The sequence below is a fragment of the Mercenaria mercenaria genome, chromosome 4 (genome assembly GCF_021730395.1).
Source record: "Mercenaria mercenaria strain notata chromosome 4, MADL_Memer_1, whole genome shotgun sequence".
Taxonomy (NCBI): domain Eukaryota; kingdom Metazoa; phylum Mollusca; class Bivalvia; order Venerida; family Veneridae; genus Mercenaria; species Mercenaria mercenaria.
The window spans coordinates 79,180,351-79,641,105 of NC_069364.1; the positions used below are offsets into that span (position 1 = coordinate 79,180,351).

At 35.5% G+C, this 460,755-nt stretch overlaps 9 protein-coding genes across 18 annotated transcripts in view; 3 read left to right on the forward strand and 6 right to left on the reverse strand.

Annotated features, from left to right (window-relative positions):
* LOC123552253 (fibropellin-3-like) overlaps positions 1 to 112 on the reverse strand; it is a 17,058-nt gene extending 16,946 nt beyond the window's left edge. For 2 of the 5 annotated variants that reach the window (XM_053541754.1, XM_053541751.1), the window contains exon 1: positions 1 to 109. This exon is cut by the window's left edge and continues 134 nt beyond it. The gene's annotated coding sequence lies outside the window, so the exon portion shown is untranslated. The other 3 variants (XM_053541756.1, XM_053541753.1, XM_053541757.1) reach the window with 3 other exon arrangements.
* A 9,361-nt stretch (positions 113 to 9,473) lies between these two features.
* Positions 9,474 to 57,369, forward strand: LOC123552254 (exportin-4-like). The gene is made up of 24 exons (XM_053541758.1): positions 9,474 to 9,545; positions 9,948 to 10,053; positions 22,863 to 23,004; positions 24,285 to 24,426; positions 24,980 to 25,096; positions 25,483 to 25,645; positions 26,301 to 26,410; positions 26,948 to 27,105; positions 28,056 to 28,230; positions 32,060 to 32,239; positions 33,826 to 33,965; positions 35,318 to 35,466; positions 35,804 to 35,984; positions 36,286 to 36,445; positions 38,021 to 38,190; positions 38,949 to 39,120; positions 40,904 to 41,108; positions 41,838 to 41,926; positions 42,221 to 42,287; positions 47,457 to 47,573; positions 49,000 to 49,100; positions 49,719 to 49,849; positions 50,592 to 50,709; positions 56,000 to 57,369. The coding sequence occupies exons 1-24, from the start codon at positions 9,495 to 9,497 to the stop codon at positions 56,288 to 56,290; spliced, it is 3,435 nt and encodes a 1,144-aa protein (XP_053397733.1). The 5' UTR covers positions 9,474 to 9,494; the 3' UTR covers positions 56,291 to 57,369.
* An 8-nt stretch (positions 57,370 to 57,377) lies between these two features.
* Positions 57,378 to 65,157, reverse strand: LOC123553017 (uncharacterized). The gene is made up of 7 exons (XM_045342769.2): positions 64,853 to 65,157; positions 63,831 to 64,048; positions 63,319 to 63,437; positions 61,261 to 61,391; positions 59,558 to 59,759; positions 58,029 to 58,127; positions 57,378 to 57,539 (listed from the first exon to the last, which is right to left on the reverse strand). The coding sequence occupies exons 1-7, from the start codon at positions 65,155 to 65,157 to the stop codon at positions 57,378 to 57,380; spliced, it is 1,236 nt and encodes a 411-aa protein (XP_045198704.2).
* Positions 65,158 to 66,167: 1,010 nt separating this feature from the next.
* LOC123552255 (dehydrogenase/reductase SDR family member 6-like) lies at positions 66,168 to 80,001 on the reverse strand. Of its 2 annotated transcripts, none has more exons than XM_045341762.2 (9): positions 79,928 to 80,001; positions 78,875 to 78,968; positions 78,292 to 78,367; positions 77,373 to 77,469; positions 76,916 to 77,024; positions 69,237 to 69,297; positions 67,885 to 67,998; positions 66,561 to 66,712; positions 66,168 to 66,336 (listed from the first exon to the last, which is right to left on the reverse strand). In XM_045341762.2, the coding sequence occupies exons 2-9, from the start codon at positions 78,944 to 78,946 to the stop codon at positions 66,283 to 66,285; spliced, it is 735 nt and encodes a 244-aa protein (XP_045197697.1). In that variant the 5' UTR covers positions 78,947 to 78,968; positions 79,928 to 80,001; the 3' UTR covers positions 66,168 to 66,282. The 2 variants fall into 2 exon arrangements, with proteins under 2 accessions (XP_045197697.1, XP_045197698.1); XM_045341763.2 differs by having other exon boundaries at positions 78,875 to 78,963; positions 79,928 to 79,996.
* A 2,950-nt stretch (positions 80,002 to 82,951) lies between these two features.
* Positions 82,952 to 85,541, reverse strand: LOC123553525 (uncharacterized). The gene is made up of 2 exons (XM_045343228.2): positions 85,299 to 85,541; positions 82,952 to 83,423 (listed from the first exon to the last, which is right to left on the reverse strand). The coding sequence occupies exons 1-2, from the start codon at positions 85,357 to 85,359 to the stop codon at positions 83,002 to 83,004; spliced, it is 483 nt and encodes a 160-aa protein (XP_045199163.2). The 5' UTR covers positions 85,360 to 85,541; the 3' UTR covers positions 82,952 to 83,001.
* A 7,308-nt stretch (positions 85,542 to 92,849) lies between these two features.
* LOC123552256 (guided entry of tail-anchored proteins factor 1-like) lies at positions 92,850 to 110,357 on the reverse strand. Its single transcript, XM_053541759.1, has 5 exons — positions 110,227 to 110,357; positions 100,512 to 100,677; positions 99,254 to 99,321; positions 98,793 to 98,907; positions 92,850 to 97,990 (listed from the first exon to the last, which is right to left on the reverse strand). Exons 1-5 carry the CDS (start codon positions 110,305 to 110,307, stop codon positions 97,881 to 97,883), a joined length of 540 nt encoding a protein of 179 aa, XP_053397734.1. The 5' UTR covers positions 110,308 to 110,357; the 3' UTR covers positions 92,850 to 97,880.
* Positions 110,358 to 122,524: 12,167 nt separating this feature from the next.
* Positions 122,525 to 163,796, reverse strand: LOC123552257 (E3 ubiquitin-protein ligase SHPRH-like). 2 transcript variants are annotated; one of them, XM_045341767.2, is made up of 32 exons: positions 163,726 to 163,796; positions 159,306 to 160,330; positions 157,546 to 157,752; positions 156,616 to 156,691; positions 156,248 to 156,402; positions 154,928 to 155,463; positions 154,168 to 154,275; positions 153,683 to 153,809; positions 153,116 to 153,195; positions 152,475 to 152,519; positions 151,853 to 151,931; positions 145,762 to 145,925; positions 145,036 to 145,143; positions 144,299 to 144,364; positions 143,730 to 143,812; positions 143,101 to 143,227; positions 142,384 to 142,560; positions 141,462 to 141,569; positions 140,487 to 140,623; positions 139,811 to 139,984; positions 138,388 to 138,456; positions 137,498 to 137,622; positions 136,628 to 136,698; positions 135,580 to 135,723; positions 135,207 to 135,308; positions 130,183 to 130,254; positions 129,723 to 129,908; positions 128,828 to 128,920; positions 128,106 to 128,192; positions 127,491 to 127,669; positions 126,038 to 126,263; positions 122,525 to 126,007 (listed from the first exon to the last, which is right to left on the reverse strand). In XM_045341767.2, exons 2-32 carry the CDS (start codon positions 160,111 to 160,113, stop codon positions 124,856 to 124,858), a joined length of 5,871 nt encoding a protein of 1,956 aa, XP_045197702.2. In that variant the 5' UTR covers positions 160,114 to 160,330; positions 163,726 to 163,796; the 3' UTR covers positions 122,525 to 124,855. The 2 variants fall into 2 exon arrangements, with proteins under 2 accessions (XP_045197702.2, XP_045197701.2); XM_045341766.2 differs by having other exon boundaries at positions 122,525 to 126,263.
* Positions 163,797 to 175,658: 11,862 nt separating this feature from the next.
* Positions 175,659 to 403,511, forward strand: LOC123552258 (arrestin domain-containing protein 3-like). 4 transcript variants are annotated; one of them, XM_045341771.2, is made up of 10 exons: positions 175,659 to 175,880; positions 185,600 to 185,636; positions 249,177 to 249,263; positions 298,831 to 298,976; positions 327,786 to 327,896; positions 331,767 to 331,990; positions 332,749 to 332,931; positions 392,727 to 392,909; positions 398,383 to 398,682; positions 399,114 to 403,511. In XM_045341771.2, exons 3-9 carry the CDS (start codon positions 249,223 to 249,225, stop codon positions 398,635 to 398,637), a joined length of 1,143 nt encoding a protein of 380 aa, XP_045197706.1. In that variant the 5' UTR covers positions 175,659 to 175,880; positions 185,600 to 185,636; positions 249,177 to 249,222; the 3' UTR covers positions 398,638 to 398,682; positions 399,114 to 403,511. The 4 variants fall into 4 exon arrangements, with proteins under 4 accessions (XP_045197706.1, XP_045197704.1, XP_053397735.1 ...); XM_045341769.2 differs by having other exon boundaries at positions 398,383 to 398,641; XM_053541760.1 differs by lacking the exons at positions 175,659 to 175,880; positions 185,600 to 185,636 and adding an exon at positions 195,301 to 195,355 and having other exon boundaries at positions 398,383 to 398,641.
* A 16,337-nt stretch (positions 403,512 to 419,848) lies between these two features.
* On the forward strand, positions 419,849 to 455,963 carry LOC123552260 (inhibitor of Bruton tyrosine kinase-like). Its single transcript, XM_053541761.1, has 24 exons — positions 419,849 to 420,455; positions 426,979 to 427,075; positions 427,315 to 427,454; positions 428,507 to 428,617; positions 429,272 to 429,357; positions 430,110 to 430,312; positions 430,841 to 431,018; positions 431,666 to 431,786; positions 432,409 to 432,598; positions 433,186 to 433,354; positions 433,787 to 433,892; positions 434,253 to 434,710; positions 435,149 to 435,241; positions 436,348 to 436,477; positions 437,514 to 437,610; positions 439,308 to 439,409; positions 439,905 to 440,022; positions 440,531 to 440,591; positions 440,853 to 441,173; positions 442,064 to 442,377; positions 443,209 to 443,382; positions 444,059 to 444,229; positions 448,383 to 448,647; positions 449,156 to 455,963. Exons 1-24 carry the CDS (start codon positions 420,135 to 420,137, stop codon positions 449,291 to 449,293), a joined length of 4,164 nt encoding a protein of 1,387 aa, XP_053397736.1. The 5' UTR covers positions 419,849 to 420,134; the 3' UTR covers positions 449,294 to 455,963.
* Positions 455,964 to 460,755: the final 4,792 nt, after the last annotated feature.

Consider the following 460,755-nt stretch of genomic DNA (forward strand, 5'->3'; position numbering starts at 1 on the left):
AAACCATTTATAACTATAGAATTTCAAAGTAGTTCTTCAGTATGACTATAATACCCGATCTTCCATAAATGCAATCTGACTACTTAGGAACACGGTTTTAATCCTTTGTGGGATTTACAAAATGGCTAATAGCTATTTTGAGATTCAAATTGATCAAAATAAATATTATGCATGACTGAATTATATGCATGTATAACTTAAGGCTTTGCAACGATTAGCATAATATTGGAAAATATCGTGTGTAAAAGTTGCAAAGATTAACAACTTTCAGTCTATTAGATAGAAACTAGAGTTTACATTTTCTAGCCCTTTGGTTTCATTAAGTGCATTCCATGTTTGGTGATATAGCGCATTTCATTACCACCAGGCTGCTATAGTTTTGATTGGTGGTTTTCTACACTTTATATGTCTCAAAACGATTTGCGAATAGTATTTATTTACAGTTTTAAAAATGACTGCTGTGGTAAGACTTGACGCCAAACGGAGGAAATACGAATCCTGTCCCTTAGGCCAGCATTTGTTTTATTTTCTGTTTAACGGGAATGCCGCTTCAACTTTTTGATAAAACAAAATAAAAATAAAAGTCGGTTACAGTGTTTTTATTGTCATTTTACCCGCCGACCGTCTATCTTTGCTACTGCCAAAAATAAAACAAAATACGCTATGGTTGACGTATTTTGTTTGATCAAGGTCAGTAAATGCATGAACAAGAGTGCCAGACTGTCACAAAATACGCCCGTCCAACATAGAGAGCGGACAAGGCTAAATTCGCAGTTTTTCGAGTAATTCAAGGGCCATAATCCAAGAGTGCCTGGGGCGATTTGGTGATTATCGAACTTGGCCGAGATATTATGCCCACAAATATTGTCAGCAAGTTTGGTGAAGATCGGATGAAAACTGTTCCACTTATAAAGCGGACAAGGCTAAATTCGCAGTTTTTTCGAGTAACTCAAGGGCCATAATCCAAGAGTGCCTGGGGCGATTTGGGAGGTTATCGAAACTGGCCGCGATATTATGTCTTGACATAGATTCCAAAAAAAAAAACAGTGTACATTGTATTTATGGAACTGTAATTTTTGCTTTCAAGTATGATGATGCATCATTTGAAATGCCTGTCTTTTATCACTTTGTATCTCCAGCCAATTGTATGCAGGAATGCAGTCCTAATACAATCATCTCATATCCCCATTTCATAGCATTTTCTTTTCATGTTTATATAGTAAACTACGCAATGTTCTAATGTTATGTCAGCTGTGGTATGTGTATAGTTTACTATAAAAAAATGTTTCTAAAAGTCTTAACGAATAACATATTAAGATTAAAAGACAAATATTTAATGGAGCATAAAACATGCTAGAATCGACCAAGTTCCAAAATTTAATCAGTAGCAGCGCAAAAAACTAACCCCCAATGATTATACCTCGGTCTCTCTGAGAGAATGGCTCCATAGTGAACAATCCTGGTGTTTCTTGGTGATGTAAAACTCTTTTTCTGATCCAATCGGACAATAAAAAAAATCAAAGTATTTTAAGCAAAATTCTATTGTAAAGTTGTAAGTGCAACATCGATTAAACACACACCGATTAAAGACCCAGGTCCTTACATTTTACAGGCTTGAACCTGATACAGGTATAAGCTAGTACCAATACCTGACATGTTACGTCTCTCTTTTTATTAACCGAAAATGGTATCATGCATACAAGCTACACGTGCAGAAAACAGCAATATACTGAGATGATATGATATAAAACAGTTCAGAATAGTTCATTTGCGTGTGTGAATGTAATTTAAGCTTGGAAGGAAAGGATTTGTTTTCTGTGGCGTACAAAAAAAATCATTTGTGTCTTTTCACGCGTTTTATTTTTATTTATTTGATCGACTGCTCAACATTGTGGTTTTTATTTCTACCCCTACCCCCACCCACCCCGACTCAGAAAGTAAAACAGAAAGTAAAAAAAATGATTTATATTATAGATATCCAGGCAGATGAACCTGGGAGTGTAAGATGACTTTCGTGTTCTTAATGACGTATATATAACGAACTACATCTGAATAGAAGGTTCATGCAGTAATTTGTATTTTATTACATAAAACGGGATAAAAATCAAATACCTTGATACCTTCCTTGTTGTACATTTCTAGAATCAAAGTTGTCAGAGATTGGCTTTAAACGTACAGGTTATGCGTAAGCGACCGTAACACTTCCCCTTTTCAAAGAAGTCAGCACTCATGATGACGAGTAAGACATTTTGACATAGAAAGTGCAATATTCGGCACGAGATTAAGTCCGTATCTGGACGAATGATGACGTGTAAGCTATTTTGGCATAGAAAGTGCCATTTTTTCGGCACGAGATAAAGTCCGTATCCCGGACGAGCCCCCATCTTACGACTTTGTGGGCGTAACAAATCAAAGAGCATAGCATTTTATGACGAAAATTACCAACTGCCTGTTGATGATACATTGTATTGTTTTTGTAGGGACCATAGCAAGGACGGTTTATGATTGGTTCGTGTGTAAATGTAAAACCCCGGATTCACTCGAAATAGACAAGTATAAATGTGATCAGTGGGTAACAAAATAATCAGATTCACATTTATTCAATACATTTTTAATGTTCTCATATATTTTCAGATGTAGCGAAACCTTTCTCGATAAAGAAGGACTTGACGAAGGGGTGGGGAATACACTTTCAAACAGCTTGGTTAATTCCGAGAAGTTTGCAGGCAAGCAATGAAATGCCAGTTGTGAGGCACAAACTATCAGTAAAGATTACTCCCAGCATCAGTGTTGTAGTACTTAACGGATGAGGGCAGACTGTCATCATCTACCAAGAGAAGGACTTTGGAGATTAATGAGTCAACAAGCACAGAGCCAGAAGAATGCAGTTTTCAGACATAATTGGTATTCCCGTGGGAACAAATTGTGCTATAAATAACAATTCGGATACTACTATACTGAACAGCAAAGAAACTATCCAGATGTATAACTGGGGTATCAACCATGAAGTCAGTAGTCCCACAATAGCCGTTTTGCATGAAATTCTGGCTATATCTTCTGTGCGTCTGTTGCATTGTAACATCCCAGTTGCGCGCTCGCGCTGAATTTGATTCAGCGTACCATGCAACCAATAATATTGTTTTAACTTTATGCTGTTTTTCGAGTATGTCTATCATCAATGTTTCCAATGACAATAAAATCTCAAAAAGAAAATCGTTAATTACACGCGAATGTGAATTTCGTGCAAAACGGCTATTATGGGACTACTGACTTCACGGTTGATCAATGTTTTTTTAATTTAACACGTGAAGTTCTTCTAGCGTAATCTGGTATGAGGAAAACAAGTCAAATCTATAAATTTAAGTGTTTTATTAAAAAATACCCCAGTTATACATCTGGATAGTTTATTTTGGTGTTCAGTATACTTTATTTTAGATTTACATCTCTCTGTTATGACAATATTATACATTCCAAAATTTATAAAAAAAAAAGAGAGATCATTTCAATTTTAGTTTTTTGATTTAAGGTAACTTGACAGGGAAAACCAAGATGGCATCACGAAATTAGGGTTGGTCACATTATTTACTCTTATAGACTATATGCTGCTACAGAGGTCTAAAGATGCATTTTAATCATTTAACACACACATAAACACTTGTAAAAATGCATTTAATTTATAAAAATATAAAATCAAATGTTCTGAAACTCACCATGAAATCCAGTCAATTTTTGTGCGTATTTTGCGGAAAAGTTATGTATCCAAACTGAAAATAATTTATATCCTCATATGTTTGGATGTGTCCTTCAAATAGCATAAAACTCAGAGGATAAATTCTTTTGTTCATAGGTGGAGCATCTGAAGGACATATTCAAACATATGATGATATAAATTATTTTCAGTTTGGATACATAACTTTTCCGCAAAATGCGCACAAAAATTGACTACTTTTCATGGTGAGTTTCAGAAAATTTTATTTTATAATTTTAAAAATTAAATGCATTTTTACAATTGTTTATGTGTGTGTTAAATGATTAAAATGCATCTTTAGACCTCTGTAGCAGCATATTGTCTATAGAGGTAAATAATGTGACCAACCCTAATTTCGTGACGCCATCTTGGTTGTTCATGTCAAGTTACCTTAAACGTATTTATCCCTTCTTTTTTATGATAACATATATAATGTACATATACAGAACATATATAAAACATTCTAGGAAATGTAAAAGGGTTGGACCACAAGTTCATCTAACATTAGTAATTCGGTCCGTCCCCGAAGGTATATTTTAAGAAAAAATTATATTATTGATTGCAATTGTATTCTCATGAAAAAAAAGTAACAAAATGTATAATTTTCGTATTGTAGATTTCTCCAGTTTGGATTGGGATGTACCCTTGGCAACATCTTATGGGATACATATATTTATCAATTTAATCGAATTTTCTGAGCGTATAGTCATGTTGGGGATTTCAATAAACATAATCAATATAGTACAAATAAGTTTCTTCAGCAAGCTACCGTTATTAGAAATTATGTAAATACTTTGCTAAATTTTGCTTTCGTAATTCAGAATTGGTGTAAAATTATAAAGAAGGTATATCAAAACCCGTTGTTAATGAAGACATTGTCCACAAAACCACCAGCTATCTGGAAGACCTTGAGTTCGGCCAGTAATATCACTTCAGACGCATGCAGAGTGCAAAGCACCTCCTTATCGAAGCATACAGTGTGCATTCCCGTGCCTATAGGGTTGACATTCCAATTAAGCTAGTCAGCTTCTCATAGGGAAAGGAAGGAACATTTAACAGGGGAAATATGTCGTCGAAAATCTCCAGTGTGACTGGAAAAAAGCAATAGATGAAAACAAGTATGTAGCAGCCATTTTAATGGACCTGTCTACGGCTTTTGATTGTTTGTCTCATGACCTTTTACATGTACTGCTGAAACTGAAATTTTATGGTGTATCTAAAAATGCATTAAATCTAATTTCAAGTTATTTAACTAATAGAAGTGTCAAAATTTGTCATTTTATTAGTACTTTCTTGGATGTTTATAAAGGTGTACCTCAATGATCAATTCTAGGGCCTGTTCTGTTTAACATTTTTATTAATGATATATTTAACCTTGTATCAAGCTGTGATTTATATAACTATGCTGATGACAATACTCTCTCTTGTACAGATGATGATGTTCAGAATATAATAGATAATTTGGAAAAAGACAGCTCATCTTTAATTAATTGGTTTTCTGACAATCAAATGAAGGCAAACCCTGACAGGTTCCAGGCTATAGCAATAGGTAAAAATATAAACAAAGGAAATATATAAGCTTTAATTTAGATGGTAATAAGATAGACTGTGAAGACAATGTAAAACTTCTAGGTGTGACTATTGATTTAAGGCTGAAATTTGATATACAAATAGCAAAAATATGCAAAAAAGATTGACAACTGAATGTATTGAAGAGAATAGGTAAATATCTTTGTAAATTAGAAAAACTAAACATTTACTACTCATTTGTCCTTTCAAACTTCAACTACTGTCCTCTTACTTGGCAATTTTGTTGTGGGACTAATACTAAAAAACTGGAAAAAAAATCAAGAACGAGCTCTTCTTTTCTTTTATGACGATTATATTTCGGACTACGATTCTCTCCTTGTTAAATCTAAATTGCCAACATTGAAAATACGAAGGCTGAGGACAACGGCTCTGGAAGTTTTTTAAAATTATAAACAAACATGGTCTGGCCTATTTGCATGAACTAATTAAATTCAAAGAAAATTCTTATTCTTTTATGTACACTAATACATTAATGTTGCGTCAGGAAAGAACTAAAAGTTGCGGCAATAGCTCTTTTCGTTCCAGTGCACCAAAGCTATGGAATTCGCTTCCTCAGCATTTCAGGAAGGAGACGAACTTTCATCTCTTCAAAAGTATGATTAATGCCTGGGACGATGAGAGCTGCTCCTGTTCCTTTTGCTTGTAGTTCCCAGTCGTCGTTTTATTTTTTTAGTTAGCTTCTCTGTGTGCTCTTTCAGTTTGGCTTGCATGATTTTAGCTTTCCTTTGTTTTATTCCCAACTTTGCTCTGATTTAGTCTGACCATGTATGTGCTTTTTTATTTATTTGATAGCAATCTGTAGTTTTAATATTACCATTATTGTATTGGAACAATTCTTATTGAACCCCTGGGAGAGTAGTGCTAATCAGTTTACCTCAAATCTGATTTGAGGTAATAGTTGATTTTTTAAAAATATTTCTTAAATATACACAGTTTGTGTCTTTATTTCCTTGCGGTTTTATGTTGTTACTTTTTAGAGAAGTATTTATATATAGGCCCTAGGTCACGATTAGCGCAATAGGCGTTTTCCTCACAGGTCTTAACATGTATTTATATATTCAATGCATATGCCCATGTGATTAATATATGTGTAGTAACTTAATTATATGTTGATTTGCATGTTACTTGTTTTGTTATCTATGCCGGTAAAAAGCTATACATAGCTAATGTTTTCTGTTTATATATATACGCCGACTAAAAAAAATTGTATTGCATCGCATTGCACTGCATTGTATTGTATTGTATTGTAGCATTGCATTGCATTACATTGTATTGCACTGTATTGTATTATTCAAGTCAAACTGACAGAGATCTCTTTTGCGTTTTCCTTCACCCAGGTTCACTATAAAAATGGTTTACTAAGTAGTGAGAGTAAGTTTATGGCCACATACAACAGCCTAGCTGTTGGGTTAACCCTTTAGCGTCGTGGTTAGAGTGTCTGCCTACGGATATTGAGGTCCCGGGTTCGAGCCCCAAGGACCTTAGTATTTATTAGTATTAAATGTTTTGAAACCTCTAGTTTCCCTGATCAGCTCAAAATGGCACAGGTCACCCCAATATATAAAAAAGATGATCCCTTTCAGAAGAAAACTTATAAGCCTGTTAGCATACTTCCAACCCTATCTAAAAATTTTGAAGTCAATTAGTTTACAACTAAATACCCATTTTGAAAATGTATTTCATAATTTTTTATCAGCTTTTAGAGCTAAATATGGATGTCAAACAACCCTTTTACGTCTGATTGAGGACTGGAAGAGTGCCCTGGACAGGCATGAGTATGTAGCTACTATACTCATGGACCTGTCCAAGGCATTCGACTGCCTCCCTCATGATTTAATTGTTTTAAAACTTAAAGATTATGGTTTAACTGAACAGTCAGCAAATCTCATGCTGGATTACCTATCCAATCGAAAACAACAAGTTAGACTGGGTGATTTCTATAGTGACTGGCAAGCTATAAATAAAGGTGTTCCTCAAAGGTCAATCCTAGGTCCCCTGATCTTCAATATTTTTATCAATGATATCTTTTACTTTATCAAAAAGTCTTCTATTTACAATTATGCAGATGACAATACGCTTTCTTTTAACCATAACGGTATTAATGTGCTTAAAACCACTCTTCAAGAAGACAGCATTAAGATGATAAACTGGTTTTGAAAACAATCTTATGCAGGCCAACCCGGACAAGTTCCAGGCAATATGCATTGGAAGAAATACATCTGATAGTATTAAAAGTCTTCAAGTATCAGACACAAATATACCCTGTGAATCCCATGTAAAATTGCTTGGAGTTGAAATTGACTCGCTGTTAAATTTTAAAGTTCATCTTTCAAATATTTGCAATAAGGCAGCAAGACAAATAAATGTTTTAACAAGGTTAAGCCGGTTCTTAAAAGAAGATACTAAAATTTTAATTTACAAATGTTTCATCAGATCAAATTTAATTACTGTCCGTTAGTCTGGCATTTTTGCAGTAAAGAAAGTACAAATAAGTTAGAAAAACTTCAATATAGGGCTTTGAAAATTGTTTTTAATGATTATACACCTAGTTATGATTCTCTACTACGTAAAGTTGATATGCCAACCCTCCACATAGGTAGACTTAGACTCATTGCTTTGGAGGTCTTTAAATGTTTAAATAAAATTTCACCTTTATATATACAAGAACTTGTTTCAGTAAGGTCATCAAATTATAATTTCAGATATACAAACACTCTTGAGGTACCAGCAGTAAACACGACCACTTATGGTAAGAAGAGTTTTCGCTTTGAGGCCATACAAGTCTGGAACAGTCTTCCGAACGAAGTTAGATGTACTACGGATTATATGGAATTCAAGCGACTGATCCAGACTTGGAGTGGTCACAAGTGTGCTTGTTCTATGTGTGCCTGAATTATACCCAAAATGCTTAGTATTCTTTCTTTTGCTTTAACCTGCTATGCATCCCTCCAGATTTTGATTCTGCTGCTCTTGATTTTGCTTAATCTTATTTAAGTTTAGGTTGTCTTGACTGCATTGTTTCTTATTTATGTTTTTAGTTTGCCTTGACTGCATTTGTATCTTATTTATGTTTAGTTTGTCTTAGATGCATGCTTTAACTAGTTATTTTTAGTTTTAGCTACTCTGCATGTGTGATATATGTACTTCTGTTTGTTAAATAATACTATATGGTCATGTCTTATTTTCATCCTGAATGGTAGCTGCTGATCACTTAACCTAAATCTGTTTAGGAACTTTTTAGCAAGTCCTGACTAAATTTTCTCTTTTTATAGAAGTATTTTTAGACTCCTTTTGACCAGCAGATACTACACAGGTCTTAGCTTTTGTATATTTTTTATCTTCATTTTTCACTGTTTATATAAACTTGTATCTTTTAGGAATTTATTTCTTATGTAATTTATGTGCTAACCTCTATCAATATAATGTATTATATGTCTCTCAATAAAATTTTTAGGTTTGATACTCAGGTTTTAATATGAAGAACTTGTCTTAATATGTCTTAATGATGCTTTTATTTACAGTTTGTTTGTTTGTATGTTATAGGATAATATGTTTATGTCGGATACAAGCTTCAAGCTTATGTTGTAACTTTTATATATAACCGACGTTAAATAAATCTTATCTTATCTTATCTTATCTTATCTTATCTTATCTTACCTTTCTCTTTCGGGTTTACTTAAATGGCAACGAGGATGTTTGACGTACTCATGTGGTGAGCATGGCTCTTGGTCATTACGAAGAGTTAGTAAGCTGCAAAAAGTTAAGGGGAAAGAGTGTAGTGATAGTATGTTTATAGGCCACTTCCAACAGCCTTGCTGTTGGGCTAGCCCTTTAGCGACGTGGTAAGAGTGTTCGTCTACGGATCCATCAAGTGGTCCGAGTTTCGAATCCCTGCATGCTCGCGTATTTTCTCCCCAAGAGTTAATTTTTAATTTTTCTGCCATTTCCCGATCACTTTCCACGTGATTGTATACATATTTGCATTTTCATATTATTCTAAAACCTTTGAAATAAAGGAGAGATTGGACACGGGCCTGTAGTAAACGGAATAAATATCTTACTGCCTTTATCATGGGGCTGATATTCTTAGCTGTCGTTCGCATTCCTTATTGGTAATTTTTGTTTCGTTGGGGTTGACTCGGAAGACCGGTGCAACATGGAGGAACAAGTTATCAGAGAACTCGAAAATGCCTCTCAGATTGTGCTGGTACAACTCTGATTAAGAATAAGTTTATAGCAGATACCGCACTTTCCGTTTTCACATTTGGGATAACGTCTCGAACCGTTTAGCCTTGGTATTTAGTAAAAGTCCATGATAATGTTGTTCGCATAGGGCAAGAACAAAGTCAATAGAACGCTTCCTTAATACTAGGAAAACAATACACATTTTATATAATGATAATGAATTTCACAACTAGTGTCCCTTTGTGCCATAGTCTGTGTGATATAATGTTGGAACTTTGTCAAACAGCGCATGAAACTTTTGTGAAAGGCACTATATTCGGATACAATTATTTCGGATAATTCAGCTCCATTTTCAAATTTAATACATAGGATTCATTAAAACAAACACTGCAACAAACATTTAAGAAATTTCTTTTACTTTCAGGCTCCTCCCAATCTTGTGACACACGAACAGAGACAAGCTGCAGAATTGGTTATTCTCCAGTTCAGGAAAACCAAACTACCATATAACATTTGTAAAACAATACTAGGTAAATAATTAAATTATATGCCTATCCAGTAAGTAATTTTATCCTTCAGTGCATAATATTTCTACAGAATTGAAAATATCTCTTGAGGATTGATGCATTAATATACGAAAACTTGATCTTGTAGTTGTACTATAACTTTGGTCCTTCCATATAATTTCTTTCAGAGATATTTGGTAAGCCTGCTGTCTTTTGCTCTTTGTGGGCATCACATTCATGAAATTTTGGAGTATATTTCATAGTAATGTAGGGATAATACACGTTTTTTTTCGGTCTCTGTCACAAACATATCCCAAGGGCTTCTGCAGATGTTAGCACACAAAACAAACGTGTATTGTCGCTATTCTTGCATAAAAAACATTACACGATGACTTTATGTATTTGTTACGCACATATAGCCAATCTGTGCATTTGGTAAATCGCGCAGCGCAAATAACCAATTTGTTATCTGTGCAACGATTTGTAAATCGGGCAACCTTATATATTTTTTATATGCGCAGGGCAACTGTCTTGCGGGATGTCGATCCTGCGCTAATAGAAAATCTGGAAATTACTCTGATAATATGCATATCTGCCATAAACCATGCTAACTTTTACATTGTTTAACAATTACAGACTGATATTGCAAATCTTGGTTTTAAAAATGTGTCATAAATTTATTTCAACATCATTAACTTCATGGGAGTCGGTCACCTGGTTTCAATACCTGCAGTATGATACAATATGCAATAAAACTCAAACATGCGTGAAGGTGTGATTTCCTTCGGATAGCCACATCGTCCTCTCTATTCTTTTTATAACTAAAGTATTTTACTTCATTCGATCACACGCAGTCATTTTATACCGAATATAGAACATAAAGGAGACTTACATAACAGACTGAATTGCCACACACTTACCACATTTCACCATATCGCTTTTCTTTTCATCATATTGAAAAAGCGCAATTCTTTTTACCGACGTGAGCATATCTCTTGACATGACCAAGATTAAAAATAAAACAAAAATAAGCAGAATTAAAAAACAAACTTACAGATCTTTTATACTTATATAATTGTTTAATGTTTTATAGTGAGATAAATAGAATGAATAGCTAATAAAATTCCTCAAAATGTGAACGAAATTTTACATTTTGTAGGTGTGCAAGATGTGTGTCCTGCGCTAATAGAAATCTGAAAATTACTCCAATAACTTGAATATCTTTTATAAACCATTTTAACTTTTAATTCGTTTTTCGATTACAATCTAAAAATGTAGCTTTTGAAAATCTGAATATAATGTTTCATCCGTAGCCTGCGCGGGATGTTGTTCCTGTGCTAATAGCAATTTCTGAACTGACGTTGATATTTGCAACATATTTCAATTCTAAAAGATACTATTTAAATTTTATGTAACTTCATAAAATGTTTTCGAAGTAGAAAAAAAATAGAAAGAAGTGTGATTTCCGTCAAAACTAGAACGAAATATTACATTTGTTATCTGTGCAAGATGTGTTTGCCGTGCGCTAATAAAAAATCTGGAAATAATCCTGATAACTATGATATCTTTCATAAACCATGCTAACTTTATCATTGTTTTATGATTATAGGCTGAAATTGTAGCTTTTGCCAAATGAATATTTTGTTACATCTGTATCCTGCGCGGGATGTCGGTCCTGCGCTAATAGCAAATCCTGAAATTAATGACGTCGATATTTCAAACATATTTCAATTCTAAAAGATACCATTTATGTAACTTCTTAAAAAATCTTTCCAGAGTAGAAAATAATTAGAAAGAAAAGGGGTTTTCTTCATAACGAGAACGAAATATTACATTTGTTATCTGCGCAAGAGTTTAAGTTAACATAGTTTATGAGAAACATTCAAGTTATCAGAGTAATTTCCAGATTTATTATTAGCGCAGACACACATCTTGCGCGGATAAAAAATGTAATATTTCGTTCTCGTTATGACAGAAATCACCCTTTTTCTATTCATTTTTCTACAGTATTCATTTGAAAGTTACAAAAATGGTATGTTTTATGAATGAAATATATCTGAAATACAGTGTAATTTCAAACTTTGCTATTAGCGCAGGACCGACCTGCCACGCAAGTTACAGGTGTAACATTATAGATCCATTTTGATTTGTAAAAAAACCCTATAGTTTTAGTCTGTAATTGTAAATCAAAGTAAAAGTTAATATGATTTATAAAAGATATTCAAGTAATCAGAGTAATTTCCAGATTTATTATTAGCGCAGACACACATCTTGCGCGGATAAAAAATGTAATATTTCGTTCTCGTTATGACAGAAATCACTCTTTTTCTATTCATTTTTCTACAGTATTCATTTGAAAGTTACATAAATAGTATGTTTTATGAATGAAATATGTTTGAAATACAGTGTAATTTCAAACTTTACTATTAGCGCAGGACCGACCTGCCAAGCAAGTTACAGGGGTAACATTATAGATCCATTTAGATTTGTAAAAAAACCCTATAGTTTTAGTCTGTAATCGTTAATCAAAGTAAAAGTTAATATGATTTATAAAAGATATTCAAGTTATCAGAGTAATTTCCAGATTTATTATTAGCGCAGACACACATCTTGCGCGGATAAAAAATGTAATATTTCGTTCTCGTTATGACAGAAATCACTCTTTTTCTATTCATTTTTCTACAGTATTCATTTGAAAGTTACATAAATAGTATGTTTTATGAATGAAATATATCTGAAATACAGTGTAATTTCAAACTTTGCTTTTAGCGCAGGACCGACCTCCCACGTAAGTTACAGGTGTAACATTATAGATCCATTTAGATTTGTAAAAAAACTCTATAGTTTTAGTCTGTAATCAAAGGCCTACTCTTTATTCAATCGATTTTGTACTATAAAATAATAATAATAATAATAATAATATAGATAAGATTGTAAGAATTTTCTTTTAATTCTGTGACTTTTTTATTTCATCTTTTATCTTAGACATGTTGAGAGATATGCTCCCATTGGTAGAAAGAATATTATTGGGAAATTTCAAGATATTTCAATATAATAAAAACAATATTTTGCTAAGTGTGTGCTTGGGTGAAGTAGAAAATTATAAAAATAGCCTAAAACATACCAGGGGACGACGTGTGCAAGCTGGAGGAAATCACACCTTCACGCATGTTTGGGTTTTATTGCATCTTGTATAAGATTGGAGGTATTGAAACCTGGTGACCGACTGCCGTGAATTTACTGATGTAGAAACAAATTTATGACACCTGATTTAAGTACCGAGATATTCAGCATTTGACATCTATATTTATTAATAAATTGACCAACTGCATGATTTATCAAACATGAAATGCAAATTTCTGATATATAAAGTTATATTTGTTATTTGCGCTGCGCATTTGGTAAATCGGGCAGGTTAAATTTATCCTGCGCAACGATTGGTAAATCGTTGCGCATATAACCAACATACAAAAATTTGTTATATGCGCTGCGCGTTTGGTAAATAGTGCAGATTGGTTATTTGCGCTCAACATATTGTTTTCATATGCGATGACTTGACGATTTACCATTCTCTGTTGTTCTTGGAAATGGAAGACATGTTTTAAATATCCGTATCCAGGGCCCAGAAATAAACAACACTGTCAAAAGCACATCCTGAAGGTTTTTAAACGATCTTTTTATCTCTCGTTATTACAAACATAAAATTACCAATAATTGTTCATATCACTTCACAATTTGGTGCACTCGAGCACAATTTCAAGAATAATAACTTTACATTCTAGTTATTTTGAGTACAGACACAGTTGGAGGATGGATGAGTACGAACATTGTGTCAAGCTTCCAAGCTGTTTATATAAATTCTTCAAGAAATTTGATAAAAACATACCGACTGATACTTACCAAAATTATAAATATGATTCCTAAAAACAAAGAATCACACAGGTTACACGCGATTCTTTAACATTCATGGCTGTCTACAAAACCTGAATCGACGCCAAGTTCTAAAAGGGGAGTAAACAAGGGTAGAAACGAGTAAGAACATTGTTGGGGGCAGCGCATTTGGCGTTAGTTACTGATACAGCAAAACATTCTATGATTTACATTGCATCTTTTATGCTTTAAGAAGAGGTTTTTATGAAAGAAACAAGACGCAAATACCAGATGTCAATCTGCACAGAAATACATTAACGTCCCTGGGAAAGCATTTCAAAAACAAAAATCGGGTATTAACAGCACGTGAATTGCCTTGTTTGCACACAATTTTTCTCCCGTTAATACATGGGCGGATCCAGTGAAAAAAGTAGTTTTTATGCAAGAAATCTTAATTAAACATGCATGATTTTTTTTTTAGCTCACCTGTGACAAAGTGACAAGGTGAGCTTTTGTGATCGCGCAGCGTCCGTCGTCCGTGCATGCGTGCGTGCGTCAGTCCGTAAACTTTTGCTTGTGACCACTCTAGAGGTCACATTTTTCATGGGATCTTTATGAAAGTTGGTCAGAATGTTCATCTTGATGATATCTAGGTCAAGTTCGAAACTGGGTCACGTGCCTTCAAAAACTAGGTCAGTAGGTCTAAAAATAGAAAAACCTTGTGACCTCTCTAGAGGCCATATATTTCACAAGATCTTGATGAAAATTGGTCAGAATGTTCACCTTGATGATATCTAGGTCAAGTTCGAAACTGGGTCATGTGCCGTCAAAAACTAGGTCAGTAGATCTAAAAATAGAAAAACCTTGTGACCTCTCTAGAGGCCATATATTTCAAAAGATCTTCATGAAAATTGGTCAGAACATTTACCTTGATGATATCTAGGTCAAGTTCGCAACTGGGTCACGTGCCCTCAAAAACTAGGTCAGTAGGTCAAATAATAGAAAAACCTTGTGACCTCTCTAAAGGCCATATTTTTCATGGGATCTGTATGAAAGTTGGTCTGAATGTTCATCTTGATGATATATAGATCAAGTTCGAAAGTGGGTCACGTGCGGTCAAAAACTAGGTCAGTAGGTCTAAAAATAGAAAAACCTTGTGACCTCTCTAGAGGCCATATATTTCATGAGATCTTCATGTAAATTGGTCAGAATGTTCACCTTGATGATATCTAGATCAAGTTCGCAACTGGGTCACGTGCCTTTAAAAACTAGGTCAGTAGGTCAAATAATAGAAAAACCTTGTGACCTCCCTAGAGGCCATATTTTTCATGGGATCTGTATGAAAGTTGGTCTGAATGTTCATCTTGATGATATCTAGGTCAAGTTCGAAAGTGGGTCACGTGCCCTCAAAAACTAGGCCAGTAGGTCAAATAATAGAAAAACCTTGGACCCTCTGCAGGCCATATTTTTCATGGGATCTTTTATGAAAGTTGGTTTGAATGCTTATCTTGATGATATCTAGGTCAAGTTCGAAACAGGGTCATGTGCGTTCAAAAACTAGGTCAGTAGGTCTAAAAATAGAAAAACCTTGTGACCTCTCTAGAGGCCATACCCTTGAATGGATCTTCATGAAAATTGGTCAGAATGTTCACCTTGATGATATCTAGGTCAAGTTCGAAACTGGGTCACGTGCCATCAAAAACTAGGTCAGTAGTTCTAAAAATAGAAAAACCTTGTGACCTCTCTAGAGGCCATATATTTCACAAGATCTTGATGAAAATTGGTCAGAATGTTCACCTTGAGGATATTTAGGTCAAGTTCGAAACTGGGTCACGTGCCTTCAAAAACTAGGTCAGTAGGTCTAAAAATAGAAAAACCTTGTGACCTCTCTAGAGGCCATATATTTCACAAGATTTTGATGAAAATTGGTCAGAATGTTCACCTTGATGATATCTAGGTCAAGTTCGAAACTGGGTCACGTGCCGTCAAAAACTAGGTCAGTAGGATCTAAAATAGAAAAACCTTGTGACCTCTCTAGAGGCCATATATTTCAAAGATCTTCATGAAATTGGTCAGAACATTTACCTTGATGATATCTAGATCAAGTTCGCAACTGGGTCACGTGCCTTCAAAAACTAGGTCAGTAGGTCAAATAATAGAAAAACCTTGTGACCTCCCTAGAGGCCATATTTTTCATGGGATCTGTATGAAAGTTGGTCTGAATGTTCATCTTGATGATATCTAGGTCAAGTTCGAAAGTGGGTCACGTGCCCTCAAAAACTAGGCCAGTAGGTCAAATAATAGAAAAACCTTGTGACCTCTCTGCAGGCCATATTTTTCATGGGATCTGTATGAAAGTTGGTTTGAATGCTTATCTTGATGATATCTAGGTCAAGTTCGAAACAGGGTCATGTGCAGTCAAAAACTAGGTCAGTAGGTCTAAAAATAGAAAAACCTTGTGACCTCTCTAGAGGCCATACCCTTGAATGGATCTTCATGAAAATTGGTCAGAATGTTCACCTTGATGATATCTAGGTCAAGTTCGAAACTGGGTCACGTGCCATCAAAAACTAGGTCAGTAGTTCTAAAAATAGAAAAACCTTGTGACCTCTCTAGAGGCCATATATTTCAAAAGATCTTCATGAAAATTGGTCAGAACGTTCACCTTGATGATATCTAGGTCAAGTTTGCAACTGGGTCACGTGCCCTCAAAAACTAGGTCAGTAGGTCAAATAATAGAAAAACCTTGTGACCTCTCTAAAGGCCATATTTTTCAGGGATCTGTATGAAAAGTTGGTCTGAATGTTCATCTTGATGATTTCTAGGTCAAGTCCGAAACTGGGTCACGTGCGGTCAAAAACTAGGTCAGTAGGTCTAAAAATAGAAAAACCTTGTGACCTCTCTAGAGGCCATATATTTCATGAGATCTTCATGAAAATTGATCAGAATGTTCACCTTGAGGATATCTAGATCAAGTTCGAAAGTGGGTCACGTGCCTTTAAAAACTAGGTCAGTAGGTCAAATAATAGAAAAACCTTGTGACCTCTCTAGAGGCCATATTTTTCATGGGATCTGTATGAAAGTTGGTCTGAATGTTCATCTTGATGATATCTAGGTCAAGTTCGAAAGTGGGTCACGTGCCCTCAAAAGCTAGGCCTGTAGGTCAAATAATAGAAAAACCTTGTGACCTCTCTAGAGGCCATATTTTTCATGGGATCTGTATGAAAGTTGGTCTGAATGTTCATCTTGATGATACCTAGGTCAAGTTCGAAAGTGGGTCACGTGCCCTCAAAAACTAGGCCTGTAGGTCAAATAATAGAAAAACCTTGTGACCTCTCTGCAGGCCATATTTTTCATGGGATCTGTATGAAAGTTGGTCTGAATGCTTATCTTGATGATATCTAGGTCAAGTTCGAAACAGGGTCATGTGCAGTCAAAAACTAGGTCAGTAGGTCTAAAAATAGAAAAACCTTGTGACCTCTCTAGAGGCCATACCCTTGAATGGATCTTCATGAAAATTGGTCAGAATGTTCACCTTGATGATATCTAGGTCAGGTTTGAAACTGGGTCACGTGCCTTAAAAAACTAGGTCAGTAGGTCAAATAATAAAAGAACCTTGTGACCTCTCTAGAGGCCATACTTCTCATGGGATCTGTATGAAAGTTGGTCTGAATGTTCATCTTGATGATATCTAAGTCAGATTTGAAACTGGGTCAACTGTGGTCAAAAACTAGGTCAGTAGGTCTAAAATTAGAAAAATCTTTTGACCTCACTAGAGGCCATATTTTTCAATGGATCTTCATGAAAATTGATCTGAATGTTCACCTTGATGATATCTAGGTCAGTTTCGAAACTGGGTCATGTGCGGTCAAAAACTAGGCCAGTAGGTATAAAAATAGAAAAACCTTATGACCTCTCTAGAGGCCATATTTTTCATGAGATCTTCATGAAAATTAGTGAGAATGTTCACCTTGATGATATCTAGGTAAAATTCAAAACAGGGTCACGTACCTTCGAAAACTAGGTCAATAGGTCAAATAATAGAAAAACCTTGTGACCTCTCTAGAGACCATATTTTTCAGTGGATCTTCATGAAAATTGGTCAGAATTTTTATCTTGATAATATCTAGGTCAGGTTCAAAACTGGGTCACATGAGCTCAAAAACTAGGTCACTATGTCAAATAATAGAAAAAACGATGTCATACTCAAAACTGGGTCATGTGGGAAGAGGTGAGCGATTCAGGACCATCATGGTCCTCTTGTTTCAGTTGTGTCATTGTAGTACAAGAATAATAAAGCAAAATGTAAAATCATGTTTTTCGATAGTTAAAGATAATTTTGATCGTACATGTTTTTTTATTTCATGTCTTTTCAATGTTTTTAACAATAACCACATTTTTGCTTTATAACCTAACCGTATCGAGTCAAAACCTCCCCTAGTCAAAACACCCTCCATTTTTGTCGAAACCGTCCCCATTTTATTTAGAATATGGTCAAAACACCCCCTATTATGTTTTTATATTTTCTTTTTTTTTTTTATTCTGTGGGTTTTTTTTAATCTTTGTAATGTATAAATACTTTTAGATCATGCATTACTCAAAATCAATTTTATCAACACCTAAATGAATTTAATTAACACCTTTAAACTATACATAGGTGTGCATTAATTGAGCTGTATATTGAGGGTATATACTAGTACCAGGTGTCATATTCTCATAAACCCATTTATTTAATCACCAGTTTAAGGTGTGAACATTTAAGAAGGGCTTATCTTTTTCTCAGCACAATCAACATTTGCTGAAATTTGATTACACAAAAGTTTATGAATATGATTTTATTAAGCAGAAAACATCTTACATGTGTTTATAGTCGATATAATAATACAACACAGTGAGAAAACAACATATTATTTTAACATTTTCCGAAGAGTACATAAATCAAAAACAGTAATATATAGATTAGTTTTCAGCTGATCAGATATATTACTTTATTTAGAATTATTTTAAAAACCTTATAACAACAGTCACAATTACACAGTTGCCACACGAAAATATATCACACCATTTATAATACGATGTACACTGTTTTAGGCAAAATCACATTATACAGTAATTTCAAACTTATTTCTTATCTTTACAAAATAGCTTCTAGGGCAGTCAATGTTTTGTTTCTAAATTACATTCATTCTTGTCATAAACTGATGTGCTGAGGACTGTTTTGTAAATAGTACTCATTTTCTTAATAAGGAACTTGAAGACATACTCCCTGTAGGATAGCTGTACAGAGCATACTTTACAGATTGAAGATACAAATGAAAAACTGCTTAAAAGTAACTAATAGAATTATATTTAAAAATTGATATGTTTTGACAGAATTTTTGGTTTTATACTTTTAATATTTTTTATTACACAAACTTTGATTTCCTGAAATAGAAATCTTCAAATGATCCAAAGATCTTGTTTTTGGATGGAAACAGTCTGCTTATAAAATTCAGAAGAAACATTTGGCAATAAGTTCTTTTTCGTCAAGAAAGTGATATGCCAATACAAAGTCATATCTGTTATGAATAATATAATATAACTACTTGTCCCATGCTGCAAAAGGTTTCACCCTTGAAAAAAACATTTTCAGCCTACAAAAAGCAAAGGATGTCAGTTTGGTCTCAGTGTCTCATTTCTTACTTGTTATATATTGAGATGAAACAGCTAACGTATATACTCTAAAACCAGATCTCACAGACAGTACGCAACATAAAAGTACAAGTAATTTGTACAATCGTTTGATTGCTAAGAACAACTGAAAATAAGATCTAGAAATTTATACCGGAGAAGGTTACTTGGCAAATATTATCAGTTTAATGAATGGGTGATACTTCAAAGATTGGTTGTAATTGGGTTAGGAGTATAAACTATTTTGTACATGAATACCATGAATTTCATTCTTTGTATTTTACAACTAAATTTTCAGGGTTCCCTTGTGGGGGGAACTTTTCTTTTCAAGGTCAGGGAAAAGTCTGGGAATTTTTTAATTGGTCAGGGAAACTTGGAAATTGTGAAAACATCAGTGAAAAGTCAGGAAAATTTGGAACCAGAAGTTGAGAGCCTAGGAATCAGTTTGTGAAAATGTAGAAAGAATGGAAATAAAAGGCTAAAATAGTTTCTTCAATGTTAGCTAAACCAAGCATTTTCACAAATCTTTCAGTTAGCATTGAATATTATATATTGCCGATAATTCCTTGTTTCACATCCAAATATTATAATTTACAGTCATTAATTCTGTTTAACACAATTATTAGAAGAACTAAAACTGTAGGTTATCGGCATTATAATTAAGAGTAAACAGTTATTCTATCTCATTTAATCTTATTAAAAGATAACAGTCCTAAACGTTTTTCACAGTAGAGTCATTAAATAATCATATAACAGTGCCATAACAATGAAATAACATTCTCAAACTATGTTAAGATTATCCTTATCCAAAATGATTACATGTAAAAAAATCATTTAATTTGATGCATAACAATATTTTACAAAGTTTAAACAATATAAATACACATATTTTCATTTTTAGGTGGGGGTGTTTTGACCAGGTAATTTTTCAAAAGGGGGTGTTTTGACCAAAATGGGGATGTTTTAACTAACATCCCACCTAACAGGTACTAAAATGACATTAGTGGAAGAAGCATGACATCTCAAGGGATGAAGGCAGTTTTGTTTCATTTTCCTTTCAAAAATGTATTTGTAAAATTCTTTTATAAATCATTTTACCAATTAAAGGAAAGCCAGTCTCATACTTTTGTCTAATAAATACAATTAATATCACTCAAGTGATGTTTGCTCATCACTGAGAAGCAGTGTTGGTGCTGTCATGAACAACAACAAACTGGTGCTTATAAGTAGAAAATATTCACAAATCCAGTGGTGTATAAATTATGTACTGTGACATACCGTACATACATGTACATTTAATTAACAATAGAGAAAGCCTTTTGGGTTTCCAATATAAGAATTACTGTGTCCTGTGAAATATTAAGTTTTATTCTGGACAAGAAAAAATACCATTAGATGGCTAGGTAAAAGCATAGACATTTTGGGTTCAGACAGGCCAGGTGAGCAGCTCTGGACCCAATGAAACATCTTACCAAACTTTTTTGCTCTTTGCAGTTATGCCATGGTCTTACAGTTTTAGTCTGTGTAGGACAGTAGTTGAAAAAAGCATTAGTTCATAAAAGATATAAACCTTTCAGCTCACCAGTATTTGTGATTCCTTAAATCATCTAATTCAACAGTCAGTCGCACTTTAACAAACAACTGACTTATGATGGGAACATATTTAGTATAATATATATACAAGTTCTTTAAAATGTGCCAGTCAAGTATTTGTGAGTTGAAAGTTGATTGGGAAATAGATTTTAGTTTTGTGTTATTACGTATCTAAATGAAAAAACATGTTTTATTTGCCAACAAAGCACGCAAAACTAAAATCTATTCCCATTCTAACACATTCGAATTACACCAGGAAGGGATACTAATCTGGAATCCTTTTTAGGCGTAAATGGACGCGTTACTTCCCTTGGCGCTAAAAGTAACGTGTTTTAATCGGCAAGACAATACATGGTAAAATCCTTCTTTGTTTTATATAAAAGAAAATCTTAAAAGTGTTAGAATGCATAATAGATTTGGAATATTTGATATCTTGTAGTAATTTAACAAATTAGTTACTAATGTGCTATATTAATATATAGTCATTTATAATCTATATTGACTCAAATTATACATCTAAGCTATTGTTTGAACATATTTCAATTGATATGAATTGAAAGTATGCTTACTTTTTGATTGAAGTAGATATCAGTAACAGCATTTTATGTTTATATTGACCTGCCAGTTGCTTATTAGAAACAAAGGGAAGTAACTCGGGCTATCAAAACCCCAACAAAGAAAACTTTGGCAAACCTTAAAAATATTTTTTATGTTTTTTTTAAGTGAAATTTTAAATGTTTGTTGATGTTCAAATAGAAATGAGTGAAGTATTTGTTAGCGCTATATATAGAACTGTGTCAGGTCTTGCATATTAAAAGAAAGTAGTCTGGCAACATACAATACAGAAGGTACAATACAGAATTTTTTCTGCCTGTTCATATTTACTTGTGAAATACAAGCTGTTATTTTTGACAGAATTTGTTTAGGTATATAATTAAAAGAAATAATCAACTTATTTAATTAAAAAAAAAAATCATAAAATATAGTAAAACATACATTTCTATTTGAGATCTAACTCTATGTAATGGGTCTTTTTGTTTCCCTAGTAGAAGAAATTAGAAATGAAAAATGTCATGAAATACTGTTTAAATGTGATTGACCACCTTTAATGCGCCATTTATAATTTATTGTGTGAAATGAAATCAGTCTGTGCCAACTGTATATGAATTTACAATGACATCACTTTTAAACTTTTATAAGCAGCTGTACATATTATCTGTATCATTAGCCAGATTTCAAAGTAACAAAATGATGAAGTGAAGGCTAGAATCATATGACCTTAAAACAAATTGCTTTAAGGTTTGTGATGTGATATTTTGGAAACTTTAAGGTAGTTTTTATGGTTTAGTTAGTGTGAGTGGAATTTAAGAATATTCCGTTTCAAGTCTTTTGAAAATAAAGCCTGAGTGACTTTATTTTTGCTTGAATTTAATATGAGCTTTTATGTTCTTGTTAAGACATTTTTGTTAACATTTTTTTGCTTAGTAGTGTAGTTAACATTTATGAAGAATAATGGTGACCAGGTCTGTTTCATCTCCGTTTAACTTGAATGCAGACACTGAAGAGTAAACTCTTTCAAAGTGTGCTTGATAATATTACATATACTGTTGTACTGGAAAATATTATTTACAGCAATAAATATGGAAGCAGTAATAGGTAGAATATAAATTGTACAAGATATTCCTCACTATTTATTACAGAGACATGTAAGACAGATTATGTTCTGTACCAGGCAGCTACAACTATTCAAGAGAGTGTGTTAAGGGAGTGGTCATTACTTGGTGCCGAGGACATTGAATCTTTGCGAGCTTTCCTTCTCCGATATATAACACAGCATATAAGGTAATTTCGAGCAATGTGCAGTTTTGGGATTTTTGTTGTTGCTTGCAAAAATCAGAAATAATCAAGTGTTGACAACCTTTAAACATGAATGTGTCCTACTAATTCAAGTCAACAATGATGGCCTGATATGGACACGTTAAATGAGACAGTCACCTAGCCAGAAAGCAACTTTCAATTATACAATATTGTTAAATTTATATACCCCTAGATATAGAATATATAGGGGTTGTGTTGGAGTCTCGCATGTCCGTCCTGTTATTCCAGCCATCCTTCTTGCCTACTCCATCTTCTAAACTGCTTTGAATATTTCCATAAAACTAGCATCATCTATTTATATCGTCAAGATGATGTACAGAGTGCAAAATCTCCAGTCACTAGGTCCAAGATCAAGGTCACACTGGAAGGCCAAAGCTTAATTTGGTGTCCAGTCCATATATTCTGAACTGCTTGGAAGATGTTCTTAAAACTAACATCAGTTGCTATCCACATCAAGACGACATGCAGAGCAGGTGACCCGGGTCACTAAATCCAGGGTCAATGTGTTTAAGATGTCAAAGATCAATAGCTTAAATTTGTGTCCACTCCATATCTTCAAAACTACTAGAATTTATTTCATAAAATTAGCATCAATTGGTAACCTCACCCAGATGACATGCAGAGTGCACAACCAAGGTCACTGGGTCCAATGTCATGGTCACAGAGGTCAAATATCAGATTGGTCAAATTCTTTGTGTCCCTTTCATATCTTCTTTAACCTTCTTAGAAGCATTTTCATAAAACTGCCATCAGTTGTTTACCTTATCAAGATGACATGCAGAGTGCACAACACAACATTGCAATCAAGGCTAAGGTGACATGTGTATCAAAGCAATTTTAGGGTTATTAATCTCCTTTAGCAATAAATCTTGTTGTTCATTTTTTCCAAATATGAAAGTTGGACATAATCTTCAATCAACCATTTAAAATTATCAAGTTATCCTGCACTCAAATGGCATTTTGTTTTGGAAGTGTCTTACTGCCAGTGTTTTCTCATGTAGTTAGACTCCCAAGTTTCAGATTGGGGCCCTTAGGGTTGGGAAGTTATGAGTCTAGCGGGTTAGTGTCATTGTAGTGTTAATTTATATCCCTGATTCTGTTTGAAATTTTGGAAAATGAGTGGATGTAGTTGAGATGAGCAGCTGTACATAACTTTAAATACAGTGGTAAATTTGGTTTTCAAACCTGTTTACAAAAATATATAAATGATAAAGAAATAACTTATGTCTATATGTTTATGTTAGCTTGCAGAGCTATGTCAGAGAGCAAGTTTTACAGACAGTTGCTGTCATACTAAAAAGAGGGACACTAGACACGAAGGGGGCGCGGCTTGATGGACTCTTCCAGGATGTCACTCAACTTATCAGTAGTGGAAATGTCACAATGGTATGTTTCATTTGGTGTTAACTGCTTTCATCAATAGTAGAACAAGTTCTCGCTACAATATCTGCTGCCTAGATATCTAACTAATACTTATATCTTTGCAAAGGATTGTAGAGACTTCGATTATTTCTCCCAGGGTTAAATAACTGAAAGACTGTTGAAAAATGGTGTTAAATCCAAAACAGACGAAATCGATTATTTCTACACACATTGTAGTCAAATATGCAGAAAATACATTGTGGAGACAGAGATTTACCTCCCTGGGCAGGATTCAAAGACAGCAGTCAGACACTCATTCTACATGACTTCACCTCTTGCTGTATACAAATCTACATTTGATATGATCAGCTGTTTGAGAGGTTGCAGTAATGTGATGCCGAAGGCCATTTTTTTCTGATGGTAGTTTATTTCATTTACCAAGGAGTGTTGTCTATATATGCAGACATGTTATTTTGGTTTCACAATTTGTCTATAACTGCTTGTTACCATTCTAATGGTAAGATATGTAAGATTTTTGCATTTAAGAAATCAGTAAAGGGCCTTGCTAATATTTCAGCAATTAGTGGCGTGTTCAATGTTGACAGCATTGTTGAATGAATACTCCAGCTCCAGTAGAACTAGCAGTGTTGGATTTACCTGGGAGTTCCATACCAAGTGCAAACGTGCTTTTGAGGTAAAAAGTTTTAAATTAACCTTATTTGTAACATTTTCTTATACATTAGTTTGAGGCCCCACCTACCTTCCTTTTGAAATAATGCTTATTATGCAGATTAGGGTATGGATATAAACTATTCTTTCTGTACAATTTATTTTAGACTTTGTTAGTGCTTAATTGACTTGAAGATGGGACAGTTAAGACTAAGTTACAAAGTTCTTTTTTTTTTTTTTTTTTCCCTCCCTTTTTCAGACATATTGTTGTAAAGTCATTTCATATATATGTAATGTAAATGCTTCACTAGCAAATGAGTGAAAAAAAGATATATAATAAGAGTCAATTGTGTGCCTACTATTTAAGCTCTTACGGCATTGTTAGCAAATTCTGTAGTTTTTTCTCTTCAGGAAAATGACTTGCAGAAGGTGTTCCTGTTCTCACTTCAAGTCCTAAATGAAATAGAGAAACAACCATCACCACTGCCTCGAGAGACAACAGCTGTTCTCAACAGGTTCCTCGGTATTACAGAACAAGTTCTCTGCTGGGAGTTCACGCCAAAAACTAATATGTGTATCCTTTTTGCAAAAAATATACTTGCAGTGCTTGTCATCATGGTGCTTTCACATATGCTATACATGCGTAAAATTATCCATGACAGACTCATTTAACTGTTAAAATTCTGCAAAATCAAAAAAGTTATTGATAATCATTATTAGATGCGACTTACCAGTTAATATTTGCATATTGCACTTAGTTTCCTGCAGTATTCTTAATTTAAAACATGAACTTTACTCTAAGGTCAAACTCGAGGTCTGTAGTTCATGGTTTCTGTCTGTCTCCTAGTCATAAATTGTCCATCCATCAATGGCCATTGAGAGCAGTAATATTAAAAAATGGAGTGATTGGATAGTGATTCACACAAATAAAAAATGATTTCATGGTTAACCTTTAGCCTGCTAAATTTCTAAAATGGACTGGTCCATCATTCAGTCAGAATCACTAGCCGCCAGCAGGCTAAAGGTTAACAGATCCTTAAACTTTAATTGAAGTTTCAATCCAGTTTTACTATAAGCATGAAAAACAGAAGTATTGTGGTTTAAAACATTGTCTTGGCAAAAGAATTTATTTTTTACAGCTTGAAATTTAACACCTCATAATTTTCTTATATTCATTGTACCAAAGAGTTTAAGTTGCTGAAGAAAAAGTCCTTAACCTATTCCATTAGTACGGCGGAATGTTGGATATTTTGATAAAGACCAGAGTGTTACATTGAAGCCTCATGACAAATGGAGGGAAACGTTACTCGATCCAACACTGATTCAACTTATATTCACGGTAAGTTTCAACAGTTTTACAGATATTTGGAATTGATACAAAATAAACTAATGAAATTGCAACCGGAAAAGTGACCTGCGCATGCGCAACCGAATCTCAGGTAAGCCCTGAACGAAATTCTTAGACAAAAAAGAATTGAAATCAAACTTCGACTTAACCAAGGTTAGTCTCGTTTTATCAGAACTTTCAGAATTGTTGCAAATAAAAGACCATAAAAAATTATTTTAGTAGCAGGGATATGTAGTCCATTACTTTCTCCTTTCCCAAATTCCTAGAGTAGTAGAGCTACATGCAACATCATATTCTCTTACTACAAAAGATTTTTTGTTGATAAGCTGTAAGTGAGTGATTTAAATACTTAAACTAATTTTGATATCCAGCTTGATAGCCTTTTCAATCAGGAGTTCTTGCCCTTGATATAACCAGTATCAGGAAATTTGACAACTAGTCTATTCAATAAGTAAAGTATTTTAAAAGTCAGAAGTAAGAGGCTGTGATTGGCGTATATATCATGACAGTTTGGCACTATTGTTGTAGATACATCAGAAAGCACGTCACAACTCAGATATGGCGACCCACTCAATACAGTGTCTTACACAACTGGCATCACTAAATGGACCTGTGTTCCCAGATGACAGAGCTCGGACACAGTACCTCACTACCTTCATAGAAACACTTCTAAATTTACTCAACAGGTATGGAAACATTGTATGTCTTTTGAACTAGTTGGTATGTTTATCGTGTTGGAAATTTTGGTGGTCAAGGTAATACTGGTACATCTTGAATCCTGCTATGATTCATGTAATTGATTTCATGAAAAAAACATGCATTGAACTTAACATTAGAAAATCATGCATTTAATTTGGAAAATACTAGTGTATTAACTATTTACTTAATCTTCTATTTTTGTATTGGGATACTTTAATGAACTGCCATAGAACTGTCAGTCATTGACATCCTTTCAACAATATAATACTGTTGAAATTATTATTTTATAGAACTTCTAAACTACTTTTATTATTTATTTTATGCTAACTAATGAAATACTGTATTCTATCAGTTAAATATTTTCTTATCTCATCACACGCTGTGAAAATATGAAATCTATATTTTCACACTGAGAGATATAGCTCCACCCCCTTATTACATTGTGTATGAATTTTAAACTATTTGCTTAAAAGAGGATGAAAATTGTAGACGCACTTTGTTCTTTATAGTATATTTCTCGATTCAAATTATTTTACTAAAAGAGAATTTCATACCGTTATGCAGCAAAAAATAAAACAAAATGGAACTTTATGTTGCATGGGTCTGTATAACGTCACAGCACGTCTGATGTCATGTCTGTTTACGCGCATCTGTTTCCCGCGCTGAAATTAAAATAGTTGCAAAATGCACATCTCAACATAATTGAGCATAAAATAAAAAGAAAATTTGTTTGTTTTGAGTGAATATGGAATATATCTCACCTCGAAGTGAGAAAATTTTCACATTTTCACTCGCGATATGCACTCGTGAAAATATTTCAAATTTTCTCACTTCTCAGTGAGATATATTCCATATTCACTCAAAACAAACAAATATCCTCTATGTATTTAAGGGCATACTGATACAGATAATTGAGTACCAAATCTTGTGTTTTCAGTGTAGACTTACAGGACTATGAATGTCTAGGAGTGGCTTGTGTATTTAAGAACCTAGTAATGATGTTCCCATCTTTATGTTTGTCCTCTCTACCAGAACAGCTATACAGCAAGTTTATAGAACGCTTACAGAAATTAACATGTGCTTTTGGTCGAGAGGCTGCTCTGGAAGAAGAGGTTTGTGATAATGATATTTCTAGACTTGCAAAATTCTTAGTCTATGTATTTATTTTAGCAAAAAAAAATTTATGATAAATGGATATCAAAGATACAAAGGCCTAAAATTGACAAAAAAAGTTCTTTTTGCGGTAGCCTGACCCTAGACTATTAGTGATCTGAAAGATGCCCAACTGATGGTTTGTTTTTCCTTTTTAGCTCACCTGTCACATAGTGACAAGGTGGGCTTTTGTGATCACCCTTCGTCCGTCGTCAGTCCGTGCGTGCGTCCGTCCGTCCATCCGTCAACAATTTCTTGTCTGCACGATAGTGGTTTCATTTATGATTTTATTTTAACCAAATTTGCACACATCTTGTATCACCATAAGGTCTCGATTCCTTTCTTGAACTGGCCAGATCCCGTTATGGGTTCTAGAGTTATGGCCCCTGAAAGGGCCAAAATTAGCTATTTTGAGCTTGTCTGCACAATAGCAGCTTTATTTTTGATTTGATTTTTACCAAACTTACACACAACTTGTATTACCATAAGATCTTGGTTCCTTTCTGGAACTGGCCAGATTCCATACAACCTTCAAACTTCATAGGGTTGTAGGGCTGCTGGAGTAGACGACCCCTATTGTTATTGGGGTCACTCCGTCAAAGGTCAAGGTCACAGGGGCCTGAACATTGAAAACCATTTCCGATTAATAACTAGAGAACCACTTGACCCAGAATGTTGAAACTTCATAGGATGATTGGCCATGAAGAGTAGATGACCCCTATTGATTTTGGGATCACTCTGTCAAAGGTCAAGGTCACAGGGGCCTGAACATTGAAAACCATTTCAGATCAATAACTAGAGAACCACTTGACCCAGAATGTTGAAACTTCATAGGATGATTGGTCATGAAGAGTAAATGACCCCTATTGATTTTGGGGTCATTCCGTCAAAGGTCAAGGTCACAGGGGCCTGAACATTGAAAACCATTTCCGATCAATAACTAGAGAACCACTTGACCCAGAATGTTGAAACTTCATAGGATGATTGGTCATGAAGAGTAGATGACCCTTATTGATTTTGGGGTCACTCTGAAAGGTCAAGGTCACAGGGGCCTGAACATGGAAAACCATTTCCGAACAATAACTAGAGAACCACTTGACCCAGAATGTTGAAACTTCATAAGATGATTGTACATGCAGAGTAGATGACCCCTATCTATTTTGGGGTCACTCCGTCAAAGGTCAAGGTCACAGGGGCCTGAACATTGAAAACCATTTCCGATCAGTAACTTGAGAACCACTTGACCTGGAATGATGGAACTTCATATGATGGTTGGTCATGCAGAGTAGATGACCCCTATCGATTTTAGGGTCACTTTGTCAAAGGTCAAGGCCACAGGGGCCTGAACATGGAAAACCATTTCCAATCAATAACTTGAGAATGTCTCGACCCAGAATGTCGAAACTTCATAGGATGATTGTTCATGCAGAGTAAATGACCCCTATTGTTTTTGGGGTCACTCCGTTAAAGGTCAAGGTCACAGGGGCCTGAACATTGATAACCAGTTCCGATCAAAAACTTGAGAACCACTTGACCCAGAATGTTGAAACTTCATAGGATGATTGAACATGCAGAGTAGATGACCCCTATTGATTTTGGGGTCAGTCTATTAAAGGTCAAGGTCACAGGGGCCTGTTCATGTAAAATCATTTTTTGGAAATAACTTGAGAACCACTTGACCTACAATGTTGAAACTTAATAGGATGATTGGACATGCAGAGTAGATGACCCTAATTATTTTGAGGTCACTTGATCAAAGGTCAAGGTCACAGGAGCCTGAACAGAGACTTGAGAACCACTAGGCCAAGAGTGTTGAAATTTAGCGGAATGACTGGACATGCCAAGTAGATGATCCCTATTGCAGCCAGCCATCAGTGTCTCTTTGACTTTTCGCTCCTGACCCCTATTGACTTCTTGCCTATAGGACTTTGCATTGGGGGAGACATGCGCTTTTTTACAAAAGCATTTTCTAGTTTGACCTTGTCTGCACAATAGCAGCTTTATTTATTATTTGATTTTAACCAAACTTGCACACAACTTGTATCACCATAAGATCTTGGTTCCTTTCTGGAACTGGCCAGATTCCGTTATGGGTTCCAGAGTTATGGCCCCTGAAAGGCCCAAAAATAGCTATTTTGACCTTGTCTGCACAATAGCAGCTTCATTTATGATTTGAATTTAATCAAACTTGCACAAAACTTGTGTCACCATAAGATCTCAGTTCCTTTCTTGAACTGGCCAGATCCCATAATGGGTTCCAGAGTTATGGCCCCTGAAAGGGCCAAAATTGGCTGTTAGACCCTGTCTGCACAATAGCAGCTTCATTTATGATTTGATTTTAACCAAACTTGCACACAACTTGTATCACCACAAGATCTTGGTTCATTTCTTGAACTGGCCAGATTCCTTTATGGGTTCCAGAGTTATGGCCCCTTAAAGGTCCAAAATTGGCTATTTAGAGACTTCATTTATGGTTTTATTTGATACAAACTTCCAACATATCTTCAACAACAATGAATCTTGGATTCCATGACAAATCAGATCCAATTGTAGGTTCCAGAGTTATTTTATATCTAATTACCTCCCCTGATTGTAATAAATATGGATTTATATCAGTAAATACTTTCAGGACTTATTTGAAATTTCATTATTGTTATTAGTTGGACTTAGACAATCAGGGTAGATAACTATGTACTGATTTTATGTCAAATTACCTCCCTTTATTTCAAATTAAAATGGGTATATCTCCGTAACTAATGAAGATACTGATCTGAAATTTCTTTTATGTCAACAGATTTATTTGGCAGATCCTTCTTTTGTTCACTTATAACATTATCTTTTTTAATTACTTCACATTTATGTTACTAAAAATAGCTTATTTTTAGTACCTTTTTTATTATTGGCCGTAGGGAAAAACCAAGACCTCTTTTCTGTGGTACAACATGGATGGTACCTCCAATTTTTGGGTATATTTTGACATATCTATACCTTGTAAGAATTTTTTTTTCTTTTTGGTTAAATTTCTTCCCTTTGTTGTTCCTGTCCTTTGGACTTAGATATTTTTTCTGAGGGCCTTCTTGTCCTCAAGTGCTGTGATAACAGGTGAGCGATATAGGGCCATCATGGCCCTCTTGTTTGTTCTTATGGTTATACAACTACATTTTTGTAGCATTTTCAGCAAAAAATTACAATGAAGTAATATAAGACAAAAAAAAAAAGATTCAATTAAGTAAAATGAATGTTTGCTCTAAATAAAAATAAATTCATTGTCTACCCTACATAGCAGTTTTGGAGATATTCCCTTAAACATTTATTTTTAAGCATAACAAAAAGCAAGGATACTGTCTGTAAATGTTCTGTCAACAGTGGCATAAACTGAATTACTATTTAAGAATACTTTTTAAAGGAATATACAGATGTTTTCTTCAAGAAATACATCCATCATATGCTATTTTATTCAGTCACTTAAATTAAATGGAAAGAGGATGTTCCATTGAATAAATTCTCGCTGCAAAAGTTGCTATATGACAACATGTGAAGTCACTAAAATGTTAGACAAATCTTCCAGTCAAACATTTGACCATCTTACAATATTCATGGAAAAAAATGAGTAACATTAAAAACAAGTTAAATACAACATTTTATAACAATTTTTAGGTGTTTTCCTAAATTAGCATAGTGTAGGTCAGGTTAGCAAAACCATGGAATTGCACATTTACTTTAAACTCAATTACAGTTTACATTTTACCCACCTTTATTCATTAGTCTTTGGTGTTTGATTTGTTTAAGATGCACAAAGAGGATACAGTACACATGGAGGCATATGAGAAACTGTTGGAGACATGGATGGAACTTCTGACAACAAAGAAAGACAACATACCAATGGAGATAATCAAGTTCCATGCTGTACAGGTGTTCAACTCGTACGTACAGTGTCATATCAGCCCACCTGATGGATGCAGAGTTCAGGTATAGCTACACAAATATTTATCTTGTTTTGTAAACTGAAGTTTGAATAATATGAAGTGTCTACCTAGGAAGTGAAGTGAAATACTAATATTTTAATACATCATTATTACCAGTATAAAATGAAGACGATATATGAATTCTTCAATGTTTAATTGCCCGCCTGCTTTGCTCAATAGGGAGAGCCAGATATATGGATCTTTGGTCGTGAGTTGATTCTTGGGCGAGGCGTATGTGCTCAGTGACAATTTTATAAAAGACATTGTGTCTGAAATCATTCATCCTCCACCTCTGATTCATGTGGGGAAGTTGACAGTTACTTGCGGGGAACAGCTTGTACTGGTACAGAATCCAGGAGCACTGGTTAGTTTTACTGCCGTCCGTTACATAACTGAAGTTCTGTTGAAAAAACAGCATTAAACTCTAAACAAACAAACAATCAATGTTTGATATCTCTGAATAATTTCTTTAAGTACATGACTCCATATATAAATTGCCAGCCCCTAGTTTGTGCTATATGACTTATCTATTTTCAACAGGATTATGTTTACCGTGCAAATAAGTCAAAAAATTAGAAATAAAACTGAGAAAATTAATTTCTGATGTCATATAATAAAACACATATTGAATAATTTGCTGATTGAAACCTCACGGCAATACTAATAACTATTCTAATATGCTTGTCTCTGTTAAAACACTCTTAAGCTAGAATGACGTCACATTAACGTGCGGTGACGTCAAAGTTTTTGTTGCGACCAAGAAAGAGTGCTTCTATATTTTATCTACTGTTTTAGGTTATGGGCATATTAGAATCGAAATAATTTATAGCAAAAGAGTGTGTTAACACTATTTATACACTTAGGCGGTAATACGTCGTACAAATAATTTCACTCGGGCTGAGCCCTCGTGCAATTATTTGCCCGACGTATAACCGCCCATCGTGCATAAATAGTGTTAAAGCACTCTTTTGCTATAAATTATTTCTTAATTGACTGGCAAGGTATTCATTATTACAACACTCCTTATATAAATTGCTTGTCCATAGTTTGTGCTATATTACAGGTCCAAATTCAGCACGTTTGCTAGTTACACAACAGGCATAAGTTGAGAGCAAAAATCTGTGAACATTTATTTATGTATTGAATAAAACACTTATTGAATAGAAGTCTGCTATATAATCTTTAATTACTAAAGACACTCACTGTAATTGACCTGTTGCTATAAAAGTGGTCTTCTCTGCTTTTTGAATATAAACATATTTGCTGTGATGCTCAGTTAAGTTTTGTCTGTTTCATACGTGTTAGGGAAATAGTAATGCAAATTTCAAAGAAATAAGGTTGGGAACTGTCGGGGAATTTGAATTTTGTACATTAAAGCCATTCAATCTTAAGGAATAATTACTACCCATTGTAGAACAATTGAGTTTCTTTGCTGGATGTTGCTGCATTGGCTGTAATATCATTTGTATTACAGGGAAAACTGGAGATTCTTATTCAAATGTTGAATGATATATTGTTGCTATGGTTACATATGTGTGTTTCTAGAGTGCTGTTTTGTTGCCTAATTGATAGAACTTGTATGTTTTCTAGAACACTCAAGATTCCCGGCCTGATGATGATGATATAGATGAGATAGAGGAAGATGACCGTGACAAGTTTGCTGACCAGTTGTGTAGTGTCGGTGCTCTTGGACGATTGACAATAGAAAATAGCATAAGTATGATCACTAGGTATGTCAGCTTCTCAGCAATTTAAATGTTGTAATATAGTAGTTGTAGCTAAATGTTTTATTATAGCATTTGTAGCTAACTGTTGTAATATAGCAGTTGTAGCTAAATGTTTTATTATAGCATTTGTAGCTAACTGTTTAAATATAGCAGTTGTAGCTAAATGTTTAGATATAGCAGTTGTAGCTAAATGTTTTATCACAGCATTTGTAGCTAACTGTTTAAATATAGTAATTGTAGCTAGCTGTTTAAATATAGCATTTGTAGCTAACTGTTTAAATATAGCATTTGTAGCTAACTGTTTAAATATAGCATTTGTAGCTAACTTTTTAAATACAGCATTTGTAGCTAACTTTTTAAATATAGCATTGGTAGCTAGCTGTTTTAATATAACATTTGTAGCTAGCTGTTTAAATATAACGTTTGTAGCTAACTGTTTAAATATAGCATTTGTAGCTAACTTTTTAAATATAGCATTGGTAGCTAACTGTTTTAATATAACATTTGTAGCTAGCAGTTTAAATATAACATTTGTAGCTAACTGTTTAAATATAGCATTTGTAGCTAACTTTTTAAATATAGCATTGGTAGCTAACTGTTTTAATATTACATTTGTAGCTAGCTGTTTAAATATAACATTTGTAGCTAGCTGTTTAAATATAGCATTTGTAGCTAACTTTTTAAATATAGCATTGGTAGCTAACTGTTTTAATATAACATTTGTAGATAACTGTTTAAATATAGCATTTGTAGCTAACTGTTTAACTATAGCATTGGTAGCTAACTGTTTTATTATAACATTTGTAGCTAACTGTTTCATGTAGTATTTGTAGCTAACTGTTTAATGTACTATTTGTAGCTGACTATTTTAATATGACATTTGTAGCTACTGTTTAATGTAGTATATGTAGCCAGCTGTTAAAATATAGTATTGGTAGCTAACTGTTTAATGTAGGTTTTTTGTAGCTAACTATTTAATACAACAGTTGTATGAAATATATGGAAAATGACTTGTAGGATGTAGTTTCTATTTATATTATTTACATTTAGTTTAAATGTAGAGGAAGAATGCTTAATTATTAAAAATATGTATTGAATTACACCTGTAGGTTGTACATTTGAGTTCTGAGTGGAGCTTCAGAAACCTACAGTTTGCATGTGAGAACACATATATTTTTAAAACCAAGGAGTCAGGTGGTCACATAGCATTCATATTCAGGAAAAAATGTGGCTAACAACTATTGCTGGTTTCCAGAAAAAGAAATGATAATGCAAAATGAATCAAAATGATTTGCATCTTGTGCCCTCTATATGGATTGTGCATATGTAAATAAAGTTTAACTTTTATTACATAGAGCAATGGAGGATCGTATAACCCGATTGCACGGACAGCTACAAAGAATACATCAGGCACGTATGGCCTCTGGTAACATGAACAGCAGCTTCGATAACACCCTTATAACAGTATTACATGAAGATCTACACTGGCTTACTCTAATCACAGGTACATTCATATTCTCTAAGTTTTGTCTATTGTTTAAGGTCTAACGTTTTAGTATGCCAAGGAATCTTATGATCTGAAACACTATAGGGACCCTTTAAGCTCTCAGTAGGATTACAAAAGAAAAACAGCAAGTAGCATTACATCTAACCACTTTCCTGTGTTAAGCCTCCCTCAGTACATACTGACCAATCTTTACATGGTCTTAACATGGTAATCAGTAACATGCTGACTCATCAATCTAAACATAAAGGTTGTGGCTTCAGACCTCAGTACAATGGGTCTTAAAGCTTGTGTACGGTGTATGTAGAATATTGTAACTTGTTATTATTTTTTTCAGGTCATGTTTTAACAGAGGAGTCAGAAGGGGAGACTCCAATGATACCAGCTGATGTTATGCATTTTTCTATCAAACAGTCAACAGAGATAGACCTAAACACAACACTCAAAGTTCTTGGGTCCCCCTCGGATAATATTGATACAATACCAGGGGCCTCTACACATACCGATAATGTCATAAGGTAACACGTAATGTATATATTTTTTTTCATTACATGGACACAATTCAGGTATTATTGCAAATTTCATTTCTATAGTGGATGAAGACACCAGGTGCCCGTTAGTACATTATTTCAGGCATGTATGGGCACCATTGATCTTCCCCATTTGCAATAGTTTTCTCACATGTATGTGCATTCAACTTTACATATTTTTGGATAAATTGATTTGGACAGATCAGCTGTAGTACTTTACATGAATGTTTTTAAAGCATGAATGTGTTTTCTTATGAATGTTCTTAACAAAGATGATTTGATTTTTTAGGTTAATCTCGGCTATATTCCGGTTGTGTGAAGTTGAAAAGAAAGCCATTACCGCCAAAATGGTTGATACACTGAGTCCTCAGGTTACAAGTAGTGTAATGTGGTGTTTAAAACATTGGTGTAGGTCATATCTACTGCCTGATGAAAACTACTATAATCAGGTATGTCATTGCTTTGTACTGGAAAATGACAGTGTTGAAGTTAGTGGAAATACTCACAAATTGCTGATGTATAAAGGATCAGTTAAATGAGCCGTGCCATGAGAAAACCAACATAGTGGGTTTGCGACCAGCATGGATCCAGACCAGCCTGCGCATCCGCGCAGTCTGGTCAGGATCCATGCTGTTCGCTTTCAAAGCCTATTGGAATTAGAGAAACTGTTAGCGAACAGCATGGATCCTGACCAGACTGCGCGGCTCAAATGAGTTCTAATCTTGTTTAAATTTACATTTACTCTAGACTGTGACAGAGATTTATTTTTGCTAATATTATTTAAATATACCGGTATTCATGAAAATAATGTGAGTTGTGAACAAGTGGTCAGCATAAATGTCCAAAAATATAACCTATTGAACATAAGGCTTCTCACTGTTAAATCTACACCAAAAATATCTTATTTACATTGTTCAAGGCATCATTATGATTTAATTACCTTGAAGAAATATAATCAACTGAACAAAGACTTGAAAAAGAGGAGTTCTGTTTTTAGCTCATCTGATTTTTTGAAAAAAAAATGATGAGTTATTGTCATCACTTGAGCGGTTGTCGGCGTCGGCGTCGGCGTCGGCGTTGCCTGGTTAAGTTTTATGTTTAGGTCAGCTTTTCTCCTAAACTATCAAAGCTATTGCTTTGAAACTTGGAATACTTGTTCACCATCATAAGCTGACCCTGTATAGCAAGAAACATAACTCCATCTTGCTTTTTGCAAGATTTATGGCCCCTTTTGTACTTAGAAAATATCAGATTTCTTGGTTAAGTTTTATGTTTAGGTCAACTTTTCTCCTAAACTATCAAAGCTATTGCTTTGAAACTTGGAATACTTGTTCACCATCATAAGCAGACCCTGTACATCAAGAAACATAACTCCATCTTGCTTTTTGCAAGATTTATTGCCCCTTTTGGACTTAGAAAATCAGTTTTCTTGGTTAAGTTTTATGTTTAGGTCAGCTTTTATCCTAAACTATCAAAGCTATTGCTTTAAAACTTGCAACACTTGTTCACCATCATAAGTTGACCCTGTATAGCAAGAAACATAACTCCGTCCCGCTTTTTGCAAGATTTATGGCCCCTTTTGGACTTAGAAAATATCAGATTTCTTGGTTAAGTTTTATGTTTAGGTCAACTTTTTCTCTTAAACTATCAAAGCTATTGCTTTGAAACTTGCAACACTTGTTCACCATCATAAGCTGACCCTGTACAGCAAGCAACATAACTCCATCCTGCTTTTTGCAATAATTATTGCCCCTTTTGGACTTAGAAAATCATTTTCTTGGTTGAGTATTATGTTTAAGTCAACTTTTCTCATAAACTATCAAAGCTATTGCTTTAAAACTTGCAACAGTTTTTCACCATCATAAGTGGACACTGTACATCAAGAAACATAACTCTATCCTGCTTTTTGCAAGAATGATGGCCCTTTTTAGACTTAGAAAATCATGGGTAGGACAATATTTCTATTACACAAAAAAATCAGATGAGCGTCAGCACCCGCAAGGCGGTGCTCTTGTTTTTTTCAGGTGAGCAAGGCGTTATGGGCAGCATTTGGACGTGATACAGACGGTGCTCAGTGGACGATATCATTCTTGCTGGACAAAGTAATGGTATCACTGAGTGCCTGGAATGCTGAGGAGAAAACTATGATGGATATTCTGCAATTTCTTGTCATTCTTATGGACAATAAAACCAGGTCAGTAGATTTAGTTGGCAACATTTTCCTATCATATTGAAATGATGTTTTGAAAGTGGTTATGAGCCAGTTAAGAATTTTTTTTTATGAAATTTGTAATTTTATATGTAGTTCTTTTAAAATAGTAAAACTTTGTTTAAATGTGAATAATATCCAACCCATGGAATTTGATCCCCTTATGGATGAGGGACTTCCTTTAATGGTAAGGGACCAGAATGGCAACAACCATACAGTCTTGCGTGAAATGTAACAGTTGACTAAATAGATTTAAACAATTTGAACCTTTCAAACTGTAGATGCTAGGGGAAGGTTGATTTTGATCCCATACATTGCATTGTAATGTTTGAGATTAGCTAAAATCAACCTTCGGTGAAGCATGCTGTTGGTTACTTGCAGATTTATACATTCAGTACTGGTAAACAGATGGACTAAGTCTGCCCTGGAAAGGTGTATACACTGACTGCTGTGAAGCAGTATTGTTGAAAAATGCATTAAACACACCATGCAACCAACATTGAATTTGAAAACTCAGTACATTAGAAAAGTTTTTGTATTATCAAGTTATAGACGAGGCTAGGTGGATGTCTGAAAAAACTAGGTAGTGCAAGATGCTTGATAAGGCAGGCATTGTAAATTGGAAACTTAACTATATCTAAATACAAAATTTACTAAATAATCTATAAATTCATAATCATTTAGCGTATTTACATTAAGAACCCTACCCTACTGAAACGACTGTTGACATTAATATCTTGCAGAGCACAGTACATTACAAAGAGTGAGGGTCTATGGACCTTGGTAAGACATCTTGCCCATAACCAAGTGCCATTCTGTAACCTGCCTGCTAAAGCCCTGAGACTTGTCTACAAGGCCTGTGTTTTAGCTGGAGCTGGTGTGGACAACCAGATGAGTGGGGAATACTGGCAACTGGTAAGTTAATGCAATTTTTATGCCTTAGTTTTTACAATGTTGACGTATTGCAAAGTTCATAGTAATTAGGTCCTGTAAGCATGATAGGACCTGAAAATAAGGTGGCACAGAACTGAATTTGTATGAATTTATAAGTGTATAGTGTGTAGTCGTTTTATATAAGGCTAGCCTGCCCACTTAACCTAATAGGGAGAGTGCAGATCTACATATTGCGGGGTTGTGAGTTTGATCCCCGGGTAAGGTGTATGTTCTCCATGATGATTTGATAAAAGACATTGTGTCACAAGTCATTTCATCCTCTACCTCTGATTCATGTGGAGAAGTTGGCAGGTACATGTGGAGAACAGATAAGCACTAGTACAGAATCCAGAAACACTTTTTAGATTAACTGCCAGCTGTACTGTTGAAAATTGGTGGTAGAGCTCTCACTTTGAGTGTAGACCACGGGTTTGCTCCCTATCCAAGTCATACCAAAGACATGTACCAGTAGCTCCCTTGCTTAGTTTCTTTTATCTTGAACCCTCATGGTAACAAATACGTGAGTGGTGGGGGCATATAGATTTGCTCTTGTCCGTCCTTCCGCGCCTAGCTCCAAAAGTATTTTATGTAGAGTCACAAAACTTTACAGGAATGTTGGTCAGCATGTGTAGTTGTGCACCAGGGGTTTCGCATCCGGATTCATTCAGTCTTGTAGGAGTTATGGCCCCTGACTTAGTAAAAAATTGGTCATTTTAATGTTGTGTCGTGCGTAGCTCCAAAAGTATTTGACCTAGAGTCACCAAAGTTTACAGGCATGTTGGTCAGCATGTGCAGTTGTGCACCTGGGGTTTCGCGTCCGGATTCATTCAGTATTGTAGGAGTTATGGCCCCTGACTTAGTTAAAAATTGGTCATTTTAATGTTGCGTCGCGCGTAGCTCCAAAAATATTTGACCTAGAGTCACCAAAGTTTACGGGAATGTTGGTCAGCATGTGCAGTTGTGCACCTGGGGTTTCGCGTCCGGATTCATTCAGTCGTGTAGGAGTTATGGTCCCTGACTTAGTTAAAAATTGGTCATTTTAATGTTGTGTCGCGCGTAGCTCCAAAAGTATTTGACATAGAGTCACCAAAGTTTACAGGAATGTTGGTCAGCATGTGCAGTTGTGCACCTAGGGTTTTGTGTCTGGATTCATTTAGTATTGTAGGAGTTATGGCCCCTGACCTAGGGAAAAATTGTCATTTTAATGTTTTGTTGCGCGTAGCTCCAAAAATATTTTACCTACAGTCATTATTTCACTACACAAGACCAGACTTCTTGTCCAGACTTACTCAAAAAAAAAAGTTTGTGAAACATGTATGTTAAAATGTACTTGACCTAGAATCATAAAACATTAGAGGATTGTTTTATAGCCTATGAAGTGTTCTCTTTAGGATTTTACTCAGCTAGGCCAGAGTTATGGCCAACTAAGTGAAAAATACACATAAGGTTCTTAAAAGTTTGTGTTGCAGACATCATAAAAATTGTTTAACCTGAGTCATTAAACCATGTTACAGTGGCAGGAGTGGGGGGCACCTGTGTCCTATGGACACACATCTAGTTCTTCTTTAGAAACATACAAACTGCCTTTACAACGCCATTTAGCCCCAAATACTTCAGAAGGCCCTTCAAGTTTCAGTGAATTAATGCTTTTTGCAACTGTATTAAAATGTTGATACTAAATTACGCAACATCATCTTAATCAGAATTATATAAAACTTTGGTTTAAAAAAATTATTGAAGGTGTATTTTGTAATACCATCCATAGGTACTGAAGACCCTTCAAGACAAATTCTATCACTTGGTAACAGCAGAGGGATTTGCCAAGAACTGTCAATCGGCAGACACCAAAGAAGAGGTCATCAAACTATTGGAGAGCCTCTGTGGGGTGGCTAAAGGGTCAAGGGTCAATAACATCGATAAAATATTTGATTTTCTGCTGCCATTGATGCAACATTGTGTTACTTTGTTAGGTATGTTGTTGACCTGCTGCGTCTTACTAGCATATTTTGTTAAGAATTTCAGAGATAGTTTTCAGTTAGTGAATATCTATTTTTAGACGGTGGCCATTATAAAAAAAGTTTCAGTATTAATATGCATATAATACAATAATTTGCCAGAATTCTGTGAAATCTGTGTTTCTAGTTTATACACAGAGAAAAAAGGCTGAAACCCTGTCTCTATCTTTCTTTCTGTTTCTTTTTATATTCAAAAGTTATAGACAAGATCATTATGTAGAAGGGTAGAGTATAATGGTGCACTATATATTGCCTTGCTATATGAGCTAGCTTTTATATTGGTAGAGTGTCTGCCTTAAGTGTGAGAGGTCCCAGGTTCATTTCCTGGTCAGGGCAGAAATATTTTCAGTCTTTTACAATTATGATCTCTTTTATCATAAAATTTTCTTTTAGATCACTTGCCCTCACACTTGTAGGTTAAAACCTCACTTGAGTTGTAGAACTCTTCATGTGAGGAAGCTATCCAGCTGGCTTACAGTGGATAAGCTGTTCCATCCAGATGCCTGCTCATGCCGGAAACAATGCAAGGAGGGATATATATCTGGGGTCTTCCACCACCATCAAAAGCTGGAAGAGTTGCTGTATGACCTATAATTTTGTCTATGTTACTCTAAACCCAAACAAAAACAAAACAAATTTGTGATAGTTTTGATTTATGAGAGAAATATATATGTATTATTACAGATTTATATCACAACCATGAAGATGTTGTGCCATTGATTCTAGAGTTACTGGTAGAAGTTGTTCAGAAACAGCTGTGCTTCCTTAATAATGTAAGTTATTGTTTTCTTAAAGAGTTTGTTACATATTTGAGGGTTTAACATTTTATTCCAGTTTATTACCTTTGGAGGAAAACTTACCAGTTACCCCAAAAACAAATTTCAACATGGTTATGTGACAAACATTAAGAATAGAGTGATCTCCCTAAATGTAAAATAAATATGTTAAATAGAAAGCGCACATTATCTAGAGTGTTGAGCTTGTTCATATATCGAGATAAAAAATTAAAAACTCATAAAGACTGTACAAGCAAAATATAACAGATTTCAGTCTCAACATTTTTTCAGACCAGATCAAAGACCTTGTATGAAGTCTGTCTAGCTGCAATACAGATGTATTCTAAACATAATAAAGGTATGGACACAGATACAAGATTTTTTTGTTGGAAGCTGTGATGATATAGTTGCAACATTAAATATCCACTTATGGTGTGTGAGCATGTAGTTTGTGTGTCAAGTTTCGTTTAGTGTTGGGCTGGGGTCAAATGTTTTGTAGTGTTAAAGGGAATTCCTATAGTTTTTAGCTCACCTGTCACAAAGTGACAAGGTGAGCTTTTGTGATCGCGCAGCGTCCGTCGTCCGTCAGTCCGTTCGTGCGTGCGTGCATGCGTAAACTTTTGCTTGTGACCACTCTAGAGGTCACATTTTTCATGGGATCTTTATGAAAATTGGTCAGAATGTTCACCTTGATGATATCTAGGTCAAGTTCGAAACTGGGTCACGTGGCATCAAAAACTAGGTCAGTAGGTCAAATAATAGAAAAACCTTGTGACCTCTCTAGAGGCCATATTTTTCATGGGATCTGTATGAAAGTTGGTCTGAATGTTCACCTTGATGATATCTAGGTCAAGTTCGAAACTGGGTCACATGCGGTCAAAAACTAGGTCAATAGGTCTAAAAATAGGAAAACCTTGTGACCTCTCTAGAGGTCATACTTTTGAATGGATCTTCATAAAAATTAGTCAGAATGTTCACCTTGATGATATCTAGGTCAAGTTCGAAACTGGGTCACGTGCGGTCAAAAACTAGGTCAGTAGGTCTAAAAATAGAAAAACCTTATGACCTCTCTAGAGGCCATATATTTCATGAGATCTGTATGAAAGTTTGTCTGAATGTTCATCTTGATGATATCTAGGTCAAGTTCGAAAGTTGGTCACGAGCCATCAAATCTAGGTCAGTAGGTCAAATAATAGAAAAACCTTGTGACCTCTCTAGAGGCCATATTATTCATGGGATCTGTATGAAAATTGGTCTGAATGTTCATCTTGATGATATCTAGGTCAAGTTCGAAACAGGGTCATGTGCGGTCAAAAACTAGGTCAGTAGGTCTAAAAATACAAAAACCTTGTGACCTCTCTAGAGGCCATACTTGTGAATGGATCTCCATAAAAATTGGTCAGAATGTTCATCTTGATGATATCTAGATCAAGTTCGAAACTGGGTCACGTGGCATCAAAAACTAGGTCAGTAGGTCAAATAATAGAAAAACCTTGTGACCTCTCTAGAGGCCATATTTTTCATGGGATCTGTATGAAAGTTAGTCTAAATGTTCACCTTGATGATATCTAGGTCAAGTTCGAAAGTGGGTCACGTGCGGTCAAAAACTAGGTCAGTATGTCTAAAAATAGGAAAACCTTGTGACCTCTCTAGAGGTCATACTTGTGAATGGATCTTCATAAAAATTAGTCAGAATGTTCACCTTGATGATATCTAGGTCAGGTTCGAAACTGGGTCACGTGCGGTCAAAAACTAGGTCAGTAGGTCTAAAAATAGAAAAACCTTATGACCTCTCTAGAGGCCAAATATTTCATGAGATCTGTATGAAAGTTTGTCTGAATGTTCATCTTGATGATATCTAGGTCAGGTTCGAAAGTGGGTCACGTGGCATCAAAAACTAGGTCAGTAGGTCAAATAATAGAAAAACCTTGTGACCTCTCTAGAGGCCATATTTTTCATGGGATCTGTATGAAAATTGGTCTGAATGTTCATCTTGATGATATCTAGGTCAAGTTCGAAACAGGGTCATGTGCGGTCAAAAACTAGGTCAGTATGTCTAAAAATAGAAAAACCTTGTGACCTCTCTAGGGGCCATACTTGTGAATGGATCTCCATAAAAATTGGTCAGAATGTTCATCTTGATGATATCTAGGTCAAGTTCGAATGTGGGTCACGTGACTTCAAAAAGTAGGTCAGTAGGTCAAATAATGAAAAAATGTTGTGACCTCTCTAGAGGCCATATTTTCATGGGATCTGTATGAAAGTTGGTCTGAATGTTCATCTTGATGATATATGGGTGAAGTTTGAAACTGGGTCAACTGTGTTCAAAAACTAGGTCAGTAGGTCTTGAAATAGAAAAACCTTGTGACCTCTCTAGAGGCCATACCCTTGAATGGATCTTCATGAAAATTGGTCAGAATGTTCACCTTGATGATATCTAGGTCAAGTTTGAAACTGGGTCACGTGCCATCAAAAACTAGGCCAGTAGGTCAAATAATAAAAAAAAACCTGGTGACCTCTCTAGAGGCCATACTTTTCATAGGATCTGTATGAAAGTTGGTCTGAATGTTCATCTTGATGATATCTAGATCAAATTTAAAACTGGGTCAACTGCGGTCAAAAACTAAGCCAGTAGGTCTAAAATTAGAAAAATGTTTGACCTCTCTAGAGGCCATATTTTTCAATGGATCTTCATGAAAATTGATCTGAATGTTCACCTTGATGATATCTAGGTCAGTTTCGAAACTGGGTTACGTTGGGTCAAAAACTAGGCCAGTAGGTATAAAAATAGAAAAACCTTGTGACCTCTCTAGAGGCCATATTTTTCATGAGATCTTCATGAAAATTAGTGAGAATGTTCACCTTGATGATATCTTGGTAAAGTTCAAAACAGGGTCACGTACCTTCAAAAACTAGGTCAATAGGTCAAATAATAGAAAAACCTTGTGACCTCTCTAGAGACCATATTTTTCAATAGATCTTCATGAAAATTGGTCAGAATTTTTATCTTGATAATATCTAGGTCAAGTTCAAAACTGGGTCACATGAGCTCAAAAACTAGGTCACTATGTCAAATAATAGAAAAAACGACGTCATACTCAAAACTGGGTCATGTGGGAACAGGTGAGCGATTCAGGACCATCATGGTCCTCTTGTTTATGCGCATCTTTCTGCGCAACCGACACTTTCTATGAAAAATTGAAGTGAAGTCAACATTTGTTAAAACATGTGACAGACAATCTTAAATATGAGGAATCTTTAATAAATAACATTTTTTAATAAGTTTTATCAGTAATCAATTGCAAATGTTGATACTGGTTTATGTTGTATTGAAATGTATCATGCCTGACATGTATCACGCAACTTGCCATTTGTGGCTGTGTTTTGACAGCGCATTTTAGTACAAAGACAGTATAGCCCGCCCACTTAGCTCAGTAGGGAGAGCGAGTTTGATCCCCGGGCGGGGCATATGTTCTCCGTGACGATTTGATAAAGGACATTGTGTCTGAAATTATTCGTCCTCCACCTCTGATAATCCATGTGGGGAAGTTGGCAGTTACTTGCGGAGAACAGGTTTTGTACTGGTACAGAATCCAGGAACTAACTGCTAACTGCTCACCGTTACATGACTGAAATACTGTTGAAAAACGGCGTTAAACCCAAAACAAACAAACAAACAAAAACAAAGACAGTATTGTTCATATGTTAGACAATTAACTTTGTATTGATAAGACAGTATCTCCTTTCAGATTATTTAGTATTCAATTACAGGAAGAATTAAGAATTTTTTAAAATTATAGCAGATACACACGTAATCAATTTGGTCAGGTTCGCGCCATTTTTCGTCAGAACAGGTGTATTCAAGCGGTCTTAACATAAAATTTAGCCTGGTTACTCATATATTTTTGTCCTTTTTAGCTCGACTTTTCAAAGAAAATGTAGAGCTATTGCACTCGCCCCAGCGTTGCCGTCACCGTTGGTTAAAGTTTTTGATAAAAGTCAAATATCTCTGTTACTATCAAAGCTATTGACTTGAAACTTAAAATAGATATTTACTATCAAAGTCTACACCAGGGGAAACAATCCCCATAACTCTGATTTGAATTTTGACAGAATTATGCCCCTTTTAAACTTAGAATTTTTGGTTAAAGTTTTTTATAAAGTCAAATATCTCTGTTACTGTCAAAACTATTGACTTGAAACTTAAAAAACTTACTTACCATCAAAATCTACACCAGAAGAAACAATCCCCAGAACTCTGATTGAATTTTGACAGAATTATGCCCCTTTTTAACTTAGAATTTTTGGTTAAAATTTTTGATAAAATCAAATATCTCTGTTACTATTAAAGCTTTTGACTTGAAACTCAAAGTAGTTATTTTCTATCAAAGTTTACACCAGGAGACACAATTCCCATAACTCTGATTTGAATTTTGACAGAATTATGTCCCTTTTTTTACTTGGATTTTTTTTTACTGGCAAAGCTCTAATTCAGACTCAAGCACTGAGAAAAGTTGAGCGCACTGTCTTACGGACAGTTCTTGTTTATGTTCACAATACAATTATCTATACACAAGAAAAACAGGAAATAAATCTATGAAACAGTTTTTTCAAAATTTAAAAAACTTATTCTTCACTTTGCGTATTTTTCGTTGAAATAATTTCACAAAAGTGAATATGAAACAAGATTTTTTTTTTTCATTTGTACCCAATATTGTAATGATACAGTATTAAAAATATGACTATGATATCAAGTAAGTATATAATAAAATCTGTAAAAGGAATAAACCTTATTGTGCTGTCTTGATGCATATTTTGGTTGGTATTTAAAAAAGCAGAAAATGTTGAAAAATCGCTAGCAGTTTCAGCAACAGTGAGTGTGTTCAAAACAATTTTTCCACAAAAACAAGCCTGGTGACCCATTGTTTTTATTTGTTCATTGTTTTCAACACAAATTTTCCTATCATATATGTGAATTTGAAAAAAATCTATAAAAGGAAAAAAACTATAGGAATTCTCTTTAAGTTAATTCATTTTCTGAGTTTAAGTATTTTACTTCTTGAGAAATGAATTGATTGTATACCTATCTAAATTCTGGAAAAAATCAGCTTGTATTTTACAAGTAAATATGAACATGCAAAAAAAAATTGTATGTTGCCAGACTACTTTCATTAATATGTATGACCTGACACAGTTATATAAATAGCTCACATAAAAACTTCACTAAGTGCCTCGTGAGATCCGATCTGGCAAAAATCTACTCAAGTCGAATACAGCATCCCAGATCGAGCTATTATTATAATAACCCTATTATATTGTACTTTTGGAGTTTATGTGGGACTGTTTTGTTTAATGAAAATACTGATTTATGTTTGACAGTTGGGTGTATGTGAGGTTTAATCTTTTGTCCTTTTGATTGAGATACCAGGTTTATAATGATCTGATTGGTGATATATGAACATTTTGTGTCGATTCGCGGTTAAGCCCAACTCACTCACTCACTTATAATGATGTGATATTTTTGCAGGAAAACGTGTGAAGGATGCTAGTGAGGAGGAAGAAGAGAGGTACAATGATATTCTCCTTGTTATGGAACTTCTAACAAACCTTCTCTCCAAAGACTTTGTTGACTTCGGGGAACCAGGTATATTATTTCTATGTTTGGTTTCCTTTTACAATTCTTAATCAAGTGCTTCTTGCTGAATGTCTGTTTAACACAGAACCATGCACTGACTGCAGAAGGATTTTCTTAGAATACCTTCATGCAGTTGGCAAAAATGGTACTCGGTAAAATATAAAAGGGGCAAAAATGCAGTTGTAGTTGATTTCTCATCTTATTATTCAGCCAAGGCCAATACATTCATCTGCCTTGCTTGCTTATAGGCTGTATATGTACTAGCTTTACTAGGAAGTGGAAATGAGAGCATGTCAGCTAGCTGTTAGCTTCTGATAAATTGGACTGAAATTACATAATCAGATGCAATCCTGTGACACAGGACTTGCATATTTGTGTTAAAAGTCTTCACTTTACACCATGGTATTTTCTGTCTGCCTTTGACAACACTTTACCTTGATCACTTTTAGCTCCACTTTATGAAATTATTTAGAAAGTAGAGTTATTTTTGTCACCCTTTTGTCGGCATGCATGTCACAGAAGTTTTGCATGTTTTGCATGTAAGCAGGTTTCTCTAAAACTAAAAGGCAAATTGCTTTCAAACTCTACACACTTCTTTTGCATCATAAGATGACCTCACTGGGCATGTTACATAACTGTGGTTTTTATTTTGTCAAAATTATGCCCCGTTTTAACTTAGAATTCCTGATTAAAGTTGTGCATGCATGCATGTTTTTAAAAAATTGCTTGGCCAAATGCTTTCAAACTTTACAGATATTTTTAGCATCACGAGATGACCGCAGTTGGCAAGTTACATAACTGTAACTTTTACTTTGTCAAAACTATGCCCCTTTTTAATGTAGAAATTTCAGTTTAAGTTATGCATGTACGCAGGTTTCTCAAGAACTTGGCCTAATGCTGTAAAAATTCAACATGACATTGGTATTAGGAGATTACCCTTTGGCAAGTTAGATAACCCTAGCTTTTGTCAAAGCTATGCACCTTGTTAATGAAGAAATTATGCGACAGTTTTCAATGCATGTAAGCATGTTTCTCAGAAATACCAAATGTTTTCAGCTTTGAGATGGAATGACCTCACATGGCTAGTTTTATAACTCTGGCTTACATTTTAACAAAATTATGCACCTTTTCAACTTTGAAAATTTTGCAAAAGCTTTTGTATGTAAGCTAGTATGATTTGGAAGGACTTCAGATAGTCCAGTGCGCTGTTATTAGTTTAAACATAATTTATTTTAGGTCAATTGTGAAGGAAGTTCTACAACTTATATTAATCACTCTCAACACCTCATTCCTGATGGAATCCATCACCACGAGGGTATCCGCTGTTATTAGACAGCTCTTGTAGAGTTGAGGACAGTAACAGTGAGGACCGTGTTTAGTTTATGAAACAATTTGTTTTACTTACCGACTGGATTTTTCTGACTTGCTGTTTCAGATGACAAAACAAATGGCGAGGATAGTTCTGTAACAGCTGTCGATGTTGTCCTGTTTGGCCTGAATACCATTATACCACTCATGACGGAGGACCTGCTCAGGGTAAATATTATAAGTCATATCTGTATGTCATATCAGCTGGGGGTAATAGGTGAGATGGTCTGTTATTCAGTGCTCAATCCCATTATACCACTCCTGACAGAGGACCTTCTCGGAGTAAACATTACAGTCACATATATATGTCATATTGGCTGAAAGTGGTTGGGGAGATGTTCTGTCTGGTCTCAGTACCATTATTCCACTCTTGACTAAGAACTTACTTGGGTATATGTCACTGTCATTTATATTTTGTACATCAGTGTCAGTCATGCCCACAGTGACAGAGGACCTACTGAGTGTAAGTTTGTCAATCCCATATAAAAGTCAGGTCCATAATGTGGTGGCAGGGAGGGGGAGGTGTTCTTGTTTACTTCAAGGGTAAATTCAGTCTAATGTAAGATCATGCTTACATGAGTTTCAGACCAAATGTGAGGTGAGGGAAATCTGTGTGAATATTACTCAAAAAAGTTTTTTTTTTTTTACAGGATTTTCTTCATTATTTTCAGTTAGATGCTTTAAGCCATTTTTCCTCTTGCAACTTTTGAACATACCACTTTACTTATTTGTATTTCATTTTTCTGCTTATTTTACATAATTAGATTTTTTGCTTTAACTTTTCAGTTTCCAAACTTGTGTTCACAGTATTTCAAGCTTGTAGCATTCCTGACAGAAATTCATCCTGACAAATTTACCTCCTTACCTGAAGAGTTGTTCAAGACGCTCATGGTCTCCTTGGAGCTTGGTCTTGTTTCGTATCCTTTACATATCTCTGTAACTATTTTATTTACTGACAAATTTATCATGGAAGCTAATTACTTTTTGTTACAAATATTTGTCTATGTACACCATCAGCCGTTCAGACTCAGTATTCTCTGGCTCAGGCTGCCAGGGTTGTATGTAGTGCTTGGAAAGTTGCCTTAGAAGAAATTACTAAAAAAGAAATGCTCTCTTGTTGTATTTACATTTAGGGGAATATGCATGTTCTTTATGTCGTACAGCTATTTACTGATCGTCTGTATGACTGAAGTGCTATTGAAAATAAATTGAATGCAGTAGGTAAAGTTCAGAATAGAGATTAAACTTTACAGATTGACCAGTACAGTTTATCAAATATGGATGAAATTTAGCGGACCACTCAGCTGTAGTAATTAAGGATTAAGAGAGTTAACATAACTGTTTATTTTTCTTCAATCCCTTAATAATTTGTGTTCATGTGCTGGTACCATTTTAGAACAGATTTACCGGTACTCTGTGTAATTTGTACGATATTCACAATTATTTGATTTCTGCTAAAACACTGTGCAACTTTCCAATGTCAAACAGGAATATTAACAAGTACTATGTCTATAAGTTAAACCAAGCACGAATTACAAATTCTTACTCACATTAATACGATTAATGACTTAATTTGAAAAATAAAAGACATATTAAAAAGATAGCAAATTTACGGTACCTTTTAATTTTGATAATATTATTCCTTGACTGTGTGTGTAGATATGGTGCAGATATAAGCAAGCTGTGTTTAGAATGTATATATTCCTTGGGAACACATGTATTCCAGAACAACCTGGCGGGAACCTTAATACACAATACTCTCAAACATTTCCTTAAGGTCAGTTCAGATTTAAATATGTTTTCCTTATATAGCAAGATCCTACCATGGTAGCTCAGTAGGGAAAATGTAGATACTGCAAAATTAACTGTCTGATATATCACTAACAGGGTTTTTCGTGAATTTCAGCTTTATTTTGCAAACTCTTGATACAAACTATACATCACTCTAAAAGGATGTCTTCAAGGGTTGTAGTAGGATCTTTTAATTTTTTACATACCTTTAACAATTTCAATTTTACGGCCAAAATATGTTGTAAAAATTCGGCAAAATCCCATTTACAAAACAAGAAAAACACATTTAGAAATTATACAATTTTTTTTGCATGGAAGTAATGATTTAATGCTAAGATATCAGGAAAGTTTTATAACAGTCTGTGAACACATTTTTGACAATTCAGTGTCAAAATGGCTGGTATTACTGTAGAAAATACCCCATTAAAATCTTTTTTTGGATGACAGATTCAAACTTTTCCAAGATATTTGATAATTTTACAAGTTTATACTAACAGCTTCTGTGATGTATAATATCAATTAATGTCTTACATTTAAAGAGAAATCAGAGATAAATGTTGTTATGGAAAACATTGATCAGTACAGTACAACCCCTCTAAACTAGAACCCCTGAATACTTTAAACCCCCTCCAAACTGAACGGATTTTGAATTCCTGAATTTTGGCATTCTTATTTCATTGCAAAAATACCCATGTAAACTGGAACTCCTTTTTTCCAGAAACTGAACAGTTTTTCCAGACCAAATCTCTATCAACACAAAATTTCCCCTGAAAACAATTTTAGCAGTCAAGAGACTGAGTTTTTTGGCACTTGCCTTTTATCACGATTACTAGAATTTACACTATTTGGTAGCATGTGTCTGTAGAGACTTTAATGGGGTTGTTTCACACATTAACTAAACAAGATTAGGATTTAAAATGAATAAGGTTGCTTGGTAATTATGTAGCTGTTTATGTTATGTAGTAACCATTCCGCAAACAAAACCCCTGTAAATTGAATGCTATTTAATATTTCTGAGTGACTTTTTGATTTGAAGTGATTTCATCTTCAAGGATATCCTTATTCCTGTCTTCAACAAAACTATTCTTATTATGCCCCCCTTCGAAGAAGGAGGGGTATATTGTTTTGCAGATGTCGGTCGGTCTGTATGTCTTGTCGGTCAGTCGGTCTGTATGTAGACCAATCCGTTTCCGGATGATAAAGTACGCTTGGGCCTAGAATCATGAAGGTTGATAGGGAGGCTTGTCATCACCAGCAGATGACCCCTATTGATTTTGAGATCTGTATGTCAGAGGTCAAGGTCACAGTGACCCTGATTAGTAAAACGGTTTCCGGATGATAACTCAAGAACGCTTGGGCCTAGGATCATGAAAGTTGATAGGGAAGTTGGTCATCACCAGCAGATGACCCCTATTGATTTTGAGGCCAGTATGTCATAGGTCAAGGTCACAGTGACCCTGAACAGTAAAACGGTTTCCGGATGATAACTCAAGAAGGCCTGGGCCTAGGATCATGAATATTGATAGGGAGGTTGATCATGACCAGCAAATGACCCCTATTGATTTTGAGGTCAGTATGTCAAAGGTCAAGGTCACAGTGACCAGGAACAGTAAAATGGTTTCCAGGCAATAACTCAAGAATGCTTAGGCCTATTGTCAAGAAAATTGATAGTGAGGTTGGTCATGACCAGTAGATGACCCCTATAGATTTTGAGTTCATTAGGTCAAAGGTCAAGGTCACATTTGCCAGGAACAGTTAAATGGTTTCTGATCTTCTTGTCCAAAACCACAGGGCCTAGTGCTTTGATATTTGGTATGTAGCAAAATCTAGTGGTCGTCTACCAAGATTGTTCAGATTATTTTCCTGGGGTCAAATATGGCCCCACCCTGGGGGTCACATGGTTTATATAGACTTATATAGGAAAAAACTTCGAAAAACCTCTTGTCCAAAACCGCAGGTCCTAGGGCTTTGATATTTTGTATATGACATCATCTAGTGGTCCTCTACTAAGATTGTCAGAATTATTCCCCTAGGTTCATATATGGCCCCGCCCTGAAACTGAAACTGAAACTGGTTTATTTGCTTAAACGCCTATTTCTACATTTAAAACATATTCAGTGGCGTTTTACAATACAAGTTGAAATAAAATATTAAATATAAAATATTTTAAATAAGATTAATTAAAACGAATCAAATTAGCAATTATTAATTTAAAGTCAATGATAATACTATATTTTAAAATATTACTTACATACAATTATCACAGACAAACATTAAATTTCTATCACTGTCACCAGCATCATTGTTTAAAACTCAGTCAAAACTTAGAATAATGCAAAGTAGTCTTTGAAGAAATGCGTTTTCAACCTTTTCCTAAAGCAGTCAATTAAAGAACTTTGTCTGATGTTCAACGGCAAATTGTTCCACAACTTTGGCCCTATAGTACTAAAGCTTCTATCACTAAAAGTTTTTCGCTTGTTGAAAGGGACGATGTAACAGTCAACTGATGACTCCGAGGATCTGAGGGAGCGCTGGGGGATTTTCGGTGTTAAGAGTTCAATCAAATATGCAGGCGCATTTCCAACATGGCAATTGAACATGTACGTCAAAATCTTAAAGTTTATTCTGGCTTTGATCGGCAGCCAGTGCAAATCGTAGAGTGCCTGCTTAGAACTGTCTCTTCTTCTACGATTCAGAACTAACTTCGCACACATATTTTGAATGCGTTGCAGTTTTGCGATGTCACAATCAGAAATACCGTATAAAATAACATTACAGTAGTCTAAATGCGAAATAACCAGCGATAGCACTAAGGTTACATGGTTTACATAGATTTATATAGGGAAAAACTTTGAAAATCTTTCTGTCCAAACCGCAAAGACTAGGGCTTTGATATTTTTAATGTAACATCATCTAGTGGTTCTCTACCAAGTTTGTTCAAATTTTCCCTCTAGGGTCAAATATGGCCCCACCCCGGGGTCACATGGTTCATATAGACTTATATAGGGAAAAACTTAGAATCTTCATGTCTATAACCTACATCATTCAAATTTGGAACATAGTATTGTTTTAAGTGGCAAGATGATCCTTGACATGAGTTGACCTTGATCTTGACCTAGTGACCTACTTTTTCATTTCTGTAGCTACAGCCTTCAAATTTGGACCACATACTTAGGTTTGTGTACCGAAACAAACTTTGACTTTGTTATTGACCTAGTGACCTACTTTCACATTTTTTAAGGTACAGGCTTCAAATTTGGACCACATGATTAGTTTTATGTTCCAAAATAAGATTTGACCTTGATTTTGACCTAGTGACCTACTTTCACATTTCCCAAGCTACAGCCTTCAAATTTGGACAACATGCATAGCTTTGTGTACCGAAATGAACTTTGATCTTGAGATTGACCTAGTGACCTACTTTGACATTTCTGAAGCTACAGGCTTTAAATTTGGACTGCATGCATATTTTTGTGTTCTGAATTGAACTTTGACATTGATTTTTACCTAGTATCTGCTTTCACATTTCTCACTCTACAGCCTCCAAATTTGAAGCACATGCATAGTTCTGTCTACCGAAATGAACTTTGACCTTGAAATTGATTAGTGACCTACTTTCACATTTCTCAAGCTACATCTTTCAAATTTGGACCACATGCACAGTGTTTTGTACCGAAATGAAATTTCACCTTGATTTTGATCTTGGGCTAGTCTTGAAATTTGGAACATTAAAAAGTGGCTTGGTGGTCGGTGCCAAGATCACTCTGTGATCTCTAGTTAGGTTAAAGGTCAAGGTCAGATTGGACCAAAACAGTAGAACTTTTGTTTACAGTGAGCTTATAATTTCTGTTCCTTGTGCAATTACTGAATGCATCAAGGGGGGCATTTCGTGTTCGACGAGCTCTTGTTTTGTTACTTACTCAAGTATAAACATGCAAGTCATCAAAAACTGCCAAATGGACACATTTCCATGCAGCCTTGAACAGATACCAGACTGTAGTTCATCTTAAAATCGTGTCTCTTTTAGCTACTTGGTCATCTCAGCCAGAAAAAGAGTACTTAAGGTCAAATTGATAGAAAATTTTGTGTTGTTTTTATAAACCATCAATTGTCCTGATCAAACTGGGACAGACTTTATCTATATTTCTAATGCTTTGCTCTGTTGTTGCTTAGTCTTTTTTGAGTAACCTTTTTGCTAAACACCCCTATAACAGTTAATGTCAAAATTGGAAGATGGACAAATTCATTATAGAAATTTAGCAGGGTAAGTGTTAAGAATTGCAGCCTAACAAGAAAGTACTTTGTTATAGCAAAGAAGTCTTTATTGTACCCCCCGACAACAAAGTTGTAAGTGGGGGGTATACTGGTTTCAGGTTGTCTGTCTGTCCGTAGACGCAATCTTGTGCGCACCATCTCTCCTTATCCCCTTGACAGAATTTAATGAAACTTCACACAAGTGATCAGTACCAACAGTAGTTGTGCATGGGGCATGTTAGGTTCTTTTAGAAAAAAAATTTGCAGAGTTATGGGACTTTGTTTTTTGTTACTATGGGACTTTGTTTTTTTGTTACTATACTATATACTTAGACACAATCTTGTGCGCACAATCTCTCCTCATCCCCTTGACACAATTTAATGAAACTTCACACAAGTGATCAGTAACAACAGTAGTTGTGCATGGGGCATGTTAGGTTCTTTCAGCGACAAAAATTGCAGAGTTATGGGACTTTGTTTCTTGTTAACATACTATGTACATACAGTCTGCATATGCAATCTTGTGCGTGCCTAATCTACCAAACCCTTGCACACAATTTAATGAAACTTCACACAAGTGATCAGTACCAACCCTAGTTGTGCATGGTGCATGTTACATTCTTTTAGATAAATATTCTGCATAGTTATGGGACTTTGTTTTTTGTTACTATACTGTATACATACAGTCTATATACATACAGTCTACATAATTATGCAATCTTGTGTGCGTCAAATTGCAATGTACTGTGTCAGTGCATGCGGGGGGTACATTCATCACCTTTAGTGATAGCTCTAGTTAAAACTGTGATTCTTAGAAGTCTGTAGATTATTTCCGGCTGCAAAGTTTTCATACAGTCTTTCAGGTTTGGAAACTAGGATAAGTATACAAAAAAAATGTATAGTTATTTGAGTGTTCTTTTTGGCCAAACTGGTTGTGTCTTTCTTTGGTTGCAGATTAATGGTGGACAAGGTTGCCTATAAATGTATTATTTAACAGCTTATATATACTGAATTTATTTCAGATTGTGTTCCGAATGTTGCTTCTAGAGAATTTCAACATGGACCTCCTTGACACAGCCAGTTCATCCTTGTTTTGCCTCATCTGTTGTCATACGGAGGAGTATCAGCACCTAGTACACGAGATCCTAGACACTCATATAGATCAGGCATACAAGACACGCCTCCTGGAGGCATTCAACAACCTAACTCCACCTTCTCTGTCTTTGACAGTCAGTAGACACAATAAATTGATATTTATGGAGAATTTCAACAGCTTCTTGATAAATGTTAGAGGATTTTTGTGTGTGAAATGATGCACTTTTTACAAACTATGCAATATATGTTCTGCTGAGAGGAATTTTAGTGATTACACATATGTGGAGGGTACACAGTATGTTTGCAAAAAGCTCATGTTCAAAATATTATGCACAGGTACACAGGCATTATTTATTATTTATAATCAAAAAGTGCTATGATTGGAAGAAAAGGGTAAAGAGACTGAAGTTGGAATCCTACTCATTAGTGATTAATGTGAAATCTGTTATTGCAGGTCAATGATATGTTACCAGTGTCCTGCATGTAACACCATTCGTTCAAGATGTAATGCTTATAGCACTATATATTACAGATGTTATGCATGTACCATCGTGCATAACAGATGTCCAAGCACATACATTATAGATGTACCAGCATCTGATATCACAGATGTCGTAGCATTGATATCATATCTTTATAAATTAAATACTTGCTTTGGATAAATTATATAACTGTATTGCCATGGGAGACTGTGGCCCAGAACAGAATCTTGACCTGTATATGTACAGAGTAAGGGGCCGATTGCCAGACAGAGAGAGATGAGATTTTGCAAACTTGAAGGAACAAAAAATACTGTGATAAAGTGTATTATACAGCTATAGTGTGTCTTAAAATAAAAATAAAAGGTTGAATTGCTGTGACTGTAGTGAATGTACTAAAGCCATAGAAACTAAGATACCATGAAGTCTGGCTCAAATGGAGTGTAATTCAGGAATTAGGGAATATTATTTTAACATACTTGATACTTTCTTTTAAATGTCTTTTAGAGTTTTTGAATAAAAGGTGGTCTTATTTTGTTTTTTTACCAGGATGGTTGTGTTCAATCAACAGAATTACCTAAATTATGAACAAGTACATATTGTGTTTTGGAGTCAATAAAAAACCAGTGTATAGTTGTGTTGATGCAATTTAGTTACAGTTTTAATACTCACATAATTTGAACAACCCTGTTGATAGGGAAAACCTTTCCTTGTTTTGTTAAGGTATTTTCATTTTCTGTTGAATGAAAGTCAAACTTTACATAATCTTTATTTTGATCTATTAAAAGATGCATAAATAATGCAAATATTTGCTCAGATTGTTTTGTTAGTTCTTTTTACAGCCATACAATTCCACCCTCATGCCAACATAGTTCGAGGCCCCATTTGTCTTGAAGTTTTTCACATTGAAGCGTATAAATCTTCCTAGCACTGGTTCAGCCAGTTTCTGTTCTACCACAGTTACTGTGTCCCTGTTGCCTGTCAAATACTGAAGATAAATAGTAAAAATAATGTAAGTTCTACATGTTGTTCTAATCGTTCAAGATTACCTGTCAGTTCAACAGCAATGTAAAAGTGGCTCATTTATGCTGGCATGTTACTCTATGTAATTGATGAAAACAAATTTCTACAAATTTCCTTTAAGGCTGAAATGGACACTTTAAATTGAGGTTTTGAAAATTATTACGAGACTATTGTGAAGCATTGTATTTCTCATTAAATGCTTTTTATTCAGTCGCTAGAGAAAATGATTATGTAATGGCCGACACTAATGGCCAATATTTGAGCCAAATTAAAACTGAAACTGAATAATTTGATTAAACGCCTATTTTTATACAATGATATATTCAATGGCGTTGTACATAATAATAATAATAGTTATTATAACATTATTAATAATGACAATAATTGTCTAAATTGTAGTGCACGTACATATATCCAGCAAACTATTATTTAAATGAAAGTCGCTAGACAATACCTGTAAAGCACAGTCTTTTCTATAGTCTTTCCAGTTGACACCATCTGTAGAATATTGCAGTGTGTAATTTGTCACCATAACGTCACAGCATGGAGCACCCTGAGAAATATTCGCGCTTTAATGAGAACTGATTTCATATAACAAGCTTTTAGGAAAAACATGTTCATGTTTAAACAGACTACATGAACCTCGCTGACTTAGAATAACTTGCCCTCCGCTGATATTGGTTTGAAACTTCGCTTGAGGTGTGGTTTTCTTGATGCGAGGGCTTATTGGAGGTCGGTGGTTCTACCAATGTGCCCGCCCGTGATCAAAAGTTACCCGGTGTGGCACATAGGGTCCTCGTTCACAATCAAATGGAAGGGAAGTCGTCACATGGCCTGTTTCGGTTCATTTGAAAAGGCAACCAAAAACGGCCTACAATTAAAGATACGATAGGCGCACTTTTCGACTTGCAAAGTGGAGATGGTGTTAACACCTTCAGACACTACTTTTAGGTGTAGAAAGAAAAATTAATTGAGCAGTTTTGCCGAGTATGGGCATAACGTGCTTTCATTTATGGCTTTCATGTCATTAAAACGGTCTTGTGGCTTTCTTAGTCGTGCCCTTAAAAGTTAGGCTCTTGGTGCTCTGACTTCAGACAAGTTGTTGAATACATTGTTAATATGATCTGGTATTTTTTTCGCTGATGTTAGAGCCTTTCTCTGCGAGGATTTTATTTACATTGTGTTGTCAAACTTGTTGAAAATAGGGTAGGTTGGCATGCCCTAAACGCGTTTAAACCCCTGTTTCCTTTGTATAGGTTACTGACCGATCCAAGGCGGTGCCCCAATTTTCAAGTTGTTTGCTGTCTGTCTTGTACTGATTTCGTGTTGCGTATGTTGTCTCATTTGTTGTTAGCGTTTCTTTCCTCTTTCTCCCCACTCCCCCTATCGCCCCCATCCTTCCCTCTTCCAATTGCGCTCCCTTGTTTTGGTATCCCCTCCCCCGTTACGATGAGAAAGTTATCGTGTCCACCTTAATTCCGGCTGCCGGAATCCTAAGGCGGTGCCCGATTGTTGTTTTTTTCCTGCTTATATGTGTGTGCTTTTGCGTCTGTGTGTCTTGGGCGGTGCCCTACAATGTTGTTATATCTTACTTGTCTGTTTATCTATGTTAGTTGTGTGTGGGTGTGTGTGTTTGTCTTTGGTACACTGAAGTAAATGTCTGCGCTACTAGGGTTTACGTTGTAGTGTAACTGTGATTAAGGAACGTAGCATTCCCTTTGTGTATTTATCTTTGTTCTACTTTCCCCTTCAACCCCCTCCCCCGCCGCCTTTCTACCCCTTACCCTTCCTCCCCCTCTATCTATATTTTGCATAAAATTAAAACGTATTTGTTGGTTGAAGCAACCCGTCTGTAATATTTTCCCGTTACAGCTTCTTTTTGTTGTGGGCCTACGCTCTGAGGCTGTTTTTGTGGTGCTCTGTGCTTCCGAGAAATCTACCCTTACCTATTGTGTTTTGAAACAGTGAAATAAATCAACTAACCTGTGTAGCAACCTTAGTAATGTAATGCATAGAGCCAGTGTCTATCTGTAGATAATCCTGACTGCTGGACCTCTCGGGCGTGTACCAGCCTTGACCGTTGTCCAGTCTCGCGTGCTCCGGACCATACCCAGGCTGACTTTCACTGGCAGTTATCGAAGAGTCTGCAATCTTACCATTCTTCATACCCAATGCATCCTCACACCTAGAGTTATATTGCTATCATTGTTACCGTTGAAAGCTGTTTTGAAAGCTGTATTTTCTGTTGAAACAATATGTGTGAACGTAAAATGCACACCATTGACTGGAATATCACGTGAACGATTTTGAAAAAGTTAGGAAGTGAATATTTCTACCGCTTGTATCCAAAGAAGTTACTTGCGTAAAAAATCCAGAACTGTATATTACGGAATCCTGTTTCCGCCATCGACTTTTCGACCAGACAGATACGCGAAAACTTGAAATTAAGCATCTAATTTCAACTTTTCGCGCTAAAAATGTACCGCGAAAAGTCGAAAACTTGAAGTTTTTAACACGACAATTGTCGTGCAAAGGTCAACTTCTCGATCTAGAATAAAGCGCGAAAAGAATAAATTTAAAAGCCTTAACTTCAACTTCTCGCGCAAAGATGTCCCGCGAAAAGTAGAAATCTTGAAGTTTTTGACCCGAGAATTGTCGTGCAAACATCAACTTTCGACCCATACTCTAGCGCGAAATGTTGAAATTAAGTGGCCTAGACATATCTTCTACTTTTCGTGCCACTTCTTTGGTCGATAATTTCGCTATATTATCGCTTAAATTTCGACTTTTCGTTCAAACCCTAACCCTAAACTAAACTAACTAACCCTAACCCTACCCTAGAACGAAAAGTCGAAATTTAAGCGATAATATCGCGAAATTATCGGCCAAAGAACTGGCACGAAAAGTACAAGTTAAGACTTAAATTTATATACTTTTCGCCCTACAAATTCAGTCGATAAGTTGACATTTGCACGACAATTGTCGCGTTACAAACTTCAACTTTTCAACTTTTTGAGGAAATATCTTAGCACGAGAAGTTGAAATTAGCTCTCTTAATTTCTACTTTTCGCGCTTGATTCTGGGCCGAAAAGTTGACGTTTGCACGACAATTTTCGGGTCAAAAACTTCAAGATTCCGACTTTTCGCGGTAAATTTATAGCACGAAAAGTTGAAATTAGATGCTTAATTTCAAGTTTTCGCGTATCTGTCTGGTCGAAAAGTCGATGGCGGAAACAGGATTCCGTAGTATACTCAGTTCCAGAAGAAAGTGTGCACTTTTTAAGTTTAAATATTTCAAAAAATTCTCCGACGTTTTTGTTTCATTTTTTCATACACTAACTTTCAGGTATAACTCAAACTCTAAAATGCACACCAATTTGTTTACGAACTGATTTAAATTTTGGTACCAAACATTATAAGTTTTCATGAAAATAACCGAGAACAAATAACAGAAAAATAAGTGCACACTTTCTTTTGGAGCCGAGTGCATATAAGGTTCGAAAAAAATACTCTTTTTGAATACTTCATTTCAAAGTCATCATTTTTCACATTCATGATATACCTTTTGCAAACCATTGAAATAAAAACTCTTATGAACAAAATATGCAAGGTGCTGACAGCTCTTGAAAATTTAAAGTTCAGAAACCAGTAATACCGTATGTTAATAGTTAACAAAGTTTACTCACGTTCCTGGCGGTGGTACTGTCGGGACATTCAGCTGTGCAGCCCTTAGTTGATTTTGAAGGCTCACTATAAGGTTGTCTTTTATATGATTTACAGATTCTGCTTTGGTCAAGTTTGCCTTCAGTTGAACTACCTGTAAATATGCTCTCCTTGTAAATACACGTTCTTTTCGCGGTGTTAAAAATGATAACAAGAGCTGTCTCCATAGGATGACACATGCCCCCGATGGCACTTTGAATGAATAGTTATGGCCAATGTTAGAGTTTAGGACCTTTGACCTACGAACCTGGGTCTTGCGCGCGACATATCGTCTTACTGTGCCACACATTCATGCGTAGTTATTTTAAAATCCATGCATGAATGACAAAGATATGGACCGGACATGCCCATCATTGCACTATCATGAAATATGACCTTTAACGTCTAAGTGTGACCTTGACTTTTGAGCTACGGACCTGGGTCTTACGCGCGACACGTCGTCTTACTGTGGTACACATTCCTGCCCAATAATTTTAAAATCTAGCATGAATGACAGATATGGACCGGACACGCCCATCAATGCACTGTCATGAAATATGACCTTTAACGTCTAAGTGTGACCTTGACCTTTGAGCTACAGACCTGTGTCTTGCGCGCGACACGTCGTCTTACTGTGCCACACATTTATGCGTAGTTACTTGAAAATTCATCCATGGATGACAACGATAAGGACCGGACACGCCCATCAATGCACTATCATGAAAAATGACCTTTAACGTCTAAGTGTGACCTTGACCTTTGAGCTACGGACCTGGGTCTTGCGCGCGACACGTCGTCTTACTGTGGTACACATTCATGCCAAGTTATTTGAAAATCCATCCATGGATGACAAAGATATGGACCGGACACGAAAATTGCGGACAGACCGACAGACGGACAGACGGTTCATAAACTATATGCCTCCCTTCGGGGCATAAAAAAACTGAAAAATGATGTGAAAATATATGTTTGAACAAAGAAGTACATTTATTTTTATAGCTCTTTGGTTTGAAATAACGATTTAATCCAGCCGAACTGTTTTGCAGCGTGAAAAGTATTCTTGATTTGAACAAGCAAAGTGTCAAAAGTCATTCGCCCTGTTCGTTCATGTAATAGAGAAGAACACAGTTTAAACATATAAAAAAACTATAAAAAAAAAAAATACGAACGACACGTTATACCTAAACACACTGATAGCATTTTATGCTCATCACCCCCTTCAAAGAAGAGGAAGTGTATCGTTTCTCTCACAGTCACTCCGTCGGTCGACAATGGTTTCCGACCGGCAACTGGGAAAACTGTCATTAGTCAAACTTCGTAAAGTAAGTAGGTCAAATGTCAAGTACAAATTGACGTTGAATCTAAAAATTGTTTCTGAGCCATGGTTAGAATATACCTACAGTAGAGTGCATTTGGTAAGCCGGAAAAGTCGTGTCCATAAAACGTATCCAAACTCCCTTTTGTTAGTATTAACTGTACATTGATTGGACATTGGTCTTAAAACTCCATCGTATGGTTGTTTGTGATCAGCGGATAACCCCTTAGTGATAACTGAGCATCAGGTCAAATGTTAAGGTTACAACTTACTGGAAACTGAAAATACTCAGCCAGTTACTGCCGACCAGCCATTACGAAGCATTTGTGTTTAACAAGAATGTTGACTCTGTTTAAATGCTTCAAGTATCCTAATTTAACGTACAGAAATCTAATTGATTAGATTTTCGAAGAAAATTTTAAGAAACATGGAGTATTTTAAGGGACTGGTGTATAAGTTCCGTAACTTTTATCATAACTGTTGCATTTTGAACCATATAAATGTCAAAGATTTTGAAGTTTTGAGGCTGTTAACAAAGTTATATCACATATGACGGATTGAATATTTAACTATGAACTTGTACAGTCTATAACCAAGTCGCTAATAACACTTTAAACATTTATATACACATATTTCTTTTTGTATTCATAGGAATTTGATAGTTATACTTTCTGATCATATCTCGTTCGTCGGGTACGATTTGAGGGGATAATATTTTTGCACAAACCTGTGACTGAAGGAATGTTTCTAGTGCTCGAACATTTTCCAAGGCCTTGTTTGTGGACGTTAAAGCATTCATATAATATGTAAGGTTGTTTTTCATCTGTGCTATTTCAGAATCCTTGTCTGAAAAAAAAAACAGAATTATGCCTAAAGTATGATTTGTGTTTAGGTAGGTCTGTAGCTGTCGGGCCGAAAAGTTACTCCGTAAAGACAATATCATACTTCAAGACTCGGCATTTCAGTCACAATCAACAATACCATTACCATAAGATACAGAAAGAACAGACATTAAGTTTGAACAGGATGGAAAAAATACAAATAGCCTACATTAAATTATGACGAAAACAACCGAACATAGTGGCGCTTGTATTTGGAAACTGTTGTTTAGACCATAAAATGTCCATTTGCCGATGCTTACAGTAAAGAAAGTTTCATAAATGATAATACGTTATAAGTTCAAACATATGGGGTCTGCAGGAGACTGATCCGAACCTGTGCTGTATTCTCGTAGTTTACCTGCGCAAGAAGCAGTTCCAAGCGAGCCAACGATTTGATTTGCCGTCAAGTTGTGACCGAGTAACGCTTTCACAGCTGTCTGAAGGGTGGCGATATCGTTTTTGGCCGTGTTGAGCTCAAGAACGAGTTTGTGCACATCTTGGTACCGGATCATGTTCTCTCGGTGGAACTCATCATTTAGGATATACAACCCCTGTGTTAGATTGACCAGGTATTGTCTGTAGAAATAAAAACAGGATGAAAAGACATTCCCTATTTTGTTTGTGTGCATAATGGTTTATTGCCATGATACGAAAAACATCAAACACTACGATCATAAAATGAATAAACCGGAACATAAAGATAATCCCACCTATAGCCTATTCCTGAAAGAATGTGTCTTTGTATGTGTTACGACTAAAACTATGTACATTACGTTAAAATACCAATTACCATTCTGCAATCCGAAGACCTGCCGTATTCATCTGACGAGGCACCGGAGCCGAAAATATATTATTACATTTATTTTTTGATATTATATTATACTCCTGTAAATAATATATATTTGCATAATGATTGGAACGATTTATATTGAAGGTGATAGCAGACTCGAAGTATGACGATAAAAGGTAAACTGTGCAAAAACCTTACGCTCCACCCACCACCCACCTCCCCGCCACAGCACACTCACGCCCCACACCGCCCCCGCCCCCAGCACAGATTTAAGCGGTTTTCTATTATGCACACAGTGAATAGACTCCATTATGACCTGGTGCATCTGCAAACCTATGAAACAGATAAAAAAAAATCACACAAACACCGATTTTATTGAAAAAGAAAACTAAATGAAACATATGGACAACTACAAAAATACACGGATAACGAAAGATTATCACGTCGCAGCTGTATTTTGTTTCAAAATATCAGCGGTTCTGTCTGCTGACGGTACTATATTTCTTTCTTGGAAATAAATAAATTTTGCGGATTTTTCAATAAGCCTCTTAACAATTGAGCTTACAGAACAAAGTATTTTGAAGAAATACCTGTCGTAGTTTACATCATTCTGTAACTTGCCTAACACAGCGTTTGTGGTGGTCGTCTGCTGGCTATGGTTAGCTTCAAGCGAATTAACCCGCGCTTCAAGTGGTAAAATCAAGTTGTTGGTCTGGTGCCTGAGTATTTCAAGCTCGAGCTCCACGATGTGAGTGGCGTTATCTAACTTAGTCTGGAACACATCTTTGTAGTCGATACTACACGCCAGGTTTGCCGTGCACTGCTGTAACTCGGCAGGGGTCAGACCTCGAACTCCAGCAATAAAGTTTAACACAAGTAAAATCCGAATAAACATTTTGTTTGCTTGAAAACTTTTTCAAGAGCTTGTACTGTCTTTTTTATTTGAATAATAATTGGTGTCAAAACAGAAATTGCAAATTTTGAAAATAAACTGGTGCGCTTTATATTAACAATGCACTTCCATATCATCTGAGACTCTCGGTTTAAAGTTTCAGCCCTTATCAAGAATATATATTTGGAATGGTTTGGCTGCTAGGGACATGCAGTCAGGTTGTCACATTAAATTTAGTAAGAACATGGAATGGTCAACAAACCTTTTTACATAAGTTCATTTTGTTTCTCGGGAATATTTGAAGGGATTAAATTATCATTTACTTTTTTGAGGAATGCGCAGCTTCTATCAACTGTAATTTTAAAGTTATATACATAAACATTATTTGGGCTTTTAATTTGACCATAAAAAGACTTGACCAAAGTTGTGGGTCACTTGGCAACGAAGGAATTTAGGCAATAACGCTTCACTGTGTTGTGCATCCAGGTGATGCAATGTCACAAGTGTTCTCAAAGTTCAAAAGTCCCAAACGCCTTCTACTTGTTTGCCAATGTATAAAGATTATGTAAATGGTGTATTGGATAAGTTCAACGTGAGATTCTAGTTCACAAGTGTACTTTTTAATAAATGTGGACTTACTTGACATGCCAACACTCTTTACATAGATTAGTACATTTGTATTAAACCAGTAACTCGGTTAATATATGGGTTACTGCATTTCTGCTAAGCTGATGGAAGACACTGACAAGTCGGAAAATGAAAATTTGAAAACATTGCTTCTCCTTTTCACATGTATAAACAATGACCATGTATTTTATTGTGTGGTTTAAGAGATAAATCATCCTTCTGTTGTCCGACAGTTTCCGAATAGAAAACATTCTTTTTTTGTCATAAGTTATGCTATAATTTGTTAACTGTTGTATTCCTTACTTTTACTGTTTCTGCGGAATATTACAGTGACTAATTTCAGTGTACCAAATCAACTGTAACACACTTGAATAAAAGTAAAAACATTTCTTATTAAACAGAAGTCTCTTTATTATGTCATATATGTACATAAAATAGTTATATACGAGTGAACTCCTATAGGTGATTCCAATGCAGCGTAGACTGTATGCTTTATCAAGTCTATAAACTCCAGCCTCCGTCGATGACAAACTGTTGACCGGTAACATATGTGGACTGAAATAAAAATTGAAATATTAATTAATGCGTTTGTTAAACTTTCTAAAAACCATACTGCAAGGTGAAAATATAGCAAGTAGTCGTATTGTATAAGCATAACTACCGGTATAGTTTCGTAAAATGTATTCAATAAAATGTAACCTTTAGTAAAATGCGATGTCTGAATCACACTTGTTATAGCAAACTATCCATATTTTATCAAAATATTTTTTAAACGTCACCTCGTCTGAAGCGAGATATAGCACGAGATTTGCAACTTCCTCTGCTGTACAGAAACGACCTAGCTTTTGCCGAGCTTGAAAATCTTTCAACGCCTGGTCTGGGTCGGGTTGTGCTTGAATTCTGCCGCGTAAAGAAGGTGTGTCTACCGTACCTGGAAATGAAATCAAATTTAAGTGTTTCAATTCAACATAAAATTTATCAACTTAATGTTGTTTTTCGACTTAATAGTGCTGAAATATTGAAAATGGTTAGCTTAAAACAGTGATGCAATAATACAGCTTCAGAGTTCTGATCCTGTTACAGCGGTTTCCAGTCCGTGCGATCGCATAATTGCCCAGAGTCTCCAAAATCCGTTACCACGTTGGGTTCTGATCTTAATCTTTACCTTTCCACGGAGTGAACTCCGGAAGACCTATAACGATTCTATCCCTGCATTCGTGTCCGGTATGTAACCGATCGTAACGAGCGTACGAGGTAGAACCACAGACACAATTCAAGAAATGAAATGATATCATACTCCTTTGTATAAAACGATTAACCTGGAAAACAATTAACATGGTCATGATATGTAGAAAACGATTAACCTGGTCATGATATGTAGAAAACGATTAACATAGTCATGATATGTAGAAAACGATTAACATAGTCATGATATATATATAAACGCGTAGTTTGGCAAATGAGCATTACGCACACTGAATAGTTGGTAATTTATCTTCAGTCGTGCACTAGTCACTTTTTTCTCAATGTTTCTTATCACACAGTCTGAGTGTTTAAAGATTTTTTCTTGCACAAAGTCCTCTAGTAAACTTCTGGGGCCGTATTCATAAAGCATCTTAAGTACAAGTATAAGAAATCGATTATTTACTTAAGTATTACTTAGGTAAGAAATTTATAATTATTTTACTTAAGTATATTTGTTATTCATAAAACAACTTAATAAGTAATTCTTGGCTTTTATTGTGGACGAAAACATTAAAAAAGACAACATTAATTTCAGACAAATACAACATGCGCAAATATGTTTAAAGTGCTTTTATCTGAAAAACAACACTAATCGTACTCACGATGCCATTTTGTTTTCTGACTTAAGTCATTACTTGCGTATCTTAAGTTTAAGTTGTTTTATGATTAGGACTTAAGTTTTTTTACTTAGACTTAAGCTGAAATCACCACAAACTTAAGTAAAATCTTCAACTTAAGTCAAAACTTATACTTAAGATGCTTTATAAATACGGACCCTGGCGTTTTATTTTGTCGTTAAAAATCATAAACTAACTCGTTAAAAATGTAACTACTTATTGCAAAGAAACAACAAAGTACCTGGGTTGATACAATTAACACGGATGTTGTTGGTGATGAAGTCTGCAGCCATAGCCTTTGTAAGGCCAATCACAGCGGCCTTGGTAGCTCCATATACACAACGATTCGGCGCTCCTAAAATATAGTAGAATAGTAGGAATTCTTAACAATAATATATAGTTAAACATTAACTTTTAACATGACCTATTTGATAACAGCAAAACTCGACTACTTAAAAGGTTAAATAATGAAAACGTAGACATAAGAAGTACAGATGGGGCAAAAAAACAATGAATCGCATTTTCCCGTCCTATGCATGCCATGATGACTAATGAGATAACAGATTACACAAAAAAGCAAAGTCGAAAAAGGGGTATATGTTTTTTTTTTCTAGATATATATTTTATACAAAATAAACTATTAACATACACAGACTACATTCATAAGAGAACAACCTTCATTGGTGTACATTCATAAGCACTGTACTCAGTTTTGTTACTAAATTTAACTCCAACCAAGAAAATTAAAAAGCAACATTTATTGGCATGACCTTTGTTACGTGTGCACGTGCATTATTCACGCAACTACCGCCCTTGAAACTTCCATTCAAAGGAATTTTATTAGGATATACAGAAATTCTGTGGTCGGTAAGAAATACAGAATATCCGTCATAGTCGCGACACTGTTAAATGATTAATAAATTGACCAAGATATTAAAGTATACAAAAAAAGTCTACGTTGTTTTTACGTTGCAAAATGCTTCCGTATGTGACGTTGACGTGGCTGAAGACGCTACGTCAGATTTCCTTTATCCCAGACTCCACCGTTCCGAAATAAGCTTGCGTTTGCAATCGACTTTTACGTCAGTTAACATTTAAATTTTGTGATTCTGTATTTACATGAAATACAACACGAACTCCACGTACACTTCGAATATCCCAAAGACACTACCTCATTAGAATACTGAATAAAGATGAATGTATATCAAAATAGTTGCACATAAATTGCAAGACTGAAATATTTGCCATACATATATGTTACGGTTTTTTGTTGTTGTTTTTTTTCTCGTGTGTTTTTATAATTTCCGACACACATACTTGTAATATATTTTCATGGTTCTTTGTAACTTAAGAAAATTCGTAACATAGAGAAAATATTCTTTAGTTGCTGGCGACAAGTGATTCTGCCTTTGCGACCAGTACAGACCAAGATCAGTCTGCACATCCGTGCAGGATGATTATGGTCTGCACTGTTAGCTGTTCAGTCAATACATTTTCAGTGAACACCCCTTCAAATAATAAATGGTACAGCCCAAATTGAATGATGGACCAGTCCATTGTAGAAATTTAGCAGTGTAAAGGTTAGCTACTTGCCTTTGATGCTTGAAGCGACTGAAGACATGTTTATAATGTTTCCTGAATCTTGCTGGATCATCTGAAACAGAATTTAATAGTTAATTGACGGGACAGCAAGCTGATTCTCACACCAACCCTTTCAGACAGAATCGCATGTTTTCTATACCTCTAAGGAACACGTGATTTTATGCATTTCTAACCACACTTTGTGGTACTTGTATACAGGAAACAAGCTGTGCCAGCAGTCCTCCGCACAGAAGAACATTGGACTTCGTGTTTTGTTCAGTCTTCCAACATAATATTGATACACATTAAGTGTTTTGATAAATGTGTAATACGAAAAAAAGGTAGTTCAGATAGAAAGGCATACAAGGAAGGTAAATCTGTACAAGTAAAACGATCGGCGTTCACTAGTGTCATTGAAAAAAATCTGTAAGCCAATTCTTTAGGCTTATCCAGAAAAGCCATTTTCACGGAAGTTAAATGACGACATGTTTTCTATTTGGAAGGATTTGTGATCCTGTGCAATTTTCACCTTCGATAGAAATAGACAAAATGTTTTAAGCGTCTGTACAACAAATCTAATAGGAATAGAGATATCACTTTCTAGTACAAGCACTAGTTAGTACAAGCACTAATATTGATTTTGACAAGGACCCTTTAGACATTTCATACAAGTTTAAGTTATGGCAGGAATTAGTTGTAAGAAATAACAAATACACATTTTGTAAAAGTTTCATCTTATACGAGGGGTGATCGGGAAGTTCGTAGACTGTCCGTATAACATCCTTATTATTTGTCGCATTTCTATGAAACTTAAAATAAACTTTGATTGACATGAGAAAACCAACATAGTGGGTTTGCGACCAGCATGGATCCAGACCAGCCTGCGCATCCACGCAGTCTGGTCAGGCTCCATGCTGTTCGCTTTTAAAGCCTATTGGAATTGGAGAAACTGTTAGCGAACAGCATGGAGCCTGACCAGACTGCGCGGATGCGCAGGCTGGTCTGGATCCATGCTGGTCGCAAACCCACTATGTTGGTTTTCTCATGGCACGGCTCAAATAAACTTTGATTGACATTTTCTTTTACAGAAGGGGTAAAGTTTTCCTGTCAACGATGAAACTTGTAGATGTCCCATTGTAATTAAAACTCCAACCCATTTTGTAATAATTATTACAATTTGCAACTTTATTAGAAAACGGACTGTAACAGATGTTAAGCTTTACACCTTTTTTACGTTTTACGTTCGACAGGAGTACTTCGGGAGAAATGCTTTACGCATTCTGTACAAGTTTCAACTTCGGCAAGAATTACTCGGGAGAAAAGCTGTACACATTCTGTACAAGTTTCAACTTCGACAAGAAGGACTCGGGAGAAATGCTGTACACATTCTGTACAAGTTTCAACTTCGGCAGGAATGACTCGGGAGAAATGCTGTACACATTCTGTACAAGTTTCAACTTCGGCAGGAATGACTCGGGAGAAATGCTGTACATACTCTGTACAAGTTTCAACTTCGACAAGAAGGACTCGGGAGAAATGCTGTACATATTCTGTACAAGTTTCAACTTCGGCAAGAATGACTCGGGAGAAATGCTGTACACATTCTGTACAAGTTTCAACTTCGGCAGGAATGACTCGGGAGAAATGCTGTACACATTCTGTACAAGTTTCAACTTCGGCAGGAATGACTCGGGAGAAATGCTGTACATATTCTGTACAAGTTTCAACTTCGGCAGGAATGACTCGGGAAGTTTCAACTTCGACAGGAATGACTCGGGAGAAATGCTGTACACATTCTGTACAAGTTTCACCTTTGACGGAGAAATGCGGGAGGAATGCTGTACACATTCTGTACAGATTTTACTTTTGACAGGAGTGACTAGGGAGAATCGCTTTACTTCAACTTTGATAGGAATGTCTCGGGGGAATGCTTTACACATTCTGTACAGGTTTCGCCTTTAGCAGAAACAACTCTGAGGAATGCTTTACACATTATTTACAAGTTTCAACTGTGACAGGAATGACTCGGGAAGAATGTTTTACACATTCTGTTCAAATTTTGTTTTTGACAAGAATGTTGTTAGAGCACTGCTTACACATTCTGTACACGTTCTGTGTATTGCAGGAATGCTTTTAAAGGAACGTTTACATAATCTGTATAAGTTTTGTATTAGGCAAGACCATTTTGCATATTTTGTACAAGTGGAATTCTTGGCGCATTCTGTTCAATTATTACTTTTAGCAGTAATGCTTTTGGAGGTTTATACAGGTTTTGCCTTTTGCTGAATACGTCAAACACCCTGTATAAGTTTCATCTTCGGCAGTAATGCTTTTGGAGAAATGCTTGTACATTTTGTACAAGCCTTACTTTCGAAAGAATTTGGACTTGTTTACAGATGCTGAATATTCAAGTTAACCATCAACGGGAATCCTTTATAAGAAATGCATTACCATCAAACATTAAGTTTTACCAACAAGTATTCGGCATGAATTTTATCACTGCAAAAATGGTACAAGTTTTATATTTGAAGAAATGCTTTGCACACTCTGTACAAGCATTACCAACTTTTAGTAACATCGATCTATCGGAAAATCGATAAATTTGCCTATATAAACAAAGAAGGAAAAAATCACTTAAACTTAAATAGAAAAAGTTCTATTTGGAAATCAAAAATTCGATACCCCACAAATTAAAGTTTAATTTATTCCGGATATTATGAATATTTATTTTAAAAAATATTTTAATATTTGGTTGGTCCTTTTTTACTTTAAATAGACCAACCTCAGTTCATATAGACTCTGTAGGAAACGGGTTAAAAAATTTGACTTTTTCAAATATAACAGATAAAATGAGATATTTTCCGCAAATAATCAAAAATTCGATACCCCTAAAAATGTAGAAAAATTATTCAATTTTCGTTATGTGTAATTTGTTTTAAATTTGATAATGGTTTGTTTGGTCCTTTTTGCATTTTAGTGTGTACAGTGAACATTTCTTTAAAAATCCGGCTTTTTCCGCCGTTATCTGTAAGTACTCGGAAGCTGTTACGGAAAATACTGTCGTCTGCTAGCCTGACTGTCGGTTCAAGTTGTTATAGCTCAAAGCCTATGAATTGTAGGCAACTTCACATTGACAAAAAAAAAAAAAAAAAAAAACAACAAAAAAAAAAACTGAGATTGTAATAAGACAAATTAAAACAAATTAATTGTGGAACTCAGAAACTCCGAAACCTAGATCTGCTGTCGTTTAAAATAACGCTATGGAGGATTAAGTGTTCAATTCGCATCTATAAAATATACAACTGCTTTTAATTTTCATCGCAAAAAAAGATACTTAAAGCAACTAATTCTCATGTGTTTCCGTAAAATATAGTCTGTCAGTAATTGAGTTTCAAAGCATTCTTAAGAAATATAGCGATAATTAATTTCCAGATACCTATATTACCTATATTATTTTTTGCCGCTGGTGACTTTTTTATTGCCGCGGCGGTCAGGGTCCGATCTCCAACGCGGTCAACTTTTTTTCTTCATATGGGATTTTTTAAATAATTTTGAAACAAAAAAATCATTTTCTATTATTCATAATATGACCAAACTTTAATTTGAAAGATAGCCTTGATGAACTGATAATTCTGCTTCTTTCCTAATCTACTTTGTATATATTATTCTGTATTCTTAAATTAATGCATGTTGTTGGTACATTCTTAAATCATTCGTTTAAAAAATTGCGATATCTATTATTTGTTTTAGTCCCAAGATTGCACACAATCACATCAAGCATAAAATAATTTAATTGTAACAAATATCTTAAAATTACCCTTTGACTTTTATTGTGTATTACAATATTGCCTAGGGGTAAACAGTATCCGTTCATTGTTGTTTCAAGCCGGGTAATAAAAAATATGTTACCCCACTTACTACAAGTGATAGGTATTTTTATGGTTTTATGGTTTTTGCGTTTTAATATATTTATTTCACTTTCTTCTGTCTTTATATAGTCTTTTCCCTTTCTTTCAGGAACTTTGTTTTTACGATTTGTACACTTATTTCATGAATCGTATGACAGTACAAATTTAGAATTCACGTCGTTAATAGAGTTGTTCCGTAAATATTTACTGAGTAAAGATCTTGGCCCAAATTTCACGAAAAAAACTTATTTATTCTAAAATTATAATTTAGTAAGTCTGCTGTTCTAAAATTGAGATATTGATTAAGTTATTGTTATTTAATGTTGATTTTTTCCTGTAACGATATATTTATAGTTAAAGTTATCTATGGTAGTAGTATTTGTCAGCAGTACCTATTCAAGTCACGCAAATATGATATTTCTATTTAGGCACGATATAAGAAGCTTAATCCTTACCATGCTAAATTACAATAATAAACTTGTCAATCTTTCAATTTGGACAGTACTATGAAAAGGGTGCATACAAAAAAGTTACTGGCTGAATGGCAGACAGTGTAGATGATGATCAGTCTGCACATCCGTGCAGACTGATCATGATCTGCACCGATCGCAAAGGAAGAACAAATCGTGTCTAGCATGGTAAGGGTTAAGTATTTCCTTTTAAAAGTATAAGTCTTATTTCTATACTTCTTTTTCTTTAAAGCGACTGGTCCCCAAATCGTTCGACAACAAAAATACTTTTTAGATATCTTGAAAAAAAAGCTATATTTCTTATGAAGGCTTCAAAACTTAATTACTGACAAACTTTATGTTACGGAAATACATGAGAACTTGCTGTTTTACTACCCTTTACGATAAAAATCGAAAAGCGTTAGTGATTTAGAATTTTGAAAATATTTTAGAAACAAAAGCTCATACTCCAATGTTCATAATATGTGAAAGAAAGCGCGTATAGAGGAAGTATATACGCTTTCTTAATATTTTAGATAACATATTCATATTCATGAATATTTATTTTATTTACAGACAGTTTCTTGTGCATAAATATTTCTTTTCTGTAAATAGATAAATGTTAGCATGATGTTTCATGTATTAAAAAGAAAGTAAATCTATGTGTTCGATGTATAAAATGTAACGATTTCTAAATATTTCAGATAACATATTCATATTCTTAAATATTACTTTTATTTGACAATTAATAAAGTATTATATAATGATTTTCACTTTAATAATTATTAAAACTTCATTCAGGTATATCATATAGAAAACCGCCCGCCTGTAAATGCATCAGATAATGACCAAAGCTGTTAATAATCGATTTTTGCCCCCGTGTTACTACAACAACAACAATTAGTACGGAAATCAACGAATCCGTCCGGTAGCGATGATATTGGATTATTGGTTTTATTGATTTTTATGATAGGTAGATCTGCCCCGCTTTATCGGTTTAGAGATGTTACTAAAAGTTGGTAATGCTTAACCACTGGAAGGAAGGCTGTAAGTTTTTCCTTTAGCAGGAGGGTTTTACCTTTGGAAGGAATGCTTTGCCCATTCGGCACAGATTTTTACCATGGAAACAAGAGTGCCAGAATGTCACAATATACGCCCGTCACAGCGAATTTCTTTACACTAGCACCTGTACTTGCAAATGGAATTTTAATTTTGTGGTTGCTTATTAATTAATGTAATTCTTTTGTCTTTTAAATCCACATAAAAACTCCTTACCAGGTAGAGATACCTTAAAATACACCTAAAATTTGAAAGTAACATCAATGTTGTACCACAGAAAAGTGGTCTTGATTTTTCCCTACGGTCAGTTATAAAAAAGTTACAATATAAGTTATTTATAGTAACAACTAAAGAAGTTTTAAAAAATCCAAAGAAAAAATTGTAAGTCCACACAAATATCCTTACCAGGTAGAGATAGGTCAAAATACACCTCAAAATTGGATGTAACATGCATGTTCTACTACAGAAAAGGGGTCTCGATTTTTCCCTATGACTAGTAATGAATAAGTTATAATATAAGCTATTCATAGTAATAATAAAGGGAAGTAATTCTAAAGACGGGACCTGCGCATGACACTTCGTCTCATGATGGTGTACAATTGTGCCAAGTTACATCAAAATCCCTCCATGCATGAAGAAGAAATGCTTCGGACAAAGTCATTCTTGTATCTGACCTTTGGCCTATGAATAAGTTATAATATAAGCTATTTATAGTAACAACAAAGGAAAGATATTCTAAAGAAGGGACCTGCGCATGACACTTCGTCTCATGATGGTGTACAATTGTGCCAAGTTACATCAAAATCCCTCCATGCACGAAGAAGAAATGCTTTGGACAAAGTCATTCTTGTATCTGACCTTTGGCCTCCAAGTGCGACCTTGACCTTTGACCTAGGGACCTGGTTCTTGTGCTTGACACACCATCTTGTGGTGGTGAATATTTGTGCCAAGTTATATCAAAATCCCTCCATGCATGAAGAAGAAATGCTCCGGACAAAGTTATTATTCTTGTATCCTTTGATCTCTAAGTGTGACCTTGACCTTAGACCTAGGGACCTGGTTCTTGCGCACGACACTCCGTCTTATGATGGTGAACAATTGTGCCAAGTTACATCAAAATCCCTCCATGCATGAAAAAGATATGCTCCGGACAAAGTCATTCTTGAATTTGACTTTTGATCTCTAAGTGTGACCTTGACCTTAGACCTAGGGACCTGGTTCTTGCGCACGAAACTCCGTCTTATGATGGTGAACAATTGTGCCAAGTTACATCAAAATCCCTCCATGAATGAAGAAGATATGCTCCGGACAAAGTCATTCTTGAATTTGACTTTTGATCTCTAAGTGTGACCTTGACCTTAGAACTTGGGACCTGGTTCTTGTGCACGACACTCCGTCTCATGATGGTGAACAATTGTGCCAAGTTTCATCAAAATCCCTCCATGCATAAAGAAGATATGCTCCGGACAATGTCATTCTTGACCTTGACCTTAGACCCAGGGACCTGGTTCTTGTGCATGACACTCCGTCTCATGATGGTGAACAACTGTGCCAAGTTTCATCAAAATCCCTCCATGCATGAAGAAGATATGCTCCGGACAAAGTCTGTGGACGCCGCCCGCCCATCCGCCCGCCCGCCCGCCAGGGGCGTTCCCATAATACGTCCCGTTTTTCAAACGGGCGTATAAAAAAGATACAAGTTCTACCATGGGGGACTATGTAAGTTTTACTTTTCGAAAGAAGGCTTTGGACATTCAATATTAGTTTTACCATGGATGGAAAGCTACAAGTTTTACATTTGGAAGAAATTCTTTTCGGTGCCAGTTTTTACTATTGGAAGAAATGATACAAATTTTATCATGGAAGGAAACCTACAAGTTTAACCAATAGAAGGAAGGCTACAAGTTTTTCCTTTAGCAGAGGGGTTTTACAGTGGAAGGAATATTTGTCCATTCGGTACAGGGTTTTGCCATCGAAGGAAAACTGCAAGTTTTACCTTTTGAATGAAGGCTTTGGACATTCTGTTCTAGTTTTACCATGGAAAGAAAGCTGCAAGTTTTACAATTGGAAGGAAAGCTACAAGTTATATCTTAGAAAGGCATGCTTTGCTAAATTGGTAAACTTTTACCATAGGGATGAAAGCTACAAGTTTTATTTGAGAAAGTAATGCTTTGCTAGATTGGTACAAGTTTAACCATTGGAAGGAAAGCTTCAACCTTACCATTGAAAGAAATGCTGCAAGTTTTACCATGTGAAGGAAAGCTACAAGTTTTACCTTTGGAAGAAATGCTTTGCTCATTCGGTACATACTCTTCACATTAAGATCGAAAGAAAAATCCCAGTCTTTCTCTTCAGTGTCCAACAAAGTCCCATGAAAAACAAAACTGAAATAGGATGCAAGACATTAATGAAAATTTCACTTGCAACAAACTCATTTAGATAGTTTAAGACTTTCCTACAAGGTAATAACAAACGTTTAAAATACTAAAAAAAACGTGCAAGGGAAACAGTGTTTGGTTGGATAGTCATTGTAATAATTGCTCTCATTTTTGCCGACTTTGTGCCAAACAACTAAGAGACGCCTCTGAAATGAGATCTTGTCCGACTGAATGGAAGAAAATAAATCACATGTTTTACTCGAGCAAGTCTCTATGTTGTTGATAACATAAATGTTCAATTTACGAATACGTGTAAATTGTTTAAAAATCCTGGCGTCTATGGATATTTCTTACCCAGCACAGTTGAAAAGTATGTTAATCCGAGGTATGGTAGCAGCGAACGCATTCACTGCTGCTGTGTCCATTACATCTAACACACGACAGTCAGCACCTGAAACAGAACTATACGAGTAAGGCACTGCTATAACGTGAAGTTGTTTTATGTTTTTGAAATGCATTTAAGGCGAGTAACAGGTCTGCGTTTATTTTTAAGTCTACCCATACTGGTACTGAAGATAAACTCGGACAGAAAATGAGGATTTTTACCTTTAGTTTTTTTTATTTCTGCAAATTGTTATCAATGGTTGGTATCAAAATAAAGCTTAACATTTGCTGAAAAATTGACACGATTTAAATTTATGTTTAGTAAGCTAACTCACACGAAGTGAGGCCCTGAAAGGGGTATGTAAAATGGGGACTATACGAACGTTGACCACTTTGCCATTTTAAAAATTGTCTCTAGTATTATATCTAGCTTTCTCAAAAATACTGCAACAGTCATTCCGGATCAAGCAATGAAAAGTGACCCACTGTCAGGCCTTCGTGTGTTGACAATGAGCATGCGCAAAACATCCTCTTCCCCTCTTCCCCATCCAACGACAAGAAACATAACACTAGCATTTATTTTGTCAAAATTATGCCCCTTTTTCTCATAGAAATTTTGCAACAATTTTGCATGTAAGCATGTTTCTCAGGAATTACTTGGTCAAATGTTTTCAGATTATACACACGATTTTGGCATCAAGGGCTGACCTCACGTGGCAATATAACTCTGGCTTACATGTTAGCATAATTATGTCCAATGGTGCTAAAGCTTTTGTATGTCAGTTAGTATTAGGAGGAAGGGCTTCAAACAGACGAACTTGCTGTCATTTTACATAACTAGCAAATAGAACTTACTGATTAAATAGTATTTAATAATATTGATAATTACCTAATTGTTCCAATTCTTTCAGTTTCTCTAGATTGATATCTGTAGCAATTACTGTCGCCCCCTCTCGGAGAAATGCCTTCAAGAAATATATATAGAAAAAAAATAGCAAACAAGCATTTCATGTTTATGTGTATTGTTAACTATTGCAGAGAAATATATCTGATAATTTTTCTGTGAAAACGTATCAAATATATTTCACTGGGTGAGAAATAGTAAATCTTTCATTAAATTTTGCTTATTGTAAAATCATGTCAAAAGCACACTGCTGGGGCGTGGTAAATTGACTTTCATTACACCAAATACAACCTTCTCTCTCATGTTTGTGTACAAAAATTTCAGTAAATACATAAAAAAAATGAAATTTAAACCAAAACCAGCTTTAGATGAGAACTCTGTGGCCATGCAAAGTAAACAATTAGTGTTCAATAACCTGTTCGCCATTACGCGACTAGAACAGATTGCTCCAACGCTGGTTCCTTAAGTACTGTCAGGGCTTAACACGATCAATTATACCAGTTTGCAGAGTGAATTGTATTTGATTGTTGTCCCAGTGTCTCCTTCTCCCCAAAAATGAAGTCCTTACCTCAGCTACAGCTCGCCCAATACCCTGTGCCGCTGCCGTCAACACTGCCACCTTACCATCTAAACGACCCATTGCAGATTGACTGAACACTATTCTGACAATAAAACGTTTAAAAATAAGATAGGAACAAATTATTTGAATAATAAAGTAAAGTGAAACATTCTCTTTAAAATCACACTGACACAGACACATGGGGTCAAGACTGTACTACAAGTTTTCAGGTGGACAATTCAGGCCCTTCCTGAATAAATGTGTTTTCACAACTTCATCTACAAACTTACTCAGTCAATATCATTTCAGCATAGTTTTAAGAATATGGATGGGTGAGTTCACATCGGAGCTCTAGGGAAGGGTAAACTGTTGTGTAAAAGATACTTACTCTAACCAGTAATGAAACCGACCAATCAAAAATTGGGCCCTGGAAATACGTAAAACTTTTCTCCCCTGCAAATTGAGCGCTGTGATATAAAGCAAGGAACCAGTAAACCCTACCTTGCCGTGGAGTTTGCAGAGTTCAGCTCTTCAACAGGGAAGGTACGATTGGTGTACTAACTTATACCGTTCAAGTTGGTTATCGAGTATAGAGTCGGTCTCTACACGTACTACCCTAGAGCTTCCATGTGAACTTACCCCATGTTACACTGTAGAAACAAAATGAGACCTGTATGCTATATGCGGAACAGAGCTATAGGTGCTCCGTGTATAGATCCTTTTTATGCATAGAATATACGAAAATGTGTTCCGAAAATGTACAACTCCCAGAGAAGCTATATTCGAAGGGAGCTATGTAGGCTGTAACAAAGCAGTCGTTTCCCTGTCTTCGACGCATATGGAATGTTACCTGGATCGTGTATGATACGGAAATGTCAGGTTAGCCGCCCTGTATGTATGTCCCTGTATAGTGGCCCTATTTGCGGCACAATCTTCACATATTTAAAACTCTAATAACTTTTTTGGTACTCGAAGTTGATTTGAGTAGGACTGTAACGTTCTATCTATTTCTTAAACAAATAGCTTAATTAAATCACTATTTTAAACAAAACTTCGACTTACCTTCAGTTTAAAACCACCGGGAGTGCAGGTCCAAGATAAACGAGGGAAATTTAACAGTAAAAACATCTGCATATCATCTACAAACATGGCGATAAGACTATGCGTTATAATTATATATATGTACATACTAGGACCGTCATCGCCGCAGCAGTGTGCTTAAGAATTAATTAAGCCGTTCACTTGATATTATTATAGTTATTCCCTTGATAGAATATTGAGTGTCTCGAAGTATCGAAAAGTGTCAGCTGCAACAGACACTAGAAAATGAAAAAATATAGTTTTCATTTTGTAGATATTGAAAATTTACCGCAAAGCATTATTGTCAGGTGTATGTTATCTGTTTAACAGAAATTTCAAGTTATGAAACAAAACGCACCTGGCACTATACTGATCTACCGTAAAATAGTATTAAGGAGGTCAAACACATTTCATCAACATTTTATAACATTTTTCATTTTTAATATATTCTGTTTGAGATTTATTTTATGAACAAAAAGACCCATTACATAGAGTTAGATCCCTATTAGAAATGTATGTTTTATTATTTTTTTATGAAATTTGTAATTGGTTTAAACATTATTTATTTAGAAAACTGCACATATAACAATATACATGAATTTGGCATGAATGGATTAGAAAACAAGTTTACAAAAACTTATACGAGTTCGTCTCCATTAAGAGATATTTACACAAGTACAAAGATGCGTTAGCAACATGGTCGTGTAACATATGCAGATGAGGTACGAAAGAGAAACTTTTGATGGTGGGATTTGGAAAAGATGAAATACTACGACAATATATGCCTATTATTAGGTAGCAAAAAGTGAGTTTTTTCGGTAAGTAGGCATTAAGAATTCTGAAAAAGAAATCAACAAGAGTGCACGGATAAAAAACAAACATGGACACAGTAAATTCATTTGTAATTACTCCACTTTAATATGAAAGTATTCATAAAGTGTACTATTTCATTTTACTTCAGTATAATTTATAATTCTATTTGACAGATATTGAGATATTTCAATAATCATAATAATAACCAGAAAGGTAAGTTTTAGCTTCCTAATTCATTTATTTCAAATCTATCCTGGTTGCTCAACCAAGATAGGTAAAGGTAGGTAATACTAAGTTTACAAACTTGCATTTCTAACGAATTTTGGCTAAATATATGTGTTAATGTTAACCTTTGACAAACATAGTACAATAGTTCTTATATTCATATAATGTTTATTAAATTTATACATAACTTCCGGAACAAATACACAATAACTCCGTGGGGGTAAAAAAGAAAATATATGTGGAGCAATAATGTTTCGCCACTCGAGATTTTTTGGAGCCACTTTAGTCAAAGTTTGAGCCAGTGGCTCCAAATGCGATAGGCAGCGGACGCCCTGCATGTGCTAAAATATCTCTATTTTTGTTTGGCAACCAAAATAGGGAAATGAATCCAGCGAAAATCGAACATGTAAAAAACATACAGTGAATACAAATAAGCGTGTATGATCATTTATTAAACTTTCGGTCACATCCATACCATGATAAAAATCTGAGATCTACCACCTTTAAAGGAAGTTTTAGAAGTTATATACACAAGTATTCTAAATATGTTTTCTTTGATATCAACATGAAAGTCACTGATACGTCCTAAATGTATTTGAAAGTAATAAAACAGTTTGTCTGATTGCGGGCAGCGTGATGTTCCGGTACTCTTGTTTTATCCGATGGCAGATGAATGAAATGCATGTCGTGGCAGAACACTCTTATCCCCAGAATTATAACATGATAAAGTTCTTTTTTAACAATTAGGGCCAATATTTGATGGAGAAATTATAATGTTGCACCACAAACAAAATGTACATCTGTGCTTGTCCCATTCATAGTTTCAAAAGTATTTCCTATATGCACTGTGTGTTGTCACCACTTGTGCAACTCACAGAGTATTCAATATCTCCTCCGGGGCCTCCGTGGCCGAGTGGTTAAGGTCGCTGACTTCGAATCACTTGCCCTTCAATGATGTGAATATTTAATGGCAAGACTTCCTACCATGCAACAATGGCAATTATTATGTATAAATTCACCTTTAGGGAGTATGCGCTATTTTTTAGCTAGTTCGACTATACGAAGTACATTGAGCTAACCTTGGTTAAGGTTTTGATGCATTTCACTATATCCCAGTTATTAATTGATATGGATCTGCTCCAAACTTATAATAGTTATTCTTCATCATTACTCACATCATATGATACAAGGACTGTATAACTCTTGATGATCCAATATTTCATGAATTATTCCCCCTTTTTACTTAGAATTTCAGGTTAAAGTTTTGCTGCACTTTCTCTATATTCCTGTTATTACTAAACGGATTTAATTCAAACCTAAAATAATGTTGTGCCATATCATCACCTACATCATATGGCACAAGGTATATCTTATTACAAAAGAGATTTGATTCAAACTTAAAATGATTATTCCACACCCGATGATCCTCCTCGTCATAGGACACCCAATGTCCATAACTCTGGCACCAATACGATATGAATTATGCCCCCTTTTTACTTTGAATTTCAGGTTAAAGTCGTTATGCAATTTTTTGCTACCTCAGTTATTACTAAATGGGTTTGATTCAAACTTAACATAGTTGTTAATTATAAGCCACATGATATGACACATGGTGCATAACTCTTGCAGAATTATTCTATGAAATATTCCCTTTTGAATTTAGTTAATGTTTTGATACACTTACAATCTATCTCTGTTATTACGAAATACAACTGACTCAGACATAAACTATTGTACAATATCGCCATCAACATTGGATCCATTCAACATTCCAAGGATAGCTCCAACTTCAACAGTTGTGCCCTATTTCAATATCCGCCATCGAAACAGTCACGGCACGCTGTCTCCTGTGACAGCTTTTAGGAACTTCTAAGCATGTATGCAATTCATCATATACTAGTGTTTTAAACTAACTACACAAAATATTCTAACATAAAATACTGTATTAACGAAATACAAAGCAACTGAAACAATACTTTACTTTTATTATTGTTCAACATTTAGCAATTTAAAAAAGTTTAAATGGTAGCTGCGTTCCTCACACTGGATGCTGCCGACGCTGTATTCACAATATCGCTGAGATTTCCTCGGGCCGCTATAGCATTATGTTCTTTTTGTACATACTGTAGGGCCCTCATTACAACATAACTGGAAAGACCTATTTCGTCTACGCTTTTAGTCTGGGCACCATCAGGATTGGAAGTGACAGTTGTAAACTGTTTGACGAGTTCGGGCGTATTTCTGGCTATCCGCTGTAAAATACCGAGGTAGGCAACTCTCTCCATCTCGGTGGTGGGTATACTTCCGGCGGCAAGAGCATGGGAAATCAGCTCCGTCGACGGTTTTGCAGTAGGATGAATGACAAACTGAACAAGTTTGGTTAAATTTGCTCTCAGCTGTTTCTCCAAGGGTGATTTGGAACTGGTTTGCTGGCTATGAACTAAAAAAAAAAAGAATATTTTACTATTTTTATATTCTAAATTATTTTTAAGTCTATAAATCTCTAAACTGTATCTTACTCTCATAATGTGTGTGTGTGTAAGTAAGTAAGTATTTTTTTACAGAAACAAAAATAAAATATTTCACAGTAACGGACAATGCATTACAAGATTTTTCATTAAAATATTTCTAGTTTACCATAACCTTTAAGAATTCAAATAACACCAATTATTCGACCTGAAAGGGAAATAATATAAATAAAATAGCCACAAGTAAACTCTAACTCTAAAAAGTTAGAAAAAAAATAAATACGTGGAATAAAAATCCTACGCTGCCAAATTAGTAAACAACCAGTGTATAAATTCATGTACAGGAATGAGACCACGAAAAAAACATGACTGAGGTTAGGTTTAAAAAATGCTAAACTGTACAGATGTGAGCTGTATAACAATAAAACGAATTTTGAATGTAAATTTGCAAAATAGTTTGAAGAGTTTAATAACCCAAAGGATCATCTTTAAGTGTGGGATTGGTGGGGGGGGGGGGGGTATATAGTTTGCTGTATGTCTTGTATTATGTAATTCTTATGTCATCATGGGCTTTTAAGCCTAAATGATTTGCAATAAAATTGTCTTGTCTTGTCTGTGTTATGTTTTGATGAAGGAAAAACATAGAATATGTTTCCAGAATGAAGAAATAAATTATTAAGCGAAATCAGTAAAGCTATGAAGCAAGTTAGATCGAATACCAGCATACCCACAGGATCATATCTAAACGATTTTTTTATACATAGGACAGACATTTTAATACATATCGATACAGAGGTAATATTTTACAAAAATATACTTGATTTATATAATACCGGTAATAAAATATGACCTCAATATCATATGCAACATGTTCTTTCTTTCTCTACTTAAGATTTGATATTTATCCTTTTTATGAGTTTGAAATGTGACCTAAAAATTATCATATTTAAAATGTATTGATATAGCAAAATGTATTTTCGTCTATTCTCCACACATCAAATATGACCTAAATATGCTATATGTTGTTCTTTTTTTTCTCTACTTAAGATTTGATATTTATCCTTGTTTTTATAAGTTTATCATGTGACCTAGAAATTATTATATTTTAAAATGTATGTATGTAACGAGATACTTTATATGTATAAGTTACTGAAATAAAATTATGTTCTGTTCTGTTCAAATTGTAAAGATAAGAAGTTCAGATATGCATTATCGTCGCAGAGACTGGCAGATGGAATCGTACAAAAAATATCGTATGAAAATGTTCTAGTTGTCACATATTAGAGGACGAGTATAATCTTGTCATGTCAGAATATTGTAGAATTTATAAAAAGGTGTATTAGAAAAAATATTTTGGCATTCATTATAGTAATGTTAAATTTTCACAACTATTTTTCAAAGAAAACCGTAAAGACATACAAAATATCGCAACATTCGCTTTCCAAGCTTTTGAAAAAAAAAGGGGGGGGGGGGGGGGGAATGAAACAGATCAACTCGATACTTACATAGTTGTATGTATGCTTATAGGAAATCCAAATTGTCTCTCCCAAAGCTATATTCTAAGTGTTACCTAATTTAAACACTGTTCAACTAGTATTTTCATTTTTGCTGTCTGACCATACATATTATATTCATTACTTCGTGCGTTTATTGAAAATATATTGATATATCTTGTTTTATTTGTTGAATAGTACCTTTTTCTATATATATTTTTTATTGTTGTATATCAGAAATTCTAAATCTGTCATTGTGCACACCTACCTTCAGTTACATTGTAATTTCAACAACAAAACAAGAAACCTGGTCCAAATAAGTGTTACTAGAAATACTAGAAATCGTATACTTACCGAAAGAAAATGCCACAATCAAACCCAAAGTAGCAAAACATATTCCGTAAATCTTTGCCATATTTGAAGATCTTAGACGCGTGAAAGACTAGATGTGCATTTAGCTTGTACTTAAATGTCCAAATGGCCATATACTGCGGTCACACTTTGATTGACATGCGCTTTTATGTAACTTATTCATTTTGCTTCGCCCAGTGTTTACCATTAACCTTGCACTTTAGCCTATTATGTGACATGTTTTATGGTACACACGTGAACATAAACGTTATTGAGTACGCCATTCAAGATAATAGGACAGCATACTACGTATCCAAAGAATGCACAGGTTGAGAAAAATAGACGTCATCCCAAAAATGATGTGAAAATGTAAATGACGTTATACAAAACTAAAAGACGAAGATATAGCGGATTTCAGGGTATAGAGGATTAGACTTAAATTACTGAATAAATTTTCATCTCATTCTTTTACTGGTTTGCAAACACATGATCCTGGAAAGTTTGTTAAGATGGTCTTTTTTATTTAAAAAAATGGCCAAAGCTATCCGTGTGTATGAAAACAATGGTAAGGACAGAAAAAAAGAAGTTTTTATTAAATGTTGAATGTTTTTAAAAGGATAGACACTTTCCTTATGATGTACAAAAAGAAACTATAAAATTTAATTTCTTTGAATTGGAATGTAGGAAATGTTTATTAGCTTTCTCTATACCTTAAAGCACTGTAGTATCAATATGCAGTGACATGATCCAGAAAAGTTTTATCATAGTTTAGTAGCGTACACTTCCACACGAACAGAAGGTAAAATATAACTGATTTGTCCTTTCACCAAGTTGATTGTTGTTTTATTGAAGGTCATTATATTTACAAAATGTAATCGTGACCACAATAGTCATAAATCAACATACTTGTCGTCACATTTTGCAGAGTTCACACATAATTCACGTGTACTTATATTATCTACTCACTTCAGTGAACTTAGTTCATGCTCATGTATGGAAACGTTAATTGACCCCCTACATGATGCGAAAACGATAGACTTTTCGCCATATTTTATCTCGACATTGCATTATCACATGTAAAGATATGTACTAGTATATGTTACGTACACACTATTTTATTTGACAATTGTATAATTATCTCTACAGTGCGATAAAAAATTGTTGAAATGCTATGAAAATTTTGTCACAGTACGCGTTTTTATTGCAAACTGTTGATATGTATAACATGTAACACGAGGCCCAAAAGCGCTTCCGTAGAAAATATTTCTCGTGACAGTAATTCGAGTTCTAAATAAACTCGACGGCATATTACTGAAAGTTATTTCTATGCAAAGCGTTCGATCTGCATGTTTTCTTGAGGAACTAAACAATAACCACTACCTTTCCGGCAGCTAAGAAGATACGAAGGGGCACTAAGTAAAGAGTACAATACATTTGACCTCCGAGTATGACCTTAGACCTAGTGACCTTGAGCGTGCATTATGCACCTCGTCTTGATTAGGTTATCAATTGCTGCTTGTTTTGAGAATCCTGTCAGTAGTTCTGTTGATTTGTTGCTCTGGGGTTTACGACCCACCACAAAAGTACAGATTATATGGTGCCAAGGACTGAAATGTTTGGTATCACATCACATTTCCATCGAAATAAAAATATGAGATATGGAACCAAAGCTTTGATACCTGATATAAGATCTACAGCAAAACCAAGTGTTCCTATCATATTAGTTGCAAGATTATGCAATGGTTATACAGTAATTCCCATTCTTTTCATACTCAAGTTGTCCCAGTAGTACATTGGACTTCAAGCAGTCAAGAGTTTGGAGAGGACACGGAATAAAGCTGTTTGACATTGACCTTGAACCTCAGACCCGAGGCATGCCACCTACCAGTCATTTGAATAAACTAAACAATGCTAGACTTATGAAAATGCTTTCAATGACTTAGAGGATGTTAGGTGGATATACAAAATACATACAACCTAAATCTGTGATCTTAACCAAAGTGGCCTTGATCTGTCGGGTATGTCGTACAGGATGTTTCGCATTTGCTTACAAACATTGCTACTGCTTATGCCTTTTGTTATCAAGTTGAACATTTAATATCTACAAAAGTGTAGTTTTACAGAGAATGTTCTTCCTGACATCTTTTTACCGTCTAAATAATAGGGATGGACAAAAAGGAACACGAATTATTTATACTTGCAAATCATCATCATCACTCTGGAAGAGTATACTCGTGACTGAATAAAATACTGTACATGCGCAGCTGTAAGGATGACTATATACATGTATATCTAATTGTCTCTTTGTACACGGTAAAGAAAACCGATTATACAAAGGCTACCGTCTAGAATGCGTGTATGTGCGCCAGAACAGCCTCAGATATTTGAAAGACAGATCATTCAGCAACAGTATATTGAAAACTTGCTATAAAATGGGAAATGCAATTGACAACCACAGAAGTATGTCTGTCTGTAACGGCCAAGATATTTATTTATTCACTATAGTTAAAAGGGGCGCCATTGCAGTCATGTTTTCCAAACATGTAAAATAACTTCAATACCACAAGGTTAATGTGCATAATAACCCTGCATAATTACGGGTTACTTACGAAACTATACATACATTATGATTTGAAACATCGCTAAGGCGCCGTATGAAACATATATGAGATTTTCTTCCCTAAAATCTTCAGTGGTTCATATCTTTTGATATTATTGCCGACAAGTATTCCTACACTTTTTGGAAAAGTCCTTTAAATCTCTAAACATATAATGTAAGCAGAAAATACTGAATAAAATGCGGCAAGACTTTCGGTCGCACTCACTGGTTTTTGCCTCCCACACCCACCCCACCTCCATCAGTAAGCAAAGTTCAACAACTGAAGCCGAGTTAGATATTCCATACCCTTTACTTAGTGACCTTCACCTTGCTGTAGTCATTTTATTCCCTTTACTCAGTGACCTTCACCTTTCTGTAGTCACTTTATTCCTTTTACTCAGCGACATTCACCTTTCTGTAGTCATATTATTCCCTTTACTTAGTGACCTTCACCTTTCTGTAGTCATTTTATTCCCTTTACATAGTGACCTTCACCTTTCTGTAGTCATTTTATTCCCTTTACTCAGTGACCTTCACCTTTCTGTAGTCATTTTATTCCCTTTACTCAGTGACCTTCACCTTTCTGTTGTCATTTTATTCCCTTTACTCAGTGACCTTCACCTTTCAGTAGTCATTTTATTCCCTTTAATTCCCATTGCTTAGTGGCCTTTACCTTTTGTAATCATTTTATTCCCTTTACTCAGTGGCCACCTTTCTGTAGTCATTTTATTCCCTTTACTCAGTGACCTTCACCTTTCTGTAATCATTTTATTCCCTTTACTCAGTGACCTTCACCTTTCTGTAATCATTTTATTCCATTTACTTAGTGACTTCACCTTGCTGGTCATTTTATTCCCTTTACTCAGTGACCTTCACCTTTCTGTAGTCATTTTATTCCCTTTACAATGACCTTCACCTTCCTGTAGTCATTTGAAGATTTAAAATAACTTTCCAAAAATGTGCAGATTCTAGGTTTATAAACTTTCTTTATATATTAAAAAAGATATAAACCATTAAGATCTTAATGAGGAAATTTCATAAAGTGCTGTATGCCACCATTAACTGAATCAGAAAGGAACAAGTGAATGAAGTATTGCCATGCAATACAAAGTCCCCTACTGGAGGGCACCTAATTTTCTCTACTGCAGTATAACATAATGAACTGATATCTGTCAATGATGTATAAACAATATTGTACTATATATACAATATGTTATAACAAAACACTTGGATTAAAATTTATATATATAAAAACCTATAGTTGTTTTCATGTTGAATTTTTTTGGCTGATTATAAAAATGTTATCATGTAAGTTATTTATAGTAACAACAAACGGAAATTAATCTTTAAAAAAAAAAAAAAAAAAAAAAAAAATCTATATAATATAAGTCCACAAGAAACTCTTTACCAGGTAGAGATAGGTCAAAATACACCTAAAAATTGGATGTAACATGCATGCTGTACCACAGAAAAGTGGTCACGATTTTTCTCTACCGCCAGTAATAAAAAAGTTACAATAAAATCTATTTATAGTAAAACAAAGGGACGTAATTCTAAAAACAAGGGTGCCTCATGGTGGTGAACATTTGGTCCAAGTTACATCAAAATCCCTCCATGCATGAAGAAGAAATGTTCCGTACAAAGTCATTCTTGAATTTGACCTTTGACCTCTAAATATGACCTTGACCTTAGACCTAGGGACCTGGTTCTTGCGCATGACATGTTGTCTCATCCAGGGGAATATTGTGCCAACTGATATCTAAATCCTGCTTTGCATGACAAAGTTATAGACCGGACAAGAAAAAAATCCTCTTGACCTTTGATCTCAAAGTGTGACCTTGACCTTTAAGCTAGGGTACTGGGTGTTGCGCATGACACGTCGTCTCATCATGGGAAACATTTATGCCAAGTAATATTGTAATCCCTTGATGGATGACAGAGTTCTGGATCGGACAGGGAAAAAACCTTATTGATCTTTGACCCCCAATTGTGACCTTGACCTTTGAGCTAGGGATCTGGGATTTGCGCACGACACGTCGTCTCATCATGGGGAACACTTGTGCTTAGTGATATTAAAATTCCTTAATGAATGTCAGAGTTATGGACCGGACACGAAACAGACCCTGTTCATGCTATGTTAACATTTGACTGCTAAGTGTGACCTTGACCTTTGAGCTAGGGGTTTGAAAGTTGTGCATGACACATCGTCTTATTATGAGGTACATTTGTGCCAAGTAATATTAAAATCCCTTCATGGATGGGAGAGTTATGGACCGGACAGGAAAAAAGCCCTGTTGACCTTTGACCTCCAACTGTGACCTTGACCTTTGAGCTAGGGGTCCGGGTTTTGTGCATGACACGTCGTCTCATCATGGGGAACATTTATGCCAAGTAATATTAAAATCCCTTCATGGATGGGAGAGTTATGGACCGGACAGGAAAAAAGCCCTGTTGACCTTTGACCTCCAATTGTGACCTTGACCTTTGAGCTAGGGGTCCGGGTTTTGCGCATGACACGTCGTCTCATCATTGGGAACATTTGTGCCAAGTAATATTAAAATCCCTTCATGGATGACAGAGTTATGGACCGGACACGAAATTGCGGACGGACGGACAGACGGACGGACGGACAGACAGACGGACGGACGGACAGACGGACGGACGGACAGACGGAATGACGGAAAAGCGCATTCCTAAAGTCCCCGAAACTGGTTTTCAACCAGTAGGGGACTAATAACAGGATACTAAGTAGTCCTCATTAGTTTGTATCTGGGGGTACAATTTCACATCTCATATTTGCATTTTGTTAACTCCAAGTAGTGACCAGCATTTTTATTTGATTTGCTGGGACTGAAGACACACAAATACAATTTATATCCTATGACAACTTATTAATTTAATGGTGAAGATACACCCCAGTAAGTCCTCATCCAACAGTTTTCAAATACCCGGTTCTAACACAAACCAGCCAGAAAACTTGCTCACAGCTGGATAACTTGCTCACACCTGAGAACTATTTTGTTTATTATCACAATCCTTGAAATTTGAGCAAACTAAGACATACACTGTATTTTCTTAAAGTTAAATTTCAACTGTCTTCTGGTTCTGACCTAGCAACTATTAACATCTAAAATCGGACCTGTTTTTTTTAAGAAGCATTGTTCAAGAATAAGAAACAGAAGAACATCATAATAGTTTATTGCACTTTGTGACACAAGCTGACATGGCAATAAGGCAAAGAAATTCTGAACTACTGTTTTATCTTCCTTTTCCATCAAAATGTTTTCTTTAATTCCTCTATAAATATAAGACAATGTCATCCATCTATAACATCATTCTAAAGCACTCCAAAGAACTTTTTTATTATTTTTCTGTTTCAAATTTATCATCAGAAACAATTTAATAAGCTATTTCCATCATAAATTTCAGCCATTCTGCACACCAAAAAGTTTTAAAATTTCAATTTTGACTTATTTTTTGAATGACTGTTATAAAACTTGTTCTTATTAGCATAAAAGCAACTTCCATGCAAACATTATGTAGTATTTTGAAAAACATTTTTTTCACAGGGAAAATTATATTTAATGCCACAAAACCAACATAATTAAAGATATCTTAAAAAATCAAAACAGTAAAAAAGCTCATAGAATATTTTAAACAAGAGGGCCAAGATGGCCCTAGGTCGCTCACCTAAGAAACACACCATAACAGTGTAAAACATGTCTGACCTAGTGATTTCATGGAAACAAATATTCTGACCAATTTTCATTAAGATTGGACCAAAAAATTGGTCTCTTGCGATAAAACAAGCATTTTCTTAGATATGACCTAGTTTTTGACCCTAGATGACCCATGTTCAAACTCGACCTAGATTTTATCAAGGCAATCATTCTGACCAAAATTCATGAAGATCAATTGAAAAATACAGCCTCTATCACATACACAAGTTTTTTCTTTGCTTTGACCAAGTGACCTAGTTTTTGACCTCAGATGACCCATATTCAAATTCGACCTAGATTTCATTAAGGCAATCATCCTGACCAAATTTCAAAGATCAATTGAAAAATACATCCTCTATTGCATACACAATGTTTTTCTTCAATTTGACCTAGTGACCTAGTTTTTGATCCCAGATGACCCATTTTCGAACTCGGCCTAGATTTTATCAAGGTAATCATTCTGGCTAAATTTCATGAAGATCAGTTGAAAAATACAGCCTCTATTGCATACACAAGGTTTTTCTTTGATTTGACCTAGTGACCTACTTTTTGACCCTAGATGACCCATTTTTGAACTTGGTCTAAATTTCATCAAGGTAATCATTCTGACCAAAATTCATGAAGATCAATTGAAAAATACAGCCTCTATCGCATACACAAGGTTTTTCCTTGATTTGACCTAGTGACCTAGTTTTTGACCCCAGATGACCCATTTTCGAACTCGGCCTAGATTTCATCAAGGTAATCATTCTGACCAAAAGTTATGAAGATCAATTGAAAAATACCGCCTCTATCGCATACACAAGGTTTTTCTTCAATTTGACCTAGTGACCTAGTTTTTGGCCTGAGATCAGGGCTCTCGCGAGTGGGCGACATGAGCGAAATAGGCGCTCTAGAACTTCAAACTTTGCTCAAATCTAACCTCAAAGCGAAATGCAAGTCGCCCGATTTTCTTGATTTCCGAACTCACTAATTAGTGCTACCCGGACTGTTTACAATTTGCACGGTGTCATATCGAGTGCCGAATACACAAACACACGCCGGGAGCATAATTTAAGCTCCGCCTACTTCAGGTACTTGCGAGATTTTCCCGAGAAGTGTGAAAGCGAATCAAATTATCCGATACACCTCGTTGATTGTGTTCAGCCAATTAGCGTCGCGTTTACATCTTTGACACTTCGTTCTTAATTGTCAACATGTTTGAGTGCAAAAAGCAAAGTTTTTTTAAAGAATCTGCTGATTAACCATGCGATTAATTGGAATTTGGTACACAATTATTTGTTATCTATGATAAAAGAACGACATGTAATGTATAAACTATGTTTAAATTGACTTCCATCGATGAATTTATTTGAATATGTATTTCTAGATTACACAGTTTACTTTCAGTTTTATTCGAGTGAGATACTGACATTCCTCGGTGAATGACTCGGTGTTAATAATAAACACTTCATACAAGATATAACCAAAATTCGGCGGGTTACATTTACAGAATCGGCTTGAATTTTGAAAACGACTTTTTTCAGAATTTTTTAACGAAACAATAACCACTGTATGGGAAATGATCTAACTAAGAAATGAATGGTCACATCAATACTTTTTATCAAGAACATTACAGCCACCTTTCAAATCACTCAACATCATTGCAGTAGGAAAAGTCTTCCCACTTCTCCCTAAAGTCTCCTCACTTCTCCCTAAATCAGCTTGAGGGAGAAGTGACTTCTCCCAAAAAATTGGACCTAGCTAGACCCCTGGAGATGACCCATTTTCGAACTCGGCCTAGATTTTATCAAGGTTATCATTCTGACCAATATTCATGAAGAATAATTGAAAACTACAGCCTCTATCGCATACACAAGGTTTTTCTTTGATTTGACCTAGTGACCTAGTTTTTGACCCGAGATGACCCCATGGTTCATACAGGAGTTGGCAAAAAAAATTCAAGGATTTTTCAAGGACTTTTCAAGGACTTTTTATCAATTTTCAAGGACTATTTTAATCGCTTTAAATCTTAAATTACAAAACCATTTAGGCTCTTCATAAGGCATTATGATAGAAGAAAGTTACAGAACAGTTTTATTTTCCATAAGCTACAACAGCATATCTTAACCTTTATGAGATCTTAAATGGGATTACCTTTTATGAGCTATATTTGCCGGTATACATACTTAATACATGTTTCTTATAAGTCTTTCAAGCTCTCAAGACTAGTTTTCAATTTGTCCGCAAGGTACTTCACTTCTTGTTTTCGCGTGTGATTTCAACGCACTTTCTCCCATAGTTCAGACATCAATGAGTTTATCACATACACTTATGCTTGTCTGACTTAAACTCCTTTAACCACGATGAATAATCATCCTGTGTAAGCCATTTATTGGCGAAACTACATTTATTTTTTGGGCCACTCATTGTTGTTGTTGATAAGTCACGCTACAATGACCTTGCGCATAATATTTTAACGTTGTGAAAATCGCTATTCCGTATCTAACTTCCGTACCGAAACGGTGTTCAACTAGCATTCCCTCCGTGCGTGTGCATGTATTTTTATTTTACACCGTTTTTTCGCTCGTTTTGACTTATTTATTATTTATTTTTTGTATTTTTCCCCTACAATACGATTGCTCCCCCGTTTTTAGCAAAATTTAAGGACTTTTTCAAGGGGAATTTTTGGAAGAAAAAAATCAAGGACTTTTCAAGGACTTAGGATCAAATTCAAGGACTTTCAAGGACCTGTGCGAACCATGGACCCATTTTCAAACTCGTCCTAGATTTCATCAAGGTTATCATTCTGACCAATATTCATGAAGATTAATTGAAAAATACAGCCTCTATCGCATACACAAGGTTTTTCTTTGATTTGAACTAGTGACCTAGTTTTTGACCCGAGATGACCCATTTTCGAACTCGGCCTAGATTTCATCAAGGTTATCATTCTGACCAATATTCATGAAGATTAATTGAAAAATACAGCCTCTATCGCATACACAAGCTAAATGTTGACAGACGACAGACGCCAGACGCCGGACATTGAGCAATCAGAAAAACTCACCTGAGCATTGCTCAGGTGAGCTAAAAATCAGGCAAGCTAAAATAAATAATGTTCTGGCAAAATATGTACATGTACATCAAGCTGATTCTCTGTTATATGTGTTCAATTTATACATATGTTTATCTGTTAATGTGTTCAAGTAAAAACGAAGGCAGTTAGAGCCAAAAATAAATAAAAATGTATAACATAAAACTGCTCATGTCACTGGTTTCATTCTCTTGTCTTCTTAGAAATAGAAATTACAAAAGTGCCATGTACACAGAAGCTGCCATTTTTGGAAGAGAATTGTTTTTTAATTTAACAAGAGCTGTCAGTTGACAGCGCGCTTGACTATTCTCAGTGCTTGATAGTATAATACAAGAGCACCGCCTTGCGGGTGCTGACGCTCATCTGATTTTTTTTGTGTAATAGAAATATTGTCCTACCCATGATTTTCTAAGTCTAAAAAGGGCCATCATTCTTGCAAAAAACAGGATAGAGTTATGTTTCTTGATGTTCAGTGTCCACTTATGATGGTGAAAAACTGTTGCAAGTTTTAAAGCAATAGCTTTGATAGTTTATGAGAAAAGTTGACTTAAACATAATACTCAACCAAGAAAATGATTTTCTAAGTCCAAAAGGGGCAATAATTATTGCAAAAAGCAGAATGGAGTTATGTTGCTTGCTGTACAGGGTCAGCTTATGATGGTGAACAAGTGTTGCAAGTTTCAAAGCAATAGCTTTAAGAGAAAAAGTTGACCTAAACATAAAACTTAACCAAGAAATCTGATATTTTCTAAGTCCAAAAGGGGCCATAAATCTTGCAAAAAGCAGGATGGAGTTATGTTTCTTGCTGTACAGGGTCAACTTATGATGGTGAACAAGTGTTGCAAGTTTTAAAGCAATAGCTTTGCCAGTTTAGGAGAAAAGCTGACCTAAACATAAAACTTAACCAAGAAAACTGATTTTCTAAGTCCAAAAGGGGCAATAATTCTTGCAAAAAGCAAGATGGAGTTATGTTTCTTGATGTACAGGGTCTGCTTATGATGGTGAACAAGTATTCCAAGTTTCAAAGCAATAGCTTTGATAGTTTAGGAGAAAAGTTGACCTAAACATAAAACTTAACCAAGAAATCTGATATTTTCTAAGTACAAAAGGGGCCATAAATCTTGCAAAAATCAAGATGGAGTTATGTTTCTTGCTATACAGGGTCAGCTTATGATGGTGAACAAGTATTCCAAGTTTCAAAGCAATAGCTTTGATAGTTTAGGAGAAAAGCTGACCTAAACATAAAACTTAACCAGGCAACGCCGACGCAGACGCCGACGCCGACAACCGCTCAAGTGATGACAATAACTCATCATTTTTTTTCAAAAAATCAGATGAGCTAATAAGCTATGAGTAAAACTTTAACATTACAATAAGCATATTCTAAGTCGAAAAGGGGCCATAATTCAGTCAAAATGCTTGACAGAGTTGCCTCCTCCTTTTTACAGACTGGGGTCATGATGGTAAACAAGTATGCAAAATATGAAAGCAATACCTCAATGGACTTTGAAAATATATAGGGTGGTACACAAACTTTAACATTTGTGTGACGCTCACGCCAATGCCGGGGCGAGTAGGATAGCTCCCCTATTCTTCAGATAGTCAAGCTAAAAATGAGTCCAAAAAACTATATCATTTTACAATAAATATTGAATTTCCTATAAAACATCTCAGTAGAGATCAAAAACACAAGCAACTAGAGCTGCTTTTGAGAAGCGCATGTCTCCCACAACTGCCTATTCATCTATATAGTAATTCAGTCTTTATATACTGTTTACTCACTACAAATATACCTTTGAAGAGTAAAAAGGCTGATTTTGGGTAATTCAAGGGCCATAATTCTGAAGTGCCTTGGGGGATTTGGCTAGTTAATAAACTTGGCCGAGGAGTTATGATGAAAAACATTTGGTTCAAGTTTGGTGAAGATCGGATGAGAAATGTTCGACTTAAGAGTGCGGACAAAATTTGTGACAGACACACACACACAGAGGAGTAAATCAATATGTCTGAGAGACATAAAAATAAATATAAATAAATCAGAATACAGCTACTGATCAGCTCTAACCCTTACCATGCTGGACACAATTAATTCTGCCTTTGCAACCAGTGTAGATCATGATCAGCCTGCACATCCGTGCAGTCAAATCATGATCTGCACTGTTCGCTATTCAGCCAATATCTTTTTGGTAAGCACCTCTTTTTAACAGTTAATGGTACTGTCCAAATTGTAAGATGGACAAGTTCATTACAGAAATTTAGCATGGTAAGGGTTCAACTGAGCATATAGCAAAAAACCTTACCCACTATCATTCACATTTACAGTAGGGGTTTTTACCACAAATTTTAAACTTCAGTTCCAAGATTCCTCACCATGTAACATACTTCAAAGATGGTCATTATATAAGAGACCTATACTGATAAAAACCTAAGACAATTGCTTAATCCTTTACATAAAATCAGTTTTTTCTCCGAAGTGCAGGTAATATAACAACTGGATGAGCCATGGAACTGCAACAAATATGTATGACAGGATGAGTACTTGGTCCTGAATAAAAATACTTATTTACACTGAGTAACGGTTAAATAAAAGCTAAATGACAATAGCAGCCGGAGAACACAATAATCTTGATGAAAGAAAAACTATTTGTTTAGATTAAAAATATTACAGTACAAAACTCCGTAAAATGAATGCCCTTGTGAAAACATTTCTAACCTACGCTTCTTAATGTCATGTTAAGATCATTCTAATACCCTGACCAGTCCAGAATCCAAAAATTAATCACAGGCTAAAATCGTGCTAAAGTGAATCGGTAAATCTCATAAATACAAAACTTCTAGTGGCACAGTACATAAAATACTGATACTTCTTTACCTTTAACCTGCTGGTGGCAAGTGATTCTACCTTTGCAACCAGTGCAGAACAAGATCAGTCTGCACATCCGTGCAGGCTGGTCATGATCTGCACTGTTCGCTATTCAGTCACTTAATTTTCAGTGACCACCCCTTCAATTAATAAGCGGTTCTGCCCAAACTGAATGATGGACCAGTACATTTTAAAAAGTTAGCATAGTAAAGGTTAAAACACTATCATTTCATCTCCTAGCAGCAGTATCCTAACATTCTGATCACTGGTTTCCACTATTCTGGGTGATACATTATAACTGAACTTGTTTCGCTTTTAACACAAGGTATCATGAATCCACTTTGAGTTCTTGTGCCGATGGCTGAACGTTGATGAAATTCTTCAGCCTGTACACAACTGAACTGCACACAAGTATCCAACATGTGACACCTATACCACCTGAAAGAAAATGACCTAATTTAGAACCTAGCCAGTGACATGTTTATTTACCTGCAAATCTACAGCTAACATTGTTTTGTGAACTTCTACAGACACACAACTGTAGTTTGTAGGCCGTTCCTTCAGAAAATTAAGAATTCAACTAAACATTTGTTATAACTGCAAAACTGTAAAATCATTTAATTTCTTAGTGCTGGTGACAGGTCGAAACAGCTATTTCGCCAGGACTTAAGGTAGCGGTTTTGAAATATTACTGATAATACAAATGTGAATTTTTATTTTTGTTGGGATTTAATTTTGTTGGTTGACACATGAAAATTAACTATTTAATAATTTAACAACAGTGATTAAAAACCTGGTTGTCTCTTCAGGTTAATTTACACTGTAAACTGAAAGTGAAAACTGTGGCCTGTATTGAGAGGTAGTCTTAGCACATATTCAACTGTACTGCAAAAGTGGACTTTGGTAAAAACATATTGACATATACATTTTCACCAAATATCCCAAATTTAATACTCCTTATAAAGTACAGAAGTAATAAAATGCCCTTCGGTGAAATTTTATCCCAAATGCTGTATACATGACAATTCCAAAATTTTTCACCTCAAACAACTTCATTTGAGAACTTCCATTCTGACACATTTAATTCAACACCATAATTATGTTCATATGATTTTTTTTATCTTATTCAGGTGTGAACATTTATGTTAATACATGTACCATATTTTAATCAAAATTAAACAGTAAACAAACATCAACTTAAAATGTTATAAATAAAACAACTGACAGTAACGAGATATACCTGGTACTCCAGTAGGAAATGCTATCAATCTGTTAACAGGGTAAAACCATTGTTCTGGCAGCATGTACAGTGGATCATTCTTGTAGAAAATGATCACAGAAATCATCACAATGCCCTAAAAACACATAATTCTTGAATTAATACTACAGAAATATTCAATACCTTCTCACAGCAGAACTGTACAAAGCCTGCCCGAAGAATTGATGGTATTTTCATATGAACAAAACAAAGACATGGCAAATTTGTCAACCATTGCTTTTAAACATGTTACCATTCAAAGCAAAATACAAATTTTTGATACAAAATATATTGACATTAAAAGTATCAGAAGAGAAGTTACTAAGGATCAAAGTTAGACTATGCTTTTCTTTGAATTTAACATTAAATTGACAAACTGGCATACTACTAAACTGTGCTGCAGCTGATCAATCATAACAATTGAAATCACATTTAAAACTTACATGTAATACATTGATTACCATCTTCACACCCATTGAGAACATGGTAATCTTCTGAGATCTTGAAGACCCTGAAATATTATAGACAAACTTCTGAATAATCTTGACCTAAAAGTCTGCAATGACTTTTACACATCTTGCATTCTGTATGTATTTATGTAAGTTGTAATATGTGTGCACTGAATCCTTATTCAGCTTTATCATTAATTACACATATTAATAAAATGTACAAATTTGTCTTAATAGTGAGTGCAGCAACTACAACAAAGAAAAATTTACATTCTCTGAAAGAAGCTGTCACAATTTTACCCTGCTTATTATAGACTTAGCCTACTGTATTTCTAGATAATTTTTTTCACATTTGGGTGGTTTTCAAAATAATGAAGCAGAAGTTTGACATAGGGGTTGAAAATTCAAACCTAGATGTGAAATATTGGTAAGAATAAGATGTAGTATATGAAAGAAAGTAGTTTGCTTAAATGTGCAAAGTTTAAGCTACATAAAAAATCAAAGCTAAAACACTAAAGCTTGGGTTTAAAAAGTAAAACACAGCTGAAAACTAGCCTTCATGTAAAATGTCACACTTTTTGGTGTGAACAGGGGACAAATTTAGCTATATGATTTAATATAACTTTAAGCCATTAAGTTGAAATTGCACACATTTATTGACTACTTTGATTTGGATAAAAATTGCCCAAAAACACTTTCTAAAACTGAACTGAATAAAAGTAAAGTGAGAGAAAAGAAAAAACCTCATTATTTTGAAAATCACCTATTTCAACATGCTTTATAACACTTTGCATTACAAATCAAACCCTTTCACATATGTCATTCAACATCAATAAAGCCGTAAACTTCAATGGCTGCCCCAATCAACTGGTGAATAAATTTAGAACTGTAAAATGACAGATGATTGTGAATGCAAAAAAAAAACCTACAGAGATTTGTTCTTCCTGTGCTCATGAGGTATGTGTGTACAGGAGGTAGATGGGGAATGTAATGCAGGAGTGAAGGTGCACAAAGCAACAATGATTGAAGAGGAAGGAAATTGTTTTGCTACTTTTTCCAGGTGAGGGGAAGGGTATGTAACAAATAATATTAAACAGTAAGATCACGCAAGTGTAAAAAATATATGAAAAAGGAAGATATGAAGAATTGGAGAAGCTTGCCACAAAACTTGAACTAATACTCCTTCAAACTCTGACCCCAGTGACATTGACCCTCATTCTCTGAACAGTCAAGCTGAAAATTCTATTCCTACCCATCTTTTTCACTTGGTCCACTAGTCTGTCTATCTTCCTCTGTAGTTTCATATACTTGGCAAACTCATCTGTCATACTGACGGCACCTTGCTCTGCCTTCAGATCTCTCACCTGCTGTCTCAGGTTCAACTCCTCATCTGTCAGGTGTATAAAATATCCACCAATCTGTAATATTAAAGTGAGTATTATTTTTCAATCTCTGAACTTTTAATGAAATATTTTTTTTAAAAATTGAAAATGCCATTTGGATATGTATGTGATTTCTCTTCAGCTTAAAAAAACTCTTTTTTCAATGTAATAACTAATTCAAACAAGAGGACCATGATGGTCCTGAATCGCTCACCTCTTCCCACATGACCCAGTTTTGAGTATGACGTCGTTTTTTCTATTATTTGACATAGTGACCTAGTTTTTGAGCTCATGTGACCCAGTTTTGAACTTGACCTAGATATTATCAAGATAAAAATTTTGACCAATTTTCATGAAGATCCACTGAAAAATATGGTCTCTACAGAGGTCACAAGGTTTTTCTCTTATTTGACCTATTGACCTAGTTTTCAAAGGTATGTGACCCTGTTTTGAACTTTACCTAGATATCATCAAAGTGAACATTCTCACTAATTTTCATGAAGATCTCATGAAAAATATGGCCTTTAGAGAGGTCACAAGGTTTTTCTATTTTTATAGTACCTACTGACCTAATTTTTGACCGCACGTGACCCAGTTTCGAAACTGACCCAGATATCATCAAGGTGAACATTCAGATCAATTTTCATGAAGATCCATTGAAAAATATGGCCTCTAGAGAGGTCAAAAGATTTTAATAATTTTAGACCTACTGACCTAGTTTTTGACCGCAGTTGACCCAGTTTCAAACTTGACTTAGATATCATCAATTCATTCAGACCAACTTTCATACAGATCCCATGAAAAGTATGGCCTCTACAGAGGTCACAAGGTTTTTCTATTATTTGACCTACTGACCTAGTTTTTTAAGGCACGTGACCCAGTTTCAAACTTGAACTAGATATCATCAAGGTGAACATTCTGACCAATTTTTATGGAGATCCATTCACAAGTATGGCCTCTAGAGAGGTCACAAGGTTTTTCTATTTTTAGACCTACTGACCTAGTTTTTGTCCGCACATGACCCTGTTTCGAACTTGACCTAGATATCATCAAGATGAACATTCAGACCAATTTTCATACAGATCACATGAAAAATATGGCCTTTAGAGAGGTCACAAGGTTTTTCTATTATTTGACCTACTGACCTAGTTTTTGACGGCACGTGATCCACTTTCGAACTTGACCTAGATATCATCAAGATGAACATTCAGACCCAACTTTCATACAGATCCCATGAAAAATATGGCCTCTAGAGAGGTCACAAGGTTTTTCTATTATTTGACCTACTGACCTAGTTTTTGACCGCACGTGACCCAGTTTCGAACTTAACCTAGATATCATCAAGATGAACATTCAGACCAACTTTCATACAGATCCCATGAAAAATATGGCCTTTAGAGAGGTCACAAGGTTTTTCTATTATCTGACCTACTGACCTAGTTTTTGACTGCACGTGACCCAGTTTCGAACCTGACCTAGATATCATCAAGATGAACGTTCTGACCAACTTTCATGAAGATCTTGTGAAATATATGGCCTCTAGAGAGGTCACAATGTTTTTCTATTTTTAGACCTACTGACCTAGTTTTTGACCGCACGTGACCCAGTTTCGAATTTGACCTAGATATCATCAAGGTGAACATTCTGACCAATTTTCATGAAGATCTTGTGAAATATATGGCCTCTAGAGAGGTCACAAGGTTTTTCTATTTTTAGACCTACTGACCTAGTTTTTGATGGCACGTGACCCAGTTTCGAACTTGACCTAGATATCATCAAGATGAACATCCTGACCAACTTTCATAAAGATCCCATGAAAAATGTGACCTCTAGAGTGGTCACAAGCAAAAGTTTACGGATGCACGCACGGACGACGGACACCGCGCGATCACAAAAGCTCACCTTGTCACTTTGTGACAGGTGAGCTAAAAATAAGTCTCAAGATATGGTGAGGCTTTATTACAAAACTGAAGTACAACATGTAATAAATTATTCATAAAACTGAGTCAAGAATTTGACACTTTGCTGTGTCAAATTTCCTAGGTTGCCTGAATAAAAGACAATGACTCAGAATGAGAGTCTTACAACTCTTTTGACTATAATGTACTATAAAGTTTAAAAAGAGCTGTCTAATGAAAACGTGTTCAGTTACCTGGAAATATTATTACAAATCTTCTACATCTGCAGAAATACTAACTACATACAAAAGATTAACAATAAAAAGATGTTCGTCCATAGCAGGGCATCTGGTAGGTTCTGAAATTCAAGTGTCATTGACTCTTCAGCCTAAATTTTCAAGGATCAAAATCAGATTTTCAAGAGTCAGGATCAGCTTTTCAGGGGTCAAGCTATACTGTTATAAATGCAATTTTCAGACTTTAACAGGGCTTTTCATCCTTATATAGCAGAGGCCTATATTAAATCCAAAAAGATACTATTTTTTCCCCAACTGTGGCAGACATATTTCCAAAAATGCAAGGTAAGATTTTGTTTACATTTTAGTATTTCCAGAGGAAGCGTTTGTCTGTTATCTATTTTTTGTTGCACTTTAGCCTAACAGCGCACAGAACAAAGTGTGACGCATTACCAGTCTAATCCATTATGTTCCATGGCCTGGATATTAGTCAGTGTTTCAGGGGAGATAAATTTAATTTGTCTTTCTTTGTTTACTTCTGGTTGATTATTTTTCCAAAAATGGACAATTATCGTGCATAAGTTTCTGAATTTGAAAGGCCAAGGCCTCTTCCCAATTTTCTGATGAAAAGCCCTGCTTTATCTAAAACAAGTGCATTGGTCATTAGATTTTTTTAAGCAATTCATATTTCAAGTTATCCTATTTTGCACATTGCAGTGGGTGGGGATTGGTGCCTTTGCATGTTTTATTTTCGAAAAATGCTTCAAAATAAGAACTGCTTTTGCCAACAGTTGTCATATTTTTCTTAAATGCAGATTTCTTATTCAGATTGCACTAGAAAATCTCATAAGAAATGACAGAAATGTCTGAAAATCACAGTCAAGAAAACAGGTGACAAATAAAGAAAACGAAAGTAAGCCTTGAATTCTTGATAAAATACCTGTTTTAAATTTCATTCGCCATACCTATTCAATACTTATAATTTCTGCTTATTTAAAGCATTTTCATTTGGGCTGAATGATAATAAATTTGCTATAGATCGTAACGACCGACCAACTCATATAATCGTATCAAGCACACAAAATAATGACTTTAATTATCCAACGTGTTGTTCAGTAATGAGATAAGAAAAGTTTTATTTTAAGTTGGCAGGACATATAACAAGAGCTGTCGGAGGACAGCAACGCTCGACTATTTAACAGCCTTGTCGCTTGAATGAATAAGAAAGTCGAAAAAGGGGCATAATTTAGTAAAAACGTAAAATAGGGTTCTGGAACCTGCATAGTGCTTATCAGCTCATGACAGTGGACAAGTGTATGAAGTTTCAATCCATTCCCATTAGTGGGTACTGAGATACCAGCTTACATATAAAAATTTAACCCAAAAACTCCTAAGTTGAAAAAGGGGCATAATTTTGTAAAATGCAAAGTTGAGTTATTGACCCTTTGCACTGCATGTCATATCATGACAGTGAACAAGTGTGTGAAGTTTCAATCCTTTCCCATTAGTGGATACTGAGATACCAGCTTACATACAAAAACTTAACCAAAAATTTCTATGTTGAAAAAGGGGCATAATTTTGTAAAAAAGCAAAATAAAGTTATGGGACCTGCTCTGTGCATGTCAGATCATGACAGTGAACAAGTGTGTGAAGTTTCAATCCATTCCCATTAGTGAGTACTGAGATACCAGCTTACATACAAAACCTTAACCAAAAAATTCTAAGTCGAAAAAGGGGCATAATTTTGTGAAAAAGCAAAATAGAGTTATGGAACCTGTGCAGTGTAAGTCAGTTTATCACAGTAAATAAGTGTGTGAAGTTTCAATCCATTCCCACAAGTGGTTACTGAGATACCAGCTTACATACAAAACCTTAACCAAAAATTTCTAAGTCAAAAAAGGGGCATAATTTTGTAAAAAAGCAAAACAGAGTTATGGAACCTGTGCAATGTAAGTCAGTTTATCACAGTGAATAAGTGTGTGAAGTTTCAATCCATTCCCACAAGTGGTTGCTGAGATACCAGCTTACATACAAAAACTTAACCAAATCGAGACGCGGACGCGGACGCCGACGCATGGGCGAGTCCAACAGCTCTACTATTCTATGAATAGTCGAGCTAAAAATTCAACATAAGCTGTATACAGCTAATTAACAAGTGGTATAAGCACGATAATACGCTGCTCTTCGCATTGTTTATCAATAAACTTTAGTGTTTCCTGCAGGCCTTTTTAACATGGCGCAGTGCCAAGCCCCATTTGAAGTGCTGCCCTTCAAACTACCCGTTTGCGCCACATGCCCTTTTATTCTATCAGGCTTGTGTATTTATCTTGACAAGTGCCCTTTCAAAACCAGCCTGGATAGCCAATGTCCATGGGACATGTTCCATGTATTGTACCATCAATTAGCGGCTTTGATCAACAGGTGACACGTGGGTGCATCAACCGTGAAAGACCCTGATTAAGAACCGACAGGATTATGCAATCAATTACTGTTTTATGATACCATTAATTGGGAATAGTAGATGAAAATTTGTTGTTTTTAGCACGTCGGCGGTGAAGCTGCATGTAGCCTTTTTACGGAAGAGATGACTGAAACGTTCAATTAAACGATAATTAATTTAAAAGGTTGTAATCATTTAAAATGCAGATTGATTGTCGCACATTTTCAATGCGCTCATTAGGCCTTTAAAAATAAAAATATTGAAAACAATGTTTTATGAATGTTTGCCCTTTGCCGACCAACCCATGAAAATTGACCCGACTCAAAATATTTTATATCGATTTTATCTACAAGATTTATTTTATTCCTTTACGGATATCATTTATAAAAATAATAGGATAAACTTTTAAACTTTAGAATGATACCATATTCATTAAAATCGACCAATGTCTTGATTTATAATTACGAAGTCGTACTTTCCAAAGCACATTCATGACGCGCCGATGCAGAAGTCGCCCCCATCTTGAAAATTTGAAAACATACATTGGTATGAAAATAACAGATAACTTAGCGATTAAGTTATAAAAACTGATCGAGACTGAAACGAATAAACTAAAAATGCAAGTTCCTAGTTTTGTTTTCGTAAATAATTTGTCAAAATGATTTTATAAGGCCGGAATTTAAGTTGAAAGTGCACGGCGGCATGTGTCAAGCAAGCTGAAATTTTGAGTTATTACTCGCAATGAACCATAGGTATTCACATTTATGTTTATATTACTTAATACTGTATGACTAGATGGAAAACAGATTCATAGTCAGTCACTGATTCAAACTAGTGTATGTATTGCAGAAACTTCCGAGCCACGAGGGAGTGATAAAAATAGTGGCAGACGATCTAATCTAGCAAATTTCACAGCATGTACTTTTTGCGTCGCATTCTACTTTCGTTTTCGCATGCCCAAAACACTAGAAAAATATAACTTTCCATGTCGATTTGTCGTCTAAATGTTACTGACAATGAAGAACAATGGGTTAAATCAGCGATATAGGTACAAAGTCACTGATTACATGTAGATCTGACAAACTGCCTATGCTCTTAACGTAAATCAATGGTGAAATGATATGTGATGATTGACAAAATAAAGTTGTGCATTGATAGTTGTTCAATAAAACTTGCTTATTAATTATCACCTGATATCTGTCTCTGAAAATGCAAGCCAACACTTCATGAGGGTAACAGAATAAGAATGTTTGAAAGTATGAATCATCTGTGTCATCTTTGCACAAAAGAACGGAAAGCTCTTTCACAACAACATGGTAGGCATTGATCAGGTCGGCGTGACGTCACATCCGGAGCAATCGATTATGCAAATTACCTTGGAGGTGAAAGCAGGACCTCGCAATTCGTAGCGAATTAACTAGCGGTGTGGGTTGTGATGTTTTAATTCTCAAATAAAACAAATCAAGAGTCATCTTTTTTATCATCTGCAGTCCTTACGCTATGGTACAATCTATATATTTTTCAAAAAAAGTAAGGTTTTTGTGATAATTGATTTTGTGGCATTTTAAAACGGTCTGGAAAAAGTGACAGATTATGTATTGTCTGCTCTTCGGCGCTACGGATCAGATATAATTAAAACAAGTTCCCAAGCTTATTCAACATTTTCTCAGTTTGCTATATATATATTAATCTAAACTAAATATCTGAGAACAAAACATTTTTTTTTATTCAACTTCTTTGCTTGAAATCGTAGCAGTTGTTTCTTTCATCTCTTTCAAGTGTCTTGATTTTTTTTTCTTTTTAAGAAAGAACAGATCAAATAAATAGTAAATTAATTTTCTGATATTTTTATGTCTTTTTTAAATAAGCTGATTTTCTAAATGTTTTAATGCTCTGAAATAATTATATTGTTGCCATTTTCTGAAATGTACGGTATATGTGTATATATTTGTGCGATATATTTTATTTTGTTAATGTAAAATGCTATAATGTCGAAGTACATTAAGTATGAAAGTCATTTAAACAAAGTTGAAAACTTATACTTTATTCTATATGTAATCTTATTGCAGACATTTTTTTTTTTTGAAGAAATGTCCTTCCAGCCAAAAAATAGTTTGGTGAATTGATTTTAAAGTTTCAAATGAACTAAATGTTCGGGCACGTGTATTGGTTAAAGTTTTTTTATGTATAGCTCTATTAATCCCTTTGTCAACTGACACGCAAATAACAATAATGTGCATCTTCCAAATATCATAAGACCCTGAAGGCATACATCAAACGGATAAGACAGGAAATTACCATAAGGCCCCGAAGGGGTACATCAGAGGGATAAAACAAACAGGAAATCAATCTATTAAAAAGTGATAGTCATTAGGAACTGGTCAAAACTGATTTTCATCAATATACCACATACTGATTGGTTTCCATAGTGATTTATGACTGGAATGAATGCTTTAATTTTGTGGTATGTGGAAGCAGTCAATTGTGACAGTCTAATACATTAACAAAAAAAATGGATATTGAAAACTACAAGATATGACTAACATTATTCTAGACAAAGCGTGCAAATTATCGTTCTCAGTTTTAAATAATTGACAAAACAGAGATCAGTATTTTTTTTAGTATTTTCGTAATTGGAAGTCATCAATTTATTGATACGTCCTGGCTTTTCGTAAAAAAGAAACTAGCATGCAGTAATTATATATATCATTTTATCTCCGCGTGTAACACAGTAGCTCTAGATGTCATATTACATTTAAAACAATTGTAACATATAAAAAACCGCTTTGTGTTATAAATGCTATTGTGATCCTGATACCCTTCGAGGGAGAAAAAAATCCCTTCTCCAGTATTTACGCATAATGTGCTATTAAGCTTTAAATTATGACACCTCTCATTAAATTTCATACGAATGAGAACTTGGGTAAGAGGTGTTGATTTGATTAAATTTGGAGTGACTGAATCACTTTTGACACCACAGTATAAGCTATCTGGCTTTCAGAACTATTTTAATGGCAGGCTACTAAATAGAACGAGAAAAGTGAAATGAATGGAGAAACCTAATTAGATGAAATAGATTTTCTGTTTTATTTACTTTAAAAAGACCTCCGATTTTTTAAATTATAATTTTCATCCAGTCCGTCACAAATATGAGACCTGGCAGCTTACACGGATCAATGATGAATATCACGTCTGAAACCTAAAAAAGAAAGGTTTCTTTCTCGGGAGTGATTTCTGGAACATCATGCTACATTATAAATTCACTGACTTATTAATATTGCCCAAAATTTTACTTTAAGCAAAGAAAAACAACCAGCACTAGTGAAACATGAAACGCTTTTCAATTACAATTAAGCGTTTGCTGTCACCTCCGCTTGTTGCTACGCAACGCGATACGCTGAAGTGCCCGGATATCCGACCTGATCAATTATCTAAAGAATAATACAAAATATCTACCCCATATCTGAGATATGAAAGATTCACAAATGCAGTGTGAAAATAGTATGTAAAATGGCGCCTGTAAACTGACGCCGACAAGCGTACTTGCACGAATGCTCTTTCAATGCCAAACCGCGCGTTAAAAGTGTCCTTTTTCAAGGGAAGCACCATGCCCCTTTTAGAGTCTGCAGGAAACACTAAAATTCTACACACTGATCAATAAACACCTCTGATAATGACATGCATTACTGTACTATGTACAAATCACGAGAAAATTTACTTGACTTGCCTCGAGAATATGAGAAAACAGCACATGGTAGCCAAAACTACAGAGAGGATCTAGAGTGGCGGAACCTATGCTCGCGGTATTTTGTACATATATAATCTTTTTAAGAAGCAAGAAAAAATTATTATTTCGACTTGCCTATGCAAAAACATAAAGTTATCCTCCTTTTATCGAAACATATTGTTGATGTGTGTCATCACGGGACTTAGTCGTCTCGTGAGCTATCGACACGGCATACGTGAAAAGGTGAAAATTCGCCCTGAAGGGAACCCATGCTGGCGGTATGTTATATCGATTAAACTAAGGGCGAAAAAAAAATTCAGCAGGCTAAAAAGGAACAAACAAGCATATGCGAATATAATATTTAGAACATTACTCATTTATTATGTGAAAAACAAAAGAAATGAGGATAAAATTTAGTATGTGCCTCTATGTGTATATTTCCCTTATAGTAATGGAGTCACTATTAGAACAAAGCTTAAAGACGTATGATAATGTTATTTAAAAACAGAATGTTCAAGTATTAAAGATTCAAACAACGACAGTGATTAATTCACTAATGTTTTCTACACTTCTTTTGTGTGTAGGAAATTTACTCCTCCCTACATCTCAGAAATAACCATTTGGACTTTGTCAAAATACTAAGATCAACGTCGATCTTTTCATGGTTCGAAAGGCACTCGTAGTGTAGCCAGGCGTCACATTCATCACATCTTGCTCTTAAATGTATCTTATATCTGAACGTAATGCACGATTTCTAAAAAACTAACTTTAGTTGAGTGATTTTGACATATTTGTGTGAGATTTGTGCGACGGATAAAGATTGCGTAAAATGTATCGGCTGCTGTATACGTCACGTGAGCGGCACGAGCGGCTATCGCTACGTTTGTTGCAAATGCATTTCACCACTGGTCGGTGTTGAACATAGCATGGTGAAATATTTTTATCAGTGCTTCTGCAGAGAGCGTAATTATCGAAATACCGCGAGCATAGGAATACCGCGAGCATAGGTTCCACCACTCTAGATATTTGGAGCAGATGCCGAGATGAAATTATAAAAATTGCATGGAATATAAAACTTCTGCAAGTTTCACTGCCATATATTTTGCTTCCCCGAATGTCTCATAACTTTCATCATATTTATATATTGGCTAGCCTATATAATTTTTTTTAAATGTCAGTAGCCAAATGATACGCATATCCGAAAACACTGCTACATTAACTAAGATTTCATAAACGTATTGTATATTTATTGCATAATTACCACTGCAATGTTGTATACTTACACTTCTTGATATTTTTGACGAATATGAAGGCAGATATGAGAAAAATATAACCAAAAGGAGAATAAAAATCATCATAAACATTTTGGAGTCTCCCTACGACGACGTGTGAGATGTTCCAACTGCAATTTGGATATAATCCGTCCTTTGTTACGGTACAGTCTACTCTAGGATTACCTGCCCCTTCACAGTATACTCACTCTAAACGTTTTACACCTGATGACAACAATTACTTCAGCAAAATATAGAAAACGGTTGTTTGTAATCTTTAAGCATCTGTGCATATTAAACAACCATAGGATCCATCGTTTACTCTCTTTTTTCAAGCGATAAACACAGTTTAAGTGTGTCGTATATTAACTCGAGATGCTAATTTTTGCCTAGAAAATATAGAGCTGCTCTCTTCAAGAGACACTTTATTGTCAGGTGATGTACACAGATAAATAATACATGGACATGATGTACACTGTAGATATATAAATATAAATATTGTAACATTACATATAAAATGTTGATATTTACATTAGAGAAGACTGTATTTTTCTTGAGAAAAAAAAAACGATTTCAAAAGCTTCCTCTCATATTTTTCTCGCAGATTCGATGAAAATAAATAACAGTTCGTAGGCCGTAATCGGCAGCTTTATCATTGCAGCCGATTTTTGTTTGAAAAGGCGCCACTATCACACCGTAATATTGGTCGGCGCCCAGGGACAGTCTTATTGACGCTCTACACGCATTGAGTAGGTCACTGTAATGAACGCATCTCATGTTCTACCTGTAGGCAAAGCTGTCTGGGAGAAAAGGTCAAACAAATTCCTTCACAAGAGTATTTATTATAAAAACGAAGATAAATACAAGTGTGATAACATACTAAAAGTCCTCAACAAAATCCCTAGGCGTTACTTGAAAAAAGACGTATTTAATCTGCAAAGTACTGTACACAATGTTATGTCTCGAACGTCCTGCCATACTCCGCAGTAAAGTTCACGGTTAGGAAATATAACGCTATTCCGTGTAAATAATTTGTCTCGGAATCGGACAATAACTGAAAAAACAATTTTAAATCATTGGCAATCATCGAACATTCTGCATGTGGTAAGTTTGTTTATGATAATATTTCTTGGGAAAATCCATAAATATGTCTTCAGTACGGAAATAAATGAAAATCATGAAAAGTTTTGCTTGTTGCGGTCTAGCAGACGACGCAATGTGAAATGCGGTTTATGCACCTAAAAAACATTATTTGCGACTGAAATGGGAAAAGTATTGAAATTATATATATTTGATATGCTTACAAAGGTAGCATGTAGAAAAAAAATGAAAAAACCCGAAGTATAAGGAAGTCCCTCTTTCCGAATTTTTTAAAACTATGGAACGCCATCGCTGACATAAATTTTATAAACTATATAATATCAATTTTTATTTCTTTTTTAAATAGTCATGTACTTGTAACCAGGATTAAAACAAGTTCAATTCCTTAGTATATTTATGTTCCTGATGTCACTGAGAATTTTGTTTACTAGTTGGATCCTATAATAAACTTACAACTTATTCATTATTACAGTTGCTGCACAAGAATTCCACACCTGTTGTGTAATATGATCTGAAGTTCAAGTAATGAGGTAGCTACTTACATAGTTATTTAATCTCATTGTCTTTGAATGGATTTTTATATGATAATAACATTTTCTTTGCTATATAGCATAATAGATATATTTGTAAACAGACTTGAAAATAGAATTTCTTAGCATAATTTATCTTCTTGATGTCCCTGATTTTTTGTTCATTATTTATTTATATTCATTTGGATCCTGTAATAAACTTATTACTTATTTTATTATTACAGTTTGCTGCAGAAGAATTCAACACCTGTTGTGTATTATGGTATTGGTATTTAGCTGAAGTTAGGTCATGAGGTAATTACTTAAGTTATTAGTTATTTGTGACTGAAATGGTAAATTAGTGAATTTGTATATATTTGATATCTTTCAGGAGTAATCATGTAGGGAAAAATATGGGGAAAAGCAATAAAGAAAGTCTCTCTTTTTTATTATTTAACTATGGAACGCCATCGTGGACATAATTTTATGCATAAAATAATGTCCATTTTTTATTTTTTTTTTTTTTAATAGTCCTGTACTTGTAACCATTACACTTCCTTAGCTTTATCTATGTTCCTGATGTCACTGAGAATTTTGTTTACTAGTTGGGTCCTATAATAAACTTGTAACTTATTTCAGTATACAGTTGCTGCAGAAGAATTCCACACCTGTTGTGTATTATGATCTGAAGTTCAAGTCATGAGGTAGTTACTTACATATTATTTAATCTTATTGTCTTTGAATGGATGTTTGTATGATAATGTTATTTTCTTGGCTATTAAGCATATAAAAATATTGTAAACAGACCTAAATACAATTTCTTAGCATATTTATCTTCTTGATGTCCCTTATTTTTTGTTCATTATTTATTATATTCTTCTTAAACTTATTACTCTTTTTAATTATTACAGTTGCTGCAGAAGAATTCAACACCTGTTGTGAATAATGATATTGGTATTCAACTGAAGTTCAGATCATGAGGTAATTACTTAAAAGTTATTAGTTATTTAATTTCATCATCTTTGAATGGATTTTTGTATGATAATAACATTTTCTTGGCTCTTAAATGTACATAGAGATTGTTCAATGATCTTTTGAATTTCAAGTAACTTTTCGTATTATAGTATAGATTATTGATACATTTGTATTTCTATTCCAATTGCAGTACTTCTGATGAAAACACTTGCGTTTTATGTGGCGTTAGAGACGACAACCCCACTTCAGTTCTTGGCGACAGGGATGCAGAGCATCATAGCAGCCAGCAAGAATAAGGGTTAGTGCTTCTTAAAAGCAAGTATTTAAAGGGTCTTGTGTTGTAGGCTCTCCTGATCTATATATATCAGTTTAATATTTCGTACTATAGTGTCATCTAGTATAACATTATCTAGGTAGCACAATAACATTGCCATTTTCTTAAATTGTTTCTTCCAAAACTTGTAAAATCGTTTCTTTTATACTTACTAAAGCTGAAATGAATTCATTCAGTATTGTCTATGATTAAACTATTGTCACAACACGCGCACACATGCATGCACATGCGTGTATTATCCAAAATATATTTCTTCAGCAACATCAAATATGTAAGAAACATGAAATTCTAAAATGAAAGCATAAATAAAGATTAATGTAAGGTTTATTAGTTATAAGTAAAGTAAATTTGTATGAATTACAGGTCGAACGTTGGTCGTCTCACCTGGACAGCAAGTTCACAAGGAATGCAGGAGGATTTACTGCCACCCAATCAGAATCGTCTCAATAGCAGCAGCAAAGAAAATTTATATACAAGTCCAAGTACTAGACAGTCATTAGAATTATCATTTGACTTTCAAACGAAGTGTTTTTTCTGTGGAACAAATGCAACACATAAACAACATAAACGTAAACGAGGTAGAGATGTTCACCCTGTTTTAACATTAGAGTTTCAAAAGTCTATTAAAGATGTTTGTTTAGAAAGAAATGATGATTGGGGTGATATAGTATTAGGCCGATTAGAATGTGTTTGTGATCTCTCCTGCTGCTGAAGCTAGATATCACCAGTCTTGTTGTTCTAATTTTAGGTCTGGATATAAAATTCCAAAATGTTTTCAGTCACCAGTGACAGATGATGGAGCAGCATATGAGACGGACCAGTGCAGCAAGACAAAGAAAGGCAGACCTGCTTGCGTTTGTGCTGACAATGCCTTCAAAACTGTTTTGGAAGAATTTGAGGAAACTGAAATTGGGTTTACCACAATCAGCGACTTGGTACAAAAAATGGCATCCATTTGTGGTGAAGATAACTCGTACAGCACAACATATATGAAAAGAAGAATGCTAGAGCATTATGGTAATAGTATTATAATTACAGAATTGAATGGAAAATCCAATGTTGTTACTTTCAGAAGTAGAGCCCATGCTATTTTACATAACTATTATCACAGACAAAATAAAAATGACAGTGAAAGTGAGAAACTGGCAATCATAAAGACAGCAGGAAAACTGATTCTGAATGACATCAAAGATATGGAGGAAAATACAGAGATATACCCATCTGCAAATGATATGTCAACTGAAGGCAACAGAAAATATGTACCTCCTAGTCTAGTAACATTATTACAGCAACTCATTGACCAAAAGGACCCAGAGAGAATTATCACAGCTATTAGCCAAGCAATTGTCCAAGCAGCGATTCCTAGAAGTATAATATGTCCTCTCCAGCTTGGATTAGGTGTTCAGTTACATCACCAGTTTGGATCAAGAATTCTCATAGAGACCCTAAACAGTCTAGGCTTCTGCTCTTCTTACCAAGAAGTACAAAAATACGAGAAATGTGCAGCATATACTCAAGGCAATGCAGTTGACAGGAACAATGTTGAACAGTATGTACAATTTGTTGCTGACAATATAGATCACAACACTGTGACGATTGACGGCCATAACACATTCCATGGAATGGCATAATTGCAACATTTACACCAAAGGACAACAAAAGACGAGTTGTGCCCAGGATACAAGTAACAAATGAAGAGCTTGTCAAAATTGGGAAAATCAATATAAATATTATAAACAAAATGACAATGTCCTTGAAAATGTCATATTTGAGAAGTTGTTGGATATAGATTGTGAGGATCCTATACCTGGAAACTTCGAGTTTATTGTTAAAATTACACGCCCACTAAGACCAATGACACCAAGCTGGTCTGGAATCATGCAAACTGTTCAGAAGGGTGAACATCCAGGAGAGTCCAAAGTCCAGTTCCTTCCCATGATAGACATGAACCCAAGTGATATGTCCTGCATATATTCCACCTTGACATACGTTGCACAGCAAGCCCGTTTGATGAACATTGACCCTGTCATAACATTTGACCAACCACTGTATTGGAAGGCCATGACTATCATAACAAACGAACCAGATTCTAGTGAGCTGAAGAGAGCTGTAATCAGACTTGGTGCCTTTCATATGGAAATGAGTTTCTTGGGGTGTAAAGGGAAGATTATGGAAAATAGCGGTCTTTCAGAACTACTAAGCACTGTATATGCTCCAAACACTGTTTGCCATATGCTAAGTGGAAAGGCGGTTCAGAGGGCAATTAGAGGTCATTTCTTGGCCAGTGATGCACTTGACCAGCTCATTATGGAGAAGACATTTCCTGAGTTAATGGAAACGCAGTATACAGATGAGAATAACAATAATGCTGAAACAGGGAGAAGCAATGATGAAGCCTACTCACCTGAACAGAGAAAATTAGTCACAATTTTTGAAAGTGTACTCGAGCAGAAAATTGATCAACGTCTACTAGTAACTGAAGACAATGTAAATCTTAAAGAAATGGTTGACAAAGTTGAAAGTACTAAGCATACATTGAAAATTCTAGAACTGCAAAATTATGGCTACAATACTTAGAAATGATCAACCTACTGAAACAGTTTATCGCAGCTGAAAGGATTGGGAATTGGCGATGTCACCTCAAGAGTTTGAAAAACATGCTTCCTTTTTTTGCAGCTGCAGGACATAATCTGTACACGAAATCAAGCTACATGTACCTTCAGCAAATGAACTGTCTTCATATAACACATCCTGAAGTTTGCCAAGCATTTGAAAAGGGATTGCATGTGGTCCGAAGGTCAAACAGAATGTGGGGTGGTCTTTCTACCGATCTGGTTATTGAACAAGTACTTATGCGCAGTGTCAAGTCTGTAGGTGGACTGACAAGAGGCAGGGGATTGTCAGAGTTACAACGAACGCAGTGGATTTTGTCTATGCCAGCCTGTGCAGAAATAAATTTTGCAATGCAAGAATATACTAACAAGAAATACAATACAAGTGATCAGCACAAGGATATTTCAAAATCTCGAATCGACAGGGATGAGAAAGATCGGCAAGTGTTTTTAGAGTTTCTTCGGGAGCGAAACCCATTTCAGATGAAGCAAACCTGAGAAATATTGAAACGGGAAGTTTAGCAGACGTAAATGTAAACGCGGACTCGGCAAGAAATGTAGGTGAGAAAATACTGAAGAACATGGAAGGGAAAAAGGTTCTTGAACATTCGTTTAAACGTACCGATCAAGCTGTTACATTGGGGTCCAAAACAAATATCAAAGTTGGTGGAGAAGAGTTCCATGTAGACCCTCAGCTACTGTTCCAAAGAATTATGGCAGTTGCGGACAGCTATACTGATGATCCTGAGGAGATATTTAAGCATGAGTTGTCAGCAAATCCATCAGCACTTTTTGACAATTCAGGATTAATGAGAGAAGCACAGAAGCCTCAAATCTCTAACACTATATGGGACTTGGGACAATGTGATGCAACATATATACCACCCATGACCGTGTGTCATATTGTTTTGGATGGCGGATCTCTACTTCAACGAATCCTTGGGAATATGGATCCTCGTTTGGAGCAATATGTAGTAATTATTGCAGATTTGTCGAAACAAACTATAAAAATGCACATATTGTATTTGACGGGTATGAAAATGGGCCTTCTACAAAAGACACAACACACGAACGAAGGACGAAAGGCAGAATAGGAGCAAAAATATCCTTCAGCGAGAGTTACACTTGTAAAACCAAAAAGGAATCGATCTTGACAAATAAAGAAAACAAACAGAACTTCATCAAGATGTTAGGAGAAAAATTATTACATACCAATTGTAACGTCCACTATGCGGCAGACGATGCTGATCTCTTGATAGTGAAAACAGCAGTGGAATTATCAGATGAAAAACCGACGGTGGTTATTGGTGAGGATACAGACCTTTTAGTTTTACTGTGTCATCGTGCGGAAGAAGGCAGGGAAAAGATATTTTTTAAGTCTGACTCTGGTTCAAAGAAAAAGAAAATTTGGGATATTTCTAAGACAAAGAATGTACTAACTGAAGGCATATGCAGTGTTTTACCTGTTGTCCACGCATTCTGCGGTTGTGACACTACATCGAGGATATACGGAATAGGAAAAGGAATTGCTCTAAAAAAAGCCATGGTCGACACAGATTTCCATGCAAATGCAAAGATTTTTCTGAAAGAGTCCACTCACGAAGAGGTCGAAAGAGCAGGAGAGCAAATGATGTGTACGTTGTTCAATGGCAAGAAAATTGAAGGTTTAGATAGGCTAAGATACAGAAAGTTTTTTCAGCGTGTCAGTACAGGCACAACAGTTGTACAAGTACAGAGTTTACCACCAACTTCTCGATCGGCCAAATATCACAGCTACAGGGTGTACCTACAAGTTCAGACATGGCTTGAAAGAATACTACAACCACGGGGAAAGGGGCTGGTATGAAAAAGATGGCAGGCTTACCCCACTGAAATGTGATTTACCTGCTGCGCCAGAGAGACTTTTGAAAATCATAAGATGCAACTGCAAACAAAATTGCGACTCTCGAAGATGCACTTGCCGTAAGCATGGTCTGCCTTGTTCTACTGCCTGTGGGGAATGCAATGGAATCGGTTGTAGCAAAGTTCAATCAGTAGAAGATGAACTGGAAAATTAAATAATGTGCATGAAGGGATACTGAAGCTTAATGATAATATTTGCTTGCCTCTCAGTCTCAAATGTTTCTTTGTTGATACTTGTCAACATGAAAGTACTTGTCAGTATAACATTCTCTGCAAATGTATCTACTAAGCCTGTTGTATACTTCATTACATTTGAAGGCAGACTATTTTGTATCATAGTTATTTAAAAACGTAGTATTAGAAATGAGTTATAATTATTACCATATAATTATATTACTATGTTTCAGTTGGTCAGTACATGCTTGTTGCTTTTTAAAATACTCTGCTAATCAAAGTATTTTGTCATTGCACTATAGATTATTAACAAACGATTATGTTGTAGTCACACGGAAGAGCTAATTTCACCGATGTATATAAGTTTCTAAGATCTCACAATTTATTATACAGTGATATTGTACATATAATGAGAATAACAGTAGAAATTTGATAACAGTGCAAACATATTATGTTACTACAGCCGAACATGTTCTGTAAAAACCACAAATAGGAAGAACAAAAACTTACCTTTGTTGACCGGCGGTCTCAATTAACAGGTGAAATATCCATTAATAATGGTCTCATGGTAATAAAACTGGTGCCGTTTGGCATTGCATCAGTGTTTTTGTTAAGGTGGTCTTATCTACAGGTGGTCTTCAACATAGGTTTGACTGTATATGGATTCTAGATATTACATGATATGTACCTATGTATTAAAGTGGTGGGGTACAGATCAGGACTTCAGTCACATGCTATTATGAATTTAGCATGTATTGTATGTATCAATTTTGCAAACAGTATGTATTTTGACATAACTGTTTTATTGTTTTACTATTTATATTCAAGATAGATATCTCTAATAGGGCTGAAGTGTATGTTTAATTAAATTTGATGAAGTGATTGTAAATATGAACACATATATGAATAAATCTATTATTGCACTGAATGTGTTTGAAAAAAAAAACATATTGTTAAAATACTAATACCAGAAAAATGTAATACATGTAATGTGCAGCATTTTATTTATATACATTTTCCAGTAAGTAATTGCTTGTTACTTATAAACAAAAGTTCTGCTTTATAATGTGCCATCTCGATATTTACTGAGGTTGTTAGTTTAAGTGATACTTTACACAGATAAATATTTATAAGATCTCATAGTCTTTGTAAAATAAAATTGTATATAATAAGAATAAATGTAACACTGTAAAAATAATGCTATATACACATCATTGTTACTAAATGGAAACTACCTGTTAATTCATATGATTATCTTTATAATGTAGTGGGTGGGGTACAGTTCGGGTCTTTATACACATAAAATGTGATTATTTACATGTTTAGTATGTATTCGAAGCAATAAATATTTGTTTTAATAAAACTGTTTCATTTTTTCTATCAGTATTCAAGATGTCCATGTTTTAGAGTTGAAACAAATAATACAATCTATCTTCTTGACTTCCGTGAAGAAAAAAATCGAGGGACTTGCAGAAAAATAGTAGGGTATAAAAGACATATATTTTTTCATGATTGGACACAAATATTTCTGAGGACTTTTGTAAATTGTTAGTGCAGATATTATAGTGTATGAAAATTAAAATATTTCTTGTGAAGGAATTTGTTTGAGGTTACCCATCTATTTAGGCTATAATGCCTTGACTACTGGTGTCTGCAGCCACTGGTAGAATTAAGGAATTAAGCGGTTTAGTTATTGAGTCAGGCCTTCAGAAGCCCGATTGCAGCCGATTTTTTTTTCTGTTTTAAAAGGCGCCTTTGTCACGCCGTAATAATGGTCGGCGCCCAGGGACAGTCTTATTGACGCTCTACACGCATTGAGGTCACTGTGATGTACGCATCGCATATTCTTCCTGGTGTCTGCAGCCTTCAGAAGCCCGATTGCGGCCGTTTTTCTTTTTGTTTGAAAAGGCGCCTCTATCACGCTGTAATATTGGTCCGCTCCCTGGGAGGACTTACTGACCCTCTACACGCATTGAGAAGGTCACTGTGGTGTACGCATCGCATATTCTGCGTGATGCCTAAAACCACTAGCAGAATCAAGGTATTATGCGGTCTAATTATTGAGTCAGGCCTTCAGAGGCACGACTGCAGCCGTTTTTTGCTTGTTTGTTTGTTTTGTTTTTAAAGGCGCCTCTTCCACGCCGTAAAATGCGACTCAAACCTTTAAAGGCCTTTTAAGCAGTTTTGACTCTGTGCAGGGCCATAACTATATACATTCATAGACATTTATAATCGGTCACCTATGATTTTTATATATTTCGTTAAGACTACGCTGAAAAAAAAGTATACCACGCATGGTTGATTTAAGCCATTTTAATAGAAAATTACCCTCGCGAATAAATAGCATATGGGAACAAAGGTGATCAGTTGTGTAATTTAAATATTATCCAAGTTATCGCAATTACAACAGTGACCGATTATAAAAGTCTACGAGTGTATATGGTATTGCTGATTGAAATGGGGATGGGGCGGGAGTGACGTCAACTTTCCTCCGTTACATGGACATTATTTTATATGGTTTCTAATGATTAGCAACTATGATTATATTTCAGTCAGTCAAATCTCATGGAGGAAACTACTAAAGTTTATACACCAAATTCGAAGTCCATTTGAAAAGGAATTTAACACAATTTTGCCACAGTTGGCAGCTGTATAAGACAGTGCCCAAACTCGCTGATGCTTTATCACATTTATATATTCATGTGGCTGTATCATTTTTATATGTTCTCTTAAGATGACGACAGAAAAATTATCATCAAATTTCCATTTTTTTTTCGTTCACCAAGCACAAGTTTTTGCACAGGAAATGTAAAACTGCGGGCAGGCGTGAACTCACTTCAGGCATAAACTACTGCAAGGGTGTAATTGAACATGATCAATGAAAGTAAGGTACCCAAATGATCAAATAATTACAAAACCTATGCTTATTTAAAATAGATATCTGCCCATAGGGCACTACTGTCACTGACAATGCAAGACTAAATTTTCATACAACGTTAGGAGGTGTAGAGAGTACATCATGAAGTAACACAACATAAAAAAATTGTTTAGTTTTGGATTTAGCACTGTTTTTCAACAGTATTTCGGTTGTGTAATGACGGGCAGTTAACCTAATGAGCATTTCTGGATTTTATACCAGTACTTACCTGTTTTCAACAAGATACTGCCGACTTCCGCACATTAATCAGAGGTGAAGGACAAATGATTTCAAACGCAATGTCTTTGATCAATCGTCCTGGAGAACATGTGTCACCATGGGATCTCACAGACAGCCCGACAATCTGGAAATCTGTGCTCGCCCTACTGAAGTAAATGTGCAGACTCACTAAAGATAAAAGGAACTAAGAGTGAAAAAACAAGGCAGTCTGAAAGACAGCTAAATCCCCCGCCACTGGTATGGATAGTGAAAGGGTAAACCTTTGACCTTGAGCTGTGACATTGACCTTGAACTGACCCATGAATTCTGCACATCGTCTAGATGAGGTGATCATTGACCAAAGTTTCATGAAAATCCTAAAAGGGGTTTAGGAGATACAGAGCTCAAACCTTTGACCTCGAGTTGTGACCTTGACCTTGAGTTGACATGGCTGACTCATGAGTTCTTGATGAGGTGATCATTTGATCCAAGTTTAATGTAAATCCTTCAAGGGGATTAGGAGATACAGAGCGGACAAAAAATGGAAGGCTCAAACCTTTGACCTTGACCTTTAGCCGACATGGCTGACTCATGAGTTCTGCACATCGTCTTGATGAGGTGATCATTTAGTCTAAGTTTCATAATTATCCTTCAAGAGGTTTAAGAGATACAGAGCAGACACGAAATGGTAGGCTCATCCTTTGACCTCGAGTTGTGACCTTGACCTGACATGACTGACTCATGGGTTCTGCACTTCGTCTTGATGAGGTGTTCATTTGATTCAAGTTTCATGATTATCCTTCAAGGGGTTTAAGAGATACAGAGCGGACACGAAATGGAGGGCTCAACCCTTTGACCTAGAGTTGTGACCTTGACCTTGAACAGACATGGCTGACTCATGGGTTCTGCACATCGTCTTGATGAGGTGATCATTTGACCAAAGTTTCAAGAAAATCCTTCAAGGGGTTTAGGAGATACAGAGCGAACATAAAATGTTACGGAAGGACAGAAGGAGACCATTCTTATAACCCCCCCACCACTTTTGACGGGGACTAAAAAATGAAGGGGGTGGGGGGATTGGTGGGGAATGGGGGATAAACCTCAGGCTGAGCAACATTCCGACGAAGTGTCACAACTCCCTGTCAAATACTTTCTGGGATGCGTCAGCACAAGGATTTTACGTCCTCAGTGTTAAGTTTTGATTGTCAAGGACCATTGTTCTGGTTTGATTTGGTGAAATCCCAAAACCCCTATGTGCAAAATTTCACATGCTGAATAACAATCCTGTAATCTTTCATGACTCTAGGTCACATACTTTTTGAGACATATAAGACTCTCAACTTTTAGGCCCTTTATGCAGATTTTTGACTGTCAAGGGCTATAACTCTGTCTTACCGAGTTAAATCCTAAAGAACACACCAGGAGACTCTAAGTCAAATATGCATGACACAAATGTAGATGGATGGATGCCCGATGGGCAGACATCCAGATGGACAAGAGCAAATCTAAGTGTCCGCCAAAATAATTGTTTTGGAAAGCTATAAGGATGTTTTATTACTAAACAACACCATTTTCACATTTTATTTTTCACTATAACAATCACAACATCAGCTATCCTCTGATATAACAATAAAAAGTTACTATACAGATGTACCTAAAAATACGATAACTACATGTAAATATCACAACATCTTGTTTCTTCTCCCACCATTGTCTATCTCTATATACAGATTCTATCTTTCCATGTTCTATCAAGGACAACATAAGTATTTTAGTTATCCTTATCACATTTTTTTCATATTACAAACAAATACAAAACATTATATTAGAAAGCGGATGCACAAAGGGCAACATGCAATGTCAAGCCCATTATATGACACATCTCAAATGACAAACAGTTCAAAAGATGAAAAAAGCTCCATATGTCACAGTAACAGCGACATAACCTTTGACCCCTTAGTGCATCCTTGACCTTTGAGATAGGGACCAGTGCCCTTTGTCAATACATGTATACTGTTAAACTGAGGGAATTATTTCTGCTTAATGTTGTTCAGTGCATGTTAAAGTTATGGCCTAGACAAGAACTAGTATGACTTATGACCCAAAGTGTGATCTTGACTTGACCTTTGTGGTAAGTACCTGTGGTTTGCATGGAGGTAAATATTTCTGCCAAATCAGACTGCTTCATGCATGTCAATAACGCCTAATTTAAAACTGGCCCCTAAGCATGACCTTGAACTTGAAGATAGGAGCCAGGGGTTTGTGCATGTCATTTCATCTCATTCAGGCAAATATTTCTGTCAAAGTTACGGCCCAGACAAGCTCTAAAATATTTGACCCCATAAATGTTACCTTGATCTTTGATAAAGAGGGTAACGTTCTGTCTAAAAGAGGCAAACATTTATGCCAAATAAAAAAGATTGTTCTGTGCACGTCGGAGCTACAGCCTGAGCAAGCTCTAAAATGACCCTTGACTCTTGTGACATTGACCTTTGAGATAGGAGTTTGTGCATGATACTCCATCCCACTGAAGTAAACATTTACACAGAATATAAAAAAGATTGCTCAATGCCTTTTAAAGTGATTATCTGGACAAATCCAGCAGACACACTAGCACTAACTAATACACTGAACAAACATTTCGGCAATTATGTCAAGCTCACCTTAAGTGGGCACAACAAAACATTTAGTATGAAAAAGACAAAATATACTATAATTTATAAGTTTAAACATTTCAGACAAACAATGTATAAGCAATAAGAATCTTAACAAGAGCTTTTAATCCAATAACTTTTCATGTAACCTTTTTTATATTTAAATATCTCCAATAACTTAGCTACCTGCACATTCATAGTAAAATCATAATAAAGGAATTCACATATATAATTATATCCCAAAAAATACACATTTACTAAGAGGCAATAAAACGGACGCTAAATGAAAGAAAAAACTAACAACACAACAGTAAAAGCAAATGTCTTCATAAATCAGGAATAAAATATGAGCCGTGCCATGAGAAAACCAACATAGTGGGTTTGCGACCAGCATGGATCCAGACCAGCCTGCGCATCCGCGCAGTCTGGTCAGGATCCATGCTGTTCGCTTTTAAAGTCTACTGCAATTAGAGAAACTGTTAGCGAACAGCATGGATCCTGACCAGACTGCGCGGATGCGCTGGCTGGTCTGGATCCATGCTGGTCGAAAAGCCACTATGTTGATTTTCCCATGGCACGGCTCAATTATAATCGGTACCCAACAATAACTAAATGTTCTAATTATCTGAACATGGACATAGTCTATACAAGGTACCAGCCTTGTTTCAATCACATACGTCAGTTGGTCCTATCTGTTTGTTTGTTTTGTTTAATGTCACACCGGCACAGTGTAATATGGCCACTTCCAAACTTTTGTTAATGGAGAAAGGTGCCACTCCATGCATCATTTCAGGTGTTTAGCACCAGAGTATTGAACCACCGACTTTCTGCAAGCCAGCTAGATGAAAGAGTCCTAATACCCAAGCAAGGTTTCAAACAGTGGTGAGAGCATATCATTGAAAGTCTGCGACAACTCGTGACCTCAGTGGTCCTATTTGCCCTAAACATGGTCAGTGATAGTTTGTTCAGACTTTATTTAAGCTAGAACAAGTCCAATCTGTCATTTTTTATAAAGATTTCCATAGTTTCAATAGTTCTATATGTATAACTAATCCTAATACACTATAATAGTCTTTACCGGAATCTTATTAAATGTTAGAAGTTCTGTTTTTTATCTATGTGATTACCACATGCACTATATCTGTCAGCATTAAATCGCCGATTAACTACAAAATTTAGTAAATCACCTTTCTCCTTTTCATATCAACATTTGAGTCAAATAACCGTACTCTGTTATATTAGGTTTAATCATTTGCATCCCCTGTTTCACTGTAGCCGCAACTTGTGCCTGGCAATTCTGTGTCTGCACAAAATGGTCCTTTTTCCCTTTCCTGAACATCTTCAGAATCAAGCAACTTAGACGTTTTTGTATTGTCTCCATGATTAGTCACAATGTGAGAATTAGAACTACTACTTTGACCGAACAAACTAACACTCTCTGTCTGACTACAGTCTGTCAAGACAGCATCTCCTACCCAACTGGCAACAACCTGAGAACTGGAACTGGTACTTTGAGATAGAAAACCAGAAATACTGCCCAATAAACCTGTATCGTTTCTCTGTCTGGATCCAGGGTCACAACTGAAACTGTTACTTCCACAATGAGGACCAGTCAAGTCCAAGTGACTACTGCATGGCAAACGGCTGTCATTTCCCTGACTGGATCCATGCCCTATACTAGAGCTGGTACCCTCACTAGTCTTCTCAGTCTGGCTACAGTCGGTCAAACCGGTGTCATTTTCCTGACTGGATCCACACCCTATACTAGAGCTGGTACCCTCATTTGTCATTTTTGTCTGGCTACTGTCAGTCAAATCGATGTCATTTTCCTGAATGAATCCAACCTGTATACTGGGATTTGTACCCTCAGTAGTCATCTCTTCCAGTTGATCAATGCTTGACAAACCAGTGTCATTTTCCTGACTGGATCCATGCCCTATATTAGAGCTGGTACCCTCAATAGCCATCCCTGTCTGACTATTACCTGGCAAACCTGTGCCCTTTCTCTGACTTAATCCAAACTGCTTAATGAAATTGGTACCCTCAATAGACATTACTGCCTGACTTCTGTCTCCAATACCTATGTCATTTTCCAAACTTGATCCAAACTGTACACTAGAACTGGTAGTCTCACTTGTCATGTCATCTTGACTGCTACTTGTCAAATTAACTTCACTTAAACCATCAGATTCAAGATGTGTAGCAGATCTTGTACTGCGACCATTTACACCAGCTGTCACTGCCTCACTATTGCCAGCAGAATCAAACTGCAAGCTAGAACTGGTACAACAGACTGGTTCTGTAGCATCCTGCAGAATACTGCTGCTACTTGGCATCTCAGAGTCTGACCTGCTGCTACTTGGCACCTCGGAGTCTGACCTGCTGCTACTTGGCACCTCGGAGTCTGACCTGCTGCTATTTGGCACCTCGGTGTTTGACCTGGGGCTCGAACCCTCTTCTTCATCCAAGCTATGGACCCCTTCACGGTCCTCCTCCTCCATTTGCTGATTGAACAATGAAGACAGATCACCAATTGTTAAACCACTTTCTTCTGACTTCTCTAAAACATTGTGCTTGTCCATCGACTCCAGTAAAACATTCATTTTCTGCTCAATGGTATGCTTGATCAAAAACCTGTGGACATGTGTTGACCTGAAAACAAAACAAAAATGTCCAACCACTGATTTTGCACAGATAAGAGTTAGCACTCATGAAACAACCTATATTAAAATTAAACATCTCTGGAAAATTCATGCCTAATGTGTCCTATACTGTAAAATCATCAAAACTTCTGTTAGGTTCCTTTATAATATTTTCTCAGATTTGGTATTTAACCTCTACAGGAAAAGAAATTTTGGTAAATTCTAACTGTATGACAAGACACCAATCAAAATTTCTGTTTAATCTTATTTAAAACAGGGCCATCATATTTGCACAACATTTTATATTTTTCATAATTGTGCCGTGCCATGAGAAAACCAACATAGTGGGTTTGCGACCAGCATGGATCCAGACCAAACTTTCTTTTCTAATGAATTTCAGCTATATATATAATTGTTAATGTAAAGTAAGATTTTAACAAATACTATAGTATAATACAGCAAGTCTTATAATAAAATCATTCTTTGGTATGTTTATCAAATTTCTATTGATGCTAAAATAACTCTGTCTTGATTAGAAATCAAATTTGAAAAATTACTTCTGAAGAAAATGTAATTTGTATGAAGCACTACATGAATGATTATAACTGAGCAGATGTTAAAGTTTCAAACCAATCTGTTACATGACCAAAGTCTGATTAACCATCTTCAAGTGATATTCTATGACATATTCCACTTTTTATACAATCTGTTAGATACATTTAAGGAAAAAAACTTTTAAAAATGTAAGACATTAAAAGCTTCTTTCTATTCTTAGTTCAGATCTCCCTTCAAAGGGGCCAAGCAAAATCTATGAACAGTCTGGAGACAGGTTCATACAAGGATGCTTAAGACCAAGTCTGGTGAAGGGATCCTTTAAGTGATTCATGAAAAGTCATTTACAGGTTTTTCAATTTTTAAGATCATAGGTGCCACTTTGGGCATTATTACATTTAAAGCACACCCAGTGTATAACCCATGCCTTCTGTAAGCCAGCTGGATACCTTCCACAAGCAAAAGAATTCTAAAATACAAGTTGGCTTCAAAACTACAGTACTCTTATCATACCAGATTTATATAGTACCATTTTCAGGAGTTCAAAGGTGCTTTACATACAACATATTATGAGCAATGATGAAAGTCACCAACCTTAACCACTCAACCAAACAGGCCCTACCTTCCTGCTAAAATATATCTAGTCATGTCAACAGGACAAACACTGGGTATAATTAAGACTTACTTTGTTTGTCCTATACGATGCACCCTGCCAATAGCCTGAAGTTCCTGTGCTGGGTTCAGTATTGGCTCAACCAGTAACACATTGGTGGCTTCTATGAGATTCAAACCATTGGCACCTGAGTGCACTGGTAACAACAATGTGGTAACATCTTCCTCTTGCCTGAATGAAGCCAGATTTTCCTGAAAACCAAACCAAGATCTTATCCCCATAAGATCAAAGTATAATCTTATGAAGTGGTCTGCTTCATCATTAATTAATGTGTTTTTTTAATTATATTTTAATACAGAAAACGAATTTTTATCCAAAAGCATTATGCCTTATTAGCGTAAATCCCAACAAAAATACTAGACATCTGAATTAGCTTAAGCAAATGAAAACTTTTTATACAAATAGTAGTGGAATACTAAAATTATTCAATGTCCTAGATCTTATCGTTATCAATAATGCATAAACATGTACGAGCACGAAACTTAAGCCTGACCTCTGAGAAGGACTTAAAAAATATCTGCAAATATAAAATACCGAAGTCCCAGTGTGCTCCATTCTTAAAAATCATTTTAATTTGCCTGACCTGATATGCATACCAAGCAAAACAGTTTAATAAGCTTTTGATACCTGAAATTTGCCAGCAGAGTACAGGGCCTTGTATTTGATGTCATTTTCCTCCAAAGCTGTTGCTATTACACTCAGCACATCAGTCCACTGCAACGAAAATAGAATTAAGGCAAGTTTTAGTACCTCATTTTAGTGTGGAGTAATAAAGATAAGTTAAGCATACAAGACTTTATTTATTTTTGGATAAGTGCTGTTTTCCCCCAACGTATCAGTTATGTAATGACGGGCAGTTAACTTAACCACAGTTCCTGCATTCTGTACCAGTACAAACCTGTTCTTCACAAGTAACTGCCAACTTATCCAAGCATAGCAGAGGTGGTGGAAGAAATGACTTCAGAAACAATGCCTTTTATCACATAGTTATGGAAAGTATATGCCTCACCCAGGGATTAAACTCCAAACACTGTGATATATAGACCTGCACTCTCCATACTGAGCTAAACAGACAAAATCTTATGGGTGACAATTTGTACTGCTAATATTACTTTACAAACAGCTTAAAAACATGTTCTGATAATATTACATAAACCCAGGTATAAGGGTCAAATTCATAACTGTAATCTGACATGACATCTTAAACATATGTCTGCTACCTTCAAACATTTATGGCTGAAAAAAAATCCCCCAATATTGATTTAACTATCCATAGTAACCATTTTCTTGATTCATAACTAAATGTAGCTCCCAGTTTAACGACTGTATCTAGGATTTCCTTAACTTACCGTTGAGAAGACCAATGATTTTGATTTGGGATTTTCTCGCTGGATTTGCAACAAACATCTTACAATAGCTTCAACTTTAGTAGAATGACTGCCCTGGTAAATAAAAACATATCCCACCTACAGTCTACATATCTATAAACATAAAATTTACAGAGCTGACCTGTAGATTCAGGTAATTTTCTCGTCATTTTTCATTCTAAATTTTATAAACAGTCATATACACATTGTTTATCAAATAATCAATGCCTTCCCATTGTTTATCATCTGACTGACCACAGTTCAGATGCAAAGGAATTGAACCACGTTAGCCTGAGTGTTTAAATATTCAAGCATCTGAATGATGAACCATGGGAAATCAAGCAATTAACCACTGATTGGTAGCTACTGAATATACTTTAAGACCTAATTCTGCTTAATAATCAGGACCGTTTGAATTTTTGAATCACTATGTTCATGAACATTACAGAAAATGAAACCACTTCAAATTTTACCAAATCTACAACATTCTTATCTTACATTTTCATGATATAAATTTAGTCATAAAACTTCAAATGCTGCAAATTACAGGTGAATTGTTTGTAATCTTTAATACATGATAATCTATACAAAGCTAGAACAAGAATTTCATTGCAGCCTTAAACTACTGTTTTATTTCTAATGCCTAGGAAATACATTTTGTATTGCTGTGAAAATAATTAGCATATACTATACAAAAGGTTACCTATTTAATGAAGAACATCTCTGGTAAAAAATAAACCATGTAGGTTATCTTTGTTTGTGCAAGTATACACACACATATGAACAAATAAAGATAAAAGAAATGAATTTTTTTAAACCGGACAAAACCTCTCCAATTAAATTTTTTTTTGTGATATCAGGTCAATATTTGTCATACCTTCACGCCAACATCATCTGGTTGAAGCTCACGAGAAGTCATCACATAGGATATTTCACCTTGGTGTGTACTCTGTCGACATACTGCACATTTAACTGAGAAGTTTCGCCGACCAAAACTGGCTCGTTCCACAAGGATACGTATACACTCAATACAGTAACAGTGACCACACTGCATTACACTCCACTGAAAGTAAAATATTTGGCAATCTTTATCCACACTGAGTATAGAAAACTTCAGACCCTAATTCAGAAAATATTTATCAACATTTGTTCTATATTAAAAACACAAAACTTCGGTCTTTATTTCAAAAAATTCAACATATTTTCCACAGCAAAAATAGAAAACTTCAAAAGGTTTAAATTATTAACATCTGTTCTATATAACACAACTTTACTCCTTAATTGATAAAAGATAAATATTCTCGAGACATAAGGAATACTGTAACACCTAGTAATACCTCTTTTCCCAACTCCTGCTGACAGATAGGACATGGCTCCGGATTGGTCCCATCTTTGTTATTGGTCTGGTTCTAAAATAAGTAAATATCACACAAAGATATACAAAAAAAATAATTTCTTATTTAGTCCAAAAATTAAACAGTAGATTTTCAATTGCTTACCTTTATCTTATTCTTACAGTAACATCAACAACTTGTGAACAGTACAAATGTGTAAAGTTATTAGAATTTTTTCAAATATTGTTATAACTGAAATGATATGTTTATTATTTTTTTCATTTAAAACATTAATTACTGGAAAAATGTAAATATTCCTAGATAATATCCTTTCAAATTGATAACAATCTGAGAAGCTGCAGAATTAATCCACAAAGAAAAGCAATTAAGTAGCAATTTTTTAACCATGTCCGTTCTAGGTGTTTCATATCACATATTAAGTTGTGTGCAGAAAATTGTTGTTGTAATTTTATTCAACAGGAATGCTAAAATTTGCTACCATAAAAATTCACATGGACCAGGTAGTGAGCTTCAGCAACTGAGTTACTACCGTCATCCTACGAATATAAGACGCACATTTTTTACCGAGATTCTGGTCTCGAAGGACCGATGCGTCCTATATATGGGGATAGAAAAAGACCAAACATTTCCCCTGACTCAAAAATTAAGAAAATCGATCTTTGTTTACAACACGTACCTTTATATTGAAGAGAATTCAAGGGGAGTAAATACCAATGACTCGGGTATACCCGGTATCGGGACCCGGCCTCTTAAATTACTTTTGTATAAAATGTAAAATTAAGAGCTCACGTAAAATCTTAAGATAAACAAGTGAATGAAGTATTGCCATGCAAAACAAAGTCCCCTACTGGAAGGCACCTAATTTTCTCTACTGCAGTATAACATAATGAACTGATATCTGTCAATGATGTGTAAACAATATTGTACTACATATACAATATGTTATAACAACACACTTGGATTAAAATATAAAAACCCACAGCTGTTTTCATATTGAATTTTTTTGGCTGATTATAAAAATGTTATCATGTAAGTTATTTATAGTAACAACAAAGGGAAATTAATCTTTAAAAAAAAAAAAAAAAAAAAAAAAAATCTACATAATATAAGTCCACAAGAAACTCTTTACCAGGTAGAGATAGGTCAAAATACACCTAACAAGAGCTGTCCGTAAGACAGCCAAGCTCGACTATTTGAAATATTGTCACAGAAGCAGGAAATTATTACCCAAAATATTAAAATATCAAAAGAGTTTTAAGTTCGAAAGGGGACATAATTTGACCAAAATACATATCAGAGTTATGGGACTTGATGTTATCAACTAGTTTTATAACCCCGAAGAAACATGTTAAGTTTCAATTCAATATCTGCATTAGTTTTGGGGACAGTAACTTGCATGTAAAACTTGAACAAGAATTTTCTTAGTCCAAAAGGGGGCATAATTTGCTCAAAATACATGTTAAGAGTTATGAAAATTGACCCAGTGAGGTTGGTAATTGACCTAGAAAAAGAATAAATAAGTTTAAAAGCTATATGCCTTTTGGTAATAGCTGTATGTACTTGCACGCAAAACTTTAACCAGGATTTTCTAAGTTCAAAAGGTGCATAATTTGCCCAAAATACTTGTCAGAGTTATGGGACTTGGTGCTATCAACTAGTTTTATAACCCCGAAGACACATGTGAAGTTTCAATTTAATATCTGTAGTAGTTTTGGAGATAGTTATTTGCATGTAAAACTTTAACCAGGATTTTCTTAGTCCAAAAGGGGGCATAATTTGCCCAAAATACATGTCAGAGTTATGGGACTTGACCCAGTAAGGTAGGTAATTGATCTAGAAAAAGAAAAAATAAGTTTCAAATCTATATGCCTTTTAGTAATAGCTGTATGTACTTGCACGCAAAACTTTAACCAGGATTTTCTTAGTCCAAAAGGGGGCATAATTTGGCCAAAATACATGTCAGAGTTATGGGACTTGACCCAGTGAAGTAGGTAATTGATCTAGAAAAAGAAAAAATAAGTTTCAAATCTATATGCCTTTTAGTAATAGCTGTATGTACTTGCACGCAAAACTTTAACCAGAATTTTCTAAGTCCAAAAGGGGGCATAATTTGGCCAAAATGAAGGTCAGAGTTATGGGACTTGGTGCTATCAACTAGTTTTATAACCCCGAAGATACATGTGAAGTTTCAATTCAATATCTGCATTAGTTTTGGAGATAGTAACTTGCATGTAAAACTTTAACCAGAATTTTCTAAGTCCAAAAGGGGGCATAATTTGCTCAAAATACATGTTAGAGTTATGGAACTTGACCCAGTGAGGTTGGTAATTGACCTAGAAAAAGAATAAATAAGTTTCAAAGCTATATGCCTTTAAATGATAGCTGTATGTACTTGCATGCAAAAACTTAACCAAGGTGTGACGCCGACGCCAACGCCAGGGTGAGTAGAATAGCTAGACTATTCTTCGAATAGTCGAGCTAAAAATTGGATGTAACATGCATGCTGTACCACAGAAAAGTGGTTTCGATTTTTCTCTACCACCAGAAATAAAAAAGTTACAATAAAATCTATTTATAGTAAAAACAAAGGGACGTAATTCGAAAAACAAGGGTGCCTCATGGTGGTGAACATTTGGTCCAAGTTACATCAAAATCCCTCCATGCATGAAGAAGAAATGTTCCGTACAAAGTCATTCTTGAATTTGACCTCTGACCTCTAAATATGACCTTGACCTTAGACCTAGGGACCTGGTTCTTGCGCATGACATGTTGTCTCATCCAGGGGAATATTTGTGCCAACTGATAACTAAATCCTGCTTTACATGACAAAGTTATAGACCGGACAGGAAAAAAATCCTCTTGACCTTTGATCTCAAAGTGTGACCTTGACCTTTAAGCTAGGGTACTGGGTGTTGTGCATGACACATCGTCTCATCATGGGAAACATTTGTGCCAAGTAATATTAAAATCCCTTCATGGATGGCAGAGTTATGGATGGGACAGGAAAAAAACTCTGTTGACCTTTGACCCCCAATTGTGACCTTGACCTTTGAGCTAGGGGTCTGGGATTTGCGCATGACACGTCGTCTCATCATGGGGAACACTTGTGCTAAGTGATATTAAAATCCCTTAATGAATGTCAGAGTTATGGACCGGACACGAAACAGACCCTGTTCATGCTATGTTAACATCTGACTGCTAAGTGTGACCTTGACCTTTGAGCTAGGGGTCTGAAAGTTGTGCAAGATACATCGTCTTATTATGAGGTACATTTGTGCCAAGTAATATTAAAATCCCTTCATAGATGGGAGAGTTATGGACCGGACAGGAAAAAAGCCTTGTTGACCTTTGACCTCCAATTGTGACCTTGACCTTTAAGCTAGGGGTCCAGGTTTTGCGCACGACACGTCGTCTCCTCATGGGGAACATTTGTGCCAAGTAATATTAAAATCTCTTCATGGATGGGAGAGTTATGGACTGGACAGGAAAAAAGCCCTGTTGACCTTTGAGCTCCAATTGTGACCTTGACCTTTGAGCTAGGGGTCCGGACTTTGCGCATGACACATCATCTCATCATGGGGAACATTTGTGCCAAGTAATACTAAAATCCCTTCAAGGATGGGAGAGTTGTGGATCGGACAGGAAAAAAGCCCTGTTGACCTTTGACCTCCAATTGTGACCTTGACCTTTGAGCTAGGGGTCCGGGTTTTGCGCATGACACGTCGTCTCATCATGGGGAACATTTGTGCCAAGTAATATTAAAATCCCTTCATGGATGACAGAGTTATGGACACAAATTGCGGACGGACGGACAGACGGACGGACGGAATGACGGAAAAGTGCATTCCTATAGTCCCCGAAACTGGTTTTCAACCAGTAGGGGACTAATAAATGCTCATTAAAATATATTTTACAATGCATTTCTGTAACTGATCATTAAATTTTTAACAAGACCTGTGTAAAACTTTCCCGGTGTGTTTTCACACATTTTGCATTAAAATACTTAAAACTCCAAATCAGGTAGCCTGGAAATCAATTATCTAGCCTTCAAACATAATTTTGATAGTTGTCTATAATCCACTTGTTCATCGAAAAATTCACGCCCGAGGCATTACTTGTCTTACACCTACTGTCACAATCTGCAAACAATTAACTGTTTAATCATACCCGGAGGCAATTGTAAACATGTGCATGCGACATTTTAGACTGATCCAATATGATCATAGTCGCTGATCCGTAATGTTCAAAACAATTTGCAAACCAGTCTTAAAATTACGTCATTTTACTGCCACATGCCAAAGTGTACTTTCATTTTCACTGGGGTGATCAGAGGATGCGGCAGTTTAGTGCTTACACAGAGTTTATGCTTTTCAATTTAAATACTTGCACAACATGCAAAAATATTGAGAAAGATTTAGCAAAAACCGGAGTGTTTGTAGAAACTATAGCAAATTTCGGACAAACATAAATTCGGATAAGTGATAAGTGGGTATAGGCATTTTTCCAGAACTCTGCTATTTTTTCACTACATCCTATACACAAGTTTGACCAATAATTGGCCGATTATGGTAATGCTTAAGCAGTCAAGAGCATTTCAACATACAAAATATTATGAAAATTGTGGGGACCAAATGAACCTCTATACTCTGGTTCTCCAGGGTTCTCGATTTCTTCAGGGTTCTCCAGGATCCTCAAGTTCTACAGGGTTCCAAAATTCTCCAGGGAACTAAAGTTCTCATGGGCACTCAAGATCTCCAGGGCACTCAAGTTCCCCAGGGTATTAAAGTGCTTCAGGGATCTCACGTTTTGCAGGATCCTCAAATGTTCCAGTGTTGGCAATGTCTCCAGGGTACTCATGTTATTGCTGCTCCAGTTATTCTGTTTCACTTTAATTTTATTCATTAATTTTGACTTAATTTTGTGGACTGAAAATACTTCAAAATTAACACAAATTATTCCCATCAATGATCAACAAAGTACTTGCAAATAAAATGTTAAGAATTTACCTTAGCAAGGTTAGTCAGATAGAGTAACTGCCCCTGCTTTTTTCTCAACTCTCCCTGGGCAACAATTCTGTCAGATGCCAGCTTAAGCTTGTGTTGTGACAGCTAAAATACATAATAATTCTTTAAGAAGTGAACATGTTACACTCTAAGATAATTTCTGTGGTCATTACAATTAAACTAACACATTCTGAGGTAAAAAAGATGTTTTTGTAGCTAAAGTTTTCCTAAGTCATTTATAAATATCCATTATAAAATAAAAATGGAAAATATCAACGGCAAAATAATAGCTTTACACTATCCATATTTCTGCACCTTTGCCAATACTTTTCTTTTACTACATTCTGAAATATAATTCTGACTCTCATATATTTACCTCAGTTTTTTCCAGGATATTTAGCTGTGGTGTTTCTGGGACAGGTTCATCAGGAAGGCGGAGTCTAAGCCTTGTTGTAGACATGTCCAACTCATCAAAGCTTGCTACATGCTCTTTGATACCTGCCCAGTGTGCTCTCAGTTTCTATAATTGTTAAAATTAGTATAAATGTAAACTGCTTACATGGAATTTCTCACTGAAATCTGAAGAAATATTATTTGGGCTCATTTGCATGAAGGATCTGGGTTTTTTTGTGTTGATTGGTTTATCATCACAGCAACACAGTTATAGGTCAAATGGCAACTTTCCAGCACCTGACAGTGTAGGAAGACTAAAGGCACTCATCTGAACCATTAACCTTCCTGAAGCCAGATGGATAGCTTCCTCTTATGACAGAATTCTACACCCAAAACAAAGTTCTCAAACCTACAGGAGTCAGCAAACTTAAGCACTCAGCCCTGACAACCTGCCTCTACAACCAGTTAACATTTTACTCCATTTCCTTGCACTTACATTTCAGGAAGTTGTTTTTGTTGGTGATTTTCTTTTTCTTTTCAAAGTGTTTGTAAATTTCAAAAGCTGGATGTTTGGAACTTTCTTGAACACTATCATTTTGAATTTAAAAAGAATATGAGATAACAAAAAAACAGAGTTATGGACCGGACACGAAACAGACCCTGTTACCCTTTGACCTCTAAGTGTTACCTTGACCTTAGAGCTAGGGGTCTGGGTCTTGCACATGACATGTCGTATCATTATGGTGAACATTTATGCCAATTTATTTCAAAATCCCTAAACGGATGGCAGAGTTACAGCCCGGACAATAATTTACACAGACGCACGCAAACACTGACACACACACATGGATGGACAGTGCGATTTTATTATGCCCACAATTATGAGCATAAAAAAACAAATATACAGCATAATATTTACTATAAATGTTCAAGAGCAAGTCTAAATTAGTGACTTAAAATTCTTCACTGCATAGGTTTTAAATAGCTGATATAAGTGATTTTGTAGATCAGGGTTGTTTTTTGCCTTTTACCTTGAATTCTTTCTTCAGTGCTTCAAGCAGTTTGATATGGGTTGTTCCATTCTCTATCAACTCATCTGATACTGAAAGGTAAAGATACACTGCAATAAATTAATGAACGGTGATGACTTTTTTTACACAGAGAATGAAATGAATCTACTGTTCACATATTTATCTGTGGCATGAAATGCATTGTAAGACACCTAGTAGTGTAACAATTTACTAAATTTCTCCACTGTCCAACATGGCTCACATTCAAACATCTAGTCACACCCACAAGCAGTATCCAGTAAAATAGAAACATGTTAACCTTTACCCTGCTAAATTTCTAAAATGAACTTGTCCATCTTTCAATTTGGACAGTACCATTAACTGTTAAAAGGGGTGCTTACCAAAAAGATACTGACTGAATGGTGAACAGTGCAGACCATGATTAGACTGCACGGATGTGCAGGCTGGTCTTGGTCTGCACTGGTTACAAAGGCAGAAACACTCGCTGCCAACAGGCTAAGGGATAAGCAAAAACTCACATCTAAAACAGCACGTCTATAAAATCAATTATTTTCATGGGGACCTTAATTTCGTGAATTTCATAACTGCATCAATCCATGAAAATTTAATCCTAACAAACATACTGAATTCACATTCACTCACTCTCCATGAAATCAAATCACCTTGAAATAGTCATTTTAGCCTAAGCCACAAAATTTTGTCAAAACAATTAAATGATTTCACATTAATTATTCACAAAAGATTCTCATTTGTGATCAGGGCAAATCATGAAGAATTAACACAGTCACTGTATATAAATTTTACAAAGGAATGGCCTTTGGAATGCACAGATCGACATCAATGCTTGAATAAATCTGTTACAATACTTACCCCTGTAATGCTTAGCAAAGGATAATATACTTTTCAGAGCTTTTTCTGCCTCACTATCAGCCCAGGTACCCTGCCGCTTTGTGTTCACCTGATAACCAAGGTGATCTAAGTGACTGTCTATACCTCTGTAATGTAGATTCAATACAGAAATAATTATAAACAGCTGACCTTATCTTCTGATCTCGGACTAAAGTTCCTTTGCTTTCATTTTCTTAGAACAGAAAACCAGACGGACAGTGCCGATGTTTATACCACTGGGTGATATGGTACAAATGCACTTACATGAAAGATGTGGAACATCTGAATTTTGATGTACTTTCATGAAAGATGTGGAACATCTGAATTTTGAACCAGTGACCACATTATACCACTGAAACCCAAAATTTATTTAAATATATATCATTAAATAATTATGGTCATATGGTAACATTCCAGCTTAAGAAGAGAAGACACCAAGTGCTCATTTGAGCACTGAAGCATGGCTGGGTACCTGTAAAAATCCAACAGCCTTCCCTGTGTAAGCTATGAGCTTCCTCATATGAAATAATTCTACATCAATAATGCAAGTGGTTCATATTGGTGATCCTAACCATAGGGGCCTGTCATTATTTCACTATCTAAACTTTTTCACACAACAATCAAGCAACAGAGCTTTCTGCATTCCCCAATTATAAGCAGGTTTTATGACAATTTCCTGACAAACAAGAGCTGTTTCTCCTGGTGTAGACTTTGATAGTAAATAACCATTTTAAGTCAATATCTTTGATAGTAACAGACGTATTTGACTTAATAAAAAACTTAAGCCAATGGCCATGCCGACACCGGGGCGAGTGCAATAGCTCTATTTTTTCTTCGAAAAGTCAAGCTAAAAATACATCCCATATACTTACTTTTCAACAAAGGAGAAAAGTTTTGCTTCATAAGTCTCAAATATTTCCTCTGACTGACAGAATGGACAACTGAAATACAAAAAATAATATGTATTTAACTTTAGGCATTGATTTTACACTGATCAAAATATAGTTCTTTAAAAAGGCTCCGATATAAAAAGTTATTTTTTGGAGATGAACACATTACAGCAAAATGTGTAAGTTTTCCACATTATATCACTAAAAACATCTTAGTACTGTTTTTTATACCCCCCTCAAACATGTTTGGAGGAGGGGGGGCTATATAGGAGGCAGTTTTGTCCCATTGCGTCCCGTCGCGTCCCTGTCGTGTCGCGTCCAGTCGCGAAATCTATTATCTCAGTTATAACTAAATAGATCTGATTCAAACTTAAAACAGATGTTCAACCTCATCACCCACATCATGAGACACAAGATGCATAACTCTGACACCAATTTTTCATGAATTATGCCCCCTTTTACTTAGAATTTAAGGTTAAAGGGAAGTAATCTTTTTTTTAACTTTTGTACTGAGTTACTTCCCCTTAAATTCCAAGAATAAGTCTATTTTTAGAAATTCTATTTTTAGATTTTCAATATTTTAGGTATTTTTCTAACTTTTTTATCATAAGTCCTATGTAAAAAATAAAGACATTTTTCTGCGGTAACATGTGTCAACAAGACACTTTTTTGTATTCATTTTTAGTGTATCTCTAATATTAGAGATTTTATATTTACCTCATCCCTGATCCTGGGCACATATACTAGTATTACTTATATGTGCCGCGGAAGCCCAAGATGAAGTACTCCAAAGACGAGTAAAAAATTTTCTTTAAGTAATAAGTTTCTTTTTTTTTACGTTTTATATTATTCTAAGTATTTTTAAAATTTCTTATGGTTGCCATTCTGTGACAAGACGTTATGGTGGGGGTATAAGTCTGTGACAGTTCTAATTTTTTCTGTTACTACCTCAAGTACTACACTTTATTTTTGGCCTCAAATGAAATAAAAAGTATTCACCCTGTATGATAGTTAGTTCATACATCCTTCTGAAACACTTCATGTCTCAGCTTTAACTGTTTCAAGGGATACAAGCAAAAATTTCACAAATGTTAAGCATGATGAAAAATTGCATTGAGAGCAACAGTCAAGGCTGTATCTCTAAGGTCAAGGTTACAGGTAAGTACCCTTACCCTACATCCTAACCCACACGTAAGGGCACACCCCTTCAAGAGCATTCAGAACGTCCCTGAAGTGATGTGCCCTTGTCTGCAGGTAATCATTCATCACTAGTGAAATCTTCCTTTTCCCAAATACAGCTTAATTTTATAACATTAAATTATTATTATAATATGCCCTGTGTTTTTATAGAAAACCAGCTGTTAAAATATAAACATTAAACTTAATTGAACATTCAAATTCTTACATTTTCAGTATTTCATCAACAGGTCTTAAGCAACATTCCACTGTCTTGTTGATAAGGTCCTGTGAGGGTTTACCCTCTAATCCTTTCATTGCTTTCTGTACTGCCTTATAGGCAGCCTCCATTCCAGATAGTTGGCTATTTACAGCATATTCCAGTCCAGCCGCTGAACGACAACTATAGGCAAAGAATGCACATTTTATTGTCAGGCACTATATCCCTAAAAATTTATTTTGTAATATACAAATTTTCTTTAATGTGATTCCAATACAAATAATATTGTAAATAACTACTGCAAAACTCTGGTCACTCTAGGCTGCAAGGGAATGAAAATAATTTTTTTGAGTCTTCTTGGATTTCAAATGATGCAAACACTAGAGAACATAAGAAAACATTGCAGGTATCACAGGAATTTCTCAAGTGAGCCTAGGTGCTCAAACCATTTTTGCTCGAGGGTATGGAGTTTCACTGTTGTAAGAACAGGATACTTTCTGTGACAAAATTTCACTATCTATAGAGAAAGCTGATGATTGCATCTCATTATATTCTTTTGGTGCAAAACACCTGTTCATATTCACGGCTGTCATTAATTATGAACCTAGGAAGTCATACAAATGCCCAATATTATCAAACCTACCAAACTAAAGTCAAAATTGTTCATTTCCGACTTTAATCTTACCTTCTGACTAGAGTATTGATTTGTGGGTTTCTGTTATCAAGCAGGTCATCCCTGACCTTGAGAACGAGATTATCATCAAGGTCACGGTCTATAGCCCATTGTATCACCTCTAACCACCATTCACTAGAATCCTTGAACTAGAAAATGCATGAAAAAGGTAAGTGCCAGAACAATCTACAACAATTTATAAACATGTTAAGATATATTCTGCACCAGATGCTTCGTATTTCAGATTTCTAACTATAGAACTAGACAAACCATGCATATATGAAATTAAGATCTCACTATATAGTTCAAAACAGAAAGATAAAGCAGGATTTTTATACCTTTAAAGCTGCCTCAGAGACACCATGTTTCAACATCATAAAATTAAGACTAGACAGCTATCTGAGAATGCAACCTTATCATAACCTTACAAATTCAAAATCATGCTCAAAAACAAGCAATCAGATATTGGAGTTCAAGAAAGGTATCAAACATCATTTCTATATTTTTGTAATCTGGAATAAACTCAACAGAAACTAAATTAGTGCTTCAAGATTTTTTATGAAAGTATAAAAAAAACTAGAGCTGCTTTGAGAAAAGCGCATGTCTTACACACTTGCCTAATCATCTGAATAGTAGTATATGAGTCAACCATGCACCAAGACCTCAACTGCCTTATCAGACTTTCAGTGCTTTGATTATCAAAAACAAGTTTCAAGGCTCATAATTCCGAAGTGCCTGGGCCAATTTGGCTAGTTATCGAATTCGGCCGAGGACTTATTGGCGAACACATTTTGTTTAAGTTTGGTGAAGATCAGATGAGAAATGTTCGACTTAAGAGTGCAGACAAGATTTGTGACAGGCAGACACACAGACAGACAGACACACACACAGACTGGAGTAAATCAATATGCCTCCCACACCACTGTGTGGTGGGAGACATAACAAGCATAAGCACACATTAAATGAATGAATACAAACTTTACAAACCTCTCTTTGAAGTTGTTTAACATCGAGCTGCAATGGAACCAGTGCCTCCTCTGTGCTTTTCGCATATGCCACAGCTTTTGCCATATATTTATCACGTAATTCATCTATCTGAAATTGAGAGATATGATTCACTAAACTGTAATTAAATGATGCAATTAATTGATCCGTAATTTTGTGATGTCATTCATTTACCTGAATTTTAGTGACTTCATTCACTGACCAGTAATTGAATGATGTAACTCATTAATCTGTAGTTGACTGTAAGTAAATGACGTTACTCATTATTCGTGTTAAGAGATAAAATTCATTAATCTGGAATTTAGTGTGTCCTACAGACCAGGAACCAAGATAAATCAAAGTTCTATTTACTCCTCTGACAACAATATCAGAAGGCTATCCAAATATTTTAATACTGTTTCAGAACATGACTGAAATATGTATTTTAACAAGAGCTGTCAGTTGACAGCGCGCTCGACTATTCTCAGTGCTTGATAGTATAATATAAGCTATGAATAAAACTTTAACATTACAATAAGCATATTCTAAGTCGAAAAGGGGCCATAATTCAGTCAAAATGCTTGATAGAGTTGCCTCCTCCTTTTTACAGACTGGGGTCATGATGGTAAACAAGTATGCAAAATATGAAAGCAATATCCCAATGGACTTTGAAAATATTTGGGGTGGTACGCAAACTTTAACATTTGTGTGACGCTCACGCTAATGCCGACGCTGGGGCCAGTAGGATAGCTCCCCTATTCTTCGAATAGTCGAGCTAAAAATGTTACAAGCTTTTGATTTGCTGGTAAATGACCTCTGGACAAGTAAACCAATTAAAATACTACATGGGAATAAATTGAAATCAATGAGTCTCAGAATTTCTATCTCTTTAACAATAAATTATATATAAATGTTCATACGACACCTGTTTAGACAATTGGTGGTCTCTGAGTGTGGGATCCACTCCCTCTGGTTTGGACATGAGAATCTCGTGCAGGTTATACATGGCATGTAACTGTTGTAGACTGTCTGTTTTCAAAGTGTCTTTGTGCTCTTCAACTGATCTTAGAACATCCCTGTACTTCTCTACAGCTTCAACAAACTGCAATAGTATTGTTTGTTCATTTGAGATAGAACATTGTTTTAATATTGTATACATTTGAACCTGCATTTGGGGTCCACCTATATTAAGCACCCACTTGCCTAAGACGGCCAGTCAGCTAACTTCCAAATTAACTTCTTAATCTATTTTTGACTAGTCTTAAACAGCCACCTGTAACACTCCCTTGCTTAGCTGCTTAATACAGGTTTGACTGTTCAATGCAGATAAGCTAATTGTGTTCATGGATGCTTTTTAAATAGTACTACTTTTTATTTTTTTACACTTAGCCTGCTGGCAGCAAGCCATTCTGCCTTTGCGACCAGAGCAGACCAAGATCAGCCTGCACGAATCATGGTCTGCACTGTTCACCATTCAGTCAGTATCTTTTTGGTAAGCACCCCTTTTAACAGTTAATGGTTCCGTCCAAATTGAAAGATGAACAAGTTCATTATAGAAATTGAGCAGGGTAAGGGTTAATAACAATCAGGAAACAACAAACCAGTTCTATTATGTATGTAGATGTTACAAATAATCTCCAACCTGCTCATTTATGATATGTAATCCCGCTTCTCCGTTCATGGCAGCTACCAGAGCCCTGTGGGATTCCTCTGCCTCAAGCTTAGCTTTCTTTGTCAGAGATTCCAGCAATTCTTCCATTGTCATTGTACTGAAAACAAACAGCAGATTTATACTTGCACATACTCCATATGGTGATTGCGAGTCAGCACAGGGGTTATTATTTCATATATTTTCAGGTATTACTACATGTGTTTCATTTCATTCTTAATGTCAATAAACCTACAAGATTCCTAAATTAAGAGCATTGCCATTTTCATATAATATTTAGTCATGAATGTTCAAAATATACTTGCAAAATCTAAATCCAAAGTTTAAAACTGGTAAATTTACACATAGCAAAGCAACTTCAACTAGTTATTTCAGAAGCTTTGAACTACATTATATTTTTCAAAAAAAAACACTTCCACATTCGTGTGTTAATTTGTTTGCTATGTCAGGATTGGATATTTGGTGTTGCTTACCTCAACAGCTTTCAAAACTTTGTTATACGCAGTAAGTTAACCAAATATTTTTTTCTTGATCTTGTTTACTGAAAGTATGTATCAACAGTGAAGTTACGTGATAAACAGTTCAAATCAATACATGTATACCTTTTATGAATAGGTAGAAATTCCCCTCTAACAGCCTGTGGATGACAGCAAGCCTGTCTCAGTCGTAGTAATGGATACAATAACTGAGGAGAAAAATCCATATGAATATTTATTGAACAAGCCCTTCTTTCTTTTCCCTCAACGGTGCATTAAGGTAAGACTAAAGGAAGCCATTCCTTGTTCACAGGTGAGTGAAAATTTTAATTCTTTATACACACACAACGACTTACATTGAAAAGTATCAAAAGTAGTGAAAACTGGAATTAAACATGTAAAACCCATGCAGAATGCAGACTTCGTTCATTTCGAAGGCAGCTCAGAAGTATAGTTTTGTATTTAACAAATAAAATTTCATTTGTCAAAAGATTATAGAAAATACTAATTTTACACTACCTTTTTAAGAAATTTTCAATGGAAGAATTTCTTTCTTTTTTTTTTCAAAGCAAAAATGTAAAAGTTTGCTAAAGAATTATGCCATTAAAACAGTCTTTTACAAGGCAGGCAATTTCCATTAGGTATTAACACAAGAAAACTTGTATATTTATAAGAGAATTGTTCTCAATATTTACCTGACTAACAGTATGTCTGTCCAGACTACTCAACCTGATATTACTATCAGTCCACTTGCTTAACCTCTGTAAACATACAAGTTAGAACAATTACCTTTAGTTCAAATAAGCAACAGAAATTTTCAATTTTGGGCCATTTTAAGTCTCTTATAAAAATCTCTTTTATGAATGTGTCTGAAATGCAGTTGATTAAAATACAGTTGAGCCTAGATATCTTGAACTTATGAATCTCTGCATTCTGGCAATCTCAAAGAAATTTTCAAGTCCCATCTCAAATGCATGTGCACAAAATATCATGTTACACTGAATTTCAGTTATCTCAACGTAAAACGCACTATCTCTTGGAATTCAAGAAATGGACTTTCAACTGTACTTTAAAACAACAGAAAGGAATATAAACACAGGCTGATGTGAAAACTACACAAAAAGTTTAGCAGATGGTTAAATGTCAGAATTCAAGAGTAAACACAGCTTTGTTGTAGTTTTGTTTTGTTTCAAGACAAGCAGGCAACAAATATCCTAATGAGATTTTCTAGCACCCTCTGGGCAACTTGACAGAACCAATGAAACTTGATGGTTTTATATTCTGAGAAAACAAAAAACATGTTTCCACAAGGTGATAACAGGCAAGTAACCTGCAGGCAGGCAAATACCAAAATGCAACAGAACTCACCAAGTTTATAAGATAGAGCAAAGAAACAAATTATCAATCTTATTAAATGAAGTAAACAAATTACCTCCATGGAGAGCCTCACACAATCTCTGTACTGCCTCCTGTAGAAATGCTCCTCTACTGGTGAAAATGTCAGCCAATGAATTTCATCCGTCTGCTTTGGAATGTTAATCTGAAAATAAAGTTTTCAAACCTTGTCAGTACTTTTTTCTTAAATAATTTCTATTAATGAAAACAATCAGGAAAATTTAAATATCACATTCAGGAAGAAGAAAGTTTAAATGTACACATAAATTTGTGTACAACATCTCAAGTTTATATCAATGGTAAGGAGACTATGTAACATTATGCACTACATCAACATTTATACCCCGAGACTAAAGCCAATTTCATTTCTAATCTGGTTCCCTGTCCTAAAATGGTTCACAAAGGACCAGTCTAATATGATTTCTATGAACATTAACTTGTTACAAGTAACTTTAACTGTTAAAGTCAATCAAACCTCAGCAAAAAAATTCCGAAACCCTTACCTACTTCATTAATGAACTCTGGTACAGTCAAAGCTAAGCCTTTTAGAACATTGGTGTCATATGGATTATATTTAAATACATAGCTGAAGGAAACACAAATTTATAAATGTCTGTTACAAGCTCTTTTCCTTGAAGGCTGGTAGTTCTCTCTTTCGTAGACATAAATTATTCTGGACAATGTCTAACGAAGTCATATCTTACAGCACTGAGGCTAACCTTCATGAACTGTATGTTCTATATTTATATATATATGCACCAACCTGATCAAGGACATCATTTTTCACAGTTCTCCACAGAACAGAGGTGAGCAGGTCATGCATTGCATTTGGAAAACCATGACAGAATGGTGTGAATACAAGTTTATTCCACCACATATGTACCCAGTATGGATCAACACCAAGAAACAGTAAAAGTCCGTACAGATCTGTAACAGATATATGACATATTAAACTTGAATTTGCATCCAATAATGTCTTGAAATATGTCACTGTAAAACACTGAGCGCTCGAACAAACAAAATGCTTAAGTTATCCTGGATTTTGAGCGATAAAAACATAGTAAATATAAGAAAAAACGACCATGGACCATTCAAGCGAGCCAAGGTTTTAAAACACCTATAGCTAAAGTGAGCTGTGTTTCACTGTATGTGGTACATCCTGTATACCACATGACATGATTCACATACAGACTTTGGTACAGAAGAATACAAGTTAAATACCATATATCCTTTCCGCACCTGACCAATCTTTACAGTGATCGCCTGTAGCGTACTGAAACAGGTAAAAATTTCGTTGACTCAAAAACAGGCCAATCTTTACAGCGATTGCCTGTTACGTTATAAGACAGGTGCCTTTTTTTGAGGTTTTTTAAACCGGACTGTGGATTTGACGTATTTTAAAATAAAAATAGGTTTAACAACGTTAAAATGAACCCGAATATGTTTTTCTCGGTTGTAGCTGTTTCTTCAGCTCAAGAGCAGATTTTCATGATAATGGTTTCTTTTACCGTATAAAAGCGTATAAAATAGCCAAATATACATTCTTCAACGATACAGTGCTCATTTGGGTAAGAACCAAATATATGTTCTTCAACGATACAGTGCTTTCAGGTATTGCAAAAACTGTTAACATAGAACCCATTCATATATGCTACAGGCAATCCACGTATTATTTATTATAATTATATAGAATGAATAAAGTAGGCAGTATTATAAAATATGAACATGTATGTGAACCATCCTATTGTGTATTCACGTTCAAACAAATATTGTCATTTCTGCTGTGTTTTAGCAACTTTAGCAACTATTGGAACGTCGATAAACTTAACAGATATGGTTGCGTACCTTACCGGATAAAGAGTCCTAACTTTTGCCAACATACCCACAATTTTCAAATACGTATTTCAAAAATAATCAATAATGATCGATATTACCATTAAGATTGATTTTATTGATCACTTTCATAATTTTATCAAGATAACCCATATATTGTCTCCAAATCTACATATGTCGTATGTTTGTCTTACAGGGATCATCCTACAAGGCGATTTGAGCGATATCGTCGCTGTAAAGTCGGCCACTTCGTCTAATTATCGCCTCCAGGCGAAATCCGAATCGCCAAGTTTTTCTGAGTGTTGTAATCTGTTTACTTAAAGTTGTGAAACTTGATGCATATTCTAGATTTAAATTACTGATAAATCCATAGTCAACCCCCTCTACTCACCTGTCAAACTTCAGCCAATCATATTGTTAATATCCCACAGTGTTAATCAATAATATTGTAAGCTGCCGCCATTTAGAAAATTTTCAATCGGCGTGTAAAAAGCCGATAAACTTAACGAGTGCATGATCTTATGCATCAATTGTATATTATTTATCGATTTTATTAAAACTTACTTCAAAAAATATTTCAAATACGGTCAATTTCTGTAAATGAATTGCCTGGGCACTGTTGATAAAAAACTAGAATGTGTCTGTAGGACACAGGGTGTGCCCCCCAACTGGTACATTTGTCACAAATAAGGGGCAACAATTCAAATGTTTGCAGTCTCAGTTTGAGGGTATAGCCTCAACAAACACTTTATGAAAAGGAGAAAAGGATTCATTATTCTAGGCCATATACTTTTTGAGCTATGAGCATCACAAACAAAAAATCCACTATTTTGGCTATTTCAAGGGCCATAACTCTGTAATAAAAGCTAAGATTTTCAAGAAGAATGCTAAGTGTGCAAAGTCACATCACGATAAAGACTCCAGCAAGGTTTCCTGAATTTACATCTAATACTTTTTGAGCTAGGCAAATAATTAGGTAAAAAAGTGCATAATTAGGTGAAAAAAGTGCATTTTTTTTGCTATTTCAGGGGCCATAACTTTAAAAATAGGGGGTGGAGCCAGCCAAAAAATTAGAGGAGTGCAAGTTTATATCATGATTAAGATTTATGCAAGTTTTCAACCATTTATACTATAAATATACTTTTTGAGCTAGGTGCGTCACAAGGTGAAAATGTACATTTCTGACTATTTCAGGGGCCATAACTCTAAAAATAGGGGGTGGACCCAAATGAAAAATAGGATGTGCGCAAGTTCATATCATGATTAAGACTCATGCAAGGTTTCATGAATTTATATCAAATACTTTTTGAGGTAGGCATGTCACAAGGTGAAAATGTGCATTTTTGACTATTTCAGGGGCAGTAACTCTGAAAATAGGGGGCGGAGTCAGATGAAAAATAGGAGGTGCGCAAGTTCATATCATGATTAAGACTCTTGCAAGGTTTCATGAATCTATATCAAATATTTCTTGAGCTAGGCTTGTCACAAGGTAAAAATGTGCATTTTTGACTATTTCAGGGGCCATAACTCTGAAAATAGGGGGCAGAGTCAGACGAAAAATGGGAGGTGCGCAAGATCATATCATGATTAAGACTCATGCAAGGTTTCATGAATCTATATCAAATACTTTTTGAGCTTGGCATGTCACAAGGTGAAAAAGTGCATTTTTGACTATTTCAGGGGCCATAACTCTGAAAATAGGGGGCGGAGCCTGATGAAAAATGGGAGGTGCGCAAGTTCATATCATGATTAAGATTCATGCAAGGTTTCATGAATCTATATCAAATACTTTTTGAGCTAGGCGTGTCACAAGGTAAAAATATGCATTTTTGATTATTTCAGGGACCATAACTCTGAAAATAGGGGGTGGACCCAGACGAAAAATAGGAGGTGCGCAAGTTCATATCATGATAAAGACTCATGCAAGGTTTCATGAATCTATATCAAATACTTTTTGAGCTAGGCGTGTCACAAGGTAAAAATGTGCATTTTTGACTATTTCAGGGGCCATAACTCTGAAAATAGGGGGCGGAGCTAGACGAAAATTAGGAGGTGCGCAAGTTCATATCATGATAAAGACTCATGCAAGGTTTCATCAATTTATATCAAATACTTTTCGAGCTAGGCGCGTCGTGAACTTCGGACCGACGGATGGACAGACGCACAGACGCACGGACAAGACCAAATCTATATGCCCCCACCACTCATGGGGGGGGCACAAAAATACGATTCTGCGGACGTCTCAACTGCTGTACAAAATTATTGTAAAAAGATCGCCAATATCTACGAGTTTGGTATTATTTTGATAAAGATTAATAAATATATCAGTTAGATGTATAAATCTGAACAAGTTGATGCAAGAATCTGGCATTTTTAAAGCACGAGAATCGAAACATGAATGAAAATTTTCATGGCGTTTCGATCGTGCACCTGATAAATTTACGGGTTTTGGACGTGTAAATTTCGGATAAAAATGTTAAGGCGACTTTTTCATAGCTAAGTTAATACTTTATTTATAAATTCATGAAAATGATAATGCAATAATCAATTTCCTTAAATAATTACTGTTTATAAGTTATAGCAAGACCCACAGAAAGTGGAAATATATAATTATAGGCAGGAAACTGAATACTGTCAAATCTTCTCCTTAAATTCCTCGATTTCTCCCTAAATTCTGCGGAGGGAGAAGTCACTTCTCCCTAAAATTTTGACCTAGGATGATCCCTGTCTTATAAGGCTTTATTATGCGTGACTGGAATTTAAATAGGTCATGGTTTTTTCAAGAATGTTTAAATTATACAAATTTGACAGTTTATTGATTTATATCGATAACAAGAGCTGTCGGATGACAGCGCGCTCGACTATTCGAAGAATTGATTGAAGAATGGGGTCAAAATATTTCCATAGATTTTCAGACTAAACAAAAAAATGGATTAAACAAAAAATGTTCCTGTATTTGTGGATTTCGATTAGTCTTGCACTAAATGGCAATGTGTGACCATGATGGCAAATATGTTAAGTTATATGTTAGGCAAAACATGGACTTATATGAAAAATTTAACTTATCTCCAAGTCCAAAAGGGGCCACAATTCAGTCAAAATAGTTGACAGAGTTATGTACTCTTGCCTACAGATGGAAATCATGTTGATAAACTAGTGTTAAAAGTTTCAAAGCCACAGTTCAAATAGTTTTGACAAAACACTGACTTGTAGGAAAAACTGAACAAATTTGAAAGTCCAAAAAGGGCCATAATTCAGTCAAAATAGTTGTCAGAGTTATGTACTCTTGCCTAGAGATGGAAATCATAATGATAAACAAGTGTTTAAAGTTTAAAAGACATATGTCAAATAGTCTTGACAAAACATGGACATATACAAAACAGAACCAGTTTCCAAGTTCAAAAAGGGCCATAATTCAGCCAAAAAAGAGGAGAGAGTTACGTACTCTTGCCTATTGATAGAGACTATTATACTGAACAAGATATAAAAGTTTCAAAGCCATATGTCAAACACTTTACACAAAATATAAACTGGTACGAAAAACTTAACCAAGATTTCTAAGTCAAAAGGGGCCATAATTCAGTCAAAATGCTTGATGGAGTTATGTACTCTTGCCTACAACTGGATATTGTGATGGTAAACAAGTGTTGAAAGTTTCAAAGCTTTATCTCAAAAGACTTTGTCAAAATGTGGACTGGTACGAAAAACTTAACCAGGATTTCTAAGTCAAAAAGGGGCCATAATTCAGTCAAAATGCTTGATGGAGTTATGTACTCTTGCCTACAACTGGACATGGTGATGGTAAACAAGTGTTGAAAGTTTCAAAGCTTTATCTCAAAAGACTTTGTCAAAATATGAACTGGTACGAAAAACTTAACCAAGATTTCTAAGTCAAAAGGGGCCATAATTCAGTCAAAATGCTTGACAGAGTTATGTACTCTTGCCTATAACTGGACATGGTGATGGTAAACAAGTGTTGAAAGTTTCAAAGCTTTATCTCAAAAGACTTTGTCAAAATATGAACTGGTACGAAAAACTTAACCAAGATTTCTAAGTCAAAAGGGGCCATAATTCAGTCAAAATGCTTGACAGAGTTATGTACTCTTGCCTATAACTGGACATGATGATGGTAAACAAGTGTTGAAAGTTTCAAAGCTTTATCTCAAAAGACTTTGTCAAAATGTGGACTGGTACGAAAAACTTAACCAGGGTGTGACGCCGACGCCGACGCCGACGCCATGGTGAGTAGGATAGCTCTACTTATTCTTCGAATAGTCGAGCTAAAAATAGGTATTTTAAATAAAGACATTCCTAACAAAATTTATTTATCATGAATTTAACAGGTAAAATATTAAGATAGTGAAAGAAAATTTTAAGTCCGCTTTTTAGAAAAATATGTAATAAACGTTTCAATTTCAGGAATTAAAAATAAAATAATTAAAGTTTCAGGGTTCCTACCCTAAAATGGGGTCAGGTTTTGAGGACAGAAAAATTTACCCCATTTAAAAGACTTATAGGCATTCACTGTAAAGATTGGCCCATTTTTGAGGACTCAAAATTTTTACCTGTTTCACTACGTTACCGGTGCGCAAAGGATATGAAAGGCAGTCTAAATACTTTTCAAGACAAGGTTTTAAATACTGCTTGATATGATCTCCATAGGGCAGTGACATTATCTAACAGTGTTTGTCAATAAAATGGTCTAAATACAGTGTGTGACATTGTCTTCTAACAGTATGTGAGATGGTTTAAATACAATATATCGCTCCGTCTACACACAGTTTGATAAGGAGATGGTCTAAAGACAATATATGACGAGAAATGAACACAGCATGTGAAATGACTGCAATTTAACACATAAACAGTTTAAGTGAATGATCTGAATAAACGGTGAGAAACAATTCAGGTACATTGTTGTATGATCTCACTACAACATTAGCAATAATCCGATGTCATTTGACAACATTTACATCTTCAACAAAATTTATCATATTGACTATGAAATGGTTAACAGTACCCACCATCTACACTCTTCTGTATAGGAGTACCTGTGACACACCATCTGTTTATTGCACTCAGTCGTAATGCCATTTCTGCTGTCTGAAAACAAACAGCATGAAAAATCACTGAAACAGAACCGAAATGGTTCTTTATTTCATTTGACCGAATAGATGATGTCATGAGCACAACAGAAAAATATTTTTGAAGAAATGAAAACAAAGATTTATCTTAAAGCCTATATCAAACCTTGAGATATTGAAGACATGGCTGATATATGACCTATTTCACCAGCCCTCCAGAATTAAAAGTTTTAATAGTTTATTGTAAAGTGTGAGTGAGTGAGTGAGTGAGTTGGGTTTTATGGCGAATCAACACAAAAAAGGTCATATATCGCTGAGATGAAGTTACACTGAAAACATAAACTGAAAACATCTTTAAAAACGTTCATGTAAAAACATAAATATTATCAAAAATATCAATTGTAAACATAATAATATGGCAATAGACAGGTTTATTGTAAAATATAGTGAAAATCACTTGAGCAAAAGTAAAAGCCACATTTTTTTGTTAAATCATCTAAAATCAGACCTCAAAGTACCGTAGTACATAATTGCATTCAGTTACCCGTTTCTATTTTCTCACCTTTGTGGTGGTGCATTCAACCATCTGTGCTTCATCAAGACAGATCTATAAAAAAAGAAAACAGAAGCATTTCAAAAACAATCAGTTCAAAAATTACAATGTATTTATGAGGATAAATTCTCCCTCTTGAAAAGACAAAGTGAAATATTGTAAAATCATTAGTTTTTGGGGAGACTAATTTGTAGTTATTATGTGGTTGAGTAGGTACACAAAAAAGTAAAATTCCAACACATATGCTCAAAACTTTAAATCTACAAATTCATATCCAAACGCATTACCCATTTTGGTCAAACACGCAAAATTTCCTTCTAACAAAATGAAATAATTTTACAGTAGCAAAGCCAGTTTCAAAATTTAACAAGTCTATGATTTCTCATCATTAATTTAGGTACTTTGAAAGGTTTAATAATAAACAAAAGCATAGTATGGTAAAGCTTTTTACAAAATTTCAATAATTATTAATATTATTATTGTAGAAAATATTTATATAATTTGTTTTCTTTATTCTATAAAGTCTACATAAAATGCAAATTGCCCAGCAGCTGATACTTATAAGACTGATCTATTGCATATAAGCAGATTCCTCCATATAAGACAATATAAAGTGATTTATTTGAAAGGGAAGAAATATCTTTACATACCCTCCACCATTCTACAGCAGTCATAGGGCTTGGTATAGCCATGAACCTCTTTGCATATCTCAACTTCCTACCCTCAGAACCTACAATGGAAATTGGTAGTTGTTAGTTGGAATTAACGTCGCACCGACACATGATAGGTCATATGGCGACTTTCCAGCTTTAATGGTGGAGGAAGACCCCAGGTACCCCTCCGTGCATTATTTCATCACGAGCAGGCACCTGGCTAGAACCACCGACCTTCCGTAAGCCAGCTGGATGTGGGTAGTTGTTAGGCTCAACAGAAACCATAAGGTGGTAAGTATTGGGTCAGTGTCAGTCACACAGCTGAAAGGTCATTGACTAAGAAAAGAGCAGGGGCAAGAGTAAAGTTAGGACCAATTCAGCCATAACAACAATTATTTACTAGTATATGGAACACAGGTATACCTGTGTGTTTTGGGAAGAGGATGGGATGGCCTCACGAACTTGGAGTAAAAATGCTTATCATTACTTCTCAGTATAAAATATCTGTTTGAAATCACTCCCAGACTAAAATACATGTGTAACTTGAAGAAAGTTCACACTTACTGTTACAATGTGGAAGATCTACATAGTCTATCTCTTTCCGAAGTGTTTCATATGTTGTTATTACAATATCCTGCTTGGCCAAGGTACGAGGCTGAATAAATCCTTGTTTATGTACACCATTATACATCTAGAAATAATAAAGATGAGAAGCTCATTTTTTTCCAGAGACACATTGTGATGGACAAAATTTCATACTAATGCACAAAAACTTGAAAAAGTTTTCTTTATAAAAACATTTTGAAAAAAGAATGCAAATTGTCATTTCATTCATCCTCTATTCTAATTTAGGACTTCATTTCAACTATAGACATTTTAACATTTATATAACTAAGCTTTGTATGTGCCAAAACTGCACAGAATTACAGGCACTTGTTCGGTAAAGTACTGGTTATGTTTTGCTGGCCCTTGCCTCTTCAGACTATTACATGTATGTATCTATCTAAACAGAGTTTAATATGAAATTTCAGTGTAAAACAGTCACTTACAAACACATTGATTGCCTCCTTTTTGACATGTTTCAATATTTCCTCCACCCACTGATGAGCTATAGAGAAAGGTGAGATAATCAGGGTTGCTCCTGAAGAAACTGGGTCCTGAAACATACATTTGTACTGCAAAGTTGGGTTCAAAACTAATTCTTTCTGGCATATTTTCAAAATATATTTTTTCTGAAAAGTTAAACAGAGTAAGACAGCTCTACACTACCATGATTGGTTTGACATAAGTGTACCATTGGGAAAATGACATCCAATATATACGACATGCATACAAATTACTGTATGAAGTTTTAATCTAATACATACAGCTGTTACTGAGATATAGCTGGATTGGTACACATAACATTAACAGAATTTTCTAAGTAAAGAAAGTGCCATAATTTGAATTAAACTCAACCAAGAGTTATTTAACTTTGTTATTTCAGTAGGTTTGGTGAGTTGGAAGCCTTGTTTCAATCCAACATATGCAATGGTTCAAGAGATATGAACTTGCACCCAAAACTTTAACCAAGGTGTGACACCAACAATGATGCCGACACCCAAGTGAATAGAACAGCTCTCACTATTCTTTAACCTTTGGCCTGCTGGTGGCAAGAGATTTTGCCTTTGCCTCCATACAGGTTGATCATGATTTGCACTGTTCACTATTCAGTCAGTAAATTTTCAGTGAACATCCTTTCAGTAATAAGTGGTACTGCCCATCAGTCCATTTTAGAAATATAGCAGGGTAAAGGTTAACAGTACCTACCGAAGCAACATGACAGTGTGGACATTTGAACTCCCCCCTGTATGGATCCTTCACATCATAGTTGACACATTCAGCATGCTGCCACAGATGGCATTTTGTACACTGGACTGCATGCTTCCTCTTTCTTCTACCTCTGTGTGCCTCCAAGCCTGTAGCACCACATAAACATTCAAATTCTGCCTTATGAACCTCTGGCCTTTCTGTGAAAATATTCTTAAATTCTTTTATATGACCAGGGACTGTTATATTTCTGGTTTTATAACCACTTTGACCCTCTGTATCTATATCACAGTCAGTTTTTTTATCACTAACATTCTCTGCAGTTTTTAAATCATTGTGATTTGATTGGTCCATTCTTTTCAAGTCTCTGCAATCTGATTGGTTACTTGTTTCTGAATTGAGATCAGGTGACACTTTTTCATTATTCAAATCAGAATAAATAAGTGTATCATCATCTGAATCTGATGAGAAAGAACTGATCCTTTTCCTCTTTCTTTTTCTCTTCTTCTTTTTGTTTGTTTCTATCTCAACCAGGTCTGAAATGAAAAATTACAAAAACTAACAGTAAATTGAACGATACCCCACAGAATCAAAGTCTACAACATGGCCATCCTGAACTTGTATTTTAATACTTTAAACTATTGTTCTTGTATTTACTCTCATCATATTCAAAAGAAGAGTTTTCATACTTTAATACTGCAAAATCATTTGAACCGTGCCATGGGAAAACCAACATAGTGGGTTTGCGACCAGCATGGATCCAGACCAGCCTGCACATCCACGCAGTCTGGTCAGGATCCATGCTGTTTGCTTTCAAAGCCTATTGGAATTAGAGAAACTGTTAGCGAACAGCATGGATCCTGACCAGACTGCGCGGATGCGCAGGCTGGTCTGGATCCATGCTGGTCGCACACCCACTATGTTGGTTTTCCCATGGCACGGCTCATTTAATTTCATGGTTTGGGCAAAAAGGGCTATTTCATTGAGGTATCAATTTGTGGATTTCAAACTTTGAATATAAAATGAATGGAAATATAACCTGTTCACTGAGAATTAAACTTGTGGATTCACTAAACCATGAAATCCATGAAAACCAGTAACCCACAAATATTATTAATTTCACAGCATGCAATCACGGCCTCATTTTTTGGTCGGAAAATATTGGTAAGAATTTCATTCTGCGAAACAGGATGTAGCACATCACTGTTTGACCACAATATCATCTTCAATAAAACTGAAATATGTACCTGTTTATTCAGATAAACTAAAAGCTAATTTACTTCGGACATATGCCATGTTCCGAGGGAAATAATATGTTACCTTCAACAACTGGTAGTGGATCTGGTAGTGGAACAGTTTCCCGTGGATTATGAAGCATACATGCCAGGACCTCTACGGTTTTCCCCAGACCCATCTCCTCCCCTAATATACCACCAGGAGGGGCGGGGACACAACAGGGACGCTCCAGCAAACATCTAGAAAAAAATCAAGATAATTAAATTAACAAATTCAAATATACGGTTCTGTATCACATTCTACTTGAAACAGGATACAAAGACCTGTAACCTCAGTGCAAAAAGATCTTAACTGTAATGACATTGAGAAGAGAAAAAATGATTAAGCAATTTTTGTGTCAAAAAAAGCATATCAAAAATTAAGATACATGTATGTGAAAAATTACTACTCACACCCCAGCATATTTGTGAAAATACAGCGTCTGACCATCCATCGTTACAATCTTCTTGTATAGTATATGCAGATCATCTGAAATATGTGTAGAACAGAGACAGAAATGACATTAAACTGCTATGGAGTACACTAAATGCTCCTCTTGTGTTGCCATATAATATGTTAAATGCTCATGTTACATATTTACATTAAATGCTCAAGTTGAGTTGCTGTGGAATACATTAAATGCTAAAGCTGAGTTGTCATGGAATACAATAAATACTTCTGTTGAGCTGCCATAGAGTACATTCTAATATGCTTGTCTCTGTTAAAACACTTACGTTAGAAGGACATCATGTTAACATGCACTGACGTCAAAGTTTTTGTTGTGACCAAGAAAGAGTGCTTCTATATTTTATCTACTGTTTCAGATCAAGAGCATATTAGAATCAAAATAGTTTATAGCAAAAGAGTCTTTTAACACTATTTATATACTTAGGCGTGATACGTCGTACAAATAATTTCACTCGGGCTGCGCCCTCGTGCAATTCTTATGCCCAACGTATAACCGCCCATGTGCATAAATAGTGTTAAAGCACTCTTTTGCTATAAATTATTTCTTAATTAAACACTCATGTTGAGTTGCCATGGAGTACATTAAATGATCCAGTTGAGTTGCCATATAATACATTAAATACTCCTGTTGAGTTACCATGGAGTACAATAAATACTCCTGTGTAGTTGTCATATAGTACATTACATGTTACTGCTGAATTGCCATGGAGTACATTAAAAGTTCCTGCTGAATTGCCATGGAGTACATTAAATACTCCAGAGCTGCCAAAGAGCCCATTAAATGAAGCATTACTTTCATAAATTACAGCCTCTAACTTGCACAAAAGTCAGTGACTTTAAAATATCTCACTTTTAAAACATAAACAACTATTTACCTTCAGAACTATCCTTAACTTGTACATGTCTTTCTTTTTCCAACATCCATGTGATAGCTTGCTGCTGATATGGTCGTAACCTAGGTAACAGGTCTGGATGCTGTATACCTGGAAGAACCTGACCGAATCCTGCCATGTGCCGTTCTTTAATCACCCTGTATAGCTCATCTATGTCATGCTTCTTGGTATACGGCAGATCATCATAATCTAGATATAAACATACAATAAAATTCTAAAAAATTTATATCATGCAGGTAGCGTTTATCAAAATGGACATCCTTACAATGTCTTGGAAAGCTTCAATATTGAAGAAAAAAAAAAAGAGAAAAAAATTGAAATGTATATTTAAAACAATAATAATGCCTTGAGGTCTGTGTCTGTATCACTGTTATGAAACTAGATGAATGCACTGACTATGATTGCTACAGGCTTTAAGGGAATGAGCAACATTACTGATGGTTTCGAGGATCCAAAGTTAAAAAAGTGAGGAGCCAATTGATGCTCAAGCTAGCAGTGTTTCAATATCTCTATAAATATTCATAGCCTTTGTGGCTGAATGGTTAAGGTTTTTGACTTCGAGGTCACTGTGGGTTCAAGCCCTGCACATGTCATGCGAGAAAGTCATGGTTCTACTCAGGTGTCCACTTGTGCCTGAAATAATTCTCCAAGGGGTACTTGGGTTTTCCTCCACCATTAACACTTGAAAGTTGACGTATGAATTAGGACCTGAACTGTGTCTGTTTGACTTTTAAAACAAGCTTTTTCAATGAAGAGAGGAAGGCATGCCCTTGATGTTTTTTCCATATATAGGCAAAGAAAAATAAAAATGCTGAATCTGATGCTAAATCAGTTTCAGGAGAAAACTACATATTTCAAATGAAATCTTCTGAGGGGATGCCTGTATGTTAAAACAGAACAAACCCTAAATTACAGAAGAAAAAGAAGCCCTGAAAACAAAAACAAACTACATGTACATGTAAGTAGCTGTGTAAGAACTATTTACATTCAAAAATATGTATAATCACTGCAATAGTCAATATTCTTTTGACTTGTTTGCAAAGTAGCCTTTACTTTCATTGGACGTTCGTATCAACTGATCATATGACATACAAAAATTTAAATGGGTAAAACTGGTTTTAGCCAGTTACTAGTTCTAAATTTTGATGACTGTGTATTTTTCCCCTTATTTTGATTGGTTGCTTATATCACCCCATTTTGTAATGCAGAACATGTTTGTAGATTTCTATGAATTGGCACAGTTACTCTCCTGGAATGAACCAGTCAAAACTGGTTCTGTGGTCATCTTGTGTGACCTAGTTTTCATGTTCCTTTACACAGTACTTAAGTCATTACTGCTGAGTGTTGCCATATTATGAATTTCATTTCTATCATTTTGTCATGTGTGGCCGACCTAGTTTCTTGCCACAGAACCAGTTTTCTACTGGAATGAACCAGTTAAGACTGGTTTTGTTGCAAGAAACTAGGTCCCCCACACAACATGACAAAATGATAGAAATGAAATTTATAATACGGCAACACTCAGCAGTAATGACTTAAGTATTGTGTAAAGGAACATGAAAAGGCAGTGTTTCATTACAGAACTTTTTCTGAAAAAATGTACTATATCATTTTTGAATTTTTAACAGTTATATACACAGACAAGTCGAGGGCTAAGCGCGAAACTATTGTATCTTGTTCTTTATTTATATACAGTTACAATAGTTTCGCGCTCAGCCCACGAAGTGCAAATTTATAAATACCTGGCACAGAAATTCCATAGAAATGCTGCATCAGAACTTTCAATGAGTGATTCTGTTGTTTTGTTGTTCTCACACCTTCACCTGGACAAGATAACCGTGAAAGCACAGTTTCAGTTCCAAAAACTTTCAGTGTAATACACTTATCCCTAGGCTCGAACCTGTTAATGACCACTTGGAAACTTTTACATTTCAATGCCTCTAAACACTCAAGAGGTAAGTCAGTGTCTACCAACCAAAACTGAACATCACGCAATGATGAGCTTCTTCTGAGCTTCACGCCTCTTTTCCCACTCGGTGTACGCTCTCCTTGCTCAAATATTTCATAACTCAGTAGATTCTTTTCACCTTGATCACTAACATGAAGTGTGAACTGTGTCACATCTGGTAAGCTATCTGTAGGTAAAGGAACAAAGACTGGAAAGGGTGAAAATCTTATCTCAAACTCAGCTAGCACACATTTCCAGGACCCTTCCTTGATTCTCAGTTCTGACAAAATAGGAATACCAAATAAACAATTTTCTTTATGCAGTTCATAAGTATCTAACAAACTGTCTCTTCTGTAACATGGACCTGCTTCGTCAAAACTAGAACTCTTTCCAGGAGCTACTGATAAATCTGTAACCTTCCCTTTCTCTGGATTGGATACATTTGTATCTGTAACTGTGACATCTGCATACACACTGTTTTCAACAGCATCTTCAATGAGTGGTGCTTTATTAGCTTCAGCATTGTCCATCATATTCCAAGTCAGACATTTTCTTTTGTCTTCACCTGCCTTTTGTGGTGCACTTTGCTTCCGTTTTCCCATGTTGTATGAAAAATCTTATCTTTCCCCTATCACTAATTTTTATTACAACATTTCATTTCAATTTATACTTTCTTTCATACAAACACTTTTCGGTCTATACTTTTCCATTAATCATGACAATCATTTTTTATTTTTTTAAATCCATTTACACATCAACATTTATCTTGCTCCTTTCACAGGTCACATTTCACAATTGCCAAAACAAATGACCTGTTCTCTGAAAAAAAGAATAATATATCACAATTTACCAGCCTGCCTGTCTGCCAATAAAATTTTGAACAAACGTTAAGTTTATATAATTATCTTTTACTGAGGCTAGGAACCAGTAAAGTGTTGTGCAATTATAAACTGATTGTGTAGCACTTTCATTTCCAAATGATGAAATAAAGGGAACCAGTCAATATTATATGGACTGGTATATTATTTAATTTTAACGTTGATAAATAAACAAAAGTTTCAGTCAGAACAACTTCAACAAGGAGCCGCATCTTGGACATACATGTACATGTACCTTTCTCATATGAACGAAAATATATTTATCACATTAGACTGATTAGTTACCAGAACAACAATGTGACTGCTATTTTTAAACATGATAAATTTTGTTTCCCATTTTTCCCTGCAATTAGCTTGCTATTTTTATGCATGACGACTTTGGGTACCTAAAATTCCACATAAGGCACTGTTAATAGCAGCAAGAGATATATTCTCGATATCGACATTATAGGATAAATCCCGTTTTCCAGTATTAACCACCAATAAACGCCCGTTCCCGGTTTTAAGGTGAGGGGGATATCGGCCATTACGCTACATGGCGGTAGTGTTTAGATTATCCTTTTTTCAAGTTTTAAACAAAGAAAATGAATAAAAAAAGTATTGCAGATTATCATTAAACATTGTTGTAATTAAGATGTAGCAAAAATATCCTCAAACTCAAAGTTTACTTTGAAATTTAATCTTTTATTCTACACTGCCGCTTCTGTAGCTTGATACCGAAGGTGTGAAATTATTCGCATTTTTCACGGTAAACAAGATTATTTTTGCAAAAAAAATGTTGCCGGGTTCGTAGACTAGTACTTCCATTGTGAGAAAGTAAGAGCATTCCTAAATCCTTATCTTCTGGCAAAAATAGTTGCTAATATTGTACACGGTCTTTATATCGGTTAATCTTGCCAGCCCCCCTGACCCTATTTATGGAAATACCGGAAAACGGGATTTATCCTATAATGTTGATGTGGTCAATTGATAAGGTCGGCATGATGTCACATCCGGAGCAATCGATTATGCAAATCACCTTGGAGGTGAAAGCAGGACCCGGCAATTCGTAGCGGATTAACTAGCCGTGTGGGTTGCGATGTTTTTATTTTCAAATAAAACAAATCAAGAGTCATTTTTTTATTATATACAGTCCTTACGCTATGGTACAATCTATATATTTTTCAAAACAAGTACGGTTTTTGTAATAATTGATTTTGTGGCATTTTAAAACGGTCTGGAAAAAGTGACACATTAGGTATTGTCAGCTCTTCAGCGTTACAGGTCAGCTATAATAAGTTTCCAAGATTATTCAACATTTTCTCAGTTTGCATATATAAGTACATGTATTAAACTAAACTAAATATCTTAGAACATAACATTTTTTTTATTCAACTTTGCTTAAAATCATAGCAGTTGTTTCTTTCATCTTTCAGATAATCTTTTAAGTGAAAGAATGTTTTTTTTCAAGAATGAACAGGTCAAATAAATAAGTAAATTAATTTTCTGATTTCTTTTATGTCTTTTTAAAATAAGCTGATTTTCTAAATGTTTTAATGCTCTGAAATAATTATACCGTTGCCATTTCTGATATTTCTGAAATGTATTTTGTGCGATATATTTCATTTAGTTTTATGTAATGCTATAAATGTACATCGAAGTACATGAAGTATGAAAGTCATTTAAATAAAGCTGTCAACTTATACTTTATTCTATGTAGATCTTAATTGCAGTTTTTTGTTTTGAAGAAATGTCCTTCCTGTCAAAAATTAGTTTGGTGAATTGATTTTAAAATTTCAAATGAACTATATGCTCAGGCATGTGTATTAATTAAGTTTTTTATGTAGTAGCTCTATTAATCCCTTTGTCAGTTGACACACAAATAACAATAATGTGCATCTTCAAAATATCATAAGACCCTGAAGGCATACATCAAACGGATAAGACAGGAAATTACCATAAGGCCCCGAAGGGGTACATCAGAGGGATAAAACAAACAGGAAATCAATCTATTAATTAGTGATAGTCATTAGGAACTGGTCAAAACTGATTCTCATTAATTAATATACCACATACTGATTGGTTTCCATAGTGATTTATGACTTATGATTGGAAGGAATGCTTTAATTTTGTGGTATGTGGAAGCAGTCAATTGTGACAGTCTAACAATTAACAAAAAATATGGATGCAAATTATCGTTCACAGTTTTAAATAATTGACAATTTACTACAAAGCAGAGATCAGTATTTTCGTAAATGTTAGTCATCAATTTATTGATACGTCCTGGCTTTTCGTAAAAAGAAGCTAGCATGCAGTTATTATATATCATTTTATCTCCACGTGTAAGCTCTAGATGTCATATTACATTTAAAACAATTGTAACATATAAAAAATCCCTTTGTGTTATAAATGCAGATAAAGATATTGTGATCCTGATATGCTCCGAGGGAGAAAAAATCCCTTCTCCAGTATTTACGCATTATGTACTAGACTATTAAGCTTTAAATTATGACACCTCTCATTAAATCTCACACGAATCAGAATTTAGGTAAGAGGTGTTGATTTAATTAAATCTGGCGTGACTGAATCACTTTTGACACCACAGTTTAAACTATCTGGCTTTCAGAACTATTTTAATGGCAGGCTACAAAATAAAACGAGAAAAGTGAAACACATGGAGAAACCTAATTGGGTGAGCTAGATTCTCTATTTTATTTATTTTTAAAAGACCTCCGATTTTTTAAATTATGATTTTCCTCCAGTCCGTCACAAATATGGGACCTTGCAGCTTACACGGATCAATGATGAATATCACATCTGAAACCTAAAAAAGAAAGTTTTCTTTCTCAGGACTGATTTCTGGAACATTATGCTACATTATAAATTCACTGACTTATTAATATTGCCCAAAATTTTACTTTAAGCAAAGAAAAACAACCAGCACTAGTGAAACACGAAACGCTTTTCAATTACAATTTAGCGTTTGCTGTCACCTCCGCTTGTTGCTACGCAACGCGATACGCTGAAGTGCCCGGATATCCGACCTGATCAATAGGCTACAATACAACTCGCTATCACACTTTAAAATATATTGAATAAAACAACTGTAAATATTTCTATATTGCAGTTAATTGAGTTTCGTTATCTTGTTGTACAGTACGATTGAAAACAGCACTGTCAAACCATACAAAGCAATTTAAACAAATTTTATTTGCAATCATCTGTTTGCCGATCGCGAAAATGTATGACTTTCTAAATTTTCTTCAACATTTCTACAGTATATCTAAAATTTCAGGTATGAACAGAGTGGAAAATGCATATGCAATTTAAGCCACTGATTCATTAATAACAAACTACCTGCAGTTGTATCTGTCGGGAAACAAAAAATTTTGCGACTTGCACAACACGATAAATTACGAACCAATCCGTATAGGTGTTCCTATTTCCTGTGCCGTACCGTGCATAATTGCGCGTTTTTGCATAATTTCTTACAGTTATTTACTTATACATTTTTTCTTAAATGATTATTTTATGAAATACTTTGATTACGCACAAACACGAAATATTTCAGCGAACATTGAAACTACTTTTGATTAAGTTTTGTTGTTTAGTTTAAATGAATTGGTGTAATTAAGTCAAGTCAAATTTATTTATTTTTTGTCGGTAGATAAATTAACATTATATTAAACATAAGCTATGTATAGAATTTGACCGACATATTTATATATAGAAATCAACATGTTAAATTACACATTTTACATATATCATAATTGTTATAAATTAAGAGCTGAAAGACAGTACATCTTGAAAGACAAAGGTAATAAGTACTGTTTGTTTAAGACTATGGAAATAAGAATTTTAAATAAGAATACATTAGGTTAAGTAAATAAATAAATATACTATATCCAAGTAATAAATAACTAAAATCAAAATATTCAAGCACATGCAATGACAGAAATGGGTAAAAAGCTTAAAATAAAGTACATGCAGTTTGCAAACTAAGAAAATAATGAAGCATACACATGGATTCAATATTAGAACACAGATAAACAGCTAAAAACTAGAACTTAAAACTCTCTAATCGTCAGCAGACAAAATTAATAAGCATCTTCGTCAGGCACCCAACCCTTGTATTCAAGTATTAACAGTTACTTTAGTGTGTTGTGGGATTTGTACCAACATGCAGCGGTATTTTGCACGCTTATATTAGTGCGTGAACCAATATATGCTAGTTGCTAATCTGAACAAAATTGTTTCACCATTTAAAACATTCTGAAAACTCGCTTTCATCTGTCTATCTATCTCTGTATATTTCATCATCATCATCATCATTTACAATAATGACACATTTATTATGGTCATGCGTAGGGGGTTAGAACAAAGTAAAAGTCTGTCAGGTTTCCTAGGCTACTCAGTCCACCTAGTGATTCCTAGCAGTTTTGATAAAAAGGTACAAACACCTATAACACAGTAAACTACAATATATATATACACACATAAACTATTCTGCAGAAAGGAAGACGTTAATATGGTTAAAACATGATAAAAGCAAAATTATTTATACTGGAATTATGGTGTAAACACCAATGTAGCCAGTGTCGACATGAATCCGGTGACAGTTTCAACACTGACTACATGAGATGGTATATTTGTTTTTCATCTAGTAAATAATGATTTTGTAATAATCAGCTGTAGTACTGTATATGGTATCTGAAATGCCAAACGATTGTAGTGTTTGGACTGTCTTGTGTATGGTGTGAAATTAACTTATTGCTTAGGATCAACATCTGCATGATAATAAACTATTTTGTGAAATAAAATTAGTCTACTGTATTGTCTTTTCAATTGTAATCAATTCCAATTTAAACCATTTACTGGTAGTGTGATATTTGAGACTGTTTGTTACAAATGTTGCAGCTTGTCTTAAAATGTTTTTATAGTTTGTCTATCATTCTCTTGGTAAGGGTCCCATACACTAGAACAGTATTCTAAAGTTGGTCCACAAAAGTATTATACGCAGCTCCCTTGGTGAACTTTTAGAATAATGTATGTTACTTTTTAAGAGACCTAAGCTCTGACTACCTTTATAATAAATTTTATTTACATGCGGAGACCAAGATAAATTTGATGTTACTTCAACGCCTAAATAGGTGGCTTGACTGGCAACAGACAGATAATGATTGTGCAAGGTGTAGACTGTATTTATAGGTTTACATTGAAAGACGTCTTCTATTTCTGCTTCCATAATGATAAACTGTACAGGTCCCTTTGCAGCTGAGCTGAATAGGTCTTCCAATTAATAGTCCGGTAAGTTACACAGACAACTGCAAATTTTAAGACGTACGCTGGAAGACATAGACGCAGATAGGTCATTTATGTAAAGCAGAAATAGGAGAAATACTAAGACGGACCCTTGAGGTACGTCTGATATAACAGGAGTCGAGCTGGAGGTTGCCCTCTCGTTCACAACGTTTTGAGTTCGATGATCTGGAAATGCTTTTACAGAAGAATAAGTAGAGACCCTGCTGTCGCAATGGGCTAATTTAAGCAGCAGTCGGTCACGGTGGACTTCATCAAAGGCTTTGAAGAAATCCATGATGGCAACATCAAGCTGGTTTTGGTTTGTGTGCGTATGCTTGTGCGTGTGAGTGTGCGTGTGTGCGTGCGCGTGTTCGTGCGAACGCGCGCTCCTGTGTGTGTGCGCGCGCGTTCGCGCCTCTGTGTGTGTGTGTGTGTGTGTGTGTGTGTGTGTGTGTGTGTGTGTACGTATGCGTGCGTGAGTGTGTGTGTGTGTTGGTCGAGAGCACGTCCTTATGCTGGGAGTTGCTATTTGGGGAGGTTGCGTTTTTGGAACTGGCATATTTATCTTTGTGTTTTTTTACATAAGCCTCGGACCATTCTGAGGGTACAGAACCAATGTTAAGAGGTTTATTGAGTAAAAATTGGTGTTATTGTATTTGAACATTCTTTTAAAACTTTATGTTCAATCTGATCTTGACCACTGCTTGGTATGGGTTTAGGTTTTCCACAATCTTTCTTACACGATTTTCTGTTACATTTATTTCAGACATATGGTCCAAGGTTTGGTAGTTTATGGTCGGGATCATTTGTGAGAACAGAAGAAAATTGTCTATATAAGATTTTAAATCACCATTTTCTCTTAATGGAGCAACGCCACAAGAATCATTGCATTAACTGTTTATAATACACTAGAAACCTTTTGCTGTATCATGTTTATGTTCTTCAGAACTACCGTTGAAGCAATATTAGTCATGTAGTCCCAGTAAACATTTCGATTTTCTTATAAATCTAAGATTTAATCCTTTTAAGTTTAAGTTTAGAAAACAGAGATTTTTGCTTTTCTTAACTTTACTGCATATGACTGGAAACTTAATCTTTTAACTTTTTCTTAAAATTCCATAAATCATGTACAGTTAAAGTTTGCAGAAAATTTTGAGTGGCAAAATTTCTTAAGCTTCTTTTAAATTCGGACCAGTTTGCCTTATCAAACAATAAAATGTTGTGTTTTGCTTTTGGAATGATTCTAGTTAGTGAAAAAAATGTTAACAAAATGAATTCAATGATCTCTGAACTAGGAATAATTTTTTACAGTTTCCGTAAAAGTAGGATCTGACAAGAGCACAATGTCAAGTAAATTGCGAACAGTATTAGTAACTCTGGTAGGTTCAGTTATCATCTAAGTGAAACAATAGGAATCAGCAAAATCTAAAAGATTGTAACCTGCTTCTGTGTTGGGTACCTGCGTTAACAGTTTTATGATTGCCAGCTTATATAACCAAGATTCAGGTCCAACCTATGATAGTTGTGCTGTTTAGTTGATCTATAGGCTAATAGTTCGTTCTTATTCATCCATGCATCTATAGTCCTTGTCAGGCCTGTATGCACTAAAAACAAGCAAATCTTTCTTTCCTTTCTGTTTTTTTTTAAGTACCCATATAATTTCTTAGTTAGGCTTACTTCAGAAGGTGAAACACTTTTGAACTTTTTAGACATTAAAATAAAAACACCACCTGATTCTCTACCTTTTTCTGTCATTCAAGTAAACATTGTAATCAGGGTGAGGGGCGGGGGGGGGGGGGGGGGGGGGAGTAATTTTTTTTGGCATTAACCAAAATTCATTTCAAAGCACCACATCAGGCTTTACTGAAGTTCTTTCTTCTTTTTTTCGCCTGGTTTAACGGCACGCCGACACAATTATAGGTCATGTGGCGACTTTCCAGCTTTTGATGGTTGAGGAAAACTCCAGGTGCCCCTCCGTGCATTATTTCATCACGGGCAGGCACCTGGGTAGAATCACTGACCTTCCGTAAGCTAGCTGGATGGCTTCCTCACATGAAGAATTCAACGCCTAGGGCGATGCTCGAACCCACATCAATAAGGAGCAAATGATTCAAAGTCAGAGACCTTAGCCACTCGGCCATGAGGCCCCCAGGCTTTATTGTAGCTAGCATAGATAAAACTTTAGGGATTGGCAATTCACGGTAACAGCACACAGTCTGATATTTGATATTTGAAGGGTAAGACACTTGTTGAGTCATATATCGAGTTCTTTATTAGTCTGTATATAGTTTAGAGGAAAACACATATAGATAATAGTTTCACTATAAAATAATTCTGCTAAGCCGGTGCTAAGGGCGTGAAGTGTGTTGCAAAATTCATTACTTCTCATGAAGAGATTCAGTTAAGACGGGTCTGCTATTATTTTACTTGGTTGCGTTCTATGCTTCCAAGGATCTTTTTACAGATTTTAGTATTTTCTTAAATTTACTCCACAGCTTATGGTTATTTGTCTTTCTTTCTTTCTTTCTTTTTTTTTTTAAAGTATAGGTGATCGCTCTTATAAATAGATTAAGTTTGTTATTATCGGTGTTCCATCGATTGTTTCACGTTTTAACTTGTTCAAGCCTGGATCAGAAATATAAGATATTATCTTTCAAGCAAGCATCAAGAACTTTAATAAGAAATTCGCTGCACTAATGCGCTTGACTTATTTTTTTGTGGTTTGACTATCTACTAGATATACCAGAGTTATAAATATCCTTCTGAAAATTATAGAATCCTTATTATGATCTAACATCCAAAAGAAGTCATAGCGCTGCAGAAAATAGTTCGTTCCATTCATAAACCTCACTATGACTTATCAATGATAAAAGTATCCAGGGAGTGGTAACATTACTAATTGTTTTCAATCTGTCCGTTACAGTATGTATTTAAAGAAAGGAAATGTAGCCCATAATTACGTAACTAACTGTTCTCAAGCTGGAAAATTCATGATTCACTTGTGGTTTCACAGAATCCAACTTAGAAGTAAGGTCTCATGTTTTCCTCATAAAGAGTTGATAAGCGGATATGTAGATACTTGTAAATTACTGTCGGACTTTTATTTATTTTGATTATTACAAATATTCTTTTTCTCTGAAAAGTGTCTTTGTATTGAATTTTGTATAAGAGATATTGTAGTTGTTTGATGCTACTCCAAATAATAGAACGTTCAGGGTTTTTTAGGGATGGCAACTATAACAAGAGGGTAATGATTGCCGTATATATCTCTCACCTGACTCAAATTGGTACATGATTTTTTGGTAGGGGACATCTACACAATGTATATGCCAATTATCCTAGCGCTAGACCTTGAGATTTTAAACCAGAAAGTTTTAAGATGTTCCTGTATAAGTCAGTGTAAAACCAGTGAATCCCAGGGCGGTGTCAATTTCAACCACATGGGCATAATCTGAACAAACTATGTAGAGGACCACTACACCATACTACATGCTTTAGACAGCACGGTTTTAAACAAGAAGATTTTCCTGTATAATGCTACGTAAAACAAGTGAACTCCGGGATAGGGCCAATTTTGACCTCAGGGGTATGATTGAACAATCTTGATATGACCGGAGGAAATCTCGGCCAGATGTTGAAGTGAAGTCAACATTTGTTGAAATATGTGACAGACAATCTTAAATATGAGGAATCTTGAATGAAATAACATTTTTGATAAGTTTTTATCTGTAATCAAATGTTGATACTGGTTTATGTCATATTGACAAGTATCATGCCTGACAGGTATCTTGCCATTTTTGTGGTTGTGTTTTCACATCGCATTTTAGTACAAAGACAGTGGAGTTCATATAATGTAAGGCAAGTGACTTAGTACTGATAAAACAATATCACCTTTCAGGTTATTTAGTATTGGATTATAGAAAGAATTAAGAATTTTTATTTTTTTAACTTTTAGCAGACATACATGTAATCAATTTGGCAAGGTGCGCGCCATTTTCCGTCCGAAGAGGTGTTGTATTCTAGCGATCTTAACAAAAAATTTAGTCTGGTAGCCCATACATTTTTAGCCATTTTTATGCTCACAATACAATTATCTATACACAAGAAAAATAGGAAAAAATTCTATGAAAGAGTTTTCTTCAAAATCTAAAAAACTGTTCTTCACTATGGGTACTTTTCATTGAAAAAAGTTCACAAAAGTGAATACGAAACAATATTATTTTTTTAATTTGTACCCATTATTGTAAGGATATTGAAGATATAGTATTACAAATATGACTATGATATCAAATAAGTATACAATAAAATCTGTAAAAAGAATAAACCTTATTATGCTGTCTTGATGTATATTTTGGTTGGTGTTTATAAAAAAGCAGAAAATTATGAAAATGTTGAAAAATCGCTGGCAGTTTCAGCAACAGTGGGTGTGTTTAGAACAATTTTTCATGAAAACAAGCCTAGTGGCCTATTGTTTTTATTTGTTCATTGTTTTCAGCGCAAATTTTCCTATCATAAATGTGAATTTGAAAAAAATTATATGAAAGGAAAAAAACTATAGGAATTCTCTTTAACAACAATAAAACAGTAAGGTATTTTAAAATACAGAGGTACAAGAGGAGGTAAACATAAGTTAAGGGGGGCTCCGTGGCCGAGTGGTTAAGGTCGCTGACTTCAAATCACTTGCCCCTCATCGATGTGGGTTCGAGTCTCACTCGGGGCTTTGAATTCTTCATGTGAGGAAGCCATGCAGCTGGCTTACGGAAGGTCGGTGGTTCTACCCAGGTGCTCGCTCGTGATGAAATAATGCACGGAGGGGCACCTGGGGTCTTCCCCCACCATCAAAGCTGGAAAGTCGCCATATGACCTATTATTGTGTCGGTGCGACGTTAAACCCAACAAAATAAATAAATAACATAAAGTTAAGTCAATGTAGAGGTCCATTTGTATAAACAAGTACTGCCTGAAGCAATCACAATTATAGTTCGACCACTGCATAAACGGTTCAAATTGTATATAGCCAAAATCTTGAAATTCATCAGCAAAATACCAAAAATGTTACCAAAATTAGATGTGAATCCATTACAACAGGAAGAAGTGAGAAGAAAATTCGTTTATGCAGTTTCAACCCAAGATCTGTCAAAAATAAGACAATTTCTCTGTGTGATTTTATAGTTTCAAATGATTTTGATTTGGTAGCACTCACTGAGACTTGGCTCGGAACTACCCTGGATAAAACGTGTATTGGCGAACTTGTACCGAATGGATATTCAATTAAAAATGTTGCACGGTGCGGCGGCAGCCGTGGAGCGGGTGTGGCTCTCATACATAAATCTGCATTTACTCTTCGTGTTGTTGCATCTAGTCGTGACAAAGATTTTAAACAATTTGAAAACATGGATTGTAATTTGATCATCAATGGATTTTCTGCACGAGTGGCTGTGATATACCGAGCACCACCAACAAAACAAAACGGTTTAAAGACTAGTGTGTTCTTAGACGAAGAATGGCCTACTTTCCTCGGCAGGTATTCTACAGTTGATAAAGACATCATCATTGTGGGAGACATGAATTTCCATCTCGATATTCCATCAGACCGAGATGTTGTCAGATTTAAAAGTGTACTTCAGTCATGTGGTATGCATCAACATGTGAACGAACCAACCCATGCCCGCGGTCATACATTAGATGTTGTAATAACTAGGAAAGACAGCAAAATAATATCATGTGTCGAGGTCATCGATCCAGGTCTTTGTGACAATACTGGTAATATGTCACAGGATCACACTATGCAATTCACTTCAACGCCTGTGCCACAAAACCAGCTCCGATACGGAAGCCAGTTTCATTTCGGAAATTACGCTCTATTGACGTAAGTTCTTTCAGACAAGACATCTCAGCGTTCCTTGAAGTAAATACGTTTCCAGAAGGCACACACGTGGATCAGCTAGTAAATGCATATTCAAAAGGATTATCCTTACTGATATATAAACATGCTTCCTTACGCACAAAAACTATTGTTCTTCGACCTAGCTGTCCGTGATTCACAGAAGAACTTCATGAGGCTAAACACTTGAAACGCAAGCTTGAGCAGAAATGGCGTAAATCTAAACTAACAGTCGACCATCAACTTTATAGGGACCAATGTGCTACCATGAATAAACTCCTAATTCAGGCCCGAACCGACTACTTCTCTGAGAAGGTGAAGTCGTGTGGCACTGACCATAAAAGTTTGGCCAAGATAACCAAAAATCTACTAGGAGACAGCCATGATGCTTCCCGTCCCTCTAGCTCATCATCAAGGGTACTTTTGCAGAAGTTTAGTGACTTTTTCATCGAGAAAATTGAAAACATTAGGAATGACATTATTTCGCACAGCCAAACTGATTGTAGAAGAGATAAAACAAATTATACAAAATCTCCAAACAAATCCTGTGAACTTGACCCTTTACAAACATGGCTTTTGAAGAAATGTCTCGATGAGCTCTTCCCGTTGATAACAAACATCATAAATACATCAATGAAATTAGGTTATGTACCAAAAAGAGTTTAAAAGTGCTAGGATAAAGCCCCTGCTTAAGAAACCAGGTCTTGAACCAAACATTCTCAAAAACTACAGGCCTGTGTCTAACCTCCCTTTCATTTCAATAATCTTAGAAAAGGTAGTAGATGCGCGTCTTGAGCGGCATGTGAGTGAAAATAAGCTACATGAGGGACTGCAGTCTGCTTACAGAAGGTTTCATTCAACTGAGTCGGCTTTGATAAAGGTATAGAATGACGTCCTCACATCTCTCAACCAAAATTCCGTAACAGTCCTCGTGCTACTCGATCTGTCTGCAGCTTTCGACACGATTGACCACCAAACACTGTTACACCGACTCGAACATCATTTTGGAGTCACAGACAAAGCACTTGCATGAATGTCATCATATCTTAGTGACCACTATCAAACTGTGTGCGTTGACGGTGAGTTGTCGACGCCTATGTTGATGAAATACAGTGTGCCCCAGGGATCAGTGCTTGGTCAAAAGAATATCATGTACACTAAACCCATGGGTGCCATATGCAGACGTCGTGGACTTCTTCACCATTTCTACGCCGATGACTCTCAATTATACCTATCCTTTAAGCCGATAGAGGCTGTGGCTAGAAGTGAGGCTTTGTGTCGCATTGAGAGCTGTCTGGCTGAAATTGTCTCGTGGATGCATTGCAACATGCTAAAGCTCAATGCTGATAAAACAAAGGTAATGCTATTCACATCAAAGCGTAATTCCAATACATTGATGACGTCTCTGTGAAGGTCGGTGACTCTGTGATAAAATTCACAAAATGTGTTAGGAATCATGGTGCAGTACTTGACAACAATATGGATATGGAACAACAAGTCAACTCTGTGTGCCGGGCTGGATATGCACAACTTCGAAGAACAGGTCACATCAGACGGTATCTTACCAGTGATGCCACAATTAAAGACCCTTATCAACAGCCTGGTTACTTCACGGTTAGACTACTGTAATGCCTTGTTAAGTGGTATTCCAAACAGCACTCTTAACAAGTTGCAACATGTCCAGAACACGGTAGCTCGCGTCATCACCAAGACGCCCCGTCGCTATCATATAACACAGGTTCTGAAGGAGCTCCATTGGTTGCCAGTAAAATACAGGGTGCAGTACAAGGTTCTGACCCACACCTTTAAGGTTTTACACAATCAGTCCCCTGCCTATATTAGGGATATGATTGAAGTGTATAAACCGGTCAGAAACCTAAGATCACAACACACGCTGTCACTGGTTATGTAAAAACTAAAACCATGATGTATGGCAATCGCAGCTTTTCGTGCACTGCTCCAAAGCGTTGGAACTCCCTTCCCGTCAAGATCAGGGAAGCTGACACGCTAGCTGCTTTCAAAAGCCTGCTAAAACCCCACTTCTTTGTACAATATTTTGTTAACTGACCGATATATTGATGCTTTTTTTCTTCTTCTTCATAAAACTGCGTAGAACAGTATTTATCCTAGGGTAACTTAAATACTTTTAAATATGTATGTATGTTTATCTTGTTTAATCTATACGTTTTACATTTATGAATTTTGTTAATGTGGAATGCATTATTTTTGTATGCGTATTTGTTAGTATTTCTGCAATTTTTCTGTGAAGCACTTTTGAACGTGTACATGTGCATGAAAAGAGTGCTATTTAAATGTGGTATAATAATAATAATAATAATAATAATAATAATAATGATAATATAATATTGTACTACATGCTAGATATCTAAGATTTAGGCCTTGAGGATTTAGAACAAGAAGATTTTTTTTAATCCTATAAATGTCAATGTAAAAGAAGTGTATAAGGTATTGCTATGTAATAAGTCCGCTACGGGAAGGCAACTAATTTTCTCTACTGCAGCATAACATGTATAAACAATATTTTACAATATATACAATATGTTATAACACAACATTTGTTTTATAATTTGCATATATATAACAATCAACAGTTGTTGATTGCTGATGTGAATAAAATTGGTAGAGGATTTCTAGATCCGACGCACGGTCGGAAAATACCCGGACTTTTTGCTCCTTCTCAAAACCGTTCAATATTTTTTAAAACTTCTTTTATTCCTATTTAAAGTAATTTCCACCTACGTCTATAAACTTTTGCCATCTTCGTGTTAGCTTTTGTAAACTATGACGTAGGCCTACTTCTGTAGTTCCGATTTACTGCTGAAATCAAAACCGCCCTGGTCTCATATTATTCCCTGCGGGCCTTTTCTTCAGTTCTAGAAACAAATAAAAGTCATAGAGGGCAAAAGGTCTGGATGGTACAGATTCTGGGACAACAATTGCTATTTGAAGGAGTTGTTAAGTTCTACCGGAGATGAGGCAGTGTGAGCGGGGACATTGTCACGCAAAAGAAAGACATTTTTCTGGGCTGGCCTGGGACGCAGCTTTTTCTTTGAGTTTCTTTTTTTCAAAATTACTTCTTAATAGCATTTAGCAATCACATTTTGACCTTTTGGCATGAAATGAGCCAATATTATACCACTTGAATCCCAACAAGCAACCAACATAACCTTGCCAACTGAGAGAGACAGCTTAAACTTCTTGTGAGGTAGGGAACCAGCTCGTTTCCACTGCTTTGACTGAGCCTTTGTTTCAGGTTCAGCATAATGAACCCGCATTTCATCCCTAGTGACAATACTTTTAAAACAAAGGTTATTTTCGTCACGGTTTAAACGCCCCAAATGTTCTTTTGCTATGGTCCCCCTGGATGCCTTTTGGTCTTCTGTCAACTGTTTCGGCACCCACTAAGCACTTGCTCATACCTAATTTTGCGTGTAAAATCTGATGTGCCGACGCTTTACCGATCCTTAAATAATTAGTTACCTCCTGTAATTTCGCTGTCCGATCTTTGTTAACTTTCTTTCTTTCTTTCTTTCTTTCTTTCTTCCATTAATGACTTTGATCAAGACTGATCATCACGTCATGTGGGTGGCAATTTAAGCAGAAAAGTTGATAAAACAACTACCCATATATAATACATTATATAAAAGAAGTAATTTTGAGCCGAAATCGCTCTGACAGCCAAATTACATGCTGACACAACCTGCTAAAACTATGTACAAGGCTATACTACATTACATAGACATAATGGCCTTCTTAAAGGAGTCCACTCCATGGGCTAATAAGTGAAAGTTACGCCAAGATACTTAGCACAGTCAACTACCTCCAGGACTTGACCATGGAGCAAGTAATTATGTTTAATAAGGTTAACCTGTCTATGTCTGCATGTTTCAAAACTACGAAATTTACTGTGCTAATGTACTTCTTCCAGGCTTCATATAATATGAATATATTTATATTAAATTCCTATAACGCCACACTGTCGGTAATAAATATAGTCTGAACAAACATAAACGCGGCAACTATTCCTATACTTTAGTGATGAGTTTTTCAAAGTTACTTCCCTTAGCTGTATCGCACCATTTACACTCAAGCAGAGTTTGCAAAGAAAGGTAGAAGTTTTTCCAATCATTTTTCGAACAGGATTTCAATCAATAAGTTGTTAAAGACAAAACTTAGAGAAACGTTTATTAATTTTCGCTTATAAATATTTTAGTAGATGAATACGTTTTACCTCGACTGTGGAAAAGAGGTCAAAAGATCGAGGTTTTTGAAGAAAAATATTTGGTTTTGGAGTGACATGTCAGTGGCAAGTACATTTTTCTATGTACGCCTTCTTTAAGTTTCTATATAAACTGTTTTATGCTATCTACTATTGATACACAAGCATTTTTGAATTAAAGTAAATTGCCGTAAAGTTGTATAGATTTAAGACCTGCATCTATTGCTCTTTAATACAGATGTTTTATTGTGAATACATGTATGTTTCAGTGTATAATCTAATATCTTTGCCAGATGAGTGGCATAATTATGTTATGAATTTTCTTTTTATTTAATGTCTTCACTTTTTACCCATTTTGTATTTTTGCACCAGTGAAAAATATTTAATTTGACTTTTTCACTATAATAATAGTTCAAGTGTATTTACTGAAAAACATCGAGGATGTAAATATTTATGTCCTTGAAAATGTATCAGAGACCTGGTTGAAGTGATATTATTGTGCCAGGCAAAAACTTACTAAAATTGTTGAAGTATTATCTTCAATTTATTTGTGACAGATATGGACTACCTTTATGAAAAACCAAGGACATCTATAGATATATTCAGTCCTTGATTTGCTGCATATATATGCCTTTTAATTTTAACAATATTGTCATATTTGTTTAAAATCCGTAACTGTTATGCAATGTACTTATCTTTTACTCCTGAAACTTTGTCAAAATTCTAAGGCTTGTATGTAATTATAATTTCATACACTAATGGTTCAATTACTTATAACGTGTGTTAAATGACAATGTCATGTTACATGATTTTTACCATAGATACCTTTGTATAATGCACAGTTTTTTAGCTCATCTGAGCCAAAGGCTCAGGGTGAGCTGTTGTGATCACTCACTGTACAGCGTCCAGTGTCCTTTGTCCGTCCATAAACTTTTACTTTAAACGACGTCTCCTCATAAACCGCTAGGCCAAATCCATCCAAACTTCACAGGAATGTTCCTTGGGTGAAGCTCTACAAAAAATGTTCAAAGAATTAAATTCCATGCAGAACTCTGGTTGCCATGGCAACCGAAAGGAAAAACTGGTGCGAAGCATTCCCTAGTGGACCTCTACCAAGTTTGTTCAAATCATGACCCCGGGGACAAAATTGACCACGCCCGAGGGGTCATGATTTTACATAGGAAAATCTTAAAAAATCTTCTTCACAAAAACTAGAAGCCCTAGAGCTTAGATATTTGACATGTAGCATTGCCTAGTGGACCTCATGACCCCGGGGTCAAAATTGACCCTACCCCAGGGGTCACTTGATTTTACATAGATTTCTATAGAAAAATCTTCAAAAAAAATTAAAAAATAAACCAGAAGGCCTAGAGTTTAAATATTTGACATGTAGCATTGCCTAGTGGACCTCTACAAAATTTGTTCAAATCATGACCCTCGGGATCAAAATTGACCCCGCCCCAGGGTTCACTTGATTTTACATAGGAAAATCTTCAAAATTTTTCTTAAAATAAACCAGAAGGCCTAGAGCTTAGATATCTAACATGTAGCATTGCCTAGTGGACCTCTACAAAATTTTTTCAAATCATGACCCCCGGGGTCAAAATTGACCCCGCCCCAGGGGTCACTTGATTTTATATAGGAAAATCTTCAAAAAATTTCTAAAAATAAACCAGAAGGCCTAGATCTTAGACTTTTGACATGTAGCATTGCCTAGTAGACTTCTACAAAATTTATTCAAATAATGACCCCCAGGGTCAAATTGACCCCGCCCCATGGGGTTGATTGATTGTACATAGAAAAATCTTCAGAATTTTCTAAAAAAAACCCAGAAGGCCTAGAGCTTAGATATTTGATATGTAGCATTGCCTAGTGGACCACTACAAAATTTGTTCAAATCTTGACCCCCCCCCCCCACAGCCCCAGGGGTTACTTGATTGTACATAGGGAAATCTTCATAAATTTGCTAAAAATAAACCAGAAGGCCTAGATCTTAGTTATTTGATATGTAACATTGCCTAGTAGACTTCTACAAACTTTGTTCAAATCATGACCCCCGGGGTAAAATTGACCCCGCCCCAGTGGTAACTTAATTGTACATCGGAAAATCTTCAAAAAATTTCTAAAAATAAACCAGAAGGCCTAGAGCTTAGATATTTGACATGTAGCATTGCCTAGAGAACCTCTACAAAATTTGTTCAAATCATGACCCCCGGCATCAAATTGGCCCCGCCCCAGAGGTTACTTAATTGTACACAGGAAAATCTTCTAAAAAATGTCTAGAAATAAACTAGAAGGCCTAGAGCTTAGATATTTGGTGTGTAGCATTGCCTAGTGGATCTCTACCAAGTTTGTTCAAATCATGACCCCGGGGTCAAGCTTAAATGCAAATCTTCATCGCAACCATTTAACCAGGTTAGCGATATAGGGCCATCATGGCCCTCTTGTTTTATCCTCTCAGCATTTTTGATTTGTTTTTTCAGTTTTGGGGGAATAGTGGCGGGGCCCGTCATGAGGAGAAGATCATGTAATGACTTAAATAAAGGAAACATTGTGTTTTGATAAAAGAAATATTTTTCATAAATATGTTACACTTGAAAAGAAAATGATTTAAAAACTCATTGTTTCGTGTTTTAAATGGTACAGTTCTGAGTTTACATTATCATGTATATCTGCAAAGTGTTTTTGTTTGGAATATGAAAAAAAAATTATAAAAATAAAAATAAAATTATTCTTTTTTATGAGGGGATTTTTTTTCCAGAAATGGGGGAAAAAACAAACTTTTTGGAGAGGGGAATCAGGCAGAATTTTGGCCCCCAAAACAGCCCAAAATACACTACCCATAAAGTGTGGGTGCATATTATACAATTTACAAAATTTTTCAACTTCAAAATAAGTTAGTTTAAAAAATTTCACCATTGTAGCTGGTAAAGGGAAACTACTCTTCTCGCTAAAACTGTTCAGGCTAAAAACTGATAGAGATATTGTTGTTACCTTCGAGTGTGATAGTGATACTGCTGTTACCTTCGAGTGGTTTATTTTTTAAACAAAATTAATTCTGTGTGAATTTGACAGTATGAGAGTATCAAAAATCATAAATATTATAAGAATGATTAAAGGTGTACCAAGTATTATTTTCAACAAAGATCAAAATGTGAACAACAAAACTGACAAGAGATGTCGTACTAATTACCTATAATTACCAGCTGTTTTTTTTTGAGAGATCAGAACAATAGACATCTCTCTTTTTGTTATCCTTTTTAACTGAGAAGTTCACGTCATTTGAAGATGCCACTTCGAGATATTGAAAGCAATTGCTTTCTATTTATTCATTATTATTATTCATGGCTAAGTGGTTAAGGCCGCTGGCTTGCCCCTTCACGATACACTGCTGGTTCAAGACTTGCTTTGGGCTTGAATTCTTCATGTGAGGAAGCCATCCAGCTGGCTTATGGCAGGTCAGTGGTTCTACCCATTGCCCGTCTTTGATGAAAATAATGCCTGGATGTGCAGCATGTGTCTTACTCCACCATCAGAAGCTGGAAAGTCGCCATAAAAACTATGATTGTGTTGGCGTGACATTTAACGTAACAAAAACGAAAAAAAGAAAACCAAAAAACATTTAAATTAAAACAAAAGAAACAGCAAAGATAGCAATATTTTACTGCCAGGTTTGATTTTAAAGATAACAGAAATTGATAGCATAGTGAGACCAATATGAATAATGCTTTCCAAAATGGAGGTCAAATTTATTACCAGTGTCAATGAAACTCTACTTTTGTTCTCAGTCTACCTCAAAGTTGATCAAAAAAAAATTTTTTTTACAAGAAATATGGGCTAAAATGAGGGACGCTTATTATACCCAGGTGTGCATTATACATGGGTATCTATGGTATATTAAGGCTCCAAGTTCTAATGAAAAAGTTGATAAGTGATGTTCAGAGATGTTCAAAGTTTTAAAGTGTTTGAGAAAAGAAAGCACAAAATATTGAAGAACAGCCTTGAAATTTTTAGCTCACCTGCGCACAAAGTGCTCAAGGTGATCTGTTGTGATCACCCTGTGCCAGTCCATCATCAACAATTTGACTGTTAACACTCTAGAGGTTACAATTTTGGCTCAATATTAATGAAACTTGTTCTTCTAAATGGTTTTCCTGATACACTATTGTGTTTTCACAACTTATTTCTTTCTGTAGCAAAGGCTATTTACAGGCCCCTTCAAGTCAGAAATTTATTTTTCAAATTATACAGTTTTTCCCTTAAATTGACTATACATAAAATTGATTTTTAAATTCAGAGCTAAAATTTCTCCCAAATGACAGTAGTAATGAAAATAATCTGTATGTTTCATCTGCTGTTTGAATAGGTTAATTAAGAATATAGTAGCTTACATATTTGAAATATTAATGAAATGTTAAAAATATATACTATTATCTGGATATATATGCTGTTTCTGATTTACTTTCTAGTTTTTACCTACTTTGTATTTATACCAGTTAATTAGATACTGCCAGTATCAATATAACAGCATTGAATATAGTTCTTATGAATACTGCTTATGTTCTCTAGGAACAAAAATAACATCGTAATCTAACTTAATAACCAAGAAACACTGTACAGTATGGGTAGTAACAAAAGGATTCTCTTTAATACATCTTGAAGTTTCATTCATACATATCCATAACACACAGAAAATAATCACTTTGATAAGTGAATAATGTCTATGCATTAAATTTTAACATACATAAATTTGTATTATGATAAACACTTAAACAGACTTCTGTATTTTTTTGTCCATTCAAACTCAACCGGTGTGTTTCCATAATTCCAAATGAGGAGTCTAAATGTCTGTACACAAAATGCATAATGGATATGTGAAAATCTCAAACATAGGAACTACACTGATCACTTGAACTAAAAGCATTCCTTATGAACAAACAACAGATTGGATTGCATTCTCTGAAAAAAATAATCATATTGATAATGTTCATATGAAATGTTTCAACAGTTTGGATATACAATAGTATGTGCAGAACAGAGGTTTGTATCGTTTTCTGTTCTTTTGAGTAACTCAGCAAAATAAGCCAATGGTTACAATTACGTTCTATGAATAAAAAAACTTCCCATTCGCCAAAAACTGATGCTTTCGACAAATGAATAAATGCTTTATACTGATCACAATAATTATTGTAAATCATCACCATCCATTCATTCATCATCATTTATTTATCATCATTAGTATTCTTCATCATCATTATCATCATTATTAATTAATTGATTCATTGTCACAATTTATTCCTCCTGCTCATCATTCATTCATTCATTAAATTTCAACATAGTTCATCATCATTTATTCATTTATTCTAATATGGCTAACAATGCTTTAATCATCACAACGATGTTATGTTGACATCACGTCAACGTGATATTTAGCGCCATGTACGCATCAAGAAATAGCGCTTTCAAATTTCATGAAATATTTTACTTAATAACATGTTTTAAATGAAATGTCACATTGCACAAATGTTTTGATTAATTTATACACATACTGAATTAGTTATTCGCTTTGCTGAATAATTTGCAATAATTTCGCTCGAACTGAATTCTGCCGCAAGACGTGTTACCGTTTTCGGTCCTGGCGTGTTTTAACTAATACCTACTATTGGCACCATGCTTGCGCGAAGAAACAGTTCCATCATATTTCATATAAATTTTACAATAAAGAACATACTAGAATCGAAATAATTTATGCTTTATCACTATTTATACACTGGGGCGGTTATACGTCATCTGAAATAATTCCACTCGGGCTGCGCCCTCGTAAAATTATTACGCCCGAGATATAACCGCCCATCGTGTATAAATTAAGTGATAAAGCACTGTTTTGCTATAAATTATTTCTTAATTCATCATCACCATTTATTTGTCATTATTATTTATCATTATAATTGTTCAGAAGCAATTATACATCATCGTCATATAAAAAATCTTCAGTCATATCATTATCATTCAACATCATTTGTCATCATTACAATTATTGTTCATCATCATCCTTCAAAGTATAATTTAAATGTTACTTAATTGCATAATTAATTTATTACAATGATAATAAATATGTAAAAGATACTTCCACAGTTCAGTTGGTTTTGCATGTTCAATTAAAAATTTTCTCTACAATATAAAACTTGGCTTGACCTAGCCAATCTTCAGAACGTATTTAGAAAATTGAGCTGATTTAAAAATGTAAGTGGTGTATTTTACTTTTTGTGGGATTAATGTGAAAAATATTGAAGATAACTTAAAAGCATTGTCAGTTTTCATACTGGGAGTTTATGGGAAAGTCACAGTTGTGATGACATTTCTAAAGACTTTTCAGGGTTCATACGCGTCAGGGAAAAGTCAGGGAAAATTTTTTTTTTTCAAGGTCAGGGAATTGTCAGGGAATTTTACAAAATGTCAGGGAAATTTTGAAATTTGGAAAATGTCAGGAAAATGTCAGGGAATTTTCTGATCTGGTTAGGCAACAATTTGTAAAGGTTAAGGCAGGTTCTTCAAATATTTCCTTTTTCATGAAAGCTATCACACTTACAACAATTAAAGCATAATTTTAAATTATATGCTTATGTATAGGGGCTTGACACATAAGTATGTGCTCTTCACACTGTACCTATGAGTCGTGCAACATCAAGTTGTAATAATTGAACTGAATGAACTAGCACGCAGAAAAGTGCATTCAATATTCCACATGAAAATGCAAACACAACTGCTAGTGTCAATGATAAGAACATTTTGGTTAATTCCGACTAGATACTGATGTTTATAAATAATTTAGCACAATTCTAAAGCATCAATACCACCACAATCGATAATGTTAATATGTAATTAATTCAGAATTACAGTTCTATCAATTCAGTTTATTTAAATTCAAAATTTATCAAATTATAAAGGTGGGGGTTTACCTAAGCATCTGCATATATTAAAGTATTGAAATTATATTTATGTAGCAGTCTAAGGCAGTGAGTTTCATATATTTTTAGCTCATCTGATTTTTTGAAAAAAAATGATGAGTTATTGTCATCACTTGAGCGGTTGTCGGCGTCGGCGTCGGCGTTGCCTGGTTAAGTTTTATGTTTAGGTCAGCTTTTCTCCTAAACTATCAAAGCTATTGCTTTGAAACTTGGAATACTTGTTTACCATCATAAGCAGACCAGGTACATCAAGAAACATAACTCCATCTTGCTTTTTGCAAGAATTATTGCCCCTTTTGGACTTAGAAAATCAGTTTTCTTGGTTAAGTTTTATGTTTAGGTCAGCTTTTATCCTAAACTATCAAAGCTTTTGCTTTAAAACTTGCAACACTTGTTCACCATCATAAGCTGACCCTGTACATCAAGAAACATAACTCCATCCTGCATTTTGCAAGATTATGGCCCCTTTTGGACTTAGAAAATATCAGATTTCTTGGTTAAGTTTATGTTTAGGTGAACTTTTTCTCTAAACTATCAAAGCTATTGCTTTGAAAACTTGCAACACTTGTTCACCATCATAAGCTGACCTGTACAGCAAGCAACATAACTCATCCTGCTTTTTGCAATAATTATTGCCCCTTTTGGACTTAGAAAATCATTTTCTTGGTTGAGTATTATGTTAAAGTATACTTTTCTCATAAACTATCAAAGCTATTGCTTTAAAACTTGCAACAGTTTTTCACCATCATAAGTGGACACTGTACATCAAGAAACATAACTCTATCCTGCTTTTTGCAAATATGATGGCCCTTTTTAGACTTAGAAAATCATGGGTAGGACAATATTTCTATTATACAAAAAAAATCAGATGAGCGTCAGCACCCGCAAGGCGGTGCTCTTGTTAAAGTATTAATTGACTAGGAAACAAAAATAAAGCAAAATAAGGTGTCATGCATCCTTAGCCGGCACTACAGACACTATCTTTCGGTTCAGCCTGTGCTGGAAAAAAAGACCAAAGAATATAATTATGACATTATACATTCCTTGTGAAAATGTAGTGGTGCCATAAACATGTTTTACTCAGCTGAAACACTCGGCACTCTAATGTCACACATTCAAAATGCAATCAGCACAACAGACATTACTGTCACTTAATTATGCAGGGCTTATTTTATGTGCGATATATAAAATTGAACATAATATTATCTACAATACCTTAAAGACATGCTTTTGCTACCAAGGTGTTTTGCATGGTATATATCCTATAGATGTTACTCTTTTTAATGGTAATCAGAATGACAATTCCATTTTAATGTATTTAGTAAGCTATGTTCAGAAAAACAGTTCGATTTGGCTAATATGTTCAGGTTTCCAAAAGTAATTGCTTTATTGTCTATTGGTCATAACATAAAAACATTTGTTTGTTTGAAACAGTGTATTTGATTACTTTTTAATGCATGATAATATATGTCATTTTGCTTGCCAATGTGTTTTGTATAATCACCAGCTCCATATCCAGTTGATTTGGAATAAACAAACAAAATATTAAACAATGTAAATGTTTGTCAAAAAAGGAGGTAAGGGTTGGCTGTAGGGGTGGTGGAGGCCAACATTCTATTTTTCATTTAAAATTGAACCACTAAATGTGCACATTTTAAGATAACAAAAGTCATACTAGGTGACTTGGTTTGTATCGTACCGAACCAAAAAGTCAGGGAAAAATGCTTTCATGTCAGGGAAAAGTCAGGGAAATGTCAGGGAATTTTGTCTGAAAGAATGTGTATGAACCTTGATAAGTAAATTTCAATCTATACTAAAACTGTTGCAGATTTATCTATGTTCTATCATATAATCAAGTGAAATCCTTATTTTTGAGTTACATGGAGTGTTGACCATGATTATAAAGAAACCCAAATTCCAAGCTGTTGCCATGGCATTATTAATCCTCTTAAGACCAAACAGCTCCTGAAAACTTAAATTACAAAATCTAAAAATTGGGCAATTTGAATAGTTTTGCCTTGTATATAAGTTTTGCCATGCATTGGTTCAAAGCATGTTAAACTTTGCTAAGTCAATAAATCTTTTCAACCATTTTCTAATCATGTCTTCTTTTAAGGGCAGAAATGCTTGGAATATTAAAAACAAATGTTTAATAAGGTGTTGATAATTACATCTTCAAAAATGCCATGCCTTTAGACCCCAATTAACTCACATTATTTTAACTTGCTAGTTTCATTCATTAAGTCCATAAAAACTTTTTACTTAAAATTGGATATGCAGGCCACTTAAATTCTTGCAGTTACTGTTTCATTGGCAATTTTACAAATCTGGAATACATTACATTTCACATGGTGTCAGAAACAGAACATACCTTGAAAATCTAAAAGACATTGAAACATTTTGTACCACTAAACCAAGAAAATATGTTCCTTCATTAATTAAAGGGCACTGTAAGACTCTTTGAAAGATGAGTGTTAGGCGATTTTGATTTCTTTAACCTTTACCATGCTAAATTTCTATAATGAACTGGTCCGTCATTCAATTTGGACAATACCATTTATTATTCGAAGGGGTGTTAACTGAGAATTTACTGATTGAATAGCGAACAGTGCAGACCATGATCAGACTGCACAGATGTGCAGGCTGATCTTGGTCTGCACTGTTCTCAAAGGCAGAATCACTTGCTGCCAGCAGTTTTTGTTTGTTTTGTTAGGTTTTTGCATTAAGATTTTTCACCAAAAAATTGCTCCAGAAAGTCATTCAGTCTCCCAGTTTCATTCATATAATCTTCTTTCAGATTTCTGTAGATTATTTAGGTATGTCTGTGTACTATTTCAGACTGCAGAACATGTTAAAAGGTGTACTAGACTTACCGGTAAGTACTATTGAACCTTCCTTTGTTAATAATTATTTATACATGTGTTGTATTTTATCTATTCAAAATCATTTATTAGAAGCTTATTCACTTTCCACCTGTTTAATGTGCCATTGTAATTGATAGGATGCACACCAAAACAGAACATATAAATGTTGAATATGTTTGTTACTTATATGATATTTTCTCTGAAGTTATGTCCCTAGAATTTTTTTAAGAAAAAAAAGAAAAAAAAAGAATATGAGTGAAATCAGTATCTTAACATTGACAGCATAATTCACAAATGTACTTTATCTGAACCTTTCGTTAACATAAATATTTTTTATGAAATTAGCTCGGTCTAGTATGTCCAATATCCTCAAAATTCAACAGTAGAAAAGCTGAGAGTTTATACAGAAAAAGAGGCTTCATTTGGCAATGTATGGCAAAAAAATTTTTTTTTTAAGAAATATTATATCCCAGTGGTTTGCCATTGTTTGGAGTTCAGATGCAAAGGAATTATATCAGGGTGGGTGCAGCCCGAGTGATATAGTAATATGCATCTGAACAACAAACAATAATTTTATTCAAGAGCAAATCACTGTGTTTTGGATATATTATTGTACCCCCCGACAACAAAGTTGTAAGGGGGGTATACTGGTTTCAGGTTGTCTGTCTGTCTGTCCGTCTGGCCGTCTGTCCGTAGACGCAATCTTGTGCGCACCATCTCTCCTCATCCCCTTGACACAATTTAATGAAACTTCACACAAGTGATCTGTACCAACAGTAGTTGTGCATGGGGCATGTTAGGTTCTTTTAGAAAAAAAATTTGCAGAGATATGGGACTTTGTTTTTTTGTTACTATACTATATACATAGACACAATCTTGTGCGCACCATCTCTCCTCATCCCCTTGACACAATTTAATAAAACTTCACACAAGTGATCAGTACCAACAGTAGTTGTGCATGGGGCATGTTAGGTTCTTTTAGAAAAAAAAATTGCTGAGTTATGGGACTTTGTTTTTTTTTGTTACTATACTATATACATCTATAGACACAATCTTGTGCGCACCATCTCTCCTCATCCCCTTGACACAATTTAATGAAACTTCACACAAGTGATCAGTAACAACAGTAGTTGTGCATGGGGCATGTTAGGTGCTTTCAGATAAAAAATTTGCAGAGTTACGGGACTTTGTTTTTTTGTTACTATACTATATACATAGACACAATCTTGTGCGCACCATCTCTCCTCATCCCCTTGACACAATTTAATGAAACTTCACACAAGTGATCAGTAACAACAGTAGTTGTGCATGGGGCATGTTCGGTTCTTTCAGCGACAAAAAATGCAGAGTTATGGGACTTTGTTTCTTGTTAACATACTATGTACATACAGTCTGCATATGCAATCTTGTGCGTGCCTAATCTACCAAACCCTTACACACAATTTAATGAAACTTCACACAAGTGATCAGTACCAACCCTAGTTGTGCATGGTGCATGTTATATTCTTTTAGATAAATATTCTGCATAGTTATGGGACTTTGTTTTTTGTTACTATACTGTATACATACAGCCTATATACATACAGTCCACATAATTATGCAATCTTGTGTGCGTCAAATTGCAATGTACTGTGTCAGTGCATGAGGGGGGTACATTCATCACCTTTAGTGATAGCTCTAGTTTTGATTCTAACATTATCAACATTACAAAATTATGCCCCTTTTTCAACTTAGCAGTCTTTGGTTAAGTTTTTGTATGTAAGCTTGTATCTCAGTACCCATGTATCGGAATGAATTGAAACTTCACACACTTGTCCACTGGGCTGATATGCATTGTACAGGTTCCAGAACCCTGTTTTGCATTTTTACAAAATTATGCCCCTTTTCGACTTTTATATTCATTCAGTTGACAAGGCTGTTGAATAGTCAAGGTTGCTGTCATCCTCATTTTCTATAATATATTTTACTTTGGTTGTGATTTTAGCTCATCCCAAGCAAGAAATTGCTTACTGTCCATTATAGGTCCAGCCATCCATCCACACTTTTCGTCAGATGACATCTCTTCTGAAACTATTGGTCAGAATTGCACCAAACTTGGTTGGTAGCATCCTGGCATGGTCTTCTATCAATATTATTCAGATGTTTCAGCTTGGCCAGTTTTAGAGGCTGGTAGAGCTAAAAATAGAAAAAAACTTTAAATGACTTCTTGTTATGAACTGTTTGTTTGATCTTTTAAGTGGACTATAGAGTGATGGCCATTATTGCAATTGACTTGATTGCGGCCATTTGACAATGTCAACCATGACATTCTGCTAGATGTCCTAAAAGCACAGTATGGTGTTTGTGTAACAGCTCTTCAATGGGTAGATTCCTACTTAAGGCCTTGTACTTGTAAGGTTAATATCTACAATGTATATTCATCAGAAAGCAAGCTTGAATGCAGTGTGCCACAAAGCAGTTGCCTTGGTGCATGGCTTTATCACACCGACATTGGAACTCTTTTTTTATGTCATTCCCAAATCCATATCGGTCTACAGTTTTGCTGAAGACCATTTAGCAAATAAAAAATTCTGAATGTTGTTACATTGTTCCATACAACAAGGGCAAAACATTTAATGACAGAAGTTTCTGAACTATTGGTCCAAACCAAAACTGGAATGAACTGCCGTTAGCATTACGCAAAAGTGAATCACTTGTAATAGTAAAAAAAATCTTAAGAGACTGTATTTTAGAGACTTTATGGCATTGTTTTAAACTTGTTGTTTTAAATGTGATAACAGCAGGTGTTGTGTATAATTTAGTTTTTGATTTCATGGGCGTTTTTAGCTCACTTGAGCAATGCGCAGGTGAGTTATTGTGATCACTCGATGTCCGGCGTCAACAATAACTTGATCGCACGATGTCTGTTAGCTGAAGCCAGTAAAGCTGAAAATAGAAATACCTTTAAAGAACTTCTTCTCATGAATCATTGGATGGGTCATCATCAGATTTGTTTTTAGTATCATTATACTATGTCTTCTTTCAAATTTGTTCAAATGGGGCACTTGACCCCTTTCAGGTGCTGCTACAGGCAAAAATAAAAAACACCTTCAAATAGCTTCATCAGTCTTAATCTTTAGCATCATTATAAGATCCTCTCCCAATTTTATAGCCCACCGGCTTAGCTCAGTAGGTAAGAGCGTTGGTCTACGGATCGCGGGGTCGCGAGTTCGATCCTCGGGCGGGGCGTATGTTCTCCATGACTGTTTGATAAACGACATTGTGTCTGAAATCATTAGTCCTCCACCTCTGATTCATGTGGGAAAGTTGGCATTTACTTGCGGAAAACAGGATGTACTGGTACAGAATCCAGGAACACTGGTTAGGTTAACTGCCCACCGTTATATAACTGAAATACTGTTGAAAAATAGCGTTAAACCCAAAACAAACAAATAAACAAATCTCCCAATTTCATGCAAATGGGGGCACTTGGCCCCTTTTATTGGTCTGCTAGAGGTAAAGATAAAACTATTTTAAAGAGACCCAGCCTGCTCCAGTTGTTTGTGTTTGTTTTTTTTTCCACCCAATTTTGAAGTCTGAGGAACACTAAATAGAGGATATTAATTTTGTTTGTTTCAGTGAAATATCAATTTTATTTCACAAGTGAGCATCAAAAACTGATATTTTCACTGGTGGCATAGCCACGAGTGAAAATGACTTTTTTTTGGTGCTCACGAGTGGAATAAAATTGATATTTCACTGAAACAAACAAATTTTCTTTTTATTTCATGTGTAAAACTCTATTTTTGTTGTGTAATTCATAAAAATGTCAAAAATCGTGGGAAAGATCAACAGAAAGCATAACACAAATGACATCATTTTATCGACGTCATCTTCATTACGGTCCGCGGTATTCATAACCCCCGGTATACAATTTGACTTCAGTTGCGACGGAGGACCAGAACAAGTTCGGCAAAAACAGTGAAAATAAAAATGATAATCTGCTGTTTCAAAACTGTGGATTATCACTTTTATTTCACTGAGAAAACTCTATAATTCACTGGAAAACATTAAATAATAGTGTCATACTAATTTATGTAATTAACTTCTACTGCCTCTAGAACTTTTGACACCTGGGGCATATTATGGCCCTTTTACAAAGTTGCACACTCTCTAGCATTGTTAATCTTTGATATTCAGATTAGCAATCTAGGACCATCATGGCCCTCTTGTTCATGTATATGTTGATTTTGTACATTTCCTTACATAAGCTATGGGGTTGTCGTTTAAGGGGTCTGCATTCTTGGAGCATGGCTTTTTATGTTGGATAACAATATAATGCTTGTGTTTTTAACTCATCTGATTTTTTGAGAGAAAAAAATGATGAGTAATTGTCATCTCTTGATCGTCGTCGGTGTCTGAGCGTTGACGTTGGCCAAAGCCTGGTTAAGTTTTATGTTGAAGTCAGCTTTTCTCCTAAACTATCAAAGCTATTGCTTTAAAACTTGCAACACTTGTTTCACCATCAATAGCTGACTCTGTACAGCAAAAAACATAACTCCATCCTGCTTTTAGCAAGAATTATGGCCCCTTTTGAACTTAGAAAATATCAGATTTCTTGGTTAAGTTTTATGTTTAGGTCAGCTTTTCTCCTAAACTATCAAAGCTATTGCTTTAAAACTTGTTAACCTTGTTAACTTGTTAAAACACCTGTTAACCATCAAAAGCTAACTCTGTACAGCTAGAAACATAACTCCATCCTGCTTTTTGCAAGAATTATGGCCCCTTTTGGACTTTGAATATCAGATTTCTTGGGTAAGTTTTGTGTTTAGGTCAACTTTTCTCCTTAATGGTCAAAGCTATAGCTTTAAAACTTGGAGCAGTTATTCACCATTAAAATCTGACTCTGCACAGCAAGTACCGTAACTCTATATTGCTTTTTTGCAAGAATAATGGCCCCTTTTGGATTTAGAAAATCATGGGTATGACAATATTTCTATTATACAGCGACAAAAAAATGAGATGACCATCTGCACCTGCAAGGCGGTGCTCTTGTTTAGAATTACTTGCTGTTTGTTTGTTTTCACAATATTATTATGATCTATAGAATCCTTACATTTCCTCTCAAGCACATTAAAATGATTCATCCCAACGTATCGCATTTGGCCTTAATTTGATATGAAAAACCCATAATGTTTCAGATGTTGCAAACTTCTCTTTGTCACAATATTGTAATTTCTGAGTTTTGTACTAGCTGGCCTTTCTGTACTTTCAGTACTTTGATTTTAATTAACAAAGTCCTGAACATTCTCATTATTTTAAACTTTTTTCTTTTTTATTGCATCATGACTTGCAATAGCTCACATTGCAAATAAAACTCAATTTCAAAGCATCTTGTTAACATGTTTTTATAAAGAAATTCTTGGGTTTTATAAATTTTTTGGGTGTTTCCCAGTAAAACATAAAAACAATTTTTCAAGAGGAGCAGTGTTGAAACAGAACTAAATTATCATTTTACACGCTTTAATACTTTCATTTATGTTAGGCCATAATTAAACAAGAGCTGTCGGAGGACAGCAGTGCTCGACTATTCAACAGCCTTGCCGATTGAATGAATACGAAAGTCGAAAAAGGGGCATAATTTAGTAAAATAACAAAATAGGGTTATGGAACCTGCATAGTGCTTATCAGCTCATGACAGTGGATAAGTGTGTGAAGTTTCAATCCATTCCCATTAGTGGGTACTGAGATACCAGCTTACATAAAAGAATTTAACCAAAAACTCCTAAGTCAAAAAAGGGGCATAATTTTGTAAAATGCAAACTTGAGTAATTGACCCTTTGCACTGCATGTCATGTCATGACAGTGAACATGTGTGTGAAGTTTCAATCCTTTCCCATTAGTGGATACTGAGATACCAGCTTACATACAAAAACTTAACCAAAAATTTCTATATTGAAAAAGGGGCATAATTTTGTAAAAAAGCAAAATAGAGTTATGGAACCTGCTTTATGCATGTCAGATCATGACAATGAACAAGTGTGTGAAGTTTCAATCCATTCCCATTAGTGAGTACTGAGATACCAGCTTACATACAAAACCTTAACCAAAAATTTCTAAGTCGAAAAAGGGACATAATTTTGTAAAAAAGCAAAATAGAGTTATGGAACCTGTGCAATGTAAGTCAGTTTAACACAGTAAATAAGTGTGTGAAGTTTCAATCCATTCCCACAAGTGGTTACTGAGATACCAGCTTACATACAAAACCTTAACCAAAAATTTCTAAGTAAAAAAAGGGGCATAATTTTGTAAAAAAGCAAAATAGAGTTATGGAATCTGTGCAGTGTAAGTCATTTTATCACAGTAAATAAGTGTGTGAAGTTTCAATCCATTCCCATAAGTGGTTGCTGAGATACCAGCTTACATACAAAAACTTAACCAAATCGGGACGCGGACGCTGATGCCAAGGCATGGGCGAATCCAATAGCTCTACTATTCTATGAATAGTCGAGCTAAAAATTGTTTGTTTTCAGTAATGCAACCAAAGTTTTTGTGTGGGTTGGTAGGTAGGGGAATTTTTTTTGCATATAATCGTATAGGGAAAAAATTGTTCATCTGACTGGCCAGGAAAAAAAGTTGGGTTTCAGCGATTTTCATGGGAGGTTGTGTTAACGCAAACAAGTGGTTTTTAGCTCGACTATTCATAGAATAGTGAGCTGTTGCACTCGCCCATGCGTCGGCGTCCGCGTCGGCGTCGGCGTCCACGTCCCGATTTTGGTTAAGGTTTTGTATGTAAGCTGGTATCTCAGTAACCACTTGTGGGAATGGATTGAAACTTCACACACTTATTCACTGTGACAAACTGACTTACATTGCACAGGTTCCATAACTCTATTTTGCTTTTTTACAAAATTATGCCCCTTTTTCGACTCAGAAATTTTTGGTTAAGGTTTTGTATGTAAGCTGGTAACTCAGTAACCACTTGTGGGAATGGATTGAAACTTCACACACTTATTCACTGTGATGAACTGATCTACATTGCACAGGTTCCATAACTCTATTTTGCTTTTTTACAAAATTATGCCCCTTTTTCGACTTAGAAATTTTTGGTTAAGGTTTTGTATGTAAGCTGGTATCTCAGTACTTACTAATGGGAATGGATTGAAACTTCACATACTTGTTCACTATCATGATCTGACATGCACTAAGCAAGTCCTATAACTCTACTCTCTTTTTTTTCAAAATTATGCCCCTTTTTCGACTTAGCAGTTTTTGGTTAAATTTTTGTATGTAATCTGATATCTCAGTATCCACTAACTGGAATGGATTGAAACATCACACACTTGTTCACTGTCATGATCTAACGTGCACTGTGAAGGTCCCATAACTCTACTTGGCATTTTTACAAAATTATGCCCCTTTGACTTAGCAGTTTTTTGTTAAGTTTTTGTATGTAAGCTGGTATCTCAGTATCCACAAATTGGAAAGGATTGAAACTTCACACACTTGTTCACTGTCATGATATGACATGCAGTACAGAGGTTCAATACCTCTACTTTGCATTTTACAAAATTATGCCCCTTTTTCAACTTTTGTATTCATTCAATTGACAAGGCTGTTGAATAGTCGAGCGTTGCTGTCCTCCGACAGCTCTTGTTTTTAATGGTAGCCTTATTAAACAATGGCACGTACTCATTATATAAATGAGCATTCCAGTTTTTCACTTCAACTCTGTGAAAAAGTCAGTGTGAAGAAGCTTCAAGCTTTAAAAGAAAGAAGGCCTCGAGCGTGTATAGTTATGTCTCCCCCAGGAGACATATTGTTTTTGCCCTGTCCGTCCGTCCGTCCGTACGTCACACTTCATTTCCGAGCAATAACTGGAGAACCATTTGACCTAGAAGCTTCAAACTTCATAGGGTTGTAGGGCTGCTGGAGTAGACAACCCCTATTGTTTTTGGGGTCACTCCGTCAAAGGTCAAGGTCACAGGGGCCTGAACATTGAAAACCATTTCCGATCAATAACTAGAGAACCACTTGACCCAGAATGTTGAATCTTCATAGGATGATTGGCCATGAAGAGTAGATGACCCCTATTGATTTTGGGGTCACTCCATCAAAGGTCAAGGTCACAGGGGCCTGAACATTGAAAACCATTTCTGATCAATAACTAGAGAACCACTTGACCCAGAATGTTGAAACTTCATAGGATGATTGGCCATGAAGAGTAGATGACCCCTATTGATTTTGGGGTCACTCCGTCAAAGGTCAAGGTCACAGGGGCCTGAACATTGAAAACCATTTCCGATCAATAACTAGAGAACCACATGACCCAGAATATTGAAACTTCATAGGATGATTGGTCATGAAGAGTAGATTGATTTTGGGGTCACTCCATCAAAGGTCAAGGTCACAGGGGCCTGAACATGGAAAACCATTTCCGATCAATAACTAGAGAACCACTTGACCCAGAATGTTGAAAATCATAGGATGATTGTACATGCAAAGTAGATGACCCCTATCAATTTTGGGGTCACTCCATTAAAGGTCAAGGTCACAGGGGCCTGAACATTGAAAACCATTTCCGGTCAGTAACTTGAGAACCACTTGACTCAGAATGTTGAAACTTAATAGGATGATTGGTCATGCAGAATAGATGACCCCTAACGATTTTGCGGACACTCTGTAAAAGGTCAAGGTCACAGGGGCCTGAACATTGAAAACCATTTCCGGTCAGTAACTTGAGAACCACTTGACCCAGAATGATGAAACTTCATAGGATGATTGGTCATGCAGAGTAGATGACCCCTATTGTTTTTGGGGTCACTCCATTAAAGGTCAAGGTCACAGAGGCCTGAACATTGATAACCAGTTCCGATCAATAACTTGAGAACCACTTGACCCAGAATGTTGAAACTTCATAGGATGATTGAACATGCAGAGTAGATGACCCCTATTGATTTTGGGGTCAGTCTATTAAAGGTCAAGGTCACAGTGGCCTGTTCATGTAAAATCATTTTTTGGAAATAACTTGAGAACCACTTGACCTACAATGTTGAAACTAAATAGGATGATTGGACATGCAGAGTAGATGACCCCTGTTTATTTTGAGGTCACTTGATCAAAGGGCAAGGTTACAGGAGCCTGAACAGTGACTTGAGAACCACTAGGCCAAGAGTGTTGAAATTTAGCGGGATGACTGGACATGCCAAGTAGATGATCCCTATTGCAGCCAACCATCAGTGTCTCTTTGACTTTCGCTCCTGACCCCTATTGACTTCTTGCCTATAGGACTTTGCATTGGGGGAGACATGCGCTTTTTTACAAAAGCAATTTCTAGTTTGATTTTGACGTTTGAGAATTCAATTTATAGACTCGTCTGTTGATTAGGGAAATCAGCATGATTTACTTTGCCTAAAATATTTAGACAAAAACCACTATCTTTCTGAATAACATTACCTAAATAACGGACCGGGACCGTTCCATTTTTAAAAGTTCAAAAACATCGCTGACCTCAAAATCAAACTATACCTAAGTACCTCCTCAAAACCAAAATGTTTTTGTTGTTTTTAGATAACCTCTTTCCAGTTGTGACCATTATCTTCTGTGGCATTGACATTACTACTAATATAGTAAATTCCTTAATAGATAAATTCATGTAAGAGATCTCATTGGACTAAATGTGTTTCTGTAATTAAGTTATTTATCTTAATGAAGCATTGGTATTTGTACTATTTTGACGAAATTTCTTTGTGTATGTATGCATTTGTATAAATTATATAGTGTTATGATATTCAAACAGTTTTGTTTTTCATAAAAAATAGCTTGTAATTGGGATTGTATTTGGTAAGTTAGTCTTTCAGATAAGGAAACTACACTATCTGTTGGTCAAAAGTTAGTTTTCACATTATTAGCTCAGCTATTTTAAGAATAGGTGCCCAGTCGAAATTGATGGTTTATTATCATGATAGTTCATGGTTTACCATGGTAGTTCATGGTCATGGGGCAATGGTTAACCATGGTTGACCATGTGCGGTAATTGGCACCACAGTCATAGAACATGGTATCACACCATGGTCATAAACCATGGTCGACCAGGGTTTTTGACCATAGTCAACCATGGTCACAAACCGTGGTAGACCATGGTAAAAACCCAGTTGAAATTGATGTTTTACCATAGTAGTTCATGGTCATGGGACCATGGCTGTGGTAATTGACACCACGGTCATAGAACAGACCATGGTCAAAAACCATGGTTGACCATGGTTGTGGACCACAGACAACCATGATCGACCAAGGTCCACGACGATGGTCGACCGTGGTGATTATTGACTATCAAAAACTATATAAATATGAATTTGAAAGGGTCATGAAAAATACATGACAATTGCAGTCTATATCTATTTTTGCAAGTCAGTCATTTATTTGTCATAAAAGAGCTAAGATGATAAACAAATTATAATCAGACTATGAAAGTTTACCTTTTAATCTGTCTATAAATGCAGGAAAACTATTCTATAGGAGAGATTGTGTTTGTATACAAATGTGGTGTATTTTTTATTTTTAGAACTGATAAGTTTTTTCTCTTAAAACACAAATTACAACAATAATTTTTTGGATCAGTGGAAAGGTTATAAAACAAGCAATTTATTAATAACTTTTAATTGTTATTTCGAAATAAAATGGACTAATTATGAATGCTTAATTTACAGTTTTTCTAAATATTTTGAACATCACTACGCCGCTTTTAAAATTGTATGTCATTTAAAACGGTTATTCATTGAAAAAAAGATACTTGAATACGAAAATATGAACATTGTAAGTATTTCAAAACTTTTTGAATTTTGAAAATCCATAAATGAGCAAAAAAGTTATTAAAAATAAAAAATTCCAATCCCATACACAAACGATGTAAAACATTTGTTTTGCCCACCACCAGATAAACAGATGTTAATGCGTGATGTCACGGCAATCTCTCCTATAACTAGGAAAACCTTTGGAGCCAAAATGCAGTGAGGCGTCTTTGGTGCATTGTAAAACTTGACAAATGTGAAAATTACTAACATGACCATGGTAGTCCATGGTCAACCATGGTTGACAAAAGTTGACCACGGTAGACCATGGTCAAACTACTGATTGTCTTTTCTGACCATGGTCAGTCTTATCTCACCAAGGCTGACCATGGTCCTGACCATGTTTTCACCATGGTATTTGATGGTTGACCACGTTAGTTAATGGTCAACCATTAAAAACCGTGGTGACCATGGTCAACCATGATCATCATTTCGTCTGGGTAGAGCTGTTTTACTTGCCCTTTGGTCAGTGTCTGGATAGTCAGAAGCAATTTGATTGGTTTAGCCAGGAATTGATTCTTAGCATTTTGGCAGTGTCAGACAGCAGTATTATTAAGATTTGAAATAAACAGTGATAAATTCCTTATTTCATCAAACATGTGAGAACTTATATTTTCGTAGATCATATTCCCATCCAGTTGACCAAATTGGTAGGAGGTAAAATTGTACTGTATTATTCATAAAGCAATATGCTATGTCTTTTTGTCTGTAAATTATACATGAGTCGATCAGAAAGGAATAATACTGTATTTCCATTTTGTGAAGTTGCTCTGGTTTGCTCTGGAACTCCGAAGTAGGTCTGGCTGATGAATATGTTCTGTTTTATGTACTTTAGACTTGAAAGCTTCACTTTGTGAAATGTGGGTTCTGCAGTATTTCAATGTGTTTTTTCCTGTTTCTGTAAGTTGATTAAAGAATTAACGATCAATTCAAGGAAGAACATGTAAATACCATTTGCCTGCAGCCAATGTGCATTAACATTCACATTTTTTGGAGAGAAAATTTATCTCTGCAAATGTCTTTAGATGCACTTCAGCTGTGTGCTGCAATTTATGATTCTGTTTAATTCAATAAACAAGGATGTTCTGTTTTAAAGGAAGACATGGAGATACTTGTTCGAAGGAAAAGCAGTGCTGTTCTAAGTAAATTTTATCTGCTAGCTCTTAAATTATGTATTATTAAAGTATTATTGAAGTGAAAGAATTTTCAAAATCAGCTGAGAAGAAAGAAACTGACGAACATTTCAGTATTTTGATTAAAATGGCAGTCATTTTGTTTTGTGGTAACATAAAAGAAAATGAAAGATTTTATGTTTATCTGGATGTTTATTTCAACAGCATTTCCTAAATTCTGTATAATCATTTGTCTTTTGCCAACTAGAATTCAAGGAAATTGTTGTGCACTATATCTTAAATTCAATTAAGGTAGTGAACCTGTAAATGACGACTGGAAATTTCTGTTATGTTTTCTGTGTATGTGATTTCAGCATTTTCCAGTTGTCACCACAGCAATTGCTCGTTTAAGAAACATATATGAGCCGTGCCACGGGATAACCAACATAGTGGGTTTGCGACCAGCATGGATCCAGACCAGCCTGTGCATCTGCGCAGTCTGGTCAGGCTCCATGCTGTTCGCTAACAGTTTCTCCAATTCCAATAGGCTTTAAAAGCGAACAGCATGGAGCCTGACCAGACTGCGCGGATGCGCAGGCTGGTCTGGCTCCATGCTGGTCGCAAACCCACTATGTTGGTTTTCTCATGGCACGGCTCAAATGCCGAAGAATGCCGAAATAACAGATGAGAATATTAAATCACATAGAATTTGCAGAATACCTTTATAGGTTTTCTGCATTAATCTATTTGAATATGTATTTGCTAAATAATTAATCCTGCAGTTTGTTAATGATATCATGGCTGTCTCCATGGTCAGATTTCAGACTGCTAGACCATTTTTCAATAGCGGTCCTATTTTAAAATTCTTTCAGCATTATTGAAAGGCTTAACATTATGGTTTTGATATAAAATCAACTTTTTGTTAGGCATCCCCCCCCCCCCCCCCCTTTAAGGCAAGCATCTGTGACCTTGCTACCACAGGTTAGAAAAAAGAAACATTGAATTTTTTTTAATTCAAATAAAAACATACTCTCACACATTGTTGAGTGGTTACTCAGGTATTCCTAACACTTCAGTATGATTCCACCATGCAGCAGCTGGTGTAACTAATATATAACAAGGTCTTTCTATTTCATTTATATTATCATATGTATTGAAGAAGCTTCATTGGTTACTCATAAGAAGCAGAGTACCAGTCATTTATTCAGTCTTTACATGCCAGTTTTGGAAAAATGGGACATATTGTGTTATGCCACATATGTCTGTCTGTCTGTCTGGAACATCACAAGATTGACTTTGAACTTTAACTTCATGTAGATTATCAGGACTGGTGATAAATACAATAAAATATTTTTAGGATTGAACAAAAAATTTATGACAAGTACAATCAAAATTTCTATCGCTAAAGTTTCATCAAAATCAGACTATATTTTGTTAAATACTTCATGCAGCGATGGGTACTATATCAGAATTTTAATATTATGATATAATACGTAAGAATCATATAAAACAAAAACTCTTCTACAAAGTGCACAATCTTCGGCTTACTCTATATTGCTTTCATCAATTTTGTAGTTCAAGAAATAAAGGTACATACAGAAAGGTTATTTGGTGTTTCAAGTGCCCAAATTATGTTTTAAATTAAGTTAATATTAGATAATTTGACACAAGAAAAGAAACAACTGTCAAATTATTTTCCCTAAAGATGTAAAAAAAATGGTTGCTTCCCAGCTTAAATTATCTTTTAAAATCAATAGAATTCAAACTGAGTGGCATGGCCTTTTGTCATAAACAACAGTTTGACAAATTTTGAGACAAATTTTAACCAAGACAAGATTATGTATTACACAGATGGTCTCCGTCACATCTAAATTTGAGTGCCATGCAATTGTTGTAGCATTAAAACAGAAGTAACTGTAGAAATTATATACAGTGAACTCGCCTGTTCCGAACTGTAGTCTGTAAATTTACTCATTTCCAAGCTTTTAAACAGCCGTTGCACATATGTCAAGAAAAACCATAAGCTATGTTTTGGTTTTATATCTAATGCATTAAACTAATAATTCATTGCTGCTGAATGTTCAAGTTATTCTTACATAATTCATATTTGCAACATTGTCCAAATGCTATATTTTTTTCTCATGTGCAAATTTGACGAATGTAAACAAAAATGTCAGATTCAAGAAGCGCTTACGTTCTAGTTTTTTTTAATAAAATGAAACGAAAGGGAGATTAAAAAGAAGGAAATTTTACGTTCTTTCCAGTCATATATCCCACATTAAAAACAACTTGACCATTGAGATGCCTAAAGAGGAAATATAGATGGCATACATTGTGCCTATTCCGAATCACACATTTTCAGTTCTGTTCTGCTGCATGTTGTTTAAAGATTGCAGAAAAAATGCCGATTCAATGTGTCCAAAACATTAATTTATGTTATTATTTTTACCCATGTGTTAAAGAAATAGGGGGAGGTATTATTATACCATGCGATTATTTTATTCACACAAAGGACAAGACCGTCCACACGACTGTTTTAAAACAGCATATTTCAATAATGCCAGAGAAGGATGTCATGCCAGTCGTTTCAGTCATTTAGTTGGTCTTAAATGTGATTATTTCTATTCAAAAGATAAAATAATTTCAGTTTTCAATTCAAGATAGTAGTTTTATGTTGTTGTGGATAGTAATAAGAAAACCATTTCAGCTCATTTGTGGTGATTCGGAATAGGCGAGTATGACCCGGATTACACACAGTACCAGTCTGATCACTTACAGAAATATTACAAACAATGTTTTGTTCCGAATTTCTTTTCACATTATTTTGATCATGACATATTTGTCCAGCATTTAATATTAAATTTATATTTTAAATATAAACTTGACGAAGTAAAACGATAAAAAATTAAAAACTGGTTCGGAAAGGGCAAGTTCGCTGTAACAGAATTAAAGAAATGTATGGGCAGCCATTTCTGTCAAAACCTTCAAATTTACAACCCATCCTTTAAAGCTGCACATTTCCAGATATAATAGCAAATTTTTCGAAATTTAGAAGGTGGATTCTGAATGTCCCAACAGAAAGAAATTTTAATGTAATAAGGAATTTTTTTTAAGTACAGTAACACCTTTTACGAACTTAGAGAAATATTTAGAAAACTCCCAGAAGTGTTAGTCACACTACTGGAATTTGTATAAAAAAAAGAAGTAATTTATTACACATCCAATCATCTATTTAAACAATATTGGTTTAACGTTTTAGTCCGACTATTCAAAGAATAGGTAGAGCTATTGGACTCACACGTGCGTCAGTGTCAGCTTCTGCATCGGTATCTGCTTCTGCGTCCCAATTTTATTAAGTTTTTGTATGTAAGCTGGGTATCCTCAGTAACCATTAAATTTTGTGGGAACGGATTGAAACCCCACACACTTACTTGTTCATTGTGATAAACTTACTTATAATGCACAGGTTGCATAATGAGACAGTGTGTCAGCACATGATGTATGTATGTCGGTTAAAGGTCAAGGTCAGTGTTTAAGGTCAAGTGAAAATTAGTTTCTGCCCCATAACTTTTAATTGCGGTGAAGGATTTTTAGCTCATCTGATTTTTTGAAAAAAAATGATGAGTTATTGTCATCACTTGAGCGGTTGTCGGCGTCGGCGTCGGCGTCTGCGTCGGCGTTGCCTGGTTAAGTTTTATGTTTAGGTCAGCTTTTCTCCTAAACTATCAAAGCTTTTGCTTTGAAACTTGGAATACTTGTTCACCATCATAAGCTGACCCTGTATAGCAAGAAACATAACTCCATCTTGCTTTCTGCAAGATTTATGGCCCCTTTTGTACTTAGAAAATATCAGATTTCTTGGTTAAGTTTTATGTTTAGGTCAACTTTTCTCCTAAACTATCAAAGCTATTGGTTTAAAACTTGGAATACTTGTTCACCATCATAAGCAGACCCTGTACATCAAGAAACATAACTCCATCTTGCTTTTTGCAAGAATTATTGCCCCTTTTGGACTTAGAAAATCAGTTTTCTTGGTTAAGTTTTATGTTTAGGTCAGCTTTTATCTTAAACTATCAAAGCTATTGCTTTAAAACTTGCAACACTTGTTCACCATCATAAGCTGACCCTGTACAGCAAGAAACATAACTCCATCCTGCTTTTTGCAAGATTTATGGCCCCTTTTGGACTTAGAAAATATCAGATTTCTTGGTTAAGTTTTATGTTTAGGTCAACTTTTTCTCTTAAACTATCAAAGCTATTGCTTTGAAACTTGCAACACTTGTTCACCATCATAAGCTGACCCAGTACAGCAAGCAACATAACACCATCCTGCATTTTGCAATAATTATTGCCCCTTTTGGACTTAGAAAATCATTTTCTTGGTTGAGTATTATGTTTAAGTCAACTTTTCTCATAAACTATCAAAGCTATTGCTTTAAAACTTGCAACAGTTATTCACCATCATAAGTGGACACTGTACATCAAGAAACATAACTCTATCCTGCTTTTTGCAAGAATGATGGCCCTTTTTAGACTTAGAAATTCATGGGTAGGACAATATTTCTATTATACAAAAAAATCAGATGAGCGTCAGCACCCGCAAGGCGGTGCTCTTGTTATATTCCTAATCATAAAATTAATGTTTCCCATGATTAGACTATTTGTCGCGCGCATGACCCATGGTTGTCGATCAAAGGTCAAGGTCACTGTTGAAGGTCAGGTAAATATTTGTTTCCACTCCATAACTTTTATGTGCATTGATGGATTATCTTAATACTGCACATAATTGTTCCCCATGATGAGACAATGTGTCGTGTAAATGATCTATGCTTGTAAGTCAAGGTCTGTTTTGAAATTTAAGTAAAAATAGTTTTTGTTTCTTAGCTCCCAAGAATTTTATATTGGTAGGGGACATCTGTATTTTTGATCACTTGTTTACAAAATATGCCCCTTTTACCACTTAGCAATTTTCAAGAATAATTTTACAATTACAGTCTGTATCTGCTGATTAAAACAAGCTCTAGGTGCTAAGACAATAAGGATCAGGTCATTCAGTAGACTGACTGAACTTCTCTTGTAGATCTTCTAAATGGATTTCTCTCATTATCCACTTCATTAAACTCACTAACACTGTTTCCTTGCTGGGATGCCATGCATCTGTAGTATTGAATGTCTGATTTTCTCACATAATTTGACTTTAAGTCACATAATTGTATAGCAGACAATTTTTCTTATGTTTCATTTTCCTGAGTACAGTTTCTTTCAATAAGTATTTAGGCAGATGTGGTCGCATTTTCATAGTGAAAAATAATTGACTTGACATCTTTATAAAAGAACATATTTTCGCTGGGTAAGAATTTAGCGAATTTGATTTTGAGTATGTTTGCGAGGTTTAACCCTTAGCCTGCTGCAGGCGAATTTAACAGCCTTTGCAAACAGCTTGGAACCAGATCAGACGCCGATTAAATCGGCGTCTGATCAGGTTCCAAGCTGTTTGCTACTCTGACAATATTTCTTCCAATTTTGGAGCCAATTGAATGAAACTTAACAATTTTAGCAGACGACATTTCCAGCAGACGACAATTTACCTAGCATGCTAAAGGTTAATATTCGTGAGATTGTAAAAATGGTATCTTACATGCATTGGAAGTATACTAATGGTAAATATTTACGTGAGGATTAATTTAAGTGAGATGTACCTGGGCCTCGTGAATATAACGAAAATTAATTCTGTCATGTGAGGAAGCTATCTAGTTGCTTAGCCGTTTGTTGGTGTTCCACTCTGGTGCTTCCTCTGATCTGAAATGATGGCACTAGATTAAAACTGGAAAATTACTGTGTTTGAAAACTGTGTCATTAAAACCCAACGAAACAAACAAACAAGGAAATGAAAAATGACCTGTTTATCCCAGACAAACTGTGTCCTAATTAGGCCTAAAAAAAAAATTCTTTGTTTCTGGTAACATGCTCAAAAAAATTAGGGTAGGTAGGTCGGAAAAACTTTTTTTTTGGATTTTTTTTTTATTAAGGGAGACTTTTCGGAAATTATTTTTGTGTCAAAAAATGAATACAAATAGGGGGGTTATGCCTCTAGAGCATCAGTAACTTGATTTATAACATCACTGACCATGTTTAAAGCATAAAAAGTGCAGTTTTGCAACTTTTTGTCAAAAAGTTGAAAAAAATGTTCTCCAAGGCCATAAAAACATTTAGGATCAGGCCAAAAATTTAGGGTAGGTCGGGATACCGACCGGAAACAAACAATTTTTTTTTTTACGCCTTAGAATAAATATTATTTATTTTGCCCTTGAAAAATATGGTGAAAATTTAATCAGCAGGGAATGAAGATGGAAACAGAGTGTAATGTTAAAGTAATCAACAGTTGCATAATGTAATATAAAAGTGCACTATGTTTTTATAGTAAGCTGGTTTTTTACCAAATTTTTCAGACCAGTTTTAGGAACTGGAACAATAAAAGAGCATTACATTTTTTTCCCAATATCCTCCATATTGCTCTAGATTTAATGAAGCAACTTTCATGGTTAATGAATTATTGAATGTTTCCTTTAGTTTCCACATAGTTTTTACCGGACTGGTGTGATGGTTGTGACTGACAAGAAAGACGTGTCTCAGATCAAAAATCAATGTACAAACAATTAGGACCAAATTTATCTGTTTAACTGGTGTACTAAGAAGAGGTTTTGCAGTCTAGAAGGTGAAATAAAGGTACGAAGTATGGAGAGCTGTCCTACTCGACCTGGTGTCGGCATTGGCGTTGGCGTCCTACCGCGTCCGCTTTTTGGTTAAAGTTTTGATGCACTTTCACTTTTTCTCTGTAATTACTTGATGGATTTGATTCAAACTTAAAATAGTTATTCAACATCATCACCCACAATATATGACACAAGGGCCATAACCAATATTTCATGAATTATCCCCCCTTTTTACCTTGAATTTCAGGTTAAAGTTTTGATGCACTTTCACTCTGTTTCAGTTATTACAAAATGGATTTGATTAAAATTTAAAATAATTGTTCCACCTTATCACCCACATCATATGACAGAAGTTCCATAACTCTGGTACCAATATTTCATGAATTATATCCCCCTTTTACTTAAAATTTCAGGTTAAAGTTTTCATTCACTTTCACTCTTATCTCATTTATTACTAAATGGATTTGATCAAACTTAAAACAGTTATTCAGCATCATCACTCACATCATATGACGCAAGGGCCATAACTCTTGAACCAATATTTCATGAATTATCCCACCTTTTTACTTAGAATTCCATGTTAAAGTTTTGATGCACTTTCACTCTATCTCAGTTATTACTGAAAGGATTTGATTCAAACTTAAAATAGTTATTCAACATCATCACTCACATCAGATGACACAAGGGCCATAACTCTTGCACCAATATTTCATGAATTATGCCCCCCTTTTTACTTAGACTTTCAGGTTAATTTGATGCATTTTCACTATATCTCAGTTATTACTAAATGGATTTGATTCAGACCTGAAGTTGTTATTCCACATCATCACCCACATCATATGACACAAGGTGCAAAAATCACTCTTGCAACAATATTTCATGAATTATCCCCCTTTTTGCTTAGAATTATACTTAATAATGTTCTTTATCTCTCTTATTACTTAATACTTTTGACACAGACTCAAGCTATTGTCCCATATCTTCATTATACCCCCACCAAACATGTTTGAGGGGGGTATATAGGAGTCAGTTTTGTCGCGTCCCGTCGCGTCCCGTCCCGTCGCGTCCCGAAATCTATTATCTCAGTTATTACCAAATGGATTTGATTCAAACTTAAAATACATGTTCCACCTTATCACCCACATCATGTGACACAAGGTGCATAACTCTTGACACCAAGTTTTCATGAATTATGTCCCCTTTTACTTAGAATTTAAGGTTAATTTTGTTGTATTTTCACTATATCTCAGTTATTACTGAATGGATTTGATTCAAACTTAAAATAGATGTTCCACCTCATCACCCACATCATGTGACATAAGGTGCATAACTCTGACACCATTTTTTTATGAATTATGCCCCTTTTTACTTAGAATTTAAGGTTGATTTTGATGTATTTTCACTTTATCTCAGTTACTACTGAATGGATTTGATTCAAACTTAAAATAGATGTTCCACCTCATCACCCACATCATGTGCCCACATCATGTGACACAAGGTGCATAACTCTGACACCAAGTTTTCATGAATTATGTCCCCTTTTACTTAGAATTTAAGGTTAATTTTGTTGTATTTTCACTATATCTCAGTTATTACTAAATGGATTTGATTCAAACTTAAAATAGTTGTTCCACCTCATCACCCAGATGATGTGACATAAAGTGCTTAACTCTAACATGAATTTTTTATGAATTATGTCCCCTTTTACTTTAAATTTAAGGTTGATTTTGATGTATTTTCACTATATCTCAATTATTACAAAATGGATTTGATTCAAACTTAAAATAGATGTTCCACCTCATCACCCACATCATGTGACACAAGGTGCATAACTCTGACACCAATTTTTCATGAATTATGCCCCTTTTTACTTAGAATTTAAGGTTAATTTTGATGTATTTTCACTATATCTCACTTACTAATGAATGGATTTGATTCAGTCTTAAAATAGATGTTCCACCTCATCACCCACATCATGTGACACAAGGTGCATAACTCTGACACTATTTTTCTTGAGTTGTGTCCCCTTTTACCTAGAATTTAAGGTTAATTTTGATGTATTTTCACTATATCTCATTCTGATTGGCTTAGAGCCAAAGGGAAGTAACCTTTTTTTAATCTTTGTACCGAGTTTCTTCCCCTTAAATTCCAGGAATTAGTCTATTTTTAGAAATCCTATTTTTAGATTTTCAATATTTTAGGTATTTTTCTAACTTTTTTATTATAAGTCCTATGTAAAAAGTAAAAACATTTTTCCGTGGATACATGGGTCGGTAAGACACTTTTTTGTATTCACTTTTAGTGTATCTCTAATATTAGAGATTTAATATATTTACTAGTATTACTATACTAGTATTATACTAGTATTAGTTATATGTAGAAGCCCAGGATGAAGTACTCCAAAGTATTTTTAAGATTCCTTGTGGTTGCCATTCTTCTGTGACAAGACCGTATGGTGGGGGTATGAGTCACTCCTGTGACAGTTCTAGTTCTTATTGGAGTCATTAAACACTCCAGTGACAGCTGTAGTTTCCTCAGATGTGCCCAGTTTCACTATCCAGCATCGAAAGAGTCGAGCGCGCTGTCTCCTATGACAGCTCTTGTTACTTATCTGCTTTACTATTTGAAGAAAACTTGGAACTATTTTAGAAGCCCTTTGGCTGGCATCTAAGTAACAACTTAGGGAATGGATTGTAACTTTACACACTTATTCATTGTGTTGATCTGATATACATTGCACAGGTTTAAAGTTATACTCAACTATTCAACTTTGCAATGTTTGGTTAAGCAGGTATCTCAGTAACCACCAGTACTTCACTGTGATAACCAGACCTAGCAGTGCATAGGACCTGGTTCAGTTATAATAATCTGTCACTGGTTTTAGATCCAGATAGGAATATCCAGTTTGAGGGTAACTGTTTTTGGCGGTAATGAGGCTGTGCCGAGTAACCACCAAAACAGTTATGCGAGAGTCAGATATTCCAATCTGCATCTATAACCAGTAACAGATTACTTTTCTTGCATACTGTATTTTACAAAATAAAGCAAAGAGAAATTCTTTCTTTGTAGCACTCTTTCTTATAATAGGGTATATACACAAACTACGGGAAATTAACATTTGAAGCAGAAGTGACGTTACAGTGATGCACAGTAACAAAGTTGCACTTTAGTTTTATTGTTTGTAGCATACCGTTACCTTTTTTAGCTCACCTGAGCACAAAGTGCTCAGGGTGAGGTATTGTGATCACTCACCGTCGGGCGTCCGTCCGTCCGTCGTCCGTCCGTCCGTCCACACTTTCCTTTAAACAACATCTCCTCCTAAACCAACAGGCCAATTTTGATGAAACTTCACAGGGTTGTTCCTTGGATGGTCTTCTTTAAAAATTGTTCAAAGAATTGAATTCCATCGAATTCTGGTTGCCATGGCAACCAAAAGTAAAAACTTTAAAAATCTTCTTCTCAAAAACCAGAAGCCCTAGAGCTTAGATATTTGGTGTGAAGCATTGCCTAGTGGACCTCTACCAAGTTTGTTCAAATCATGACCCCAGGGTCAAAATTGACCCCGCCCCGGGGGTCACTTGATTTTACATAGGAAAATCTTAAAAAATCTTCTTCTCAAAAACCAGAAGCCCTAGAGCTTAGATATTTGACTTGTAGCATTGCCTAGTGGACCTCTACTAAAATTGTTCAAATCATGACCCCGGGGTCAAAATTGACCTCCCCCCAGGGGTCACTTGATTTTACATAGGAAAATCTTCAAAAAATTTCTAAAAATAAACCAGAAGGCTTAGAGCTTAGATATTTGACATGTAGCATTGCCTAGTGGACCTCTACAAAATTTGTTCAAATCATGACCCCCGGGTCAAAATTGACCCCACCCCAGGGGTCACTTGATTTTACATAGGAAAATCTTCAAAAATTTTCTAAAAATAAACCAGAAGGCCTAGGTCTTAGATATTTGACATGTAGCATTGCCTAGTAGACTTCTACAAAATTTATTCAAATCATGACCCCTGGGGTCAAATTGACCCCGCCCCATGGGATTACTTGATTGTACATAGAAAAATCTTCAAAATAAACCAGAAGGCCTAGAGCTTAGATATTTCATATGTAGCATTGCCTAGTGGACCTCTACAAAATTTGTTCAAATCATGACCCCCGGGATAAAATTGACCCCACCCCAGGGGTCACTTGATTTTAAATAGGAAAATCTTCAAAAAATTTCTAAAAATAAACCAGAAGGCTTAGATCTTAGATATTTGACATGTAGCATTGCCTAGTAGACTTCTACAAAATTTGTTCAAATCATTACCTCCGGGGTCAAATTGACCCCACCCCATGGGGTTATTTGTTTAGCTTTAGTAAAGAATTTTTTCAAGAAAGCAATTAAACTAAGGTGAGCGATATAGGGCCATCATGGCCCTCTTGTTTATTATAGAATAACGTATTTTGAATCAAGAAATATTGTATAAGAAATGGAAAGAAACTGTCAAGGTATTTAATTGTTTTCGTATTTTACATAAACAGTATATAATCAGTGCATGAATGGTTAGTTGTCATTAACAGCTTGAGAGTCATCTGGCCTGGGCACTGGTAAAATCACTGGAAAATCCAGTCAAGTGTGCAAGAATAACTATTCTAGTTTGCTTTTTCAAAAAGTTATGGCCTATATCGATGGCTTGGCGCAAAACAGGTCCATCTGACAATTTTTCACAAAATCACTTTTTTGCATATTTGGATAAAGCATGATGAGACACACATTCTCCAAAAAATTTGTGAAAAAAATCTTATTAATTAATTATATAATTTCTAATGAGCAAATAGGTCTATCTGAATCTTATCAAATTTGTAATGCAAAATAGGTCTATCTGCACTTGGTCTTGTTTTGCATTATAATCTGACTTTTCTCGACAAGTCTGTCTGCACTTGGACTTATTTTACACTGTGTTTTCATAGAAAATGATAATGCTAATGGTTGATTAATCAGTTAGCTGTTTCAAAAATACTGAAATGTAAGTTTCAGCTTATTTAATATATAATAGACTTAAGATAAAAAAATAAGCTTACATATTATTAATCTGTTATTATAATCTGATTGAGTACCTGATAAGGTAATCAAATGTCACTTAAGTAAAAGTAAGTGTTATAGTTTCATAAAGCACATCAAGTGTTTTTTTTTTGTTTGTTTTTTTTTTTTTTTTTTTTTTTTTCTGTCAACTATTACTTTGGTAGAAAGCTTGTCAGTGTATATGGTATCTTCCTAACTTAATTTACATGTATACAAAACATTTTTCCTGGATACTCTAGGCATTAATCATACAGTGGTTGATAGGACCTAACAAAGAAAACCTTGCAAGTGAAATTTGTTCTATGGCAAGTGCACAAACAGAGCAAACAAAATCCCTTCAGAACAGCTTACACAAGTAACATACTGACTCCTTCCCAAATATTGCCATAAGGCCTAAAAATAATTCTATGTTTCTAGTAACATGCTCAAAAAAATTAGGGTAGGTAGGTTGGAATGTTTTATTTTTTGGATTTTTTTTTTTTTAAGTGAGACTTTTCGGAAATTATTTTTATGTCAAAAAATAAATACAAATAAGGGGGTTATGCCTTTAGAGCATCAGTAAGTTGATTTCTAACATCACTAATCATGTTGAAAAAAGTATTCTCCAAGTCCATAAAAACATTTAAGGTCGGGCCAAGAATTTAGGGTAGGTCGGGATACCAGAAACAAACATTTTTTTTCACCTAAAGACTCTGAAAAATATTATTTAGAACCCTAGAGTGTAGTCTGTATTTGAACAAATGAGAAAGTCCTGTTTCTATCTACACATATCTACACATACCATTACATATTTGACAGACATTTCAATCTGGCATTTTAACAAACCACAGGCCTCCTAGCAGGCCTGAACAAAAATAAAGGTTTTTATAAAGGCTTCAATCTATGGAAATAAAGGCCTTTTAGTGTAAAATGTTAAAAAATAAAGAGTAAATAAAGGCTATTTTTATCGGAATTCTCGTTGAAAACATAATATATATAGGTATTTACTAAAAACATCTACATGTATGTGGTCTGGTGAACACAACAGCATTCTGAAAAACTTAAGATGAAAGATACACAAGCACTATCCTAATAACAACACTTAAAAGGGGGGAAGAAATACAGTAGTATAACCATTACTTGCTTTAAACTGGCACGGCAAGCAGTTTAAACAACAAGAGCTGTCTGATGACAGCGCGCTCGACTATTTGAAGAATTGATTGAAAAATGGGGTCAAAATATTTCCACGGATATTCAGACAAAAGAAATAAATAGATTAGACAAACAATGTTCCTGTATTACTTTGATTTCGATAAGTCTTGCACTAAATGGCAATATATGAGCCAATTTCAAAGTCCAAAAAGGGCCATAATTCAGTCAAAATAGTTATGTACTCTTGCCTACAGATGGAAATCATAATGATAAACAAGTGTTCAAAGTTTAAAAGCCATATGTCAAATAGTTTTGACAAAACATGGACTTGTATGAAAACAGAACCAATTTCAAAGTCCAAAAAGGGCCATAATTCAGCCAAAATAGATTACAGAGTTATGTTCTCTTTCCTACAGATAGAGACTATTATACTAAACAAGTGATAAAAGTTTCAAAGCCATATGTCAAACACTTTACAAAAAATATGAACTGGTACGAAAAACTTAACCAAGATTTCTAAGTCAAAAGGGGCCATAATTCAGCCAAAATCTTTGATGGAGTTATGTACTCTTGCCTATAACTGGACATGGTGATGGTAAACAGGTGTTGAAAGTTTCAAAGCTTTATCTCAAAAGACTTTGTCAAAATATGAACTGGTACGAAATATTAACCCAGATTTCTAAGTCAAAAAGGGCCATAATTCAGCCAAAATCCTTGATGGAGTTATGTGCTCTTGCCTATAACTGGACATGGTGATGGTAAACAAATGTTGAAAGTTTCAAAGCTTTAAAGCTTTATCTCAAAAGACTTTGTCAAAATATAAACTGGTACGAAATATTAACCCAGATTTCTAAGTCAAAAAGGGCCATAATTCAGCCAAAATCCTTGATGGAGTTATGTGCTCTTGCCTATAACTGGACATGGTGATGGTAAACAAGTGTTGAAAGTTTCAAAGCTTTATCTCAAAAGACTTTGTCAAAATATGAACTGGTACGAAAAACTTAACCATGATTTCTAAGTCAAAAGGGGCCATAATTCGGCCAAAATCCTTGATGGAGTTATGTGCTCTTGCCTATAACTGGCCATGATGATGGTAAACAAGTGTTGAAAGTTTCAAAGCTTTATCTCAAAAGACTTTGTCAAAATGTGGACTGGTACGAAAAACTTAACCCAAGGTACGACGCCAACGCCATGGTGAGTAGGATAGCTGTACTTATTCTTCGAACAGTCGAGCTAAAAATATAGGTTTTGTGTTAAAATTACAGGCTATTTGGCCGTTTTAAAGGTTTTTTCAGAAGATTTAAAGGTTTTAAAGGTTTGCTCTGAAATTAAAGGTTTTTAAAGGTTTTAAAGGTTTCACTAGGAGGCCTGAAACCAGTGAAAGATTGTTGCGAAAATACTAGTGAGGAGGAGAAAAGTAACATGAATGATATGTACAACATAATGTGAAATGCAAGACATGGGCTAGAAAGATGAAAGCTGAAGACAAGGAGAAATGCCAAACTGATGAGGAACTAACAGTTTCTTGTTAACACCACACAGAATTCAGAGTCTGTTCTGTTTACATATAACCTAACAATGTATGACATTGGTACCAGAACCGAAACCGCTATTTTTTGACTGACAACGTTGTGCCATGCCATTTAAAAATACTTAAAATTCGAATCACTGCAGCATAAATTTCTTGAATGTAGACGTAGACAAACTCAAAATGAAAATGACTTGGTTCATGTTACCATTCAGCTTGCAAGCAGAGGACAGTCCATCTACATAACTCCTCAATGGGCAGCTACAATTAGAATGGCACACCAAAATACAAGGCCTTACAAGGTCAAGGACCTAGATTCCAATGATTTTTATACGTCCAAAGGGACGTATTATCTTATGATGCCAGTGTTCGTCTGTCCTTTAGCAATTTCGTGTCCACTCTGTAATTCTCGAACCCCTTGAAGGATTCAAAGAAACTTGATACAAATGTTTCTCCACATCGAACAATTTGCAGAGTGCATGTTTTGGATAGCTCGCTTCAAGGTCAAGGTCACACTTAGAGGACAAAGGTTGTATGACTTTGTTTCGTGTCCGCTCTGTAACTCTTGAACTGCTTGAAGAATTTAAAGAAATTCGTCATAAGTGTTCAACACATTGAGATGACGTGCAGAGCGCATGTTTTAGATGGCTTGCTTCAAGGTCAAGGTCATACTTAGGAGTCAGAGGTCATACCTTCAGGCGTATATTGCTCAGCATTGTGGTACTCTTGTTAAGATTTAAAACTATTGTCAAAGTCAATTGTAAATCTAGATGTTGACACTAGAGGACAGAAAATAAAATGGATACAGATAAAGGTGGTGCTGTTTGAAAACGAAACTCTAGAGATTGCTAAGATAACTTACAGTGATAAATCATCTGTAGAAGTGAACGTTAATGTTTGCAGCATAAGCACAAGGGGCTTATCGAGAACACTAGACTAGTCTGCCTCATCTACAGTGGATGTACATTGTATCAGAAAACAACTTACAAATACACACATCTGCTAAATATAATGACCTAGTCCATTTATGCAGTTCAAATGTGTTCCTATGAGGTCACCACAACTTTTTCTATTCACTTCGGCATGAAGATAACTGACATGATGAACAAATATCAGAACTGTGTTTCGACGAGGCTATTTTAGAATTTTCAGGATTTTACATGCATTACCTCGTATGTAAATTTAATGTTTATTACAAAGTTTTTATAAATGCACAGGAGCATATACCCCAGTCACACATACGGCGCGGATAAAATCATAGTAATCCGTATCGATCCGTACCTGAGCCATACGGATTGAAATGGATTACTTCTTTAAGGTACGGCTCAGGTACGGATCGATACGGATTACTATGTTTCTACCTGTGGCTAGACGTAGCTATCCGCGCCGTATGTGTGACTGGGGTATATGCTCCTGTGCATTTATAAAAACTTTGTAACTGTTCCCTACTTTTTTATTTGGAATTCTTCCCAATTAATAACAACTATACTTTATTTAAATGTATAATTGATTATTAATCATTCAAGAAATTGTAAAATCTTTGATATGAATAATTAGGAAAAAAATCAATCAATCAAATACATACATATACTTGTAAGTAACACTCTTACTATTGTTCTATTTTAAAAATATGATTTAAAGTATAAATAATTTTATGCTTTGAATTTAACCATATACGGAATATTCTTAACCTTTAGCCTTTTGGCGGCAAGTAATTCTGCCTTTGCGACCAGTGCAGACCAGAATCAGCCTGCACATTGGTGCAGGCTGATCATGGTCTGCACTGTTCGCTATTCTGTCAGTAATTTTTTAGTGAACACACCTTTGAATAATAACTGTTACCATCCAAACTGAATAATGGGCTAGTCCAATTTAAAATTTAGCAGGATAAAGGTTAACGATAGAATGGTTCATATTTTAACTGTGTGCATTTGAAATCCTAAAAATTAAAATAAATTCAGAAATAAAGAAGTTTATTTCCTTTTTTCTTGTTTTGTGTCTTTATCCTACACCAGGTAAGTTTATCTGCATTAACTTGTTGATCTGCTATAGGAAAAGTACAATGCAAAATAGGTCTATCTGCAGATGGAACTATTTTGCACTGAAAACCGTGGTGCAAAATGAGTCCAAGTCACAAAAGTAATGTTTCCATAGAAGTTAAAAAATAATTGTTATTAGGAATGGAATTCATTCATATTTGTTAGTGATATTTCTTAATTTAAGTCAGTTTCATCTTTTTCTTAAGAAAAGAAACAGTTTTTTGCTTCTCCTGTAAAATTTCAAAAAATGCAGTTGGACCTGTTTTGCGCCAAGCCATCGATATTAGGTTGAGTATATCCTATTAATAGTTCCTCATCATCACCCAGATCATTACACAAGGTCCATAACTCTGGCACCTATATTCCATGAATTATACCCCTTTTGCACTTAAATTAGAATTATTGTTAATGTGTTAAATGCACTTTCACATCATCTCTGTTATTACTGAATGGCTTTGATTAAAACTTACAATATTTTGTCTGTCCCTTCTTGTCCCATCATAAACGTGCAGGATATTTTTAGCTCACCTGTCACATAGTGACAGGGTGAGCTTTTGTGATCACCCTCCATCCTTCCGTCCACAATTTCTTTTGACCACAATAGAGACCACAGTTTGCGAGCAATTTTGATCAAACTTGTACAAAACTTGTATTGGCATGGTATCTTGGTTCCTTTCGAAAACTGGTTACATCCCATCTTGGGTTCATGAGTTATTGCCCCTTAAAGGGCCAGAATTTGCTATTTTTGTGTGTCAAAAATTTCTTGTCTGCACGATAGTGGTTTCATTTATGATTTTATTTCAACCAAACTTGCACACAATTTGTATCACCATAAGTTCTTGGTTCCTTTCTTGAACCAGCCAGATCCCGTTATTGTCTCCAGAGTTATGGCCTCTGAAAGGGCCAAAATTAGCTATTTTGACCTTGTCTGCACAATAGCAGCTTCATTTATGATTTGAATTTAATCAGACTTGCACAAAACTTGTGTCACCATAAGATCTCGGTTCCTTTCTTGAACCGGCCAGATCCCATAATAGGCTCTAGAGTTATGGCCCCTGAAAGGGCCAAAATTAGCTATTTTGACCTTGTCTGCGCAATAGCAGCTTCATTTATGATTTGATTTTAACCAAACTTGCACACAACTTGTATCACTGCAAGATCTTGGTTCCTTTTTTGAACTGGCCAGATTCCATTATGGGTTGCAGAGTTATGGCCCCTGAAAGGGCCAGAATTAGCTATTTTGACCTTGTCTGCACAATAGCAGCTTCATTTATGATTTGAATTTAATCAGACTTGCACACAACTTGTGTCAACATAAGATCTCGTTTCCTTTCTTGAACCGGCCAGATCCCATAATGGGTTCCAGAGTTATGGCCCCTGAAAGGGCCAAAATTAGCTATTTTGACCTTGTCTGCGCAATAGCAGCTTCATTTATGATTTGAATTTAACCAAACTTGCACACAACTTGTGTCACCATAAGATCTCGTTTCCTTTCTTGAACTGGCCAGATCCCATAATGGGTTCCAGGGTTATGGCCCCTGAAAGGGCCAAAATTAGCTGTTTAGACCTTGTCTGCACAATAGCAGCTTCATTTATGATTTGATTTTAACCAAACTTGCACACAGTTTGTATCACCATAAGATCTCGATTCGTTTTTATACGCCCGAAGGGACGTATTATATTACCGCCTCGGTGTCCGTCTGTCAGTCTGTCTGATGGTTAGCAATTTCCCTTCCGCTGTGTAACTCTTGAACCCCTTGAAGGATTTCAAAGAAACCTGACACAAATGTTCATCTCATCGAAACGACATGCTGAGCGCATGTTTTGAATGGCTCACTTCAAGGTCAAGGTCACACTTAGGGGTCAAAGGTCATATGACTTTGTTTTGTGTGTATATTGCTCTGCATTTGCGTTGCATCGCAGTGCTCTTATTCGGTAGATCTTTCTTTTGTTCACTTACAATAATTTTTTTTAATTACTTCCCTTTTATGTTACTAAAAATAGCTTATTTAGTAACTTTTTTATTATTGGTGGTGGGGCCTCCGTGGCCGAGTGGTTAGAGTCGTTGACTTCAAACCATTTGCCCCTCATCGATGTGGGTTCGAAACCTCATTTGGGGCGTAGAATTCTTCACGTGAGGAAGCCATCCAGCTGGCTTACGGAAGGTCGGTGGTTCTACCCAGGTGCCCGCTCGTGATGAAATAGTGCACGGAGGGGCACCTGGGGTCTTCCTCCACCATTAAAGCTGGAAAGTCGCCATATGACCTAAAATTGTGTCGGTGCGACGTTAAACCCAACAAAATAAAAATAAATAAATAAATATTATTGGTGGTAGGGAAAAACCGAGACCACTTTTTTGTGGTACAACATGGATGGTACCTCCAATTTTTAGGTGCATTTTGACATATCTGTACCTTGTAAGAATTTCTTTTTCTTTTTGGTTAAATTTCTTTCCTTTGTTGTTCCTGTCCTTTGGGCTTCATCAGTCAAATTTTGCTCCTATCCTCTCTGATGTAATCCTTTGAGCATGAAACTACTGGCCTGATTTGAAAATATATTTGTTTGAAGTAACTTTAAGAAAATTTCAACTATATTTTCTCATAATTCTTTTGATTGATCTTGATTATGATTTTTTGACCTTCTTGTCCTTAAGTGTAATGATAACAGGTGAGCGATATAGGGCCATTATGGCCCTCTTGTTCAAGAAACTTCTTAGAATGGATAGACAGTAATGTAGAAAAATTATATGCATCTCCTTTTATTTTATTGATGTGGCAAAAATGCAAGATATTTATTCATGAAATTTACTACATACAAAGAACAATATGAAAAATATGCACAACCTTTAATTTTGTCTCAATTGCAAAAAAATGTGGTTGCTATGGCAACAGATAGTCCAAAAATATTGTTTGTCATGCATATTTATACCATTTGTCCAAGGTGGATCTAGAAAAACTACCGGTAGAAGTCATTTTGCTTGGATAGCCTTGTTGTTAGAAAAATCAAAATGTTTTGTTTCAATGACAAAGCAGTATTACTTGGTTGGAGTGGGGTGTGTGCGGGGGGTGGGGGGGGGGGGAGGGGAGGAGTGAGTATGAATTGCTACAGTGATAGCTATAACTTGCTCAGATTTATCCTTTGCAGTGTCAGAGTAGTGTAAGAAAACTCGATCTTTCTTAATTAGAGTTTGACTTTGATTTCAAAAGCTAATCTCAGCCTTTTCAAAAAACTTTTAAATAATGAAATTAATTTTGCTGTTTAACACTGCAATAATATTTTAGCAACAAAGTCATACATTGTAGGTAAGTCCCTTTAGTTCAATACCTGTTCACATATGATGTAAAGTTGTATATGATATACATAAAATTTTGTGTCCTGAGGGAGCAACATTCAGATCAATGCTAGACCATAAAAAGTCTTCAAAGCTGTCCTTACGCTATACAAGGGACATCTGTGACCAAACTGTAAATGATTTTGAATCACCCGTTTCTGCATCAGATTGCTTAGTATTTGAACTCAGTGACTATAAGAAATGCTTATGTATTCATAAAAAGGAGATACAAGTTTGTCTTATTTGTGCATTTTCAGTGAACACTGTGAAGTGGTTAGGTGTTAATAAGCAGTGAATACAATCTTTGCTTATATATTCATAAACAGTGGACATAATCACTTCTTGCGTATTTATGGAAATTGAACACAGCTAGTGTTTATAAACACTGAGCACCATGAGTGCTTATGTGTCTTTAGCCAGAAACCATCATCAGTGTCTGGGTATTCACAATTTGTAAACACAGTTAGAGCTTAAATGAAATTACTCACAGTCAGTACTTAACATAATAGATGGACACTCATTCACTCTTTATTTTCATATACCATGAATTTAGGCAGTGAATACCTGTCATATTTAGTGAATACAGTCAGTACTTAATTTTTAATAGAAAAGGAACACAATTATTAAATAGGCATGCAAAGACAGAGAACACAATGAGTAGACATAAACTCGATCAATGCTTAGGTGATGATAAACAGTAAACACAATAGGTAACAAGGCATGCAAACAGTGAACACGGTCAGTGACTAGGAATGCAGACAGTGAACACAATCAGAAACTAGGCAGACTGACAGTAAACACAGTCAATAACTAGGCATGCAGACAGTAAACACAGTCAGTGACTGGGCATGCAGACAGTAAACACAGTCAGTAACTAGGCATGCAGACAGTAAACACAGTAACTAGGCATGCAGGCAGTAAACACAGTCAGTAACTAGGCATGCAGACAGTAAACACAGTCAGTAACTAGGCATGCATGCAGTAAACACAGTAATTAGGCATGCAGACAGTAAACACAATCAGTAGCTAGGCATGCAAATAGTGAATGCAGTCAGTGACTAGGCATGCAGACAGTGAACACAATCGGTGAGTAGGCATGCAGACAGTAAACACAGTCAAAAACAAGGCATGCAGACAGTGAACATGGTCAAAAATTAGGCATACGGACAGTGAACACAATCGGTGAGTAGGCATGCAAACAGTAACACAGTGTCAGTGACTAGGCATGCAGACAGTGAACACAGTCAGTAACTGGGCATGCAGACAGTAAACACAGTCAGTAACTAGGCATGCAGACAGTAAACACAGTCAGTAACTAGGCATGCAGACAGTAAACACAATCAGTAGCTAGGCATGCAAAAAGTGAATGCAGTCAGTGACTAGGCATGCAGACAGTGAACACAATCAGTGACTAGGCATGCAGACAGTAAACACACTCAAAAACAAGGCATGCAGACAGTGAACATGGTCAAAAACTAGGCATATGGACAGTGAACACAATCGGTGAATTGGCCTGCAGACAATGAACACAATCAATGAGTAGGCAGGCAGTGAACACAGTCAGTGACTAGGCGTGCAGATAGCAAACACAGTCAGTGACTAGGCATGTAAATACAGTGAACACAGTGACTCACTAAGGCATGCAGACAGTGAACACAGTCAGTAACTAGGGATGCAAATACAGTGAACACAGTCAGTGACTCACTAAGGCATGCAGATAGTGAACACAGTCAGTAACTAGGCATGTAAATACAGAGAACACAGTAACTAGGCATGCAGATAGTGAACACAGTAAAAAACTAGGCATGCAGACAGTGAACACAATCAGTGACTAGACATGTAGACAGTGAACACAATCAATGAGTAGGCAGGCAGACAGTGAACACAGTCAGTGACGAGGCATGCAGATAGCAAACACAGTCAATGACTAGGCATGTAAATACAGTGAACACAGTCAGTCACTCACTAAGGCATGCAGACAATGAACACAATCAGTGACTAGACATGTAGACAATGAATACAATCAATGAGTAGGCAGGCAGACAGTGAACACAGTCAAAAACTAGGCATGCAGATAGTGAACACAATCAGTGACTAGACTTGTAGACAATGAACACAATCAATGAGTAGGCAGGCAGACAATGAACACAGTCAGTAACTAGGCATGCAAATACAGTGAACACAGTCAGTGACTCACTAAGGCATGCAGACAGTCAATGAGTAGGCAGGCAGACAATGAACACAGTCAGTAACTAGGCATGCAAATACAGTGAACACAGTCAGTTACTCACTAAGGCATGCAGACAGTGAACACAATCAGTGACTAGACATGTAGACAATGAATACAATCAATGAGTAGGCAGGCAGACAGTGAACACAGTCAAAAACTAGGCATGCAGACAGTGAACACAATCAGTGACTAGACTTGTAGACAATGAACACAATCAATGAGTAGGCAGGCAGACAATGAACACAGTCAGTAACTAGGCATGCAAATACAGTGAACACAGTCAGTGACTCACTAAGGCATGCAGACAGTGAACACAGTCAATAACTAGGCATGCAGACAGTGAACACAGTAAAAAAACTAGGCATGCAGACAGTGAGCACAATCAGTGACTAGACATGTAGGCAATGAACACAACCAATGAGTAGGCAGGCAGACAGTGAACACAGTCAGTGACTAGGCATGCAGATAGTGAACACAGTCAGTGACTAGACATGTAAATACAGTGAACACAGTCAGTAACTATGTATGCAGACAGTGAACACAGTCAAAAACTAGGCATGCAGACAGTGAATACAGTCAAAAACTAGGCATGCAGACAGTGAACACAATCAGTGACTGGCAGTGAACACAGTCAGAAATTAGGCATGCAGACAGTGAACACAATCATCAACTAGGCATGCAGACAGTAAACACAGTCAAAAACTAGGCATGCAGACAGTGAACACAATCAGTGACTAGGCATGCAATCCTCAGTAAACACAATCAGTGACTAGGCATGCAGTTAACACAATGAGTGACTAGATATGTAGACAGTGAACACAATCAATGAGTAGTCCGGTAGACAGTGAACACAGTCAGTAACTGGGCATGCAGATAGTGAACACAATAAATGAGTAGGCAGGCAGACAGTGAACACAGTCAATGAACACAACCAATGAGTAGGCATGCAGACAGTGAACACAGTCAGTAACTAGGCATGCAGACAGTGAACACAATCTGTGACTGGCAGTGAACACAGTCAAAAATTAGGCATGCAGACAGTGAACACATTCAGTGACTAAGCCCACCCGCTTAGCTCAGTAGGTAAGAGCGTTGGTCTACGGATCGCGGGGTCGCGAGTTCGATCCTCGGGCAGGGCTTATGTTCTCTGTGACTATTTGATAAACGACATTGTGTCTGAAATCATTAGTCCTCCACCTCTGATCATTCATGTGGGAAGTTGGCAGTTACTTGCGGAGAACAGGTTTGTATTGGTACAGAATCCAGGAACACTGGTTAGGTTAACTGCCCGCCGTTACATGACTGAAATACTGTTGAAAAACGGCGTTAAACCCAAAACAAACAAACAAACATTCAGTGACTAGGCATGAAAACACAGTGAACACAGTCAGTGACTAGGCATGCAAACAGTGAACACAGTCAATGACTAGGCATGCAGACAGTAAACACAGTGACTAGGCATGCAGACAGTGAACGCAGTCAGTAACTAGGCATGCAGACAGTAAACACAGTCAGTAACTAGGCATGCAGACAATGAACACAGTCAGAGACTATGCATGTAGACAGTAAACACAGTCAGTGGCTAGGCATGCAGACAGTGAACACAATCATCAACTAGGCATGCAGAAAGTGAACACAGTCAATGAACACAACCAATGAGTAGGCATGCAGATAGTGAACACAGTCAGTAACGAGGCATGCAGACAGTGAACACAATCAGTGACTGGCAGTGAACACAGTCAAAAATTAGGCATGCAGACAGTGAACACATTCAGTGACTAGGCATGTAAACACAGTGAACACAGTCAGTGACTAGGCATGTAAACACAGTGAACACCGTCAGTGACTAGGCATGCAAACAGTGAACACAGTCAATGACTAGGCATGCAGACAGTAAACACAGTGACTAAGCATGCAGACAGTGAACACAGTCAGTAACTAGGCATGCAGACAGTAAACACAGTCAGTAACTAGGCATGCAGACAATGAACACAGTCAGAGACTAGGCATGTAGACAGTAAACACAATCAGTGGCTAGGCATGCAGACAGTGAAAACAGTCAGTGACTGGCAGTGAACACAGTCAGAAATTAGGCATGCAGACAATGAACACAGTCAGAGACTAGGCATGTAGACAGTAAACACAATCAGTGGCTAGGCATGCAGACAGTGAAAACAGTCAGTGACTGGCAGTGAACACAGTCAGAAATTAGACATGCAGACAGTGAACACAATCATCAACTAGGCATGCAGACAGCGAACACAGTCAGTGACTCACTAAGGCATGCAGACAGTGAACACAGTAACTAGGCATGCAGACAGTGAACACAGTCAGTGACTAGGCATGCAGACAGTGAACACAATCAATGACTGGCAGTGAACACAGTCAAAAATTAGGCATGCAGACAGTGAACACAATCATCAACTAGGCATGCAGACAGTGAACACAGTCAAAAACTAGGCATGCAGACAGTGAACACAGTCAAAAACTAGGCATGCAGACAGTGAACACAATCAGTGACTGGCAGTGAACACAGTCAAAAATAAGGCATGCAGACTGTTAACACAATCAGTGACTAGGCATGCAGACAGTAAACACAGTCAAAAACTAGGCATGCAGACAGTGAACACAATCAGTGACTAGGCATGCAATCCTCAGTAAACACAATCAGTGACTAGGCATGCAGTTAACACAATCAGTGACTAGATATGTAGACAGTGAACACAATCAATGAGTAGTCAGGTAGACAGTGAACACAGCCAGTAACTAGGCATGCAGATAGTGAACACAGTCAGTGACTAGGTATGCAAATACAGTGAACACAGTCAGTGACTCACTAAGGCAAGCTGACAGTAATACTGTCAGTGATAGGCATGCAAAGACAGTGAACACAATTAGTATTTAGCTGCTCATAGCCAGTGAACACAGCCTGTGAGTTTATTTTCATTGCAGTGATATTCTTATTCTGGATGAATTCACCAATCATCCTCTGTGTTAATAGGTTGTGATACAATAAAGTCAAAAGAAAATATATCCAGAAACAAGAAGATTGTGCCAGTGTTTAGCTTATAAATTTATTACAGATCACTGAGATATGGAACTGCAGTGTATTAATAATGAATGTGTTATTGTTATTCTAACAATTAGTTCAGAGAGGCAAATCTGTTTCACAGTATCATTAGTTGTGTATATGGAGTAAGTTATTTGAGAACTTTCAGTTTGCCAACCAAGTAGGGATTTGATTAAGTTTTAGTATTGAATAAGAATCTTTTGGTGCAGAATCAGACATCTGGTGTACTTGTTTTAGTGCTGTTTCAATGGGAATAATGTTCTAATCTAGAATGACTTGTGTAATTGTAAAACCATGTTTTCTTTCTTGACTTCACTGGCTAATTGACAGACATGTATTGTTTTAGTTTTCAGAAAAAGACAAGGAATTCTTTCTTTCAATAGGAAAATATTGTTTTTGATGCTGTTAACTGGGAAATAATTGTTAATGAAGGTAAGAAGCAGTCAAATGTTTATGCCCCGCTCCCCGACCCCTTTGAAATTAGCGGGTATGTTAATTTCCTCATGCATGTAAAGAATCTAAGAATGACTATAAGAGTAAGTATTAATTAATGTAATCAGTTACATTACAATTACAATTACATTGTCAATGCCATCATGATTACTGTCACTTAAATGCCAGTAAGAATGTTGAACTCAAATACTATGCCCCAACGATAACATGATATTTACAAGCATAACTATAAAAAGATTTGGGAATTCAGCATTTGTGTAACTTGTCAAAATCTAAATGTTTCATGCTTTCGTACCAATTACAAATGAGCTCAGTGGTAAAGCATACTGTTCATGTTCATCAGATCTTTTGCAGCATGGGTTCAAAACTCAGCGATGGCAGTTAGTTTTCATTTTATTTTTGTATAAAAATAGATTTTTTTCTTTTTCTCTGTGACACAATGACAGAGAAATATCTGTAGCCGACATGGCAGATGAGAAAAGTTTAATATGATATTAAATGTGTTATATAAAAAACAAACGCAAATGCAAACAATACAGGAAAGAAACGAACAATACGGGAACAGAATTGAAAACAGATAGGGAATTAAAATGCGCTAAACAACGTTACATACATAAGCGGCAAAATGCATTTAACAAGCTATCGGATCAGTAAGATAAGATACGTTTATATATATATATATATATATATATATATATATATATATATATATATATGACAGAGAAATATCTGTAGCCGACATGGCAGATGAGAACAGTTTAATATGATATTAAATGTGTTATATAAAAAACAAACGCAAATGCAAACAATACAGGAAAGAAACGAACAATACGGGAACAGAATTGAAAACAGATAGGGAATTAAAATGCGCTCAACAACGTTACATACATAAGCGGCAAAATGCATTTAACAAGCTATCGGATCAGTAAGATAAGATACATATATATATATATATATATATATATAATATATATATATATATATATATTTTATTCACAATGACAATGCCAAGGTCAGCATGGTACAAAGAAGATAAAAAATGTCTCAGATTCAACTTGTACAATGTTAATAATGTGGAATGGATTAATTAAGCAGCATATTTCCAGTGAGGCTGATAAAACTGGAAACAGTACCAGTTTATTTTAACATCATGAAATTACAAAGATGACGAAACTGATTGAGTATTCCCTTTCCCAAAGTGTACACATGTATTATAACTATTATGTCACTTGTATTTGATGGTATTAGAACAGGATGTTATCTTGAAAACAAAGAAAAAAGACCGAAGTTTTCAAATGTAGTGTGTGCTGTTCTCTGCTAACTTCGAAATATGTTTACTTAAGAAAAAATATATCTCATTTAGTGATTTGTGGCTGAATAAATCATTGTTTGTCATTCAGATGCGTATTGTTATATCACTTTGGCTGCGCCCTCATGATATAATTCCTACGCATCTGAACTCCAAACAATGATTTTATTCAAGAGCAAATCACTAAATGAGATATATTATTTCGATTCTAACTCATTACCAAGGATTTTAAAGTACATCCTTGACGACATTCATTAAATATTTGTCCGTTTTCAATTGATTTCTTTTCCTGAGCGTGCCACTATGACGTAATAATTGTGATGTCAGAAAAATGAATTGTTGTATAATAATTCACTGTTTTCAGCTTTCTTCGTTTTATAGGAAAATGAATAGGATCATGTTAGGATTGACTTTAGTTATTTTCATATCATGTTTAGTTCCCATGTTAAAGCAAATTGTTAGTTATTAGTTGCAGATATACGTATCATAAGTAACTGCAATCACAATGACAAAGAAAATAAAAAATGTTGTCTCAGATTCAACTTCTATGATGTTCAATAAGAATAGTTGTTACTTGGAAATTATTTCATATATTAAATTTTTCATTAACAGTCTTTTTAAATTCCATTTATTGATAAAAACGTTAAACTTCTGTGATCAAAAATTATCTCACTGTGTCAGTTGGTACCAGTAGCTCCCTTGCTTGGCGCTGTATTATAAGCATTAAAAGGGAAACTGGCCTCTTCTCTCATACCTGTATGGCGATGGATTCCATCAGGAATATGGTGTCTAGAATGATTAATATAAGTTGTAGAACTTCCTTCATAATTGACCTAAAATAAATAATGTATAAAAAAATAAGTATCCTGTTTTAGCAATTTATTAAACGTGTTTTAGCTATTCAATAAACATGTTTTAGCTATTCAATGAACATGTTTTAGCTATTCAATAAACATGTTTTAGCTATTTAATTAGCTATTCAATAAACCTGTTTTAGCTATTCAATAAACATGTTTTAGCTATTTAATAAACATGTTTTAGCTATTCAATAAACATGTTTTAGCTATTCAATAAAATAAACATGTTTTAGCTATTCAATAAACATGTTTTAGCTATTCAATAAACATGTTTTAGCAATTTAATAAACTTGTGTTTTTAGCTCACCTGTCACATAGTGACAGAGTGAGCTTTTGTGATCACCCTTTGTCTGTCGTCCGTCGTCCGTCCGTCCACAATTTCTTGTGAACAAGATCGAGACCACATTTTGTAAGCAATTTTGATCAAACTTATACAAAACTTGTATTGGCATGATATCTCAGTTCCTTTCAAAAACTGGCCAGATCCCATCATGGGTTCTAGAGTTATTGCCCCTTAAAGGGCCAGAATTTGCTATTTTTGTGCGTCAACAATTTCTTGTCTGCACAGAAGTGGTTTCATTTATGATTTTATTTTAACCAAACTTGCACACAGCTTGTATCACCATAAGACCTTAGTTCCTTTCTTGAACTGGCCAGATCCAATAATGGGTTCCAGAGTTATGGCCCCTGAAGGGCCAAAATGAGCTATTTTGACCTTGTCTGCTCAATAGCAGCTTCATTTATGATTTGATTTTTACCAGACTTGCACAAAACTTGTATCACCATGAGATCTTTGTTCCTTTCTTGAACTGGCCAGATTCCTTTATGGGTTCCAGAGTTATGGCCCCTGAAAGGGCCAGAATTAGCAATTTTGACCTTATCTGCACAATAGCAGCTTCATTTATGATTTGAATTTAACCAAACTTGCACACAACTTGTGTCACCATAAGATCTTGGTTCCTTTCTTCAACTGGCCAGATTCCTTAATAGGTTCCAGAGTTATGGCCCTTGAAAGGGCCAAAATTGGCTATTTGACCTTGTCTGCACAATAGCAGCGTCATTTATGATTTGAATTTAATTAAACCTGCAGAAAACTTGTGTCACCATAAGATCTCGGTTCCTTTCTTGAACCGATAAGATCCTTTAATGGGTTCCAGAGTTATGGCCCCTGAAAGGGCCAAAATTAGCTTTTTTGACCTTGTCTGCACCATAGCAGCTTCATTTATGATTTGATTTTAATCAAACTTGCACAAAACTTGTGTCTCTATACGATCTCGGTTCCTTTCCTAAACTGACCAGATCCCATAATGGGTTCAGAGTTATGGCCCCTGAAAGGGCCAAAAATAGCTTTTTTGACCTTGTCTGCACAATAGCAGCTTCATTTATGATTTGATTTTAACCAAACTTGCACACAACTGTATCGAACGAAGATGTTGGTTCTTTTTTACGCCCCTGAAGGGAGGCATATAGTTTTTGAACCGTCTGTCGGTCTGTCAGTCTGTAGCCCGCCTGCTTAGCTCAGTAGGTAGAGCGTCGGTCTACGGATCGCGGGGTCGTGAGTTCGATCCTCGGGCGGGGCGTATGTTCTCCGTGACTATTTGATAAACGACATTGTGTCTGAAATCATTAGTCCTCCACCTCTGATTCATGTGGGGAAGTTGGCAGTTACTTGCGGAGAACAGGTTTGTACTGGTACAGAATCCAGGAACACTGGTTAGGTTAACTGCCCGCCGTTACATGACTGAAATACTGTTGAAAAACGGCGTTAAACCCAAAACAAACAAACAAACAAACTGTCAGTCTGTCTGTCGGTCTGTCAGTCTGTCGGTCTGTCAGTTAGTCCGCAATTTTCGTGTCCGGTCCATATCTTTGTCATCGATGGATGGATTTTCAAATAACTTGGCATGAATGTGTACCACAGTAAGATGACGTGTCGCGTGCAAGACCCAGGCCCGTAGCTCAAAGGTCAAGGTCACACTTAGACATTAAAGGATAGTGCATTGATTGGCGTGTCCGGTCCATATCTTTGTCATCGATGGATGGATTTTCAAATAACTTGGCATGAATGTGTACCACAGTAAGACGACTTGTCGCGCACAAGACCCAGGTCCGTAGCTCAAAGGTCAAGGTCACACTTAGACGTTAAAGGATAGTGCATTGATGGGCGTGTCCGGTCCATATCTTTGTCATCGATGGATGGATTTTCAAATAACTTGGCATGAATGTGTACCACAGTAAGACGACGTGTCATGCACAAGACCCAGGTCCGTAGCTCAAAGGTCAAGGTCACACTTAGACGTTAAAGGATAGTGCATTGATGGGCGTGTCCGATCCATATCTTTGTCATCGATGGATGGATTTTCAAATAACTTGGCATGAATGTGTACCACAGTAAGACGACGTGTCGCACCCAAGACCCAGGTCCGTAGCTCCAAGGTCAAGGTCACACTTAGACATTAAAGGTCATTTTTCATGATAGTGCATTGATGGCGTGTCCGGTCCATATCATTGTCATTCATGCATGGATTTTAAAATAACTACGCATGAATGTGTAACACAGTAAGACGACGTGTCGCGCGCAAGACCCAGCTCCGTAGGTCAAAGGTCCTAAACTCTAACATCGGCCATAACTATTCATTCAAAGTGCCATCGGGGGCATGTGTCAGCCTACGGAGACGGCTCTTGTTTTAAATGTTTAGATTCCATTTTGGGTTCCAGAGTTATAGCCCCTGAAAGGGCCAAAATTAGCTTTTTTGACCTTGTCTGCACCATAGCAGCTTCATTTATGATTTGAATTTAATCAAACTTGAACAAAACTTGTGTCACCATAAGGTCTTGGTTCCTTACTTGAACCAGCCAGATCCCATTATGGGTTCCAGAGTTGCAGCCCCTGAAAGGGCCAAAATTAGCTATTTTGACCTTTTGGGCATAATAGCAGCTTCATTTAATATTTGATTTTATTCAAACTTGCACACAGCTTGTATCACCATAAGATCTTGATTCCTTTTTATACGCCCGAAGGCACATATTATGTTATCGCCTCGGTGTCTGTCAGTCTGTATGTCTGTTGGTTAGCAATTTCCTTTCTGCTCTGTAACTGTTGAACCCCTTGAAGGATTTCAAAGAAACCCGACACAAATGTTCACCTCATCGAAACAATGTGCAGAGCGCATTTGGATGGCTCACTTCAAGGTCAATGTCACACTTAGGGGTCAAAGGTCATATGACTTTGTTTTGTGTGTATATTGCTCTGCATTTGCGTCAATTGCAGTGTTCTTGTTTTTATTTGGCACATCCTTCTTTTGTTGGCCTACAATAATTTTTTTCAGTTACTTCCCTTTTATGTTACTATAAATAGCTTATTAAGTAACTTTATTATTATTGGCTGTATGGAAAAACCGAGACCACTTTTCTGTGGTACAATATGGATGGTACCTCCAATTTTTAGGTGTATTTTGACATATCTTACCTTGTAAGAATTTTTTATTTCTTTTTGGTTAAATTTTGCCCTTTGTTGTTCCTGTCCTTTGGACTAGATATTTTTTCTGAGGACTTAGATTTATTTTTAATTTCTTCCCTTTGTTGTTCCTGTCCTTTGGCCTTCATCAGTCAAAATTTTGCTCAGTGTAATCCTTCGGACATGAAACTACTGGCCTGATTTGAAAATAATTTTATTTGAAGTAGCTTTAAGAAAATTTCAACTATATTTTCTCATAATTCTTTTGATTGATCTTGATTATGATTTTTTGACCTTCTTGTCCTTAAGTGCAATGATAACAGGTGAGTGATATAGGGCTATTTTGGCCCTCTTGTTAAAAGTTCTGTGTGATATTATAATTTTAAGAATGGGAGAATTCTATTCAATGAATCTTAAGTATGTGCAAAGAAATTTCTTTTTGGTATCAGGACTTGATACATCTTTAACGTGCCAGCCAAGCTCGTTAAGAAGAGCAAGATCTATGGATTGCAGGATTGTGAGTTCATCATGTTTAAAGAAAAGGTTTCTTATTCATCATGGGTTGCTGATGAAAGTGCTATGTGGAATGGATTAAGCAGCGTATTTCCAGTTAGGTTGATACTGCTGGAAACAGTACCAATTGTAAGTAAACTACCCGGCACATGTCGAGATATCATCCGGAACTGGGAATCAGATCTGTATCGTTAACCTTGTAGTTCAAACTGACTTTCTTATGTATGCTTCCTTAATGCAAATATTAAACATATTACAATCTGCTGTCAGATTTACAAGAAAAGCGGTACACTCTTAAGCTATTGGTGAATTTAAAGAAATCAGTTTAACTAATATTCATAAATGTAGCTGACTTACACTTAGATATAGCAGGTTTGACTGATTGGAAAATATCCAGACAGATTTGGTCACATCCGGAGAAAAAATAAGCTGGACATTTACACCTTGAATTATTACCAAGGGACATATTCTGACAATTTTCTGAAATATGACTGATGACACCATTGTAATCGCGCACATATCTATGGTCTACAGTCCAGAAATGAAATTATTGGGAAATGTTCCCTACGGAACAGGTTGTTGAAATGTTATCTTGAATTCAGGAATAATAAAGTAACTCATGGGACCAGTAGTATTCAGAGATGACTTTTTGTCTGATTAAATCAGAAAATCAAACTGTTATTCAGATCTGGAATATATGTATATATTACACAAGCTATAAGATGACACAGGAGGATGTTTGAGTAAACAGATATATTTTCAGTTTGATATGGCAAATTTTATTTAATTTGCATACCAGTCTTGATCTTACATAGCGGCTATATTTAGGCACCTGGTAAAAGTTACCCAGGTAAAACCCAAATTTCCTGTTTGAAAAGATGAAAACTTAATACTGTAGATTGTAAGTAAACATAAAATTAAAAAGTTCATGTGTATTAATGCATTAGGTTTAAAATAGTACACTCAGGGTAACAATCATGTATAGCTAATAAACATTTACTTTTTCTGCAAATTTGAGCTGAATCTAGATGGATGGATGACCATTCTATTTTGACTGACAGTAATTTAGTAAGATTTTAGACCCAGCCATCTCTAATTCATTTAAGCATTCATTTATTTTACACAACAATAATTATAAATTTGTTGGATTCCTCAGTAGTTCTATAAACATTATAAATAACCACTTGAATATAATTGCCAATAAAATACATCTACCTAAAAAAATATACCTGGGCCAAAAAAACCCAAACTGGCCTTTGGCACTTAATGGAATAAATGTTCCAAATGTCACTGATTTCTTATGTAAAAAAGATTAATCAGATTTATTTTCTAGCTAAAATGCTCTTGGTTGGGCAACCATGTTAGAAAAAAATCTTACATTCTAATATGTATCAAAAGCACAGTAAATATCAATGATCCTAAATGTTTTATGACCAAAATAAGATTAGCTACCTTTATTATGCCATGTGGTTAATCCTGATTATGTTAAAGATTTATATTGCAACTTTTTAATTTAATTATATGAGTGTATTGAAAGGTGTGGTTAGGTCAAAGACCGCTGATCATGGTCTAGGTGAGAATGTCTACATGAGGCATAAAAATGCTTCTCAGTTGTAAGTTTATTGTATGTTTTTGTCAGTGATATATACTTTTACTAAAAATGGTAAGTTCCATCAGCTTAATAACTTCTGTAAGGAATGAGATATTGTCTGTTTCAAAAACATGTAGGTAGAGGATGCTTTTTCAGTTTTTGCAAGGGATATCAATTCAGTAAGTTTGCTTTTCACTTGGTTTATAGGCTGCAGTAGGTGTACAGTTGAACCTCACTTAGTGACACCTGTATTAAGCAGCCACCAGGAAGCAGTCAGTCAGCTAACTTCCCAGATTGACTTTTTGCCCAAACTTCAACTTGTCTTAAGCAGCCACTTTCTTAAGCAGCCAGATTTTTGTTGCTTCCTTGGCTGACTGCTTAATGCAGGTTTGGTTGTAAATATATTCTAAATGTCATTATGTCTCCCACCACACAGTGGTGTGGGAGACATATTGATTTACTCCTGTCAGTGTGTATGTCTGTCTGTCTGTGTCTGTCACAAAACTTGTCCACGTTCTAAGTTGAACATTTCTCTTCCGATCTTCACCAAACTTTAACAAAATGTGTTTGCCAATAAGTCCTCGGCCAAGGTAGATAACTAGCCAAATCAGCCCAGGCACTTCGGAATTATGGCCCTTGAATTACTGATAGGCCAGTTACTTCAACATGTGAATTACCAGTAGGCCGCTTACTCCAACACGTATACAAAATAAAAACGGCGTTCCATAAAAGGGATAAGCCAATCGCAAATTATCGGTAAAAAGTCATGTGAAATCACCCAGTCCCCATGTGCTACACTACTTGTTGCATTCCAGTCGCAGGTAATAAAGACAGACTTACTTTTTAGTTGTGGGAGACATGCTCTTTATCAAAAGCACCTCTAGTTACTTTTCATTTTGTTTGTCTTTAGTTTTATGTCTGTGTCTGTTCAGTGTCCCACGTAAAGTGGTGGGAAAAATAATATTCCCATTGTTCGGTCCAGTAAGTACATTTGAGACTGTGGCTTTAAGCTAATATTAAAGGTTCATAATCACCCCCTATAAATGACTGTACCCCCCCTCTTCCTGTTGCGACTGATCAAAACAAGAAGCTGACCACTGAAAGTTGGAAAAAATCTGTTTTAAAGTGATTAATATGCTTTGTTGGTGTGTATATTTATATTGTATTGGAAGCTGAACATGATTTGTTTCTTTATAAAATGTTTTAGTGTGATTACAGGTAAAATTATAGCAAAAAACATGATTGATCACTGCTTTTGTCCAGAAATTGCACATTGTCAGCATCAAAGGTACATATTTTCTCGCTTAAGAATGACCTACATAGAAATCCCGCTGTTTCATGGATAAAGAAACAATACTAGTTGGTAAAATTAAATAAAATCATTGTTAAAACCCCAACTTGCTAATAACCGTCAATGAAAGAGGATTCGGTGTGATTGTCCTGACTGTATGCATGTTTGCTTGCAGTACTGTACAAATGTTTGCAACTTTTGTAAAAAAGACTGTATGCCTATTAGCAACTGACTTATTTATTAAATATCAGTTTTTCTCTTGCTCCTTTAGTATTTCTTCATAATTATAACCTGCAAACGAAGTTCGAAGGAGGGGGTTATGCGGTCTGTCTGTCCGTTCTGTTTGTATGTGTCATAACTTTTGTCCTGCAATTTCTTGAATACTATTACACCTACCTCTCTCAAACTTCACACACACACATAGGCAATATCGTTAATGCACATCCTCTTCTTTTTCTTTTCTCTTTATGTCACATTAAGAGGTCAAAGGTAGAAAAAGTGTCCATTTTTCATGTCCATGTCATAGCATCTTTATGCATTAAGGGATTCTGAAATAACTTGGCACAGATGTTCACCATCTTGAGACAGTGTGTCACGTACAAGACACAGTTCCCTAGCTTCAAGGTCAAGGTCACACTTAGAGGTCAAATGTCAAAAATAGGGTTGGTTCATTTTTCGTGTCTGGGCCATGTCTTTATGTATGAAAGGATAATGTTACAAATATTCACCATCATGAGTCGAAGTTTATTGCATAAGACACAGGTCCGTCTTATCAAACATTGTACGACTCAAATTGATCATAGGTCAAAATTGATATCTGTTTTCTTGGAATATGGACACATTATACAGAAAACATGGTACCTATCCTTAGGCATTGGTAATGTGTTTTGTTATTGGTATCAGCAAGAGTGTTCAGACAAAATTGTGGTCGTACGGTACGATAAGATGTAAAACCAACACGGAATACTTGCATGTAAACAATTCTGAAGCATTCAGTTGCTTTATATAATTAGGTAGGATAGCGAGTCACAGACCTGGCCCTTAGGCAAAAAAAATGCTCAATTTTGCAGGGGTTTTTTTTTGCAGTGAAACAGCAGTTTTTCTGAAAAACTGCCTTCTTTGCCAGTTACTAAAACTGTTTTCAGCTTGAAATGACCAGTAAAAAGCAGGTGTTTTTTTTTTCAGAAACTGCAAATAACTGGAGGATTGAAAAGCTGGTGGTGGCCAGTTTTTTGCAGTTATTTTGAAGTTTTTGTAAATGTAATGCTAAGTACTGCTTCCTGATGTCCCATAATGCAGTGCAAAAATGGCCGCTCACAGTGAAATCTAAAGCATGTGAAATGTTAAAACGGATTATAACTGCCCAATACAATGTTTAACACAAGTGATGCACAAATAGTTAAATAATTGATAACAACACTGGAGTTTACTAATAAGGCAGGATTAAAGTGTGAAAATCATGCAAAGACTGCATTTCGTGGAAACTGGTGAAAATGTGCAAATTCAGACTGAAAATTCTCAAGGATTTACAAGATAAAGGACAAAACCAGTTCATAACCTGTATAAATGAATCTGAGGTTTTATATTTAAATAGAAATTCAGCACATTGTACATTTTATGGCTGGTTAAATCATCACAGACAGTTTAATATTCAAAAGAAAGTAAAGAATGAATTACTCCCCTTGGACAAGTTGATCTAAGTTAAAAATTTCAAATACTTGAAATGTTTAACAGTTCTTCTGCAGTTTTTTGTGATGTCATTTAAATGGTTGAAACAAGAAGTGTAGTTTTTCGCAGTGATGTCATTTAACTGCATAAGACTGATCCTGCAGTATTTTTGCTGTGTTTTTTTGTGACATCATTATACTTCTTAGCTCATTTACATATATCAGCCAGTTTAACTGCATTTTCACTGCTTTTCCATTAAAAATAAATGCAGGCATTTGAAGACAAATAACTGCTAAAAATTGCCTTTTGATTGCCCTAAAAATAATGCTGAAAAACTGCAGTTTTACTGCCTTCCTTTTTCCTAAGGGGGCCCCACCCCCGGATGGATTAGCACATGCATAGCACAAGGGGTTGGACATTAAATGACATTATATACATAAAGACAGATCAGTAGAGACACTTCGGTATGTATTTTCTTTTCATTTACGCCATAAAGGACATAAATCGCATACTTTAGTCGCAAAATGGAATACAGTGTCAGTCACAAATAAGAGTTCAGATCAAATATCAAAATTGGCAAGTTGGCATACAGTGAATGTTTTTCACCGTCTAGGTGAAAAGTAATTTCTTTCAAACACGCAACAGCTATGCAACATCTTATTTACATATAATTATGGAGTATGCATGTTTATTTCAGAAAACAACATGGATTATTGGATTGCAAATCAATTTGACATGTTACTCACCAGTTTTGTGACTTGGTGGAGTGAATTTCCATACAATGAGTGTGATCAGTCAACATTTTGTCAGCATTTTGTCAACATAACTTGCCTGTTTCATCTGTTTTATCACCACATACTCATATTTATGTTCAACTTATCATAAAACTTAAATACAGACACCGTATAAAGCAAAATAATGAATATGAAGATGATTTCTTACCTTCAGCCTGTCAGTTGTTTGTGTTGATCGGTTGCAACAGGAAGAGGGGGAGTACAGTCATTTATAGGGGTGATAATGCCTTGATTTGAAATGACATGGCTGCCACATTTTCCGTAGTCTGACTTCCGACTCGATAATCGTTTTTTTTTTAGTAAAAATAACTCCGTTTTATATTCTGACTTCATCAGTCTTGGCTCTGTTTTGAGAAGACAAGGAACATAATTATACAAAATTAAATAGCCTGAGGAGTTACCTGCTGTGAACAAAGCACAGGGTCTGAACACAGTCTACATTTTCCGCCATGAATACAAAAACTGTTAATTTTCTGTTAAATCATGTTTTCAATAATTGTTATCTCTAATATTTGTCAAAGGTTTGAATATTGATGAATATATGGAAGAAAGTTTATTTGAATTTATTTTTTAGCTCGACTATTCGAAGAATAGTCTAGCTATTCTACTCACCCTGGCGTCGGCGTCGGCGTCGGCGTCACACCTTGGTTAAGTTTTTGCATGCAAGTACATACAGCCATCAATTAAAGGCATATAGCTTTGAAACTTATTTTTTCTTTTTCTAGGTCAATAACCAACCTCTCTGGGACAAGTCCCATAACTCTGACATGTATTTTGAGCAAATTATGCCCCCTTTTGGACTTAGAAAATTTTGGTTAAAGTTTTACATGCAAGTTACTATCTCCAAAACTAATGCAGATATTGATTTGAAACTTCACATGTGTCTTCGGGGTTATAAAACTAGTTGATAGCAGCAAGTCCCATAACTCTGACCTTCATTTTGGCCAAATTATGCCCCCTTTTGGACTTAGAAAATTCTGGTTAAAGTTTTGCGTGCAAGTACATACAGCTATTTCTAAAAGGCATATAGATTTGAAACTTATTTTTTCTTTTTCTAGATCAATTACCAACCTCACTGGATCAAGTTCCATAACTCTGACATGTTTTTTGAGCAAATTATGCCCCCTTTTGGACTTAGAAAATTTTGGTTAAAGTTTTACATGCAAGTAAATTCAGTGCTGGATTAGGTGTTTCTTAAATTGGGAAAAAAAAATCTGAATTTTTATTACAGTTTGCAGTGTTAATAAGAATTAAAAAAAGTTCTAAACTGGGTCACATGGGGTCAAAAACTAGTCAGTAGGTCAAAAAATAGAAAAACCTTGTGACCTCTCTAGAGGCCATATTTCTCATTGGATCTTCATGAAAACTGGTCAGAATGTTCACCTTGATGATATCTAGGTCAAGTTTGAAACTGGGTCACGTGCGGTCAAAAACTAGGTCAGTACGTTAAAAAATAGAAAAACCTTGTGACCTCTTTAGAGGCCATATTTCTCAATGGATCTTCATGAAAATTAGTCAGAAGGTTCATCTTGATGATATCTAGATCAAATTCGAAACTGGGTCACATGCGGTCAAAAACTAGGTCAGTAGGTCTGAAAATAGAAAAACCTTGTGACCTCTCTAAAGGCCATATTTTTCATGAGATCTTCATGAAAATTGGTCAGAATGTTCATCTTGATGATATCTAGGGCAAGTTTGAAACTGGGTCACGTGGGGTCAAAAACTAGGTCAGTAGGTCTAAAAATAGAAAAACCTTGTGACCTCTCTAGAAGCCATATTTCTTAATGGATCTTCATGAAAATTGGTCAGAATGTTCACCTGGATGATATCTAGGTCAAGTTGGAAACTGGGTCACGTGCGGTCAAAAACTAGGTCAGTAGGTCTAAAAATAGGAAAACCTTGTGACCTCTCTAGAGGCCATATTTTTAAATGGATCTTCATGAAAATTGGTCAGAATATTCACCTTGATGATATCTAGGTCAAGTTCGAAACTGGGTCACATGCGGTCAAAAACTAGGTCAGTAGGTCTGAAAATAGAAAAACTTTGTGACCTCATTAGAGGCCATATTTTTCAAGGAATCTTTATGAAAATTAGTCAGAATGTTCAACTTGATGATATTTAAGTCAAGTTCGAAACTGGGTCATGTGCGGTCAATAACTAGGTCAGTAGATCTAAAAATAGAAAAACCTTGTGACCTCTCTAGAGGCCATATTTTTCAAGAAATCTTCATGAAAATTGATCAGAATGTTCATCTTGATGATATCTAGGTCAAGTTCGAAACTGGATCACGTGCAGTCAAAAACTAGGTCAGTAGGTCTAAAAATAGAAAAACCTTGTGACCTCTCTAGAGGCCATATTTCTCAATGGATCTTCATGAATGTTGGTCAGAATGTTCACCTTGATGATATCTAGGTCAAGTTTGAAACTGGGTCCAGGGGGTCAAAAACTAGGTCAGTACGTTAAAATATGGTGAGAGTGTTCAGCTTGATGATTAAAGGTCAAATTCGAAAGTGGGTCATGTGCGGTCAAAAACTAGGTCAGTAGGTCGAAAAATAGAAAAACCTTGTGACCTCTCTAGAGGCCATATTTTTCATTAGATCTTCATGAAAATTGGTGAGAATGTTCACCTTGATGATATCTAGGTCAAGTTCAAAAGTGGGTCACGTGCCTTCAAAAACAAGGTCATCAGGTCAAATAATAGAAAAACCTTGTGACCTCTAGAGGTCATATTTTTCAATGGATCTTCATGAAAATTGGTCAGAATTTTTTATCTTGATGATATCTAGGTCACATGTGCTCAAAAACTAGGTCACTATGTCAAATAATAGAAATAACGACGTTCAACACTGGGTCATGTGGGGATAGGTGAGCGATTCAGGACCATCATGGTCCTCTTGTTAATACATTCTATACATTTTATATAAAGGGAAGCTTATATAGCCATGGCTTTGTCTATCTGTTGGTGCATCTGTCAGTCCGTCCCACAATTCTTTTCCAGAGTATTTCTTGACAACCACTGGCTGGAATTCAGCAAAACTTCATATAGTAAGGGAAGAAACCCACCCAGAGTTATGACTGAAAGCAATTTTTGAAGGCTATTTAAATGGTTGTATTTTGTGTATGAAATCTTGTGTATTATCATTTTAAGTTGGCAGAATTCTGTAAATGTGGGAACCTTATAAGTAAGGCATAATGATTTTTTTTCTAAATTTACGTCAGCATTTTGACAAAAATAGAAGTACATTTATGCACTAAATTACTATTTAAACTATACAAATATAGCCTAAAACAGTTCATTAATTAAAGAGTATTAGTTTTAGGGGTTTTGTTACACTAACAATAGGAGTAACTGCTTGTTTTATTAATGGCTAATTACAATGTCAGATAAAAAGATCAATTACTATTCTTCCTCTCCTATACACAAATTTTGTTCATTAAAGTGAGTGATCAGAATTGATCAGTTGCTACTGTTGGTGATTAAAGCAATATTGAACTATCTGCAGTGAAAGGAATGTAAAAGTTGGGGTGCTTTCGTTGTGTCAGATTGAAATAGATTATTCACACAGTATCATTGTATCTATAGTGATGTTCAAATAGTGGTAGGTGTGTGCTTGTGTTACTTCTTAAATTCAGTGCTGGATTAGGTGTTTCTTAAATTGGGAAAAAAAAATCTGAATTTTTATTACAGTTTGCAGTGTTAATAAGAATTAAAAACATATCCAATGCTTCAGAACTTTTTTATGGAAAACTTAAGTAGACTGTAAGTATTAAATAAGAAATCCTCCCCTTAATTACCCATTTGATGTTGACACAGAAATTTCAGATATTGCTGGATTATACAGTCATAATTGTAATATATTAAATACATATATTATGTAGTGATGAATTTTCAGAATTTAGAAACAAATACTCTGAATAATTCCATCTTAAGAAATAATTCAGATAAAATTCAGCTTGTTGAACAGTGACAATTGAAAGAATACACAGAATCTCAAAATTCAGACAGTTTTTATCATGTCTGAATTCTGAGCATTCCAATTTAGTAAGAAACATTTTCAGACAGCCAATTTCCTGCCTTATTATTGCTGAATTCATTCTTAGTATTATTCTTCTATTAAACATTTAAGAATGAATGAATATTCAGACATTTAAACAAAATTGAAATGTTAATCTCCCTGTCCCTCAGCTCTTTTACTTCTTTAGTTAAATTTCACTGCTAAGAGCATTTAAAAGTTTTACAAACATTATTTTGAACCAGCATTACAAGATATTTTGCAGAAATACAGTGCATGTTTTCCCCTATGATTTCACATAATTATTGAGATAATAACATTAAAATTCCTCAGCTCAGTATTTTATGTATACAGCCCTCAGATTGTTTTATGGAGAATGTGTTGATTGATGTACAAATTAATCCAATATTGATACCCAGGTATCTTCAGTATATCTCAATCATTTACTTAACATCTTATCTTCTGATAGGAAGATCTAATAGATCTAATAGGTTGCATGCACCTGACATACTCCAACTTCCCCTCAACTTATATAAAATTTTGTATTGCAGTTATATAAAGTGCTAAATCAGGATAAAAAGAACTCCTCATTTTTTGATACAAATGACATAAACTCAGCAAATTATTTTTTCTTATGTAAAATAGTATGCTTCTACTTAGATTGGGGATAGATTTTGATTGTTTCCCCCTCCCCTCCTCCACACACACATATTTGGATGGTGGATCGGGGATATAGATTTTATTGCTTTTTTGAAGTGGTTTTTTTTTTGTTCTTCTTCTACAAAAAAACACATGCTTATTATTTCATACAAATGCTTTCAAAGGTCAGTTTTCCATACCAGCTGTAATTTTGGAAACAGATGTACATTTTTTATACAGACCATGTTTGTATACCAAGTATAAGGTTGATCTTTCAATAGGATATACTCTAAAAGATTAACTTTTTGATGTGATAATAACTGTCGATACTTGTGTTTTCCCTGACGTTAACCTGTTGTCGATTTTTCCTTCTGTTTGGCATTGAGACAAAGTTTATGCTCAAGAGTGTTTAATATATGATATTAATAATAGCAAACTATTTGAAAAAAAGATAAATGGAAGTCTTAAAAGTGATAATATTTCGAAATATTTTGTTTATATTCCTGATACGAAGGTTATAAGGTAAATAGATAATATAAAAGTGGGTAAATTTGTTTAGGATGGGTAATAATTGCATGAAGGACTTTGTATGTACAAATCAAGGTTTATGGGTATTTAAATGTCGTCCAAGTAAGGTTTAATATACATATATGGAGTGAAAGCTGTAAATATATAAATTTTTAAACATCTAGGTTAATATAACCTATATAAGGTAGTAACAATAATATTCAGCTTGGAATACTTGTACAAATCATTTAAATGTCTGTTTACTGTTTAATTTGTTGTGGATTTCAAACTGATTTTGTAAGTAATTTTAGTCTAGTGCTTAATTATAGCCTGGCTACTGTCATAGCTTGGCTATTGTTTAAGATATAGTTTTTTTTCTCTAAATGTTTTTCCTTCTTAGTTGAAAATGGGCATTATTAAATTACACAGAATTTGAATAGCATCAGAAGTTATCTCTAATATGAACATTACTAAGGGTCTGAAAGCAGACTAGCTTGAATAGTATGGCATGTTCATGATACAAGGGAACATGTCTTAACCAGATCAACTTCTGGGCAAGACATTTGTAGGGATAGTTAAAGTATGGAGAAGTATACAGTTTGGACATGTTTACAGTTTAGAGAGGTTTACAGTTTAGACAGATTTACAGTTTAGAGAGGTTTGCAGTTTAGACAGATTTAGAGAGGTTTACAGTTTAGAGAGGTTTATAGTTTAGACAAGTTTAGAGAGATTTAGAGAGGTTTACATTTTAGACAGGTTTACAGTTTAGACAGGTTTAGGACAGGTTTACAGTTTAGAGAGGTTTAGAGAGGTTTACAGTTTAGACAGGTTTACAGTTTTGATAGGTTAGTAGCACACAATCTGGAATGATATTCCTCGCTATTTAATAGTTTCAATTGTTTTTAGCTCACCTGAGCCAACGGCTCATGGTGAGTTTTTGTGACCACTCAATGTCCGTCGTCCGTCAAGCGTCGTGAGACGTGCGTCGTGTGTCATGTGTCAGTCAACATTTTCTAAAAAATCTTCTTCTTGAAAACCACTATGCAGAATTACACCAAACTTGAATGATCCTTGGGTTGCCCCCTTTCAAAATGTTTCAAAGAATTGAATTCCATGCAGAACTCTGGTTGCCATGGCAACCTAAAGGAAAAACTTTAAAAGTCTTCTTGTCCAAAACTACAAGGCATAGAGCTTTGATATTTGGTATGTGACATTATCTAATGGTCCTCTATCAAAATTGTTCAAATTGTGCCCCTGGGGTGAATAGAGGCCCTGCCCTGGGGGGTCCCAAGTTTTACATAGACTTGTAAAGGAAAAAACTTTGAAAATCTTCTTGTCTGAAACTGCAAGACCTAGGCCTTTGATATTTAGTATGAAGCATTGCCTTGTGGTCCTCTACCAAGATTGTTAAAATTATGCCCCTTGGGTGAAAAGAGGCCCCGCACCGGGTGGGGGGGGGGGGGGGTCCCAAGTTTTACATAAACTTATATAGGAAAATTTTTAAAAATCTTCTTGTCTGAAAGTTCAAGGCCTAGGCCTTTGATATTTGGTATGTAGCATTGCTAAGTGGATCTCTAACAAGATCATTCAAATTATGACCCTCGGATGAAAAGAGGCCCCGTCCTGGGGTTCATTTGTTATATGAGTTATATAGGAATAAATACTTAAAAAAATATCAGATTATATTTCCTAGACTGTTTAATTATAATTACCTGATGACCCTAAGCAATTAAGAGTCACTTGACTGTGACCTTGACCTACTGACCTACTTTCTTGTTTTTTAAGATACAGCCATGAAATTTGGATGACATGTACAGTTTTGCACACAAATCTTAAAACTGACTTTCAGTGACCATGAATGTGACCTACTGACCTACTTTATAATATTTTAGTGTCAGTTTGCCATTTGAAACATGTGGCTCATATTACTCAGGTGAGCGATTCAGGGTCATCGTGACCCTCTTGTTTGAGCGTTCTGCTTTCCCATTTTATAATTCAGTCATTTCCTATAATGCCTTTTTCAAAGAGATTAGTCATAAGTTTGCTAAATAATACCATTTTTATGCCCCCCTTCAAGAAAGGAGGGGTATATTGTTTTGCAAATGTTGGTCGGTCTGTCTGTCGGCCGGTCAGTCGGTCGGTCTGTATGTAGACCAATCCGTTTCCGGATGATAACTCAAGAACGCTTGGGCCTAGGATCATGAAAGTTGATGGGAAGGTTGGTCATCACCTGCAGATGACCCCTTTAAATTTTGAGATCTGTATGTCAAAGGTCAAGGTCACAGTGACCCTGAACAGTTAAACGGTTTCCGGATGATAACTCAAGAACGCTTGGGCCTAGGATCATGAAAGTTGATATGGAGGTTGGTCATCACCAGCAGATGACCCCTATTGATTTTGAGATCAGTATGTCAAAGTTCAAGGTCACAGTGACCCGGAACAGTTAAACAGTTTCCAAATGATAACTCAAGATTGCTTGGGCCTAGGATCGTGAAAGTTGATAAGGAGGTTAGTCATGACCAGCAGATGACCCCTATTGATTTTGAGGTCAGTAGGTCAAAGGTCAAGGTCACAGTGACCAGGAACAGTAAAATGGTTTCCGGGCGATAACTCAAGAACGCTTGGGCCTAGGATCAGGAAAATTGACAGGGAGATTGATCATGACCAGCAGATGACCCTTATTGATTTTGAAGTCATTTGGTCAAAGTTCAAGGTCAGATTGGCCAGGAACAGTTAAACGGTTTCTGGACGATAACTTGGGAATGCTTGGGCCAAGGGTCATGAAAGATGATAGAGAGGTTCATCATGACCAGCAGATGACCCCTATTGATTTTAAGATCAGTAGGTCAAAGGTCAAGGTTACAGTGACCCGGAACATTTAAACCGTTTCCAGACAATAACTTGAGAACGCTTGGGCCTAGGATCATGAAACATGATGGGGAGGTTGGTCATGACCTATAAATGGCCCCTATAGATTTTGAGTTCTGTAGGCTAAAGGTCAAGGTCACATTGACCCGGAACAGTTAAACCCTTTCCGGACGATACCTTGAGAACGCTTGGGCCTAGGGTCACTAAACTTAAGAGGGAGGTTGATCATGACCAGCAGATGACCCCTGTTGATTTTGAGGTCAATAGGTCAAAGGTCATTGTCACATTGAACCAGAACAGTAGAATTTTTGTTTACAGTGAGCAAATAATTTCTGTTCCTTGTGTAATTACTGAATGCATCAAGGGGGGCATTCATGTAATTGTTATGTGGCACAACTCAGTGTTTGATTCATTTTCGGCATCTTGTTCAGACTTTACGACGGGGACTTTATCATCATTCACAGAAGAAACATTTGCCATTGGCGTGGTAACTGGTAATTTCAGTTTGTTTTAATATCCGGCTCCAGATCACCACTGATATTCAAAATCAAGCAGATCGAAGCTAACATCCAGGTCGTTCTCGTCTCGTTTTCAGTCATAAGTATTGCAGTATTGCTATAGAACAAACTGAAAATGACCAGCTGTTCTACATGTATAACTAATTTGAATAAAGCTACCATCGCCTTGGAAGATAGGTGAGCGGGACCCTTTTTAAATTGACTCTCCCATACACATTTAACCCTTTGTCATGTATTTGCAGAATATATTTTAAATATTTGTTTTCTCAGAAACTATATTCCAAGTGAATGCAAAGTATTTGCATCAGACTTTTGCAAACAGTCTGCAAAACGTATCACACTGAAGCAAAGGGTTTGCAAATAAACACTTAGATAAATTACAGATTGCAAAGGTTTTGCAAACAAATACCTTATTAAATTAGCAGACAGCAAAGCATCTGCAAACAAACACGTAGCTCATTTAGTTAGCAAAGGTATTGCAAATAAATGCTTGGTACACAAATGAAAGAGCAAAGCATTTGCAAATAGTTCCCTAGTGAAAATGAACATCTGGAATACCACTGGAACATCAACTGGAATTCCATCTCAGTTCCACTGGTATTTTTCAACGGAATAGTGTTGGTATTCCACTGGAATAGCGATTATTTTCCAGTGGAATTCATTTGGAATACAAGTGGAATCTCACCAAAATACCATTGAAAAATACCAGTGGAATTCCACCAGAATACCTGTGGAATTCCACCAGATACCAGTGGAATTCCACCAGAATACCAGTGGAATTCCACTTAGAATACCAGTGGTATACCATCAAGATTCCAGTTGAATTCCATCAAGTTTCCAGTGGAATTCCACTTAAAATACCAGGGGTATACCATCAAGATTCCAGTTGAATTCCATCAAGTTTCCAGTGGAATTCCATTTGAAATACTAGTGGTATACCATCAAGATTCCAGTAGAATTCCATCAGGTTTCCAGTGGAATTCCACTTAAAATACCAGTGGTATACCATCAAGACTCCAGTAGAATTCCATCAAGTTTCCAGTGGAATTCCATCTGAATACAAGCAGAATATCATCTCAATACCAGTGAAATGCTGATGACCCTAACCCCTAAAGGCAGTGGAAATCCTTTTTGTTCTAGTTAAATTACATCCACAACTCTCACCTGGAAGAATTCTAATGGAAAATAAATGGTATTTCAATGGTAAGTCAATGAAAAAAATGGTACTTTAATGATATCTAATGAAAACCAAAGGTAAATCAATGAATATAAATGGTACTAATGATATCTAATGAAATTCAATGGTAAAAAATGCACTGCATGGACAGCATTTTTCCCACTGCAACTGGCGGGCATTCAAGGGACACTGGACAGATGACGATTCTGACAGATGGCCCTGTCTGTCAGTGGATATTCATTTATCACCTGACTTAAATCCTTGCGTTAGGTAAATATATATCTTGCAATGTTGCTTTTAATTGGATCTTGGTGTCATCATCATGTGTAAAATAGGAGATGTGCAAGTTTACATCATGATAAAGACTCATGCTAGTTGTTTATCAATTTATATCAAATACATTATGAGCCAGGTGAGTCACTAGGTGAAAATGTGCATTTTGTCACTATTTTAGGGGCCATAGCTCTAGAAATAGGTGATGGCCACGAAACGTAGGAGGTGCCCGGAAGTTCATATCATGTTATAGACTCATGCAAGGTTTCATTAATCTATATGAAATTCTTTTTGAGGTAGGTGCATCATCACAAGATGAAAATGTGCATTTTTCACTATTTCAGGGGCCATAACTCTGGAATTTGGGAGAGGGGTGCATTGCCAGCTGGAAAATAGAAATAGGAGGTGCACAAGGTCATGATAATTTAGACTCATCAATTTATATTAAATACTTTTTGAGCTTGGTGCGCCACAAGGTGAAAATGTGCTTTTTTGAGTCGGCTAAAGGCTGAAAGCCTTTTGACAAGTCCTTGCTATCCAACGATTCTCTAAATGGACCAAATAACACAGTGAAGGGATGTAGTTCCATTAGATTTCTCAAACTTCAAACAGTTCACTGCATGAATGAAGTTAAGTTGTGTCAATTCCCTTTGCTATGACCAATATACGATGTAATCTGTCATATTTATGACTTGTAATTGTGCAATTCTGGAATGTAACTCATTAAGCATAAATGTGCATTTTAAGAATTGCGCAGGCTTACAAAGCTTGGGTAACATCCAGCGAAAGACAAAAAATAGTTCCAGCAGGGCTCCAGATAAGGTGCATATTAGCGTAAATTACGTATAGAAATAATGCAAATACGCATGTCTAATAATTTCTAAGCGTATAAAAACGTATATAAAATTACAGAAACGCACACTATGCTTTTTTAAAAACAAAATCTGAATCGTCTGGATGCGTTAGGTAACATAGCCGATCAGCCTTAATTCTCCCACATTGAACGTAAACACGCATCGTATGATTTCTATAAACTGCGTGGGTTGAATTTTGCAGTCAGTAAACGGATAAATTATCAGAAGAAGAAGCTCTTACTGGTTTGTTTAGTTACTACTGATATTAAAAATGATTTTAATTCTTATTTTTCGAGAAATAAACAAATCGGCGAAACATTAAATTGTATTTTCTTGTAGTTTTTGAAATCGAAAGTAGATCGTCTATGTTTGGCGAAACGAAACAACTTTTTTATGAAAAGATTTAAATAAGAGGTAATTTAACCGTAAACTTCAATGTCAGATACTGCCAATTGCTGCTAAATGTCTTCGTATCATCACAATTTGTAAAATATATTGTTCAAACTGGAGAAAAGTGTAATCGTATCCGGATATAATATTTTGGGTAAATATCGAGCTGTGTTGTGAAATTTTAAGAAAAAAACTAAAAACAAACTGAAACTGGTAGACTATACTGTCAGTACATCAATAATTAGCCGACTCAGGCCATTCAGGCCTTTGATTGACTATTTCAGGGCCCATAACTCTAGAAATAGGGAGCAGAGACAGACGAAAAATAGGAGGTGCACACGTTCATACCATGTTAAAGACTTATGCAATATTTCATCAATTTTTATTTAATACTTTTTGAGCTAGGCGCGTCACATTTTTTTTCCCTACACACATACACACAAACGGATGGACGTACAGATGCATGGACGAAACTAGACTAAAATTACATGCCCCCACCACTCATAGTGGGGGCACAAAAACACATATTTTGACAAAGTGAGAAGCATGGAAATCAAGAACTGATCAAAATATTTACATGTATAAGAATAAAAGTCATGAAAACCAATGACAAAAATATGACTGCATCTGACTAGAATTATATGAATAAAAGAAACAGAAAAAATATCACATTTTATAATTGATTTAAACTTCTTTTGTTTTCAACATATATAAGGCACTTACTGTAGCTGATACCATGCCATTCACATAAATCTGGTCCAGAATTTCAAACTATATAAAAACCATCATTTTTCCGCCAAAACTGGTGCTATTTTATTCACAAAGGCCATACCAAATTGATATGTCGTTCGTCGGAACTACCGCATCAATAATTTCATTCCCGAGAAAAAAAAAATAAAAATCACCCGCCCGCATGTACATAAAAATCTCGGAAAAAATTTTTTTTTCCCGATTACGCGGTCCGGAATAATAACGGCAAAGCAGGTTTTATCGCTGTTTTAATGCGTCAAAGTGATATTGATCGGATTTCATGCATCCGTAATGGTTAGCTCTAGATGTAGTACTGATGTTATTGGTGGTAGTACAGTATCATATACCTATGTTAAACCTAACCCTAACCTCTAGTCAGTGTATTGTACGCTCAGTGTACTACCTATAGTCATATTCGATACTGCATATATGATTAACGATCCGTAGTACATGTTACTGATGACCAAAACTCAAAAAGTCAGGAATTATGGTGTTGTTCATCATTTGTTTTAAATCTGGAGTGTCTGTGCTAGTGCCACACATGGCCTTCGATGTGTCGGTAGGTAATGAAGTAGGCACGTTCTACTTTTGTTCAATACAGTGAAAGGAACGAAGCACGACTTGTAAGACGTGCACGGGGATGCAGTTAAAAATATTTGGAAATATTGTTCAGATATAGTTTTCAAACCATTTGTTATCAGTTGTTTAGTTCAGTATGTTATATCTAGAGCCCAAAGCTGAGGCCGACTACTATCTTAAAAAAATGTTTGTTCACAGATCCTGACCGACCTATCACATTGTCTAGGCCAAATCTTTTCGAACGTAACTTCCTTAGTACAGCAGTCAGATATTCTATCGAAACGCATTTAGTCAATTTAAAAATTGTTTAGCTTTTCAAATAAGTAGTGTAGATATAAAATCTGTCCTTTTGTAAACCCAATTTTGCCTGTTTGTCTATTACTTGGCTGTGAATTGATAGAACGAAAAAAAACTGGAAAAATACAGACCTCCCTAACTCTAAATTTCTAGTTCAGTCAAAGCAAAACAAACAACACTTTAAGGGTGGCCATATAACACTTTAAGGGTGGCCATATTGGGATCATTCTTTGTCAGTCTTGTTATCATTTTTGCCTGAAATGAATCTCCACCACAAAAACATAAGCTAGCCTGATCTGTTAAGAAATTATTCCAAAGGGATTCGAGTAATGTCGAAGCATCTGTATGACCAACTCTGTTTGGTCTCACTGGTCAAGTGGTTTGTTACTTCCCTTCACCTCTATGGGTTGGAGTTCCACTAGGGGCACAAAGTTGTTCATGTGCCGAAGCCATCTAACTGTGCTTCAGAAGAAATTTTATTCCACACATGTGCCTGTTTTGTCTTAAATATTCCTCATGCTGTGCCGTTAAAGAAGCAGGCCTTCAGATTAATGTAGAAAAATCAAAATTAAAAATAAGACACTCATCCCTTAGAAATTATAACTAAAAAAAAGTGATTCAGTGAGGTTTGGCAAGAATTTATTTGCAAAATCATTCATGTAGTCTTTAAAACATAATAGAAAAGCTATATACTGTGTTACCCACACTGTAAATGTTTGATTTCTGTGTTATTTCTAAAGAAATGTTAACTTCATGTATAATCATAATCGCCTCCTCAAGGGTCCAAGCTGGGAAAAAAAATAAAAAAAAGCCCGCTCGCTCCATGTAAAATCTACCCGCCTCTGAAAAAATCAAAATTGAGAAAAAAAAAATAAAATAAAAATTTCGCTCGCCCGCTCCAATTTTTTTTTTAAATTTTCCGAAGAACTATTAATCAATTTGGTATGGCCAAATCATGAAATTATTATTATTCCCCAATTTTTGCTTTGTTTAAAAAAAATTTGCTTTTCATTAAAGAATAATCGTTTGTACTTTCAATTGTACCAACCTGATGTATAGCCCAGACATCTGGTTTGTCATTTGTGTCTGCTGTAGTGTAACCTTGACTTGCACAGTTCTATTTTGAGACAGGAGTATTGATCCAATTTTGTTTTAGTACCATCCTAAGTACTACTAGGTAAATGGATTCTGATTTTACTTTTGAAATTTAAGAACAAAATGTCTGTGATTTATTGGTTGATTTTGAACTTAAATAAGCTCTAGGAGCACTTACAGTAGAGTGAAATTACAAAGAATAAATCTAATTTAGGAAAGTAAGAATTGAGGAAACTTTGTCTGTCGGAGGTATCAGACATGTAAACAGAGGGGTTATAATTCAATAATCCCTTCTTTCTGAGTTTTCGTTATAGTTTCTTCTAATGTGTAACCGAGTTTGTACTAAGACTTCATTAGAATCTGTGTCTCTAGCAGAGAACTAATTTAGCCCTTACCTTGCTAAACTTCTATAATAAACTTGTTCATCTTCCAATTTGGACAGTACCATTAACTGTTAAAAGGGGTACTTACCAAAAAGATACTGGCTGAATAGTGAACAGTGCAGATCATGATCTATGCTCAGGTCGCAATCATGTCCAGCATGGTAAGGGTAAGGCCTGAATGTAATACTTCTGGTTTGATCTTATTTTTAAAATTTCATTTCAGGTCAAATTGGTGCTAAAATGTTGAAATGAATTAAATAAAGGAAAACATGGATGAGATGAAAAATCTTGTATACAAGTCGTCTGACACGTAAGTATTGAATCTGTGATAGAATTTTATGTCTTTGCCACAAAGCTTTATTGTTCTTCATAAGTGACCAGAAACATCTGAAAATTGTTTCATTATAAAAAAAAAATCAGACTAAGTAATTGGTCTTATATACTGATTTTGGTAAGTCCATTGCAGTTTCCTATGGGCTTACTAAATGGCCGTTAGAAGCATCCATCTGATCATTACGAAATACAAGTTGTTTAGTTTTATGTCTTCTAAGTGTGATCAGGATTTTGTCCCGTCTGTCTGACATGTCTCATCTATCTGGCAGTCCATATATCTGGCACAAAATTTGTCTGGACTATTCCATAATAATTACTGAGCACATTTCAAGTTTTGCTTATCCCCAAAAATGACATCTGATACTTATATTCTTTTTATGCCCCTACCATTGAAGGGCCACCAGAACTAAAAATAGAAAAAACCTTTAAATGACCTCCTCTGGAGCTATCACCAAACTTGGTCTGTAGCACGTTCTTGTAAGGTCCTCTCTTAGATTTGTTAAAATGGTTGTGCTTGGTGGCATTTAGAGGTTGTCCTAGTATATAATAGAGAACCTTTTAAATAACTTTTCTTGAACTGTTCATCAAACTTGATCAGAAGCAATCTCAAGGTCATAGTCTTCCTCAGATAAGCCCATTTTGGCCTCTTGTTTACATTTTGTTTTCTTTTCCAGTCTGTAACTTATGTAGGAATGGATGTTATTTAAGTACCTTGGAACAATCATTTACCATAACTAGACATGTGTGTGAGGACACCATCCAGCTGGCTTACAGAAGGTCGGTGGTTCTACCCAGGTGCCCACTCATGATGAAATAATGCACGGAGGACCCTCTGAGGTCTTCCACCACCGTCAAAGCTGGAAAGTTGCCATATGCTATTACAGGACTTGCACTTTAGTGTCCTAACATCACATAGTGGTGGCATCCATGTCCTACAATCTGACTAAAGTACATCTCCAATTACGCTATGCTTAGGATCTGAAGACGTGCTATTGATAGCCTCGTTCTGACTACCCTTCCGCTAGCCAATCAGATCTTTGCTTACAACGTTTTGAATGTGAAAGTAGAAGTTTTAGAAATCTATATTTAGCCTGGGTTTTTCATATTTACAATTCTTATAATGACCACATGGCGACTACGCCTTCGTATTTTGAGTGAAATCATATGTCACATTACGGACTTGATCACGTAAGGTGTCAGACAGCCGGTTAGCTCAGTCAGTAGGGCACTCGCCCTGTAAGCGAGGGGTCCCGGGTTCGAGCCCCGGACTGACTGCACATTTTTCTCACCCTTTGACATTCGATGCTATTTTGATGATTCAGCCGAATGCTTGTTGAAACGAGTCGTCTGAATGGTTCAAATAAAAAATAGATTTGCGAAAATAGAAATAGCAATTTCGGAAATCCAAATATACAGAAAGATGAATGTGAATAGGACATCCTCAGATCTTCGTTTAGGAGATCAAGTACTTTAGTCAGATTGCCATGTCCTATAGACATATTTCTGGTTTCTTCATAAAATCAAAACAATATTTTCAAAAAAACAAAAATATTATTTCATATTTTTTAAGAAACATATTTCGTTAAAATGAAATATTAATTTGAATTTGCCAGATAAAAAAGAAATGTTATGACTTCCTAGTTTTACAGTGGTTAGTTGTCTTTTCTGTTTGAGACTGATCAATATTGTTTTCTTTTTATTTAGCTTAAAAAATTGTGGAAGAGGTCTTAGTGTAAGTGGCTTGATTGAGTAGCACACACAAAAGAAAAGCTTGTTTCTTAAGAGACATGCAATTACCCTCTAGATTGACACTAAAGATGTTGGCAAAGATGTATTGCAGCTTTAAGTGGCTGAGAACCAATCAAACTGCTCGATAGATCACTATGATTAACTCTTCAGTGATGGAGGACAGATTGATCATGGTCATTATAAATACTTGGAAGAATTCAAGCAGTTTCTTTCTCAGATGAAAAGCCTTTTTTCTTGTATTTAGCTTTAGTAAAGCTGTTGAGGAAAAAGAAATGACCAAGAATTTCTGTGTAAGGAAACTCACTTTTTAAAGCTTAAATGAAGTGAACACTGTTTAAATGACCCTGACACAATTGTGTAAATGACTGTGACATAACTGTGTAAATGACCTTGACATAATGTGTCTGTAGTGGGTATCAGCTTTGACCTTGTAAACAGTTTGCTATCCTTTTTGTTGAAGTTTCTTCATAGAAAATGTTGAAATGAAAATTATATTAATATTGGTGGAAAAAAGTTTGTAGTTATAACAACTTTTCTATCAGTTAAGAGCAAATGATCAATTCAGATCAAGATTAACTTGCTCATCAAGAGCAGAAAAGTACAGTCAAACGTTGTTAACTCAGACTCGATGGAACCAGCAAAATTTGTTTGAGTGATCAAACAAAATTCATTATACAGGGATTTTTCCGGGACCTGACAACGAGTTCGAGAGAAGGGTGGTGTAAGAATTATGCGAGTTCAAGTTATTTTTGGCTTGTGTAATATACAGTTTGATATTTTACTGTCTATTATATGGTCAAATTTGGTATGGTACGTTCACTTTGTGCCTTTCAGTTACCATGTGTATTTTTATTTATTATTTATACTTTTCTCAAAATTTCAAATTATTTACTCAAAATTTTGACTTTAGATTTCAAAATAAATGAAAGGAAATTTGGAATTACTTATTGTGTGTAAATATCGAGTACATAACTTGAAATTTCAACTTGATATCCTGCATCTTTAATTGGTTCCAGGTCATATATTATGTCTTCAGGTTTTTAAAAAACGAATCCCAAGATCTATGTTTTTCACATGCTTGGTTTGGTGGTATGGGCTCGAAAACATTCGTAGATATGGTCATAATAGTGAAATATTAAAAAAAAATCAGTATACAGATGTAGTAATGGCATATAGAAGAAAAATAACAAATTTTGCAACATTAAATAAAATGAAGAAGAAAATGCATTTATAATTCAGTAACATTGACCTTCCATTGTTTTTCAGCAGAGTTAAATTGTTTTCTTTGGTTAATTTAAAATCTTCTGATGCGGGAGGCATATAGTGATTGTCCTGTCCATTCGTCCGTTTGTTTGTACGTCCGTCCGTACGAGGTTAACTAAATGGGACAGGGCTTCGGAAATTTGCCGGTTTGTCGGTTTTGGACCGATTTTTGACTTTTTAGACCGATTCGTAAAGTGAAAAAACGAAAAAAATCAGTCCCGTAAAAATGGAGAAAAGTATAAATTTCGGTCCGATATCTCAATACACGATCACCTGCCAAGTAGGAAATTGTTGGTCGCACCTTCAGATAATCAATAAACGTGTCAATCGGTCTGATTGTCACTTTGATAATCGGTCCGTAATTAGCGCGTGACGCAATCAGTGCTCGCGCGGCACCTCCTTTAATGTTTGCAGACAGCCGACTGCAGTGTATTAAACATTTTGACTGGTTTCCTAACGTTTCTGACTGGATCCAAATCATTTCGACGGGGATCCACTTCTTTTATTTAGAATCCGACGGATGGTTTATTTCAAAAGGCTATGTTTGATCACGGTAACAAACAAATGGTCGCTGCATTTAATCAAAGAGCTATAATTGTACATTACAGGTCTTTGATTTAATGAGACATCACACGGAAAACCGATAAAAATAATTTTTATAATTACTTGATTTGAAAAAATTACATGATTCATTTGTTGGGGCTCCAGTTGAAACAAATGCAGAAAATCGTCTTTGCAACCCGACTGTACAAAAAAGAAAAAAATGGACGGGCAACCACGAATGATAAAGAAAACCGGAGTGGCACTGTTTATCAAATCGGTCTTTTAAAAAAACGTTTCAAAATGAAATTTTGTTTACATCAGAAGAGAACATATAACTTTATAAAATGTAGTTGCTTATTGAAGTACAACGTAAGTGAAATGAAATATCCGTGGCCAACCCGCGTGACGTTTTGGTGCTATACATGCGGGAAATTCGACCTCAGCGTTCACATAACGTACACATTCGGTCCGCGGCAGAGTATTCTTTAAATACTTAAGCTGTTTAGCAGAGAATATGTGTCGTGTAACTCACTTTGACGCATTGTATTTTATAGAAATTTATAGAATTCCGTCAAAGAATGAGGAAACATCACAAAGTATCTGCCATGTATACGGTATCGAAGTCACGTGCGTCGGCTTTTAGACTAGTTACGCACACGGTGTCAATGCCTCATATTATCTCGGAAAAACATCGAAATTTAAACAAAGTAACGATCACACATAACACTGAATAACTGTCTTCATTGTATGGTAACCCGCGGTGACTGGTAACTCAGTTTTAATGCATGACATGCTTATTTCTTTACCCTATCACGTTTTACAAAATATGTAATATTGGGAATGCGGTGGGTGGGGTAGCGCCGATGTCAGGATTTTCGTTTCAGACCGATTGAGTTATCAAAATTTCCGGAGCCCTGAAATGGGACCGTTTCATCTAGCATCAATACCCCTTACTGGAATGACTTGATACTAATGCAGATGTAACCTGTGACCATTTCTCAACTTCAGCCATCACCTGACCTCAGTTTGACCTTGACCTTGACCTCATTTTGGACTTAGGTTGCTTTATATGGGCCATCTCTTGGTTAACCAAATGGGACCGTTTTGTCTAGCACCAATACCCCTTACAAGAATGAATTGATACTAATGCAGATGTAACCTGTGACCATTCCTCATCTTCAGACATCACCTGACCTCAGTTTGACCTTGACCTTGACCTTGAACTTGACCTCATTTTGGACTTAGGTTGCTTTGTATCGACAAGGATGCCACTGAGGGCATCAAGCGTTTATTAAACGCAGCTTCTTGTCTTTTAAATATTGTGAACCAGATTTGACTCTGAAGACTTTGTCTGGGAAGTTTAGTTCTCTCCTGAATTATAGACAGTAATTTTCTTCCAACAATCTTTGACTATTTGACACTTATTGTCTGCTGCAAAGACATATAAATTACAAGTTAACTTCTTTTTAATGTGTCATTTGGACAGACACAAGGCTATATACTCAATGAAAAATTCATTGAATGCCTGACTTTGGAAAGATGTAGGGAGCCTTTTTTTTTCATTTTTTAAAGTTATTATAAATTTATTTTTAAGGTGTAAAGGTTTGTCTGGCAGTTCTAAACAATTCTTGCAGTGTGTGATAAATTTAACGACACTATTTCAGATATTATTTAGAGGACTGCCATTCTGTGGGCAATATAGTTTTGCCATGTTTTGTCACCCCACATTGAATGTAGAGGTATATAGTTTTGGCATTGTCTCTCCATTCATCTTTCCATCTGTCTGTCTGCCCAGAGCCAATGCCTAAGACGATTTTGTCTGTTTAACGTTTAGCCTGCTGGCGGCAAAGTGATTCTGCCTTTGTGGCCAGTGCAGACCAAGAGCTGATCATGGTCTGCACCGTTCGCTGTTCAGTCAGTAAATATTTAGTGAACACCCCTTTGAATAATAAGTGGTATGGCCCAAATTGATGATGGACCAGTCCATTTTAGAAATTCAGATTAATGGCACTGTTGTTATATATATATATGATATATATATAGCATTATAGCATTAATTTTTTATTTTTATTCAGTTTTCTGTCCATCCGGAGCCATTTGTCTCTTAATACATGGTCTTAAATCCTTTAAATAAATAGATGGCAGAGAATGTTAACTGCTATAGGGCAATGCTGTCCTGCAAGTTTCAAGCAGCTTGCACGAGGAAGACAAGATTAATATGACCATTTGTACTTTTAATTTTGTGGTTTAAAATTTCTTGCTTTAACCCTTACTATGCTAAATTTCTATAATGAACTTGTCCATCTTCCAATTTGGACAGTATCATTAACTGTTAAAAGGGGTGCTTACCAAAAAGGTACTGACTGAATAGCGAACAGTGCAGATCATGATCAGACTGCCTGAGCTGGTTGGCTTTTCCATATAATGACCCAGCTAGGACTTTCTGTAAGCCAGCTGGATGGCTTCTTCACATTATGACCCAAACTGGATATTCTGCAAGCAACCTTGATTGGTTTCTCACATAATTACCCAAACTGAGAGTTCTGCAAGCAAGCTTGATTGGTTTCTCACATAATTACCCAAACTGGGAGTTCTGCAAGCAAGCTTGATTGGTTTCTCTCATAATGACCCAAACTTGAATTTCTGCAAGCAAGTTTGATTGGTTTCTCACATGATGACCCAAACTTGAATTACTGCAAGTAAGTTTGATTGGTTTCTCACATGATGACCCAAACTTCAATTTCTGCAAACAAGCTTGATTGGTTTCTCACATGATGACCCAAACTTGAATTTCTGCAAACAAGCTTGATTGGTTTCTCACGTGATGACCCAAACTGAATTTTTGCAAGAAAGCTTGATTGGTTTCTCACATGATGACCCAAACTTGAATTTCTGCAAGCAGGCTTGATTGGTTTCTCATATAATGGCCAAACTTGAATTTTGGCAAGAAAGCTTGATTGGTTTCTCACATGATGACCCAAACTGAATTTCTGCAAGCAGGCTTGATTGGTTTCTCACATAATGACCCAAACTTCATATTCTGCAAGCCGGCTTGATTGGTTTCTCATATATTGACCCAAACTTGAATTTCTGCAAGCAAGCTTGATTGGTTTCTCACATAATGACCCAAACTTGAATTTCTGCAAGCAAACTTGATTGATTTCTCATGTAATGACCCAAACTTGAATGTCTGCAAGCAAGCTTGATTGGTTTCTCACATGATGACCCAAACTTGATATTCTGCAAGAAAGCTTGATTGGTTTCTCACATGATGACCCAAACTTGAATTTCTGCAAGCAAGCTTGATTGGTTTCTCATATAATGACCCAAACTTGAACTTTTGCAAGCAAGCTAAATTGGTTTCTCATATAATGACCAAACTTGAATTTCTGCAAGAAAGCTTGATTGGTTTCTCACATGATGACCCAAACTTGAATTTCTGCAAGCAGGCTTGATTGGTTTCTCACATGATGACCCAAACTTGAACTTCTGCAAGCAGGCTTGATTGGTTTCTCACATAATGACCCAAACTTGAACTTCTGCAAGCAGGCTTGATTGGTTTCTCACATGATGGCCTAAACTTGATATTCTGCAAGAAAGCTTGATTGGTTTCTCACATAATGATCCAAACTTGAATTTTTGCAAGCAAGCTTGATTGGTTTCTCACATGATGACCCAAACTTGAATTTCTGCAAGAAAGCTTGATTGGTTTCTCACATGATGACCCAAATTTGAATTTCTGCAAGCAGGCTTGATTGGTTTCTCGCATAATGACCCAAACTTGAAATTCTGCACGCAGGCTTGATTGGTTTCTCACATGATGACCCAAACTTGAATTTCTGCAAGCAAGCTTGATTGGTTTCTCAGATAATGACCAAACTTGAATTTTTGCAAGAAAGCTTGATTGGTTTCTCACATGATGACCCAAACTTGAATTTCTGCAAGCAGGCTTGATTGGTTTCTCACATGATGGCCCAAACTTGATACTCTGCAAGAAGGCTTGATTGGTTTCTCACATAATGACCCAAACTTGAATTTTTGCAAGCAAGCTTGATTGGTTTCTCATATAATGACCCAAACTTGAATTTCTGCAAGCAAGCTTGATTGGTTGTTCACATGATGACCCAAACTTGATATTCTGCAAGCAAGCTTGATTGGTTTCTCACATGATGACCCAAACTTGATATTCTGCAAGCAGGCTTGATTGGTTTCTCACATGATGGCCCAAACTTGATACTCTGCAAGAAGGCTTGATTGGTTTCTCACATGATGGCCCAAACTTGATACTCTGCAAGAAGGCTTGATTGGTTTCTCACATAATGACCCAAACTTGAATTTCGGCATGCAAGCTTGATTGGTTGTTCACATGATGACCCAAACTTGATATTCTGCAAGCAAGCTTGATTGGTTTCTCACATGATGACCCAAACTTGATATTCTGCAAGCAGGCTTGATTGGTTTCTCACATGATGGCCCAAACTTGATACTCTGCAAGAAGGCTTGATTGGTTTCTCACATGATGGCCCAAACTTGATACTCTGCAAGCAAGCTTGATTGGTTTCTCATATAATGACCCAAACTTGAATTTCGGCATGCAAGCTTGATTGGTTTCTCACATAATGACCCAAACTTGAATTTTTGCAAGCAAGCTTGATTGGTTTCTCATATAATGACCCAAACCTGAATTTCGGCAAGCAAGCTTGATTGGTTTCTCACATGATGACCCAAACTTGATATTCTGCAAGCAAGCTTGATTGGTTTCTCATATAATGACCCAAACTTGATATTCTGCAAGCAAGCTTGATTGGTTTCTCATATAATGACCCAAATACTTGATATTCTGCAAGCAAGCTTGATTGGTTTCTCATAATTATAATGACCCAAACTTGAATTTCGGCAAGCAAGCTTGATTGGTTTCTCACATGATGACCCAAACTTGAATTTCTGCAAGCAAGCTTGATTGGTTTCTCATATAATGACCCAAACTTGAATTTCTGCAAGCAAGCTTGATTGGTTTCTCACATGATGACCCAAGCTTGATATTCTGCAAGAAAGCTTGATTGGTTTCTCACATAATGACCCAAACTTGAATTTCTGCAAACAGAAATTTCTGCAATAGCACATAATAACCCCCAGCACCTAGTGAAGTGCAAGCCATTTCAAGTCGGCAACTTACAACTCAGCCAAGTGTTAATGTTGAACTGTCCATTGGCCCTCTTTATTTCAGACAATAACTGCTGGAGGCAGTAATATGGTAATTTCCAAAAAAACAAAAATAAAGCAACAAAAAAAAACTGTTTTCTCGAAATTACCTTGGTATATCTGAGGTCTGCTCTAAACCAGTCTGAATTCATTGTTATAATTGACAGTTAGTTTCCAATGCACATTCTAGCAATTTTCTGTCTCCTGTAACAAGGTTATTTCCAGCTACTGTTTTCCAATACTTGTCAAGGTATTAATGTTTGGAATAACTTTATTGTTGAAACTTAATGAAGCATTTGTAGAAAAGGATGGTTGTTAAATGATTTTCATGTTAATTATAGCCACTTAATGCGTTCTCTTAAGAAATTGCTGAATCATAAAAAAATTATGTATGTTTTCTATAAAAGTTGGTTCTGTCAACTTTGAATACTGAAATAACAAATGAACATTATTGATTGTTTGAAAGGTGGTTAATCAGACTTTGGTCAAGTAACAGATTTCAGAGCTCCAGATAAGGTTTTGTGAAATTAGTAACGGTACTACCTGAGGTTTTGTGAAATTAGTAACGGTACTACCTGAGGTTTTGTGAAATTAGTAACGGTACTACCTGATGTTTTGTGAAATTAGTAACGGTACTACCTGATGCTTTGTGAAATTAGTAACAGTACTACCTGAGGTATGTGAAATTAGTAACGGTACTACCTGATGTTTTGTGAAATTAGTAACGGTACTACCTGATGTTTTGTGAAATTAGTAACGGTACTACCTGATATTTTGTGAAATTAGTAACAGTACTACCAGATAACAGACAAAAATTAGTAACACAGGAAATTTGTTTAGTATCGATACCACTACCTGATGAGGTTTTGTGAAATTAGTAACGGTACTACCTGATGTTTTGTGAAATTAGTAACGGTTCTACCTGATGTTTTGTGAAATTAGTAATGGTACTACCTGATGTTTTGTGAAATTAGTAACAGTACTACCTGATGTTTTGTAAAATTAGTAACGGTACTACCGGTACTACCTGATGTTTTGTGAAATTAGTAACGATACTACCTGATGTTTTGTGAAATTAGTAACGATACTACCTGATGTTTTGTGAAATTAGTAACAGTACTACCAGATAACAGACAAAAATTTGTTTGAAATTTGTTTAGTATCGATACCACTTGACTTACTTTTGAAATAAAATTAGCAGGTTTTGTAGCAGCAACCACAAGCTCATCAACAATCGGACGAATAATGTTTTTTTCAATGTTAATTTCTTTCACCATGAAGAAACATATGTAAGCAGTGTGTTCTTTTGAATTTCTAATTTCTTTTTCAACCTGCCTCTCACACTGCGCGCTGCCATTTTATTTTGACTGGATCGATAGGTTGGGAAAAAAGAAGCAAAATAATTCACGAAAGTGGTAAACCAGTCTATTGCTTTTCGCTAATTATAAAGTACCGGAAAGATATATTGCGTTACAGATCACCAAGTGCGCAACTCGGCACGGACATGCGATATGTCTTGATCTTCCTTTGAAATTTGTAATACTGTTTACATGTCACATTTTGAAAATAAATTTGTACTGATACGACCACATTTTAAAATATATTCATATACTGATACATCCACATTTTAAAATAAATTCGTACTGATATGGCCAGATTTAAAAATAAATTCATATCCGACCCCTAACAAATTCGTATTTATGAAAATACGGCTTTTATCTGGAGCTCTGACTGATTTCTTTGAAAGTTTAACATCATTGTCACATTTGTGTTCACATTTAGGTTGATGAAAACTAGATATTTACAGGTGGTGTTTTTAGCTCACCTGAACTATGTTTAGGGTGAGCTATCAGTATAGGTGGATGATCCGGCGTCCATCATCCGGCATCCCTGCGTCAACATTTTAAAAATTAAGGAATTGTAGTGTGAAATGCGGAAGGTTTTAAAAGCAGGAATACTAGTAGAAATGTAAAATTCAAGCCTAAAGCTTCCTTTCTGAGTTGTAGACCCATCATTCACTGGCTATTTGACTTTATTGTCTGCAGCAATGACATAAATTTAACATTAGACATCTGTTTGAAGTATAGTTAGAGCCATTAATATTCTACTCAACAAGGCATCAGCTTCTATCTCATTTCAGTAACAGCTTCAGGTATAAGATTTGAACTAAGCACAATGCTTCCAAGTTATCAAACATACTGAAATAACCATGGTTGAATTTAATATAATTTATGGTCCTTTTTTAACATAGAAAATTTTGTTAAAGTTTTACATGCAACTAATTATCAACATACTATATGTATTGGACTGAAAGTTTGGATCATTGTTTATCCAGCCTATTGAAGTCAATCAAGTTAGATAACTCTTAGTTGAATGTAATTCAAATTATGGTCCTTTTTCGAGTGAAAGTTCTATATGTAATCATCTGTCAATCTGTATCTAACCAACAATTTTATTTGAGTGAAACTTCAAACAAGGAAATATCTCTTCTCATCGGACTTCCATTCTTAACCATGTTAGAGAATTCTTGTTTGAAATTAGTTCTAATTATGGGCCTTTTGTGACTTAGAATTTTGGTTGAAGTTCTATACATGCAAGTTGTTATCATTGCAGTAATAAAACTTTGATTTCTTATAAGTTGTAATAAAATAACTGTTACGTAAGTCATGCCGGGTTAAGGCCCTTATTTGACTTTGAAATTGTTGAAAAAGTCAGGCGTGCTGTCTTATAGTCAGCTCTTGTTTAATGTTTAATTTGACAGACACAAGGCTATATACTAAATTCATTGAAAGTCTGGTTTTAGAAAGATATAGGGGAGCAGTATAATTTTTTTTTTTTTATGTAATCATAAATTTATTTTTAAGGTGTAAAGATCTGTCTGGCTGTTCTTAGCAATTTGTACATTGTCACATAAATTTTGGTTCTGCAGTTTCGTTATGTTTTCTTATCTAGCTAAAAAGATATTTCTGAAAAGAAGAGTAAGGAACTATTTTGTTTTTTGAAAATTTGATATGCATAATTGTGAAAATTTTTAATACATGATATTATGCGGAGTGTCCCTGTGATAAGAAACATTGAGAAAATGTGACTGGTGCACAATGGAAGATATTATATTATCAATAATTGTTCAATATACATAGTGCACATTTTGCTGAACTGTATGTTTTAGATGAGAAATGCACAACTGAAATGGGCTAGCACATTTTCCCATTGGGTACAACGGTTTAGGCATTATAGGGTATAACATGTACAATGGCATTTTCTTTTTGGTCTGGGCGACCACCGCCCGGCCAGTGATCCAGTATGCCTTTAGATTACCAGAAATTAGATAATTAGAATGTATATGACAGAAGTTTTCCAGTCATATTTGTTCCAGGTCATACATTTCTTCATTCATCCATTTCAAACAATGAATAACAAACGTTTTGACTTGTTTTTGTTTTCCTTCCGGATATGAATGATTGCAATCTTGTGACCCTACCATTGATCTTCAATTTGTTCACTTTTCTCATGTTGAATTCTCGTATTTTATTTATCTGTTTCCAATGCTGTTTGTTGCAAGAGTAAGGAAGCTTGATCAATTTTTCTGGAGGAAAAGTTATTACAGAACCTGATTGAAGTTTTACAGGAAATCTGCAGTTTTGTCATACAGACCAATTTGACTGCCTTGGTGCATGCAAGCAGCTAAATGGTTTGTTTATTGGACAATCTAACTTCTTGATTTTCACACGTACTGGAGGAATTATGGCGTCTAATTGTTTTTTGGGTTTTGTCTGAAATCTGTTTCATGATTTGGCATAGACTCACTGGGATGTTTTCTTGGTGTGATCTGCTAAGATAGTGAAAATTTCTTGTCAAGTATTTTGTCCTTGAACTGATTGATGCAGAAACTTGATTTTTGAAAGATTTAAAAGTTAGCACTAAGCATTGTGACCAGAACTGGTTTTCTTGTTTTGTTTACATCATAGTCATTAGAGATTAATCTGCTTAAGTCAAACTGGCTTATTTGCTAAACCTAATTTGCTGGACTATTAGTAGAGTGCTATTCTGCCCACCAGGCATCTATGGTCACATCTTGGTTAAAGTTTTGCATGCAAGCTCAATATTATCTTGGGAAGGGTTACATGTATTAGATTGAAACTTCACACAAAGATTTGCAGTCATCAATTAAGCCCACTGAAATGAGCAAATTAGATAACTTTTAGTTGGATAGAGTATAAAAAATTGTCCTTTTTCACATTAGAAAATCCAGTTTAAGGTTTGTGTGCCATTGTCAAGCTGTATCTCAGCAAGAGCTATAAACTTCATATATTTAAAGTGCAAAACTAAAACACATCTGACTTGTTCTGTTTTTTGCTCCCAGTGCCCACATGTTGAAGATCCAGGATCAGGTATGTAGTTTTTAGCTCACCTGAGCACAAAGTGCTCAAAGGTGAGATTTTGTGATCACCCTGTGTCCGTCGTCCGTCCGTCAGCTGTCCGTCGTCTATCCGTCGTCGTCAACAATTTGACTGTTAACATTCTAGAGGTCACAATTTTGGCCCAATCTTAATGAAACTTGGTCAGAATGTTACTCTCAATAAAATCTTGGACAAGTTCGATATTGGGTCATCTGGGGGTAAAAACTAGGTCACCAGGTCAAATCAAAAGAAAAGCTTGTTAACACTCTAGAGGTTACAATTTTGGCCCAATCTTAATGAAACTTGGTCAGAATGTTATCCACAATAAAATCTTGGCTGAGTTTGATATTGGGTCATCTGGGGGCAAAAACTAGGTCACCAGGTCAAATCAAAAGAAAAGCTTGTTAACACTCTAGAGGTCACAATTTGGACCCAATCTTCATGAAACTTGGTCAGAATGTTACCCTCAATAAAATCTTGGATGAATTTGATATTGGGTCATCTGGGGTCAGAAACTAGGTCACCAGTTCAAATCAAAGGAAAAGCTTGTTAACACTGTAGAGACCACATTTATGACTGTATCTTCATGAAACTTGGTCAGACTGTTAATCGTGATGATTTTAAGATCCAGTTTGAATCTGGGTCAGGTAGGGTCAAAAACTAGGTCACCAGGTCAAATCAAAGGAAAAGCTAGTTAACACTCCAGAGGCCACATTTATGACCAGATCTTCATGAAACTTCGTCAGAATGTTAATCTTGATGATCTTAAGGTCCAGTTGGAATCTGGGTCATGTAGGGTCAAAAACTAGGTCACCAGGTCAAATCAAAGGAAAAGCTAGTTAACACTCCAGAGGCCACATTTATGACCTTATCTTAATGGAACTTAGTCAGAATGTTAATCGTGATGTTCTATAGGTCAGTTTCAAATCTAGGTTAGATGGGATCAAAAAGTAGGTCACTAGGTCAAATCAAAGGAAAAGCTTGTTAACACTCTATAGGCCACATTTATGACTGTATCTTTATGAAACTTAATCAGAATGTTAATCCTGATGATCTTTAAGTCAGATTTAAGTCTGGGTCATGTGGGGTCAAAAACTAGGTCACCAGGTCAAATCAAAGGAAAAGCTTGTTAACACTCTAGAGGTCACAATTTTGGCCCAATCTTAATGAAACTTGGTCAGAATGTTACCCTCAATAAAATCTTGGAAAAATTTGATATTGGGTCATCTGGGGTCTAAAACTAGGTCACCAGGTCAAATCAAAGGAAAAGCTTTTTAACACTCTAGAGGCCACAATTTTAGCCCAATCTTAATGAAACTTGTACAGAATGTTACTCTCAGTAAATGCTTGGATGAGTTCGATATTGGGTCATCTGGGGTCAAAACCTAGGTCACCAGGTCAAATCAAAGGAAAAGCTTGTTAACACTCTAGAGTCTAGTCACAATTTTGGCCCAATCTTAATGAAACTTAGTCAGACTGTTACCCTCAATAAAATCTTGGATGAATTTGATATTGGGTCATCTGGGGTCAGAAACTAGGTCACCAGGTCAAATCAAAGGAAAAGCTTGTTAACACTCTAAAGGTCACAATTTTGGCCCAATCTTAATGAAACTTGGTCAGAATAATACTCGCAATAAAATCTTGGACGAGTTTGGTATTGGGTCATCTGGGGTCAAAAACTAGGTCACCAGGTCAAGTCAAGGGAAAGGCTTGTTTACACTCTAGATGTCACAATTTTGGCTAATCTTAATGAAACTTGGTCAGAATGTTATCCTCAATAAAATCTTGGACGAGTTCGATATTGGACTATCTGGGGTTAAAAACTAGGTCACCAGGTCAAATCAAAGGAAAAGCTTGTTAACACTGTAGAGGCCACATTTATGACTGTAACTTCATGAGTCTTGGTCAGAATGTCAATTTTGATGGTCTCAAGATCTAGTTTGAATCTGGATCATGTAGGATCAAAAACTAGGTCACCAGGTCAAATCAAAGAAAAGGCTAGTTAACACTGTAGAGGCCACATTTATGACCATATCTTCATGAAACTTGGCCAGAATGTAAATCTTAATGATCTTTAGGACAAGTTCAAATCTGGGTCATGTGGGGTCAGAAACTAGGGCACTGGGTCAAATCAAAGGAAAAGATAGTTAATACTTTAGAGGTCAAATTTATGACCATATCTTTATGAAACTTGGTCAGAATGATAATCTTGATGATCTTGAGGTCAATAGATCAGGTGAGCGATACAGGGCCTTCATGGCCCTCTTGTTTGTCTCTTTAAAGCATTTTCAGAGGAAACATTTCAAACAATATTGATATCTTGTTGATGCTTTAAAGTAGGCTTGGAGTCTATAATTGTTTGTAACAATATTCAGGTCGATCATATTCCATTTAAATATGGAAATTAAGTTATCAAAAAATGAAATAATCGGAAATGAAATGACATGATCAATTATGTTATTTTTTCCAAGTTATTCAGCCATTTATTTATCCGTTTCACAATAAGTAACAAACATTTTTGACTTGTCTTTTTCCCCTTGATATGAACTGATTGCAATCTCTTGACTTCCCATTGATCTTCCGTTTGTTTACTTTTCTCCTGTTGAATTATGGTATTGTTATTTCAGAACCTTTTACTGGAAACCTGCAGTTTTGTCATACAGTCCCAATTTGCATGCCTTGTTGCATGCAAGCAGCTAAATGGTTGCTTGTTGGACATTTGTCCACATTCTGGAGATATTATGGTGACAAATTATTGTGTTTTTGTTTGTCTAAAGTCTATTTTACATTACATTGCATAGACATTGAGATGTTTTCTTGATCTGCTAACAGTTTTAGTAAAGTAGTCGAGTATTTATACCTCACTTCAGTTGATGTGAAGTATATTGTTTGGTTAGCCCATCCATCACATAGTGACAAGGTTAGCTTTTGTGATCGCCCGTCGTCCGTTGGCGTCCGTTGTCCGTCCACAATTTCTTGTGAACAGGATAGAGACTACATTTTGCAGTCGATTTTAATCAATCTTTCACACAACTTGTATTGGCATAATATCTCGGTTCCTTTGAAAACTGGCCAGATCCTATCATGGGTTCCAGAGTTATGGCCCCTTAAAGGGCCAAAATTGCTATTTTGGCTTGTGAACACTATGGAGACCACATTTTGCAATCAATTTTAATCAAACTTGCACACAACTTGTATAGGGGTAATATCTCAGTTCCTTTCGAAAACTGGACAGATCACATTATGGGTTCAAGAGTTATGGCCCCTTAAATGGTCAAAATTTGCTATTTTGGCTTTTGCAGCCATATAAAGACTTCATTTTTGAGTCGGCTAAACCACGGTGCCTATACCACGTGACTTTTATGGCTATGTGTGGGTATAAAAAACATAAACAGCCGTCGATTCAGGTAACATTTTTCATGATAACTTTCTTAATCCTGCACCAATTTTATTCAAATAAAGACGAGGGCCCGGCCATAAGAAAGATACAATCACGGCCCATCAGTTCGAGAAGAATAAATTCGTATTTTTGTCGAAAAGTGCAACCGCGCATTTTTCAGTCAGATTGCCGACGTGCTATGTGTGGGTGCATTCTGTTAAAATCGTTTATAAAACTCTTAAAAATGCGTTCAGCGACAGGGCAAATGGAACCGAGAATGTAATTTTACCTTGTTTGACAGTTGCAAAATGATCGTTAAGAAATATAGAGTATTCCTCTCGTTTTTTTAATAAATAAAAACATGCTATGTGTGGGTGCCGCTAAATTTATGCTATGTGTGGGAGTAAACTCATAAAAATGATACTGTTGCTTGAGATACTTGCACTAAGTGAGTTTTAACTTACTCGTGTTACGTTCATAGAAATGAGTATCCATCTAGCATAACTGATCTTTTTTATTTTTTTTTTAGAAAGTCGCTGTGTTATGGAGAATAGCGCGTCAGATTCATTGTTGTTATTGATTACGAGCGCGTGTTATCAAGCATAATTATTTAAACGTTGAAACTCGGATATGTGTTTGAAGTAAAATTTATGAAAACGTTATTTCCAATCTCCTTCAGTTGTATTAATGTGTTGTTTTTTATCTTGATTCATAAACAACGTTTTTCATAAACATGCAATTGAATCAGTGTCCCTAAGGTAGTTTTAAAGGGCAGTATGTGTGACAATATAGTGTAGAGCATAGATGGTGGCCTTGGATGCTGCTCCATTGTAAATTCCACTGCTCACCTAGTTCGTGGTTAGTTGCAGCTAAAATGGTATTTATTGTAGCTTTGCGCTATACGTTTGAAACTACACAAATTACTAATATTACAGGGTTGTAGTTCAAACCACTTTTCAAGCATAAAGAAAGGGCTTCAATCCCTCCAACGAAAGTAAAGTACCTGCGATAGTGCATGTAAAACATTGCTATTAAATTCATACCACACACATAACGCATGGAGTCATTTCATCAGAGTCGTTATTCATATTTAAATCACTGTACGTCAGTATTGCGTCTTAACTGTTCACACGAAAATATAAACACATAGTTAAGAAATTGACCGTTTTGGCCGCGGGAAGCAAGAGGATGAAGGCATTCGGAAGAGCCTCACACTTGCTATGATCAATGAAGACTATCCTCCGGAATTATGGACTCATGTCTATACAGACGGATCAGCCACATGCGCCGTCAAAGAGGGAGGAGCAGGAGTTTTCATTCAATACCCATCTGGCAAGAGAGAAACACTACATGCAGCCACAGGAAAACACTGCAGCAACTACGAGGCAGAGACTGAAGCACTCATGAAGGCCGTCTCAGTGGTTGAAGACTTGGCAGAAGAAAGCTCCTCAGTCGTCTTTTTCACAGATACACTGTCTGTCATGGAAGCTCTGATCAACAATAAAGCTCCGCAGTTAGCCAGAAGAATGCAGAGCCTGAGTATAACCTGCAAAGTAGCACTTCAGTGGATTCCATCCCATTGTGGACTTGCAGGCAATGAAGAGGCAGACAAACTGGCTAAGCTAGGAGCTCAGTCTGAACAACCAACAGAACCAGTGAGTTACAAGGAGAAAGTCACCATCATCAAGGCACTAACGAGACCAAGGATGGAGGAAGATGCTTTTCATCTCCTTGATCGGTCTGAACAAGTAATGATGGTCAACTCCGCTCAGGGCACAACAAGCTCAATGCTCACATGTTCAAGAAATACAGACTGACATCATCGCCAACTTGTCCATGTGGTGAAGAAGATCAGACTGCGGAGCATATACTTCAGAGATGTAAAAGGCACGACCAGGAGCGAGCTGTGACTTGGCCGATAGATACCTCAATCCACCAGAAACTGTATGGAGGCATTGAGGATCTTAGGCAAACCACAAGTTTCACCGAGGCTACTGGTCTGAAAGTGTAGATGCGAATGACAAGAAGAAGAAGAAGAAGTTAAGAAATGATATTTTGACAAAAGTTTATATACAGAAACAATAAAAAGGTAAGACAATATGGTGAACTCTTCCGTGCCAAACAACAAGGTGAATCATATTGCATGGAGAGTTTACTTGCCTGACTTACCCATTTTACTATTGAAAATATTTTGTATATAAACAATGTTCAAAATATCGTCTGTGAATATAACTAATATTAGGATTGACATGTATGTTGTGATGCAGTAAGTTTGTTTGTTCGTTTGATTTCAACGCCCTTTTCAACAGTCGGAGTCATATGAGGCGGGCAGTTCACCTAACCATCGTTCCTGGAAAGTACCAGTATACTAGACTCCCATCCTCCGTAAGCAACTGCATACTTTCTCACATAAAGAGACATAGTCGGTAGCTGGGACTCGAACCTACGGTCCTCTATCAATGAGAGGTTACAGTGGTTTGAAGTCAGCGACCTTAACCACTCGACCACGGAGGCAGGTCACAGTAGATAAGTATAATGGAGTGTCCTTTATCACTAACAAAGTAGAAGACAATCAAAATATTGGTAAAATTATGTCTGTTAGATCATTTTAAGATTTCCTTGGACAGTTCACCCCCTTCATAACAAACAATTTTATTCTTAATTTGTTTGATAATTTCTTTGGAGCCTTATTTTCTGCAATGGTCTTGTTAGAAGGAATGTAGACGCTTACAAAACCAACACAAAAAACAAAAGCTATGATAGATATTATCTCACAACAGACCTGGGACGAACTCTTCTAAAATCACAAACTGAAACTTTAATTACCAAGAAAGGTAATTGATTGAGTGTTTCTTTAAAATTATTTGGCTGTACTTTTAGCGATAGACGCGCTACAGATTGGTTTTGTAAGCAGTGGAATTTACAATGGAGCAGCATCCAAGGCTACGATCTATGCTCTACACTATATTGTCACACATACTTGCCCTTTAAAACTACCTTAGGGACACTGATTCAATTGCGTGTTTATGAAAAACGTTGTTTATGCATCAAGATAAAAAAAAACACTTAAACACAACTAAAGGAGATTGGAAATAACTTTTTCATAAATTTTACTTCAAACATATATCAGAGTTTTAACGTTTATTCTAGCATAAAACTGCTGTTATTGTCACTTTTCGGGGGTGTTTTAACAGGAGAGAAAACGTGTGTTAACAGAGAGATTCTCGCGCTCACTAGCTGTTATAACACCTTTTTATAACATCTTCAGAATCCCGTGGGAATCGTTGGTACCCTCGCCCTAACGGGCTCGGGTACCAACCAATCCCTCGGCATTCTGCAGATTTTATAACACAAAAAACATGCGTTATCCCTACAAAGATGTTTGATAACACGCGCTCGTAATCAATAACAACAATGAATCTGACGCGCTATTCTCTATAATACAGCGACTTTCTAAATAGAAATAAAAAAGATCAGTTATGCTAGATGGATACTCATTTCTTCTATGAATGTAACACGAGTAAGTTAAAACTCACTTAGTGCAAGTATCTCAAGCAACGGTATCATTTTTATGAGTTTACTCCCACACATAGCATAAATTTAGCGGCACCCACACATAGCATGTTTTTATTTATTAAAAAAACGAGAGGAATACTCTATATTTCTTAACGATCATATTGCAACTGTCAAACAAGGTAAAATTACATTCTCGGTTCCATTTGCCCTGTCGCTGAACGCATTTTTAAGAGTTTTATAAACGATTTTAACAGAATGCACCCACACATAGCACGTCGGCAATCTGACTGAAAAATGCGCGGTTGCACTTTTCGACAAAAATACGAATTTATTCTTCTCAAACTGATGGGCCGTGATTGTATCTTTCTTATGGCCGGGCCCTCGTCTTTATTTGAATAAAATTGGTGCAGGATTAAGAAAGTTATCATGAAAAATGTTACCTGAATCGACGGCTGTTTATGTTTTTTATACCCACACATAGCCATAAAAGTCACGTGGTATAGGCACCGTGTAAACGATGAAATCGTTTTGACGAGTCCTTGCTATCCAGCGATTCTCTAAGTCTAAATGGACCAAATAACACAGTGAAGGGATGTAGTTCCATTAGATTTCTCAAACTTCAAACAGTTCACTGCATGAATGAAGTTAAGTTGTGTGAATTCCCTTTGCTATGACCAATATACGATGTAATCTGTCATATTTATGACTTGTAATTGTGCAATACTCGAATGTAACTCATTAAGCTTAAATGTGCATTTTATGAATTGCGCAGGCTTACAAAGCTTGCGTAACATCCAGCGAAAGACAAAAAATAGTTCCACAGGGCTCCAGATAAGATGCGTGTTAACGTAAATTACGTATAGAAATAATGCAAATACGCATGTCTAATAATTTCTAAGCGTATAAAAACGTATATAAAATTACAGAAATGCACACAATGCTTTTTTAAAAACAAAATCTGAATCGTCTGGATGCGTTAGGTAACATAGCCGATCCCGATCAGCCTTAATTCTCCCACATTGAACGTATACACGCATCGTATGATTTCTATAAACTTTGCGTGGGTTTCTACACACACACATGAATTTTGCAGTCAGTAAACGGATAAATTATCGGAAGAAGAAGCTCTTACTGGTTTGTTTAGTTACTACAGATATTAAAAATGATTTTAATTCTTATTTTTCGAGAAATAAACAAATCGGCGAAACATTAAATTGTATTTTCTTGTAGTTTTTGAAATCGAAAGTAGATCGTCTATGTTTGGCGAAACGAAACAACTTTTTTATGAAAAGATTTAAATAAGAGGTAATTTAACCATAAACTTCAATGTCAAATACTGCCAATTGCTGCTAAATGTCTTCGTATCATCACAATTTGTAAAATATATTGTTCAAACTGGAGAAAAGTGTAATCGTATCCGGATATAATATTTTGGGTAAATATCAAGCTGTGTTATGAAATTTTAAGAAAAAAACTAAAAACAAGCTGAAACTGGTAGACTATACTGTCAGTACATCAATCATTAGCCGACTCAGGCCATTCAGGCCTTTGATTGATTTGATTTGATACAAACTTGCAAAATATCTTTAGCAACAATAGATCTTGGATTCCATGATGAATCTGTCAGATCCAATCATAGGTTCCAGAGTTATGGCCCCTGATTGAGCTCTGAAAGAGCCAAAATTTGTTAAATACAATAGAAGTGACATCTTATATTTGATTTTTACCACTCTTACACACAACTAACGTCACAATAAGATCTTGGTTCCTTTTGAAAACCGGATAGATTCCATCATGGGTTCTAGAGTTACTGCCCCTGAAAGGGGCAAAATTTTGTATTTTGACCCTTTCAGCCATATAGAGGTTTCATTTATGCTTTGACTTGATACAAACTTACACAGAATGTTTATCTTGATAATTCCTAGGCCAAGTTCGATCTGGGTCATGTGGGGTCAAAAACTAGGTCACCAGGTCAAATCAAAGGAAAAGCTTGTTAACACTCTAGAGACCATATTAATATGACCCTATCTTCATGAAACTTGGTAAGAATGTTTGTTTATCTTGATGATTCCTAGGCCAAGTCTGAAACTTTTTCATGTAGGGTCAAAAACTAGGTCACCACTCAAATCAAAGGAAAAGCTTGTTAACACTGTAGAGGCCACATTTATGACCCTATCTTTATGAAATTTGGTCAGAGTGTTTATCTTAATGATATTTATGGGTCATATGGGGTCAAAAACTAGGTCATCCAGTCAAATCAAAGGAAAAGCTTGTTAACACTCTTGAGACCACATTTATGACCCTATCTTCATGAAACTAGGTCAGACTGTTTATCTTGATGATTCCAAGGCCAAGTTTAACAGGTGAGTGATATAGGGTCATCATGACCCTCTTGTTGATCATGCTGGTAAGTCATTTTGTTGGTCAGTCATTTTCTTCATAGAAAGTCTTTGGTTTCCAATCAATAACTGGAGAATGCTTTGGCTTATATTGGTCAAACTTTATAGTAGGATGACTGCCTGTGGTCTGTAAATAACCTCAGTATTTTAGGGTCAGTAGCTAAGGTCATAAGTAACAAAAAGCTCTTGGGCATATTGCATTTAAACTTCATATGATGATTATCTGTGGTCAGTAGATTACTTATATTATTTTAGGGGTCAGTAGATCAAAGGTCAAGCTCACATAGAGATTGCAAACTGTTCCTGCTCAAAAACTAAAGAATGCTTTGGCTTACAATATGACCTTTAAGGTATTTTGGATCAATAGGTTATAGGTCAAGATGATTTTTATCTTGACTGAGACTGAAAACAGTTTCAGAGCAATAACTGGAGAATACTTGAGCCTGTGGCTGCCTAGCTTCGTGTGATGATTGCCTTTGGTTAATACATTACTTCGAGGTATTTGGGGGTCAAAAATTAAGGTCACAGTGTCCTTGAAAATGAAAATAGTTTCTCATTTTAAAATATTTTGAGAACTTTTTATTTTAAAGGTTGCTTGCCTGTGGTTAGGAGATGACTGCTATTGTTTTGGGGGCCAGTACCCCAAAGATTAAGGTTTGAAGTGACTGATCTTTGATCTTGGCAAAGATTATCCAGTAACATAATGTAACTAGAACTGAACTGCATGGGTTATACACATCATTATTAGTAGAGGAAGCTGGATGATCCTGATGTTAAATCAAAGAAACCATAATAACTCCACCTTGGAGGACCTGTGCAGTAAATGAATACTTGTAATTGCAGAAGTTTATCATTCTGTCCTTGTGCCTTTAATGGTAATTCCCTTGCAAATATTTAATATATTTTTTCTTTCTCCAAGAATTACCTTGTTAAATGAGTTCTGCTCTAAACCAGTCTGAAATCATTGTTAGAATTGACAGTTAGTTTCCAATGCACATTCTAACAGATTTCTGTCTCCTGTAACAAGTTTTCCAATACTTGTCAAGATATGAATGTTCGGAATAACTTAATTGTTGAAACTAAATGAAGCATTCATAGAAAAAAGATGGTGGTTAAATGATTTCCATGTTCATTACAGCCACATAAATGTTTTTTTATTCGAAATTGCTGACTCATTGATATGTTGTTAGAATAATATCTGAGGTTCTGTCAACTTGGAATAAATGCTTTTGAAAGGGGACATTATTGGTTGTTTTGTTCAGCACCTGACAACAGGTATGTTGGAAGCAGGAATAATGCTAGTCTAGTTTAGATTGAGAACATTGATAAAGTGACATTAGGTGACAACTGCTTTATGCAGTGACCTCAGTGAAGGAGTCATCCAGTAGGCTAGAGCTATCTCTGGTCCATTTGGTTAGAGTCTTGTTTCCTGTCAACAAGAGTTATTTTGATTCCTTCAACTAGATTTATCATGGTTCCTGTTAACTAGAGTTATCTTGGTTCCTTTCAGCTAGAGTTATTGGTTCAAGTTGACTAGATCTTGGTTTCTGTCAGTTACAGTTATCTTGGTTTCTGTCAGCTAGGGTATCTTGGTTTCTGTCAGTTACAGTTATCTTGGTTTCTGTTAGCTAGGGTTATCTTGGTTTCTGTCAGCTTGGTTTCTGTCAGCTAGGGTAACTTGGTTTCTGTCAGTTACAGTTATCTTGGTTTCTGTGAACTAGGGTTATCTTGGTTTCTGTCAGTTACAGTTATCTTGGTTTCTGTCATTTACAGTTATCTTGGTTTCTGTCATTTACAGTTATCTTGGTTTCTGTCAACTAGGGTTGTCTTAGTTTCTGTCAGTTACAGTTACCTTGGTTTCTGTGAACTAGGGTTATCTTGGTTTCTGTCAGTTACAGTTATCTTGGTTTCTGTCATTTACAGTTATCTTGGTTTCTGTCAACTAGGGTTATCTTGGTTTCTGTCAGTTACAGTTATCTTGGTTTCTGTCAACTAGGGTTATCTTGGTTTCTGTCATCTACAGTTATCTTGGTTTCTGTCATCTAGGGTTATCTTGGTTTCTGTCAACTAGGGTTATCTTGGTTTCTGTCAGTTACAGTTATCTTGGTTTCTGTCATTTACAGTTATCTTGGTTTCTGTCAGTTAGGGTTATCTTGGTTTCAGTCAGTTACAGTTATCTTGGTTTCTGTTTGTTACAGTTATCTTGGTTTCTGTCATTTAGGGTTATCTTGGTTTCAATCAGTTACAGTTATCTTGGTTTCTGTCATTTAGGGTTATCTTGGTTTCAATCAGTTACAGTTATCTTGGTTTCTGTCATTTAGGGTTATCTTGGTTTCAATCAGTTACAGTTATCTTGGTTTCTGTCATTTAGGGTTGTCTTGGTTTCAATCAGTTACAGTTATCTTGGTTTCTGTCATTTAGGGTTATCTTGGTTTCTGTCAGTTACAGTTATCTTGGTTTCTGTCAACTAGGGTTATCTTGGTTTCTGTCAGTTACAGTTATCTTGGTTTCTGTCAGTTAGGCTTAGGTGGTTTAATTCTGTCAGTTAGAGTTATCTTGGTTACTGTTGACTAGAGTTATCATGGTTCCAGTCTACTAGAACTTAGAAGTATGATGCATAGACATAATTATTTTGCAAACTAATTTTACTGGGTATAATATGGTGCTGTGCTATGTTGAGTGGTAATTTTAATTGTGAAACATAAAGTTATTGTTCCTTTTGTATAATTTATTTTTACCAAAATAAATCTCTCCTAGAACTAAACACACACAAAAATAAACACAGTATACATCCTTGTACATGTAAATTATTATAACATTCCCTGCTTATGTAACTTAGGATTCCATTTACATATAAATTAAGACAGCTTGCATAGTCACGTAAATTAGAATTCTGTGTACATGTAAATTGAGATTACATGTAAATTACAAAAGCCTGTGTACATTTCAGTTGAGGTAGCATACAAATTAGAATTCCATGTAATCCTAAATCAAGATTCCCTGCTCAGGTAAATTAGTATTCCATTTCACATGTAAATCATGATTTTCTGCTCATGTAAGTTAATTCCATTCAAATGCATATCATGATTTTCTGCTCATGTAAGTTAGCTCCATTCAAATGCATATCATGGTTTTCTGCTCATGTAAATTAAGATTCCATTCACATGTAAATCATGATTCCCTGCTCATGTAAATTAGGATTCCATTCACATGTAAATTAAGATACTCGGCATCACATGCACGTGTAAGTTAAGACTTCCTGACATTGTGATGTAGAATTTGATGTACATTTTAATTAAGCATCAGTTTACATATAGATTAGGATTCCATGTTGTTTAAATTAAGATTCGCTGTCATTAACCCTTAGCCTGCTAAATTTCTAAAATGGACTGTTCCATCATTCAGTTTGGGCAATACCATTTATTATTCGAAGAGGTGTTCACTGAAAATTTACTAACTGAATAGCGAACAGTGCAGACCATGATCAGCCTGCACGGATGTGCAGGCTGATCTTGGTCTGCACTAGTCGCAAAGGCAAAACCAATCGCCGCCAGCAGGCTAAGGGTTAAAAAGGAGGATCTTGTGTACATTTATATTAAGAGTTCATATACATATAGATTATTACATCAGTAGTCTTTAGGGACTTCTTGTTTCCTTTGTTCTTTTCTAATTCTTCTTTATGGAATAAAAACATCAGTAAATCGTAACAGAATAGAGGAAAAATACTATTAATAATTCAGCATCCAGCCATGACCATAAAATTGTTTCTATATTACATTTGCCATTTCTTTTGTGGTGGTGGTTGCAGGGTTAATCTTTTATTGAGTGCCGGATATTTTATTGTTCTTGTTACACATGAACCTGTCAAGATTCTCACTGATAATAATATACAAGAATATATAGCTTGATAGTTTCCTGGGTTTATATAATGTTTAAGGATGGTATTGTATTGTTTCAATCTTAAGGAAGAGAATTCTGCTGTCATATATCTTCTATATAATTTATAGGTGGTTAATCAGATTTTTGGTCAAGTAATGGATTTATTTGAAACTTTAAACTTACATACCGTAGATACCCATGTATATTGCGCACTTGTGTTTAATACATATCCACAATTTGGTGGTGGTAGCATCATACACAAGTATCTGTGGTAATGTTTTCTGAGTGCTTGATACCAATGGAGATATTTTAATTGCATGCTGGTGTTTTATTGGAGGGGACTTCTCGTTTGCCCCCTGTCTGTCCGTCAGTCTGTCAATCAGTCCTACAATAACTGTCAAAGTACAAGACATTTTCTCATGAAACTTGGCACATGGATAGATAACAATATGGAAAACATGAACATCTTTTTATTGTTTAGCTCACCTTAACTTTGTTTAGGGTGAGCTATTAGTATAGGTGGATGGTCTGGCATCCATCGTCCTGCATCCTGCGTCAACATTTTTACTTAAAAATCTTCTCCTCTCAAACTAATTGTCAGAATTACACCAAACTTGGTGAGTAGCATCCTGGCATGGGCCTTTATCAATTTTATTCGAATGGTTCACCTTGGCCCCTTTAAGGGGCCACCAGAGCTTGAAATAGAAAAAAGACATTTAAAGAAGTCCTCCTCATGAATCATTTCGTCACCTTAGCACAAGTGAGTAAGTCCTTCTTTAAGTCAATGCAGTTATCCACTTCTTGCGTTGAGGTGACGATTTGATGAATCTTTATCAAACTTGGTCTAGCATCATTATAAGATTCTCTCCCAATTTTGATCAAACGGGGGCACTTGGCCCCTTTTAGGGGCTGCTAGAGCTAAAATTAGAAATACCTGCGAGCGACAGCTAGAGAGATTTTCATCACATTTGTTCAGTAGCATCATTATAAGGTCCTCTCCCAATTGCACTGGTATCAGTTTGATTGAAAACTTGTCTGCCTCATAACGTTTCAAGTAACTTTCAGATAAAACAGATTGTTACAGTAATTCTTAATAGCATTTTCAACACTACTCTAATAGTATAACATAAAGTAGTTCCAGAGATAGGTTCTTCGACAACAATAAATATCAATTCTGTATCAAAGAACAAAAAACGCTTTTTTGAAAGGCGAGAATGAATATCATGTATTGGAAACTACATTGGTATAAAAGCAGCACTGGGTTAGCTCTGTATACACTATTTAGTTTAGTAGCGATTCTGCTACAAAGTACTTGAGAAACACGATAATTGATTACGGGGTGTCTTAAGTCATATACATGTGATTCCTGGGGTAACACATACAGGAAAAAGAGATAAAAACAACTCTTTTTGTGTTAATTTTTGACAGATTCTGTGTTGGGTTCCTATAAATGATTCCTTTTGATGTGAAAGAACGATTTCTGATTTCTTCACTTTGGTCGATAGAAAAGATAGAAAATTCTCTAGAAAATATGCGAGAAGCATAACATAGTCGGTGGCAGTGAATAGAGACCTTGTTTGCTTTTCTATGATGAATGGGAGAATGATCAGAAGCTAAGGCAAACATATTAAATCCGGTGTTGTGGATGTGACAGTCTGTCATTGAGGTGTATGATAAAATCTGATGATTTTTTTGTTTGTTTGTGGTATCAAATTGATAATCTACAAGATAATATTTTCCTGAACATACTTTGGAAAAAATTGGAACAGAGTAAAACAAAAATGTGTTGATTTTTTTGTTGAAAATTTGAATGAAGGAATTAGGAAAGTGGAACTTTTAGGGAATTTAAATGTAAGTATTTTAGTTTATGAGATACTGATTTTGTCATACAGCTGATTAGATCTACTTCATCAGTTGCATTTTTGGTAGATTCTGTTAGGAAATTTTTGTAAGTTGTTAAAAACTGTTATAGTTTTATTCCTTTTTGACAGGCCCACATTTTAAAAGTAACATTTCATATTTATAATTTGCCAAGTTGTTTTTAAAATAGAATAATGGGACTTTGAATTGCATGTTTTCTGTGCTGACTATTAATAATGTTGTTTCACAAAACTGCAGATTTTATGTAAAGAGGAAATATTTAGATGATATCTAAGTGATTAATGGCATTCAGATCCCTGAGATTGAATATTGTTTTTTTAAATGCAGCCATCAGTCTTATTCAGTATACTGATAATAGTATAATAAGCATCATAAATGTTATTATGAAAATATTTCATAACATATATTTTTCACTCTCGTTTGTTTACTTTTTTTAAATGAGTTTGAAGCATTCTAACAATAGAGTGAACTCAAAAGTCTGTTAACATTTTCGGATAATCTCTTTTAGGTTTCAGTTAGGGTAGCAATTATTCTTACATTATATCATATCTAATAACATGAAACAATACATTCGATTCAACCTAGATTTAATGATATATGATAATTTCTGATACTAATGGATTAAAGAAAAATAGATAAGTATGCAGAACTTGAGAAAACCTTAAAATAGTAATAGAATGTAAAGATTTACAATGGTGTCAACTATGTTTGGAAGAAACTGACAACTTCTCAACTGCAAGTTACTGAAGAGTCTCCACTGATAATCCATTGTATGTTAGCTATAAAATAACCAAAAACTTCCATTCCACCAATACTGTAAGAAGTTTAAATTTTGCAACTTTCGCACTGCCAGTAAATGACAACTAATTTTTCTACTGTGAAATTGGGTATAGTTGTTTAAATGTTAGAAAAAAAAATTGACTTAAATATAATCATGCAATCAAACAATATGATTTTTTTTCTTGCAAAATTTTGCTAATTTTCACAGAATGAAAGATTATTTAAAAAGAAAGAAAAGAAAACAACCTTTATCAGATACTGTAAAATTATGAACATTTGGTTTAGGACTAATTTTTATTTAGTTTATGGTAAGCCGACATAATTGACTAATGATAAGATTTATGTTAAGGTTTAGAATTAGGCTTTGAGAAACAAAAATCAAACAACACCAAATCATAGAAAGAAAGAGTTGTTTAACATGAAAATTGAACAGCATGTAAAACATGTATATTACTTTACGAAACTAGTGTCAGTATACTGATATATTTAACATTGAATTCCGGAAAAGGACTGCCTAAATGGGCCAAACTTCCGGACATAAATTTTTCTCCACAGATAATTAAAATATTCATAAAAAGTTGTCTCCCTTTGAAAATAAATGCCATTTGTACTTAAAATATTCGGAAAAAGTTGTCTCCCTTTGAAAATGAATGCCATTTGTAAAGAAATAAAGATAAACAAATGCATCAAAACGAACATGTGTAACAGTTCTTTGAAAATGGTGAGTTTTTAAAGGCGTTTGACTGTCCGGAAGTGGGGCCCTTTTAGGCAGTCCTTTTCCGGAATTCAATGTTTATATCAGTATACTTACACTTGTTTCATAAAGTAATATACTTGTTTTACATGCTGTTCAATTTTCATGTCAAACAACTCTTTCTTTCTATGATTTGGTGTTGTTTGATTTTTGTTTCTCAAAAGCCTAATTCTAAATGATATCTTTAAAATTTAAGAGTGGCAAATGTTCATGAAAAACCCATTGAAGATCAAAATGCCAACCAAATGAAATGATTTCAGTGTCTGACATTTGTCATGATTTGTTTACAATAAATATATCAAACAATCACTCATTCTCTGTTGCAGCAGTTCAGGACCAGAAAAAAATGGGGTTTATATAACATTTTAAAATTTTAATATGAAACTGAAAGTTCATTGGCTGCAAAAAAAAAATAGAACTGCAGAGAAATGCTCTGTGTGTTAAAGATTTAGAAAAAAATACAAATGTACTATGTTGTCATAGTTTGTAAAATTATTAAAATTGTTACAGTTTTTACTTTAATTAAAGGGAGTTAATTAAAAGGGACAGATTTGATTTTTGGCTATATACCAATAAAAGAAATTGTTCTTTGTTTCATATAAAACTCGGCTACTTCAGCACAATTTTGTTACAGTTTCTAGATTTTCACTCAGTCGTAGACCTATTTTCCACAAGATATCCATATATTTGCTTCAAGAAAACAAAAAGAAAAAGGGGTGTTGAATCGTATGCAGTGAAATGCAAGTCAACCGAAGTCAGGTACTATCATATTGCCGCATTTCAGAAAGCGGTCCGCAGAATAAACACCCTACTTTCGTTTTCAAGTAAACAACTCGAAAACATGCGAGTATTAGCATGAAACGTGACCTATTTTATGTAAAATTCATTCAACGAGTGAAATAATGCCCATTTGGCCCCCGATTTACGCGCAAATGCGCGAAAAATGGAAAAATTAGGATCTATTCATTAGGGACTTCTTTTGACTACACCACGGAAGCACATTTTGGACCGAATTACTGCATTATAACCTATAAGAAATATCTTTTTATCAAATTTCATAACATTTTCATCTCTATTTTCAAGAAAGATGTAATACTGAACATGTTAACAAGTTTCATTGTGAAAATTCGAGGTTTCAGAGAAATATAGACATTTAAGTGAGGCCACCCCCTACCCATTTTCTGGGCTAAATTTAGGCTCTATGGTCGCGTCATTGTAAATTTTGGTAAAAGTTTCACCTGTTTGCATTATTTTTCACTTTGATTCTGAAATATCATTCATTCCGTCATGAATGTGACTCAAATGGATGCATTTTGTGCATTTTCACACATTCTGGAGACAAAATATTGACCTTTCTATTGCAGAAATTGCTGCCAAAATAGGTGCATTTACTCAAAATATGGTCAAAATTCAAAATTTTTCAAATTTAATGATTATTTTGCATTGAAAACATCATTTTATAACATATACAATCGATTTATGGCTATTAAGACTAATTGTGATGTGTTTCGAGAAAAGTCTTATTTCAGCTCTTATAGGCTATATACCAATAAAAGAAATTGTTCTTTGTTTCATATAAAACTCAGCTACTTCAGCACAATTTTGTTACAGTTTCTAGATTTTCACTCCATCGTAGACCAATTTTCCACAAGATATCCATACATTTGCTTAAGAAAACAAAAGAAAAAGGGGTGTTGAATAGTATGCAGTGAAATGCAATCAACCTGAAGTCAGGTACTATATTCCATTAAGGTCTGCAGCATAACAGCAAGCGTTCCGAATAAACACCCATAATTTCATTAATACAAGAAACGTGCGTTATTAATGAAAGTGTCTATTTTAGTAATCTTCAACGGTGAAATCCCTTGCCGATTACGCCAAGCGAAAAATGAAAATGATCTATTTTTGGGATCTGACTACACCCGAAGCACATTTGGACCGATTACTGCTAAACTAGAAATACTTTACAAATTTCATAACTTTTCATCTCTATTCAGAGATGATACGACGGTACAATTCATTGTAAAATTCGGGTTTAAGAATAAGACTTTAAGGAGCCACCCTACCTTTCTGGCAAATTGCCATGGTCGCGTCATGTAAATTTTGGTAAAATTCACCTGATGCATTATTTCCTGATCGAATATCATCATTGCAGAATGTGCTCAAGATCATTTTGCATTTTCACACATTCTGGAACAATTGACTTCATGCAGAATTGCTGCCAATAGTTCAAATAGGTCAATTCAAATTTCATTAATGATTATTGCATGAACTCATTATACATTCAATCGATTTAGCTATTAAGACATGTGAGGTTTCGAGAATCTTATTCACTCTTAAGCTAATACCAAAAAAAATGTCTGTCTTAAAACCAGTCTTCAGCACAATTGTTCAGTTCAGTTTTCACTCTTCTCACAAGATATCCATACATTTGCTTCAAGAAAACGAAAAGAAAAAGGGGTGTTGAATAGTATGCAGTGAAATGCAAGTCAACTGAAGTCAGGTACTATCATATTGCCGCATTTCAGAAAGCGGTCTGCAGAATAAACACCCTACTTTCGTTTTCAAGTAAACAACTCGAAAACATGCGAGTATTAGCATGAAACGTGTCCTGTTTTATGTAAAATTCATTCAGCAAGTGAAATAATGCCCATTTGGCCCCCGATTTACGCGCAAATGCGTGAAAAATGGAAAAATTAGGATCTATTCATTAGGGACTTCTTTCGACTACACCACGGAAGCACATTTTGGACCGAATTACTGCATTATAACCTTTATCAATAAATTTTTTAGTAGTTGTATGAAAGCCATATCTGAATTATATGTCAATTACAAAAATATATGACAAATTAATACCCCTATTGAAAAATACTATACCTTCAGAATATAATTATGCTATATAGTTAATGAAAAAAAAAAGAAAATTCAAGAATTTTAACCTATGTAGTATACATAATGTACTGACTGATGTAAGACCTGCCATGCAAATTTGAAATAATGTGTTTGTCTTGATATCAGTTGTAGAAAAAAAAGGTCATGTAGAGAAATTAATATGTAGACATTTGATTGAGCACCTACAAGCACAGTCTATTCTATAGGCTTGGAAATTTCTATACAGACATTGTAAAAGTACACATAATTTTATCATTATAACTGTTTGCTTGGTACTAAGACCTCTTTTATTTCCTTTTTATGCTGATCAGGTATATAAACCTACCACCATCATTAGAAAATTATGCCAAAGTGTGACAGTGTTTAATGGTATAAAACAACAGACTCTAATAACTTACACATTCATTACCTTTGTGTTTATGTTTTGATTCTAATAAATAATGGCAGCCTCTGTTGTTCCATGTTTGTTTATCTATGTTGTACATTGTGTGCTATTTTAGGGTTTTACTGTCAGTTCTTTCCCAGATAATAAATTATATAGAGCTGCAACTGTTCATAATCTTTGAATTGTTCCAGTTTAAGGTCAGTATACTGAATAACAACGATTTGTTTTATAAATTATAAGTACATAAAGTTCCTGAACTTAAAAGATAAGTAGCAAAATTCTCATGAGAAATTTGTAAATATGAATGAATTACTGAAACAATTTACTGCCAGTTAATAATAACAAGAAAACACTATTACAAATAAATGTATGTAATAATAGGATATTGATCTGTGACTGCTCATGTTAAAGAGTCGGGCTAAGTTTTTTCAAGTGAATCATAATTATACCACCACCAAACATGTTTGTGGGGGGCTATATAGGAGTCAGTTTTGTCGCGTCCCGTCCCGTTGCGTCGCGAAATCTATAATCTCAGTTATTACTAAATGGTTTTGATTCAAACTGAAAATAGATGTTCCACCTTATCACCCACATCATGTGACACAAGGTGCATAACTCTGACACCAAGTTTTCATGAATTTTGTCCCCTTTTACTTAGAATTTAAGGTTAATTTTGTTGTATTTTCACTATATCTCAGTTATTACTAAATGGATTTGATTCAAACTTAAAATAGTTGTTCCACTTCATCACCCACATCATGTGACATAAGGTGCTTAACTCTGACATCAATTTTTTATGAATTATGTCCCCTTTTACTTTAAATTTAAGGTTGATTTTGATGTATTTTCACTATATCTCAATTATTACAAAATGGACTTGATTCAAGCTTAAAATAGATGTTCCACCTCATCACCCACATCATGTGACACAAGGTGCATAACTCTGACATCAATTTTTTATGAATTATGCCCCTTTTTATTTAGAATCTAAGGTTAATTTTGATGTATTTTCACTATATCTCAGTTACTACTGAATGGATTTGATTCAAACTTAAAATAGATGTTCCACCTCATCACCCACATCATGTGACACAAAGTGCATAACTCTGACACAAATTTTCCTTGAATTATGTCCCCTTTTACTTAGAATTTAAGGTTAATTTTGATGTATTTTCACTATATCTCATTCTGATTGGCTTAGAGCCAAAGGGAAGTAACCTTTTTTAAACTTTTGTACTGAGTTTCTTCCCCTTAAATTCCAGGAATTAGTCTATTTTTAGAAATCCTATTTTTAGGTTTTCAATATTTTAGGTATTTTTCTAACTCTTTTTATTATAAGTCCTATGTAAAAAGTAAATACATTTTTCTGTGGTAACATGGGTTGGTAAGACATTTTTTTTGTATTCACTTCTCGTGTATCTCTAATATTAGAGATTTTTTATATTAACTAGTATTACTATATTAGTATTACACTAGTATTACTTATATGTGGAAGCCCAGGATATATGTGGAAGCCCAGGATGAAGTACTCCAAAGACGAGTAAAATTCTTTTTAAGTATTAAGCTTTTTTTGACATTTTTATATTATTCTAAGTATTTTTAAGATTTCTTATGGTTGCCATTGTTCTGTGACAAGACCGTATGGTGGGGGTATGAGTCACTCCTGTGACAGTTCTAGTTTTCATTTGTTATACTTCAAAAACCCATAGTCTTATCTTAACTCTAGCACCATTATTGGATGAATTTTGGCCTAGAATTCCAGATTAAGCTTGATGCATTTTCATCTAAAACTGTTAATGGATATGATTCAAACTTGTAACAGTTGTTCCACACCATCACCTCGATTCATATGAGACGTTAATCATTCTAGTGGTAGCTCTAGTTTCCTCAGTTATGCCTGTAATCACTGTCCAGCATCAAAATAGTGGAGCTTTCTGTCTCCTCTGACAGCTCTTGATTATTGTAATGCCATATACACTACAACTTTGCCTGATGGCATACAGCTACTACAAAAACCTGTATTCTAATGGCAGTCAGTGCAAATAGAGCTTTGTTTCAAGGCATACAGTGCAAACCAGTATTTCCTAATGGCATACACTGCAAATAGACCTTTGTCTTATGGCTCACATTGCAAAAAGAGCATTTTCTAATAGCATTTATTGTAAATATGACTTTGCCTTATGGCATACCATTCTAACGCAGTATTTCCTGATGGCATACATTGCCAAACTGGAATTTCTTATGAAGTACAATGCCAAACCAGTATGACTGAATGGCATACAGTGCAAAAATAGTATTGCTTAATGGCATACATTGTCAAACCAGTCTTGCCTATCTTCAGACTGTGCAAAATCCAGGTATCACTTAATGGTATACAAAGCCAAACCAGTATTGCCTATTATGGCATACAGTACATTTGAAACCAGTATTGTCTGATGGCATACAGTGCCAAACTGGTATTGCCTAATTACATACAGTGCCGAACCAGTATTGCCTTATATCTTGAAGTGCAAAGTCGGTATTGTCTTAATGACACATATTTTACTTAATGAGTGCAAAAGCAGTATTCCATAATAACATTAAATGTAAAATATTACACACTTACTGAACATGCAAAATCAGCATAACTCAGGGCATACTCAAGGAATGCGGTGCAATAAAATATTTCCTCACAGTATACAGTGCAGACATAGTACTGCCTCATTAAATACAGGACAATGCAGTTTTGTCATATTGTAAACAGGGTAGACACACAGTATTGCCTTGTGAATACTATCAGTTACAAAACCTGTGATGACGGCATGGATACATGATATAGGCTGTCACAAAAATCCATATCAGGCGAGATAAGGATTTTCAAGACAATGGCTATATCCCATGTCCAGTCACCGACAAGCTGTGTAACAATTTTGTTTTGCTGACTAACCTTTACTTCCATATTTTCTGAATTTGGACATTACAAGTGCATTTTTTTTAAGGCTCATAGTGCCTTTGTTTAAAATGTGGTTGCCACATTTTCTGTTATGAGCATGAAATTATTAAGTTCCTCCCTTTGTAGCTCTAACTTTACAAATTCATGTGAAGTATTAAAACTAGCATTTTTATGCCCCCGGCATCTACTGATGCGGGGATATGCTGTTGTACGGTTGTTCGATGGGTATGTGATGGATCTCCTGCTCCGTCTTTCTGCTCGTTCGTGCTCTATATGAGGTTAACCAAATGGGCCGTTTCATAACATCAATGACCCTTACTAGAATGACTTGATACTAATGTAGATGTAACCTGTGACCATTCCTCATCTTCAGACATCACCTGACCTCAGTTTGACCTTGACCTTGACCTCATTTTGGACTTAGGTTGCTTTATATGGGCCATCTCTTGGTTAACCAAATGGGACCGTTTCGTCTAGCATCAATACCACTTACAAGAATGAATTGATACTAATACAGATGTAACCTGTGACCATTCCTCATCTTCAAACATCACCTGACCTCAGTTTGACTATGACCTCGTTTTGGACTTAGGTTGCTTTGTATCGACAAGGATGCCACCGGGGGCATCAAGTGTTTATTGAACGCAGCTCCTTGTCTCACCATGAAATTATGCATACCATCTATTTGGACATTAGCTTCATCTCCTTTTAACATAAAATTTAAAGCTTTATGGACCTTTAAAAAACTTGTCTTGCCAACTACTCTGTACTTGAGTATATTTTTTTTAATAAATCATAATTAGACAACTCCATGGTAACTGGTCTCAAATGATACAGGCTAAATATCAGACATTTTGTTGGATAACAAAGATACTGTGCAGATTGGAATCTTGCAGTCATTACTTGTTTGGTGACATTGTGTTTTATATATAGTTGACAGGTTATGAACTAGTTCTGTTCAAAAACACTGAAAACTTTGTTCCATCCTTTTATTTGAAAGTCATTAGATATCACAATGTCAGAAGTGTCTTGAAACTATACCTGTTAGATCCTTTATCTTGCATGTAGATTAAATAATCCTACAACAAACTGACGAGTAAAGAATTGTTTAAATCCTTTGCTTTATGAGGATTTACCTTATAAACACTTACTTAGCATAATCTCTGCATTATCTCCCATACAGAGTTACTGTTCTTCTGCTTCTTTTTCTTATGGCTATTATCATGAATGGACAAAAACAGCAATAAACACTAAATTTACTCTTGAAATGATATCTGTAGCCATAGCTATAAAAATACAATGCACTTATTATTTTGTTTTAATCAGAATTCATATCAGAAAATTACTAACCTGATATGGAATATAATTTTCTAATCTGCATGTGACATCTCTTGACAAATAGAAATGCAAGAAACTTGTAGAAGGAGAAATGAATGGCAATACAGTGCAGGTTTTGTCTCGTACTACAGTGGTATACAATGGAACTGTATCTTTGAGGAATGTACTGAGCAAAGATACTGAACATTTCTTACTGATTCCTTAGATTCATACCAATTTATGCAATACAGATATGCCATGAGTTACTTTATAGTTAACCATGTATTATATAGCGCAAGGATTCATAGTTTTTTAGCCATGACAGTTCCCTTTTGGGTATTATTAAGTAAAAATGACAAATTTGTTTCCAGGAAGGTTTAATTCCCTTATCCTGGGAAATATTTTATCATCAGAATTGGTAAACATCCTGATTTTCATTGATCAAGTCTTGAATAATTTTATTCAAGTTTTATGGTATTTTGATTAATCAGCATATCACTAAAGCAATAGCTAATGAGTATTGGAGGTTTACCTTGGATAATTTGTCACAAAGTCTGCCAGCATCTGGCTATTTTTAGAAGTACTTCATGACAATTGCTCCATTCTTTGCATGGTCAGATAAAAGAGGATGGAGATTTTAATGTAAATGTTGATAAAGGTAATCAATTGATTGAAACAGAAGAACATGACATAGTTAAGTGTCTGTTTCACAAAAATAGAACAGATTGATTGCCAATTGATTTCTGAATTGTTCAGTTGTTAGGTACATGAATGCTTTCTTTTTGAACATAAGATATATATAATACAGAAACAGGTTAATAACTTCTTAAATGTCTCACAGCAAGTGCAGATAACTTCCTGAAAATGTGTATTTTTAGCTCACCTGAGCAATGCTGAGGTGAGTTATTGTGATCGCTCGATGTCCGGCGTCTGTCTGTCTGTCGTCTGTCAACATTTAGCTTGTGTATGCGATAGAGGCTGTATTTCTCAATTGATCTTCATGAAATTTGGTCAGAATGATTGCCTTGATCAAATCTAGGTCGAGTTCGAATATGGGTCATCTGGGGTAAAAAACTTGGTCACAAGGTCAAATCAAAGAAAAACCTTGTGTATGCGATAGAGGCTGTATTTTTCAATTGATCTTCATGAAATTAAGTCAGAATGATTGCCTTGATGAAATCAAGGTCAAGTTCGAATATGGGTTATCTGCGTCAAAAAGTAGGTCACTAGGTCAAATCAAAGAAAAACTTTGTGTATGCAATAGAAGCTGTATTTTTAGCTCACCTGAGCATTGAGTTATTGTGATCGCTCAATATCCGGGGTCTGTCTGTCGTCCGTCAACATTTAGCTTGTGTATGCGATAGAGGCTGTATTTTTCAAGTGAACTTCATTTGGTCATAATGAAAACCTTGATGAAATCTAGGCCAAGTTCGAAAATGGGTCATTTGGGGTCAAAAACTAGGTCACAAGGTCAAATTGAAGAAAAACCTTGTGTATGCGATAGGGGCTGTATTTTTCAATTGAACTTGATGAATTTTGGTCAGAATGATTACCAGGATGAAATCTAGGCCAAGTTTGAATATGGGTCATCTAGGGTCAAAAACTAGGTCACAAGGTCAAATCGAAGAAAAACCTTGTGTATGCGATAGGGGCTGTATTTTTCAATTGAACTTCATGAATTTTGGTCAGAATGATTACCTTGACGAAATCTTGGCCAGGTTTGAATATGGGTCATCTGAGGTCAAAAACTAGGTCACTAGGTCAAATCAAAGAAAAACCTTGTGTATGCGATAGAGGCTGTATTTTTCAATTGATCTTCATGAATTTGGTCAGAATGATTGCCTTGATGAAATCTAGGTCAAGTTTGAATATGGGTCATCTGGGGTCAAAAACTAGGTAACTCAGTCAAATTAAAGAAAAATCTTGTGTATGCATTAGGGGCTGCATTTTACACTGGATCTTCATGAAATTTGATCAGAATGTTTGTCTGGATGAAATCTAGGTCAGATTTGAATATGGGTCATCTAGGGTCAAAAACTAGGTCACTAGGTCAAATCAAAGAAAAATCTTTTGTATGCATTAGGGGCTGCATTTTACACTGAATCTTCATGAAATTTTATCAGAATGTTTGTCTGGATGAAATCTAGGCCGAGATTGAATATGGGTTATCTAGGATCAAAAACTAGGTCAATCTTGTGTATGCATTAGGGGCTGCATTTTACACTGGATATTCATAAAATTTAGTCAGATTGATTGCCTTGATGAAATCTAGGTCAAGTTAGAAAATGTGTCATCTGTGGTAAAAAATTAGGTCACTGGGTCAAATCAAAGAAAAACCTTGTGTATGCAATAGGGACGGCATTTACACCTGATCTTCATGAAATTAAGTCAGAATGGTTGCCTTGATGAAACCTAAGTCATGTACGAACATGGGTTATCTGGGGTCAAAAACTCGGTCACTAGGTCATATCAAAGAAAAACATTGTGTATGCAACAGGAACTGCATTTTACACCGCATCTTCAGGAAAATTTATTTAAATGTTTTCTGGATGAAATCTAGGTCAAGATGGAATATGGGTCATCTGGGGTCAAAAACTAGGTCACCCGGTCAAATCAAAGAAAAATCTTTTGTACGCAATAGGGGCTGCATTTTACACCGAATTTTCATAAACTTTAGTCGGAATGGCTGCCTTGATGAAATCAGGTTTGAATATGGGTAATCTGGGGTCAAAAACTAGGTCACTTGGTCAAATCAAAGAAAATACTTGTTTACACTTGAGACCACATTTTTGGTCCAATCTTAATGAAAATTGGTCAGAATATTGTTTCCATGATATCAATAGGTCAAACATGTTTTACACTGTTATGGTGTGTTTCTCAGGTAAGTGACCTAGGGCCATCTTGGCCCTGTTGTTTAAACTGTTTTTTGTTACAGGTGTTCCTATCAGTTATGTCCTGAAAACGATGATTTATAACTGGGATGAGGTGGGGGGGGGAGGGTAATTGCTGCTGCAATAGCTAGGTCTATTACTGATTACTTTTTGCAATATGTGCATCATTTACTATCTGTATTTGGTGTGTTACCAGTTAGTTTTTGTGCCCACCACTTCAATTGTTTTTGGAGCACTTAGATATGCCCTTGTCGGTATGTCTGGCCATCTGTTTGAATTTTTGCCGTTTGTATCTCAAAAAGTATTTGACCTAGAGTCATCAAACCTCACATGATTATGTTTTCAGAGTGTGATGTTGAGCACTATGTGTTTTAATTGGGATTTTACACAACCAGAAAAGAGTTAAGGCACTCAAATTAAATAAAAATTATGCATAAAAATGGTCTCAAGGTTTGTGTTGCTTGTGTCTCAAAAAGTAATTTACGTAGGATTATGAAACATTACAGGAATATAATTCAGCATGTAAGGTTTTGTTTCAGATTTCACTCAAACAGACCAAAAGTATGGCCTTTGACTGTGTCAAAAATATGCATAAAATGGCATAAAAGTTTGCATCCATGTGCCTTAAAGGCATACGCTAGAATTCCCTGTATATGAGATGGGCGAAAATTTTCCCAATAACAGAATTTCTTTAAACTTCGGATATTGAAGGACAATCATCTAAGAAACAAAAATATGCAATAAAAATCATAGGTCACCGGTATTGAAAAAGAGTTATTTGCCCTTGAAAACGTCATTTTGGGGGGAAATGCCGTTTTCAAGGGCAGATACCCCCCCCCCCCCCCCCCATAACTCTTGGGAAAACAGTTATCGGGAGTTTATTGGGAAAATTTTCGCACCAAATTCTAGCATACGTCCTTAAACAGTATTTCACGTAGTTCTAAAACATTAGAGGATTGTTATATGCAAAGTTGTGCACCTGATATTCTGTTCGGGATTTAACTATGCCTGACAAGAGTTATGGTCCTTGACTTAGTGAAAGCTAAAAAGTTCTGTTGCAATTATATCTGAAAAAAAATATTTCAGCTAGAGTCATGAAAGCATGTTCTTGCTGCAGACTTGCTATTGCAGCAGTGTTTCTGGTGTGTTTTGTCTACTACTGAAGAGTCCTATATCAAGTATTTTCACAAAATTTAATGTAGTAATGATTTTTTCTTGCAAGATTAGATTATGTTGCAGTTAGATCTGATCACAAAGGTATCCAGCTACCTTAACAAAAGTTACTCTTGACATCTTTATAGTTCTATCAATACCAGCTGCATTGATTATTTGAGCCGTGCCATGGGAAAACCAACATAGTGGGTATGCGACCAGCATGGATCCAGACCAGCCTGCGCATCCGCGCAGTCTGGCCAGGATCCATGCTGTTCGCTAACAGTTTCTCCAATTCCAATAGGCTTTAAAAGCGAACAGCATGGAGCCTGACCAGACTGCGCGGATGCGCAGGCTGGTCTGGATCCATGCTGGTCGCATACCCACTATGTTGGTTTTCCCATGGCACGGCTCATTTCATTCAAGTGTTGTTGTTTTTTCATTCATTAAACATTAAGTAGGCTTTTTCGGCATTAGTTCAATGGAAAATCATTAGTGATTTTTCAAGACATGAAAAATGTAATGGAATATTTAATGGAGTTCAGACAGAACTAATTTTTCTATTTTATCAAAATGAACTGTAAGGCAACTGGGACAAGCTTAACATAAAGAATAAAATGTAGTCCATACCTTGATTTCAGAACAATACAGCATTAGTTCAGGTGATACAGTTGTCACTTAGGCACAACTACAAAATCCTTGTTACAGACAGTATCTCCACTGAATGTTTTAGTATCTGAAAGATTATTTACTGTACTCTGTTGAAAATTATTAGCTCACCTGAGAGTTTTTCTGATCGCTCGATGTCTGGCGTCTTTCGTCTGTCTGTCTGTCTGTCTGTCTGTCTGTCTGTCGTCTGTCGTCTGTCAACATTTGGCTTGTGTATGTGATAGAGGCTGTATTTTTTTTCAACTGATCTTCATGATATTTGGTCAGAATGATTAACTTAATGAAATCTAGGCCGAGTTTGAAAATGGGTCATCTGGGGTCAAAAACTAGGTCACTAGGTCAAATCAAAGAAAAACCTTGTGCATGCGATAGAGGCTGTATTTTTCAATTAATCTTCATGAATTTTGGTCAGAATGATAACCTTGATAAAATCTAGGTCGAGTTTGAAAATGGGTCATCTGGGGTCAAAAACTAGGTCACTAGGTCAAATGAAAGAAAAACCTTGTGTATGCGATAGAGGCTGTATTTTTCAATTAATCTTCATGAATTTTGGTCAGAATGATAACCTTGATAAAATCTAGGTCGATTTCGAAAATGGGTCATCTAGGGTGAAAAACTAGGTCACTAGGTCAAATCAAAGAAAAGCTTGTATATGCGATAGAGGCTGTATTTTTCGATTGATCTTCCCGAAATTAAGTCAAAATAATAACCTTAATGAAATCTAGGCCGAGATTGAAAATGGGTCATTTTGGATCAAAAAGTAGGTCACTTAGGTCAAATGAAAGAAAAACTTTGTGTATGGGATAGATGCTGTATTTTTCAATTGATCTTCATGAAATTTGGTCAGAATTATTGCATTGATAAACTATTAGTCAGGTTTGAATATGGGTCATCTGGGGTCAAAAATTAGGTCACTAGGTTGAATCAAAGAAAAACTTTGTGTATGCAATAGAAGCTGTATTTTCCAGTAAATCTTCATGAAATCATGTCTGAATAATAGCCTTGATGAAATCTAGGTCAAGTTTGAATATGGGTCATCTTGGATCAAAAAGTAGGTCACTAGGTCAAATTAAAGAAAACACTTGTGTACGCTATAGAGGCTGTATTTTTCAACTGATCTTCATGAAATTTGGTCAAAATGATTGCCTTGATAAAATCTACGTTGAGTTTGATTATGGGTCATCTGGGGTCAGAAAGTAGGTCACTAGGCCAAATCAAAGAAACACCTTGTGTATGTGATAGAGGCTGTATTTTTCAACTGATCTTCATTAAATTTTGTCAGAATGATAGCCTTGATGAAATTTGGGTCAAGTTTGAATATGGATAAGCTGGGTTTAAAAACGGTAGGTCACTAGGTTAAATAATGGAAAAACCTTGTGTATGCTATAGGGGCTGCATTTTACACTGGATTTCATAATATTTGTTCAGAATGGTTGCCTTGATGAAATCTAGGTCAAGTTCGAATATGGGTAGTCTGGGGTCAAAAACTAGGTCACTAGGTCAAATCAAAGAAAAACCTTCTGTATGCGATAGAGGCTGTATTTTTCAATTGATCTTCTTGAAATTTGGTCAGAATGATAGCCTTGATGAACTCTAGGTTAAGTTTGAATATGGGTCATCTGGGGTCAAAAACTAGGTCACTAGGTCAGATCAAAGAAAATACTTGTTTATACTCAAGATTTTTTGCTCCAATTTTAATGATAATTGGTCAATATTTTTTCCATGAAATCATTAGGTCAAACATGTTTACACTGTTATGGTGTGTTATGGTGTGTTTCTCAGGTGAGCAACCTAGGGCCATCTTGGCCGTCTTGTTAATTTGATGTACACATTTGAAACATTTGGTGTTCACCAAATTTTTTCATTTGCTTTGGGAAAAAAATCATACCTTCTTATATATTCAAAACTGGTTTTCACTGAACTAAGCCTGCTGGCGGCAAGTGATTCTGACTTTGCAACCAGTGCAGACCAAGATCGGTCTGCACTGTTTGCCATTCAGTCAGTATCTTTTTTGGTAAACACCCATTTTAACAGTTCATGGTACTGTCCAAATTGAAAGGGGGACAAATCCATTATAGATATTTAGCAGGGTAAGTGTTAAATAATTAAAGAACCTAAATATGTGAAAAGTTATTAAATTTGGTTCTCTGATGTATTTGGGATGCTTTGGGTTTTTTTCTGACACAATTATTAATACTGTGATACTGAGTGACAAGTCGTATAATTTTTTCATAAACTGAAGCTGCTCCATATATAACATAAATTATAGATTAAAGTAAGTTCACATGCACCCATCAGTATCTTTCGACCTTAAACAATCAATATTGCTTTGCTGACATTTGCAGAAATCCCATGATAATAACTAAACGGAAGTTCATACAAGTCATGAGTTCACTGGCACACAATAAGGGATTGACTGTGATACTGACTTACCTTGAGCACAAGCAAATAATATACAATAGCAAGAGTGAAATAGACTAAAATTGTTACATTAACCCTTATCATGCTGGACACAATTGAGTCTGCCTTTGCGACCAGTGCAGGTCATGATCAGCCTGCACATCTGTACAGTCTGATCATGATCTTCACTGTTCGCCATTCGGTCAGTATCTTTTTGGCATGCACCCCTTTTAACAGAATGAGTACGTCCCAATTGAAAGATGGACAAGTTCATTATAGAAGTTTAGCAAAGGGTTAATCAAATTGGAACAGTATCACATTATATGAAACTGCATTAAACTATGGAGCAACATAACATGTTTTATAAGCTTACCAGATCTAATGCCCAGTGTCGGTAGGCGCTCCGGTATCCATCGTGTATCATCCATTGTAAACATTGAATTGTTTTTTTAATGACTTCTTTTTAAAGGGAAATTAAGGTAATGTTGTTATTATGTTGATTCCTTCTGCTAGGATTTCATAAATCATTTGAAGAAGTGAAAGAATTTTCAAAATCCGCTTCAAAATGAGAAAGTTATGAGCATTGAAATATTTGATCAAAATGGCAGCCAGTTTGTTTCCATGGCAACAAAAAACAAAATGACAGATTCATTAAATTTCTAGATACATATTTGAACTGTATTTACTTATTTCTGTAAAATAATTTCTTTACTTTTTCCAGCTATAATGAGAGATTAACGATATGAGAAAAGGATACATAGTTATACACAATGCCAGATTTCACAGACTTGTGTGGAATATGCTATTAGAAAAAAAGAATTTTGGTGTCAGATACAGAATTCTTTTAGGCTCTACTGCTTCATTATGACCATATCTTCACAACAGATATTCATTTAATTTGTCTGTCTGTCAGTTAAAACTCACTGTAAAACCTGCTATTAGAGCGGTAGCTACACACCATGTCTGATTTAGAGCAAATTGTGTTGGCGTTATTGAGGACTGTTTGGCAAACACTGGACAGTCTGTCCAAACTTGTTGGACAATTCATTCCTCAAATTAAAGCTGGTCAGATTTTCAGTCAACACTTTTTGTAGACTTGACATGTTTCAATAGTAAGCTGGAAAAATAAGAGAAGTTTAGTAAATTAATTTAAAGGACCTAATTTGATTATGTCAGCCTTCAAATTTGTACTTGCTACTCTTTAGGTAATTCTGGTCAAATGTCCAATTGCTGAAGATTATAGGCAGTGTTGAGGTTTCAGTACATTGCCAACATACTAGTCAATTACTGAAGATTAGGTTAAATATTGGCAATGGTTTCATTCTTGCTAATATTTGTAAATTTTTAGCTCACCTGAGCAGGAAGTGCTTACGGTGAGCTATTGTGATCACGCTGTGTCCGTCCTGCGTGCATGTGTCCATTGCCAACAATTGTGTTTAAATGACATCTCGTCCAAAACCACTGAAATTGAATTTTGATGAAACTAGGAGTGGATGTTCCTTGGATGGTCCTCTGCCAAAGTTGTTCAAACGGTTCTGCTAGAGCTAAAAATAGAAAAATCTTCAAACGACATCATTCTCATCCAAAACTGATGAAATAATTTCACAGAAATGGTCTTTATGTTACCCTCTACCAAGATTTGGGGGCGTGGTCACTTTTCCCTAAATGTATTTAGTGGAAACTTTAAAAATCTTCTTGAGTGAAATTGCTAATCCGATTTTAGAATAATTTCACACAAATGGTCGTTTTGTGACCCTCTACCAAAATTGTTCAAATTATTACGATTCGTCAAAAAACATGGCTGCCATAAGGGTACGGCCCCATACCTGTCATATGGGCGTAACCTTTACTGTACAAACTATAAAGCATGGCTTCGAGCAAGATGTGTCAAGAAAGCAGCTGAAAACAAGAAACATTTTTGTTTTGAGACATTTTTGACATAATATGTCCCTTTAATGTGTATACAAAGACTGATAACTCACTTTGAAATTAAGACATATTTATTTGTCTGGACAAAAAAGTATAGAATACACAGAATTGCAACAGGAGATAATCTGACGTAGTCTCATATCACCACGTTAACCGGAGTTATCTCATTGAAGTGCTTTTCTGACTTGAATTACCCCTGATCAAATCAACAGATGCTTACTAAAGTATTACACTGGCGATACGGCTGACCGAATCGGGTTAAATTTTCAAACAACCACTGTTGATTTCTCAGACTTCGAATCATAAATTTATTCCTTCTCCGTGTAGAAATTACTAACAACATTAAAAAACACCATTAATATTATAAACGATCTGGTAGATAATTTTTCACGCCTTTTGCTTTCTGTTTCATACACCAGTTAAACGAGATCTCATTCAGTTCCCACAAGATGTTGGCAAGATTCATTCTTTATGCCTTTCAGCTTGCCGATCTATTTATTTTTATAGCTCTTTGGTCTGGACAAAGGACCTTTATTTTTTGCGTCGGTCCCCACCAACAATGTAACATCAAAATTCCCAATTTCCAGCCCTTTAATATTTACACTTAGAGGTCAAAAAGTAAGTGTAAATTTAATATTATGATCAGTTGCTAAAGTTTCAAACAAATGCCTTACTTAAATCTGATTAAACACCATCAGTATGTTATTTCCAGCTGAGCCCATGGTAGGCATTTGACTTACTGACATTACAGCTGGGAAACAAACACCTATTGCTAGCACCACTGTGCTTCTGATTGTGGTCAAAGGCAGAAAATAACATATGTAATTCCTCTACAATGCCTTACTGTCTGGTAATTGGTACAGTCAGGAAAAATTGACCTTACAATCATTCTATTAGTCTGGTTGTTTGTCATTTACCACTTGCGTCCTGTGTACTTTAATTGGCCCAAAGATGTATTATCCCAAAGGAACTGTTATTTATCCAAAGACAGAGAACTGTCCAGTTTCATGCCTATTTACATGGCAGTGGATATTTTCGTGGTGCTGTATGTCATCAAAGTTTAATTAACCGTCACTGAGTAAAGAAACCTCTGCTATGGATACCCAGAAGAGTTGAAGTGACAAAGTTTTTTTTTTTTTGAAAGACAAGTAGGGAGTAATTCTGTAACATATGGTTGGAAATTGGACTATGGTCAAAGGGTGTTACAGATAAGAGCCAACTGACAGTTTTGTGACCTTTTAAGGCCATTTGTCACTAGAATAAATTTGATAAACAGTTCAGAATGCTTCCATAGTAGCAACTATAATGTCCTTTGTTCTATGTTTTGAGTCGGACTTGGTTTGTCTAGGTTTGCAATGTTAGGTTTACACATTTGATAATGCCGCAATAGAACTTATCAATAAATGCTTTGTTTTTCTATAGATAACATTCTAAATGATTATTACCTTTTTGTTTAGATTATTCATTGTTCATAATGGTCAGTAATACCCAGGATTGTTGTGGCAGGTGCGGACCATGTGATTTCTACCTCCCCCATCCCCCACTGGCTATTTAGCTGGAACACCTATCTGTTTTCAGAATTTTAGACCAAAAGTATGATCTTTATTTCTGTTCATCTAACATCTTTCATCTTGCAGCTCCCTTGTTTAAGCAAATTTCTCATAGTATTCTGGTGGGGACTGTTTCATGTTCCTTTTTGTACCCCCCGACAACAAAGTTGTAAGGGGGGGTATACTGGTTTCAGGTTGTCTGTCTGTCTGTCTGTCTGTCTGTCTGTCTGTCCGTCTGGTCGTCTGTCCGTAGACGCAATCTTGTGCGCACCATCTCTCCTTATCCCCTTGACAGAATTTAATGAAACTTCACACAAGTGATCAGTACCAACAGTAGTTGTGCATGGGGCATGTTAGGTTCTTTAAGAAAAAAAATTTGCAGAGTTATGGGACTTTGTTTTTTTGTTACTATACTATATACATAGACACAATCTTGTGCGCACCATCTCTCCTCATCCCCTTGACACAATTTAATGAAACTTCACACAAGTGATCAGTACCAACAGTAGTTGTGCATGGGGCATGTTAGGTTCTTTCAGAAAAAAAATTTGCAGAGTTTATGGGACTTTGTTTTTTGTTACTATACTATATACATAGACACAATCTTGTGCGCACCATCTCTCCTCATCCCCTTGACACAATTTAATGAAACTTCACACAAGTGATCAGTACCAACAGTAGTTGTGCATGGGGCATGTTAGGTTCTTTCAGAAAAAAAATTTGCAGAGTTATGGGTTTTTGTTTTTTTGTTACTATACTATATACATAGACACACTCTTGTGCACACCATCTCTCCTCATCCCCTTGACACAGTTTAATGAAACTTCACACAACTGATCAGTAACAACAGTAGTTGTGCATGGGGCATGTTAGGTTCTTTCAGCGACAAAAATTGCAGAGTTATGGGACTTTGTTTCTTGTTAACATACTATGTACATACAGCCTGCATATGCAATCTTGTGCGTGCCTAATCTACCAAACCCTTGCACACAATTTCATGAAACTTCACACAAGTGATCAGTACCAACCCTAGTTGTGCATGGTGCATGTTACATTCTTTTAGATAAATATTCTGCATAGTTATGGGACTTTGTTTTTTGTTACTATACTGTATACATACAGTCCACATAATTATGCAGTCTTGTGTGTGTCAAATTCAATGTACTGTGTCAGTGCATGCGGGGGGGTACATTCATCACCTTTAGTGATAGCTCTAGTTATTTACGTTTTCGTAGTTAACACAGTATACCGAATTGTCATCTTAATCAAATGAAATTGCATGACAAAAACAATTATATATTGAATTGTCATCTACAATTATCTTTCGTGGAACCATAATAAGCAAATGAAAAGGCATGACAAAAAAGTGATATTGACAGATATTTAAATTTTCAGTTATTCTTATTTTCTCCACTCACCTTGACCCCTTAACTAAAGGAACACTGTCCCCAAGACTTCCCACCCCTTAAGTGGGTGGTCTCCCAATGCCTCTAACCCCCATAATTTATTTTCTAAACCTGAATACATAAAAATGTATTGACCACCCTGATAGTTAAGTAACTGTTGATTCTCTGTAACTCCCAATTTGGTTGCCCAATATTGCTATCAGACGGTAACATATTATTTATAGTCTTGGTCAGTAATGAAATGATTTACAATATATTATATTTATGTACTTACAGGACAAGCTCATGTAGCGGGGGAGTAATGGAGTCTCGGCTGGAAAAGTTCCAGATAATCTTCAACAACCCCACAGCAACTTATCATGTCAGTGATACTGTGTATGGATATGGCTGGATTATACTGAAAGAACCCATATTCATTCAAAGTAAGTCTGAAGTGACTGTCCCCAGTCTGAGGCAACTGTCCCCAGTCTGTTTATGGATATGGCTGGATTGTACTGAAAGAACCCATATTCATTCAAAGTAAGTCTGAAGTGACTGTCCCCAGTCGTAAAAGAGAGGATGGGATTTCAGTGATTTATGTATACATACATAATTATCTTTTGTCTCCAACCAAGATGTAAGAAGAAAACAAATTTTCAGGAGATTTTCTAGAAATAATGCAGCAAAAAAAAAAAAAAGTAATAATAAGGTCCAAAAAGTTATTCCAGATTGTGCACAAGATGCTGAAGTACTAATTTTTGGGGAGTTTGCCTTTAATTGTACCCCCCGACAACAAAGTTGTAAGGGGGGGTATACTGGTTTCAGGTTGTCTGTCTGTCTGTCTGTCCGTCTGTCTGTCAGTCTGGTCGTCTGTCCGTCTGTCCGTAGACGCAATCTTGTGTGCACCATCTCTCCTTATCCCCTTGACAGAATTTAATGAAACTTCACACAAGTGATCAGTACCAACAGTAGTTGTGCATGGGGCATGTTAGGTTCCTTAAGAAAAAAAATTTGCAGAGTTATGGGACTTTGTTTTTTTGTTACTGTACTATATACATAGACACAATCTTGTGCGCACCATCTCTCCTCATCCCCTTGACACAATTTAATGAAACTTCACACAAGTGATCAGTACCAACAGTAGTTGTGCATGGGGCATGTTAGGTTCTTTTAGAAAAAAAATTTGCAGAGTTATGGGACTTTGTTTTTTTGTTACTATACTATATACATAGACACAATCTTGTGCGCACCATCTCTCCCTCATCCCTTGACACAATTTAATGAAACTTCACACAACTGATCAGTAACAACAGTAGTTGTGCATGGGGCATGTTAGGTTCTTTCAGAAAAAAAAATTGCAGAGTTATGGGACTTTGTTTTTTTGTTACTATACTGTATACATAGACACAATCTTGTGCGCACCATCTCTCCTTATCCCCTTGACACAATTTAATGAAACTTCACACAACTGATCAGTAACAACAGTAGTTGTGCATGGGGCATGTTAGGTTCTTTCAGCGACAAAAATTGCAGAGTTATGGGACTTTGTTTCTTGTTAACATACTATGTACATACAGCCTGCATATGCAATCTTGTGCGTGCCTAATCTACCAAACCCTTGCACGCAATTTCATGAAACTTCACACAAGTGATCAGTACCAACCCTAGTTGTGCATGGTGCATGTTACATTCTTTTAGATAAATATTCTGCATAGTTATGGGACTTTGTTTTTTGTTACTATACTGTATACATACAGTCCACATAATTATGCAGTCTTGTGTGTGTCAAATTCAGTGTACTGTGTCAGTGCATGCGGGGGGGGGGGGGGGGGGGGGGGGGGGGGGGGTACATTCATCACCTTTAGTGATAGCTCTAGTTTCAACTGCATTAGATATGCTTAATGAACTCCCAAGTTTAATGAAATAACCAAAAAAATTCAAAACAACCTGAGATTTTCAAAAATGTTGGATTAATCATTTGAATGGTGCTCATTTGAATGGTGCTATGGATATGTGTCCATGTTGGCACATAATAGAAATATCCATTGTTATTACTTACGACATTTAGTTTAGAAAGGCTTCATTTTTTCCCCCATCTAGTAATGTAACCTGTAATGTTGAATTATCAATTTACCAAAGTCAGAGTATTTTATCTGTTTGTTTTTCTCCTCCCAACATAGGGTATGGTTCAATGTCTGCACTCCCCCTCCCAGGGCAGGGTATGGCTTTAATGGGGCACTGAAGTGAAACAATGACATCTAATAATATGATCAACAGGACATTTATTTACTCATTAATTGGGAGGTCCTGCAGTTTATATTTCATGAAATTATGATCTTTCATGAACTTATTAATTACTTTATAGCATGATAATTGTCAATATGATATTCAAACTTATTGTTTTGTACCTTTAAAAATATGTCAGTTTGTATATTTGTCTTGATATCATCCTAAAATATTTGGGTTTTTTGAGTATATTTGAAGCAAATTGTTTTTGGATGGCTAAAATTTCATTGAGGCTAACAGTATGACTTTGATTTGAATTTATTCCAACATATGCACTTGTTAGAGGATTTGATTGTAATTAGAGACTAAAATTGTGTTAAATTGAATCAGGCAAATCACTGTATGTATGACAATACTGAAAATTGATAGGGACTAGAGTATAAAAAGAGCTAGTTTTTAGCTCAACTATACGAAGTATAAGGAGAGCTATCCTACTCGCCCCGGCGTCGGCGTCGGCGTCTTTCCGCGTCCCCACCTTGGTTAAAGTTTTTTAACACTTTCTCTTTTTTCAACTTATCTCTGTAACTACTTGATGGATTTGATTCAAACTTGAAATACTTATTCCTCATCATCATCCACATCATCTGACATAAGGACCATAACTCTGGGACCAATATTTCATGAATTATCCCCCCTTTTCACTTAGATTTTCAGGTTAAAGTTTTGGTGCACTTTCACTCTACCTCTGTTATTACTGAATGGATTTGATTCAAACTTAAAATATTTGTTCAACATCATCACCCACATCATATGACACAAGGTGCATAACTCTGGCACAATTTTTTCATGAATTATTCCCCCTTTTTACTTAGAATTTCAGGTTAAAGTTTTGGTGCACTTTCACTCTACCTTTGTTATTACTGAATGGATTTGATTCAAACTTAAAATAGTTGTTCAGCATCATCACCCACATCATGTGACACAAGATGCATAACTCTGGCACAATTTTTCATTAATTATTCCCCTTTTTACTTAGAATTTCAGGTTAAAGTTTTATGCACTTTCACTCTATCTCTGTTATTACTGAATGGATCTGATTCAAACTTAAACAATTGTTCAACATCATTATCTTTATCATATGATACCAGGTGCATAACTCTGGGACCAATTTTTCATGAATTGTTTCCCCTTTTTACTTAGAATTTTAGGTTAAAGTTTTGATGCACTTTCACTCTGTCTCTGTTATTACTTAATGGATTTGATTCAAACTTAAAATAGTTGTTCAACATCATCACCCACACCATATGATGCAAGGTGCATTACTCTGGCACTAATTTTTCATTAATTATTCCCCCTTTTTACTTAGAATTTTAGGTTAAAATTTTGATGCACTTTCACTCTGTCTCTGTTATTACTGAATGGATTTGATTCAAACTCAAAATAGTTGTTTAACATCATCACCCACACCATATGACACAAGGTGCATAACTCTGGCGCCAATATTTAATGAATTATGCCCCTTTTTGCTTAGGATATACTTATATAGTGTTTTGATACATTTTATCTTTACCTCTCTTATTACTTTAAGTTGATATTTTTGACATAGACTCAGGCTATTGTACAATATCTTCATCCATAATTGGAGTCATTAAACACTCCAGTGACAGCTCTAGTTTCCTCAGATGTGCTCAGTTTCACTATCCAGCATCGAAATAGTCGAGCGCGCTGTCTCCTGTGACGGCTCTTGTTTATATGCCTGAGGGACGTATTATGTTTTGACGCCGGTGTCCGTCTGTCTGTCCGTCCCTTAGCGACTTCGTGTCCGCTCTGTAACTCTTGAACCCCTTGAAGGATTTCAAAAACTTGGCACAAATGTTCACCACATCGAGGCTACGTGTAGAGCGCATGTTTTAGACAGCTTACTTCAAGGTCAAGGTCACACTTGGGGGTCAAAGGTCATATGACTTTGTTTCATGTCCGCTCTATAACTCTAGAACCCCTTGAAGGATTTCGAAGAAACTTTACTCAAATGTTCACCACATCGAGCGGACGTGCACAGGGCATCTTTCGGATGGCTTGCCTCAAGTTCAAGGTCACACTTAGGGGTCAAAGGTCATATGACTTTGTTTTGTGTTTGCTCTGTAACTCTTGAACTGCTTGAAGGGTTTTAAAGAAACTTGGTACAAATGTTCACCACATCGAGACAACATGCAGAGCACATGTTTCAGATTGCTTGCTTCAAGGTCAAGGACACACTTAGGGGGTCAAAAATCATACCTTCAGGCGTATATTGCTCCGCATTGTGGTGATCTTGTTTTTCAACTTATAAAACAACAACAGCTAAGGACAGACAATAGCTGAAGGATAACCTAAGTTTGATTGATTACAACAGTGTATTATTCTGTCCATTCATCAAATTTCTATACTAACTGAAAGGAAGATTTCTGTCTGGTTGACTAATGAGGTATTAGTTGATTTAATTCTTTAATATATCTGCATTTCTTGGGAGCAGACGATTATTACGTTAAGCCTCAGTGGGATGATTTTGCTGATTAAATGAATTTGGTTTTATAATGTGATCACAAAATTTCAAAAATGCTGCTCCTGTCAAGGGCCTCTCAAAACAAATGCCATCTGGCATAGAGCACAGGTTTTTCATGCAGAAGGTTCAAATCCTGGGGGAAAATGTATGTGACCAAAGACATTTATATTTCTAAGGTTATTCATACTGTGCCACTCAGTCATGCAGGCCTGCAGTTACTTGGGGCATACAGTTTGATACTGTTAAGAGGCTTCTATGGTCAAGTGGAGCGGTGGTCTAATGGTTAAGATATCGACTGTTTAACCCCAATGGTTATGAGTTTGAGCCCCACTAGGGCCACAACCACAATATTTCATATGACACCAGTGCTGGTTTTTTTCCAGGAAGCTGTCCCATTTTAATCCTTTACCACACAGAACAGAAGCCAAAGTAACCTCCTTTACATAACACTGATAAGTGATAATCAATAATCAGTAATCGGTATATGGCTGACATAAGCGTGACTGTCTTATCTGAACAGAGGTGTTGGCATTATTTTCTGATTACACACACTTATGTTAAAAATGTCATTATTTTAATATATTCTGTAAGTTTGACACTATTTTTGTCAATATAAAGTTTATAGCAATTTAAATTCTCTTTCTGATGATACAAAATTCATTGTAGTTTCTCTTTGAGTTTCGAAGATATAAAGTGTTAAAGTAAGGGAAATATATTTTTAGGCATAAAATTCTGTTTTGGATTACTTTTACATTGAAATTCATATACAATTTCATTTTGATGTTTGAAAGTTTGATTTATAGTTAATAGACTCATCTTCCGAATCGGAATCGGTAAGTATTTATATAAAAAAACAACCATCATACTGAATAACACTACATAAATAATGGATCGTAAAATTTCTGAAAGTGCAAAAAGATCGCTGACATCGAGACTCGTAACCGACTACAGTATTCTTGTGCTAAAAATTTAAACATTTAGATAATATTACGTAATATTTTGATGATCAAACGTCGGTACATCACAGGTGACTTCCGCTGCAATTAACTCTTGGGTTGTCATAAAATATTTGGAAGCCATGGTCCTTCTGTTTTGATTAACACTTCCCGTTATGTAAGGCCATAAATTCCAAGCCATCGTATGTACACAAATTGTTGTTTAGGGGAAATCCGCATATATCACGCATGACCTTCATGACCTAACACATTTAAAAATACTTAGATGATAAATGGTTGTTATTTTTAGAACGAGGAAAGTCCCGCGAACCGGCCAGTTGCAAGTAGTTTTCACAGTAATTTTCCATGACGTAGCATCGTGCACATGTAGGAAAAAACCCCGGTTTCTTTTTTTGCAAAGTACTCGATAAATTTAAATAGTAACCACATGACCTTTAACGTAAATAATGATGACAAAATCCCATATTTTGAGTTAGTAAACATCCGGAATTTGTTTCTTTAGGAAAAGAACGAAAATAAAGCAATTGATTATGAAATACGGGGATAGACGTTTTTGTTCAAATGGTCGATACTCAATAATACGTTTCTATCGGGTAATGGATAGACACGGGTCAATACGTTGATAGATACGGTGATAAACCTATCGATGTGGGAAAGGGTTAAGAGTGTTAGCTTGAAGTTTTCTTGCGTGCTGGACGGGATATTCCAGTGGGTTTTTGCTGTTGCTGGAAGAATTTGTCTTACACCCCAGGGTGTAAATTAAATGACTTGCATGTCATAAAAATTAGGAACAAATGCGAAATTCATATGCTTCTATAACAAAACAGTGCATAAAAGAAAATCATTCATTTTACTTTATTCCTTCTATTTATTGAAGATGCAAGAAAAAGAATTTATTACTAGTAGAAGGTGTACTGGATGGAAATATCTAGCTCTCAGGTAACTATTTTGCAGAAACTTGGCAGAGCCTTATTACTGCTTAAAGAGTATATTTCCATCCGTCAACCAGTCAAGTATTCTTGTATTCAACATGAACTAAATTAATTAGTATAAACTAAACTTTGATCAAGTAGTTAAGGTCTCTGACTTCAGATTACTTGCCTCCCACCTATGTGTGTATAAAACTTCAGTTTAGATGTGAGGAGGCCATCCAGCTGGCTTACAGAAAGCCTGTAGCTCTACCCAGTTGCTTTGCACATGCCTGAAACAATCTCTGAAGAACATTTTGACAAGAAAAGGAATGCCTTTATATTATTCTTGCTTTTTCAGGCAAATCTTATACAGTATATAACGCGTTCTTTGTTAGTATGTTGTTTTTATTGGAGACTGTGACATTTAAAAGCAAGGAAATTTGTATGAAACTTAACTTGTTTTTTGAGATTGTGCAAAAACACATTAGTTGCATTACAAATCTTCACAAATTCAGAGGCCTATAGGTCAGGGTATTTTAATATGTTTGTGCATGAAAATAATTATGTGACATTTCTTCACTTGTTGCATCCAAACTTGCCTCTATATTTGTTTTGCAGATTTTTTTGTCTCACTGCAGAAACTTCGAAGTTATAATTCTTGTTTAATATAATAATTAAAATGAAATGATATGATGTTTTCCAAACCTAAGTGGACCATGAGTATAGTTGACTAATTCAATATACCACTTGTGCCAATTTTAGAAAATCTGACAGTAATTGTTGAAAAATCTTGTCAAAAGAGTAGCATTTAACCGATTAAAAATTAAAACTCGAAAACATGTTAACATGTTAACAAACACACACTCAAAATAATCTTTTGAGTCAAGTTTGTGAATGAGTTAAGTCCATATGCTAAGCTATTTACACCTGTCAGAACAACTGATTATGCTATTAACAGCCAAGTCAATAACAGCAGAGAGGGTTAATTAGTACCATTCCTGTTTTGACTGACTTTCATCACCTCCATTTTAAAATACTTCTCATAAAATAAACAAACGTGTTTGTAAACATGGTTGGTTCCAAACTGAAGGGGATCCATGCTCAAAAATAACGACAAAATACAATACATATCGCATATCCATAGCCCTGACCAACCTATAGACCGGGCCAGTCTGTTTTATAAGTACAACAACACTGTTGACCCATTTAAACAAGGAGTAGCGTTTAGACCTGGTTGTCTGTAATACTGATCCTTTCTAATATCTTGTCTGTATTAATTTCCCCAAAAATGCAACAAAAAGGGACAACCAAATGTCATAAGAATTTTTACATGTAACTGAGTTGAAGAGAATTTAATATGCTCTATTGAATCAAAAGCTTGACAGATGTCAACGAAAAATCAGTACAACATATTTAATTTTCATTGGCTTGTTAGAGGTATGATCATATGTAAAATTCATTAAGGATATGAAATGTATGTTAACCTACCCATGCTTAAGTCAGCAGACATTCAGTCACTGGTTAAAGGCAAGCCTGTTTGATCACAGAAACATTAGATATTACAAAGGCATCGATCAACACCAAGTGGTAATATAAAAAAGATAAGAAAACAGTTTGTATGTTCAACAGTTATTCACCTGTTAAACTAATGTTAAGTTGCACTTTGTTCATACCATCAAAGACCCTGGGGAGCGAATCAAAATATCATGATTCCAGGTTTTTGTGTTAATTTTTTTGATATATTTCGTTTAGGTTTGTCAACTTTTTTATATATAGTATTTGTATTGCATGTTTTGTAGCTAGGTTTTTAACTAATTTCATTTGGAATAAATTCTTATAAAAATATTGTTTTTTGGCTCAACTGTTCAAAAAGCTGTAGTCCGCATCTGCATCAAGATTTCATTGTTAAAGTTTTGATGCACTTTCATTCTCTGTAATTACTTGATGGATTTACTTCAAACTTCAGTACATCAGCTGAGTCACATCACATGATCTAAGGGCCATAATTCCCACACCAGTATCATTCTGTCTCTGTTATTACAAGTTGGAATTGATTTTGACTTAAAATAGTTGTTCCACATCATCACCTACATCATATGACACATTCTATCACTTAAATAATCACAAAACATTTGATCTGTAATGAAATAATTTTGACTTGCCATTTTGACTACATTTTGCTGTTTCATTCTTTAACAAATATAAAATTACCTTATTTTGTAATACAATAAAAGCTATGTGTTCATTTAAAAAATATGAACACGTTCATGAAAATCAGAATAATGCACTAAGATATTCCTATTTTAAAATTTGCTGTACAATGAAATATTTCTGAGATGTCTTCAGACTGTTTAGGCCCCTGGAGATTAAGATTACTTTAACATTATAAGTATATTTAAAGAAATTTTGGAAAACCTGTTACAAAATCACTGAATCAGACAGTTTAGTAGGCACATTATCTGTTTTGCTAGAAATGACTAGTACTCACTGTCTATGATTCTTGTAACATGATTTGTGGCAGTGATTTTCAGGTAATAACAAGGTCCAATAATTAACCAATTATAACTAATGAGATAACATGCAGATTAATATCTTTGGTCATAAATCCTTGTTCTAAGAAAATAGTATAACAAAGACCTTAAGATCTTTACCATTACCATCTGTTCAGACATTTTTAAAGCTGAATTGCTTTGTAAACCGGTGTTGGTGACAAATGGGTTGCTCAATAACCCTGCTAAATTTCTATAATGAACTTGTCCATCTTTCAGTTTGGACAGTACCATTAACTGTTTAAAGGGTTGCTTACAAAAAAGATCTTGACTGAATGGCAAACAGTGCAGATCTTGATCAGACTGCATGGATGTGCTGGCTGATCATGATCACTGGTCGCAGAGGCAGAATCAATCGTGTCCATGCAGCATGATAAGGATTAAGAGCTGTGATGTCAGTGTTTTATTTATAGTGAATACATGTAGTCGTATTTGCAAGGTCAAGGTTATACATATAGGACAGAGACCAGTAAATTCCTATTTCCAACTTGTCTTCATAACTCTTTAATGAACTGACACAGCTTAAAGTAGCATTATTACAAAATGATCACTAGCATATCCATCTTAGGAAAAGGCTAGATAATCAGAGGTCAAGGTCACACAAGCTTTGATATGTGTATAAGGTTGTTGAGTCGGCTAAAGGCTGAAAGCCTTTTGACGAGTGCTTGCTATCCAACGATTCTCTAAATGGACCGAATAACATGTGAAGGGATGTAGTTCCATTAGATTTCTCAAATTTCAAACAGTTCACTGCATGAATGAAGTTAAGTTGTGTCAATTCCCTTTGCTATGACCAATATACGATGTAATCTGTCATATTTATGACTTGTAATTGTGCAATTCTCGAATGTAACTCATTAAGCATAAATGTGCATTTTAAGAATTGCGCAGGCTTACAAAGCTTGGGTAACATCCAGCGAAAGACAAAAAATAGTTCCAGCAGGGCTCCAGATAAGATGCGTATTAGCGTAAATTACGTATAGAAATAATGCAAATACGCATGTCTAATAATTTCTAAGCGTATAAAAACGTATATAAAATACAGAAACGCACACAATGCTTTTTTAAAAACAAAATCTGAATCGTCTGGATGCGTTAGGTAACATAGCCGATCAGCCTTAAGTCTCCCACATTGAACGTAAACACATCGTATGATTTCTATAAACTTTGCGTGGGTTGAATTTTGCAGTCAGTAAACGGATAAATTATCGGAAGAAGAAGCTCTTACTGGTTTGTTTAGTTACTATTGATATTAAAAATGATTTTAATTCTTATTTTTCGAGAAATAAACAAATCGGCGAAACATTAAATTGTATTTTCTTGTAGTTTTTGAAATCGAAAGTAGATCGTCTATGTTTGGTGAAACGAAACAACTTTTTTATGAAAAGATTTAAATAAGAGGTAATTTAACCGTAAACTTCAATGTCAGATACTGCCAATTGCTGCTAAATGTCTTCGTATCATCACAATTTGTAAAATATATTGTTCAAACTGGAGAAAAGTGTAATCGTATCCGGATATAATATTTTGGGTAAATATCGAGCTGTGTTATGAAATTTTAAGAAAAAAACTAAAAACAAACTGAAACTGGTAGACTATACTGTCAGTACATCAATCATTAGCCGACTCAGGCCATTCAGGCCTTTGATTTTAGTTCTTGATATGAGAACAAAGTTGTTATTAGGCTCTGATATCAATACTATTATATTGCTTTGGGTCCTGATATTAGTATATGGTTGCATTTAGACCCAGATATTGGTATGAAATTGCTGATTGGCTGTGGTATTGGTACACATGTTGCTTTTGAGTGCTGATATTAGTACAAGGTTGCTGTTGGGCCCTAATATTAACTTAAGGTACTCTGGTTTTGCACCCTGACATTAGTACAATGTTGCTGTTGGGCACTGATATTAGTGTAAAGTTATTGTTTGGCCCTGATATCAATGTAAGTAAGGGGAATGATAAATATATAGCCTTTTCAATGAATGAAGTTTCAATGTCACAGATTGCAGTATACCAATGTATACCTATGCACTTCATTCTTGTGTATAACATGTTATTTATTGTACCCATTGACAGAAGTTAGATTATTTTTGCTGTTTTGCAAGTGGGTGAAACTTAAGTGTTTTCCCATCTTGCTGTGGTTCATTATTAAAGCACTGAGATGCTGGGAGATTTCTGTCAGTGTGAAGCTATTGTTCCCTTCAAGTTTGACACAAACTATCCCAAATCTCTCTGATAATGTCAGAGGCATGCCAAAACATTAGCTTTAGTAATTTATAGCAGAAGTATAAGGGTAACTGTTCTAATGAGTATTGGTACTTACCCTTTTAGCTCCAGTGATGAGAGATACAGATTTATAACCTATAATTGTAGTCTGAAAGTTTGCATTTTCCTTACTGTCAGAAATAAACTGCTATATCTTTTATTTTGGAATCACATGGTACTCACATTAATGACAATATGACAATATAATACTTTCCAATGTCAAGGTCACAATTAAAGGTGAAATTTACATTCCTCATATATAGCCATAGCAAGATAATAAAAAATTCCAAAGGAAAGGAAGACCCCTTCCTGCAGTGTCAAGTTACATGTAAAATTAAGATTTTTTTCTAAATTATGATAGGTTACAGTGGTGCATGCATGTACGGATTTCAGAATATATGATGTTGTAGCATATCAATAGAAGGCATGCAGCTTCAAGGTCAATGTTACAATTCCTAGCTCCAAGGTCAAGGTCAGGAGACAAGTAAATAATTTTCAGTTTAGACTATAGCTGTTATACACTATTACTTGTGTACTGGTATATAAACTAGATTTTGTAATAAGTGATCAGTATAAGGTGTGGTTCAGACCTCAAGGTCAAGGTCAGATACAAAGGCCATCATCTTTAATAGAGAAAACTTGATAATATTGCTTTATTGACAAAAAATTTCAGCCAATATCATAATACTAAAAAAAGGTCGATCTTACCTTTATTATACGCCTGAAAGAACATACTATGTTATGACACCGTTGTCTCACAGTCCGTCCATCAGCATTTTCGATATTTCGAAAATTGATATGAAAATAGATGCCCGTGAAATGATCACGTAATGAAATAGTCTCTGGTCACATGATGTTTGTTATCTTCAGATATATCTTAAAATGCAATTTGCAATCGGTTCCTTTCATTTATTTTTTATCTGTCAGAATCGTTTTCTTACATTTTATAAATGCATATGACACATTGTGTTTGTTTGTTTATATGTAAGCTTATTTATAGTTGCCACTGGTAACCCATATGAGCAACTCCTCCAGAAGACTGTTAGTAATATTAGTGGAAGGATAGTGCAAGATACAGAAGACGCTCCAATTCCAGAAGCTTCCCTGGACGTTTATTTTAGTTTTAGCAATTTTTAGATGAAGGTGTGGGAGCTAGAACTCATGAGCCCTGGTTTAATATTTGTTCTGCGTCCGCTCTATGCATATGTGTCTATATATATGTTGGTGCTTGTGTGTGTTAATCACATATCGAAAATATCTGGGAGGGCGATTTCAAAAATAATTTAATATTGCATCTTAACGTCTGCAGCATGATGCAAACGTTAGATTTTCTTGAAAAATGATTGTGTTTCATCTATAGTTCTATATATAAATGAAATTATTATTGAACAACTTAAAGTTAATGATTGGTATAAGATATGGTTCCTAGCTCAAAGGTCAAGGTCACATACAAATGTCAGAAATATTGAATTTCTTGCATAGGATCTGTCAGTATTGTAATATTACTGGCAATAGCGCATACATTCACCTCATTATATGCCAGATGATATGCCAATATGTATAAGGAAACCCAAACTTAATGGAGCATGTGCTGTCTATTGATACAACTTGGCTGAAAATAACTCGCAGACATTATCGCCTAATGTAGTAATACTCCGGAGAAATTAAGATTGGACTAATAGTAAGAAATCAGATTAAATCATTTAATGTCCCAATATCACGGCTTAAGTGTATCCAATGACGTAGATTTTCTCTTAAATGTCTATTTTTGTTTTTTTGAGACTGTCTCAAGAATTCCTGAAACTTTTCATTAAGGGCTAAATTTAGAATAATTCTGTCTTCTTAATTGAATTTGTTTGAATTTCCATTTCTAACCTACTGGCAAGTGCCATTAGCAAAATGGTTTGGTTTCAAATAATTTGATTTAGGGTGTGAAACAGGAAAAATTGAAGGAATAATATATATTAGCTGAAACTGCTCATAAACTTTGACTATTTTTTTAATATCCCCAGAAGATTTGCTGAAAATGGTAAAATCTAGCTGTTGTGAGATGAGCGTTAGCACCTGCAGGTTGCGCTCTTGTTTTACAATTCATAGTGAAACACCGAGTCTGCTTATTATCTCCAAGTTAAGCAAGTCTTAGAGTTCTCTGCATTACTAATGTATATAGCCATTACATATATTTCACCAAGGTTTCATCTGAGTGTTTTATGTTTGGAAGCTATGAACATAAACAGTTAAACTGTTAACTGATAGCAACATAAATATGCAGGATATCAAATATTTTTCCAAAAATTAATAAACTTCTGTTAGACTCAGTTGTTTAAATAAAAGTCCACAGGCTCTCTGACCAAGGACTATACTGAAGCAGCTAAAACATTGCTATAAACCCAACAACCTTACAGATCTACAAGCGTTTGAAGGGCAATGATGGCCATAATGGAACACCATAGCAAGCAGATAAATCAATTTCAGTATAAGATTTTCCAAGTTTCAGTAGCGTGCATGTGAAACATGAAATACTTGTCGGTAAGGGAAATTATGAGATTAGCCAAATGTGTAGTATAAGCCAAAAAGACTATATATAGACATTCCTAAGTATTTTTAAATACTTAACTGTGCCTTTTATGTTTTTAGATGCCACAGACTTTGGCTACTACTTAACAAATTTCCTTATTTGCATACTGTTAGAATTATTTATTACTTTGTTTGATCAGATGACTAAAACAGAATCCCGTGTATTGCATGCAGACTGTAGGTGGATTAGTTACGACCGTGAAGGCAGACTCAGTCTTTCAGAGAAAATACAGAATTTTCATTGAATCGTGGGATTTCGTTGCTTTTAGGTAATTACTGTTGATTACCTGCATCTTGTCAGAGCAGAAGAAAATTGTCATTAGAATGATAGTGCACTTTGTTAAGAAATAAATGCTGGTTTTGATGAAGGAATGGGCAACTTTTTAGTTCACCCCCAGCTCCTTAGATTTTTAGATGGATCGATCAAGGATGAACTTCTAAAATTGTTTTGGTACATGAAACTTGTTTGCTTACTCTTTCACTGTCTCAGCTTTATAAAGAATATTCTAATATGAAAAATCCATCCACATTTCCGTTGAAACACAGAAATCTAACATCACGGTGTATTATTTGGTACCAAACAGGAGAGTGGAAAGAGTGCTTCTGTATACATTTGATCTACTTAAAAGACATTTCAGAATATTAGGTGCGAAAAATAACTCATTAGACGTCTAAGTTATTCCATTGGATGTATTACTTCACGTATTTTAATACTGTGTTGGCCTTCTGTATCCAAGGCGCAATATGTGCGCCTTGCAATAGTGCTTCCCTATTTTACCCACATGTTAAATATATTAAACACATATTAGAATTAAAATGATATATGCAAGAACCATAGTTTAACATATCTGAACAATATGAATTGGCTACATACATAATTATCAGTCATAAATAATTATAATATACCTTTTTTTTATATCTGTCTGCTCATGCATCTGCCACATTTTCCTAAATAATTAGTACTGTAGAAGTCATCCCTTTTCTAAATATGTGGAGAAGAAAAAATCCAAAAGACCCAAAAAAAAAAAAACAGAAACTTGTTTGTTTCATTGCATTGAACTATATTGCTGATACTTTTTCTCTTTAAATACTTATAATGAGATTTGTAGGAAATCAAGCTATATTTTTAAAACTATTTTATCGGTTATCTATGCCTCACAGCTTGAAACACGGTAAGTTTCAATATCTCTGACAATATACCAAGTTTCAGTGAGATCTGTTGCCTGTGAGATTTGATGACATGAATGAGATAATCACCTGTATGTAATGGTTTGATAGAAGTACTGCTTCACACATCCATCTGTCAGTAATCCATGATAGGCAGAATGAAAACTATCTGTCAGTAATCCAGGATAGGCAGAATGAAAACACTTTATTTTGCTGTTATAGGAACAAGATTTAGTATGAAGGATACTGTATTAGTTCTTTTGAAATAACTTGGCGTAAATATTTACCATAATAAGATCATGTGTCATGCGCAAGGCCCAGACCCCTAGCTTCAAGGTCAAGGTCACACTTAGAAGTCAAAGGTTAACAGGATCTGTTTCGTGTCAGGTTCATAACTCGGCCATTGATGAAGGGATTTTAAAATTACTTGGCATAAATGTTCCCTATATTGACATGGCATGTCATGTGCAAGATCCAGACCCCCTAGCTCCAAGGTCAAGGTCATACTTAGAAGTCAAAGGTTAACAGGGTATGTTTTATGTCCGGTTCGTAACTCTGCCATCAGTGAAGAGAATTTGAAATTACATCTCATAAATGTTTTCCATAATGAGATGACGTGTCATGCTCAAGATCCAGACCCCTAGCTCTAAGGTCAAGGTCACAGTTAGAGGTTAAAGGTTAACATGGTCTGTTTCTTGTCCAGTCAATAACTCCTCCATCGATGAAGGAATTTTAAAATTACTTGGCATAAATGTTTCCTATATTGACATAACATGTCCTGCGCAAGACCCAGACCCCCCTAGCTCCAAGGTCAAGGTCACACTTAGAAGTCAAATGTTAACAGAGTCTGTTATCTGTAGGGTCAATAACTCTGCCATTCATCAAGGGACTTTAAAATTACTTGGCGCAAATGTTCCCTATGATGTGTTGATGTGTCATGCGCAAGACTCAGACCCATAGCTCCAAGGTCAAGGTTACCTGTGGAGAACATTTTTTTTGTCTGGTCACCTTCTGGCATATTTTTCACAGACAGCTGTAGCATTCTTGGGCACATTTGGGGGGCATTTGTCACTAATAGTGACAGCTCTTGTTTGACAGCAGTGCTTTGAATTTGGCTAGTGGAAAGGTTGTCAGATTGGTTTGTGCAGTGTTAATAGGAGATGATTTTAATTGGATTGATTTGGAAAAGAACCAGTTGGTTACTGTTCACAGATAGTCTGACTGTATATGGTCAACATAGGTGAAACGTTGCCATGTGACTTATGGGTTGACTCTAAACCCAGCAAATACAGCACAGCTGATGTTGCGACCATGTGAGTTCTAAATTACACAATAAAATATACAGCTGTCATATTTCTTTCTTTCATACCATTGTCTTCAAGCTTGTATTGACAGAATATCTGCAGAATTTATTTTCATGAAAGTTTGCTAATGACTGTATAAATTACAGGAGATAAACTGTCATTTTAATGTATAAATGAGATACTAATATAGAATTATATAATTATGTAATAAATACTTAATAGTAAATTGTATTATATGATAAATTGCCAGTATACAAAAAGAATATAAAACATCCTGTATTTAAACAAAAGAATCATTACCACGCAAACTGCTGGTTCTAAATAAGTCATTTCCGAGGGTGTTAACATAATGAGGTTTCCTTTTCAATAATCATTACGCGTATATACATAAGTCTTTTCCTTGTAAATTTTATATTAACTACTTGGGAAGCTCTATAGCGCTCCTCCGTTAATTACTCAGGTTTTGCCATGAAACTTGCTCATTTCGTTAAAAAAAAACACTAATTATTTGGTGGATTGTATTGAATTAGGTAATGGTTTTTGTCCATTGTAATTACAGAAAGTAAGATAGGAAATGGGTGATAAATGATGTGATGCCAGAGACTGTGTATCTGTATTAACTTATCTATTTCAGTCTTCTTGGACAACTTGTGTATAAAAAGAACTGGAACCAGGTCACCTCCGTGACCTAGTGATTAAGGTTGCTGACTTTGAGTCACTTGCCCCTCACCAATTTGGGATCGAGTCTCTCTCGGGGCATTGAATTCTTCATGTGAGGAAGCGATCCAGCTGACTTGTGACAGAAGATGGTGGTTTTACCCAGGTTCCTGCCTGTGATGAAATATTGCACAGAGGGGCACCTGGGGTCTTCCGTCACCATCAAAAGCTGGAAAGTTGCAATATGACCTATAATTGTGTCAGTGTGATGTAACCCTAACAAAAACAGAACAAAGAATGGGGTCCCACTGTCTTACTCTTGTATGATTGTACGTGGCATCTAATAGTTTGCAGTATCAGTATGATTCCAGCAGGCATAAAAGTTTTGACTCCATACTTTCATATTTTCATTTGGATATAGCTAAGATGCGATACTAAAAATTTTTTTATCCTGTTTGGCACCTAATAAGTAGTTCTGTGTTGATGCACAATGAAATTCAGATTGATTTAAAGTCAAAATCTGTTTTGATCAAAGACTACGCTTTTTAATAATGTTTGTATCTTAACATGCAGACTTTGATCACATTTTATATAGCAGAGTCTAAAATAAAGACATTATACTGTATGTCAACAATGAAAGATTCCTAGTACCCTCTCAGGGATAGCCACTGAATTGGCAATGGATCTGCTCAAAATGTTTGTGCTCAAGTTTAGTTCCATAAAGGGGTATATAATTGTTATGTCTTATAGAACCGTTGTTGGTCACAATAATGAACTGACCTGTAGAGAACTTCCACAACTTGTTCCTGTCTGATTATTTGATTTTAAGGGTGTGAATTTATGCCTGAGCAAATGTTTTGATTTTCTTAAGAGGGGGTGAGGGGGGGGGGGGCACGGGAGGGGGGAGCAGAGTGCAAAATGTTTTTAAAGAATACATAATATTATAGAAAACCTGAGTTACAGTCTGACATGGCTTGAAGGAATTATTTTTGTTTGTTTTGTTTTGACCTATAGACCAATCTGATTAAAGTCATTTATTAACGTTACACATTGGATCTGAAGACAGTTTTTAAGCTATAAAGAGTCACATTCAGACAACCTTTTCACTAGCCAATCGGCACCTTGCTTTTAACATTTTAAAGTGAAAGTAAAACTTTAAAAAATCTGTATTTAATCTGGAATTTCCAGTTTTGTGTGATTAACACGGGTTTATAATTCTTATGGCTGCACCCTCGTGTTTTTTCTTTGTGAAGAAATGAAATAATAAAGCTTATGGAAACACATGAGAATTAGTTGTTTCAAAATTAAAAAACGTTTGTAATGGGGTACCTTAATTCTAAACCTTTACATTTAATCATTGGTAAGTTCTGTGGTGTATTGGTGAAGAACGCAGGAATTTTTATTGTCGCATCAGCCCGGGTTTGATCTCGGGCGTGATTTTCTCTTGATTTTGCATTTTTAAGATAGTTTAGAAACAAAAGCTCATGTTCTTACGTTCATAATATGATGAAACTTCAATTGTAAAGACAATTTTAGCCAAAATCTGGAGTCCAGTCTCTTTAAGCCAAACAGGTCATCTGATTGGTTAAAAAAAATAGAATGGTGGAAATAAAAACAGCAATTTTGGAAATCTGATTATACAGAAAGATGAATTGAATGGGTCGCAGTCAGATCTAACATTTAGGAAGATTGAGTACTTTAGATTGCCTATAGACAGACATTAGATAAAAATAACCACTTTTCATAGTGTTACTTGAGCTTTGTGTTGACTTGTGCATTACTTAAAACAAGTTATAGTTGTAACCTACTTTGAGACATTTCTTTAGGCAACCTGGTGTTGTTACACTGTCAGACATGGTTTGAAGCAGCTTTTTGTTGATCTACAGACAGACATTATTTAAAACAATATACCGTGGTAACAACTTATTGCAAGACATTGCTTTAGGCAAGGCTGTCAATGAAGCAGCTTTGTGTTGATCTATAGACAGACATTATTTAAAACAATATACCATGGTAACAACCTTGTAGTAGCTTTGTGTTGATCTACAGACAGACATCATTTAAAACAATATACCATGGTAACAACCTATTGCAAGACATTGCTGTAGGCAAGGCTGTCAATGAAGCAGCTTTATGTTGATCTACAGACAGACATTATTTAAAACAATATACCGTGGTAACAACCTTGAAGCAGCTTTGTGTTGATCTACAGACAGACATCAATTAAAGCAATATACCGTGGTACAACCTTTCGCAAGACATTGCTTTAGGCAAGGCTGGAAGCAGCTTTGTGTTGATCTACAGACAGACATTATTTAAAACAATATTCCGTGGTAACAACCTTGAAGCAGCTTTGTGTTGATCTACAGACAGACATCAATTAAAGCAATATACCGTGGTAACAACCTATTGCAAGACATTGCTGTAGGCAAGGCTTGAAGCAGCTTTGTTTTGATCTACAGACAGACATCAATTAAAACAATATACCGTGGTAACAACCTTTCGCAAGACATTGCTTTAGGCAGGCTTGAAGCAGCTTTGTGTTGATCTACAGACAGACATTATTTAAAACAATATACCGTTGTAACAGTCTATTGCAAGACATTGCTTTAGGCAAGGCTTGAAGCAGCTTTGTGTTGATCTACAGACAGACATTATTTAAAACAATATACTGTGGTAACAACCTTGAAGCAGCTTTGTGTTGATCTACAGACAGACATCATTTAAAACAATATACCATGGTAACAACCTATTGCAAGACATTGCTTGAGGCAAGGCTGTCAATGAAGCAGATTTGTGTTGATCTACAGCAAACATTATTTAAAACAATATACCGTGGTAACAACCTTGAAGCAGCTTTGTGTTGATCTACAGACAGACATCAATTAAAGCAATATACCGTTGTAACAACCTATTGCAAGACGTTGCTTTAGGCAAGGCTTGAAGCAGCTTTGTGTTGATCTACAGACAGACATTATTTAAAACAATATACCGTGGTAACAACCTTGAAGCAGCTTTGTGTTGATCTACAGACAGACATCAATTAAAGCAATATACCGTGGTAACAACCTATTGCAAGACGTTGCTTTAGGCAAGGCTTGATGCAGCTTTGTTTTGATCTACAGACAGACATCAATTAAAACAATATACCGTGGTAACAACCTTTCGCAAGACATTGCTTTCGGCAAGGCTTGAAGCAGCTTTGTTTTGATCTACAGACAGACATTATTTAAAACAATATACCGTGGTAACAACCTTGAAGCAGCTTTGTGTTGATCTACAGACAGACATCAATTAAAGCAATATATCGTGGTAACAACCTATTGCAAGGCATTGCTTTAGGCAAGGCTTGAAGCAGCTTTGTGTTGATCTACAGACAGGCATCAATTAAAACAATATACCGTGGTAACAACCTATTGCAAGACATTGCTTTAGGCAAGGCTTGAAGCAGCTTTGTGTTGATCTACAGACAGACATTATTTAAAACAATATACCGTGGTAACAGCCTTGAAGCAGCTTTGTGTTGATCTACAGACAAACATCAATTAAAACAATATACCGTGGTAACAACCTTTCACAAGACATTGCTTGAGGCAAGGCTTGAAGCAGCTTTGTTTTGATCTACAGACAGACATCAATTAAAACAATATACCGTGGTAACAACCTTGAAGCAGCTTTGTGTTGATCTACAGACAAACACCAATTAAAACAATATACCGTGGTAACAACCTTGAAGCAGCTTTGTGTTGATCTACAGACAGACATCAATTAAAACAATATACCATGGTAACAACCTATTGCAAGACATTGCTTTAGGCAAGGCTGTCAATGAAGCAGCTTTGTGTTGATCTACAGACAGACATTATTTAAAACAATATACCGTGGTAACAACCTTGAAGCAGCTTTGTGTTGATCTACAGACAGACATCAATTAAAGCAATATACCGTGGTACAACCTTTCGCAAGACATTGCTTTAGGCAAGGCTGGAAGCAGCTTTGTGTTGATCTACAGACAGACATTATTTAAAACAATATACCGTGGTAACAACCTTGAAGCAGCTTTGTGTTGATCTACAGACAGACATCAATTAAAGCAATATACCGTGGTAACAACCTATTGCAAGACATTGCTGTAGGCAAGGCTTGAAGCAGCTTTGTTTTGATCTACAGACAGACATCAATTAAAACAATATACCATGGTAACAACCTTTCGCAAGACATTGCTTTAGGCAAGGCTTGAAGCAGCTTTGTGTTGATCTACAGACAGACATTATTTAAAACAATATACCGTTGTAACAGTCTATTGCAAGACATTGCTTTAGGCAAGGCTTGAAGCAGCTTTGTGTTGATCTACAGACAGACATTATTTAAAACAATATACTGTGGTAACAACCTTGAAGCAGCTTTGTGTTGATCTACAGACAGACATCATTTAAAACAATATACCATGGTAACAACCTATTGCAAGACATTGCTTGAGGCAAGGCTGTCAATGAAGCAGATTTGTGTTGATCTACAGCAAACATTATTTAAAACAATATACCGTGGTAACAACCTTGAAGCAGCTTTGTGTTGATCTACAGACAGACATCAATTAAAGCAATATACCGTTGTAACAACCTATTGCAAGACGTTGCTTTAGGCAAGGCTTGAAGCAGCTTTGTGTTGATCTACAGACAGACATTATTTAAAACAATATACTGTGGTAACAACCTTGAAGCAGCTTTGTGTTGATCTACAGACAGACATCAATTAAAGCAATATACCGTGGTAACAACCTATTGCAAGACGTTGCTTTAGGCAAGGCTTGATGCAGCTTTGTTTTGATCTACAGACAGACATCAATTAAAACAATATACCGTGGTAACAACCTTTCGCAAGACATTGCTTTCGGCAAGGCTTGAAGCAGCTTTGTGTTGATCTACAGACAGACATTATTTAAAACAATATACCGTGGTAACAACCTTGAAGCAGCTTTGTGTTGATCTACAGACAGACATCAATTAAAGCAATATACCGTGGTAACAACCTATTGCAAGGCATTGCTTTAGGCAAGGCTTGAAGCAGCTTTGTGTTGATCTACAGACAGACATCAATTAAAACAATATACCGTGGTAACAACCTATTGCAAGACATTGCTTTAGGCAAGGCTTGAAGCAGCTTTGTGTTGATCTACAGACAGACATTATTTAAAACAATATACCGTGGTAACAGCCTTGAAGCAGCTTTGTGTTGATCTACAGACAAACATCAATTAAAACAATATACCGTGGTAACAACCTTTCACAAGACATTGCTTTAGGCAAGGCTTGAAGCAGCTTTGTTTTGATATACAGACAGACATCAATTAAAACAATATACTGTGGTAACAACCTTGAAGCAGCTTTGTGTTAATCTACAGACAAACATCAATTAAAACAATATACCGTGGTAACAACCTTGAAGCAGCTTTGTGTTGATCTACAGACAGACATCAATTAAAACAATATACCGTGGTAACAACCTTTCACAAGACATTGCTTTAGGCAAGGCTTGAAGCAGCTTTGTTTTGATCTACAGACAGACATCATTTAAAACAATATACTGTGGTAACTACCTTGAAGCAGCTTTTTGTTGATCTACAGACAGACATCATTTAAAACAGTATACCATGGTAACAACCTTTTGCAAGACATTGCTTTAGGCAAGGCTGGAAGCAGCTTTGTTTTGATCTACAGACAGACATCATTTAAAACAATATACTGTGGTAACAACCTATTGCAAGACATTGCTTTCGGCAAGGCTGGAAGCAGCTTTGTTTTGATCTACAGACAGACATTATTTAAAACAATATACTATGGTAACTACCTTGAAGCAGCTTCTTGTTGGTCTACAGACAGACATCATTTAAAACAGTATACCATGGTAACAACCTATTGCAAGACATTGCTTTAGGCAAGGCTTGAAGCAGCTTTGTGTTGATCTACAGACAGACATTATTTAAAACAATATACCGTGGTAACAGTCTATTGCAAGACATTGCTTTAGGCAAGGCTTGAAGCAGCTTTGTGTTGATCTACAGACAGACATCAATTAAAACAATACAGTCTAACCTGTACTAACGGTCACCTCCGATCAGCGGTCACCTCCGTTCAGCGGTCATTTTATGACGCCCCCGGCGGATTTTCCTCTATTTTATCACTTTATTCAGCGGCCACCTGCCGTCCGCGGCCAGCGGCCACCGAAATTGCCTCCCGACCGCCGTATTTGACCCCTTTCAGCGGCCATTTTTCTTCCAAAATCAATTATTTTTAGGCAATAATCGCCGAAGATACACGATTTTTGAGAAGCACGTGATTGCTAAGATTCGCTTGACTTCACCACAAGAACGACAAAATGACATGAGCTTCTCAATTAAAACTGATAACCAAAGGTGTAATCCCCTTTTTGTTATGATCAAATGGCCAGTAATTATCGGCAATTAGCGTGTCACCTCGTGTCAATTTTGTTGTTCACAGTTTGACCTCGGTTAAAGATAATACTCGATAACTAACTAGTAGCATAATATTTGTGATTTTTTATACTTCTGTCATCAAAATACTATTAAATTTATACAAAATTAATTGTGTTTGAAAAAAATATAAACCACTCCATCTTTTACCGAACGTAACGGCAATCGTAGATTTTAGCGTAGACAATAAGCGCGGAGAGTAGCTTCCCTTACCTAAATGGCGAAAATTGTAATCAAACTTGTTTTGAAGTTGGAAAATTGTCTGTAACAATTTTTGTAGTAAAAAAAATCACGCCGGAATTTTAGATTGCTAAGACCATTCGTATTGCGAAGGCAAATGCACGTCTTGTATCCTGGTAAAATAATAATGGGAAACCCCCCCAAAAATGGGCCTAAAGGCTATACTGGCCAGAAGTCTGAAAAATACATATATTGGCTGCACCTCCGATCAGCGGTCACCTGGCTTTAGCGGCCAAATCGTCTGCTTCCCTTGGCTGGCTGCTAAAGACAGGTTAGACTGTATACCGTGGTAACAACCTTGAAGCAGCTTTGTGTTGATCTACAGACAAACATCAATTAAAACAATATACCGTGGTAACAACCTTGAAGCAGCTTTGTGTTGATCTACAGACAGACATCAATTAAAACAATATACCATGGTAACAACCTTTTACAAGACATTGCTTTAGGCAAGGCTTGAAGCAGCTTTGTTTTGATCTACAGACAGACATCATTTAAAACAATATACTGTGGTAACAACCTATTGCAAGACATTGCTTTAGGCAAGGCTGGAAGCAGCTTTGTTTTGATCTACAGACAGACATTATTTAAAACAATATACTATGGTAACTACCTTGAAGCTGCTTTTTGTTGATCTACAGACAGACATCATTTAAAACAGTATACCATGGTACAACCTTTTGCAAGACATTGCTTTAGGCAAGGCTGGAAGCAGCTTTGTTTTGATCTACAGACAGACATCATTTAAAACAATATACTGTGGTAACAACCTATTGCAAGACATTGCTTTCGGCAAGGCTGGAAGCAGCTTTGTTTTGATCTACAGACAGACATCATTTTAAACAATATACTGTGGTAACAACCTATTGCAAGACATTGCTTTAGGCAAGGCTGGAAGCAGCTTTGTTTTGATCTACAGACAGACATCATTTGAAACAATATACTGTGGTAACAACCTATTGCAAGACATTGCTTTAGGCAAGGCTTGAATCAGCTTTGTTTTGATCTACGTACAGACATCATTTGAAACAATATACTGTGGTAACAACCTATTGCAAGACATTGCTTTCGGCAAGGCTGGAAGCAGCTTTGTTTTGATCTACAGACAGACATCATTTAAAACAATATACTGTGGTAACAACCTATTGCAAGACATTGCTTTAGGCAAGGCTGGAAGCAGCTTTGTTTTGATCTACAGACAGACATCATTTAAAACAATATACTGTGGTAACAACCTATTGCAAGACATTGCTTTCGGCAAGGCTTGAATCAGCTTTGTTTTGATCTACAGACAGACTATCATTTAAAACAATTTGCCTTTGTTCTTTGGGCAATGTGACATTGGATTCCAGCCACAAATGGCTTGAAGTTAAGCATTTTGTTGACAGATAAACAGCCATAATATGAAACTATTTGTCATGGTATTGACCTTCTGTATGACATGGCTTGAGACAATCTGAAATTGGCCTACAGTTAGACATGGCTTGATGAATTGTAAATTATCTGTAAGATTTTAAGGAAATAATGTGTATTGAATAGGAGCACGGCTCAGTTGTTTTCTTGTGACTTGTATAGCAAATTGCTTCCTTTACAGAAGCTCTCTTGCCTCTGAACAGGTCCACAGTAAACCTTGACAGGATATTACTGGTAAATGTCAGGATTTCAAGCACTTAAATGATAAATTTAAGAGGAAACAAAATATTCTGTTTGTTAATATTCTGTTTGTTTGTCTTGTTGGGTCTTTAAGTCCACAGACACTGATAAGGTCATAATAATGGCATTTTTCCTCCATTGGCACACTGGCTGCCTAATTCTGTGTCTGATCCCAGGACATTGATCCATACAACTTTAACTTTGGACATTGACCCATACAATTTCAACTACCATAAATAGTGACACGGTACTGATTGCCTAATTGTCACATGTCTACATGTATTGAAACTTTAACAAAGGCGATACGCAAACAAGTAAGCTAGCAGACGATTATTGATTTTTGTGACAGTTGTCATGGAAAGGCGTTAAAGTACACAGTACTTGTAATTTTAACGCTGGTTATGATCAAATTAAGTAACATCCGCGGATTTTTTTTTTTTTGATTTTTTTTACCCACTAAACTTTGGGCGCCAAGGCCATACAGCGTTATACCGAGGACCGCGGTATATCGAGTAGCGTTATAACGGGTTTCGAGTGTACTGTGTGTATCCTTCTGTAGAGTATATATAGTTGAACTGTGCCAGGATCATTTGTTGACTATGTTCAAGTGGACTCGAAGTCTTTCTCACCAGCTAAATGTCTTCTCAGTTTAGTTTGAAGAGTGGCATCTGTAGTAACAAGAAATGTTGAGAATTTTACATGTGTATGGGGGTTTGGGATAATGATTTTAGACATTTGAAAGGAGAAAAAGAAGCAGAACAACTATTTGTATCTCAATATAGATACAGAGTGTCATAATTAAATGCTGGGGGAGACATAGATTTTTCAATTACAAGGTTTTAGCTAGAAAATTTGGAATGCATGTTGCAATATTAGATGCCACCTGTGACAGAGCGGAAAGTATGATTGGAAGGGGAATGGACGTCCTCTCCTAGCAATTTTTCGTTTTTAATGACTCAGTTTGTACATTCTGAATCTGTATACAAAATGAAAATTAGAGTACAAAAATATACAGACATTTTTAAAAGCTCAGATAAAAATTGTAGTCTTAGATGCACTTTATGTATAAACATCTACCACAGAATTGTATTTCAAATAAAAGGGCTTAATAGATCAACATTGAAGCCCGCCCGCTTAGCTCAGTAGGGAGAGCGTTGGTCTACAGATCGCGGGATTGCGAGTTCGATCCCCGGGCGGGGCGTATGTTCTCCGTGACGACTTGATAAAAGACATTGTGTCTGAAATCATTCGTCCTCCACCTCTGATAATTCATGTGGGGAAGTTGGCAGTTACTTGCGGAGAACAGGATTGTACTGGTACAGAATCCAGGAACACTGGTTAGGTTAACTGCCCGCCATTACATGACTGAAATACTGTTGAAAAACGGCGTAAAACCCAAAACAAACAAAGATCAACATTGAGGGAGTTACATTTTATACATAACCGCGGTTTGACTACTGAGCTTGTGTGTATTTATTCACAAGCTCATTGTTACTGAATTCTTCACTTGAAAGAAACAGTGCATTATAAAGTATGAAACAAAAAAGTACTGCAAGTATTCCATTTGCAAACCATCTTTTAACTGAATGTGCCTGCAGGCTTAGCTTAGTAGGTACAGACCACAGGCTTGGGAGTTCGATTTGTGATTATTGATAAAGAACTCTGTGTCTGAAACCATTTGTCTTCCACCTCTGATTAACATTGAGAAGTTGGTAGTTACTTGCAGAGAACAAGTTAGTACTGGTACAGACTCCAGGAACTCTGGTTAGGTTAACTGCTCACTGTGACATACCGTATTTACCCTAAGTCTTGGGACACCCTAAATCTTGGGACACCCTTAAAATCTGGAAAAATAATTATTTTTCTTGTCCCTAATTTTTCGGACATGTATTTTCACAGCATATTTTTCGTCCCTAAGTGTTGGGACTATGGTTGTTACTGATTCAAGGTGTAAGTCAAATACCGTTATTATACATTGTATGGTTTTGTATCGGTCAAAATGTTAAATAATTATAAGAACCAAAGATTATTTTTTTAACATTTTCATGTCGTGTTTTTACTTGATGTTCTTTTGACAGTAAAGTGTTTTTTTACCATACCAGTTAAGTGTTGTATATTTTTTTTACTGCAGCCAGGAAGTCCGTTTTCCGTTAGTTACTTATTTTTATTTACCACTGACTGGAATTTACCCGCGAATCGTACAGCTATCAAAACGCCATGCCGGTAATTTTCCATTCCACGAGCACGTGCGACGTATCGTAATGACTAACTTACAACGCCGTTACTTTTGTTTATTGACACGTATACAAAAAACGCGCGTCACACATTCATTTTTTGATTTTATCGCTTCAGATTTTCAACGTAGATTGAGAAGTAATATAATTTGAATTCTATAATGATTTTAAAAAGGTATCGACAGAAATGTAGGCAAAATTCTATAAAAACGTTCGAATTTTCATAAAATTACTTGCAAAATTTCAAACAGCGCGATCCTAAATACTTATTTCTTTCTAAAAGTAAATAAATGATGCAAACTATAGGCATAAAATTCAGACTTTTGACCAGAAAGTGCAAAAAAACAGAATAGAAAAATCTTAAATAATGAAAAAGCGGCAGCAATTTAAAAATATGAAGTAAAACGATTTTTGGCAAACAGATTTCTGTTACGTGACCTCGTGAACGTAAATAGAAAATCGGGACGCGGCTTAAAAAAAAACAAAAACAATGATGTTGTTGCGTTTTTTTAATAAGTTTTGAATGAATTTGTGTGCATGTACATGTATTTTTTGACACGACAAATAAGATATTCTTCTCAAACCGTTTTGAAATTTCCTTGAGGGCAAATAGGTCACAGAGGTAAGATATCCGCTATTATAGTTTGACACGTTTACCTGTCAGTTTATACGGGATATTGCACATTCACTTTAACAAATTAAAAAGAAGTTTTTTTTCATTGATTTTCACAACACTAGATCTACTTCTCAGCTCTTTAAAGAACCGAGGCGGTACGATCAAACAGTGATGTACAACTTGGCGCGAAAACATGACGTAATGCCATGAAAATCTCGGGGAAACTATACCGCTTTGATCTCCACTTCTAATGTCATGATACCGACACACTTTTAGCTCTTTGAGGGGGTGTTAATTGATGATGAAAACAAGGCCAATTACTTTGTTTATCAACAGAATAATTACCGATAATCGTTAAACGTTTATTTTTTCGCTTTCAACACGGGTGGGTAGGGGATGTTACCCGATGACCGAGAATTGTGTCCATATTTTTGGGACACTTTTCAAAATAATTATTTTTCGGGAAATAAGTCTTGGGACAGTGAAAAAAATAATTATTTTATGCTGTCCCAAGACTTAGGGTAAATACGGTAACTAAAATACTGTAAAATCATTTAATTTTGTGGGCATGAAATTTCGTGGTTTTGGTCAAAACGGCAATTTCATGGGGATATGAATTCGTGGATTTCAACTTTTGAACATAAAACTAATGGGAAATTTACTTTTCGTTGGGATTAATTTTTATGGATTGACTCAACCACGAAATCCACAAAAATTAGTCCCCCACGAGTATTAATGATTTCACCGTACCTGTTGAAAAGTAGGGCATAACCCAAAAACAAACAAAACACTGCCTAAATGCAATTATTACGGTAATAAAAACATGGTAACCCAGATTTACAAAGTTTTGTTTTCTCTTCAGGTGTATGCCTAGAAGCCATCGGAGAAGCTAAAGTGGAATGGATGACCTCAAGTGATATACAGGCCTCAGATGAAGAAGTGTTCAATTATACTACTGTACTGCCAATCAAAGGTATATATCAAAGGTTCTTTGGGTTTACTCCATCCATTTATACCCAAAAAAGGATTCCAGATTAGTATACCTTCCTGGTGTAATTTGAATTTGTTAGAATAGAAATAGATTTTAGTTTTGCGTGCTTTATTGGCAAATAAAACCCGTTTTTTCGTTCAGATGCTTCGTGATTAGATTCTTATTTGCCAACAAAGCACGCAAAATTAAATCTATTTTCCAACCAAATAGCTTTCTATTTTGGTTGTTCAGGTTTTTTAGCTCACCTGTCACAAAGTGACAAGGTGAGTTTTGGGATCGCGCGGCGTCCGTCGTCCATGCTTCTGTCAGTCCATCCGTCTGTAAACTTTTGCTTGTGACCACTCTAGAGGTCACATTTTTTGTGGGATCTTTATGAAAGTTGGTCAGAATGTTCATCTTGATGATATCTAGATCAAGTTCATAACTGGGTCACATGCCTTCAAAAACTAGGTCAGTAGGTCTAAAAATAGAAAAACCTTGTGACCTCTCTAGAGGCCATATATTTCACAAGATCTTCATGAAAATTGGTCAGAATGTTCACCTTGATGATGTCTAGGTCAAGTTTGAAACTGGGTCACGTGCCATCAAAAACTAGGTCAGTAGGTCTGAAAATAGAAAAACCTTGTGATCTCTCTAGAGGCCATATATTTCAATGGATCTTCATGAAAATTGGTCAGAACGTTCATCTTGATGATATCTAGGTCAAGTTTGAAACTGGGTCACGTGCCTTCAAAAACTAGGTCAGTAGGTCAAATTATAGAGAAAATGACGTCATACTCAAAACTGGGTTATGTAGGAACAGGTGAGCGATTCAGGACCATCATGGTCCTCTTGTTAAGAAGTACTAACTAGCTCAGATCATTGAGTGATCATAATGAAAATATTTTTTGTGTACTTTGTTGCAACAATTGGTGAAAATTACACCAGTATTGAAAGTAAAGTAAGGAACTATAATTATGTTGATTGTTTTATGCATATACAGCATGTTATAAACCATCGTTACTGAACACTGGATAATATTTTGACCTCTCTAAAGGCCATATTTTTCATGGGATCTGTATGAAAGTTGGTCTGAATGTTCATCTTGATGATATCTAGGTCAAATAATAGAAAAACCTTGTGACCTCTCTAGAGGCCATATTTTTCATGGGATCTCTATGAAAGTTGGTCTGAATGTTCATCTTGATGATATCTAGGTCAAGTTCAAAACAGGGTCATGTGCGGTCAAAAACTAGGTCAGTAGGTCTAAAAATAAAAAAACCATGTGACCTCTCTAGAGGCCATAATTGTGAATGGATCTCCATAAAAATTGGTCAGAATGTTCATCTTGATGATATCTAGGTAAAGTTTGAAAGTGGATCACGTGCCATCAAAAAGTAGGTCAGAAGGTCAGATAATGAAAAAACGTTGTGACCTCTCTAGAGGCCATATTTTTTATGGGATCTGTATGGAATTTGGTCTGAATGTTTATCTTGATGATATATAAGTCAAGTTTGAAACTGGGTCAACTGCAATCAAAAACTAGGTCAGTAGGTCTTAAAATAGAAAAACCTTGTGACCTCTCTAGAGGCCACACCCTTGAATTGATCTTCATGAAAATTGGTCAGAATGTTCACCTTGATGATATCTGTGTCAAGTTTGAATCTGGGTCACGTGCCTTAAAAAACTAGGTCAGTAGGTCAAATAAAAAAAAAAAACCTTGTGACCTCTCTAGAGGCCATACTTTTCATGGGATCTGTATAAAAGTTGGTCTGAATGTTCATCTTGATAATATCTAGGTCAAGTTTGAAACTGGGTCAACTGCGGACAAAAACTAGGTCAGTAGGTCTAAAATTAGAAAAATCTTTTGACCTCTCTATAGGCCATATTTTTCAATGGATCTTCATGAAAATTGATCTGAATGTTCACCTTGATGATGTCTAGGTCACTTTCGAAACTGGGTCACGTGTGGTCAAAAAATAGGCCAGTAGATATAAAAATAGAAAACCCTTGTGACCTCTCTAGAGGCCATATTTTTCATGAGATCTTCATGAAAATTAGTGAGAATGTTGACCTTGATGATATCTAGGTAAAATTCAAAACAGGGTCACGTACCTTCGAAAACTAGGTCAGTAGTTCAAATAATAGAAAAACCTTGTGACCTCTCTAGAGACCATATTTTTCAATGGATCTTCATGAAAATTGGTCAGAATTTTTATCTTGATGATATCTAGGTCAAGTTCAAAACTGGGTCACATGAACTCAAAAACTAGGTCACTATGTCAAATAATAGAAAAAACGACGTCATACTCAAAACTGGGTTATGTGGGAACAGGTGAGCGATTCAGGACCATCATGGTCCTCTTGTTAAGAAGTACTAACTAGCTCAGATCATTGAGTGATCATAATGAAAATATTTTTTGTGTACTTTGTTGCAACAATTGGTGAAAATTACACCAGTATTGAAAGTAAAGTAAGGAACTATAATTATGTTGATTGTTTTATGCATATACAGCATGTTATAAACCATCGTTACTGAACACTGGATAATTTTTCACATCAGAAAATAGACCGCCCCTTATTGTCAGGAGTTGGTCTATATCTCCATATACAAAGTATTATGTAGCGGCTAGAGTCATGTATGTCTGTCGAACAGTCCATCAGTTGTGTCTGCTCCATATGTTTTTAACCACTTGGAAACCAGCATCAGTTGTTAACCTCATCAAGACAACCTGAAGTGTGCCAACTCAGGTCACTCTGACCAAGTTCAAGGTCACACGTGGAGGTCAAAGATCAAATAGCTTTACTTCATGTCCACTCCATATCGACTAAACTATTTGAAAGATTTTCATGAAACTAACATATATTGTTTATCTCATGAAGATAACATCCATAGTACATGGTCTGAATTGCTAACTTCAAGGTCAAGGTCACACTTCTAGGTTAGTGACCAGATAGCTCAGTTTGGTCCACTCCATATCTTTTAAACCACTAGAATAAATTTCATAAAACTCACATCAATTGTTAACCCCATCCAGAAAACATGCAGGGTGCACAACCCAGGTGATTAGGTTTAAGGTCAAATTCATAGAGGTCAAAGATCAAAAAGCCTAGATTTGTGTCTGCTCCATATCTTTTGAACACTGGAAATAATTTTATAAAACTAGCTTCAGTTGTAAACTTTATCAAGACCATATGCAGTGCACAACACAGGTCACTAAGTCCAAACTCAATGTTACACTTCAAGGTCAGAGGTCATGATCACATTATTTAACTTTCCTTGTATCAAAGCTATATCTAGGGTATCAACCACCTTTAAGGTAGTTCTGCACATTTGGATTGAAATTTTTTCTACAATGTAGAATTTGATTAAACTCTGATTTTCATTAGATTAGAATATACCTAGAAAATTCAGCAAATAAAAACGATAGGGTCGTGTGCTTGATTTTTTGCTAATTCAGGGATTTCATGTGAAGATGAAATGATTGGACATTTTGTTTACTGGTATTTAATTTAGCGGATCGACACAACCATGAAATCCGTGAAAAATAGTCCCCCGTATATAGAATGATTTCACAGTAATGCTGCACAATATTTGTGTTAAGTTTGCATGGTGCCATATTGAAAAAAAATTAACATAAAGACACTATCACAAATGCTGTTGAAACTCTATATACTCGAACTTCTTTTATCTCAAAATTCCGGCTATCTCGAAGACATTTTCGAGTCCCGTCCTGAAAACATGTGCACAAAATATTAACTTAAGTAGAATTTTGGTTATCTAGAAATAAAAAGCTTGATCTCTTGGAATTAGAAATACAGAGTTTCAGCTGTACATGTGAACCTACAGGAAGCAGTATTTGATTGTTTCAGGGGACAAGGACAACAATGATGATCTCCTACACTCCGGTTCACATTATTTCCCCTTCGAGTTCACCTTACCCCCTAAATTACCATCGTCTTTCAAGGGTAAACACGGACGGTTACGTTACTATGTACGCATGACGATAACAACCCCAGGAGGGCCTCATCACGAACGTACTAGTAAATTTGCTGTCATTTCAAACCTAGATTTAAACAAGGAACCAGATGCCTCGGTAAGAATTCTGTACTCTTTAAATTGCACTATTTTGTTATGTTTATGCAAATATTACATTTATTTGCTGAATTGATGAAATTTTATATTTATGGAGCAATTGTTATTTTAAAAGCACATCCATTAAGGAAGGATATTAAGTACAAACACATTATGGCTGGTTTAAACACCATTTAAGTGAATCCAAGAGGGGTAGACAAGTTGTTTTTCAGTGAGAACAGCCATATATCAAGGACATCATTATGCAGTTTCTTCATAAATGTTGATCTGTATAGTGAATTTGTTAAATAACAGTTAAATAACCTCTTAAACTCTTGCTTGTCTAAGCTTTTAGAGTTGACTTGCTCTTGGTAACAAGAGTAGAGTATGAAATAATCTGAATGTCTAAAACTTATTCACCTACCTAGAAGCTGTTTTTGTTTGGTTCTAAGACACACCAACAAAGTGCCTCTCCAGATATCAATTCAGACAAAGGTGGGCACATGAGTAAGAACCACAAACTTTCTTTATGTCAGCTGGGTAACTTCTTCTCATGAGAGAATTTTACATCTCAAGACTGGTTACGAATTTGCAGGGGTCAAAACACAACTTGAAGTTCAGTCATGAAAAATATCTTTGTAATGCTTCGTTACACTGAGTTAAATTACATCTTTGATTAGACAAAAATAAAATTAATTGTGAAACAGTTTTAAGTTTGTAGATTTTAAAATTGCTACAACACTAATTACATATATATTCCATTTTACATTTCTATGTTAGTTACCGGTAGAAAACGATACGTTTGAAGCAATAGGATCATGGTGCTGCGTTTCCGGAACTGTGACAGCCACATTAAAATTGGAAAAGAAAGGCTTTGCAGTGAAGGAGGCGATACCTGTGTGGGCGGAGATTAAAAATCTCAGTACCCGTAGAATATGTTCAACACAAGTTTCACTAATACAGGTAGGTCAATTGGAGAAGAAAGTTTAATTGCAGAAAATAAGATAGAGATTTTGTCTGTTTGTCTGTCTGTTTGTCTGTAAATGAAGTGTATAGAGCATGTGTAAACTTTGTGTGTATATTTCTTTGTACACACCTTATGTTTTTCGAATTTAAATGAAAACTTGTTATAAATGAAATTCTAGTCTACCATAGTCTAAAAAGAGTAACTTCTTTCTATAGGCCTTGATAGGTAATTTCTTTTATAGTCTGAACTTTTCAAATTGTGATGGAGAAATACTTTCTTCCTTAGTCCGAACTGCAAGTGTAATTTCATCCTTGGCTTTTATAGGTTTCTTCCAAAGCCTAAACTGCTAGAGTGACTTCTTTCTTAGGCTAAGAAAGGTAATTTTCTTTTGTTGTCTACTGACCGAGTAACTTCTTTGCAGGTTTTGATAGCAAATGTATTCTTCCAAGTTGTTAACTTTGATAGGTGATACATTCTTCCATTGCTTGGACTAAATATATTCTTCTATAGACAAAAATAACAGAGAAACCTCTTTTTTAGGCCTAGCCAGGAAATATATTCTTTCATAGTCTAAACTGACAAGAGAATAATGTCTTTTTAAAACTTTGACAGGAAACATATTGTTCCAAAGTCTAAAGTGACAGAGAGTAACTATAGTGGATTTTGTCAAAACTGATAGAGATTAACTTCATTCAGATTTTGATACGTAATATATTCTTCCATAATCTGAACTAAATAGAGTCAATATGTGTATTCCAGAAATGTTAAGTTTTCTTACTCTGTTTACTTAAATGAAAGGAAATTCTGAAAGGAATGTTGTAAACAGTTTTTGGCATGAAAAGGTTTTTTTGCAGACTTGAAAGTGGCAATTTGTCAATCCATAGACCTGGAATGGCTCCATTGTTTATAGACAATTTCCTGAATGGCTTGAAACAGAGACAAAGTAGTGTTAAACTGGTGTTATTACAAGTTACATTATTGCTTACACTTTATTCTTTGCAATTATTGGATCTTTTTTATCTGACTTCAAAGTTATTTTATTGAAAATGCTGATATTGTTTATCTTAATATTTAGTTGTTAATTGCTCGTAAGCCTTTTTGATTGTGATGTTATCGCACTCATGGTGGGCGAATAATGGGTAGCTGGATGTTGTCTGTTTATTGAACGGCATAGGTTAAGGTCTTCTTGTAGCTTTGAAGTTTATACAGTGTTTGTTTCCTTAAAAAAATCTGGTGCTACTGGGCAATTTGTTAGAAAATCAAATGAATGTATTAAAAGGTTTTTCAAATGCATTTTGAAATTGATCTTCCAGTTTTGAATATTTCCCATAGTGTTGAAAAAGACTCTTAATTAAGCAAAGGCACGCACACATGCAGGTGCCTACACATACACACACACACATAGTACTCTGAAATGCAAATCTTCTTCCAAGTCTGTGGTACAATGTAAGTTTCATAAGGTATTACATTATACTTGAGAATACATTTTTGACCCTTACCCTGCTAAATTTCTAAAATGGACTGGTCCATCATTTAATTTAGGCAGCATCACATATTATTTAATGGGTGTTTACTGAAATTTTATTGACTGAATAGGGAACAGTGCAGACCATGATCAGCCTGCACGGACTGGCAGGCTGATCTTGGTCTGCACTGGTCGCAAAGGAAAAATCACTTGTCACCAGCAGGCTAAGGGTTAAGCTGCCCTCTTAGCTCAGTAGGTAGAGTGCTGGATTATTGGGTCGAAATGGATCACTGGGTGAGGTAATGTATGTTCTCCATGACGATTGATAATTTCAAGACATTGTGTCTGAAATAATTAATCCTTCATCTCTGATTCATGTGGTGGGGAAGTTGACAGTAGGTTTGTACTGGTACAGATTCCAGGAACGCTGGTTAGGTTAACTGCCTGCTGTTACATAAATGACATATTTTTGAAAAACTGTGCTAAACCCAAAACAAGCAAACAGACAAACAAGAACAGTTTTGTTCATAAACATAAGTGTCGGGGACGAAAAATTGTTCATTTTACTTAAAGTGGAATAAGTGAACAGTTTAAGAGAGGTGCCTCTGACATTCACCAGTGATAAAGATGTCGTATCAACTCCATAATCAAATTGTCTCAACTGTTATTCTTAATCCTGACAGACATGATTGTCGTTAATTGATATGGGAAGTTTCAGTCTCCAGCTTCATTAACTTATTGCAGACATTTATTGGAAGAATTAGACGATAATTACTTAATCATGTTCATCAAAGTTCTGATGGGCTTTTCTAATGCTTCTTTTGTAAGCATTTGGTAGAAATGACATTATACTTCTTGAAAAAGTGAAGAAAGTTTTTTGACTGATTGCTGCCATTTAATGTTGTGGGTGTATTAAATGTTTGTTGTGTTGGACAAAGCAGCTAGTATTGTCATGCCAAATTCATGGGAACATGCATTTATCGATTTCAAGTTTAATCATTACCATGTTAAATTTCTAAAAATGGACTGGTCCACCTTCCAATTTGGACAGTACCATTTATTATTTGAAGGGGTGTTCACTGAAAATATACTGACTGAATAGCGAACAGTGCAGACCATGATCAGGCAGGCTGATCTTGGTCTACACTGGTCACAAAGTAAAGGCAGAATTACTTGCCGCCAGCTGGCTATAGGTTAAGAGGTGAAATATATGGGAATTTTATTTTTTGTTGTTTTTCATTTCTTGGACTGATGCAGCATGGAAATCTACAAAGTAGTCCCCAGTAAATATCTAAGATTTCACAGTGTTGTTTCTATAATGAATATACTTCCTCTATTTATGATTAGAAAAAATAAGTTTATTTACATTGATGACAGACATGTGAACTGGTAATAACTTACTTGCTCTTGTCCAGTAAGGAATAAAGTCCTGTATGAAAAGAGTTTTGGGATGGAACTATATTATTCATATAGTTCCTGGTTTTTAAAGATATCCAGTTCCTATCTTTCACTAAAATATTTAATGTTTACTATTTACTTCAATCAGCAACGCAGAGCAGATGACCCCTACTGATTTTTGGGGTCACTTGATCAAAGGGCAAGGTCACAGGGGCCTGAACATGGAAAACTGTTTTCAGTTCATAACTTGAGAACCACTAGGCTCAGAAACTGAAATTAGTGGGATGATTGGACATGCCAAGTAGATGATCCCTATTGCAGCCAACCATCAGTGCCTCTTTGACCTTCTCTCCTGTCCCCTATTGACTTCTTGCCTATATGACTATGCATTAGAGGAGACATGCGCTTTTCTACAAAAGCATCTTCTAGTTCTTTTTGTATATACTGTTGCAATAGGTTCACACTGAGACCTTGGTTTGCATAAACTTTGTGTATTGTTTATCTTTTTGAAATATGAAATTCGGATCAAGTATACCTTTAAAGAATGATCTACAGTATCATTACTATTTTAAAATGCATATATTGCTTTTATTAACTGACAGACTTATAAATGGCTTAATAGAGGGTAAAGTCTTACATGAAAAAAAAATTTTGGTAGAACTGTACTCATGATTTTTTTCCCCTAATTATTATATAAGTACAAGATTATTTTTTCCTGTCAATCCAATTAAATGTTATCTGATGCCACATAATCCACACATCTCCAAGAGATTTTCTGTAAGTTAAATAACTTTTCTAGTTTATCTGCTCCTATTTCCCTAGAAACATTATTAAACATAAATACCAGAAGGAAAATTGCTTTGAATGCTTTTCCAGACAAGTTATTTTGAAAATTTGAAAAATAGCAACAAAAGATGCAAAGGTCTTGTTTTTTGTTACAAAGGTTTAACAATTTCCACTGACAAAAACATAAATTATTTGTGAGAAACATTGTTCTCTTGCAGTGAATGAGTTGTAATTTATTTGTGTGTGTGCAAAGAAGCATGTAAGTTTGTAGTAGGAGAGTAATACTTTTGTTTTGTCTTTGCAATGAAATTCTATTATATTAATATGTGAAGTTGGGAATCTGTCATACAAAGGAGCATTAGCTTTGGGTTCTTCACAATGAAGAGTACTCAGTGCAGAGCCTCTGTAATACAAGAAGGTATTTGTGAGCATTCAGTTCTCTTCAGGTTCTTCACAATGGAGAGTACTCAGTCATACAAGAATGTATTTTAGGCTCTTCACAATGAAGAGTACTCAGTGCAGAGCCTCTGTCATACAAGAAGGTAGTTGTGAGCATTCAGTTCACTTCAGGTTCTTCACAATGAAGAGTACTCGGTCATACAAGAATGTATTTTAGGCTCTTCACAATGAAGAGTACTCAGTGCAGGGCCTCTGTCATACAAGAAGGTAGTTGTGAGCATTCACTTTCAGTTTTTCACATGAAAAGTACTTGGTGGCTGTGATAAAAAAAGGTAATTGTAAACATTCTCCATAGATTCTCCAAGCAGTCTCTTTCATAAAAGGAGATGACTGTCAGCATTCTCTTTGAATTCTTCATTTTGAAGAGTACTTATTGCAGAGACTATGTCTGCTTTAAGTTTTCCACAGTGAAGAGCCCTTGATATGGACACTCTGTCATACAAGGAGATAGATATGATTATTCTGTTTGAGTCTTCATAATGAGAGTACTCCTTGCATAGTTTCTGTCATACAAGAAAGTATTTTGAATTTTCACTTTTCACTTCTCACAATTGTGAAAGTATTGCATATAGATTTTCTGTCATACAGATAAGTGATTTTGAATATTCACCTTGAGTTTTTTGCAATGAAGAGAACTCCATATAGAGATTTTGTCATACAAGAAATTATTTCAGATATTTATTAGAGTTCTTTGCTATGAAGAGTAATCTGTATACAGTAAACCTCGCTTATAAGGAACAGCTTGGGACCTCTAAAACTTGTTCCTTATAACCGAAGTTCCTTATAACCGTATAGCGAACTAATTCCTTGTAACCGAGGTTTGTATAACGAACAGGATTTGTATAGCAAACACTTTTTGACTGACGTTTGAAAAGGGCTCCGGGTCAACCATGAATCTTTATGTGAGAAAGTTGTGAGTCTAGTACCGGTCCTTTCCTAGAGAGATGGTAAGGTAAACTGAATGCGTGTATATGACTGAAATAGCGTTGAAACACAGTGCGCCCCAAATTTTTTTTCCGAATTTCGTCCTGAAATTTATACTATACAAAATTCAGGATATATGCGATTAGGTTCCGATTTTACTTTGTCGCCATATTGTTCGAGTTTTTTGCTATTGTGTCACAAACATGGCCCCTGACGTCACTTTTCGTGCAACGCCCAGTTCCGAATGCTCTCGGCATTTTTCCTTTCCTGCGCTCTGAATGTCATAAAAATGAAAAACACAAACTAATTATCACTTTGCGTACAGAAAATTCTACTCAATGGTACAAAAATCAGCGAAATAAGATTGATAATAAAACGTCAAATTGAATATTGTGACGTCAGAACGAAAAAACTCATATCAAGTTTTGCTATAAATTTTGCCTTAAAATCCAGTTTACAAAAAATCGGCTCGATAAAAAAATGTGTAACTTTGGTATGTTGTTTCACAGTATGTGGTCGTCTAACGGACACATAAATACTTAGGGGTCACCGACTTCTATTTTTCGCAATATAATATAACTTTACCCCCACCCCCACATGGTTTTAGGCTATATCACGTTAGAGTTAAAAAGAATGCGTTTTCAACTTGCACAACTTACGTTCGTGTTAAAAACGAGATGTATTTATTATAAGAAATGTTCACGATATATTCGATCTGAAGTGCAGAAGAAAAGAAAAGAACTTTGAAAAAAAATGTATATACTTTATACTTTTGTCCGTAAGTATTGACCGGGCACTCATTAATCTTCGCTGATATTTTCGGGCGTTTTCGTTACTTTACGCAATATTGTATCCTTAAAAGATCTATTAGTACACAAATAACCTTTATAGTTAACCGTCTGACTTCAACGCACGTTACCACGGGTAAACACTTTTGACAAAATGTATATTTTATACTATTGTCCGTAAGTATTGACCTGGCACTCATTAATCTTCACTAATATTTTCGGGCGCTTTCGTTACTTTACGCAATATTGTATCCTGAAAAGATCTATTATTACACAAATAACCTTTATGATTAACTGTCTGACTTCCATGCACGTTACCGCGGGTTCAAAATTACCTCAGACCATTTTTGTATATTCAATGTACAAAATGTAATATAGTGTTATCGTTATTGCTTGTATTCTTACATTTCTTTGCGACAATATTCACGCATTTTATTTTGTTTTCACTTGTTGTATCAATTTTCGGGAGTAATTTGTCTTTTTACCTAAGATACCTTTACTCGACACATTCTACAAAATATCTTGAATACAAGTGTATTTCTTTTAATAAATGATCCATAAAATTTGATCAGATAAGTTTTAATTTTCCGGCCTGTAAAATTTGGAGATGAAATTTGAAAAATAGATTATCAGACAGAGGTGTCGAACCCACAACCCCGAGATTGATGGATAATCGGTTTGTCCCCGCAGCTACTTAAACATGCGATATTTTGTTTATTATCAAGAAATATTTAAGCTATTTAGGTCCGGGCACGGAGAATTAAGTTACGGAAATGTACGGAATATTCATGAGTGCCAGGTCAATACTTACGGACAATATCCACTATTTACTATCCATTGTTTATTTCCTATTGATGTTTTCAAAATGCAAATTCAAAGGTTGAAGAATAGTTTAACGTTCACACAGTCTCTTGCAAATGCTAACTTAGCTTTGTAAAAAAGCTTGTATGTGGTCCGTTGTCGATTTAATATCGTGAAAATAGGTACTTTAACATGTTTTAAACATTTAGAAAGTTCGTTCAAATGTAATTTTATGAAATGAGCATTTGCCTGATTTTACCAGAAATATTTATCGACGCATGGCAGACGGTTGCTCCACTTTACATGTATAATCCGCACGAAAATAGTATATCGGATCCTATATCTGATAAGAAATTATTATTTTTTACACTAATTAATTTATGGTGAATCATGAAATAAATTCTACTAAATTAGACATCAATCTCCACATCTCATTCATGCGAGATTACGAGTTGAGAAAAGAGTCTATTCTATCCACATAAAGCTGAGCAAATGGTATCATTTTTCACATTCTTGGTAAAGGACTGGCGATCAAAGTCATGATATTTCGCACCGGAGGCGGACGCTCCAGACAAGATGACTTCACTGAAAATGGAATCGTGTGCAATTATAGCTCAGTGGAAGAGCGTTCGCCTCTGGATCGCGAGTTTCGGAGTTTGAGCCCCACCGGAGAGAGAGAGAGAGAGAGAGAGAGAGAAAGAGAGAGAGAGAGAGAGAGAGAGACAGACAGACAGACAGACAGACAAAGTGACAGAGAGGTCACAGTTAGGCAGAGTATTGGATGTAGAAATTATAGTTTCGTGTTCACATTCTGAACACTTAAATTTAACCAATGAACAAAGTCAACAAGTTTTTATTCCGATAATACCCTTAGATACGACATGTCGTTAACATGATTTACACCCTTTATCAAATATCTCACCAAGATATTTCATATCTACAATTCTTCTTTTCGGAACATGTCCGTAATCACTGAATGTTTCAATTTATTACATGTTTCAAAATATCTGACTTTTTCTTTAACACTTTCTAAGCGAATCTCCCCTTATGTCTCTCAATACTTTCCGATTTACCGTTGATACATGCAACTTCGCATACTATTTAGATTATTTTGTTAAATAAAACACGATTTAGCGTGAAATTTCTTAATGGGGTAGGGGTAAAATATCGTCAAATATTGAAAAATAAGAGTCGGTGACCCCTAAGTATTTATATGTCTGCTAGACGTACACATACTGTGAATCAACATACCAAAGTTATACATTTTTTTATCGAGCCGATTTTTTATAAACTGGATTTTAAGGCAAAATTTATAGCAAAACTTGATGTGAGTTTTTCCGTTCTGACGTCACAATATCGTCTCTGACGTCTTAAGCGTCAATCTTATTTCGCTGAATTTTGTACCATTGAGTAGCATTTTCTAAATGCAAAGTGACAATTATTTTGTATTTTTCATTTTTATGACATTCAGAGCGCAGGAAAGGAAAAATGCTGAGAGCATTCGGAACTGGGCGTTGCACGAAAAGTGACGTCAGGGGCCATGTTTGTGACACAATAGCAAAAAACTCGAACAATATGGCGACAAAGTAAAGTCGGAACCTAATCGCATATATCCTGAATTTTGTATAGTATAAATTTCAGGACGAAATTCGGAAAAAAAATTTGGGGCGCATTCCACCTTAAACCTAAACTAAGCCAAAATGTACGTCGGTAAGAATGACGTGATTTGTGTTTATTTTGTCGGCTATTTCTATCTTCTTGTTTAGGAGAGCACTACAATATGATTATAAAATATGTTGCAGCCCTTACTTTGCTCGACAGCATGTTATGTGAATAGGCATCAATACTAATATAAAATAAATGTTCATATAATTAATACAAAAATGTTAAATAAGACTACCAATTAAAATTTTAAAGTAGGGTGTTTATGACATACAGTGCATTACGACTGCTATTGTTCATTTTAGCACCTGCTATTTTTACAGTTGAAAATTTGGTAAACTGGACTGTTTGCCATTGTTAATCACGCGTAATTAACACATTTATTTAAGATAGTATGACATGACCGTGTCCACGACTGATTTTCGTTCAGTATTGTTAACATGAAATACCTTATACATGTAGCTCTCAAACATAATCTCCAGTAAATATAAGTTAATGATGATATTATTTATTTTCTTTTTATCATATCCGTGAAATAAAACAAACTAAAGATCATAGAAATGAAATAATATATGTTTATTCATGGGCATAAAAGCGCGTGAAAGTGCCGACGTTACTCTGGCGTCTTCAGCAATTCTCCTGTTTATTTTCAGTTTTCAATAATTTTTATTCTTTATGTCTGTTCGCTATAACCGAGGGGTTTTCCATTGAATTTCGTACTTTTGGACTAGAAAAAGTGTTCCTTCTAACCGAGTGTTCCTTATAACTGAGTTCCCTATAACCAAGGATTTTTACATTGAATAAAGAAGGAATTAAATCGGGGAATTGAAAACTGTTCCTTATAACTGAGTGTTCCTTATATCCGAGTTCCTTATAAGTGAGGTTTACTGTATTGTCTCTGTTATACAAGGAAGATTCCAGTTTTTTGCAATGAAGAGAACTCCATGCAAAGTTTTTGTCGTACAAGAAATTATTTCGGATATTTATTAGAGTTCTTTGCAATGAAGAGTAATCTGTATATTGTCTCTGTTATACAAGGAAGATTCCAGTGTTTTGCAATGAAGAGAACTCCATGCAAAGTTTTTGTTGTACAAGGTAGAGATTTTGAGTATTTACTTAAAGTTCTTCTCAAACAAAGAGTACTGAATGTAGTGTTTTTGTCATACAAAGGAAGATTCAAGTTTTTCACAATGAAGAGTTTTCCATGACTTGTATTGTTTCTGTCCTACAAGGGAGTGATCTTTATCATTCACTTAGAGCTGTTCATGACAGTCTCCGTTATACAGTGATTGTCTGCATTAATCTTTTGAGTTCTTTGATAGTTTGCAACCAGTCTAGTATGTAACATTAGAAATAACAAAGCCAAGTTGCAATATGCTTTTGAGCTCCATTGTATTTCCCTCTTGTCTCTTTTTCATGGGGAGCGAGGCCTTTAAATGTATCAGAAATGTGAGCTGATGCCCATGAGACATTGATAGGGAACTGATAATGGTTTAGAGATTCTAGTCATTACTGACATTAAACCGCCAATAAACATTGTTGACATGCTCAATATTACTTCTTTGACTGTACTTTAGACATCACATGCCTTAGAAATAGAGCATTACAGAAGATAATTGTTACTTTATTTTGGTGATAGACTGTCAATGGGATAGACATTATGAACTTAAGTAACTTTAATGTAGCTTTGGAATTACCAGGAAAGTGTACGAGACATTTTCTTATGATGGAAATGTCAGCTAGTTTGAAATGGTTGTATTATATAGGTATAGTGTTGCACACTTCAGTCCATTTTCAATATCTTTTAGGATGCCAGACACATTTCTAGCTCACCAGAGTATGAAGTGCTCAAGGTGAGCTATTGTAACTGGTCATTGTCCGGCGTCATCTGGCGTCCGTAAACATTTGCCTTGTTAACACTCTGTAGGCCACACTTGTGACCAATCTTTATGGGAATGGTAACCAGCAATGAAAGAATAGACCCTTTGCTGTGTTAATGCCTACTATAGATTTGCTATGTTGTTTTGGCAAATAAATGTACATGTCATATCAAGTGCTGTTATATCCATAATCATGGAACTAGTCTATCCTCTTGTTAGCTCGGAACCATTGTGACTTCTGGTTTGCTTGGGAACCAGAGTTTGTCCTTTTGTTTGCTCAGGAACCAGTATTTGTTTGGGAATCAGTGTGTCCTCTTGTTAGTGTGTCTGTGCCTTTATATATTCTGATACATAATTGCTTTTTTTTTTTTCAGAAAACATAGCTATTTTTAGTACAAAAAGTTTGAAGATTCTTTAACAATATAGCTCATATGATAAATGTTTGAGTTATGCTTGTCACCAAGGCTTGTATTACCCAATACTGGTTTACAACGTTCATGCAAATAATAAATTCCAGTCTTTTGAAAATGGGAGGATTGTCCTTTTTAGAAAGGTTTTCTTTTCTTTTTAGTTTTATTGTTTGTAACATGTTTACTTTAAACATAAAATCAGTCTAAATACGCTAGTTTACAATGTACAATGTATGAACAGGTCCAATTTTAATCAAGTGATACAGCAACAGGTAGGTCATTATCCTTCATATCATCTAGTGCTACAAGCTGCAGTGATAAAGACAAAACAATAACTGGTACATATTGCATAATTGACTTCCAAAATTTTCGCTTCCCCAGTAATCAGACTTGAAATGTGATACAGGTTCCATGTCCTATTATGCCTATTGTTGTATTGTTGCAGGAAAAGTGTCAGACAATGTCATTTATCTCTAGAACAGACTTTGTTTTGGATATAAAGATGTTTACTTTCATGTCTATTATATTCTTTTATGCAATTCTTTTTTGAATGCAGACATTCTCATCTGTCACAGGTCTGATGATAGTCCCTAGACCAAAGTGCTATGGTAACAATGATGCATTTCATCTAGACACTGCAATAATGGTGAAAGTCATCTAGCTGGCTTCTACCTGATTATTTGTTCTTCCCAAATGCCTATCTGTACCGGAAGGGGCACCTGGTTTCTTCCCATGGTACAGAAAGAAAGTAACATACGTGGCTTATGCTGACGTAAGTTCACATTAACAATCATGTTCTGAAGTTCTTCCCAGATGTCTGTCTGCACCTGAAATTATACCTAAAAAGGCACCTAGTTTATTCCCACAGTACAGCAAGAAAGCTAGTTGGCATCTAGATGTTCTTGCGTTCTTCCCTGAAGCCTGTCTGCATCTGAAATAATACCTAAACTGTAAAGGGGCACCTGCTTTCTTCCCACAAAATTGTTCAGTACTAAGGTAGCTAGCCAGTTATAGCCAGATGTCTATTTGTACTTAATATAATATATGAAGAGGAACCTGGTCTGTTCCCAAGGTAATGTTACTTCAAGAAAGTTAAGTACCTAGCTAACTGGTATCTACATTTTCATTGCATCTACCCAGATGCATTTATTATGTCTCCCCCAGGAGACATATTGTTTTTGCCCTGTCCGTCCGTCCTTCCGTCCGTCCGTCCGTATGTCACACTTCATTTCCGGGCAATAACTGGAGAACCATTTGACCTAGAACCTTCAAACTTCATAGGGTTGTAGGGCTGCTGGAGTAGACGACCCCTATTGTTTTTGGGGTCACTCCGTCAAAGGTCAAGGTCAAGGTCACAGGGGCCTGAACATTGAAAACCATTTCCGATCAATAACTAAAGAACCACTTGACCCAGAATGTTGAAACTTCATAGGATGATTGGCCATGAAGAGTAGATGACCCCTATTGATTTTGGGGTCACTCCATCAAAGGTCAAGGTCACGGGGGCCTGAACATTAAAAACCATTTCCGATCAATAACTAGAGAACCACTTGACCCAGAATGTTGAAACTTCATAGGATGATTGGCCATGAAGAGTAGATGACCCCTATTGATTTTGGGGTCACTCCGTCAAAGGTCAAGGTCACAGGGGCCTGAACATTGAAAACCATTTCCGATCAATAGCTAGAGAACCACTTGACCCAGAATGTTGAAATTTCATAGGGTGATTGTTCATGCAGAATAAATGACCCCTATTGTTTTTGAGGTCACTCTGTTAAAGGTCAAGGTCACAGGGGCCTGAACATTGATAACCATTTCCGATCAATAACTTCAGAACCTCTTGATCCAGAATGTTGACACTTTATAGGATGATTAAACATGCAGAGTAGATGACCCCTATCGATTTTGGGGTCACTCTGTTAAAGGTCAAGGTCACAGGAGCCTGAACATGGAAAACAATTTCCGATCAATAACTTGAGAACCACTTGACCCAGAATGTTGAAACTTCATTGATTTTGGGGTCAGTCCATTAAAGGTCAAGGTCACAGGGGCCTGGTCATGTAAAATCATTTCTGGAGAATAACTTGAGAACCACTTGACCTAGAATGTTGAAACTTAATAGGATGATTGGACATGCAGAGTAGATGACCCCTATTTATTTTGAGGTCACTTGATCAAAGGTCAAGGTCACAGGAGCCTGAACAGTGACTTGAGAACCACTATGCCAATAGTGTTAAAATTTAGCGGGATGACTGGACATGCCAAGTAGATGATCCCCATTGCAGCCAACCATCAGTGTCTCTTTGACTTTCGCTCCTGTCCCCTATTGACTTCTTGCCTATAGGACTTTGCATTGGGGGAGACATGTGCTTTCTTACAAAAGCAATTTCTAGTTTACTCTTATTGTTGCATACTGTCAATAAAAGTTATTAATTAAACTTGCTATTTAATATTCTCCTTTTTAGCAGCAGTGCTTGCCTTCAGATCATTTTAAGGTGCAGTTAAAATAAAGTGAACAAGCAATTCTAGAAAATGAAGTTTTAAAAAATTGAATTACATAGGTTTATTGTCTCCTGAAAGGTGACTAAAGCTGGCTAACATTTAGAAGGTTAGAAGAGAAAATTATAGTATAAGTGGTACCTTGTGCCTCCTAAAAGTTCAGGCTCGAAGTAGTATCCCCCAGGCTATCAGTATGTGGATATTTCGAGAAATCTGTTTGACTTGAGTAAATACTCACCCTCACAAATACTTTGAGAGGAAGAGGAAAACTAGTTTTTGAATGCTGCAATATTCAGAAAAAGTTACATAATAGGGGATATTTTGCTTTGGGACAAACACAGGGTTTAGAAGTGGAAGATCATCCATGCTTTATTCCTCACAAACTTTACTGCATGCTGCAGAATTAGATATTTGATACATGCCATTCTTCATATCTACAGGTGTTTATATGATGCTTTTTACCTTAGTTAAAGCTCATTTAAGTTTTATACCATAACCTGGTCTTCCTTTCCATAAATGTTCTATATGTTTATGCCTTTGAGCAGGATTTTAGAGGAAACAGTGCAAGCTGGTTGTTTGAGCTGAGCAATCTGTAAACACTGGGGAAGTAGCTGCCATGTTATATTGGCAGAATTGTCAGATATTTCCAGTATGAGATAAAACAATGTAAACATCAATTACAGTTTCCAGATAAATTAAGAGCAGCAATCAATTATTGTTCAAGTGTCATTAATTGTACCACATTTATATTAATAGAATGAAAAGAGGGAATAAGTAAATTGTCTCTGGTGAGATTTGTTCATTTTGCAGAAATTTGAATTAATCTGGGAAATTATTCATGTAAAATCCCTTTAGGCCTGTAACAGACCCAGGATCATCTGTGGCAGATTTTGATTAGATTTCATGGTATTTTCTTGGTTTATGGTACTTGCAGGTTAGGTAAGCCAAGTTGATTTGTGGCAGATTTGATATTTTCTTGGTTTATGTACTTGTCAGTTTGGTAAGCCAGGATGATCTGTGTCAGTTTATGGTACTTCCCAGTAAGGGAAGCCAGGATGATCTGTGTCAGATTTTATATTTTCTTGATTTATGTACTTGTCAGTTTGGTAAGCCAGGATGATCCGGCAGATTTTATATTTTCCTGGTTTATGGTACTTCTCAGTTTGGGAAAGCCAGGGTGATCTTCTTGGTTTATAGTGCTTCCTAGCTGGGGAAAGCCAGAATGATCTGTGTCAGATTTTAGTTTTTTAGCTCACCTGAGCAATGCTCAGGTGGGTTTTTCTGATCGCTCGATGTCCGGCATCTGTCGTCTGTCGTCTGTCAACATTTAGCTTGTGTATGCGATAGAGGCTGTATTTTTAGCTCACCTGAGCACGAAGTGCTCAAAGGTGAGCTTTAGTGATCGCCCTGTGTCCGTCGTCCGTCCGTCATCAGCAATTTGACTGTTAACGCTCTAGAGGTCACATTTTTGGCCCAATCTTAATGAAACTTGGTCAGAATGTTACCCTCAATAAAATCTTGGACGAGTTCGATAATTGGTCATCTGGGGTCAAAAACTAGGTCATCAGATCAAATCAAAGGAAAAGCTTGTTAACACTCCAGAGGTCACATTTTTGGCCCAATCTTAATGAAACTTGGTCAGAATGTTACCCTCAATAAAATCTTCGACGAGTTCGATATTGGGTCATCGGGGATCAAAAACTAGGTCATCAGGTCAAATCAAAGGAAAAGCTTGTTAACACTCTAGAGGTCACATTTTTGGCACAATCTTAATGAAACTTGGTCAGAATGTTACCCTCAATAAAATCTTGGACAAGTTCGATATTGGGTCATCTGGGGTCAAAAACTAGGTCACCAGGTCAAATCAAAGGAAAAGCTTGTTAACACTCTAGAGGTCACAATTTTGGCCCAATCTTAATGAAACTTGACCAGAATGTTAATCTTGATGATCTTAAGGTTCAGTGTGAATCTGGGTCATGTAGGATCAAAAACTAGGTCACTAGGTCAGATCAAAGGAAAAGCTTGTTAACACTGTAGAGACCACATTTATGACCATATCTTAATGAAACTTTGTCAGAATGTTAATCTTGATGATCTTTAGGTCAAGTTTAAATCTGGGTCAGTTGGGGTCAAAAACTAGGCCACTAGGTCATATCAAAGGAAAACCTTGTTAACACTCTAGAGGCCACAGTTATGACTGTATATTCATGAAACTTAGTCAGAATGTTAAACTTGATGATCTTTAGGTCCAGTTCGAATCTGGGTCATATCGGGTCAAAAACTAGGTCACAGGGTCAAATCAAAGGAATGGCTAGTTAACACTTTAGAGCCACATTTATGACCATATCTTAATGAAACTTGGTCAGAATGTTAATCTTAATGATCTTTAGATCTGTAGGTCAGGTGAGCGATACAGGGCCTTCATGGCCCTCTTGTTCAATTAATCTTCATGAATATTGGTCAGAATGATAACCTTGATGAAATCTAGGCCGAGTTCGAAAATGGGTCATCTCGGATCAAAAACTAGATCACTAGGTCAAATCAAAGAAAAACCTTGTGTATGCGATAGAGGCTGTATTTTTCTATTGATCTTCATGAATATTGGTCAGAATGATTGCCTTGATGAAATCTAGGCTGAGTTCGAAAATGGGTCATTTTGGGTCAAAAACTAGGTCACTAGGTCAAATCAAAGAAAAACCTTGTGTATGCGATAGAGGCTGTATTTTTCAGTTACTCTTCATGAATATTGGTCAGAATGATAACCTTGATGAAATCTAGGCCGAGTTCGAAAATGGGTCATCTCGGGTCAAAAACTAGGTCACTAGGTCAAATCAAAGAAAAACCTTGTGTATGCGATAGAGGCTGTATTTTTCAATTGATCTTCAAGAATGTTGGTCAGAATGATTGCCTTGATGAAATCTAGGCCGAGTTCGAAAATGGGTCATCTCGGGTCAAAAACGAGGTCACTAGGTCAAATCAAAGAAAAACCTTGTGTATGCGATAGAGGCTGTATTTTTCAATTGATCTTCAAGAATATTGGTCAGAATGATTGCCTTGATGAAATCTAGGCCGAGTTCGAAAATGGGTCATCTCGGGTCAAAAACGAGGTCACTAGGTCAAATCAAAGAAAAACCTTGTGTATGCGATAGAGGCTGTATTTTTCAATTGATCTTCATGAATTTTGGTCAGAATGATTACCTTGATGAAACCTAGACCGAGTTCGAAAATGGGTCATATGGGGTCAAAAACTAGGTCACTAGGTCAAATCAAGGAAAAACCTTGTGTATGCGATAGAAGCTGTATTTTTCAATTGATCTTCATGAATTTTGGTCAGAATGATTACCTTGATGAAATTTAGACCAAGTTTGAAAACGGGTCATCTGGGGTCAAAAACTAGGTCACTAGGTCAAATCAAATAAAAACCTTGTGTATGCAATAGAGGCTGTATTTTTCAACTGATCTTCATGAAATTTAGCCAGAATGAATACCTTGATAAAATCTAGGCCGAATTCGAAAATGGGTCATCTGGGGTCAAAAACTAGGTCAAATCGAAGAAAAACATTGTGTATGCAATAGAGGATGTATTTTTCAATTGATCTTCATGAAATTTGGTCAGAGTGTTTGCCTTGATGAAATCTAGGTCGAGTTTGAATATGGGTTATCTGAGGTCAAAAGCTAGGTCACTAGGTCAAATTAAAGAAAAATCTTATGTATGCGATAGAGACTGTTTTTTTTCAATTGATTTTTATGAAATTTGGTCAGGATGATTGCCTTAATGAAATCTAGGTCGAATTTGAATATGGGTCATCTGAGGTCAAAAACTAGGTCACTTGGTCAAATCAAAGAAAAAACTTGTGTATGTGATAGAGGCTGCATTTTTCAATTGATCTTCATGAATTTTGGTCAGAATGATTGCCTTGATAAAATCTAAGTCGAGTTTGAACATGGGTCATCTAGGGTTAAAAACTAGGTCATATCTAAGAAAATGCTTGTTTTATCGCAAGAGACCAATGTTTTGGTCCAATCTTAATGAAAATTGGTCAGAATATTTGTGTCCATGAAATCACTAGGTCAAACATGTTTTACACTGTTATGGTGTGTTTCTTAGGTGAGCGACCTAGGGCCATCTTGGCCCTCTTGTCTTTGTGTATAGTGCTTGCCAGTGGGGTAAGCAAGGATGGTCTATGACATGCTTTATATTTTCTTGGTGTATGGTGCTTGCCAATGGGGTATGCTAGGATGATCTATGGCAGATTTTATATTTTCTTGGTGTATATGGTACTTGCCAGTGGGGTAAGCTAGGATGATCTGTGGCAGATTTTATATTTTCCTTGTGTATGGCAATGCCTGTGGGGTGAGCTAGGATGATCTATGGCAGATTTTATATTTTCTTGGTGTATGGTGCTTGCCAGTGGGGTAAGCTAGAATGATCTATGGCAGATTTTATATTTTCTTGATGTATGGTGCTTGCTTGTGGGGTAAGCTAGGATTATCTATGGCAGATTTTATATTTTCTTGGTTTATGGTGCTTGCCAGTGGGGTAAGCTAGAATAATCTATGGCAGATTTTATATTTTCTTGATGTATGGTGCTTGCTTGTGGGGTAAGCTAGGATTATCTATCGCAGATTTTATATTTTCTTGGTGTATGGTGCTTGCAAATGGGGTAAGCCAGGATGATCTATGGCAGATTTTATATTTTCTTGATGTATGGTGCTTGCTTGTGGGGTAAGCTAGGATTATCTATGGCAGATTTTATATTTTCTTTGTGTATGGTGCTTGCAAATGGGGTAAGCCAGGATGATCTATGGCAGATTTTATATTTTCTTGGTGTATGGTGCTTGCCAGTGGGGTAAGCTAGAATGATCTATGGCAGATTTTATATTTTCTTGATGTATGGTGCTTGCTTGTGGGGTAAGCTAGGATTATCTATGGCAGATTTTATATTTTCTTGGTGTATGGTGCTTGCTTGTGGGGTGAGCTAGGATGATCTATGGCAGATTTTATATTTTCTTGTTGTATGGTGCTTGCTTGTGGGGTAAGCTAGGATTATCTATGGCAGATTTTATATTTTCTTGGTGTATGGTGCTTGCAAATGGGGTAAGCCAGGATGATCTATGGCAGATTTTATATTTTCTTGGTGTATGGTGCTTGCCTGTGGGGTAAGCTATGATGATCTATGGCAGATTTTATATTTTCTTGGTGTATGGTACTAAAGCCAGTGGGGTAAGCCAGGATTTCCATGAGCATTTTCTCTGTTTGTCCATCTGTTTGGCCATCTGTCAGTCATAAATGAAGGCCTCATCATTTTAAAAGTGCAAGAGATAGATTTTTTCATGGAACCATAGAAAGCAATATGTAGAATATACTGATTTTTTTTTATCTTTTGTCCCTTTATCCATCTGTTTATCCATCTGTCTGCCCATTTGTCAGTCACAAAAGATAGATCATTTGTCAGCTTTGAAATTAAAAGGAAGTTTTGCATGAAACCTGGCATGAATGTTAGGCTATTTGTTTCTTTAATTAAGCATCAATATCAAAAATATGGTTCCTATGGCAGCAAGTAAGAGTAATGTCCGTTAGTGAATTTTTATTGCAATAGCCTTGTTACTGATATTTTCTAGCAAGACTAAATTTGCCTCAAGTGAATAAATCTAACGCAATTTTTGTAAAGGAAATGCTTCTCATTGTCACAGCTGCAGAGAACAAAAAGAGTTGATAACAGTTTTTAGCTCATCTGATTTGATGAAAATGATGAGTTATTGTCATCACTTGATCGGCGTCGGCGTTGGCGTTGCCTGGTTAAGTTTTATGTTAAGGTCAGCTTTTCTCCTAAACTATCAAAGCTATTGCTTTAAAACTTGCAACACTTGTTAATAATCAATAGCTGACTCTGTACAGCAGGAAACATAACGCCATCCTGCTTTTTGCAAGAAATATGGCTCCTTTTGGACTTAGAAAATCAGATATCTTGGTTAAGTTTTGTGTTTAGGTCAGCTTTTCTCCTAACCTATTAAAGCTATTACTTAAAACTTGCAACACTTGTTCACCATCAAAAGCTGACTCTGTACAGCAAGAAACATAACTCCATCCTGCATTTTGCAAGAATTATGGCCCCTTTTGGACTCAGAAAATATCAGATTTCTTGGTTAAGTTTTGCGTTTAGGTCAACTTTTCTCCTTACTGGTCAAAGCTATTGCTTTAAAACTTGGAGCAGTTATTCGCCATTAAAAGCTGACTCTGCACAGCAACTACCGTAACTCTAAATTGCTTTTTGCAAGAATTATGGCCCCTATTGGACTTAGAAAATCATGGGTAGGAAAAAATTTTCTATTCTACAGAGACCAAAAAATCAGATGAGCGTCTGCACTCGCAATGTGGTGCTCTTGTTCATTGTAAGAACAAAATCAACACACACACAAAAAAAAACATAATATTTCTGAGAACAAAATATTAATGCTATACAAAAACTGAATCAGAATTATTGTAGCACCAGTATTTCTCATTATTCACAGTTTCTTGCTAAATTAGTTGATCTAGGAAAAAGAAATGTTATAATAACACTCCTGCATGCATTTGCAAAAAACTTCTGAGAATACTAAAGCTTATAACATGAAATGCTTGGTTGTATTTGTCTACGTAATGTGCTATCCCTATCTTGTTTTTCATCGACATCTTTGCTGGCAGCATGTACAAAGACATCTGCGTGGTTGGGTATGGGGGTTAATGAACAATTTGTGCCTTCCTATTGATTCAAACCATTTGCCTATCACTGTTATTTTACAGTTTAATTCTTGCACAGTGGTCAGTGATTCTTACAGATATAAGTGACCTCACAGAACAAAAGCCTTGCAGACCATGGATGAAAGTTTTCATGTTTATTCTTGAATTCCAGTTTTTGAATGCAGTCTGAGGGCATTTTTGCAGATCATGTAAATTCATTGGGAAGACTTGAGGGATGCCATGGTCAGCTTTCACATGAAATTTAACGGTGATGTTTGCGTAAAAATGTGAGGGTTTTTTTACATTAAAAAAAAACTAACATGGATCAAATACTGCATAGAAAGTATTCTTTGAAAATAATGGCTAGGACTGGTGTAGGAAATAGATGTAAAAAGGGATGCTTCTGTATTCAGCTTGTTTGCAAATCGTTGATTCAGGAAAATAAAGCAAAAGATGTTTTTAAATGGGAACTTGAATGTTTGGGAATTTAGATATCAGATCTTTGAAAAACCAGTTTGAGCTTCTAAACATCAGAGAAAAAGGGCAGTAGAGCAGCTTTCTAATGGCAAAAACAACATAAAACTAACATTCTTTTTCAAGAGCTTCTGGGAGTCTGCAAGTACTTCCACTGGACCCATTAGGGGTCATTGTGGCTCCCTTGACCCCCAGCGTATGTTTACGGTTTTCCCATTTTCCATCTTGCACCCATGTCTCAGACAGTGATCTCCAACAGAACCAAGATGTCTGAGGCAGTGACCTCTAACAGAACCAGTGGGTCTAAGACAGTAATCTTCAGCAGAACCAAGGTACCTAAGACAGTATTTCTCCAACAGAACCATGGTGTCTAAGACAGTGACCTCTAACAGAACCAAGGTGTCAAAGACACTGTGACTAACAGTACCAAGGTATCTAAGACAGTAATCTTCAACAGAACCAAGGTGTCTAAGACACTGACTAACAGGACCAAGGTATCTAAGACAGTAATCTTCAACAGAACCAAGGTGTCTAAGACACTGACTAACAGGACCAAGGTATCTAAGACAGTAATCTTCAGCAGAACCAAGGTGTCTAAAACGGTGACCTCTAACAGAACCACAGCATCTCAGACAATATATTTGAAACCGTGTTTGGTTATCATCAATATGTCTGAAAATATTATTTGAATTGGTTAATTTGGTCAAGTTTAGAAATCATCAATAGTACAATTTTTTCATAATTAGTTAATTTGTAGGATTTTAAACCTTAGTCATATAATCCCTACTGATTTCTTAGTTTGCATGTCTAATTCTGTGAAGAGATATTTAGATTGTTTTTTTTTCACAGCTGTAAACATCAAATTCCATTTCATGTTCTATCTTCACAATTAATGTTGACATAATTTGCATGCTATAGAATTCTGAGAAATGTAAATTGTTATCTTTTTATGTGCATTTTGCATGCAGTGTATAATCAAGATGCATGTTCCAACTGCAGGTTTATATTTTTAGAGGAACACCAGTCAGTAATGTCATGACTCATTAAATTTGATGTGTTTATTATGTTTTGGGATGTTTTTATTGTTTTTGTTTTGTTTTGCATCACATAAACAACATGGAAACAATAAAAAAAATCCAGATAATTAATCGTATCTGAAATATCCTTCCTTCATTCTCCCACTGCACCAGCAAAGTTAAATGTGGTGGTTGGAGAGAGGAGGAAGGAAGGAAAGGAAAAGGGCATTAAATGTCTGTCAATCTGGCTGTCCTGGCAAGAGCAAAGCAACAGGAGAATTGTTATATGAAATAAGGCACTACCTCAATCAGGAATCAATCAACTCATCCCATAAGGCAACAACACAACACACGGTAGCGCCCTCTCTTCTTCTTCTTCCTTATAAGTTCATCCCTCATATTGAGTATTGTCAAAGATTATATGCTATTTTCAGTCTTGACGGAAATTACTCGTGTTTACGGCTTTAGTCTTTTTCTTTTCAGTCATTACAGTTCATCAGCTTGCCCACTATTATACGTTTGTATGAATTTAAAAGTAGATTTTGGAATAAAAAACAACAGTGCTCATATTAATTTTGTACTGACGTGCAAGATGTTGCAGTTCGGATAAGTTATGTGGACGCTTATTAGGCACAAGGACAAAACGTATTCTTCCAAAAAATCCGAAGTCAAACGCTCTGTGCACGTGCCAGAAGCACACATTTTTTAATTCAATAATATATATCTCACTCGGTAAATTGCATGTTATCTTAGAGGGATCAGTCCCGATTTTCGTTTCGATTCCCAAAAAAGGGGGACAGGAAGGCTGTTCGTGTTCTCAGATCTGTCAGTTACAGCAGACAGTTTACTTCATGGATATCTGAAGTGAACAGTAAAAACTATAGCTTCTCAGTAGCTGCGGCAGTTTTAGAACTTTTGACTTAAGCAGAGGGCAACAGTTCTACATTTTGCCCCTTGTACCAGGAATAATTCCAACTATTCCCTAAATACGCATAAAACAAGACTTTTATTACGTAGGAAATGCAGGTGCCAGTTGAGTGAATGTTTTGGGTATCTTTGTAGTGCAGGAAACAGTATACCATGAATGGTAACAGTTAAAGGTGTGTTCAAATTTTTTTGCAGACAGTGAAAACTGACACATTACTGTTATAGCATTAGGTTGTAATACAACTTGTTTTGTTTCAGACTTAATGTGTAGAATTTGAGTTTATCATTACACAAATGATAACAATAAGGATTCCTGTAAATGGCATTAAGGTTTAGTTTTTACTGATGCTGAGTTTGAATTGCTTGCCTATCACCACTGTGTGTTCGAAACCTGCAAAATAAAGTATGAAATATTTTGTCACGAAATTAAAACGTGCTCATTCTGCAGTACGTGTTTCTATTCCGATAATAATTTGTTATTTTATTATTATAACTGTGATTAAAACATTGAACATTATAAACTCCACAAATCGTGTAATTAAAACCAAACAAAATGTAGAAAATAATCAACAAGAACCTAAAATTATCCCCATGAAATGTTTAATCAAGGTGTGAATAAATTGGCAAAGCCTAAAGTTGTTTTAACATGCTATATTGAAATGATTATAAAATGCATCAATATTGGAAGCTTGTGCTAATTAGAATTTAACAGACTTTATGGGGAAATGAGATAAAAGTGATGATATTTGTAGTCTTTTAGAATTAATTAGATTTTTTTCAATTAATTGCTACTTTTTGAGTTTCATTCCTATGTGTAAAAACAAACATGAGGGAAAGTTAATTCATAGAATATAGTTATTAAAATGATTACAATTTGTCACAAACTGCTATGGTTAAATATAAGTCTAATATAAATTATGTTTTTGTACATTGTGTATTTCACTTTGACAAACATATGACCACAACCGTACTTAAGTTTCTAGTAGTATATAAACTAATTCTCTTTTAAAACAAACAATAATAATAATAATAACGACTTTATTTTACGTGGATAACATATTTGGTGTTTAACCAATTTTCAATATGCTCCACAACAAATGCATTTAAGGAGATTGTAATTTATGTATGTATTAAAGTCTATTTATAGTTTCCGCTGGTTACTCATATGGGCCACTCGTTAGTAATGTTAAGATGCTCCAATGCCAGAAGCTTCCCTGGTCCGTTAGTGTGCTAGGTGTAGAACCACCATACAAAAGACTCTTATCCCAATGGTAATAAAATTTAGTCGGAGGAGAGGATGATCAAATCATAACTCCTGGACCACTGTGTCTGTTTTCATGAAAGGAGAGCTGCAGATTCAAAGGTTATAACCCTGAATTTAGGGAGGTGTGTCTCAAACTCGGGTATTTGATTGGCTGTTTTAGGGCAAGTTTTTGAATTTTTAACCTAGGTTCCAGCTTATTATTATTACTGTTATACCAGATTTATTTATTTAGCGCCCTTTTCATGATAATCATGTTCAAAGGCCCTTTACATATAGCAAACCCAGTCACAAAGGGCGCGAAATTCATCCTCTGCTAGTACAGACACAGAGCGATCTGTCCAGAGGGACAGAGTGAGATAAAGCCCCCAGAACAGATAGAGAGAAATTCTTTTTAGATACAGACTTGTCCGGCTAACTTAGCCTAGCTCTTTGTGAATAGAAAGCCTGGTTCTTTAACATGCCCAGTGTATAGCACCAATACACGTGAAGCTGTCTTTCCTGGGAAGAACCAGTACAGGCCTCTAAGGTGGGAGACACTCAAGAGCATCACAGAAATTTCCAGTGACTGGACCAGGTTTCGAACCCTGGACCTCTGGATTGACAATCAAGCATGTTACCACTAGACCACTGGCCCACGTTACTAATTTTATATGCTGTCAGTGAAAGATGCAAAATGTTTTCTATAAGGATGGACCAGAAACAATTACATTTTAATCCCATTCCCCGCCTTTGAATGCAGGACTTTTTGATTTTAAAGGACTTGAAATAGTCATAGCACATTTAAGACCTTTCATTTGTCCCATGGAATTTAATACTTAGGAAAAATCATGTTGCAAATGTGGTAAAGATACACACATACACAGAGTAAAGGTACTACTTTCAGTTAGGATAACTTTACTAAAACTGAAGTATTTTATCCATGCAATAGTTAAATGAAACTGGGTAGTTTGTAACATTATTCCTTTAGGACAGGTGTGGTAAGAAATTTAATTTTTTCATTCTTAAATTACCAGGAGTTACTACTTTTGAAGCCACTATAATATGTCTTTGTTTGCCGCAGGTACTTGAAAATGCAGCTCTCTGATTGGTCAGTTTAAATTCAGTAGATTGTATTATATAATATTATGTTAGAATCAGCTTGAGCCTGTGTATATATTGGATGAGAGGTGTTGCTCATTTCTTTACCTCTGACTAAACAGATTTAGTTAAATGAAGCTATTATTTTCATTGGTTGTGCTCTCAATGTTTCCAAAGAATCATCTTATAGATTTGATTCTCAAGAGTGTATCATTCTCAGTGTAAAACTATTATAACTGCATACATGTGATAAGTTCAGAATCCCAAAACTGGAGGTTTGCCATTTTTCAGCTGGAGTTTGGGTCTCAAAACTGGAGGTTTTTTATCGACATAAATTAAGCGCGCGGACACAAAACTTGGTGATAAAATCCAAAATTTTAGGCCACAAAATAACACATAAGTCTACACCAGAAGAAACAATTGATCCTCATAATTCTTGATTTGAATTTGAGTTATGCCACTTTTTAACTTACATTTTTTGGTTAAAGTTTTATATAATGTCCAATATATCTGTTACATTCAAAGCTATTGACTGTTATGCCCCTTTTACTAGCAAAGCTTTAACTGCCCCTTTTACCGGCAAAGCTTTAATTCAGAGTCAATCACTGAGAAAAGTCAAGCATACTGTTTTACAGAAGTTAAACAGATTAAATTTGTTGAAACAAAGTCTCAATTTAGGTCTGGAATGGTGGTGAACATGCATTAACATTATTCTACTCGAGGACTGAAGAAAAAAACGAAGCCCTAAATTGGTCTGAACACAACCCATAAATTATGTAAATTCCTTATCCCACCCACTTTCGTATGAAAATACTGATAATGATTTTGACATGAAAAACAGAAAACAGAAATGCATCAACATGTATTTACCCTTACCAAAATAATGTAGATTGATGTTATCATACAAATGAATGTGTGCTTTCATCCAATTTTCAATGAAATAAGTCCGATTTATTTGCAAATTAATTTGGTAAACATTGGAAGAAAATGGCGTAACTGCATAAGGGGAAATAACATTCTAAAAATAGTACTGGGTTGGTTTTTCCAACAATTATTTATGTAATTTTATTTTCTTTGAATAATCAAAAATTCATTTCAGCTGGGAATTATTTCTTGTGACTTGGAGTTTTTTTGCTTCACATTGGTAAAAAATGGAGCCTAATTGGCATTGAGAATGGGTTGATATTCGGCCCCATGAGACAGGTGGAAAAGACCCTGCTTGTCTAATCCCTTATCAAAACAATTAATCATGTTATCAAAATTCACCTGTGAAAAACAACTCTTTCCTCCAGCTACGTGTCAAACATGTATAATACACAACAGTCGGTGACACTTTGATTAACTGTGTAAACATGTTTGGCACTCCTTGGTAATTATCAACCATTTTTTTTTGTTGAAAAGCGGGAGAATTACGGTTTTAGTCGGGAGACGGGAGGCAAGGTGAAAAAATCGGGATTTTGACCCTCCCGCGCGGGAGATCACTTGTATGTAACTGTATGTAATTAGAAAAACAGATAGAATAGTTTTGTACTAAGGTGAAGAAAGGTTAACATGATGTTATGTCATCAGCATGTCCTGATATAATTCTCTGGCAGATCAGCTGATTAGATAAATGCAGATGTTTTCTTTGAGAAACTGATCAAATGGAAACAATCATTATGTAATTTTCAAGAGGTGTGCAAAGATGCTAACACACCATTTTAGATGTCAGGTGTAGCCAAATTTGTTAAAAATACTGATATATATAAAACAGATACAAATAGAAAATATATCTGAAAATAGATGTTTGACCTCGGGATAGCCTTATCAAGAACTTTGGTGATACTACCTAAGGGAATGATCATTGTTATGTGATGTTTATTTAAAGATAAAATAAATGCATCCATTCTGACATTTCTGTCTTGGCCTGAAAGTGGCTCTTGTTCTGAATAGATAAACAGTTACCTCCTGTCACAAGTCAGAAGCATCCATTCTTGCTAACTCTGTCCTAAATTGATTTCCTTTAGTGTCCTTTTCATTCTGTCCAAGACAGAGTTAGCTCCCCTTTTAGTTAAGAAGCATCCATTCTTGCTGACTCTGTCCTAAATTGATTTCCTTTAGTGTCCTTTTCATTCTGTCCTAAACAGAGTTAGCTTCCCTTTTAGTTAAGAAGCATCCATTTTTGTTAACTGTCCTAAATTGATTTCCTTTAGTGTCCTTTTCATTCTGTCCTAAACAGAGTTAGCATCCCTTTTAGTTAAGAAGCATCCATTCTTGCTAACTCTGTCCTAAATTGATTTCCTTTAGTGTCCTTTTCATTCTGTCCTAAACAGAGTTAGCTTCCCTTTTAGTTAAGAAGCATCCATTCTTGCTAACTCTGTCCTAAATTGATTTCCTTTAGTGTCCTTTTCATTCTGTCCTAAACAGAGTTGGCTTCCCTTTTAGTTAAGAAACATCTCTCCTTGCTAACTTTGTCCAGATTTACTTCACTCGCATTTGTTCAGTGTGTCCATTTATTCGGTCAGTCACTGATTTATCTCCCCTCACAACACAGAAGTCTCCATTCTTGCTCATTCTGTACTGAACAGATTAACCTCCCCTGATTCATTTTATCTTAGTCATTATTTCTCCTGTTAGATCATAAAAGAAAAGTTTTGCTCATCATGCTCATGCTACATGAACTGCAACAGTTCAGAGAGGTCCATTTTGGCTCATACTGTCCAGGGCAGATTTATCTCCCTTGTCAGTTCAAACCAAAGGAGTAAGCAAGTAGGTTGAATCTCATGCTTTCATGGTCATGATGAGCCTTGTGTGAGGATAATTCCTGCTAAACTCGAATAGATTTTGAATAGGGAAAGATATTTAGCATAAATATGTACGAGTTTGAAAACATGTATATATTTATTTTATCCAGGTTCAAACGCTTTTGGAAAGAGAAGTTCATTGTACTGACTACATCTGTCATGGTTTAGGAAAATTTGCCAATCAGAAGAAAAGAAGTAAATTATCATTGTGTGGAATTACAAATAATTCTTGGCAAAGTCTTTTACATTGCTAATTAAAATATACAGGTGTTTGTAAGAGCAAGAGATCAAACAGAATTATTAAACAAATGCTCTAACAAAAAAATTACATACTGTCATTAACCCACGATTATGAATGGAGAAGTTACAGCCAAAGTAACATGAATTAATGATTTACACAATATGTAATTCTTATTAAAAGGAATTATTTCATGCACTCGGAAACTCCAGAAAATCATTTGGAATTTACAGGTTACAACACTTATTGCACTTGCAGATCTGAAAGGCTTTGTTACATTTTCTATCTGCTATTTGAGTATTGGTAAAGACACCAGAGAAATATTCCGGAGTTTTGTTGTTTTGTATCAAAGAGTATGGATGAAGTTCAGTCTGTTGTGTATATAAAACAAGATCATGAGAATTTTGAAGTTTTTCTGCTGCCACCTGTTGAGACCAAAAGCCTCACACACTGAGCCTAAATATTATGGGTGTTTGTTTATCACAGTTATATAATTTTATAATGAGATTACTCAACAGGTTTTTGAGGTGGATCAGACCTATTATTGACACCTGAATAACTGCTGGTTTGATCACGATTCAAGAAAATTCTTATTAAAATCAGTCTTAGAATATTTGTGCACTTGTACACAGTTGAAAACATGATTATTTTTTTTGTTAGGAAGGAAAGTAAAAGGTACCCACAAACATTAAGAATTAACTGCATTCAAAACTGATAATCTGTCTGTTGCATTTTGGGTATTTAATATTTTATTATTTTCATATTGATCATTTAGGAAAAATAAAGCTGTTGTGCAGATTGATAGATATAAGCATGTTTATTATTCATAACTTACAATATTGGTGAATAAAATGGTAATATTTTCTTTTTTAAGTGGACTGGCGGTGTAGTAGTTAGTGTATCGGCCACGCAACCCAGGGTTGTGGGTTCATGTCCCTCTAGGGTTATAACAACGCAACCCAGGGTTGTGGGTTCATGTCCCTCTAGGGTTATAACAATGCAACCCAGGGTTGTGGGTTCATGTCCCTCTAGGGTTATAACAACACCCTCTCATATGACACATTTAGACCTAGATTTCTAGGAAGTGGACTAGAGAGTGGTTCAAATACACTTAAAGCTACCATTAGAATCAAGCCAAAATACATTAGTATAAATTAGTACTTTCCTGATAAGTGAAAGTTTCACTCACATTAGTTAATTACTATGTTGTTGTCATGTTTATATTGAGCTACTCCACTGCATGATTGGCAGATTTGTGATATTTAACATCCTTCATCTTTTGAAAATTTCATAGACTCCCTACAAAGCAGATTTCATGGTGTGTATAGGAATTCTTCTTTTTTATTGGAAGTTTTTATTAGTGGCATCAATTTTCATCAAGAAAATACAGAGTTATGGGGAAATTGGAATTAGATTGCAGAGAATGAAAGAAAACGAATGACAGTAATTGGGCATAGTTGGTGAAAAGACTGATACTGATATCTTTAAATGAATTTTAACTTGCAGCTTAAAGAATGCATAGTTCTTTCTGTCTCTGTTTGAGATAAATCAACATTTTTTTGTGTAAGCATGCTATTAATAAATTGTCTTTTCTCTCAGATTTACTTTGCTTTAATTGGTCCATTTCTCTGTATGTTTGAAGCCCTTTTAAGGAGCATATATAACAACTAACCACAGTAACAGCAGACAGGATTCTAAGTTAGTCAGCATTAGAGGTAATGAAATGTGCTCCCTAGCCCTGCCTTCAATGGAACACTTGTTATTATTAAATAACATTAAATAGATTTCATGCTCAAAAAGATTAAGAATAATAAAAACACCAAATTCAAGTATGAGATGACTTTTCTTCGGCAAAATGGTACTTGGAGACTTCTGCTGTGAAGGATAATTTCCATAAGGCTTTAAATTTTATGTTAAAACCAGATGAAACATCTGTCCAAATAGATGTTAATAATAATAACATGGTTAGAAAAGTACCCCTGTGAAATAGATTCATGAACTTCATGAATTTGTAAAAATTATCAAAAAAGTTCATGAACTACAAGGAAAAGTTCACTTACTTAAATTCATGAACTCTCAAGTTCAAGAATATTACTTTCATTTCATGAACTTGTGAAGGTAGTTCATGAACATTTCAGAAAATCCATTAAATAATTTAAGAAATTAATGGACTTGAAAATGAAATTCAGATAATGATTGAAATAGTGATTCAGGAACTACAGGGTTATGATTTTCCCCTGTAAAAGATTTTCTAGATCTAGTATTAAGTTCTTGAACATTCAAGAACTTCTGAAGAACTTTAAGAACTGTTCCTGAACCAGCATAACAGCTATTAGACTGTGGTTCTAGAACGATGATGGTTCTTGACCATTAGTTAAAAAACTGCAAAAGTTCAAGAACTTACAGAACTTTACCAGTTCCTGAACAGTTACTGTTGGTAAGACTAAGAACCAAAATTGTTCATGAACACAAGTTCATTAAAAGTATGAAAATACAAAACCTTTTTCTAGTTCAGTACCAGATCTTGAACCCAATTGTGAGTTTCTGAACTGTTCATTCATTAAACATAAAACTTAGGTTTATTACGTTTTACAATAATGAATAAGTTCATGAATGTTCATGAACATTAAATTCATAATGTCACATGATCAGTTTCCATTATTTTGTTGCATGCTGGGAAATTTTTTGCACATGTGATTCAGCAATTTTTTGAGAAGTTTGTGCAGCAAATAAGAAGGACATATTTATCATACTACAGTTAGGAATGGTTTAAAAGGAACATGAGTATACTTAATATTAAGTAAATAATGATGGTGTTGTCATAAATCGTTCATTTTAAAAACTATAAAATCCTTTTAAAATGTCAGAAGTTTTCACAACCCTGAAGCAAAGCTAGTATCTGAATTTCAATCTTGATATTAAAGTAAATTATACATTTAACTTAATATTTTGTATTTTATACAGCAATTGTTTACTTCTTATTATGCTCCCAATCCCATTCTAAACTTAGTTTACTGTTTTTACTCAACATGTCATTTGTTGAGGGTGGAATGACACCAATGAAGGGAAAATAAATCTTTGTTGTGAACCATAGCATTCTTCAGTTTTGTAAATCGACTCTTTAGGACTCAGTACTTAGTTAGAATGTTGCAAATGGTCAGTCGCCAGTTCAGTAATTATGTCTCCCCCAGGAGACATATTGTTTTTGCCCTGTCCGTCCTTCCTTCCTTCCGTCCGTCCATCCGTACGTCACACTTCATTTCCGAGCAATAACTGGAGAATTATTTGACCTAGAACCTTCAAACTTCATAGGGTTGTAGGGCTGCTGGAGTAGACGACCCCTGTTGTTTTTGGGGTCACTCCGTCAAAGGTCAAGGTCACAGGGGCCTGAACATTGAAAACCATTTCCGATCAATAACTAGAGAACCACTTGACCCAGAATGTTGAAACTTCATAGGATGATTGTACATGCAAAGTAAATGACCCCTATTGATTTTGGGGTCACTCTCTTAAAGGTCAAGGTCACAGGGGCCTGAACATTGAAAACCATTTCCGGTCAGTAACTTGAGAACCACTTGACCCAGAATGTTGAAACTTTATAGGATGATTGGTCATGCAGAGTAGATGACCCCTATCGATTTTGGGGTCACTCTGTGAAATGTCAAGGTCACAGGGGCCTGAACATTGAAAACCATTTCCGGTCAGTAACTTGAGAACCACTTGACCCAGAATGATGAAACTTCATAGGATGATTGGTCATGCAGAGTAGATGACCCCTAACGATTTTAGGGTCACTCTGTTAAAGGTCAAGGCCACAGGGGCCTGAACATGGAAAACCATTTCCAATCAATTACTTGAGAACCTCTCAACCCAGAATGTTGAAACTTCATAGGATGATTGTTCATGCAGAGTAAATGACCCCTATTGTTTTTGGGGTCACTCCGTTAAAGGTCAAGGTCACAGAGGCCTGAACATTGATAACCAGTTCCGATCAATAACTTGAGAACCACTTGACCCAGAATGTTGAAACTTCATAGGATGATTGAACATGCAGAGTAGATGACCCCTATTGATTTTGGGGTCAGTCTATTAAAGGTCAAGGTCACAGTGGCCTGTTCATGTAAAATCATTTTTTGGAAATAACTTGAGAACCACTTGACCTACAATGTTGAAACTTAATAGGATGATTGGACATGCAGAGTAGATGACCCCTATTTATTTTGAGGTCACTTGATCAAAGGTCAAGTTCACAGGAGCCTGAACAGCGACTTGAGAACCACTAGGCCAAGAGTGTTGAAATTTAGCGGGATGACTGGACATGCCAAGTAGATGATCCCTATTGCAGCCAACCATCAGTGTCTCTTTGACTTTCGCTCCTGACCCCTATTGACTTCTTGCCTATAGGACTTTGCATTGGGGGAGACATGCACTTTTTTCCAAAAGCATTTTCTAGTTTACTTTTAGCTTACCTTGCGCTCGGTGCCGGGTTGAGCTAGTAAGGATCGCTGTATGTTCGTCTTACCATTTCTTTTAAACAACATCTCTGAAACTACGAGGCCAATGTTAATGAACCTTTTATTCAGGAATTTTTCTTGTATCAAGCTCTACCGAAATTGTTCAAAGAATTCCATCACATGCAGATCTCTCATGTTTCATAGTGTTACACTCCTTCCAGGTGACCTTGACTAGTTCATGAATAAGTTCATGAAACCTCCCCCCCCCCCTTTTTTTTTTTTTACAAAAATAGTTCATGAATAAAAATGCATGAAAATCAAAATTTCTGTTTCATGAATTTCATTATTCATGAACTTCTTGAATTTCAATATTCATGAATAAAAATTCTTGAGAATCAAAATTTATGTTTCATGAATTAGTCCATGAATATTGAAATTCATGAAACATAAATTTTGATTCTCATTAATGTTTTTTCATGAACTATTTCATGAATTTGTTCATGAATAAATTCATGAAGTTCATGAACCTTTTTCACAGGGGCAATACTTTCAATACTGTGCATGAACTAATACAGTTAGATCTATAAAGGGAGTTATTAAAAAAATAATGGCTTTAATAAAACTTATGACTCTGTTAATCAGTATTCCAACCTTTGACAAATACTGAAGAAAACATAACAGAAAATAGGATTTAACTAAAAATAAATACATTTTATGTTTTGAACAAAAAATGTGGCAGCCACATTATAAGAGCCACATTATAAGAAAAGGCATTTTGACCCTTTAAAATACTACAGATTACTGGTGTGAAATAATTGGAATCCTAGTACACAACCAACTTATTTAACTCAGTTTGATGTGCTACATCCATCACAATATCTCTAAAACAACAAAAATCATACACTTATGATGGTTTCAGAACAGCAAAAATGTTGCCCAAAATGCCCTCTCCTCTATTGGCATCATCCTACTCATCATTTGACAGTATAATTTCTGTGGTTTAATGATGTTCACATTTCATGTAAATGTGTCCAGCTAAACATTTTAGGGGACCCCTTTTGGACTGTAAATATTTTGGTATGTTCACTTGCATGATTAAATGGCTGAGGATACATTAATGTGCTTGTTAGAGTATATTTAGTCTATGGAACTTTGGCATGATATTTAATTGGTGTCAGATAGTTTCATGAAGCTGTCAACTAAATATTTTCTTGCATTATCAGATAGGAAGTCACTAGAGAATTTGATACTATCTCCACCCTGTCAGACTGTTTCCTTGTTCCAACTCAGATTTACATCACAATTAAGAATGTTGTTTGTTTTTAGACAAAAATAATAATATCTTTTGCAGAATGTTGATTCTTACCAAGTACTTTTGAACCGTGTATAATTGGTTATTTTTTACACGGCTAAACGTTTGCTATACAATAGTTAAAATTTGGATTGGTTTGTATGGTTGAACCTGTTTGGCCAATTTGTGAGTTAGGTCTATAGGGCAATTTGTGAGACAGATCTATAGGGCAATTTGTGAGACAGTTCTATAGGGCAATTTGTAATACAGATCTACAGGGCAATTTGTGAGACAGATCTATAGGGTAGTTTGTGAGACAGATCTATAGGGCAGTTTGTGAGACAGATCTATAGGGCAGTTTGTGAGACAGATCTATAGGGCAGTTTGTGAGACAGATCTATAGGGTAGTTTGTGAGACAGATCTATGGGCCAGTTTGTAATACAGATCTACAGGGCAATTTGTGAGACAGATCTATAGGGTAGTTTGTGAGACAGATCTATGGGCCAGTTTGTAATACAGATCTACAGGGCAATTTGTGAGACAGATCTATAGGGCAATTTGTGAGACAGATCTATAGGGCAGTTTGTGAGACAGATCTATAGGGCAGTTTGTGAGACAGATCTATGGGCCAGTTTGTGAGACAGATCTATGGGCCAGTTTGTAATACAGATCTACAGGCCAATTTGTGAGACAGAGCTATAGGGCAATTTGTGAGACAGATCTATAGGGCAGTTTGTGAGACAGATCAATAGGGCAATTTGTGAGACAAATCTACAGGCCAATTTGTGAGACAGATCTATAGGGCAATTTGTGAGACAGATCTATAGGGCAGTTTGTGAGACAGATCAACAGGCCAATTTGTGAGACAGATCTATAGGGCAATTTGTGAGACAGATCTATAGGGCAGTTTGTGAGACAGATCTATAGGGCAGTTTGTGAGACAGATCTATAGGGCAATTTGTGAGACAAATCTACAGGCCAATTTGTGAGACAGATCTATAGGGCAATTTGTGAGACAGATCTATAGGGCAATTTGTGAGACAGATCTATAGGGCAATTTGTGAGACGGATCAACAGGCCAATTTGTGAGACAGATCTACAGGCCAATTTGTGAGAAAGATCTATAGGGCAATTTGTAAGACAGATCTATAGGACGGTTTGAAACAGATCTACAGGCCAGTTTGTGAGACAGATCTATTGGGCAATTTGTGAGACAGATCTTAGTATCAGACCAGTTTGTGAGACAGATGTATAAGGCAATTTTTGAGACAGATCTATAGGGCAGTTTGTGAGACAGATCTACAGGGCAATTTGTGAGGCAGACAAATCTACTGGGCAATTTGTGGGATAGATCTATAGGGCATTTTGTATGACAGATCAACAGGCCAACTTGTGAGACAGACAAATCTACAAGGCAATTTATGAGACAGACAAATCTACAGGGCAATTTGTGAGACAGATCTGCAGGCCAGTTTGTGAGTCAGACAGATCTACAGGCCAGTTTGTGAGTCAGACAGATCTACAGGCCAATTTTTGAGACAGATCTATAGAGCAGTTTGTGAGACAGATCTACATGGCAATTTGTGAGACAGATCTATAGGGCAATTCATGAGACAGATCTATTGGGCAATTTGTGAGACAGATTTACAGGACAATTTGTGAGACTGAGAATCTAATGGGCAATTTGTGAGACAGACCTTTAGGGAAATTTGTGAGACAAATTTTAATTTACAGGGCAATTTTTGGGAAAGACCTACAGGGCAATTTGGAGACAGATCTACAGGCCAGTTGTTGAGACAGATCTACAGGCCAATTTGTGAGACATCTATAGGGCATTTGTGAGACAGATCTACCAGCCATTTTTTGAGACAGATCTACAGGCCAATTTGTGAGACAAATCTATAGGACAGTTACAACAACAATTACATATTCTCCGATTTATTTTCCTGAATACAGAGAGTAAACAGATGTAGTAAAAATAAATTCCATTTTGAAAATTTCTTATTCTACAATATTTAGGCAACTGAATGTACTCTCTCAGTTAAAGTCAACGTTGACAACACCTCACATAAAACAACTTAGTGCTAAATTGACACAGATGATAAATCAACTTGGATACTAAAATTGACTTAAATGTTAAAACAACCTACATGCTAAGGGGACTTGAATGCTAAAACAAGTTTAATGCTAGTGAGTTAAATGATGCTAAAGTGACTTGAATGCTAAACGAACTATGATGCCATTGAGTCAAATGATGCTAAAGTGACATGAATGGCTTTAAGTAAGTATTACTATGTTTCTGCTAGAACCTACTTGAAAATGCATGTCTTAAAATTGTACAGAAATAGCTTGAGAAGTCAAATTTGAATCAGAAGTAGACAAAAAACTACAATGCAAGATCATTCTCTATGTTTTGATAATGCTTTGTAAGTGATTTTACTAGAAGCAGGATAATGTCTGTAGAATCTCAAGTGCCTTTAAGTAGGTTTGAAAATTTGTCTGGGCCAGGTCAGTGCATCTGAAGTTCTTTGAGATCAGAGTAGTTCATATAATGCACATTGTTAAAGATGTTTTAAGGACTGAGATTTTAATGAAATTATGTTATATTTGATCCCATTCCCTTCAACCTTGTCTCTTATCTGGTTCTTGAGATCTTTTTCTTAGACTTGAGGCATATATTTATTTTTGCTTTCAACATGGTAATGCAAAGCACTTGCCAAGTAGAGAGAACCGACTATGGCCAGTATACAAAGAGGTGGATGGCTCAATAGAGGAAGCTGTAGAACCAATGTCAGTGCAGAGGTGGCCTTGGAGATGGCTGACTCAAAAGAGAGAATCAACCGTGTTCAGTAAAGAGATGGCTGGCTCACTAGAGTCAACCACATCCAGTAAAGAATATCTAATGAGAACATACTACTAGAGAGAGTCAGCCATGTTCAGTAAAGAGATGACTGGCTCAGTAGAGTCGACCATGTTCAGTAAAGAAATGGCTGGCTTGGTAGGCTCAGTCATGTTCAGTAAAAGGTGGCTTGTTCAGTAGAGTCAACACTGTACAGTAAAGAGATGGCTGGCTAAGTAGATCAAGCAACAATGTTCAGTAAAAGATGGCTGGCTCAGTAGTCAATCATATTCTGTGAAGAGATGGCTGGCTCAGTAGTCAGTCATGTTCTGTGAAGAGATGGCTGGCTCAGTAGTCAGTCATGTTCTGTGAAGAGATGACTGGCTCAGTAGTCAGTCATGTTCTGTGAAGAGATGGCTGGCTTAGTAGTCAATCATGTTCTGTGTCAAGGGGAGCGATGGTCTAGTGGTTAAGGTGTCCGCCGCTCAATCCAGGGGTCATGGGTTCGAGCCCCACTGGAGTCACGACCATGACTTCTCATATGACACCAGTACTGGTTTTTCCAGGAAGCGGACTCGAGAGTGGTTCCAATAAGCTTGAAGCTTTCATCACAATCAAGCTAAAACAAATTAGTATAAACTAAACTAAACTATCATGTTCTGTGAAGAGATGGTTGGCTAAGTAGTCAGTCATGTTCTGTGAAGAGATGGCTGGCTTAGTAGAGAAACCATGTTCAGTAAGAGGTGTGGCTCCATAGAGAGATTCAACCATGTTAAGTAAAGAGATTGCTGACTCAATAGAGAGTCAACCATGTGCAGTAAAGAGATGGCTTCAAAATGCTTATCAGAGAGAGTCAACCATGACATTCAGTAAAGAGATGGCATGCTCAACTGAGTCAGCCATGTTTAGTAAAGAGATGGTGCTCAATAGAGAGAGTCAACCATGTTTAGTAAAGAGATGGTGCTCAATAGAGAGAGTCAACCATGACATTCAGTAAAGAGATGGCATGCTCAACTGAGTCAACCATGTTTGGTAAAGAGATGGTGCTCAATAGAGAGAGTCAACCATATTTAGTAAAGAGATGATGCTCAATAGAGAGAGTCAACCATGTTTAATGAATACATGTTGCACAGTAGCTTCAGTAAAGTGATGGCATGCTCAACAATGATAGTCAACCATGTTCGGTAAAGAGACAGCCAGACAGTGCAAATGTTCCCTGTGGTGAGTCATTTGTTTCTTTTAAGGAGAGATAATTAGCAGGGTGGGATTAGGGACTTGAGCCAAGTGTACCTAAGAAAGGAAAATACTGAAATGTTCTGACAGTAAAATCCAGGCAAAGTGATTGAAATGTTTTAACTAAACTTCATAATAGTTTTAAGTGAATGGATGGTATTATCACAGATAAGTAAGGCAATTCTGTAACACATTTTGTGATGTGCGAAGATTATAATGGTGTGAACCTTATTTAATTTGGTGGGCTTGATCACTCCTCCAATCAAAGAAGATAAATAACCAAGAAAACAAAAATGAATCAAGGATATTTTGATCCTTATATTATTACAGGTGTAAGCATGTTTGTTCTATACCAGGTTTGACAGGTACTAATGTATCATGAACATAAAATCATCATTTTTTTTCCATGGCTGATGACTTGCGGCAGGAAATCATGCTCCTTTCTCATAAACCAAATGGTGTACCAAATGCACTGTCAGTCACAGTTAGTATAGAAACAACACATTTATGTGCTATATCATGCTGTTATAGCTGTAATGTGTGAAAGAGTTTTATTTGTTTTTCCTGTTGAACCAGCTGACCTGCCAAAATGCCAGTGACAGCAAAGAGGGCAGTGTCTTTAAGACAGGTGTAATAAATGTTCATTCAACCTCACATCATAGGTGTTCTAGTAGAGAGCTGACAGTGCTGAGATACAGAAAACATAACATGTGTCTGGATAGGACTGGTGGCCTGTCATTATTCCCAACAGTGAAGAGAGGGCAATGACTGTAATTTCAAACATCATTGTTTATATTATACATTTAGACTTTCAGAATATTAAGATGCCAGTATGACACTGTTGGGTTGTTTGAGGACAGTGTCTGTATTCCAACATAATTGATGTTTTTGGGGTTTTTTTTCCAAATAGTTGGAATGTCAGGGAGGTCATTGACATAGTACATTATGGTTATTTGCTTTAATAATATGCTGTTAAATGATATTTAATACATTTTTTTGAACCTCGTCTTCATTTTTAGCTTGACTATTCGAAGAATAGTCTAGCTATTCTACTCACCCTGGTGTCGGCATCACGCCTTGGTTAAAGTTTTGCATGCAAGTACATATGGCTATCATTATCCCCCCGCCAAAGGTGAAGGGGATATTAGAAATGCTCTCCGTCCGTGCGTGCGTGCGTCCGTCCGCAACAATCTTTGTCCGGAGCATAACTCCAAAAGTACTTGAGGGATTTTCTTCAAACTTCATACACTGATAGAACACATTGGGAGGAAGTGCAGTGTGCAAGAACAATAACTCTACCTTGCCTATTTTTTGAGTTATTCACCTTTATCTTATTTTCTTAAAAAAATTTGTCCGGAGCATAACTCCAAAAGTACTGGAGGGATTTTCTTCAAACTTCATACACTGATAGAACACATTGGGAGGAAGTGCAGTGTGCAAGGACAATAACTCTACCATGCCTATTTTTTGAGTTATTCCCCTTTATCTTATTTTCTAAAAAAAATTTGTCCGGAGCATAACTCCAAAAGTATTGGAGGGATTTTCTTCAAACTTCATACATTGATAGAACACATTGGGAGGAAGTGCAATGTGCAAGAACAATAACTCTACCTTGCTTATTTTTTGAGTTATTCCCCTTTATCATATTTTCTTAAAAAAATTTGTCCGGAGCATATCTTTTTTATGCATGGAGGGATTTTGATATATCTTGGCACAAATGTTCACCACCACGAGGCAGAGTGTCATGCGTAAGAACCAAGTCCCTAGGTCTAAGGTCAAGGTCACACTTACAGGTCAAAGGATACAAGAATGAAAACCTTGTCCAGAGCATTTCTTCTTCATGCATAGAGGGATTTTGATATAACTTGGCACAAATGTTCACCACCACGAGACAGAGTGTCATGCGTAAGATCCAGGTCCCTAGGTCTTAGGTCAAGGTCAAGGTCACACTTAGAGGCCAAAGGTCAGATACAAGAATGACTTTGTCCGAAGCATTTCTTCTTCATGCATGGAGGGATTTTGATGTAACTTGGCACAATTATACACCATCATGAGACGAAGTGTCATGCGCAGTTCCCTTCTTTAGAATTACTTCCCTTTGTTGTTACTTTAAATAGCTTTTATTGTAACTTTTTCATTACTAGTCGTAGGGAAAAATCAAGACCACTTTTCTGTAGTACAACATGCATGCTACATCCAATTTTGAGGTGTATTTTGACCAATCTCTACCTGGTAAAGATTTTTGTGTGGACTTACAATTTTTTTTAAGATTAACTTCCCTTAGTTGTTACTATAAATAATTTATATTGTAATATTTTTATAATTGACTGTAGGGAAAAAACAAGACCACTTTTCTGTGGTACAACATGGATGTTACTTTCCAATTTTAGGTGTATTTTAAGATATCTCTACCTGGTAAGGAGTTTTTTTGTGGACTTAGAAAAACAAAAGACTTACAATGATTACTAAACAACCACAAAATTAAAATTCCATTTGCAAATACAGCTGCTAGAGTAAAGAAATTTGCCGTGACGGGCGTATATTGTGACATTCTGGCACTCTTGTTCCCTGTCAGCTTTCCATTCCTTCTTTTTACAGTAGCCATATAGAAAAACATTATAGCTATACTGTTCATGAAAATTAATCAAAATTTAGCAGTAAACCACCTCACCACTGACTTATTCTTTCCTCCACATCTTTAAAACCCCTGATGCGGACCACAACGAAACGGTTCTTCAAAGTTTTCCCCAAAATTAATACTTTCAGACACTAACTTGCCAGGAACTTTAGCCTTCAATTATAATATGCCCGGCGGGGGGATTGGCCATGTCTAACATGGCTCTTGTTTAAAGGCATATGGCTTTGAAACTTATTTTTTTCTTTTTCTAGGTCGATTACCAACCTCACTGGGTCAAGTCCCATAACTCTGACATGTATTTTGAGCAAATTATGCCCCTTTTTGGACTTGGAAAATCCTGATTAAAGTTTTTCATGCAAGTTACTATCTCCAAAACTACTGCAGATATTGAATTGAAACTTCACATGTGTCTTTGGGGTTATAAAACTAGTTGATAGTATCAAGTACGATAACTCTGACCTGCATTTTGGCCAAATTATGCCCCCTTTTGGACTTAGAAAATCTTGGTTAAAATTTTGCATGCAAGTATATACAGCTATTATTAAAAGGCATATAGATTTGAAACTTATTTTTTCTTTTTCTAGATCAATTACCAACCTCACTGGGTCAAGTCTCATAACTCTGACATGTATTTTGGGCAAATTATGCCCCCTTTGGACTTAGAAAATTCTGGTTAAAGTTTTACATGCAAGTTACTATCTCTAAAACTAATGCAGATATTGAATTGAAACTTCACGTGTCTTCGGGGTTATAAAACTAGATAGATTGATAGCATCAAGTCCCATAACTCTGACCTGCATTTTGGCCAAATTATGCCCCCTTTTGGACTTAGAAAACCCTGGTTAAAGTTTTGCATGCAAGTATATACAGCTATTACTTAAAGGCATATAGATTTGAAACTTATTTTTTCTTTTTCTAGATCAATTACCAACCTCACTGGGTCAAGTCCCATAACTCTGACATGTATTTTGGGCAAATTATGCCCCCTTTTGGACTTAGAAAATCCTGGTTGAAGTTTTACATGCAAGTTACTATCTCCAAAACTAATGCAGATATTGAATTGAAACTTCACATGTGTCTTCGGGGTTATAAAACTAGTTGATAGCATCAAGTCCCATAACTCTGACATGTATTTTAACCATATTATGCCACCTTTTGGACTTAGAAAATCCTGGTTAATGTTTTGCATGCAAGTACATACAGCTATTTCTTAAAGGCATATAGATTTGAAAATTATTTTTTATTTGGTTAAAGTTTTACGTGCAAGTTACTATCTGCAGAACAAATGCAGATATTAAATTGAAAGTTCACATGTGCCTTTGGGGTTATAAAAGTAGTTGATTGCATCAAGTCCCATAACTCTGACATGATTTTGGTCAAATTATGTCCCCTTTTGAACTTAAAACTTCTGGTTAAAGTTTTGCATGCAAGTTACTATCTCCAAAACTAATGCAGATACTGGATTGAAACTCTATAGATATTTTAACATTTAGGGTAATATTTTCCTGCTTCTGGGACAATAATTCGAATAGTCGAGCATAGGCTGTCTTAAGGACAGCTCTTGTTTTTGCCCCGTTCGAAGAAGGAGGGGTATATTGTTTTGTAGATGTTGGTCTGCAGACCAAGCCGTTTCCAGATGATAACTCAAGAACACTTGGATCTTGGATCATAAAAGTTGATAGGGAAGTTGATCATTACCAGCAGATGACCCCTATTGTTTTTAAGATCAGTAGGTCAAAGGTCAAGGTCACTGTCCCGGAACAGTTAAACGGTTTCAGGACAATAACTTGAGAACCCTTGGGCCTAGGATAACGAAAATTGATAGGGAGGTTGATCATGACGAGCAGATGATCATTATTGATTTTAAGGTCAGTAGCTTAAAGATCAATGTCACAGTGTCCTGGAACAGTTAAATGGTTTCCGGACGTTAACTTGAGAACACTTGACCCTAGAATCACGAAACTTAATAGGGAGGTTGATCAACAGATGACCCCTATTAATTTTGTGGTCAAAGGTCAAGGTCACATTGACATAGAACAGTAGAATTGTTTTTGCCAAATAACTTAGAGAATGCTTTGGTCAAAGATCACATTTGGTATGGAGGTCACTTACGACCGGTAAATGACCTATAATTATTGATTTGAGGTCAGTACGTCAAACGTCCAGTGCACTGTGACCATATAATTTCTGTTCCTTATGCATCAAGGGGGGCATTTGGTGTTTTATGAGCACTTGTTGTAAAAGTGATTGCATCTTGTCCTCTACTTTATTTTAAAGGATGGAAGATGTAAGCTTTAAGTTGCCTTTGCAAAACTAGTTCATGGTCATCAAGTTGACATTTAATGGAATGTGAACATGTGGCTGGTCTCAACAGAAACAAACAAACAGTCATCAGTATGAAAATGTTCATTCTTACGGAAATATAACTAGTGACTTTTGCAAACATGCCAGAAAAAGTAAATATTTCACTGCATATGTAGACATAAATAGAATACAGGACTGTACAATATGTAACAGCTTGTGTTACCTTTTGCAGGCTCACATAACTTTAGTACACAGAAATTGATTTTAATTTCCCCCATAGCAACACATTAGTACCCTAATATTCCATCTTCTTATTCCATCAAAATAGGAAATTCTTGTGTCATTTCCCCCTGCAGAATTGACACATTATTATGTTAAGAGATGCTTCCTTACAGTAAAACTGGAAAATATGTGTGGGAAATCCAGTCCCCAGAGCTTATTTAAATGCATTTCATGTCTTTCTTAAGAATTAATGCATGTCAACACTTTTTGCTAGAAAATTGGTTTCCATTAAAGCTGCACAAATTGTTTTATTAATTCTAATTTTCAGGGAAAATTTTGATAAAAATGAAAGAACTTTAATTAGAAAAAATTACATCCTGGCATGTAAATTGTTCGCTGACATATTTATTGTCTATTTAATAGAGATATTTGAAAGCTACAGAATTTTGATATTAGAAAGATTCAAGACGGAGATTTCAGGACTGTGTTAAAATGTATGCACAAGTTTAGAAAACCTGTATTTATACAAGGACTTATTCAGAGGGGTTTTAATGGGTTTCAAATGCACCCCCCCCCCCCCCCCCCCCCCTGCTTTTGATTAGCTCAGTTATTGCGATCGCTCAATAATGTCTGTCGTCGGTCAACATTGCTTGGAAAATGGGTCATCTGCGGTCAAAAACTAAGTCACTAGGTCAAATCAGAGAAAAACCTTCTGTATGTGACAGAGGCTATATTTTTCAATTGATCTTCATGAAATTTGGTCAGAATGATTGCCTTGATGAAGACTAGGTCGAGTTTGAATATGGGTCATCTGGGATCAAAAACTAGGTCACTAGGTCAAATCAAAGAAAAACCTTGTGTATGCAGTAGAGGCTGTATTTTTAAAATGATCTTCATGAAGTTTGGTCAGAATGATTGGCCTGATGAAATCTAGGCCGAGTTTGAATATGGATCATCTGGGGTCAAAAAGAAGGTCACTAGGTCAAATCAAAGAAAAACCTTGTGTATACGATAGAGGCTGTATTTTTCAATTGATCTTCATGAAATTTGGTCAGAATGATTGCCTTGATGAAATCCAGGTCGACTTCGAATATGGGTCATCTGGGGTTGAAAAGTAGGTCACTAGGTCATATCAAAGAAAATACTTGTTTAAACTCATAAGACCACATTTTTAGTCCAATCCTTATGAAAATGTCCAGAATATTTGTTTCCATGAAATCACTAGGTCAAACATGTTTACACTGTTATGGTGTGTTTCTCAGGTGAGCGACCTAGGGCCATCTTGGCCCTCGTGTTAAATTTATATCCCCATGAAAAGCTCTTTAGGCCAGTCTGCAAATTTTGTGCCCACATGATTTGAATGATTCCACAGTACAATGGAATAATTAGTATTTGCTGAATTTTCAGTTTACTGACACTGTTTTCTATTTGCATGATTTAAACATTAAGTTTATGTTTTACAAGTACATTTTGAATGTGTATGATTAAAATTTATAAAAATTGCAATGTTCTAAATTGTAATACTTATTGAAAAAAGGAATAAAGACAAACATGTACTAAGGGGTTTCTGTGGCTCAGATTTGCTGATGTCAGATTCTTGCTCCTCCCCATTGTGGGTTTGAAACCTCATTTGGGGTGTACACTTCTTCACGTGAGGAAGTCATCCAGCTGATACCCATGCTAGGAAGGGCACCAACAAAAGCTGGAAAAGTTGCCATGGGTATGACCTAAATTTTGTCAGATTGACTCTAAACCCAGCAAAATAAATAAATAAACTTACAGGTACCTGGTACAAGTATAAGATTGACTTGTCTGCTTTGCACCGTTACAGTTTTGATTTATCTTCACAGTAGCACTTTTCAAGCAACATTAAAGATCACCCCATACTTGTTATTATTTTGTCCTTTTGGATCATAAGAGTACATTCAGTGTAATTTCATGTTCTGCTTTGTGTCATTTTTCAAAGTGCTTGACAGAATTTCTGGTATATCTTGGTTTGGAAAATTAAATTGTTATAATGAATTTTTTTGCAGATTTGTATTTATTTATAAAGTTTCGTTCTTCCAGACTGTAATAATATAGTGTGATGTAATAATAGCTCAGAAGAAACAATTTGTATCAATCAAATAACAGGACATATTTTTCTGTACATCTGTTTTATTTCCACCTTGCGAATTAGTCAGACCTTTACAACATTTATAATCTGCTGATTCTAAGAATGATAGAAAAAATAAGAGAACAAAAACCAGGTAATGTTACAATAACAGTGACTGTTTATATTACCTACCTGTTTACATAATAAATCACTATCTTTTTAAGTGTTCTGTGTTACATGGGTGATTATATGTGTGAACATAGCCAAGAAATATAAACTTTTCGAATTAATGTTATTTTTTCCTGCAATCGCTGTGCTACATCGCATTTATATTTTTTGAGTTGGTTATTTTTCTAGAACTTTCTTACTCCAAAACCAGCCTATGTAAAGCCTAGAATACACAGTGTGTATGCATATCAGATCCCTCTCTGTGGAAAATGAGAAAACGGATCCCTCTCTGTTCACGCACAGGATCTTCTATGTGGTAAACAATGAACTCCAATGTCGCCGTTTTGTCAGGGAAGTCATTAGATGTGAAGTCATTGATCCCATCTTTTTTATCCCCCGCCGATGAAATCGGGAGGGGGGTATTGAAATGGCGTTTTTTTTTTTCATTTTTAATTTTCCATCAATATCTATAATCAACATAATAAATTATGATGTTTTGTACCCTCACCCAGTCACCCCCACTGCACCCCCACCCCCCACCAAAAAATACTATTCATTTTCTGTTAAATTGATTTTGACTAATGAAATTATTTGCCTCTTAGTAACAGCCTTAACTTTTTGCCGAATATACTGCTTTGCCGTTCCTCACCACAAACCCTTTTGGCGGGGGATACCAATTTATCGAATTTGCTTGTTGCAAATACACTTTATGTGGTTTTTTTCATCATATTTTCATCTCATAAGTCTAAGTCTTAAGTTAAACTGAGAGTGTGCCTATGCCGATAGAAAATTGTGTGCGAGAGGGTTCCCATGCCGGGTGCAGAGAGTCAAGAGGGATCCTGTGAGGCAAAATTGCGCTGACTGAGAGGGATCCGTGCATCAACAAAATCGAAAGTAGGGCGTTTTTAAGGAAACATGATGAAAATAACCACATAAAGTGTATTTACAAATAAAATAGGATCAACGGCTTCACATCTACGGTACTAGATACTTGCTATATTCAAGGACAGTCGTATTTAAGTTTCATAAACTTGGCCTGATGTTCATCCGAGCCAGTATACTCCATCTACATTCCATCTTCATTTGGACTTGTGTCAACTGATAAAACAAATGTATCAATAAAACAGCAAGGGTATATAGCTATGTCTTCCCATGGTTCATATGTTTTATGCACAAACCTGTGTTCAGGACGGAAATTTCAATTTCCCGAGCTCCCTGACAAAGCGGCAACGTTGAAGTTCTGTTTACCGCATAGAAGGTCCTCAGCTACAGTGCGCAAACAGATAGGGATTGTTTTCTCATTTACCACAGAGAGGGATCTGATATGCATACACACTGTGGGGTATGTATATTATACTAATTAAGCTGGCCCGTTGGTGTTTTTGACTCAGTTATGAGTAAAAGTGTAGAGAGGGTATTTGTTTGGTCTTCCTGTCAGATTGAAATATCCTTCAGGAGTGTTGCACTAGAAAATTATTTTGATCTTACATTTAAAACAAACACATTTTCCTTTTATTTTATGTTTTATCTAAATTTATCCATTTTATTTTCACTGTGAAAATACCATATATATTTCATTTTGTTACACAAAGTTAATACCCTCAATATGCTTTTATTAAACAATTTTAAACCAAAAACAGATCTCGCTTAAAAATGAAACATTCTTTTCAAAACTTGGAGCTGCCAGTATCCATTAACAGTTCGAAATACAGAATCAGTGGTCCCTGGTAAAGCATAAATAAAATACCAGTGCACAGCATTTCTGACCTGAAAATCATAATATTGGTGAAAAAGAAACATTAATTTCAGCTTACCAGGGTATTTCAAGGAAAACTCTTCTATAAGACACAGTTAAAGGAGAAAAGCAAAAGATATTTAAACTAGTCTGTGATTGTAAAGACTACAAAACTGGTTGAATTATTAGATAAATTATTTATACCATGTTCAGACTACGTTTTTAATCCTACATTAACTTGGGTTTATTTTTTAAACTCGTTTGCGTCCACACTATATGTGGTATAAAACGTGAATTTTGTAAAGGTCAAGTGGTTTCTGTAATGTAGCATTAAAACTACCTCGGGAGGTGGTTTTAATACTACATTAAAAAGTAATGCTACATTATTTTACAAATGTGAACGCAAATGTGGGTTATAACTGGTTTTACAATCCAAAATCCACAGATCTTACCTTTAGGAGGAAGAATACCATGTGTTTCTCTTTTGTATCAAACAATTAATGCTGTGGTTGGCAAAAGTAATTGGACTGTTGTTGAAACAAAAATATTAAATTGCGATATGGAATCATGCTGAAGCTCAAAATGGACAATAGATGGAATGAACAGAAATTCTTAGATGAACACAGAAGTTAAAATATTGATGACCCCTTCATGTTTCTGTTAGCCTCAATTCTTTGTAACCTTTTTTGCTTATTGCAAGATATTTGTTAACTTCCAACATTGCATGTATATATTTAAACCACATTTCTTTGCCTAGTGTGGACGCAAACTAGATTATATTTTGATGGGTTTTGAATGTCAAATACCAATTATAGCCAATTAGTGCCTAATAAAAATAAAACCGTTCTGCTAGTGTGAACACGGTATTAGAGATATGATATAATTGCTGTGCTCTGGGCCTTCTGTCTGGAAATTCCATGTTGGTCTGTAATCAAGTTATAGATAAACTTGGATTGCTGCAATTTCTTATCAGGGTCTGAGACATGCAGGGTTAATGGTACCATAGAGATTTCTTATGAGGTCTTAGACATAGAAATTTATGATTAGAATTATCAACTGTTATTGAAATTTGGTTAGTTGTAAAAGCAGTTGGATTATTATAGACAATTTGAACTGGAATATAGTATTTTTTGGTTATTTAAGCCCCCAAGAATCCTGTATTCTTTAGTCAGCAGTTTTTATTTGAATACTTATTATTCATCTCTAATTTACAAGCTCAGTTTGTAAGTAGACACCTAATATGGCAAGTAGCAATTACTTATATTCTTATATTCTGTTAGATATTCTGGCACACATCTCCACCTCTATTGCATGAGTGGATGCTGTCTGTTTTCTGAGGCAAAATTAAAATTTGTTCTGATTTAAAGGTAATCACCTGCAGGAAGGGTAAAGATGATAAATTTTTTTCCTAAAAATGAGAGTGATTCACTTTAAAATCCAAGAATACAGTTATGTTATTGACCTTATTTGAGTGAATGAATACTGCCAAAGAATTCCTTATTCATTATTCAGGCTAATTGGATTTGTTCTTTTTGACTTAAAGTTATGGTATAGGTTTCCAGTTAATGGGACTATTAATGGTGAATTATTTGACTGTAACTAGAGCTATCACTAAAGGTGATGAATGTACCCCCCACATGCACTGACACAGTACATTGCAATTTGATGCACACAAGATTGCATAATTATGTGGACTGTATGTATATAGACTGTATGTATACAGTATAGTAACAAAAAACAAAGTCCCATAACTATGCAGAATATTTATCTAAAAGAACGTAACATGCACCATGCACAACTAGGGTTGGTACTGATCACTTGTGTGAAGTTTCATTAAATTGTGTGCAAGGGTTCGGAAGATTAGGCGCGCACAAGATTGCATATGCAGACTGTATGTACATAGTATGTTAACAAGAAACAAAGTCCCATAACTCTGCAATTTTTGTCGTTGAAAGAACCTAACATGCCCCATGCACAACTACTGTTGTTACTGATCACTTGTGTGAAGTTTCATTAAATTGTGTCAAGGGGATGAGGAGAGATGGTGCAAACAAGATTGTGTCTATATATATAGTATAGTTACAAAAAACAAAGTCCCATAACTCTGCAATTTATTTTTCTGAAAGAACCTAACATGCCCCATGCACAACTACTGTTGTTACTGATCACTTGTGTGAAGTTTCATTAAATTGTGTCAAGGGAATGAGGAGAGATGGTGTGCACAAGATTGTGTCAATGTATATAGTATAGTAACAAAAAACAAAGTCCCATAACTCTGCATTTTTCTTTCTGAAAGAACCTAACATGCCCCATGCACAACTGCTGTTGTTACTGATCACTTGTGTGAAGTTTCATTAAATTGTGTCAAGAGGGTGAGGAGAGATGGTGCGCACAAGATTGTGACTATGGACAAACAGACAGACAACCTGAAACCAGTATACACCCCCCCCACCTTCTTACAACTTTGTTGTCGGGGGGGGGGGGGGGGGGGGGGGTACAAAATAATAATTGGTAGAATACATCATTTTCTTAGGAAGAAACTTTCCCTCAAAAATACTTTATATTTCCCAGGTGAAGAAAACTGAATTATGTTGTTATTAATTAAAGAACTATTACCTATATAATTATAAAAAAAAAAACTATTTCTGTGCTTTGATAGAAAAGGAGAACTTTATAATGCCGCTCCATTCACAACCAATAGGGGATAAATACAAAGTGCAAGAAATAAGAAGGTATGGTTTGTAATTTTGTTTCCATTTATAACTCAACCTTTCAGTTTGATTGATATATTTTGCCTCTTACAAATGGGGTGCATATTTGGAAGGGAGGTAACCTATTTTCCAGGAAGCACTTGCCATATTTTCTCAATACAAATATCATAATAGCTTTCAGTAGGTACTTCACACATTAGTTTGTATTGTTCTAAGAATGTAAATGCTTTTGTCTGTTATTATCATTAGAATACCTAAGGTCATGCAGTTATTCATAATTTCCTGAAAATCTCATAACTTCCTGAACGTAATGGTTGAAAAGTCATGGTAGATCAGATCAAACAAAAACAAAAGATCTGTGGTATATTGTTGCAAAAAATAATTTGTCTTACAATACTCACTTTGGGATATGGTTTCAGTGTGTACTCACAATACCAGTCAGTAAGCACAGATAGGAAAATTACTTTGTACTGGTTACTTCAAAATGTAGTGATAACAGAACCACTTCTGCTGAATCTTTGGCATGTATGTTGAAGTGCTTTTCAGTGGATGATAATCTATGTATAGAATACATACTTCCTCTTTGTTCCAAGTTATTGTTTATGTCATGGAAAATAGAGAAAAATGGAAGTACAGTTTCATATGCCTATAACCCCTGAATATTTGATTTCAGCACAGTTGTTTGTAGTTGCAGGAAATTACAAACTTTTGAGATTTGTCTCAGATTGCAACGTAACCAACTGGCCATTGATCAGTTTCTGTTTCAAGCTCAGGTTCGGCCAATCAGATACAGATGTGTTGAAACTGGTTCCTATATCAGTTTCAAACCTTGTATCCTCCTCTCAGTGGTGTCACAGCTATGACCTTGGCAGAGTTTGAATCTGGCTGTGCTTTCCATTGAACTACATGATTGTGCAGTAAGTAGAACAGTGTTCTAGAATGTTTTGAATGTGTGCCGAGGGTTCTAAATAAAAATGCAGACAGTGTAGTCATGTCTTATTTCCTGTCTGCTATATATGCTTACTATAGGACTGGGAACCAGGAATGAACATTGTGTTCCATTTTATCCCATTGACAACAAGTTAGAAGTCACTGTTCCAGAACATGAAAGAAATAAACCCTAGGATGAGCACATGTCAGTCTTCCATCACTCCTCCTTATATGGAACAGACTGCTACCATAAAAGGTCACATTCATTATTTTTCCAAACAAGGTAAAATTACTAAATTGCAAGTTTTCAATTCCATTTCATAAAAAAATGCATCTGGATTTTTGTCCAGCTGTAGCATGGATTATCCATAAATTGTTTGATTGCTTTGTTTAATTTGATTGTTTCTAAAAGCCATTAAATTATATTTGAGAAATGCTGTTTGTCTCTAGTTACAGCTGTAACAGTAAGTCCTGTGGTGGGGCTAATAGCTCAACATTGATCTGTTTCATTTCATTTAAATTCTGAATTGATCAGCCACCCACTATGTAAACATTTCATTTAGAATTCCAATTATTTCAAGCTGACACATGTAAACAATGTTCCTGTACTTTTTGCTACTGTTTGAAAGGGAATAATTTGAGAGCCAAATTATATGAAAATACACATGTATTTTGAAAGAAAATATTACTGTAAATAATTGGAATGTCAGTTTATGTAATAAAAAAACATTTCTTTATACCAGTCAGTTCCAGTTTTATACCAATTCCTGTTTCTAGCATAATTTTGTTCCAGAATTAATGTTTGCAGCATATAATTTCATTCCCATGTAATACAGTGGTTGAGATATTTCAAAATGCATATGTACATCTGCTAGATTGTAGAAAATCCCCACATGTAATTACAAGACTTATGGTCTCCTGAAAATAATTGAATAAATTTAATCAAGTTGCTCGTTTCATTTAGGTTTTACATTTTGAATGTGAATGTACAATTATGTTCAAATTGCAATTCTCTAGGTTATAAAATCTCTGACATTAAAATAGAGCATGCCATGGAATTCTACATGCAAGATCTTTGTGGTAGAACCCCTGTGAAAAAAGTTTCATGAACTTCATGAATTTATTCATGAACAAATTCATTAAATAGTTCATGAATATTTTCATGAAAATCAAAATTTATGTTTCATGAATTTTGATATTCATGAATTAAAAATCATACATGAATTTTCATTCATGAACAAGTTCATGAATATTGAAATTCATGAAACAAATTTTGATTTTCATGAATATTTATTCATGAACTATTTTTAAATATTCATGAAAATCAAAATTTATGTTTCATGAATTTTGATATTCATGAACTTGTTCATGAATTAAAAATCATACATGATGATTTTTAATTCATGAAACATAAATTTTGATTTTCATTAATATTTATTCATGAACTATTTTTGTTTTAAAAAAAAAACACACAAAAAACAGTTTTATAAACTTATTCATGAACAATTTCATGAACTAGTCAAGGTAAAAATAAAGCTTTATTTTCCCTTCATTGGTGTCATTCCACCCTCAACAAATGACATGTTGAGTAAAACAATAAACTAGAGTGGGATTGGGAGCATAATAAGAAGTAAACAATTGCTGTATAAAATACAAAACATTAATTTACTTTAATCTCAAGATTGAAATTCAGATACTAGCTTTGCTTCAGGGTCATGAAAACTTGTGACATTTTAAAAGGATTTTATAGTTTTTTAAAATGAACGATTTATGACAACACCATAATTACTTATTTGATATTCAGTATACTCATGTTCCTTTTAAACCATTCCTAACTGTAGTATGATAAATATTTCCTTCTTATTTGCTGCACAAACTTCTCAAAAATTGCTGAATCACATGTGCAGAAAGTTTCCCAGCACGCAACAAAATAATGGAAACTGATCATGTGTCATTATGAATTTAATGTTCATGAACATTCATGAACAGTTCATGAACTTATTCATTATTGTAAAAGGTAATAAACCTAAGTTTTATGTTTAATGATTGAACAGTTCAGAAACTCACAATTTGGTTCAAAAACTGGTACTGACCTAGAAAAAGGTTTTGAATTTTAGTACTTTAATGAACCTGTGTTCATGAACAATTTTGGTTCTTGGTCTTACCAACAGTAACTGTTCAGGAACTGGTAAAGTTCTATAAGTTCTTGAACTTTTGCAGTTTTTGAACCAGTGTTCAAGAATCATCATTGTTCTAGAACCATAGTCTAAGAACTGTTATGCTGGTTCAAGAACAGTTCTTTAAGTTCTTCAGAAGTTCTTGAATGTTCAAGAACTTAATACTAGTTCTAGAACATTTTTACAGGGGAAAACCATAGTCCTGTAGTTCCTGAATCACAATTTCAATCATTATCTGAATTTCATTTTTAAGTTCATGAATTTCTTAAATTATTTAATGGATTTTCTGAAATGTCCATGAACTACATTTACAAGTTCATGAAATGAAAGTAATATTCTTGAACTTGAGAGTTTATGAATTTAAGTTAGTGAACTTTTCCTTGTAGTTCATGAACTTTTTGGATAATTCATGAAATAATTCATGAATTCTTACAAATTCATGAATACATTCATGAAGATCATGAACCTATTTCACAGGGGAAATAATTATGACAGTGAATTCCATTGTCAAAATTTATGTAACTCATTGAGTACATTAAAATAATTTCAGAAATAAGCTTTTGAATGTAAGAACAATGCATGTTTTTTCATGTTATAACATCTGTAGAATCCGGAGGGTTTGGTTGGCGCTAGACTTAGCCTGGTAGGGTGAGGGTACCAATGGTATCGCATGAGGGTACTAATGGTATCGCGAGCTAACACTATTCTATAGGCAGAAAACATGTAAAAAGCTGAAAAAATGAATATATTGTCTATAATCAATGTCATAAAATGTTCAGGAAATGTGCTGGACTCACAGTGGCAACATCTTTTGATCACGTTGGCGGCATTTCCTTTTGAATTATCATATGTAATAGCTTTTCCCTCGGCTACAGGTTAAAATGTGTGTTAACAGCATAATGAGCACAAAAATGTCCCTGTTAACACAAATTTACTCTCCTCAATCTCCTGTTAAAACACCCAAAAACAATGAAAACTAAAGTTTTATGCAAGAATAAGAACAAAAATCAGGTAAATTATTAGAAAAAAAATGTCTGTGAAGCATTTTGCAGTTGACTATATCGGTCAAAATTATCCTCTATTTTCTTGTTTGTGTAAAGTTGTTTTGATTGAAGGAGAAAATGAAATATTTCTGATCCATTTTTGCAATGGTTTCTTCTAAATTATTTGGCAAATAAACAGATTGTTGTCCTGTCAACTTTTTTATAATCAGACAATTTAACTGTCTGGATCTAGAGCCAGAATTACAACAATTTTCACACAGTAAAAATTTATATTGCTTAATTATGACACAGTAAACAAATTGTTTTTTCCAACATTAAAGTGCAAAGTCTGGTTTTTGAATTTTATTTAATTAACTATTCCATGATCATTCTTCTTCACGAAATGTGTGCTGCTGCTGCTGCTGTTACTGCTGAAGCTATCTTCTTGCAGGTTCAATTCTTTGTGTAAGTTATTTTCATTTAAGAAAAAGTTTCCATTTTCGTTGAAAATCCACATAAAGCCCATGTTTTGGTATACAGATTATATATAAACAAAATTATCCTTGAATTTTTAATTGGTGTAAATTTGCCAGGCACTTACTGTGCAATTTAATCAAGTTTCTTAATCATGTGTGAAAAGAATTCCATCAAAGTGTTCAAGTATAACATAAATAGCATGTCTGATGTATTTAGTGCCAGAACCAGCAGTAAAGATGATACAGCAAAAACATGTCTATTTCAAGTCCTGGTTAACATCTTTCAAGACTGCTTTGTAAGTTAAGATTTCGTCCTCTTTTCTGTTTTCCTTTACCTGCAGATTTGAAAAGGATTGGATGGGTACTGACCCTGTCGAAAATATCAGAAGCTTTTCAGGAAGTCAGTTTATTGTTTGCAATGGTTCTGTAACAGAACCGCTGTAGTACCCTTAAAATTAGTAATTTTTAGTTGGAAGAGCAAGAGTTCAAGCTCATGACCCATGGTTTCATAGTCAGACAGTGTTGTTACCACTGGACCACAGTGCTGCTTCGATCCATTAATAGTTTATCGAGTCCATTTATATACCATACAGAATAATTAACTTGGGCTATATCCTCCTGGAATAGCTCCTATAGAAGTATAACCTTTTTGTTGTATTCTTTTTCTAAAGTAGTACTATGAATAACTGGGATAACTGAAACTGTTAGCAGCTGTGAGATATTATTCCACATTGATTGCAAGTAAGAAATATCTCAGAAAAAATGAGGTGAATAAATCCATTCAACAGTATATAGTGAGCTACTTTCCATGTCTTTGAATTTTGTGCCAATATTTTGACATGGTGCTGGCAAACCACAAAAAAACATTTCTTTTGTTTTCATGGAGTTATGGCATAACATGATTTTGACAGTCAACAAATGTGAAATAAACACATGTTAATGCTGGGAGAAAATAGACTCAAGGAATTCTTTAATGGAAGCTACATACATTTTTTTAGCACTTGCCAAATAGGTCTCTATGGACCAGAAAATGACAGCAGTAATTAAGAACATTGAAGGGAATGCCAAGAGCAAAAATATGTTTCTAGAATCACTTACTCGTCAAATTTATTTTGTGGTCAGTTTTTTCCCAAATTGTATTTTTGTACTTATGTGTGGGTCCAGTACCAGTTTGATTCTCAGGATATGTAAAAAATCTCTATAACTGATCTGACTTATGCCATTTATTCTGTACTTTGATTCATGATAGGAAGTTGCCAGGTACATGTGGAGATGAGTTTGTTTTAGGTTAAGTCAGAGCACTGGGTTTAGGTTAAGTGAACACTGATACAGGTAACTGAACACCTGGTTTAGGTTAAATACCAGTGTTTTGAAAATGGCTCACATACAGTGGAAAAGTTGGTGTTGAACAGGAGAGGAAAAAACAAGTCATCCTTATTTGCATGTAAAGCTGCTTTCTAAGCAACAAAAACACCTGCTGATCCTATCTATAATAATCTTGGCATTATGTTATTTTCTTTAATCCTGAAGCCTTCTACTGGGAAAGATAAAACTATTTCTGTTCCACCAAAAGAGAATTTTCACCAAAAATAGCTTCCTTTTTTGATCATCATATCTCTTAAATAGAATGTGGCATTGGGTTTTGCATTTGCAGTAGCAATATGTGGTGTTGTAATCTTTTTATAGGACATTTACAAGGCATGGCAATCATTTATTATGCATTTAATGGGCAAATGTCTAGAATTCTGTTTTATATATAACTAATAGTAATACTCATAAGTTCATTCCGCTGTCTCTACAACTAACACTCTTTGAGTTAAGTGCCCAGTCCTACCAACTAATACATGTACTTCTGAGTTCAATATTCTGTCCCTCCAAATTAAACTCTTATTTTCAGTCCCTTTGCTCACCAACTAATATTCCTGAGTTCAGTCCCCTATCTCTCCAACTACTACTTCAAAATTAAAGACCCTGTCCCTCAAACTAATATTCCTGAATTGATTCACTTGCCTCTCCTACTAGTACTCTTTGAGTTCAGGGCCCTGCCCCTCCATTTAATATTCCTGAATTCAGTCCCCAGCTCCACTAGTTCAGTCCCCTGTCCCTACTAATACTCCCAAGTTCAGGGCCCTGCCTCTTTCACTAATACTCCTGCTTTCAGTGCCCTATCTCTTCATCTTATACTCCTGAGTTCAGTCCCTTTTCCCTCCTACTAATACACCTGAGTTCTGTCCCCTGTCCCGCCAAGTAATACTCCTGAATTCAATCCCCTGTCTCACCTTCTAATACTCCTGAATTCAATCCCCTGTCTCACCTTCTAATACTCCTGAATTCAATCCCCTGTCTCACCTTCTAATACTTCTGAGTTCAGTCCCCTTTCCCTCCTACTAATACACCTGAGTTCTGTCCCCTGTCCCGCCAAGTCATACTCCTGAATTCAATCCCCTGTCTCACCTTCTAATACTCCTGAATTCAATCCCCTGTCTCACCTTCTAACACTCCTGAATTCAATCCCCTGTCTCACATTTTAATACTCCTGAATTCAATCCCCAGTCTCACCTTCTAATACTCCTGAATTCAATCCCCTGTCTCACCTTCTAATACTCCTGAGTTCAGTGCCCTGCCCTTTCAAATAATACTCCTAAGTTCTCAATCCCTTGTTCCTCCAACTAGTACTCCTGAGATCGGTCCCTTGTCCCTTCAACCAATACCCTTGTCCAGTCAATTAATAATCCTAAGTTCAGTCCCCTGTCCCACCACCTAATGCTCTAAATTCAATCTCCTTTCCTTACAACTCTTGCTCCTAAATTCAGTCCCCCTGTTACTCCAACTAAATTAAATTGTCTTAAATGCAATCCCCTGTCCATCAAATACTCCTGAATTCAGTCCTCTGTTGGTCCAACTAATACTACTTAATCCCATTTCCTATCAACAAATGCTCTTATGCTTTTAAATTTAGTATCAGTAGCTCAAGAATTTCATCAGGGAAGCTGTAAATGCCTGATACGGTGGGAAAATGTTATTTATTCTTGGATGCAAGTAAATGTACTAGAAAGAAATGAAATCCTGTCTGTACCATTACAAAATGTTGCTGTTAGAGATTTTCACAGTGGTTAAATGTTTTCCTGTCTTGACATAGGTGTAAATTATTTCAATCAGACCCTGGCATTTCACCATCTTATTTGTGAACCATTTTCTCCTTTGATGTCAACAGCATTGTGCAATTTCCTGTGGAAAAGCACTTCACTCAAGCAATAATTAGGCTGAATGATTTTCTTAGAATTGGTGAAAAACAACAGAAGAAAAAAAACTTTTTGTTTATGAGCAGATTGAACCAGATTTTTTTTAGAAGTTTTTATTTAATATTTAAATATTGTTGACCATGGTTTGGTACCATTATAAAGCCAAATGTAATTTGATGGTTAAACACCGTACTTTTGTAACTACTTCTTTATTTTATGTGACATACAGCACTATATGTAAACAGCTAGTGCATATAATTTAAACACTGATTTTAAATATTTCTGTAGTAGATTGAAGTTCTGTCAAAATTGTTCAGTACCTGCTTTGAAGAAAATTATATTTCTTTTAAAACGATAAAGTGTAAGAGATGTTCAAAGATAAATACAGTTTCATGACAGATCTTTTACTTTTTTTCTTTTCGTATTTATAGTTGGAATTGTTTGCCAGTTCATGTAGACATATCTGTATAAATGGGATTTATTGTTAGGTGCAGAAGCAATATTTGAAGGCCTTGGCTTAAAAGTGAAACATAAAAAATGGTGATCATTAAAAAAAGATTAAATACCAGAATTCCTCAGTTGTTTTACAAAAGAATGCACTAAGTTATTGTGCAGACGTATCTTGGGGATTATTATTATCAGTTACCTCCCTGTGGTTTAGGTATGACTACAGGAGTTATCTCTCTTCTATTGCTCTCCTGGATTCCTTTGATAACAAGAAATATGTTGAAGAGGCTTGTTATTTTCATGGCATGTTGTAATTATTATTAGACTTGTGATCATGGTTTTGTTGAATTTATTCACCATAAACTCCTCTTTTCTGGGAAAATATCACAATTTTTATGCCCTGAAAGAGCAGCATTATGGTAATCTGATTGGTGATTTGCAGCGGATAACTGAAGGCTTTGGCACAGGAATCTCAAATTTGATAGGCTGGTTGGTTGTGACTGGCAGATAATACTGGCCCTATCACTTTTGAGATTGTTGCCCAGAGGACCCCTATCAATTTTGAAGTTGGTTGCCCAAAGTGAGATAAAAATTTGGGTATGGGCTATTATTTTTGTTTATATTTGACTCTTCATATATACGTACCTTTCTTTAGGAAGACATGACCCATGTTTTCTTTTACATTAACTGAATTGATCATTTTTAAAACCTGATCTTAGCAGTACTATTCAAAGAATAGGTAGAGCTATTGGATTTGTCCATGTGTCGGAGTCTGCGTCTGCATCAGCATCTTGACTTGATTAAGTTTTTGTATGTAAGATGGTATCTCAGTACCCACTAATGTGAATGGATTGAAACTCCACACAGTTGTCCACTGTGATGAGCTGACTTGCACTGTACAGGCTCCATAACTCTGATTTACATCGTTACAAAATTGTGCCGCTTTTTCGACTTTTATATTCATTCAGTTAACAAGGCTGTTTGCTGTCCTCTGACAGCTCTTGTTTTTTTCTGCATTTCTAAGATTACCTCTTAAAGAATCATCAAAGTTTTCTATAAAAGAAAATGAATGAGTATGGAAATCATTAGTGTATGAATTCTTTAAGAAGTTTTCAAGAAAGATCGCTTGAAGAATGAAAATGACTCCTATGCCTTGAAGTAATTGCATTTTATTAATCAGTGCAAGATAATGATGTGTACAAAAGACCTCAGCTCAACTTTTATATTAAAGAAAATAGGTTTTTTGACCTCCAAAATGAAAAAGGAAAAATGTGATTTAGCAAATCCAAATTATTTACCCGGTACTCAAAAAGCAAAGGAATTCTGATGTCAGCAAGTTACAAAAGTTTCTGAATGGAGATTTCAGTAAACCAGATTGCCCTGTGTAATATTTGACCAAAAGGCTTTATTGTCATATTTGGAATTGATGAGGACAGTGTAGGGCTTTATGACAATAATTTGTATCTTGATAGTAGAACAAAATGGACTTTTTGTTAGCCAGTGTTTATAGCCAGTCATTGTTAATACTTTCATATATGATACTCTTGGGTATATAATTACTGACCAATGGTCATAGGTTCAGACAGAAAATCAATGTACAAATGGTTAGATATTATCAAAATTGTTATTATTGTTGTTTGTAATGTTTCACTCATTCGATAATGGTCCCACAGGGTCAATAAATTTGATGCTTAAAACTATGATTTCCCTATTTTTTCCTGAGAAACAGAAAATCTGTTGCTGTTTGATGGTTTATGTCATTGTTTTGATGATTGTCTAAATGTTCTTACTAATATGTTAGAAATTTAACTGCAGTTTAGCATATAAAGTAAAGTTTCTTGTTTAACGTGGTTAGTCGACGAAAGTTCCCACCTAGAATGGATGGAACAACTTATTTCCAGTTGAGCCCACGGCAGGCATCATATTTACCTCCGCAGCATCTAGTCTAGGATGATACTGCTGGAAACAGTACCAATTTAAGTAAATCACCCAGTACTGAACACTAGTCGGGATATCAGCTGCGACCGGGAATCAAACCCAGACCGCTGGCGTTGCAGTCCAACCTGCTAACCACTGCACCACTGACTCCCTTACTGTACAAACTAGCTAAAAGTTCCCTATTAAGTATTTTATAATGATCGAAATTGATGCTTATGCATGGCACTATTTTCATTATATATAGCCAATTTGTAAAACATATAATGGTTTACAAACATTTCTAATTTTAATGTAAATCATTCATAAGCATTTAGGTGATTTTTTTTTTTTTTCAGAATGTAACATATTATTCCTTTCGAGGGCGGTTTTCGGAGTCTTCAACTCTAGTAACTATACACAAAGGAAGCGTTGCCCCTCGTGGAAAGCAGACATGGCAGAGGGAGTTGTTGAGTATACCTACAGTAGCGCCCTCTCACCTGCGGGGATGTAAAATCATAGATATACAATATTACATTGAAGTAAGTATGCAATAAGAAAGTTTTCACTCATTTTACTTACTCTTTTATGAAAAATACTCTCTTCACCAAAGGGACAACATTTTGACCACTGGGATTTAACGTTTAGGTAGTGGACTTGTAATATCGAAATTGGCAGTTTCCTTTTAGGTACATATTGAGTAACCATGTTATTATCCCCCGCCGATGAAATTGGGAGGGGTTATTGAAATGGCATTGTCTGTCCGTCACGTGCGTCCATCCGTCTGCAGCCATTTTTCAATAACTAGCAAGTAGAATTTCATTAAAATTGGTATAAACATGAACCAACATACTGCGATGATGCCCGTCAAGTTTTTTTTGGATTGGTCAATTTCCCTTAGAGTTATTGCCCTTGATTTAATGAAAAATGTCCATCCGCAGCCATTTCTCAGTAACTAGCAGGTAGAATTTCATTAAACTTTAAATAAACATGAACCAGCTTACTGTAATGATGCCCATTAAGTTATTTTTGATCGGTCAGTAATGTTTTTCTGAGACTTCTCTTTCTGTCACATAGTGACAAGGTGAGCTTTTGTGATCACCCTTCGTCCGTCGTCTGTGCGTCCGTCCGTCCGTGCGTCAACAATTTCTTGTCTGCACGATAGTGGTTTCATTTATGATTTTATTTTAACCAAACTTGCACACAACTTGTATCACCATAAGATCTCGGTTTTTTTCTTGAACTGACCAGATCCCATTATGGGTTTCAGAGTTATGGCCCCTGAAATGGCCAAAATTAGCTATTTTGACTTTGTCTGCACAATAGCAACTTTATTTATGATTTGATTTTAACCCAACTTGCACACAACTTGTATCACCACAAGGTCTTGGTTCCTTTCTTGAACTGGCCAAATTCCATCATGGGTTCCAGAGTTATGGCCCCTTAAAGGTCCAAAATTGGCTATTTTGGCTTTTGCAGCCATAATAGAGACTTCATTTATGGTTTTATTTGATACAAACTGCCAAAATATCTTCAGCAACAATAAATCTTAGATTCTATGACAAATCAGATCCAATCGTAGGTTCCAGAGTTATTATCCCCCGCCGATGAAATTGGGAGGGGGGTATTGAAATGGCGTCCGTCCGTCAGTCCGTCCGTCCGCAGCCATTTCTCAGAAACTACTTGGTATAATTTCATGAAACTTGAAATAAACATGAGCCAACATACTGCGATGATGCCCGTCAAGTTTTTTTTTTGATTGGTCAATTTCCCTCAGAGTTATTGCCCTTGATTTAATAAAAAATGTCCGTCTGCAGCTATTTCTCAGTAACTAACAGGTAGAATTTCATCAAATTTGAAATAGACATGAACCAAGATACTGTGCTGATGCCCGTCAAGTGTTTTTTTTTTTTTGATAGGTCAATTTCCATCAGAGTTATTGCCCTTGATTTAATGAAAAATGTCCGTCTGCAGCCATTTCTCAGTAACTAGCAGGTAGAATTTCATCAAACTTGAAACAGACATGAACCAAGATACTGCGACGATGCCCTTAAAGGTTTTTTTCGATTGGTCAATTTTCCATATAGTTATTGCCCTTTAATTGTTTAAAAATCCACAGATCTGTACATAACAAACCAACCAGTGGGAAGAATTTCATTAAACTTCTTTCATTCTTTTCCATGAACATTTATTATAAACATGTGATGTTGTGTACCTACACCTGGTCACCACCTTACCTTGGTCCCCCCACCCAGCCCCACCCAAACAAACCATTCATTTTCTTTTAATTTGATTTTGACTAATGAAATTATTTGCTTCTTGGTAACATTCTTAACTTTTTGCTGGATATATTTTTTTGCCGTTCCTCAACTCTGACCCTTTCGGCGGGGGATTCCAATTCATCGAATTTGCTTGTTTTATATCTGATTACCTCCCCAGGTTGTAATCAAAATGGATTTATATCAGTAAGTACTTATAGGACTTATTTGAAATTTCATAATTGTCATTAGTTGGACTGAGACAATCAGGGTAGATAACTATGGACTGATTTTATGTCAAATTACCTCCCTTTATTTCAAATTAAAATGGGTATATCTCCGTAACTAATGAAGATACTGATCTGAAATTTCATTTATGTCAACAGATTTATTTGGCAGAGCCTTCTATTGTTCACTTACAATATTTCTTTTAATTACTTCCCTTCTACGTTACTATAAATAGCTTATTTTTAGGAACTTTTTTATTATTGGCCGTAGGGAAAAACCGAGACCACTTTTCTGTGGTACAACATGGATGGTACCTCCAATTTTTAGGTGCATTTTGACATATCTGTACCTTGTAAGAATTGTTTTTTCTTTTTGGTTAAATTTCTTCCCTTTGTTGTTCCTGTCCTTTGGACTTAAATATTTTTACTGAGGACCTTCTTGTCCTCAAGTGCAATGATAACAGGTGAGCGATATAGGGCCATCATGGCCCTCTTGTTTAATTTTTTTTTTTTCAAACCTTCCATGAATATTTATCAACATGCAAAGTTGTACCGTTCCCCCACCTCACTCCTCCACCCAGTTATGCCTACCACCCTGATCATGCATCCCCCCACCCAATTTTTATTTTTTTTATTAGCTCATCTGATTTTTTGAAATAAAATGATGAGTTATTGTCATCACTTGAGCGGTTGTCGGCGTCGGCGTCGGCGTCGGCGTCTGCGTCGGAGTTGCCTGGCTAAGTTTTATGTTTAGGTCAGCTTTTCTCCTAAACTATCAAAGCTATTGCTTTGAAACTTGGAATACTTGTTCACCATCATAAGCTGACCCTGTATAGCAAGAAACATAACTCCATCTTGTTTTTTGCAAGATTTATGGCCCCTTATGTACTTAGAAAATATCAGATTTCTTGGTTAAGTTTTATGTTTAGGTCAACGTTTCTCCTAAACTATCAAAGCTATTGCTTTGAAACTTGGAATACTTGTTCACCATCATAAGCAGACCCTGTACATCAAGAAACATAACTCCATCTTGCTTTTTGCAAGATTTATTGCCCCTTTTGGACTTAGAAAATCAGTTTTCTTGGTTAAGTTTTATGTTTAGGTCAGCTTTTATCCTAAACTATCAAAGCTATTGCTTTAAAACTTGCAACACTTGTTCACCATCATAAGTTGACCCTGTATAGCAAGAAACATAACTCTGTCCTGCTTTTTGCAAGATTTATGGCCCCTTTTGGACTTAGAAAATCAGTTTTCTTGGTTAAGTTTTATGTTTAGGTCAGCTTTTATCCTAAACTATCAAAGCTATTGCTTTAAAACTTGCAACACTTGTTCACCATCATAAGTTGACCCTGTATAGCAAGAAACATAACTCTGTCCTGCTTTTTGCAAGATTTATGGCCCCTTTTGGACTTAGAAAATATCAGATTTCTTGGTTAAGTTTTATGTTTAGGTCAACTTTTTCTCTTAAACTATCAAAGCTATTGCTTTGAAACTTGCAACACTTGTTCACCATCATAAGCTGACCCTGTACAGCAAGCAACATAACTCCATCTTGCTTTTTGCAATAATTATTGCCCCTTTTGGACTTAGAAAATCATTTTCTTGGTTGAGTATTATGTTTAAGTCAACTTTTCTCATAAACTATCAAAGCTATTGCTTTAAAACTTGCAACAGTTTTTCACCATCATAAGTGGACACTGTACATCAAGAAACATAACTCTATCCTGCTTTTTGCAAGAATTATGGCCCTTTTTAGACTGAGAAAATCATGGGTAGGACAATATTTCTATTACACAAAAAAATCAGATGAGCGTCAGCACCCGCAAGGCGGTGCTCTTGTTTTTAATTTTACATCAGTATTTATAATCAACATGTTAAGTTTCAAGTTTCATACCCTTATCTGGTCACCCCTGCTGCCCCCCCCCCCCCCCCCCCCAAAAAAAAAGCATTCATTTTCTGTTAAATTGATTTTGATTAATGAAATTATTTGCCTCTTAGTAACATCCTTAACTTTTTGCCAGATATATTTTTTTGCCATTCATCACCACAAACCCTTTCGGTGGGGGATATCAGTTTGTCGACTTTGCTTGTTTGTATGCAATTAAGTTGGTATAGAAAGTCTTGTGTGAGCTAAGTTATTGACACAGGCATGCTGATATAACATGGCTCAGGAAATCCACTTGTCTGTAAATACATGTAGCTATTGGTTCTGGGCAAGTGGAACTTTCAATAGTGTTCTTCTTTTAGAACAAGTACAGTTTGTGACCAAAAATATAATAAAATGAAGGCACAGAGAAATCTGAACATCTATAATTATGATAAAAAGTGGAAGTTGATTTGTTTCGCTCACAACTCTGTCCTGATCCATTATGGTCCTGCATTATGATCACATAAGCTGGACACTTGAGTCCACAACAAAATTCCAGTATGTACCATTTCCATTGAACTCTGATATGCTGCTGATAAAAACTGGTTTCCTTGTTTATTCTTAGTAAATTGCAGGATGTGTACAAAATACAGCAGGACTACAGGACTTGCTTTCAAAGAATTTGTCATGCCCTGAATTAGCATACAAAAACAACAACAAAAAAACTTATTCACATGAAAATAACCTGTTGTCATTACTGCCCTATATTGAAGTTTGAGGGGTATTTCGTTCAAATTTCAATTTTAGTTCTACAGTCCTAATTTAAAGTTCAATTGATACAACTTCAGAATTTTATCTTTAGATTTTCCCCCAATGAACTTGTTATATAATAAGTAGAGATTTGTTTCATTGTTCATTTAAATGAATTAAAAGATCTAATCTGAACCTGCAGGGTTGTTTCTCAGAATTTTTACTGAATTTCTTACTGCATTCCAAGTGCAAGATTACTCAAAAGATACCCTCTCTTTAAAATTTATGACTTATATTTTGCAAAGATGATACATGATAAGTTGATTATTGCTGTTTTTTAATGCTCTATATTCTCAATAGAACAATATAATTACTGGTGGATAAATTTTGTGAGTTTTTCCTTGGGGAAATAGTTTTACGAGATTTAAAAGTCTTAGAGATTAAAAGTGCACCGCAAATGTTGTATAGTACAATATTTATAGGTATCATATTATATAGGTATTATTTATTATTACTTGGATTGTAATGTAATATATATTGTATTTTAGGTCTTAATTCAATTCTCTTGCACTAAAAATGTTAACTAGGTACAGAGAAGTCAGTCAAGTACCAGAAGTTTGTGCCTTTGTAGTTAAATAACATATTGTCAGCATTTCTTTTCAAGTGCTTGTGAGAGCTAAAATTACAACGTAAGAAAATCCAAAAAAAGCATTCCAGAAAACATGATCTGGCAGATAAAGAATGTAATTTCACAGAAACAGTTTCATATTTCAAGATATCAGTAGTTTTATATGTGACACTTTAGCAGATAAATAAATTTAATGTTAATGGAGTGTTGTCAAACTGTCAGGCATTGAATTTTCATATAGACAAAGCATTAGCTACTAATGTTACTATTTTCTTTGTATTTCAGTTAAGCATAAAGCCTGCAGGAATAGCTAGGAAAGTGAAACTTCCATTAGACATTGTGATAGGGACCGTAGCCGTGAACAAGCTTCAGTCCCCGCGTACCTCGTATCATCCTCTACCCTCGACAGTCAATGATAACTCTTGTCCGTTCCCCTTCTTTGAGAATGTATCTGACCAAGTGTTTCTCACGGATAAATTATGCTTACATCAGATGATTCCGACAGCTCCACCTTGGGAAGAAGATGACGATATTCCTTGACATGGTGTGTATAGTACATAACACAGTATGATATTTGGTAACATGGTACGTTTGATTGAAAACACAGTATTACTATTCTGTAAATTGGTATATTCAGTAACACAGTAAAATATAATCAACAATACAGTATTTATATTTGGTTACAATGTCTTGCACAGCGTGATATTCCATATCACAGTACACAAATTTCTTGACATACTATATTCAGCTTGACACCATGTTTATATATATCTTGTTACAGTTATATCTACATAGCATTTGACACAGATTATTTTAAAGGAACTATATTGCTTACCAAATTATACTTACTTTGCAACCTGAAATAAAGTTCGTCAGCCATGCTATTATTCAGACATTGTACGAGTATAGCTCTTATTATAAGATCAGTGAATTTATTTGTGAGAGTCTGTATATTTTGATTTACATAGTGTTGATAAGAATTATTATCTGACAGTCTCTCATCTTTTTTATTTCAGATTCATGAACAATTTTAATTGTACTTTTTCGGGACATTTTGTTCCTTCATGACGGCCAGTGATAAAAGCAGTCAATGTTCAACATTATGTTTAGTGACATAGATGGGAGTTATAGCTGCTGTTGTACTGCTGGACAGGTCACATGACAGCTGAGTGATTCTTATTGGTTGCTGTAGATGTCACATGACAGATCATGGTATTTTGGTTGGCTCTGCTAGAGTCACATGACAGTACTATAGATTCTGATTGGCTCTGAAGGGGTCAAATGATTGATTTCAAATATCAGGATTGAATTTTGTTAAAGTGAATAGTGGGGAAGACATGAGTTTGTGGAGGAAGTGTGTTTTAAAATTTCATTTATATGGTAAGAGTTATGTCAGATGTTGTAACTGTTTACAAATATATCAAAACATTTTGTGAAACAGTTACTGAAGATACTATATTTATACAAGGAATACCCTTACATGTTAAATTATAAAGCAAAGATCTACTTTTTGTCTTGTAAGTGGTATTTCACAGTGTATACAAGATTCAGCCAGAACTTTACAGATTTAGCTAGTGTTAAAAAAGTGAGAAAAAACACTAGTACTGTTCCCTTCATTTTGAATTGTGAAATGGAAAACCATAAAAGGTAAAAAATCATAAAAAATGCAGCAAAGGAAATAATGAAATGTGAAAAAGGAAAAATTAGTATTTGATTAAGGATATAAATTCAAAAATTAATTTCTGTTTAAATGTTTTAATAAGAGAAACATATTGCACAATATATAAAAAATAGCATATTATGGCACTATTGTATGCTAAATCTACTAACAAAAAAAACGACAACAACAAACAAGCACTTAATGAACGGAAACAATTCTAAAAAAAAATGATGGTGTGTAAAATATTGGAGGTCAGAATCTCATGAAGATTGCAACATAATGTTGCATGGTCATGTATCTGTCTTTTACAGTTAAATTGTTATTTAAAAAGATGTTTCTGCAAATGTTTGCTCTGTGCCAACTACTACAACTCTTAAAAAACACTAACATAAATTGTTGTGATATTGTTTTTGAGGGGAAAATTCCAAAAATGAATATGAGCTGCACCATGAGAAAACCAACATAGTGGCTTTGCGGCCAGCATGGATCCAGACCAGCCTTCGCATCCGCGCAGTCTGGTCAGGATCCATGATGTTTGTTAACAGTTTCTCTAATTGCAATAGGCTTTGAAAGCGAACAGCATGGATCCTAACCAGACTGAGCGGATGCGCAGGCTGGTCTGGATCCATGCTGGTCGCAAAACCACTATGTTGGTTTTCTCATGGGGCGGCTCATATATCATTTTCAGTTCTGTAGATATGTTGATACATATTACCTATATCATATCGAAGGGTGTTATAAGTGAGTATATTATTGGTCTAAATAAAATGTGTGAGACATTTTGCTGGAGCAATTATAGAATACAGATGATATTTCAAATTGTTTATCTGCCATAAATGCTATCTTGGTGATTTTATTTTTATTTGAAGATGCCTAACATGGGAGTCAAAACATGTCATAATTGTTTATGTAATAAATCCGTGGTCAAAGTGTAAATGTGGAAAGAACTTCCAAATTCTTTTATTCTTAGTGTTTCAGACATTTTTGATATGGTTTAGGATTTTTTTTATATTTCATAAGTTTTAAAGACGTAACATTTTGAGATGTTGTATATGATGAAAGTATATTATGTGTGTTTTTTCATGTATGAATTGTGCAAGTATTTGCAGTAATGTGTACTATTACCTACTGTAACCATATATTTGATAGCATTATCTAATCTATATAGTGATTTATGTAATGAATGTTGCAGTTGTGTTAAAGGTAATTTTTTAGTGTTTTTGCATAATTCTGTATGGAAAATAATTAGTTTATAATGTGAAAAAGAAATGTTTGGGAAAAAGGAATTTTATACATGTGTTAAAAGTCCTTATAGTGCCAACACCAGAGGTGACATATTTGCTAAAAGAGAGAGTTAGCAGTAGAAAGCCTGATTATTGTTATATCAAAACTTTATGTAGTGTCTCTCTCTTCAGTACAAAAACACATCTGTAACAAGTGGTGCACCATCAAAAGCTGGAAAAGTTGCCACATGACCTAAACTGTGTTAGTGTGACTAAGCCCAGCAAAAAAAAAAGAAAAGAAAAAAAGACAAGTGGTGCACAACTAGTTCCCTTGGGAATGAATCTTTCAAAATTGTACAGATGTGCTGCATGAATGAATGGTATATCAAAAAGGAAATCTCTCATTCAGGGGATAGATTTTTGGGAAGAAGGACAAATATTTGAAATGTTGGTCTGTATATCAAATTATATGACCAAATAAAAATTTGAATATGTATCGTACAATCAGATATACCAAGCTATGCAAATGCAAGTAAATACTTTTTAAAAGATAAAAAAAATACCAGTTTTTAAAGTGTATAAAGCATTCAGAACTGTAGAAAGACACAGTGTTCCATGTACATTTCAATGTTCAGTGGAATTTCAATTGTGGTTTTTGACATTTTGCAATTTTCATGCATTCTGTTAAAGACAATTAAAACACAAAATGTACCCGTTATTGGAGAAGTATGTTTAAGAAATAATAAATATGTGCCTATATTTTATCAGTTAATAAAATATGGGCAGGAGTTCGGATGCGTAATAATTAAATCACAAGTGCGTAGCACGAGTGATTTAATATTCGCATCCGAACGACTGCCCATATTTTATTAACTGATAAAATTATTGGAACATATTTATTATTTCGATTCTAACCACGCAAATTCTTCGCATTTTACAGCACTACATTTTAGCTCGATATGTCATTCGGCTGGCCATATGCTATTACAAAAACCTCCCCACGAATGGAAAACGTTGCATAAAACGGAATTTTCAGACATTCAGCAAATTTTAATTAAAGTATTAAGTAGTTACTGCTTTAAAAATGTTATTTTCAATAACATCTAAAATCGGATATAGAAATCAGAAGTAAATACTTCTTTCAAAGTTTATATATGCAGTTTCTAAAAATAGTGCACATCACCTACATGATGGCACTGAAACATACACGCCAGAACATTGTGGCAGCATATAAACACGTAAACACTTGAGTCTGGAAGATTGGAACATTTACTGTCAAAGTAGAATCTAGTTGACATTTGTGGTGCCTATAAGTTACAACGCAGAAATTGTAAACTACACACACGACCAGACATAGATGCACTGGTGTTAAAGTTAAAACCATTACCGGGCTGAAACATTTTCTTACGGTAAAAATATAAACAAATAAATTCATCAGTTAGAAATTGTTTGTTTCAGAAAATGTTATGTACTTTTTATTACTACTACATAGCACTGAAAAAGTCGAGTATTTAGTCGGTATATAACAGAAGCAGAGTAGAATCTCACAGTCGTGTTACAATCGCTATTAATCGTAGGGTGGAATGGAAGAGCTATATTTTATCGTAGATTCATGTATAGGCGATTTCGCTATATGCTTATATAGCAACTGCTGCGGATCGTGTTAGAATTTATCATCTTTCATAAAATAGTGAATTTTTTGGGTGAACTATTAAAAGTTCTCTTTTTGTCCTGGGCTGCCTTTCAATGAAATAAAGTAATACACTCTTCTTGGGATGAAAGAAATTCTTAGAGAGATAGAACTTAAAAATGTTCATTTCATTTATCAAACGAATCCATAACATTTCTCAAATCTGATTGACAGCTAGCCTTTAACCCTTACCATGCTGGACACGATTGATTCTGCCTTTGCGACCAGTGTAGATCATGATCAGCTTGCACATCCGTGCAGTCTGATCATGGTCTGCACTGTTCGCCATTCAGTCAGTATCTTTTTGGTATACACCTTTTTAACAGTTAATGATACTGTACAAATTAAAAGATGGACAAGGGTTAATGTATCAGTGTAATGACGATCCACAGAGCTTCTGCCAGATAATGTCTTCTCCATAAGCATTTTCAGCATTCCCTATGTCTGTAACAATCAAACTTATAAATCTAAATTTTAGACTTGGACTTTAAAATGCAGAATTTTCACTTCACTTTGTCTTTCCCTATTTAGCATCAAATGTAAAGAAGATTTGCATTAGCGTGTCCTCCAAAAAGACAAGCAGCTGTATATGTATTGGCTATAATGAAAATTACAGCAAACTGAATATTTTGAAATCTGAATTTCAGACTTTATTAAACTTTGGTAGTGGTTTATATGTTATGTCATGTAAAATGCATAAAGAGACTGCCTTGTAATTTTTGTATTTTTGCATTTATGGATGAAATATTACTAAAAACACTAAAATAAGAGAAATGAAATCTTTTAATTATAGATTCATGTGTGAAAGGGCTGAACATATTTTGTTTCCTTTTTTTATTTTTTTATTTTGAAAAAATTGTTCAGTACAGTGCTAATATAAGCAAGTGTTAAATATTTGTGCAACAATGTTATGCTCATTTTTTATAACTAAGCAATATAATTATTTATTATAGCCGCTCATGTATTTTATCACTATAGACTTATTGTGTTCAATTTTTTTGTTGAGTTATTTGCAATAAACAATGTTAAGTGTTGTCTTTTTCCAGTTCTAAAAAGACAATGCTGTTTAATTATTTTTAGCTTGGAATCTTAATGTAAATGAGACAACATCCTGCCTCACGCAAAGTTGCAGTCCTTTTTTTGACATATTTTGTCACTTATTTAATGAGTAAAAATGCTTAAAATTATCTTGTTCCAACGGTCATTGACAAGCTATCCTGTCAGCAGATAATCCTGTTTCAACTGTCATTGACAAATTATCCTGTTGACAGATTGTCCTGTATTGACTGTCATTGACAAATTATCATGTTTCAACTGTTATTGACAAAATCAGCCAATAATTAGCATATGTTTTTTAACTTTCAATACAAATATTGTACATTTCAGTGTCGGTTAAGTGAATTTTTACAGAGAGAAATTTGTTCTTTCTCTGTGTTTTAGATTTTTTGTTTTATGGGATATTACATATGTTTGCATTAATCTTGTTTTCATTTTAAAATTGCTTTTTGATTGTCTTTTTAATCTTTTTTTTTTCAGTATTCAAGTTCAAAATACTCAAATATTGTTTTCTGTATGTTCCATGTTTACCATCTGAGTAAAATTGTCCGCTGAACCTGTCAGTAGAATTTTGATGTGTATTTGAAGAAACACTTTAATCCATTTTTAGCTAACCTGAGCATGAAGTGCTCAAAGGTGAGCTTTTGTGATCGCCCTGCATCCGTCGTCAGTCGTCCGTCCATCGTCAACAATTTGACTGTTAACACTCTAGAGGTCACAATTTTGGCCCAATCTTAATGAAACTTGGTCAGAGTGTTACCCTCAATAATATCTTGGACAAATTTGATATTGGGTCATCTTTGGTAAAAAACTAGGTCACCAGGTCAAATCAAAGGAAAAGCTTGTTAAAACTCTAGAGGTCACAATTTTGGCCCAATCTTAATGAAACTTGGTCAGAATGTTACTCTCAATAAAATCTTAGATGTATTCAATATTGGGTCATCTGGGGTCAAAAACTAGGTCACCAGGTCAAATAAAAGGAAAAGCTTGTTAACACTGTAGAGGTCACATTTAAGACTGTATCTTCATGAAATTTGGTCAGAATGTTAATCTTGTTGATTCCTAGGTCAGGTGAGCGATACAGGGCCTTCATGGCCCTCTTGTTAAATTATTAAGATGATAAATCATATTTCTGAAAATAAAGTTTATTCCGAGGTCTTTAGACCTGATGGATCAGGGTAGCTACACTACTGACTGACTGCTTCCTCTGTTTGACAAAATCATATTGACAATGTTTGGAAGTACACATTAGGAAATAATTGGCATTAAGTGACCAATAAATTTGCAGATATTAGAAATTTTATCTCGTTGAAATACTGTCTATGTCTCATATTCACACTCCTGGATTATAAAACGTGAGTTTGGAAACCAGTCTAGCGATGCAGCCTTGCCATTGGTCAGTTTTAGATTTGAGATCAGAAACAACCAATCATACGCGTTTTGAGACTGGACTGCAATCTCCATTTATAACCTCGGGCACTGTATGTATAAGTTACTAACATTACCATTTGAATCTACCTCCTTTGGTGTTGATCCAAAATTAAAGACTTTTTACAAAGTTACTGTACCAGACAGTATGCAGTTGTTTTGTACCAAGCCACAGAATTTGTTTTAACTTTTTTTTATCATACTTGGCTCATATCTGTTTTAAGTTTACCATATATTTTTAGCTCACCTGAGCACAAAGTGCTCAAAGGTGAGCTTTTGTGATCACCCTGTGTCCGTCGTCCATCGTCAGTCATCAACAATTTGACTGTTAACACTCTAGAGGTCACAACTTTGGCCCAATCTTAATGAAACTTGGTCAGAATGTTACCCTCAATAAAATCTTGGACGAATTCGATATTGGGTCATCTGAGGTCAAAAACTAGGTCACCAGATCAAATCAAAGGAAAAGCTTGTTAACACTCTAGAGGTCACAATTTAGGTCCAATCTTAATGAAACTTGTTCAGAATGTTACTCTCAATAAAATCTTGGACGAGTTCAATATTGGGTCATTTGGGGTCAAAAACTAGGTCACCAGGTCAAATCAAAGAAAAAGCTTGTTAACACTCTAGAGGTCACAATTTTGGCCCAATCTTAATGAAACTTGTTCAGAATGTTACTCTCAATAAAATCTTGGACGTTTTCGATACTGGATCACCTGGGGTCAAAAACTAGGTCACCAGATCAAATCAAAGGAAAAGCTTGTTAACACTGTAGAGGCCACATTTATGACTCTATCTTCATGAATCTTGGTCAGAATGTTAATCTTGATGGTCTCAAGGTCCAGTTTGAATCTGGGTCATGTAGGATCAAAAACTAGGTCACCAGGTCAAAGGAAAAGCTAGTTAACGCTGTAGAGGCCACATTTATGACCATATCTTAATGAAACTTGGTCAGAATGTTGATCTTGATGATCTATAGGTAAAGTTCAAATCTGGGTCAGGTGGGGTCAAAAACTAGGTAAATGGGTCAAATCAAAGGAAAAGCTAGTTAACAATGTAGAGACCACATTTATGACCATATCTTAATGAAACTTGGTCAGAATGTTAATTTTGATGATCTTCAGGTCAGTAGGTCAGGTGAGCGATATAGGGCCTTCATGGCCCTCTTGTTCATTTTAGTTTTTTGAATTTTTTATAACCACAGTATATGTTACTTTGGTTTTATGTCTCTGTTAAGCTATAGTAATAGTTCAGTTTTAGTCCAGATCTTTTTACAGGAAGACAATTATTATACTGTAGATTTGGAAATATTTACAGTTTTTCAGTTTTGCCAATTTACGTGATGCATGCCAAGTGGAAATGCAAACATCATGTGAATATTTATATCTTAATCCGTATGACTATCAGGAAATAGCCTAGCATTTCAGCTTTTGCTACATTAATATACGAAGAGCCTAATCTTGATCAGGTAAAATCTTATATGGAAAATGCTGCAGGAGATTTTTAACCATTCTGTAAGTTGCAGATAAGTTCAAACCCCATATATATGTCAAATAGAAATGATGCAAAATTTCCCCAATCTATGGTATAGATACAAATAGAACTGGTGTTGATAATTCTAGTCATTAAATGCTGTAATTTTGTTAAGTACTTTTTTTATGAGTCGAGGAATTATTGAATGATTGATAAAGTTATAAGATATAAAAAATAAAAGATAAATATTAGATAATTTTACTCCGAGGTATTGTCAGAAACAGCTTTAATTAGTAAATCTGAAGTGTGTGTATACAAAAAGGTGGTGAACATTTTATTAATATTTCATTTCCTGGATGAGACAATAGTGTACTGCTAGTATTTCTGTTGGTAATACATTCGTGCAGAGGCAATAAATTATTATTTTGCTCTTGGCAGTTATTATATTTAGATACGTTACAAAAGGAAATACCTCTAGGTCAAAGTCAAATTGATAACTACTTTCATGGCAACACGCTTTACAGTGTTACCCACGCAGTACAAAGTGCAGTAAAATAGTATGAACTAAGCTGAACTTTTCAGTTTACTCCAAAACTGTTGACTTTTGTAGATAATTAGTTTTATGTCAGCAGCAGAGAAGTATTGCGTGACTTCAGGAGCGCGACTTCAGGAGTGCTACTTCAGGAGCGCAATACGTGTCCATGATGAGTGCATATTATTTCTCTATACAGAACTATTTATCTTTTTATTACATATACATTTACTCTCATCAAAATTATATAATCAATATAAATGAGTTTGAAAATATTGCCATTTATGAATGTTTTAACACAAATGCACATGTTAAAGTAATGTCATAAATGACGTTACAAACCTGACATGAAGAAATATTGATATATCTGGTCCCATTTTAAGTAAACAGAGGTATGAAGTATTTATATATGAAAAAGTAATGTTATAGATTTTAATAGTTATAATGTTGCGTTATTTATCTCGAGATTTGTCTGGTAATATACTCTATAGATACCTGTTGCAAACAGTATAGTTTTAAAAACTGATTAAAGATAAAACTGTGGGGTCACACCATTGTATATGAAAGGTCTTTTTCACACCTTTTCTGTTTTACCATACGTCACAGTTTTGAATGACAGTACACTTTCCAGTCTTTTGTTTTGAAATTGATGTTTATGCACTGACATAATGAGGTCATATTTGTAATATTAGGGTATATGAATAGGCATACGGACATTTTCCAGGAGATTTCAGTTGAAAATCCAGGAGATTTGGTAAAAATAGCTGCTGTTACATGTTATACTGATAAATCACACATTCTAAATGAAAACTACTATTTTACACATTGTGCATTACTTTTATATTAAGTTGGACTGTATGCAGCAACCAGCTGGTTATTAAATATAAATGTACTCTTCATGTAGTGGTTTAGTACATATTAGTAAGTTAATATGCTATTGTTGATATTATATTGAATATGATTATGTTATTATTATATGTAACTGAAGTCACAATAAAATATACTTGTGATAAATGTGGTTAGTTAGTCATTTACTCCAGCATGTTGATTAAACCTTTCAGAGCATATAATTGGTGTCAGATGGACACATAGAAAGTAATCTCTCTGTCCTTATACTAGGTCCTTTTTGGGGTATATTCATTTTTATTTAAGAAATAATGTAAAGTGGAACATCAAAACAACTTGAAGTTATACAGCTGCAGAATAATTTCATGAGGGACTAATATGCACATAGTTTAACAGATTTTCAGTGTTTAAATATAATAAAACATTGTCCTTCTGTATTATATTTCGATTCTAATTTTCCTTGCTAGTAATAGGGAAGCACTATAACATGGCACATGTATAGTGCCAAATTTAGTAGTCAGCGTGATGTCAACACATAACCCTGTTTAAATAAATTTAGAATACTGGAGGTAACACTTCCCATGGAATAACTTAGGTGTACGTATACTAGTGAGCTATTCTGCATGCCTAATAATTGATTCAGTGTGTCAGTTAACAGTTAAATAGTTGTATCATTTTGATTTTGAAACATCTTTAAAATAAAGTATATCAACTTTGGTAGCAGCCTTTCTTGGCATCTGTATGACACCAAATGATATGTTGATATATAGTGTCTATATTGCCTCCTTTTAATGAAATGTACTTGGTTTTTGTGCCCTCAGCCCCCTTCCAAAAAAAAATAAATTTGGTGTGTGTGGGGGTATAGGGAGGGGTGGGGGGGGAGAGTGCACTTAGAGTGTGCCTTGTCCATCTGTCTTGAATTTGTGTTGTGAATATCTAAAAAGTATTTGACCCAGAAACACCTCACAAGGTTGTCATTCATAATGTGAAGATGTGCACCTGGTATTTAAATTGGGACTTCACACAGCCAAACTAGAGTTATGACCCAGCATGAAAAGTGCCTAAAAGTTTGTGTCGCATGAATCTTAAAAAGTATTTGACCTAGGATTATAAAACATTACAGGAATATTATTCAGCATGTGAAGTTGTGCACCTAAGGTGAGTTTTGGATTTCACTTGCAAGACCAGAGTTACTGCTCTTGACTTAGTCAAAAATATGCATAAAAGGGAATAAAAGTCTGAGTTGCATATATCTTAAAAAATATATGACCTACAGTTATGAAACCATGTAGGAATATTTTCAGCACATGAACTTGTGCACCTGAGTTATGCTTTGCATTTCACTCTACAAGACCAGAGTTATGGCCCTTGACTTAGTCAAAAATGTACATTAATAGGATAAAAGTTTGTGTCAAGAATTTGATCTTTGAGTCGTAAAACATTAGAGGATTGTTATATAGAACCATTGTCCTACGGATACGCATGTAGTTTTCATAGTAGAATGTATAACAAAGAATAAACTATGTTTGCTTTCACTTAGCTTGGTTTGAAGGGTGTTCTTGCAACAGCAGTCTTTAAGTACTGTGTGGTTATCTCATAAAAGTTGAACTTGGTTTTGCTATTATTTCTGATAATATAGGCTGAGTCCATTTCATGTTAGAGTATACAAATATAGATAGAGTTCATTCCATGTAAGAGTATACAAATGTAAATAGAGTCAATTCCTTGATAGAGTATACAGAATTAATGTAGATAGTGTCCATTCCATGTTAGAGTATAGATATGTAGATAGAGTCCATTCCATGTTCGAGTACAGAAATGTAGCTAGAGTCCATTCCATATTAGAGTATAGAAATGTAAATAGAGTCTATTCCATGTTAGAGTATACAAAATTAATGTAGATAGAGTCCATTCCATGTTAGAGTATACAAATGTAGATAGAGTCCGTTCCATGTTAGAGTATATAAATATAGATCTAAACTGCATCTTTATTTAGTAAAAGAGAAACTTACCTGCAGCTTTCTACAAGAAGTTTCATGTTTGTCCCAAAAGACCTTAAAGCTGGAAGTCTCTAAATTGAATAAATTCTAAGAAACTATTGTTTTATCACGCACTGCATACTCTAGCTATTTTGTAATTTATTCATTATTGCAAAGAAAATACCAGTCCTGGTGTTAACCAAAAAAAAATTAACATTACAGATATGAGAAACCTTTATTTGTAACCAATTTTTAAACAAACCAAAATTTTCAATACATGGGTGTGGTCCTTGACTGTGCTCTCTATTAAAACATTCTCATATGTGCTAAATATGGGGGAAAGGCCTATTTTCTTAAAATACATGATTTCATCAATATTCAGTGAAACATTTAAACAAAATAATAATTCTGTCTCAATATACAGTTAGGTAAATATTCTGACAGGAAACAATATATATTTTTTTCAGTTGTCATCAATTGCAAGTTTAGGCCATTTATCTAGGTTAAACAAATCTTGACTTTATAACAATAATAATGTTCTTGACCTTTCCAACAAAATTTGTATTGACCAAAGACTTCATGTATGAACCCAAACGCATTCTCCAGGTAACTGTAAACTATATTTTGATATACTAGTCATTGTGACCTTGACCTCTTGCCTACAGACCTAAAAATAACCAAGTGAATTCAGTATTGCCATGCAATACAAAGTCTGCTTATAAAAGGTGACTAATTATCTCAACTGCAGTATAACCTAATAATCTTCTATCTATAATGATGTATAATTTGATGTAGTAGGGTAGAGTATGAGTGCATTTCCTTGCTATTGAGCTAGCTTTTATAGCAAGGAAGTACAAGTGCACCCTTATACTCTACCCTACTACAAATATGTTTTATTATTACATACTCATTTCTTTTCCCCGTTAAGTTACACTGGTACTGGAAACGTGAATATTTTTCAATACACTGACGCCTGAATTTCATATCGGGTGCATGACGTATTTCAGTGTGTGTTGTTGCACTATTTTTTCTATTTAGTTCAGTATTGTCAATTCTATTCAGGCTATTGAATAAATTTATGATATTTACATTATATTTATACATGTAGATGCATATGTAATAAAAAGATTATTATCTTTGCAAGAGTGACAGACCTTCACCTTAACTTTAGGTTATTTCTGTTGCACATATACATCATCTCATTATTGGGAATATTTGAGCCAAATTATGAAATAGCATTAAAACTCTTGATGGATGCATATTAAGGAGTGGACACAAAAAGACACTTGATATTTGACCTCAGCATGGGACCTTGACCTTTACCCTATGTGCTGTGAGTTGCGTATGATATGTCATTTTTATATGGGGTATATCTGTGCTGAGTTATTAAAATTCCTTGATAGATGACAGAGATATGGACCTGACAGGAAGAAAAATCTATTGACCTTTGACCTCTAAATGTAACCTTGACCTTTGAGCTAGAGATCGAGTTTTGCCAAAGACAGGTCATTCCATTATGGGGAACATTTGTTCCCAGTAATATTGTAATCCCACAATGGATGTTATGAACTACAGTTACAAATTGGATATGAGAGAGATCCTGTAAATACAATGTTTACCTTTGACCTTCAAATGTGACCTTTACCTTGAAGCTAAGGGTGTGGATGTCGTGCATGACACACCATCTAGTTATGGGGAACATTTGTGTCATGTAATATCAAAACTCCTCAATGAATTTTACAGTTACAGACCAAACAGGAAACAATTCTGTTGACCTCTGACCCCAACTGTGACCTTGACTTTTGAGCTAGGGGTCTGGGAGTTGTGCATAACATGTCTCATTACAGGGAATATTTGTGCAAAGCAATATCAGAATCCCTTGATGCATGACAGAGTTACATGCAGGGAAAAACCTATTGACATCTGACCTGTAAGTGTAACCTTGACCTTTGAGTTAGGGATCAGGTTGTTGCACATGACATGTCCTCTCGATGATCAGTTCGGAAAATATCTAAGGTATATGTAGTTTCTTTCCGAGTGGGAATTGTGATCATTTAAAGTTATGGTTTTAAAGGTTGTCAATGAGTGTTATATAGATCTCTGTGTTTGCAGTTGATCTTTGTGGGTTCAACTGACTAGTCTATCTAGAGAAACTTTATAGCAAAACTTTCCCTTAAGAATTCTATGCAATTTTCTTAGGTTCGATCATTGCATTATCTTTCAGGTCTATGCTTGACATTTTGGTAGCATTTTTGTTATGAAATAATCACCTTTATAATTTGTCATGAAAATGTCAGTCATACATCACCAACACAGTTCATATTTTACAGTGTTTGTTTGAAACTGAAAATTGAAACATACTCTAATTTCTTTATTAAAAGAATTGCACTTAGAAATAGCCCCTGTCCTTACTCACATATTCCAAATCTCCCTCAATACTGGTATTGTCCCCAATGACTGGAAGCATGCAGTCATTGCTCCTGCATATAAAAAAGGTCCAAAGTTCAAACCCTCCAATTATCGCCCCATTCACCTCAAAGCTAATGGAACATATTCTGGCCTCCAACATTATGTCCATCTTTGATAAGTTAGATACACCTAGTCCTTATCAACATGGTTTCAGGTCAAAGCACAGCTGCGAAACCCAGCTAATAAGTTTCTGCCAAGAAGTCCATGACAATTTAGAACTAGGTCAACAAACAGATATCATAGTCATGGATTTCAGCAAAGCTTTGGATAAGGTAGATCATCATAAACTAGTCCATAAGTTTATTAAGCAAGATTAGGTGACAACCCTGTGACAGGTCACTTTATGGGTCCAGTCCTTTCTTCAGGGTCACACCCAGCAGGTTGTTGTTGAAGGTCACAACTCAAGACAAACTCCCTTTCCTCTCTGGTGTCCCTCAAGGCTCGGTCCTTGGACCTTGCCTTTTTCTTTCCTACATAAATGATCTGCCTGACAGTGTTAAGGGCAAAGAGAGGCTGTTCGCAGATGATACGATAGTCTATATTACAGTCAAATCCAACAGTGATGCCCAAGCTCTACTGGAAGACCAATTAAGCCTTGAATGGTCCATGAAATTCAATCCAGACAAGTGTAAAGTCCTCAGAATCAGTCGCAAAAGAAACCCTGTAAGCTCCCCCTATATGCTGCATGACATCGGATTAAAATCAGCTGATTCTGCCAAACATCTAGGAGTAACAATCAGCACAGAAAATTCCCTACGATTCCTTAAACGAAATGTCAAAACCCCAAAATAAAAGAGTCAAAGAGGTTGCATATAAAATTTATGTTAGACCCCAGTTAGAGTACTGTCCCACCATAAGGCATCCATGGCAAAAATATCTTACCCTCAAAATAGAACAAGTACAAAGATCAGCAGCAAAATATGTGTAGTAGGGATAGAGTATAAGGATGCACTTATACTTCCTTGCTATTGAGCTAGCTTTTATAGTGATGTGACTGTCCGTCTTAGGTGTGAGAGGTCCCTGGTTCAATTCTGGGTCAGGCCTTAAGTATTGTCAGTCTGTTACATTTGGCGCCCAACGAGGGACAAGTAGTTTCAGAGCTAGCTTTTATAGTGACGTGGTCAAGTGTCCGCCTTAGGTGTGAGAGATCCCGGGTTCAATTTCCCAGTCAGGCCTGAAGTATTTTCAGCTTTTAACACATGTCTAATAAACTGGCAAACCCTAGAACAACGCCGCAAGATCAGTGCAGAATTTTACAATGTTGTATTAGATCCAACACCATCTTGTTTTTATTGACTATAGACAACTTAGAAGAACTAGAAACCTGAACTATTTGATACCATATTCAAAGACATACTATCATGCAAACTCCTTTTTTCCCAGAAGTATACGTCTGTGGAACAGTCTCCCTGTGTCTTTGCAAGCTAGTCCCAACTTAGAAATTGCCTCCTCTCTATCAGTTTCTAATTAAACTTTCTGCTTTTACTTTTAACCTAGCCTGTAAAATAGGTCTTTTACTTTATCTTTGTGATGCACCTAATTTTTGTAATTTTAACAGCTATCCCTGACAACGTGCCTGCTAGTCATAATCATTAACGATTGCTAAGCAGTATAACATAGACATAAACATACTCCCATAACTCCCCTTCCCCAACTTTAAACACACACTTTTCATTTTATGTAGCAGGCCGGTGAATATTTTATGTACCAGTGAATATCAAGTTCTAGAGACATTCTGGTGTGTTCTGGAGTCCTTTAGTTTATTGTGCATGTGTTGTACGGTACAATACGGAGTAATGAAAGAAAAAGTACCAGTATTTCCCGCCATGTGTCATATCTTTAATCTCCAACCCATGATTACGTAAACTCGAGACCATGAAATGTGAAAATAAATGATGTAGTTTACACATGAATTTAACGTTTTACTTTTTACAAAGATTATTAGGCCTATTAGACAATATGTTTATCGTAGCTTGTTTTACATATATTTGAATTCGAGAATAAAACACGATTCAATATGGCGGCTGAGAAGCAAATTTTGTTGCACAATTTTACAAAATCCTGTGTTGTTGTTGTCATATGTCAACTGGCAATGTCTCAGACGTCATGAATTAGGCAAGTCAAATGACATTTCATATGCCTTTACTACAAAAAATTAATTAAGCAGATTGTATGTAAATTTGTGACATTCAGTACACTGGCACCAGAGTATTGAAATGTCCCATGGTCCTGTACTGTAAATGTCACTTAAGATCTGAATTTTACTGAGTGTGTTTGTCCCATACCTATCTAGAAAACAAGATTTAGCTGAACAAAATGTTCCTTCTAGCGCATATGCAATGACTCTAAATGACTATCGAAGCAGAGAGGAAGAGTCAGTTACAAACTTGCTAAAGACACTGAAATTGAATACACTGCAAGACCGCCGTACCTACAACAGGCTGGCGATGCTCTGCAAGATAGCAAGGGGGATGGTGCCAGCTGTGGATCCCGAGGAATACCTGACAGTAAAACAGAAAGGAAGAGCTGTGAGAACAAAAGCTTATGAGAACTACGAAACAAACAATATCCCGGCACAACCAGTTTTCAACCGCTTAACAGGTTTTCTGTCCAGTTTTGTACAAATGCAAGTTCAAATCTTTGGTTTATTGTCTCACACTTTCTATCAGCATAAGTGCTATAAAAGCATACCATTTAAGTTTCAAGTTTCTTACTGATCGAATCCCTGGCATGATGATTTTGAAAGCCATCAGTAGGAAGTCATGCTGAAAATTTACAACCTAAATCCGACCACAGGTGGTATTTTCATTTCAGCAAAAAGAAACAGCACTAAACTTTTACAGTAGTTTAATAACAACATGGCAAACAAAGAACACACACAAATCAAGTCTGGCAACAAACACCAAAACCAACATGGCAGATCAATATACTGTAGGTACACTTGCCTAAATTGGCACCTAGATTACAGGGGTAGGTTATAGTATATGGCAGACAAAAGTTAGTGCATTATCTAAAAAACTATATCAAGTGCTCAATTACTCCTGAGAACCAGGGTGTCACGTCTGCTACATTGATAGCTATCACAGATGATAATGTATTATATTATTGCTAAGCTTTTGACACTCCGAATATTTCAAATTGCTTAGAAAATGAAGAAAACTGTTGCAAGGACAGGCATCATGATTGCATTGTCAAAATAATTTAATTACAGTATGCTTCACAATTCTGGCAGTAAACATGTGTTAAGCAATATACATTTAGTACAAAAGATATATAAATACAGATATTGGTTTAAGTAAGAATATGTAGTAGACAAGGAAACATGCAGGTTTTTTAGTAATAAGGAAAACCTCATGAAAACATGGTACTGCTACATAAATGGAATTTATATAAACTTCCAAGTACCAAAGCTGAAGGAGAATAGGTTCCTAACATGTTCTGTCTCTGCTGTAAACAGTGAAACAATCTCAACTGATAAATTTGGCTTGTAAAGATTTTTATCATACAAAGTCCTAGGCAGGGTCCACGCTTCTAGGTGACGTGAGCGAAGTGGTCGCTTTTTTTCTGATGACTTCGCTCTGTTTGTACAGAAAAGCGAAAAACAAGTCGCCCTTAAATCTGGCGCCCGAGGCAGTTGTCATACATGTATATATCACATTTATCAGCTTCTAATCAGCTTGTAAAAACATTACATAATCAATTAGCGAAACTTATCCCGTTACAGGTTGTGAACTTCACCTGTCAACAAAGTATTCTCCGCCTATCACTGAATATCGTTAGAATGATTTTAATTGGTCGAAAACTTTGGAAACACCAATCAAACGAGGCGAAACAAAATTGCCTTTAATTGATTTTGTGCATCACGGATAGAAAGTGTGTGCATCACGTGTGAAAACAAACAACTAAAAACTGTCAAAAGTAGGGTAAATAAAAACAAAAACACAAGTATGTCGGCGCAAGAGTCAGTAGCTGATTATAGGATGATAGCCCTTCGCAAATTGACCGATAGGGCCTAAAGAAAAGCTCTGAATAATAACCAGAGTTGTTCGTAATGTATGGTTTTAATTGCGGCTGCCAGACGTAAATATCTGTGTTATACACAAATTAAATTGAAATTCAGACAACAGATATTTAATTTCAATCAATAAAAATCAATCACAATCAATTTTAGATAAGAACACATTAGCTTTTATCTTTTTGTAAAAGTTTTTTGAAAACGAAAGTAGGCTGTCAGAATGTCTGCTCGCGGTGACAACTTGCCGGTATTTCATGAACATTTTTCTTAATTGTCTCCAATAAAAGGTATTGTCATTGTAGACTTTAATATCAGATACTGTCCTGTGCTGTTAAATTGTCTTTGCATCATCACAATTTGTGAAATATATTCTTTAGACTGGAGAATTGGGCAATGCTTATGAGTGTATCAGTATCCGGACATAAAATTTTGGATATCCGGATTTTGACCAGCTGGGTTTGAAACAGGGGTGTGCATGGATAAGAATTGAAAAATTAATTTTCTATTGTTAGTTTTGACTGGTGGAAGGAAGATGAGCCTGGCAAATCGCACTGTGTTATATGTAGACTGGCAAAATTTGATAAAGCATATGCAAGGGGTCATGACACATGAGCCGAACAACAAATCACACTACACATGCCTGTTACAATACTGATGCTGATTTAGTATTATTTATAAATGTTTCAAACTACTGCATAAATCCATGCTCACTGTGTGTGTTTGTATTTGATACTTGGCATTTTGTACTTATAAGTAAAATATGTGTTGTTTTGAAATGTTATTCCTTTGTGTTGTACCATCAAAACTGTAATATACGGTTTAATTAATGACTGTTTTGACCCGCAGCCTCACTTCTCCCTGTTCTGAGAAAACTTCTCCCTATTTTCACTGAAGGGAGAAGTCACTTCTCCCAATTTTTCTGGGCTAGCTTGAACCCTGCTAGGCGGTCGAAAATAGGTTGTGGTTGAAAGTAGGTAGTGTGGGGATATATTTAAGAAAGAAGGGCGACATTGAACTCTAGACCATTCAACTTTCTAGGTCCGTTTTGCTCATCGGACCAACATTAAAACTTATTCTTTGTGTTAAATTGGAACCATCTGGACGACAGCACAGTGCTAGCACAGAGAGTCAAGAGCTTCAAGGCAGCTCTCCCACAGTGCTACCCGTAGGATTATACCAGAAGTACTCCTCCTACATAACAGATACAGTGATGAAAGTCTATTAGTTTACTTATGTTCATGCAATATTAAAATCTTCAAAATTCTGTGCAGAAGTAGCGCTCCCCTGTATGTTTCCATCAAGCGATTAACACAAGCAAGCATCTGCATATTATATACACAAAAATATTTCAATATTCATTTACGAATTGCAAGAAAAGGATCTAGACAGGTTAAAAAATTGAAAAGAAGCATTTGTAAACCTGCATGAACTTTAGCATTTGCAAATTGCGCAGATATATCTGAAGCTATAAAACATCGCGTAACCAGCGACTGTTTCATAACATGATTATTTGGCAGGAGTTTATTTTTAGATCATGAATATTCATTTAATCTCTATTCTACAGTATCAAATATTCAATGCACAGGTTAGTACTCTATACGAATTATTGTTCCTAGTCAGCCTGCTGTTAAAACATGCATTTCACAATAGATTTACGTAAAGACTTACGAACATACATTGGCATAGAGGATATTTGTAATGAATATGCATGAGTCCAAGATGGCGGCGCCCTACTGGTATTCGGATGCCACATTATACAGGAAACCTACTGATGCACCTATGGACCTACCTTACAACTCGGGCACATGAAGCATCCAATTAAAAGCATCCTTTCCATTCAGGAAAATATGTAGTAGTGATGATAAATTTTGCAAATGTTCAGAACAACTAGTTATGTCTCCCCCATAGGTGGCAGAGACATATTGTTTTTGCCTTTGCCGTTTGTCTGTCCGTCCGTTTGCATTAAGCTTGTCCGGCTTTCACCTGGCAAACTGTTGGCCGGATTTCGATGAAACTTCACAGGAGTGATCAGTACCAAGCCTAGTTATGCATATTGCTGGCACGTTCCGCTTCCCTGCACAAGATGGCTGCAAGATCTAAAAATAGAAAAATCTTGTCCGTTTTTCACAGGTCAAATTGCTGGCTGGATTTGGACGAACTTCACAGGAGTGATCAGTACCAACCCCAGTTGTGCATATCGCTGGCACGTTCTGCTTAGCTGCACAAAATGGCCGCCAGAGCTAAAAATAGAAAAATCTTGTCTGGCTTTCACAGGTCAAACTGCTGGACAGATTTCCTCTTCCATCCTTAGAATACATAAGGGGGGGAGACATATGTTTTTGTGACAAAAACACCTTCTAGTTGAAAATCAATTACTATCAATAATCAGTATGAGGCTACCAGAAAAAATCTTTTAACAAAAACTGCAATCATAGTAGACTTAAAAACAGCAAACTATAAGATACTTTTGGACAAATTAATACAGTACCTAGACTGTGACATGTATTTAAAAGGACAGCTCAACAGCTACTAAAGGTATGTGCTGTCAAACACTCAAGTAATCAATTAGAGTTGCTTGCATGGAATGTGATAACCTAAGAAATTTGGAGCAAATCTCAGAGCCCAACTCAGGCAGAACCAAAGTTCAGAATTGTTACAAGAAAAATGGCTGACCTGAAAAACAGAAATAAACATTGACAAAATATTCACTGAGATGACTATAAATGCACTTTTGCCTATTTGAAACAGGATCCAAGACACCAACCAAAAGTTGGGGTGCGGAAACACTGGATCAGGGTTTCCTCTGGGTCAATCTCACTTTGCGCCAACAAATTCGCCAATCAGGAAAAGTTTGCGCCAGTGGCTCTCAAGTTGGAGCCAATAGTCTGTGATGGGCGAGATACCATTTTCTTTTTCAATCTCTTTTTCATTTGATTCTTTACAATAACCATGCAATTTGCTCTTGACCCAGTCTATCCTAATATCACATTGAATCAAAAGTAGTTTTTAATCTTCTCAACCATTTTCAAGAACATTTTCTAAACAAAAGTAATTGCTCAATCTATAAAATTATCCCTTTATATAGTTTGCCATTTTTAATTATCTCCCTTTAAGGGATATTTTCACTAAATAGATCTTTTTAAAACATGAATATGTATCCTAATATCACATTGAATCAAAAATAGTTTTTTTAATCTTCTTAACCATTTTCAAGAATATTTTCTAAACAAAAGTAATTGCTCAATCTATAAAATTATCTTTTTATATAGTTTGCTATTTTCAATTATCTCCCTGGAACTTTCGCACAACAGTCATGACAGTTTAATTTGTTTTTATATATACATACGGTAGTATTAACTTACACTTTCTTTTCCAGGTTTACTTTTGCAATTATGGAGTGTTGAATAAAACAGAGATGATTTGCCCCATTCTAGGGGGGCAAATTACATTTAGCTTGTGCTAGCCTGAATAAAGAAAGGAGAGAGTTTGATGAAAAGGGATGCTACATTTGTTGACAGTTTCAACCGTTCTTCAGTGATAGTGTAATAAACTCACAAATTATCTTAAGAATTCTATTTTAGGCAGTTTTACATTCAGAATTGTATTGGACTGGGTTGTAAGTAAAGATCTTGTTAAGGATTGAAATGTTAAAAAGTTAAGTACAAAATGCCTGCAAGAATTATGGAATGTGGGCCTAAGTGCCGGTCAAGGAGACATGCCTATGAACAGAATGCTGCTATCAGTAAAGGTAATCTGTTGGAAATCCAGAGGTATTCCAGCTTGTGCTATAATGGAGCGCAGTTATCAGATATGCATGGACGGACAGCACTGCACGTGGCTGCCTCGTGCGGCAAGGTGGATGTGGTGGAGTGGCTAATGGAAGCCATGCATGGGGATGTAACAAAGAAAGATCAGGAAAGTGGGTGGACAGCTCTACATAGGGCTATATTTTATGGCCAACTTGCCACAGCACGACTACTTATACAGGTAAGTTTATAAGAATTACATTGTAGCTGGTCTTGAATGTCTTAATATACAATGGCTAACGTAATCAGGGATGAAATATGACATATTGGGTTTGTTAAATACTTAATCCTGAATTTAGTATTTAATATTTAGAGATATTTAACAGTTTGCTATTGTTTGTTCTTTCGCTACAAAATTTACTATTTGTCACTGTGAAATACTGCAATTTCTGCTCATTTAATTTTTATCAAACAGTAGGATATTGTTAACATACCTGATATTGCTGCATGCTGGACTTTGCAATTAACATTAGATTCTAAGTGGGGGTCTCCCTGTTTGAGTGGTTAGGGTCGCTGACTTCTAATCACTTACCCTCACTTGGGATGTAGAATTCTTTCTGTAAGGAAGTCCTCCAGTTGGCTTAAGGTATTGGACCCCTAATAGTAATGTTTAAAAAATAGCATTTGTTTGGTATATTCTTAAAGTTGGCCATGTTTTGCACTGTGTTGCAAATTTTAAACAACTTTTACCGTGCCGTTTTTTGTAAATTTTGTATAATTTAAGGTATTTCCTCAAGCTCAAGTAGAGACAAATTTCAATGTGATGGCCACTATCTAAAACGTTTGCAGAGAATTCATTACAGCATTAATTTTGATAAAAGAAACACCAAACTATTGTTAAACAATCATAAAACACAAAATAAAACTGTAAATATCATTTTTTTCTAGGGTGCCTCAAGTAAACAGATTTAATGAGACAGAATTCTAACTCCAACATTGAAAAATTAAGGTCGAATCCAGTGGGTCTGTTTTGAATTTTCCTCACTTCATTCAAAAATAACCTTGGGGCAGAAGTTAAACCTACCTACATTTCTTCCACAATATGTAATCTAAAGATTGAAGGCAAAATAGAGAACTTTTACTGCATGTAACTCAGTATTTTTAAAGATGTCTAACTCTACCCCTCCCGATTCAGAGGTAAATTCACTTTGAACAGCAAGAAATCGCTTATAAAATGAAAATTTTCCACTTTTGTACAATACATCCATAATAAGTCTTGAAAGAAGTAAAAACTTACTAGAAAAAAAAGGAAAATATGGAGAAAAAAAATTTGGTCCCAGTGGGGCTTGAACCTACGCCCTCCTGAAAATTGCAGTCAAAGTAGGTTTATGGTAGGAATTGAATACTCTTCAAAAAGGAGACACTCTATTACGGGTCCAATACCTTAAGGAAGGTCAGTGGTTTTACGTAGATGTATGTCAACGCCTGAAACAATGTGAAGAGATCCCTCCACCAAAAGCTAGAAAAATTGCCATAAATGACCTACATCATGTTATTGTGACTCTAAACACAACAAAAAAGAAAGATGCTATTTAGTCGTTACCCAACATTTATATGAGCCGCGCCATGAGAAAACTAACATAGTGGCTTTGCGGCCAGCATGGATCCAGACGAGCCTGCGCATCCGCGCAGTCTGGTCAGGATCCATGCTGTTCGCTTTCATAGCCTATTGCAGTAAGAGAAACATTTAGCGAACAGCATGGATCCTGACCAAACTGCACAGATGCGCAGGCAGGTCTGGATCCATGCTGGTCACAAAGCCACTATGTTGGTTTTCTCATGGTGCGGCTCATGTTATGAATGATCAATAAGAACTAATTGGAAGACTAAGTGTTCATGTTTCCTTTCAATAACCTCTGAATTGAAGATTAAAAGATGTGTTTAAAATTATTAAGTCTTAAATGTGACTGTAAACCAGAATGGTAATGATAAAGCAACAGATTTTTTGTAAGCTCACCTGCTCAGGTGAGTTATTGTGATCGCTCGATGTCCGTCGTCTGTCGTCCGTCAACATTTGGCTTGTGTATGTGATAGAGCCTGTATTTTTAGCTCACCTGTCACATAGTGACAAGGTGAGCTTCTGTGATCACCCTTCGTCTGTCCTCAGTCCGTCCGTGCGTCCGTCTCTTGCGTCTGTGCGTCCGTGCGTCAACAATTTCTTGTCTGCACGATAGTGGTTTCATTTATGATTTTATTTTAACCAAACTTGCACACAACTTGTATCACCATAAGATCTCGATTCCTTTCTTGAACTGGCCAGATCCCATTACAGGTTCCAGAGTTATGGCCCCTGAAAGGGCCAAAATTAGCTATTTTGACCTTGTCTGCACAATTGCAGCTTTATTTATAATTTGATTTTTACCAAACTGGCACACAACTTGTATCACCATAAGATCTCGGTTCCTTTCTTGAACTGGTCAGATTCCTTTATGGGTTCCAGAGTTATGGCCCCTGAAAGGGCCAGAATTAGCTATTTTGACCTTGTCTGCACAACAGCAGCTTCATTTATGATTTTATTTTAACCAAATTTGCACACAACTTGTATCACCATATGATCTTGGTTTCTTTTTTGAACTGGCCAGATTCCATTATGGATTCCAGAGTGATGGCCCCTGAAAGGGCCAGAATTAGCTATTTTGACCTTGTCTGCACAATAGCAGCTTCATTTATGATTTGAATTTAATCAAACTTGCACAAAACTTGTGTCACCATAAGATCTTGGTTACCTTCTTGAACCGGCCAGATCCCTTAATGGATTCCAGAGTTATGGCTCCTGAAAGGGCCAAAATTAGCTATTTTGACCTTGTCTGCACAATAGCAGCTTCATTTTTATGATTTGGTTTTAACCAGACTTGCACAAAACTTGTATCACCACAAGCTCTTGGTTCCTTTCTTGAACTGGCCAGATTCCTTCATGGGTTCCAGAGTTATGTCCCCTTAAAGGTCCAAAATTGGCTATTTTGGCTTTTGCAGCCATATAGAGACTTCATTTATGGTTTTATTTGATACAAACTTCCAAAATATCTTCAACAACAATAAATCTTGGATTCCATGACAAATCAGATCCATTCGTAGGTTCCAGAGTTATTTTATATCTGTTTACCTCGCCTGATTGTAATCAAAATGGATTTTTATCAGTAGTGATTTCTCGATTGTCACCGACAATCGAATAATCGTCGTTAATTTTTCCAGGTCGGCGACAATCGATTGTGTGTGAGACAATCGATTGTCGGGTAATAATAGATCTAATTTTCCATGTATTAATTTACTTAACCTCTAAATAGGGCTACACATATTCAGGACCCGATTCCGATGGCGGGAGTTGTTCCGCCATTTTACGAAAATTTTTGGTCAAGGAAGAGCACTCGTTTGCATTTAAATACCGGGAACTTAGATAATTTTCTGTTCCTATAAGTTCAGATAGTTTGTGAAGCAATTGTTTACGAACAAAAATGTGAGAAAAATCGAGGGGAAATAGAATTACATTTTTGTTTAAATGAATTTGTCAGACATCACAAAAGATAGAATCAACTATTTGAATGATCGTAAGATGATATTATTGTGTCATTGTGTATATGTAACAGTCGTGAATTTATTACAATCAAAATTTCTCAAACAATTATACGAACAAATATTAATTTCAGTTTCAATCTTTTTTCACTGCATAGTCTTTTTAATCTGCCAGAGGATAAAAGTTTACTGATATTTCACAAGTCAAATAAACGTGTCAAAAATATTACACAAACAAAATTTTCTTACCCTAAAATTTTATAAAAGTTTAAACATCCTATTAATCCAATAACCAAAACTGGCGAAAGAAATTCATAAGATTTGTTATGTTTGCAATACACAGTGTTACATCACACCGGATGTAACCATTTTTACCTGTCAATCAAAATTCTTAAACTTCAAACAGTGTGCCGCTTTGATCTTTGACATAAATGGACTGCTGATGTGATGCACTATTCTTTAGATATCTCCGTAAGTCACTTGTGGTGTGATTTAAAAAAAAAAAGTGGACTCGTTGGTTTTTACAAGCAGAAATATAATTCCTGATATATGTGCCAACAGCTAGTGTGTTCTTTTTTTTTGTAGCTGTTGTTTATTTTACTGTAAATATTTTTTTTTTTTTGTTTGTGTACAAACACTTTGGAGGAAATAGAAAAATAGGTGTATGAAATAAAGATCACAAATCACTATTTTTGTTTTGGAAAAATCTCCTCTTCAAGATTTTTTTTTTTTTTTTCTTTTTTTTAGATATTTTGCTGATTTTGGCTTTTTTTCAAGTGGAAAAAGCTCTAAAACAAGAATGATGACCAATGTATTTCATTTCATATTTTCATTTTAATTATTATCAGGAGTTAATAATATCAATATACCAAGTCTGAATAAAAATGTTAGTTGAAATGTGTAAAAAATACAAATATACAGACAGATATTGATTCTTGTTGTTTTGAATGTTATTCATGTCATTACATGTACATTTTGTATACATTTCCAACTGAAATATTGTATATTGTCATTACTGTTCTGGAGTGTAGACGGTGGTGAAATCAATTAACATTACTATGTATAATATATATGAGTGTTTCGATTAATAATCAATCGATTGTATCCTTCCGATTCGATTTGATAATCGATAGCACTTTAGGTCCGATTATGAAACACTATATATCAGTAAGTACTTATAGGACTTATTTGAAATTTCATTATTGTCATTAGTTGGACTGAGCCAATGAGGGTAGATAACTATGGACTGATTTCATGTCAAATTACATTGCTTTATTTTAAATTAAAATGGGTATATCTCCGTAACTAATGAAGATACTGATCTGAAATTTCATTTATGTCAACAGATTTATTTTGCAGATCCTTCTTTTGTTAACATACAATCATTTTTTTTTTAATTACTTCCCTTTTACGTTACTATAAATAGCTTGTTTTTAGTAACTTTTTTATTATTGGCCATAGGGAAAAAACCGAGACCACTTTTCTGTGGTACAACATGGATGGTACCTCCAATTTTTAGGTATATTTTGACATATCTGTACCTTGTAAGAATTTTTTTCTTTTTGGTTTAATTTCTTCCCTTTGTTGTTCATGTCCTTTGGACTTAGATATTTTTTCTGAGGACCTTCTTGTCCTCAAGTGCAATGATAACAGGTGAGCGATATAGGGCCATCATGGCCCTCTTGTTCAATTGATCTTCATGAAATTTGGTCAGAATTGATGAATTGATGAAATCTAGGTCAAGTTTGAAAATGAGTCATCTTGGGTCAAAAACTAGGTCACTAGGTCAAATCAAAGAAAAACCTTGTGTATGCGATAGAGGCTGTACTTTTCACATGATCTTCATGAAATTTGGTCAGAATGATAACCTTGATGAAATCTAGGCCAAGTTTGAAAATGGGTCATCTTGGGTCAAAAACTAGGGCACTAGGTCAAATCAAAGAAAAACTTTGTGTATGCGATAGAGGCTGTATTTTTCAATTGATCTTCATAAATTTTGGTCAAAATGATTACCTTGATGAAATCTAGGCCAAGTTCGAAAATGGGTTATCTGGGGTCAAAAGTAGGTCACTAGGTCAATTCAAAGAAAATCTAGTATATGCGATAGAGGCTGTATTTTTCAGCTGATCTTCATAAAATTTTGTCAAAGTGATTACCTTGATAAATTCTAGGCCAAGTTTGAAAATGGGTCATCTGGGGTCAAAAACAAGTCACTAGGTCAAATCAAAGAAAAACCTTGTGTATGCAATAGAGGCTGTATTTTTCAATTGATCTTCATGAATTTTGGTCAGAATGATTGCCTTGATAAAATCTAGGTCAAGTTCGAATATGGGTCATCTGGGGTCAAAAACTAGGTCACTATGTCAAATCAAAGAAAAACCTTGTGTATGGGGCCGCATTGTACACCGGATCTTCATGAAATTTGATCAAAATGTTTGTCTATAGAATATCTAGGTGGAGTTTGAATATGGGTCATCTAGGATCAAAAACTAGGTCATCCGGTCAAATTAAAATTAAAGAAAGACCTTGTGTACGCAATAGGGGCTACATTTTACACTGGATAGTCATAAAATTTAGTCAGAATGATTGCCTTGACAAAATCTAAGTCAAGTTAGAATATGGGTCATCTGTGGTCAAAAACTAGGTCACTAGGTCAAATCAAAGAAAAACCTTGTGTATGCAATAGAGACTGTATTTTTCAGTTGATCTTCATGAAATTTGGTCAGAATGATAGCCTTGATGAAATTAAGGTCAAGTTTGAATATGGGTCATCTGGGGTCAAAAACTAGGTCGCTAGGACAAATCAAAGAAAAATGTTTTGTATGCGATAGAGGCTGTATTTTTCAATTGAGTGATTGCCTTGATCAAATCTAGGTCAAATTTGAATGTAGGTCATCTTGGCTCAAAAACTAGATCACTAGGTCAAATTGAAGAAAATGCTTGTTTACACTTAAGAGACCAAATTTTTGGTCCAATCTTAATAAAAATTGGTCAGAATATTTGTTTCCATGAAATCACTAGGTCAAACATGTTTACACTGTTATGGTGTGTTTCTCAGGTGAGCGACCTAGGGCCATCTTGGCCCTCCTGTTTGAAATTAGTTGCACTGCAGAACATTATTGTTGCAATTGATATATATATATCTACATTTACTTGGTAGTTTTGAATCATGGATATTTCTGTGTTTGTTTTAGTACAAGAGTGATTTGTATACCAGAGACCATGAAGGTCTTGGACCTTTGGATATAGCAATGAAAGACCGGGCATTGGTCGACAATGTTTCAGCACCAGGTGGGTTCTTTACTAAATAATTATTGTTGCACATAATACAGTTATATATTTTATAGTATTAAAGAAAAAAAAAAGAAACAAAAAAATTATATTTACTATGTAATGTACAGCTGTATTATGATACTAGACCTGGGGAACCAGTCTTATCAGAGAGCCAATTTATTGTCACAACATACCCATATTTACCAAGTTGTATGATCACATTTTATTTTCATTGTGTGTTTTGTCAATTTTTCCAGTGTATGAGACAACATTTAGACATGAAGTATTTACATGGGGAGATAACTCCAATTTTACTCTTGGTCACAGTATAGAGCAGGGAAAAAATGCCCCAGAAGTGGTAGATGAATTCCGCAAAAGACATATTGGTATTAAACAGGTAATACCGTAGACTTTCTGAAGGGAGTTTTGCTCCTTGAAGCTTTTGATAAGTCAGAAATTTACTTTGATAACTTTATTTAAATTTTCTCGTATCATTTTCACCCTCTGAACAGACTTTCTTTTTTGGTTTCTGGGACTTTCTATGAAGGAATGTTGTTCTCTCTTGTGCAGACTCTTTTCAGTGACTATTTGATAAGAAATAATGTGCAGAGAAAACAACAGTTATGTAAAGTCAGTGTTATTTAACTGTAAACTGTCTCACACAAGAGCCACCCTGTCTGGTTGTTTAAGATTGCTGACTGAATCATTGTGAGTTCGAAAATTTGCTTGGTATGTAGAATTGTTTCATGCACGGGAGCATAAAGTTGGCTTAGAGGAGGCTGATTGTTCTACCTAGGTACCAGCTAGTTCCTAAATTTCACGGGTGGCCACCTAGGGTCTCCCTGCACAAGGGAATTTTTTTTTTTTGTCAGGCAGGACTAGTGAATTACAATTGTTACTCATCCCCCAACATAGTTCACTAGTCCTTCAATTTTTTTACATACAACATGCATGTAGAGTGTATTGGACACTGCAATGATGGACGTGATGAAACCATTGCAGAATCTGTTTATATAGATCGTCATAGCAGCACGCTTGCACCTGCAATTAACTGTGTCACTGCCTGTTTTGTTTTGGGTGCGTGATATGCGCTGAATTGGGATTCGATAATAAACTATGACATTACAGTAAGTGTTGTGCAATTATTTAAGCCAGAATGGTCTGATTAATTGGTACATTCATTGCATTACTGATTTCTATCAGAAAAAATGCAGTTGTCCAGCAATACAACCTAAAAGAAAATATCACTTGCCTTCAGGCCATCTTTACTTGTCAATACAAGCAGACAAATGGAATTTTTGTCCCCTGCTCCACCATTAAAAGCTGGAAAGTATAAATAAGATGTGTATCTTTAATCTCGACCAAAACAAAACAAAAACGTTGTTACATAAATTGATGTAGTCTTCAAATATATTGGTTGTAATGTTGAAATAATTTATATATATACAGATAGTAATGTGTAAGTACCATACAGTGTTTCTGACAACTGAAGGATGTGTGTATACCTGTGGCCATGGGCTTGGCGGACGTCTTGGCCATGCCTCTGAGGAAACATGTCTGGTAAATATACAGTTATCTTTCAGTAGTCTTATGCTCACCCAGTAAGCTCTGTATAGGTTATGCACTAGACTGTTCACCAAGTATCCCAAGTTTGATCCAGGGCAAAAGCAGTGTTCTCCTTTTTACAGAAGCATTTAAAGTTAATGATCCTACACCTGTCATTCGATAATGTAAACAGTATTGAATTTTTGTTATTTTGGTTCAGGCAAAGTAATCAACGGAGCAAGCAAACAATTTTATATAGGTTTTCTGTGTATTTTAAATCTATCTGAAACATAACAGAATGAAGGCAGTCACATAACTTAGGACGTTTGTGTGAATTTATTCAAGCTCATCAGGTACTGTGACATCATGTATTTTTGTATGCCATTGACCAAAACAGCTATTTTATGTGGATTTGAATTTTTTTAAATGAAAGGAATGGGAATTTTCTTGGTACAAAGGGAGGTAATTTCATTGTTTGAGGCAACCATGAAATGTACAAAAATTAATCTCTCATGAATATTTATGGTATCAATGTATATAATGGATAATATAAGGCAATTTACACAGAAACAGAAGATTTATTTCAAAATTGCAGTCCGCTATTTCTAGTAAATGTATTGGACATGAAGAAATCTAAGCTACCTTTGAAATGTTGTTTCTTTGCGGCAGGTACCAAAACAAGTTGATGGTTTGAAAACAGAAGAATGTACAGAGATAGCTGCAGCTAGAGATCATACTCTGTTTCTCTGCCAGAGGTGATAATAATTTATATACCATTGAGATTAGAAATAACTTCAATGTCTTCACTTAGTAGATGTGAAATTGTCACATGACTTGATATATTGTGTTGAGTTAATAAATAATGGTCCATCAGAGTTGAACTGACTGATTTTAAGTTAGTTCTGCAAGTTTGATAAACCAGAAGTAATGGTGTAACATTATTTTAATATCCGGATAATGTAGAATAAAGCCTGAACTCTGCATATGGAAACAAAGTTAAGTTTATGAATGAATGGCAACCTTTGAGTAAAATTATTTAAACGGCAGTGTTGCTTTCTTTCTGCAGATAAAACATGATACTAAAAAGTTTGACATGTTAAATAACTCCAAATAATGACTAAAATCAGCTTGTATTACACCATCTTATAGACCATAAGTTAGTTTATAACTGTGAGATTAAAATGTACATTGTATAAAAAATTGTATCTCAAAAATGTCTTCAAACATGTGACATCCCATAGACTCCCATTATGAAAACTTTTGTGTGGTCCAAAATTTTCAAGTCAATCTTTCAAAATATCGGGCACACAACCCTATCTTTTTTATTTGCCTAATTTACCAAGTACGTTTTGAAGTTTTGAAAAATCAGGGTTTAATTAAATTCTACATTGTAGAAAAAATTTTGATCCAGGCATGCAGAACTACTGTAATGAAAACCAGTCTGTCTCGTTACTAGCATAATTAGTTCTATACTTAACTTAATGGAGCCTTTTTTCGATATTTGTAGTGGTACAGTCTACAGTAGTGGAACAAATACGTGTCACCAGTTAGGTCAACATCCAACACCAGATATTTGTCTTGTTCCTAAGCCTGTCAACTGTAAAACGATTAAAGGTCGAAACATTATTGGTATCTGTGCGGGCCGTTTCCACTCTGTACTGTATACATCGAGTGCTGTCTTCACTTGTGGCCTTAATGCTGGCCAGCTGGGTAAGAGGAATGCTGGAAACTAAAATATTTATTTGCGCATTTGTATCTGGCTAAATCTTGTTTCAGTTCAAATTCAGATAAATCTTAGTGTTTATGGATTTCTTACTAGTATTAGATTATAATTGGGATAAGCAAATTGATGAATGGCAGAAGGCATGTTGCCATGGACAGTGTTCCCACTGGCATTTAAAGTTGGGGGTGAAAACTGAGTTTTTCTTGCATTTTTGCACCCCCTCATAGATATGTAACAGCTGTCTTCAAAACTGGGGGTGCAAAGTACCATTCTGGGGGTGAAAAACCCCCATTTGGGGGTTTCTGGGACACTGCATGGAGATGGTTATGGGCATGATTTTTGCGAAGGAAATGGCTATGGCTATGACTGTAACCATGGAGACTGTTTTACCATGTTGATTCGGATGAAACATATGTATATGTAAAGTTACATTATTTTCAACTGCATCAGACTTTACAGTTTTGTAGATAAAATTTGATGAATTCACTGATTTATTACTGATACACTGTTTGAAGGTCATGCAAAGCCTAAAGGTGACAGGAAGATCAGTCAGTTACGTCAGGTATCCTGGTTGAACATGAAGGAGGTAATGATTGTGTCTGTCAAATGTTCTGATGCTGCTACTGTTGTACTGACGGCTGATGGAGAAATCTACGTCCTACATGAGTACCAGTGCAGAAAAATGGCTTCGAAGTAAGCTTAATTCTTATATAGGTTATGAATATGTTTAATAAATTAGTACTTTACTTTGGATTTGCTTTATTTTACCATCAGTGAATTTAATACTTGAAGTTGTTAGTTGTTTCAGATTATGTGGATTTTAGAATGGAAAATAAATAGGTGTTTTGTATACTGATTTCATGTAGCATAAATTGTATTTATTTCTGTGCCAATGAATGAACTGAGATTTATGGATAACATACTACATGTACTTTAATTGTGTAGTATTTCTGAGCAGTCACTTGTTGTCGAGCTTGCTTGTGGAAAGCGAAGACATAGTCATCCAAAGGGCTGTTCAGTGTATGTGCGCTGGCTTAAGTGCATTAGTGCTTGTGTCTGTCCAACCAGATTTTTTTGTCTGGACAATAACTTTGACATGCATGGAGCAATCTTGTTATATTTGGCATGATTGTTTACCTCAGTGAGACGGAGTGATGAGGAGTCTTTGATCTCCGGAGTCTTACTGCAACATAAAAAGCTGGAAAGTTGCCATTGCCATACAATATGTGTTGTGTTGACAACATGTGTTGTGTTGACTTCACTTAAAACTGAACGAAAACAAAAAGCCTTTTTACTGAATACTGAAGTTGTTTTGATTATATAAATATTCATGATTTCAGTCGTGCAGATATCCAGCGTTTATGTGTTGTCGGGGGCAACTTGGATCATACTGACTCACAGATACTGAGAGAGAATGGAGGTAGACAGCTGGTCATCAGTTATCTCAATACATCTGGAAAGGTAAACTCTCTAACTTTTAATACTGGATGCTGGATTTTAAACAGATTATATTGAAAAATTTGCCTGCTTGTGAATTTTCTCTCCATTTTGTATATTTACAACCATCATCTTATGATACTGTATTGTCAAATTAGTCAGTCGGTCCTAAAGGGATTCATATAGGAGATCTCAGTACTGTTCTTCAGAAGACGTGATTTCCATCCTTATATATTTCGTATCAAACTTTACTACAAATTTTGACAATAGTTTGTTTATCATTATGTAATATGAGATTTTTTTGGATGGCAAAATTTGAAAGCAGTCGCTAGGTTGAATCCTTGGGTTAGCCATAGATTTTTCCCGAGGACTTATTTTTGTGAAATAGATCTAATGAAAACTGCTAAATTAACTAATTTAGAAATCTTAATCCCGTTTAAATATTTCATATATTCAGCCACTTCCTATGTCTGTTTGGAAAAAAATTCAGTTCAGTGTTGTGAAAAATTTGGTTGTGTAATAATTAAGAAAATTACTTGTTCACAGTAACATGATTGAATTACACTTTGTTTTATCGCAGCATGAACAAAGATAAAAGTCTTTTCAAGGACAATAATATTTAAATTTAGGATGAACTATTTTCTAGGTATTTATCTGGCATGAGAAGAGCCCCAGTCTGAAGAGAGCTCATTGGTTGATCAGAAGACAGTTGTATGTGAGAGATTTTATCCTGTCAGAGAACAGTTTAGCTATTGTGACAGACCTTGGTGAGGTGTTTATATGTCCAATGTCTAACAGACCCACACCAGTCAGAGAAATGTCAAATACTTCCAAAGGTATTTCTGTGGTATATTATATGATCAGCCACCTTCACCAGTCTTTACTAGTCTTCACCAACCTTTATCAGTCTTAACCAGTCATCATCATACTTCACCAATCTTCATTGTTTAAGAAATGTTAAAGTTTTCTCATATTTGATGAAAAATGAGGTACTTACAAACAGGAAATCTGTAGTTGTAGCAAATGAAATTCTTACATATATATTTGGAATTGGCAGAGGTAGTGTTTGATTGTGACAAGTCTCAAAAAAGTGTCATATTTGAACGCAGATATACGCATTGTTGGGTCGCAAGTTTGACTTCCTGGTCAGGCATACATTCTCTGACAATTTGATGAAAGACTGTGTCTGAAATCATTCGTCCTCCACCTCTGATTCATGTTGAGATGTTGGCAGTTACTTGTGGAGAACATGTTTGTACTGCTACAGAATCCAGGAACAATGGTTAGGTTAACTGCCTGTCGTTATTTAACGGAAATACTCTTGAACTTAGAAACAAACAATCATATTTCAAAGTGAGGCAGTATGATTAGAGATAAGTTTTTACTGTATTTGTTGATAAAAATTCAGTCTTGTTATATTTAGAATTGACTGAGGGAGAGTTTGGTCGAATGTCTCTGATGGAATTATTGATGCAAGAAGAGACCGAAGAGCTTCAGGTGAGGAAAGTGCCGAACGTTCACCGTGCCATGTATATTACAGCAGATAAGAAGGGAAGGGACTTTGCCACATTGCAGACCTTGCCTAATTACTGGTATAGTAATTCTTTTCTAGTTTTGTCAATAAATACAGTCAGAACTGTATTAAGCAGTAAGCCATGGGACAGACACAAACTGGCTGTTTAAAGCAGTTATATGCTTAAGACAAGTTGAAATTAGAAATCAGAATCAGTTTGGGAAACAAGCTGACTGGCAACTTAATACAGTTGAAAATTAAAAATTCTTTAGTGTAGATTTGATGAACACCTAATACAGATGCTTTAATTGCTTAAAAAATCCCAAAAAAAGATAAAATATTTCCTGTCCATATCTGTAAATTAGCATTGTGTTTTTCAAATTAACTTTTACTGGTATAAAAAAAATTGTTGCAGGTATATTTAACGATCCTAAGAACATAACTATTGTATACTTTCTTCGAAGATTTGGCTTACTTGTGTATTTGGCTACTATAAGGTTTTCATTGAAAGGTTGACAGACGTACCAGCGATAAGTGAGCCAGAGATGACCGATTGTTTCAGCAAGCTTCTAGATGAAGTAGATGAATATGATCTGATACATGATCTGATACTGCAGGTGAAACTTCATATAAAATCTGTTCAGAATTTAAACTTTAATAAAAGTGTTTATGTAGCTTTTCAATTCCTTATTCATGCCAGATGTCGAAATTAATCTAAGAACTAGTGTCCATCTGTGCATTATTTTAGGTATAGCTGTGTTTATAATTCTGACTTTTCAAACACGTGATGAAATAAAAAAGAAAATGCTACTTGTACCCATTATGTGTAAATATCACCCTATGGAGCTACTTGGTTAGCTTAGTGGATAGAGCACAAAATGGGTTGCAGGTTTCATCGCAGGTTGACACGATGTTCCTCGAATGGCATTTAACATGTATAAAATAAGTGATCACCTCTTTATGTATTTGCATTGCAGGTGCATGAGCAGAGATGGCCAGTACATAAATATATTCTTGTTAACCGATGTGCCAACTTTCCTAGTCTTCTAGCAAACAAGTCTCAAACTCTGAATGAAATGGACATTCCTGTTATTGAAATTAATGACCTTCACCCCCAGATATTAGAACAGTTACTGTTATTTGTATACACTGATACATGTGATCTGTTAACACCTGGTGCTAAATTTGTGTTAACTGAAGAGACAGCGAAGCATGAGGAGATATTTCACTTGGATTTAGATGATCTGAATGAAGATTCCGATGTTACAACAGGAAATAAGAAACTGTCAGCATTTCATGTAGTTCAGCAGGGAAAAAAGAAGAAAAAACATGCAGAGAAAGAGAATCAGGAACAAAATCACGGAATAGAGAGAAATCCAATCAAGCTTTTGCTTGATGTAGCTAAGAAGTGGGGCGTTAAAGGGCTGGCAAAAAGGTATAGCTACATCCTTATACAGGTTGAGTTAATTTGTATGTTTAATGTTTGATAGGAGGAGTTTGTGTTCAGTCTTCAATAGCAATATATCAAGTATGTTTAATGATTTAATCACTATTGATTTCTCAGATTGAATGTCATTTCTCTGATGAAACCAGTTATAAAGGATACTTTGAACTGCCTAGCCACACAATTAAAGACAGTTTGTCCAAAAAACAAAAAAACATCATGTCTGAAGTGACTGATATGGCTAGACCTCTATTTCCATTTGTGAAAGTTGTATTCTTAAATAACATGTTATCAATAGTCAAAAATCCAGTGCAAAATCACATTCAGCTGAAATTAATATGTTTATGTATTCTTAACCATGCAAGTAAAATTTCTTCATAAAGCATTTTGAGTGTAAAAGGAATCGTTATAACTTTATTCTGTTTCCAGACTTGGATGTGTGAGTTACAAGAAAGGTCAGATTTGCTCAGCTGGGAAAACAATGCCAAAAACATCTCTCAAATTTGACAGGAATAAACTAAGGTGAGAAACTTGTTAAATTAGGTTTGAAATTGTTGCTGGTCAACAGAAAAAGTCTCAAGATTGTAAATGAATTTGTTAGATTTTTGCACAAACCTTGGAAAGTGCTTGAATTTGATGCTAGTCCTTGAAAATTCCTGAAAAATGACTCATATGGAAAGAAACTTTGAAAAGTGCTTGAATTCTGAAAAGTAACTTCATGAATTTCACCAAAAACCCCTTGAAAACCATTTTGTCAGCAACTTGCTTTGTGGAAAAGGTAAATTTTGAAGAAAAAAAAGGCAGTAAGATATTTGCACAAGTAGCAGTCACAAGTAACTATATATGGGCATATTTTTACCACATTTCTTACAGAGTGCTATTACTATTGTCACAATGAAGTGTTGGGAAAAAGTTTATAAAATTGTTTGTATTATGGTTTCAAGACATAGTTTCAGGATGAATAGTCCTTGAAAAAAAAAGTAAGAAGAAATATAACATACTTGAAAAGTCATTGACAAGTGCTAAAGAGGCCTCCATGGCTGAGTGTTTAAGGTCGCTGGCTTCGAAACACTTGACCCTCACTGATGTGAGTCTGAGCCTTGCTCAGGGCATTGAATTTTTCTTGTGAGGAAGCCATCCAGCTGGCTTATGGAAGGTCGGTGGTTCTACCCAGGAGCTTGCCCTTGATAAAATAATGCACGGATGGGCGACTTGGGTCTTCCTCCACCATCAGAAGCTGGAAAGTCGCAATATTACCTATAATTGGGTGAGTGTGACCTTAAACCCAACAAAAAAAACCCATAAAGTGCTAAAATTTTGTCTCAGCTGTTTTGTATGACCCCTTGCCAAAGGAAATAAAAAAAAAACTGATTAGTTTTGTTGCAGATTCTGATCAAGTTCATTAGTATTCATTTACTGTCTTTTACTTATTGTTTGAAAAGCCCTAACAATAAAATCCAGAAATAAAAGAAACAAGAAATGTGTAAGTCACTATATATAGATCGCAAAAATTATTGAAGCATCAATGCATGAATATAAGATGAGTTTACTGGAACAATTACCTTCTATCCATTGTTTTCCAGCTCAATTCTTGATATTATATAAGTTAAACATTTTATGTATTGCAGAGATACAAAGTGGGACTTGTATGATGTCAGTATAAAGTCTGAGGATGGTGTCATGTTTCAGTGTCACAAATGTATCCTGGTAGCAAGACTGGAGTACTTCCACAGTATGTTGGCTTCAGGATGGATGGAGGTATGACCGTTACAATTCTCTTAAGTCATTGTTCTTCGAATTTCAGTTACTGATTTTCCTTCCTTATTACTCCCAGCAATTGAGAAAATAGAGGACTATATCAAATCATTTTACAGGTAAACATTTTCATTCTGATGGTAGTGATATTTATGACCCAGAAGGTGGGCATATTAAAATTGCACTGTTTGTCCATCCTTGTAAATTCTTGTCCGGGCTGCAACTCTGCCATCCATCAAGGGATTATGAAATAACTTGGCATAAATGTTCACCATAATGATTGAGATGACGTGTCATGTGCAAGACCCAGACCCCTAGCTCCAAGGTCAAGGTCACACTTAGAAGTCAAAGGTGTTTCTTGTCTGGTCAATAACTCTGCCATTTATCAAGGGATTTTAAAATAATTTGACACAAATGTTAACCATATTGAGAAGATGTGTCACGCTTAGGACCCGGGTCTCTTGGGTCAAGGTCAAGGTCTCAAAATGATGTTTGTTGTTTTTTTTGCGCAGACAACTGTAGCATTCTTTGGCATGCTTCGGGGGCATTTGTCACCAATAGCGACAGCTCTTGTTTTCATTAATCTTTTGATTTTGATCTGAACCCTGATATAGTTATTGATATCCAAAACAACCAGTCATATCCAAGCTGTTTTGTGGCCTCCATGGCGGAGGTCAGGTCCCGGACTTCAAATCAGTTGCAGCTCACTGATGTATGTTTGAAACCTCGCTTTGTATGTAGAATTCTTCATGTTAGGAAACCTGCAGGCTTATTGAAGGTTGATGGTTCTGCCCAGGTGCCTGCCTATGCCTTAAACAGAGGAAATTTTTGCCGGTGTTCTGTTAAAGCCAACAAAAAAATATCTAAACTAGCTAGTCTTTAACCAATACCAAGTTTGTGTTTGTCAAAACATATGTTACATAAATCTGCCATGCAAGCAAGTATGTATTTGAAACAGAAAATTAAATTGTAGTGTTCCGTGTTCATTATCCTGCGTAATATTAAATGTACCCAACTTGTGTTGACATTTACCTTGCAGACATCTTCAAGTACAGCACTGTCCCTACCAGTACCAGGAGATATATTGGAAATCCTTCTTGACTATCTATATACTGATGACTCACAAATTGTAGATAGTAAGTTTGTTTCCATCTCTTTTTAATGTAACTTTAACGTTGGAACTTTAATAATAGGAAAGAAATGGCCTTTTAAAATGATGGAACTCTAATGATGAAAATTTAATGGCACTTTAATGTTGGAACTTTAATGATAAAACTTTAGTAATGCAGCTTTAATGATAGAACGTTAATGACACTTTAATGATGGAGCTTTAATGTTGCACTTTTAATGATGGAACTTTAATGGCACTTTAATGATGGAACTTTAATGACACTTTAATGATGGAGCTTTAATGTTGCAACTTTAATGATGGAACTTTAATGACACTTTAATGATGGAGCTTTAATGTTGCAACTTTAATGATGAAACTTTAATGGCACTTTAATGATGGAGCTTTAATGTTGCAACTTTAATGATGAAACTTTAATGATGGAGCTTTAATGTTGCAACTTCAATGATGAAACTTTAATGGCACTTTAATGATGGAGCTTTAATGTTGCAACTTTAATGATGAAACTTTAATTATGGAGTTTTAATGTTGCAACTTTAATGATGAAACTTTAATGATGGAATTTTAATGTTGCAACTTTAATGATGAAACTTTAATGGCACTTTAATGTTGCAACTTTAAGTATGAAATTTTAATGGCACTTTAATGATAGAGCTTTAATGTTGCAACTTTAATTATGAAACTTCAATGGCACTTTAATGATGGAACTTTAATGATGGAATTTCAATGACACTTTAATGATTGAGCTTTAATGATGTATCTTTAATGACACTTCAGTGATGGAACTTTGATGTTGCAACTTTAATGATGAAACTTTAATGGCACTTTAAAATTAAAGATAAAGTTCCATCATTAAAGTTGCAACATCAAAGTTCCATCACTGAAGTGTCATTCAGTGACACTTTAATGATGGAACTTTAATGATGCAACTTTAATGACACGCAACTTTAATGATGGAACTTTAATGATTGAACTTTAATGGCATTTTAACTATGGGACTTCAATGTTGCAACTTTAATGATGGAACTTTAATGATTGAACTTTAATGGCACTTTAACTATGGAACTTCAATGTTGCAACTTTAATGATGGAACTTTAATGATGGAACTGTATTGGCACTTTAATGATGGAGCTTTAATGTTGCAACTTTAATGAAGAAACTTTAATGGCACTTTAATGATGGAACTTTAATGATGGAATTTCAATGACACTTCAGTGATGGAACTTTGATGTTGCAACTTTAATGATTGAACTTTAATGACACTTCAGTGATGGAACTTTGATGTTGCAACTTTAATGATGGAACTTTAATGATTAAACTTTAATGGCACTTTAACTTCAATGATGGAGCTTTAATGTTGCAACTTTAATGATGCAACTTTAATGACACTTCAGTGATGGAACTTTGATGTTGCAACTTTAATGATTGAACTTTAATGACACTTCAGTGATGGAACTTTGATGTTGCAACTTTAATGATGGAACTTTAATGATTAAACTTTAATGGCACTTTAACTATGGAACTTCAATGTTGCAACTTTAATGATTTTAATGATTGAATTTTAATGGCACTTTAACTATGGAACTTCAATGTTGCAACTTTAATGATGGAAATTTGGTGAAAATTTTATGATGGAACTTTAATTATGGAATGCTGGCTGTAGTGTATCAGTATCTGAAAGAGTTACACTTGCTGTATTTTAGCCACTCAGAATGTTGAGTTACTGTGTAACATCCTAGTGGTAGCTGACCAGATGTTGGTGGTCAGGCTCAAAGAAATGTGTGAAGCTGCTATAGCTGCCCTATGTAAGTGTTTCTTTTATAAAATACAGCATTAAATGTGTACAAATGTATCTATACTTGGTGGTCTGTCACTCTCATTTGTAAGTAGGAGACATCACCTGCCAAGTGATTATGGTCACGGACTGATTCACTCACCTCTGCTCACTTCTACTGGTTTGAAACACACAGAGGAATTCTTTCATTTGTCGAAGCTAATTAGCTCTTTTGTGGAAGAGCATTGGTTCTACAAAACTTTCTACCAGTATCTCTTAATTAAATGGTAAAGCAGAAAAGTCCCATAAGTCTTTTCAGTGTATCTGTGTGACATGCAATTCAAAACCCATATGGCAGATTAATAGAATTCACCATTCTAATCAGCTTTACCTCCAAGTATTGTTTTCTTGTCTATTAATTGTGTACTTCAATATACATTTTCAAAATATTGTTAATATCTGAAGTGGAATAGGCCAGATGCATTTTGCTTGGGGATATAATTTTATTTTTCACCCTATATTTCAGTGACATTAAAGAATGTTGGAGAGTTGTTGGAGTTTTCTACCATGTATAATGCTGATCAACTTGAGTCAACATGTAAACAGTATATTGTCCTCAATCTGCCGGCATTGCTTGAAGGACGGTAAGTGGAATATTTCATTTGGAAGAACATGTTTTACTGCTGTTTATGATGTAGTAAATGTTTGCCCATTAGCTTGGCTTCTTAGACACTAGAGTTGTTCAAAACTTTATTCACCGGTTAAAACAAAGTACAAAGTAAATATATATAAACAGGTTTTTGTAGGGTTGCTGTGGCGAACGTTTATATTCTAACACGGTAGGACTTCATTTTATAGATTATGTTTTCAATAATAAGCCAGTCATGTAAGTTAAAGCAAGACTTCAAGCTATACCTTTTAGGATGCATGCTGCTACTTAAAACCAGTAGCGCTGTCTTCATGCTCACAACAGATGATAAAAACAATTTTTCTGAACTTTTAACCTTATCAAGTGATCAGTGATGCGTATCAGAATATTAGATTTTCTACATTTCGACGTAGTACAGGCTGGTACTAATTTGTACTGTACAAACCAAAACTGACTTGACTACTGTGAAGATGGAAAGTTTCTATAATCACAATTGCTTGCAGGTACCTGGATAATTTGAGTGATGATGTCATTGAGGGGCTCTCAAAATATTACAAAAACTCTGTAAGTTGAGGCTTATGTTACCTTTCATAAGAAAAATAGTTGTAAAAATGATCTGACAGTGTCACACTTGTCAGATTTTAGATTGAACACCTTCTTTTGTGTAAAACACTTATTGAGAGATTATACTTTCCAGCATGCCTTTATAATTATGCAAAGTGTAGGAAAAACAGACAAACTCCCTTTCCCTAATGCATACTTCTGCAAAGGACTAACAACTGAAATGTTGATAACAACTACTTTTATGCCTCACTCTGTATTTAGATTCCAAACATGGCTCGTCGAATGATCACACCTTATGATGAAGGCCCTGACAAAGCATATCTAGAATTTTTGGCATCACAGACAGCTGAAGATGCAGAAAATACCTTTGCTGGGCCAGCATTAGAGACAAAGAAGAACAAGTCTAAAAGAAAGAGAAATAGGACAAAAAGTTCAACTGAAGAGCAAGAGAAAGGTATTGAAAGAGGCCCAAGAAGAGTTTCTGAGAGACAAATGTCAATTAGCTCAGATATAAGTATCAAATCAGATGAGGATTTATCGAGTGTTCAGGAACTGTGTGTTGACTGTAGTGCAGATGGAAAGGTGAGTGATGCACAATAGCTAGCAATGATTTCTTAAAAGATACTTTATTATTACAATATGCTTCAGTACAGAGCAGTAAGGAAATTTAAATTAATTTTTCCAATATGTTCTTAATACAGGTAGATATAAAAATGATTGTGTTTGATAAAAATAGATTTATTGATTATTGATCATATTTTATTTTTAGGTCAGTTTATTTATAGCTATGACAAAGGTTAAGATCTAGGACATATAGAACATTTTCACTAGATTGTAGAGAAATGAAATTAAAGAGCTACTACTTTTCTGCATAAATGAGAAATAAAACATCAAAAAAAGCTAAGAATGGAAGGCATTGAAACTTCATTCATCCATAAAATCTCAAATGATCTGTAACCATGAGATTGTAGAATTACTGTTTATGAAAGAAAATTTATGCATATATCAAACCTGTTACATAGTACCTTTAATTGAAGTATATAAAGCTTACTTTGAAGTTGGTAGAAATAAATTGCTTGATGATGGTACAAACCCATTTGTGCCTTGTCTTAGAGTAAGACAATTTTTGAGTGTCAGCACACAAATTTGTGTGCTAAAATATTTAAGAACATTTTGTAAGCCTTGCAGTCTCCTTTAAATCGTTCTTGTTTTACTAAAATAGTAATTGTGCTGTAATGGATATGAAAATCTTCTGTCCAGGTGTACAGTTTATTATCTTTCTATTTACTTGCACTGTAACTGAGAGAAAACCACCCTTTGGTTTGTACCCAGGCAGGATCATGATCATGTTTCTTCTTAAGCCATTAGGTAACCACATGGAAAGCACTAGGAAAACAATTGATTTTATCATAATCAAGCCAGACTAAAGTGTGTTATAGTATGAACTGAACTTTTTCCTTATTCTTGTCCAGTTATCACCAAGAAGCCCTGTTAGCCTATGGGGCGACAGTAAAGCACAGATGAGCCCGAATCTTAAGTCACCAGTCAGCCCAAAGCAGATAGGGAACCAGAAGTCTGCTGCAAGCTTAGCACAGCAGCATTCTGTAAACCTACGATCACCAGCAGGATCAGTGCAACATCAGACTGCAGGCCAGTGGTCTCCAACAGTACCTGTACAAGAGCAGAATATCAACAACAGCGCTAGTGTAGGTAACAAAGGTCCAAGCCTGCGAGACATCATGCAAGAGGAACAAAGCAGGATGTCTATAGGGAAATCGGGACAGAGGTAATCAATAAATATGCCGGTTAAGGTACTATTGATTTGATCATTTTTAGGTAGGCTTTATATTACAATTTCATGGTGAGAAGCTGTATTTATGGTGTTAAGAATTTACAAAACAGAGTGTTTTAGGATGCAAGAATGTTTTGATTTTGCAAGTGGCTTAAAATGTTGTCATTTACAGGAATCATTGTTCATTTGAAACATTACAAAGGATAGTAGAAAAAAATATGACACAGATTTTAACAGTGCTTTCATTGTTTGTAATTACCACATTTAGTTCAGCTCCAGTTTAAAAAAGAAACTTGTTAACCCCTTCATCAGCCATTTTAATTTACTGTGAAGTCTTAATTGATAGGGACTTATTCTCATTGATTTCTTCATTAGCAATAATTATTTGAACCGCACCATGAGAAAACCAACATAATGCATTTGCGACCATCATGGATCTAGACTAGCCTGCGCATCTGCGCAGTCTGGTCAGGATCCATGCTTTTCGCTTTCAAAGCCTACTTCAATTAGAGAATCTGTTAGCGAACAGCATGGATCCTGACCAGACTGCATGGATGCACAGGCTGGTCTGGATCCATGCTGGTTGCAAATGCACAGTATGTTGGTTTTCTCATGGTGTGGCTCATTTCTTTCATTTGTGAACTAAGATGTCAAAGAGTTTATCCTTCCAATGTAGCATTTTGGCTGAAAGCATCAAATCTGACACCCACAAAATTAAAAGATTTTGCACTGTTTTTTCGAGTTGTTTCCTGGCTATCAAGTTTAAAAAAAGTTCTGCGTAGATGAATATGAGATGTCTAACTTGTGTTGATATAAATATTTCAGTGGTCAGAAGTCTGGGAAGATATCATGGAAGGAGGTTAAGAAGCAGCAACAGCAGAAAGTTGCAGCTCAGCACAACACCAGTAACAATAATACAGCTAATGTTGGCAAGGAAGGTGAACAACATACCACCCAGTCAGCTGGTGTCCACAGCAAAGCTACAGGAGCTTGTCCTTGGTTAGAAACATTTATTCCATTCGGTTGCATTTAAATACATGTTTGATACTTCAGGGAACCTACTTGAATATTTACTTGGACTAAAGTTACACTGTATGTGTTAAGTTTAGTAAGGGAGATAAAACAGAGATTGAAGACCAATCTTGCAGTTCTGCCGTGCTATTGGTAAGATTCAAAATGTGGTCTGTAACAGCCAGTTTGTGAGTTCTTCATTTTAACTTTAATCCTCGAGATGATGTGTGTGTGTTTTGGGTTTAAGACTTTCTCAACAATTTGTCAGTCATATAAATGATGGTGTTAAACTTTAGCAGTGAGGATAATGCCCAACTTCTGCCTCACTGGAATTTCACATTGTAAAAACGTGACATGATACCCCACCCAGTCTCTTTATATTGACACCGGGCTGACCAATCCTACCACTATCCTCTTAATGCTGAGCACCATGCAAGAAAGCTACTTGTACCATTTTTTACTTCTATATGACCTGGCCTGGGTGCAAACCATGGACATCCCACACTAGAAGCGGACATGATGTGAATTGATGTTAGAATATATGGTCAGTAGTATTATTCAGGGATTTTTTCCCTGATAAATTTGCTATCAGCCCTGAGCCAGAGGGTTGCATATCGAATCTCTTAAAACCAAGTTCACTTCTCAGTCTTGTGTTGATTTACAGGGCGTCTCTAAACAAGGTGGTGAGTTCGTTCAGAAACCTGATGGTAGAAGATCAGCAAGCCACTGCAGGAACCCCACAGCCAGTGAAGGTTCAACAGACGACAAAACCAAAAACAGCAGTCAGCAAAACTGAGCAAGCTAAACATCTGTCACAGCACAGTAATGTTGTTAGGTATAGCACGTTTAAAAGTAAATCAAAATACATTTTTAGTTTGCCTGATTTTTGAAAAAAATCTATGAGGTATTGTCGTCACTTGATCGTTGGTGTTGGTTAAATTGTTATGCCCCCCTTTGAAAAAGGAGGGGTATATTGATTTGCAGATGTCGGTCGGTCGGTCGGAATGTAGACCTATCCGTTTCCAGATGATAACTCAAGAATGCTTGGGCCTAGGATCATGAAAGTTGATAGGGAGGTTGGTCACCACCAGTAGATGACCCCTATTGATTTTGAGGTCAGTATGTGAAAGGTCAAGGTCACAGTGACCCTGAACAGTAAAACGGTTTCCGGATGATAACTCAAGAACACTTGGGCCTAGGATCATGAAAGTTGATAGGCAGGTTGGTAATGACCAGCAGACGACCCCTATTGATTTTGAGGTCTGTATGTCAAAGGTCAAGGTCACAGTGACCCTGAATAGTAGAACGGTTTCCGGATGATAACTCAAGAACACTTGGGCCTAGGATCATGAAAGTTGATAGGCAGGTTGGTAATGACCAGCAGATGACCCCTATTGATTTTGAGGTCAGTATGTTAAAGGTCAAGGTCACAGTGACCCTGAACAGTAAAACGGTTTCCGGATGATAACTCAAGAACACTTGGGCCTAGGATCATGAAAATTGATGGGGAGGTTGGTAATGACCAGCAGATGACCCCTATTGATTTTAAGATCAGTATGTTAAAGGTCAAGGTCACAGTGACCCTGAACAGTAAAACAGTTTCCGGATGATAACTCAAGAACGCTTAGGCCTAGGGTCACGAAAGTTGATAGGCAGGTTGGTCATGACCAGCAGGTGACCCCTATTGATTTTGAGGTCAGTATGTCAAAGGTCAAGGTCACAGTGACCAGGAACAGTAAAATGGTTTCCAGGCAATAACTCAAGAACGCTTTGGCCTAGTGTCAGGAAAATTGATAGTTAGGTTGGCCATGACCAGCAGATGACCCCTATTGATTTTGAGGTCAGTATGTGAAAGGTCAAGGTCACAGTGACCCTGAACAGTAAAACGGTTTCCGGATGATAACTCAAGAACACTTGGGCCTAGGATCATGAAAATTGATGGGGAGGTTGGTAATGACCAGCAAATGACCCCTATTGATTTTGAGGTCTGTATGTCAAAGGTCAAGGTCACAGTGACCCTGAATAGTAAAACGGTTTCCGAATGATAACTCAAGAACACTTGGGCCTAGGATCATGAAAGTTGATAGGCAGCTTGGTAATGACCAGCAGATGACCCCTATTGATTTTGAGGTCAGTATGTCAAAGGTCAAGGTCACAGTGACCAGGAACAGTAAAATGGTTTCCAGGCAATAACTCAAGAACGCTTTGGCCTAGTGTCAATAGGTTAAATGTCAAGGTCAGATTAAACCAGAATGGTAGAACTTTTGTTTACAGTGAGCATATAATTTCTGTTGCTTGTGCAATTACTAAATGCATCAAGGGGGGCATTTCGTGTTCGACGAGCTCTTGTTTGTTTAGGTTTTGCTCAAAAACCATAAGAGCTACAGCTTTGAAACTTTGCACACTTGTTTGTCATCATTAGATTACTTAGTAGGCAAAGAACCATAACCTTGATTTGCATTTTGTCAAAATGATGGCCCTTTTTGTACTTAGAAAATTTGAGTTTCTTGGTTAAATTTTTTGTTTAGATGCACCTTTTATCAAAAAATATAAGAGCTACAGCTTTGAAACTTTGCACACTTGTGTATCATCATTATATGACTATGTAGGCCAGGAACCATAACTCTAATTGCATTTTTAGCTCACCTGTCACAAAGTGACAAGGTGAGCTTTTGTGATCGCGCAGCGTTCGTCGTCCGTCTGTCCGTGCGTGCGTAAACTCTTGCTTGTGACCACTCTAGAGGTCACATTTTTCATAGGGTCTTTATGAAAATTAGTCAGAATGTTCACCTTGATGATATCTAGGTCAAGTTCGAAACTGGGTCAAGTGCGGTCAAAAACTAGGTCAGTAGGTCTAAAAATAGAAAAACCTTGTGACCTCTCTAGAGGCCATATGTTTCACAAGATCTTAATGAAAATTGGTCAGAATGTTCACCTTGATGATATCTAGGTCAAGTTCCAAACTGGGTCACGTGCCTTCAAAAACTAGGTCAGTAGGTCAAATAATAGAGAAACCTTGTGACCTCTCTTAAGGCCATATTTTTCATGGGACCTGTATGAAAAGTGGTCTGAATGTTCATCTTGATGATATCTAGGTCAAGTTCGAAACTGGGTCACGTGCGGTCAAAAACTAGGTCAGTAGGTCTAAAAATAGAAAAACCTTGTGACCTCTCTTGAGGCCATACTTATGAATGGATCTTCATAAGAATTTCTCAGAATGTTCATCTTGATGATATCTAGGTCAAGTTCGAAACTGGGTCACGTGCCTTCAAAAAATAGGTCAGTAGGTCAAATAATGAAAAAACCTTGTGACCTCTCTAGAGGCCATATTTTTCATGGGATATGTATGAAAGTTGGTGTGAATGTTTATCTTGATGATATATAGGTCAAGTTTGAAACTGGGTCAACTGAGATCAAAGACTAGGTCAGTAGGTCTTAAAATAGAAAAACCTTGTGACCTCTCTAGAGGCCATACCCTTGAATGGATCTTCATGAAAATTGGTCAGAATGTTCACCTTGATGATATCTAGGTCAAGTTTGAAACTGGGTCACGTGCCTTCAAAAACTAGGTCAGTAGATCAAATAATAAAAAAAACCTTGGGACCTCTCTAGAGGCCATACTTTTCATGGGATCTGTATGAAAGTTGGTCTGAATGTTCATCTTGATGATATCTAGGTCAAGTTTGAAACTGGGTCAACTGCGGTTAAAAACTAGGTCAGTAGGTCTAAAATTAGAAAAATCTTTTGACCTCTCTAGAGGCCATATTTTTCAATAGATCTTCATGAAAATTCGTCAAAATGTTCACCTTGACGATATCTAGGTCAGTTTCAAAACTGGGTCACATGCGATCAAAAACTAGGCCAGTAGTTATAAAAATAGAAAAACCTTGTGATCTCTCTAGAGGCCATATTTTTCATGAGATCTTCATGAAAATTAGTGAGAATGTTCACCTTGATGATATCTAGGTCAAGTTCAAAACAGGGTCACGTACCTTCGAAAACTAGGTCAATGGGTCAAATAATAGAAAAACCTTGTGACCTCTCTAGAGGCCATATTTTTCAATGGATCTTCATGAAAATTGGTCAGAATTTTTATCTTGGTGATATCTAGGTCAGGTTCAAAACTGGGTCACATGAGCTCAAAAACTAGGTCACTATGTCAAATAATAGAAAAAACGATGTCATACTCAAAACTGGGTCATGTGGGAAGAGGTGAGCGATTCAGGACCATCATGGTCCTCTTGTATCTGAATTATGGCCCTTTTTGCACGTCTGAACTATAACACTTTTCTTACATACTGACCAGTACTTGCAGACAAGCGATGGCACCCGTAGGCGGTGCTCTTGTTATTGCATTAAAGTAATCTTTTTCGTAATGGCCAGACTCTTTTAAGTTTCTTAAGAACATGGGGAATCTGTGGCCAAGTGGTTGTTGACCGAGAATCACTTGCACCTCATTGATGTTTGAAACCCAGCCTGGGGTGTATAATTCCTCATGTGAGGAAGCCTCCCAGCTGGCTTACAGAAGGTTAGTGATTCTACTTAGGTGCCTGCAATGCCTGGAACAGTGTATGGGGGTACATGGTGTCTTCCTCGAACATCAGTAGCTTAAAAATTCACTGTAATACCTTTAATGTGTTGGTGTGACTGTGAACCCAGCTAAAACAAAAAAGGTGTATCCTAAGAATATATACATAGTACATTAAAGGCTGATTGGATCCAGCCACATATAGAGAGCTAAAACCTACTGATTCAGCAGTTGTACATAGACTGTCCCTGCAAAAGGTGGATAGTTTTAACTTGAGGAGAGGATTTAACTTGAGGAGAGGAGTTAATTTTCTAGAAATCCATATCTTTTGTGTGATTTTACATTTCTAGACATTTATAGGTTCTTTTTTCTCAAATTACTTGTGACATGTGTTCATCAGCAAAATATAAGTTACGACAGAGAAGTTACCATGTCTAGAATTTTCTTTGTTCTGTTTCAGTTGGGGTCTTCCTCAGAGTAAGAAGACATCTAAAATAGCTGTAAGTGTTCCAACAAAGACGACGCCAACTGAAAGTGCCCCTCAAAAGAATCCCTGGGGTGTAGAACCAGCAAGTCCCAGGTCCCCTGATGGATCATGGGTGGCATCAGCCCTGGCCCAGAGTCCACCAGAGGCTGTGTTCAAGTTTTCAGATATTGTCAAGGATGAGCAACAGAAAACTGATGTGTTAACAAAGACAACAAATAAACCTCTACATCTCATACAGGTATTGTAGCGCAGCTCTTTCTGTCTTGTTCATGCGGGGAAGTTGGTAAGTTTAAGTTAATGCCAGAGTAGGTTTCCGAGTTAAAGGTTATGACTTTGTGTCATTTGTTACGCATTTATTTGGCTCAAGTCCTTGATCAAGTTGTGGTTGGGAAGTCATTTAGCATGTGCATGAAAAATGGGCAAAAGGGCATCTGGGATCTTCCTCCATCATTAAAGCTTGAAAGTTATTATTTAACCTAAATTTTGTCTGTGTGACTAAAAATCTAACGAATAAAATGATAACAGAATGGAACTATTATGTTAACAAGCCATTAAGGAATTTACAATTTAACCGAGAAAAATAAAGTTTTTTTCTTTAAATAGCCTAATTTAGATTATGTAGATGCTAACATATTACATGATACTGGGTGATAAAAAGTTGTAAAAGATAGTTTTGTCTAATTCATATTGATGGTTCTTTAAGAATTAATCCGAATGTCAGTGGAAAAAACTTTATATATTTGCAGATTGAAGAACAGGCTATCCAAGACTTACTGAAGTTTTACAACGCAGAAGAAAATGTAGATGAACATATCACTGTAGAGCGTGTCATGCAGGCCTCTGCTACACCAGTCTGGAAACGTGATCGAGTGCAGTCTTCATGAGCTTAGGAAGTAGTTCCAGTCTGGAAACTAGGTCAAGTGCAGTCTTCATGAGCAAAGAAAATAGTTCCAAGCCCATGTCTGTCTATGAGATACATTAGCAAACTTGACTAGCATTTTAGAGAAATATAATGTTACGGGATATTAAAATTGAATGAAGGACATGTTGTTGGATATTAGAATGGACAAACTTTGTGAACTTATATAAGGATGATGTAATCAGAAATGAAGTGTTTGGTTTGAGAAAGCTTGATGTTTTTTGCATGTGGAACAGTTAAAATATTTGTGAGTTAACAGCAGATAAAGTGTGGTAAATTTAACAAATACATTTCATAAAAAAATGGATGAAATAAGCAAATTACATTTGTCACCTCGATGCAGAACTGGGGTAAGTGCCTTTGCCTGTCAGTGAAGTTACACACCTTTTCCATTGAGCTGACAATATGTAGTGAATGCAATGTTTTATAAATAATGTACAGTGAAATTTGTGGGGGACAGATTACTTGGATTTTATAATTCAATCCCAATGAAACATCAAAATTCTCATTCATTTTTTGTTCAGAAGTTGAAATCTGTGAATTCATATCTCCTCAAAATGGCTGATTTAGTCAGAACCACACAATTTTTGTTTTAACAAAATTAACCTTTAACCTGCTGGCAGCAAATGATTTTGCCTCTGTGACCAGTGCAGACAAAGATGGTCTGATTCACTATTCAGTCAGTAAATTTTCAATGAACACCCCTTTGAATAATATATAGTGCTGCCAAAATTGAATGATGGACCAGTCCATTTTGAAGACTTAGGAGGATACAGGTTAAATGATTTCACAGTATGCAAATGTTTACGAATGCATTTCAGTTAAGTATTAATGCTGATTATTAGCTACCATTGTAGTTTCACATCATCAACAGTAGTTCAGCATCGAGACAAAGACATGGCGGCTTGTACATTACATTATTATAAGACAAAAAAATAAAGAAATCAAAATTATTCTTTACTGCAGACTCTTGCCTTCTTATTTTTAGCTCACCTGAGCAATGCTCAGGTGAGTTTTTCTGATCGCTCGATGTCCGTCGTCTGTCGTCCGTCGTCTGTCAACATTTAGCTTGTGTATGCGATAGAGGCTGTATTTTTCAATTAATCTTTATGAATATTGGTCAGAATGATAACCTTGATGAAATCTAGGCCGAGTTCGAAAATGTGTCATCTCGGGTCAAAAACTAGGTCACTAGGTCAAATCAAAGAAAAACCTTGTGTATGCGATAGAGGCTGTATTTTTCATTTAATCTTCATGAATATTGGTCAGAATGATAACTTTGATGAAATCTAGGCCAAGTTCGAAAATGGGTCATCTCGGGTCAAAAACTAGGTCACTAGGTCAAATCAAAGAAAAACCTTGTGTATGCGATAGAGGTGGTATTTTTCAATTAATCTTCATGAATATTGGTCAGAATGATAACCTTGATGAAATCTAGGCCGAGTTCGAAAATGGGTCATCTCGGGTCAAAAACTAGGTCACTAGGTCAAATCAAATAAAAACCTTGTGTATGCGATAGAGGCTGTATTTTTCAAATCTTCTTCATGAATATTGGTCAGAATGATAACCTTGATGAAATCTAGGCCGAGTTCGAAAATGGGTCATCTCGGGTCAAAAACTAGGTCACTAGGTCAAATCAAAGAAAAACCTTGTGTATGCGATAGAGGCTGTATTTTTCAATTGATCTTCATGAATTTTGGTCAGAATGATTGCCTTGATGAAATCTAGGCCGAGTTCGAAAATGGGTCATCTCTGGTCAAAAACTAGGTCACTAGGTCAAATCAAAGAAAAACATTGTGTATGCGATAGAGGCGGTATTTTTCAATTGATCTTCATGAATTTTGGTCAGAATGATTAACTTGATGAAATCTAGGCAGAGTTCGAAAATGGGTCATCTGGGGTCAAAAACTAGGTCATATCACGTAAAAACCTTGTGTATGCGATAGAGGCTGTATTTTTCAATTGATCTTCATGAATTTCGGTCAAAATGATTGCCTTGATGAAATTTAGACCAATTTCGAAAATGGGTCATCTGGGGTCAAAAACTAGGTCACTAGGTCAAATCAAAGAAAAACCTTGTGTATGAAATAGAGGCTGTATTTTTCAACTGATCTTCATGAAATTTAGCCAGAATGATTACCTTGATAAAATCTAGGCTGATTTCGAAAATGGGTCATCTCGGGTCAAAAACTAGGTCACTAGGTCAAATCAAAGAAAAACCTTGTGTATGCGATAGAGGTGGTATTTTTCAATTAATCTTCATGAATATTGGTCAGAATGATAAACTTGATGAAATCTAGGCCGAGTTCGAAAATGGGTCATCTCGGGTCAAAAACTAGGTCACTAGGTCAAATCAAAGAAAAACCTTGTGTATGCGATAGAGGCTGTATTTTTCAAATCTTCTTCATGAATATTGGTCAGAATGATAACCTTGATGAAATCTAGGCCGAGTTCGAAAATGGGTCATCTCGGGTCAAAAACTAGGTCACTAGGTCAAATCAAAGAAAAACCTTGTGTATGCGATAGAGGCTGTATTTTTCAATTGATCTTCATGAATTTTGGTCAGAATGATTGCCTTGATGAAATCTAGGCCGAGTTCGAAAATGGGTCATCTCGGGTCAAAAACTAGGTCACTAGGTCAAATCAAAGAAAAACCTTGTGTATGCGATAGAGGCGGTATTTTTCAATTGATCTTCATGAATTTTGGTCAGAATGATTAACTTGATGAAATCTAGGCAGAGTTCGAAAATGGGTCATCTGGGGTCAAAAACTAGGTCACTAGGTCATATCACGTAAAAACCTTGTGTATGCGATAGAGGCTGTATTTTTCAATTGATCTTCATGAATTTTGGTCAAAATGATTGCCTTGATGAAACTTAGACCAATTTCGAAAATGGGTCATCTGGGGTCAAAAACTAGGTCACTAGGTCAAATCAAAGAAAAACCTTGTGTATGAAATAGAGGCTGTATTTTTCAACTGATCTTCATGAAATTTAGCCAGAATGATTACCTTGATAAAATCTAGGCTGATTTCGAAAATGGGTCATCTGGGGTCAAAAACTAGGTCACTAGGTCAAATCGAAGAAAAACATTGTGTATGCAATAGAGGATGTATTTTTCAATTGATCTTCATGAAATTTGGGCAGAGTGATTGCCTTGATGAAAACTAGGTCGGTTTTGAATATGGGTTGTCTGAGGTCAAAAACTAGGTCACTAGGTCAAAGTAAAGAAAAATCTTGTGTATGCGATAGAGACTGTTTTTTTCAGTTGATATTTATGAAATTTGGTCAGGTTGATTGCCTTAATGAAATCTAGGTCGAATTTGAATATGGGTCATCTGAGGTCAAAAACTAGGTCACTTGGTCAAATCAAAGAAAAAACTTCTGTATGTGATAGAGGCTGTATTTTTCAGTTGATCTTCATGAATTTTGGTCAGAATGATTGCCTTGATAAAATCTAGGTCGAGTTTGAACATGGGTCATCTAGGGTCAAAAACTAGGTCATATCTAAGAAAATGCTTGTTTTATCGCAAGAGACCAATTTTTTGGTCCAATCTTAATGAAAATTGGTCAGAATATTTGTTTCCATGAAATCACTAGGTCAAACATGTTTTACACTGTTATGGAGTGTTTCTTAGGTGAGCGACCTAGGGCCATCTTGGCCCTCTTGTTCATATATATATATCTATGAATATTAGTTGGTAAAGTATTGGTGCTACATTCTTTAGAGAAACTTAAACCAATTACAAATAAATACAAATATTACCATGATATTTTTTGACATTGATGTTTGTTACAATACAAAAGACATAAGCATTTTAATTTTTGACTTTTTTTGTTTTACGTTTTACTAAATCTTTTGCTTTACCTTTACTGAAGTAAATCTGTATTTAAGTATGGATAGTTTCCAAATGATAAACAGGACAAGTGTAATAAGTGATCAATTTTTACAATTTAATATCATCATGTTTTCTTTGTATTGTGATACATTTCTGTTATAAGTGTGAAGCTTCTATAAGTGCTACATGTGATTAAGTGCTTCCGATACCTTTGTATGCAACAGAGAGATATCCTAAATCTGTGAAGATTCTGTAAGTGCTACATGTGATTAAATGCTTCCGATACCTTTGTATGCAACAGAGAGATATCCTAAATCTGTTTGCCCACTCTGTGAGCCCAGTACTGATGAAATGGACATTGTAGATTCAAGTCCTTGGAAAAGAGTTTGTTCTTCCTGACAATTCACTGAAAACATTGTTTATTAGGTCATTGGTCAGTGTTTCTAAGGTTAACAGTCAGCATGTCTATGATCGTTGGTCATTGTAGCTTTAGCCATTGGTCAGTGTGTGTCTTAGATCATCTGTCAGTATTTCTAAGATCATTGGTCAGTGATTCTATGGTCATCTGTCAGCGAGTCCAAGGTTATTATTCAGTGTTTTTAAGGTTATCAGTTAGTGTGTCCAAGATCATCGGTCTTCCTTCACTGATCCACGTGGGAAAATTATTTACCTACTTCATCTTGTTATAAACAGGTTGATACTGGCGAAGAATACAAGAACACTAGTAAGTTTAATTGGCCATTGGATATATAACTAAATGTAATAAAACAAAGAAACCTGAGTAAATACTTATAAAAAGTTAAAAAGTACAAGAAATGTTTAAAATTGATGTTAACTTGTGTCTTTGTTAACATATACTAATTTTCAATATCTGAAATATTATTCTAACAATTTGTAACCTTTTTCGTTTTTTTAATACCTTGTGTTTCATGATGTGCCAAAGAAAATGTAATCGTGTCAGTATTAAATTCAAATACGATAGAGTGCTGTACGTAGTTTATAGACTGTTTGTTTGAAATGATGAAGTCCCATACATTATCTGTTTGATATTTATTAAGAATCACCCATTTAGCTGTTTTTCATCCGTTGTCACTTGCATTTACCATAAGACATACTTTAACATTTGAACTGGTTTTTGGGACTGTGCATTTTGTAAGGTGTAAGGATCTATTTTTGTTTGTGATATAAACATTTTTGGTGGCTTCAAGGTCAAGCTGACTTGAGATACAGTAAATATTCTGATTATTGCCCATGCTCTAAGCAGTGCCAATCCCCAATATTTCAACAACAAAAAAATCAACATGTTTTCACTTAGTGTTAAATCCTGACCTTTGACTTTAAGTAAAATCTGCAGGTCTTTCCTGTTTTCATTTTAACATAGATCAATCTTTTTCTTTATACATCCAATAGCTGCATTTGGTATTTCACCCCACCCCTTTCACAAAATACTTTTAAATGACATGTGCAGCTTCCTGTTTACAGTTGCCTTCTTGTCAGAGATATTTTCATCCTTAAATGACTTGCTAGAGACTTAGAAAGGCTGCAACATGTCTGTAATATCACCTATCTCAACTTTTTACCCAACATATAGTTTAAATGAAAGCATGTGCAATAATTTGCATATTTAAGGTAGATATACAAAATAACAGGTTTGTTTGTAAATTAATAGAAAATATTGAGTAAAAAGTGAGGTCTATGTTTTGGTGACTTTTGATTTGTGGCAAGACAGCCATGATTCATTTTGTTGAAAAATTCCTACATTCCATGATGGAGAGTGTATTACAGCATTCTCATACATAGGACAATTCTGGTTTAGGTATTTTCATTTTATGATCTACTTTCAAGGTATTGCTTTGTTGATCGATTGACTGTTGTGTCAGGTCAAAGGTCACAGACACAGTGACATTGAGACTAAAAACTGTTTCTTCTAATGCTCTAGCTTTCATTTGTCAAACTTCATAGATGACTGCCTGTGGTCAGTAGATGAAATTTGTTTTGAGGGTCAAAGGTCGAGTCATAGTAACATCACAACTGAAAACTGTGATAACTAAAGGTCTTGGCAGTAAGTCTTCATACATGTTTGCAAGTAGTCAGTAGATGACCCAAATTGTTTCTAGGATCAGTAGGTCAAGGTCACAGTGACCTCTTAGACTGGTAACAGTTTCTGCTAAATATTATTAGAATGCTTTTGCTGTCAGTCTTCTTTTGGTTAAAGGTCAAGTTCAAAGTATACAAAATTATTTACTCACTTGCCTCCGACAGGTCATGACTTAGGGATGCAGGTGTTTTTCAAAAATCTTTTTTCGGTATCACCTTGACCATGGGTCTGATAACCCAAAAGGCATCTGTTGACCACAGGCAATTATCCTATGAAATTTGAAGGTCATATGTAGGTGGTCAAAGGTTAAGGTCACAGTGACATTGAAGTACAAGACAGTACAAGATCAAAAGCTGAAGACACCTTGGCCTCAGTCTATCACACATAGTATGGCAATTTTAGATATTGGTGTTAGTTCACAATGTGTATGTTACAGCAACTTTTATTAATTACAGGTTTTTAAAAGGTTCAGAAGTTTGTTCGCTGGTATATATTACAACTGTATAGTTTAAAATTGCCATCAAGCTTTAGTATTATTTTTTTCTTCATCTGCGAACGATGCTGTCACATTTGTTGAGAGCTTGGGGAGATTTATCATGCAATGACCACCTTCTAATTGAAGCTCCGTGCCATCACTGCCAAATTGTAGGGTAATGTTTTCTCCACTAATAATTGTTCAATAAAGTGTTACCAAAATAGTGCTGTTGTTTCTTTTGATTTATATAATAGTATCTTTAGATAGCGCTTAACTTGCTCATGAAATGTTACCTGTTTTTAACTTGACAAGAGCACAAAGTGCTGGGGTAAGCTATCACTCATGGTTGTTGGTACTTCCGTTAATCAACTGTAAAAACGTTCCTCCACATTTTTCTTCAAACAATGTCTTGGCATGAATGTTTTTTGGATAGTTCTCTACCAAAGGAATTCAATGTTCTTGAGTGACCTTCACCAAGTTTGATGAAATTATTAAATTCTTAGCAAAATAATTTTGAAATTTGGCCAGTAGTTTCTGACAAACAAGAGCTCGTAGAACACAAAATGCCCCCCTTGATGCATTCAGTAATTGCACAAGAAACAAAAATTATTTGCTCACTGTAAACAAAAGTTCTACTGTTCCAGTTCAATGTGATCTTGACCTTTGACCTATTGACCTCAAAATCAACAGGGGTCATCTGCTGGTCATGATCAACCTCCCTATTAGGTTTCGTGATCCTAGGCCCAAGTGTTCTCAAGTAATTGTCCAGAAAGGGCTTAATTGTTCTGTGTCAGTGTGACCTTGCCCTTTGGCCTACTGTCCTCAAAGTCTAAAGGGGTCATCTACTTGTCATGACCAATCTCCGTATCAAGTTTCATGATACTAGGCTGAAGTGTTCTCAAGTAATCGTCTGGAAATGGTTTAAGGGTTCGGGGTCACTGTACCTTTGAACTTTTTTCCTACTGACCTCAAAATCAATAGGGGTCATCTGCTGGTCATGATTAACCTCTCTATCAACTTTCATGATTCTTGGCCCAAGCGTTCTCTAGTTATTGTACGGAAACCATTCAACTGTTCCTGGCCAAAGTGACCTTGAACTTCGACCTAGTGACCCCAAGATCAATAGGGTCATCTGCTCCTCATGACCAACCTCATTATCAATTTTCCTGATCCTAGGCCCAAGCGTTCTTGAAATATCGTCCAGAAACTGTTTTACTGTTCCTTGTCACTGTGACCTTGACCTTTGACCTACTGATCTCAAAATCAATAGGGATCATCTGCTGGTGATGTAGAACCTCCCTATCAACTTTCACGATCCTATGCCCAAGCGTTCTTGAGTTATCGTCCGGAAACCGTTTTACAGTTCTGGGTCACTGTGACCTTGATCTTTGACCTACTGACCTCAGAATCAATAGGGGTCATCTGCTGGTCATGACCAACTTCCCCATTAACTTTAATGATCCTAGGCCCAAGCGTTGAGTCATCATCCGGAAACTGTTTAACTGTTCCGGGTCACTGTGACCTTGACCTTTGACATACTGATCTAAAAATCAATAGAGGTCATCTGCTGGTGATGACCAACCTCCCTATCAACTTTCATGATCCTAGGCTCAAGTGTTCTTGAGTTATCATCCGGAAACAGATTGGTCTACATACCGACCGACCAACCGACCGACATCTGCAAAACAATATACCCCTCCTTCTTCAAAGGGGGGCATAAAAAAAGAAAATTTTTAACATTCCCACTATTTGTTATGTTTAGGGAAAACTGCCCATCCCCATTGAAGGCTATAATTTTTTGACCAATTGAAAGTTAGAACATTTTAGTTTATACATAATTTATTTTAGGTCGATTGTGAAGGAAGTTCTACAACATACAAATCACTCTCAATACCTGTTTCCTGATGGAATCCATCGCCACGAGGTTATGAGAGAAGAGGCCAGTTTCCCTTTCAATGCTGAGCGCCAAGTAAGGGAGCTACTGGTACAATTTTTCACCTCTTTGGTATGACGTGGTCGGGGATGAACCCACGACCTCCCGCACTCGAAGCGGACGCTCTTCCACTAGGCTATCAAAGCGGTTTAGAACATTTTGGAACATGGTCATCCAAGAAACACTTGTCTTAAATAAACTTGAAACTTGGGTAGCATGTTCTGACAAGAAAATCTTAAGAATAAGGAGGGCTGGTGTTGCAATCACTATCACATTCAAGTTGAGATTTTACGACAAACTTCTATATTATCATCACACCTCCCAAAGGGACTGATTCAGGTCAGGGGCTTACACCAAGTGATTATGGGTCAGGTACTCTAAAGGTCACGGTCACTGGGATCAGTTGGTTTAAGTTCATGGCAAGCTTCTCAACTGCACTATTTCTCCTTAAATACTGCCTTTATCATCATCAAACATCAAATAAGATAATGGTCAGACATCTATCTGTTTAGAGGCAGGTAACAAAGGTAAAGGTCACTGGGTCAGATTTTGTAAAAATGTTGGTCACAATCAGTTTCAAGCTTCTAAAACTATTTAAGTATCAGTATCCTATATCTACCCCCCCCCCCACCCCCTCCCCCAACCCTTCCACTCCATCATTGACTTTTCTTGCACTGTCACACCATTAGACAACTAACCACCAAAGAAACTGAATTTGCAACTTCAGTTATGAATTGAAAATGTTACTTTTCACTATTTCTGAACTGGAAAATGCCTCGTATGAAACTGGTTGAATTTGTGTATACAGCCATCTCCACATTGTTTCTTGATTGGCCAGGTTTGTATTTATGGCAAGATATCCCATGTGCATGAAAACAGGGTCAGGCCCTGCTCATATGGTAGCAAAAATGATAGCTGGATGATGAATGTTGTAAAGGGAGCCTCCGTGGCCGAGTGGTTAAGATCGCCGACTTAGAATCACTTGCCTCTCACCAATGTGGGTTCAAGCCTCGTTAGGGAAAAGTGATCTGGATCCCTGACATCCATGTTTTTTATGAGTCTGAATAATTTGAACAATCTTGGTAGAATATTACTTGAGAAACATTAGTGTGAACTAGAAGATGCCTTTGTAGAAAAGCACATGTCTCCCCAAATGCATAGTCGTAATAGGCAAGAAGTCAATAGGGGACAGGAGCGAAAGTCGAAGAGACACTGATGGTTGGCTACAATAGGGATAGGCTACTTGGCATGTCCAATCATCCTATGAAGTTTCAACATTCTGGGTCAAGCGGTTCTCAAGTTATTGATCTAGTAACCCCAAAACTAATAGTGGTCATCTACTCTGTAAGCCCTATCGCCCTATGAAGTTTAAAGGTTCTAAGTCAAATGGTTCTCCAGTTATTGATCAAAAGTGAAATGTAACTGACAGGTGGCCCCTGTGACCTTGACCTTTGATGGAGTGACCCTAAAAACAATACAGGTCATCTACTCTGTAAATCCTATCACCCTGTGAAGTTTGAAGGTTCTAGGTCAAATGGTTCTCGAGTTACTGACCAGAAATGGATTGCCATGTTCTGGCCGCTGTGACCTTTAATGGAGTGACCCCAAAATCAATAGGGGTCATCTACTCTGCATGTCCAATCATCCTATGAAGTTTCAACATTCTGGGTCGTGGTTCTCAAGTTATTCATCGGAAATGGTTTTCCATATTCAGGCCCCTGTGACCTTTGATGGAGTGACCCTAAAATCAATAGGGCTGTCTACTCCATAAGCCCTGCCACCCTATGAAGTTTGAAGGTTCTAGGTCAAATGGTTCTCCAGTTATTGATCAGAAATGAAGTGTGACGGACGGACAGGGCAAAAACAATATGTCTCCCCCAATGGGGAAGCGGAGACATAATTATTTCAAAATCAGGCAACCTTATAATTTCTGATGAGATTTTTAAATTTTTCTTTTCTGTTGCCACAACAACTAGGTTCTTTAAAGGAATTGATTCCTTTGAACAAATTTGAAAGAGGACCACCGAAAGAACATTACTACATTTGGTTGAAATTGGCCAAATGGTGTTATTTGAATCACTTGTTGGCAGACAACAGCTAGCAGACATTGGATGATGGGAAAAGCTTACACTGAACATTTTGTGTTAGACCTAAAAAGGCATTTCAGTGCAACAGGCATTATGAAAGGCCATGAAAACAAAATGAGGTAGTGGGTATTCTGCAAGTAGTGGTATCATATCCTTTATGTGCAACAAGCAAATTCGATGAATTGGAATCCCCCGCCGAAAGGGTCAGAGTTGAGGAACGGCAAAAAAATATATCCTGCAAAAAGTTAGTCATTAGTCAAATCAAATTAAAAGAAAATGAATGGTTTGTTTGGGTGGGGGGGGGTGAGGATACAACAGTTTACATGTTGATTATAAATATTGGTAGAAAACGAAAAATGAAAAAAAAAAAAAAAAAAAGGGGGTGGGGGGGGGGGGGGGGGGGGGGGGGGGGGGGGTGACCAATGTAAGGTGGTGACCAGGTGTAGGTACACAACATCACATGTTTATAATAAATGTGCATGGAAAAGAATGGAAGAAGTTTAATGAAATTCTTCCAATTGGTTGGTTTGTTATGTACAGATCTGTGGATTTTTAAACAATTAAAGGGCAATAACTAAATGGAAAATTGACCAATCGAAAAAAAACTTGAAGGGCATCGTCGCAGTATCTTGGTTCATGTCTATTTCAAGTTTGATGAAATTCTACCTGCTAGTTACTGAGAAATGGCTGCAGACGGACATTTTTCATTAAATCAAGGGCAATAACTCTGAGGGAAATTGACCTATCAAAAAAAAAAACTTGACGGGCATCAGGGCAGTATCTTGGTTCATGTCTATTTCAAATCTGATGAAATTCTACCTGTTAGTTACTGAGAAATGGCTGCAGACAGACATTTTTTATTAAATCAAGGGCAATAACTCTGAGGGAAATTGACCAATCAAAAAAAAAACTTGACGGGCATCATCGCAGTATGTTGGTTCATGTTTATTTCAAGTTTCATGAAATTCTACCAAGTAGTTACTGAGAAATGGCTGC

Coding starts and splice junctions, on each gene's coding strand:
- LOC123552254 (XM_053541758.1), top strand. CDS start 9,495: ATGGAGGAACAAGTTATCAGAGAACTCGAAAATGCCTCTCAGATTGTG. Junction 25,097..25,482: donor AGTGCAAACGTGCTTTTGAG/GTAAAAAGTTTT, acceptor TTTTCTCTTCAG/GAAAATGACTTGCAGAAGGT. Junction 27,106..28,055: donor CTTCTAAATTTACTCAACAG/GTATGGAAACAT, acceptor TTGTGTTTTCAG/TGTAGACTTACAGGACTATG.
- LOC123553017 (XM_045342769.2), bottom strand. CDS start 65,157: ATGTTTATTCGGATTTTACTTGTGTTAAACTTTATTGCTGGAGTTCGA. Junction 61,392..63,318: donor AAACATTCCTTCAGTCACAG/GTTTGTGCAAAA, acceptor GCATATTTACAG/GTAGTTCAACTGAAGGCAAA. Junction 59,760..61,260: donor ACAGTACCACCGCCAGGAAC/GTGAGTAAACTT, acceptor ATATAACTCTAG/GTGTGAGGATGCATTGGGTA.
- LOC123552255 (XM_045341762.2), bottom strand. CDS start 78,946: ATGGGTCGTTTAGATGGTAAGGTGGCAGTGTTGACGGCAGCGGCACAG. Junction 77,025..77,372: donor ATACTTTTCAACTGTGCTGG/GTAAGAAATATC, acceptor ATCCTATTTCAG/TTTTGTTTTTCATGGGACTT. Junction 66,713..67,884: donor TGTTAATTGTATCAACCCAG/GTACTTTGTTGT, acceptor TTTCATTTCCAG/GTACGGTAGACACACCTTCT.
- LOC123553525 (XM_045343228.2), bottom strand. CDS start 85,359: ATGGCAAAGATTTACGGAATATGTTTTGCTACTTTGGGTTTGATTGTG. Junction 83,424..85,298: donor GATTGTGGCATTTTCTTTCG/GTAAGTATACGA, acceptor TTTTTTTTTTAG/TTCATAGCCAGCAAACCAGT.
- LOC123552256 (XM_053541759.1), bottom strand. CDS start 110,307: ATGTTTATGATGATTTTTATTCTCCTTTTGGTTATATTTTTCTCATAT. Junction 98,908..99,253: donor TGGTAATCAATGTATTACAT/GTAAGTTTTAAA, acceptor ATGTGTTTTTAG/GGCATTGTGATGATTTCTGT. Junction 97,991..98,792: donor ATTTCCTACTGGAGTACCAG/GTATATCTCGTT, acceptor ATTTTCTTTCAG/GTGGTATAGGTGTCACATGT.
- LOC123552257 (XM_045341766.2), bottom strand. CDS start 160,113: ATGGGAAAACGGAAGCAAAGTGCACCACAAAAGGCAGGTGAAGACAAA. Junction 154,276..154,927: donor CACACTGTCATGTTGCTTCG/GTAGGTACTGTT, acceptor TGTATGTTTCAG/GACCCAGTTTCTTCAGGAGC. Junction 151,932..152,474: donor TTGAATGCACCACCACAAAG/GTGAGAAAATAG, acceptor GTTTGTTTTCAG/ACAGCAGAAATGGCATTACG.
- LOC123552258 (XM_045341771.2), top strand. CDS start 249,223: ATGGATGAGATGAAAAATCTTGTATACAAGTCGTCTGACAC. Junction 298,977..327,785: donor AGAACCCATATTCATTCAAA/GTAAGTCTGAAG, acceptor TTTTCTCTTCAG/GTGTATGCCTAGAAGCCATC. Junction 392,910..398,382: donor ATATACAATATTACATTGAA/GTAAGTATGCAA, acceptor TTTGTATTTCAG/TTAAGCATAAAGCCTGCAGG.
- LOC123552260 (XM_053541761.1), top strand. CDS start 420,135: ATGCCTGCAAGAATTATGGAATGTGGGCCTAAGTGCCGGTCAAGGAGA. Junction 435,242..436,347: donor TTTGACAGGAATAAACTAAG/GTGAGAAACTTG, acceptor TATGTATTGCAG/AGATACAAAGTGGGACTTGT. Junction 448,648..449,155: donor AACCTCTACATCTCATACAG/GTATTGTAGCGC, acceptor ATATATTTGCAG/ATTGAAGAACAGGCTATCCA.